The sequence below is a fragment of the Lonchura striata genome, chromosome 21 (genome assembly GCF_050655825.1).
Source record: "Lonchura striata isolate lonStrDom1 chromosome 21, ASM5065582v1, whole genome shotgun sequence".
In the NCBI taxonomy this organism is placed as follows: Eukaryota; Metazoa; Chordata; class Aves; order Passeriformes; family Estrildidae; genus Lonchura; species Lonchura striata.
This window is the reverse complement of record NC_140723.1, coordinates 8,468,542-9,025,569: the sequence shown is the minus strand read 5'-3', so window position 1 is coordinate 9,025,569 and position 557,028 is coordinate 8,468,542. Positions and strand designations below refer to the sequence as shown.

The following is a 557,028-nucleotide window of genomic DNA, read 5'->3' as shown; positions in this document are numbered from 1 at the left end:
GAGCCTCCTCAATGGGCCACACTGCAGGGCTGGATGAAAGGATGGCCTTTGAGACCATCACTGTCCCGTGCTGGTGTTTGTGCCAGGGAACTGTGCCACGGCCTCTCCACCATCACTGCTCCGTCCCAGTGGTGCCGTGCCAGGGTGCCAGCAGCGCCTGGGCACGCTTTGGCTGGCAGGTCCCTCGTGTTGCCAGGTCAGCAACCCAAAGGGCAGCTGGCCAGGCTGTTCCAGGGGCAGCTGTGCTCCACCCACGTTGCTTAGCTGGGCACTGCTTCCTCCCACTCCCTGCCAGAGCCACAGACAGACATGAAGCAGGTCCTGCTCCCGTGCCATGGCCAGCACTCCTCCAGCCCTGAAGGGATGTGTCCCTGCCTCTGCCCAGCCCGAAAATGACCCCCCAAGCCTCCTCACATTTTGAGTACAAGCGTACAAGCTCCTGCCTCTCCCTCCTTGAAGATGTGTCCACCACCTCCACAGTGCTAGTGCACCAAAAGTGCTGCCTGTCCCTTCCCACCATGCTCCTGTCCCCATGGCCAAGTGCTTCTTCAGCACACCCCATCTTCATCCCTCAGATGCCCCTGGGCAAGCTGGGGTTGTTCAGCTGGGAGAGGAGAAGGCTCCTGGGAGACCTTACTGACACGTAGTACCTGAAAGGGGACTGGGAGAAACCTGGAGAGGGATTTGGACAAGGCATGTCCAGGACAAGGAGGGATGCCTTCAGACTGCAAGGGTTAGATGGGATATTGGGAAGAAATTATTCCCTGTGAGGGTGGTAAAAACCTGGCACAAGCTACCCAGAGAAGCTGTGGCTGCCCCATCCCTAGAAATGTCCGAAGCCAGGTTGGATGAGGCTTGGAGCAACCTGGGACAGTGGAAGGTGTCCCTGCCCATGTCAGGGGGTGGGATGGGATGTGGTTTAAGGATTCTTTCAATCCAAACCATTCTATAATTCCATGATTCTATGATACCTTGCAGCTAGAGATTATTATTCTCATGAATCTTCAATAAAATAAAAAGTAAGTCAGTCAATATCAGAGGCAGGAGCCTGTGCATGCATTTTCTATCACTCTGCAGGAATTGTTCCAGTCCAGACCCTTTTCAGCCCAGACCTTAATGTTATGGATATTCCTAGACCCAAAGGGAGAATGGGAAATGCAAATCATAGAGCATGAGCCCTGCTCCTGCTGACTCCTGACCTTTCATCTCCAGACCCTGGCGGGGTGGGGGGGTTGCCTGCTCTTTGCTTTCTCTGGGCTACCACCTCTCCTGTAGCTTGCTTCCTTTTGGAAATACCTGGAGAGAGTCATAGAGTCATAGATTGTTTGGGTTGGAAGGAATCCTGGAGATGACCCAGTTGCAGCCCCCCTGCCGTGGACAGGGACATTTCCCACTCAGGGCTCCCCACTCAACCCCGCTGACAACCCGTGTGTTTTCCATCCTCTGCTGTGGAAGGAGCTGTGCTTGCCTCCTTCAGCTCTGTCTGCAGCATCTCTGAGCACGAAGGAGCAGTTTCACACCAGACCATTGCCTCTGATCTTGTATTTGCCTTCTCATAAACCTCTGCTAGCTCAGGCCACTGGGGCATTTAGCTCAGGAGTGCCTTCAGTGTAACACATAATGTTGCATTTTTTCATAGTGTCCATAAGTATTTGCAAAGCTCCTATATTTAACACCAGCACTGACTAAACCCAGGTAGTTTTCTCCCCAGTTTCCCCAGTTTCCTATTAAATGCCATTTCAGCATTCTCAATTTCAAGGATGCCACCCTGTAATTTTATAGTATTAAACACAGACCTGAGTTTGACTTTTCAGCTTTTCCACCTTTCTCTGAACAACTTTAAAGCTATTTTCTGTAAGATTTCTGGACCTTGGGTTCCCTGTCACAAAATAGCTTGGGTTACATCCTTTTCTTTTGCAAACCCTTACAAATGACAGCAATTAAATCGAGCATCCTTTTATGTCGTGTTACCAGTCAGTAGGTAATGCCTGGTAGTTTTTCATCACAGGTTATCTCCTGGGGAGATTTATTCTCTAACATTGTTATTTCTGGCTATAACCAAGGACTAACATGAAAATATAAATGAAAATATTTTCCAGAATACAAACCCCATCTTCTGCCAGTCATATCTCATGGCTGTAAAGTATTTTGGATTAAGTTTCTATATAAAACATGATATTCTGGTGTTCTGGCAAAGGTTCCACCTTTTCTTTGCTGTACATCTAGATAACCTTTTAATTTATTTTTTTTTTAAACATAAAGTAATAGTTTGTATACTTGATTGTCACATTTCTCTACATTCTGGAAAAGTACTGGTACTCAATCAAAGGTTGGACTTGATGATCTTGGAGATCTTTTCCAACCTTAATGATTATATAAATCTATAAATCAGGGAATCCTTGTTTTTGTTTAAAAATAAATATATAATATATGGTTTTATTTAAATTTGCATTCTTTTAAAATGTTTTTTTCCTTCCTGCCTCTCTATGGTCCTGCTTATTTACCAAAACAAATTTTTCAAGAAGACCTGACATCTTTGCAGTCCCCAAGAAGGTACTTTTATGAACTTTATTTTTCCAAAAGTTACTGTCAATTCTGAATTTGGGTTCAAATTAGCTGTTGAACAAAATATCCCAAATTTCCTGCTCAGTTCTACAGTTCTAAATCTATTTTAAAAGCTTCAAAAGCGCCTCTTCTCTTTAATTTGTTCCCATGGCTACCATTCAAAAGTTTCATTCATTTTCTGAGCGGAGAACTCTCCAAATCGTTTCTGCAATCTACCAGTTGACTTTTCCTTCTTAATCTAGTCGAAGGCTCTAAAGTCCCAGACTACAGACATGGCAACAGCAAGAGCAACAGCATCGCTCGCACTCCTCGATGCTCCCCGCAGGGACGAAATCCTCGCTCGGGGCTTTCCCGGGTCGCGGGCAGGACGATGCTCGGCTGCCCGGCGCACCCTGGCTCCTGCCCCAGTCACCCTGGCTCCTGCCCCACTCACCCTGGCTCCTGCCCCAGTCACCCTGGCTCCTGCCCCAGTCACCCTGGCTCCTGCCCGGCGCACCCTGGCTCCTGCCCCGGCGCACCCTGGCTCCTGCCCCACTCACCCTGGCTCCTGCCCCAGTCACCCTGGCTCCTGCCCCAGTCACCCTGGCTCCTGCCCCAGTCACCCTGGCTCCTGCCCCACTCACCCTGGCTCCTGCCCCACTCACCCTGGCTCCTGCCCCAGTCACCCTGGCTCCTGCCCGGCGCACCCTGGCTCCTGCCCCAGTCACCCTGGCTCCTGCCCCAGTCACCCTGGCTCCTGCCCGGCGCAGCCTGGCTCCTGCCCCACTCACCCTGGCTCCTGCCCCACTCACCCTGGCTCCTGCCCCAGTCACCCTGGCTCCTGCCCCACTCACCCTGGCTCCTGCCCCGGCGCACCCTGGCTCCTGCCCCACTCACCCTGGCTCCTGCCCCAGTCACCCTGGCTCCTGCCCCACTCACCCTGGCTCCTGCCCGGCGCACCCTGGCTCCTGCCCGGCGCAGCCTGGCTCCTGCCCCAGTCACCCTGGCTCCTGCCCCAGTCACCCTGGCTCCTGCCCGGCGCACCCTGGCTCCTGCCCCAGTCACCCTGGCTCCTGCCCCAGTCACCCTGGCTCCTGCCCGGCGCACCCTGGCTCCTGCCCCACTCACCCTGGCTCCTGCCCCGGCGCACCCTGGCTCCTGCCCCAGTCACCCTGGCTCCTGCCCGGCGCAGCCTGGCTCCTGCCCCAGTCACCCTGGCTCCTGCCCGGCGCAGCCTGGCTCCTGCCCGGCGCACCCTGGCTCCTGCCCCACTCACCCTGGCTCCTGCCCGGCGCACCCTGGCTCCTGCCCCAGTCACCCTGGCTCCTGCCCGGCGCACCCTGGCTCCTGCCCCACTCACCCTGGCTCCTGCCCGGCGCACCCTGGCTCCTGCCCCAGTCACCCTGGCTCCTGCCCGGCGCACCCTGGCTCCTGCCCCAGTCACCCTGGCTCCTGCCCCAGTCACCCTGGCTCCTGCCCGGCGCAGCCTGGCTCCTGCCCCACTCACCCTGGCTCCTGCCCCACTCACCCTGGCTCCTGCCCCACTCACCCTGGCTCCTGCCCCAGTCACCCTGGCTCCTGCCCGGCGCACCCTGGCTCCTGCCCCACTCACCCTGGCTCCTGCCCCGGCGCACCCTGGCTCCTGCCCCAGTCACCCTGGCTCCTGCCCGGCGCAGCCTGGCTCCTGCCCCAGTCACCCTGGCTCCTGCCCGGCGCAGCCTGGCTCCTGCCCGGCGCACCCTGGCTCCTGCCCCACTCACCCTGGCTCCTGCCCGGCGCACCCTGGCTCCTGCCCCAGTCACCCTGGCTCCTGCCCGGCGCACCCTGGCTCCTGCCCCACTCACCCTGGCTCCTGCCCGGCGCACCCTGGCTCCTGCCCCAGTCACCCTGGCTCCTGCCCGGCGCACCCTGGCTCCTGCCCCAGTCACCGCGCCGCCGCCGGGGCGCTCAGGGCTCATGCCCACCGCAGCCCCAATGCAGAGAGCTCGGAACTGCCGGCGCAGAGAGCTGCGGGCGAGAGGGAGCCGCTGCTTCCCGTCCTCGGGTCCCCGCAGCAGGACAAACAGGTTCAGTGACGGGGGGCTGCCCAGGGTCGCGTTTCAGCAGGAGCCACCCAGGGCCGGGCAGCCTCGCCAAGCGCACGGGGATGGAAAAGGTTCATCTTTAGTTAAGCTCCCCACAGTGTCCCCGCTGGGGTGGGAAGGGTGGGGGCTGCAGCCAATGCCGGCTTGAGCGGCGGCTGGTGACTGGTGTAACTGGAAAAGGCGCTGCTTTGCACTGGGATGATGCGGGAGAGGTCCGAGATCCCTGGAAACTGTCGATTTATGCTACAGAGCAGAGTGGGAATGTTGAGCTGAGAGGTGCTGGGCAGCACCGAGGGCTCAGCCTGGAGGTGGGGAGACCCTGCTGCTCTCACCCTTCCACCTGAAGGACCAGACCTGCCTGTTCCCAGCCCGCAGAGCACCTGGGGTGACGGGGAAAGGCAAGGAAGGACAGAGGGAGGCCCTTGGTGGTGACAGGCTGCAATCACAGATATTCATGGGGTTTCTGCCTGTTCACACACCCTTCACAGAGGTTAGAAAAATCCCCTATTGGGAACAGTTCCTCCATCCCTGCTGAGCTGGGGAACATTAAGTAGGTGATAATAAGCGGTCCCTGAGTGGGAGGGCCCGCTCTGCTCTGGAAAGTGCTACTCCAGACAATTTATCATTCAAACAAAGAGGGGGAAAAGGGTTAAACGCTGCCCAGCCTCTCCAGCCAGTGGTGGCTTTGGTTATCTGCGGCATGGCTGCAGGGCTACATGGTGACTGTACATGTTTGGGGATCAGGAGTTAAGTGTTTAAATGATAAGTGATATCTTAAAAACATAAGTTTAGCAATGAATCTTTACCGACAATACTATAGTATTAGTTAATAGGCAGAATTAACTCACTGGCCTGGGGCCAAGCCCGTCACAGCCAGAGCCAGAGCAGCTGAAGCTGCTTTTCACTTGGGTTTTGCTTTTACCAGATTTTCTGCTGCAGGGAGAGAGACTCCAATTTCTGTAAAAATATGCTTGTGTTTTCCTCCTCCCAACCTGCCCCTGTGAGCTCGAGGTTCCTTGCTGCCCAAGGGATTCAGCCAGGACCCGGAAAGATTTCCTCGTGCATGTAGAGGTGTGACCAAGGGTGTTGATTCAGGACCCAGGGTGCTGATACTCTGCAGGACATCTCTCAATGGCCCTGGAGATCCCTGGGTTCCCTGTCTGCTCTTGGTGGGACTTTACAGGCAGATTTACTCTAGGTGCCAGCACTCTCCATCTCTCCCATCCCACATAAACCTCTCTCCCCCTTAGCTGGGGCATTGAGACTGACCAAGTAGCTTCCTTGGACCAAAGAAGCATCTCCTGAATCTTTCTGGTAGCTGAGGCTCCTTGGAATCCCCAAAGACCACTGCCCTGAGTCTTGAGTCTGTGCCTGACAGCCCTGTGTCACCACTTGCTGCTTTCTTTGTGCCTCCCTTGACTCCCAAGTGTCACCTGCTGCATCTCTTTAACCTCACAGAAGGTGAGAGGGAGCCACCTCCTCCAGGTGTGATGAGCCGAGGGCTTCAATGCAAATGACCATTTTCTTTCTGCAACAGGAACTGAAAATGCAGCATTAAATGGGCCACCATCAAACCGGTTTTAATGTCCCCCTAGATGTTATCTCTCCTGGCCCTGTTGACCTGGGAACCATCTTTTGGTAAACCAAAATGTGGGTCCAGCTGGAGGGGTGGTTGTCCCATTTTTGTGACCCCCATCAAGGCTGTACCTGATGCTCTCTGCAGCAGGGCTTTAGTGTGCTGTGGCAAAGCTGCCCAAGGGTTACTTGTGGGCAGCAAGGACCAGCAAAACCAGAGTAATTTGGCTTCCAAGCTGGCCACATCCAAGCTGCCTGATGGTGGCCATGTCCACATGACACAGTTCCAAGGCCACTTGTCACCAGATGGCAGCAAGGGGAGCATCAGCTCACAGTGTGGCTGAGGACAGCGGTGAGGACACACAGTGCTCCCTGGGCCATGGCCAGCCTCCACTGAAGCCGCTCAGTCTGGTGCAGAGTGAGCGGAAGGTGCAGAGAAGGACATCGGAGGAGTCTGGAGTCACTTGTCATGGCACCGTGCTTGGTGGCACCTGCTGCTCTGCTCAGATATTGGGGCATGGTGACCAGAGGAGCTTGTGCAATTCACATCACAAGGTGGATACTGGTGACAATGCCTGCACCAGGAACAGCAACTTCGTGAGGGTGGCAGTGGAACCTTGGCAGGCCTTCCCATGGGTGCCAAAAAATGCAGCTGTCACAGAAAGCCCTTCCTGGGAGCAGAGTGAAGGAGTGAGATGGGACCAGTGCTCACAGCTCATGACTGGCCATGAAGAGCATCTTCAGGACACAAACCAGGCTTCAAGGAGCATGTAAGAGTTTCAAAGTCAGTGCAGCATCCAAACAAGTCTGCGTAGTCCAAGGTCCATCTCCATCAGCAACAATCTAAGGGGAAGCCCAAAAGAGAGGAGAGAAGGTCTCCAGTGACTGTTCCTTTGGGACAACATTCCCACTGTGTCTGGCAGTGCAGTCCTGGAGAGCTTCAAGAAAATTCTGAGGGGCTGAGTGGGCACTGGCAAACACACAGTTTGCTGCTCTTGGACTCCAGGCTTCCATTTTGGAGAATCGATGGATTCTCAGGGACATGGACGACACAACAGCCCTGGGATCCGGGAGGACTGAAATGAGGATATGATGAGTCTGGAAATGGTGAGTGCTTTTAGACATCTGATGGGAAATGCTGGCTGCTCCAGAGCAGCAGGGAGTGAGGGGAGGCTGGGAGTGGGGGAGCCTGGTACAGCGTTGGAATGGTAGGTAACTGCTGGGGATCCTTGGGATTCTTGCCCTGGAGAAGAATACATCTGAAGGAAGGAGAAGCTACTGGCTGTCCTGGCCTTCCGACTCCTTCCTCAATCCAAGAGTGACCCCAAAAGAGCTTCTAATGATGAAAGCTTCTCCACACAGGATGGAGATGGATCACAGGGTTCTCATATTGGATGTGGGGCCAACGTGGATGAGCAGCAACATCTGCAGTGACAGGAACTCCAAAGCAAACCAGAGCCTGCGGTTGGCCGCACTGAGCTGGGGAAGATAATTTGGCTCGTGCACATGGCCAACACCATCACGGAGCTGCGACCTCCACTAACCACTCCTGTGGAATCATTTCCTGTGGTGGGTCAAGGAAGAGAACCCAAGGTGCTCAAGCTGCTGATGCATCAGAGGGATAAAGAAGAGCACAGTGGAGCCTAGACTGTTTTTTCCATGTCCTTCCATGGCGAGATGAGGGACAGGAATACATCCTCAAAGTCCAGTGGGTCTTCAGCTCCTGGCCTATGAACCTGGCATAGCCTGTGTAGAGATCCATGTGCAGGACGTGACCTCCCTAGGAAGATCTTCCAGGACACAAGTGCTTCCTTCAGGATGCACCTGAATCTTCTGCCCAACCAGCAGTAATTGGGACACAGCTACGGGGGGTGAGCAGAGGGCACTGCTGGGTACAACATGGATACTAGAGAGGTGAGGAGGAGATGTCAGGTGGCAGGGGGACCTCCTGGGGTAAAGAGTCCCGGCAGCAGCCACATGTCATAGCGTCACAGAATGGTTTGGGTTGGAAGGGACCTTAAAGACCAACTGGTCCCAACCTCACCACTACGCCCTGAAGAGGGTGTGGATCATGAGGTGCCCACAGGGCAGATGTGGTTCCCAGGCATTGGGAAAGTTGGGGCCTGTTGAGTGCTGAGATGCAGAATTGGAGCTGGGTCTCACCTTGCACTTTCTAGGAAGGTCCTGCTTGACCCCAGCAGTGTCAATGGGGCTCGTGACCAAGTCACAGCTGCTCCACATGGGAAGTGGGGGGATTCCCGTTCTCTTCTGGCTGGCTCCAGGGGATGGCGGAGGACGAGGGTGCGGGCGCTCATGGCTTCCCACAACGAGCTCGGATTTACCAACTCCTTGGATTTTTGTTCCTTTTTTTTTTTTTTTTTTTTTTTTTTTTTTTTTTTTTTTAAACCCTGCTGCACGCGTCCCATTCTCCAGACGAGAATCTCCTCACCGCCCTGGACCCCCGGTGGGCAGCTGCGGGGGCTCAGCCTCGCGGGACAGATGCCCGGCCCGTGGCCGCGGGCGGCACGAAGGGCGCGGCGGCGGGGGCATCCCCCGGGACCCCCCGGCCCTCCGCCCCTCGCCGGTGCCGGCGGCGCAGCGAGCCCCGGCGAGGCGGATTTGGGCTGAAATCACGGCTTTCTCTGGATGATCGACAGCTCCGGGAGAAACCATCGGCGGGCCGGGGGGAGCCGCCGCCCGCCCGCCGCCCGCCGCCCCCCGCCCGCCGCCGGCCCCGCCGCCCCCCCCGCCGCCGCGCCCCCCCCGGCCGCCCCCGCCGCCCCCGGAGCAGCGCGGCCGCGGCGGGGCGGGGCGGGCGGCGCGGGGCGTCCCCCGCGCGGCGGCGGCGGTGGCTCGGCCCGGCCGCGGCGGCGGGGCCGGCGGAGCGCTCCGTGCCCGCGGCCGTGCCCGCGCCGGCGGCGGCCCCAGCGAGGGGCTCTGCGCTCCGCTCCGCGCTCCGCCGCCTCCATGGAGCGCCGGCCGCGCCGCCTCTGATGCCCGGCCCGGCGCGCACCATGGGGCCGCTGTGGCTCTGCTGCCTGCCCCTCGCCCTCCTGCCCCTGCTCGCCGCCGTGGAAGGTAAGGGGGGCGCGCGGGGGGCGGGGGCCCCGCGGGTAGGGCGAGCCCCCTCCGGGTTTTCCCCGTTTTCTGGGGGATGGCACTTTGCCCCCTGCCCCCCTCCCCGCCGCACGCCCTTCGGAGGGGAGGCGAAGTTTGGGGAAGTGCTACCCCAGCCGGAGATGTCGCCGCCGGAGCCCGGTGTGTCCTGTACGCTCCCCCCCGCCCCCAGACCCTCCCGATCGCTGGCCGCCCTTCTCCCCGCCATCCCTGCGCCGGAGTGGGCATCCCTGGGTACCGCGGAGGTTCCCCCGGGGATGCCCGGCGTTCACCGCCCCGTGCCCGCTGCTGCTCCCGGCAGGTTCTTTGGGGTGCCCCTCCGCCAGGCCTTACCGGCGTTCTGGAGCTGGTGGCCGGCTCCCCTTCGGCGTCGTGGCGTTCCCGGCTTCCCCAGGAGGAGCCGAGCTCCCCGCCGAGGTCCCCGGTGCTCAGACAAAGCAGTGTGAGGCGGCAGGTGGGGAGCTCCAGGGCTGGGTGTGCGGGGCCGGCGCAGGGTGGGAGCCCCACGCTGGGGTCCGTGCAAGGGGAGACTCGGTCACCTGCTCCCCAGCTATCCCAGCCTGCTCCCACCCCGCTGCACGGACACCCAGGGAAGTGCCAGAGAACTGGGTTGGGCAGGGGCGAGGGCCAGGTGTCAGGCCAAAAACCGGCTCGTCCTGGAGCGGCGTGGTCCAGGGATGCCTGTCCATCGTGGAAGGGTCATGGTGGAGGGGTTGGGCGGCTCCGCTGTTCCTCCGGCTCCGTTGGGCTGGTGCGCAGGCTGGGTGGCCACTGCTGGCCCTGTGCGTGCTGGGCGATGGGAGCCACTCGGACGGTGTTTGTCTGGAGCACGGATGAGGCACCATTTATTAAGTTGGAGTTTTGGGAGATGACTCATGGGTTGGCCAGCTATACATCGTGATATTTACAATATGGGAGCTTGGCATAAATAGGACTATTTACGTTGCAGCGGAGAGTGCTCGCCAGCTCTGCTATTCAAATGAGCCCAGCATGGTTTTAATTATGGGGGGGAGGGTTGGGGTGAGGAGCATGTTTGTGAGAGCATACGTGTCCATGCAGGACGTCTGGCCCCATCCGCTGGTGGCCTTGACACTTCCAGCGGGGTCTGGGCTTGGCCAGCGGTGCCCATGCGCACTTGACCCTGACAAGCTGGTGCTGCCAAGTGTGGTGTGCCGGGTGCCTTGGGCAGGGATGGGGTGGCACTCCGCCCCTCCTCCTCCTCCTGCTGCCCAAGAGGTGCTGTGGGTCAGTGGCTGGCTCCCAGGGCTCCCGTGCACGTTCTTGGAACATGAGCGGCTTTCCGACCATCATGGCAGGAGCAGCAGGCACTGGACGCATGAGTGCCAAGGGATGGGGAGTATATCTAGGAACGAGGGGCTGGCCAGTGCAGCTGGGGTGTTCACCCACCCAAGATGATCTCTCTAAGGTGTGCTCCTCCACAGACGGGAATTGTCTCAGGGAGATGGTCAGTGGGCTTCCAGCGGCCATTCCCAGCCGGGGCTGACTGTATTGGTTTGCGTTTGGCGTGGTCCCCCTGTGCTCCTGCTGTTGCCTCTTGCCCTGTGTACATGTGTGTGTGTCCTGGGGCTGTGATGGTCGCTCTCAGTGTTGGTGTGGGCAGCCAGATCCCTAATCTAGCCTCCCAGGAAAAGGCTTCTGGAAAGATGGCAAGGTGAAGACATGTGGGATGCAGCTCCTTGGGCGTGCCGCTGCTCCTTCCTTTCTGGAACTGCCTCTTCCCACCGCTTCCAAAGTGCCTGGATGTGGTGTCCACCTGCATCTCTGAATACTCTGGATCCCTTTGGTGTGGACAGATGGACCAACAGTAGCTGCTGGCCATGGAGGTAGTGGCTGGACCTACCATGTTCCCACAGCTTCAGGGAACCTCCATCACCAGCCCCAGCATATTCCAGGGCCAAAATGGGGGCTGAAAGGCTTGTTCAGGGGAAAACCAAAATTCTGGAGGATCCTGCCTCTTGAGTCCTGTTTTCAGCTATGTCACAGAGAGCGTTTCTGTACTGCTGGTAATTTCACTTGTCTCCTCTGTGCCTCAGTTTTCCTAATTACAAGGCGTAAAATAATCCAAGCATCTTTCCCAAGGGAGCCGCGAGGTTTTGTTAATGAACATGACAAAGTGCTTTGGGATCCGTGGTTGAAAGCGCAGCCTTAGTCAGTGCGGCTGTGTGTGGGGTGTTTATTTATCTACATGCTTTATATTTCTCTGTGCGCTATATATTCACTTGCATTTAACAAACCTTAATTAGAAACAAAGCCGATAGGGAAGGAAATATAAACAGGAGTGTGCATGGAAATTGGAAGTTGATTGCTCACTGGCCAGCAGAACGCATGGTTCGGGCTCAAGAAGGAAGGCTGTTTGGTTAAAACCGCCTCTGTTAAAAGGAAATGTAAAAAGAACGTGAAACATAAATCAGTATGGAAAACAGGGAGGTGGATGACAACATACATAAAGCAGAGGTTAGGAATTGCCTATAGTTGTGAAGGCAGTTGGAAGGTAATGTGTCTGCAGCTGAGAAAGTTCAGGCTTCTCAAAGGAAAGTTTTTTGTGTGTTTTTCAAAAAAAAAAAACCAAAACCCAAACCAGAAAGTCAAGAACAAAGGAGTCCTGGAAGGGTCTGGATCCCACACCAGTTGGTAACGCCGCTATCGCTAGCGGCCCCAATTTGTATTCCTGCTGCGTAGGCTGCGCGCCGATCGCAGGACTGACGCTCCCGAGGTATTTTGGGGGGAGCTGGGAAGGACATGGAGGTATTTTAAAATCAACAGCCTGGCTAACTCACGTGCAAGGAGGGAAAACCAACCCGATGGTGTTCTTCACCCCAGTGGAGTTAACTTTTCACAAACCTTGTGGTGCTGGCAAGCCTCCCGAGGACTGGAGGAGAGCCAGCCCTGTGCCAAAAATGCAAATGGAGACACGAGATGGCCCTGCTATCAGTGAGGGTGTGGGCAGCACAGAGCCAGCAGCACGGAGGCAGCGACAGGCTCCAGTGGGCGATGGAGAATTGCCCGGCATGAGTTTTGTGGAGAAACAGGATCAGGGTGAGGGGACTCGAATTTGAGCATCAGCTGTGCTGAGCAGTCCTAATCCTGAGCCCAGTCTTGGGCTTGGAGAGGGATGCTGGGGCAGGAGGGCTGTATTGGCTCCAGGGCTGGGTTTCCCAGGGCATGCTGTGGCTGAGGTGCTAGACACGGACGTCCCTGCCCATCCTCCAAGCAAGCTGGAAACGGGACTTCAGTGCTTCTGCATATTTAATAGTGAATTATAATATATATAATATTTACGGCACTCTCAGACACATGGTGGGATTGTTAGGGGGTCCTATGCAGGGCCAGGATTTGGACTGGATGATCCTTGTGGGATTCTTGTGGGTCCCTTCCAACTTGGGATATTCTGTGATTCTGTAGTATACAGTATGTTTAATTTCACTTATGCTGTAACATACTGCAATGCTAAAACATAGTCTCTTCTCCTGTAGCTATGCTGAGCACCTCCACATGGGATGTGAGGAGATGCCAGGGACACAGGTTGGTTTGGGACTTTGTGTATCCATCTTTTTGGTCTCCATAGAGGAAGACTTGAGCTGTCCCTTCAGGGTTACAGTCACACCAGAGCATTGCTTTGACCTTGGTGCTCCATGGAGATAGATGGATGTTCCAGGTGTGCCAGGACCATGGGAGCTTGCAGGAGCCTCCCAGCCAACCTAGCATGTTCCGGAGGGATGCAGCAGAACAGCAGGTCCAGGGAAAAACACAGGATCTGTCAAGAGCTGATCCTTACTGCGACCTTGAGCTCCAGATCTGCAAACACTCTCCTCAGAGCAGGAGGGGAGCAAATGTTTTGGGACAAGTGGGACTGAGGAGCAGAGCAGAGTCTGTGGTTTCGGCCTGGCCCTGTGCCACCCGTCTCCCTCCTGCTGCTTTCCCCTCCCCTCCATTTCCTGGGTTAATTTTTGACAAGGCACATTCCTTGCACCCACCAGCCCTTTGCATTATAGGGGCAGCAAAAGGGAAAGCTCCTTTTGGAGAGCAAATAAATCGGTGTCTCATTTAAACCTTCTGCCCTTACTACTCTGATCTGTGGCTTTTCCAGGCGGGAGCAGCAGTTCTCTCAATACCTGCTGACTTTCCGTCTTCTCTGGGTGACAAAACACAGGGAGAGGATGGTGTAGGGGACAAGGTTTCTGGGTTGGTGTGGTCACTGATGTCCCCCAGCTCCTTGTGTCACCCCACAGAGGGTGTGAAGGGGACGCAGCTGTGCCCTGGGGATGCTGCAAGGGGTTTGGGGCTGTCCCCAGGGATGGGAGCAGCCGTCCCCTTGGAGACAGGCTGAGGACCTGCCTGCACTAGTCGGGGCCCTTTGTGTACACATACCTGAGCTGCTGGAAAGAGGGGTGGGCTCAGGAAACTGCCCGAGGAGATGGGTAAACAGTGGAGGCTGTGACAGCTCCCGAGGCTTGATTGCTTTGGGGCGAGGGATGAACAGAGCCTGACCCTCCACTCCTGCCCCAAAACGTGCCCGCTCCCCACACACCAGCCCTGCTGGATAGGAATGAGGGTGGCTCTGGCTGGGAGTGGGGTTCCCATCCTGCCGAAATCCCATTTTTACCGAGGAAGAGCCCCGTCAGTTCCCAGCCTTGTTTGTAATCCCTCCCATACCTGGATCTGGTTTATAGAGAGATCGGGGTGAAGCACAGCTGCCAATTGGATCTGGCTGGGATGGGGGGAGTGGGGAGATGCTCAGAGGCAAAAGTTCAGCCGTTAGATAAGGGAAAGGATGGGGCCTCCAGTGATAAGGGGCTGAGTGCGGCGTGGGCTGGGCGGGAAGGAGGGAGAGGCAGCACGGGCAGTTTCGAGGAGCTCTGCCCAGCCTGTACCCAGGGATTCAGGGAGCACTGGGAATGCTGAAGGAGGGCAGGGACCCCTTGAAGGCCAGGTGACAGCAGGAGGGAGGGTGTGAGGAAGGAGAGGTGCCTGGGGATGTGCAGGGATATATTGCTAATGGTTTACATCAATGTTTCTGGAATGTGCTGGATGGATGGCAAGTTGTGCCAGGGTGCAGACACGGGTGGCTGTGCAGGGCATGCCAGCCCCTGGGATAATCAGGATGAGGAAAAGGAATAAGTGAGGATCATGCTGTTTGCCCCTCCCTGAATTTCCTTGCTTGGGATGAAGGGAGCAGTATCAGGTCTGACAGGAAGTGTGGCACTGATTGCCAAGCATTAAAGGAAGATGGAGCAGGCCACGAGGGCAGAAAACACAACTGTAATTGGGGCTGGTCTGTGCCTCCCTAAATGTCACATTCAGAAATGATGGTTTTAGTGGCTGAGAGCAGTTGTGGTTCTTTGGAGAGCTCACAGAAGGAAGAACTCTGGTTTTAACCCGAGCAACCACACACGAGACATCAGATCAGCTCTATGGGAACAGATTCAGTCTCCCAATGGGCATGAGGAGGGGCTGGGGAGCTCCAAAAGTTGGTGAAGCTTTCTCAGTTGATCCAATAAATTATCTTCTTTCCACATTACCTGTCTCAGAACCAGACCATGGCATCCATAAAGCAACCAGCACTTAAAAACACCACATAGTAATGATCTCTGAGTAAAGCAAAGTGAAGGAGCTGACTTTGTGAAGGGAGAAGCTATAATAGGAAAATACTTGCCCATGATGTAGGAAATTAAATTAAACCTCAGAATAAATTCATGCAGCCACTTAACATGAGTTTCCTAAAAATAACCAAAAACCAACCAAACTTGATTAAATGGCAAATTGGAGGAGGTTATTGGAGGTAAAAAAAATGTTCATCACAAAGTGCAAGTGGTATCTAAAAGAAGAAAGTAAAAAATCATAAACTATGGTCTGGTGAATATGAAGCTGTATAAGGCAGTCTGAGAGGAGTTTGAAAAAGAACTTGAGAGAAGAAATTGTTTATCCCCCAGGTTTCTCCTCCACAAATGGGTATTGGGAAGTTAAATGCGCAGGATGGAGCCCTTGGGGTGGAGGGGGATGACGTTGGTGTCACCCCAAGTGGCCAAAGGGACTCCTGCCAAGGAGCTTTGCTTCCCAGGGCAGGGCTGGGAGACTGTTCTGAAGTGATGGCAGGAGAACTCACACTTTACAACAAGTCAATAAAATGAATATTTGAACCAGAGTAAATGCGATGAGCATCCTTTAAGAAGATCTCCCTGGGTGATCCAGGAGACTCCAGAGCAGTAATTTTAGAGGAAGGGCTCTCTTATGGATTCAAATCTGCTTAAAGAAGGGAAACAAAGAGTCAGTTTTCCCACTGGACAGGGTCAGCGTGAGGCTTGCGCTGGTGATGTATTCATAAAGCAGAGAGGGGTGGGAATGGGAAGGCGAGGAGTGTTTGCAGATTATACAAAATTATTCAGGATGATAAAAACAACAGTTGTCTTGAAAATATTGCAAAAGGCTCTCATGACACTGGATAGCTGGGCTATAAAGTGGCAGATTAAATGTAGTCAGGGATGAATGAAAAGGGATTCACATGGAAAAAATTACCCTAAACCCATGCATGCACAGTGGCAGTCTTTAAATTACTTATTAGCATTTTGAGAAAGAGATCTTAAAGTCATTGTGGATGGCTCTTTGAAAGCATCAGCTCTGAACTGGGAAAGACTGGGAAAGGGAGTGAAGATGCTTGTACAGGAGAAGTACCGGGGAGAGGGGCTCCGGGAAAGATGCAGCCTGGGGAGGGAGGGGGCACAGAGGTGCATTGGATGGTGGGAGGTGTAAAGAAGAGGGTGATGAAATGGGGATGATTCTTTATTTTATAGTTTTCCCCTCTCTCTGGAGTTCTCAAGCAGAACGTTTCCCACCAGGAGCAATGGAGGGTGGAGGCAGGGCAGGGTGAAGCCCAGCCCTCCCTGTCCTGGCTATGAGGGGCATTGGGTATCCTTGATTCTGGGTGCTCCCTGAGCATCCTGGTGCACTGCAGGAGGTGGGATGGAAACCAGGAATCCCTTTGGCTCAGCCTCCCGTGGCAGATGTGGTATTTGAAAGGAAACAGGGCAGGATGCCTTCTCTGGGCTCCCACACTGAGTGTCCAGGCTCAGTGGGATCTGGCTGGCCCCCAACTCCCAGTTTGGCTTTCAAGATCTGCAGCTTTCAAGGCAAAGTGCTGGGGAGGTCCACATCGCTCTGGGTGCTCATGGCCCTGAGCCCTTTGTGTCTTGGGACACCTTTAACCTTCCACAGAATCTTGATTTTGGCCAGATGGCCAAGGAAGGTCCTTTGGAAAATGCCTGTTGGTGCTTGCCTTTGCAGAAACTCCTCGGAGTTTCAGATGCCAAGAGCATCTGGTTGGAAGTGGGGAGGAGAGGAACTTCCCTGAGCCCTGGGTTCACCTTGGGGGGCTGTTGGCTGGGTTAGGGGAGATGCTTGGCCCTGGCCTGGCAGCTTAGGGGGTTGGGGGTGGCAAATGTGGCTGAGCATGTGGCTAAACCTTCCTGGGCAGAGGGGACACCCCAAGCAGTGTGAACCTTCCTAGGCAGAGGGGACACCTGGAGCTGTGGGAATGTCCCTGGGCAGAGGGGACACCCTGAGCTGTGGGAATGTCCCTGGACAGAGGGGACACCCCAAGCAGTGTGAACCTTCCTAGGCAGAGGGGACACCTGGAGCTGTGGGAATGTCCCTGGACAGAGGGGACGCCTCCAGCCGCTGCGGGCTGGTGCTCCCAGGGCCAGACAAAGGGAACAATGGGCTCAGCTGCTGGGCTCCTGGGTAGCCTGCAGCTGGCTCCAAACCCCCAGCCCAGGAGAGGAGGGGCTGGCAAAAGGTCTGGAATCTCCTGTGCTCCCACCCAGGCTTTGGGGACATGGGGACACCCAGCTGCAGCAGGCTGAAGGATGAGCTGTGCCCCTGGTGATGCACAGGCTGTGCCCAGCTGGACTCTGTCTGTCCAGCAGCAGGCTGAGGTGAGTCCTGCTCTATGGAAGGTGTCATCCCAGCTCCCTAAATATGTCCCCAAAGTGTGTGGAGCCCTGCTGGAGCCTGGTGAGCTCTGGTTGCATGTCCAGGGAGGGACCTGTGTTGGAAGGCTTCTGCAGCACTGCTCTGCTGAGAAGCAGAGGAGAGGAGAACCAGGGAGGGTGAGGATTGTCAGAGAGGAGGCTGGACCATCCAGATCTCCTGTCAGGACCCTCTGTGAGCCTGAACATGTTGAACAGAGGCCTACAAGAGAGAGAAGGCATCTCCGTCCTGTGTAGTCCTCATGCACAGGCTATGGGTGAGAAGCAGGGGTGAGACAGTGCAGGTTCTGCCTATCCCAGAGTCTCTCAGGGCAAGGGAGAACTGATTGGAGCACTGCCGTGGAGCAGGGGACTTGTAATCCCTGGATGCTTCTTGGTCCCCAGAGGACATCCTGCTCTTTGAGCCTCCCAAGAGGCCACTAGTTCCTGCAAAGTGGCCATTGAACCCACACACTTTGGGCTGCTTGAGGCTGAGGGTGGGACAGGATGTGTCTTGGGACAAGCCAGGCAGGAACAGGCTGCTGAAGTGTCTCCAGGTATGTGGTTGGTTTCACCAAAACAGGTGTGAGTGTGGATGTGTGCATCCTACCAGGACCCATATCTGCCTGCTTCCACTGCTCCACACTCCCAGGGAGATGCTGGTGGCCATGGCAGGTACTCCTGGATGGAGCTGGCATCGTTGGTCCCTGCTGTTGACTCCCATCACTTGCTGGTCAATGTCCCCAAGTGATGCCTCTGTGAGTTTGGCTTCAAGCCTTTCTCATGAGATCCATCTTTCCTGAGAGCTTTGCCTTGGCAGTAGACTTTTGGGTGGGAGTGATGCTCCAGAAGGGGGGCTTGGTCACAGAATCATAGAATCATTGGCTGGTTTGGGTTGGAGGGGATGTTAAAGCTCATCCTGTTCCACTCCTGCCATGGGCAGAGACACCTCACATTGTCCCAGGCTGCTCCAAGCCCTGTCCAACCTGGCCTTGGGTACTTCCACGGATCCAGGGGCAGCCACAGCTTCTCTGAGCAGCATGTGCCAGGGCCTTCCCACCTTCACAATGAACAATCCATTCCTAATATTCTATCCATCCCTGCCCTCTGGCAGTGGGAAGCCATTCCCTGTGTCCTGTCCCTCCATCCCTTGACCAAAGTCCTTCTCCAGCTCTCTTGGAGCCCCTTTAGGCACTGGAAGGCTGCAGTAAATTCACCATGGAATTATGAGATGGGTCCAAAGCACCTGTTCATGGTCTTGAAGAGCTGGGAGTGCTCTGGTCTGACAAATGCCTGTGCAGCTGGTTTGAGGTGAGGTGTGGCAGGAAGTGTGCTGAGGATCAGGACTGGGCCACCCAAACGAGTTGAGTGCTGTGGAATGGAGGTCAAAGAAGCCCTGGGCCATCACAACTAGGTTTGTGCTGGCCAGGCAGCCCCCAGGCAGTGCACACCACATGCTAGGAGTGAGCTGGGCTGGAGCATGTGAGGGTCACATCTCACCGTGCCGGGGTTACGATCGCGTTTCATGATTTGCTTTGCTTGTAATCCTGTTTCCAGGCTCCACAAGTGCGGCTCAGAAACCTTTACCGTGAGCCTCACTTCATAAATCTTGGCCTTGTTTTACTTTTAAGCCTGTCTGGTATCAGAGGATAAAGGGAGCAGGAGAAATGCATGACCTGGGGGCAGCATGGATGGAGTGAAACAAGATGTCCGGGCTTGATAGAGCCTGCAGGGATGGGGGCTGGCCAGGCTGCAGGGACTGAACTGCAGCATGCCAGCCTTGGGAAAGCATTTCCTGTGGATCTCTTCTGAGTGATCTCTCCTGCAGGATCCCAGTACCTCCAAGGCTGCTTGCAGAGTGCCTTTGCAGGTGTCTGAGCACTGGTTCTGTGTCTCCAGCCTTTGTATGCGCCCTGTGACACCTTTGTGGTAAATGGGAGCAGGCCTGTGGCTCCCTGGGCATTGCTCTGGGAGGGAAAGCAAGCTTTCCCTTATAAAGGATGTTATATTTTCATTGTCTGGGGAGCAATTAAAATATTTTCATTGCCTGTATGTGGGGAATGGCTGGTGGCAGGGTATTGATCAGCCAGTGCTGGAGTGTGCTGAGAGGTGAGATGGAGGGTCAGATCCCCCAGGCTGGCTGCTGGCATGGGGCACTGAGGGTTGGCATCAGGCAGAGCAGAGCAGAGCAGCCCCACCAGGGATAGCTTCCAGCCATGGAAATAGCTGCAAATGCATGGATTGGTGAGCCTGGAGCTGCCCTGTCCACACCCTGTCCACTCCTTGGAAGTGTTTAAGGCCAGGGTGGACAGGACTTAGAGCAATCTGCTCTGGTGGAAGGTGTCCCTGCCCATGGCAGGGGTTGAAAGGAGGTGGTCTTTAAAGTCCTTTTCAACTCAAACCATCCTGTGATTTGATGAGGCTTGGAGAAAGCCCGACTCCTTCTGCCTGCCTTGCAGGGTGATGGATAGTCCCCGAGGCTCTGGAAGGGTAAACTCAGGCGTGGCTGGGATGCTGTGTGGAAATCCCTTGTCACAGACTCACAGCGGGGCTACCGTGGGCTAGAGGGGACAGAGTGCCCAGCACCTCCAGGACTTGTCCCCATCCCCTGTCACCTTTGGTGAACCTCTGAGAGTCTGGACAGCTGCAGAGCAGTCGAGAGCAGGGCGGGCACAGGGAAGGTGCTAATTAGGATGTTGGCAGCATTAGCAGGGGTTGGTGTTTGGCTGGTGGGAGGTGTTGAAGAGGCAGCGTGGGCTCTGCTCCATGTCATGCCCGGTACAAAGCTCAGGGCAGCAGGCTGTTCACAAATCTGCAGGGGGGACAAGGCCAGCTCAGGCTGGTGGAGCCATCCAGGGCTAGGGGTGTGCTGCTCTGAGCCCAGCTGGGGCAGCTGGGTGACAGCCTGGTGTGGCTTTGTCCTGGGGCTGCTGGGAGCATCCCCAGGGATGGGGAGCTACCTCCTTTGTGTGGCTACACTGGTACTGCACAGAGCCAGCCCTGATACACCTGCTTTTCTCCTCCTCTTGGCCCCTCACTTTTCATTTTCATGGTTGTAGGTGAAATAAAGAGTAGAGGAGCTGCTCACATTGCTTTTGTTTTTTTTTTTTTAATCTGGTATCAAACTTAATGCCATCACATTAAATAGCTGCCATGAGATTTTGGTGTGACTGACACCTGTTCTGGCTTTAGAGCAGCAGCTTTTGATACAAATCCTCTGGAAATGCTGAGTTTGCTGTCAGCTGCTCCCATGTCTCGCCTGGTCCCTGTTCCCAGCTGTGGCTAAACCTTGCATCACTTGGGAGGCTGCTGATGCTGATGCTCTGGGCAGTGGCTGGGTAGGTCTCTTCTGCTCCACTGCTTTATGGTTTGTGAGACAGGCAGAAGGTGCAGGCACATGCAATTGAGGCGCTGCCAGGCTGGTCCCTCTGGGCTGCTGAGCAAGTGGCTGTCCCTGTCTGACAGGCCATGGCTCATGGGTGTGCACATGGCAGGGAAATGGGCACAAGCCAAAAGCTGAGCGAGCCAACTCGACCGTTGCGGCGTTCCCTTTCATCCCTGGCAGTTCCGGGAGCCCATCCTTCCTTATCTGGGGGGTTGGGGGTGAAGTTCAATCTTTACAGGCTGGGTCCCACGGTGCTGCTTTGCTTCTCCCAGTTTCTGTTGGTCCCTGCGTAAGAAAAGGTGGGGCTGCAGGGAGGGGAGCTGAATTTTGGACTGAGAAGTAAGGGATGTGTAAGGGCAGTGTAAGGGCACGCTGCCAGGGGCTGTGGTAGGTTTGGGAGTAGCACATTTGGGACCAACAGGAGGGGCCATTGGAGCCCAGATGTTCCTGTGGCATCTTGGATGGGATGGCAGGGGCTGCCCATGGGGTTTTGTGCTGGGAAAGACAAAGCAGGTCACCCTCCAGCAGAAACCTTGCCCTGTAATTTGGGTGGCCTAAATATGACCTGAGCTCTTGCTTGTGGGTGCTGAACCCTTGGAAAGCTGACCTGGCGTTTTACTGTGTTTGGGAGGTCCTCAGTGTGTGGGCTACATAGGGAAAAGGGAAAAAAATGGGATTTGTGAGGTCAGCCTTGGGTGTGTCATCTACCAGTCCTGAGCTGCTCAGTGGCCAGAGGGGTGGAGAAGGGCTCAGCCCTCCTGGGGATGCCAGCAGCTGGTGGAGCTGTGGTGATGTGCCCACCCCATGTGTCACCATCAAGGTGCCCATTTCCCTGGTGGCGTGTCAGGGTCTGTGCTGAAGGAGGAGCCCTGTGAGTGCACAGGCTCAGGTGAAGCACCTGAAAACGCTTTGGAGTCTCCTTCCCTTTGGTGGCAGGAATGTGCTATACACTTGCCCAGGACTAAAATAAAACTGCTGCCCAAGTCCCATCTGAGAGAAAAAGCCTGGGGAGAGCACATTCCTCTCCTGGCTGCTGTGGTGGGGATGCTCAGTGAGGGGTTCTGAGGTACTGGTGGGTTTTGTTCAGTGAAGAAGTCACTGGGTAACTGTTGTGCTTGGCATGCTCCAGAGCTGTCGCTCTCGAGAGGGCTGTGGGCTAACGTGGGTGGTGGAGCCCACCTCGGGTGGGTGTGTGGTGGCCATGAGGGAGACAATGCATCATATCAGGGAAGTGTCACAAGGGTGAACAGACAAACTGATGGATGAGTCAACAGACCCAAAAATAGAAACAAAAAAAAGGCAAACCTGGCTTCTCTTCCAATTCTATAAAAATAAAACGAAACAAACTTCATGTTCACATTGCCTGAAGAAATCCCACCCACCAGCAGCGCTGGGGAGACCCTGCTGGTCTAGCATCAATGATCACACTCTGATAATGCACATCTTCCATCCCGTCCTCATCAATGTGTTACAGCTCTGCCCTTGCTCCAGCCCCCAGGCTTTTCCCTTCCAGCTAAGCAGAGGGTCTGGAGCAGGGCCTGGCTTTGTTACACCTGCCTGCCCTCCAGCGTGGGGTTCATGCGACCCTGTGCCAAGCCTGGGCTGGCATTTCCCACCCTTCCAATCTCTCCACCTGCAAATCTTTGTTTCCCTCTCAGACAGTTAAATTTGCACACCCTTCGGGTGGTTTGGCCCAGGTGGGCTTGGTTTCCTGGGTCAATGTCTGCTGGAACGTTTGGATGTCCTCTCCCAGGGAGGACTTTGCCCATGCTGGAGACTGCTTAGCTACAGCTGTCTTAGCTGCAGCCATGGAGCGTCAGTCTGGTAGAGACAGCGGGTGATCCACAGCTTGGAACATCTCAGTTTAGTGAGGCTGGCTCAAAACCAAGTGTTTTAACCAAGCAGGAAATATTGCTGTGATTTCTCCAGTGTTTTAAGAGGTTGGTAGAGGCTTCTGTGCTCATCCTGGGGCTGCTTCTGGGAGAGGAAGACATTGAAGCCCACTGCTGAGAGTGTGGTTTTGTTGCATGTCCTGCACCCACACCAAGTCCTGTAGAGGTGGTTACCCTTTGCCCTGCTCTGGGCTGCAGTCAGAGTAAATATTCAGTAGAGATGGTTTGTTTTGGTGTCTCAGGCTCACAAGGCCAGTGGAGATGTGAGCGGGGATCCCCAAAGCAGGGCTCACCAGCCTTTAATACTTGGAGTACTTCTGCTGCCTGCGTTTGCAGGGCTCTGGTGGGGATGAGACATAGTTGGTCTCCATGGTTTTATGTGGCATGGGACTGTGCCAGCAGTTTAATCACAGCTGAACCCTCACAGAGCAGCATAAAAAATGTTGTAGTTGGGATTAGGTTACCCATCCTTCCTATAAAAGACTCTATAAACAGTCCATCAAGCCCCAGCATTCCTGTGTTGGCTGTGAGGTCCTTCGCACTTAATGGGTCTGACATTTGCTTTGACTAAACCTTTTTGAGGGGGAGGCAGTGATATAAAGCAGCCCCCAAAGAATGGGTTTTTGCTTGCTTTAGTGGGGGAACCCAACTGGGCTGGCTTGGCAGAGGCAGTGTTGGATGTCAGAGGATTTGGCTGGGAAGGTAGCGGGTGAAAAGCAGCCCAGAAGGCAGTGACAACAGCAGCTCCTCCCTCCCCATCACTGAGGGCTTTCTCTGTAGGGATTTGCTCTTTGCTGGGGTCTGAAAATTTTCCCTTGTCTTGGGGCCGGCAAGGACCTGGGACTCCTTCTCCCATCTCCCAGCACACTTCAGATCTGTCTTGTCTCTGCTGTAGCTGTGTAATGCTCCAGAGTTAAAGGTCCCCAAACCTTTTAAAAAACCTAAAGCTCATCTGGGGACCAGATAATCAGGGATCAGGTGTGCTCCCACCTTCACCTTCCTCACCATGTCCTTCATGTGTGATGCCAACCATGGAAGGGCTCCTAGTTTAACACCATCCATGGACTTTCTTGATGTGCTTTTGAGTTTTGTTCATCATTTGGAGAGCCAAAGAGGCAGGGAATGGATTGATACCCAGGCAGGAGACTTAGGTGGTGATGAGAGTGTTCCTTACCCTGCTTGCTGCATTGTTGAGGCGGGTACACACACCTTGGTCATTCCTTGGAGCTGTTGATGCATGGGATGCTCCTGCCTGGGACAGTCACCTCTCTCCTGGAAACCTTAAAGCCATCGTTGTGCTCCTGCTCTCCCAGCAATGCAGGGAAGGAAAAGCCCTAATCCTCCTGGCTGCCAGGAGGTCCCAGCTGTGGTGGCAGTCCTGTGGGTGACACCTGCCTGCTTGGAAAGGGTCTGAAGCCATCCGCTTGTTCCGTGCACAGCGAACGTCTGCTGGTGGGAGCTGCAGCCGTGCTGTGGTGCCAGAGCTGGGCACGAGGGGCTGTCCCTGATCAGTGCCACCGTGCCACTGGGACCATCTGGAGTTGTTCCTGCCTGTCTGGTGCTTACATCTGTTGAGCCACACCAGCTCCAGGGCAGTTGCTGGAAGAGATCAGGCTTTCTGATGGTTTTCACCGCTGAGTTTAATTAATTTTAAGGGTTTTACTCCCCTAAATTTTCTTTGAAGATGATTTGAACAGTTTAATCATCACAAAAATGGGATTTCTAATGTAAGCTGGAAGCAACCCCCCTTCAGTGTCCTGCTGAGGGCAATTCAGCTCACCTGCCTGGCTGGCTGATCTCAATCATAAGCCTGTCCTCAGAGGCCCTTTTCTCTCTGTTACTATCTGGAGAAAATGAACAACTGCATTAAAGTGGGAGCATTATTTTTTCATATGGCAAATGCTAAAGAAAGTGAATCCCATATCCTTCACTTGAGAATGCTCTGCAAGGCTGCAAGGGCATTACCCACCTGAGCAGTGGTTTCCTTCATCCCTCCCCATCATGCTGACTAAGGCAGAAATGAATCCAGGGGTGGTTCCTGTGGAGCCCACTGAGGTCCAGCACTGGGAACTATTGCTTGGAACCTGCCACCTAATCAGTTCTTAATGCCTTTTGTAGCATATTTTTTGATCTGGAGTGCAGGCAGTGGCTGGCACAGTGGCTCTGTTCCCCGGCTGCCCTCACATCTCCTGATTCCAGCACTCAGACACTCCCCTGCCTCATACATAGCTCCTCTCACCAATCAGACTTGTAATCTCAGTGAAGAATAAAATCAGATTTGTTTGACAAGACCTGTTTCTTGTAGAAGTATGTTGACTGGTGCTAATTATACTCCTGTTCTTTAATTCTTTATGATTGGAATTACATCAGCTTTTTCATTATTTCCCCAGAAGTGATTTCAAACCAAGCGAGACCTTGAGTGCCTGCCATTCCCTCACGCTTTAATCCTGGTGCATCCACCAGACGTGATCCTTCTGCTCTGAGATGCTCTGCATTAGTGTCTTCAAGGACTTCACAGCTTTCTTCTCCAGGCATTCCCTCATGGGCTCTTGCTTCTTAATGTTTGGAGTCTTTTGGGTCTGTCACTGTGAAATGTGTTGGATTTTCTTAGTTTTCTCTCTTTGTTGTGCTTTAACCCCAGCTGGCAGCTTATTCCCACACAGATATAATACACAGATAGCATTCCGTGGCACAGGCTGCCCAGGGCAGCGGTGTAGTTGCCATGCCTGGAAGTGCTCAAAGGTGTGTGCGTGTGGCACCTGGGGACACGGGTTAGTGGGGAACTTGGCAGTACTGAATTAGTGGTTGGAGTCAACGATCTTGGAAGGCTTTTTCAACCCTGGTGATTGTCTGATCCCTCAGTCTGTGGGCCATCCCTCTAAGGTGCCCATAAAATGCCCATAATTGTCCAGAAAATGTCCACTGAGTTCACGAGGTCTATGACTCTGAGCTCCATCTGTTGTGATGGTCCCTCAGACAGGAGAGGTAACAGAGGGAGTGGTGATACTCTCTGGAAACAGTGCTGGAAAGAGCTACCCAGGTTTATTCCACTGCCCACTTACTCCTGCAAACTCTGACCAGTACAGGAACCAGGCTGTGAAGTTTTCTTGTGGTTTTCTCCCAGTTTGATAGTGGCTTGTCCTAGAACTTGATTTTTCATGTCTGTTGTGGAGGTGTTGCACAGGAATTTGATATGGTCATGGTTTCTTGGGCTTGTTTGTGGAAGTGTCATCACTGAAATGGCCAGAAATGAAGACAAACGATGGCCGGGGCTTCTCCCACCTCCACAAGGCCACTGTCTGTGGAGAAAACAGCCGAGTTGTTTGGGCACCACGTGGCCCCCTTGCATCTGTTCCAAAGTCTCAGTTATTTGCTAAATGCTTGCAAACGTGTGTGATTTTTAAGGAATTACAGCCAGACGTTCCCTGGCTCGTTAGTTATGTATGAGCTAAGGAATCCTGGTTACTCAGGGGAGGAAGCAGCCCTGTCCTCTGGAGGGCTGTGGAATAACATCCCACTTTCCTAATAAAGACACAAACTGGCTGACCGTGGCCACCCTTCACACAGCAGGAACTGCAGGGAGGGAAGTTCTGACTGTGCCTAGAGTGAAAAAAAACTGTTAATCGCCCTGGGAGTGGAGCAGGACTGAAGTAGGGCTCGAGTCAGTGACAGCACCTCAAGCCCTGGGCTGTCTCAATGCTTTTCTCTATGTTTCCATGAATTTTAACATTTTTACTTAGCATTTTTTCTGTGTGCTGAAAAGAAGATCATCATAACTTTTTCTTGTCTTCAGACTTGGGTTTTCCAGAGGTTTCTTTTATTCACTTCCTGCCAGTCACAATAAAATATGGATTGTGCTTATTCTCTTTTTATTTCTCATGGATTGTCTTTTGTGTGCGTGGCTGTCACAAAGACTTTGATCCTCTGAGGCTGGTTTTGGTTGAAGTTGTTGTTTTCCTAGATTGCCTTTATATATATAATAGTTTAAACATTTTTACCGAATCATACAATGGTTTAGCTTGGAAGAGACCTTAAAGATCGAGTCCCAAACCCCTCTGGTTTCCATTTGCACTTCTTGCTTCTGTTTCCTGGTTGACTCTGATTGTAAATTTGATGAGATTCTGGAAATTGATACGTTTGGATGAACAGGCAAAGCCATTTCAGGTTTGGCCTGTTCTCCCTGTGGCCCACACACACTGCGGTCATCAGTGCTGAGGCAACTCCACGCTTCCAGTCCAGTGATTCAGCCCTCAGTCCATGCCATTATGAGGTCCAGAACTGGATACCTCAGGGTCTTTCATGCACTCTGTGCATTAAAATTATGTAATGAGGCTGTCCTCACCGCTGGCAGGGTGTGATACAGTGCAGCAGTGACAGATATTGACAGGTACCAGTGTCTCCAGGCAGGGGAGAGGCAGAAATGTGCTGGTGAGAGCTGGGTCACGGGCACTGTGTCATCACGTGTTGGCTTCCTAGCACATGTGTCATGACATGTTGTGACAGGCATGTCCTGAGCATGTTTATGATTTATACTGCTTCAGTGGGGGCTCAGCTGAGCCAGGGTGAACTGGGGGGTCTTCTTCAGCATCCTCTACTGCTGAACTTCCCAATTCATGGAGTCACAGAATCACTGAGGTTGGGAAAGCCCTCCAGATCACCAGACTCAATCGTTAACCCAGCTCTGCCTATGCACCACTAACCCATGTCCCCTAGTGCCACATCCACATGGTTTTTGAACACTTCTGGGGTGGTGACTCCACCACTGCCCTGGGCAGCCTTTGCCAATATGTGACCACCCTTTTCATAAAGAAATTTCCCCAGTATCCAACCTGGCCCTCCCCTGCACAGCTTGAAGCCATTCCCTCTCCTCCTGGCCCTGTTCCCTGGGAGCAGAGCCTGACTCCCACCTGGCTGTCCCCTCCTGTCAGGAGCTGTGCAGAGCCACAAGGTCCCTCCTGAACCTCCTCTTCTCCAGGCTGAGCCCCTTCCCAGCTCCCTCGTGTGCTCCAGGCCTGTAGTGTGGAGCAGTCCCAGCTGATGGATTGATGTGCCAGCGATGGCCAGGGTGGATCCCATCCTTTGCAGGGAGCTGCAGGACACATGGTGTGGGGAGGTGGCAGTGCAGTCTGTGGCAGCTCAGGCCAGGCATGCTGCTCACTCTGCACTCACCTCTCCTGGCTCTCTCACCATCCTCCTCCTCAGGAGCCCTGCCAAGATTTCCTGGTGAAATGGAGAGGGGAGTCCAGGACTTCCTCAGCCTTGGGTGAGGCACAGTATCAGGTGAGCTAACAGGTTGTTTTAGGACTGAGAAAAGAGCATTGATGGTGGATTTGAGAGGACATGCAATGACCTTTGTTAGCAGGAATCATGTCCTGCTTAGCTGCCAGAGAAGGATCCACTGCCCTGGCAAAACCAGCCTTCACCTGTGAAGGTGGCACCTGTCAGATATTTTCAGATGTCTCTTGGTTTTGGGCTGTGTAAGCCCTGTTGTCTCAATGCATTGCTGCTGTTGAAGGAGGGAGAGTCCTTTTGGCACCACTGGAGGGTGGCTGAGCCTCTGGATTTTCGGGATGGAATGCCAAGGCACAGACTTGCTGAGCCTGGTGTTAGTCTAGGGAGCCCCTGCCTTCTTCCTGCCTTGCTGGCTTCATGCATCTGCTGGGTTTTTGCTCCAAACCACAATGAAGAGGAAGTAATGCTCTATTTCCCCCCACCAAAGTTCTGATACTCAGCAGATGAACATCCTGGATTAGGCTGAGGAGAGGTGTTGGTAGTGGGTTGTGGGGGGCTCCCGCATCCTCAGGGGGCTCATGGGGAGATGTGTAGGAATGATATTCCCAGATGGCCTTCCTAGGGCAAAAGGTAGAGCTGCAGCTGTAGTTCCATTTTCCAGGAAAAGGGAGCACTGGATGTTTGAATGAGATAGTGGCTGGGATAAATATATAGTAGTAGTTTGGGATTCTGCTGTCTCTCTCACCTTCTAGAAGAGCAAGATTTATCAGCTCCATCTGTGATCAGAGCAGATGTCCAGCTCTGGTTCCCTGTCCCCAAGGTCCCCCTGTCCCCAAGGTTGCCCTGCCCCCAGCTGTAGCAGTGGTAAAGGTGATGTGGATTTGGGAAGCCATTCCTGGAAACCTCCAGTGCTGGACATCCCTCGGGTCCCCGGTGGCCAGACTTGGGGCTGGACAGCCCTCCTGGGGAAGCAATGTCCTAAATGATCTGTTAATATCCAACTAGAACACCCCAAGTCACGATTTGTATTTTAAAATGGTCTCTTGTGGGTCAAGATGTCCACCCTGGAGTGACTTGCTGTTCTCATTTTATGGGATGAGTCACTGTTCTTGTTTTATGGGATGAGATCCCTTCTACGTAGCTGAGTGTGGGTGAGGGCTGTGTTTTCCCTTCATTACTTCCAGCTTTTTCCTTTACGAAATTGCATCTCTCTGGGAATGGCCATGTTCAGGGTTTAAACCATGCTTTTGATTCTCATTCTACCCCAGGTGTTGATGGTACACAAATAACTTTGCCTGAATGTTCCAGTCCCATTGCCCCAGAGATGCTGTCTCCAAAGGCTGGGGAAAGAAGCACTTGGGAGGAGGTGGAAAAGGAGCTAATCCATAAGTTTATTTGTCTATAAGGCACAGCTCACAACCTTTCTGTATGCACAGACTGGAAATGTCTGCACACATCCAGAATTCCTCACAGTAATGCTACACTAAACACTGGAAGCATCAGAGGTTCTGCTCAGTGGGGCATGGAGTGACAGGACAAGGGGGAATGGCTTCCCACTGCCAGAAGGAAGGATTAGACTGGATACTGGGAAGAAATTCTTCAGTGGGAATGTGGTGAGGCCTTGGCACAGGGTGCCCAGAGAAGCTGTGGCTGCCCCTGGATCCCTGGCAGTGCCCAAGGCCAGGCTGGATGGGGCTTGGAGCACCCTGGGACAGTGGAAAGTGTCCCTGCCCATGGCAGGGGCTGGAACGGCATGAGCTTTTTTTTTTTTTTTTTTAACCCAAGTGATTCTGGGATTCTATAATTCTTTTCCCTTGGAGCAGTGATTTGCAATCTTTTCCCAGCTTCCAAAATCTCCTGACTCAGATGAGGGTGATTATTTGCAGGTAGCAGAGCTGTCTCCTCCCACTTCCAAAGCATCTCACGCATGGAGGATGCGGCTGTGAAGGATGACCAGGTGTGGGAGCAGGACCATCCCAGACCTGGGAATCCTCCCCATCCCTGCTCCCTCACTGCTGGCTGCAGCAAGGTCTTTAACAGCCCTTTCCTTGTGAAATCAGAAGGATTGTGGGCTGTGAAATACAAATGATTTGTACTAAATGCTGTGTAATGGATTCCACTTGCAGCCTTTGGTGACTCTGTGTTTCTGCTAAAAGCCTCTGGGGTGAGGCAGGGGCTCCCAGCTGCCAGGGGTCAGGATGGTGGGGAGGGTGGGCCCGGCCTGCGTGGGCCCCACGAGGCTCTTGGGCATCGGGGCTGTCTCCTGTGAGGTGGAGCTGCTGGCTTGGAAACAGTCAGCTCTGGAAACCCACAGGGTTGTGAGCCAAGGGGAAAAATAAATCCACAGAAAGACTCTCCTAGGGTGACTGTACTTTCTCTGTGCTGCGAGTGGAGATGTGGGGTTCACAGAATTGTGGAACCATGGAATTTCCTGACCTGGAAGGGACCCACAAGGACATTGAGTACAACTCCTGGCCCTGCTTAGGACACCCCAGCAATTCCTGCCCTGTGCCTGGAGCTCTGGCAGCCTTGGGGCTGTGCCTATTCCCTGGGGAGCCTGGTCAGTGCCCCAGAATGCTCTGGAGGAAGAATTTCCTGATACCAGACCTACACCTCCCTGACACAGCCTCAGCCATTCCCTCGGGTTCAGATGTGGGGTTTGGGGGAACAGGGCAGCAGCAGGACATGTTCTGCATCATCATGGGACACAAAGCTGCCCCGAGGATACAGCTGCAGCTCAGGCTGGCCATAAGGAAGGGGGTTCCATGGAGACGTGGGATACACAGGGCTTCAGCCTGGAGAAAAGCCTGTGGGCAGTAGCTGGTGCTTTCAAAGCAGGGAACAGATGAGTCACCACCCCAAGAGCTGTTGCAGAGGTAGGAAAGGGGTTCACACCTTTAATGTGCAGTTCTGCAGCATTAGGAGTAAGGAGGGGGTCCCACCATGCTCCAGCAAGAGATGAATTTACAGGTGTGTCCTGGAGGGGCTTAAAATAGGGTGGTCAGAGGAAAATACTCCAAGTTTCCCATCTACAGCGAGTACCAGTGTTGGGAGAGCTGCAAAGGCTGGAGGGGATGGATTGGTTACACCTGAGGGAATTTGGCACATCAGGGAACAGCAGTGGGTCTGAGTATGGCCACAATGAATCTGTGAGCACAGTGTGGTCCTCAGCTATGGGGCATAACCAGGGCAACAAGGAAATCTCTGGCTCTGAAAACACCTTGGAAATGGCTACTCCTGGAGTGAAAGAGCTGATCAGGTCCTTGGCTGGTAAGCCAGGGCATCCTGCATGTTCTGTCCTTATGACAATGAGGCCAGCCCTGGGGGCCTCTGGATCTGCTTCTGGTGTCCACAGCCAAAGGAGAATCAAAATAAAAATAAACCAGTTTAATGGTCATGACTCAAGGTGTGGAATCCTGCCTGTTGTTGGCCTTGTCCAGGAGATTGCTGCTGCCTTGTCTGTGGGCAGCGGCCTGGAGGAAGGATTGTTAATCGAGGTCTGTTTAATTAGACAGGGCAGGACTCTGTGGCTTGGAAGCTGGACTAATTCAGCCTGGTAGAGGAGCATATTTTTAATAACGTGTCTAATTAACTGTACAGCAGATCACCCAGGGGTGGAGTTGATTCACTATTGCTCAGATCTGTAGATCAAAGGTGCCTGATTTCTCATAAACTGGTTTTGACCCCCAGGGCTCTTCCCTCTGGCTAACACTCCTCCATCTCCAGCTATCCCAGGCACGTTCTGGCCAGGCAGCCTGGGTCACACCCTCTGCCATGGGCAGGGACACCTTCCACTAGACCAGGTTGCTCTAAGTCCTGTCCAACCTGGCCTTGAATACTTCAAGTGGAAGGCTGGAGATAGCTGGGCACAAGTTGCTGGTCTGGGTTATCCTTCTGTCACCTTCTGACCACATGGATCTTGGCCGTGGCTGAATCACTGGCACTTACCAGTGCTGCTCCTGGTTCCTCCCCACGGGCACAAATGGGGCTGGGTCTTTCCATGCTGAGAATTTAACAGCAGGATTGGCTGCTTCCTGCTGAAAATTCACCCTTGCCTGAATAACCACAGGGAAATCCTTGCACCAGAGCTGGGCAGGGTTGGAGCAGATGTTCCCCCTCACCCGTGTGACTTCAGGATCGATGGAGCTGGGAAGTGGCCTTTGTTCCCCTGTCCTTGTGGCTGCTGCTGGCCAGGACAGCCAGAGCTGCTGCCAACAGCTCCTGGCCACAGAGGTTTGGAACCTGCTGCCCCTGCCTGGGTGGGTCAGTGCCTGGTGCTTCCGTGCCCTGTAGCACAGAGGAGGTAAAGCTCTTTTGTTCATGTGGGTTTGGGGTGCTCAGAGTGGTGTTTTTCGGGGTCTGATGTTTCTCTGCTCTGCAGGGAGCAGAAACATCTTGGTTTTTGAGGGACTGGCCAAAGCAAGCACATCCCTCAGCACTGAATGGGAATTTGCCAGCCTTGTGCCATCCCTGTAGGGAATGCTGGGGGGGGGGCTCTGCTTCCAGGCACCATCCCAGCTGAGCTCAGCTCCATCCCAGATGCTGCCTCACAGTACCCACCTGGTTGGTGGTGGCAGAGCTCTTTGGGTGTCCCCTCCTGTCACCTTTGCTTCTGTAGAGCAAGATCTTTGGGAGCTTTGTCACAAGAGTGACCTTGAGCAAATCCATGATATCTGCAGGGATGAAAGGCACCAGAGGTCTCTGATGGTCTTGTTTCACACCCTCCCAGCTGCTCTGTGCTGGAAGCCAGCTGCTCTCCAGAGCCATCACAGCTGACTCCTGCAGGGATGCTCCCGCAGCCCTCCACCTCTCCCATCACTCCATGGCTTCTTTCCCAGGCTCCTGGGTGCAGGGTTTGCTCCTGCACACTATCCCTGGGATCAGTCCCAGCCTGGGGATATCATGGCACGGGGACAGTGAGTGTGTGGAGCTGAGGCTTGGCACTGCTGTGTTGTGATACAGGGAGTATTAAAGTGTGTGCTGTGCTTGGAGTGGGACAGCTTAAAGGTTTCACCAAGTTCCTTGAATCAGAGATCCCAGAATGGTTTGGATTGGATGGAGTATTAAAGCTCATCTCATTCCATTCCCTTGCCATGGGAAGGGACACCAGAACTACATTAAGAGTTAATTATTTTCTCTGAGCAAAGTAAACAAAGGCTCAGCCAAGGGATTTTTACCCGTCTATAAATCCTGGGCAGTGTGAGAGGGTGGAGGGGGCCAGCAGCCCAGAGCATCCCACTGGCCCTGGCGCCTCACTTCTCCAGGCAGGATAAATCAGGAGACATGGAGGAGGGCTGCATCCCCTGCAGGAGGGAGGGGTGCTGCTCATGGATCAAGGAGGTGATTTTCACCCCATGGACGTGTTTTCCACTGCCCAGGCTGCTGCAGTGCCATGGGGGGCAGATACAGAGTCCCAGAATGGTTTGTATTGGAAGGGACCTTAAAGCTCATCCAGTCCCACCCCCTGCCATGGGCAGGGACCCCTTCCACTATCCCAGGGTGCTCCAAGCCCTGTCCACTCCTGTCCTCCAGTGACCTTGGACTGCTCACTGGTCGTGCCTGGTTCCAGGGATCCAGGGGCAGCCACAGCTTCTCCAGACACCCTGTGCCAGGACCTCCCCACCCTCACAGGGAAGAATTTCTTCTCAGTATGTAATTAAATCAATCCTGCTGGCAGGGCTGGGACTGGCTGGGACCCCCTTCTCTGCCTACCAAGCACATGGGGTTTGGGGAGCCTTGCCCTTGCATTTGGGTGTGTTACAGCAAGAGGCACCTCCTGTAGGCCTGGCAGCACTGGCAGCCCCAGGCTGTGCTCACCTTGTCAGCACACAGCCCTGGGGACAGGTGACCTGAGGGTCACACCTGGGCTGTGGTGACACTGCAGCTTCTGGGTTCTCCTCAGCACTGGTGGCTCACCAATGTTTGTGGGACGTGCTGTGGTGCCAGTGATGCCCACACAGGGAGCTGAGTGCAGCCTCCTGCTCTGACTACATCACTGTGACCACTCAGCCCAAGCTGCATGTGTTTGTGCCACAAATTCCCTGTGCATCCCTGTGCTGCAGCATCTCTGACAGCAGTGCAGGGTGCTGGGGTTCCCGTGGCTTGGCCACCATGGCTGCTCAGCAGCAGCTGCCCCTCTAGGATGCTCCCAGGGGCTCCATGTCCTAGGAGCATGGGAGAGGATGGGGGTGCTGAAGGGCCAGAGGATTGAGTGTGGTGCTAGGCAATGGGAGAAGAACAGTGTCCTCTTCTTTTATTGCTCCCTGAGATTTGGGTGCATCCCTGGGTACTCAAGCACATCCCACAGGTCACTGTCCCTGAGCAGTGGATGGGGCATCAGCCCTGGAGAGATCCCTTCCATCACACTTGTGGGGTTCAGGGATCACTGGGAGTGCAGCAGCGAGGGGAGGATAAACTTGCTGCTCCCTCACGTGTTTTCCTCCTGCAGACATTGATTTATAAAGGCTGTTTCATGCTGAGTAGGGAATTTGGGGGATGGGGCCTTCGCTGCACAGCACTTCTCACCTGATTTCCCATGTCAGGGCTGATGCCAGGTAATGCCTCAGTCACCCTGTAAAATACATTTTGGAAGTGTGGTACTTTTATGAGGCTCAGGCAGCAAACACTAAATTCTGCAAAGCTGTTAGAGGTTGTCTGGGAATCCTTTGCATCCTCAGAAGGTGCAGGGATGTTGTCTCTTGGCAGAGTGGGGAGGGAGCAGCGATGCAACTGGAGGATCCTTCCAGGGTCCCCAAGATGCAACCAGAGAGAGGCTGCAGACACAGCCTGGCTCAGGGACAGGTCACACAGGAGCTGCATGTGCTGGGTGTGTCTCCTGTGCTGGCAGGCCCCAGTGGTGCTGATGGTGGCAAGGGGACAGGGTGCTCTAGGCTCACTGACTCACAGCCTGTTCCAGGGCAGGCAGTGCCAGGGGCTCTGTGCCTCAGTTCCACTCTCAGCCTCTGGAGAAGAGCAATCTCTCCTCCTGGCACAGGTGTGGCTTTTGCCCACAGTGAGAAAAGGCAGTGAAAGAGAAACCTTTTCCACTGAGGAATGAAAGAGGGATCTTGCACAGTGGCCCTGGTCTGTCCTTCCCCACCTGGGCTCCTGCCCATAGGACACTCCTGATGGCCTGTCCTTGCTGTCCTGTTTCTGTGCTATTTGGGGTGGCCCCAGCCTGCAGAGGAGCCACAGGTTCATGGCTACATCTGATACCTCTGCTGCACCTCCACAAAGCACTTGAGACGCAGAGCAGGGAGGTTCCAGTGCAGCCTGCAGGGTGTGAACCACCTGGAATTTGGCCTGCAGAGCTCTCAGCACTGGGTCTGCCCCTCCCTGATGCTCATTCTGCTGTCCTGTATCCTGGCTAATGCCCTGGTCATCTCTGTGGTTTTACCTGCTGGTGTGCTGGCTGAGTTGTGTGGGTGACTGCTGTGGCTTTCACAGAGCTGTTGGGCTGTTTCTCCTCCCAGGATTTGGTGACTATTCCTGGGGGACCAGGATGGATTCTGCAGCAGTGCTTGCAGAGCCACCGTGGCCTCTCTGCAGGCAGCACTTGGTGCTTTAGGATTCCCCTGGTCCAGGAAGTGTTTGCTGAGCAGCTGGATGTGTCCACATCACTTGGCAGTGAGTCCTTGAGGCACTGGGACTTGATCCCAGCTGCCCCCGTTTTGTGGTGGATGGGGTTGAACCAGACCCCTGAGCTTTATTCCACCAGCCCTATGAGATGCTACAGAATCATTCCCCACCCTGGGAGTGCCCTGTCCCTGCTTGATGCAGGGCACAAGGTGTTGGAAGGAGAGAGGGCAGCTCTTGGTGCTGGGCTGTCCTGGCCGGGCAGGTCTGCAGGGCTGACCACAGCACGTTGCTGCTGGAGAGCAAATGTTTGTCTTGGGGCTGATGTGGCCATCAGGAAACAACTCCAGAATTGCTGTCCTGAGCCCACCACCTCGCAGCCCTTGCTCCTGGGCAGCTGCCCAGGGTGGTGGGATGCTGCCAGCCAGGGGTCTCAGCTGTTTCTGTCTCTGGGCATCTCCTGGGTACTGCAGGGCCCCGGAGCTGCCACAGCTGCTCATCCTTCTTGGCTGTGCCCTTGTTTTAGTTGGGGTGTCTGTGTTTGCTGCCTTCACACTTGAGCATCCCCATGAACTTGCCTTTCCACAGCTCTGGTTATGTTTGATTTTGGTGTATTTAAAATTTTGTTTTTTTCCCTCCTTTCTGTCTCCTGGCAGTCAATTTTTTCATTAATACATCCTTTTGCGACTGTCTGCATCTTAGAGCTGCTAATTCGCTGCTGCCAACTTCCCCTGGGTTTAATTTATACAATATGTTTATTTTTACTGCAATTTTTTCCTTTTATTCCAAGCCAAGATAATTTTGAACTCAAGACGCCTTCTTTTATGATCGCAGATTTATGACATTTTGGCAAAGCCGCCATAAGCTGTAATTACTCTTCATTGTTTTTGTTTACATTTCCCCCCTGATCAATTTTTGCTAATAATCCCTTTCAACTTGTGGAAATTGCCCTTTTTCCACCTCCGGGTGTGTTTCTTTTGATGCATGCAGAAATCCCTTCCCACAGCCGTGGAACCGGCTCTGGGCTGGCTGTACCTGTGCAGTGCTCCTCCTCTGCTCCCGGGTGAGCTTTGCTCACACCCGCTCTTCTCCGGAGGAAACGAGGCTCCACCAGCGCTGGGGTCTCCAGGACTGCATCCCCGGGGCAGCCTGGACCCGGCCTGTCCTCTCCTCCAGCTCCAGGAGCTGCACAGCTGCTTCACAAGCTGCTGCTGTGTCGGAACTCAAAATGTCCCTCAGACATTTCTGGAGGTTCTGAGTCCAGGTCAGAAGCATTTGAGACCCTGGCAGGCAGCTGGAAGCAGCTGTGATTTTGGGTTTGAGCCATGGGATGATTTACCAACCTTGCAGGAAGAAGAAGAAGTCAAAAAAGTTTAGATATTATAGTAGAAGTAGTCACAAAATAGGGGGAAGAATTTTTGAGTCCTGTACCAGGGTGGGTTTAACACCTGTACAGGGAGGTTTCTGTTTTGTACATGGGGGTCAGAGGTTTTAAGATGGATTTGGGATTTGGGCCTGTCCTGTCCTCCCTCTTTCTTCTTCCTCACCTCCATGTTCTTGGTGATGGTGGCACTCACAGATTGGTTTAGAGTAGAAAAGCACCATTTAATATAGGTAATAGGCATTGGGGAAAACTGTAAACATGTAACACGTAATGTACATATAAAAGATAGAAAAGCACCATTTAATATAGGTAATAGACATTGGGGAAAACTGTAACCATGTAACACGTAATGTACCATATAAAAGATAGAAAAGCACCATTTAATATAGGTAATAGGCATTGGGGAAAACTGTAACCATGTAACATGTAATGTACATATAAAAGACAGCAGCAGCCCTGGGTGGGAGAGAAGAAGCAGTCGGGGTCAGAGAGGATGTCAGGGTGTGTGTGTGCCTCTGCCTGAGCTGGGAGCAAACCACAGCAGCCCGAGGAGAAAATCTTTTAGATAACTTACAATAAACTGCCTTGAGACCAAACAACAGAGACTGCTGAGCCTTTCTTTGGAAGCTCGGGTGGGAGGAGAGACTTTTCCAGCACACGGAACCCCAGACCTAGGGTGAGCTCTGGCACTGCTGCCTTGTCCAGGCTGGCCTGCAGAGTGCAGGTGCATCCCAGAGTGGACATCCCTCACTCCTATGCCAATCCCTGGTCCTCAGCTCCTTGCTGCAGCCCCTGTGGGTGATGGCAGAGGGGCTTCTCTCTCCTTGTGATCCCACAGCCCATCTCCTGCCTGCTCCAGAGCTGCTTTTCCAGTGGGAGGCAGCTGCTGGACAGATGGGTGGATGAATGGATAGATGATGGATGGATGGATGGATGGATGGATGGATGGATGGATGATGGATGGATGGATGGATGGATGAATGGATGGATGATGGATGGATGGATGGATGGATGGATGGATGGATGGGTGGATGGATGGATGGGTGGATGATGGATGGATGGATGGATGGATGGATGGATGGATGGATGATGGATGGATGGATGGATGGATGGATGGATGGATGGATGGGAGGGAGGGATCCAGCACATCCCTTGCCCAAGCAGGACCACTAGCACCCACCAATAGAGCATCTCTCAGTTCAACCTACTGCTTTTGAAGGTGAATGAGTGTGTAAGAGGAGAGGAGGGAAGCCCTCACTATGGTGAAGTGTTGAGGGTTTTCCTAAGGAAGGAAACATTTGCCTCTCACTAAAAATTCCCACCACCTGCTGCTGCTGGCTCCTCTGGTGCTTTATCTGCCACGGTGGGGTTGAAGGGGATGCAGGGTTTGCATTCCTGGCAAACTCCTGGAGACAGAAAAGGATGGCAGTGGGGAGTTGCTTTGGCCTTGGGAGGGACTGGAGGGAAGCCAAGCTCCTTGAAGGAGTTTTGGGCTGTCCTGCATCAATCCTGGGGAGAAGCTTACTCTAGCCAGGAGCTGAAGCCCCCTGGTGCCCAGGGGATCCCTCCCATGCTTGACAAAAGACAGCAGCTCCTCCCAAGCCATTCCTGCTTGGAACTGCCAATCAAAAGCACGTTTCCAGCTTGTCAGTAACAACAGGCAAAAGCAGGAATGATAGGTAGATCTGCAGAGCCAATGTGTGTGCCAGAGGGCATCCTTGCTCACCCTTTGGGGTTTGGGGGGTGTAGAAGGGGGCACCAGCAGTGCCAGAGGGGCAGGAGCAACTACAGGCTCTGGGTTAATGTGGCACAAGCCCAGAGGTGTTTGATGCTTGTTGTTTGCTGGGGAGCCCTAATGCTGGGTCCTGGTGCAGGTGTGGCCTGATGCCTGTAGCACTGCCTGTCCCTGCCTGTCCCTGCCTGTCCCTGCCTGTCCCTGCACTGCCATCACCTCCCCACAGCCACCCTGGGCTCTGCCGTGCACTTCTTGCAGGGGTGGCTGGAGTCAGGGGAATTTGGAGCAGCTGGATGGGCTGCAGGCAGGCGCTGGCTCCAGCTGTGGGGCCAGCAGTGCTGGCAGCAGCTTTGGGCACCCCTCTGCTCTGGGGTGCCTGCTGCTGCTCTGCAGAGACCTGGTCACAGAGGAGGTTCCCAGTCAATCTGAGAAGCTTGGCTGCACCAGGGACTTATCCTGCTCTTCAATTCTTCTTCACTGGCCCCTGGTCCTGCTTCCCCCCACTGGTGGCTCTGGGTAGCCCGGGGAGGGCTGTGGGGCACAGCTGTGTGTCACTGCAGGGCGGTGGGACTTCTGCTGCAGCTTTGGCTGCTTGGAGAGAACATCTTTCCCTGTAAGTGTTATTATCCTGTGTATGTTTAGGCCAGGGAGAGAGCGGGGGGGTCACCATCTGTGTTTTCCAATAAAAACAAATTAAAATTGAAGCCCATTAAGGATAGCTCAGTTGGGATTCTGAGCAGGACTCTGGAGCCTGCTGGGAGCGAGTTACTTGCAGCCTGTGCCACCAAGCAGGGTGACAAAACCTCATTCAGTACCAGCGGTGCTGGGAGGTGGCACTGGCTGTGCTCACTGTCCCCACTGTGGGTGGGGGTGGCCCCAAGGGAAGGAGGGACAGAGCTGGCACAAAGCCGTGCTCTGGGCTTGTGTCAGCCCTCCTGGTCCCCTCCATGCTCTTCACATCAGGTGATGGGCCGGGGTTAGTGAGGAAAGAGATGATGGTGTCCAAGAGCCAAGCATGTGCTCCTTACCCAGGGATGCTCTGCAGCCTCCAGCCTTCCTGCTGCATCCCAGGTCTCCTGAGGTCCTTGCCCCTGTGCCAGGGGACACAGGACAGTGGGTTTGGGAATACAGGATGCTGTGTTTAGGACACAGGAGAGTGGCTGTGGGTATCAAAGGGGTCTGGGCAGTGCTGCCCTGCACCCTGGGCATTACACCCTGTGCCAGGCTGCAGGGCATGGTGGTGGGAGGAGGTTATGTTATATGTGTTATATATTATGTTATACAGCAGCTTTTGGCCAGGATGCTGCAGCCAGGAGCTGCACATGGCACCTGCTCCTGCACACCAGTGACAGTGGCTATGTGTTTGGGCACCAGTGCTGACACCAGTGTCCATCCCCCTGGGGTGGCTGTGCAACACTCAGCTGGACCAGGGCTCTGCGTGGTGGAGGCTGATGGTTCCTCTGGGGCTGGGGCCCAGGAGCTTCTGGGCATGGGATTCCAACCTCTCAGAGCACCCCTAAGAGAGGAAGAGCGACTTGGAGGCTCTCAGAAGGAACGTGGCTGTGTTCCATCCTCTTGGAAAAAGGCTTACTGGGGAATTCAGTCTCTGCTGGGCCTGGATGAGAGTAGATGCAGCAGTTTACCCTGGGACAGCCTCCCGCAGGGTACCTCACAGCCGATGGGGTCAGTGCCACCAGAGAGCCATCAGCAGTGACAGTAGCAGTGGCTGTTAAACGCCTTCATGTGTGTCTCCTCTGTGTGGCTCCTGCATTCCCAGCAGCAGCAGGAAGGCTCTGCTTGCTGGCATTTGGCATCTGCATTGACTCCTCCCAGCAGCCTGCCCTCGCCTGAACTCAGACCACCTACAAGTCCCAGCTTCTTTTGGGACAGATGCTGCCTGTGGGTCCCTGGTGCTGCTGGAGCAGCTTCCCAGAGAGCTCTGGTGGGGTTTTCCTGTTTCTGCTGACCTGTGGAGCAGCTGGTGTGGGGAAGCTGGGACAGACAGGATGCATCTGCAGCCACGAGTGGGATAATGTGGCAGCCGGATGGAGAGTGGTCCTGCCTCACATCCAGCCTCACCTAATCCTTTAGCAGGGGCTGAGAGGTCACAAAATCAGAATTCCCTTCTGAGACCTGGAGCTCTCATTCTCCTCCCAGCCAGGCAGGTGAGAGGGGCAGTCCTGGATGGGTCAGTTGAGTGCTTGGAAAGCAGGACACGTGCTGGGGTGACCTGCAGGACCCCGTGGGCTGTTGAGTTTGGCTTCTCCTTGCTTTGAGCTTTCCAGCAGTGGAGCACCCTGCAGGGCAGTGCCTGCCCTGGGCCTGCACGGGGAGAGGAGGAGCTGGGAAGAGGTCTGGGAGCTGATTTGGCAGTGGCTGTGCTCAGTGGCTCAGTGGCTGGCTCCCGGCTCACCCAGTGCCATTGCCAGGGTTCTCATGGCCAGGTGCAGCTCTGCTCCAAGCCCAGCTTTCCGTGTTTTCTGGTCTAGCAAGGCTGGGAGCTAAAGACCAGTGGTTTCTTTCTGCACAGCAATATCAGCCCTGGGTTCGGTCCCCTGAGAATGGTCCTCAAGGTGTGGGCAGTCAGAGTAAGGGATTTTGCTCTGGAATGGGAAATGCATAGCCCAGCTCATGGCATTTCCCTCATGGAAATGCAGGGGGAGTTTCACCTGGGATTGCTGAAGTGCTGTGCCAAGGGCAGGACATTGAGGCCATCCCCATGTTTGACACCAGTTCTGACCCGTAGTGTCACAAGCAGCTGAGCACCACCCAGTAACTGGGTGAGAGTGACCCAGCAGGCTCTGCTGAGCCCCACCAGCTTCCATCCCCTGCTCCCCCACTGGCTCCTGTCTCACAGGGCATGCAGGAGCTGTGACTGATGTCCTAGGGAACTGAGGAGCCCCGAAGGCTCCATGACTCCCCCAGACTGAGGACATCTTTCCCCTGCCAATGCTGTGTGGTATCTCTGGGGTCAGCTCTCCCTGCCCCATGGACTATCAGCCTGGATCCTGCTTGGCTGGTCAGAGGCACTTTGTGCAATGGAGATAATGGACATCATCCTAATTCTTAGGTATCTGGGTCTGGCTGGACTTGACTTTTCAGTCATTGAATGACCAGGTGCCTCAGTGCTGGGTCCCAGCACTGGGACCACTGGCATGGCCCGCTGTGGCTGACCTCAGCTTGGCCTTTGGGGCTCCGGGAGCGGGGTGTGTCGGGGTCCCCATCGTAGCTCAGCCAGCCTCCTCTTTTCACTGCCTATCAGTCACTCTCCCTCTTGGAGTGTGAGTGGGTCCCTGAGTATCCCGAGCATCCCGGAGCTGCCGGCTCACAATGCAGGGAGCTGTTCCCGCGCCAGCGCTCGGCCGGGGGGGATTGGGTTTCAGCCTGTTCCGCTGGCCCCCGGCCAGGCAAAGCAAAGCTCAGGGCTGCAGGGAAGGGCCACTGGGTTTGCTCAGCCCCTCTCAGCTCGTGCTGGCAAAAATATCATAATCAGGCTCCAGCAAAGCACAGGAGGCAGAGAGGGGCCTTTCAGCTTGGGGAAGGGTAGAGATCTGTGGTGAGGGCTCCTCGGGCAGGGACAGACGGGTTTCTCATTAGCCAGCCCCCTGCCCTGGGATGTGGTAGCTGTGCCTGAGGCCAGGATAGGTGCGTGGTTCCAGAAGCACATGTTCCTACATGGAGGAGCTCATCCTCCATGTGGTGGATGCCTGTGGTGTCTCCAGTGCAGATCCTGGTCTTGCTTCATTTGACTGGGCTCTAACACTGTGTGTCCCTCCAACCTGGAGCTGATGAGGTGTTTTAAGTGGGTTTTCAGGTCATGTAAGGGGCATGGTGACAAGGAAGGATCTCCCACTGTCTCTGCCGTAGGATGACTTTGCTCCCAGCCCATCAGAGCGGGCTGGGAGCTTCTTGCCTGCTTTGCACATCCAGCACTGGCCACAGCTGATGAGGTCATGGGTTCACGAGAAGCTTGCTCCCTGTGTTGATAATACTGGACCAGGGTTACAATCCTGGCAAGTGTCTGACCCTGAAAGAGAAGCTTTTGCGAGGAGTGAAAGGGGAAGGGAAAAAGTTGTGGGTGGAAAAATGAGGGTGGAGGCTCCAGCTGTCTGTGGGGCTATTTATTTGTCCAGCTGTTGCTTTATCTGGATGAGCTTGGAGCCTGTAAATGTGAAGCATTTGCCAGAACTTCTGAGAAACTCAGGTCCGGATACTCCAAATTGGTCTGAATTGGCAAAACTCCATGCAAGTAATTTTTCTGGATGGAGAGAAGTGTGTCTGCAACATGCACAGCTCTTCTGTTAATCCCTTTCACCTCCAGCCTCTTCCACTCTCCCTTGGTCCTGCCCCCCTCCATCCCCACTCCTGGCCAGCCCGTCCTGCTGCCACCAGGACCCAGCATGATCCCAGACTTGTTGCCCCCTCCCAGTTCTGTCCACCAGTCTCATTCCTGATCTGGCCAGATGGGAAAAGCTGGTGTGGCTGAGAACCCCACACTCACCTCACTTGTGGCTGAGCAGCAAGAAGACCATGTGGAAGCACAGAAACCCCCACCCAGGTATTGTCACAGCAGATTCTCTGCATGACGCTGTCTTAGCGTGGCTTTGAGCATCTGGAAGTGGTGGGGTGGGGCTGATGATGTGACTGGAGGTGCCAAGTGTCCCTTCAGAGCCACGGTGTGCCCTTGGAGCAGGCAGCAGTGCCAGGGACAGCCCCCAGCGCTGAGGGAAGCTGCTCAGAGAAAACATCTTCCAAGTGAACAGGATGGGCACTGGTCTGCGAGGGTCCCGTGGGGAGCAGCGCGGTTCCCGGTGGGAAGGGGCCAGAGCTGCGCCTGCTGCTGTGGAGCAGCTGCACATTTCTTTAGAATGCCGTGGGCAGCGTGTGAAGCTGCAGATAAACACGTGGGAGGGGAGAACAGAAGCAGCAGCGTTGAGAAGACACCGCTGTGGAGGGAGCGCTGCACTGAGCTGCAGCTATCGCAGCCACCAGGGGTGGGCCAGGGGCCAAGCTCCCACCCCTGCCACTCCCCCGTGCCTTTGCTCCATGTCCTGGGTAACACGGGGATCTTTATGGGGCTGGCATCAGCCTCTCACCCTATTACTGGTGCTGCCAAAGCAGCAGGATGGCACCCTGAAAGTGGCTGTGACAATGAGTGAAGTTGCCAAGGTGGTGGTCACGGCATTAACAGCTGGGCTTAGGGTTGCCCAGCCTGGAATTGGTCTGTGTTTTTTGTCCCCAGCAGAGGAGCTGGTCCTGTTATGTGCCCATGTGCTTGTATGAGCATGGGGCAGCCCCAGGCAGAACCAGGGAAGCTGTGGGGGAGATATGGCCATGTCAGCCCACCGTGGGTCACCGTGGGCACGGAAGAGGCAGGAGCAGGGCAGCCCAGTGGAAACTGCAGGTGGAGGAGCTGCCTCAGCAGGATGATGGGGTCCCAGCCTCGGGGCTTAGCACCCTTTGTGTGGAGCTCGCACCTGTGGCAGAACTTTGTCGAAATGATGTCCCTGGGCCTGGAGTCGCCTGTCACTCAGAAGTGTCCATGAGCATCTGGAACAGGTTCCCCAGAGAAATTGCTCAGACTCCCCTTCCCTGGAAGTGTCCAAGGCCAGGTTGGAGAGAGCTTGGAGCAACCTGGGATAGTGGCAGATGTCCCTGCCCATGGCAGGGGGTGGAGTGGGATGAGCTTTAAGGTCCCATTCAAACCAAACTGCTCTGGGATTCTATGATGCATTCAAGATCCTCTCAGGGCTGCTGATGGCATTGCAAAGCCTCTCTTGGTGATTTTTGAGCAGTCTTGGGATTTCAGAGAGGTCCCAGCTGACTGGAAGTCAGTGAACATTGTCCTAATTTTCAAGAAGAGCAAGAAGGAGGACCCTAGAAACCCTAGAGGCCTTTCAGTTACACTTCTTTGGCTGGTAAAATCAATGGAGAGCTTTATTCTGAGAAATACTGAGAAACACTACGAGGACAACGTAGTCATTGGTCTCAGCTGGCACGGCTTCATGAGGGGAAGTCCTGCTTATCAAACCTGATTTCCTTCTGTGACAGGGTAAGCCCACCTGATTGATCAAGGGAGGCCAGGAGATGGAATCTGTTTTGATTTCAGCAAAGCTTTTGATACTGTCTCTCACAGTATCCTTCTGGACAACCTGTCCAGCCCCCAGCTGGATAAACACATCACATGATGGGCGAGAACCTGGCTCACAGGTCAGGCACAAGGGGTGACAGTGACTGGGATGACATCAGAGCGGTGACCTGCCACTGCAGGGCCTTGTCATTGCCCTGAGCTCTTCAGCATCTAATGGCTTGGAGATAGGACTGGAAGGAATATGAGGCAAGTTCACAGAAGATACAAAACTGGGAGGAGCTGCTGCCTCCCTCAAAGGCAGGGAGGCCCTGCAGAGACCTCAACAGCACAGAGGACTGGGCCATCACCAACCATGTGAAGCTCAACAAGGGAAAGTGCCAGATTCTTACTGGCCATGGGGCAACCCTGGATGTGTGGGTGGACCAGGGAACAAGAGGCTGGAGAGCAGCTACAGGAAAGGACCTGGGGTCCTGGTCAGGGGCCAGCTGGATCTGAGTCAGCAATGCCCTGGCAGCCAGGAGGGCCACCCGTGTCCTGGAGGACATCAGGGACAGCACCGGCAGCCAGGCAAGGGAGGGGAGCTGTGCTCTGCAGTGGGGCAGCCTCACCTCAAGTCCTGGAGCAGAGTGGGGCACCACAATATTAAAAATACATTAAGCAACTAGAGCACATCCAATCCAAAGGAGGCCATGAAGCTGGGGAAGGGTCTGGAGGGAAAGTCGTATGAAGAGATGCTGAGGTCACTTGGTCTGTTCAGCCTGGAGGAGACTGGAAGAGACCTCCTTGTGCTCTTCGTCATCCTCCTGAAGGGCAGCAGAGGAGCAGGTACCAATCTCTTCACTCTGATGAGCAATGGTAGGACTTGAAGAAATGGCTGGAGCTAAGTCAGAGGAGTTTTAGGTTGGGTATTAGAAGAAGGTTTTTCAGCAGAGGTTGGTTGGGCACTGAACAGGCTCCCCAGTGGTCACAAGTCTCTCTGAATTCAAGGAGTGTTTCCACAACACTCTGAGGCACAGGCTGGGGTTGTTGGGGTTCCTGTGCAAGGCTGGGATTTGGACTCAATGATCCTTGTGGGTCCTTCCAGCCCAGCCTATTCTATGGTTCTGTAATTCTGGATTACTCAGGGCCTGGAGCAACTGGGACAGTGGAAGGTGCCCTTGCCCATGGAGCTAGATGAGCTTTAAGGTCCCTCCCAAACCAAACCATTCTGTGGTCTTATGGTTCTGATTCACATCCACTTGTGCTGACCCTGCAGGGTCACCATGCTTCAGAGGACCAGTTATTGCCAATTTTCTGTAGTTCAGGCATTTTCTTCTCAGTGTAACCCCATCTCCAAAAGGACTTCAGCCTGGGCAGCAGCTCTGCAAACGGCTGCAAGAGGGGCACGTTGGAGTGTTACAGCTGAGTGCCATGGGGACCACAGCCCTGGGACCCCCTGCACAATTAAGGGTCATAAACAGAGCCTCAAACAGCAGCCTGGTTTCGGGAGGAAGAAGAAGGAAACTGAGCTAATTTATCTGTCTTGGAGATGGATCATTTGCCACCCATGAGCACCACAAGAGAGAAAAGTTTTGGACTGCAGAGTCTTTGTAGAAAGAAAAGGAAATCCAATAGCTGGCAGCTAAATGGTGTAAATCCAGACTAAAATTAATGGAATATCTGGTGTTTTTTATGGGAAGATAATTTGCCATTGGAAAAACTTGCTTAAAACCCATGAATTTCTTCTCCTCCTTCTCTCTGGGCCAGACAGAGTGGATGCAGAGCTCCAAGGGGATCCTTCAGCTGAGGACAAGGGGGTGGGAGCAGAGGTGTACTGAACACCACATTTCAACTGCACTGAGTTTTCATTAAATAAAAGGCTTTTAAAAATGCAAAATGCTTCAAAAAATGAAGTTTATTTGGGGAATTATTTGTAATGACTTAGAGTATATCTTCTTTTCCATTTTAGTCACTGCTATTAATGTACTTACTATGCACCACTGTCATTGATAGTTAAGATAAAGTAACAAATTCAGGGGGTTTTTAAAGCTTCTTGCTAGCACTGTGTGAAAAATGTTGTTTTCCTTTCAGATCAAACACCACTGGTGTTTTAATGAAAAAGCAAGATTCTCTGGTAAAGTAAACACTATTATTGCCCTGTGTAAACAAGTACTCAGTTTAAAAAGAAATTTTGTAAATCTGACCCACAACATTTCGGGATTAGTTGTTTTCCAGAACTCTTCCTAGTGGGAAAAATTGAAAAGAACTATTTTTTGCTTTTTGCTCTTGGAATAAAACCAAATTTCGAAATCCTGGTTTCCTGTGAACTGGAAACCGCTGGCTCAAACCAGGAGTAATGAACAAGCCACAGTCTGAGCAGGATTTACTGCCAGGAGTAGGTGCAGGGAGCACAGTGCTGCCGAGGCAATTTTTGGGGTGCCAGTGGGGAACAGGAGGTCACATGCACGGAGCATTTGTCAGCTCTGCATCCAGGCCTGGCTCTCCGTGATGGATCTGCTCAAGGCTGAGCTTTTCTCCCTTTGTTTTTGTTCAATGGAGTGAAAGTGGAGAAGGTGGAGATGCTTTTGGGGGGTTTGTGGCAGCATGCTTTTTTTTCTGGTGGGGAGAAGGACAGCAGAAGGACATGACTACATCCAGTAACTCTCCATTCCCATTCTGGGACTGGAGCCACTACCCTTGGCAGTGTCCAAAGCCAGGTTGGATGGGGCTTGTAGCAATCTGGGATAGTGGAAGGTGTCCCTGCCCATGGCAGGAGGGTGAGACTGGATGGTCTTGAAGGTCCCTCCCAACCCCAGCCATTCTGGGACTCGAAGTGTGTGGGGGATGGACACTTCCCAACATCCCTGCAAGTGCAGTTGGCATCCCCAGGGCATGTGCTGAAATCAGGGGCAGATTCACATTGCCCCAGCAGAGCAGAGGGACAGAATTTCCCCTCTGGGCATGACCATGGTCTCAGCACAGAATCACTGGCCATGTGCTGCCCTGTGCAGTCTGTCTACCATGCTCCCCTCATGTCCAGCCTCAGTGTTTTGAGGCCTTTGGGCAGAATATCTCAACTGCATTTCCTAAACTCAGGAATATTGTCCTATTTTCTTAAACTGTCAGCTTTGGGTGTGGTGCAGAAAAATCCCTGTATTGCCATGAGCATGTGGCTGCAGAACTGGAGGAACAGAGAGTTACCCAGACTCTGGAAGCCACTCATGGAAGTGTCCAAAAAAGACTTTTGAACACTCCCTGGGAAATGTTAAAGAAGTGTGTAGATGTGGTGCTTAGAGACATGGTTTAGTGCTGAACACGTCAGTGCTGCAGTAGTGGTTGGACTCAATATTAGATGGCTTTTGGAACCATGATTCCACGATTCCAAGTGTCTGTCCCATTTATTTCTGATGGGGCTGGCTGGCACATTCACCTGCTCATGTTGGCCCAGGTATTGGGGTACCGTAACCTGAGCACCCCTCCTTGTGCCATCAGTGGAGTTAAACCAACCTGCAGCTATTTGGGATGAAAAGAATTCGAGTGCTGGAAGTATCCTGAGCTGCAGTAAGGATGGGGAGGCTTTGCTGTTGTGTGGCTTAGGAAGACTTGTCTGTGCTGGTCAGTGGTAGCAGCACCTGACCTATTTCAACCCAAATCATCTGGAAAATCAGCTTTAGCAGTGGTTTAATTTTTTAGTGCTTTTAAGTTCTAAAAGTGGTGTTCCTCCCCACATCCTATTGCATCTCTGAGGATTCTCCCTACTATACAAAGTGCTGAGAAAAAAAATATCCTGCTTTTGGGAAAGGAAACTAGAAGGGGATGGAGGATCCCTGCTCAGGCTGCTTCTCATCTGTAGGGGTAGAACTGGGCTGGGGTACCTGGATTTAGGACTGAGAGGAGGAAAATCCAGCCTGGCTGATGGATGGAAGAGGCCCCTTTCATAGCAGGAGACATTGCCTGTTCTGGGCACCTTGAGGTCCCACCTCAAATCCTGGGGTGAGTTTTGGGCCCCTAATGAAAATTAAGACATGGAGGGGCTGGAGCATTTCCATAGAAGGGAATGGAGCTGGGGAAGGGTCTGGAGCACCAGGAGTGGCTGAGGGGCTCAGCCTGGAGAAAAGGAGGCTCAGGGGGGACCTCCTGGCTCTGCACTCTGACAGGCGGGTCAGCCAGGTGGGGGTTGGGCTCTGCTTCCAAGGAGCAAGATACAGGACAAGAGGAAATAGCCTCAAGCTGTGCCAGGGGAGGTTTAGATTGGATATTAGAGAAAATTCCTTCATGGAAAGGATGGTCAGACATTGGCCCAGGGCACTTGTGAAATCACTATCCCTGGAGATGTTAAAAAAATATGTGGATGTGGCACTTGTGAACGTGGTTTAGTGATGAACATTGTTTTGGTGCTGGGCTGATGGTTACACTTGATGATCTTGGAGGTCAGTTCCAGTCTTAACATTTTTTGATTCCATGATTCTGCATGGGGGTCAGGGAGCAGTGGGCAGTGGGTGGGGAGCAGTTGGGTGGAGGGACCAATACCTGGGTCCTCTGGCTGAGATGTGGCCAAAAGGCTCAGTGTGGGATGGGCTCCAGCCCTGCAGCCCTGGGCTAGCTCCTCTCCATCTTCTCAGTCCTTTCAGCAGCATCCAGTGACTCCTTGTTTCCCCTTCCTCCCACAGAGACACTGATGGACTCCACCACGGCGACAGCAGAGCTGGGCTGGACCGTGCATCCTCCATCAGGGGTAAGGCATCAGCTAATGGGGGCCTGGAGCTGCTCTGGGGTCTCTTCTGCACCTGAATGTGGAGGCTTGTCAGGCAGGAAAAGTCAGGCACTGATGCAAAGTGCCTTGGCCATGTGGGAAGAGCACAAAAGGAGGTGACAGTTGAGGTTTCCAGTAGTTTTCTAGGAGATGATACTCCAAAAAATACCCCAGTGTTTATGGGATGTAATTCTCAACCCACAGAGTCACCCACACAGTGTGGTGCTAGAGGAATCGTAGTCTCCACAGAGCTGGCATGCAGCCACCTAAAAATGAGGAGAGGAAGAAACAATATGCCAAGGCCACCATAATTTGTCCCCAGTGTCTCACGTGTTATTGCATTGCCTGTTACTTGTGGCAGAATGAGGGCATTAGGCTCAGGTCCTGAAAGGAATGTCCAGCATCCCATGGAGAGATGGGATGGTGTTTGCTGGCTCAGCAGAACAATCTGTCTTCTTTACCAGGGCCAAGTGTACCCTGAATCATGTTTGAAGACCACCCTAAAGAAGCTCTTTTAAAGAAGAGCTTGGACAAGACAGTGCATCAGGTTCATCCCCCAGAGGGTGCTGGCACTGCCCAGGCTCCCCAGAGAATGGTCACTGCCCCAGGGCTGCCAGAGCTCCAGGAGCATTTGGACAATGCTCTCAGAGATGCACAGGCTGGGATTTTTGAGGTGTCTTGGGCAGGGTCAGGAGCTGGACTCAATGATCCCGATGGGTCCCTTCCAACTCAGAACATTCTGTGATTCTGTGATTTCTGCACCCTTCTGCTCATGGGGGAAAACCAGAGTGGAGCCACTGCTGTGCCCCACGTGGGGTATCATGGTGCTTCAGAGCATCCTGCCCACCTCTGGCTGTGGTAACCAGCAGCAGCCACAGTGTCCAGCCCCCCAGACCTGCTGCCTTGCACTTGGTAGCCCAGTCCAGCCTGGCCAAAGCCGGGAGATGCTTCCTGTGCATGGCAGTGGTGGCTCAGGCTCCGTCCTGCCTTCCATCCACCCTCTGCAGGGGCTGGATGAAGACGTTTCTGTGGACCTCACCCCAGGCTGACAGCATGCCCTCGATCTGAGCCGACTTGGCAGAAGAAAAGAAACAGCCAAGAAAAGCCTTGTGTGGGGAGATTAAACCGAGCCGGAGCAGCGTGGCCGCGGTGTCGCGCCAGGCACGGGCGCTGCCGGCCCGGCCCATCACCATGATAAAGGGCAGAGCTGCCCCAGCCCCGCCAGTGCCCGCCGAGGGGGATGACGGGCACACAATGCGGGGGAGAAGAGGTCAAGTCTTTTTCTCTGCTGGCCCAGCCTTGCTTGTTTGCGGTGTTTCCATATGTGAAGCACGCCCTGCTCCCTCTCCCCAGCCCGGCCGTAATGAGGCCGGGGCCTGCTGGAAGCCGTCTCCCCGGGTTATTGTGCTGCTGCCTCCTTTTGAGCTCCCGGCATGTTAATTAGAGAGCCAAGAGAAAGGGAGAGGCTTCTAATTAAGCGTCGAGGAAGCGCAGGGGCTGGTGCACAGGGGTGACTTTCCCATCTGGGAAAAGGGAAGTCTGGAGCCAGCCACTTGCTGTGGCAGGGATGTGGGAGGAGGCTGGGGGTCCCGAGCCTGGTCCCCAGGGTGCTCCCAGGTCCCCCATCAGGGTGGAGATGCCTCTCTGGACAGTGCAGTGCAGTTCCAGTGGTTGGTGGTCTCCCCCTCTGGGCAGGGCCCTCAGGGGAGATCTGGGCACATCATGTCCTGCTCTGTGCTCATCATGGGTGACAATTCTGCGGTACCCTCATGGCCTCATGTCCACAGGCAGGACAAGGCAGTGCATCCTACTCATAGGTAACTGGCCAGGTTGGGTGCAGCCAGCATCACCCGGAAGACAGAAGCTGCTGTGTGCTCCTTTTTGGGGATTATTAGAGACCCCAAAGCCCAAACAGTTGCATTACGTCTGGCTCTGAAACTCTTGTGCTATTCATATATGTCCCCAAGCCCTGCCTTCAGCATCTCCTCTTCATCCCAAGTCCTGGAAACCTGCATTCCAGCATGTGCTGCTCCTGCCTGACCAAAGCTGAGCTCTCTGGGCTTGTGTCCTTCCCCACCAGGGGGTTGAGCAGGTGTGGGTGGGGGTCTCTTTGTCTTGGTAGCTGCAGGTGGGTGTCTGGAGTGGTCCAGGTGAGGGAGAGCCAAATCGGAGGCAGGGCAAGGGAAGGAATTGCTTCCGCATGCCTTGTCCTTGATTCCCTCACTTCCCTCCCAACCAGTGCCCTGAAAAGCAGGGAGATCCTGCAATTTTCCACTAACACGCAGAATTTATTTCTGGAAAACAAAGCAAATGCTCCAGCTGTGTTTTGCAGGGATGTCCCCCAGCCCTGGCAGCAGCTTTACAGCTACTGCCAAACTGAAGTGGTTGGAGCTGTTGGGGATCTTCCCTGACAGCCTTCTGTTGGGCTCTGAGCCTTGATGTGTGAGGAGCAATCTGTCTCCCATCTCCTGAGCCTCTCTCCCCAGTCCTGGGTGCCCTTGTGAGGCCATTTACAACCTGAGGGGCTGGGGGTGCTCTGCTCCTGCAGGATTTTCCCTGGATTGGGTCCTGGCACTGGTGCTGGATCTGGACTGTGCTGCTGCCCTGCCTTGGTTGTGATCCTGCATCCAGGGCAGGGTTGTGCTTGGGGTGTAGCATCCATGGGAAACAGCTCGGCTTCCACTTGAGCAGTTTTATGAACAAATTCAGAAGGAGCAGTTCCAGCTGGCCAGGACTGTGTCACACGCCAGCAGGACTCTGGTCCCCGTTGCCCAGCATCACCCTAGGTGGGTATGGGACTGCAGGGAGATGCTCTGCACTCTGGCAGAGGCTGGGCAGGGGGAGATGCTCTGTGAGCTGAGGGTTCTCCTCACACAAAGACCCTTCCCTGTTGGTGCTCCCTGCAGAGGAGCAGTGACCGGTTACAGGCTGCAGCTCATGTCCTGCATCTCCCTCTCTGAAATGTCCCCATCCTACACAGAATGGAGACAACCAGTGCTGGAGGATTTGGGGAAAAAACAGCCTGAGAAAAGGGCAGAGAGCTGGAGAAGTCCACATGATGTCACAGCAGCCCTGAGCTTTGTAGGGACCCAAGGGGACAGCTGGAACTGTGTCAAAAGGGTTTAGACTGGATGGTAGGAAAAGGTTCTTCACCCAGAGGGTGCTGGCACTGCCCAGGCTCCCCGGGGAACGGGCACAGCCCCAAGGCTGCCAGAGCTGCAGGAGCCTTTGGACACCACTCTCAAGCACAGGAGGAGGATTGTTGGGATGACTGTACAGGGCCATGAGGTTGGCTTGATGGTCTTTGTGGGTCCCTTCCAGCTCAGGATATTCTCCTCTGTATCTCTACAGAGCTTCCTCCAGAGCTGGCAGTCAGTCATCTGGGGGTAGCTAGGCAGAGCTTCCCATGGGGAAATCTATCAGCTCTGAGCTGTCTTGCTGAGAAGGGTGTTGCTGTCATGGCACAACTCGTAGCCATGTCTGCATCCCATAGATCCAGTTCAGGACAGCTGGGACATCAGCACTCCTGCTGGTGGAGCCCCAAATGGAGGAGCATTTGACCATCAAAGGGGCAGGGATGAGGGCTCCAGTGGGACTTACCCAGCACCTCCCTTTATGGGAGCACAGCAGGATTGGCCATGGTCCCAATCCTGCCCCTGGAAGAGGCACTGGCTGCAGCCAGGCAGGAGGTTTTATGGCTTTGAGGAAGCAGGTCCTGTTTGCCATGTCTGTAGCCATAGTGGCACTGGTGGGTATCCCTGTGCTAAAGGCACTGAACTCTGCCATGGGCACAGTCCCTACTAAAACCATTTCTGCAGAGCAGTGGCCTTGCTGTCCCTCCAGCAGCAGAGAGGCTTGACCCTGAATCCAGGCATGCAGCATGGTGCTAGTGGCAGCAAGGTGGCCACGAGGGACCCCTTTGTCCTCCCTGGAGCATGGTGTGGGTCAAACTCTGCCCAGGCAGGTACAGGGCACCTGCAGGGGGATGCTGGCATGAGGTGCTAGGCACTGTGGGACAGCCTGGGATGGGGTGGGCACAGAAAGGGGCATCTGGTGCTGGCAGAGCCTTCGTGGCACACGGTGGGGATGGGAGGAGGTCAGGAGGGTGGGGAGCCCTGTTCAGAGCAGCCCCTTGACTGTCTGTGTCCTGCCCGCAGTGGGAAGAGGTGAGTGGGTACGATGAGAACATGAACACGATCCGCACCTACCAGGTGTGCAACGTCTTTGAATCCAGCCAGAACAACTGGCTCCGGACCAAGTACATCCGGAGGCGAGGAGCACACCGCATCCACGTGGAGATGAAATTTTCTGTCCGGGACTGCAGCAGCATCCCCAATGTCCCAGGCTCCTGTAAGGAGACTTTTAACCTCTACTATTTTGAGTCGGACTTTGACTCGGCCACCAAGACTTTCCCCAACTGGATGGAGAATCCTTGGATGAAGGTGGACACAATTGCTGCTGATGAGAGCTTCTCACAGGTGGACTTAGGTGGACGGGTGATGAAGATCAACACTGAGGTGCGCAGTTTTGGGCCTGTCTCCAAGAATGGTTTCTACCTGGCCTTCCAGGACTACGGGGGCTGCATGTCCCTGATTGCCGTCCGTGTCTTCTACCGCAAATGTCCCCGTGTGATCCAGAACGGGGCCGTCTTCCAAGAAACGCTGTCGGGAGCAGAGAGCACCTCGCTGGTGGCAGCCAGGGGCACGTGCATCGCCAATGCCGAGGAGGTGGACGTGCCCATCAAGCTGTACTGCAACGGGGACGGCGAGTGGCTGGTGCCCATCGGCCGCTGCATGTGCCGGGCCGGCTACGAGTCGGTGGAGAACGGGACCGTCTGCAGAGGTAACCACGGCCCGCGGGCTCGCCTCTGCTGCTGGGGCACCGGGATTGGCAGCTGGGGTCTGCATGAACCGTCTGGGAGGGACTCCTTGGGCAGGGCTGGCAGAGGGGCATGTGTGGGGGCTGGTTCCTTCCCAGCTCCTCGCTCCCTGCCCCAGGCTTATCCGTCCATTGCAGAGGCTGTGCATGACCTCTGGGTCCTCAGGGCTGCTGGGCACCCGTAACTGGTGCTATCCATGTTCTCCAGGTTTTGGAGGCACACATGTGTGGTGCATGTCACCAATCTGCAGCTGCCTTCCAAAATACTGGGGCTGTTATGCTGTTGGTTTTGCTGTGTGCTTTGGCATGGGCTGAATCTCTTCTTGGACGAGGGGAGTGGGAATGCAGGGTCCCAAAAGGGTACAGTGGGAGGGAGCAAGTTGTCTACAGTGTTTTCTTGGTGATGTGCAAATGGCCCAGGGTAGGAGATGGTCGTGGCCTGTTCAGAGCTGCCTGGTCCCTGTGCTCCTCAACAGCCAGAGGTTTCCTGCCCTATAAATATTCTGCCTCTGTAGATGCTCTCCTGCCCCTGTGGATGCTCAAAGCAGACTCTGTGAGTGCCTGCTGAGCTCGGATGAGCACCACGGAGCCAGCGTGGCCCCAGGCCAGCAAGAGGCTCAGCCCCCCCGTTCCTGAGCTGATGTCTGTGCTCCTGTCCAGCCATACATGGGCTCGAGAAGGTTGAGAAGGGAGCTCCTAGGGTTGCTGGGAGGGAGGTGGGGACCCAGAGCTGTGTGATGGGCACCTGCAGCTGTGCCATACATGGAGCAAACCACAGAGTTTGGCAAACAGGCTCTTTCTCCCCTGTCCTGGCAGAACATTCAAATCTGCGTGTGGTTCTGATAGGATTGGCACACTCCAAGCAGAGCCAGCGCTTCTGAGATCCATTATAGACACGTTGGTGGCCATTGCAGAGCCAAGGGAGGAGCTGTGTCTCCTCTCTTCTGGCTGCAAAGGGTTGGCCAGGTAGAACCAAGCCTGGGGAAGGTGCTGGAGGTGGGAGACAGACACACTGGAGAGGGGAATGGACAATCTGCTTGTGCTCAGTAGGGACTGCAGGCTGTATGGCTCCATGTCTGCTGCTGGTGGATGGGCTGCTATGCACAAAATCCAGGTCCTGGTGTGCTGTGGGGATCATTTTGTATCCATTATTTCAGCTACTCCACGCTTAGCCATTGAACGCCTCTTCCCACCGAGCTCGGGCAGATCAAGTGTCTTCCAGCCTTAGCAGGGATGGGGATGGGGACAGCAAGGAAGCACTGCTGGAAACCGAGCCCTGCTAATCCCGGCCTCGAAGGGCAGACGGGGGGTTTTACAACTCCCAAGTGAAGCATCTGTAGCAACACCAGAAAGCCCCAGTGATTCATGGCAGGTTTTTTCCCGGACTGTGCTGGGATGCAGCCGGGGTTTCTGGGGGAGCCCCGTGGTGCTGCTGCGAGCCCAGCCTGGCTCCCCTGGCAGGACCCCTCCTGCAGAGCCTGTCCACAGGGCTCGGGGGAGCGAACAGGGAGCGGCCAGCCGGAGGAGAGGCCGGTCCCTCTTTGTCTGGCAGCAGCAGCAGCAGCAGCAGCAGGATTTTGGGAGGTCCGGTACCTCGGCAGCTGTTTCTGCAGCCGGCCCCGCGCTCCCCGCCCGCATTAATCACGCCGTGGCCGGCATCCCATCGTCTCCACGGGGCAGCTGCCTCCCCTTCCTCTTTCCTTTCTCCTTCCCCTTCCCTGTTTTTTTGCTTTTCCCTTACTCTTCCATTTTCTTTTCTCTTTCCCCTTCTCTTTCCCTTTTCTTCTCTTCTTTCCGTTCTCCTTACCTTTCCCCTTCTCCTTCACCTTTCCCTTCCCCTTCCCTTTCCCCTTCCCTTCCCTCTTCACTTCCTCTTCCCCTTCCTATTTCCCTTTTCTTCTCCTTCCTATTGCTTTCTCTCTCTCTTCTTTTCTTTCCCTTTCCCTTTGGTCTTTGCCCTTGCCTTCCCCGTTCCTTCTTTCCCTTCCCCCTCTCATGTGGGGTGTGATCAGGGCTGGATGGGAGCCCGGGATTGTGCCACTCTATTTTTCCCGGGCAGCCTGCAGAAGAGGAGTGGGGACTGGGAGGAGAGCCAGACGCAGAGCTGGCAGGACAGCCGTGGAATCCCCGTCCTCTCCCAGCCCTCCCATGAGCCCCACAAAGGGCTGGGAAGGGGCTGGTGGCCCCGGCTCTGCTCGGGAAGGACCTGCGGGATGCATCCCTGCATCCCTGCATCCCTGCATCCCTGCCGTCCTTCCCACGGGTCCCTGCCCCTGCTCCCTGCGGAGGAGCGGCGGAGCCGCCTGGCTTGGGGGACTCACTCCTACATGTGGCTGGCAGGTTTGCTCGTGTTTCCAGGGGTGGGAGGGAATCTGGGCCCCTTTCCAGAAGAAAAACAATAGCAAATCTGAGCTGGCTTTGGGGGCAAAGCTCTCTCACACGCTCAGGCACCCAAACAGGACACGGCAGGGAGGATGGGGGGACACGGTCCTGCCCCACCAAAGGGTCCAGGTGGAGAAGGGCATCCCAAGGAATGGACAGCCCCTCTGTGCAGCTGGAAGGAGCTGCTCATTTCCTCCGCTGGGTTTTTCATCTGGCTAATAGCGCGCCAGCCTGCTCGCGGCAGTGTGCACAAGGGATATTTATGGAGGAAGTTCATGCATCTAACAGCTTAAGCTCTTCTAAGCTCGCAGCCCCAGCACAAAAGGATTTGGGAGCAGTTAACAATTCTGTGTGGTTAAGAGATTTTCATTTCGCTGGGCCTGGCTTGCCGCTCCTGCAGGGCCCTGCGAGGGGCTGGCTGCCCGCTGCTCTCCATCGCTGCCCGGCTCCGCGCTGCCGAGGGGCTGCACGCACACATCTCCCCAGCCCCGTCCTCCCCGCTTCACCTTCTGCTCCCTGCCTGCTTTTCTCTTTCCATCTCCCTGTTCTTTGTCTGCGCCTCCCCCCTTCCCTCCCCTCCTCGTCCCTCCCATGCAGCACATTGAGCGCGTTTCTCCCTCTGCCTCCCGCATCCATTGGCTCCGCTCAGCCACAGCGCAGGCAGGGCCATTGTGCTGGGCAGCGGCTGCACGCTGCCTGCACGGCCCGTGCTGCTCAGAGCCAGCAGCTGATGGCTGCTGCTGCCTGCAGTTCAGCCCTTCATCCCTTCTGCAGCTCTGCTCCATCACAGCAGGGCATCTCTGCTCCCTGCATTCTCTTTGTTGTGCTCCTACAGCACAGGAGTCCTAGTCTTGCTGGGGTGACAAGGTTTTTTTGCCCTGCAGAAGCTGGTGGTGACAGTCTCTTGCAGTCAGAGACCTCTGGTGTCATCCCTTGGGGTCACAGGCCTTTCTGAGGAGTAGTGGAGCTGGTGACCTGATGGAAGAGGAGAAACCAAGTCAGATTCAGGCTGGCAGCTGTCTTCTCCTTGGCTCTCTTCTCTGTTCCCTGCCCCTCAGCCGTGCCTTTGTGAGACCCTCCTGCAATGCCACCTCCAGCTTTGGGGTCCCCAACATCAGGAGGATGTGGAGCTGCTGGAGGGAGTCCAGAAGAGACCACAGAGATGTTCTGAGGACTGGAGCCCCTCTGCTCTGCAGCCAGGCTGGGAGAGCTGGGGCTGTTCACCTGGAGAAGACTCCAGGGAGACCTCGAAGCCCCATCTAGTGCCTAAAGGGACTCCAGGAGAGCTGGAAAGGGACTTTGGACAAAGGATGAAGGGACAGGACAAGGGGGAATGTCTTCAAGTGGACAGAGGGCAGGGATAGGTGGGCTGTTCGGAAGGCATTACTGGCTGGGAGGCTGGTGAGGCCCTGGCTCAGGCTGCCCAGAGAAGCTGTGGCTGCCCCATCCCTGGAAGTGTCCAAGGCCAGGTTGGACAGGGCTTGGAGGAACCTGGGGTAGTGGAAGGTGTCCCTGCCCATGGCAGGAGGTGGGACTGGCTGAGCTTTAAGGCCCCTTCAACCTAAACCATTCTGGGATTCTCTGATTTTGCAGCTTAAGGTGGAGCTGGGCCTCCCCTGAGGGGAGCCCCAGGGCTCAGCAGGGTCCCTTTCCCTGCCATGATTTTGATGTCCAGGGCAGCAGATCTGCCACCACCCCACCAGGTGTGAGTGACGTGGGCTCAGGCATGACAAGGACGTGTGACAAGGACCCTGATCCGTCCCTCCAGCACAGAGGGTGGGAAGCAGCCATGCTGTACTTGGGATTTGGAGGGGGCCAAGTATGTGCTGAGGGCTGAGAGCAGCTTCCCTGTGTGCTGGAGCAGGGCCTGTCCGAGCTGTCTCCCAGTCACGGCCCATGAGGACGTGATGTTTTCATGATAAAAGGCTGTCATGGCTCTGTGCCTGTTTCGGGTCTGGGCCTCCTCTGATAGTGCTGGACCCAGCCAATACATTGTAAGGCTCTAGGGGTAATCGAGTTCTTCCAGGAAGCATTCCTGGCTGAACTGGAGCACATACAGCCAATTGTTCTGGAAATGTTTCCAGAGACAGAGAACTGCCCGTTAAATGCTTCCAGAGGCTGTCCCTGCCTTCTTACTCTGCTGGGCCTGGCACTCCCACCTCAGAGAACTTCATCCATCGCCACACCTCTGTGCTCCCTGCGCCTGTTTAAGGGTAATCTTTGGCCCCTGCTCCTCTGGTAAGGTTTTCAGCCAACATTTTTGGCTCTTCCCAGCCCTTGGCACTGCTTTAGCCTTTCCCTTGGCAGATCCAGTTCCCCACATACATGCGCTCGTGGCGATCAGCTGCATGCCAGAAGGGATGCTGAGATTCCCCCTGCCTGCATCCCCCTTTGTTTAACCATTTCAGCAATGGCATTTCTCTGGGTTCTTTTGAAGGATCCTTATCCTTTCTTGTGGGACTGGGCGAACTGGGACTGAATCCTCGTCCCTGTAGATGTGATTTGACACGTTTGTACTGAAATGCACGTTCCCTGCTTGTGCCCAGTTCCTCAGGGTGTCGGGATTGCTGTGTTGGGAACCCATCATTCTCAGTATTTACCACACCACAGCTTCCATGTCAACAGCTAACTTTATTGGGAACACTTTAGGCTTTCTCCTGGGTCATTGATAAAAATGTTAAACATCCCAGAGGCACGAACCACATTTGTTGGCTGCAGCAGCAACAGCCCCGCTCGGATCTCCGGCCGCGCCGTGTCTGCCTGCCAAGTTTTAATTCATCAAGGATGTCCCATGGTGTCAGTGGAGCCACTGATTTCAGAATCAAAATATCCCATGTGTTAGCCAGGGAAAGGCTCTGCAGAGGTTTGGGTGTGTGATCTTAGTGCCATTGCCCCCCCAGTCAATCTTGTAATTGCATCAAAAACCCGTGCAAGGCTAATTTGCCTTAATCTGTTTTCCCTAAGTGCACACAGGTTGGCACTACCATTCCTACCTTCCTTTAATCCCTCGCTGACCCAGTCCTGGAGCTCTCACAGCCTTATTTGACTGGTACTGATGTTGCAACTCTAAAATAGCCACAACTGTCTCATTTAGCAAATAGCTTTTTCCTCCAACTCTGAAACACCCTGTTACCTCACAGCGTGTGGAAAGTGAGTGTTGAGTGTTCCCCAGTCCATCACCTACACTCTCTTAGGTAGGTGCTGCCCTGACAGGCTGATTTAGCAATGTTTAACTTTAGTGGCTGCTATTTAACATCTTGAGTTACTGCTGGAATGGAAAGTATTCCACCATCATCCTCAAAGATGATTACATCACCTGGCTCCTTCCCAAGTACAAAACAGGAATTTGTCTGCCTTTTCTACAGGCTTGTTGACAATGTGAATGCTCCCAGCCGGCCGGGGCTCGGTGGCATTGTTGGATACTGCTTTTGGGGCTTCTCCCTCTCCTCCCTCTTTGTCTGGGAAGCAGGAATACAGCGTCTTTCTTTCCATGGCTTTGATTCTTCTTGCTGACCTCTCCATGTTGTCAGTCCAATTAGGGCAGTGGTGGAGACTGCAGCTGCTCACTGGGAGCCACTCCACACCTGCCTGGTGCTTGTCCTCTGCACATTCCTGTTGGAGTCTGGGCTTTGGGAGGTTGGAATGGGACCCAGGGGAGCTTGGCAGAGCAAGGGGGTGTCAGACAGGGGGGTTGAGGTATTGATTTGCTGGTGATGTGAAGCCCCAAGAGATGCTGATCTCACGGGGAGGGTCACACATGGTCCAGGAGGGAGGCAAAAGATGTGCTACCAGAGGAGGGAGATGGACCTTAAATATGAAATTCAGCTTCTGAGGAGCTACACCTTCTTGGGAAACAAAGGAAATGAGAGTTCCTTTCTCATTTTGCTTTCAAGACAAGGAATGGACTGAGACCTTCCACAGAAGTATTTTCTCTACAGAGAAAGGATGGAGATGAGATTTTCCAGGACATGAGAGTGGATTTTGAGCAGCAGGAGGTTGCAGAGCTCTCCCAGCCCTGCTGTGATGGTGTAGGAAACACCTCAGCAGGATGCACGAGATGGCCTGGGAGCAGTCCATAGGAGCCCAGAGAGCAGCATCTTCTCATTTATCAGTGTGGGCAGGTCACGAATCCCGTGGGTAGGAGGGAAGGATGAAGACCTCAGGTCCAGCAAAACCCAGTAGTAGTTTACTGATGGAAATGATGGCCATTCCTCAGAGAAACATGGTGCAGTTTTGCACTGCCACTGTCTGCCACAGCTGCTGCTTCCAGACCCTTTGCCCCAGCTCCTTCATCCTTCTGCTCAGGGTCTCACCATGATCTGTGTTGGAAGGGACCTTGAAGATCACACAGAACTGCAGGGATGGTCTCTGCCCCCCCTTCCCACTCTAGGATGGGCTGCTCCCTCCTCCCGCTGTGCTGGGATCAGCGAGGAGATGTGGGGAGGGGAGTGAAAGCAGACCTGGGGGTGGTGTCCCCTCTGTGTTCCCCTGTGTCCCCCTGTGTCCCTCTGTGTCCCCTCTGTGTCCCTCTGTGTCCCTCTGTGTCCCCTCTGTGTCCCCCTGTGTCCCTCTGTGTCCCCTCTGTGTCCCTCTGTGTCCCCTCTGTGTCTCCTCTGTGTCCCCCTGTGTCCCCTCTGTGTCCCTCTGTGTCCCCTCTGTGTCCCCCCTGTGTCCCCCCTGTGTCCCCTCTGTGTCCCCCTGTGTCCCCTCTGTGTCCCCCTGGGTCCCTCTGTGTCCCTCTGTGTCCCCTCTGTGTCCCCTCTGTGTCCCTCTGTGTCCCCCCTGTGTCCCCTCTGTGTCCCCTCTGTCCCTCTGGGGCACAGGGACATTCAGTAACACGGGTGTGTTCCTGGAGCTGATGTGTACCCAGGAGTTATTTTTACAGATGAAACAGCATTTTGGATCAAACACCACATTCCTGGTGCTGCTACACCCATGTGAGCAGGGAATAGCAGCTCTGGCAGCATCGTGTGCTGATGGGGGGAGAGCAGCATTTGTTCCTCTCTCTCCTTCGTTGGCCTCCCTTTCCCCCCCCCCCCTTTTTTTTTTTTTTGGTGTTTTTTCTTTTTTTTTTTTTTTCTGAAAAAAGTGGTAAACATTAATAGGAGCTGGAATGAATAGCTGGGATTCAGGCCCAGGATTCCAGGATTTTAACTCATTATTGTCATAAAATGAAGAGAATGTGGGGTTTTGCCATTAGTTTTTTCCTTTGATTGAAAGCTCTCAGAGATCTTGGGGGGAAGAAGGAGGATTTTTTCCTTGAATTCCTTGTGGTGCTGTTTTTTATAGGGCAAGAGGAGAATATGCTTCATCATATATAACTTGAGGAAAATTGGAGAAAATACTGCTTTTGAGGATTTTTTTTCTTTTTCATTTGAAGATTTTCAGCAAGTTGGGCCAAAGCCAAGAGATTGTGTTGTAAATTTAATTTTGGGAAATACCCTCCGACATTCTCTGTGCTGATTTAAAGTTTTTCTGATTTCAGATGAGTCAAATATGCTCAGTTAGAGCACAGCTCTTTGATTTTAGCCACACTAGGCAAAAACCTTACAGAGAATTTAATCTATAAACCTTGATTAGCTTAATTAGCTCCAAGGAAACTTGTTATTGTTCCCCTTATGCCTTAGAAACGTAATCTATCACTGGGAAGTGTACAGAAAAGTACCCATAAAGGTCGGGAAATTGAATCAAAGTGTTCATAGCTCATACAATGGCTCTGTTAACACAGACCAAACTTCAAACGAGGTTTAATTAGGTTTGGCTAAGGAAAATACACTTTTACTGTCATGTTTTGAAGGAGACCTTAAGTTTGGTGATGCTGCTCTGTGATGCCCAGCTCTTGTGTGGGTGGTTGGAACTTAAATACCTCCTGCCTCCCCCTCCAGACCCTCCCTGCTGGAGCCCAGGTCTGGTTCAGGGGTTCTGTGTGGTGGAAAAGTCTCTCCTCCCACCCGAGCTTCCAAAGAAAGGCTCAGCAGTCTCTGTTGTTTGGTCTCAAGGCAGTTTATTGCAAGTTATCTCAAAGATTTTCTTCTGGGGCTGCTGTGGTTTGCTCCCAGCTCAGGCAGAGGCACACACACACCCTGACATCCTCTCTGACCCCGACTGCTTCTTCTCTCCCACCCAGGGCTGCTGCTGTCTTTTATATGGTACATTACATGTTACATGTTTACAGTTTTTCCCCAATGCCTATTACCTATATTAAATGGTGCTTTTCTATCTTTTATATGGTACATTACGTGTTACATGGTTACAGTTTTCCCCAGTGCCTATTACCTATATTAAATGGTGCTTTTCTATCTTTTATATGGGACATTACGTGTGACATGGTTACAGTTTTTCCCAATGCCTGTTACCTATATTAAATGGTGCTTTTCTACTCTAAACCAATCTGTGAGTGCCAACATCACCAAGACCATGGAGGTGAGGAAGAAGAAAGAGGAGGAACAGGACCGGCCTACATTACTCCATCCTAAAACTTCTGACGCCCATGTGCAAAACCAAAACCCTCCTGTACAGGTGTTAAAACCTCCCTGTACAATACTAAAAAATTCTTCTCTCTACTTTGTAACTACTTCTACTATAATATCTAAACTTTTGTGACTTCTTGTTCCACCTTCAAAGTTGGTAAATCGTTCCATGGCTCAAACCCAAAATCACAGCTGTTTCCAGCTGCCTGCCAGGGTCTCAAATGACTCCAACCAGGGCCTGGAACCTCCAAAAACGTCTGAGGCACATTTTGAGTTCCAACATTTCCCCATCCTTGAGGACCTTCTTTGGTTGCTTCCCAAGGGCTTAAACAGAAGAGGCTGTGAGCCACATCCTTGACTTGTCCCTGCTGTGAGCTCCAGCAGGAGGTTTCATCCCATAGGACAGCAGCCCCCTGCCCACCTGGCTTGAATGCTTTTGCTGTAGTCCAATAGTGGGGAAACTGGCTGTAGAACCAGAGAAACTGGCAGTTTGCAGGATGGCAGGTCTTGAAGACTGGAAAATGGGGAATAGGGAATAGCATGAGCTGGAAATTAGAAGTTATTGGTCTTGAAAGCAGCCTGGGAGGGGGAGGCAGGAAAAGGTTGTGGTCAGACCTGGAGCCACCAGCTCTGCGCGTTGGCATCCAAAAGGGGACCTGTGTGAACACATTGTGACAACCTGTGAAGCCTTTCCAGGTTTCTGCAGCAAGATCTTCAAAAACTGAGATCTCTTCTCCTCAGCATGTTGAAATGACACTTGCCAGGGAGTTGGCATCTTCGTGGAGTCCTTTGAGGTAACCCAGAGATTTTGGCTTTGCTCCTTGCGTTAGGAACCAGAGAGACCTTAGAAGAAACTGATGTTTTCACTTGGCCAGTGGGAGCCTTGATGCTTGAGTGTATGACTCTGCTCCCCGGGCACTTGGACTGGCCCCAGCTCCATGAAGGGCTGTGGGTTCCACAGTGATGCTGCACCAGCAGCAGCTGGGGATGGGCATCCCTGCCCCGTGAAGTGAGGGCCCCTTGGAGATCACGGGCTGGAAATAACTCCTATGACCAGGAGCAAATTCAAAGTGCATTTTGAGGGAATATCTTCAGGATTTGGGCACTGACAGTTTTCAATGATGACAGTCTGCTACTTTTAGAGTCTATTGGCACTTTCATACTGTTGGCGCTTCTGGAGCTCACAGAGACCCTGTGTTCAAACCACTGTTAAGGCTGAAACCACAGCCAGCAATTTCCAAGACAGTATGATCCCAAGAGTCCTTTGGGTGTTACACCCACAGCTGGACAGGAGCAGGAGCAGCGTGAACAATAAATGATCATGTGAGAAAGGGTTTGTCATTCAAACTATCAAAATGCCCAAATCCTTCAGGCTTGTAGAAGTAGGGCCTGTGGAGCAGACTAACTTTCTTGCTTTGTTCCCTATGGCATTTCTGCCAGCCTGGATGGCTTTGGAAAAGATTTTAGTGGCTTCTGCAGTGGCTCAGGAACAGCAGACAGCACTCTCCATGGAATGCCCCAGATCTGCCTTTTTATGGCCCAGGCTCTCCAGGAGGCTCCAGGGGGAGGCAGGAAGGGGCTGTGCAGCATCAGGGCTGTGTTGGCCCTTGGGCAGCAGGGAGTGGCTCCCATCACACTGTTCCTCTTTGTGCCTGCCCCTCAGGACTGCCCTTCCTGGACAAGGTGTCTGCATCCCCCTGGGATGTGTAGAATGGATGGATGGGGGCAGGTGCTGCAGGCAGTGGCCCAGGTCTGGAACAGGCAGGGTGCAGGACATTGCTGGGCATCAGACCCCTAACCTGGAATTTCTGAGGGGCTGATCCCTCTCCTGAGACATTTCGGTGGAAACCAACTGTTTTTCCCAAGCCTTTCTCTGCCCTTTCCCCTCCCTTCCTTTTACCTTATCCCTCAGCTCATGTACTGCTGACAGTTCTGCAGTGTCTGTCCATATTGCTGTCACCACAGAGGATCCCAGAGGATTATTTTGGCAGATTCCCCGTTCACTCCCTCCTAGGTGGTTTGGGATCCTACAGAACCACCTTTGGCTCTCAGAGGTCTCAAGGAAGGAGGAGGAGGAGGAGGAGGAGGAGGAGGAGGAGGAGGAGGAGGAGATTCCTCAGGCTGCCCAGGCAGTGGATGCTGGAGCTGCTCCCTCGTGCCAGCCATCACCCAGAGGATTCCCAGAGCTGAAGGCAGGAAGCTCAGGAGGGTTTATCCCAGTGGAAATACTCCTGCTGCAGACCTTTCCTTGCAGCAAGGTGAGCAAAATTAATTCTGAGCCTTTCAGTGCATCTGTGCAGCCTCATTAATAAAATAGAATGAGGAAAAGCGGGGGAAACAGGAATAGAAGAATTTGGGGAATGACTCATTCCCAGAGAAGCTTCTCATTCCCCTTGCCCTACAGTGCACCTCAGTGATGGATTAAAGGCTGCCTTCCTTTGCCCTTGCAGGTCTGTTTGTCCTGGTATGGGGACAGTGAGCGCTGCCATCCTGTCACCTGCACAGTACCATCACCTGCCTCAGCTCCCACATGGATCCAGGCAGGAGTGGTGGTGTTTTACTCTCAATTTACATCCTGGGAGTGAACTTGTGGCACCAGCTGAAGAATAAGAGATGAGAGAGGCATTGTAGGAAAAGTAATCTCAAGGTTTTCTCCACTTTGCGTTTCCATCCAGGCAAATCCCAGCCTGAGGACCTTCCTGGAGCATGTCCAGAGACAGGAATAGAGCTGGGGAAAGGTCTGGAGCATGAGTGGCTGAGAGAGCTGGGAAGGGGCTCAGCCTGGAGAAAAGGAGGCTCAGGAGGGACCTTGTGGCTCTGCAGAACTCCTGACAGGAGGGGACAGCCAGGGGGATCGGGCTCTGCTCCAGGGAATGAAGGATAGGACAAGAGGAAACACACTCAAGTTGGTCCAGGGCAGATTTAGTTGGTTATCAGGGAAATTTCTTTATGGAAAAAGTGGTCAAGCATTGGCACAGGCTGCCCAGGGCAGTTGTGGAGTCCCCATCCCTAGAGGTGCTTAAACAACAAGTGGATGTGGCACTGGGAGCATGTTTAGTGGTGGATTTGACAGTGCTGGGTTAATGACTGGACTCGATGATCTCGGAGGGCTTTTCCAACCACAGGGATTCTATAAAAGGAAATGGCAGGAGGCTCTGGTTCACCCCCAGTGAGTGCTTACTCTGTTGCTGTTCCTGCTTTCCAAAGGGGATTATGAAGCAGGAGAGGAATGTCACTGCCTGGTGCTCACTCACGTTGTCACCATGTGTAGGGCTAATCTGGAAAAGAGTGACAAATCTGAGCGTGTGTATCTTCGTGATACCCTATAATTAGACTTGGTCTTCTTTTTTTTTTTTTTTTTTTTTTTTTCTTCTTCTTGAAAGTTTTGCTGTCTGGCACAGATGGAAGTGATCCCAGTTTGTTTTTGTGTCTCTTGAATTAGAGCGTGGCTGCTCTTTCCAGGATTTCCCAGGCAAAAATATTCACATGGGGACCTGCCCAGCATGCAGGGTGGGTCCTCTAGGATGTGATTCTGGGTGTTTGGCTGTCTGCACCTTTGCAGGAACCATGGTGGGGATTTATCCTTGTCCAAGGGCTGGTTTTCCAGCACTTCCAGGTGCAAGGCAGACATGGAGTGGTGAGAGCATGGCATGGAGGGGACATGTGGGAAAACAGTTGGAGCAGAGTGTGCAGAGCTGAGCAGAGGGTTCAGACTGAATCCACGTGCAGGTTTGCTGCTCAGTCCTGCCTAAAGAATCCTGGGATGGTTTGGATTGAAGAAACAGCTTCATCCAGTGCTCCCCCTGCCATGGGAAGGGACACCTTGGCTTGATAATCTCCAAGACACCTTCTCCTATCCCAGGCTGCTCCAAGCCCCACGCAGCCTGGCCTTGGGCGCTGTCAGGGATGGGGCAGCTGCAGCTTCTCCAGGCAAACAAGAAGAGGGGCAGTGATGTTTCTCTGGCAGCAGAATTCCTCCCTCCATCCCAGCTTTCCTGATCCCAGGGCTCAGAAGGGCTCTGGGGGAACTCAGGAAGGGGTTGCAAAGCCAGGGGTGGGGTAGCAGGACATGTGGGACCACTAAAGCTGCGCCAGACTGACTGCTTCATACATTTTGGGGTTGCCCCCGCCATGATGGGGTTTCCATGGAAACCAGAGTAGTGATTTCCTGAATGCTGATGTGCTGGAAGGCCAAAAGCAAAGGTGGGAGGGAGGAAGCAGAGGATGGTGAGCAACAGGCCCTCCCTGGGGAGCCTCAGCTCCAAAGGATGGGGGAGAGGAGGGAGAGAGGACATTTTGCTACCCTGAGCTGTGATATTGTGATCTCCCTGGTGCTCAGAGCACAGCTGGGAGTGGGGGCTGGTCCTGGAAAGGGCTTTGTGGGGGCAGCATCCATGCAGGTGTGGGTCTGGTGTGTGTCAGCTCAGGCTGTGGAGCCCAACGTGAGCTTGCAGGGGTGCAGCCCCGTGACAGAGCTCCATGCCAGCCCAGGGAGATCACTAATAAGCAGGATTCATTAATTAGCCTAGGAGGAGCAGCAGCAGCAGCACTCTTGGTGTCTGGTCTGTGGCCTGGCTGTGTGCAGCAGGGAGGACCAGAGCAGACCAGGACAGGACTGAGATGACACCCCTGGACACAGACACGTGCAGCCAGGTCCACCAGGAGGGTGGGATGCCTCAGGCAGCTGCTGGGTCCCCAAACAGGCACATCTGGCCCACATCTGGTGCCAAGCTCAAGGTTTGTAGGGGTCCCAGGTATTAAATCCTGCTGGCTGCCTGCATCCTCCTTGGTGCCCTGCGGGTGTGTGGCATTGCCCTGGCACTGCTGCATCTGCAGCCCTGGCCTGATGTCCCCATGTCCCCACTGCCACCCGCCGCCTTTGAACCCCTGGCCGGGTTGTGGCTGCAGTGGCACTGAGTGCTGGAGCTGCTAGCAGACTGGAAATGTCTTTTGTCAAAGCCTGAGATGCCTCCAACCTCCTTTAATTAAAGACAATTACTGCTTTCAGCCCCTCTTCACAGCTCGGCTGGGTTGTTTGCAAACACACAGCTGCGGGAGGCTTTGTGCCCCTCTCCAGTCCCGCTTCCCTGGAGACGCACAGAGGTTCCTTTATGATCAGCCTTGGGCTGGCGAGCAGCTGAGGAGAGGAGGGGTGTCCCGGGCTCCTGGGGCTCGTGGTGCAGCCTGGAGCAGCCCTGCCTGCCCCTGCCCAGCCTGCGCTGCCAAACCTCTGGCTGCCGGGCACGGCGGCAGCGCGGGGAAACGGGAATGGGACGAGTTTGGGGCCCCGTGCCCGGCTGCAGAGCAGACCCACAGCCCTCAATTCCCGCTTTTCAATGGCTCTGCTGAGTTGGCCATGGCTCTGCAGCGCCTTCCTGCAGGAGCCGCACGGGCAGCCCAAACCTGGGCTTCCTCACCCGAAACGCGCTCGGAAAAAAATCAATCTGAACCCTCCCGTAAGCAATGAGCCCCTTTCTGTGCTTGAATAACTCCGAGGCAGCCAAACGGAGCTCAACCAAACTTTCCAAAACAGTCAGGGCTGGCAGGAGAACAAGCAGCATCCACGGCAGCCCTCCGGGACGCTGTTTCCAAAAATACGAGCCCGGCGCGTGAGGCTGTCTGGGAGCCTGCCTCGCAGCGGGGCCAGGCCTGAGCGCTGCCAAGGCCGTGGCTTCTCCCTTTCCAGGTGCTAATGGTGTCCTCGGGGACACTCGGGAGGCCTCTCCTGCCTTGGAAGCGTTTGGTTGTTAAATGTGAATGGTAAGTGCTCAGCCTTGGGGCTCAGGGGAGCCAAGATCCTTTTTGAGCCTCTAACAGCCTGACACTGCTCTGTCTTCTCAAATTCATTTTGCAGCTCTGATTCCCTGGAGAGCACTAATCACTGGGCTGAGCATGAAGGGAAACATACCTCTCAAATGGGAAGCCCAGAAGCTCTTTCCCCTTAAACAGCCTCTCTGTGGATATCTTTGATCTGTTTTGGGGTTGTTTCTTATTCCACAAAAGGCTCTGGGAGGCCAGCAGAGGATTGGAGCAGCCTCCTAGGACAGGTTTAAATGCTCGTGCAGGCGCTGTGATTTAGCACAGGGGGTGGGTGGGCAGGGTTAGGCACACACTGCAGGGGCAAGGACCAGGGCTCCAGAGATCCTGCTCCTGTGCTCGTGTCTGAGATGCTGAGGTGACAAGGACACAGTCCACGCTCCATAGTGTGACATCACGGGATGCTGGGGGCCACAGTCTGGTTCATAGTGTGACATCACGGGATGCTGGGGTCTCAGGGACACAGTCCATGGTTCATAGTATGACATCATGGATGATGGGGTTCCAGGGACACAGTCCATGGTTCACAGTGTGACATCATGGATGATGGGGTTCCAGGGACACAGTCCATGGTTCACAGTGTGACATCATGGATGCTGGGGTCTCAGGGACAGAGTCCAGGTCACTCAGTGCAGTCTCCGTAGCGCTGAGGGTCCTGCTGCTCTCCTGAGGAGATGGCATCTCTCTCTTGCCCCGCAGTCTCTCTGTTTGGCAGCCCCTTCACATTCAGTTCCAGGTGCTGGCATTGCTGGCGTGGTTCACCGGGAGCTGTGTGAGGGGCTGGAGCGTGGACATCCACCAGCTTGGGTCTCCTGGGAAGCTGCTGGCTGCAGGACTGGGTAGAGAGGGGGTGCCAAGAACTTGGTCTGGGCAGACCCAGAAACATCCAGGAGGTGTCCAAGGGAGAGGTCCCCATGTGTTGGGCAGGACGATGTGTGAGGGATAAACATGACCTTTCCAGGAGCACCGTGCTGTTGGTTGGTCTGCAGAGCTCGGTGCTGGCCAGACAGTAGAGAAATAAGGAGCGGATGAGTGATGATTCCTCCTGTCCCCTGCCATGCTGTTCATATTTCCAGTGCCCAGGGTGCCTGTGGCAGTAAGTTATGCAATTTAATTATTCACCATGTTAAAAAATATGTCCTTGCACACCGTATGAAATTGCAAGCAATCTATTCCCATTCATGTCCCCCATATTCCTGATGGCTTTATATCCCTCCCTGAGTGGCCTCTTTTCACGTGGAAGCTCTGAGTTGATTGACTCTCCATGTGGAGCCTGCTCTGTGTCCCTGATCATTTTGATCAGCTCCCTCACGCCCTCGTCTCGGGGTGACCGCCACTGCCAGCACGTTCGAGCCGTGGCTCCACGCATGGCTTAATGACATTCCTGCTCTGCACTGGGCTCCTTTCTTCATAATTCCTTACATTTTCTCATTTTTTTTGATGATGGATGAGCTTTGAACTGATGTTTTCAGAGCATTATCTCTAGTGCTGCTGAGATCCCCTCCCTGCATGTTAATAGCTAATTTAGTGCCCATCATTGTGTTTGTATAATTAGGGCTCTTTTCCCCCAAGTGCATTCGTTTCCTTTTGTCACTGCTGAATTTCATTTGCCGTGTTCTTGCCCAGTCATTCGGCACCTGGAGATCTTCCTGTCACTCAGTGCCAGTGACTGCAGCCCTGGCAAACCTGGCTGGTTTGGGGACACCGGGAGGCTGTCCCGTGCCACTCGTCACCTCTTGCCCAGCCCGTGGGGTGCTCAGGGCAGCCCCTTGTTCAGCATCCTCAGGGATGACATCTTTGGCACCCACCTCAGCCTGTGCCCATGTGGGGATGCCATCCGTGCTTTGTGCAGTGGGGTCACCCTTGGTGGGCCTGATGGATGCCACTGGGAGAGGAGGGGACCGAGGGGACACGCAGCACAGCTACAGCTTCCTCATGAGGGCGGAGGAGAGGCAGCACTGACAGGACCTGAGGGAATGGCTGGAGCTGTGTCAGGGGGTTTAGGTGGATATCAGGAAAGGTTCCTCCCCCAGAGGTGCTGGCACTGCCCAGGCTCCCCAGGGAATGGACACAGCCCCGAGTCTGCCACAGCCCCAGGAGCATTTGGACAAGGCTCCCAGGGATGCCCAGGGTGGGATTGTTGGGGTGCTTTTGCAGGGCCAGGGTTGGACTGGTGATCATTGTAAGTCTGTTCCAGCTCAGCATATTCTGTGATTTTCAGGCTGGATGGGGATTTTTGGATGAGTTGACCTCTGTTTCAGATCTCTGTGCTCTTGGGCTGCCAGAAGCTTTTATCTCGTGTCTCAGGAGGCTCTTTCCCAGCTCCTGAGCAGCAGGGTTGGATCACATGCTGTGTGAAATGGTGGAGGGATGTGGCTTGAACTGCTGCTGCTTTGGCTGGAGCTTGGCCCAAGCTGATTTCAGCGCAGTGGAGGGAGCCTGGGGAAGGAAACCCAAGAAGGGACCTCAGCACAGCCACAGCTCTGTGTGGGGCTGTTAAACATGGAAGGGCCCAGGCCCCCACTGAGGGTGCCAGGTAGGAAGGAATAGCAGCCACAAGATGCAGCTTGAGAAGCTCAGGATGGGCTTTGGAAAAGCAGAGAATTTTCCAGAGATGTTGAACATCACCATCCTCAGGCATTTCCAAGGCTTGGCTACAGACAGCTGCCCTGAGCCCTTAGGACTGAGCCTTTCTGAGAGCTGGAGAGTGGTCTGGAGACCTCAGAGGTGCCTTCCCACCATCCCTGCTGGACTGCCATGGGTGCTTCTGTGCCAGGACCATGATGCCAACTTGACCCGAGCACCACTTCCTCTCTGGAAGTAGAGTGAGCCCTGGTGGGGTGCTGGGGCCAGGCTGAGCTCTTGGGATTGCTCCTCAAGTAAAAAGGGGTGAAATGAGGGGGAAGAACTCAAATTTTGCCAAGAGGTTCACACTGGATATTAGGAAAGATTTCATCACTGCAAGGGCTGTCAAACAGGGAGAGGCTTCCCAGGACGGTGGAGTCACTGCTGGTGTGGCACCTGGGGACATGGTTTAAGTGGTGGACATGGCAGTGCTGGGTTGGACTCAATGATCTCAGAAGACTTTTCCAACCTGAACTGTTCTGTGATTCTAAATATGATCTTTAGGTACATGAGGGGACAGAGTAGCCCAGCATGGGTCAGCAGTACCCAGACCTGCTGTAACAAATAGGGAGTGGAAAATCTCTGCTGATAAAACAGCGAGCAGCAAGGGAGGAAGTTTGGGAGGTCATGCCAAGCCACATCTCAGATGAAGAATTTAAATGCAAAATTTGCGTGTCCTGTAGCCTGAGGTCAGAAAAAATGCCTCCAGGTGAGCAGAAATTCCTCCAGGGGAGCAGACCACCCTACTCTCCAGTGTTCAAGTGGGATATGAAAAATGAACTTGGAGTATGTTACAGGGAAAGACAAATTGTTTCCAAGAGCCATGGAAAATGCCCTTCCATTGGGGACTGAAAAGCTCAGTAGCTCAGTGACTTCTCATAATGAAGATTAGGTGAGATGATTACCAAGAGGAAAGCCCAGCCCCTGAAGGGCTTTTGATCTGCCACAGGAAGGGATAACAAGAACTGGTAGGGTTAAACTGGAGCTAAACAAATTAAAAAAATTAGGCATGTGTTTCTAAATGATTAGCCACTAGAGCAAGCTAATGAGATGAGGGACTTCTCCACATTTTGGAGCATGTCAGACAGGATGGTTCATTGCTTGGTGTTGGGCTTTAGCTGAGGATCGTCCATCAAGGTATCAAAGAGCACCTGGGTGAGGAGCAGGACCCTGAACCCCAAATCTGTGCAAGGCTGGGGCGGGCCCAGCCCCAGGGCTGCTGAGAAGACCCAGCAGTGCCTGTGAGAGCACGGGTAGTGTCCTCTGCCCTGCTCCTGCTGGCAGCACCCACTGAGGGCACCTTTGTGCAGATACTGCCAGCAGCCCTTCCGTGCCTCCCCATCCCACTGACATCGCAGGCACTTGTTGGAACTCAAAATGTCCCTCAGACATTTTTGGAGGTTCCAGGTCCAGCCTTGGGCTCCGTCAGGCACCGGGATGCCCAGCTGGTGATCCTGGTGGAGAAGGAGGGAGGTGTCCATGAGCAGGAGCGACAGCCCTGGCAGCAGTGGTTCCTGCCTCTGGTGTCAGGCTGGAGAGATGTTCTCCTCTGCTGCCTGCTGGGCCGCGGAGGGCCCGAGGACAGCACGTCCCCAGCGCAGCATCCTTCCCATCACGGACTGGTTTGGGCTGGAGGGGACCTGTGAAGCTCATCTGGTTCTTGCTCTGGTGCCATCTGTAATGCAGGTGCACAGCAACATCCCAGGACAGCCCCGGCTTCCCGCAGCCCTGCCGTGCATCCCTGCACCGCTGCGGCCGCCCCACCGCAGTTCTCCGTGTCCCAGGCGCAGCAGGGCCGGCAGGGCGGCATGGGGCGAGGCCGAAGGCTCCTGCAGCCCCCGGTGCCTCCTGCAGCCCCCGGTGGCTCCTGCAGCCCCCGGTGCCTCCTGCAGCCCCCGGTGCCTCCTGCAGCCCCCAGTGGCTCCTGCAGCCCCCGGTGGCTCCTGCAGCCCCCGGTGGCTCCTGCAGCCCCCGGTGCCTCCTGCAGCCCCCGGTGGCTCCTGCAGCCCCCGGTGGCTCCTGCAGCCCCCGGTGCCTCCTGTCCCTCCTCCCTACTGCGGGAAGAAAGAGCAGCGCCGCGCTGCTTTGCCTTCATTAAGCAGATTAGCTGCTTTAATCTGCTGAGAGGGAGAGATGCTCCGTGCCGCCTGGAGCCCCAGCAGGGCATGGGTGGGGATGGGTGGGGATGGGTGGGAGTGGGGAGGCAGCCGGGAGCCTCTGCCTGCTGCTCTCACTGCTTCCCCTTGCAGGGACAGATTTACCCCTTCTCCTCCCACCCTTTCTCCACCCCTCTCCTTTGTGCAGATGAAAAAGCATTTGAGGGATTATGCTGTTCCAGTGCTGTCCCCCCATGGATTCCCTCCATGGATAGAGCCCGAGCCTGAGTGTTCGACCACCCTCAGCTTTTCTGCATCAGACAAAGAGGTGTGGGGTAATGGGTCAAATCCCTCCCTTGTTGGGTCAATTATTTCAGTCTCCCCATCAAAAAAATGCCCTTTCTTGCCCAGCCAGGTCTGTGGTCAGCAGGGTGGTGCCCTCAAGGCAGGAGGTCTGGCAGGGCAGCATCGGTGCCTGCACATGCGGGAAATGTTCCCCGGCTGGGCAGGACCCCATGCCAGGACCAGGAGCTCTGTGCTTTAAGTTTGTTCCTAAATGGGGACAGGTCCATCTCCACTTTACAAACCACTGGTGGACCAAGTCTGCTCCGTCCTTGAGGATGAAGGCTGCTCTCTACATCTATCTCCAGACAGAAATCACCTCTCCAGATAAAAATTACCTCTTCTGCATGTTTCATTGCTGTTCCCCTGTTTCCTCTCCAGAGAGGGGGAGCAGGATTGCTCAGGACTGATCCTAGTCCACTTTGGGACATGGAATACCCTTGAAGGATATGAATTCCTGCCCACCAAAAGTGAAGGCTGCAGTTTCCAAACTAGGAATATGGTTAAAAAGAAAAGCCTGGGAACAATGTGAATGTGTCTTGGGTTTGAGATTTGTCTTTCCCTTGTGCCATCTGTGGTTTTTCTGGAGGAAGCCAGGGATGACTGGAAGGTGTTCCTGTCCATGGCAGGGGAGTTGGAATCTTTAAGGTTCCTTCCAACCCAACCCATCCTATGTTTCCTATGGCTTTAAGAGATGCAAGGAGTCAGGGGCAAAGCTGGGATGCAAAAGCCAAATACCAGCCCTGAGCTCCAACCCTCCACTGTGCCGCCGCTCTGCATCACTGCTTTTCATTTCTTGGTGCACTTCAGCTCTTTTTTTGCCCAAGGAGAAAAAGATCATGCAAATAATTTGCCCCAAGGGATTCCTGGAAGCTGTTTAAGCCAGCAAATGCTGCCTTCTCCCCAGCTGTGCCAGGCAACTCCATGTGCTCATGAATTTCCCCTCCCCTAAGTGCAGGAAGGGGCTGACAGATGTTAACACACGATCAGTGTCTCAGGAGAGAGGAATTAAAGCCACACTGGACCCTTCGAAGACACACATTAGTGTCAGAAATTTCTAATCAATCAGCTGGGAGCCTCCTGGGGTCAGAAGCCTCTTTGAAATTCAAATGGAGAATGGCTCCTAATGGGTTTTATTTTGATTGCTATAAATTGATTAGCGTTAAGATAAACAAGTTTTGTTTCTTTCTGAAAATACGCTCTGGGAGAGGAGGAGCAGTGGAGTCTGATTGCTTCCCATTAGGCCCCTCTTGGCTCCCACCCATCACCAGTTTGCACAGCCACAGGAGATGCCTTTTTCCTCCAGAGCTGGCTAAAACTCAGAATCACAGCATGGTTTTGGTTGGAAGGGACCTTAAATCTCATCTTGTTCCACCCACTGCCATGGCAGGGACAGCCTCCAGCAGCCTGGGGTGCTGATGTTGGATGCATCATCCAAAGAGATTGTCATGGTGCTGGAGTAGGATACAGGTTAGAGAAGGTGTGAGCACCTTCCTTGGTTTTTCAATATGAGATGTGAAGGTGTAGCTTGGTTCTGGGTGTGTGGTGGCTGTATTTGAGGGATGTACAAGGTGTGGGGGCTGGTACAGCCCAGCAGCTGGAGTATCTTTGGGAGATGCTCCATTGCAGCTGCATTTCCCCTGGGTGACAGCTCAGCACTCAACACTGTGACTGTCACCGGGCACAGGAGCACTCTTGTGTCCCCATAACCCTGCTAGGGGCTGTGAGGGGCAGGCAGGCCCTGTGCCTGGGGTGACACCAGGCAGCCAAAGAGCTCACAGAGGGCTGAAGTCAGCAGGCTGGGGTGCAGTGGTGTACATGGTACCCATGGCTTATGCTGCTCTGTGAGGGGGAGCAGGCTGAGAGCAACTGGTGGGCTCCCTCAGCCCCTGCGTGAGCTCCCATCAGCCTCTCTTATCCTACAAGTTGTGTGTGTTATCCCTACACCCTGTGTTTGTTATCCCTACACCCTGTGTGTGTTATCCCTACACCCCTGTGTGTTATCCCTACACCCTGTGTGTGATATGCCTACACCCTGTGTGTGTTATCCCTACACCCCTGTGTGTTATCCCTACACCCTGTGTGTGTTATCCCTGGACCCTGTGTGTGATATCCCTACACCCTGTGTGTGTTATCCCTGGACCCTGTGTGTGTTATCCCTGGACCCTGTGTGTGATATCCCTGCACCCTGTGTGTGTTATCCCTACACCCTGTGTGTGATATTCCTACACCCTGTGTGTGTTATCCCTACACCCTGTGTGTGTTATCCCTGGACCCTGTGTGTGATATCCCTGCACCCTGTGTGTGTATTCCTGCACCCTGTGTGTGTTATCCCTACACCCTGTGTGTGTTATCCCTACACCCTGTGTGTTATCCCTACACCCTGTGTGTGTATCCCTACACCCTGTGTGTGTTATCCCTACACCCTGTGTGTGTTATCCCTACACCCTGTGTGTTATCCCTGGACCCTGTGTGTGATATCCCTACACCCTGTGTGTGATATCCCTGCACCCTGTGTGTGATATCCCTGCACCCTGTGTGTGATATCCCTGCACCCTGTGTGTGTATTCCTGCACCCTGTGTGTGTTATCCCTACACCCCTGTGTGTGTTATCCCTACACCCCTGTGTGTACCCTGTGTGTGTTATCCCTGGACCCTGTGTGTGTTATCCCTACACCCTGTGTTTGTTATCCCTACACCCTGTGTGCGATATCCATACACCCTGTGTGTGTTATCCCTACACCCTGTGTTTGTCATCCCTACACCCTGTGTGTGTTATCCCTACACCCTCTGTGTGTTATCCCTACACCCTGTGTGTGATATTCCTACACCCTGTGTGTGTTGTCCCTACACCCTGTGTGTGTTATCTCTACACCCTGTGTGTGATATCCCTACACCCTGTGTGTGTTATCCCTACACCCTGTGTTTGTTATCCCTACACCCTGTGTGTGTTATCTCTACACCCTGTGTGCGATATCCATACACCCTGTGTGTGTTATCCCTACACCCTGTGTGTGTTATCTCTACACCCTGTGTGTGTTATCCCTACACCCTGTATGTGTTTGTTATCCCTACACCCTGTGTTTGTTATCCCTACACCCTCTGTGATATCCCTACACTTCTGTGTATCTCTACATCCTCTGCTCCCTACACCGTGCTCTCTCTTTACCCCTGTCTGTGCTCCCTACAGTCTGTGTGTGCTTCCCAAAGCCTCTGTGCTTCCTACTGCTCCTGTGTGTGCCCCACACATCCCTGCTGTGCCCCACACATCCCTGCTGTGCCCCACACATCCCTGCTCTGCCCCACACATCCCTGCTTTGCCCCACACAGCCCAATTTTTGGGGTCTCTACAACCATGTATGGCATTCCTATAGCCACATGTAGAGTCCTTACAGCTGTGTGTGAAGTTCCTACAGCCATGTGTAGAGCCCTTACAAGCATGTGTGGAGTTCCTGCTGTGGGTGCTCTCTGCAGCTCCCAGTAGCCTTTTGTGTCCCCTGGAACCCTCTGCCTGCCTCGAGCTCCTGTGTTTAGATTCCTCCCCATGTGTGTGTTCCCCCAGCAGGTGCTGTGCACGTTCCCTGTGCCCAGGCTGTGCTCCCTGGGGCACCCGCTGTGCTCCCTGCAGTCCTGAGTGTCATCCCTACCAAGGATCTCTGTGCTTTTCCAATCTCCTTCAGCCTTTCTCTCTGTCTCAGCTCTGGCCACAGTGGTGGGATGGGAGCGTGTCCAGGGAAAGAAATGGAGTGAGGAAGGGTCTGGAGCTACAGGAGCAGCTGAAGGAGCTGGGAAGGGGCTCAGCCTGGAGACAAGGAGGCTCAGGGGGGACTTTCTCATGCTGCACAACTCCCTGACAGGAGGGGACAGCTGGGGGAGGTCGGGCTCTGCTCCCAGGGAACATTTCCTCTTCCCAGGAGGAGAGGCAATGGCCTCAAACTGCTCTGGGGGAAATTCAGGCTGGATATTGGAAAAATTCCTTCATGATACGGGTGATCATGTGTTGGCATAGGCTACCCAGGGCAGTGATGGAGTCACCACCCCTGGAAGTGTTCAAAAACAGTGTGGATGTGGCACCTGGGGACATGGGTTAGAGGTGAACATGGCAGATCTAGGTTGACAGTTGAACTCAGTGATCTTAGAGGGCTTTTCCAACCTGAACAATTCCATAATTCTATCTCCTAGTACCTTTTCAAGGCTTAGGATGAGGAGAAACAAGGTTTGTCCATCTTATGGAAGTCAGTGGGTGCCAGTTGTAGGGAGTGGGTGCTGGGCACCACTCGGCTTCCTGCCAGGGCACAGGGATGGTGTCTGTGAGGGACACGGCCAGGGCTCCCAGGGGTGCTGGGGTGTCCTGCTGTGCACGGTGGTGTGGGGGACCACCCTGCAGAGACACTGTCACCAACAACACTGGCCACTGTCACCAACCCCTGGCCACGGGGCACAGACTGGGGACAGCACACTGGTGGCTGTGTCTCTGTGCTGGCTGCTGGTGGGAGTCTCAGGGGGGTGAGGGTGACAGTGTTGTTGGTGACAGTGTCTATGCAGGGTGGTGACAAGGCAGGACGTGGCCCTGGAGGAGGTGGCTGAGTGATCCCATGTGCTCTGCTGCACGTGAAGCCCAGGAGATCAGCAGTTCATATTTCTGTACTGAGCAGGGAGCTGACATTAATGAACAGCTAATTAACATCACAGGGCTTGATGGTTGCAGTGTCAGCGTCCCTAATTAGTCTCGCACTAATCTGCTTTAATTAACTGTCCCTGTCGTGGTTTTAATTTAATTTCCAGCTCTAGACCAGTGAGAGCAGTCCTGGGAGCATCTGGGTTCCAGTGCCATGGCACTGCTCGTGCTGGGATGGACTGGAGGGCAGTGGTGGCCAGCACAGGGGCCCTGGCGTGCTCTGTGTGCTGCTGCTGCCCCGGGATGAGCAGTCCCCGGGGCACAGCCCCAGCCCAGCCAGGCTGTGTGGCTGGAGCAGGGGGAGGGACACACCACGAGCTGCCTGCAGCCTCTCCTGCTGGTCTGTGCCTGCAGCCTGGTGTATCCCAGCTCTGGGGCACAGGGAGAGGCAGGGTTCCCTGGCACAGCTGTGCCCGCCTGGATTTGCTTCTCATTGCCTGGAGGGACCAGTCAGAGAATCACAGAGTGGTTTGGGTTGGAAGGGACCTTAAAGCCTGTCCCAGTCTGTCCCCTGCCATTGGGGGATCCTCATCTAAACCTCGTTTGAACACCTCCAGGGAAGGTGAATCCACCACTGCCCAGGGCAGCCTGGTCCAATACCCTTTCCTTGAAGAAATTTTTCCCAATCTGCAATCAAAACCTTCCTTGGCATGACTTGATGCCATTTCTTCTTGTCCCATCACTTGTTACTGGTGCAAGAGTCCAACCCCTACCTTACAACCACCTCCTTACAAGTAGTTGTTGAGAACAACGAGGTCCTCCCCTGCTAATGAGGCAATTCCTTGTTAACATCCTGGCACTGCAGCACGCTCCTGCTGGGATGAAGGATGAGGATGTGTCAGCTCGGGGAGTTTCAGGGGTTTGCACTCTGCTGGTGAGGATTACAGCAGGAGAGGGCTGGGATGTGCATCCCGTGCTCCAGCCTGGCTCTGCTCTCCTCTCTCTGCTCCAGTCCCACATCCTTCATCAATCAGAGCTCAAATCTTCCCAAACAGGAGTGTCTCCCATCGGGACCTTCTCGGGGCTGGGTTAATCTGCACGAGCAAGTGGGGCCTTGCAAACGGGAGCTGGCGCTTGGCCCCGTCCCAGGGAGCTGCGCAGTGCTGGGCTGGGCTTGCCCATCTGGATTAGTGGGGCTCTGCCATCTGTCCTGCTCCAGCTCCGCCTGGAACTGCTCCAGGAGCCTTGTGCTTTGAAGAAAACCCTTCTCCAACCACAGCCCCTTTTCCAAATACCCCAGCTGCTTCCCAGCGAGGCAGCGTGGCTGCCTTCCCCTTCTCCTCTGCAGACAGAGGAAATCCTGGTGTCAGCCCCAGACATGCCATGGGCTCTGGGAGTGGCTAACCTTGGGGAAAGGCAGTGAAGGTCCCTGGAGAGCGACTGCTGGGACCTCTCTTAGCCAAGTGAGCTTGATGCTTGGGCTGAGGATTAAGAGCCCCAAATCTCTGTATTTTCACACAGCTGCAGAGGGAATTGGTTGTGCCATGCTGCCTGTGCAAGTTCTCACATCACATGCAGGCCTGACCCAACGTGTTGGGCACTCTTTGCCTTCAAAGAACCCAAAATGGTTTGGGTAGGAAAGGGCCTTAAAGCTCATCTCATTCAAACCCCTGCCATGGGCAGGGACACCTTCCACTATCCCAGGTTACTCCAAGGCCTGTCCAGCCTGGCCTTGGGCACTGCCAGGGATCCCAATTGCTCTGGGCACCCTGTGCCAGGGTGCAATTCCTTCCACTATTCCATCTATCCCTGCCCTCTGGCAGTGGGAGCCATTCCCTGTGTCCTGTCCCTCCATCCCTTGTCCCCAGTTCTTCTCCAGCTCTCCTGGAGCCCCTTTAGGCACTTCTCTCCAGTTCTCCCAGCCTGGCTCCAGAGCAGAGGGGCCCCAGCCTTTGGACTTACTCCAGAAGCTCCACATTGTTCCTGTGCTGGGGACTCCAGGGCCAGAGGCAGCATTCAGTGGGGGTCTCACCAGAGCAGAGTAAAGGGCTCTCCATCTGAGATCCGTTGCTGCAGCTCCATGCTGGGCTCTCACACTCAGTATGGTCTCTGCAGCCCCCTTGCTGTTTCCCACCCTGCTTTCTCTGTGACACACAGTGCCAAGCTCCACGTTGTGTAGAATGTGACTGGGAGGATGCTCCGAGTGTCTGAGTGCACTCTGCAGGGCCAAACAACACCAAGGAAATGTATCAGGGGACTTCACTTCAAGTCACTTGTTCTACTTTTCACCCTTGGGAGCAGTGCCATCAGCTTGGCCAGGAGAGCTGAGCACTCCTGCCCTTGGGGGTCCTTTGGCATGGGATGATCCACGTGTCCCTGCAGTGGCCTCACAAGGCTGGATTTCAGCAACTCCAGCAGCCTCATCACGGAGTTTCCTTGGCTGAGCCTGAAAGCTCCTGGGTCCCAGTTATCTAATCCTGCTCTGAGAGCCCATAGCTGATATTCCTCCTGCTTCAGAAGGAATGGAAAAATTTAGGGAAGCGTTAGTTATGAAAGAATCCCTCTCTATGCACACACTATATGATTAAATATCCCTTTCCTTCTGTAGCATAGTGGATGATTTTCTCATATTTTGGGTACAGGCCCATCTCTTGACTGTGGCTTAGTTTTTTTTTTTGTGTTCTGGATTTTCATCTTGTTGCTGTTAATCTTAAGGGCCCTGTTCTTTCCACTGCTTTTACCAACTGCTGTATTTTCTGCTGACTAATTTAAAGCCACTGCTACCAGTTCATGACTTTTTAGAATGCACTTTTAGTCCTTCACTGTCATTTTTGGTTCAGAATTAATTTTTTATTGTAAAAATATGAATTGCCTTTTTCCTGGGGGCAGCAGCAACTTTATTTGAAGCTATTTTGGTTATTCTTCACAGTGGTTCATTTGTACTCTCTGTCCTTGATGGCCTTGTTGGCATCTCTGGGAACCTGTTCCGTGCTCATGCTGGGGCTGGCAGCCAGCCCTCGAGAGCAGTGGGAGAACCCTGGGAAGCAGGGAAGACCCTGATTTACAGAGAATTATTTCTAAATGCACAGAGGCAGGGGCTGGTTCAACCTTCACACAGCTGACACTAGCCAGCATCTCCCAACCTCCTCTTGAAGTGACCTCACATCTTTTCCAGCTCAAGTTCCTTGCACTGCCTTCCAGTGGGAGTAGAAAAGTCGAGGGGTTTGGAAGTATGAAATCTGGTGGAAGAAAGCTTTCAGATGTGGAAGGTGCATTTTGATGGATGCAGGCAAAACCCACCCAAATAATGGGAATTATGAGCTGTTGAAAATTGCCTCTTCCCATCTGTTTTCTGGCATGCTTGGCTCTCAGATCCCTCCATTAAGCACTGCTCCTGATGGATTTAGAGAGATAATTATTTGCTGATGTTTTTCCCTCATCAGAGCATCCTTTTAGAGAAAGTTATCAGTGGAATGGGGGCCTGGGGACCAAGGGCTCAGCCTCCTCCCTCTGATGTTGATCCCTCACAGCCCTCAATGCTGCACGAGCACTACAGCCCAATGACACATGGAGTGCACAGGGAATGCAGACAGTGGGAATTGCTCCTGGGTGTTTGTTCAGCCATGAATTGTGGCAGGCATTACACTCATGCAACACAGGGAGGCTTTATAAAAGATTTCCTAGGAAATAATGTTTAAAATCCCTAGTTTAGCTTTCCTTACATGCACGCTCCTGGCACAGGGTGATTTTGACATGGCCACGCTGGTGGTTCTCATGTGCAGGATGGTTCAAGCTGCTCTTTGGGAAGAGTTGCAGTTGACAGTGGTTTTCTCAGACTTCATTGTACAGCCCCACATTGTATTTCCTGTTTTGTGTCAAAAATTCATGTGCTGATTACAGTGATTTGTCTTCCTTCCATGGACTTCCTTGGTCAAGGGGTTAGAGCGCAAGTCTCAAGAGGAGAGGCTGAGGGAGCTGGGAAGGGGCTCAGCCTGGAGAAAAGGAGGCTCAGGGGGGACCCTGTGGCTCTGCACAGCTCCTGACAGGAGGGGACAGCCAGGGGGACAGGCTCTGCTCCCAGGGAATCAGGGTCAGGACAGGGAGAAATGGCCTCAAGCTGTGCCAGGGGAGGTTTACATTGGACATTAGGGAAAATTTCTTCACAGAAAGGATGATCAGACATTGGCACAGGCTGCCCAGGGTAGTGGTGGAATCACGATGCCTGGAATTGCTCAGTGAATCTGTGGATGTGGCACTCGGTGGCAGCCCTGGCAGTGCTGGGTTGACACCTGGACTCGAGGATCTCAGAAGGCTTTTCCAGCCTGAATGATCCCAGCCATGAGGGGCCTGTTTCAGTGGAGCCCCAGCTTTCTTAGCACATGGGTGCCTGCAGACGCAGCGATTTTGGGGAATACTTGCAGTTCACTTTGCAAGAACAAACACAGTGTTCCAATTTCAGCTCGCTGCCGGATGGAGCTGCTGCAGCTCAGGTTCCTGGGGAAGCCCTGAAAACGTCTGAGCACCAGAGATGTGGCTGCTGGGACGTGAGGGAATCCAAGGTGGCAGGGCCAGATGGAGCTGTGGAGCAGAACTGGAGTCACAGGCTGGCACTGCAGTCCCTGAGCCGTGGTGATGGCAGCACCCAGGGGCTCCGCTGTGGGGAAGGGGCCTCTCTTCAGCTGGGATTGCTTTAGCTAAGGGAAAAGTGAATTTTTTTCCCACAGACAATTCCTGGACCTTGCGAAGTGGAAGCTCAATTAGCTGTAGGCAGCTGGAGTGGCAGAAAAGCAGCTCAGTTCCTGCTGTGGCTGTGACCGTCTCTGAGGATGTGGGTCCCTGTGCTTCTGGTCCTTCTTCCACCATCCCTCATGGTGAAAAACATTCTTGTGTCAAGCTGGAATTTTCCATAGTGCCAGCTAGAGCCTTGCCCTCCTGAGGTCTGGCTCCACCTTCCTTTCACCCTGCAGTCAGCAGCAAGGTCTCTCCTTTGCCTTCTCTTTTCCAGGCTCACATCCATCCTCAGCCTCTCCTTGCCCACCATGTGCTCCAGCATCCTGGTGGCCTTCCCCGAGTCCTTTCTTGTACCGGGGAGCCCAAACTGGAACAGCTCTTCATTGCCAGTGCACTTGGGAGCTCTTTTAGGAGGAAGGCTGGTTCTCCTTGGGTTTTGCCTTTCAAAGGCCTCCTTCAGGGCATTTTGGGAAGCACAGTGGACAGTGTGTGTCCTTCCCAGGCCTCGCTGCCTCCCCACAGCTTCTCTGCTCACTGCAGGCCAGGAAGGAAAGGTTCTGTGCAGCTTCTCCAGTGAGTTAGCCTGCCATAATGCCCATTTTTAATCACTCTTCTGCCAGTTCCACTCAGCACCGAGGGCTGACACAGAGCAGTGTTGTCATCTGGAAAGTGGCTGCTGGCACCACACCAACTGGCACTTTGAACTTTCCCAACTGGGTGCTAAGGAGCATTAAAATGTGATGATTAAACATGTCCACTTCCATTCCAAGGCTTTCTGGCCATCCCCAGCTCCACCTGGAAAAGCTGTTGTGCCCTGGGAAGGGAACCTACAGGGGGTCTGCAGGGCCCTGCTGGAGATGGGGAGGGGAGCTGCTGCTGCTGGGGGAAGCCCAGGCAGGGCAGTTTGGGAATAGCAGTGCCATTGGCTGCACACTGGAGTGGGACTGCTGGCTCAGTGGGGATCCCTTCATAGGCCCATCTCAGGCTCTGAAGCTGCTCCTGCAGCATCTGAGACAAGGGAGTGAAGATGAGCCGGGTTCAAACGTTGAGCAGCCCCAGATGCACCTGGAGTACCTGGAGGGGGAGGCACAGTCTGTCCCTGCAGGGTCTGCTCCTGGCTCTGCTCACACCTGGAGTGTGCAGACACTGCCTGTTCCGTGCCTGCTCGGGTGCCCCAGGCTGGGTCTGGTCCTGGGGGCTCTGTGCCTGTCCCCTGCAGCCCCACAGTGCCAGGGTATGCCTCCAGATTGGCACCAGGACCAAGAGGGCTGGGGACACTTAAAGGGCTCTTGTCCAGGAAAAGCTCCCTTTTTGCTTTCCTGTTTCCTTTAGGATTAAAGTCGTTCTCCTTGGGCTGGAAACATGGAATGTTTGTCAAGTTTACGAGGGCTTTTAGAGAGGCTTTTAGAAAGAACATCCTATCCCTTCTTTTATAGGGCTGAGATAAGATTATCTTTGTTTTAACACCAATTAAAGCAGGAAGGGTTTATAGGATTAGGGGTTTTCCATCAGTGCAACTTTGATGTCACCACTTGCCTGCTTGGTTTGTTCCTTTCCCTGCATTAAATCCTTGGGAAGCGTTCCTGTGATGGTTAAAGTCGCCTCCCTCCTGAGGCACAACTCTCCCAGGCAGAAGCTTGGGGAAACAATTAAACAAGACCAAACAAAGTAACAAAATATGAAGATTCTAAATTCTTCAGGGGACCTCTTGGAGAAAGCTGGCTGAGAATAGTCGCTGCATGAGTCTGCAGTGCTTCAGTGTTTACATCAAGAGAAAAGGGATGTGCTGCTGGCCTGAGCAGCATGTTTAAAATAAGAATATAAAATTGTAGACTCCCAGAATGGTTTGGGTTGGAAGGGAGCTTAAAGCCCATCCCATTCCACCTCTGCCACAGGCAGGAGCACCTTCCACTATCCCATGGTTGCTCCAAGCCCTGTCCAACCAGGGATCTAATGGCAGCCACAGCCTGTCTGGATATCCTGTGCCAGGGCCTCCCCACATCACAGGGAAGGATTCCTTCCCAATATCCCAGCCATCCCTGCCCTCTGGCAGTGGGAAGCCATTCCCTGTGTCCTGTCCCTCCATCCCTTGTCCCAAGTCCCTCTCCAGCCCTCCTGGACCACCTTTAGGCATGGAAGGGGCTCTGAGCTCTCCCTGGAGCCTTCTCTTTTCTGGGTGAACACCCCCACTTCTCCCAGCCTGGCTCTGGAGGGGCTCCAGCCCTCAGAGCTTCTCTGTGTCTTTCTCTGGACTCAGCCCAGCAGCTGCATGTCCTTCTGTGCTGGGACCCCAGAGATGAAAGCAGTGCCCCAGTACTGCCCTGCTCCATGCAAGTCACCCCAGGGCTCCCAGGCAATGCCTCTGTGCAGCCCCTGGAGCTCTGGTTCCTTCTGTGTGTGCCAGGCTGCCCAGACAAGGGCTGGAGCTTGATGCTGTGCAGGCCCTGGCAGTGTCCTGCTCCCCCCATGCCTGGCACTGGGACTGCTCCTGGGCCAGCATCACCTGGCATTCCTGGGGTGGGGAATGTCCTGCTTCAGGACAGCACTGAGCTACTGAGCTGGGCCTTGGAGCAGCTACATCCTGGGCTGCTCTTCAGGTGTCTGCACAAGCCAGGAGTCTGAAGGCATCTGCTGCCACCAGCACTGTGCTCCTGAGCTCTGAACTCACTCCCTGGTTTCAGCTTCCCACGGAGGCTTCTGCAGGTGTGCAGTGAGCTGAGGCCCTGGGCTGCAGCCACTCCTGGTCTACAGTGGCATGATGGACATACAGATCCACGTCTCCTTGGGATAGAACCAGAGAATCTTGAAATCATTAAGGCTGGAAAAGCTTGCTAAGATTGAATCAAATCATTAAGCCAGCACTGCCAGGGCCACCACTAACCCATGTCCCCAGCTGCCACTCTCATGTGCTTTTTGAGCACTTCCAAGGATCGTGACTCCACCACTGCCCTGGGCAGCCTAGCCAAAACCTGACCATATTTTCCATTACAAAATTTTCCTTAAGATTCAATCTAAACCTCTTCTGGTACAATTTGAAGCTATTTCCTCTTGTTCTTTTGCTTGTTTCCTTGGGAGGGGAGACTGACCCCAAACAGGGACAGGGAAGTCCTCTCCCCATATGTGGATGGCCCTGACAGGATAAATGCTGGATTATGGTCTTCTCCATCTGTACTCTGAGGATGTTGGCGATATCCCAGTCCCACATGCTCAGGCAGGGACAGAAAACTTTACATTTCTCTTTAAGAACCCTGACAGGCTGGGGAGGCTGAACCAGGCTGACCAGGCAGGTAAGAAATTCCAGGCATTTCTCTCTGACAGCAAATCCCATCAGCACTGATGGATGTGCCCTCCCCCCAGCAGGACAGGGGGACTCCAGGTGTGATACCCACAGGTGTGCTGGGCTCACCAGATGCCTGAACTTGGGAGCAGTGCTGGAAGGGAGTGACCTTGTGAACCCTGGGAACCTGCAGGGGGAATTTGCTGGGAAGCCCCTGGTACAAAGCTTCTCCCAGGTGAGAGCTCAGCGCTGCTGCTGGAGCACAGCACTGGGAGGGAGCTGCCAGGGCTGGGATCAGACTGGTCCTGCCCAAGGCTGGGAATGCTCTCAGGAGAGCAGGGAACTGTACCGCCTGGATTTGGTGTGTGATGAGTGCTGTTGGTTTGTCCCATTGTGTCCAAAGGCTGGGCCTTGATCCTTGGCCCTTGGCCTGGGTCTGTGGAGCTTTGGGCCAAGCACGGCCTGGCCAGAGGTCAGGGTGTATTTGGCCCTTGCAAGACCTTCCAATGTGGTCTGTTCTGGGGAGCTCCCAGAGCAGGACATCACTCTGCCCTGCCCTGTCCTCTCCAAAGCTCTGTGACACCCCAGCACTAAGGTCCTGTCACAGCCCCATGCTGTCCCAGCACTGGCCCTCTACCCAGGGACCAAGGGACAGAGGAGATGATGCTGAGAACAAGATGTGAGCTCTTAAACTACCATGAGCTGTGGACAGGCAGGGCACACGTGGCAGGACACTTTTGAGGGAGTTGTGTCTGAAGGAGCCTGGGATGGAGCAGGGGGCAGCTGAGGTGGCTGGTGGGAAGCATTGTTGCAGGGAATGTGGGGTTTGGAGTGCTGGCACCTCCAGCTGTGAGGTCAGAGCAGCAGTGCCAGGTGATGGGACCCAGGTGATCTCCTGGAGCTGCTGGTGAGGTGCAGGGTGTTGGCCCAGTCAGAGGGGATGAGTCTGTAGGCCAGGAGGATGCTTTTGCAGCCTTTGCTGTCTTGCTTCCATTCCCATCCCATGGAGAATGATGAGGTTAAACAGGAACATTTGCATTGGGACCATTCCCCTTATTGACAATTCTGTAATCCACATCATGGAGGTTCCCCTCCAGTTAATCTCATTTAACCCTGTCTTCCCTCCTGTATTTCCCTCCCCTGCTTTCCAAATGCTGTCAGAGCTGTTGGCAGTGACAGCACCTGGCAGTGGCATTAATTGCTTATCTGAGGATGAGGTAAGAGTGCAGGTTGCTAATTCAGTTTATGCCTGAAGAAAGCAGAGGGGCCGTGTGCCCCGGGAAGGCAGAGAGCAGAGAGCTGGCACTGCAGGTCCCAGCTCCTCACCCCTGCCGAGCCAGCAGCCAGCTCCAGGACCCAAAGGGCTCAGGTGTCACCCCTGCCTCCTCAAGGCTGACTGACCCCTCTTCCCAGCAGCACTCTGCAGGCTGGGGACACCAGGGCAGAACTGGAAGTGGAACCTGTTGGAACTCAAAATGTGCCTCAGGCATTTTTGGAGGTTCCGGGTCCAGGTCGGAAACATTTGAGACCCTGGCAGGCAGCTGGAAACAGCTGTGATTTTGAGTTTGAGCCATGGAATGAGTTACCAACTTTGAAGGTGGAACAAGGAGTCACAAAAGTTTAGATATTATAGTAGAAGTAGTCACAAAGTAGAGGGGAAATTTTTTTTAATATTGTACAGGGAGGTTTTAACACCTCTACAGGTGGGTTTTTACTTTGTACATGGGGGTCAGAGTTTTAAGATGGAGGAATGTGGGCCAGTTCTGTTCCTCCTCTTTCTTCTTCCTCACCTCCATGTTCTTGGTGATGTTGGCACTCACAGATTGGTTTAGAGTACAAAAGCACCATTTAATATAGGTAATAGGCATTGGGGAAAACTGTAAACATGTAACACGTAATGTACCATATAAAAGATAGAAAAGCACCATTTAATATAGGTAATAGGCATTGGGGTAAACTGTGAACATGTAACACATAATGTACCATATAAAAGATAGAAAAGCACCATTTAATATAGGTAATAGGCATTGGGAAAAACTGTAACCATGTAACACGTAATGTGCCATATAAAAGACAGCAGCAGCCCTGGGTGGGAGAGAAGAAGCAGTTGGGAGTCAGAGAGGATGTCAGGGTGTGTGTGTGCCTCTGCCTGAGCTGGGAGCAAACCACAGCAGCCCCAGAGGAAAATCTTTGAGATAATTTGCAATAAACTGCCTTGAGACCAAACAACAGAGACTGCTGAGCCTTTCTTTGGAAGCTCGGGTGGGAGGAGAGACTTTTCCACCACATGGAGCCCCTGAACCAGGCCTGGGTTCTGGCAGATCCAAAGGCTGTGCTGCTGCTTTGGGCTGTCCAAAGGCCACCCTTTCACTAACAGGACAAACCCCATCGGGTGAGGGACAGCGAACAGGAAGAAGCAGAGAAGGGACAGCTCTACAAGTGAGACAAAGTGATACCTGTTTGGGTGCAGAATTGAAAACAAGGGTCGAGGTGCAAGGGACAGAATGGAGCAGAATGTGGGAGAAGTGACAATGTCATTGTAGCACCCACCTCAGCTTCCAAACTGGGCATCGTTGATGGAAGGAAAAAGGGGGAAATTCAGAGCTGGTTAGACGTAATAGTTCTGCACAGATCATAAATGGCTTTAACCTGTAACAGAGTAGATTTAGATGGGATATTAGGAAGGAATTCTTCTCTGTGAGGGTGGGGAGGCCCTGGTACCCATAGGAGCTGTGGCTGCTCCATCGCTGTGGGTATCCAAGGCCAGACTGGACAGGGCCTGGAGCAACCTGGGACAGTGGAAGGTAATCAAAGCTGAGATGAGCTTTAAGGTCCCTTTGAACCCCAACTGTCCTGCCATTCCATGATTCCAGGAAATACCCCACACACCACAAACACCAAAGAGCCAGAAGTGCTGGTCAAGGAGGGTCTGGGGTCTCATGTCCAGTGTCCATTTGCACTGGAGGTGCCACCAGCGTGAGCTCAAGGCAGCCATGGAATTCTGCTCAATCTTCCCCAAAGATAGAACTCTACCACCCTTCTCCCAGGTCAGCACCATCTTTTGGAGAAGTAGCTTTTCATAATGTCCTGTCTGAGCTTGAGGTCCTTGTCCTGTGTGGCAGAGTCTGCAGCCTGGAAGTGTTTGAGCCTATCTTCATCAGGTGCAGTTTGATCCCCCCTTACCACAGGATCCCCAGTTCCCCCATCCAGCTCTTCCCACCTGTCCTGCCCTGTGCCCCGGGATGACCGTCTTGGTGACTCTCCACTGGACTCTCCTGCTTCTCCATACCACCCTTGAACTGGGCAATCCTAGCCTGACCATGGCAGCATCCCCAGTGCCTGGCAAGGAAAGGAAAACACCTCCCACAGTGTCCTGGCCATGCTCCTCCTGGCTTGGCCCAGGACATTGTTTTCCTTGTTCTCCATAAGAGCATATCTGTGGGACTCATTTGGGACTCGTTTTATGTGGGCTCAGAGTGGGAGCAGCACTGTGGTGTGGGGCCAAGGCACCCACCTAGGGTTTGTGGGGTGATGAGCATGCCAGGGGGAGCAGGGAGGGCTGTGGGGCTGGGACGCCAAGAGCATGGAAGAGGAGTCCCAAAAGCATGGAGAGGAGCCCCCAAACCCACAGAGGAGGGCAGGAGGCAGGATGTGGCCAAGGGGAGAAGCCCTGGCTCCTGCAGCAGCAGGAGAGCTGCAAAGCCAGCCCCCAGCCCCGGCCCCGCAGGGAGAGAGGAGCCAGTGGGGAGATAAGGCTGGGGATTTAAGGCTCCTGGCAGATCCTGACAGCCAGGGCTGCCTGGTTTCCATCAGCCTTTAAAAATGCCTTGCTGGAGTTCAGTGATCCTTGCTGCCAGGAGAAACAGGGCCAGGTGGAGGGGTGAGAAGAATCCTTCCTTCCTCAGAGCCCTCACCATGGGCTGAAGGTGCCATTTAGGGACTTTATTGCAGGAGGAAGGTGTTTGCTCAGAGCTGTTTCCAGGAGGGGCCTGGGGTGGACTCTGAAGGCCAGGGCAGTTTGGGATGCAGGGGAGCCTGGTTGGAGCCTGCCCAGCTCACACTGGATTAATTAAACATTCGGTTAGGGAGAGGCAGTGAGAAGGAAACAGGGAACCCCTGTGTGGCCTCTCCTGCACATTTGGCCAAAGGCTTTCCCTGAGCCATTGGATGCCTTTCCCTGCTGAGCTGCCCTGGGACAGGAGGGCTGGAGGCTTGGTGCCAGCAGCAGAGGTGGCCTTGCCTCCCATGTGCTGGTGTCATCCCCTGCAGGGAGGGCAGGATCTTGGGGGTCTCCCCAGCTCAGTTTATTCTGTGATTCCCAAAGCACATGCCTTCCCCAGGCACGAGCACCTTTCCATGCCCTGGGAGGGAGGGAGGGAGTGGGAAACAAGGACCCCTGGTGCTGCTCAGCATTCCCAGCCTTGCTGGAGAGAGCCACAGCCAGTACTGCAGGCTGCCCCCAGAGCATCCATCCATGGAGCTGTGCAGCAGCCAAGCATTAAAGGTCCCTCTGTCCCTGGGAGCCCCTGGGAGCATCTCATCGGTGCTGGGGGTGGGGGAAACTGCTGCAGTGGTGGGCCCAGAGCCTCTGGCACCAAAATCGTCCTGGAGGGGTGAAGGAGGCTTGGATAAAGTAGAAATTTCTGTGCTTTCACTGTTTCAATTCCCTCTTTCCCATCACAAATTTCTAGGGATGTCCTTGCTGCAAGCCTAAGGAAAAGCAGCAATGTCCCAGAGCTGCTGTCACCTCCCAGGGCAGAAAACTGGGCTGTCCTCATGTCTGTGTCAGGCTGGACATGAGGAAAAGGCTCTTCCCCCAGAGGTGCTGGCACTGCCCGGGCTCCCCAGGGAATGGGCACAGCCCCGAGGCTGCCAGAGCTCCAGGGGTGTTTGGACACTGCTCTGAGGCACAGAGTGGGATCGTTGGGGTGTGTGCAGGACCGGGAGTGGGACTGATGATCCTTCTGGATCCCTTCCAGCTCAGAATATTCCATGATGCTGATATTCTGTGACGCTTCCAGCACATGGTGAGAACATTCCCATTGTTCAGGCAGGAGGGATTTTAGCCCCTGTGTGAAGATTTCACTTTTGATTTGCTGTTCATGTTAGAAACAAGAGTTTGGGTGGATTTCCAAAGAAAATCTGTTGTCTCACCTGGAGGGAGCAGATCAGTTTTGAAGTCAATGTTCATTTATTTTACTTCTGAAGGTTGTCATTACTGGAAAAAAAATAAATCAAGAACAAAAAAGGACTTTGCATCAAATTTCAATGATTTTCCTGTCTTACACGTGATTTCAGAACATTTAACTTCAGAGAAGTTCTGATTTTTCCAGGGTTATTTTATCCCATGCAGGACCTGCTGGGGAGGAAGGGGCTTGCCAAAACTTCTGGCTGTGTTCTGGTGTCTCATGGAAAGAGTTTCAGTGTCCCAACTTGGTATTTTTGAGGAACAACCACTGAGCCTCAGTTTTTATCTCTCTCCAGCCATTGAACTGTGTCAGGGCCAATGTGGGGAATGTTTTTATCCCTTGGAGTAGTCACTACACTCCACAGCCTGGGCACTTTCTGGATGTCTTTCTATCTTGATGCAGAAAAAGTATTATAGGAAAGTATCTATTTTTAAAATAAACCTCAGGAAGGTGAAAGAGGCCCTTGTCTGAAACTATCCTTGCTGGAATGACCCTGCATTTCACCTGGGCTGTCAGATGAGAGCAATTTTATCTCTTGGTCTTTTGTGTGTCTCAAATATTGGTATTAGTGCAGGAAGCCTGTTATCATGTCCCCATTGCTTCTGTGGAATGCAGAACTGCCCAGCCATCACCTCTCCCAACAGCTTAACACCCTCTGAGATGGGCTGGTGCCAAGGGAAGTGGGTCAGGAATGGAATCGAACAGGTGAGGGATCGATGGAAAGATTCAGGAACATGAGGAGGATCCTGTTTTTCAACAGCTCCTTTGACCATAAGAGGGAGGAGGGACAGTGCAAGCAGGAAGGCTGATGGAATTTTTCTGTAGAGCTTTTCTCATTGGAAACTGAGGATAATTCTGGAGGAAAGGAGATGACAACTGAAGGGAAAAAAAACAGCCTTCTTTTCTTCCTTTTCTCCCAAATAAGAAATACCTACTTCTTAGCAATGGCTCTTGCTCACAGCAGCCCCAGTGAATGTTTCTCCCAGGCTGTTTTCTGACCTGCCTCATTCCTGGGAGCCTTGGCAGGCGACTCAAGGAGAAGTTTGTTAAACTTGTTTCAGCACGGGAACCACCTGCTCCCCCCAGGCTCTTCAGGCTGTGTAAGAATTAACAGCAACAGAAAGTCACAACAGGAGAAACCACAGAGGAATGGTCTGAGCTGAGACTTTCTTTGGGCACTGGTGATCCCTGGACTTGGAAGGGACATTCTGATGTCGATAGCTTTTATCCATGAGTGCTGAGTCTGTTAGTGCTGGATCACTGTGTGGTCCAGCCTTCACCACTGTCTGCTTTAGGCAGCACACACCCCCCTGTCCCCCTCACCCACCCTGTGGGGCTGGACACACGTGGGGTTGAGTGGCTGCTGCTTATGGAGCATCTTCTTCACCCCTGAGGGCTCAGAGCCTGGAGGGACAGCCCAGCCCGCTGTTACTGCTCAGCAGAACCAACAATTTACTTGAGTCATAAAATCATTACGGTTGGGAATGCCCGTAGGATCATCAACCCAGCACTTCCATGTCCCCAGGTGCCACATCTACAAAGTCATGAAGACAAAAGTCTCTGGAGAGTTGCAAAAGGACCAGGGAATGAGAAGGCAATTGGAATTCAAAAGACTTGAGGTGATACAAATGGGAGAAAACAACCCCAGGTTCATGGAATGGTGAAATCACAGAATGGTTTGGGTTTGGAGGTGCCTTAAAGGTCATCTGTCACGGGCAGGGGCATCTTCCAGTAGACCAATTCACATACACCTGCATGGAGATGAGCTAGGAGCTGGCCCAATGTCCCTCACAACTCAGATCTTGGGGCTTTCACAGTCAGTGATTAAAAAATAATGTGAGCATTGATGAAAAAAGAAGAGAATAAACCAATGAATGTTGTTAAGCAGTGTGGAGCATGACAGAGATTTGGACAACTTTAGAGGTTGTGGACAAGGCAGATGGTGATTGAGTGTCCACCAGCAATGGAAATGTGGGATGGCATCAAGAATGGCAGCTTGGCTTTGAAGCAGAGAGCAGCAGTTTCTTCCTGCAGCATGTGGTTACAGCACAGGGCTCTTTATGGGTAAAACAGGTGCAGGACATTTGCAGGGAATAAAAAATGAGGGGTAACATAGTGGGACAAACACCCTCATGGGGTCTTGAGTGGAAGGAGCTGCATCTTAGAAGGGACTGGGGAAGTGCTGTGGGCAGCACGTGCACCTGGTTCATGCCCTGCTCCTTGGGTGGTCATGGAATCATGGAATATCCTGACTTGGAAGCGACCCACAGGGATCAAATCCAACCCTTGACCCTGAACAGACATCCCAACAGTCCCAGCCTGTGCATCCCTGGGAGCCTTGTCCAAAGGCTCCTGGAGCTCTGGCAGCCTCAGGGCTGTGCCCATTCCCTGGGCAGCCTGGGCAGTGCCCAGCACCCTCAGGGGGAAGAGCCTTTCCCTGATATCCAGCCTAAAGCCCTCTGACAGTCACTGTTGGGGAGATGATTCTGGTGTCCATGGTCTGACCTGGTACAGCCACTCACATCTTCTTCTGTAGCAGTGGCTAAAAATTCCCTCTGCACTCTACAATCCCTGTTCTGCACTCATGGCTGGGGAATGGGGACGGAGGTGTTGTGTGGGGATCCATCTCTGCAGGTGCCTCCTCAGGGCCTTCCAACCAGCTGCTCCTTCTCTGTGGTGTTCACCTGCAGTTGTCAGGATTTCCTTTGGAGTCTGCAGAGCCCCGGGGATTGTTCTGGCAGCAGTGCTGGGCTCCAGGCATTCCCCAGCCCCCTCTCACTGCTCACCACTGCTCTCTTCTCTTCCAGGCTGCCCCTCGGGAACATTCAAGGCCAGCCAGGGGGATGAAGGGTGTGTCCACTGCCCCATCAACAGCCGGACAACCTCGGAAGGGGCCACAAACTGCGTGTGCCGAAATGGATATTACCGGGCAGACGCCGACCCTGTGGACATGCCATGCACCAGTACGTGGGTCTGGGCACCTGGGAGGGGACCAGGTGGGGACAGGAGATGAGCTTCAGTCAGAGCACTGAGGGATGCTTGACAAAGGTGTCTGTCCCAGTGGGGTTTTGAAGGACGCTACACAAACCAACTGATAAATTTTTCCAGGACTTTCACACAATCAAATTAGACTGGGGTAAGAGGTTTCGCTCCCACTCTTACCTTTGGATGCCGAGCTTGCTGCACGCATCCCTGACACCCGGAGAAGCACCCAGCTGGGCTCACAGAGTGCTGCCCAGGGATGGGGAGGAGGAGGGCGCAGCTGTCTCACACTCCTGTCTGTTCCCTTTCCAGCCATCCCGTCCGCCCCCCAGGCCGTGATCTCCAGCGTGAACGAGACGTCGCTGATGCTGGAGTGGAGCCCGCCGCGGGACTCGGGGGGCCGGGAGGACCTGGTGTACAACATCATCTGCAAGAGCTGCGGGGCGGGCCGCGGGGCCTGCACGCGCTGCGGGGACAACGTGCAGTTCGCCCCGCGCCAGCTGGGCCTCACCGAGCCCCGCATCTACATCAGCGACCTGCTGGCACACACGCAGTACACCTTCGAGATCCAGGCCGTCAACGGCGTCACCGACCAGAGCCCCTTCTCCCCGCAGTTCGCCTCCGTCAACATCACCACCAACCAGGCCGGTAAGGCCGGCGCCCGCCCCGGCAGCGCTCCGGCGCCGCGCGCTGGGGTCAGGCCTTGAGCAGGCGGAGCTAGAGCAGAGGCCTGACACAGCTAAAGAATAAAGCAGGGATTTGCTGAAAGGCCTCAAATAGATCCACCTTGGGCAGCACAACCCAAAATGGTCACAAAATGCACGACCGGTCACGGGGTCTCTCGCTTGTATCAAGTTTTGATCCATTTGCATATTGGAGTTCATTGTCCAGTTCCAGCTTTAGCCCATGCAGTCCCATCCTTCTTGTTTTCTCTCTTCAGTCCACCTTATTCGTGCTCTTGGGCCTGAGATCTGGATCAGCTGTCCTTGGGTCCCCAGCTAGAGAAGGAATTGTTTTGTCTACCTATTCTGTGGAGAGAGTTTACTATCCCCTAATATGATGCCTAGAGTTACACATTAAAGCAGAATAGAATCTGAAAAATAGAAAAGCTAAAACCTGAGGCATCAGGGGTGGGCACATCTCTGGGCACTGCTGGCTGAGCCTCTGTGGGTTGGAAGGGGACAAGAGGTGGGGTAAGATGTTGCTTATTCCATAATATTGGTGGTGATGAGTGCCAGGCAATTCCTGAATGAATCCCAAGTCCTGAGTGTCAAAATATCCCTTATTCCATTGAAAAGCTGGAGCGTGCCCCAGGGCAGAGCTGCCTCCCCATCATGGCAGCAAACAGCTTGTGGCACTGTCCCCTGGTGTCACAGCATCCCTCTGCAGCACTGGGTGTGGCTGGGCCTGACACTGGTGTCTGGAAGCATCATTGCAGCTCCACCAGAGTGTTGCACACACTCCTGGCTCCTGGGGAGGGAAGGGGAGGTGGCTCCAGCGTTTTGATAGGAGCTGCAGTCCCTGCTTGGACTGTAGAGAGAGCCAGGACAGACTGAGAAAGCAAAGGAGAGCTGTACAGGAGAGGGGCTGGGAGATCAATGTTTGGGATAACAGTCTGGGAATCTGCTCCAGTTCCCGTGCAGGGTCACCTGGTGAGGCAGCTGAAGCACAGAGCTGGGAGGGTTTCAGTCAGGGTCTCCAGCTCTGTGCAGGGTGGCATTGCTGGGGGGAGGGATGGCTGGTAGTGCTATCCTGGGAGGGTCCCCAGCAGCCCTGGCAGCTGTGCCAGGGGCAGGGAGCCCCACTGAGCTGCTGGCCAGAGACTGCCATTCCAGCCCACCTGGAAGCCATCTGGAGCTGGGCACAGGCCGGGGCTGGGGCTTGGCTTAATGGGATTGAGGTGGAAGGATGCCAGTGAGGCACAGCCCTGCTTGGGAGCAGGAGAGATTCTGGTCCCTCTGCAGCTGCCCTGGAGACACTGGACCCCCATGGCTGAATTTGGCAGGCATGGGTGAATTGCCTGGAGGCCATGGTGTGTTCTGGCTTCCAGGGATGGTGGGTGGGGTAAAACAGCAGTAGGGCAGGTGAGCATTACTTGGGCATCACTTCCAGAGCGTGAGGACAGAGAGAACCTGCAAAAATGCCTGGGTGAATTATTATGGTGCCCACTGATCTGGAGCTTGCTCGGGAGTGGGGCCAGGGTGTTTTTGAAGCCCTGAAGGCAGGTCTGCCCCAGGGAGGAGAGGGGAACGGGTCTGGATGACCAGTTTCCTTTACCTGATGGAGATGTGGTGGCTGTAATGCTACCTGGAGCTGGGAAGGGGTTCTGCACTCTCCCACCGTGGTCCTGTACTATGGATTAATCATTTGATGCTCATATTTCGTACTTGCATTTCTCTGCTGTGCTTGAACCTTCATGTATCACCCGTGGCTGCTCCCACCTGAGCAAAACCAGCGAGCTGAGTCGAAGGCAAATCCTTTTCAGTCCCCTGCCTGCTTCTCCTTGTGTTTTCCTGGTTTGACACTCCTTTATTATCGGGGCTCACACTTCTCAGCCCGTGTGATGTCTCCCTTAATGTATCTATTCATTAGCACTAAACACTAACTGTCTGCTTGCTAATTCCTCTGTAATTAGAGGCTCTGGATTCTTCTGCTTACACTCGCACCGGCACCGCCTGGCAGCCTTGGTGTAGATCATTAGCAGTTGGTAACAGAAGCTGCAGACAGGAAGGCAGAGCTGGGATAGGAAAATGGGGGGTGTTGGGGGAGAGGAGAGGGAGCAGAGGGAGGATGAGCCTCCCTCTGTCTTGGCTCTGAATGGAGGAGCCAGCTGGGGCTCCATTGTTGGGTGTGTGATGGGGCTGTGCTCCTGCTGCAGCTGGACAAAGCAAAGTGCCCACCACCCCTCGGGGTCCTGCAGCTCTGCAGGAAGCAAAGAAAACCCCCCTGGTTCCCCAAAGGGCACAGGGTGAGTGCTGGGGTCCTTCTGTGCTGCAGGACTGAGGAGACATGCCCCATGACCAGCAGCATCCAAAATCTTCAGGTGTCACCAGTTCTTCAGCACCCACATTTTATAAGGGCATGGAGTGCCAGGACAAGCGGGGATGGCTCCCCACTGCCAGAGGGCAGGGTTAGATGGAATATTGGGAATGGATTCTCCCCTGAGAAGGTGAAGAGGCCTTGGCACAGGTTGCCCAGGGTAGCTGTGGCTGTGCTGTGCCATCCCTGAAATTGCCCAAAACCAGGCTGGATGTGGCTTGGAGCACCCTGGGATAGTAGAAGCTGTCCCAGCCCATGGAAGGGGTGATGAGCTTTTATATCCCTTGCAACCCAAACCATTCTGGGATCCCAGGAAAAATCTCCTGTGAGAGTAAGAAAACCCCTTTAGAGCAGCCAGAGGGAAGGAGGGTCCTGAGTGTGGCCAGGTGGGTGGCACGTGCTGGGTGATGGTTGGGTGACCATCATCCCATGGACGTGACCCCTTCCAGCAAACTGGATCCCCACACACATGATCCACCTGCCTTCCTGGGCAATACCTTCTGTCACCTCTGACCCGGGCTGGGTTTTCTCTCTGCTCTTCTCAGCAGGCTCTCCTCCACCTCTAGCTCACCTGCACTCCTGCTTCTCACACCCTGCAGCTGAGCAGTACCTCATTCCCCAAGCTCAGCATCCCTTCAGGAGCAAAATCCAGGATTCTCCAGGTGCCACAGTCCCGTCTGCAGGGACTATGGCAGAGCCTGGGTGCCATCAAAAGTCTTTTCCCAGCCATTCCTCAACAAATGGTCTGAGCCAAGAGTGGGGCTGAGAGCCATGCCAGCAGCCCAAGGGGTCAAGGAGCTGAGCCTGGCCCAGGGCTCTGGATAACAACACTTGACTGATTGAGAGCCTTGCCAGGCACCAGCTCTTGCTGGCAGCCCCTGCCTACTAATTTGTGGCCTTTCTTTGGGGAGGGGTGGGGAGTGGGGAGAGCCTTGGTGCTGTGAGGATTTGCAGGCTCCATGCACACTGTGGACAGGCTGAGTGCCCTGGGAAAGCTGAAGGAAAAGGCTCCATGGTCAGGGATGAGTTAATAGCAGTGGGATGGGCACTTCTTGGTAACTGGCTTCTGTGATCTGAGGAGGGAGGAAGAAGCCTTAGGTTCTGGAGTATCCAGAGACAAATTCAAGACCTCCCAGTGGTGGGGGTAAGAGAGCATCCAGGCTCTTGGGAATGTGTCCCTTTTATGAGGAACTCTTGTCACAGGGGATAAGGAGGGAGGATTAGTGCTGATGTCAGAGGCTCTTGGCTGCAAACAGCCACAGAGAGCCATAAATGGCCCTTACAGAAGGCATACAAGGAGTGTGTGGTGAAGGAAACCAATCCATTGTCCCAGTAAACCCATCAGGATGATTTCTCCCCCTCTATAGATCCAGAAAAGTTGTTATGATTATTTGCATCATTATTCTGGGTGGCATTTTACAGCAGTATGTCACAACGTGGTGATATGGGTTAGTGGACAAAGTGGCATTCAGTCAAAGGTTGGACTTGATGATCTTGGAGGTCTTTTCCAATCTTCCATGATTCTCTAGATATCTTGGCCAGGAAGATGTGCAGCTCACAGCTCTGTCCCAGGCGCATGCCAGGCATCAGTGGGGTTTGAATTTCAGTGGCTCTCACAGCCCAGGTTGTGTCCCAGCCACGCAGGGTCTTTGGGGAGGGCTGTCCTGACAGGACTTGGAGGAGCCCATGAGCTCAAGGACAGGTGACCACGGTCCAAAGCAAGGACATGGGCCATGGCCCTGCTCTGCTGGGGTCTCCTAGCACTGGACTGAGCCCAGACTGATCCTATTGGAATTCATCTGTGAGCGATGGAGCACAGGCAAGACAGATCCCAGGTTGTGCAGAGCACCAGAAAGGAGGATTTTTCCCCTCACCTTCAATCAAAACAATTCCCTTGCAGCCATGGTCCTGGAGCTGTGCTGGCGAAGGCAGCAGGGGCACGCAGAGGCCGGGGAGCAGGGGAGGTGAAGGGATGAGGGGGGAGCACCAGACCTGCTCACCAGCCATGCCAGCCTGCTGTTTGCTTGTCACATTAGTGATGCTGCTGGCTAGACAGGGACAGGAGAGTTGTACTGCCTGGGGCACAGGGAGTCTTGCTTTTATCTTCTCACTTTCACTGTGCATCAGAGAATGTGTCTGCCTCCCTTCTTGTGAGGGAGGCACAGGAGAGCCCGTGCTGCTCCGGACACGAGCAGGAGTAGTGGCTCCTCCTGTTCTCTCTCCTGCTGCTCAGCTGGGCCCTGCTGCAGCCAAGAGTTATTGTCTGTGAAACCAGAACCTGGGAAAGTGCAGAAATTGCCTCAAAGGGCTGGAATGAGCTTTCCAGGGCTTCAAAGCTCTGAGTATTTGTTTATAATAGAATCCCAGAATGGTTTGGGTTGGAAGGGACTTTAAAGATTACCCAGTCCCACCTTCCACTAGCACAGGTTGCTCCAAGCCCCATCCAAGCTGGCCTTGAACTTCAACAAGATTTTGACTCTCCACTTTCCTTCTGGAATAAAAGGCAGGAGGTTATAACATTTGAATATCTCGGGTTCCTCATCCAGCTTCCCACTACTGCAGGGCTGCTGCCAGCAGTACATAAGCAAAGTCATGGCTTTGGGTAGACACTGGTTGGTTATCTCCAAAGGCAGAGCTCTCCCCATGGTCCCTCTGACTTGTCTCAGATCTGCACCACCCTCCTGGGGAGGGAACTTCTTCCAGTGTCCAGCCTGACCCTCCCAACCTATGATTTATGGCCATTGCTCTTCATTTGACTAAGTTTCAAAGGTTCTAGCCCAGAGATGTTTTAGATCAGCCCAAATGCCAGTTCAAATCCCAGAATCCCAAAATCCGGTTTTGCTGGGGGGACCTTAAAGCTCAGCTCATTCTAGCCCCTGTCATGGGCAGGGACATCTTCCACTAGACCAGGCTGCTCCAAGCCCAGTCCAGCCTGGCCTAGGATACTTCTAGGGATGGGAATTTTTCTCCAGTTCATTCCTGGATTTAGCTAAAACACTTTCAGAAGAGAACCAGTCTTGAACCATCAAGAGACAGGCAGCCCATCAGGCCCTTGTACACGTGCCTGTGTTCCCAGTGAAATCACTGATTTGAAATCACTGATTTGAAATCAAGGAAATACAGGAGACTCTGTCTGTCAGGACACCAGGAAAACATTTGATTTGGGAAACTGCAAGTTGGAAGTGGTTCTGTGAGGTCTGTCCAGGAGCTGTGTAAACTGGAGACCACAGTGACCTGAGTGGGGAAGCCTCAGCTGAGCTGAGGTGACTGAGGTCCATCAGAAGTACTTTCATACTTCTTGATGTTTCAAGACCTGATAGGGTACTTCTTGTGCAGAAAACTGACACAAAAGGGGGAAAAGCAGAAATTTCCTGAGCTCTGGAGCCATCTCACACATGGAGGAACTAGGACAAAGCCTGTTTCTCTGTGTGACAGAGCAAGCTGGAGGGTCTGCTGGACTGCTGTCCTGAGGTTACTTAAATCCCAGGTTTCATCTTTTGGAGACTTCCCTGGATGTGTTTCTGTGATGATTTGGCCTGGTGCCACACTCCAAACCTCCTGACACCTTGACATGCTCATGGCTGCTTCTCTAACCCCAGTTAAGATCCAGACCTTGCCTTCCATGGACCCGTGTCACCCTCTGATTCCGTCATCTATCTTCTCTCCCTCTTCATTCACCCATCGTCACCCTGATGGCCACCAAAACGTGACGTGGCTTGGCTTTTGCTGCCCTCCTCCCCTCTCTTGTTGCCCCAACCTGTTGCCTTCACTGTATCACCCCAGTCTGCAGCAGCTGGCAGCAAGTGCCCAGGAGAGATCCTGCCATGCCCACATCCCTTCTCCTCTGCCACTGGAGACTGTCTGCAGCAGATGGCAGGAGCTTTGTCAGCTGCTGGCTCTTCAGGAGCCTCTTCCCGCTCCTGTGGTGGGCAGCTGGGGGATGTTGGCAGAGCAGGGGATGGGCTGCACTGCTGGAGCTTCCCGAGCAGATGCCCTTCCCTGCCCGCCACCATCTCTGTGGGCTCCTCCTCCTGCTGACTCCCAGGCTTCCCTGTTGCATAAATTACATCACGAGTTGGAGGATCATTTTTCCCACACCTGCCTGGGGCTTCAGAATGCTATTCCAGTGCATCTGGAGCTGCCTTTGGTCAGAAAACAACAGTCTGTCCATGATGGATGGGGTGGAAAGTCCCTTCTGCTGAACCAGGGGCTCCCCCAGAGTGCCACCATCCCTGCTCTGTGCTGTGCCCATGGGAAGGCTCCAGGGCTCTCCTTGTCCTCCTGTGTTCCAGATGGCTGATTGATCTCTCCTGCTGCCCTTGGCAAACACAGCCCCGGGGCAGTGCCCTGGGGCAGGTGGGAAGGCTGGCTGTTACAGCAAAGGGATTACTGCAGCCTCCTGGCCGGGTGTCCTTCAGTCCTTCCTGGGGACCCTGGGGGTTACTGGGGTCCCTGTGGGAAGGGATGAGTCTCTGCGTGCCCCTGTGCACGCAGGAATTTGCTCACAGTGCCTGGCCTTCCATGGGCTGCTCCGTGGCCATCCCTGCCCTGGCAGGGGTGCAGGAGGCAGCTGCATTGCTAGGGCTGGGCAAGGAATGCTCTTCCCAAGAAAAAATGGTATTTCCAAAATTTTCCCCTACACACAGGGAACTGGTGGAGATTGCCAGGCAAGAAATCAAGGGAAAAAGTTCAGTTACAAATTAGCAAGACTTAGTGATGCTCCAAGGGCTGAAGCCAGGCTGGGAGAGCTGGGGGGGGTTCACTTTGAGAAGGCTCCAGGGAGAGCTCAGAGCCTTTCTAGAGCCTAAAGGGGCCCCAGGAGAGCTGGAGAGGGACTGGGGAGAAGGGCAGGAGGGACAGGACACAGGGAATGGCTTCCACTGCCAGAGGGCAGGGATGGGTGGGATACTGTGGAGGGATTCTTCCCTGTGAGGGTGGGCAGGCCCTGGCACAGGTGCCCAGAGCAGCTGCGGCTGCCCCTGGATCCCTGGCACTGTTCAAGGCCAGGCTGGACAGGGCTGGGAGCAGCCTGGGACAGTGGAAGGTGTCCCTGCCATGGCAGAGGGTGGAAAGGTCCCTTCCAGCCTGAACCATTCTGTGATTCCATGGGTGCTCTGCAGCAGACATCACTCTTTCAAGGACTACAGCTCTAAGATTTCTGTGTTTGAAATTTTGAAGTCATGTTGTTCCTAAGGGCAGTTATCTTTGCAATTAATTGGCACTTTTTGGGGAAGTATCTTTCTATGGAAAATCTGGGGGGCAGGCTGGAGGTGGGGGGTGTGGATCCCACCATGTCCCTGCTTCCCAACAGCCGTTTGCTGGGGACATGCCATGATCTGGAGCAGATGAGTTTTCCACATGCAGAGGGGTCCAGGAGGTGGGGACACCCTTGGCACCTTGTGAGGCCAAAGCTGCTCCGGCAGCAGTGCGGGGGGTGCCAGGAGCCTCTGGAGCAGCTCCTCTGTGTGGGAACAAAGCCCTGCAGGCCGGGTGACACAGGCAGATGGAGCTGCAAACGCCCTGAACAAAGAGCTCACACAGCCAAACCCTCGGCTGCCCGGGCCAAGTCAATGGGCTTGTGGCATTAGCAACTGCTTCAAAGGCTGTAATCTACACCGAAGCCTGCCTTGATTTAAGTGGGGGCGCAGCCAGGACCAGCTTTGGGCTGCTTTGCCATGTTTTTAAGATTTTCCAGGGTTTGTAGTTAGAGACTCAAGGAGCTGCAGGCTGGGCCCACTGGGAAGTTTTCCAGACACTTGACACAGCGTGGGTACCAGTCTGATGGGTCCACCTTGCCAAGAACCTCAAGAACAAAAACCTCACACACTGTGAAACACCAATTTTCCAGAGCTCCAGCAAGTCCAGGAATATCCCAGACCGGAGAAGTTTTACTCCTTGAAGGGCAAATGTTGCTTGTTAAAGATCTTCCATTCCTTGCTTTCCTCAACTTCTGCTGGAGAGAATTGGTTCCAAAAGTGTGTGGCTCCTGAGCATGGCATCAAAGGGGCAGAACTGGGAAAGGAACTGGGGGGACAAATGTTGTAATAGTCCAAGGAATAGTGAACCCTTTTATCAGGAGAGTCACAGACACACAAGTGCTTGTGCAGGGGCTTCTGGAGGTCTCCAGCCTAACCTCCCATGCAAAGTAGGGTCACCAGAGAGGGCAGGTCAGGAGAATCCTCCCTTCTTCCCTTCCTCACTGTGGTGCAATCAGTGCTTGTGTTGGAGGAAGGCATCTGAGTTCATATGCATTCTCCAGGGGGGCCCATGATGTGAAAGCCTGTGGTGCTTAAATGGCCAGAGAGAGTTTTACCCAGAAAATCAAAAAATGAGGGAGGTTTTAATCAGAGAAACTGATTTTCAGTTCAATACCTGAATGCATTTGGACTCTGAGCTGAACAGGAGCACAAAAAACAGGGGGTCAGTGGTAGGATCTGGAGTGGGGACAGTGGGGCCATTGTACAGTGGCAGTCACCTGCTGGGGACTGTGTGGGACTGGGTTCTGCGGGGTAGGGAGAGAGGGCTGGTTTGGATTAGGTGTCCTGTGGGTGAGACAGTGGTGCGAGACATCCAGCTCTCTGAATGTGGGGTCAATTGTCCTGTCTGTCCCCTCTGCCCATGCTGGAGAAACAGAGCTCACCCCCACCCCTGTGCCTACTCCACCTGCCTGAAGCCTTGCACAGAGGCCCTGTGTGCTCCTGCCACTTCAAACACAGCTTTCCAGACTGCTGGAGCCTGCATCCCCAGCCCAGAGTCACCAAGCCCTGTGGACTGAAGGTCAGGACAGCCCTTGCTCCGTGACTGACCTCAGCACTGTCCTGGCTGATGCACAGCATCACCTCCAGCCTCACCGCACAGGGTGTGCACAGGGAATGCTGTCCTGGGGAATGCCTTGCTCTGGACCCTCAGGGAATCCTGTTCCCCACCTGTTGGAGCTACCTGGGTGACCCACTCAGACTGAGTTGCTGGGTGAAGGCAGTGAGAGGGAAGCTTGCCCCCTTCCCCCAAGGTTTTCCAAGTCTCCCCCTTCGCCACAGTGGCAGGACAGTCACAGGCATCCCCTGCCAGATGCTCTGACAGAAATTCTGCTCTGACAGAACCTTCTGCCCCACATCTCCCCATTCCCTGCCCTGTCCCGTGGCCTCTGGACTGGCTGGTGCCTTGCAGCATCATGGTGCATTTCCCTGCCACTCTGTCTTCAGCCGCGGGTCAGGCAGTTAATCCTGACCCCGACCGCAGCCGCTGCTGCACGGGGTAATTGAAAATGCCAGAATTCCCTGCTGACCTTCCTATAATAAAAGCAGTTCCCCCCTCCAGTAACCTGACACTCCAGGGACCGAGATCTGTCAGGAGGGCTCCGAGGAGATGCTGGAAAGCTCCCAGCTGTTCACCTCGCTTTTTCCCCTGGGTGATTTCAAAGTGTTGCCAGGGAGAGGCCACGGGCTGGGCTGGCTTTGCTCTCTCTGAGTCGTGAGTGTTTTCCAGAGCAAATGTTGACTCTGTCTGACATGACATGGGTTAGTGGAATTAAAGTGATCAGAGATAGGGGGTTTGCTGCCTGTAACCTGATTCTCCCAGCACTTTGATTTTACCGGCATCTCGACAGCTCTGCCCCACTGGCAAGGAGCAGGGGCTCAGCCTTGGGACTGGCAGGTGATGGGGTCTGGCTGCAGAGTGGGAGGAAGATTGCATGGCAACCTTTCAAATGGGTGTGAAGATGATGAAGGAGAAGCTGTGGAAAGATCCTGGTGTCGCCCCTGCAGGCTGGAGCCACACAATCCCACCAGACACTCCCAGAAGGTGCTGCCAGTGGAGTCTGAGCCCCTGGGTTGCTCCCTGCAGTGCTGCCCTGCCTGATGGCAGTGTCTTTTCCCATTTTATTCCCTTTACAGCAGTGGTCCAGCTTCCCAGCCTGCACACTGTGACCTTCCACAGTTCACAGCAGCACCAAGGCTGCAGAGTGGCCCTGGAGCGCCATGGACATTTGTCCAGTGTGAAGCTCAATGTGGGCTTGGCTCACTGGGAACCAGACCTCCTAAAAACCACTGGCAGTCGTGGTGGCTCAAGAATCAGGACCTGACACAAAAAATTTGCCTCTGCTATCAAAGTCTATTTGACAAGGATGCCCTGATGGGTCCTTTGGGATGGGATGAACCAGAATACACTGACTCATAAAATCACAGAATCCCAGACTGGGCTGGGTTGAAAGGGACCTTGACGATCATTTTATTCCATCCCCTCCCATGGGCAGGGACACCTTCCATTATCCCAGGTTGCTTCAAGCCCTGCCCAACCTGGCCTTAGACTCTGCCAGGGATGAGGCAGACAGAGGTCAGACAGAAGGGAGGTGAGCTCAGGATGTTGAAAAAGCAGGCCTGGGAGAAAGGACCTGCTCCCAGATGGAAGCTCTTGTTGAATAAAAGAGGAAGATGTCCTGGGGCTCTTGGACATCTCAGAATTGTGGTGTTGTGGGGATGGGTTGGACAGACAGAACACGTGAGCTACCTAAGAACCCTCAAATCAACTCAGAGACATAGAAGTAAGGAGGAAAATGGGCCTATTTATTTCTCATTGCCCCAAAACAATTCTTCATTGTGTGATGCTCTCCTGCTGCTTTTTGTCAGCTTTCTCCTAATGAGTTTCCCTGAGCTTTAGAGAGAGTTTTACCAATTACATGAATTTTGGATGCATCAGGGATCTCTCACCCAGCTCCCAGCAGAACTGGGATGATAGGAAATGCAGGAACAGCTTCCTCCCTTCCCTGAGCTGGGAGGCACAGCCAAAAATACCCAGTGGAAGTGCCCAGGGGAGAGGGAAGAGCAGCTCTGGAGGGCTGAGCTGAGGCAGGGAAGTGTCACCTTGGACACACTCAGAGGAATATCAAACCTCAGCAAGGAGGTGGATGCTGTCTCTGGAGAGATAGATCCTGGGTACTGAACTCAGTTTTGAGGTTTGTGTTTGAAAAGGAGATTAACAAAAATTGCAAAGGTAGAGGAGGGCATCATCAGGCTGATAAATGTGTGAAGTGCTCAGGAAACTACTTGGAAAACAGAAAGGAATCGACTGGTTTGTGTTGCAAGGGACCTTAAAGATCTTCCAATTCCAACACTCCACAGACAAAAAGGAAATATCTTCATTATCTTTCAGCTCTTCCATGATGACAATATTATTTTTCTAGACTCCTCCTTCATTTAGCTACAAAACCCAGAAAAGTTCCTGCAGTTGGAAACTGAAGTCCATAACTTTAACCTGAAAATAAAAGGTGTGTTTTCAAAGAGAGCTTGAGGGAAACCTCCCCAGAGGTAATGGTAGGCCCAGCATCATCTGAAGTCCTCAAAGGAAGCAGGGGTGTGTCTGTAGCATACTCAGGGGGTCAACCACAAGTGTTTCAGCTATTTTTAGCTCTGCCTGGGTTTGTGCAGATGTTCAGACCTGGGTGTTATGGAGCTTTTCCCAATTCTCTGCTAAATTGCTGTGCTCTTGTGCTGTCTCATCATGCTGCCCTGAGTTTGCTGTGACCTTCTTCAGGTTTTCCTGTGATTAAAAAGTGATTGTTTTTCCTGGAAAACACATTTTGTTCCTTCCTGTTTTCTCCATTTCCTTCTTTCCCTTAATACTTTTCATCACTTCCAGCAAGTCCCAAAGAAGCAGCTATTTGTATGAAAGTCAAATTCTGGCTGTGCCAAGCCTGAGGTTTCATGGTGCAACCAACACCCCCCTTTGTCCCTGCAGGAGATCAGGCAAATCCTTACTTACAGAACCCAAAGCCTCTTGTGGAGGATCAGGGCAGGTTAAGCTGCCTTTGTGTGATGGATCTGTGCCACCTGGGGTTTGCTTTTCCTTAGCACTGGCTGCTGAAGTAGCTTTGAGGTGCTGCTCTGGAGCCAGGGAGCTCCCTGGTTCTGTGCCCTGGGAGGTGTTATCCTCATGTCACAGCATCCTCAGTGAGCAGCTCTGTCACAGGGAAGCCTGGACATGCTTTCAGTCAAAGATGTAAAGCTGTAAAGAGAGATGTGCCTGGTTGGGATCTTTAGCAAAAGCTCTTTCAAAAAAAAAGCAAGCTCTTTCATAGAAGTGGCTTCAGATTCATAATCAGGACTCAGACCATTACTTGTGATCTCTTCTCCTTTTTTTTTTTTCCTTTAGAAGACATTTTTTTAATTCTGAATTTGCCTCAGCTACACTGCCTGGGAGGCAGGATGTGGTGGGGCTCGTTTACAGGGATGTGGGCAGAGAAGGAATGTGTTTTATGACCAGAAATTGGGATTTTATCTAGAGCTAATCAGATAGACTAAGGGGTGCTGATACAGAGGGGCTGCTGAGGGAAGGTCCATCCTTGCAAGTTTAAAGATTTACCTAATACAGCTTCCCTTCCCTGGTGTGGTGTTGGACCAGAAGCTCTGGGAGTCCCATCCCAGCAGCACTGCTGGGATTTGGTGCTCCAGGGAACTGAAGGGGGCAGTGGGACAGGAGGGCTCAGTCCTGTCAGCCTTCACAGCTCTTCCCTGCTCTGTGTGACCTCTTGGGTCATCCCTTTCCTCAGCACAGTCTGTGGAATGGGATGGAATATAGAATATTTCAGTTGGAAAGACCTACAACGATCATCTATCCAGCTGCTTCAGCTAGACATGGACAGTGACCGTGGGAGAGGCCAGAGCAGCACAGCCTGGGCTGTGTCTGCCCTGCTGGCACTCACTCCACACACAGCTCTGGGACCAAGCCAAGGGCATGGGCTGCATTTCCTTGGCTGTGGCCCTTTTGTTGGATTAGAGCAGCAGGATATGTCAGACCTGCCCTGACAGGGGCTAGACCCACCTCGTGGTTCCAGAAGCGTTGGCCTGTGTGAGGCTGAAGCTGCTACAGTAATTTTGAGAAGGCCAAAAACAGCCTGGTGGCTTTGGTGCTTCCCTTGCCAAACCCCACTGGGACCACACATTTCCTCTCCAGTGGGTATTTGAGCCTTCCTGGGAGACAGTCAGGCAGGCAGGAGTTAAGATCCCAGTTTTTCCATAAGGATGCCTTCATGGAAAATGTGCTGTGTAGTGGGATTTGAGCTATGCCTGGCTATGTCCACCTGGTGCATTGAGCCAGCCTGCTTTGAAAGGACAATATCTTGAAGTGTCTTCAAATCCCAGAATGGTGTAGGTTGGAAAGGACCTTAAAGCCCATCCCATTCCATTCCCTGCCACAGGCAGGGACACCTTCCCTATCCTAGGTTATTCCCAGCCCTGTCCAGCCTGGCCTTGGGCACTGCCAGGGATCCAGGGGCAGCCACAGCAGCTCTGGGCACCTGTGCCAGGGCCTCTTCACCCTCACAGGGAGCAATTCCTTCCCACTATTCCATCCATCCTTGCCCTCTAGCAATGGGAAGCCATTCCCTGTGTCCTGTCCCTCCATCCCTGGTTCCCAATCCCTCTCCAGCTCTCCTGGAGCCCCTTCAGGCCCTGGAGGGGCTCTGAGCTTTCCCTGGAGCCTTCTCCTCTCCAGGTGAGCACCCCCAGCTCTCCCAGCCTGGCTCCAGAGCAGAGGGGCTCCAGCCCTTGGAGCATCTCCATGATCTCCTCTGGACTTGCTCCAGCTCCTCCATGTCCTTTCTGTGCTGGGACCACAGGGCTGGAGGTAGAATTGCAGCTTGTTCTGTCCAGAGCTGAGCAGAGGAGCAGAATCCCCTCCCTGGACCTGCTGCCCACGCTGTGGGATCAGCCCAGGACACTGATGGTGTTGTGCCATTCCAGCCCTGGCAAAGCTCAGGGGCGATTCCTTCAGGAGGGTGATGGCCATGCAGCTCTGCTGGCAAGACCTGAGCATGGGGGGACCTCCTGGACCCCATCCTGCCCAAGTGTTTCCAGTTCCTGAGCTCAGGCAGCACCCCACACGGATCCTGCAGAGCAGATCCACAGAAGTCTGCTCAGTCCCTGCATGAAGATAAAGTGCCAAAACGCCCAGCCCAGCCTGGGCAGGGGTCTGACTGTGCCCAGTGCTGTGTGGCCGTGCAGGGGCTCGGGGTGGTGACCACGGAAGTGTCACTGGCACCCCTCCCGTGCCTCTGCCTCACAGGGGTCACCGTGTGGGACGTGTTGGCTTTGTACATTAGTGGATTTTCATTAAGCTTGTTTTACACTCCAGTGGTGGTTTTGGTGTGGTTTATTTCTCCAGCAATTCGGAGAAGCCACAGGGCTCCACTGTGAGGAATCTGAGGCCATCCCTGATCAAGAGGATGCAGAAAGTGCCTTTCAAGGACTGCAGTGGTTGGGTTTGCCTCAGTGCCCTGCACTGATCATGCCAAGGGTGTGGGTTTGATCCCCATATGGACCACTGGCTTCAGAGATGGACTCGGTGGATCCTTTCCAACTCAGAATGTTCTGAGAAATCTGTGCAATCAAATGACATTGATGCTTAAGGCATTCAGTCAGGAGCAGTGTTTCCATCAGCTGTGGAATGAAGGAAGGTCTGTTTGGTTTTTTTGCACTTTTAGGAACGTACCCCTGGACACCCCATCGGGATAAATCCACTTCTGTTCACACCTTCGTGGTGACATCACAGGGTGATCAAGGTTCTGAGAGTGGGCACTGTCCATATCTGATCTCCTCTGTGTCACAGGGCACAGTCAGCTGCCTGGGCATCGTGTCAGAATCCAGCTGAAGCTGTTCCTGCTGACTAGACCTGGGAAAGTCACTCTGAGTCTGGTTGGCTTCTCTAAACTGGTTTCAAGCTCAGCCCATCCCTGTTCACAGGACTGGGAGCCTCTCTGTGCACCCCAGGCCCTCAGCTGCATGAAGGGTGTGACAAAGAACCAGGTTTTGTGGCACTGCAGAGTGCTGTGCTCTGTTAGCAAAAAGTCCATACAGGGATTGTTTCCCAGGAGAGGGAAACAATCCATCTCGGGATTGCAGTCTTGGGACCACACCTGGGGTCCTGTGTTCTCTCTGGGGCTCCCATATCACAGTCATGGACAAACTGGAGCCTGAGGCTGGGGCTGGAGGATGAGAGGTGAGGGCAGCTGGGAGCTGGGTCTGGTCAGCCTGGAGAGGAGGAGGCTGAGGGGCATTGAGGGAGAGAATGGTGGAAACATCCACAGGACACAGCCAGGAAAATCTCAGTGGAATGTGAGGGCAACTTTCTGCCCCAAAGAACAAGGCAGCTGGGGGCTGCTGCTCAGAGAGCCTATGGGAGCCCCATCCATGGGGATCAGATTCACTAGGTCTCATCTGGACACAGTCCTGAGCAAAATGATCTGATTTTGAAACTACTCTGCCAGCCCGTGGGACCAGAAACATCAAGAGGTCACTTCTAACCTAGATCTTCCTGTGATTTCATTGCTGCACACTCCCCTGGTGTCTGATAAGAGGAGCAGTTACTGAGGACATGCACTGGGGAGGTTCCTGCTCTTCCGGAGCCACTCCCTTGCCCCAGGTGTAGGAAAGGTGCTGAGGTTGCTGTAGTCATTCATCTCACCTGCCTCCTCCCACCGTGCAGCACATTTGCCTCATTAGGCTCCTTAGATGAGCCCCGCCTCATCCATTTGGGTCTTTTGCTGAGCCAAACAGGAGCAGGTTCACCAGGTACCAGCAGCACTGAGTCACACATGTCCTGCTGTAGCTGTTGTCTTGTGCATCTCCCTCAGGAGAGGCAGGAGATGCCTTGGAAAAGTGCTGGACTGCCAGGCTGGGGTGCAGTGCATGGAACTGGAAGAACATCCCAGAGACCTCACTCCTACCAGCAGGCACCTGGAGCTGAGGAGCTTCTCCAGAAGGCTGCAGAACCTGTGCCTGAACTGTGGGATGCTGCCACGTCCTGGTGTTGTGGGACAGCCCTGGCTGTACGTGGCCCCTGTCCTGGAAACACCCGGTGTGTAAATGTGGGGTCAGTTCCCAGAGCAGGTGGCAGAGACACCACGGGCTGTGTGCTTCCCTCACACCAGTGCCATCCCTGCCACAGGGCATCTGCAGCATGGGCACATCTTCCTTCTAAGCCTGGTCTCCAGAGACAGAGATGTTTGTCTTGAAAATTGCAGATGTCCTACAGAATCTGTTTCAACAAGGAAGCATGAGTTCTGGCAAGAGCTGACAGGCTCCAGAGGCATTACCTGTGTTTTATCTTCACACCAGCATGAGAAACTATTCCCAGGAGTTTGGAAAGATGTGGCCTGAAGCAGTGGGATGGGGATGTCAAGGCAGGAGGGGAGCAGTGCCACGGAGTGAGGGGGGGGCTGAGGTGACACAGAGGGCTTCATACTGTTGGGTAATGGGGCTTTACTTAAGAAGAAATGGATGGAAGGATTGGCCTCAGGATTGTTGGAATCATGGTGTGGTTTGGGTTGGAAGGCCCTTTAAAGATTATGTGGTCCAACCCCTGCCATGGGCAGGGACACCTTCCACCAGACCAGGTTGCTCCAAGCTCCATCCAGCCTGGACTGGGACACTTCCAGGGATGGAAGTTCTCCACTGTCCTTCTAGTTTTGTTCTGGACAAAGCTGGAGTTCGACAACACTGCTGAGGCTAATCCACATCACAGCTTCCTTCAGGAGTGGGGAAACACAGACAGGTGAAGGAAAATGGTGCAGCAGTGTGGTGGCAGATCTTGTGTTACCCAAACCCAGCCCCTTGGCATCCAGACACTGAGCATCCTGAGAACAGTGGTGCTCTGAGCCAGACAAGCAGCAGTGAAGAGGCAGATGGTGGATCAGAAAAATGACTTTTGTTGGTGTGTTGGAGAGAAGTTGCTCAGTGGTGATTTATTGTGATGTGCAGGAACATGCTGGGGCCATGCTCGTCCAAGCACTGCAGTCCTGCCACTGCAACCCCATCTGGCACAGCTCCTGTCACTGCCCCTGCTGCCAAGGGGAGCCAGCCTGGAGCTGGTTGAGAGGTGCCTTCCTCTGGGTGCTGCTCTCCAGGCTGTTTCTCAGAGCTGCCAGATGAGTTGTTCTTCCATGAAAAATTGTAAGGGTTGGACTTGGGAAAAGCCCATCTGAGTGCAAACCTCTCTGCATCCATTTGGCCTGGCATGCAAGTGATGGAGAAGCTTTCATGCTGCCACTTTCCAGTCCTCTCCTGCCCCTGAGGCTTCCCCTGTGCCCTGAAGATGCTGCAGTGGTGAGCCTGTGCTGGCAGATGTGCCAGGGCTAACGCTCACAGCAGCTGGAGCTCTTCAGGGCTGGGCTGGCACTCGGCGAGGTCTGGGTAGCCCTGCACTGAGGTGGATGTGCTGGCAGTGCCAGCAGCAGGCAGTGCCAGCAGCAGGCTGGGTGCAGGGAGGGCTCGTCTCACTGCTCTGGGATGCAGGGAGAGCAGGCAGCACAGGCAGCTGTGGGTGTCAGCCCTGCAGCAGGGGTGGGGAGTGTCGGCTGCTCTGCTGTCAGCACCTACAATCAGAGAATATCCCAACTTGGAATGGACCCACAAGGATCATTGAGTCCCACTTGGGGCTCTGCACAGACACCCCAACAATCCCACCCTGGGCATCCCCGAGAGCGTTGTCTGAATGCTCCTGGGGCTGTGGCAGCCTCGGGGCTGTGCCCATTCCCTGGGGAGCCTGGGCAGTGCCAGCACTATGGGGGATGAACCTTTCCTGATATCCACCTAAACTCCCTGCCAGAGCTCCAGCCCTTCCCTGGGTGCTGTCCCTGCTCACAGAGCAGAGATGGGAGCTCCCCCCAGGAGAAGCTGCAGGCTCTGATGAGGTTCCTGCCCCGCAGGACTGGAAGCAGCCCGGGCTGTTGGCTCACCTGCCCCTGCCCAGCACGCCGGGCTAGAGCCGGTCAGAGTTTCCCAGGGAGGTGGCAGCTCCACACTCCAATGCCTGCCCCGTGGGCTCATCAGGGCATCTCCCTGGGCAGCTGTGCCAGGGCAGGCATGGCTGGGCCAGTGCAGTGTCTGCCCAGCCAAGGGTCCAGCTGTGGCTGCAGCAGCTGGGCACCCCTGTCCCAGGGCAGCTGGGCACCCCTGTCCCAGGGCAGCTGGACACCCCTGTCCTGTGGCAGCTGGACACCCCTGTCCCAGGGCAGCTGGATACTCCTGTCCCACAGCAGCTGGACACCCCTGTCCCACAGCAGCTGGACACCCCTGTGCCAGGGCAGCTGGGCACCCCTGTCCCACAGCAGCTGGACACCCCTGTCCCACAGCAGCTGGACACCCCTGTCCTGTGGCAGCTGGACACCCCTGTCCCACAGCAGCTGGACAACCCTGTCCTGTGGCAGCTGGGCACCCCTGTCCCACAGCAGCTGGACACCCCTGTCCCACAGCAGCTGGACACCCCTGTGCCAGGGCAGCTGGGCACCCCTGTCCCACAGCAGCTGGGCACCCCTGTCCCAGGGCAGCTGAACACCCCTGTCCCACAGCAGCTGGACACCCCTGTCTCAGGGCAGCTGGGCACCCCTGTCCCACAGCAGCTGGGCACCCCTGTCCCAGGGCAGCTGAACACCCCTGTCCCACAGCAGCTGGACACCCCTGTCCCAGGGCAGCTGAACACCCCTGTCCCACAGCAGCTGGACACCCCTGTCCCAGGGCAGCTGAACACCCCTGTCCCACAGCAGCTGGACACCCCTGTCTCAGGGCAGCTGGGCACCCCTGTCCCACAGCAGCTGGGCACCCCTATCCCAGGGCAGCTGGACACCCCTGTCCTGTGGCAGCTGGACACCCCTGTCCCACAGCAGCTGGACAGCCCTGTCCTGTGGCAGCTGGACACCCCTGTCCCAGGGCAGCTGGACACCCCTGTCCCACGGCAGCTGGACACCCCTGTCCTGTGGCAGCTGGACACCCCTGTCCCACAGCAGCTGGACACTCCTGTCCCACAGCAGCTGGACAGCCCTGTCCCACAGCAGCTGGACACCCCTGTCCCACAGCAGCTGGACAGCCCTGTCCCACAGCAGCTGGACACTCCTGTCCCACAGCAGCTGGACACCCCTGTCCCACAGCAGCTGCCTGCTGTCTGCAGGCTGGCAGGGCCCTTTGTGCTCGCTGCGATGAGCGGGGCCTGGGCAGGCAGCTCTCCATTGTCAGCGTGTCAGGTCAGCTTTGTGTTGCCTGCTCAGGCTGCTGGATGCGCCTCCTCTGACTGGCATGTGCAGCTTGCAGCCCCAGCCTGCCTCAGCCTTGGGAAGCTGCTCTATGCAAATAAAAAGTAAAAAACATCTATTTCCCCATGGCAGGCAGGGAGGAGTGCATGGTATGGGGCTGGTGGGACTTTTCCTGGTGGGACAACGCTGTGCTTGCTCCAGCCATGGGCTCCTTTTGCCAGGTGCCTGCTTGAAATGTTGTCCTACATGTTTTCTAACTACCAATTCAGCAGGACCATTTTTTTCTCCCCTCACTGCTCTCTACAAACAGCAAAATTCAGGATCTCCTGACCTCTGGACAGCTCTCCCAGTGTAGGAAGTGAATTGCAGAGCTCCAAACAGCAATAACCCTCCTGCTGGGGTGAGGGTCCTACCTGTGCAGATGTCTGACTGTCCTTCCTCCTCCTCTCTCTCTTCCAGCCCCTTCTGCTGTGTCCATCATGCACCAGGTGAGCCGCACCGTGGACAGCATCACCCTGTCCTGGTCCCAGCCTGACCAGCCCAATGGAGTCATCCTGGACTATGAGCTGCAGTATTACGAGAAGGTACTGAGGGACCTTCACGGGGTTCACCCACAGCTTTTGTGGAGAGGAGGGGGTGCAGAGCTTCTCTTAAGGGCACACATGGTGGTTCAGTAGGAAACTTCTCTTGCTGCATTTGGTCATGGCGGTGACAGTGACCCTCAATCCTTGGGGCCCAGTGATGGTCACTGTGGCCCAAGTGTAGAAAATCCACTGGTCATTTGTCGCTGTCGAGGCAGGACGGGAATGAATAGATTCTGACTCAGAAGGCTGTGAGAGTAAAACTCCGATTTATTCAAAACACACTGCTCTTTTATACAGAGCTTCGTGAGGACCAACTCCATTGGTTCTGAAGTGAAAACAACCCACAGCATTGGTGCAAAGTGCTTGGTGCACAGTAATAGAACTTAACTATAAACAATGTGAATAACAAGAGAGATAAAGAATTATTTACATTCTCTCCAGCTCTTTCTCAGGTGTCTGCCTGGCTAGAAACTCTCAGTTTCTTTCTTTGACTGAATCTGAGTCCCACAGTCATTCAGGAGCTTCTCCTGTCACCTCCACGGAACTGTTGGCAAGTGGACCCATTGGAGGGAGAGCAGGGTAGCCAAAGTCCGGGGTCTATTTTTTTCTTTTCATTTACTGGGGCATCACTAGGAAATTGGAATGACAGGGAACATCCAGTCCCAGGCTGGAGCACGCTCAGTGGGTGTCCAATCCTGGAGATTTTCTGGAGTGCTGTCCACAGGTGCATTTGCACCAAAGGTGAGTTTGGCATCTCTTCAGCACCCTGAGCCCAGATGTTGTCCAGGGAGAAGGTGTCCCATGCTCCCATGGAAGGTCCACGCTGCACTATGGAGTCTGTGAAGGGGTCCTGCAGCTCTGGCTCTTTGATCCTTGAGGAACCTGCTCCTTCCATAACTTCCCTGTCCAGGCAGACAGAGGGATTTCAGTCTGGACTGTGCCAGGGTGTCCATCCCACCAGTGCCTGCTCAGAGACCTGAGGAGCATGTGGAGGTTGGTCCCAGGCCCTGCCAGGCTGAACTTCATCTGTGCAGCCCAGGGGAGATGGAGAGCAGGAGACTTCTCCTTCCAGGAATCTGCCCCCTTGCACAAGAGCTTATAAACTATACATTATAAATTGCAAACTTACTAATTAAAAAGCTTTATGATTAAATGGAACTGAAAATATTTTTCCCAGCAGTTGCCGGAAGAAATGATTAATCCCCCCCACTGCCTGCCTGTGACCTATTTTCTCATCACCAAGAGCCAGAGGGAGAATGGGGAGGAGGGAGGGCTCCTTTGTAAGCTGTTAAATAGGTCCTGACCTATATTGCATAAATCACAGCCATTTATTTTGACCCTTGGAAATTATCCCAGAATACGTGGCAAGATGGATGAGTAGATAACAAGACAGATCTGGGAAGCAAGAGGGGTCCTTTCCCTGGGGACCCTCAATGTAGAGGCAGAAGATCTCAGGGAGTACATTCTCTTCCTCGTAACTTTTTCTTAGTCTCTCACCCTCTTTCTTTCTTCCCTCTCCTCTGTTTTCTGGGGGAGGCTGTAAATAAAGGGAAATTTTGTGTACAAAATGGTGCTGGTGGTGGTGGCCAGTCTTTGCAGGCAGCCACATCTGCCTGTCCCGTTGTCAGAGCTGGGACACAGCATGTCCCTGATGATGGGGACAAGGGCCCCACTCTCAGGCACTGCTGTTCATGGAGCTCTAAGCCTGGCACAGAGGGCAGAGCTGGGCTGATGTTCTCCCTGTCCTGGTATTTCAGAGAACCATCCCAGGATGGTTTGGGGTGGAAGGGACCTTAAAGCCCTCCAGTCCCACCCCTGCCATGGGCAGGGACACCTTCCCCTGTCCCAGGTTTCTCCAGCCTGGCCTTGGGCACTGCCAGGGATCCAGGGGCAGCCACAGCTGCTCTGGGCACCTGTGCCAGGGCTTTGGCCCTGCTGTGCCCTCCTCCTGCTTCCCATCAATCCAGCAGTTGGATGTGGTGTGTGACACATCCCAGGTGTGTTCTCACTCCACTGCCAGTCTGTGCAGAGGTGATTTCCTTCCAAATATTTCATTACAAACTGTCCCATGTGCTTCTGTATGCTCAGCAAAGATCTCTGGAGCTGGTTAAGTTTTTTCTGGTGGAATTTTCCCCTGGTAGAAAATTATATTTTATTTTCATGAAAACAGCTCGAATGAAGAATAGCACCAAGAATACACATTGTGTATAAAAAGCACCTTAGCTCTTCATTTTTAATAGATTCTCTTCTATATAAAGACATTAAATAAAAAAATAGAAGAATTTATTTTAGCGTTGACAGAAAAGCACTGTTCACAATACCTGAAACAAAGGTGTAATTTTTTCCCATTCACAGATTATTTATAACACTTCTATTCTTAGATGCCATTAAAAATGCCTGTACAAAGGCAACATTATGAGTTTCTTTCACGTGGAGTTGGAGCACATCCACTCAGATTGTTGCACAAACAATGCCTGACGTGGCTGCTCCCTGTAGCCCTCGCCTCAATGTGGTTTTTTTCACTTCCAAGAGGCACCTGCCACCATTTGTCTTATTTAAAAATCTGCGTTGTCTTCATTTAGAAAGGGTGTAGCAGTTTTTATCCAAAGTTGCTAAACTCATCCCGAAGTGTGGGAACTGGAGACCCACTGCAGTGTCAGGCACAGCAAAGAGTAATTAGCCCTCCTCATTATGCAAAATGATTGGGTTTGATGATGCTCAAAGTCACCCATTTTGTAATTGTTTGAAGACGTTCAGGCCCATTTGGTCACCAGTGCAAGATTTTAGGAGGCAAAGGAGCCCTTTGATGTCTCCAGTCAGTGCTGGAGCAGGGGCATGGGCGGGCTGGGGGTTGAAGGGCAGGGGAGAGGACCTGTGAAGGTGGGTATGGAAGTGGAGGTAGCAGTAGAGCCCTGCTGGTGCCCAGGAGCTTCTGGCCAGAGCCCAGCACCCCAGGACAGGGTGTCCCCAGAGCTTGGACCAAGGATGCTGGAGATGCTGGTCCCAGGCTCACTCGGGACATCCCTGCCCATGTCAGGGCTTTGGAAAAAGATGGTCTTTAAGGTGCCTTCCAACCCAAACCACCCTGGGGTTCCATGAATCTCTGACATTCTGGAGTCTGTCCTGCAGTGTTGGACACCAGAAACCCCAAGCCTGGAGCCAAAGCTGCTGCCTGGTGCTTCTCATCTGTCGTGAGGTGGGGCTGCCCCTTCACCCAGTGCTGCCCAAATCCTGGCAGGGGTCTCTGTCCCAGGAAAACTGGGACTTCAAGGACATGGAGAGGAAACCCTGCCAGGGTGCCCTGGGATACCCTGCTTGCAGTCCCAGTCCCTGCCCAGGGCCACACTGGGAGTGGACACTGTCCAGGGCTCAGTGGGTTGGGGAGAGGTATTCAAACACTCAGAGAATAATTAAAGTTGAAAAGCCCTCCAAGATGAGTCAGTCCAACCTTCACCCAACACTTGATGCACACCAAGCCACACTGCCAAGTGCAGCATCTCATTTCTTGAGCACTTCCAGGGATGGGGACTCCACCACTGCCCTGGGCAGCCTGTGCCAATGCCTGAAAACCCTTTTAATGAAGAAATGTTTCCTTATATCTAGCTTGCACTTCCTTTGGCACAACTTGAGGCCATTTCTCCTTGTCCCACTTGATGGGATACCTGGCTGGGGACACAAATCTTGGGCTGTCCCCACAAGTGGTGGATCCCTGTGAGAGTCCAGGTGCTTGGATGCCACAGATGCAGCCCCGTGTGGCTGGCAGGACCCTGCTCCCACACATGGGCATCCCAAAATGCAGCTGTGTGATGCTTTGGCACCCAGCCCTGGGTGGCTGTGTCCTGCTGGTTTTGTCCCCGGGGCCATGGCAGATGTCACTGTGCAGGCTCACAGGAACTCTGCCAAATTCAGTCAGTTGACATCTTTTTCTTGGCTTTTTCACTTTCAGTATTTTTTTTAAATGTGACTTTTTAGAAGCAGTTTTTGTAAATCCTTTGGGTGTCTCACAGCCTACCCATGTTTCAAGAGACTCTTTCTTTGTTGATCAGACTTTGGTTTCAGCTTCACTTTGACTCGTGGGAGGGGGAACCAGATGAAGACTCCAAACCAGTGTGTTATTTTGAATTAGGATTTCCAAATTCAAAACAAAATCAGCAGGAAAAACAACCCTCAAACACCACAAACCTCTGCTTGGATTTGGGCTTTAAACCACCTGGGATGCACTTGGCCTGCTGGAGGAGTCCAGAGAGGTAAAGGGGAGAAGTGTTTGAGGTGAATGGGCAGGTTCTGGAGAGGTGATGCCAAGGAGAAAGAACAGGTTTGATAAGGGGGGGTGGAGAGGTGTAAATGGTTTTTCCTTGTGGTTTGGCTTTAGAGGGGAGCACATCACAAGCACACCTTCCTCAGCAAGGCAGACATCAATTTCCCAGGCTATCAATCACCTTGGCCATTACATTCAATTTAAAGTCCTCCAGGAGCAGGGATGAGGTTCTCCAAAAGAGTTGGACAAATGATTTTAAAACAACTGTGTTGTTAGTGCCCTCCAAGGGCCTGGGAGGATTCATCCAAGCCCTTGAGCTCTAAAACTATGAACATTTCCTGACCTGTTTCTCTCCTTGCCTGCTTGGGAAAGGTCCAAGGGAGTGCTGAGGCCTGATCAGACAGACGAGGCCAAGAGTTTTCTGTGGGATCATCTTTCCTTGGTCTGTGTGTATCTGTAATTGAGCGTTTCACTGTCATCAGTCTAATTACCAGACCCCAGTGACAAACAGGAACCTTCAGCATCAAGTCCAGATGCATAAAACAGATATTGTAGTTTTTAGAAGGGAAAAGTGTTCCTGAATAGTGTTAACAGTGGAGGTCTCCCAGGTGTTTCACAGAATCATAGGATGGTTGGGCTAGACATGACCTCAAAGCTGATCTCATTCTACCCCCTGCCATGGACAGGGACACCTTCCATAGCCCAGGGTGCTGCAAATCCCATCCATGGCCTTGGATACTGACAGGGATCCAGGGGCAGCCACAGCTTCTCTGGGCACCCTGTGCCAGGCCCTCATCACAGAGAGAAATTTCTCCCCAATATCTCCTCTGAGCCTGCTCTCTTTCAGTCTAAAGCCATTCCCCCTTGCCCTATTCCTCCATGCCCCACATGGAACACAGAGTTCCCCTGCACTCCCTGCAGAGCAATTTGCCATCAGCATCTCCACCCCTTGGTTTTGGTCCCACACTTGAAGAAACACATTCCTGCCAGGCCCCTCTCTTACCAGCACCCACACCAGAGCACTGCTCAACCAACAGCTTGAGACACGAAATTACCTCTATACAAGGCCAGGCTGGGTGGTGTGGGGAGGCCCTGGCACTGGGTGCCCAGAGAAGCTGTGGCTGCCTCATCCCTGGAAGTGTTCAAGGCCAGGATGGATGCTTGGTCTAGTGGATGGTGTCCCTGCCTGTGGCAGGGAGTGGAAGTGGATGAGCTTTAAAGTCCCCTTCCAGCTGAAACCATTCCATGATTCTGTGACCATGAGATCCCTGACAGGAAGGTGCAGCCAGGTGGGTGTCAGTGTCTTCTTCCAGGGAAAAAGCAAAAGGACAAGAGGATATAGTCTCAAGCTGTGCCAGGGGAAGAATTTCTTCATGGAAAGGGTGCTCAGACATTAGAAGGGGCTGCCCAAGGAGGCAGTGGAATCCCCACCCCAGAGGTGTTCAAGAAATTACTGGACATGGCACTCAGTGCTATGGGCTGGTGATGATGTAGGGATCAGTCAAAGATTGGACTTGATGATTTTGAAGGAATTTTCTGACCTTAATGATTCTGTGGGATCTTTCTTCTGCCTGATTGCCCCTTCATTGCCCTCTGTCCATCAGCACTCTACTGCAGAAGTTGGTGAGGAGGTGCTTTCTCTTTTCTGGGAGTTTCTCACTGACCTCTTGTTCCCATGGGAAAATCAGAAGTGTCTCCATGCCTCCATCTCCATTTCAGAGCTGGGACACAGGTCAGTCCCTTGGTCACACCCTCAGTCACACTTAAGGAGATCCCCAAACCTCATGTCTCACTTTCTGCCAGTGCCTGCCAGAGTCTCACGGGGTGACCCCTCCTCCCTGAGGGTGCAGGGGGAATCCTGTGCAGTGACTTGAAGTCAGCAGATCTCAAGGACTCACTGGAACTTGCCAGCTCAGATTTTGAGCTGCTGCTCCTCTGTTCCATCTGGTGATCTGCCAGGGCAGCCTGACCTGCCAGACCTGAGGTGCAGCCAGGATGGATGAGCACCTTCAGTGTCACTACAGCCACTGGATTCCAAAATCTGTGCCTGCACCTCCTTTTCTCGGGTGCTTGCTCACAGCTGGGCTTTACTAGGAGCTCTCTGTTTTCCAGAATCATTGTCCTGTTGGCATTGCTGTTTTGCTCTCAGTTTGGGGACTTCATGGCAGCCAGGCTCCCGGCCACCTTTCTCTGGCCACCTTCAGGACCCTCTGTCATCCTCCTCTGCTGACTCCATGTCCGTGAGACATGGAGACAGGGACAACCTGTTCTCTTGTATGAGGAAATTCTGCCCACCCACCAGTGCTTCTGGATGAAGGACACAACTCCTAAGGGCAGTGATGGAACCATCACCTGCACCACTGTGTGACTGCTCCAGTCCTCAGCTAAAAAACTGCAGATAAGAGGCAGAACAAAAGTTTGGAAATAGTCTCATTATCACGTTGAAATATGCTCTTGGGGTCTCCAGCCTTGGAAACTTGGCCGTGGCCCCTGGAGAAGCAGGCTCTGAGCAGTGGGGTGGAAGCAGAACTTCTCCTGAGGTCTAAAACCCAGTGTTCAGGTGGGCTTTACCTCCTGGCAAAGGGAGATGGGAGTGGGGGAAGAGCTGTGCTGAGGCTGGATAAGGCACAGCAGGAGGGGGCAGGGGAGGAGGAAAGTGCTAAGAGAAAGGCACAGAAGAGAGAAGTTTCCATCTCCATTGACCTCAAGGCTTAGAGAAGTAGTGTGAGTTTTGTAGCTACTCTCTTGTGTAGAGCCTTTCCTGAGAGGTGGTGAATAGCCCAGGAATATCCTTACTCACATGCCTGAGTCTGTGTCTCCCTGCCAGGAGCAAAGAGCTCTTTGTTCAGACCTTGGTGCTTTCTCCACCCTGATCTCCTGCCCTTCCCCCTCCCGGGAGCACTACACCTGATTCCAGACTGATTGTTCTGATGATGGCTTTGTGTTTTCCTGGCAGGATCTGAGCGAGTTGAACTCCACCACAGTGAAGAGCCCCACCAACACGGTGGCAGTGCAGAACCTCAAGGCTGGCACCATCTACGTGTTCCAGGTGCGGGCGCGCACCGTGGCCGGCTACGGCCGCTACAGTGGCAAGATGTATTTCCAGACCATGACCGAAGGTGAGTCTGCAGCTGCTCTGTAGAGGTGACTCAGGGTCTGGAGACATGTGGGGATGGACAAGCAGCTGGCTCCTTGCTGGCAGTCCCTTCCAGGGTGTGTTGACAAATCATACTCGAGACCTGGAGAGAGGCCTGGGTGCTCGTTCCATGCAGGGAAAGCCCCAGTTTCTGCCCAGCTTTTCTGTTGTGGGGATGTGTCTGCTCAGCTGGATGCAGAGGAAGCAAAATTTTTGTTTTCTACCTGCACAACTGCTGATGACAAACACAGAGCCATGTCTTATTTTTCTAAATTTGTGCTGCTAAGCAGACCAAGCCAGTTTTCTGGCCCCGGGGCCAAGGACAAGGCACAGCACACATCCACAGGACTAAACCTTCCTCCCAAAAGGAATAGCTCCATCCAACCTCCCTTCTGGGACACATCGCCCAGCCAGGGGGGAGTCCTGACCGTCCAGGACCGAAGCCGTGCCAGGAATCAAACACGGCCTGTGCTCAGGGCCGTCCTCTGACTTCGGTGACCTTGTGAGGGTGGCACATCCCGTGCCATGGTAACCTGTTCCTTTTTCCCCGTGTGCCAGCCGAGTACCAGACCAGCGTGCAGGAGAAGCTGCCGCTCATCGTCGGCTCCTCGGCGGCAGGGCTGGTGTTCCTCATCGCCGTGGTGGTCATCGGCATCGTGTGCAGCAGGTAGGGCAGGCTGGGAACCGCAGGCTGGGAACCGCAGGCCGGGAACCGCAGGCCGGGCCGGGCACAGGGGAGGGCACGGGGAGGGGACAGAGGTGCCCCCACAGCGCAGCCCCCGCCCCGAGGGCCCGTGCTGTGCTCAGCTCTCCCTTCCCTTCCAGAAGACGGGGCTTCGAGCGGGCTGACTCTGAGTACACGGACAAGCTGCAGCACTACACCAGTGGCCACAGTAAGTACCGGGGGCCCCCCCGGCCCTGGGGGGCTGCTCGCTGCTCGGTTTGTGCTCCTGTTCTCTCGGGGTGTGCATGTGTGTGCGGGCAGGGCAGCTCCGGAGTCCCCCAGCCCGACCCCTGCCCTGCTCTCAGCCCTGCACGCTATCAGGTGTCTGGGCATCTCCTCCAGGCCTCTGTGACAGCCAGCACCCCCTGAAGCATCGCTGTCTTCTGTGCTGCAGCATCTGCCACCACTCTGCGTCTTGCTCCTCCAGCTCCTGAGCTTGGTCCATCTCCTGGGCAGCAGTGAGACCCCTTCCCTGACCTGTCCCTGTCCTGCAGAGTGCTCTCCCCCTGCAGGAACCCACAGACCTTTGCCAGAGCCCATCCCAGTGCTCCTAGATTCCCAGCAGATATGATATATGTCTATAGATAGGTATATAATACAATACCTAACATTCCCTCTCTTGTAGCCTTCCTCTCCCAACATCCCTGTGCAAGGCACTCCCTCACATCCAGCATTCCTGCTCAGCCTTGCTGCACACCCTGCCTCACCCCAGTGCATCCTTCTTCCCCCATCCCTGGAAGTGTCCAAGGCCAGCTTGGATGGGGCTTGGAGCAACCTGGGATAGTGGAAGGTGTCCTTGCCCATGGCAGGGGGTGGAATGAGATGAGGCCATTTAAGATTCCTTCCAACCCAAACCATTCCATGATTCTATGATTAACCCCTGCCTTTATGTCTCTGAAATTCCTTTCTCTCCCCCTCACTAGAGACCTCTTGCTCTAATCTTGCTTTATCCTAATCTCAGTTGTGATTTTCCTCATGTTCTACTTGCAGCTTCAGGATTTCTGCTCTTTTAATACCTTACTCCTGTACAAATCCAGGCCTTGGTCAGAGCATGGAAAATACCAGTAGTGTTTCCACTCAGGACTCACTGTTGCTCCTGCTTTTACCTGGGCAACACGTCCCAAAAGGCAGAGCTGCAGCTCTGTGCCCCAGCAGCCTGTGCTGGCTGCCTCACTTTCACTTACCAGGAAAAATGACACTTTTCAGGAGACATTATGTAAATGCAGCTCTCAGTTGTTTGTCAGTCTGGGCTGCAAACACACATTCACACGTTCTCCCGGGGCCTGGTGTGGGACGTGACAGCTCCATGCTGGGATGGGTTTCATCCTGTGCCTGCACCACTTGGAACAGGCCTGGTTGCATGGGATGCAGTAGAGCTGATACAGCCTGCGTGCCTTTTAGCCCCTTCCTCACCCATCTCACCTGGCCAGGGCTCAGTCCCTGCTCAGTCCCCAGCAGTGATTGCTGTGCAGACACTGCAGCAAATTGCCAAGGCCCAGGGAGCCTGTGAGCCCTGCAGAACCCCCTGAATGCAACCAGCATCCTGGGCTGGGAGTCAGCGTCTGGTGCTGGGTGGGGCTCCGTATAAATAATCTTCCTTATTCAGGGAGCTGTGAGCTCTGCTCTCCAAATAGCACATTTTGGAATGAGCCAGGGGCCAGAAAATGAGTACAGAAAGGGGAAAAGCACAGGTGAGGGCTGTCCCACAGTGCAGGTGGCTGGGCTGGGATGTGGAGGCAGCAGTCCAGCCTCACCAGGTCCCTCGGCCACTGCCTGTCCCATGACGTGTCACTGTGTCCCCTGCTCAGCCTAGCAAGAGGAACCTGTCTTGTGATTTCCCTAGTGTGTCCCACTACATCTCTTGGGGCTCCCAGGAGGGAACCCAGCCATGGGCAGGGGTGCCAGGCAGGAGAGCAGGGCAGACTGGACTGTCCCTCCTGCTTGCACAGCTCCTGGAAGGGTCACAGATCCCCCAGGGAGGAGTCTGCAGTTTCTAATCCAGGCTCACAGTGTAGCTCCCTACTGCCCCAACAATGACCTGTGGGCCAGAGTTCATTAAAATCAGTTTTTAACAGTCATGTGAAACATGGCTCTGCATGTTCTTTCTCAAACTGTTTCTCTCTGCTTCATGCTTTGACTATGCAACTTGCTGAGGTAAAAAGACCATCACTCAAACAGTTTTCTCTTTTCCTTGATGCCAACCATTCCAGTTGCATCCATCTGTCTGACTCTCTCCCTCCCTTTATGCAGTGACTCCAGGGATGAAGATTTATATTGATCCTTTCACCTATGAAGATCCCAATGAGGCTGTCAGGGAATTTGCAAAAGAAATCGATATCTCTTGTGTCAAAATTGAGCAGGTGATTGGGGCAGGTAGGTGACCTGGGAATGGCTGGCTGGCCTGCAGCAGCACAGGCCCCTTCATGGTGCCAGGATTTGGGAGGATTTAGCCTGATGCCACTAGGACTGATGCCACTAAGCTCTTGCTTAGCCCCAGGCTGGACTAGAAGGAGCAGGGGAATCCAGTGTGGGAGAAGCAAGACCATCAGTTGCATGTGCACATAATCCCACGTGCAGTGCTCCTCATGGATGAGTGCAGCTGGAGGGCTGGAGAGGGAGGGAGCACGGCTCAGGAGGGGTGTGCTCAGCTCAGGGACAGGCAGGGTGGGCACAGCTGGGGCCAGGGGTCCCTAGGGGGGCACAGCAGAGGTGAGGGAGGTTCAAACACCCTACCTTGTGTTCACAGGGGAGTTTGGTGAGGTGTGCAGTGGGCATCTCAAGCTTCCAGGCAAAAGAGAGATCTTTGTGGCCATCAAGACCCTCAAATCTGGCTACACGGAGAAGCAGAGGCGAGACTTCCTGAGTGAGGCCAGCATCATGGGGCAGTTCGACCACCCCAACGTCATCCACCTGGAGGGGGTGGTCACCAAGAGCTCTCCAGTCATGATCATCACTGAGTTCATGGAGAATGGCTCACTGGACTCCTTCCTGCGGGTATGAGATCTGGGAGTGTGTAGCTTTAGAGGCTGTGCTAGCACAGAGGGATTTGGGGGAAGGTTCTCTTTCCAGTGACCTTCCCTGCCTGGTGTTCCCTGTCACTGGGGCAGCTGCTGCATAGTCCAGAAGTCTGTGTTTTGGGAACAGAGCTGGGGGTGACAGCACCAGGGCTGTAATTTCTGTTGTGTCTGTCCACTCATCCTAGTGAGAGACTGCCTGCTTCTCAGGTGCCTGCCTGCTCACAGGTGCACATCCAGACTGACCCATGGACACCCATGGAGGGACAGCCCGACCCAGCTTTAACCCAGCAGGACCCCACCTCCAGCTGCTCTATCTAGATATTTCTCATTATGGGTTTGAAGTGGGTAATTGACTCTGTTGAAGGGAAGTAACCTGGTCAATAGGAATAGATTGTCCCTTCTTGTCGGAATCTGAGGTATTGATGATTCTGAGATTGTAGAAAATCTCTGTCTGTCAGCCCTGCTGCCAAAGCAGAAGTCATAATTGGTCTGTGCTGGTTCCAAGGTTGTTTATTCTGTTTATCTCTCACATGTTCTGCTGCCCTGCCCAGCTCTGTCCTGCAGGGCAGCGTGTGGGGCTCTGCCCTCAGTGGGATGTTACAAACATTAAATACCAGAAACTCCCTGGGCTGGATTTACAAGAACGTGCCAATATCTGTCACCTACGTTGGACAGTGCGTCCCCAGCCTGAACCAACAGAAAAATGCCAACACCACAGTGAAACATGGAGGGCATGAAGAAGGAGAAAAAGGACAAGACACACCCAATTTACTCCATCTTGTCCCCTTTGGACCCCTCATCTAGAGTTCTAAAATTTTACTTTTGCACCCGTGCCACACTTAATTATTACTTCTATCAAACACTCAGAGCTGGTAATTCATCCTGTAAGATTGAAAACTCTTTTCCATGGACAGAGATCACAGCCAGTGTCTCTGGGGGCTCTGTCCAGGGGGTTCCTGACCCCTGCCAGGGTCCCAGACCTGCCAGGGCAGCCAGAGGGAAGCTCTGCATTCCCACACCTTCTGAGCTCTCCTGTGCAGGGTGGGGGCATTTTGGGGAGACAGGACCATAGTGTTGCCCTTGGGATGTGTGAGGTTACTCCCAACCCCTGTGAGCTCTGCACTCCCCACCCTCCCTGGCAGGGAATGTACTTGTGGCATATCCTGCCATGGGCGTGGAAAGAGGCTCCTGGTTTTTGCCTGGCCACAAGGGGCTGTGAATCTGCTCCTGTCACCCATGTCCGTGTGTCCTGCAGCAAAACGATGGGCAGTTCACGGTGATCCAGCTGGTGGGGATGCTGCGGGGCATCGCCGCGGGCATGAAGTACCTGGCGGACATGAACTACGTGCACCGGGACCTGGCCGCCCGCAACATCCTGGTCAACAGCAACCTGGTGTGCAAGGTGTCCGACTTCGGCCTCTCCCGCTTCCTGGAGGACGACACCTCCGACCCCACCTACACCAGCGCCCTGGTAACGCTGCCTGCAGCCACGGAGGGCAGAGGGAGGGCTGGGAGAGGCACGCAGGGACCTCCCCTTGGCAGCAGGGAGCACTTTTGGAGGGTGTCAGCAGTGGAAAGGTCCCAGAGGTCCTGTCACTCCTGTGGATAGCTGAGCCTTCCTCATGTCTGCAAACACACACACGTCCCTGCAAAGCCCTTGGCTGGGATCATGCCCTGCACCCTCCCCATTTGATTCACCTGGCATCCTTCGAGATGCGACGCTGTCCTGACAGATTTGTTGCCGGGGCAGCAAGTCTGGGTTTCTTACCATCACTGTCCAGCCATGCTGCCCTGCTGTCCTTCCTCATGTCATCTCACTGGCTCAGCCCCAAGAAGGACAGACCGAAGTGTAGGAAGTGTGGGTGGGTGCCAGATACTAGATACTGATCTTCCAGAGAGTATCCAATTTAAACAGAAAAACACTCCTAAAAATGACTTCATGTTCATGTAACGACTTCCCAGGAGCACTTGGTGCCATAGACGCAAGTGCCACCAAGAGCTTGTGGCTCATCTCAGGCTGCAGAAGGTGCTCCAGGACCAGAGGATTATTTGGTTTTGCTCAGTGAGAGCTCAGCCAGTTCTCATTAACACCACACAGAAATGCTCTGCACAGTGCATCAGGATCAATGGCCATGACAGGAATTCTTGGAAATCAGTGTTGATAGAGCTGGGGCATGACCTGTAGGAAATCACCTCTCCTGGGTCTTTTGAAGCTGGCAGTGATGAGATGCCTGGCATAGCTCTTAGTAAATGTTATCAGTAGCTAAATACCTAACAAACACCTAAAAATGTGTGGATTTATTCTCATCTGTGTAGCTTCAGACGTCAACTCGTCCATCTCACACAGCAATCAATGTTTTTTACCAACACTAATAACACTTATTTTTCATGTGTCCCTTACAGCCAATTAAATTTCCCTTTGTTAACTAAATACATGGTGTTTGCTGCTGTTCTCTATCCCTGGTTTTATGCCTGTAGCTTTTCTCTCTAATAATAAATTCATCATCCCTAATTTAATCTCCTTGAACTGTGGCCACTGTAGCAGGGTATTTATTATCCATAATGACAGATTATGTGCACCTACTGTATCAGAAGTATCTTCCTCTGCAAAATGGTTTTTACCATCAGTCTCCCAGTGACCTTGTGTCCATGGGTGAGCAGAAGCCACAAGCTTTGGCCTGGGAGGTTTGTGCTGGACCTTAGGAAAGTCTTCACAGTGGTGAAGCTCCAGGTCAGACCCCACAGAGATGAGAGGTCTCACTGAAGTGAGTTCCCACAATAATCCTCCAAAGTCTAATTTCTACTTTAGGACTTCTTTTTAGCCATTTTTAAAATCCACTGCTTGCCAGGAGTTCTGTCAGGAGCCTGCCTGATGGAGAGGACATCCTGTTTGGTATGGATTGCTTCATCTTCCCCTTTGTGGAAAACATAATATTTTGTCTGAGGTTTGTGGCTGTGAGAAGATTAAGGAACATTATCTTTTTTCATTATTCTGGGATGTACTGGGGCTGAGTACTATGAAGTCTTAGGAGACCCTTAATAAGACATGGCAGTTGTTCATTGACAAAATATAATGTTTTTTAATCTTCTCACAGCCACAAAACACAGACACTTCTGCTTATTTTTTCAGCACAAGGGAAGATTTTCCCTTCAGAAGGTCCCTTGAGTGGATGGCTCAAATCCAAAACCCCTGGTAGAAAATCAGGAGGCAGGCAGGACTTATGCAGAGCCCTCAATCCCTGTGTCCCCATCTGTGTGTGCTACTCCGTGCTTAACTCCTCAGTTGGAGTCAAGAATCCTGATTTCTCCAGAGCTGGATGACAGACACCCCAGTGCCCAGCCAGTCTTATCCCATTTCCCACCAGTGACCCCCTGTCCCATACTGAAGGATTAGAACCTGCTGGATCAGGTGTAGATCCACAGACAGACTGGGCCAGCACGACTCAGCCAAGAAATGGTCTATGGCTGACTTTAAAGAGTGGAAGCTGTAGAAGGCTGAAGAGGAAGATATTCTAATTCTCTTTATTCTGCTCTGGAGATAGCCAGGTGACAGCAAAAGGATGGAGGGAGATTGATTTGGGATTTTTACTTCCTGGCCATTCACTTTCTACTAAAGACCCTCTTAGCACCATGGGCATTTTGCCATGCTGAGGATCACTGGAGCAGGAGGCAGGGGGAAGGAGCTGACTTTGGATAAGATGGTGACAAGGAGACTGAGGGGACACCTCTGAGTGACCTTCAGGGCAGTAATGAAGAGACAGAGCCAACTCTGCAGTGGCACCAGATGATACAATAAGCGGTCATAGACAAAAACATGGCTGGGGAGGTTCAAGGTGAGCAACAGGAAAAGCTCCTTGCTCAGGAGGGTGGTCATCAAATGGGGAGAGTCATCATCATTGCAGGCTTCCAGCACAGCTGGACAATCCACATCCACCCTGAGGGATAGACAGGCCTATCTTCCTTCCATCTGGGATTTTACTAGAATATCACAGACAAATATTGTGGACACTGCTATTTTTCAGTTGCTCCTGCTCTCTCTGCTACCATCCTGTCTGTGTCCTGCAGGGGGGGAAGATCCCGATCCGGTGGACGGCGCCTGAGGCCATTCAGTACCGAAAGTTCACCTCGGCCAGCGACGTGTGGAGCTATGGAATAGTCATGTGGGAGGTGATGTCCTACGGAGAGCGGCCCTACTGGGACATGACCAACCAGGATGTGAGTCCTTGGAAACCAGGGCCAGAAACACTGCAGTGGGGACCATTGCCAGGCCAAAACTTGTCCACAGCCTGTCCCAGCCTGTGGCATGGCCAGAGCCTTCTCTGTTGTGGCAGATGTGACCATGGTCAACACCTTTGGAAGCAGTAATGAGAATAATTTGGGGATTTATTCTGGCCCCATGGTGGCTGCTGTGGCAGAGATGGGGATGGCACAGCACAAGGTTAAGAGGAGCACCCCAGGGGTGCTGGCAGGTGCCAAGAAAGGGAAGGGGAGCAGGTGGGTGGAAAAGGAGATGTCCCTGAGCTGAGAGCCTCTGGAGTAGATCTTCATCTGCTGGGATCACAGACATTCCAGGAAAGTTTGTTACAAAGCCACACAATAACTTGGGTTGGAAGAGACATTTAAACATCATCTCCTTCCAACCCCTTGCCATAGTCAAGGACATCTTCCACTACATGGTCATTAAATCTCCCTTGGGAAGCTTGGACTGTGGTCTGTAAGAAGCCAAGTAATTTAGACAGAGCTAGAAACCAAAACCACGAGGTACTTCAGAACATACTCAACTTTAAATATTTCATTCCTCTGCTCTAATTCAGGTCAACCAGTTCCATGCACTCCTTGCTCCGGGGATGTTTCCTGCAAGGATGGCCCCTGGCTGCAGTCCCTGCCCTCAGCACAGCAATGCCATTTCCATTCTCCTTGGTCCTCTTGGTGAGGTACCTGGGGCTCAAAGCCCATCTGGCTGGTGGCAGTGAGTGCTGTGAAGAGGCTGCACCTGCATGTGTGTGTCAGAAGGCCACTTCTAACTCTGTCTCTCAGAACAGCTGCCCTTCCTCACGTCACGAATATTCAGGATGTAACACCAAGGTCCTGGGTGGACCTAGGGGATGGAGAAAGCTTGTCCTGGCTCTTGCAGTATCTGCCTGACTTCCAGTGTGTCTCAGAGCAGCCTCTGGGGAGTCCCTTGGAAGCCTCCAGAATGCTCTTCATCTCTCCCATCCTGTGGGGCTCCTAAGGCCTTGCCTTACAGGGAGAGAGCAAGAGCCAAGCTCCCTGTCCCTCCTGTCTCTCCCTGACTCCTGTCCCTATGGCAGATCAGACCTTTCCCATCTCAGTAGATCTCCATCTGTGCCCCATCAGGTTTCTCCAGAGTGGGACTATTTCCCCCCTAATGCCTGGTGGGAAATTTATTAATATGAATTCCTAAGCCTGGAGCAGGGGGATGATGCCTTAGAACCTTTGGCTATTCACAGCCTTGTCCCAGCCTCTGCCACACCAGGAAAATGTTTCCATCAGTTTTTGGAGGCAGAGGGATGGGATTTAGGGATCTGCCTTTCTCAGCAAGGGCAATTCCCTTCCTGCTAAGCCATTGTTGTCACCTCAGTTTCAAGCATGTCCTGCACCAGGTGTTCCTGTACCTCCCCAGTCCTTTGTCCTTCTCCGGGAGCTCTTCCCTGGCTGGTTTCTCCTGCCCGGCTGCTGCGGCAGCGGCGATTGCCGTGCCGGGCTGGCAGAGCCGTGCCTGTGCCTGGCACCGTCCCCAGCCCTGCTCCTGCCCGTGCCGCAGGACACGCTGCCCCAGGAGCTGTCAGCACTTAGGCACAGCTGGTCCTGCTGTGGAGGAGCGTGCGGATATTGAGGGCAGATTACCCTCCTGACCCTGGGGTGTGAGCGCCTGGGGCGGCGGCTGGCGGAGGACACGGAGAGAGCTGGGGCTGCCTGCGGGACTCGCTGGGAGCAGAGCAGCGCCTGGCACTGCACGCTGCTGCTCCTGCCCTGCACCTGCTGGATGGGCAGAGCTGGACCCAGGGAGCTGGGCTGGGGCTCAGCACCCTTGGGAGCTTCCCTGAGCTGCACAAAGCACATCAGTAGCCGTGGGATCCTTGAGGCTGAAAAAGGCTCTGAGGTCATTGAGTCCAACCATCAACACGGCACTGGCACATTCACCCTAAACGTGTCCCCAGGTGGCCACAACCACACACCTTTTGAGCCTTCCAGGGATGGTGACTCCGCCACTTCCCTGCACAGCCTGTTTCAATCCTTGCCTATCCTTTCCATGAAGAAATTTTTCCATCCAATTTAAACTTTCCCTGGTACAATTTCAGGCCATTTACTCTAATCCTGCCACTTGTTACCTGGGAGAAGAGACCAACACTCCCTGGCTCCACCCTCCTGTCAGTGATTTGTAGAGGACTTAGCTCTGGTCGGACCTTTACGGGCCCCATGGGGCCACCACCGTGTCCAGCCAGGGCAGCAGAACTGGGAGAGCACTCCTCCATCTGGCAAATTTTGGCAGCAGCAGTGCCAGCCCTGTGTCTCATGTCAGCCTGCCCAGCACCTTGGCCACACACAACAGTGCCTGCAGCACCTCCCTATCCATTCCCTGCCTGGAGTCACAGACCATCTCAGGCCCTGCCAGATGCCCATCTCACACTCTGGATTGTTTGGCATGGATCAGCCACCAGCTCTTCTCTGCTTCTCTCCCATTCCCATTCCCAGTATACTTAATTTTCTCTGTGTAGTCTCCCTACTCAACAATATGTCCACCACCATGGGTATGTCTGGACTTCCCCAGGATCGGGGCACAGCCCTAGGGAATCCCACCAGGAAGATCTCTGTCTTTGGAATTGTGCAAGACATGGCTGGACAAAGCCATGGCAGCCTTGATCCCATGGTGAGAATAGCCACAGACACTGAGGTTCTTCCTCAGGATCCCTGAGGGAGGTCTGGCACTCTTCCTTCCCTTGTCCATCATTCCCATGGAGACTTCATCATTTCAAGATCTGCTCCTGATCTCTGCAGTATCCTCAGTTCTGGTTTTTGTCCTTACTTCTGGGTTTTGTCACCATGCACGAGCCCATCTCTGGTGTTGAAGGCTCCTTCTGCTCATCCTTCAGTGCCTGTGCTGTGCGTGGCCAAGGAGGCAGGAGAATCTTGCCTGTACATGCCTCTGTCAGAGGAACAGAGGTTCCTGGAAGAAGTGGAGCAGCTTCATCCTCGTTTGTCACCCAGGAGAGGATTGAGGGCTGCAGGTACAGAGCGGCAGGGAGGTGGAGTTCCCCTTGAAGAAGATCCTCCAGCCCTTGTTCCATTCCAGAAGATCCTCCAGTCCTTTCTCCAGCCCTTGTGGACATTGCAAGACCAGACATTTTCCTGGATTGTGTGGAGCAGTAAGGAGAGACCAAAGCCTTTTTGGATGAGCCTGGAGCTGCAACGTGGCTTTGGCAAGCTGTGCTGCAGCTCCTCTGTGCACACTGCAACCAAGTTCTCCTGGGCCTGGCTCTGCTGACTGGGGTCTGAGTCCTCCCCATGGTGTTTTGCACTTACACAGACCTGCAGAATGATCCAGCTGTTTCTGCTGACTGAGCACACCCAGGCCATGGCACCACCCTGTCACCTGGACGGGCTGGAGCACAAAGCACCACTGGGGGATGGAAAGCACAGGGACAGGCTCCCTGGCTGTAACTCACCTCCCTTCTCTGGATGGGGATGTTTTCCCAGCAAGCTGTTTTGCTATGTGCAAGGGAAGCAGGATCCTTCTCTCTGACTCCCCTGCCTGCAGCTGTGGGATCACAGGGCAACAGGGATGCTCCTCTCCTCAGCTGATCATGACATCAACCACCCAGGCTGAATGGCTGAGCAAAGCTGGTGGCACCTCCCAGGACACCTCCCACCTCACCTGACTGCTGAGGGCTGGAAGTTACAGTGTGAGGTGGGGATGAGATGGGAAGGCAGTACAGGCTGCAGGATCAGTCACGTCAGTCACCCTCAGGATGCAAGAAAAGGCAGATTATGAATTAAATAGGTTTTATCACAGCTGTATTGATGCCTCTCTCTCTTCCTGCAGGTGATAAATGCCATCGAGCAGGACTATCGGCTGCCACCACCCATGGACTGCCCAAATGCCCTTCACCAGCTGATGCTTGACTGTTGGCAGAAGGATCGGAACCACAGGCCCAAATTTGGGCAAATTGTCAACACCTTGGATAAAATGATCCGAAATCCCAACAGCCTGAAAGCCATGGCACCTCTCTCCTCTGGGTATGTGTCTCTGTCCTCCTCTTGTTCTTTGGCTCCTCTGAACAGGTCTGGTTGTCCTCTGGGCCCTGGTGGCACCATCCCTGCACCTCTCAGGAGCTTCTTTAGAGCTTGGGCTGTGTTTGATCCCTTATAGGGAGAGCATTAAAAGATAATGGAATCACAGTTTGGGGTGGAAGAGACCTTAAAGCCCATCTCATTCCACCCCCTGCCATGGGCAGGGACACCTTCCACTATCCCAGGTTGCTCCAAGCCCCATCCAAGCTGGCCTTGGACGCTTCCAGCCTTGGGGCATCCACAGAGCAGGGATACAGATGCCAAGGTCCCTCTCCTTGGGCAGCTCTTGGACAGTGCACTCTGCACACAGAGGAGCACCTTGGTTTCATGTGCGTGGGGATGCTGGGGTGGTGGGATTGTTGTGGTGTTCCAGTCCCCTGCACTGGAAGCAGATAAAGCCCCGGAGGCAGTGTGGGGTTTTCCCTGGGCTGGGTGGGTTGCACCAGCTTGTGGGTAGCACTGCTCCTATATGAGAGCGAGCTTTCTCCCCATGAGCAGCCAGGATTTAAAGCTCCATCCCATCATCTCTGATGCCTCCTGCCTCTCCTGCATGAACTGGTCCAGAAAGGCTTCCCTCATGCTCTTCACAGTCCTTCCCTTGGCAGAACAGTGATTTCCGGGTGGAATTCCACAATGCAGGCCAGTGCCTGTACTGTGAATGATGCTGATCCTGTGCTTCCAGCTGCTGCAGGGTGCAGGAGCAGTTGTGCTTGCAGCTCTTGGTCTGTCATTGCTCACTTCTGTGTTTCAGGATGAACCTCCCCCTCCTTGACCGCACAATCCCGGATTACACCAGCTTCAACACTGTGGATGAATGGCTGGATGCCATCAAGATGAGCCAGTACAAGGAGAGCTTTGCCAGTGCTGGCTTCACCACTTTTGATGTAGTATCTCAGATGACTGTAGAGTAAGTGCCCAGGCTTTGAGTCCCAAAGCACAAGAGAAATTCCCAGCAGTTTTGCCAAAATTGGTATTGAATTAGATTTTATTTTCATATGATGTAGTTTTACTTGTATAGAATTGCTGCTTTGTGTTGCCACTTCTAATCTATTCAGTTTCCAGACCATATGTCTGTCACTCTGCACCTACAGAATTCCTCTCCCCATTACCACTCTGTGAAAATTAACACCCCCACCAAGGGTGTCCAAACCCCTGCATGGGACAAACAGATTTCAGGCTGGCATCAGACAATTCTCCAGAGCACTTCTGAGCTCTGCACTCCTCTTGGATGGCTGATGTATTGATGGAGACAAGCGTGGTGCAACGTTTTGCCTAAGAAAGGCAGAATCACAGAGTGGTTACAGTTGAAAGGGACCACTGGAGATCACCCAGTCCAACCTTCCTGCTCAGCTTCTAGAGCTCCTCACGCAGGATGATGCCTGTGGAAGAGATTTCACACCCTCTCTGGGAAGTCTGTTCTGCCCACACAGTAGAGAAGTTCTTCCTCATGTTCTGGTGGATCTTTCTGGGCATGGATTTCTTCCCATTGCCTCTCATCCTGTTGCTCTGCCAGAGCTCCAGCCTCTGCCACATCCCCTCACACACCCCGATAAGATCTCCTTGTGGGGGGGTGGTTTCAACTTTGTCCTGCACCTACAAAAATCATCCTGCAGTGACAATTGACAAGTGACAGTCAGCACCCCTGATTCTTCACAAGTTTTCCAGAGAAATCAGGCAGCTGAAATCCCACTGCTGGTGGGTTTTGAAATCCCTTGGGGCTGGCTGGGACTTTGATGCTTCTGCTGAAAGATTTGTGGCTGTCTGCAGGTATCTGTAGAAACCCTCAGAAAGGGCCAAGCATTAGAGCTATCTGTAAGGGCTGCAATGTCTCTGAGCCTGGTGGCCAGGGAGGTTTTTTGATTTGTGTTTAAATCCAGATCTTAAATCTAAGTGAGTCAGAATCCATTCACTCAAACAGCCACTGTGACTTTCTCTGGCTTTTTGTTCTTATTGCTGCTGGGAGGTTCCCGTGGTAGTCCTGACTGTTTTGGGACATCTGTGGTACAATCCCAAGCCCCTGGGGATGATTTTAGCACAGTATTGGCTGTGTTTATACAACAGAGAGAGTCCACAAAATCTGAAGGGTAGGGAAGAACTTTGACCAAAGAGAGGTATCAGACTAAAACCCTGAGTTCTGCTATTTGCAGTATCTGACAGCAAGCAGGATGCAGACAATCCAGCTAATACTGGCTGTTCTTTCACATCCTCAGTGTCCCTTAAATGCCAGTTCTCCCAGTCCCTTACCATGTCCCTCAAGTCCCTCTCCAAGAGCCTTCACCACAATTCCAAGGGCATCCTCAGCTCATGTCCCACTAGTTTTGGCAAACTTCCTTTCCACATTCCTCACCTGCTTGGCTGGGTGTACAATTGAGAGGACGGCCCAAGTCCTTTGTTCTTGGAAAATTGTGGTGTAACAGGACTTGACACCACCCCCTGATGTTCACTGACCTTTGCAGAAGTTGATGGGAATGTCAGTGGAGCTGCTGGTTCATCCAGATTTGGAGAGCCAGCAAAGTGTGAATGTTTCCTGAAATGTGGATTTGGTGACTCAGTTCACCAAACCCACATGGTCTCAACACTGACCTTCTGGAAAGGGTTCTCACTGGTTTGTCTGCAGGCTGGGACACCTGGCACTCCAACTTACCTTTCAAGGGCCACAGAACCATTGGAGTTGGAAGGGACCTTAAAGCTCATCTTAAAGCCATGGGCTTTAAGACAATTTCCACCATCCCAGCTTGCTCCAAGCCCCATCCAGCCTGGCCTTGGACACTTCTAGGAAAGGGGCAGCCACAGCTTCTCTGGACATCGTGAGCCAGGGACTCACCACCCTCTGAGCAAAGAATGCCTTCCCAATATCCAATCAAATATTTCATGTCCAGGGCAGAAAGCTTGGAATCGCAGGGTTGTGCAGAGCCACAGTCTTATTCTGGTTTAAACACATGAGTGAAGAGTTTTTTCCACCCTTTGGAGCTCCTCTTTACCCTTCTTTGCCCAATAACCTCCACTCTAAACATGGCAAAGGTTTTGCCACTCTTCCCCTTAAACATTTGTTCCTAACACTCAAGGACAAAAGGCACCAGAAATTCCTTCAAGTCAGGTTTGGCCTCCCATCCGCTGATGGGAAGAAGAAGATCTAAAGGTTCATGGCAGATTTATTCACCAAGGGGGAGCTGAGAGCAAACTCAGCTGGAGACACAGATAGGACCAATTTAGAGCCACACTCATGCTTGTGGCATGACTTTTATTTCTCTCAGATGTCTATGAAAAATAGAAGCTGTCCAAAAATGAGATTGTAATGATTTAACAAAAGGCTAAGTGCAAAAATTGATCACTTCATGGTCTTACCTTTCCTTTTCTCAAAGGAAAAGCATCAAGAACAGCATCATCTGCATATGGAGGTCAGATCTACACTGAGGAGGGGCAGCATATCCCTGTCCTGTGTCTCCAGGGGTAGAAAAAATGGGTTAGTGTGTCACAAAACTAAAGAAAACCCAAAATCCAAAATAGTACATGGGCAAAAAATGTAAGACAAATTGGCTCACAAGCAGAGAGCAGAGCCTGTGGCATTTGGTTTCACACTCTCTGTTGAGGTTCAGGACTCTGAGGGTGCTGCAGGTAGGTTGAAATTGCAAAGATTGGACAGTAAGCAAGAAAAAGTGAAAGAGGAGAGGTTTCACAAGGTTTGCATCTGTTTATTGCATTCATGAAAGAAATCTGTGGATACTTCAGCTCTCTAAATACCATTCTCATGGACTCAGAGAATCAGGGAATCATAGAATCATAGAATTGCAGAATGGTTTGGGTTGAAAGAAGCCTTAAAGATAATTTTAAATACCATCTGTGATCTTGTTCTACTGTGAGAAAATGCCTCCTGATATTTGTGTTTGTTTCCTTTCCTCCCAAAGGGACATTCTGCGAGTCGGGGTCACTTTAGCAGGACACCAGAAGAAAATTCTGAACAGTATCCAGGTGATGAGAGCACAGATGAACCAAATCCAGTCTGTGGAGGTTTGATAGCTGCCTGTCCTCCTGCTCCTCCTCCTCGAGGCCCTGCTCCCCTTTGCCCCTGTGTGTCCAAGCTCCAGTTCCTGAGTGTTCTGCATGGACCAGAGGCAGGCAGCTGCTCTGAGGATCACAGCAGCAGGAGGGAACACCCTGTCCTCAGCAATGAGAAGTTGCCAAGAGCTTCTAGAATTTAAGCAATGGAAAAAGGGAACAAAAAAAAAAAATAAAAAAGGACAACTATTTTGAAAAAAAAAAAACAAACGAACAAACTACAAAATATTTTTAAATAATAATAAAGCAATTGCATTCTTGAAAAGGGCTCCAAGACCAATGGGAGTCTCCAAAGGAAGAGAAAAGAGCAGCTTCATGTTTCCTCTTGCACAAGGCTGCTGCAGCTGGACCCAGGCACCTCTGGAGCAGTGGGACTTCCCCAGGAAGAGGAATGCAAGGAGAGGCCACGAGAAGCACATCTCTTCCTCCCATGGGCTCTGGGAATGCCATGAGCCAGGCCCCTCCCCAGAGCCCCTGTCAGCACATCAGACAGGGAGAGCTGAAGCTCTTTGGTGCTGTGAAACCAAGTGCATCTCAGAAACTGATGGACTCCTTCAAAAGCTGAAGACTTCTTTTTTTTAAAAAAAAAACAACAAAAAACACAACAAATAAACTAAGACTAGAGGAGGCTGTTTCCAACAAATGAGAAGGAATCTGTAATGCCTGGGGGGGTGGGGATGGGGAAAACCAATCCTTTTTACATCTCTTATTTTCTCTTGTCATGGAACAGTTTTGTGAGTGACAGTTTCCTAAGGGTCCGTCCATCCACCCTCCAATGGCATCATGTCTCATACATATCATTGCTCAAGACTTTTAGTGATGTCCTTTCTAGATGCCAATGATCTTTTCCCAGAAGACTTCCCAAGTACAGTATGTAGTAGTTTTTGATTACAAATGCTGACGTGTACCTTTATTTTTCAGTTGTCATTGTTGGGAGATTTGTCCTTTTACATTGTTTTGTTAACATCAGTTTGTGAGTTTGGGGTTGGAAATTTTCGGTTGGTTGGGGGTTTGGTTTTTTTTAATGAAAAAGAAATGACATCTCCAAGCATCATATCATCCAAGAAGTTAAATCCCTTCCCTGTGGAAGGAAAAATTGCAGCTTATTGACCACATGCCAGGAGAAAAAGGTTTTTTATATGCACATTTCCTCCTGTTTGCTTATTTGTTCTTTCCAATTGGTCGTGGCACGACAGATGTTTGTGGCTGTTGGGTTTCCAGGTGTTTGCCAAAGTGAAATGGCCACCAGCTCAACCCAGGGGTGAGCAGCATCACAGGGGGGTTGGGAGGGAAAGGGGGGAGGTGGATGGGTTTTGTGAGGGAATGATGACTCCACAGCTGGCTTCAGAGCCCTCTGGAAGTGTCTGGCTGCTGAGGAAGGTTGGATTGGTGCATGGGAAATGCAGGGCAAGCCCAGTCCTCTCAGAGGAGCTCGTGGCACAGGATTTTGGAGTGGGGATTGTGTTCTCTCCAGGTGGGGATGGGTCCCTGCAGGTGCCAGGCTGTGCAGATGGGCTCTGTGCCTTGGGGACTCTGTCCCTTCTCTGGGTGATGCAGCTTCAGGCTCAGCCCCTCATGTCAAAGAGAGCCTGGGACAGCAACAGCTCCAATCCCAGCTCTTGGGAGGCAAAATGCTGTGGGTGAAGCTGAATGGTCAATCAGTGGGTTTGTAAATAACTGAAAAAAAATTGTTTAGTTACTGACCAGGTCTTTGGGATGTGTGAATGCCACGAGCTAAGTGCAGGGAGGTGCAGATGAGAACCTGGTTGTTCTCTGTGCCCAGCACCACCTTGCCTCCTTTGAAGCATTCCACTCATGGCATTTTCCCACCCCTCTCCTGGTCGTGGCCTCAGGACTGGCATTCACAACTCCTCGTCTGCCATTGCCATGTCGTTCCTGGGCTCCCCCTCTTGTTTTTGGCAGTAAGGAGTGTTGAAGGCACGTTCACTGGGAGCTGCCTGGCTGTATTTTCCAGGAGCTGAATCCAAGAGGAAGTGTGTCTGCTGTGGATGAAAATCCCAAGCTGTCTAGACCTCTGTGGCCAGACACCATCTCCCCAGACTGCTTGTAAAATATGAGGTCCTTTATTAAATACTTCTAGCATTTTCTACTGCCAGGCCAGATCCAACAACAAAGCCCTTGTGAGTGGCATCAGAGCAGTCCCTGCCAGCAAGACTCCTCTCCTGAGCTCTTGCCCTGTCCCAGGGTTTGCTGCTCCAGCAGCAGGGGCTTTCAGTGGAGGAACTGTCCCTCCAGCCCCTGTTAATCCAAAATCTCTAGTGCAGTGTTGTGCTTGTGTTTGCATCCAGCCCTGGGTTTGCAGCTCTGGACTTGTCTGTAGTGTTGGCACCCAGGAGGTGTGTGCTGGGTGCCAGGGTCCTGTCCTGAGCTCGGTGCCCACGGGGCATCACCTGTGACAGCCCCAGCGTGGCTGGCAGGTGGCACGGAGTGTGTAGGCATGGGGTGTGCAGGTGCAACCTGGAGGGGCAGCTCTGCCCTAAATCCAGCCTGGTTTAGCCTGTGTATCCAAAGGGATACTTGGAATGCCTTTGCACCCAAACAGCTCTTGCTCCTGCTCAGGTGATGGGCTCAGCTGTGAAAGGACATAAAAGATCCCTGGAGGTGTTTGCAGAGGGCACACAGGGAAGCCAGGGGCTCCCAGGCGTGCCCAGCCCCAGTGTGGTGCAGGAGCCTCCCCTGGTGAGTCTGTCCCACGTGGTGGCCACTGTGCTTTGACAAGGAGCACTTGTCACTGTGTGCCAAAGGCACATGAAGCTCTCTGAGGGCAGGATGGTGCTGTGCCAGCTGTCCAGCCACAGCCAGGAGTGACCTCGTGCCCCAGAGCTCTGCCAGGAGAGCTCTGCCTACAAAACTCACCAGCAGATTCCTGTGGGGCAGCCATGTGGAAGGAGCACATGATGCCCCTCACTTGTCCTCCCCAGACAGTTCCTGACTGTTCTCTGCCACCCCCGACATTCCTGCAGACACTGAGGAGGAGCAATGCCCAGGCAGCCTCCCTGCAGAGCCACCCAGGCCTTGGAAGGGCACTTCAGGTCTTCTTCATCTGGAGACATTTTGTCTCAATGCACTGAATCTCCTCGCTGGCTGCTGCAGACACATCTACCTGCCAGACCCAGCCCACTGTGAAGGACAGGCCCCAGTGGCACAGCCCCCAGAGCTGTGGCAGCCATCTGCAGGACAGAGAAAGCCCATCCTTGTCTCTTCTTCTGACCAAAAATCACATGGTGGTGGTGGTACTAAAAGTAACACCTTCCCATCTGTTATACCAGACATGGCTGTGACACTGTGTTTGGCTGTGTAGGACTAATGAAGAGCTGGACTAAAATAGGCATGGTCCAGAAAACTCTGCAGTTTTTGCATCCTTCAGCTCTCCTGGGAGCACGAGCAACCAAGTTCCTGTCAAGTGCTTTGGTTGTAAATGCCTCTGGCACATGCTGCAGAGTGGGGGCAGAGGCACTGGAGTGACAATAACAGATTTATTTCATGGCTCCCCAATGTACTGCTACGAATTGGGAGTCTAATGGAAAACTCAGTGTGTTGCAAGGGGAAAAGGCACTTGCTAACATTGACACTGTGAAATGCTGTTGTGCTTGTGCATGTGTGCATGTGTGGGTACGTAACAAAATCATCACATGGAGATTTTCAGGCAGCTTGTTGCAATTTTCACATTTCCTCTTTACCTTTCAAGCTACCTCCCAGCCCTTCCCTTCTCCCATTCCCACTTCCTGCTGAGGATCAGCCTGTGGAGGGTGTTTGGTGGGAATGCTCAGCAGGTTGGATGTTCTCAGTTGGTTCAAATCTTGCAGAGCATCACAGGGCAGAGCAGAGGAAGCAAAGCATATGTGGACAGTAAAAAGTTAAAATATGTTTTGTAGGTCACTTCCAGCTGTTGCCACCAGCCCATTTGCTGGAATAACAGCCCAGGGGTGTGAAGAAGAAAGGAAGAACAGACCTGTAAGATACAGCACTGCCATGAGGAATCACTTGTCCTAGTGGCCGTGGGGACACAAAACAGGGCACTGTGAGCTGCACATCCCCTCCCCAAAGGATCTGCTCTCCTCCCCAGTAAACCTCAGAACTGCCTTTCATGAATTAGTGGGGTTTTGTGCTTTTCAGCAGCTGAGGCGCTCCTCCTCTCCCTGACACCCTCCCTGCCCAGCAGCAGCTTCCAAAGGCAGCAGTCCGTGCTGGGGCTTCTGTGTGATCCAGATAAACGGGGCTGTCCCAGGGTATCCCACTGCTGCAGGCTTCCTGCAGTGCTCTAATCCCAGGGACCCATCCCATGGCTGCACTGCAGCTGTACAGCAGGGCCAGCCATGGGCACCACGCCAGGGTGAGGGCAGGGGCTGGAGGACTGGGCACCCAGCAGAGCTTCATCCCTGTGAGCTGTGCCCGGCAGGATCAGGAGTGCTGGCTGCTGTGAGCCCCGTCCCCAAGCCAGGACGCTGCTCCCTTCACTGCCTGGAGCTGCTCCCTGTGGCCTGGCCCGAGCTGAGCAGAGGGATCCTCATCAGCACCAGCTGCTGCCTGCACTACAGGGCTTTTCCCACACTCCCTGGAGCTGGTTTGGAATTGGGTTAAAGGAAAGGTTCTTCCCCAGGAATCATCACCCAGGCTCTGGATTAGCGGTGGCCTGTAGAGAGAACCTCTTGGAGGGTTTGAGCAGCTGAGGAAACTTCTTGTTATATTTGCCAGGCTGATTTATATTAATCCTGGAGTCAGGGCTTGAACTCTGCTGCATCGTTAACAGTTGTATCCTCTGATGATGCAATAAATCTGGGACTGCCTTGGATGTACAACAGAGTACTGGAAGTGTCACTGCTGTCTGGTTTGGTTTAGTGGAGTTTATTGTTTTAATGTAAATCATCTTCTTTCCTGTATGTCTAACTCGAGGCTGATTTAATGTAGGTCTTTTTCCATGCTCAAAAATGTTACATATTTGCAAGTCCTTCACATACAGGATTCAACTTTTTTTATCTACAGTCACATCTTGGCCTTTTTTATTTAAACTTATTCAGGACGTCTGTGCTTCTTGTAGTTCTTTGCCCTTCCCAGGACACAACCTTGGCCTGTGTTTGCTTCCATATGTGTTCCAATCTTCCACTGCTCTCCTAGAAAACTCCCTGCACTTTCCAAATATTTCCTGGAATTTACCTCCTTGCTGTCCCTGTGTAAACTCCTGCCAGCTCCACTGACAAATGTTATTTGCAGAAATTTGGGACTGGAAGCAAGAAGTCCTCTCTCCCCACAAATCTTTTCCTGAATCTGCATTCCTGCTCTCTTAACACTCATTCAGCAGTATGTCTCCCATTTTTCTCCTTCTTACATTCTGCGAGAAATCCCCCTGTGAGCTCTGCAGGAGTGCAGCAGCAGTGCCACTCTGTCTCCTGGTCCGATTCCACTGGGACATCCCAGTGCCCCACTGCCACCCCTGCAAACAAACCACAACTCAGCCTTGCGTGCCTCATTTTTTGTCAGCAACTCCATTTTGCCTTCATGAAAAAAAGAACAACAAACACTTGGCTGATCCTTTTCCAGCTCTTTTGTTCCAGTAAACTTCAGGAATTGTTCACTTGCAACTGTAGCTTCAACTTCTACCTCTGGGGTCGGTCTGGAGCTCTTGTACAGATGTCATGCCATATCCTTTGGTTATTCCAACTAAGCTGGGGAGGGAAGGAATAAATTTTGTCTTTAAGAGCCAAACAGCTGTGTTAAGAAAAATTAATGGAAGGGGTTCAAGGAGGAGCCCTGCCCATGGCAGGGAGTTGGAACAAGATGATCTTTAAGGTCCTTTCCAACCCAAAGCATCCCAGGATTCCATGAGGACTGGGGGAAGTGCATTACTCTGCCTGAGGATGAAGCTGGCAGTCAGAGCCCCCTTTTCCCCAAATGGTCTTTGGTCTGAACTTCCAACTCACTGACCCCAGGCTGAGTGGGCTGGGTTGGGAGATAGAGGTTGATAAAATCACCAGTCTGGGACAGATGGTGTGACAAACCCACAGCCTGGCTTGGCCTTTGCTGGTGGAGAATAAATGTGAAATCTCTGATTGCTAGCAAATACTGGCATTCAGGAGCCTTCACACAAGGTTACGAGCTGGTGAATTTTTAATGTGCTGGCTCTGCAAATGCTGGAGGTGCTTTTGTCCTCCTCCACACAGAAATGAAGGAATAAATATACAGATAGGTGCAGCCAGATCAGGGCTTCTGTAACAACCAGAACTCTGTGGGAGGTATAAAAGATAAATAGATTTTATTCTTGGTTTTGGCAAAGGTAAACCACAATGATAAAAATTTCATGCCCTTAAATCAGAAAAGATGTGAGAAAGGTAAGAAAGCAGCAGTCACTGTTTCTGACAGTAGCATCTCGAAGGCAGGGGAAGCAGAATATTCTTGGCACAGAGCACAGTGGCTGGAGGGTGAAACTCATGGCTGAACATGGATGACCACCACTAAATGGATTGATAGGAAAAGGAGAGATGACTTTAAGCTAAAGGAGCATAAGTTTAGATTGGATTTTAGGAAGAAATTCTTCCCTATGAGGTAGGGAGGCCCTGGCACAGGTGCCCAGAGCAGCTGGGGCTGCCCCTGGATCCCTGGCAGTGCCCAAGGCCAGGTTGGACAGGGCTGGGAGCAGCCTGGGACAGGGAAAGATGTCCCTGCCCATGGCAGGGGGTGGGACTGGATGAGCTTTAAGGTCCTGTCCAACCCAAAATGTTCTGAGATTCAAAAAGTGACTGGATGAACTTCTAAAAGATTAATCTTGACACAAAAATACCTCTTCCAATTTCTCTGGGTCACAGATGCCTGGGGGCACAGGGTGTATAACAAGATTCCTGCAAAAATTCTTTTATTCAATCGTATTCTTGGGACTGACACATTCTACTGACACATCTCTTAAAAGCCCAAACACTCCATCAAGCATCTTTGATTTTCCATTTTCACTCTGCGGAAGGATTTCTGTGTGGAGCCAGAGGGCTTCCCATGTCAGAGGAAACCACTTGCTTCCTCCCAATTTCTTGTGTATCCTGAGGCATCCCTGGGGCTCAGGGATGCAGTGGGACATCAGTGCCTCAAACAACTGGAAAAGCCCAAAAAGAGAGATTGACTGGGTGATCCATCATGTGTTGGATGTGGAAGCTCTCTGTGGAAGCATTCTTACCTCAAACCTCCTTTCATGACCTGGAGAACCTTAGGAGTGCTGGGTATGAGAGATCCCTGTCCTTCCTTTCCTCTGCTCTAGAGAGGTTTCTGACAGTGAGATTTGTTCCTCTGCATTGGCTGGCTCTGCCTTGTGACCTGCTGGTTGTTTGGGAATCTGGCCATGAGTCCAAATGGATGTGTCAGAGCTGCCTCAAAGTAAAATGCAGGGAAGGAGACTGGGACAAGCTTCTAAAATGGGCAAAAAGCTCTTGGTGCAATGGAGCAATTCAGGGCTGGGCTGGAGGAGTGCAGGGAAGTCCCAGAGGGGTCCCAGAGCAGGCATTGAGTGTTGATGACTCCAGGATAAGATGCAGGCAGGGATTAAGTGCAAGGTTTGGTTTTGAGTGCTGGCCAAGCTCTGAAGATGAATTTGTTCTTTATGTCCCAGGGAGAACTTAGATCTGGATGTTAAAACCCTTCATTGCTCAATCTGCCTTGATAGCACGAGTGAAAAGGTCTTTGGCACGGGCAGGGATTTTTATCCCTCTGCAGAGCAGCCCAGGAATTTGGGAGAATGGTCAGGCTGGAGCTGAAGGGTCCCTGAGTGTGTCTTCCTGGCCCTTGCAGACCCTTGTGAGCTGCAGGGGACCAGGCAAGGGGCAGGTTAGGTGCACCAGTGCTTCTTGCCTGGCCCCACCTGAGCTCTGGTCTCCAGGAGGAATGGATGGTTTATGAGCTCTCTGATGGTTCTTTTTCCCTCTAAAAATCCCAGCTTCTGTGTCTAGGATCCCAGAAGCATTGGGATCATAGGAAAATTCCTGGTTTTAGTGAAGGACGGTGGAGCCCTCATGTGAGGTGGCCAAGGTTCAGGGCTGCAGGTTTCATGTTGGCCATTCTCTGAAGTACAGAGAAACACAGTTCAGATTGCAGGAGATCCCAAAATCCTCCCGGGTTCTGGAGTGAGGACTTGCTCAGGGTGAGGCTGTCAGGTGTGGCTGGGTCCCTCAGGTCTGTAGAAGCACTCACCATCCTTCAAGCTCCAGAGTTTTCTTTCAAGCTGTTCAACAGTGGAGGCAAGTGGAACAGCCCAGCTCCCCCTGCCCGGGATTGGCCATGGGCAGAGGGACAGACAGACAAGTGTGGTCATTCCTGTCCAATGCAAGAGTGGGATCTGAGCAGTGAAAAGCCTGGTTTGAGCAGGGGAGGAAGGAAAGCCTCCTTGGAGTGTGAGAGAGTTGGAGACACTAAGCAGGAGCTGCAGCCTGTGGATGTCCTGACAAGGAGAGCAGTGCTGGTGCCGGGCTGTGGGCGCCCTCCTGGTCCCCCAGGCTCTCCTGCCCAGGCCCTGGCTTTGCTCTTCCCCTCTTAGGATGATCCTCCAAGACCCCGCATCACAGCACATCCCCTGCCATCCTGCTGGAGACAGAGGGGGAGAAATTAAGGATCAGAGATAGGGACTTGCATCTGCTTCTTCTTTTGTGGATCCACAGCCCCTGCATTGGAGATTTCTGTTGGGTGCCCTCCTCCAGTGACTTCTCTATTCATTTTTCAGCCTGTGACTCCTGCACCCATTTCTTTGTCATTGCTTGTCCTCCAGCTTCAGCTCTCTCTTTCTCTCTGCTGTTTCTTTGCCCTCTGTCCCCTCCCCAGTATGGAAGGGCTGGGTGGTTTGTTCAGGTTTGGGCCACAGCTCCTTCCTTGGAGCTGGCTCAGCACGTCTCTGCAGGGAACCTCTGTTTAGCTACATCCCTTCCCATTAAAAAAATACCCCCTTTGTCTCCCTTTCTTTCTGGAAGCATCCCCCTCACCTCACAGATCTTCCTGGATAAAGCAGTAGAAGGTTGTATGAAGGCAGATCTGGTGTGCCAGGATCCCTGGCCAGTGCTCCCTAGGGCAGCTCAGGGAAAAGGCTCCAGCCCTGCCTCTTGCCACAGGAGAAGGAGCACATCCATCAGAGTTAGAACACAATTTGTATTTCCAGGTTTGCTTTGGAAGGGCTTTGCTGACCCTGTGTCACTCCCTGCCATGCTGCTTGCATTGATGTGAACTCAGCCTACCCAGGGAGTGCTTTGAGGCCCTGGTTTAAGTTTGGGCAGCCTGGGGGTGTTCTGCCCCTGAAGCCAGAGCTGAGGAGTCACAGTTCTTGCTGGATAAATGAGCCTGGTTCTTCCAAAAACATCCCAAATAAAGGCATGACCCTTCTCACTCTCCAAGCTGTGGTCTGAGAGCATTGGGGAGCAGGAAAGAGGAGTTTGGGAGCTCAGAGATCTCCTCTCAGGATGAGCTGGGCACAGGTACCCAAACATCCTTCCTGTGCTATCATCCACCCACGGCCTTCTGAGGAACTGGAGAGCCAACGCAGCTGCCTGTGCTCCCTTTCCAAAAGATTCCTTGCAGGGAAGATTTTTTCCTGGCTCAGGTACCAAAGCCCAAGAAGGTCCCAGGGGGAAGGGGGGGGTGACAGTGAGGTGGCAGTGAGGTGGCAGTGAGGTGGCAGTGAGGTGGCAGGGAATTGTCCATCAGGGCCCTGGCTGCTGGGGTCTGCTGCTGGGGTCCTCCCGCAGGACACGGTGACACATCTGCTGTGAAATGTCCTTCCTTGGCAGAGTTGTGGAGGAGCTGCTGCTGGCACAGGGAGGTTTGCAGGGAGAGGAGGCTTTGCCAGGCTCTGACCTCGTGGTCGTGGCTCTGGAAGGAACTGCAGAGTGGGATGGGGAAATGGGGGGAGTCCTTCAGCCACCCAAAGACAAGAGTGTCAGCACGGTGTCCTGTCCTCCCTGCCACCAGTCCCAGGACCCATCTCTGGGCTCCACGGTGTCCCAGCCCTGGCTTCCTGCTCTTTCTGCCTGTTGGCCGTGACCCTGAGGACAACAGAACACTTTTCATGACAGTATTTGTATTTTTTTTAATTGTGAATGGGGAGATCATGTGCAGGTCCTTGTTACACAGGGATGTGTCTTCCATTCAGCCCAGGGCTTCCCTGGCTTTGTCAGATGTCTTTCGATGTTACTGAGAATAAATAAATAAATAAATAAATCAGATGTATTTATAAAGGAAACAGAAACCTGCTGCTCCAATGTCTTTGTAGGAGTATTTTTAACAAAACATTTTTTCAAAATAAATGTGAATTGTAAAGTTTGAAGCATTTGCTTGTGGCTTTCCTTTCTAGGTGCTTTATCCAACCGTTCCCCTTCCCAATAATTCTGCTTGGATGTAAATATGAAGGTAAAGAAAGAAGAGCGATATTGATTACTTAAAAGTGAGAAAACATGCCCATAATTTGTTTAGTGCCTGGTAAATGACTGCAAGATAAACAGATACCATTGTTACCCTGCTTAAAACATTTAATCTGAATAATTAACCCTCAAGTGTAGCAATAAATTACCCACTGTGTTTGTCACTAAATTGTTCTTTAGTTAAAGAACATTGCAAATTTATATGTGCACGTGTTTGAGTATTTTAGCTTAGAACTTCAGTGGTGATCTTCCTTTTCTTCATTATTCATAGAGGCATCAGTGCCCAATGGATTGACAAGCAATTGTAAAGAGGAGAAGGAAATTCAAGGCATTTCAGTGTCTAAGCAACCAACCCCCAGCTTGAACTCTGTGTTGGGAGTAAATCACAGCTGTTTTCATGGGAATCTTGATCCCTTGACAATTCTGTGTGCAAAAACAAAGAAAAAAAAACCACAAAAAAATTCAAGAAGGAAAATCACATATATAGGGGATTATTGTAAATCAGTGAAAAGATCAAGTCCTATGGAAATTTATTTTATTTTAATTACTATCCACAAATTCTTCTCTGCAATGATCTTTCAACCCTGAAAGAGCCCCCATCAAGAGAACAAGGTGTATCTCAGATGATTGATATAAATAATGCAGTGAACAGTCTGCACAGACCATTGGCTGTCATAATCCAACATTCAGCTGCAATAAAGAGTTTGACTCATAAGAAGAGAACATCAATAATTTAGTTTATAGTCACAGATCCGTGTGTCTGGTTCTGTCACCCACCTACTTCTTTTCCAAAGGGAAAATGAATTTCTGCATGGATTTGTCAGAAGAAGCTTGAGTGATTTTGCAATTGAGGCAAATATTTCTGCAGTGGTAGGGCACTTCTGTACAGCTGGAACTGGAGGTCCTCCTGGCCTCTGGGTCAGAGCCTGAACCTGCCAGCTCTTACCTCTGCTCAGGACCAGCCACAGAGCCCCCAAATGTCAGCAGGAAAGGCAAGGGGAGCCTTGGCCCGAAACCAGTGAGCCCAGCAAGGCTTTGATCTGTTGTGAAGCAGCCCCAGTCCTCCTGGCCCCACACAGCTGTGAGCAGCTGAGCAGGGCACGAGCTTTTCCTTCTTCACGGGGTCCTGGAAAGGCCCTAAAGGTTCTGGGAAGAGAGGGAGCCTGATTCCTGCAGGGACAGCTCTTCCCCAGAGCCCTTGGTGAGCAGCAAGGGGTACCAGGTACAAGGACTGGGAGAAAGGATCCCTGAGAGGGACCAGGTCGTTCTGAGCTGTAGGGAAGTGGGTGCAGCTGGTGCTCACCCATCCTGACACCGACCCCGAGTCCACAAGCAGAGCAAGCACAGAGGAGGGTCTAGGAAGGCAGTAAAGGCTCTCATTGCCATAAATTAAATTAAAGCTTCACCTCCCACCCTACTGGTCATGTCAGTTTATGAGAGAACAGTGTTGTCTTCATCTGGAGTAAGACCTGATCTCTGTTGTAAACCTATTGGACAGATGATGGGGTCAGGATCAGCTCCCAAGGACTTCTCTGGGCACACCTGAAATGCTTCCCAAGGAAGCCACATATTCTGCAGTAGTGATGCCTGGGGCAGGCAATTCCTCCTGGCTCTCCCTTTGGACCATGAGCCCTCTCAGCTCCCCGTTTCTCCTCCCAGCCCTAGGTGAGCACCTGGTCAGCTCTCCCCAGGTAATGCCCAGTGCTGCGAGGTCCTGCACGCCTTCTTCCATCTGCACCAAGTGGGGAAAGAACCTGCAAACAATTCAGGGAGGCTCCTGAGCCCAGAACCATTTGGCAAACCTGATAGAAGTGACACTCTGCAGATATTCTGGGAGGTGGAACACTTGTACTCGAAGCTGGCAATAAAAAGAGAGCAATGGATCATTCATGTAGCTACAGGCAAAATATCTGGCACAGAGATCAAGGAGTGTTTGGACAAAGCTCTTGGGCACAGGGTGGGATCATTGGCTTGTCTTGTGCAGGATCAGGAGCTGGGCTCTGTGGTCCTTGTTGGTCCATCCCAGCTCTGAATATTCCATGGTTCCGTGGTGCCTGGGCTGTTTCCAGACTGCTTCCCTGCTCCCAGAGCAAACTGTTAAAAAAGGCATCTCAGCTGGATGGGTCTGGTGTAAAAACTTTAACTTCCCAAGCTGTAAGCTTTTCCTTTCCTGTTCCAGGAAGGGAAGGTGACAGCACAGTGCTGTTCTGGCCCCTACCATCCATTCCCCAGTAATTGATCTGCTTTGAAAAGAGTGCCAATAACAGCCCCAAACCCCCTCAAGCTTCTCTGCTACACCCCAGGAAGACACAGCAGTGAGTGCTGAGTAGCTGAGAATTCCCTCCCATCACACTGATGCAAGTCAGGCAGAACTCAGTGGGAATCAGTGGAAAAACACTGAGAGGGAACTGCTGTGTAATCAGAATCTATCCTGGGAGTGTAGGGCTGCAATTTCCAGAAGTCATGGAGACCTAAAGAGTGAATTTGAAAGGGATGCAGCTCTAGGTCTCAGCAATCCCTGCTTGAGACCCGCAGGTGAGCTCAGGCCCCAAGGGGCTAAGTCATGATCCCCAAAACTGTGCAGTCTTTTAAGCACCCAGATTTCTGCCCCAGGAGGGCCTTGGTTTACCAGACTTCAGCTCCACCCAGTATGAAGCCTGGTGGCCACTGCTGGGGTCAGTTTTACCTTTCATAACCAAGTCCCCCCGAGGGTCAGCCTCCAGGTTGGAGTGGTTTGCCTGGACTCCCGACTCAGTTTCCCATCACGGGGATGTGGTGATGAGTTTGCTCTCACTGCAACGCCAGCAGTGACCCCCCTAGTGCTGGTATCTGTGCTGAGATGGGGAGTCACAGAATAACCACGGGTCAGAGAATGCCAGACTGGCTTGGGCTGGAAAGGAACTCCAAAGCCCATCTTGATCCACTCCCTGCCATGACCATCCGCTGTCCCAGATTGCTCCCAGCCCCGTCCAGCCTGGCCTTGGACACTCCCAGGACCTGGGGCAGCCACCACCTCCCTGGGCACCTCTCTCAGCGCTTTCCCAGCTCCACTGTTCCCTGAAAAGATCCCAACAAAGCTCCTGGGGGGCTTCCCAGCCCCCTCTGCCCCAGCTGCTGTGGTTGATGCTCACTGTGACATCAATTCCTGCCAGGTCCAGGTTCCCACAGCCTCATTCAGGTTCCTCTCTGTGCAAAAGGAAGTGTGGGAGGTCAGTTCCATTTTGGAACTCTTGTCTCTGAAGTTACACCAATATCTGCAGTTCTGGGTAGCAGAAACAATTTCCCCCTTGCTGTAGATGCATCATCCTGACTGAATATTTTATGTTTGCTTACCCACTTCACTCCTGTGGGTTTGTATGGAATATTTCTCTCTGATTTTATGTCAGCATTCCTTTAATTTACTGCTGAAAGTAACGATTCCTGTGTTGTTTGGCCGATAAATATCCTTTCTGGTGTGTTTGTGTCTTACATTGCCTTAGACCCTGCATGAAATTTTAATTTCTCTTTGCTTAGCTCTGGGTTTGCTTTCTCCCTCAGCACAATGCAGTGAAGCCTTTGTAGCTCTGCTCGTTCACAGAGCATTGATATTGACTTCCCATGCAATTTCCTGCTTGTTTGTGTTCCTCTGCCAGTTTTTTTCCTTATCTGGTGCAAGTCAGAGCTGTAAAAGAAAATATGTCTGCCTTTTTGGAATGTGCTGGTGTCATAAATGTATAAAATCTGATATTTTGAGGCACTGCTTCTATTGTGCTTTCTTTCCTTGGCTTTTTCTGGTCTGCAGACTCCTGTATAACAGTTGATTTTCCAATGATTATTAGATACAGGGCAATTTTCTTAAGGCAGCTTATCCATTGTCTGCAGTGTTCCTTCTTTGCATATTTATCTCCCCTCTTGTATATTTTCTTATTTGCTTTTCAAAGTTTTGACACTTTTGTGCTGCATAGAGTCCCAGACTGGTTTGGGTTGGAAGGGACCTTAAAGATCACCCAGTGCCACCCCTGCCATGGCAGGGACACCTTCCCCTGTCCCAGCTGCTCCAAACCCCATCCAGCCTGGCCCTGGGCACTGCCAGGATCCAGGAGCAGCCACAGCTTCCCTGGGCACCTGTGCCAGGGCCTGTCACCCTCACAGGAATAGGAATTCCTTTCTAACCTCCAATATTTTCATATTTTCTCCCATTTCCTCTGGGTCTGCACCCCTTTATCTTGTGCTCACCAGCCTCCATCATCCTCCTGCCACCAAGAGAAGTCACTGAGAGCCTCAGTTCTTCTCGTCAAGGCCTCGGTTGTTCTCATCAAGGCTTTTTTATCCTTTATTCTTTGCTTTCAGGGCATTCAGTAGCCAAACCAAATACCAGGAACATCTTGGCTCATTGTTGGGCCGTGTCCACCACGAGCTGCCCCTTTTCATGATGTTTTTGCTCAGAGACAGACCAAGAGCACGTGAATTCCCTGCAGCCTCCAGCAGCCTTAGGGGCTGTAACTGCTTTCCAGTGAACTTTTGGTGGCAAAACACAATAAAAGCTTTGACTCCTCAGGTCTTCCCAGATGTATTTGCAAGGGAATCTGTGGGAATCCAGGGCTTCCCTCTGGCTGCCCTGGGACCCTGGCAGGGGTCAGGAACCCCCCTGGACAGAGCCCCCAGAGACACTGGCTGTGATCTCTGGCCATGGAAAAGAGTTTTCAACCTTACAGGATGAATTACAAGCTCTGAGGGTTTGATAGAAGTAATAATTAAGTGTGGCACGGGTGCAAAAGTAAAATTTTAGGATTCTAGATTAGGGTCCAAAGGGGACAAGATGGAGGAAATTGGGTGTGCCTTGTCCTTTTTCTCCTTCTTCATGCCCTCCATGTCTCACTGTGGTGTTGGCATTTTTCTGTTGGTTCAGGCTGGGGACACACTGTCCAACGTAGGTGACAGATATTGGCACGTTCTTGTCAATCCAGCCCAGGGAGTTTCTGGTATTGAATGTTTGTCACATCCCACTGAGGGCAGAGCCCCACACGCTGCCCTGCAGGACAGAGCTGGGCAGGGCAGCAGAACATGTGAGAGATAAACAGAATAAACAACCTGGAAACCAGCACAGACCAATTATGGCTTCTGCTTTGGCAGCGGGGCTGACAGACAGAGACTTTCTACAACCTCAGAATCATCAATAGCTCAGATCTGCAATCTCCTCCTCCTGAAGATGAATCCCCACATGTTCCAGGCCTCCCATGGGAGCGGGGCAGTCGTGTCTTTGTGCAGGTGAGTCTGGGAGCCCCAGTGGGGACATCCCCCCCTCCCTGGGGCTGCAGCACCCCTCAGAAATGCCCCTTTCCCAACTCCAACCAGACATTCTGTGGCTTCACTCCTTGGCCATCCTCCTTCACATAAATAGAGATAAATATTATTCTTCAGAGGGACTACAAATGAAGAATTGTAGTGTTCTCTCAAACTACCTCCTTCGACACTATCACTGAATATTAGCACTGAATTGGACTTTTTTCCTTGTTTTTTTTTTAAATTCCTAGTCAAGCTGTTTCCCAGTTCTGACAATTATTTATTTTATTTTATTAATATTAAAATATTAAAATTAATTATTATTAATTTTATTTTCTATTGTATCAAACTTCTTCTACAGTCACTGTGTATTTATTTTGGTAAGAATTTTAGCAGTATTGGTTTGCATTCTCCTCTCTTAGTCCTTTATGCCATGTTTTGTTTAACATTTTAATGTCTAAATAAGGTTCTTTCTTGCGATCTTAATGGAAAATCCATCAAAGTATGAAATGAAGCCAGACTTAAGTGAAGATCCAGGCTCACTACAAGCACAGTAAAATCAAACCACAGCTCTTTGGATTTGTTGATAAAAATCAATTAAAAGTGTATTTCAGGTCAATCTAATAGATATAAACTGCCAGGATGAGATAACATAGATAATAGGATGTTGTGGTTCTCAATTAATCAGATCAGGCCACATATATGAAAGTGTCACGTTTATGCTGGTTAGTACATTATTCATGAGAATTTATGGAGCTGAGAATGCTCTCAATGGGAAGATTTGCAGAGAGGGAAATAAATGCAGTGTCAGTGGTCATGCAGTGGAAAGGGAATAATCAATTGTTCATTTTCCAAACCAAGGGGAGAGGGCAGGATGCTCAAATCAAAATTAATTTTTTTTTTTTTGGCTGGGTTTTGTTGTTTTTGTTAAATAAAAATTAAAAATAAAACCATGCATACCATCTCTGAGGAATTTAACAAGGTGAAAAGGATCCTTTTTTCTTCCACAAATGCATGTATCCCACGAGTAAGAGTAGAATAAAATAAAAATTCCAAGTGCAATTTCTTCTCCTTGTTTTCCAAATGTAAATATCATCTCTAAAATACAGATGTTATTCTGAATAAAAGGCAAGATCATTTCATGTGAAAATGTCACAAGTCACTGGTCTGACTGGTCAGGCAGATGATTCTCTGTGCAATGGTTGAAGGAGGATTGGTTTGACTTCAAAAAAATTCTCTTTTTTCTGGTTGAAAAGATTCACCAAACAATGCGATTTTTTTACTGATTTCCATCCTTCCTGAGCTCTTCCTTTTTCCTTTGCAAATGTGTTTTTAGCAGCAAATCTGGACACATATGGATGTGTGTGTGCTGGGGCGTGTCTATAATTTAATTTACTGAGTGCAACAAGCCCCCAGTCCTGCACCCCCAGCCCGCAGTTCTGGTGACTGCTGGGGGGAAACAAAGGGTGAAATTGCCGTTAAAAAAAAAAAAGCAATGGGAATTTATAGAGAATAAATAATGTCATAAATCCAGGATGGTGTAGAAAATGGCAGTGGATTATTACAAAGAAAACAAGCTCCAAACCCTGGTAACAGCCAGCCAGTCTCAGTGAGCTGTGGCGTGACAATAAATCCACATGGACAGCACAGCCTGGCGGAGTGAAAATGGCAGGAGGGACTAAATATGGGAAACCCTTTTGCTCAGATTAAAATGTCCTTTAAATAGCTATTTATTGGGGAGGGGGGAAAGAGGAGGAAGATTAAACAATAATTAATTTCTTTCACTAGAAAGATGTAAACCTAATTTATTTCTTCACTGGTACAAAGAAAGTTTGAGTTTGCACTTGGTTTTCAGTAAACAAAAGATGTCTAAAATATCTGAAGATAGGAAATAATTATTTGTGTGCATTTCTGTTTTTTTCTGCTGCCTTCGTGTTTGGAGATGTTGCTCTGACTTTATTTCCTCCCTAACTTAAATTATGCAACTTCTCAAAACACCAAAAAAGGTGTTGCATTCTGTATCACTCAGAAAGAAGTTGATCTTTCCTCTTGGAAATCTCCTGCTCAGTTGTTTTGCCACTCTCAATCAGATATAATGGTTTAAGGTGTCTTGCTCTTTATATCAAAATATAAAGTTTATTCAAAGCTCTGTGTGACCTTTCCCTTCTGCTCTACTTTCCTATGCAAGTACAGCATCTCCATTTCAGTATTTTGCTTGGTGCATATCTGCCAGATCATTTTCTAATAATTCAGTGTCCCACACTGAGGCTCAGCTTTCTTTCTGCTGCATTTGTATCCATTTTCCTTTTTTCCACTGCCTATCTTCATTATGGAGCTGTGACTGTCAGCTGGGTACCCCAGGCTGATTCTGTGAATGTGCGGGTGGCCCCTCTCGCAGAGCAGATCCTCGTCAGACTGACACAAAGCTCGGGATGAGGGGGTTTAATTACCCCAGACAGTTTCTGCTCCCATCCTCAGGCCAGCACGTCGATACCCCCACAGGAAACGTTGCCCGGAGCTCTCCCTGCCCCTCTTACAGACACTCCCTCCGAAAGCTGTGGAGCTGGTGGCTGACTCCCGGAGAGCAGAATGTTCACACCTTGTGGGTAAGATTTCCACGCTGAGTTTCATGATCCCCATCCAGGTGTATTTTGACAAGACTTGGGAGCTGGGTCGGGCAACAAGGCAGCAACGTGAGACTCTGTCCAGCTGGGACAGTTCCTTTCCTCCTTTCCCTCTCCCTCTGTATTCCCACACAGGCTCATGGGAGGGAATTGGTTGTGCAAAGAGCAAATGTGCATTTTCAGCAGGCAGAGCAGGAGCTGTTGCTGGCAGTGAGTGCGTGGAAGCACTGAAGGGGTCCCTCACCAAACAGCCCAAGCAGTGCTACAGAAATGGGGGATGCAGTAATTCCAGCTTTCTCCAAGTTCCATGAGATGTTGCTTCACCCACATTGTTTAATGTGTGTGTGTGTTTGAAAGGCATACAAGTGTCTCTCTAGGGACTGAAGACTAGGAAGCCTTTAGCTTTCTTCAATTAACATCTCCCACACTCTGTTTGAGACCTGAGGCTGTCAGAGTGATCTCAGTGCAAGACCACAGTCAGCATCCTCCTGGGCTTCCCTCAGCCTCCACAGCACTGTCTGTGACTTGAATCTCTGCCCTGCTGGGGTGTCTGTGCTGTAGGGTTAGAGGGGTTTGAGTTGGAAGGGACCTAAAAGATCACAATTTCCACTCCATCCAGAGCCTTTGGGCAGCAGTTTTGTCAGAGAGTCTCTCGGGTCTCCCACCACAGACAGCACTGGGCCTGCGAGCCTGAACTTCTTCCTTGCACACATTGTGGCTCATCCCTGACAGAATTCCTGGAATAGCAGTGGAAGTGCTCCAGAGGATTTTCTTTGCACAGGTATTGGCAGCAGCAGTGCTCGACACCCTGGGTGCCAGCGTTGTCTGTGGTGGGACACTTCGGAGACTTTCAGACAAAACTGCTGCAGGGATGTGGCCCATGGAGCCATGGATGGAAAGGATTGAGGATCTTTAAGGTCCCCTCAGACCACTCTGTGAATCCACACCACAGAGACCCCAACGGGGCACAGATTCCAGACACAGCGCCAGGAAGGCTGAGGGGAGCACAGGAGGATGTTGACCATGGACTGGTCTTGCACTAAGGATCAGATGACCTTTGCTGGAACTCAAAATGTCCCTCAGACATTTTTGGAGGTTCTGGGTCCAGGTCAGAAGCATTTGAGACCCTGGCAGGCAGCTGGAAACAGCTGTGATTTTGGGTTTGAACCATGGAACGATTTATCAACCTTGCAGGAAGAACAAGAAGTCACAAAAGTTTAGATATTATAGTAGAAGTAGTCACAAAGTAGAGGGAAGAATTTTTGAGTGCTGTACAGGGGGGGTTTAACACCTGTACAGGGGGGTTTCTGTTTTGTACATGGGGGTCAGAGGTTTTAAGATGGAGGGATCTGGGCCTGCCCTGTCCTTCCTCTTTCTCCTTCCTCACCTCCATGTTCTTGGTGATGTTGGCACTTACAGATTGGTTTAGAGTAGAAAAGCACCATTTAATATAGGTAATAGGCATTGGGGAAAAACTGTAAACATGTAACACATAATGTACATATAAAAGATAGAAAAGCACCATTTAATATAGGTAATAGGCATTGGGGAAAACTGTAACCATGTAACATGTAATGTACATATAAAAGACAGCAGCAGCCCTGGGTGGGAGAGAAGAAGCAGTCGGGGTCAGAGAGGATGTCAGGGTGTGTGTGTGCCTCTGCCTGAGCTGGGAGCAAACCACAGCAGCCCCAGAAGAAAATCTTTGAGATAACTTGCCTTGAGACCAAACAACAGAGACTGTTGAGCCTTTCTTTGGAAGCTCAGGTGGGAGGAGAGACTTTTCCACCACACGGAGCCACCCCCGACCCAGGCCTGGGTTCCGTCAACCCTGTCAGCCTCAAGTCAAGAAAAGAGAGTGGGAAATGTTACTTTGAAGAGAACAAAAGGCTTCCAAATCTTTAATCCCTAGAGAGGGTTGGGATTCCTCCTACCCACTTCTTCCTTCTGCTCCTACCAGGAAGATTTTTCCATCAGCCTTTGCCTTGGACAAAGAGTACAAACCCGCTGCTCTGTACAAAAGGTAGGAAAACCCAATGTTTGGTGATTCCAGTGGATTTTTCCACCCAACATGTGTTGGGAACAACATTTCAGGAAAATAAAACCACAACAAATCAAGGTCACAAGAGAGTTCGCCAATTCAAACTGCTCAGTGGCCTGGATTTATGATTTTTTTTCTTTTCCAATTAAATTCACCTTCCCTAAGTGGGGATTTCACACCCCTTGTGTTAAGTAAATTGGTGTCTGGATTTTTATGAGCTTTGGCAGGAAAAAGTAGCCAGTCAACCAAGAAAAATTCTGAGCTTTTCGATGGGGGCATCCAGGATTTCAGGCTCACATCTGAACCAAAGGAATGCTTGTGAGACACCCTTTGATGAGTAAAGACAATCATTTTGATACAATTTATAATTAAATATTGTTGTGTATCTCCATTCTTCCAGAACCTCCCCCTGCCACTGGAGTTTCATGGGGGTTATTTATGCATCGGTGATATATTCTGAATGCCTCGCTAACATTGACGGATATTACACTTGATGTTTTTCCTTATGTCCCTTTGGTGGTGCAAATGTGAGAAAGGGCAATGAACTTTCAATGACTCTCTTGTAAAAAAAAAAAATTTTTTTCATCGGGTTCAAAAGTTCAGCGCGTCAAGAGAAATCATCTTCTTGGCGCCATTGCGTGAGGGGCGGGCGAATTTTGGGGAGATTTTTGTCTTACAGTGAGAGATAATTATTCTGGGGTGCCAGTTTGGTAATTGTCACCACCAATTTCGCATGACTTTGTTGATGAATTATTTGTCATGTTTTTATCATCCTCCATGACCCACGGGGTGGGTTTGCCATGCTCAGAGTCGCTTGCGTTGAAGGACAAAGAGCTCTTGGTGCGCCATTCATTGCGGTAAGAGCGCCTCGGGGTCCCTCCGGCTGCGCTTTGCTGAGGTTGGTAGAGTCAAAACAACAAAGTCTTTGCCTTGACAGCAGCGGGCATGATGGAAGGAAGCATGGAGAAAGAGCATAGCGAAAAATCCCAACAATTCCGTCCCTCTCTGTACATTCTTGCTGAACTTGGGGCTTGGGCCTTTCCAAAAGCAGCGTTTCCTCAAAGCACGCTCATCGGGAGGAGCTGAAGAGCAATTATGTCTAAAAATAAATGTGTTGGCAGGAAAAGTCCATTCTGGAAAAAAGCCATCATTTTGGGTGGCCAAATAAAACCTCAAGCAGCTTCCGTGCATGAGGAGGGAAAAAACCCAACAAAAAGCCCACATGCCAATTGCAGTGTCGTTAATAGGATCAGCTTTTTATAGAAGGTGGCTTCTCTGGATGATGGGCCATGGACTTAAGCAGAATCATAGAATCCCAGTTTGAGGGAAAAAGGAAAGGGACTTTAAAGCCCATCTTGTTCTACCCCTGCCATGGGCAGGGACGCCTGTCACTATCCCAGGTTGCCCTGGGATAGTGCCCAGTTGCAAATCTGGGCAGAGAACCCCTGATGGTCTCTTTGATCATCATCTAGTCTCATTATGGGACCTCAGCAACAAACCCCAGGCCCCTCCCCAGACAATGACATTTTCTCCATGGACCACTCCATGTGCAGGTGTAGCAGGGTGGTTTTGTGTAGTGATATCTGTCAGGGCAATGTTGCCCCATTGCCCAATACCTGTTGGACAAGGGAATGTGGAGGTCAGTATTGGGGCAGAAGTGTTCTGCCCACTCCATCCTGCTCTCCTCCTGACTGATCCTGGCTTTGGGACCCCTGCCATTGACCTGTGATGAGTCCTGATGGAAGTGGCTGACGCAGGAGTGTTCGTGACAGGAGCATCGTGGGAAGCCTTTGGCAGCAATTGCATTGTCCTCTGTGCACAACAGCTCCAAAGGCACTCTGCACTCAAATACAACATGCAGTGATCCACATCTGAGCACCCTCAAAACCTTGAAGTAAGTGGCAGAGACCACCATCTGCCCCTGCATGAGGGGCTGCGAGTGAGGCTCATGCCACACCACCACAGATGTGTTTGCAGGCACACGCATTTATTTGGAAGGGGAAGGTAAAGCCAGATGCCCTTGAGCAGCCTTCTCCACTTGCTCAGGTCTGTCCATGCACTGTAACATCGCAGAGGATGAATCAGGCCAGCTCCCTGTTCTGACAGGGTTGGATTCTCTCAGTCTTGCTGAAAGGTCACAGGTCCTGCTGAGGGAGCTGTGGATTTTGTGTGAGATGTCTGCCAAGAGCTTGATCCCATTGCAGATGAGGCAAACCATGGTCTGGCAACATCAGAGAGCTTTGCCCAGCTGATTAAGGAAAGTAATTTCCTCTCAGTTTTAGGAACTGTCTCCGGCTTCCAGAGGGATGTGGAGAAAAAAGAGAGAAGCCAGAGGATGATGAAAAGGGACAGACCCACATTCCAGGTCCACAGGCAGGTACAGAGATGGGTTGGGTTAACCAGGGGGACTCCAAGGAGCAGCTGCAGTAACCCCAAGGCTGTTACAGAGAGGATGGAGCCCAGTTCTCAGCGCTGCTAAACAACACAGCAAGGGGCAGTAGCCAAATATTGGTTCACCTTGGACACCAGTAGCAGTGCACTCCACTGCACTGCGGGTGGGGCCTCACCCCAGTGACAGGGGAAAACTTAGATCATTAAAATCTTCCTCTGGCTACTCATAAATGTGGTGTGGCAAAACTGTCCTGCCACTCCCTTCCAACACTTTGACTCCCATTCTTATCCCCTCTTTCTCCCTGAAAACTCCAGAACACCACATTTCTCAAATTTACCATTTCATCTCATCTTCTGTTCTGCACTTCTCTTTTTAACTTCCCTAATGCCATCCTATGCAAACACCCAGACCTTGTATCTCTAACTTGGCTATCTCTGCAGTCTGTGGTCTATTCTTCTGTCAGATCTTCTTTAACACACCAGCAGTATCCTCTGGACCCAGGTGAACATGCCTGGACCACTGTGCTGGAAATTGGGATTTCTGCTGGGCTCTTTGCAGTACCATCCACATGTCACAGAGTTCTGACTACGAGCAGCTTCCTTGTGCTCATCTAAATCATTTCCTCTCTTGTGAGTGTTCTTTACTGCACAGGAAGAGACTGTGCTGCTCCTTAGGGATGACACATTCCTAAATTTCCACTTCCAGGTCATAATACCTGCAAACAAACCCTCCTCCAGTGACAGCAACAGGGACACCAACAGGAACAGTTGTTTGGGCAGCACCTCAGCTCCTGTCAGACCGCCAAGAACACCTCTGCAGCCAGGCAGACCCAAATCTTCCCCAGGACAAAAAGGGTGGCTCCTGCTCCCTCCTCTGTGTTTGCTGTCTTTGTGACGTGCCTCAGAGAGCCCTCCCAGCCCTTTCTGGGCTCGACAAGTTGCTTGGATCTGGCCCAGTGATGGGCTCCAGCACAGCATCGTGTGACTCCCCAGGGGCGTTCACGTCTCCCTTGATATGAATCTTTTGGCAACAATGCTCATGGGAGGGTCTGCAGGTATCTGCTGGTGCCCAGGTGTTTCAGGAAAAGGGCCCTGGTTGGATGCTGTTTCTGTGTTTGCTGAGGCTTCATCTGGAACATTTGACTTCCACAGCGACTCTCCCTGCATAAGGTGGTGTTACTTCTTCCTTGCCTCCATCATGGACAGACCTCAGGACAGCCCAAACACGCAGCGTTAGCAGGACTGTCCTTGCCACAGCTGGCCATGAAAACACAGATTGAGTGGATGTGGCAAGCACATTTCTCTCCCTCTCAGGATTTTTTCATAGAGGTGCACAGAGAGAAATGAAAGAGAAAACAATTTCTATTTCTGCTCCTTGCTTTTCCCATGTGGAATGTGTTTGGAGAATTGCTTACCTGGAGTGAGTGCTTGGTTGGATTTGGTGAGGATTGTTTGAGCCCCATAGCCAATCCAACCCACCTGGGGCTGGGCTCTCAGAGAGGGTCACGAGTTGTGTTAGAATCAGAGAAAGTAGTATGTAGTTTTAGTATCCTCCTTCTATATAGTATATTGATGTATTTTAGCATAGTTATAAAAAAGAAATCATTCAGCCTTCTGAATTGAGTCAGACATCCTCATTTGTTCCCATTGGGTTCGCCTGCATTTACAACAAGTGGATGTTCCAGAGTGACTCTGGGACATGTGCACCCCATTGGATTCCTCCACCTGCTTTGGCTTGGGCAGAGGAATGCCACAATCCTATTACAGAATCATGAAATGGTTTGAGTTGGAAGGGACCTTAAAGGTCATTCTTAGCTGGCACTTCCACTCCACCTGCACCATTCCAGGTGAGGCAGGCCCTGTCCACAAATCCTCACACCCCCTGGAAGAGCTCTCTGTCCTAGTTCTTTGCAGTGTAGGAAAAACTTGATTTTCTCCATCGTACCACCAATCAAACCACTCACCTAGGACTGCATAAACTCCTTGGAAAAATTCTGATGGGAATCTTTGGCTTTAGGAGACAAGATTTCTCTGGGATGTTCTCTGTTATGGCTGAGCAGGACATTTCACAAGGATATCAACAAGTGGTGTGTGGAGACAGCTGTCTGCTTGCATCCCTGGCATATTTGGGAAAGCTTTTCCTGGGAGATAGGTTCAGCTGATGGTGGTACTGCACTGGCTCAGCAGAGCAGCAGATTGCCTCTGTTTGGAAAGTGGGAAACTCACTCCCAACACTTGCTGAGACATTTGCAAAATGATTGCACTCATCTTCATAAACGGAGCTCTGAAGGATTTTTGGCTGGAATGAGCCAGTTGCAGGGAATGTGAGTGCCAGTGAAGGAGATGGATTTTAAATTTTTGAGCAGCAGAGTGATTTGGCCAAAAAAAACCCAAACAGAACAAAACAAAAATGTTTTGAAGACTGCATTTGCCAGCAATGAAGTTTAGCAGTTTCAGAGCAACTTTGTTTGGTTGCTGTTCAGGGGCCAGGTCTGTCCCTGGTCATTTTTTTCTTCTTGGTTAGTGCTCCGTGACTGATGAGGATCTCAGTAAAACACAAATTGATTTGCTTGGCTTTCATGGTCACCTCTGGACTGTAATTACTCAGGCAGGAAAAATTAATTAGTCCAGTGTGGGCCGACTGCTGCTCTCCAAGCGCTGCTGAATCTTAATTGGAGAGCTCCAAAGAAAGGTGCTGATTCACACCATGGCACGATGGGGTGGGGATTTTTCCAGGGACAGAGGGTGGAGGGGTGAAGGGGGCTGAAGGTCAAGAGGAGATATGTTGTCTTGCTCCACCATCAGCAGCTGGACTTTCTTTCCTCTCCTCAGCTGTGATAATGAGCCTGTTAGCCAATTTGTCTCTTGCAAACAACAGCTGAAACAAGAGACTGTGGATTTGGTCATAAAATAGTTGCACAGATCTTTCTGGAGAATGCAAAGCTCACTAGGAAAATAAAAACAGGACAGCTCAGTAGGAGCTGATCTCTGAGACACAGCAGTGATTAATCCCTTACCACTTTCCATGATGATGCCATTTGTGAGGATGGTGTAGTACTGACGTCTCTTACACAGAATGGTTTGGGTTGAAAGGGACCTCAAAGCTCATCTCCTTCCAGCCCCCTGCCAGGACAGGGACGTGTTCCATAGCCCGGGCTGCTCCCAGCCCTGTCCAGCCTGGCCTTGGGCACTGCCAGGGATCCAGGGGCAGCCACAGCTGCTCTGGGCACCCTGTGCCAGGGCCTCCCCACCCTCACAGGGAAGAATTCCTTAGCAATATCCCATCTAAATCTGCCCTTTATCAGCATAAAGGTATTTCCCCTAAATGGCTTTTGAGACTCACTCTGCTGTGGTTGGAACTGTGCAGACATGAGGTGCTGGCACAAATTCCCAATGGTTCACGACGAGCTCATGGCAATGGGAATGGCTTTACTGTTGCTGAATTATCTTCATTTTTAGCATCTGTCTGCTTCTCTCTGTTTCACAATTGTTTGGTGCAATCTGATGCAGCAAGGTCGCCTTTAGCTGTGCAGTGAAAGAAATATTGGAGGTGCTGGTTTGTGGAAGATCAAACAGTGAAACGTTGCTCAGCCTCACTTGAAAGCTGGCGTGGGAGACTGCTGAATTTCATTTCCCCATCTTTTTCTCAGGCAAAGACAGTTTTCCAGACAGTTTTCAGCGATTACTGCAGCTTGGCTGTGGGCTTGCTTCACTTCCCTGGTGTTCCTACCCAACAGCAAACATCAGCACAGTGAGAGCCAAACGGGATTTTCTCATAGCTGATCAGCCCTGCTCACAGATTTGCTAATTAAATGAAGTCTCGTTAGCAAAAAATCCTCTACTAAGCTCTAAATATTTCCATTTTGGGTTTTGCTTAGGAGGATCTGAGGCTTGCTGCATGAAATCTCTGGTGAGGACGTGGTGCACCCCTGCCGGGGTTCATGATCATGGCACAGAGCCTGCATGCTGCTCATTAGTGCAGCAGACACCTCCATCACCTTTACTGCTCCTGTTCGCTCAGGAATTTATTGTCTCAGAAGCACAGTTTATAGAGAAAAGATAGAAATCCTGTTTTTCTGGCCAGCTCCACATCTATTTTACTGCTCCCAGGCTGACTCCTCAGGCTGCAATAGGTAACAGGGCTTGTGTCCCTCTACATTAAAGTAATTGCCAGGTGGGAGGAGGGGGTCACTCCTGGTTTGTCATTCTCAACATTTCTGAACTTCAAATCATAATCGTTTTAATCTGAGACCAAATCTACCCCTGGCTGCTCATTTACAGTTCAAATCTCCCACCAAAACCTTACATTTTCCAAATGAGAATTTATCTTTAGCTACCCAGTGTCACCATGTCTTCTTCCTCTGACCACTACTTCTGAAGGTGGGGAAAAAAGCTTAAAATTCAGCAAAACCCTGAGAAGATGAGAAAAGCCCCCAGAAATGTAGGTGTGGTTTGATATACATAATTCAACATGCTGTTCTTTCCAGGTAAGCTTGGTGACAACACTGTAGAGGAGACCTTGAAAGCAGTAATGCATCCTAAGGTGCATGAACATGAGAACACAGGGAAAAAAAAACATTTTATGTATCATAAAATCATGGAACCATAGAATCCCACAGTGGTTTGGGCTGGAAAAGAAATCAAAATCCATCTCATTTCACTCCCAGCTATGGACAGGGCCACCTCCCACTATCCCAGCTTTCTCCAAGCCCCATCCAGCCTGGCCTGGGACAATTCCAGGGACCAGGGGCAGCCCCAGCTGCTCTGGGTAAATACCTCTCTGCCTTTCTCTCAGCAGTGCAGGGATCACGGTGTTGTGCTCAGAAAGGGAAGGATCACAGTGGGAATGATACTGCCAGTTTAGAGAGCTGGGGGGTAGGCAGACCAGTTGGATAGAGAGCTACAAGAGTGGGAAAAAGGATTTGAGATGTTTATCCAGAGAAGAGCTGATTTACACAAATAGCCTGGGTTCCAAACCCATTATGGATAGGACAGAAACGACTCAGTTTCATTTGCATAACAGGATTTAGGTCAGAGTCAGCAGGGAGATTGTGGAAAATTATGATGGCGAGATTAGATGAATATTTATCCGGGGAGATGAATGTGCAGAGCTGGACGAACAGGCTGCAGCTCCCTGCAAATTCCTGCTCTGATTCCGGGGCTCACCAACCCCTTGCAGGCTGGAGCAGGAGCCTGGGGCAGCCTGGGAGAGGAAATGCTCCCAGGGATGTGTTGGTTTGTCTTTGCCTTTTGCCAGTGACCTTCAGCTTCATCCCTGAGAAAATTCTGTCAGTCCTACGGGATTTTCCAGGCACGTTTGTGTTACTTGGGCATCACCCACACAATAAAACCCTTCTCTTGTGGAGGGGGATCCACCCATATTTCATCTGACAGAGATGGGCCCCTTTTCTGTCTTATAATGATCCAGCTGGGTCACCAGATTGACCTCAGTTCTGCTCTGGTTCCATTGTTTGAGTGCCTGAAATTTTTATATGAAAAGAGCTTTTCATTCCAAATCATTTGTGCAGAATGAAACTGTTTCTTGAAGAAAAGTTCATTATCATTTAAACGCTCTGCTTTTCACAAACTTACTGGTATCTAAAATTGATATTTTAATCAAAGCATTACTAAACATCTATCAAACTAATTTAAATAATTACTGCTTTGCTGTCTTTATAGTAGACACAATTTTCTGTAAGCAAATGCAAATGAGCAAAGAGTGAATATTTCAAAAATGGTTTTATTAGCTTTAGAAGAAATCTTCCTTTAAATCTGATAGATTGTGTAGAACAAGGAGCATATGTTGGATCCAGTTAATGGAAAGCATTTCATAATCTCGATAAAGAGTAATTTTCCCATTTTTGCCAGTTTCCCTCTATCTAAAGCATTTTTTACATTAAGAACTTGATAATGGCCTAACCACCTTGTACCTCTTTCTAGTAGATAAAATGCCTTTCTATTACTGTGAGCATTTTCACTCAAACATTTGCTCCTGCTTCATGACACTAAATGTGACTCAAGAGGGAAAAGCACTTTCTCCAGGTTGATGGGCTGAGCAGAGCAGCTCCTGTAGCAGTGTCACAGCAATGGTGAATTATAAAAGCTTCAGAAAATGCTCCAGGATCAAAAGGAATGGGTTTTATTCCATCTTTGCCAGCAGCTCCACCAGGAGCTTTGCTTCCCTGGTATCATGTGTGTCACAGAGGATGACTGAGCCACAGGACTGTGATTCATTAAAAAAAGCACTAATTGTTCCACATGAGGCAGGTGAGCAGAAGGACCAAGAGATGCAGAGGGAAGGGACACCAAACCATCTGTATGCCACAGGGCACAGGTATTGCAGGATTGCTGCCAGGTCCCCTCAGGAGGAGCTCAGAGGATCACAGAGTCATTAAGGCTGGAAAAGACCTCTAAAATCATCAAGCACTGCCAGCACCACCACGAAACCACGTCCCCAAGTGCCACACCGTTTTAACACTTCAGGGGTGGTGACTCCAGAATGGCCCTGGGCAGCTTGTGACAGTGCTTGACAGCCCTTTACAGTGAAAAAAATTCCCTAATATTCCATATAAACCTTCCCTGCTACAGCTTGAGGCCATTCTGTCCCTGTTCCCTGGGAGCAGAGCCGGACCCCCTCTGGCTGTCCCCTCCTGTCAGGAGCTGTGCAGAGCCACAAGGTCCCTCCTGAGTCTCCTTTTCTCCAGTGTCGGAATGCAGAGCTTCCCTCTGGCTGCCCTGGCAGGTCTGGGACCCTGGCAGGGGTCAGGAACCCCCCTGGACAGAGCCCCCAGAGACACTGGCTGTGATCTCTGGCCATGGAAAAGAGTTTTCAATCTTACAGCATGAATTACAAGCTCTGAGGGTTTGATAGAAGTAATAATTAAGTGTGGCACGGGTGCAAAAGTAAAATTTTAGGATTCTAGATGAGGGGTCCAAAGGGGACAAGATGGAGGAAATTGGGTGTGCCTTGTCCTTTTTCTCCTTCTTCATGCCCTCCATGTCTCACTGTGGTGTTGGCATTTTTCTGTTGGTTCAGGCTGGGGACACACTGTCCAACGTAGGTGACAGATATTGGCACGTTCTTCTAAATCCAGCCCAGGGAGTTTCTGGTATTTAATGTTTGTCACATCCCACTGAGGGCAGAGCCCCACACGCTGCCCTGCAGGACAGAGCTGGGCAGGGCAGCAGAACATGTGAGAGATAAACAGAATAAACAACCTGGAAACCAGCACAGAGCAATTCTGGCTTCTGCTTTGGCAGCGGGGCAGAAAGACAGAGACTTTCTACAATCTCGGGATCATCAACACCTCAGATTCCGACACTCCAGGAGCTCCCCCGGCTGCTCCTGGTGTCCCACACCCTTTTCCAGCTCCATTCCCTTCTCTGGACATGCCACAGCCCCTCAATGTCTTTCCTGTCATGAAGAGCTCAGATCTGACCCAGGATTGAGGCAGGGTCCTGCCAGAGCCCAGCACAGGGGACAATCTCTGCCCTGGTCCTGCTGCCACCCCATGCCTGGGACCATCCAGGTGCCCTTGGCTTTCTTGGCAAATGCAGTTGTAGCATTTTAGCCCTGCAATGAATGCCATGCTGCAAGAGCACCCGGTGCTTCACTGACTGCCCTGAGACCTCTGCAGCTCTGCAGCAGCTGGGGAATTCTCTGTGACTCCGATCCCAGAATTTGCCACTGGGGTATGATGAACTGGCCAATGGATTTTAGGCAAATGCTGACTTCACATCCATGTTATTCTTGAAATGGGAAGGTTTTCCTAATTTCAGTCCAAACTGGCTCATGATCCACCTCCAGCCATCACTGCAGACCCACCCCTCAGTTCCTACTGATACATACATGGGATTTATGTTCTGTCATATGAGCATTCCCTCTGGAGGAATTATGAACACAAGGGACAGAACAATCTGCTGGAAGGTGTCTCTCCCTGTGGAAGGGGATGGAATGAGATGGTGTCTTGGTTCGACAAGACAGGAGTCTGTGAAAGAGGGCAAAGCCTCCTGTGCAATGGAGAACGGCAAACCCCCCTCCCTCTGAATTACCAGGATCTTTAAATTAAAAGGCTCTCAGGCAAAGATATGGGAGTGGGAGTAACAATTCTTTACTAGGAGAAAACTAGACAACAATTTAAAAGGGCAAATGCAATCGGTACAAACAAAACCAGTGAAAGAAAAAGTCTAGAACCTGAGGAATGCCAGTATCAGTTTTGCTGGAACAATTGCTTTCCCTTGCAATAGTTGATGAGTTGCAGCTGAAGTGGTGATCTTTAGAAGGGTATAACTTTCCTCTGAAGATCTGGTGGCAGTGGGGGCCGGTCTTCCTCTGCGCCGGGGTTGCCTCTGAGCTCCGCTGCCGTCGCCTCTGCGCGCCGGCTGCTTCGCTGCGAGTGCCGCCGAAGAGAGAGCGAGAGAGAGCTGCTTTCCCTGGGAATCCCGCGCAGAGAGAGAGAGAGCTGCTTCTCTCGGAGTCCCGCGAAGAAGAGAGAGAGCTGCTTCCCCCCTCTGGGTGGGACCCCTCACGGTGTTACATTTTTTCAGCCCTTCATTGAATCAGTCAATGGTGTATAAACAAACCATTGCCTCTACAGGACAAACCATTGTCTCTGAGAGAGATAACAAAAACCTGTCCAACCGGTTCGCCTTCGACAGATGGCAAATGGAATACAAGCTTATCTTACAACCCAGGACATTATCCACCCCTTATTCTATTTCCATCTGCACACCATGAAATCTTATACCCAGTTCTCTCTTAAGACCAAGTTTCCCTGTGGTACACAGCGGGTCTCCCCATCTTCCTGCATTACCCACCAAGTGTAACCAGGTCCTTGAGCAAAGACAATCCCACGAATGGGTTGGTCTTTGCCTGAGGTGGGATTAATCCAAACAGTTTTCCCTAAAATACCTTTCATATGTACTACAGGGACCTTATCTCCATCTACTGCGTGTAAGGGTTCTGACTGAGCAGGGCCAGCTCGATTGACAGACCCCCGGGTGTTGACCATCCAGGTTGCTTTTGCCAGGTTAATTTCCCAGTTTCTAAATGTTCCCCCACCGAGTGCCTTCAGGGTAGTCTTAAGGAGTCCGTTGCACCGTTCAACTTTGCCGGCAGCTGGAGCATGATAGGGAATATGATATATCCATTCAATACCATGTTCTCTGGCCCAGGTGTTGATAAGGCTGTTCTTGAAATGGGTGCCGTTGTCAGACTCAATTCTCTCAGGGGTGCCGTGTCTCCACAGGACTTGTTTTTCCAAGCCTAAGATGGTGTTCCGGGCAGTGGCATGAGGTACAGGGAAAGTCTCCAGCCATCCAGTGGTGGCTTCTACCATGGTCAGCACGTAGCGCTTGCCTTGGCGTGTCTGGGGCAGTGTGATGTAGTCAATCTGCCAGGCCTCCCCATACTTGTACTTGGACCACCGCCCACCATACCATAGGGGCTTCACTCTCTTGGCCTGTTTGATGGCAGCACACGTCTCACAGTCATGGATAACCTGGGAAACACTGTCCATGGTTAGATCCACCCCTCGGTCTCGTGCCCACTTGTAGGTGGCATCTCTGCCCTGATGACCTGAGGCATCATGAGCCCATCGAGCCAGGAACAACTCCCCCTTATGGTGCCAATCTAAGTCTATCTTTGACACCTCTATTTTTGCTGCCTGATCTACCTGCTCATTGTTTCGGTGCTCCTCATTAGCCCGACTTTTGGGGACATGGGCATCTACATGACGGACTTTCACCGTCAGCCTTTCCACCCGAGAGTCAATGTCTTTCCATATATCAGCAGCCCAGATTGGCTTTCCTCTACGTTGCCAGTTGGCCTTCCTCCACCTTCCCAGCCAGCCCCACAGAGCATTGGCTACCATCCACGAATCAGTACAAAGGTAGAGCTTTGGCCACTTCTCCCTTTCAGCAATGTCCAGAGCCAGCTGGACGGCCTTGAGTTCGGCGAGTTGGCTCGATTCACCTTCTCCTTCGGTAGCTTGTGCAACTTGGCGTGTGGGGCTCCATACGGCTGCTTTCCACTTCCGGTTCATCCCTACAATGCGACAGGAGCCGTCAGTGAAAAGAGCGTAGCAGGTCTCCTCTGCTGGTAGTTGGTTGTATGGTGGAGCTTCTTCAGCCCTTGCCACTTGTACCTGCTCCTCATCATCAGTGAGACCAAAGTTTTCACCTTCTGGCCAGTTCGTAATTATCTCCAAAATCCCAGGGCGATTCAGGTTTCCAATACGGGCGCGTTGAGTGATGAGGGCAATCCATTTGCTCCATGTGGCGTCAGTGGCATGGTGGGTAGTAGGAACCTTTCCTTTAAACATCCACCCCAGCACCGGTAGTCGGGGTGCCAGGAGGAGTTGTGTTTCTGTGCCAATTACCTCCGAGGCGGCTTGAACTCCTTCAAAGGCAGCCAAGATTTCCTTCTCTGTGGGAGTGTAGTTGGCTTCAGACCCTCTGTAACTTCGGCTCCAGAATCCCAGTGGTCGGCCTCGAGTCTCCCCAGGCACTTTCTGCCAAAGGCTCCAAGACAACCCATGGTTCCCGGCTGCAGAGTAGAGCACATTCTTGACCTCTGGTCCCGTTCTGACTGGGCCAAGGGCTACAGCATGAGCGATCTCCTGCTTGATCTGGGTGAAGGCTTGTTGCTGCTCAGGGCCCCAGTGGAAATCATTCTTCTTTCGGGTAACCAGATAAAGAGGGCTCACAATCTGGCTATACTCAGGAATGTGCATTCTCCAGAAACCTATGGCACCCAGGAAAGCTTGTGTTTCCTTTTTGCTGGTTGGTGGGGACATAGCTGTGATCTTGTTGATGACCTCAGTGGGAATCTGGCGCCGTCCATCTTGCCATTTCACTCCCAGGAACTGGATCTCTCGGGCAGGTCCCTTGACTTTGCTTTTCTTGATGGCAAAGCCAGCTTCTAGTAGTATCTGGATGATCCTCTCACCTTTCTCAAACACTTCTGCCGCTGTGCTCCCCAACACAATGATGTCATCAATGTATTGCAGGTGTTCTGGAGCCTCGCCCTTTTCTAGTGCAGCCTGGATCAGTCCATGGCAGATGGTGGGGCTGTGTTTCCACCCCTGGGGCAGTCGGTTCCAGGTGTACTGCACGCCCCTCCAGGTGAAAGCGAACTGAGGCCTGCATTCTGCTGCCAGAGGAATGGAGAAAAACGCATTAGCAATATCAATGGTGGCATACCACTTTGCTGCCTTGGACTCCAGCTCGTACTGGAGTTCCAGCATGTCCGGCACAGCAGCGCTCAGCGGTGGAGTCACTTCATTTAAGCCACGATAGTCCACAGTCAATCTCCATTCTTTGTCAGATTTGCGCACAGGCCAGATGGGGCTGTTGAAGGGTGAGTGGGTTTTGCTGACCACCCCTTGGCTTTCCAGCTCCCGAATCATTTTGTGGATGGGGACCACGGCATCTCGATCCGTCCGATACTGCCGGCGGTGCACTGTCGAGGTCGCAATTGGCACGCGTTGTTCTTCCACCCTTAGGAGTCCTACTGCAGAGGGGTTTTCTGACAGTCCAGGCAAGGTGTTCAATTGCTTAATGTCTTCTGCCTCTACAGCGGCTATTCCAAAAGCCCACCTGAGTCCCTTTGGGTCTTTGTAATATCCGTTCCGGAGGAAATCTATGCCTAGGATACACGGAGCATCTGGGCCAGTCACTATAGGGTGTTTCTTCCACTCCTTCCCAGTCAGGCTCACCTCAGCTTCCACCAGAGTCAATTGTTGTGATCCCCCTGTCACACCAGCAATGGAAACAGGCTCTGCCCCCACATGTCCCGATGGTATCAGAGTACACTGTGCACCAGTATCAACTAAAGCATCATATTTTTGTGGCTCTGATGTGCCAGGCCATCGGATCCACACTGTCCAGAAGATCCGGTTTTCCCGTGCCTCTCCCTGGCTAGAGACAGGGCCCCTCTAACACTGGTTATCATTCCTTCCCTGGGCATACATACTAGAGGTCCCTTCAAGGGGGTCTGACAGATTGTACCCACAAGCTTGGTCACGGGAGGTTGAGGCTACCTTCACTTTGGTGGAGCTCCCCCGGTTAGAGTTTCCCTCCTTGAGTTGACGGACCCGTGCTGCCAGGACAGAAGTGGGTTTCCCATCCCACCTCCCCATGTCTTCCCCATGGTCACGCAGAAAGAACCACAGATTAGCCCTTGGGGTGTACCCTCTCTCTCTAGCTGGGGATTGTTGGGTGCTGATTCTGGGGCCTGTGACTCTCACGGGTGCTGTATTAACCTTCCTTATCTCCTCCCTCATCTCCTCTTTAAACTCCTTAATCACAGCTGAGATATGAGCCTGCATTGGGCCATTAATCATACTCTCATAATTCCTAAGTTTGTTGGCAACAGAACCTATTGTCTCCCGGTGGGTGTCAGCATTGATTGTTGCAATGAAGGTGGCGTATTGAGATGGCCCAAGATTTGCCAGACTCCACAGCATTTGTCCCGTACACCTGACCTTGTCAGGGTCATCATTGTGTCGTCCATCCCTCCCAAAGAGTACCTCCAATACTGCCACTTCCCTCAGCTGTTGGATCCCTTCCTCGAGGGTTTTCCAGCGCATTCTATGATGGTGCTCTTGCATTCTCTCTCTGTGGACAAACCTCTCCCTGACACTCATTAAGAGCCGCTCCCAGAGAGAAAGGGACCCTGGTTCCCTTACAAAAACCTGATTTATACCCGAGTCCTGGGTCAAGGGTCCCAAGTTCCTTGCCTCACCACCATCCAGCTGCACGCCTGTACCCATAAGATCCCAAACCCGGAGTAGCCAGGTAGCATAAGCCTCACGCCCTCGTCGCACAATGTCTTTATGCAGATTGCGAAGACTTTCGTACGTCAGGGACTCGGTGATGATAGCAATCTCTGGCTCCCCTGTGGGTTGTGAGGTTCCTCCATTCCTGTCCCTATCTGCAGGGTGCTCTGCTTTCACCTTAGACTTCCTTGTTTCTACCGGGGCCACTGCTGCTGACCGTGACTGCCCTTGTGGTTCAGCTGGAACCTGGACAGTTGTAACATTAGTGGGTTCCACAGCTGTACTATTAGACTGTCCCTCCTCAAGGCAAAGGGCCGGTTTCTCACCAGCTGGGGAAATGCACTCCTTCAGCATCTCTCGTATCTCCTTAACCAGAACCCTCACCCAATCTGGGCGGTTCATTTCTGAGGTGGGCTGTGGGGCAGGGTCAGGCTCTGGAGCAGCAGCATCTCGAGTCTGTGGTGTAGGTGTGAGGGTAGTTATCCAGGTTAATCTTCCCTTATCTCTGAATGCTAAATATAACAGGACTATCAGCAACACCACCCATTGTATGGTATCATTAGCACTTATAAAGGATCTTAACCCTTTGAGAACTGGTGGAGCAGACCCAAAAAGATGGTTAAAAGGTTGAGAGAAAGTTTGCCCAGGTGCTATTTCCTCGCAGTAGGTACCGTTATTAAAGTAACCCCAAAAACATACACTTAACGTGTGGTAGCTATGAATCCATGTACCTGCCTTCCAGAGGAAATTAAAGATCCATGAATTCCTCACCCAATTAACCCAGAAGCCAAACTTGATAACAGACACCGTAGCCTTAGTTATAGGACCCATTTTTAGATAAGGGTCTGCAAATGGGAAAAGTATAGCTACGATCACATGCCACCCAAACCAAGGTAAACTAGACCACATGGTGATGCTGAAGATGTTTTTACACACAACAAAAAAACCCAAATTACTTAAGAACTGTTAATCCTTTTTCCCTCTCAATGCCCTCGGGCCTCACGTTGATGCGCCAAATTCTGTCTTGGTTCGACAAGACAGGAGTCTGTGAAAGAGGGCAAAGCCTCCTGTGCAATGGAGAACGGCAAACCCCCCTCCCTCTGAATTACCAGGATCTTTAAATTAAAAGGCTCTCAGGCAAAGATATGGGAGTGGGAGTAACAATTCTTTACTAGGAGAAAACTAGACAACAATTTAAAAGGGCAAATGCAATCGGTACAAACAAAACCAGTGAAAGAAAAAGTCTAGAACCTGAGGAATGCCAGTATCAGTTTTGCTGGAACAATTGCTTTCCCTTGCAATAGTTGATGAGTTGCAGCTGAAGTGGTGATCTTTAGAAGGGTATAACTTTCCTCTGAAGATCTGGTGGCAGTGGGGGCCGGTCTTCCTCTGCGCCGGGGTTGCCTCTGAGCTCCGCTGCCGTCGCCTCTGCGCGCCGGCTGCTTCGCTGCGAGTGCCGCCGAAGAGAGAGCGAGAGAGAGCTGCTTTCCCTGGGAATCCCGCGCAGAGAGAGAGAGAGCTGCTTCTCTCGGAGTCCCGCGAAGAAGAGAGAGAGCTGCTTCCCCCCTCTGGGTGGGACCCCTCACGGTGTTACATTTTTTCAGCCCTTCATTGAATCAGTCAATGGTGTATAAACAAACCATTGCCTCTACAGGACAAACCATTGTCTCTGAGAGAGATAACAAAAACCTGTCCAACCGGTTCGCCTTCGACAGATGGCAAATGGAATACAAGCTTATCTTACAACCCAGGACAGATGGGCTTTAAAGTCCTTCCAATCCAAACCATTCTGGGATTCTTTAACTGTACAAGAAGTCTCAAATGAGTGTCAGAGCTGGTTGGTCCAGTGTTAAAAATAAAAAGCCATATGCAACCTATAAATGCTTAAAACTTTTCCACCGTCCTTATGCCTGTAGTTCATGAATTTTTATTTCTTAACTCTTGGCCCCCTGTTTTACATTAAGTGTCAAACAAGACAGGCTTGGTTGAGACACACCAAAGACTCAGGTCTGCTTTGTGTTCCTGAATGTCTCCTCCTTCAAAAGGTGACCCATTTCAAAGAGTTACATCTAGTTCTTCTGCCTGGCTTGGTAGCAGTTCCCAGTTTGTGTCACATTCCAGCCATGAAGCTCAGACCCAATTTTTATCCTTTGCTCACCATCCCATACTAAAGAGATTTCCCTTTGCAGTCAGCTATGCCCTAGGAGGAGTTTTCTCTCCGGAGATCTCTCCTAGGAGTCTTTTCCCCACGAGTCCATGTCCTGTTGGATTCAAAACTGTCTCTGGGCACCACCATTCCCTTCTGTGGTAATTCCCCCTTCAGTGGGAACACTTGCAGACTCCTTTTATTCACTTTCAGTTCCAGAGCCCAAATCCATGGCTAATTTATTAGGATATCACAGAAAGTGAGAGGGATTTAGTTCATGTGTGTCCTATGCATGGCAGCACTGATCCTACCAGGAAATGCTGCTAAATTATCCAGAAACAATTTAGCTTTGTTAAATTATCTTGTACTTTATGTATTTCTCCCTGCTCCCCTGGCTTTATCTGTTCTTGTTCCATAACTTTGACTTCCAGCTAAGAGCCTACACTTGTCTGAACCATGCTTCACCCTGTTCTTGACAGAGGTGTTTTATCTGTTACCCCACTATGGGGAATAACTCTGATTTCCACAATCATTATCCATGGTCCTCGCTCAATCTGTTGTTCAGTCAGTGCTGTTACTGCTCCAGGTAGAAATCAGTGTTTTATTTTTCACTTGAATCAGCCCAAATTGTGCCTTCTCCTCAGATGACATCACGCCTCATGACCCACCCTAATTTACCCGGGGATTTCTGTTAATGCCCTTGATATCACCTTGGTGCTGCTGTTAGTTGTGGTAAATACGATTTTCAGGCTTGCCAACAGGTAACTTCTGAACTATTTTTGTCTCAAGTGTGCAACTGTCCTAATTTTCTCTTGGCTTCTCTTGGTTCCTATAGCTTAAGTGCCATTTACTATTATTAATTTTAATTTCCTATGTGAGGTGGGTTTTTAGTCATTCTAACTTTCTTTTTCAGTTTGTAACCTCTCAAACATTCCTCTTCTCACTGCTCTCTCTCCCTTTTGAATTTTGAATTTTAAGTACCTGTGCCTTTTCTGCTCACAGATCCCAGAGCTGCTTAGTCAGACTCAATAATTCATTTCCTTAGATTTCAAAGTTTGCCTTTCTAAGCTTCCAAACCTGTTCTAGACCTACTTTTACCCATTTTGAAAGTTAAAGTGAGAAAAGCCATCTCAAGATCGCACTTTATTCAAATTTTACTACTTTTATAACCACACAGGAATGAGGTTTAAAGCAGTGCTATACTTGACTTTTGCAAAGAAATCCATCACCTAAAATATCTGAGCCAATATAAGCAGTAATTACCTTTCAACCCATTTTTGAAATGTTAAAGGCTCCCGTAATTCCCATCAATGCCCATGTATTTGATAACTGTAGGGGACTAATGGAGCTTAGGTCGGAGCTTGGGGTGCAGAGGAAGTTGTTGAGGCTTTCCTGCCCTGTGCAGCCTTCCCCCCCGGCCATGCTGTGCTCCTGCCATAGCTCAATATTTCATTTCCCCAGACTCTTCTTGCTGACACAAGGCACCACCTCCCTGCAGCCACAATCCCGTGCCAGGTGCAGTAGAGTGACCCTGCTTACAGGGAGGCTGGCCCAGAGGAGCCCACTGTGGTCCCTTCCTGCCCTGGGGCTCAGAGCAGTGACTGCTGCAAAGTCCTGTACAAGAGCAGCTCAAAGTGTCCCTCGGAGCTGGGTCTTTGTAATGTTGTCACCAAGTGTCACTTTGAGCAGTCATGGGGAGTTGGGCTCTGTCGGAACCCAGGCCTGGTTCAGGGGTTCTGTGTGGTGGAAAAGTCTCTCCTCCCACCCGAGCTTCCAAAGAAAGGCTCAGCAGTCTCTGTTGTTTGGTCTCAAGGCAGTTTATTGCAAGTTATCTCAAAGATTTTCTTCCGGGGCTGCTGTGGTTTGCTCACAGCTCAGGCAGAGGCACACACACACCCTGACATCCTCTCTGACCCCGACTGCTTCTTCTCTCCCACCCAGGGCTGCTGCTGTCTTTTATATGGTACATTACGTGTTACATGGTTACAGTTTTTCCCCAATACCTACTACCTATATTAAATGGTGCTTTTCTATCTTTTATATGGTACATTACGTGTTACATGGTTACAGTTATCCCCAATGCCTATTACCTATATTAAATGGTGCTTTTCTATCTTTTATATGTACATTACGTGTTACATGTTTACAGTTTTTCCCCAATGCCTATTACCTATATTAAATGGTGCTTTTCTACTCTAAACCAATCTGTGAGTGCCAACATCACCAAGAAGATGGAGGTGAGGAAGAAGAAAGAGGAAGGACAGGGCAGGCCCAAATCCCAAATCCATCTTAAAACCTCCAAACCCCATGTACAAAACCAAAACCCCCTGTACAGGTGTTAAAACCCCCTGTACAATACAAAAAAATTCTTCCCTCTAATTTTTTAACTACTTCTACTATAATTTCTAAACTTTTGTGACTTCTTGTTCTACCTGCATGGTTGGTAAATCATTCCATGGCTCAAACCCAAAATCACAGCTGTTTCCAGCTGCCTGCCAGGGTCTCAAATCCTTCTGACCTGAGCCTGGAACCTCCAAAAATGCCTGAGGCACATTTTGAGTTCCAACAGGGCTCCTTTCTCGACATTGGCTCTTGTGCTGGGGGTCCATCATCTCCTCATTCCCACCTTTGCCATTGTCTGAGGCCTCATTCTGCCCATTTGCCTCCAGGAATCAGAGAATCCTACAAGTCAGTAAATGGTTTGAGTTGAAGGCACCTTAAAGTCCATCCAGTGCCACCCCTGATGTGGCAGGGACACCTTCCACTGCCCCAGGTCACTCCAAGCCCTGTCCAGGCTGGCCCTGGACACTGCCAGGGATCCAGGGGCAGCCACAGCTGCTCTGGGCAGCAGCAGGGCCCCATGGGGCCAGGAGACCATTTTGAGGCCGTGGAATCTCTTGGAGCCAAGGCTCTGATGTGACACAGTGGGGCCTCATGGGCCCAGGCAACCTCAAGGAGGTTATGGAACCTCATAAAACTGAGGCTGACATTTGAGACCCATGGAAGGCAGGAGACTACTGCATGAGGTAGTGAGGTTACGGAACCCAACGGAACCAAAGCTCAAACGTGACACAGAGGAGCCTCAGGGAACCAAGTGTCCACAGTGAGGTTCTGGAACCTCATGGAACCAAGGCTCCAGTATGACACAGTGGGGCTTCATGGAACCCCACAGACCACACTGATGCTGTGGAGCCTCCAGGAACCAAAATGCTAAAGTGACACATGGGGCTCTTATGGAGCCGAGAACCACAGTGAGGGCATGGAATCTCAAGGAACCAGGGCTCTAAATGGGCACAGCAAGTGCTCATGGAACCCAGGAGATGCTGTGAGTCTCTGCTCAGGAAACCAAGGCTCTTCTGTGTCACAGGGTGGCCTCATGGAACCCAGGAGACAAGGTGATGCCATGCAATCTCTTGGAACAAAGGCTCTAATGGGACACAGCTCAGCCTCCTGGAGCCCAGGAGAGCACTGTGAGCTTATGGAACCCAAGGGAGCCAGGGCTCTAATGGGACTCAGAGAAGCCTCGTTGAACCAAAGGTACCATACTGAGGGTATGGAACCTCATGGAACCAATGCTCCAGCGTGATGCAGTTGGGCCTCATGGAGCTCAGGAGACCCTGCTGAGGTATTGGAACCTCATGAAAGCAAGGTGTTCTACTCTCATGAGTGCCAGGGCCTCCTCACCCTCACAGGGAAGGATTGCTGCCCAATATCCCATCTAACTCTGGCCTCTGGCAGTGGGAAGCCATTCCCCCTTGTTCTTGAAGGCCCTTGCCCCAAGTCCATCTTCTGTCTGAAAGGGCTCTAAAGTCTCCCTTTGCTTCTCCATGCTGGACACCCCCAGCCTTTCCTCATAAGAGAGGTGGTCACGTCTCCAGCCATCCTCTCTGAAAGACAACTTCCATACCTTAAATTGCCATTGGCTTTAGAACACCATACAAAATTAAAGAACTTTTATCTTTTCATACTCTTCTCACTTGGAACAGGGAAGGATTTTCCTCAGCTCTCTAGCAAAGCTCTGAAATCCTGTGCAATCTTTTGCAATTTCATGGTCTGTTATATTCTTTTTTCCAGTGCAGAAGCCACCATGAATAGTGTCAAAGAACCAGAAACATGACCATGAAAATGGTATTTTGATGTAGAATGGATATAAGAAATGTTCATCTTTTCCAGTCAGAACTAGCAAAAAAACCAAAACATTCTAAGCCCTAAAATTCCAGAATCATGGCCAGAGAATTAGGAAAATTGACATTTTTTTCAAAGGTGGGATGTTGTCCATTCCCCTGATGCCTTGTGAAGGCTGACTTAGAACAGAGACTAGATGGACCTAAAGAATGAAGTAGGGATTTATTGTGAGGCCTCAGTCGATCCACCTTGGGCAGCACAAGAGCCCAGCCAGAGCTAGACCCAAGATGAACCAAAACGGTCACAAAATGCACGACCACTCCCGGGGTCTCTCACTTTTATCAGTTCTGGGCCATTTGCATATTGGAGCTAAAAGTTCAATTACAGCTTTAGCCCATGAAGTCCCATCCTTCCTGTTTTTCTCTCTTTTGCCCACGTTGTTCGTGCTCTTGGGTCTGAAATTTGGGTCACTTGTCCTTGTTCCCAAGCCAAAGAAGAAATTCAGTTTTGTCTAGCTGCTCTGTGAAGACAGTTCACCATCTCTGTATATGAAGCCCAGACCCAGACACTAAATCAGAATCTGAAAAATATAAAAGCTACCAACTGAGGCATCACCCCCAGCAGGGTGGGCAGAGCACAGGAGACCTGGATGGTTTCAGCTCACAGCTGAAAGCCTGAATGACTGACAGGAAGCTCTTCTTCCCTCTGTGCCTCAGTTTCTCCTCCCAGCCTCCCTTTCTCCCTGTCTCTTTACATCCCTGTTTCTCAGAGTGGTTTGGACGTGTCTGTGCAGCACCATCACATTGTGGTTCCAGGCTCCTCCGAGGCATCCCCACACCACACACAACGAGCAGTGATGGTGACTGTGATTCCTACAGTCAAACTGCTGCAGCCTTGCATCATTAGCTGTGCCCTGAGAACAAGAACCTTCTAATCACTCTGATGCATCAGCTGTGCCTTCCCTGTCACGGCCGAGCTGACAAACTCCTTCATGCTGCTTGGTTAGAAACACCATGGCAGGCACGGGACTCCTGGTACTAGGGCAGCAGGGCAGTGTCTCACCAGGTCTCCTGTGGTCCATCACTCAAGAGCACAATGTCTGAAAATCTGCCACCTGTAGAAGGCTTTGTTCCCTCATTCTTGGCTCCCAGCTTGCTCCATTCCCTTGGTTCCCTCTCAGCTGAGCCCTACTTTGGTTGGGTTTGGTTCTGCAATTGTGTTACTTGTCCAGAAGTAAATTCCTCGAGTGCTCTTGAGGAAGTCACCACTCTCTTTGTCCTATTTAAAGTCTTCTTTATCATCTAATATTGGGATTGTTCTGGTATCAGTCACACTGCAGACAAAGTTCAAACATGAAACTTGCTGTAAAAACATCACTGCAAAGGGGCAGGAACAGCGGGTACTTCATGCAATCACATAAACTTCTGGTTTCTCTAAATCCCTGTCATTGCAGCCTGCCAAGACCAGTGGGCAGCCAAACTCTGGCCAACACCAGCACAGGGGTTCAACAAGGCTGTGGGATCTCTGTAACTGGGGGTGGCCAAAACATGACTGGACAGGACTTGAGCAGCAGGATGGGTCTTTAAAGACCTGCTCAGACTATGGGGTGACCACAAGATCCCCATGGGTCCTTTCCAACCCCAGATTTGTCTATTATTATATTAAATGAAAGTAGATTAACCATTTGTCTTTATTCCTGTCTCAGGAAACATTTGACACCTGGGAATGGTTATTACAGTGCTGACAACATTCATGGAGAAGGCAAGGGGCTCATATTTCCACTATTTCAATGGAAACATTTCTGAGATATAGCTGTCATTTCCTAGTTCTTCCCTGTGAGGATGCTGAGGCCCTGGCACAGGGTGCCCAGAGAAGCTGTGGCTGCTCCACCCCTGAAAGTGTCCAAGGCCAGGCTGGACAGGGCTTGGAGGAACCTGGGATAGTGGAAGGTGTCCCTGCCCATGGCAGGGGGTGGAATGGGATGAACTTTAAGGTCCCTTCCAACCCAAACCATTATGGGATTCTATTTTTGTTGTTTTGGTTTTGTTGCACTTTTTTCCCCAGGAATTCCAAAAGTTGCACAACACCCACCTGGATGGAATAGCTGAAATAATTCTGTCTCATTGAGCTTTTATTATTTGCCATAAAAGATGCTGTACTTCAACATCTCAACATCTTCAGTGAAGGTAAAAGGAAACACTCACTTACCAACCCCTCTTTGAATCCTGCTTTTCTCCGTGAGTGAGCAGAGTGCAGATAACCACACATCTTCTTTCCTCTTTTCCCAATATTCAGAATATTTTATTTGCTTAGGTGAACCCACAAAAAACTGCACTACCCAGGACATTTTTGTGTGTGTGTCTTTCAATTTTTTTAATGTGTGAATTCGCGGACAGTCCTCATTCCCCAGGGCTCCAGAAGCCAGAAGAGGACATCAAACTTAGTGACTAACATGACTTTTCCTGAGCAGGGATATTCCAGGCCAGAATAGCATCAGGTTTTTGGATCTGGCAGGCAGACTGGAAAAAAATTCCTCCTTGTTCTTATCCTTTCTCAGATAAAATCTCTGTGGTTTGTTGTTGGTTTTGCTTTTAAGAGAAGTTTATTTGAGTGTTTATGGAAAAGGACCAAGGAAATCCATTTGAAAATTATGGCCAGTTCAAAGCCTTGTTACAAAAGCCAGTTGGATGCTCGGCATTTCCTGTATTTTAAATTAATCTTTTCCATTGACAATATAATTAACATTGGTTTTAATATTTAATTAAAGACCATAAAAAACAATGCTGAGAAAACCTCTGCTCCTCTGGGGAGCAAATTTCACTGCAGTTCTTTGATTTGTATCTTTTCATGAAATCAGTCATTATTACTCATTTCCCTCTCTCCTATACCTATTTATTTTTCTTATGCCTTTTAAGGAACCTTATAAGAAGTGTTTTCAAAATCCAAGGAAATGACACACACTTGGGTCACCTTGCTCTCAGATTTTATTAACTTTTCCAGGTTAACAAGACACGCTTCTCCCTTCAGCTCTGATGATTTGACCCAATCAAGCTACTCTGGGTTTATCTAAATGCTGGATTATTTGATTCTTAATTAGACTGTTTCTCTGGGACTGCTGTTCCTGACACCAATGGGCAACTTTCTAATCTTCTTGGTAATTGCTGCAGGTTCAGATACAAGGACTGGTGCAAAGTCCACTGGAAAAGCAGCCTCAGGAACTACTTGCAAACCCTTCTGGAAATATCTTTTGCTCTGGTTAGCAACTCCTTTCACAGCTCCATAGCCTTGGTTTTAATGGTTGAAAGTTCTTTCAAGGTCAGATTCATCTTTCTGGAAAAAAAAAAACAAAATTAAAAAAAAAAACAACAATCCAGGACAAGAGCCAACCAAAAGAAAAGAGCCAACCAAAAACGCACACAAAAACACCTGAAGCAATCAACACAGACCTCAAAAAACCCAGAAAGTTCTGCTTGCAAAGGACAATTACATTTTTGATTATCTCCCCTATGGACTTGGGTGACTGTCTTCCATGTTCCTCTTCCCTTCCCTCTCTCCAGGTGCACCTTTTGTTCACAGAAGTCTCTTCCTTGTCCTACTTTTCAAAATGCACAAGGGTTTTGGGACTAAATAGCCAAAGAGGGAGACCAAACCCCTTGCGCACTCAACCAGTCAGGGGATGTCATACAGCTTTCTCTGTGTGTTTTCCCACATGGAAGGTTTGCTGCTCTGTGTGTTTTCCCACATGGAAGGTTTGCTTCCTGCCATTTGCTGTCTTCTGGAATTTGCAGAATCGTGGAATCGCTGAGGTTGGAAAAGCCCTCTCAGATCAATCCCATTGCCCCAGCACTGCCATGGTCACTGTTAAAGGTCCCCAAGTGCCACAATGACAAAATTTTTGTACCCTCCCACAGATGGTGACTCCATAACTGCTCTGGGCTGCCTGTGCCAGTGCCTGACCACTCTTTCCATGAAAAATAATTCCTATTATCCAATCTGAACCTCCTCTGGCACAACTTGGGGTCACTTCCTCTTGTCCTGCCCCTTGTTATCTGGGGTTGGTCCTCATCCTAAGAAGTGAGACAGGAGAAACCTGTGCAGAATCCAGATGTTCCACAAACCAAGTGATACTTTTCCATTTCCCATTTCCACAATTTTATGCTCAAAGCTGTGGATAAACAGTCTGAAAACATAAAAAGGAAGTATCTGGAGGTATTCCATAACTCGCTGTGTGTAGAGCTGTGCAGAACCAGGCACAATGGGCAGCAGGTGCAGGTGGAACAACTCTGCACCAACAGGTCTTGGTTGCAAGTTCCAATTTCTGGCTTAGTTCCAGGTGTGCCACATTCCAAGCAGGATTTCCTGGCCAGAGGTGTCTGCCTGTGACAGGCTGCTTTGCTGGATCAGAGGCTCACCACCGCTCTGACAGGCTCAGATGTTCCTCTCATAACCTCTTGTAACAAAAATTGCAGAGGGATGTTTGGTAATGCTGGAAAAGGGTGAGGAATATGGGTTGACCAAAGAAGGGGATCTGTGCAGGACAGAAGAGCACCACAAGAATGTCCAGAGAAGCTGTTGCATCCCTGGAACTATCCAAGGCCAAGTTGGATCAACCAACTTTGGAGCAGCCTGGAATAGTGGAAGGTGTCCCTGGCCATGGCAGAAAATGAAATGAGATGAGCTTTGCTGTCCCTTCCAACCCAAACCACTCCGGGATTCTCTGACTCTAAGGAGGAGAAGACATTAGGGAACAAGACAGCCACTGGCCTTGGAGCACAAATTCCATCTTTCAGTATGGGAATAGGGGGATTGGAGTTCCAGGATCCACAGGGATGTGTTCCACATTTTGCACAAAGTGCTGCAGTGGCTTATCTGGATCTGGGCTGAGCCTTTTCATCGCCTACAACAGGCTGCAAAGACAATTCCTTTGTGGAGCAGGGAAAGGGAATGTGCTCCAGAAACGCAGCGAGGGCGGGGGGATTGTGCAGGAGCTCCCCACCTCATTCTCTCATTAGATGGGGCCATCCATTATTTTCAATTTGAAGACTGTTTGGGGGATGGGAAGGACGCCATTGCTGGAATTGTGTTTTCTCCCAAACCCTCAAACACCTCATGCTGGTCATGCTTCACTTTACTTTCTTTAACCTCTGGATATTTCTCCTCTTTATGAGCGTTTTGTGTTTTCCTGTCTTCTCTCCTTGTGTCCAACACTGATTTTATTGCTCCTTGAGCATCTTTCTCCACTCTCTCTCCTCCTTCCCCGTGTTTTGCCTCCCTTCCCTGCAGCCAGCCAGCATTGCCTTGATCAGTGAAGTGACAACGTGTCCCCAACCCCACACTGCTGAGCTCCTGAGTGGCCAGAGCAGCTCTGGAGCGCAGCTGCAGACCAAGGGGAGACCACCCATGGCTCACATTTGTAAACTGCTTGTCGCAGTTCCTCACTGCCCAGCCTGTGATGCTGCCAAGAGCAATCTCATCTCTTAGGCACCCATCCATTTCCTCTCTTCCCAGACCCTCAAGGTATCCAAGTCAAGCCACCCCCCTCTATCCTACCCCATCTGTCTGTCCCACATTCCGCTTTCCTCAGGGCCCATCCCTTCTTTCCAGCAACAGTAGCTCCTGCTGCTTGAGTCCCCAGCTCCCAGGGATTTGGGCTGAACTACTGAAAAAGAAAAGCTCTAAATAACAGGAGGAGGGGGTGATACCTGACAATCTCTGAGAAGGAGACACTTGACTGAACAGAAAATTGATAAAGGGCTTTAAGGTCCTCAGTAAAAAATACACAGCTGCAATCAATAGAGCAAAGAAGTTTTTCGAGTACATTATAAACCAAAATTCTGGTAATGACAGAGATCAAATGTGAAGTGAGAATTGCTCAATAAGGATGAAAAAAAGTGTGTGTGTGTGCACGTGCATGAATGTTTTCTGCTATGTTTTGGGGAAAAGCAGATTAAAGAACATTATGTCATTGATGAGATTATTGTTGGCAAAGAGGATTGTTTGTCTCTAATAGGGAGTTCTTAGAGAACTGATTTTGAATTAATAGCCTTGGTGGTAGAAAAACTTCCTGCATATGATATTGCTGGAATCTTCATAACTTTTGATTTTGGCCAGGTTGGGTGGGGCTTGAAGCAACGTGGGACAGGGGAAGGTGTCCCTGGCCATGGCAGGGGTGGAAGAGGATGAGGTCTGATGCCTCTTCCAACCTAAACCAGTCTAGGATTCTATGATTTAAACCAAGTTGGCATTTCAAAGTTTAATTCTCCACTAAAAGCTGTGTAGGATTTTCTGCTGGACATCCTTGTGGTCAGTTCTGGAAGAACTTGTCGTCAGTTCTTCAGAGAATTGAAGCCAAGCTGGATGTTACAGCTCAGACCTGTGGTGGGTGAACTACTGGCTGGAGTGGTAATTAATTAATTACACACTGATACAGACAGAAAGGAGCAAATAACATCTGACAAAGTCTAGTGAAAATATTTTTTATGTAGGCAGACTTACACCTCTGATAAGGAGCAGTGGACACCAGTGTGCTGGTCCCAGTAAACAGCCAAACTCCTGCCTAGCTGCTCACTCACTGCTCCCTGAAGCAGGAGGGGAGAGGGTTTGGAAGATCAGGAATAAGAAAACTCACAGGTTGAAATAAAGATGGAAGACCTCTTACCAAATATCATGGAAATCATCCTAGAAATCATGGAATGGTTTGGGTTGGAAGGGAACTCAAAGACAATCAAGGAGGTATGGCCCCCACTGGATCTGGTTACTCAGGGTCTCATCAATGTGGACTAAACAGATCCAGCTTGAGGAAATTATTTTAGTGCCAAATTATACATAAAAAGATAAAAAATATATATTTTTAAAACATTTTAAATTATTGATTCAGGTAGCTGGAATCAGAAAGACATTTTTTAACCCACAAAGGGAAACAAGGAAACAACTTTCCTCCTCCTTTCCTTGGCTGACCTCATTCCAAGTCTTGTTCTGCCCCTGCTGTTGCCACCAAAGGTCTCACCCAAGGCCTTCACTACAGAGCAGGCAGTGCAGCACAGGGCTGCAGCTGGGATGCAGAGGCTCCTTTCTCTCTCATTCCCTTCCTCTGCTCTGGCCTGGCTCCTCCACAGGCAGTGCTTCCTGCCAGGAACCTCCATCTGCTCCAGGGCAGGTCCTGCATGGACTGCAGGGATCCCCTGGTCTCCCAGGGAGTTCTCCCCACCAAAACCTTGCCACAAACACTCCACAGACACCTGTTCTAAGGGGGTCTGTCTTTTGAAACAGAGATTTGGGATCCAAGTGGGGAAAAGAGGTTTCTTTTTAAGTTTCTGCTATGCTGTTTTGAGGGCACAGAGAAAGAAAAAGGTTCCCGTGGGTTCATTTGCTTTGGCCCAGATTGCAAATTATCCTAAGTCCAGTCTAAATCTGTTTTGATTTCCTGGTACTAGACCATCCATCAATGCAGACAAGTCTTGTCCACTGTTATTAATGTTCAACTCCTTCTTCCTCCACGCTCATCCCTCATCATGACAATGCTCTTTTGGCTAAATTCATGATGGACTCCTGCTCTGTGGTGTGCAGCATTGCCCAAATTGAGGAGCAGCAGCCCAGTTCCAGGGAGGGAATTTCCAAGGCTGAGTTGGGAGACCTGCACACACTGGAGGGAAAATGGAAAGACCAGGCTCAGAGAGCAGGGCTTGTGGCAAGGATGATGCTGAGCACGGGGATGTCCATGGCCCTGTGCTGCAGATGACAATGACACAGGTTGTGTGGAGTTTCTTCCACATGAGTTCACGTGTCTATCCAAGAGCAGCACTTAGGGCAACTTGTGAAATTGGGATTTGGAGCATGAAACTTATTCCTATGTTTAGACACTTAGACCTCTGTCTTCTTATAAAACACGTACGGCTTTGTCGTGTCCTGCAATGAGAGCACCTGCTTGAGAGACAAAGGGCAAATCCTACATCCCTGCTGGGATCTGGAGGGATCACTGCAATTATTTGGGAAAGGGAGAACAGAAGTACTTCCCCCCAACACCCTCACTCTCTGCAAGCATTTAAAATTGGAAAAGAAGCATCAATACATTGTGTGTATGATTTGAAACTGAGCATAAAATCCACATTAGGGAACAAGCATGTGGGAAATCTCTTCTGTGAGACCTGCTGGGAAAACACTATGCCTTGAGGTTCTGCTCTGACTGTTTAGGTGTTTTACATCTGACATTTACTGGGTAAGGGAAAAAACCACAACATCCAAAGGGCAGAGACTCAGCAACAGATCTCTGGGATGCACTCAGCTCAGTTCTGTGCTGTAGGCTGAGACCAAGACATCTTCTGCGTTTCCAGATCTGTGCCCAGCAGCACCAGCTCCCCATTCGGGTCCAGGGAAGCTGAGAGTGGAGGATGTGCCACAGGATCTCCGAGTGTGGCTGCTCACTGTCCGGGGCCAGGCTCTGCTGCAGCTCAGGGAGGCTCTGGACTGTGTGAAGTGAATGAAACCGGGGCTCCAGGGAGCCAACACCTGAACCCTCCAGGAGGGGAGGAGAAACACAAACGTGGTAAATACATTAAACTATCATTTCAGGTCTTAGACAATGTCCACAAGGATGGGGAAGGGTGTAGGAGAAGCCTGCATGAGTGTCTGGGTGCACTTGGTCTGTTCAGCCTGGAGGAGACTGAAGGGAGATTCATCCCAGGCTGCCCCAGATTGAGAAGCAAGATGTATTCTATTGCCATCCCTATGGCAGTTGTCTTCTGTTAAGTGGGCAGATTTCCTTATCTCCTCCACAACCAATCCTCTCTCAGGGGGGACATCTGCTGATAATGGGCCACTGAATGTCACTGCATGACTGATCAGAACTGTAACATCTATAACATTCCATGGTGAGATGCTCCACCCAGAGGGAGGAGCCAAGCATCCCTAACTGGATATAATCATGAGTTTCTGGAACATCAACATGGCTTTTCCTGCACTGAATTTCCCAGAGGAACAGCTGCCTCTTCCAGTGCAGGAAGATTACATCCTTTTCTAAGGGTCACTGCTCCAACAGAACCACACCTGACACTCCAGGAGGGTTGCAGCCACAATTCCAATTGGACTGAGGCAAACACCCTGCCTAACAGGGTGTCAGGTTGTACTCTGATTCTGTCAGTTCTTTTGGTTCACTGCATTGTTTACTTTATTTTTTTTTTAATATTATTTTCTTTCCTATTAAAGAACTGTTATTCCTGCTCCCATATTTTTTGTCTGAGAGCCCCCCTTAATTTCAAATTTATAACAATTGGGAGGAAGGGGGGTTTACATTTTTTCATTTCAGGGGATGCTCCTGCCTTCCTTATCAGACACCTGTCTTTCCAAACCAAGACAGAGGTACAGCTTCCTTTGAGGGGACAGGGAGAGACAGACACTGATGTCTGCTCTGGTGACAGTGACAGGACCGAGGGAACAGCCTGAAGCTCTGTCAGGGGGTTTCAGTGGAGATCAGGAAAGGTTCATCCCCCATAGTGCTGGCACTGCCCGGGCTCCCCAGGGATGGGCACAGCCCCGAGGCTGCCAGAGCTCCAGGAGCATTTGGACAAGGCTCTGAGGCACAGGGTGGGATTGTTGGGGTGTCTGTGCAGAGGCCCAAGTGGGACTCAATGATCCCAGTGGATTCCTCCAATTTCAGGACATTGCACAATTCTATCACCTCCTGTTAACACAAGAAAATGCCTCTGCTCAGCTGTTTTCAGGAAGGTTTATCCTAAAGGTTAATCTTGAGCGAAGTCATGGCATGAATGTAAAATAGTCCGTTGTGGCTTTTGAACTTCCCTACCTCTTCACATGCCACATGATATGGAATAACAATGGAAACTGCCAGCTTTCATGTGGAAGGAGGTAAAACAGCCCCAGCCCCAGTTCCAGCTCCAGCCCCTGTCCCTGTCCCAGTCCCAGTCCCAGTCCCAGCCCCAGTCCCAGTCCCAGCCCAAATCCCAGCCCCAGTCCCAATCCCAATCCCAGCCCCAGCCCCAGCCCCAGTCCCAGTCCCAGTCCCAGTCCCAATCCCAGCCCCAGCCCCAGCCCCAGCCCCAGTCCCAATCCCAGCCCCAGCCCCAGCCCCAGCCCCAGTCCCAATCCCAATCCCAGTCCCAGTCCCAATCCCAGCCCCAGTCCCAATCCCAGCCCCAACCCCACTCCCAGTCCCAATCCCAGCCCCAATCCCAATCCCGGCCCCAATCCCAATCCCAGCCCCAGCCCCAATCCCAGCCCCAGTCCCAGCCCCAGCCCCAATCCCAGCCCCACTCCCAGTCCCAATCCCAGCCCAAATCCCAGCCCCAGTCCCAATCCCAATCCCAGCCCCAGCCCCAGTCCCAATCCCAGCCCCAACCCCACTCCCAGTTCCAATCCCAGCCCCAACCCCACTCCCAGTTCCAATCCCAGCCCCAATCCAAATCCCAGCCCCAGTCCCAATCCCAGTCCCAGTCCCAATCCCAGCCCCAGTCCCAGCCCCAATCCCAGCCCCAGTCCCAGCCCCAGCCCCAGTCCCAATCCCAGCCCCAGTCCCAGCAGTCCCAGTCCCAGTCCCAGTCCCAGCCCCAGTCCCAGTCCCAGTCCCAATCCCAATCCCAGCCCCAGTCCCAGCAGTCCCAGTCCCAGTCCCAATCCCAGCCCCAGTCCCAGTCCCAGTCCCATTCCCAGTCCCAGTCCCAGTCCCAGTCCCAGCCCCAGTCCCAGGAGTCCCAGCCCAAACCCCAGCCCTGGCTCTCTCTGCTCCTCCCTGGGCTGCTTTAAAGGCTCCTTGGAGGTGCTGCCTCAGCTCTGTGGCTTTATGAATGTGACACATCACTCAATATCGTAGACCAAAAGCCACTCTGTTGCCATGGCAACTGCATCCTTAGCCCAATTCCTGGGGCTCCTCAGGACTGTTTGATATTCACCTTGACACCTTCGCAGAGCCCTTGGGGAAGCACATTAAGTGTGAGAACCCCTCATATTCCTGAGCCAAGGGGATTCCTGCCAGCCATGCCCATGGTCCCAGTGCAGGAGAGGGGTCCCACTCCTGCCTCCTGTCCATCCCCCCTCCCCTCTCTCCCTCCATGGCTGGTGAGTTGCAAAGCCAAACCTGAGAAGAGCCTCGCCTCCTCTCTGATCAGAAATGCTGAATGCTCAGAGCTCTGCCCAGGCCTCTGCTGGAATATTGACCCCAGCCAACATGATTTTCCTGTGTTCTGAGCCCTGCATGTGACTGGCTGTCCTTACTTTGAGCATTCCTTCTTTCTTGTTCAGTTGTTCTTTTCCCCTCATTTTCTGGGCTAGTCATTAAATTTTCTGATTCTCTGTCCTTCCCAGGGAATTCTTCTGGTAACTTTTCTTTACACATTCTTTCACTCTGCTCCTGTGTGTGTGTCTCCACTGGCTGACCACTGCCCACACTGTCCCAGTTCCCTACTCCTGACAGCTCATGGGACTGGCAATTCCACACACTGCTGCTGGATCCTGGCTCCTTACACCCATCACAGAAGCATCACAGGCAACCATAAGGGTAAAAAAAAAGAGCTTTAAGAGCAGGTGAGATGCTCAGTCAGGCAAATTGTGACTGTCTTGAGCAGAGACAGAAGCTGGACTTGATGATCCTTGTGAGTTCCTTTCCAATTCAGGATATTCTAAATTTGATGATTGTAAACTTTCAGGAGACAAGGTCAGTGGGAATGAAGCATAAATTTGTTTATAGCCATTCCCCAGCCTTTTCCAACAGCTGTTACTGATGGCACCTGTGTCCTTCAGCTCCATCTCATCCTGCCAGGTGTCTCTCCAGCACTCCTGCCTATAGCTAATTTGGGTTTCCCTAATGCTGTGTCCCCACTGGAGATTTCCACAGATCTGCTTCAAAAACCAGTCCCAGAGTGAGAGAGAGCCAGAGCTTTGCTGTAAAGCAGAGATACTCTGGAAGGAGGAAGACTTTGTGTTGCTAGGAGTGTCTTCTTAGTGGTGGCCCTGGCAGTGCTGGGATAATGGATGGACTCAAGGGTCACAGAGAGCTTTTTCCATGTAAGTGATTCTGTGATTCTGTGAAAGATCTCCTCCTATTTCCTGTTTCCTCCTCATTTGGATGTGAGATCTCCATAAAAAAAGAGCTCTAAACCACATGGAATCTACAGCAGGTGTCAGGAAGCTGCAGAAGGGAGGATTAGGCTGGATATTAGAGAAAATTTCATCACAGAAAGCGTGGTCAGGCATTGGCACAGGCTGCCCAGGGCAGTGGGGAAGTGTTCAAAAACCCATGGGTATGGCACCTGGGGACATCATCTAGTGATGGCCTTGGCCAGGCTGAGGGAAGGGTTGGACCCCATGATCTCAAAGGACTCTTCCAACTTGAATGATGCCATCATTCTGTGAAAGGCAGAGCAGTTTCTGTTCCCAGGTTTGGAGCACAGCACTGATGCCAAAGAAGGTTTTTGATTATGCCTTGTTCGGAGATCTGGAGTCCTGTGTGCCCAGCAGCCACTCCTTGTTATCTCCTGGGGCAGAAGGATGTTACCCCACTTGTTCCTCAGCATACAGAACTGGGAAACTGAGGCACATGACACATGAATAGCACAAAACAGCTCTGTGGAGGAGCTGGATCAGGTGGTGGACCGTGGATGGAGGGCAGGGGGTGTTTGATGATTCCCAAGTGCTTCCTCGTGCTCTGGGCTGGTGCTGGGAGAGGAACAATTTAAGCTCAACACGGAGGAGATGGGGCTGCCCTGAGCTGGCCTCACAGCCAGTCCCTCAGCCTCCTCCTGTGATGTTTGGGCTACTACAAAGGTTTGCATTTTGCTGGGAAATAATCAAGGAAACCTTTTTGACAGGAAATGGTATCTGAGCATTTGAGCACAAGAATCCTGTGCTTTTGATGGTGCTCTCCCCAGGAAGGTGGCCAAGGGCAGGAGAGCCTCCTCTGCTCTGTGGCTGTGGCTGCTGAAGCAGCAGGGGTGGCCAGGCTGGAGCTTGTGTTCCAGCTCTGGAGAAGGGAATATACATGAGCTTCCCTCCCAACCCGCCCGTGCTGCTGCCAGCCCACTGCTGTCCCCTCTGCTTTCTGCCTCTGAAAGGTTTCCAGCCGTGCTGGATTTGCTCACATTTCACCCTCCCAGGACTGTGCTGCTGAATCCTCCTGCACAGGGGCACTGCAAATTCCCATCCTGCCAGCAAAGCACTGGCAAGGGAGCTCTGCATCAGCCCCAGCAGAGCACCCTCCCTGCAGCTGGGGCACTGGATTTGGGGATCACATACAGCTTTTTGGTGTTCTTTCACATATTCTCCCCACTGGGCATTTCTACAAGGCACTGTGCCTTGTCCCCACCTCCAGCTCAACTTAAGTGTGGCAAAGAGCCAAGCTCTGGCACCAGAGAACTCCAGCTTCAGCCTAAAATCCAGGCAGACAGAAATGTAAGCCATCCTTGTCTGCTTACAACTGGCAGGTTGTGCCACCCCCACACTCCCCATGAGGCTACTGTGACTCCCATCCCACATAACTCACTTCCTTGGATCACAGACACAGAGAATCACAGAATGGTTTGCATTGGAAGGGACCTTAAAGCTCATTTTGTTCTACCCCTTGCCACAGGAAGGGATATCTTCCACTGTCCCAGGTGGCTCCAAGCCTCATCCAGCCTGGCCTTGGACACTTCCAGGGATCCAGGGGCAGCCACAGCTGCTCTGGGCACCTGTGCCAGGGCCTGCCCACCATCACAGGGAGGAATTTCTTCCCAATATCCCATCTATCCCTGCCCTCGGGCAGTGGAAGCCATTTCCCCTTGTCCTATCAATATATGCCCTTGTCCCAAGTCCCGCTCCAGTTCTCTTGTTCCTTCACAGAAAGGAACAGGAAAGGGCTGTCCTTGCTCCATGGCAGCCTGGAGGTGGACCCCAGCACAGAGCCCCTGCAGGGATCTGTCAGAATCTGTGATATTGAGATGATTCCCAGATTGTAGAAAGTTTCTGTCAGCCCCGCTGCCAAAGCAGAAGCCATAATTGGTCTGTGCTGGTTTCCAGGTTGTTTATTCTGTTGATCTCTCACATGTTCTGCTGCCCTGCCCAGCTCTGTCCTGCAGGGCAGCGTGTGGGGCTCTGCCCTCAGTGGGATGTGACAAACATTAAATACCAGAAACTCCCTGGGCTGCATTTACAATAACGTGCCAATATCTGTCACCCACGTTGGACAGTGTGTCCCCAGCCTGAACCAACAGAAAAATGCCAACACCACAGTGAGACATGGAGGGCATGGAGAAGGAGAAAAAGGACAAGGCACACCCAATTTCCTCCATCTTGTCCCCTTTGGACCCCTCATCTAGAATCCTAAAATTTTACTTTTGCACCCGTGCCACGCTTAATTATTACTGATATCAAACCCTCAGAGCTTGTAATTCATGCTGTAAGATTGAAAACTCTTTTCCATGGCCAGAGATCACAGCCAGTGTCTCTGGGGGCTCTGTCCAGAGGGTTCCTGACCCCTGCCAGGGTCCCAGGGCAGCCAGAGGGAAGCTCTGGGTTCCCACAGGCATCAGCCTGAGGAAAACCTTTGCTGGTGGTTGCACGGACTCTGTAAACTGCACCCACAGCGTGAGAGCCCTGGGAATGCCAGCAGCAGTGGGACCACAACAGCCACAGGCAGGATGGGGAAATCAGTGCTTGGCTTCTGCCCTGGAGAAGGAAGGTCTGGGTGGGCTGGGAAATTCCTGCCAAACCCTTCTGTAGTGATCATTACTTCTGAAACACTTGGTGTACCTCTGAGAACATTTGATCTCCCTGATCTCAGCAGGTTACCAGGAGACTCTGCTGGGGCTGGGGGTGGGTTGAGCAGGGAGGGAGGCGGGCTGTGAGCACCGAGGTGTCTCTGCTGCCAGGACCGGTTTGGGCTGGGATCAGATGTGAGATTGGGATGTGCTGTCACAGGGCTTGGGCCAGGGCCAAGACAAGTTTAGAGCAATTGCTCAAGGGCATATCTGAGCAAACAGAGCCACTCTGGATGCAGAGAAGTCTCTGGGGCTGTACCTGGGGACCCAGAGGCCGTGTTCCTGCAGGTGGGAACACCAGGATGCTGGAGGCCTGTTTGTGATGAGCAAAGGAGGTGATAACATCCCCCAACCCCCTGGAAGCTTGCAGACACTGTTCTGCTCTCACATCACATCCAGCAATGCCTCACAACCTTGGAGATACCTGATTTTAAACCCAAACCCTTCAGACAGACTCTGAGGATCCCCACCCCTGAGCCCCCAGCAGCTGCTCGATGAGTGCAGGCACAAGAACTGACCCAAGATGGCACAGAAAGACAGAATATTCTTGTCATCTTCCCTTCCAACCTTTTCTTTCAGTCCATCTGCTCCCTCTTTTGGCATGACTGCTGGAACCAGAGGAAGACACGGATGTTCTTCCCAGCATGGCCTCTCCTGTTCAGTGGGAAAACAGGGTCAGGCAAAGGTGTGGTGTGTAGGCAGAACTAGGGGTGGTCCCTGCATGATGTGGCAATTCCTGCTGGCACAGGAACCTTGGCAGGAACCACTGGGAGAGTTCAGGAGAGGAATGCAAGCAGCTCATCTTGTAGGAAACAGAGAATTTTGTTCCCAGAGGGTGATCACCTGGTACCTTCCTTTGGCTGAACTTGTATGAGAAATGACCCGGACTGGTGCAATCCTTCCACTCCTGCCAGCCCAGGCCCAGACACCTGTAACAAAACAGGAGCTCTGGAGCAGTGCTGTGCCACACCTCCAGCCAGGCACACTTGGGGTGACACATGGTGGTGAACCAGCTGGGAAGGTGCATTGGCAGGGACTGAGGAGTTCAGCGTGCCCTAAACCTTGGCTTTGACTTTCTTAGAGTCAACTAAAGGTGGAAAAACCCTTTGGGGACCTTTAACATCCTGATCTGTCCCCAGTGCTAACTACAAAGTCAAAGGAGGTTGGTCAGAGAAGCTGTGGTTGCCCCATCCCTGGAAGTGTTCAAGGCCAGGTTGGATGGAGATTGAACCAACCTTCACGTAGGGGGTGCCATGGCAAGTGGGTTGGAACTGCATAACCTTTAAGCTCCCTTCCAGTCCAAGCCTTTTTCTGATTCTGTGATTTCTCATTACCTTGTCCAGTTGAATTTTGAAAATTCCCAGGGCCAGAGATTTTTGATCAAATCTTTGCCACAGACCTTCCCCAGCCAGGCCCAGCAGCCCCAGTTCCCTCCCACACCACACACTCAGTACTTTGGGATGTTTCAGTGACCCTCCACTGGACTTTGCAGGTTTTTCTGGCCTCCCCAGAGTGTCCTCGAACTGCCCACAGTTCTCCAGATGCAGCCCCAGGAATGCTGAGCAGGTGGGAACAGCCCCATCCCTCCAGCTGTGCTCTCGCTGGCACAGCTGGGGCTGTGCTGCCCTTTGGGGGTCCGGGGAAGGGACATCTTCATTGCACATAAATCTATTTTTGTGATCTGTGCTGGTGCAGGTGAGGATACCTGTCCAGCCCATCAGCATCCCCAGTGCATCCCAGAGCTGGACTGACACTCAGGGAGCAGACTGGAGAACATCGCCCAGACGCAAAACAGAGATCTAAAGGAGATCAGATCACTCTCTGTAAATATTTTGAGGGACTCAGACTGCCTGGAGAGCAGATGTTTTAAGCAATTGGATGGCAGTGGTGCAAGGAAAGAGAGAGATGGATTCACAGACTAAGTTTAGACTGAAAACTGGAGGTGGTGGAAGGTACAGTGGTAGTAACAGCCTAGAGAAAACCTCCACTTTCATGTCAGGAGGAGGAAAATTCTGAAAAGGTTAAAAAACAGGATGGTAAATTCCAAAGAGATCTACCTGGAAGCAGAGTAATACCCTGGAGAATTTGGGCAGAGTTGTCATGGGTGAGTGGGAGCTGGCAGAATTCATTGACAGACACCCAGATGACTTAACAGAACCCAGTGCGCCCCATTTGGCCCAAATTACTCACACCCTTCACACCAGAAGTGTGAGCCCTGGATTACTTGGTCTTCTTGGAGCTGCATCACGTTCCTGTGGGCTCAAGGGACCCAGCACAAATATGGGAATTTGGAGTTTAACAGTTTTCTCTGATCCTGTAATGTGGGAGTTTAAGGCAAGAGAAATGAAAGGGATATTCCATGGGTCACTGAGGGGATTCTGGCCAGTTGCCCAGCTGGAATTTGTAGATTCATATTGGGGGCAAATAGGAGAAGAATGAGGAAATCAAAGGCACATCTCCAAAGCTACATGAAAAAAAAATATATATAAAAGGAAAGCATTTCATCCATCTGCTTGCATTTTCCTTGGTGCTTCTTTCCCAGTGCTTTGATAAGCAAGACTCTTAAAGAAATGCTGTGGAAAAAATTTCCTTCCCCCAACAATCACTTTCCCTTATCAATTCCTCCCAAATGAAAAGATTCTTTAAAAAAAATAGCAGAAAGGAAGTAAAGAAAGGAGAAAAGCCGCAAAGGTTTCTGTGGTTTAACAAGGCCATTGTAGGATATATGAAAAGAAACTGAGGAACCCACGGGCTGACTTTGATGTGGAGCCTTTCAGAAGCTGAGCAGGGAGAAACAGCCCTGACCCAGGCATGAAAGGGGCGAGCAGGGCTCGTCACACCAGAGCCAGGACTCCGTCTGCCGGATTCCCACCGCGCGCCAGCTCCAGGCAACGCCCCCGGCTCATCCCGGGCTGGAGGGTGGAGGATGGAGGGTGGAGGATGGAGGATGGAGGGTGGAGGATGGAGGATGGAGGATGGAGTATGGAATGGAGGATGGAGGGTGGAGGATGGAGGATGGAGGTTGGAGGATGGAGGATGGAGGATGGAGAGTGGAGGATGGAGGACGGAGGATGGAGGATGGAGGATGGAGGGTGGAGGATGGAGGGTGGAGGATGGAGGGTGGAGGATGGAGGATGGAGAGTGGAGGATGGAGGACGGAGGATGGAGGATGGAGGATGGAGGGTGGAGGATGGAGGGTGGAGGATGGAGGATGGAGGATGGAGGATGGAGGTTGGAGGATGGAGGATGGAGGATGGAGGATGGAGGATGGAGGATGGAGGATGGAAGATGGAGGGTAGAGGATGGAGGATGGAGGATGGAGGATGGAGGGTGGAGGATGGAGGATGGAGGATGAAGGATGGAGAGTGGAGGATGGAGGATGGAGGATGGAGGGTGGAGGATGGAGGGTGGAGGATGGGCTGGGTGGTGCGAGGAGCAGGGAGCTGCCGGACCCCCTCCCCACGCCCCACAGCCCTGAGCAGGGAGGCAGAGGGACCTGCTGGGGGGGCCTGGGCTGCAGAGCCTCCTCTGGCAGCGGGGCAGCCGGGAATGATCCCGCTCCGTGGGGACAGCTGGGAGTGATCCCATTCCATGGGACAGCCAGGAGTGATCCTGTTCCATTGGAACTGCCGGGAATGATCCCATTCCATGGGAACAGCTGGGAGTGATCCCGTTCTGTGGGAACAGCCAGGAGTGATCCCGTTCCATGGGAGCCACTGGGAATGATCCCGTTCCATGGGAACAGCTGGGAGTGATCCCATTCCATGGGAACAGCTGGGAGTGATCCCATTCTGTGGGAACAGCCAGAGTGATCCCATTCCATGGGAGCTACCGGGAATGATCCTGTTCCATGGGAACCGCTGGGAGTGATCCCGTTCTGTGGGAACAGCCAGGAGTGAATCCCGTTCCATGGGAGCCACTGGGAATGATCCCGTTCCATGGGAACAGCTGGGAGTGATCCCGTTCTATGGGAACAGCCGGGAGTGATCCCGTTCCATGGGGACAGCCGGGAATGATCCTGTTCCATGGGAACCACCAGGAATGATCCTGTTCCATGGGAACAGCTGGGAGTGATCCTGTTCCATGGGAACAGCCAGGAGTGAATCCCGTTCCATGGGAGCCACTGGGAATGATCCTGTTCCATGGGAACAGCTGGGAGTGATCCCGTTCTATGGGAACAGCCGGGAGTGATCCCGTTCCATGGGGACAGCTGGGAGTGATCCCGTTCTATGGGAACAGCCGGGAGTGATCCTGTTCCATGGGAACCACCAGGAATGATCCTGTTCCATGGGGACAGCCAGGAATGTTCCACTGTGGCAGGGGCTGCCCACAGCGAGGTGTGGAATCCACAGGATACAATGCACATAGGAGGTGTGGTACACACAGGATGCACACGGGGAGGTGTGGTACTCAAGGGATGCACACAGGAGTTTTGGTACTCACAGGATGCACAGGGGGAGGTGTGGTACTCAAGGGATGCACACAGGAGGTGTGGTACTCAAGGGATGCACACAGGGAGGTGTGGTACTCACAGGATGCACGTGGGGAGGTGTGGTACTCAAGGGATGCACACAGGAGGTGTGGTACTCAAGGGATGCACACAGGGAGGTGCATACCTTTCACTGTACACATGGAGTTGCACTACTCAGAATGCACTGCACACAGTGAGGTGCAATACTTACAGGTTGCACTGCATGCAGTGAGGTACATTACTCATAGGATTCACTGCATGCAGTGGGCTGCATTACTCACAGGATACACTGCGCACAGTGAGATGCATCACTCTGAGGTTGCATTGCACACAGCGGGTGACATTACTCATAGTAACACAGTGGAGATGCATTACTCACAGGATGCATTGCTCCCAGGATGCACTGCATGCAGTGGCTGCATTACTCACTGGATGCATTACTCACAGGACTCACTGCATTCTGTGGGCTGCATTACTCACCGGATGCATTACTCTCAGGACTCACTGCATGCAGTGGGCTGCATTACTCACAGGATACATTACTCACAGTATGCATTGCTCCCAGGATGAATTGAGCTGCAAGGCAGGTAACTCCTGGCTTACACTGCACAAATGAATGCATTTCTCACAGGATACACCCATGGAGTGAGAGGGAGGGACCCCACTGCGGGTGACCACAGGGACCCTGCAGGTGGGGCCAGGCCCCTTGGAGCCAGAGCTGGCCATGGCACGGTGCCCACGGGGTCTGTGCAGGGAGGGGGAAATGACAGAGGGCACCTTTGTACTCCTGGGAGACATCCCTTCCCACAGCTTCCCGTGGGAAAACCCAGAGGAGACATGGGCACGCTGGGTCCAGCAAAAAGCCGTGAAGATGCTGAAGGGACTGGAGGCTCTTTGTGGAGAAAGGCTGGGAGAGCTGGGCTGGAGAAGGCTCAGGGGGATATTGCCAGCGTGTGGGAGCACCCGGAGGGAAAGTGCAGAACAGATGCAGCCTGAGGTGGGATGAACTGGGAGTATCCTCCTCCAGCAGTGCTCAGAGTGTGAGACCAGGTCACAGAACAAAGTGTCCAGAAAATCCCCCAGGGAAGGAGAGGAGCACTGGGAAATCTCAACAAAACCTGCAGCTTCAGCTCACTCTGCTGGCGCTGAACTGTTGACTTGGAAGGAAATATTTTATTCCTAGTCTTCCCTGAGAAGTCTAATTTTCAGATGAGTGATATGGGTAGACCACCCTTCAGTCCAACTTCCAACCCTGCTATCCTGCAGGACCACTCCAGATGGCCACACAACTCCCACCAAGACCAGGAGTGGAGGCCTTAGGGTGGATGAAAGAATAGAATAAAACTATTCTTTAAACCTCCTCTCAGCATCTGCAGTTTATGCATATTTTTTTTAAAAAACAGGTGGTATTTATTATTTTATTAGCCCACCTAATGGTGTTTTGAACCCAAGAAAACGTGCAGCACAAAGGCACCCTGTGGTGCCGAGTTCTGCAGCTGAATTAGTCAGTGTGGCTCTGGGCCACTCAGGGTTGCTGAGGTGAGCCCCAACCAGCACAGTACATGGGGCTGGGCTGGGCAAAGCCTCAGTGAGACAGCAGAAAATCATAGAATCTCAGACTGAATGGGGCAGGGAGGAATCTCTGCAAATCATTTGGATCTCTGGAGGTCGTTTAGTCCAATGCCCCCTGCTAAAGCATGGCACCTAGTTACCCAGGACAATTTCCAGATTACTTTTGGTTATCCCCAAGGATGGAGATTCCACAACTTCCTTGGGCAACCTGTTCAGTGCAAAGTGCCAAGTCCTTGCCATTGGCAGGGAGAAATCCAGAGTGGGAACACCAGGTGTGCCCAGGTGCAGCTCTGGCTGCATTTAATCCCATGGGGCTTTAATCCCATGGCTGCAGTGCAGGTTAGGCTGGCCCTGTGCCATCCGAGTGCCCGTGGCTGCAGTAATCTCAGGAATACAAAATCCCAGGCACAGCTCCAGGATCAGACACTGCCCACTTCCACCTCACTGCCCAAAGCCACCAGCTGTGGGGTTTGGGTATCCAGGGGCACCAAGGTGATGGGGATAAGTGGGAACAACACTGGGAGAAAAATGTGGCAGCAAGGCACCCCCAGAGCCCCCAGTGACAGGGGAGTTCAAAAGTTCAGGACCTTAATTACAATGACCATGTGTGACCCTGCCTTTGTTGGGGACCTGGTGGCTGAAGTGCCACTCAAGCAGGGGCTGGTGCCTGTGCCAGCAGCCCTGGCAGCCCTGGCAGCAGGGAGAGAGTAGGAGCACCTCAGTGCTGCAGGGCACAGCTGCCCACTGAAAAAACCCCTTCAGTCCTCTGGGGATGAAATTCCCCCAGGCTGCAGGTCTGTCTCCAGGGGAAGAGCTGGAGTAGCAGGGGCTTTGCATGAAAATATGTCAGGAAACACAGGGATAGAAGATTTCACCGGCAGAGCACGAGCAGGAAGCCACAGGGGAAATTTGCTGAGATAAGTGCCTGATTTTCAGGTACTTACACAGAATTTCTGTGGTGCCTCTAGCAGTGACTTTAACTTACAGTTTGATTACATGAGAGACAGCAAGGCTGGAAATAACACATTCATAGAAACATAGGATGGTTTGGGTTGGAAGGAACCTTAAAGCCCATCCAGTTCCACCCCCTGCCATGGCCAGGGACACCTCCCACTATTCCAGGGTGCTTCAAGCCCCATCCAGCCTTGTCTTGGACACTTTCAGGGATGGGGCAGCCACAGCTTCTCTGGGCAACTCCTTGTAAAAGGAAAACCAAAGAAATCATCCAAGCAAGTGCAGTATTTTCCCGAGCTGTGAACAGACAATCAGTTGTGGGAAGTATCAGCCTCTGCAGCAGCCAAGCAGAGCCAGGGCTGAGCCATGAGAAGGACCCCAGGGTGCTCTGATGGCTCAGCAGCCTCTGCACTCACAGAAAGCTCCAGTAAACATGAATATTGATTACCAATTTACAAATGACCAAAGGACATGGGCTGAAAGCCCGTGCTGGCAAAATCTCTGCTCTCAGCTACCACAGCTTCCTCACATTCCCCCTGAGACCATTGCTTCCCACCCCCCACTCCCAGACCTTGGCAGCACTGGGATGTGCTGGGCAGCTCCAGACTCTGTGTGCATGGTGAATTATTTGTGAGGTACCTTTCCCATCCTCACTGAGTCCCTTGCAGAAGGGCTGCTTATAAATAAATTAACTCCTTGCAGCTCTGAGGCATCCAACAGCAATTCCCCCCACTTTTCCACATTGTCTAGGGTTTGGAAAGCCAGCACAAAACTTTATTTCCTTAACAAATGATTTTGTACAATCTAAGGTGCCCTGGGTCTGAAATCCACCTGTCACAAGAAGAAAACCCACAATTATGTCACCCTCCTGTCTGCAGCGTGCAATTTCCCCAGCAAATTGATCTCCTTTTGTCTTAGGCTGCTGCTTGCCAAAGTGCCTTTGGAACTGGTTTCCTATGGGAAATGGCTTGATGAGTTTGTTAGGAGAACAGTTTCCTCTGCTGAGTGAACTGATTCCTGTCTAAATCTTTTCCCTTGACTGAGACAGATTTTATTAAGCCATAAGGCACTTGTGAGCTCGGTGATGAATATTAGAACCTGTGCAGAGCAGGAAGGGGCGGGAGGGACTCGATACAAGAAACACAGTGGGGTCTGGGGGAATATTCAGGGTTAAACAGAGATTTAAAGGGCCTGGACAGGAGGGAGGGGATCTTGAAGTTCTGTGCAAACACAGTGCAGCTGGACAATGACCAGAAAGGGTCAGAAGGAGCAGCAGCAGTCACAGACTGTGGAGGCTCCAGCCCCTCTGCTGCCATTAGTGGTCCTGTTAAAATTCCCACAAATTCCCAGCTAGCCCCAAACCCTCATCTATTGACTCCAAAAGTAATTGAGAGCACATCAAAATGTTTCTGAGCAGCTTTCCTGGACTGCCTGGGAAAGAAATCGCCTGGACCTGAGCAATCAGCTGGCCCTGGTGGGGCATTTAGGTAATCCCAGGTGTGAGTCCCAGGCTGCTCCTTCCTCAGCACCCATCTCTCTATTGCTGCAAACAGGATTTGTCTCCCCTGCTCCCTGGTGCTGAGCCCTGGCTGGCAGCACTGATGGCTGGGTGAGATGTCCACCCGTTCCCAGTTGCAGGTCATTGTTCTCAGCCTCCTGCTCTTGGGTAACAGCTGAATTTTCATCTGTTGACCATCTTCCCCCCTCCCCTCCCCGACTTTCCCCAACCCCCTCCCCTCCAGAGGTTTGTTCTCCCTTGGTCTCACAGTGGTGCTGAGCAGTGGGATGTCTCACCATCATCTCACCTCTGGAGGAAATGGTATCTTATTTTTCACTGTTGCTGAACTAAGGATTTGTGATGGGAACTTGTTTAGACATACTCTTTTACACTCTGTTCTTCCTCGGTGTTTTCCCTGGCTCTTGCATGATCTTGGCTGGGACTGCAGTGTTGGGAAAGAGGGAAGTGTTTCACAATAAGGAACATCTGAGTCAGTGGGAAAGACTGAGGTGGCCTTTATCAGGGTGCTCTGACCTGTCCTGAAAATGCAGTTCCCAGATGCCTCGAGCCCAGGTGAAAGCATCGTGTGACAGGTCAGTGTTTTCCCACTCCAGGGGTGAAGCTCAGCACAGAGACAAAAATCAGTGTTGGCTTCCATTAAACTGGGAGAGCAGCTGGTGACCAACTGTGGTCAGCCATCACTGTGTCAAAAATCACCCAGCATGGAGAAAATGGGTATTTGGGGCTGAAGCACAGAATCCCAGACTGGTTTGTTTGGAAGGGAGCTCAAAGTTAATCTCATTCAATCTCCTGCCATGGCAGGGACACCTTCCACTGTCCCAGGTGCTCCCAGCCCTGTCCAGCCTGGCCTTGGGCACTGCCAGGGATCCAGGGCAGCCCCAGCTGCTCTGGGCACCTGTGCCAGGACAGGGAACATGCAAGGTGGCAGTCCCAGGGTGCCGCCAGACTGACTTTACTGATATTGTCTGAGTATATCCTCCAGCCCCTCAGTACTGTGCACACTGTGGGAGGATTTAGTGACAAAACTGGGATAACTGGGGCTCAGCTCTCTTGATTGCCACCACTGAGGGCTCCCCACAGCAGCTCCTTTCTCCTTCAGAGATCACTGTACTCCTTGTTCTGGCTTCTGAGATTATTCCACAAGTAAGGAGTAAATCCAGAGAGGGAAGGGGGACATGAGGTGAGAGCTGGAACTCCTCTCCTGTGAGGAAAGGCTGGGAGAGCTGGGGGTGTTCAGCCTGGAGAAGTTCCAGGGAGACCTCAGAGACCCCGTTAGACACTAAAGGGGCTCCAGGAGAGCTGGAGGTGGACTTGGGACAAGGGATGGAGGGACAGAGCACAGGGAATGGCTTCAAATGGCCAGAGGGAAGGGCTAGGTGGGATACTGGGAAGGAATTCTTGGCTGTGAGGGTGAGGAGGCCCTGGCACAGAGTGAAGCTGTGGCTGCCCTGGATCCCTGGGAGTGTCCAAGGCCAGGCTGGCAGGACTTGGAGCACCCTGGGCTAGTGGAAGGTGTCCCTGCCCATGGCAGGGGGTGAATGAGAAGGACTTTAATTCCTTTCCCACCCAAACCATTCTGTCATTCCCTGGATTCTGTGAGTTCCTTCCATCAGTGCTGGTCTGACAAAGGCATTTTCCATGTCAGGTGCTCCTGGGCTGCCTCTGGCCACAGCCCCTGGGCTCATCCAGGATTGTCTCTCAGTGCTGCCCTGCTGGGAGGAGCCCTTGGCTGCTGGCTGGACACTGCTCTGTGCCTGGTTCCACATGTGGGGCACTGGAATTCTCTCTCTGGAGGACACAGGGTGGAGTTGGAGCCTCTGGACAGGATATTTGGGTGGGATGCCACAGTCTGTCCCTGCAGCTGAACACCATTCACTGGCTGGTTCCCTCTGACCCTGAGGGGAGAAAGGAAGGTACAGGAGAGCAAGAATCAGAGCTGGATTTGATTGTAATTTAATTAATCACAGCACTGCCGAATCTCCTACCACCATCAGCTCCCCTGCCCTTTTTGTACAAGTGAAACAAAGCAGAACATGCAGGATCCTGCAGGAAGGAGGGCTCAGATGCCCAAAATCACGTGCTCGGGGTGCAGAGGGAGGATTGTATGGATCCATGGCTCCACTTCATCCCCAGGGAATCCCAAGCCATGCTGGAATCCCAAGACAGGGTTTCTCCAGTGATGGACACTGTGCTGGGGCACACATAAAGCCCTGCTGACCTGGGCTGAGCACTCCCAGCTCCCCAAAGAGCTGAGCACTGCTGGAGCTTTGGGAAGTGCAATTAAACACCTCCAGGTCTGTGACTTACAGCCTTTGGCCCCTTCACAAGCTGCCAGCTTATCACAGAAAATGATGTGTCATCCTCAGGTCTCAACTTGTCCCTTCCTGCCGCCTGCAGACACAGATTTTTGGCAGTGTTTCCCTCCTTCACAAGCCCTCTGTCTCTCTTCCTGCTCCCCAGGTCCTTGTTTCCCATCTCTCCCATAAGGCACTTGCTGTCTGCAGAGAAAGGCAAAGAGGAGTTTGGAATCACAAATTTTTTCCTCTTTTTAATTTTTTTTCTTCCCCTAGGGACCGAGTCCTTCTCCCTGTGCTGCCAGGGAGCTGCAGACCAGACAGCCAGGCCTTCACCTACCCTGGGAAGCTCTGGGGCTGCTCACCCCTCACTTTGCACAGCAAACAGCTGCAGAAATACATTTCCTTGGGATTCACATGCAAGCTGGGACAACACCCCGTGGTTCAGGGAAGAGGGACAGAACTCCTTATGCAGGAAGTCTCTCCATTCAGACATGCAAAGCAGCCCTGAGGAGCTTTTGCAGGAATGCAGGAGAAAGGTTCTGTCCCACAAGAGGAGAGTCTGGGCTGTCTGTGGTGAGTGCCAGGAAGCAGAAAAGGCTCTGATTTAATTCAGCTTTCCAGGGAAGCTGATCCTGCCCCCCTGCATCCTCACATGCACATGTGCAAACACCAGGATGTGGTGCATGGGTGGGGCACACTGCAATAAGCTGCTATCCAAAATCCATTTTCCACACTAATGCATCCAAATGCAGCACAGAAATGGTGTCAGCTGCTGTGTCCTTCCAGTCCCTCCCTGGCTGCTTGTGATCGTCAAGGATAAGAGGTTTTTGGGCAGTAGTTTTGACCCAGAAGTCAACATTTATTGCAGTGTGGTCTTTTGCTTTGGACTTTTTCTTGCCTCACCCTCAGTAAGTCTTAAGTGAGATTGATTTCTGTTGCCTGTGTTTCCTTGTCTGGGGCCCCTGGTGGATCTGGTGTATTTGTTGGGATAACACGATGAGAAATAGCACAGATGCTGTGGTGTTTGGCTGCCAGAGCTGCAGTGGGACAGGTTTCTGCTGCCAAGTCACCTGGGCCTTGGGCTCTGTGCGAGCAGAACTCTTCTCCTGTGCTGTCACTCCGTCCCTTCAGGCTGCCTGTGCTCTCCTGGAGACAGCCCACACAGCTCTGTGAGCCGAGGGAGGGTGAGCACCACGGCTGGAGCTGGATCTCACAGAAGCAGGGATTATTCATGCTGGAAAAGATCTCCAAGAACATCAGGTCCAACCTTCACACGACTTAACTCCCACGGCCAGCAAACCACAGCACAAAGGTCTGCTGGATTTTTGAACACTTCCAGGGACTGTGACTCCACCACTGCCCTGGGCAGCCTGTGCCAATGCCTGAGCACCCTTTCAGTGAGGGATTTTTCCTCAGTATCCAACAATTTCCTCTCGTTCCTTGGGAACAGAGCCCAACCAACCCCCCAGCCCCAGCTGCTCCCTCCTGCCAGGGAGTTGTGGTGACCCAGAAGATCCTTCCTGAGCCTCTTTTACTCCAGCCTGAACAACCCCAGAAGGAAATACTTAATTTGAAGAGCAGCCTCTCATTTTCTTGGCTCACCTGTGAGCCCCCAGACCACACCAGAGGAATCCCTGCTCAGCCCCTGCCTGGCTGGACTTTGTCATATGCCAGAGTTTCATGAGATGCTTCTGGTTCTCTGTGACTTTCAGGAAGAACTTTGACAAAGGCTTTTGAAAGACTCAGTAAATTGCATCCTTCCAAACTGCTTTGCTGACACACTTAAAGCAGGCAGAGGAACACAATTTTCCTTTAAAGAGGACATGCTGGGTTCTCTGTCTTTTGTGCCATAACCAGTAATGAAAGCACATCCCCTGCACACTCCCAGGCTTGTTTAACCCTTCTTGCTGCACTGCCTGCTGCAAGATGCACAAGGAATTACAGCAAACTGCTGAAAGACTGAGCAAATCTGCAGGTGAAATGAGGAAAAAAGGCCAAATCCAAAACAGTCTGATTCCAGAGAAGTAGGAGGAATGGCTTTTGAGGAGTGAGTAGGGTTTTTTTCTTGGCTTGAGATCATATTTACAGTTTGCCCTCCTAGAGTTTTAAAAACAGCAGAGTAAATTTCTAATTAAAAGATAAAGCTTGAGTAACTCTAAACATCAGCTATATATTGTTTGTAGCTAAAACTTGAGTATTAAACAATAGGATCAGTAGATAACTGATCCATCAGGATCATCCCCAGTCCATCCTCAGCTTCTCCAAGAGCCTGAGCTCCCCTTGCTCAGAACTCCCTGTGCCAAGTCCCCTGGCTCAGAAGGAAATCCTGGCTCAGAGGGCCTCACCTCTTTCTGCTGGCATTTATTTATATGCCAAGTTTGGAGCAATCTTTAGGTTTTCCTCAGGAGTTTGACTACACAACTCAGGTGCTTGATTAGATTTGTGGTTTGCAGTTAATAGTGAACACAGCTACAGATAATGAAGTATTTCACCTGTGACTTAAAAAAACATGAAAATACTATCTCCTGCAACAGCAATAATGTTATATAAAGGGGGATATGATAGAACATGCCCATCTCTGTCCCGCTGACTCCAGAGTCCTATCCTGGTCACTGAAGGAGATTTTTCCTCTCATAGGTTGTCATGAACAAGCCAAGTACAGGTGCTTGGAAAGCCTCCTGCCTTTTCCCTGCTGCACATCAATCAGGGTAAGCATGTCCTGCCCTGCACTGAGGTGGCAAACAACTGGGATAATGCCTCACCAGGGAGAACAGCCCCACCAGGAATGCATTCCAGCTTTCCAAACCCTGGCCAGCCACGGCTGGGCAAAACCATCCCCCAGACCTGGCCGTGCCTGGGCTCCCCGGAGGGAAGGGCATGGGGGTGCCTGGCAAAGGCAAATCCTGCCAGGACAGGCAACCCCAAAGGCAGGGAGCCCCAAGAACAGACCGTGTTCCAGTGCCCCAGGAGGGGACGAGTCAGACTCTGTCAGAATCTGTGATATTGAGATGATTCCCAGATTGTAGAAAGTCTCTGTCTGTCAGCCCCCTGCCAAAGCAGAAGCCAGAATTGGTCTGTGCTGTTTCCAGGTTGTTTATTCTGTTTATCTCTAACATCTTCTGCTGCCCTGCCCAGCTCTGTCCTGCAGGGCAGCGTGTGGGGCTCTGCCCTCAGTGGGATGTGACAAACATTAAATACCAGAAACTCCCTGGGCTGCATTTACAAGAACGTGCCAATATCTGTCACCTACGTTGGACAGTGTGTCCCCAGCCTGAACCAACAGAAAAATGCCAACACCACAGTGAGACATGGGGGGCATGAAGAAGGAGAAAAAGGACAAGGCACACCCAATTTCCTCCATCTTGTCCCCTTTGAACCCCTCATCTAGAATCCTAAAATTTTACTTTTGCACCCGTGCCACACTTAATTATTACTTCTATCAAACCCTCAGAGCTTGTAATTCATGCTGTAAGATTGAAAACTCTTTTCCGTGGCCAGAGATCACAGCCAGTGTCTCTGGGGGCTCTGTCCAGGGGGGTTCCTGACCCCTGCCAGGGTCCCAGGGCAGCCAGGGCAGCCAGAGGGAAGCCCTGGATTCCCACAAGACTCCAGCCAGGAAGGGCATCCAACGGACTCAGTTAAGTGGAAGGGAAGCAGTGGAATGGAAGGAACTGGAGTAACCTGAAGGTGGTAGAACAGAAGACTAATTTCAGGAAAGACATGGAACCACTGAATATATAATCATGGAATGTCCTGAACTGGAAAGGACCAACAAGGATCATCCAGTCCAACCCTTGGCCCTGCACAGACACCCCAGCAATCCCATCCTGGCCATCCCTGGGAGAAGTGTCCAAGCCCTCCTGGAGCTCTGGCAGCCTCGGGGCTGTGCCCATCCCCTGGGGAGCCTGGGCAGTGCCAGCACCCTCTGGGGGAAGAACCTTTCCCTGATATCCACCTAAACCCCCTGACACAGCCTAGACACCACTGAGTTAAAACAGTGGGAAATCGTGGGTTAAAGCCTGTGCCATGGACAGGGGGTACAGTGGGACTGGAGCTGATTTACTCCAGGTGACAATCTGAGCACCCCAGGGCTAAGCAGTGGCCTGGGCTACTTCAGGATCTCCATGTGGGTGACAATTCAGGTGCAGCCTCATTATGTTTGTAGGCAACACCAGAGATGAGGAAGCATTCCTGGCACAGGAATGGCAGAGCTTTAGCCCAGAAGAACCTCAGCAAACTTCAGACCTGGGCCAACAGGAACCTCTCAAACTGCTGCGGGCCAGGGCAGGGTGAGCCTGGCCAGCCTGGGAAGGAATGGCTCAGCCAGCTGGGAAGGACCAGGAGGACAGATGGAACATGAGTCAACAGTGCACTCTCATGGCAAATCAGGGAAACCACAAACTGGGCTTCGGGAGGACTGGGGCCAGAAGGGAGGAGTTACCAGGTCCTCTCCTCAGTGGTGGGATCCCCTGTTCTCAGCCATCCCCCAAGCCCCTTCTCCACCCAGAACACGGCGGTGGGACAGAAACTCACAGGATGTGGCAGGGGCTGGCTGAGCTCCCAGGGTGGCTGAGGTGTCAGGGCAGTGACTCATGGCCCTGGACAGGTGGAAGGAGTTGGTTTGTGCTGTCACACAAAGATGTTCCTGAGGGGCTGCAGATCACAGACCACACCTCCAAACTGTTGGAGGGCACTTAGAGAATGACACCAAGGAGACAACAAGGTGGGAAAAGAGGGAAAAATGCCAACAAAGCACTAGCTCTCACTCCATCAGGTCCCAGAAATATCTGCTGTTCCCCAGAGTCACAGTGCTCCCTGCAGAAAGAGCATTCCCAGACCATGGTATTCCATTCAACTCCCTCATCTGCACAGCAAAGAGCTGCCAGGATAATTTTCCTCAACATTTAATTGTGTGGAATTCTGTTTACCTAAAACTTCTCACCAAGCAGATGTCAGCATTGAGACCTGTTCCTCCAGGAAAGGAAATGAAAAGTGGAGCACATTAAGATCTGTCTATGAACCATCAGTGTTGTGCAAATTGGACAGTTAAAGATAGAGTTTGGGATATTGCCTGCTTTGTGCACAACCGAGGGAATAGTTTAGGATAACAATTTTCATATAATGTAAAAAAAGAAGAATAGATCACTATGGTAGCTGAGGGTGGAAGGGGGGTGGGAAAAGCAATAGAAATGGAAGAAAATGAATTAACCAGTAGCTGAATTTTTCACATTTGTGTATCTGCAAAAAAGAAAACTAAAGTAGAAAATTTGACTCATTCAGAGCAGACAATGTTTTGCTTGTTCTTAAAGGCATCTCAGGGAATGAATGCAAACTGAGAGGGAGATGTATGCAAATTCATGCAAATTCATCTGCAGATCAGCACATACCATCAGTCTCTTGGCACGTTCCCAGCATCTGTGTGCCGGAGGGAGTGAGGAGGGACTGGGCAGGATGAGGGGCAGTGGAAGTGTTGTGGTCCCTCCCAGCAGGACCCAGAGCCCTGGGACGGGCTTGGCTGCCCCGGGGCTGTTTTCCTGCTGCCCTTTTCTCCCTCCTGCACTTTCAGCACCTCCTCCCTCTGTCCAGGGACACACGGGAAAGCTGCAGCACAGGAACAAGGCAGGGACTGACACCTGCAGTTCAATTTGCTGGCCATCATCCTTCTTCCTCCAACAATTTTACCTCTGAGTGAACAGAAATCTTCTGTATTTTGGCTTCTCCAAGCCCTGCTCAGAAGCGTCTGTAATTGTATTCTCACACTCATGTTTCCTTATACTTCAGACTTCTCTGTATTTAAGGATTCACCTCTTCTGTTTGCCAGCATCATTCCTCGCACCCACGCAAATAAATGCTCAGAGTTGTTTATTCTTTGCTTTTCTTTCCAGATCACTTTAAAAAAAATATTCTGTCAGAACAAAACATTTATGAGTGTTCTTCATTATGGGCTTCATCCTTATCTCCTGAGACCAGTGGTCCTTACTGACATCCAAACAGTAGGACTAAATTATTTCTCTTTCTTCCAAAGGAAAATAGCAATTTATTGTGAGCTTTTGGGGTATTTTGTAGGGGATTTTTTTTTTCTCCCTTCTGCTTTGTTGAAACAGCTTTGTATGAATTGTTCTGGGAAAGTAAAGTATGAAAATGTATTAAGCTACTCATCATTTACCAATACATCAAATCCACCAAGACACATTTTTTTGGGCAGTGTCTGACACTGCCAACACCAGCTTTGAAGGTCATCTGAACATCTTCCCAATCCTTTCCACCATCCCACCCTTACCTGTTGTGCTCCTCACCTGCAGAATTTTGTCTATTTGAACAGGTAAAAGGACTGGAAGTAGCACAGGGGAGAAACAAGATTTATAGTTGCAGTCAAATGTTGGACTTGACAATCTTGGAGATCCTTTCAAACCTTAATAATTCTGTGGTTCTATAAAATAATAAGAACATTTTTAGGACTATATTTTTATAGAGCTCCATATACATATATTTTAGATTTTTAGGACTATATTTTTAATAAAGACGCTGTCATGCATTTAGGAGCTCTACATATAAAGGAATAATGTGCAGCTGTGTTTATGTGTAGAATCAAATGTCAGAAGAGTTTGTCCAGAGAGATTTTTGAGTTTCTGTCCTTGGAGGTTTTTGAGGCAGTACTAGAAAAAGCCCTGAGAGGTCCTTTCTGACCTCATATCTGACCCTGCTTTGAGCTGGAGGTTGGAGCAGAGACATCCTCAAGTCCCTCCAACAAATGACCCCATAAATTTGTGGATTTGAATATTTCCCCAGGCAAGTTGTACTTGAGTTTCTGGAATGTGTGATTTGAAGATCTATTCCCCACATCTCAAAGATTTAACCCAACACTGTTCCTCTGCCACAAGCCAATGGACAATCATCCTCAAAAATCCCAGTGGGCCCAAAAATCCCAATCCCCACCCAGGGCTGTTAGGGAGACTTTGTGCTTTGGACGCACAGGCAGGAACCCCAGTGCTGTGTCACTGGCACACGAGCCTGCTCATGGATGCCAGGGGAAGGTGTCAGCCAGGCTCTCCTGGTGGTCACTGTGGCTTGGCCCAAATGATTTTTATGTCTGCCCATCTTTGGAAATGCCTCTGAGCTCCCAAATCGAGAGCCCCAATCCTCCCCACTCCTGCCCCTCCCTGAGATATCGATGTGGCCGTGAAGTGCCTGGAAGTGAGTCCAGATCCAACCCCACTGCATTGTCTGCCAGGGAATCACAGACTGCTCTGGGCTGGAAGGAGCCCTGCTCCCAGCCCCACTGCATGGGCAGGGATGCCAACCACTAGAGCAGCTTGCCCAGATGTATGATCCATGTACAGCTATTTTTGGATGATGGAGGGTCACAAATGTATCAGCAATTTTTAAATTAAAGGGTCCTATTCCTTCACCCCCCCACCCCCTTCCCCTGTACTGGTTTTGTTCAGAACAGCACAGCTTCCATTTAAACCAGTTGTCAGCTCCTTTCATCTGGTAGTTTCTGGGATATTATTTCCAAACCCTGGAAATGTCCAAGGCCAGCTTGAATGGGCCTTGGAGCAACCTGGTCTAGTGGAAGTTGTCCTTGCCCTGAGCAGGTGTGGAATGCTTTAGGATCCCTCCCAACCCAAACAACTCTGACTTTAGGATTTGATGATATTTAAAGTTACCTCCTAACCCAGGCTGTGATTCAATGACCTCCAGCCAGACTCTGTGGAAGCCCCAGCTGTATGTGCTGCAGACAGCTGGGAAGGTCTGTCCTCCATGGCTGAGGATTAGCCCATCACTGGGCTCTTCTGTACTCTGCACTCAGTTTCCTCTATTTCTGATATATTTAACAAGTGCAAACAATAAACAGCTTGGTGTGGACAGGTTGGAGTGACACTTTCCCTGTTAGACAGGTGAAGCACAAGGAATCAGTAGCAGTCTCACAAACAGTCCATATGCTGTTTCTGAGGGTTTGGACATGTTATCAACACCTCTACTGCCTTAGGAGAGAAAGGATAACCCTGTTGAGGCTGTGGGTGCCAGGACAGCCCAGTGTGGTCAGTGGCACCTTGTGACAGGCTGCAGAGGAGCCCAGCACAGCTCCAGGACTTCAGGAGTTGATCTTCACATCTCAGCGCTTCAGCCACCCTGAGTTCATGGCTCATTTCCTTCCCATATGCCACAAGCAGAGCAAACTCAAGAGAAATTATTTTAAAAAAGAGAGATAAATGACCATATTTACCATAAATGAGAGCAAATGCAAGAAAAAATATTTTTTTAAAAAGTGGAAAGGGCCATAATTACCATAAATCAAGACAATTTCATTAGTCACAGAATTCCAGAATGGTTTGGATTGGAAGGAATCTTAAAGCTTGTCTTGTTCCACCCCCACTTCCACTAGAGCAGGTTCCTCCACACTCTCTCCAGCCTCACCTTAGAAACTTATGAATAGTGAAGGTTACTCTGAAGCTTAGGGAGCAGCTCAAACAGAGCCAAGGCTGCTCATAAGTGCTGCCTGTTGCTGGCTATATTTTGGGAGCTGTGGGAAGTATCCCAGGGTCTCAGTCGTGCTGCTTGAGCAGCTTGCAGTGGAACTGCTGCTCAGAGGTTTCCCCATTTTTGGTGTTTGTGCCCCCACATCAGCAGCACAGGGATCTCTGGGCACCCAGCCTGCTCCTGCCCTGGCCCACGGAAAGCCTCGTGTGAAATCAAGTCCATGTCACTGGGCTGTGGAGCCCCACCAGTGCCACAGGGGAGCAGTGGGCCCTCCTCTCCTCCTCCTTGCCTCAGTTTCACCCCGTCCAGCAGGATGGACATGGAAAAGTGGTGCTCCCCCTGTTCCTGGGCTGGGAGCCAGGAATGCCACTGCTTGCATTCAGGGCATCACCTGCACAGGACAATAGGATTTGAAGTCTTGTCCCTGAAGGTCAGATTAAAGGGACACAGCAGCCATTGGCTCTCTCATTCAGCAATTCATCTTCCCTAAGGAACTTTCCAAAGAGCCAAAGTGATACAACACCAGTTCATGGAGTCACATAATGCCCCGAGTTGGGAAGGATCCACAAGGATCATTGAGTCCAACTCCTGCCCTACAGGACACCCCCAGCAATCTCACCATGCTGTCAGACAACCAGAAGTCTTTGTGGGTTTCCAAGACCTTACAGGAAAGAGCCTTAGGTAGCCTAGAGTGACCTCAGAGCTGACACTTGTCTGAGTTGTAGGTTGGACTAAATCATTTCCTGACCTCAGGACATCCTTCCATTCTGAAGGACATCCTAAGAAAAAAATAAATTAAAAAGTCCAGAGGTGTCATGTCTCCCCCATGCTGTTCCAGGACATGAGTAAGTTCATTTTACCTTTTGAAGCAAAAGGCATTTTCTTCTCTGGATTTAAAAGACCATTTCTTTAATAATCTCACAGCTGGCAGCATTTGTCCAGAGCGGCAGCTGTAAATCTGCTGTGACAGCTCAGCACAAGGGGGAGGTCTTGTCTTACCTTCCACTGCTCCAGGGGTGCTCAGCACACACCTCAGAGGTGCTGGGATTTCCTAGAGTGGGTCTGGGAGCTGAAACCCCTTGCAGAAAGGTGGACAAGCACAGGAGATACTGGGGAAACTGGGACTGGGGTCAAGGAAGAGTGGGGAAGGTGGGAAGACAAGAGGAGAGGATGCCTCCCCTTGTCAGTGGCAGGAGCTGCTCCACTGGCTGAATTGCCCTTGTTTCATCCTCCTCCCTCTCTGCTTTGTGGGTTAACTGTTGGGATCTGGAGCGTGCCACTTCCAGAGGCAGCGGATCCCCCCAGCTGCACTCCTGGTCTGTTGTGGCACTGGGACCACCTCAAACACCATCACTCCTCTGGCCCTGGTTCCAGGACAAACTGGGCTGCCCTGCACTGTCCCTGCACAGCCCCTGGAGACCTTGTTTGGTCTCCACAGCAGACTTGAAAAAGCAGCTGCCTGTGTCAGCCCTGCTTCTTGCAAGGGCCTGCTGGAGGCTGGGGGAAGAGCAGGTGGATCAGAACTTTAGAACTCAGGGGATAAAGACAAGTCAGCCTCTCCCAGTCACACTGAGACTATTCACTGTCCTTCTGCCCCGTGCAGCTCACTGAGCAGCTGGCACCACAAGCCAGCTCCAGCTCTGACTGTTCTGAGCCCTCAGCCTGCTTTCTTCCCCAGTGGGACAGCCCTGCCCTCATGTTCACCCACGATCTGCCATTATTTTCTCCACCACTCAATCCCCAGCCCTGCCTCCCTGCTGTCCTGTTGTGTCCCATGTCCACACCCTGATGCTCAAGTGATGTCCTTTACCCTCTGACAAGTAAAAGTCCAATTGCACACAGTGACACATGAAGAGCTGTGTTGTTCTCTGTTTACCTCCAGAAATTGAGAGATTTTGATCCCTGGGCTTAACTGGCACATTGCTGTCACAGAGCTCCCCCCATAGCTGCTGACCCAGGGGAGCACAAAGAGAGGTTTTGGGCTTTACACCGAGTCCCCAGAGATGGTTTTGTACTCCTGTGGCCCACAGTGGTGTCTGGGACGTGTCCTGTGGCAAACACATTTCTCTCCCTCTCAGGATTTTTCATAGAGGTGCACAGAGAGAAATGAAAGAGAAAACAATTTCTATTTCTGCTCCTTGCTTTTCCCATGTGGAATGTGTTTGGAGAATTGTTTACCTGGGGTGAGTGCTTGGTTGGATTCTGGTGAGGATTGTTTGAGCCTGGTGGCCAATCCAACCCACCTGGGGCTGGGCTCTCAGAGGGGGTCACGAGTTGTGCTAGAGTCAGAGAAAGTAGTATGTAGTTTTAGTATCCTCCTTCTATATAGTATATTGATGTATTTTAGCATAGTTATAATAAAGAAATAATTCAGCCTTCTGAATTGAGTCAGACATCATCATTTCTTCCCATTGGGTTCTCCTGCATTTACAATAGTGTCCCTGTGCACGTTTAGAGAAGTGGCATCATCCTCCCAACCCGGCTGCTGCTGCCTCGTGGCGAGGCCCACAGCGCATGAGGAGTTAATGAAAACTGCTGGATTAAAATCATTACATTGTCACTGGCAATCCCTGCTGTTAGCCACGGGGAAGGGCCTCGTCTGCAGCTCCCTTACAATAAAATGAAGGGTAATTTCATCCAGTCACCTGCTGCTGACCTATTTAAAGTAGCCCGAGCAGGGCAGAGCAGGTCGCTGCTGCCTCAGCCCATGGCAGCCGGGTCACAATGCTGGTGCCACGTCCTGGGGCCAACTCTCTGGGGGCACAGGGCACCCACAGCACCCTCTGAGTTTGGGCAGTGTGAGCAGGCAGCTGGCACAGCCCCAGGCAGGCTCTGTGCTGGGTGCCAGAGGTGCCTGGGCAGGGAAGGGGCTGCACAAACACAGCTGAGCCCTGGCCCAGGGTCCAGCCCAGCTCAGAGCCCATCCTGTGCACCTGGGCACAGGGCAGCCCAAACCCCCCCAAACTGCCACTGCCCAAACCCCCCCATCCCCCCTGGGCTGAGGAAGAGGAGGCTTCCCTGTACTCATTGCCACTGGAGCTGCATCTTCCCAAACTGGGCTTTTCAGACTTGAATTAACTCTTCTTTCTTGCAGTGATTTGTGTTGCACAACCAAATCTCTGCATGCTGGTGTCTTTGGTTTGGAAGTCAGGCTGGGAGGCAGGCAGACACCAGTTCTGGGACATGCCAGAGGTGCAGCTCTGCTGCAAAGAAGCACAGCTGTGCTGAGCTCCCCTCCCTGGGGTCATGCTGCTCCCCAGCAGGGATTGCCTGCCTGGGCTGGGTGACTCTGCAGGGAGACACAGAGCTCCACTCTATGGGGGATGTACAATAATATTAGAAGGTTACTACATCTTTTATAATATTCAGTCTATTCCAGCTCTTGGAGTCCCTTGGTGACTATGGGAGAAATGCTGCTTTCACTAAAAGAATCCAGAAAGCTCTTGCAGCCCCACTGGCACAGAAAAAAGCAGTGGATGCAATCCCAAGGGCTCCAAAAGGCAGCTGCAGGGGGAAACACTCCTAAAACCTTCATGGCCATAATTAAGTCATTAATCCACCAGTATCTTCTCTGCTGGTTGCCCTCAGCCCTCTCCATGCACACCTTCCCCTGAGGCTCCCACCTCCCTCCCACCCTGGAGCCTCTCTAACCATTTTCTCTCCACCCAAGCAAACTGATATTCCCCTTTTCCCAGGCCACTCCACAGCTCCAAACTCTTCTGGTGTCTCCCCCACTGGAGACAGGGTGGGGGAAGGCAGCCCAGGGGAGGCAGGAAAAAGGAGTTACAGGGTGGGTGATGCTGGGCACGTGCAGGGTGACGCCACCACAAGGATATCACAGGGACATCTGGGACCACTTTCAGTGTTAACTCATCCTGCCTGGAGATAGTCAGGCTCTTACCCAGCTCAGCCTGATCACGTACAAAGAAGCTCCCAGAAGCCCACTGCTGGCCATGACAGGGGTGATGGAGCTGCTGGGTGGGTAGAAATCATGGACTTAATTAATGAACTAATTAATAATTCCAATCATTAAGGTTGGGAAAGCTCCCTAAGATCTCCATGCTCAACCATCAACCCAGCACTGCCAGGTCTGCTCTTAAACCAGCCCCAAATACCACACTGACACGGTTTTTAACCCTTGCAGGGATGGTGCCCTGGGCAGCCTGTGCCAGTGCCTGACCACTCTTTCTATAAGGAATTTTACCTCTCTCCAACCTAAAACTCCCATGGCACAACTTGAAGCCGTTTCCTCTACTCCTGTTACTTGTTAGGTGAGAGCAGAACCCAGCCCCCAGCTGGCATAAAAAGGCCTTTGTAGTGGCACGATGTTTATTTTCTTAAATTGATGGAAAAGGAAATGGTGAGAGCCAGTGGCACAAAGAGCACGAGGACAGGGCTGAGCAGAGCTGCAGCAGGGCTCCCCGATGGAGCCAGGGGAGGATCACTCTGATGGCAGAGCTGGAGAAAATGAGCCCATGAGGGGAGAACTCACCACACCTTCCACTGCCTGAAGGGCAGGAGAGAGGATGGAGCCAGACTTGGGTGTGCAAAGAGACCCTGGCAATGGGCTCAGGCTGCCCAGGGCAGCTGTGGCTGCCCCATCCCTGGAAATGTCCAAGGCCAGGTTGGATGGAGCTTGGAGCAGCCTGGGGTAGTGCAGTGTCCCTGCCCGTGGCAGGGGAAGATGAAATGAGCTTAAAATCCCTTCCAGCCCAAACCAGACTGGGATTTTGGGGTTCTGTATTACTGTACAATAGGACACACAGGAAAACTTCTTTAGCTTGGAAGTGGACAAGCAGAAGCACAGGATGCCAAAAGTCTTTGCTGCAGACTATGTCAAGTGAGTCCTGTCCTTTCCTTTTCTTTTTTTGTGAGAAAGATTAAGACCCTTCAATTTTTAAAACACATAAAGGTTTCCTGTAAAGGTTTCACATGACTCCATAAAAAAGAATTGAAAAATATTTTAAAATATTTAAATATTAGATATTTTAATATATTATATATAATATATAGGTATATTTAAATTATTAAATATTTTAATTATTTTAAAACTCCAGTATTTTGAAACGTTAAAAACTGCTGTGCCAGGCCAGGCCATGTCATTTTAACACTTTTGTGACTGTGTTTGTTTTCCTGCCTTACCTGCAATGGGAAATCATCGTTTCTAAGGGTCTTTGCTAGAGGCACAAGGTGGATTACCAGACCTGTGTCCTTCGTTTAGGAATAACAGCCATTAAGCTCCTTGTTGCTATGGGACTGCAATTTCCAGAGGCGATCCCCATTATGGGAGAGCTGGCTGCTGGCAAGCCCTTAATGAGAGAGCTTTGAAATGGCTCCGTGCAAGCCCAGCTCCCTGCAGGCTGCAGAGCAGCAATGAAAGGAGAGGAGCCAAAGCCAGATCCCGCTGTGGCCTCGCTGCTGCTGCACAGGCTGAGGGAAGCCCCTGCTGGAGCCAGCACTGGGGATTTGCTGCAGAGATCCAGCATGGAATCACAGAATTCCAGAATGGTTTGGGTCGGAAGGGACCGTAAAGCTCATCCAGTGCCATCTCCTACCATGGGCAGGGACACCTTCCGCTATCCCAGGCTGTGCCAAGCCCCGTCCAGCCTGGCAGGGGCAGCCACCACTGCTCTGGGACTTCTCCAGGGCCTCCCCACCCTCACAGCCAGGAATTCCTTCTCAGTGTCCCATCCATCTCTGCCCTCTGGCAGTGGGAAGCCATTCCCTCTTGCCCTGGCATTCCAGGTCCTTGTCCCAAATCCTTCTCCAGCTTCTTGGAGTACTTTAGGCACTGGAAGGGGCTCTGAGGCTGCCCTGAAGCCCTCTCCAGGCCAGCACCCCCAGCTCTCCCAGCCCTCAGAGCATGTCCCTGCTCCCAGTGCCAGAGGCAGCCTGCAGTTTTTCGGTGGGGCAGAGACTGAACTTTCTCCTGTGTTAACGACCTGTGGATAATTAGGGAGGTTGTGACATCCAGGATAGGTCTGTTTGCCCACTGGGTGCAGGTCCAGGGGCAGGGAGAATTTTTGTCTCAACATGCGGGCAAATTGAGAAAGATAAAAATATATGTGTTTTCTGTACATGCATTAAATAAAGGAACTGCATAGAAAGAAAAGGTATATAATGAAATGTATATAGCAAAATGTACTCTTGTCAAGGAGACAGAGGGCTCCGTGCTTCCTGAGGGACCACGAGCTGGGGGCCAGGGCTGATGCTGTGGCCAGAGTCAGGGACTCCCCCAGCCCCATGGCACCTGGACGGGGGAGCAGGGCAGCACCAGCCTCATGGGGAGATGCGGTGGTGTGTTTTTGCATGCCGCGCCACAACAGGGAGAGGCAATCCAGAGTCTCCCTCATGGGGGCTGGGCATGGTGAGGCAGATCCAGCATCAATTCACACACCAGGGTCAGGAGCAGCTGTCACTACAGGACACGTGAAAGCACAACGCGAGCCACTGCTATTTGCAAGGTAAAGAAGAAGGTTTATTTTCTGACTCCAACTTTTATACTTTTCCAAAGGTGACATTGGATTGGAGAGTGAATGTGCCACCTCTCCAAAGACATTGGACAAACTACCAGTACATCAAGTTTCTCCACCCCTATGAAGGAATGCAAAACAATATGTTGTTTACAGAAAGTTGTGTGAGAAAGTTTTCTAACAGAATGTAAACTCAGAAGGCTTTAGAAAATCTTAAGAATCAGGGCGACAATCAGTGGAACCACAGCCAAGGAATGGGCACGGCTGCACTGGGGAGCAGCAGGGTTACAGCAAATCCCAGGCGAGGACCAAAGGCTCAGGTCTGGGGTTAAACACAGCCCTTGGGGCCAGCAGGCAGGGCGGGGAGGGGGAGGCTGCAGGTGAGGCTGGCCCGGGCCATTGGTACTGCCAGGGCTTTGGCAAACCCTCCTAGAAATGAGACATATCCAATCCTTATCAGGGAGCAGTGTTCCCTGTTTTGTTTGATTTTATCACCAATCTGTTTTCAAAAAACCCCAAATCCCTAGGTCTAGGGATCATGACATATGAAAAAAAAAAATAATAAAACCAATGTGCCTCTGTATTACTTACTCTGAAAAAAGCTCTGCAAACATGTCCCGGCTGCCTCCAATATGGAATATTTCCTCCCAGGCTTCTGACTTTTGCTTCCTGATTCCCTGAGCCGGGCAATGACAGCAAATGGCACTGCTGGCCACCCCCCAGCTGCCACCTGAGCCATGCCGTTGCCACTAATCCTGGACACAGGAACGTGCAGCTGGAGCCCCTCTGGAACTCTGCTCCATCTTTTGACTTTGAAAGCTCACTTCAACTACACAAAACCATCAATAAAATGAGCCAGCTGGTACCAGGACACAAAGGCTGACAATGGTGCCTGGTAGGACACAAAGGACACCCAGTGGGACAACGAAGTCCTGGCTGGGCTCTGCAATGTGGGGCCGTGGGAGGGGGAGAGCCCCCCTCACCCCCCTCCTGGTTCAAAGGGCAGCAAGGAGAGAAGGGCAATTAGAGAATTAGAGCTGGCAATTGCCTTCCCCAGCAGCTCCCCTGTGTCACTGAGAGAGACTGACAGCCCAGGGAGGAGGGGACAGCACAGCCAGCCCCATCCCTGGGACATGTCACTGCTCTCCTGGCATCCATCAGTGCCTGCACTGCTGAGAGCCTCCCTTGTTCATTTTCTAATTCCTTCTTTAACTGCACAAGCATCTGGGCCTGATTCATCTGCTCAGATTGTTTTGTTTGAGCTGCTTTTTCTTCTGGACAATAAAAAAATCTGACCACAAAATATCCCCATTAGCCTCCTCTAGCCAGCAAAACCAGACCTTGCTATGGTCCCTGTGTGGGGACCTGCTCTGAACCAGGGGTTGGGCAGCAGCTGAGGCCTTCCTGAAAAGCTGTAGGTGCATCTTTTGGCAGGAAAAAGGCAGGAATTCCCTTCAAGGCAGAGAGACTGAACAACAGTCCTGGGGGAAAGCCATAGAGAAGAGCTTTTCCTTATGTGATTGTGGAATCATAGAATCCCAGAATGGTTTGGGGTAGAAAGGACCTAAAGATCATCTAATTTCAACCCCCTGCCATAGTTGTGGTGATAAGAGAACCTCGGGTGAGCAGAACTACCAACCAGCTGCTCACTTCCCCAAAAAAATTGAGGGAAAAAGGGCCAAGAAAACTCATGGGCTGGGATAAGATGAGGAATTCACCAATTATTGTCACAGGTTGAAACAGACACAATTTAGGGAAAAGTAATTTAATTTATTGCCTTAAAATTTGGATGGTGGGAAACAGAAGGACAAGCCTCGAACCAGCATGCTTCCTCCTCATTCCCCAGTGCTTTATCAGATTCAGTTTTGCTTCTTCACTCCAAACTCCTCTAACCAGTCCCCTCCAAAAAATGGTGCAAAGGACATTGAGGGCAGCAGGTCAAGATCAGCACAGAGTCATTTCTTCCTCTTGCTCCTACCTCCTGCTTTTCCTGTGCACCAGCACAGGAACCCCACAGCCCTTCAGGAAAACCTCCTGCAGCATGGTCCTTTGTGGGCTGTGTTTTCATCAGGAATATCCACTTTCCCTGGAGTGGTTCCCCACGGGATGCTGTGTGAGTATCTGCCATGGCATGGTCCCATCCACATCTGCAGGGAACATCTGCCCTGGTCTGGGTCCTCCTTGGGCTGCAGGGAAATCTACAGCCCCATGGAGCCCCTCCTGCTCCACCTTGCTCTTCCTCTTTCACTTCTCACTGTGCTCTTTCCTTCCTCCCATCTGGCATCTCCTTCCCTTTCTGAAATGTTTTCCCAGAGGCACCATCAGCTTCACCGGTGGCTCAGCCTTGGCCACGGAGCTGACTGGGACCAGCCCCTGAGGGGGCTCTGCTGACTGGGACCCCTCCACTGTGGCAAACACATTTCTCTCCCTCTCAGGATTTTTCATAGAGGTGCACAGAGAGAAATGAAAGAGAAAACAATTTCTATTTCTGCTCCTTGTTTTCCCACGTGGAATGTGTTTGGAGAATTGTTTACCTGGGGTGATTGCTTGGTTGGGTTCTGGTGAGGATTGTTTGAGCCTGGTGGCCAATCCAACCCACCTGGGGCTGGGCTCTCAGAGAGGATCACCAGTCATGTTAGAGTCAGAGAAAGTAGTATGTAGTTTTAGTATCCTCCTTTTATATAGCATATTAATGTATTTTAGCATAGTTATAATAAAGAAATAATTCAGCCTTCTGAATTGAGTCAGACATCGTTATTTGTTCCCATTGGGTTCGCCTGCATTAACAATACTCCACTGCCAACCTCGCCCCCCTCAATCCTTCCTGTGAAAGGCCATGTGGGATGGCAAGCTGCACCCCCAAATTCAGCTAGGGAAATGGGAGGGGAGAGGAATTCAAGAAGAAGGAGGAGTTTTGGAGGCAGGAGAGGTGTGGGGGGCCCAGCAGGTGCTGCAGGAGGGAAGGGCTCTGTGTGGGGGGAATTTCCCACACTACTATTTCCAAAGTCTCTGCATTAGTCACCTTAGTGCCAAAGGTTGTTTCTGGGCAGGGATGGAAAAATAATTCAGCTGGAGAGAGCCTGATGGGTGTTCTGGCTCTCTGCTGCAGGACAAGCTGTGTAAAACACCTGGCAATGCAGCATTCCTTGGCTGGCAGGGGAGACAGATGCGGCCAGAGCTCAGGACCTGGGCAGATCTTTGTGTTGCTCTGCAGCTGAGTGGGGGGAGAAGCCCAAACAGCCCCCAGCCAGCTGTTTGTTTTGGTCATTCCCTATCCCACTAACTCCTGTCAGAGCTATTCCACGGATTGACCTTTGCAGCCCTTTGGTGTTATGAAACACAAAATCCTTTGGCTGCAGTGCCCGCCCGATGTTCCCTCCTGGCTGTGGCTCCCTGGGTCACAGGGATGCCCTGAGAGCAGGAGGGAGAGGCTGCCCTGGAAACCACAACATCATCTTACATCCCCTCTGAGGTTTCTCTAAGCTGGGACTCAGTGAGGAAAAGCATTCAGTGGAGGCCACTCTCAAGCACCCCAAGGATGGGTTGGGAAATATCTGTTGTTTGACTTAATAAATAAGTTTTAAGGCAGACTAAGTCACTTGGAGCTATAACATTGTGTGGTTTAGCTACTTGCTAGCTTGCCTTTCTTAGTCTGAGTAGCTGGATTTGCAGAAGCCTCAAGTCACAAGCTCTGAACTCTCACCCAGATGTGCTTTTGGGTGGAATCGAGTTCATTTTCCCAGTAATTTTCCTTGTAGCCGGTACAGAGCTGTGTCTTGAACGCAGTAGGAGGATAATGCTGCTAGCACACTGATGTTTGAGTTGTTGCTGGGCAATGCTTTCCCTAAATCAGGCAGGGTTTGGGCTCCCAAGCTCTGCTGGCTCAGCACAGAGCAGGAGATAAGGAGGCTCCAGCCACCAGTGGAAGCTGCAGCTCCACGGGGTAAGAGAAGTCAATGGTTTGTGTGCATGGAGACAGAAAGAGTCCAATAAGGTGTTAGAAGACCCCAGACCAAAAATCAGCACTGGAGGCATGAGGAGCATGTGCACAAACTGCGAGGGTAGAAAAGTCCAGGGATCTCTTTTCTCAGGGTCCCTTTGCAGAGACACCCAGCTCAAGCTGTTCCCATTGCTGTAGCACTCAATTACTTTTTTTTTCTTTTTTTTTTTTTTTTTTTTTTTTTCTGGAATAGGATGTCTGAGACTCTGCTGCAGGGAACCAAGGGCAAAGAAACTTTTTTAACAGTTGGACATCTTAGGTGGGACCCAAGACCACAATCTTGGATCCTTCATCTCCAAAGATCCATTACCAGCAATGTGTGAGTTCCCTGGGACCTTTGGCGTGGGAAGCTGTGGTGGTTTAAAAATGGAATTCTCCAGTTTAGTGCTCCCATGCTGCCCCTTGCTTTCCTCTCACCCTCCACCTGTGGGGGGTTGAAGAGGATAATTGGAGGTATGAAAGATAAAGATGGTGGGTTGAGATAAGAACAATTTATTGAAAACAGTGTTGAGATAAGAAAATAAACAGCAACAATACTAAAGACAAAGGGTGTAAGAAACTATTCACTTGGAGAAAAAACACCCAAGAATAGACAATACCCAACCACTTCCTCAGCTGAAAGGGGCCCCTTTCACCCTTCTCCAAAAAGAGTCCCTTTCCCTGCTCCAGCAATTCCACAAGGTGGTACAGAACAACCTCCAGGTCCTGGTCATGCCCCTTCCAAGCTACTGCAAAAATTGACACTGTCCTGGTCAGAATCAGGAGCAAGGCACCAAAGGATGAGTGTTAAAATTCCATCAGTAGATTTGGTGAAAATACTGGAGTGAGTTTCTCTATACTGGAGGCTGGGGGGGGTTGAACCCCTCTCCCCAGGCACAGCTGGCCAGCACAAGGCACAGACAGAAGAGGATTTAAATCCCTCCTAGTTCCTGAAAATGATGGGAAAATAGATCCATCACTGAGAAAGGAATGCCTTTAACAGAGGTACTGCAAAACTGGGAAAAGAATCTTTGCACAGCAGGTCTATTAGAAAAGCACACAGATATTTCATACGGAGGAGAGTGGCCATTTATAACCGGATGGGCAGAGTCCAACAGCGTGAAGTTTCATAAGTCTAAGTGCCGAGTTCTACATTTTGGACACAAAAATGCCCTACAGTGTTACAGGTTGGGGACAGTATGTCTGGACAGTGTCCAGGCAGAAAGGGACCTGGAGGTGCTGGTTGAGAGCCAGTTGGATATGAGCCAGCAATGTGCCTCGGTGGCCAAGAAGGCCAAGGGCATCCTGGCCTGCATTAGGACTTGTGTGACCAGCAGGAGTAGGGAGGTTATTCTTCCCCTATACTCGGCGCTGGTGAGACCACATCTTGAGTCCTGTGTCCAGTTCTGGGCCCCTCAGTTCAGGAAGGACATTGAGATGCTTGAGCGCATCCAGAGGAGGGCAATGAGGCTGGTGAGGGGCTTGGAACACAAGCACTGTGAGGAACGTTTGAGCGAGTTGGGGTTGTTTAGCCTGGAGAAGAGGAGGCTTAGAAGGTGACCTTATTGCTCTCTACAGCTTCCTGAAGGGAGGTTGTAGACAGGTGAGGGTCGATCTCTTCCACCAGGCAGTAACTGGCAGAACAAGAGGACACAGTCTCAAGCTACGTCAGGGAAGGTTTAGGTTGGATATTAGGAAAAAAATTTTCACTGAAAGAATAATAAAATACTGGAATTGTCTTCCTAGGGAGGTGGTGGAATCACCATCTCTGGATATGTTTAAAAAAAGACTGGACTTGGCACTTGGTGCTATAGTCTAGTTGTGGTGTTAGGGCATAGGTTGGACCTGATTATCTTAGAGGCCTCTTCCAACATCATTATTCTGTGATTCTGTGATTCTGTGATAACCAGAGATGGAGTCCCAGCAGAGCAGTGGCCACCACAAGGGACCTTTGACAGCACAGACTCACATTTCTGAGGAATTGACTGGTTCCCAGGACCAAAGGATTGTTGGTATGTGTGGGATAACTGGCTATGATGCCACCATAAAGAACGCTGGTAGCAGGGACAGGAGAAAACCAGAGTTCCCAGAAATGGGAAACGACAAAACCATGAGGAGCCTGATCTACTCTAATTAGCCAGGAGGTCGTTGGCAGCCCTATTCACCAAAATTTGGGCACAGCTCTGGGGCTCAGGCACGTGGCTACACAGGCTCCACTGGATATTTTGGGCACTGTCAGATTCTGGGCTGCTATTGGAGATACTGGAAGGAAGGGGTGGTACTAGGGAGAATGCCCCTACCTGTGAAGATCTGAAGAAGGAATAGGATGGCAGGTCCCCTGAGGCACATAATCCCCTGGATCTGGAACATGACTGGGTGCATAACCACGGCCTCCTCTTTGGAGAGCATTTATTAGGTACTTTATGAATAACATAACATAACATAACATAACATAACATAACATAACATATATAATAAATATAATTAATATAATTGTATACTTTATATTGTATGTCATTGATATGATATGATATATGATTATATATGATTATATATGATTATATATGATTATATATGATTATATATTAATTATGTTATGTTATATTATATTATATTATATTATATTATATTATATTATATTATATTATATTATATTATATTATATTATTATGATTGATATGAATAGAAGTCTAGTATCAACATTTCCAGCATGTTATGGATACCCACACCACAGCTCCCCATCTTCCACTCTGCAGTATTTCTGGAGCCAGGAAACCACCAGCAATCCTCCCTCTGGCTGCATCGCTGGACAGATGCTGTGCTGCTTGTGGAGGGGTGAGGCCTGGCCCATTAATCTGTACTCAGAGAGGCTGGCAGCTGGATTAGGGCTTCAGATCTCTTAACATCTGCAGCTGCAGGACAGCCCCAAATTCCTCAGCTGGAAGCCGGAGGTAGCAGCAAGGCTGGTAAGAGCTCTTTTTGTGGGGCTGGGGATTGAATTGCGGCTGCCAGGTAGATGGATGAGGGAGGTTTTATGGCAGATTTTTTGGGAAAGATGGTGGTGGTGCTATTATCCTGACACTTCCAATCCTGTCATGCAGTCCCTTGGCTGTGGGTGGGATTCCCAAGCCTAAGGGGGTGTTGTTGGCTGTATAGAGGGAACAAAGCAAAGGAGCCTTGCAGGGGGCTGGAAGGACCCTGTGGAAGAGCCTCAGTGAAAATGTGTCAGCCCTGAAGGTCTCAAAGCTTCAGATTTTTGTGTTTGGAAGTGAGGTGAGGATGGTGAAGGGAATGGCAAGTCCCAGAGCTTGGGAGTAAACATGAAATGCTGCCAGACAAGAGGCAGAGAGAGGGGAGGTACTGCTGAGGATTTTTGTGGTTACTGTGGCTTATCTCATGGAATTATTTGGGTTGGAAGGGACATTTAGGACCACCTCATTCCAACCCCCATGTCCCCCCATATCCCTCATGACCCCAGAGCCAGTCTTGTCCCTGCAGCTCTTCTTACTTGAGCTGGGCTTTGTTACCTCTTTGCTCTGACTGCTTTTTTCCTGCACCAACTCTGTTTTCTTCATCACAGGGGTTTATAAGCCCTTCATTTGTGGGGACCAGCAGCACAGGGGATGAGAAGAGCCTCCTGAGCAGCCATGGAGGGGTTACAGCTGCGGGTAAGGATGCCCTCATGCATCTCCCACTATCCTTCAGAGTGCCTGGCAGATAAGGTGGAAGAAATCCCAGTTCCATCTCTGTCCTGTGAGCCTGGAGCTGGGAATGACTCCCTTGTCTGTCACTGTGGGAGAACTCCAGGAGGCTGTGCAGGATTAAGCCCAGAGAGTGGCTGAGCTCCCAGCTTAGCTCTCCATGTCCCTCCCCTCGAGCAGCTCCCCAGGCTGGCTGGAGGCACTCTGGGACTGGTCCTCTCCTGCTTAATCGCCTCCTGTTCCATGTCAGGAGGAGATGAAGCTGCTATAAATAGCCGGTGAAGCCCTCCTGGTTTCAGCTGTGATTCACACACAGGGCACAGAAGCATTAGAAAGAATTAACATCCAATCTCTCAGGCACTTTCCTGTGCAAATGCCATGCTGTCCCTGTCACTTAAGCTGCTGTGCCAGGGGAGATCAGCAGCACTCTCTGGAGGGCCTGGATGGGCCAAATGGATGGGGAAGCCCAGAGCAGGACTCCTGGGAAGATAAAGCTGGAGCAGGACTGGTGGGCAGAGAACGGCGGTGGCTGCAGCCGGTGCCAGCACAGCGCCTGCCCGTGAGGCAGAGCTGCTCTGGGAGATGCCCAGGGCTGCTGCTCGCCCCTGCCCGGGGCTGGGGCTGGCCAGTGTGGGGCTGTCGGGGTGCCCACACGCCTGGATGAGGAACAGAAGCCTTTGGGACTGAGGCAGCTCCTGGAGGTGGTAGGTGAGGGGCTGGGGATCTCCCTAATCCCTGCTGGGCTGCGCAACCCTGGTGGGGCACCACAGTGACCTGGGTGGGCCATTGGGAATCCCCAGTTTTTCTCCCCATTCTAATTTTGCAAAGCTCAGGGGGAAAAAATGTATCCTACTGCTAGGCTGTCCCCATGGGAAGCTGTGTGCACTCATTCCTGCAAGTGTTTGCATTCATTTGCATGTGTTTAAGTGCTCAGCGTCCCCCTCCCCCTGCCTTGCTGTTTCTGTGCTGTGAGCTGTGACAGTCACAGAGACACAGAGTCAGGGGGAAACCAGAGGAAGGTGAGACCAGACAGGTCCTGCAGTGGGAATTGTGATGAGGGTTTATAGGGATCTATCCATCTGCTTGCCTGACAGTCTCCCAGGTGACAGGGAAAAAGCAGTATTTTCCCTGAAAAGTAGTTTGGAGCATGGAGCAACTCTTCGGGTGGATGAATATTTCTCACACTTCAGGTACCAGGTGTCCCATCAATAAGGGAGAGATCCACATCTCTAGTCCATGGTATTGCCAGGGTTTCTTTGCATTCCCACCGGTTCACAGGGCAGAGAAGGAAAAAAAGCCTTTCAGAGCACTCATGATCCACATGAAGTAAAGGGGAGTGTGGACAGAAAGATGAGTTTGCACTAATAGATGAGCTCAAAGTCGGTATCTTTGTGTCCTCAGTTAGTGGCCCAGGGAATCTGGAGTCCATGAGATGAGGAATACACCAGAAAATAGCCTTCTCACCTTGTTCTTTGGCATTCAGGAAGCAGGGCTTCTCAGTGACACAAGGAAAGAGGCAGAAAAATTGTCAGAGGAACTGAAAATTCATGGAGGGGTCAATGTTATTAAGATGGGACTAAATCCAAGAAAGGCACCCATGAGCACTCCAGGGTAGAGGGCCCTGTGCCACTCCTTGCTGCAGGAAAACAGCTCTGGGTGACATCCTGAACACACACGGAGCCCTGCAGTGTGAGGGGATTAAAGAGATCTCAGCACAGGCTTTTCCTTGGGTGATGGAATCACTGCACGCTAAGGCCCTGAAGGAGGTTGGTATATCCAGACACGCATGGGATTGGTGTCAGGATGGAATTCCCCTATTTAGAAACAAGTCACAGGCTGGAATAGGGACCTGGAGCACTCAGGTGGGCTCAGGTGTGAGTGGGTTTGCAGGCATCTGCACCGTCTTAAGCCATCCTTGAATTTTAATTATGTTACGGAGAAACCTGACATAAGCTGCTTTCAGAAATTCCGACAGGAATGCCTGACCAGGCTGAAGGTTTTCAGGAAAAATTATGATATATTTCTGTTATTATGCAGAAAGTGGAACTGCAGCTCAGAGTTCCAGTGAAGGCTGGAAAACCCAGCTGGATCCACAGAACCATGTGCAAGTCTGGGAGAGGCTCTGCAGATTCCCTGGCTGTGAGTGACAAGGAAGGCTCAGTTGATTTGCAGAAGCATTTGCATGAACTATCCTGTATCTCAAAAACAGGGGGTGGAAAAAGGCTATGTGGAAATCTAAAGGGAATATTTCAATCTGTCTATCCTACAAGTAAGTCCAGACAACCTGAAACAGCATAGGAATGTGGAGCATATTGGATGCAAATGGCAGGCCATATGTTTTATAACATTAATTGCCAAACTTTCAAAAGCACCCTCCTGACCTCCTGCAGGCAGTGAAGGAGCACAGCTCAGGCTCAGGCACCTCCTCATTTGTCATCTGTTCCTTGTTTTTCTTCAACATTGATCTGGTTCCCTCACCAACCTGGATGGTCTCCAGTGTTGTGAGAGCTGCACACACTCAAATATCAGGCAGTTTTCCAAAACATGGCATCTGTAAATGCCAAGCTTACAGATGGTACGTGATAGAATGGGATTTGCAGGCACAACAGAGAAGAGTAAGGGCAGCACAGAGTGAAAAATTCCATCATTCATCTAGAAAAGCTGGATCTGCTCAGATGGTCTGGCTGGTGGCTGCCATGAACAGATGCTGGACTCTGGAAAAAGGGGATGGAAAGATATCCAGGAATAAGTCATGGTGATTGAGAAGGGAGGAAGTGAGAGCAGTAACTGAGACTGCTGCCAGGCTGGGATGATGAGCTTCACCTGCAGAGGGGAGAAGGCAAAAGGAGTGGTTGGTGTTCCACAAGAACCAACAAGGGGAGGAGAGTTAATGGCTCACAGAGCTCACTGAAAGCCAGGAAGTAATTTCTGCTTCCAGTTACCCCAACTGGGACTGGTCTGTCCTGCCCTGGTGCAGCAATGGTACTGAAAATATCCCAGAATAATTTGGGTTGAAGAGATCTTAAAGCTCATCCCATTCCAGCCCCTGCCATGGGCAGGGACACTTCCCCCAGACCAGGTGAGTGCTGTCCCTGCAACAGCTTTGTTCTCCAGCACAGGGCCTCTCTCCCAGCTGACACATCCAGGTGTTTTCTCTCTCCTAGCACATTCCTTTTCCATTCCCAGCAGGCACCCTGCAGCCGGAGCTTCCTCAAGCTCACTGCCATGGAGGTGAAGTGGATCCATGTCTTGGTTGTCTTCCTCTTCCTGCTGTCCGTGGCCATGACCAGCTGCTTCCTGTGGCAGTACAGCCTCCCCAAAGTGGAGCCCAGTGAGTAGGGGGCTTAGCCTTGGTCATGGTGTGGCACAGAGATCTGGGAGACTAACTGGGGAATGCAGAGCTTCCCTCTGGCAGCCCTGGCAGCCCTGGGACCCTGGCAGGGGTCAGGAACCCCCTGGACAGAGCCCCCAGAGACACTGGCTGTGATCTCTGGCCATGGAAAAGAGTTTTCAATCTTACAGCATGAATTACAAGCTCTGAGGGTTTGATATCAGTAATAATTAAGTGTGGCACAGGTGCAAAAGTAAAATTTTAGGATTCTAGATTAGGGTCCAAAGGGGACAAGATGGAGGAAATTGGGTGTGTCTTGTCCTTTTTCTCCTTCTTCATGCCCTCCATGTCTCACTGTGGTGTTGGCATTTTTCTGTTGGTTCAGGCTGGGGACACACTGTCCAACGTAGGTGACAGATATTGGCACGTTCTTGTAAATGCAGCCCAGGGAGTTTCTGGTATTTAATGTTTGTAACATCCCACTGAGGGCAGAGCCCCACACGCTGCCCTGCAGGACAGAGCTGGGCAGGGCAGCAGAACATGTGAGAGATAAACAGAATAAACAACCTTGGAACAGCACAGACCAATTATGGCTTCTGCTTTGGCAGTGGGGCTGACAGACAGAGACTTTTACAACCTCAGAATCATCAATACCACAGATTCTGACAACTAATAAAATCTTTCTTCCCATTTCTCCCCAAAGAGCACTTTCCCCAGCACAGATTTCCCCAGAGAGCAATAAAGCAAGGCCACAGAGGAGGTGAAGGCTGGGCTGATGGAGGTACCACGTCACTCTGCTGGTGTCCAAAGAAGCTCCATCACGCCTGGCCTAGATTTGGATAACTGCTAAGGAGGCATTTTATTTTAGATTCCTTATCTTTTTCTTTTTCCCCCTATTATTCCTCCAGTTAGTTACTCCAGTTTAGAAACAGGTTTGTTAATACCTTACCATCTGCTTCAGCTTCAGGGTTTGCTTTCTTTCCTATTCCCCAAATCTTTGCCCTGGATTAAGCCTCTGTTCACACTAGAACTCATGAAATCACAGAATAATAGAATGGTTTGTGCTGTATGGACCTTAAAGCCCACTGTGTTGCACCCCTGCTATGGGCAGGGACACCTTCCACTATCTCAGGTTCCTCCAAGCCCTGTCCAGCCTGGCCTTGGGCACTGCCAGGGATGGGACAGCCACAGCTGCTCTGGGCACCCTGTGCCAGGGCCTCACCAGCCTCACAGGGAAGAATCCCTTCCCAATATCCCACCTATTCCAGCCCTCTGGCAGTGGGAAGCCATTCCCCTTTGTCCCTGTCACTCTATCTCTTGTCCCAAGTCTCCCTCCAGCTCTTCTGGAGTCCCTTTAGGCCCTGGGAGGGGCTCTAAATTCTCCCTGGATCTTTCTCTTCTCCAGGAGGACACCCCAGTTCTCCCAGCCTGGTTCCAGAGGGGCTCCAGCCCGTGGAGCATCTCTGGAGCCTGCTTTGTTGATTATAGGAAACTCAACCAATCCACTCAAGGCACTGCATGCACAAGGATTAAATGCACACAGTGTCAATAGATCAGAGTTTTAAGTAGCTGAAAGGTGGCAGAAAATCTATGATGAAGGTGCTGGAAGTATTTCAGAGACCAGGGTCTGAAAAGGTTTCAAACCCCACATTTTTATCTGAGTACCAGACTGTCTGTAGGCTGTGTGTATCCATTCCTGTCCATCTCCAAGAGTTCCTATTGCCATTTCTCTCCTCATCCCAACTTCTGATGCTTCATGTTTGCCTGGTAAGGAAGAAGATGGCATTATGTCCCCAGCTGACAGAGCAGGGTAGCTGTGTTTATGAACACCTTGGGATCAACTGGGAAAATAGTGCCTCCAAGTAAGGGATTTCCCATCTCTCTCAAAATTCAAAGATCTTTGCTGGCCACATGAATTTAAGCTGTGGGATATGGAGGATGCAGCTGATTCTGGAGACAACTAATGGAGTGGGTGTGGAGCCTACCAAGTGCTGTTAGTGCTGGATCTCAGGTGGACCTCGCAGGTCATTCCTGGCCCCATTTCTGAGGTTATGATACAGGGATCTCTTTGCCATTGTAGTCCTGAACTCCGGCTCAGATTTTCCTTCAGACATGGGCAGGCCCTTCCAGGAGGCTAAACCCACTGCCAGGCACCCCAGAGTCTTCTGCAGCCCCAGTTCTTCACTCTCTGAGGTTGCAGAGTTTGTTGAAGCACATCCTGTGTCCAATCCCATGTTGGAATAAGCAATAACAGGGCCCAGTTTTACATCAGCCATCCCTGGTTTACATCAGACAGAAATCACTCAGCATTGTCCCTTCCTAGGCAGAAATTTCCCTTAGGCCAATGCAAGGAAGAAAGCTCGTGGTGGCTGCTGGGGGAGGTCCAAGCTTGCCCACGTGTCTGCTGAGGTCCCTGTGTCACCCTAAGCTGTTTTCCAGATCCATCCGTGATGGAGGTGAGGTCAGAGGCTGTGCAAATGTGCCCCCGCTATCCTGAGCCGGTGCCGCTGGACCACCCTCTGCCCATCCTGAAGGAAGCCCTGGAGAAGGTCTGTGGGGAGCAGGGACCAGAGGGACACACAGCTCTCGGCTGCTGTTCTCCAGGGGTACAGGGGAGATGATGGATTTTGCCACTGAACATCCTGAGGAAGGAGGTGGGGAATTGAGGAGGGGGAGAACACCAAACCTAGAAATGGATGTGTGAAGTCCTTCAGTGAACAGGTCAGTGAGCAGTTCTCTTGCCCAGAGGGTGAGCTGGGATGGACAAACACCATCACTTGTCCATCAGAAGATATGGTGAGCTTCCACCAGCATAAAATAATGGCTCTTTGCATCTGGTCCACTATTAGGCAGCCTTCATGTCCTGGAGAGTACCTGGCTCAGACACTCTCTGGTTCCAATTCATCAGCCAGTGCCAAATTTTCTTTTTGTTGGCTTTCCCCACACCCCTGTTTAAAAATTAAAAAGATGCTTGTACATAACTCCAGGGAAGGGAGTGGAGAGGAAAGGAAGGGGGAAGGGGAAGGAGAAGATCTGTGTCTGTCTGGAAGAGGGTGTGATACACTGTCATATCCTCAGTATGAGATGGATCTGACATTTGAGCACTGCCTGATCTTCTGGCAAGCTCCATGTGCTCTGAGGAAATCCTGCAGCATTGCTCTGACTGGACCATAAGGATAGTCATGTTCTGACAGGACATTCCCTATTTTTAGCCCCTATCACGTGCTCTCTCACTTGTCTCCTTCTCCCAAGTAGAGGGCAATCAGCAGTGTAAACAATATACAACACGTAAGTGAATCAGGGTGAAAAAAATATTTTTTCATTATATTTTATATTACTTCTCTAATAATCCCTTCTATTTTATTTGCCTTTTTGTCTGCCTTAAGGCACTGAGCAAATGTTTCCATAAGAACATCCACCACAGCCCTGAGGTCCTGCTGCTGAGAGCTCAGGATCAGGTTTGGGCAGTTTCCCTGCACACACATGGCTTTTTCCACGCTGAATTTCAATTCCCATCACTTCACGTCCACTTTTATGAAGTCTCTTCCTGTCTGCAGGTCCAGGCAGGGTTAAAGGTCAGATCTGAGAAAAGGAGGACCATGATTGTTGACATGAATCTTAGAGTGATATGGCTTGGAAGAGACCTTAAAGCTCATCCAGTGCCCCCTGCCATGGGCAGAGACATCTTCCACTGTCCCAGGCTGCTCCCAGCCCCATCCATCTGGACCTTGGACACTTCCAGGGATCCAGGGACAGCCACAGCTTCTCTGGGCACCTGTGCCAGGGCCTGCCCACCCTCACAGGGAAGGATTCCTTCCCAATATCCCATCCAGCCCTGCCCTCTGGCAGTGGGAAGCCATTCCCCCTTGTCCTGGCACTCCAACCTTTGTCCAAAGTCCCTTTTCATGGTCTCCATGCAACAGCCTGGTCAGAGAGAGAAAGCCAGATAAACTTTCCCAGGAATTGTTCTGGGGAGCTTAAGAAGGCTAAGACAAAGAATGATAAAGAGTCTTTGCAGCTGATGTTTTGAACGGTTGTTTCTCATAATATGGTTACTGAAGGGTGGTTTCTTAATTAGCCAATGGTGATGGTGTTTTGACTAAATGACCAATCAGGTCCATCTGTATCAGAACCGTGTACAAAAAGAATGGGTTTCCTAATAAATTGGATCATTAGCTCCTGATCATGTGTGGGGTATGTGTGGCCTATCCTTCCTGTTCCTGACTCAAGAGTTGCTTCCATGAGACCAGACTCTTCTCAGGAAGTGCTGGGGCACCGGATGTTCACATCTACAGATGTACCTGACAGGCCACTGCTCCATGGGGAGAGAGAGCAAAGGACCTGACAGAAAAGCTGGACACGATGGATGTTTCCACTTGTTGCTCTCGGTGCACTTCCCCTGGCCATTCACTGAAGACATCCCAAGGACATGACTCATTTTGGCTTTTCTTGCCCCAGATGTTGGGTCTGGAAGTGCATTTCTTATGTCTTAACCATGGTGTGCAAAACAAAACCTGTGCCTGAAATTGCAAATTATACATGCAAGGTGATGACATAGCTTTGAAAAAGTCCCAGAAGGGCAGGATTGGTGCATTCTGCTTGCAGGGGGTGGGTGGTGCAGATCTGATGAGGAGCTCTGTACAGCTCGATGAAAAGTTCTGCACAGCCCTGGCACAACAGGGAGCCAGGAGCAATCACTGAGCCCTTCAGTTGCTCAGAGCTGTTACTCAGGTTGTGATTTAAACAGGAGCCCAAGCTCCAGGGTGTTTCATGGCATGGGAAGTGTCATGGGATATCTGAAAAGTCTTTTTCTCATACATCTTTGACCCTAAAATACCAGTGCAAAGAGCAGATGTGCAGAATACAAATTAAGAAAGAAGAAATTGCAATTACTACATGTTGATATTTGGTTTTAATCAGAAATATTACAAGCATAAGCACCATATTTGTCTACACAGTGGGTGTGTAGACTGAAAAAGGACACAGGATAATTCAACAGAAGCAATTTTAGAATAAACAGAAAAACAGTTAAAATACTTTTCTTCCCCAAAGCATTGTACATAGGATCACTCTCAAGTGCGTGGGAGTAACGAGGGTGGATGTTCTGAGCCTTCTATTGCTTGGTACAGACTGGATGCGTGGTAAGATCTTCTTTTGGAAGCTCACGGGTTCCCTCTCTGCCCAGGTGGATCAGATGCTGCGGCAGAAGCTGCACAGCTCCGGCCTCCCGGCCATGTCGGCCATCGCCATCTACAACGACACCGTGCTCTGGACGGGCAACTTCGGGAAGAAGAACGCCTCGGACCCAGCCTCGGGGCTGCCCAACGAGTACACCATCTACAGGTGAGACACCTGGCACAGCTGTGAGAGCCAGGGAAAGGCAAGCGCACCTGTGGAGAGCTGGGCCCTGGAATAGAGACGCTGGCACAAACTGCAGGTCCATGCTGGAAACTCTGCTGGTTTATGCTGGAACTTAGCGAGACAAAGTGAATTCCCAGATTGTTATATGCTGGTGGCTTACTGAGTTATTTTGGATTTATTTATGTATTTTTTTCATTTAATTCTGACAATATTTTAAATTGGAATAGCAATGACCCTAAAGAACCTGAAAACATACTGTTCCTTACATGGGAATGGCTTCATGTCCAGGGCACAAACCTGAAAACCAAGATCTGGCACAGATTTGGAGAGCAGAGAGGAGACAGTGCCACAGGATTCAAAAAAATAATAATTAATGTCAGTTAAGGAAAAGCTGATGTTTGGGATGAATATCTGCAGAACACATAAAATAAACCCATAACCTTTTTTATTGTTCCAGTGAAGTCCAACTCATATTTACTGTTATTTTTTAGTTTAAGATAGAATCAAGCTCTTAAGGTGTGCTAAAAATCAGAAACCAAGATGAAGGAAATGCTTCCTTCCTCTAAAGATCAATTTTCAGTAAATTGCAACTGTGTTATCTAAGAAACATGAGCTGCACTCTGACTATAAAGTTTTGTCCTTGGAATGAACAATTTTGGACAGTTTCGGTGGCTGTGATTATCTGCTTTTTCCCCATCTGTATAATGGTAAAATTACTTCCTCCTATTTTTCCTCCAGAACCATTGAATGATTTGGGCTGGAAGGGACATTCAGGCTCTGGTTCCAAGCCCCCCACCACGGGCCAGGAGTCAGGTCCACGTCCCTGGGTGGGCTCGAACCACCAACCTTTCGGTTAACAGCCGAACGCGCTGACCGATTGCGCCACAGGGACGGCCTGGAGAGACCCAAAAACTGTGGGAATCTGGCATTTAGGGACGGTTTGGTAGTGCTGGGTAAATGGTCCCACTGAATGCTCTGAAAGGTCTTTTCCAACCTAAATGATTCTGTGATTTTAGCCTTAAAATTCCAATAAACTACTTGAGAGTTTTTATAGTATTTACTAACCAGTAATTTATAATTTATGTTGTTTTATGAATGCTAAGTGAATAGAAAGAGATCAGCAACCCACTGCACTGCTGGGGACACTCAGAAGTTATGTTGCAGTCTATAAAGATTCAGATTTAAGGATATTAATTTAAAATTCCTACTGGTATTTTAGCCATTCCCTCTGGAATGGGCAAAGGTATAACATGTAAAATCATGGTGATCTCCTCTTTCCTCTTGATTCATGGGCTTTTTAATGCTAAATTTCTCCAAATGTTTCTTCCCTGACAGAATTGCCAGTGTCTCCAAGATCTTCCCCACCATTATGTTGTACAAGATGTGGGAGGAAGGAAAAGTCACATCCCTCGATGACCCATTGGAGCGTTATGCCCAGAACTTTGTTATTAAGAACCCTCTGGGGAGGTTGAAGGACTCAGAGCAGAGATACACAGCGGATGGCCCCGTGTTTTTGGAAAAAGGCTCGATGCCCCTGAAGCCATCCCCGGTCACCCTGCGCAGAATGGCCAGTCAGCTCTCAGGTGAGGCAGCTCCTGGGTGTCCCTGGGCCTCCCTGCCCTGGAAGGACACCTCAGAGAGGGCAGACCATATTCCAGGAATAAAAAAAGCTGCTGGGAGGCTGTTTCCAGTCTGGACCCAGCACTGTGCACTTTCCAGGGATCGGGCAGGGCTCTTGGAAGCAACTTCATGGAGTGTTCAAAGGGAACTCCTGTCCATGACTCCTGCCGGGAAGGGGGCTGAGATGAGAAGGGCTTTTTTCCCCTGCAATGTGAACACAGATTCCTTTCAGGTGAACCCAGATTCCTTTCTCCTCACTACTATGGCCTGAAATCAGGTTCCAATTGCACAACAGTATTTTGTACTCCAGGCCCCACTGCTCTCGTTTTTCTGAGATTTAGAGTTGAGGGTCAAATCTCTTTGCTTTGAATAGAAAGACCTTGATTGCTGAGCTAAATTTAGCTGTCAGTGTGGTTCCTGATCCAGGATTCCTGAGCTATCAATAGCTTGGCATTTGCTGTCAGAGAAGTGTTAATCTGCTGCTACTTCAGAATTGGGAAACTCATACATTAAGGGAGAAGGAGATCACAAGACTAAGAACTTTACCCTTTCTCTGAAACAAAGCTGCTAATACTTGACTGAGGGATTATGAAATGTAATGTAAATGAAATGTAAATAGATTGTGCTGATATCATGTGTGGTATTTTGGTCAATCTCTGTAACACTTGCATTTTTCCAAATTGGAATAAATGCTCTGAAATTAGAACCTAAAATCAAAATAACATGTCTGCAACTTGAAAGATCTCAGGATGGGATACAGCATCATCTGAAGCAAGCCAATATGAAAATGAGGGCTCCCCAAAATACTGAAACGTGGAAAGAAGCAGACAAACAACCCAAAATGGCCAGTGGCCACATCCCTGCCCAGCCCCTCCCCTCAGACAAGGTGTGGCTCCATCCAGCCTGATGTCTGCAGGGGCACCACTTCTGCCTGGTCCTCTCTGACTCTCATGAGCACCTGAAGCTGCTTTGGCTGCTCCTGTCACCCAGGCAGGTGTGACATGCACCCCAGAAATGCTGTAAGGAGCATAAGTCAAAAGAGTACCTGGTCATGGCATGATTGCTTGTACTGTGCAGACTTCCATTGCTTCCATCACTGTGTTTAGATTTGTGCCCCTGCTCAGCTCCTTTTATGCTCCTATGTATTTTTGGATTTTAGCATGTGGCCCAAATTTCCCAGAGCACCCCCAGAGGGCACACCAACCCTTGGACCCTGAAAATTCATCAGAAGGAGATGTACAGTTTCAAAATCCCAGCTGCAAATCAAAGGGATGTTCCGGTTCCACTTTCTATTTGCTGTGTGTCAAACCCCAAAAAGGAATAAGTTCTGCTTAGCACTGGGATCAAAGCCACTGCATGACACATTGTAAAGTGGGTTTCATCTAAATTCTTCCAGTGAAAACTGATCTGTAATAGATCCTCATTATCTGGCCTCTCCATTGCATATTATAGAAGTAACTCCAAAGGATTTTCTCCTCAGCACTCGATGGGCCCATTGCTGGAGGGAAGCTTCAGCTTGTTAGAACTGTGATTTTCCAGTCCACACGAATGACAGGATGGGATGCGATTGTAAATTATTAACAACATGCTTGTCACTTCAATTAGCAGCCCATGAGGTAGAAATCAATGACTCTGGATTATATTATGCTCTGGTTTATCATTTCCAATGAACCTCAAGGAGACACTGCACTGCTGTCACAGAGCTGCTGAACTCTCCCACTGCTCCAACATTTTTTTTGCTGCCACTGGGGCAAGTATGTAATGAAGGAGCCCATTGTCCACTGGAAGATGTCAGTGCATCTCCCATCTGGTTGTGCAGCTGCACAAACAGCCCCAGAGCAGGGGCAGAACAGTGTTCTACTCCAGCTCAAATTCCAGGTTCAGGCCAGCTGAGAAAAACAAGTGTTGCTGCCACAAAAGAATGGCCCTCATTCAGCCTTGCCAGGATGCAGGACAAGAGGAAAAAGCCTCAAGTTGCACCAAGGGATGCTTAGATCACATATTAGGAAACAAATTTTCAGAGGAAGGGTTGTAAAGCATTGTCAAAGATTGCTCAGGGAGCAATCAGTGGAGTCACTATTCCGGGAGGTATTCAAAAAATGTGAGAAGTGGCACTTGGGGACATGGGTTAGTGGTGGACAGGACAGTGCTGGGTTAATGGCTGCATTCCATGATCCTGGAGGGCTTTTCCAACCATAGTGAATCCTCACTGAGCACATGATTGTGAGTCATTTTTCTGTCAAAAACATGCATTTCCCAATTTCCACACAAACATCCACAACAAAGCAAGCTGCAAATGGCAGCAAGGATTCCATTCCAAAAGTGATCCAAGTTCTGGCCTTGGCAAGCCATAGATCCTGTGCAGAAGAGATGGGGTGATTAAAAAAGTACCGACCAAAAAATTTTAGGGAATCCATGTTCAGTAAGGAAAGAAAAGTGAAAAGAACTTGATATTTTCTGCATTTAGAAACCCTGAATAATTAAAAGTGGAACGAAGATGTTTTTTCCTATATTCAGAAGCCCTGAATAAAAATACTTTAGGCCAAGCCTGGAGTTGTCCAGGGAAGTTTAGGCCCTCTGTGGTGAAGTGTAAAGAATGAAATCCTGCTACAAGGAGCTGTTACACACATTTTTAACCAAGGGAATGCAGTCACGTGGAAATACAGAGATTTCCCAACACCCCATCTGCCCCTCTCTTCCAAACCACTCTTGGAGTCCAGGATAATTTCCATCATTCCTCAGGGTGTTTTCACTGAGATCCAGCAGCCCAGGGCTAATGCTGGGGTTGGACCTAGGCGAGTCAGAGTCAGGAGTCCATGACTTGATGCCATGTGCTGCAGCTCAGCAGGAGCAGGCCCTTGCTGTGTCTCTGGAGCTCTCCTGTCCACCACTGGTGCTTCCGTTTTGCCGCTGAATCTTGCCTTTGCTCGGTCTTCACCAGAGCCATCATTGCCATGCTTTCTCTGTTTCCCATGGCACAGGTCTGCCCAGGAGGCTGCGATCCACCAGCCTGCTCTGGAAGGGCAACACACAGGATGCCCTGGCGCTGCTCAAAGACGACGTCCTGGTGGCCGACCCAGGAACCAGGTCAGATCCATTCCTTTAGGAGCTTTTGGTGTGGATGTGTTCTCCGCCCTCAGCCCCATCCCCAGCCTCCATGGCCAGTGGATAAAGACACTATTCCCAAAGAGAGCTTCAGCCATCTCCCCACACACCTGGCAGAGGCTGGGAGAAAAAGACTCTTGGAGGTGCCAGGGCTGGGTCTAGTATTTTAAGCCCGGATGAGCCAAATTAAACTGCTATAGTTCACTTTATGAGCCTTAAATGATGCAGGTTTCAAAAGTGGAAAGGGACTTTAAATTAAACAGTTTAAATCATCACAGGATTCAGTTAAAATAATATCTGTGGTGAGTTGTGTATATCTAAATTATCTAAAAGGTCTATGAATGCTTATTTCAATTCCAGTAGCCCGTTAAAAGTCTGTTACCTGGGTTGCAAACACTCAAAAATATCATGGAATCATAGAATCCCAGACTGATTTGGGTTGGAAGGGACCTTAAAGATCATCTTTTTCCACCCCTCTGCCATGGGCAGGGATACCTTCCACTATCCCAGGTTGCTCCAAGCCTTGTCCAACCTGGCCTTGGACACCTTCCCACAACCTTCAATAGGATCCAGTGGACAGCAGGTGAGGGAAAGAATTCAAACTAACTGGTACTAAACTTCCTAAGACTGCAAAATTGTTTGGTAATTAATTACAGTCTGAAATATTTTACCCAGGATGGCTGAGGATCTACGACTCACTTGTGTTACTTCTGTCCTACATCATGTAGGAGGCTACAACAGATATTCCTTAAAGGATTTTAGGATTTTAATACCATAATCTTCTTTGGTATTTTTATATCTTTATTGTAACTTATCTCCATTGGTATCTTTGTTTAATGATCCCCATGAAGATAAACACAGACATCCCCCCACAGTCTCTCAATGCCTTATTAATTACATGTTGATAGTTTTCACTCTCTCTCCTTGTTCCTGGTTATGCTTCCCAGCTAACAGATCATTCTTGCCAAAGGAAGTTCCCATTCACTGATATAGATGTTTTAACACATTTTTCTATGCTCATCATGTTTTTATTCAACTAAATGGGCTGGAAAATGTTGAAGTGGTACCAAATTTATGATCTAAATAGGTCTCAATGAGATGTGTGGCTTCACACAATTAAAAAAACCAACAGGGTTGAAAATGTAATGAATTTTGAAAACATATTTTTAAAAAATGCCCCTTCACGTTTTCGTGTCATTAAACTTCATTCAATTCTGAAGACATAAATCACTTGATGGTTATTAAAGATTGGAGTACTCAAGTTTCTTTAATGATTCCACATTGCTGGATGCTGCTTTGTGGGCTTTTAAGTGCTCTCTAAGTGCTTTTACCATCTTAAGGTAGCTTAGGTATCTAAGTGATTATCCCATGGCAAATCCCCAAAGAGGTTTACCCAGGATTTTGAGACCTTTAAGGCGAGCACCTGGAACTCTCCATGTTGCTCTTAAAGAGAATGGATGGTGAACAATTATAAACAGCAAGTCAGATTATGCAAATATAGAGGAGTTGTTTCTTTTTCATCTTCAGCTCTGTCTGTACATCAGGGTTAAACAGCTCTGCTGATTGTCAAAGCCCACCCTAGGTCAGGGGTGGCTCCATGTGGTGGAAAAGTCTCTCCTCCCACCCGAGCTTCCAAAGAAAGGCTCAGCAGTCTCTGTTGTTTGGTCTCAAGGCAGTTTATTGCAAGTTATCTCAAAGATTTTCTCCTCGGGCTGCTGTGGTTTGCTCCCAGCTCAGGCAGAGGCACACACACACCCTGACATCCTCTCTGACCCCGACTGCTTCTTCTCTCCCACCCAGGGCTGCTGCTCTCTTTTATATGGTACATTATGTGTTGCATGTTTACAGTTTTTCCCCAATGCCTATTATCTATATTAAATGGTGCTTTTCTATCTTTTATATGTACATTACGTGTTACATGTTTACAGTTTTCCCCAGTGCCTATTACCTATATTAAATGGTGCTTTTCTATCTTTTATATGGTACATTACGTGTTACATGTTTACAGTTTTTCCCCAATGCCTATTACCTATATTAAATGGTGATTTTCTACTCTAAACCAATCTGTGAGTGCCAACATCACCAAGAACATGGAGGTGAGGAAGAAGAAAGAGGGAGGACAGGACAGGCCCAAATCCCTCCTTCTTAAAAACTCTGACCCCCATGTACAAAACCAAAACCCCCCTGTACAGGTGTTAAAACCTCCCTGTACAGCACTCAAAAATTCTTCCCTCTACTTTGTAACTACTTCTACTATAATATCTAAACTTTTGTGACTTCTTGTACTTCCTGCAAGGTTGTTAAATCATTCCATGGTTCAATCCCAAAATCACAGCTGCTTCCAGCTGCCTGCCAGGGTCTCAAATGCTTCTGACCTGGACCCAGAACCTCCAAAAATGTCTGAGGGATTGTTCCTATAAAACACTTCTCTATCTTGATTTAACAACAAATCATGGCAACAACATGTAGCTTTTCTCTGTCTCCCCTTCATCTGCTATTCCATAAAATGTGAATTCTTCCTTAAAGAAGAGAGACCCAGCCACTGATTGTGCATATCACTGATGAGCAGCTGATCCCAATATATTCCTCTTCCTTCCAGGTGCCACTACAGCAACCTGGCCTTCTCCCTGATGGCCCACGTGCTGGCTGAGCACGCAGCCGATGGGCAGTACCAGCGCTGGATCTCGGAGAACATCCTGGACTGCCTGGGCATGGAGGACACCGGCTTTGACATCACGGCGCCCATCCGCTCCCAGATGGCTGTGGGCTTCTACGGCAGCCAGCAGCCAGCCCCGCTCTACGACCTGGGCTGGTACCGGCCCTCTGGCCAGATGTACTCCACAGCTGCCGACCTGGCCAAGCTGGCTATGGTCTTCCTGGGCACTTACCACCGCCGGCTGCTGGAGCCCGACACGGTGAAGACGATGCTGACACCCCTGTTCAAGTGTTCCGTGGAATACTTTGCTAACAAGACAGGCACACCCTGGGAGATTAACGAGCAGTTGGGATATGATGTCATCAGGAAGGATGGGGACCTTGATGGTTACTCAGCAACCTTCTCTCTCATCCCTAAGCTCCGCCTGAGCTTCATTGTGCTGATGGCAGGGCCCAGACCTCAGGGTGGGGACATTGTGACTCAGACATACGAGTATCTCATCCCTGCCATGGAGACAGCGTTCAGAGAGGCCGACAAGAGCTTGGTTCCTCCTCCAAACCCAATCCCTTATGTTGGCTACTACACCTATTCCAACCTGACTTTCTATGAGATCAAAGTTGGAATCGGTGGGGTGCTGCTCATGCAGCAGTTTGGGCCTCATGTGGAAGAGCTGATCCCTGAAAAGTATCGGACAATCAAGCTCCACCACCTGGAAGATCGCGTTTTCCAAGTCGTTTTTGACAAGGAGTTCCCATGTGTTCTGCACCTGGGCTCTGCCTCCATCTCACTGGAGACACAGAATGGGCAGCTCTTTAACTTCTACCCCTTCGACCGCAAGGGTTTGTCCCCGGGCTTTGACGCCCCGGGGCTGAACACCTACAACGTGGTGCGTGTCCTGCGCAAGCCCGTGTTCTACAGCTGAACATTCCACGCTCCACCCTCCACTCCTGGGAGCGGGCTCTGATCTGGGCCTTACCAGACTCTCCTGCCTGTGTGGCACTGTGGATGCCATTCAAAAGGGAAGGATAGAGGCAAATGACTCTTTTGCCAAACAAATCCTTCCCACTTTTCAGACGACTTTAATGACTTGTCCTTGGCCCCCAGCAGTGCCCAACAGGCCAGCTGGCACCCGGACACACCTCCAGGAAAAAGAAGTGGGAATGTGCTGGATGGGTGTGTTTGGATGCCCTAAAAAAAAGCCGAGCACTGAAGTGCTCCACTCTTATATTGTCTGTTTGATGACCACTGTGGTGATCAACTGCTATCATCAAAGGGCTGAGAGTTCCCTGGTTCTCTCAGAAAATGTCTCTTCATCAGTCCAAGTATTTTTCCAGGGCTTTTCAAGAGCCTGTCTATCACAAACAAGATCCTTTTCCTGGGTTTGCCAAAAACACTGTGTGCTAAAAAATGGCATCAGTCTGACACCAGGCCCTGCTTGGGATCCCTGGGAAGTGAGAGTCTGTTTCTCTCCTGGATCATAAACTTTGAAAAGTGCAGAGCAATGTGGTTCTGTCTTGGCTCTTTGGCTGGTCCTTCAAAGGATGTTGGAGCAGTGTAGAAGCTGCAGGTCACTGCTGGGTGCAGGGGCACAGGAACATAAGGTGGGATGTTCCAGCTGGGCTGAGCTCTGTGACGGTCTCAGTATCCAGGAGAGCGTGTGAGCATGGTGTGGGAATTCAGGAATGCATGGGAACCTTTCTGTATGTTTTGCACAGGATGTCTGGCTGCAAACGTACCCACTTGGAGTGAGGATCTGAGGGAAAGTGCATCAGCCTGGGGAGCACCACCTTGGCAACAGTTCCCCTGCACCACAGAGCCACTGGTGAATTTTGTTATCCCTTCGTGTGCCCACGCCATGCCAAGGCAGGCAGGACAGGGGATATGGGTCACACCAACCCCAGGCAGTGCAGGTGTGGGGCAGAGTGCCTGAACTCCTGCCCAGGAGGAAAAGGCTCTGGAGGTGCTGGTGACAGTGGCTGAACATGAGTGCAGGTGTGCCCAGGTGGCCAAGAAAACCAACAGCACCTGGCCTGTCCCAGCCATGGTGTGACCACTGGGCCAGGGCAGTGATTCTCCCCTGTGCTGGGCACTGCTGAGGCCCCACCTCAAATCCTGGGTCAGTTCTGAGCTCCTCATGACAAGAAAGACATTGAGGGGCTGGAGCATGTCCAGAGAAGAGAACAGAGCTTGGAAAGGGTCTGGGACACCAGGAGTAGCTGAGGGAGCTGGGAAGGGGCTCAGCCTGGAGAAAAGGAGGCTCAGGGGGGACCTTGTGGCCCTGCACAGCTCCTGACAGGAGGGGACAGCCAGGTGGGGGTCAGGTTCTGTTCCCAAGGAACAGGAACAGAAGCAGAGGGAACACCCTCAAGTTTAGGTTGGATATTGGGAAATCATTTTCTCAGAAAGAGTGTTCAGGCATTGGAACAGGGCAGTGGTAGAGCCACCATCTCTGGAGGTGTTCAGAAGATGTGTGAATGTGGCACCTGGGGTCATGTTTAGTGGTGGCCCTGGCAGTGTTGGAGGAACAGTTGGACTTGATGATCTTGAAGTTGTGTTCCAACCTCAGTAAATCAATGATTCTGTGCTGTCAATGGCCAACACCACCTCACTGTGATGAGGTCAGTGTTAGACAGGAGGGCAGACAGGACCATCACAACTGCACAGTCCTGGCTCCTCAATGCCTCTTCAGAATTAGGGGATATTGTGGTTTCAGCCCTGGGTGCAGCTGAAATAAAAGCAAGCAGAGGGGCAGGGCAGGATAGTTCTGACCGTAAAGTGAATATCCAAACTGCAGGGCATGGCAGAGGCTGCACAGCATTGAAATCCAGAGGGAAGTGTGACAAAGGGCATTGAACAAGGGTTTATAGAGACTTGCACAAAGACCCTTCCAAGTGCATGTTCTGGTATGAGGTGTATCCTCTTGCAGAGCAATATCCTGCTGCTGCTGGTCCACACAGACTCTTGGATGTGGACATGTCTCAGAGAGGATGAGAAAAAAACCCTCTCTGCTCCCTTCTCTCTGGTTCTCTCAGTGCTTTCACTTCTGTAGGCTTTTGAATAAAGAGACCATCACTGAAAGCCCAGAAACTCCCTGCCTTTTCTCAGATAATTTCAGTTCCCTAATCAGCACCTGGAACCATGCAAACCTTGCCTTACAGAGCTGCTGCTGTGTTGGTTTCCTCTGGACTTTGTAGAAGATCACATCCCATACCTTGTACAACGCCGTATGTTCAATATTTAGTCTGGGCTATAGCAACAGCAATAAAAGCTGTGGAAATGACAGTGTTCTGTGTGGTCATGCCAGAAGGATGAGTGCAGGCACATTTGGTGCTGATTTCCTGAGGACAATATCACTGCCATGACACTCCTGACACAGCCAAGCCCATGGGATGGGATGTCTGATTGCAAGATCCTGGAGTGGTCTAATTCTGGTTCTTTTGAGTGAGGGCTACGAGCCAGTGTGGGACTGTCCTCCTTGCTTTGAAACAAAAGAAGTGATTGTTTACCCTCAAAAGCTTCCAATAAAAATTAGTATTTGTATCCCATGTCACTCACTGGTCAGGAGGAAACAGCACACTGGACAACCTCCATCTGTGTGATGGAGGTTGGAGATGTTCAAGTTTTCCATCAGAAACGCAGACACACAGAAATCTTCTGTAGTGAGTCACCCTCACATCTGTTCACCAACATTTTGGGGGCTCTAATTCATTCTCATTAACAGCAAATCATGTTCTTTGCCACTCCTGATTCAAATTCATTTCCTGAGCTTATCTCACCAAAGCCTGGCTCACGCTGGGAAGGTGAACAAGAGCTCAGTGTGGGCAGGAGAACCCTTCCCTGACACAGAGTGGGAAAAGGGGACCTTGAAAGATCTGTACTGAGCATTTGGGAGAGCCCATGCATGGCAGACAGGACAAGGTGGAGTTCTGGGGTAGTCCAGGCAGTCATGGAGGGCAGCCAGAGTCACAATCCTCAGTCCAAACTTCTCTTTGTAACTTTGTGCCAAAGCAGCATCCTGAGGAGAGCAGAACCAGCTGTGTCACTGGGAGAGAGGGGGGGAAGGTACCTGACTCAGTTAGCAGGTGTTTTACACCAGCTCTAACAGCTCTTTGTGAATTTGCCTTTTTTTCAACTTGAACTTTTACAGAATCTAAGTTACCACCATGAATAATGTTTAAGCTTTTGTGTATGCTTGCTGCTGAATTTAAAAATATCCCACTGTCATTTTACCCGTGTCAGAGACTGGCTTCACAATCCGTACAACAAACATGCAAACTCTGCCCATCTGCTCACTTTTCACTGAATCTGTGCTTTAAAAAGTGACTCAATGTGTCTGCAACAGCCTATAGAAACACAGAGCTTAAAAATGTTTTCAGAGTTACTCATCAGGGAACCAAACAAATAGAAAATGCTTCATTAACATTCCCAGCATCAAAAACAGACAAAACCAAAACTCAGTTTATTGGTTTAAGAAATTAAATTCTGCCCTAAGGAGCAGTAATGAAACCACATAATATTGTAATAGTGTCCCTTAAACTGTAGTTACTCTACAAGTTAAAAGACTCTGGACCACTAAGAATGAGAATAATCTGACAAAATATAAACACCTACATCTCAGAACTTCGAACCCTTTGAACTCCTTTCTTAGTGAGTTTTAGTGACTCCAGTCAGTGGAGTGGATTCCTCTCATATCAAAGGGCATAACTGGAATAAATTGATGAATCACACTCTACAAATTCCCAGCCCCATCTGTCTGGGATGGACCCAGGCCTATCATGAGCATCTCTTCAGCTGGAAGGGAAACACTTCCAGAACCTGCTCTCAGGCAAGGACACGTTCTCAACTTGCTCATCACCATTGCCCTGAAGACATGAGGGTCACAGATGAACAGCTCAAAACAAAACAAGGTAGTTCTTGTGGTCCCTTCTGACACGACATTGGTTACAACAACTTCTTCCCCTTAGCAAGGGCTCTGCCTTCAGGAGTATCAGCTCAGGTGAGGACCACTCTGATATCTGATCTGCATAAAGGGATGGCTGTGCTCCCATTCTCTCTTGTAGCTACAATTCATTTATGAGGACTTGGCTCCCATTTGCTTTTGCAGTTGTGTCCCACTTATCCCCAGCCCTCACTGCTGCAAGCTCCCTGTCCCTCCAGCCCATGGAGCCCTCACCTTTCATCCCTTTCCTCTCAGAGCCTGAAGTGGACCATATCCCCCAAATTAATTATCCACATTATCCACCTTATTCACATTATCCTGAAAAGTGCTTTTTCCTCAACATGCTGTGCTCTGGCACACCCACCCCAGCCCCTCATGGCTAATGAGCAAACATGGTTTTAATGGTGCAGGTAAAATTATTGCACAGACAGAGCTGACATACAGTTCTATTGCAGTCTCCAGCACTAGCCAAGTTGACAAAAATTATGAAAAAAACAATAAAAATAAATGGATGTTTCATGCCCAGAAACACTCAAAGACATAAAAACAGAAAGAAAAAATATCTCTCCCCCCTGGGCAGGATTCAAGGCCCGTTTGTAGATACAAACAGGAATTGCAGGAATACAGCATAGCTGATGTATAGTTGCAAGATATCCCTGAGATGGTGCGTGCAACCTGTAATTAAGGGTCTAATTATTTACCATGGGCACTTAGGAGCCTCCCAGACCTGCCCATTGCACATCCTGGGCAGGTTCCTGGTCTCATGGCATTTTGAGAGCTCTGGGCATTCACTCCAAGCCAAGACACAAAGATTACCACAAGACAGAGCACTTACACATCAGGACAGTCCTGCTGCTCCTCCAAACTTCTTGGAAGGAATTTGGGTGGAGTTTGCAAGTCTGAAGTGCCCTATGCTGTGCAGCCTCTCACAGGGATGTTGCAGAGTCCTTCTCAGAGCTGTGGTCTGGGTGACAAAGTGGTGTCAGGTCACAGGTTGGACTCAGTGATCTAAAGGTCTTTTCCAACCTAATTGATTCTGGCGTCCTTGGAGTGTCTGTCTCTCACAATTCCTGTGTTTCTCCATCATTCCCACTCTGTTCTCTTCAGCCCAGGTGCTGCCCACTGCCACAGCACAGAATAAGCATCTTCTTCCCTTCCTTCCCACTCGTGGTCTGGCTGTAACTGCTCTGGGCAGGTGCTGAACCTCCCCTGGCAGCCATTCCTGATGCAAACCAAATTATCAGGACTGTGGGTTGGTGCCAACTCTGCCTGGCAGCAGCTCCTGTTTAGTTCCCAATTTATTCCTCCAAGGAGTGATATTTCTGCTAGGGATGGGTAGGCACATTTCGTTTAATTTCAGTTCCACCTGAGCACCATGGGTGAGATGTGAGAGCATCCTGCAAAAGGTTATGGAAAAACACGGGAAGAGAGGAGTCAGCAGGAGGATGGAATGAGCACAAGCGGGAGCCGAATATAAAAATGTCCAGCCACAATTTCCAATCACTTTCAGCTAATTATCGGATATGCTGATGAAGATGTAAGAAAAGCAGTTGGTTAAATCAGAAATCTGAAGGATGGGAACAAAGTGTTTCCAAATAGGCAATTGGAAAATATTTTGCCCTGCAGCCCCAAACTGGGAGAAATTAGTTCTGCTGGAAAGAGCAGATCAACTCCAGGGTGACAAATGTTTCCCACAACCTGTGGAAGAAAGCTGCCACAGCCCCTCCTAGGGAACTGGTAAAACTGGGGAAATCTTCACCATTCCAGTGTCAGTTCTCTTGGCCAGAGTGTTTAGTTGCTGTTGGTTTGGGTTCAGCCCCATTACTCCCAAAAATCTGTTGACATTGTGTTTATTGTAAGAGATGAGTCCCCTCAGGGGTGTCACTCTGCCATTGCACCGCAGTGCTCCTTCCTTGTGAGGATGCAGAAAAGCCTCTGAGCACATAACACCATGCATGTTCCCTGGTGCCTGCCAGGAAATCTGGGACAAAATGGGATATCAAATGTCTCTGGAACACCTCACACACTGGTGGGAGTTACTGGCTGGAGGGTGCGACACATTGTGGGACAGAGCATTTGAGGACTACACAAGTCTAAAAGACTTATCTCAGTGAGGAAAGGACCAATCAAGGGGCTTGGGAGAGAAACAAGCATAAAATTTAAAGAGAAAAGGAAATAAAAGGAGCTTCCACCTTCCCTTTCATTTGTCCAAGCTGGAAGATCTCAGTCTGGCCCTTCCTTGTGCCATCGGAGGCTACATGAAGTCCTGTATGTGCTGTGATGTCCTGACTGACTTGTGAGAGTCAAGAGGGGCTGGACTTCACTGGGGTAATGGCCACTGTTTGCCATGACAGGGAATCCAAAAACAGGAGATGTTCCCAGAGAGGATGTGCACAGATTTTGGGATGGTTCCCAGGATGGCAACCTTCCTGGATGTTCACAGCCAACACTGACTGATCTAGAGAATCATGGCACATGGAATAATTTTGGTGGGAAAGGACCTTAGAGCTCATCCAGTCTCCCCCCCTGCCATGGGCAGGGACACCTTCCACTGTCCCAGGCTGCTCCAAGCCCCATCCAGCCTGGCCTTGGGCACTGCCAGGGATCCAGGGGCAGCCACAGCTGCTCTGGGCACCTGTGCCAGGGCCTGCCACCCTCACAGCCAAGAATTCCTTCCCAATGTCCCACCTAACCCTTCCCTCTGTTAGTGGGAAGCCACTTGCCTTTGTCCTGTACATGGAAGAGGATTTAATTCACCCAGGAGTCAGTGGTTTCAGCATCAGGATTATTGTCTTTATCCTTTTCTTGCATGTGCTTGAAGGAAGCTCAGGTAACATCCATCTGTCCTGACATCCCCACTCATGTCTGAAACAAAGAGTGAGGTTCTGTAAGGGGATTGGGGTGTCTTCAGAGTGATCCTGTGGGAGATGTGATGCTGCTGGTGGAGACCAAGAGCTCGTGTGGGACGTGAGCTCAGGGCTCACAGAGTAGGGGCAGTTCAGAGAGTGCAGAAGCCCCTGAGGAGCTGGGAAGAGAAGGAATCTGAACCAAGCCTAAGTGGAGATTCACAGGAACAGGGGGAGCAGGGCACCACAGAGAGCTCCTGCTCAAGTGCAGCTGGGATTTAATCTGTCGCTCCAACAGCCTGGAACATGAGCAGGATGGAAGCAAGCCAGGCCATGCTGCATGTCCTGGAAGCCACCCAGGGCTCCCTGGTGCAGAAACAAATGCTCGAGACAGTGATGGGTGCAATCAGCAGTTACTCCTCACACAAGGGCAGGGCACGTCAGACAGTTCCTGTGATGGAGTTGAGTCACTGTATGCTGAGGTGCTGCTGGGACACTGCAACATCTGCAAGGATCCTCTGGAGCCCTCTCAGAATAGAGGAATGCTTGGAACAACACACTAATCCAATAAACAATGGGGGCTCCATCAATGGAGAGTGAAAGGGAGAAGGAAGAAAAAAGAGAGGAATATTTGAACACAAGTTTTGGGAGAGGGGCTGGCAGTGGCAGCAGGCCTGAGAGCAGTAGGGGCTGAGTGGTGAGTACAGAGCTGCCTGCAAGGGCAGCAACCACCCTGGAGACCCTCACAGGAAGACTCAGTGTGTGCAAAGTGCTCACAGCCACACCAGCGCTCCTCTGTGACACTGCTGCTGCTCTGCTCAAGGGGCTTTTGTTAGCAAAAAATAATAAAATTGTCAGTATGGTTAGATCTGGGGGAAGCTCACAGGGAATGCTCTTTTGAGAGGCCAGTGTTTCTGTTGGTCCCTCAGCACACTCAGAATGTGAGAGGTGACCTCAGAAGTCAACAGCAATCTTTGAAATTCCTCAACTGTGCAATACAGTCCCTGGGCCAAGTCTCCACTCAGCCCCACAGACTCTCTTCACCCAACAAGACATTGAAGACTGATTTTTTTCTCAGACTCTTTCTCATTTCCATCTTGTCCAAAAAAATTGTCCAGCACTATATTGCCTCTCTAGAATGTATTTTTTGAGGTCAGAGACCACAGGAACTCCTGACCTGCTACTTGTTGGGAGAATTTCTCTGCCCAGCTTTGATGCAGGCATTGAAGTCATCTAGAGAGACAAAATATTGCTTTTCTCACAGAGGAGCTGAAGACTAGGATGGGGATTTAAGCCCTTCACAGCTGTCAAAGGTTTCTCTGTAAGAAATTCCTTCCTATTCCACTCACTGTGAGGAAATCCTCACACTTCACAATGCTCTGTTTGAGCATTGATTGATTATTTTGTAATATCAGCATATCAGCACTGAAATGCTACAGCAGAGAATTCACTGGGCCCAGTAGTTATAATTTTACAAAGTCCTTTTCTTGACAAGTAATGTAACTCAGAATCCCAGGAAACCACTAAGCAAATTAAAATCTGATGCACAATAAACAATTCAGCTTTAAAAAACACATGGCACAATAAATGAACCAGAACTGGCCCCGTTCCCATCCACAAAGGAAGATTAGTGGGAGCAGTGTGACCTCTGCAAAGCATCAAAATATCCAGGAGTGCAGTATAAAAGTGTCCACCCCCTTTAATTTCTGCTTTTCCTTGATTGAAAAATATAAGATATTTTCTAAAAAGGACCATAAACCACCTATAAATTTTGTTTCAGAGAAATGCAAATCCCTTTCTGTCAGTAACCCAGCACCCAAAGTGTGTCCAGTGCAGAGCAGCTGAGCTCTTGTGGAGAGGAGATAAAGGCCAGAAGATCTGACATGGATTCATCCTCCTGTTAAGGACTGAGAGGCACCTGGGCCAAGAGTTCCAGGAGAACAAAGCCATAACGCCTCAGCTCTTTGAGAAAACCTCTCTACTTCAGTGCCTCACTGTCCTCTGTGGCTTCTTTCCCTCTACCCAGGAAGATCCTGAGATGCTGAACAAGTGGAGGATGACCAAGAGAATCATGGAATCATGGAATGGCTTGGGCTGGAAGGGACCATAAAGTCCATCTTGTTCCAAACCCCTGCCATGGGCAGAGACACCTTCCACTATCCCAGGGTGCTCCAAGACCTGTCCAGCCTGGCCTTGGACACTTCCAAAGACAATGCACTTCCATGGCCATGCCTGGATCACAGGGAGTACAAGGAGAGGTGGTGGGATCTGAGCTGAGTTAATCAGCTGAAGGCTGAAGGATTTACCAGGAGCTACATCTACTTGGAGGACAATGACAAAGAGGACAGAAGAGAGCTAAGTGGTACCAGACAGTTCAACAAGGGGCAATAGTCCCACATTGCAGCCTGGGATGTTCAAGGTGGCTTTTAGGGACAGTTTTCTCCCCCAGATTTCTCTGCAGCCCTTGCACAAGTCACCAAAGAGGTGAGATACTTCCACCTTCTCACTGGATATTCCATTTAATATTTGGATTGGTAAAGGCTCAGCCACCCTGATCTAGTGTAGATCATGCTGTGAGTGGGAGGTCCATCACCCACAGAAATCCCTGTGGTCAGGTTGGATCAGCCCAGCTTAGAATTGAAGGAAAGAGTAGAAGCATTTCTAAAACACTGGGACTTGGACCTTAGTGATGAGCAAAGTGGTACAAGGATGTAAGGATCCTCTGCTCAGCTCTTCCTGAGGTTCTAAACCTGGGGTTTGGCTTTGCAGAATTTACCCCGCTATGTAAGTATTGCCTTCTATGGGAAAGAGAGTCATGGAGTTCATCTGATTAATGGTTTTCCTCTCACACCAATATGGGAAATGTGGGGCCAGTCTCCATTCTGGTGCTTGGCATTTTGGCAGCACTCAGGACATTCTGACAAACCTTCCTGGAACCACAACAAGCCCTGCCCATGTCTTCCCTCCTGCAAGTCATGTTCAGCCTCTTTATAAAAAAAACCCAGACACATCTGGGGTGAGTGACTGGAGGCCTTCCAGCTTTCTTGGCTGAAGGTCCAGCCCCATATTTGAGGTAGTGTTGATGGAAATCTCACTGTTCCCGTGTCTTTTGCCCTGGGAATCAATGTCAGAAGAAGGCAGAGCTTTCATCTGACTTTGCCAGGAACGGTGTTTCTTTCCTAGTATGTTACAGAATTTCTGAGAGAGAAAGGGCATGATTTATGTTTGGAATGAAGTTTGAACTACCCCCTCAGACTAGGCCTGATAAGCAGCCTTAATGGGGCCTGGAAGCCTTTGATGCAGTGAGAATTCAGTTGTGGAACAGTTAGAAATTATGTTAAGGTGACTACAAAGTAATCGGCTATCCGAGCATGAATTAGAGTGAAAAGCCTGACCACCTTAAGGCAAAGGTAAACAATGTTAGCTTGCCAATCAGAGTGCCTTTGTAAACGGTAAACTATATGGAAGTGTATAAAAACTGACATCTTCTCACTAATAGAGGGAGAACGTTGCATTAATCATATTGGTTGGATGTGCATTCTGTCCTGTCCAGCTCTTCTAATTTAATGAGGTCCCTGGCTTTACTAATAGGTGGGGTTGTGCTTTCTCAGGTAGCCACTTCCCAGGTGCCCCATTCCCCAGTACCTGCTTGCCCTGCCTCCTCTCTCTATGCTGTGAAATGTCCGTCAGGAATTCCACAGGAATGGAACCGCAGTGGGTCCACCTGGCAAAATCAGCAGCTTTATAAGATTAATTTTATATCGAGGAGTTTGATTGTTGGAACTCAAAATGTCCCTCAGACATTTTTGGAGGTTCCAGGCCCAGGTCAGAAGCATTTGAGACCCTGGCAGGCAGCTGCAAACAGCTGTGATTTTGGGTTTGAGCCATGGAACGATTTACCTTGCAGGAAGAACAAGAAGTCACAAAAGTTTAGATATTATAGTACAAGTAGTCACAAAGTAGAGGGAAGAATTTTTGAGTGCTGTACAGGGGGGTTTTGGTTTTGTACATGGGGGTCAGAAGTTTTAAGATGAAGGGATCTGGGCCTGGCCTGGCCTCCCTCTTTTTTCTTCTTTACTTCCATGTTCTTGGTGATGTTGGCACTCACAGATTGGTTTAGAGTAGAAAAACACCATTTAATATAGGTAATAGGCATTGGGGAAAAACTGTAAACATGTAACATGTGATGTACCATATAAAAGATAGAAAAGCACCATTTAATATAGGTAATAGGCATTGGGGAAAACTGTAAATATGTAACATGTGATGTACCATATAAAAGATAGAAAAGCACCATTTAATATAGGTAACAGGCATTTGGAAAACTGTAACCATGTCACACGTAATGTCCCATATAAAAGACAGCAGCAGCCCTGGGTGGGAGAGAAGAAGCAGTCGGGGTCAGAGAGGATGTCAGGGTGTGTGTGTGCCTCTGCCTGAGCTGGGAGCAAACCACAGCAGCCCCAGAAGAAAATCTTTGAGATAACTTGCAATAAACTGCCTTGAGACCCAACAACAGAGACTGCTGAGCCTTTCTTTGGAAGCTCGGGTGGGAGGAGAGACTTTTCCACCACACGGAGCCACCCCTGACCCAGGGTGGTGTTCGACATTTGATAATGAACTTGTTGGCTTAATTGTATCTAAGGCATTTTTACCACCTCCCCACTATCAGTCCAGAGAAGCTGTGGCTGCCCCATCCTTGGAAATGTCCAAGGCCAGGCTGGATGGGGTTTGGAGCAACCCCATAGGAGGGGGTGGAACTGGATGGGCTTAAAGGTTCCTTCCAACCAAAATCATTCTGGGATTCTGTACAATTATATTTATTTTCCCTATTATTCTTCATGGATCCAGGATAAGCTTTGACATTTCTGGCAAAGGCATGAATTTCCTTACAAGTTCTTAATTTAAAAAATAAGCAGTAAAAATACAGGATTCCTGAGTAACAAAATAGATTTGTTATTACTCCCTATACCCAAAATACTGGCAAAGCAATTCCTACAGCTCCGATTTCTTCCAAAGGACTGTGCTGCCCCTGTGGGCAGAGCAACACTGAGGGTTTCCCAGCCCACTTCGGGACATGGTGGTTTAGGAGCTCTGTCCATGAGCCCAAACACCTCCCACTGCCACTTGTCTTCCATACAGATTTTTTTTTGCAGTTTTGACTCACGTCTTTTGGAAGATTTATAACAGCTCAGCACTTGGAAAGGGATTCTCAACTGACCTTTTTTTTTTTTTGTAACCTGACAAACCTTAACAAATTCACTTCTTCATCTGTTCTAGAGGTGTCCATGGGCAGGGACACCTTCCACTATCCCTGGTTGCTCCAAGATCCAGGGCCTTGGACACTTACAGGGCAGGAGCAGCCACAGTTCCCCTGGTCCTCAGAGAGACAATATGGATGGTGGAAGCCCAAAAAAAATATAGGAGATGGGTTAATTTTGAGGAGTCCTGTGATTGTGTGTCCAGCAAGGCTGGATTTTCCTGTTTTGCACATGGAAAAATCTACCACAGAAGTGTTTACAGTGAAGTATTTTCTACTGATTTATTACAATGGAAATTCAGGAGCCATCTGTGCCTATTTTTTTGTAATATTAGAAAAGGTACTGAGGCAAGAGAGCTTACTAAAATAGGAAGTTTCAATTGTGTTGTGTAAGGATGTTTTTTCTTGATTTTCTTAGGCTGTATTTTGCTAATGCTTATTTTATTTGAACAACTGCGAATCATTTTCTGATCCTTATTTTTCATTTGGAAGCTAAGAACAAATTCAATTTTTTACCTACACCATGAGATACTGTAGTAAATATATTTTTAAAATATTTTGTTTGTGGAGATAAATGTGTATAAAAACTGTAAATTCATGTAAATGTATGCAAATATGGTATCCTGAAGACAAAGAAAATGCTGTTTCAGGTGTTTGGGTGGTTTAGATGAATATGACATAAACATCTCTTTGCTGTTGTTTATGTGGTTCACCACAGAGATAAAACAACAGCAGGTCATGGCAGAAATTCCCACGATTTTCCACTTGTGATTTCACTTCTGGTCTCACAGTCACAATTTCAGAAATCTTTATGAACTGACTATGGCAAATACTCCTCTGGCTGCAGGTAGCAGAGGTGGTTTGAGGGTATTAGCCAGACATCCCCCGAGGGTGCTGGCACTGCCCAGGCTCCCCAGGGATGGGCACAGCCCGAGGCTGCCAGAGCTCCAGGAGCCTTTGGACACTGCTCCAGGGATGCCAGGGCAGGATTTTGGGGTGTCTGCAGGGCCAGGAGCTGCACTGGAGGATCCTTGTGGGTCCAGTCCAGCCCGGGACATTCTGTGATTCCATGTGGAAGGCACTGATATCCCTGAGGGCAGGGGGTGGGAATGAGATGATATAAAATCCTTTCTGACCAAACCATTCTGTGAGCCTCTGGTTCCTCCTTTAGGGTGGGCAGGGACGCAGCCTGGCCCAGCCCTGCTCTGGGCTGAGGCTGTGACAGCCCCAGGGCTCTGCAGGTCACCTTCCTTCTGCCAGAGGCCACTTTTCTTTTGTGCCTTACCACAACAGAGGCAAGAACCCACATGGGACCTGTCCCTCACATTCCTCCTGGCCTCAAAAAGGGATGAGCACTTCTCCTGAGCACCATTCCTTATGTAACCTCACCAAGGATTAAATTAGAATTTCAACCCAACCCTCACAGAGGAAGAGCTTTGCAGAATTTGCACCTGATGGTGACCATATTTTACAGGGACTGGGGGGGGAAAAGCCAATCACAAAATCAAAGTTCAAAGCCCAAAACTGCTGAGTGCTATTCCACTTTAGAGGGTCGCACCCGGGAGCATTGAAGACGATGTTAAGGAATTTCAGATCCTGGGATTAGGATTTGTGGGAGGGGGATGTTATTCCAAACATCTCCCTCTGAGGACTATATTTACATCAGAACATTCGTGGGTCCAGATTTCTCTGGGAATTAGCAGAGCAGTAGCAGCTTCCCGCAGGGTGACAGAAGGTGACACAAATCACTGGGTGGAGCTGGATTTGGAGCAGAGTCCCCGTTAATCCCAGGGATTTTCACAGACAACCCCAGTACAAGCAGTGTGCTCACCCTGGGAGCAGTGCTGTGAACTCAGGTGGATCTGTGGGGAACAGCAAAGAACACAGAGAAAAGAATCCAGGAATTTTCCTCCTTTCACTTCAGGTTTGTGGCAAATGTCATCTGCTGCTGGCTCAATATGATTTATAATTTTGAGGACACAAGAACTGGTCCCCAGAATACAAGGTGCTTTTTTGTGCTTTGAATGAAGGCCTGAATCCTTCTGTTCATTTTGAGCTATTTGAGTACATTCTCCAAATATTCCTGCAGGCAATTCCCATGAAGTCTAGAGAGCTGTATAACTTTTATGCAATAAATCTGCCAGAGGGTAGGGTTGGATGGGATTTTGGGAGGAAATCCTTCCCTGTGGGGGTGGTGAGCCCTGGCACAGAGCATCTGTGGCTGCCCCTGGATCCCTGGAAGCGTGCAGGGCCAGGTTGGACAGGGCTTGGAGACAACCTGGGATAGTGGGAGCTGTCCCTGCCCATTTCTTTTTTCAATTTCACATCCCACATCAAAATGTAATCCAGAATAATCCCCAGGTTTTTGCAAAGCTGCTCCACTTCTGCTGAACTCCTGCTGGATTACTTGGCATGTACCTGCTTGTGTTTATTCCTTAAAAAATACAGGAATGCACTTCCAGGCTCCAGAGCAGACCCTTCCTCTGAAACATCCCCCTGCACAAATCATCTCTCACAGCCTGGTTTCATCTGCAAATGTCAGCAAAGTCTGTTCAATACAAGGTGTTAAATGGAAATATTGGATCATGCTGGCTCACACAGATTCCTGAAGAATCACACTTGATGCAACACCCTGGTTTGACAGGGAACAATTCCTAACTCCTCTCCGAACATGGCTTTCTCCAATCAGCTTTACAAGGATGTTGTGATTGCTCTGTGATGAGATAATTTTCTCAAAACAAGCACAATAAACTCAAATTATTCAGTTAAGGTTACACTTGAAAGACATTCAAATATGGATAAGTGGGAAGTACGCAATCCACACAGCCAGATCTGGCTTTTTTCACAGCTGAGTTACTTTTTTAGGCTCAAAATATTGCAGAACATGTGGGTTTGTTTTTAAAGATAGCACGAGTTGGCAACAGAGCCACAAAAACACTTCTCATCACTTTTGGTACGATTTAGGGCAATCTGAAGAACTTGAATATCTTTTCTTCCCTAACTATGAGTGGATTATTTTGATGTGTAGTATTCCCCTGGAATTTCTTGACTTTATCACACATAACAATATCCCTGTGGTGGCTTTTAACCCTCCCCAACTGGTCTTTTCCTTCAGTCTGAAGTCTGCTTTAATACAGTCCTTTGTAAGAGCTCTTCATTCTTTCTCTCAGTGAGCAGATTTCTGATTTTAATTATTGAAGATTCCCCTTTCAGAAAGGCTCATGGCCCTGGGAGAAGCTGTGGAAGCAGGTGCTTGAAGCCTGAACCTGCAATGGCTGCTTTCCCTTCCCATATCCATCTTTTGTTTCCCTTCTTCACAAAAAAACAAAAATCACATTCCCTTTCCCATCTCCATTTTATGTCACCTTTCTTCAAAATAAAAATGCACTTTCCATCCCCTCTTTCTACTCTTTAATAGCCCCATGTTTAAACGACCCCACCACAGAGATGTAAATAAAAAGATTGTCATCTGGAACAATTTTCCACAAGCCCCACCACAGGCCTGAGCCCAGGCTCCCTGGGAGGCTCTTCCCAATTTCTCTTTGATTTTCTACCTTTAGTGTAATAAAAAGAATCAAAACAGCTACATCTCCAATATTTTTTGGCCTTAAAAAAAAAAAAAATACTAGGTCTTTGTCTTTCAGGAGGTCATCTCAGGGACCTGGTGAGGAGATGTAATGATATTCATTATCTCAGTAGACAGAAGCACAGGTGAAATCTCAGTTTGGAATTTTAATAGAAAAATAAAACCCCAGCCTTGCTGACGAGCAGGTCCTGGATTTGTCCTTCCCAGCCTGGATGGTCTCGCCAAGACCACAACATGGAAGGTGTGGTCAGCAGAGAGCACTGAGGAGCTATTTTGGAATAAATCTCCATTAGGAGAATTGGCAGTGTCCATCACCTGAAGGAGGGGGAAGGAAGAGGGTGGGGACGACAAATCCCCAAACCAGATGTCATCTTCATTTGCAGTGAAGAGTCACACGTGCTAAAAGGGGCTGACAGTGCTGGCTGATTTTCCACATATTTGTTTTGCAAAACTGCTGATCCCATTGTGAGTGACACACAGACGTGGGGCAAAGGGAGTGCCAGTTCTGCCCTCTGGAACCTGCTCAGCTGGATCCAATATTCTGTTTACCTTTGTAAAAAGGTGAGCCAGAATTCCTCAGCTCACCCCCTGCCCCCAAGAGCAAGGCAAGAGGAGCTGGTCCTGTGTGAGGGCTAAGCCAGTGAGCAGAGCACCCCAGAATCCCAGAATCAATTAGGTTGGGAAAGACCTCTGAGATCATTTAGTCCAATTGATGACCCAACACCATCATATCAGCCAGACAATGGCCCTGAGTGCCCCATCCAGGCTCACCTTAAATCCCTCTGGGGACGGTGACTCCACCACCTCCCCGGGCAGCCCCTTCCAGGGCCAATCACTGCTTCTGGGAAGAGCTTCTCCCTAATTCCCAGCCTAAAGCTCCCCTCTGCTGCAGCTTTAAGGCTGTGTCCTCTGGGATTTCCCAAGTGAGGATCCTCTGCTGCACACAGAGACACAGGTCTGGAGTCAGGGTGTGCTGGGCACTGGTGTGCTGGGCACTGCTGCAGAGTCAGCATCTCAGCTCTCCATGTCCTCTTGCTCCATGAATGGCTGGGTGGAGGCTCCCAGAGCACCCAGGGGCCCAAAAAGGAGCAGCAACTCCATGTCTGTGCTGCCCAGGGTCTGGGAGGGAGCAGCAGCTGAGGTTGGGCAGCTTTCCAGCAGAGAGCTGGGATGCAGCTGCACCTCAAATCCTGGAGCAGTTCTAGGGTCCTCAGGACGTGAAAGACATGGAGCAGGTCCAGGGATGGGAACAGAGCTGGGAAGGGACTGGAGCACCAGGAGAGGCTGAGGGAGCTGGGAAGGGGCTGAGCCCCAGGAGAGGCTGAGGGAGCTGGGAAGGGGCTCAGCCTGGAGAAAAGGAGGCTCAGGGGGGACCTTGTGGCTCTGCACAGCTCCTGACAGGAGGGGACAGCCAGGGGGACAGGCTCTGCTCCAGGAACAGGGACAGCAGAGGGAACAGCCTCAGGCTGGGCCAGGGGAAGCTCGGGGTGGACATTAGGGAAAGCTTCTCCACAGAAAGGGTTTTCAGGCACTGGCACAGGCTGCCCAGGGCAGTGGTGCAGTCACCATCCCTGAAAGGGCTCTAAAAACATGTGGGTGTGGCACTGGGGACAGGGGTTAAGGGTGGACCTGGTACTGCTGAGCCAATGATTGGACCTGATGATCTGGGAAGTCTTTTTGAACCTCAGGGATTCCTTGATTCTATTTAGGCTGGAAATGTGGAGGGCAAAGTCTTTTCTGGCAGCACATGACGGATGAAGGAGAGGAGTGAGATCCATGAGGAGAGGATTCCATTCTCCAGATCACGGGAGAACCCATCTGCCATTTGAGTTTGGTGTGACATTATTCCAGAGCTCCTGCAGGACACACCTGGAGATATTTTATTGATGTTCCCCTCCTTGGTGAGAAGTGACCATGAACTGCAGAAAGGTTTCTGTCAGTTGTTTTGCTTCCAGCAGGTGCCACGATGCTTTTGGCAAAGGGCAGCTAAAAAGCAGACACATAATTCCATAATGGCATAAAGAGGCACTGTTTGTGTTTTGCACAATTTTGAGTTTCAAAAAATCCACAGTGGAGCTAAAGTCTAATTTTTCCCAAAGACAGAGCAAGAAGAAAATGTCATGTTTTCAATACCATTTAATTTTAAGTGGTCCCACTGAAAATTAATACAGATTAGTTTTTCTCTTTAACAAAGTAATTTTCAACATTAGTGGGACAGGTAGAACAAATAATTCTGCTTTCACATGTCTGTCCATGGTGTGAGTCTGGAGCTCCTCTCTGCTACTTCAGGAAGCTGAAATTATCTTTTTTTACCCCATTTTCAGTCGCACTGCATTGCACAGGGGGTTGGATCTCATTTTGTCCTGGACAGTTTGAGAGTTTTCACATTAATTTCTTCCTGCTGATCCACCCACAACCATTCCATCTGTGACAAACACCTATAATTATACTCATGTGTATGGTACAAAACAGGTTCAGAATCTTTGGGCCATTTTTTCATTTATTTGAGAGTTGCCCAACAAAAATAATAATTCTTTCAATAACCAATGAATATTCAATGAATAACCAAACCATCCGGTGAACCACATGGTGTGTGTTTATGCAGTTGTATTTATGTATTGAATCCCCAACTATACATTTATTTACTCCATCAAATCACATATGAAATTCCTGAAAATCACTTTCATGGTAGTGGTGTTGATAAGTATAAATTTCCTGGGATTTTGATCACTTGAAGAACAGTTTATATCTAGAGTGGGACCACTGTGGCTACCCTGGTGTGCACACATGCCCAGACACACAGACACTGGAACAACGTCCACTTCATGGGTTTTTCACAAAAAACTAATTCCAAGTGAATTAGGGCACAGATCTTTAGTCATTCCCAGAAACAAACAAACAAACAAAAAAGTGACATTGGAATTAGGGATTCTGCATTATGACAAAATGAGGGGGTTTTAACACAGGGAGATAAACGAGCTGCTTGTCCAGGTGTTTCCCTCAGATCCCAGCCAATTTACCCCGGATTCCTGCTGGGGCGAGGAGCTCATTAACCTCAGCTCCAGCAGAGACCCGTTCCTGCCAAAGAGAGAACCAGTTCCTGCCAAGTGTCCTGTCAGACCCTTTTCCTGACCTTTGTTCTACACATTCCCCTTCCACAACATCATCAGCTGAGCTCAGGCTCCTCTCAGTGCACATTTTATCTCCTCCTGAAGGGAGGATGCTCTTCAACTCCAGAGCAATTACATGAAGCCTCAGAGAATCCCATGGACATCCCTCCACTGGACACAGCTTTGACCTCGTACTCCAAGAAAATTGGAATAATTTTAAGCTAAAAAAAAAAAAAATCTCCAAATTAAATCTAGAAACGTATTTGTCTGAGCAGAAAACTGAAGTGGCAGCAAGAGAGAGCTGGGCTTATATGGGAAAAATCTGACAAAATACTGCTTTCTGCTCCCCATTGAACTGTTTCCAGTGAAAGTCTCCCCTAACAGTGACAGCAGCCAGGAAAAAATAGCAAAAAAAAATCAAAACATGTTTTTAAAGGCTCTATAAGCATATACTGAAAGGGGTTTTTCACTTCTAAGAGAAAACTTTTATTTTTTATACATTAAGCAGTTTATATTTCAGTTGTTTTTGTTCCTCACTCGAAGATTCTCTTCATTGAGGTCTTTGGTTGATTGTTTCTCAGTAGGGCTGCTGAGCCAGATGAACACAATTGTATTTTAAATTTCTTTAAACTTAAGAACATTTTTAGCAGAGATCAATCAAGTTGTTGTTAAATTCTATTAAATTCATGGTGCCTGTGGATGCTAATCATGTTCTGGAAGAAATATTCCAATGCAAAAGCCACACTCAATTGCACCTGAATCATGCAAATTGCAGCTTGAAAATACCAAAGATCTCTTTCTTCTCTTAGTTCTGGATGTTGCTTTGATCTGGGAAAGGGTTTGTGGAGGTAACTTCATGGCTTATTCACCCTCACAGGCAATTAATGTTGAATTCCTAAATGCTTGAAGAAATTCCTAGGCAGAGCTAATGGGTAACAACAAAAATCCTTCACTGCAGCATTTCAGGGTCAGAGACAGATTAATGTCCTTTTAGTAGTAATTTGGTTTCCACGGTAATCTTGGAAACAGTTACATAGTTTAGATTCTTGATCTGGCAAGTGAGATTTTTTTCCACACATGATCTTTATTTGCAGTGGTGTTATACTTCTCTATGACAAATGAGATGGAAGGTCTTTGTAAAATGAAAGGGCAGCTGTTTATATACCTTAAAAGAAAAGAAATATTTTTGTATCATTCAGTATGTGCCTTTTGTTTCTGATATTCTGGAAAACTCTTAAATTCATCAAATTTAGACTCCAAGCAGAGTAAGGTGTGTAAAAACCTCAGGAATAACACAATAGAAACTTTTTTTTTAAATAATGCAGCAGACAGGGTAACCTGGTTAAACCTTGACTTTTTAAACAAAGAACCACAGAGCAGCTTCTGGGAGTGCAGATTTTATAGTGTGGGGTAAAGAAGGTTGGGTTGGCTCTTCCTCCATCACAGCCTCATTGGAGGGCAGGATTAGGGTCACTGATGCCTGCTGAACTCTGCACTTGTCTAAAATATGCCCTTGGTGTTTAGGTTCCTTATTTTTGCTGGGGACATGTGACATATCTGTAAGACCTGCAATATCACTCTGGGCTTACTTTGGAAACTGCAGAAGACAATTAAGTTGATCAGATTCAGTCTTTGCTCCCCTGCACAAAACCCTTTGAACAGCAGATCTAAGACCTCTTACCATGAGTCTTTTCCTCTCCTGCCTCTTAAAGTTATTCAGCTTCCTATGAAGTAGTTAAATATTCATGAAGCTAAAGACTGCTCAGGCTGGTAGATCATGAGCAACTTGCTGGAAAACAGCCTTTAAGTTGCAGAGTGCATGTGAGCAGGAGGTGGGACAGCTGGCTGAGGACACAGAGGGGGTTGAATGAGTCTCTTGCAGCAGAAAAGCTTCAGAAAAACACCCCAGAAAAGGAGGATGTCCCTGCCCTTGGGGCTGGCATATAAAACACCTTTGGGTTGTTGGCCACGTCACGTCTGGTACCCCCACAGCTCCACGAGCTGGCCCGATGCACTGCCATGGATGAAAGAGGGCAGGGTTAGATGGGATTTTGGGAAGGAATTCTTCCCTGTGAGGGTGGGCAGGCCTGGCACAGATGCCCAGAGCAGCTGTGGCTGCCCCTGGATCCCTGGCAGTGTCCAAGGCCAGGCTGGACAGGGCTGGGAGCAGCCTGGGACGGTGGAAGGCATCCCTGCCCATGGGAGGGGCTGAGACTGGATGAGCTTTAAGGTTCTTTCCAACACAAACCATGCTGGAATTCCATGACCAGGCAGCCTGATGCCTGCAAGGTACCTCCACAGCCCATTCCAGGTGTCAGTCTCCAGCTGGAGCAGCTCCAGCAGCTCTCAGCCATCCCACACACTGCCAGAGCTGCTGCCTGAAATCCCTGTGCTCTGCTCCACAGCCCCGCTCACACACAGCCACATGCAGGAGGAGCTTTGTGGCTCCCTCCATCCCAATTTCCATCCTCTCCCACCCACAGACTTATAAAATGTGATTATGGTGATCTCATTTTGAGGAATTCAGTCCTCCAGTCCCAGTCCTAACCTCAGACCTGACGCTGTCATCCCATCACTCCTGCCCAACATCTCCCCAGCAGCCAGTGCAGCCCTTTCCACCCTCCTCTGCTCCCAGATGATTTTTCCCTTTGCTTCAGCCAAAGGGACATGTGACATGAAACCCAGCCTGACACATCACTGTGTGCAGAGCAGGAGAATTTACAGACAGCAGGAAAGGCCTTGGCTGTAAATCTGTAAGATTATGATCATTTGGATCGGGGCTCAACAGCTCCCAGATTTTTCCCAGTGTTTAAACATCCATAACCCAGCAGTGACTGTCCTTGGCCATCACCGGGGCTCTTCTGCCATCTCCTGGGAGAAGTGGATTTTTGCATCAGTAAACCCAGAGTTACAGAAGGGAATTTGAATGTTCATTTCTGCTCTTTTCTTAAAATAAATAAATACATAGACCCACAAAACCACCACCAAAAAAAAAAAAAACAGGCAAAGTGCTCCTTAGTCTCTCTTCAGTGGAGTTCTAACACTTAAATAATTTGTGCTTCTTGGGTTTAAGGAGTTTGTTAGGTTATGTGACTTTTAAACAAAAACTAATGCCTGGCTGAGCACAAAGTCCAGTCCAAACTGACTGAGTGTGAGCCACTCAGCAAGACAAAGAAAGTAAAATATGCTGGGAATTTTGTGGTTTTTTCTGTACCCCAAACCAAAGGTAACAGCATGTCCATCACTGGCATAATGGCTGCTAGGATGTCTTTAAGAAAATGAGTGAATTTCTTACAAATGAGTGAATTACTTACATTTTAATCAATCTGAACTGAGAGCACTGTGGGTTTTTGGGATCTCACCTCCAGGTTCCCTGCCTGGAGTCTCCCAGCCTGCCCCAATGAGGAGCAAGGTTTGCAAAGCCATAAAACAGAAATAACTGCTTGTTCCCAGACAGTTCCTCCAACTCTTGCTCAGGCAATGTGAGAAATTTCTTGCTGAAATGAAATTTCACACTTGTACTGTAGAGTCATATCAGAGAATTGGGTTGAGAGAGACCTTAAAGCACACCCAGGCCCACCCCTGCCATGGGCAGGGACACCTTCCACTATCCCAGGCTGCTCCCAGCCCTGTCCAGCCTGGCCTTGGACACTTCCAGTATGAGCCCTTTCTTGCTTCTGCCTTTCTGGCCAATGCAGCAGTGAGCAAACCCCACCTGCTGATCTTCAAGGTCCCTTCCAACCCACACAATCTGCTGATTCTATGCAAAGGGCATTGACAGCTCTTTTCCTGGACCTTCCTTAGCTCTGTGATGCCCAGAAGTACCTTCCTGTAGGGACAGATGTCTCACTTCCCATCTCCTGCTTCAGGCAAGGAAAGGTGATGAAAAGGTGCCTGATCCAGCAAGTTAAAGGCAGGTCCTGCTAAGCCAGGCTGTTCTCCAGGGATAACTCTGCATTCCCAGGACATCCTTGGCTTGGTGTCCATTTCATTGAGCACTTCCCTGTTTTCCAAAAAGGGAATAAATATCTATTCACAGAATTCACAGAATCACAGAATCACTGGGTTGAAAGAGACCTTCAAGATCACTGAGTCCAAGCCAGCCCCAACACCTCAACTCAACCCTGGCACCCCATGCCACCTCCAGGCTTTGTTAAACACACCCAGGGATGGTGACCCCACCACTTCCCCAGGCCAACAATTGCACTACTTGATCACTCTTTTGTAAAAAAACTTTTTCCTAATATCCTGTCTATATTTCCCTTGGTGCAGCTTGAGACTGTGTCCTTTCTTTCTGTCAGTTGCTGCTTGGAGAAAGAACCCAACCCCTACCTGACCACAACCACCTTGCAGGGAGCTGTGGACAGTGATAAGGTCACCCCTGAGTCTCCTTTTCTCCAGGATAAACACCCCCAGCTCCCTCCTGCCAAAGACCACCCTAGGTTGGGGTTCTGTGTGGGGAAAAGTCTCTCCTCCCACCCGAGCTCCCAAAGAAAGGCTCAGCAGTCTCTGTTGTTTGGTCTCAAGGCAGTTTATTGCAAGTTATCTAAAAGATTTTCTCCTCGGGCTGCTGTGGTTTGCTCACAGCTCAGGCAGAGGCACACACACACCCTGACATCCTCTCTGACCCCGACTGCTTCTTCTCTCCCCGCCCAGGGCTGCTGCTGTCTTTTATATGGTACATTACGTGTTACATGGTTACAGTTTCCCCAATGCCTATTACCTATATTAAATGGTGCTTTTCTATCTTTTATATGGTACATTACGTGTTACATGGTTACAGTTTTTCCCCAATGCCTATTACCTATATTAAATGGTGCTTTTCTACTCTAAACCAACCTGTGAGTGCCAACATCACCAAGAACATGGAGGTGAGGAAGAAGAAAGAAGAAGGACAGGGCAGGCCCAGATCCCAAATCCATCTTAAAACTTCTGAACCCCATGTACAATACAGAAACCTCCCTGTACAGGTGTTAAAACCCCCCTGTACAGCACTCAGAAATTCTCCCCCTTTACTTTGTAACTACTTCTACTATAATATCTAAACTTTTGTGACTTCTTTTTCTTCCTGCAAGGTTGGTAAATCGTTCCATGGCTCAAACCCAAAATCACAGCTGTTTCCAGCTGCCTGCCAGGGTCTCAAATGCTTCTGACCTGGGCCTGGAACCTCCAAAAATGTCTGAGGAACATTTTGAGTTCCAACACCTCAGCCATTCCTCACAGGGTTTGTATCCTGTCCATAGGATAAAAATGTGATGATCGCAGCAGAGCAGCACTTGCAAACCAAGGATTTTGGGATGTGTTTACATGTTTATGAAGTGCCAAAGATAAACAAAAAGGTTGATGGAAGTGGAGTTTATTTAAGCCAAAGGGCTTTGATCAGAGATATCTCAGTCTAGGAGTTTGTGAGCTCAGTGGCTGCCACAGCAAAGAAAACTCCATCATACCCAAACTTCAGACAGTCCCATAAGCAAACAGAGGTGCAAATATTCCTTAGATAGCAGGGACACACGCAGGGAATATCTGCTACATCCTGAGCACAGCACTGTTAATTTTTAACAGCTGTAAACTTTATTTGCTTTATTAATTTGACTAACTACCCATCTGTACCCTCATATCCATCAGGATGACTGTGAAACCCACTGATAAAAACCTGCCTGATCATGGGGTGTCATTATCCAGAGGGGTTTCAACCACCAGTGGAGCATGGTCCTGGGAATTTCCAGCCCTGGCGAAGTCAGGGCTTTCCAGCAGGGACTGCACAATTTCACAGTTAATGCAGAAACTTGTAACTGCCTTGGTCAGTGCTTACCCAAAGGGTTTGAAGAGTTATGGAATTCAACATTTAACCTTCTTCCATTAGGCACAGGAAGAGATTGTTAAAATGTCTAAATATCTTTTCCCATCTGCTTCTGTCTTTCTGTAGACTTTCTTCAGCAAAACCTATAATTAATGTGTCTAAAGGGGGTTTGTTCATGGGTTCACAGGCAGTGAAGCATCTTGTAGCACTCCCAGAGCTTCTCCAAGCTCCAGAAAATCTTCTGGAGCCCAGGACAGATGCAGCAGAGATGCTCCTTTCAGAGCATGGAAAATTCCATTGGGATGGAATTGAGAGGAAGTGTGGCCTAGAGCTGCTGATGGGCAATGGATCCCCAAGGTCAGCCTGGAGCTAATTCAGAGACCAACTCCGGATTCCCACTGTTTGCTCCTGGCTCCAGCAATAGCTTTTACTCCACAATAGTTATCACACTCCACATTTTCACTAACCATCCTTTCATCCCAAACTGATTATAAAAATTAAGTGAAACTCAGCACAGCTATTTTCAGCCAGAACTTGGCAAGAAATTTGCAGTTTCTGGTTAAGACTCAAAGAAGATGGTGAATTTCCAAAGAATTTCTCTTTATTTTTTCCAGTTTTATCAGTTGGTTTAATAAAATTACCTCACTCTGCAAATCTTCACTTGCTGGCATGGGAATAGAGAAAGTGTAAAACTTCTCAGGGTATATGATATTTTTCCAAATACCATTAATCATTAAACACCTTCTATATGATCCATTGCTAAATATTATTGAATGCCAGAGAGTCACTGAAGGAATTCTGGGGCAGCTGAGCTTGCAAGAGAAGAGTCAGGTGTGAGCACCCATTTATGGAATCACAGATTCCTGGAATATCCTGAGCTGAAGGGGCCCACATGGATCGAGTTCCACTCCTGGATGCTACAGTTGCATTGAACAGAAGCAGGAAAATTGAGTCAAATTAGGGGGGAAAGGAAAATGATTAATCCAGAGCTCAAGGCGGCATCTGGAAAGATCTGAACAAGGTCACAGGACGCCTTTCTGGCACATCCACAAGGCTGTCTGGGGAAAGTTGTTAAAAATGGGCTAAAAGAACATTTCAGGGGTTGTTTGGCATTCGTTCACTTTGTGATAGGAAATCTTTACCCTGGGCCCAGATAAGAAGATGTTTAGTGGTTTATTAAATAATAACTCCACAACTTCCTGACAGGCTCTGCTTCCAGGGAACAAGGGGGATGAGAGGAAACATCCTCAAGCTGTGCCAGGGGAGGTTTAGGTTGGGTATTGGGAAAATTTCTTCACAGAGCAGCGGGTCAGGCACTGGCAGAGGCTGCCCAGGGCAGTGGTGGAGTCACCATCCCTGGAAGTGTTCATAAAACGTCCGGATGTGGCACCTGGGGACATGGGTTAGGGTGAACATGATAGTGGTGCTGGGTGATGGCTGGACTTGATGAACTGAGAGGTTTTCCAGCCTGTGATATCACAGATGTTTATCTGTGATAAACACACTTCTGTGGACTAACCCGGTTGGCATGAGGGTACAAACAATGCCAGGTGAATTCCCCACTCTTCTCTTCCAGAGATGGAAACCCTGCCCAGCTCTGGCAGGGACCTGCTGCTGACCCTACTCCGTGCCCAGGGAAGCCACATGGATCATTCCCTGCAGTCCCACAAAAATATCAGTTTTTGTTTGCCATGTTCCCAACAGCATCAGCTGTCTGGGGAGTCACCTCTCCAGGCACAGCTCCTCCACCCCAACATGCCACGGTTCCTCTTTCCCATCTACAACCATGGGTTTGCTCTTTCCCACCATCCATCCTCCCCAGGGTGTGGCAAGCACATTTCTCTCCCTCTCAGGATTTTTCATAGAGGTGCACAGAGAGAAATGAAAGAGAAAACAATTTCTATTTCTGCTCCTTGTTTTCCCATGTGGAATGTTTTTGGAGAATTGTTTACCTGGGGTGAGTGCTTGGTTGGGTTCTGGTGAGGATTGTTTGAGCCTGGTGGCCAATCCAACCCACCTAGGGCTGGGCTCTCAGAGAGGGTCACGAGTTGTGTTAGAGTCAGAGAAAGTAGTATGTAGTTTTAGTATCCTCCTTCTACATAGTATATTGATGTATTTTAGCATAGTTATAATAAAGAAATAATTCAGCCTTCTGAATTGAGTCAGACATCCTCATTTCTTCCCATTGGGTTCTCCTGCATTTACAATACCAGGGTAGGAAGGATGCCATCCTGTCCCTTTCCACTGGCCATGACAAGGGCTGCTCCACTGGAGAGGCTGCCCAGAGTGTCCAGGACATGGCTGGAGAGGAAACGTTTGCCCAGGAAGGAAAAGGCCACTGCAGAAGCCGAGAGAAGACAAGGAAGACAGCAGGGACCCCAGACCCGCTCAGGGAGTAACTCAAATCGTGCCTGTTGGGCTGCAGCAAAGGTGCCACCACTGCTGAGGGGAACAGAAAGGTGTCTCACCCCTTATTCCAAGGCTGCCAGATCTCCACAGGGTAAATAGAATCTTCAAATCCCCTGTCAAGTGTTCGGTGAAATGAAAAGGGGTTGATCCCAAATTTTGAAAAGGAACATAAAAAGCTGTGAATGTGATGCAGCATCTTCTGAATGTGACCAGGCTGGAGAAGACCTAGGCAAGACCCACCTAAAGGAAACAAAATAAAACACAAATTCAGGAATCCTGGCTAAATGTGAAAACTGACCCCAGTGATGAATAGGAGAGAGTTTCGTACAGATTTCAGCTGCCAAATCTGCTGGGTGCATGGAGATCACCTTGAATGCATCTGCAGAAATTCTGATACTTCTGTAACCCCAACATTAACACAAAAGAAACACTAACCCTAAACCTAATGTTGACCCTCTCCAGAAAAAAAAAAACAGAACGTAATACTAACCATGAAACTAACCCTAACCCAAACATTAGCCCAGACCTCAGCAGAAGCACAACCCTAATACCAACCCTAACTCTACTCCTAACCCTAACTTGTCATCCCAGAGGATGAGGGAAATGTCTGGGTTTAAGTTTTCTTAGTCCAAACCTCATGTTACACTGAATGTTTACAGAAATCCTTTGAGGGACATGTCAACAAATATCCACCAAGGTGCCCATTAACCTCAAAAGCCAGGGGGAAAAAGGATTATCCAGTCAGAACATTAAAATCTGTTGTAATAGGATGGATCACTGTGCTATAAACCCTAAACAAATGCTTCATCTCATGAAACAGAAGGAAAACAAAAAATTAGAAATCTAACAATTGGAATAAGGCAAAGAAATTTAAGGTGTGGACTAGGTTAGACAATCCCAAAGCAGGTTTTGGGATCACTGAGATACAGTTGATAGGCTTTTTATAACAAGCAAAAAATAAGGAATACTAATAATGACCTTGGGCTAAAATTACTTTTCACTTTTATTTAGAAAGATGTTCCACTCTGGGCACATGAATAAATCAATGTGCAGCACATCTGCTTCACGTAAGTGTAACCTGACAGTTTGGAGTGGCAGCTCCCCCCAAATTAAGAGTTACTCCAAGCCCTGGTAATGGGTTCATCAGCAGCCCATCGCCAGGTTGTGCATATTCAACCCACTGATTTTATGACAAACCATTTGTCAAGGTCCCCGAAGGTGAGAACGGATTCTGAGTTCTCAGCATTTCTGAAAATGTACACAGATGTCTTTTTTTTTTTTTTTTAATAAGAGTCTACTGGGGATGATAATGATGTCACGGAAGTTAAAAAACAGTGAGCTGACAAGAGATGTTTAAAATCATTTTATCATGCAAATAACAACAAGCTCTGCCTCCAGAACTAGCAGGACTGGGTAAGCAGAGCAGGCACCACTGTCCTGCCCCCAAACACCCCTAGTGTCCCCATGCCAGCAGTGGCTGGGTGCAATGGCAGCCTTCTCCTCAGGAAGGACAAAAGAGTTGAATTAATGTTATCTCTGTGCCCAGCTGTAGTTGGGTTCAGTCCATTACATGTTATTCCTGCTGCTGCTCCACCACAAGGGCCCTCCCATGGGAGACAGTTCTCCATGGATTCTCCAGCTTGAGTCCATCCCGTGGGCAGCAGCTCCCCACAAACTGCTGCCAAGTGGGGAACTCCTGCAGAACTCAGTCCTGCAGCTGCTCCACTGTGGGTCCCCCATGGGGCTGCAGGAACTGCCAGACCCTGCTCCAGCATGGCCTGCACTGCCCATGTGTCAGAGCTCAAAATGTCCCTCAGACGTTTTTGGAGGTTCCAGGCCCAGGTCAGGAGCATTTGAGACCCTGGCAGGCAGCTGGAAACAGCTGTGATTTTGAGTTTGGGCCATGGAATGATTTACCAACCTTGCAGGTGGAACAAGGAGTCACAAAAGTTTAGATATTAGAGTAGAAGTAGTTACAAAGTAAAGGAGAGAATTTTTTAGTGCTGTACAGGGGGGTTTTAACACGTGTACGGGGGGTTTCTGTTTTGTACATGGGGGTCAGAGTTTTTAAGATGGAGGGATCTGGGCCTGCCCTGTCCTCCCTCTTTCTCCTTCCTTACCTCCATGTTCTTGGTGATGGTGGCACTCACAGATGGGTTTAGAGTAGAAAAGCACCATTTAATATAGGTAATAGGCATTGGGGAAAAACTGTAACCATGTAACACGTAATGTACCATATAAAAGATAGAAAAGCACCATTTAATATAGGTAATAGGCATTGGGAAAAACTGTAACCATGTAACACATAATGTACCATATAAAAGACAGCAGCAGCCCTGGGTGGGAGAGAAGAAGCAGTCGGGGTCAGAGAGGATGTCAGGGTGTGTGTGTGCCTCTGCCTGAGCTGGGAGCAAACCACAGCAGCCCGAGGAGAAAATCTTTTAGATAACTTGCAATAAACTGCCTTGAGACCAAACAACAGAGACTGCTGAGCTTATTTTGAAGCATGGGTTAGAGGAGAGATTTTTCCAGCACATGGAGCCAACCCTGAACTAGGGTGAGCTCCAGCACCCATGGGTCCCTGCCAGGACCCAGCTCAGCACAGGATTTCCACGGGCTCACAGCCCCTCTCAGGCATCCCCCTGCTCAGGCTTGGACTCTTCCAGGGGCTGCAGAAGCAATTCTGCTCCCCATGAGCTTCCCCAGGGAATCTCAGAGCAATCTCTACTCCGGCACCTGGAGCAGCTCCTGCCTGTGGGAATCCAGGGCTTCCCTCTGGCTGCCCTGGGACCCTGGCAGGGGTCAGGAACCCCCTGGACAGAGCCCCCAGAGACACTGTCTGTGATCTCTGGCCATGGAAAAGAGTTTTCAGTCTTACAGGATGAATTACCAGCTCTGAGTGTTTGATATAAGTAATAATTGTAACACGGGTGCAAAAGTAAAATTTTAGGATTCTAGATTAGGGGTCCAATGGGCACAAGATGGAGGAAATTGGGTGTGCCTTGTCCTTTTTCTCCTTCTTCATGCCCTCCATGTTTCACTGTGGTGTTGGCATTTTTCTGTTGGTTCAGGCTGGGGACACACTGTCCAACGTAGGTGACAGATCTTGGCACGTTCTTGTAAATCCAGCCCAGGGAGTTTCTGGTATTTAATGTTTGTCACATCCCACTGAGGGCAGAGCCCCACACACTGCCCTGCAGGACAGAGCTGGGCAGGGCAGCAGAACATGTGAGAGATAAACAGAATAAACAACCTGGAAACCAGCACAGACCAATTATGGCTTCTGCTTTGGCAGCGGGGCTGACAGACAGAGACTTTCTACAACCTCGGAATCATCAACACCTCAGATTCCGACACCTGCCCTGCTGTCTGCAGGGCTGTTCCCCTCCCATGGGCTCACCCCACTCTTCTCTGGCCACAATCCCAGCTGTGCAATAATCTGGGGACTTTTTCTTCTCCACTCTGTTATCCCCAAGGCGTCCCCACCATTTGTGTTGGCCTCTGTCCTGGACACTGCTGGAATTGGCTCTGCTGGACATGGGGAGAGCTTCTGGCAGCTGTTCACAGGAGCCACCTCTGCCACCCCCAATCCCAAAACCCAGCCAGGCCATCCCAACACCCCCTCACATGCAGATGGCTGCTGAGTGACTGCTGAAGGGACATGGAAAGCCCAGGTGACAGCCAAGCACAGCACACACGTTCACTCACTCCTCTCCCTGGTGAGACGGGGGAGAGAATCAGGACAAAAAGGGTAAATCTCACGGGCTGAGATGACAGCAGTTTAATAATTGGAGGAAATAATAATAATAATAATACCAACAATAACAAAAGACAGATAAGCCCCAAATTAGATACAATTTCAGCCCAATAAAGTTGCTCACCACTCATTAACTGTTGCCCAGTTAATCCTCAAGCAACAATGGACTCAATTGTTCAGTGCATTCCAGCCCACTCTTCCCAGTTTATAATGGACATGACATTCTGTGTTCTGGAGTATCCCTTTGGCAGCTCAGGTCAGCTGTCCTGGCCATGGCCCCTCCAGCTTCTTGTGCAGAGCACGGGACCCTGAAAAATCCTTGATTTTAGGGAACACAACTCAGCACCCAGTGACACATCTGTGTGTGACCAACACTATTAGAGGGTCTCAGACTGGGTTTGAAGGAACCTTAAAGGTCCCTTGATCCAACCCTCTGCCAAATGGAGGGGCAGTGCTCCAAATCCCAGAACACTACCCTGTACCAGCTGCTCATGAGACGATTTAAACTCTACCCCAGCTGAAAACAGGGCCGAGCGTGAGGAGAAGCTGGAACTCAGCTGTAGTGACCATCCTGTTCCCCTGCCATGACAGCAAAATATTCCCAGCTGAAGGATCTCAGGCAGCTCTTCTGGGACTCCTGGTGGAAAGGTGTCATCGCAGGGCATCCCCTCATCCAGATAATAATTAGCATTGACTCCATGAATCACAGAAAGCTGATCAATCTCATTATTATATTATATAATTGCTAAGAAACCCATTGCTTTTATAGACAGTTACAATACACCTGGACCTAATTGGCCCAGCAATCCAAACACCATCACCATTGGCTAATTAAGAAATCACCCTTTGGTAAACAAATCTCTCTAACACATTCCACGAGTTCACAACACCAGGTGCAGCAAGTGAAGAGAATTGTTTCTCATTCTTTTCTCTGATCTTCTCACAGACCTTTTCCCCAGGACAATGCTTGGGAAAGTGTTGGAACTCAAAATGTCCCTCAGACATTTTTGGAGGTTCCAGGCCCAGGTCAGAAGCATTCTAGACCCTGGCAGGCAGCTGGAAGCAGCTGTGATTTTGGGTTTGGGCCATGGAATGATTTACCAACCTTGCAGGAAGAACAAGCAGTCACAAAAGTTTAGATATTAGAGTAGAAGTAGTTACAAAGTAGAGGGAAGAATTTTTTAGTATTGTACAGGGAGGTTTTAACACCTCTACAGGGGGGTTTTTTACTTTGTACATGGGGGTCAGAAGTTTTAAGATGGAGGAAAGTAGGCCAGTCTTCTTCCTCCTCTTTCTTCTTCCTTACCTCCATGTTCTTGGTGATGTTGGCACTCACAGATTGGTTTAGAGTAGAAAAGCACCATTTAATATAGGTAATAGGCATTGGGGAAAAACTGTAACCATGTCACACGTAATGTACCATATAAAAGATAGAAAAGCACCATTTAATATAGATAATAGGCATTGGGAAAAACTGTAAACATGTAACTTGTAATGTCCCATATAAAAGATAGAAAAGCACCATTTAATATAGGTAACAGGCATTGGGAAAAACTGTAACCATGTAACTCATAATGTACCATATAAAAGAGAGCAGCAGCCCTGGGTGGGAGAGAAGAAGCAGTCGGGGTCAGAGAGGATGTCAGGGTGTGTGTGTGCCTCTGCCTGAGCTGGGAGCAAACCACAGCAGCCCGAGGAGAAAATCTTTTAGATAACTTGCAATAAACTGCCTTGAGACCAAACAACAGAGACTGCTGAGCCTTTCTTTGGAAGCTCGGGTTGGAGGAGAGACTTTTCCCCACATGGAGCCCCTGAACCAGGCCGGGGCTCCGACAGGGAAGTTGTTTCTCCCCGTGGCCAGGGAGCTGCTGCCACTGAAGGGCAGCACTGGAGCGAGTCCCCGTGGGGTGCAGCCCAGGTGGCCCCGACATGGCCCAGGTGAAGCCCTGCCCTGCTGAAATGCATCCTCTGCCTGCAGGGAAGGCAGCCTGGCACTCCAGGAGCATCATCTGAAAGGATTAGGAACTACTGATGACTTCAGAACACAACTGAAGGGTTTTTTTTATCAATACATCTTCCTTCCAAATGAGAGAAGACAGCGTGTTAAACAAACACCTGTCAGAGCAGCCGAGCCCACAGGATGATTTTTACAACGTTCCCTGCTCTCACAAGGGAAAATTCTGGTGCAGTTAAAACAACCTTATAGCAAAAGGTTTGTGCTTCCCAACACCCAGGGCAGCTGCTGCTCTTTTTCCCACGTCGCTGTGAACATCGTTGAGTTTGTGCTGACTCAGCCACCCCTTGAATTGAAACAGGAAATTTTCCTAAGATATTCAGACACATAAAGAGACATTCTTGGGCACAAAATGTTCTCCAGCATGGACAGAGCACTGTGAAGCCCCACCACGTACCTTTGCTCCTGAGGCTTCTTCCCTGGCTTTTCAGGAAAACTGTCACGTATTTGTGGGTGGGTGTTCTGTTCTTTAGTCTTTGCCCAATTCAGGATAAAATATTTTTCAAGTGTCTTACATATATTACTACACATTAAACCTTTAAATTCTAAGGTTTTTTTATTATGTAATATTACACATTTAAAATTAAATTACATATATATTTAAAATTTTAGTTTTATTATTTAATTTTAAAAGTTTTAAGTTTTTTTCACAACCTCAAGCTAAATGTAGTGGTTTTTTGAGAGTCTGTACCTTTCGGTATAGAAAGTCTAAAATTCTCAGTATCTAGGACTCTAACAGAAATGTTTTAAAAGATATTCTTAGGACTTGGTGCATCACTGGCCCTTGTGTGTTTAGTTTATTCTGTGCAAAACTTCATTTAGGGGGAAAGTCTCCTGTTCTAGGTCATTGGATGGTGATTTTTGTTACCAGTTTAGTCCCCAGGGTTTTTTTCTTATGTGTGTGGGCTTTTAGTTTGAGGCTTCTGTTCTTTTTGCCCTTTTGGGTTTTTGGGAGGTTGAAGTTTTCTCTTTTTGTTTTGGGGTTTGGGTTTTGTTGCTGTTGTTGTTGTCAAAAGTTTTTTGTGGAAAAGGTTTTTTGTGCCACTTATGGATCTAAAGCTTTTGCTTTGCTTTCAGTGTACTCATACATACATAAAAAATGTGCGTGTGCATTTGTGTGTATACACACACACATATATAAAGCATATATAAAGTTATTATATGTATATATTTCATATATATATATAGTGTTATATAGTAAGTTATTATCTTGTAACTTCCTCTCAACCACTGCACTTACGGGCAGAAACTCTCATCCTTGGGCCCTGCACTTTGCAGGCTGAGCTGTTTTTCTGAAACTCCTTTTCTGTTCCCTATTCCCTGGTATCAGCCCCCATTCAGTGTCATTGGAATGATGATGGCTGATGTCTCAGCTGGTAGAAATACAGTTTGTGAGGGTCCACCATGTTGTAAAATATTTTTGAGGTGGAGCTGGGTTTAGTAAGGACATTTGAAAACCATCTGATGCATCAAGAAAAGATAAAGAACAGGACAAATGTATGGAGTTGGTCCTGTCTGACCATGAAATGTGCATTTTCCTCAGCAGCCTTCCATGGGCTGTTCTTCCATGAGCTTTTTAATTCCTTTTTTAAACCCCTATAACTATCTGCCATCTGAGCCTGCACCTGACAGATCCACAGCTAATTATCATTTGTGGGAAGAGAAATTCTTCGTGTGTTCTGCACCTGCAACCCCACAGTTTGGTGTGGTGCTCTCCCATTCTTGTGTTAGAAGTGACACTGAGACATCCCATCCCATCGACCTTCCCCAGACTTCAGCATTTTCCTGCCTCTTTCCCAAACCCTTTGGCCTTCTCTGTTCCAGTGAGTTTGTGCCTGCCCAGAGCACCACACAAAAATGCCACTTCAGCACGGAGGACTGTGCTGCTGTCAGTGGTTTCATCTTCTGCTGCCTTTGTGATCCCTGGTTCCTCTGCTCTTTCCGTGCTTCTGAGTTAATGGTTGGACTCAATGATCTGAGAGGTCTTTTCCAATCTCAGTGATTCCAGGATTCCATGCACAGCTCAGTTACCTTGTGCTCATTTACCAGGAATGTAAGCAGCAAAATCCTTTCGAACCAGTTGTGGTTTTTACCCCTCTTCTAGTGGTGTTTCTTTTCCTTATCCTACCAAAACTAGGTTTTAACCAGCTTCCCACACTTTCTGAAGGAACTCTGGATCAGGAGGGGCGGTTCCTGACTGAGCTGATTTTCTCTCTGGGACCCGAGATCTGGCCAAACATCTTTTTAAAAGCCTTGAGCTGCATTCTGAGGACACAGCTCCTTCTTTCCCTGGGGGATCCCTCCTAGAGAAGGAACACCCGAGCCCTGCCTCTCCAGCATGTAGGAGCTTGTCAGAATCTGAGCTATTGATGATTCTGAGGTTGTAGAAAGTCTCTGTCTGTCAGCCCCGCTGCCAAAGCAGAAGCCATAATTGGTCTGTGCTGGTTTCCAGGTTGTTTATTCTGTTTATCTCTCACATGTTCTGCTGCCCTGCCCAGCTCTGTCCTGCAGGGCAGCGTGTGGGGCTCTGCCCTCAGTGGGATGTTACAAACATTAAATACCAGAAACTCCCTGGGCTGGATTTACAAGAACGTGCCAAGATCTGTCACCTACGTTGGACAGTGTGTCCCCAGCCTGAACCAACAGAAAAATGCCAACACCACAGTGAGACATGGAGAGCGTGAAGAAGGAGAAAAAGGACAAGGCACACCCAATTTCCCTCCATCTTGTCCACTTTGGACCCCTCACCTAGAATCCTAAAATTTTACTTTTGCACCCGTTTAATTATTACTTGTATCAAACACTCCGAGATTGTAATTCATCCTGTAAGATTGAAAACTCTTTTCCATGGACAGAGATCACAGCCAGTGTCTCTGGGGGCTCTGTCCAGGGGGTTCCTGACCCCTGCCAGGGTCCCAGACCTGTCAGGGCAGCCAGAGGGAAGCCCTGGATTCCCACAGGAGCTGAGCTCTCCTTGCTGCTCTAACGATTCAATGAGGTAACAATATTTTTGCAGTGATATTAATTAGAGCCCCTTCAATGATAGCAGTGCCCAGGGCTCGCTGAACAGCAGTTTAAGCTGAGGGTGTTCAGAACCAGGTGCTGAAGGGCTCCTGGAGGTTTTACATCTGCAGGTGTTCAGCATCAGCCCCGAGCTGTTCCTTGAGCACTTTGATGGCCTCGGGAGCCTGTGCTGAGCTTCTGCTTTAGATCCCTGGTAACATATCCCAGTTTCCTTCTTTATCCCAGCAATTCTGCCTGTCTGAGCTGCTTTCTCCACAGTGGCTGGGACTGGGACTTGACTGCCAATCTCCAGTGCAAGCAGACCTTACTTCAGTCACACAGTCAATGTGGCACTGCTCAGTCTGGGCTGCAAGAGGCCAAAAAATTTCTCTTGCTGGGCACTGGATTCTGGGCAGGCAGTGCCCAGGCTGCCCAGGGAATGGTCCCAGCCCCGAGGCTGCCAGAGCTGCAGGAGCATTCAGACACTGCTCCCAGGGATGCCCAGGGTGGGATTGTTGGGGTGTGTGTGCAGAGCAGGAGCTGGGCTCTGATCCTTGTGGGTCCCTCCCAGCTCAGGATATTCTGATTCTTTTCCATGAGGGGAATTCTGCTGCTTTCCTGCATTCACTGCATGCAGGGAGGAGGATGCACTGCCCAGTTCAGTGCTAACACCTGAAAAAGCTTGTCCAGCTGCTCCTTAGTGAGGTTTGTGGAATGAAAGAAGCCACTGACTGCATTTTCTTGCTTGCAATGGACTATTATGGGCTGCATTTGCTGTCACAGAGGCAGGAAAGTTTCATTTGTTAAAGGATTGTTCACCCCTTTCACTCCTGTGAACAGGTCTGCTCCTGGGGAAGGATGTGCTGAAGAGCAACACAAGTGCAGCAGCTCGTGGAATCATGGAACCATGGAACCATGGAATGGTTTGGGCTGGGAGGGACCTTAAAACTCATCCAGTTCCACCCTAGGGACACCTTCCACTGGACCAAGTTGCTCCACCCCAGCCTTGGACACCTCCAGGGAAAATGCATTCTAAGGCTGCTCTAATAAATACAACTTAATTGACAGAGGAGGAAGCACTGAAAAATTCCTTTATAAATCCAGACTAGAAGTCAAGCTCCTTTGAACTGAGATCCCAGCAGATTTAGGCTCCATTGGCACCTTCCTCTGGGCATGGAATCATCGTGCTGCATCCTTCAGTGGTCTCTGGAAAGAAAATGAGCCTGTGTGTGAAATCACTCATTGCACAGTGTCAGAAGACATGGGGAAGGGTGAGGTGCTCCATGATTTTGTGCTGGCCTCAGCTTTCCTGCCGAGTCTGCCTGAAACATTCCTGGCAGGATCTGCAGGAGCACATCCCACAGGGGGGGAAGGCACAGCTGGGGATTGCTGGTGCCTGTGGGACACACACAGCCCTGTGGGATGGGATGGGATGGGATGGGATGGGATGGGATGGGATGGGATGGGATGGGATGGGATGGGATGGGATGGGATGGGATGGGATGGGATGGGATGGGATGGGATGGGATGGGATGGGATGGGATGGGATGGACACACAGCTCTGTGGGATGAGGTGGGATGGACACACTGCTCCATGGGATGGACACACAGCTCAATGGGATGGACACACAGCTCCATGGGATGGGATGGATGCATCCCAAGGCACAGGGAGAACCAGCTGGAACCATTGCAAGAATCTTTTCTGTCATTTCTGAAAGGTCATGGTGAAAAAGGAAGTTCCTGAAAAATCAACCTCAGCATCTCACCCATCTTGCAGAGGAAACTCAAGGGGAAGTCTGGGAACTATGAGCAAGTCAACCTCACCTCAGTCCCTGGGAAAGTCCTGGAGAAGGATCCCCATGGAAGCATTTTATAGCCATATACAGGAAAAGAAGGTGACTGGGGCAGCCAGCAGAGCATTGTTACGGAAAGATGCAAGGAAAAGTGTAAAAAAAAAGCTTTTTTTATTATTTCCCTTTCTATTTTGTGTTCTGTTCTACACTTTAATGCATCTCCAGTCCAAGAAGAATGTTTCCCTTTGCATGCTCTGGTAGGAAATAGCTCTTGAGAGCCTCTTTAACTTTTGTCAGGGAATTTCAGGTCATTTCCCACAAATAACAGGCTAAGACTGCCCTCATGTGGCTTACAAGAAAAATAAAGACAGAAAAAAAAAATTAAAAATAAATTAAATGAAAAAAATTAATAAAATAAAATAAAATAAAATAAAATAAAATAAAATAAAATAAAATAAAATAAAATAAAATAAAATAAAATAAAATAAAGTAGTTTGGCAAACTGGTTCTTTCTGTCCTTCTCACAGACATTGCCCCTTCCATCACCTTATCCTTTTGTATTCATGGAGAGAGCCACACCTCAGGGAAGACATGCAGCAGCTGCTGTGATTCCAGAGAGAGCAAGTGTCCCTGGAGGGACAGACAAAAAAAGAGGACAAATAAAAAAAAGAAGACTATAGATATGATTTAGGTAAGGATGAAAACATTCCTTGGATTTGTAGGAAATTGATAAAAGATAATACAGCTGCCCCATCCCTGAGAGGGTCCAGGACCAGGCTGGACAGGGCTTGGAGCAGCCTGGGGTAGTGGAAGGTGTCCCTGCTCAGGACAGGCACACAACAGGATGGGCTTTAAGGTGTTCCTTTCAACCCACCCGTTCTGGGATTTTGGGATTCTATGAAAAGAGTAAAGGGTTGATTCAAAGAGAAAAGGTTTCAATAATAGATATGGTGAAGCTTTGGATGTTTGTGAGGAAATTGTAGAATTTCCCAGGTTTGTAAGGCTTAGGAACAAATTAGACAAGCTCCTCCCAGGAACAACCTGGAAGGAATTGCTCCTGCTTTTGTAGGAAAATGTAAACCTGTAGTTCAATGTAAATCTGTGTGGATCAAAAGAGCACACAGATCTATCAATGGATGGATCTACCTGTCCAAAGAGAGATCTGTAGATTACCACAAATCTGGATCAACAGATCTGCAGCTCACCAAATGTGAATCAGTAGATCTGTATCTTGCTATAAATCTGCTTGGATCAATACATTTGCAGCTCACTACAGATCTGTCTGGATCAGAAGACCAGCAGCTGTGTGAGCTGCCCTGGTTTCACAGGGACACATCTCCTGTAGCTCCTGGTGGCACCTGCACCCTGTTTCTGCCTTTTCACTCCCAGTGCACCAAAGCAAGAAAGCAAGACCCTCCCACAGATCTGCACATTCCAAATGTGAGCTCTGGAGTCAGAGCAGTCCATGGCAGGGGCTGGAACCAGGTGGTCTTTAAGGTCCCTTCCAACCCAAACCATTCCATGATTCTGTCTCTGTTTTTGGTGTACAGAGACACAGAACATCCTGAGCTGGGAGGGACCCACAAGGATCAGAGTGCAGCCCCTGGCCCTGCACACACACCCCAACAATCCCAGCCTGTCCAAAGGCTCCTGCAGCTCTGGCAGCCTCGGGGCTGTGCCCATTCCCCAGGGAGCCTGGGCAGTGCCAGCACCTCTGGGGAAGAATCTTTCCTGATCTCCAACCCAAACCCCCTGACACAGCTCCAGCCCTTCCCTGGGTGCTGTCCCTGCTCACAGAGCAGACACTGGGGCTGTCCCTCTCCACACTCCAATCTCTAACCTCCCTGTACAAATCCCTTCCCTCACTTTCCTCTGCCTCAGGTGCCTCTGTCACCAGCCCAGGGACTTTCTCTTTCCCAAGACTTTTTCTAGCTAGAGGCTCTTCTGATCCTCCCCTGACTTGTGTCCTGGACAGACACCTGTGACGCAGGTGTGGGACGTGCTGTCCCACTGCAGGGCCCCCAGAGGATCCCCACAGGGAGGGGTTGTGTCCGTGGGGCTGCTGTGACCCACCTGGGCACAGCTTCTGTCGGCAGCTTCTGGAACACCCAGGGATTGTGTCACAGTCCTGTGCAGAGCTTGATCAGGCAATGAGCACTGACAATCCTCAGCCCAGCTGCCAGAGTGTCACTGTCGAGGCAGGACAGGAATGAGAGGACTGACCAGATCAGAAGGCTGTGAGAGTAAAACTCTGATTTATTCAAAACACACTGCTCTTTAATACAGAGCTTTGTGAGGACCAACTCCATTGGTCCTGAAGTGAAAACAACCCACAGCATTGGTGCAGAGTGCTTGACACACAGTGATAGAACTTAACTATAAACAATGTGAACAACAAGAGAGATAAAGAATTATTTACATTCTTCTCCAGCTCTTTCCCAGGCTTCTTCCTGGCTAGAAATTCTCACTTTCTTTCTTTGACTGAATCTGAGTCCCACACCAGAGTGTTGCTGGAATGGATTTGTTGTTTTTATGAAGGAGAAGATGAAAGGCTTGTGGGAGAGAAGGCCCCAAAAACCCCGATACCACCTGATTGTACACCCACAGAACTTCACCACAAAGGAGAGTATTTTGTACCTGGCCTTATGTTGGTTTTGAGTGACACATCCTCAGTAATCAGGATCTGCAATTGCCCCTATTTCACACAGAACAAACATCATTCCTGCCATAAACTCATTGAGGCAGGGCTCCTGTTTCATTGGCATTCATTTGTCCAGGCTCTTCTCCAAGCCAGCTCCTGACATCCTGTACTCACAAACCCCACAAGTGACTCTCAGATACAGTCCCTGATTAATTTAACTGAGGGCTCTTTTTTGCTGATGCTTTTCATATGGAGCTGCAAATCTGGGACCCCAACAGAGGCAAGGCTGCCACAGACCCACCAGGCGCAGCAACACTGACTGTGGATTTCCAGTAGCTGCACATCAACCCAGCAGCTGCTCCTGGACCTTCCCCATTGACTGCTCCAGACTCCAAAATTGTCAGAATCTGAGGTATTGATGATTCCAAGGTTGTAGAAAGCCTCTGTCTGTCAGCCCCGCTGCCAAAGCAGAAGCCATAATTGGTCTGTGCTGGTTTCCAGGTTGTTTATTCTGTTTATCTCTCACATGTTCTGCTGCCCTGCCCAGCTCTGTCCTGCAGGGCAGCGTGTGGGGCTCTGCCCTCAGTGGATGTGACAAACATTAAATACCAGAAACTCCCTGGGCTGCATTTACAAGAACGTGCCAATATCTGTCACCTACGTTGGACAGTGTGTCCCCAGCCTGAACCAACAGAAAAATGCCAACACCACAGTGAGACATGGAGGGCGTGAAGAAGGAGAAAAAGGACAAGACACACCCAATTTCCTCCATCTTGTCCCCTTTGGACCCCTCATCTAGAATCCTAAAATTTTACTTTTGCACCCGTTTAATTATTACTTATATCAAACATTCAGAGCTTGTAATTCATGCTGTAAGATTGAAAACTCTTTTCCATGGCCAGAGATCACAGCCAGTGTCTCTGGGGGCTCTGTCCAGGGGGGTTACTGACCCCTGCCAGAGTCCCAGGGCAGCCAGAGGGAAGCTCTGGATTCCCACACAAAATCTCTCCTGCAGTTGGCCCAGACCCCTCCCCTAGAGAGCCTCTGGTAGCCAAATCCTCTGGTTCTCACACCCTCACAGCCCTGCAGACTCCTGGTCCCAGCAGGTCAGCTCCTCTGGCTGGGCACTGCCTGGGGTCACATCCCACAGCTCCACACAGCTCCAGCTCTCCAGCCACAGCCCCACTCCAGGAGGGCTCTCAGACCTCCCTGCAGAGGGAATAAGCAGTCCCTGACCCAGGAAAGGATGTAGGAATGGAGGTTAATGAGAAGGCAGGTCACAGTGTGCTGGTCAGGATCAGGATCACACTACCCAGTAAGCTCTTAACACAGCACTGGCCATTCTCATCCCCTTCGCCTTATTTTTTTTCCTCTGTGTTTGTGTCTCTCCAAATTCCATCAACTCCTCCATTTCCCCACCTTTGCTTCCTCCCCTGAATATCCTACAGTAAATCTAAATCTAATGAACTTGCCTTCCCATGAACTTCATAGTGCTTCCTACATCCCTACACAGGGACAGAGAGAAGAGAGGAGAGAAAATTCTGTTGGACTCATGGCGATGGATTTCACACCTTGACTACAGAATTGTGGAATATCCTGAGGTGGAAGGGACCCACAAGGATCATCCAGTCCAACTCCTGGCCCTGCACAGATCCCCCAACAATCCCACCCTGTGTCTGAGAGCTTTGTACAAAAGGATCTTAAAGATCATCCTATTCCACCCCTGCCATGGCAGGGACACCTTCCACTGTCCCAGGCTGCTCCAAGCTCTGGTGTCCAACCTGACCTTGGGCACTTCCAGGGATCCAGGGGCTGCTCTGGGCACCTGTGCCAGGGCCTCCCCACCCTCACAGCCAGGAATTCCTTCCCACTATTCCCCCATCCCTGCCCTCTGGCAGTGGAAGCCATTCCCTGTGTCCTGTCCCTCCTGCCCTTCTCCCCAGTCCCTCTCCAGCTCTCCTGGAGCCCCTTCAGGCTCTGGAAAGGCTCTGAGCTCTCCCTGGAGCCTTCTCTCCTCCAGGTGAACCCCCCCAGCTCTCCCAGCCTGGCTCCAGAGCAGGGGGCTCCAGCCCATGGAACAGTTCCATGTCCCCCAGAGGCCTTTGCTGACTGGCAGTGACAAAACAGGTTTTGGTCACATCTTCCACATGACATGCCTGAGGTGCCCTGAGTTACTATGGGACTTCCCTTGGCACAATCTACTTTTTTCCTGGAACAAAGAAGAGAATTCTCTGTGTGATGTTCTGTGAATTCCCCACTCAGTGTTCAGTTACCTCTGCTATTGAATTATCAGGGTTCATACCTTCCACTCTCCCCAAAAACAACCTGTTCAGCACTTGGATTGCTGGAGTGGCATTTTTGTTATTCCTGCAAGTTCAGTGCTGTTCTCTGTACCTTTGTGTGCTCACTCAGCCACATCTGTTCCTGCCAGCCTCATTCAGAGCCATCACAAAAGCTCTGGGAAGGTCTGAGTCAACAAGAGATCAAAGAGAAGGAGCAGCTCTAGAGCACACAAAGGCAAATGACACCAGACAAGGGGAATTTAGCAAAATGATTGGGCAGCAGGTTCAGAATGATCATAAATATTTCTTTTTCACCTACAAATATGCACCACACTTGGTACAAGCTTCAAAACAAAAAACTTCCAGAGGTATTAAAAGCCAAGCAGTTCATAAGCAAACTGAGACATGGATCCTTGAGGGTGTCAGAGAAATGTCACTGGATGTGCCTTTCTGAAGGCTCTGGAAATAACAGACCCTCCCATGATTAACCTGTCCCTCACATTTGTCCCCCTCACCCTTTTCTTCTCCCCTTTCCCAGATTAAAGAAATTCATCTCCCTCCTGTTGTGCCACAGACCCCTCACCACCTCGGTCACTGTGCACTGGAGTTTCCAGGTGTTTTCCCCAGGTATCTCCCATCATGAGATATCTATCATGAGATACTAAAAAATCAAAATTGCCTGGGGTAAATCACCTGAGGACTATTCAGGCCCCTGCTGGGACACACCAAACTGTGGGGTATTTGCTATTTAAAGCAACTGAATGCTAACAGGAATATTGGGATTCACCGCGTTACCTCATCCTCTGGGACAGCAAAACAGAATCTGATCTGCTCAAAAAGTGTCTTACCATGACAGGACTGAAAACAGCAATAAAATACATTTATCATTAATTCTGATTAGTGAAATACCCCTGATAGTGAAATACCCCAGGCAGACGAGAATATGGGATTTGTCTTTCAGACTCCTGGGGAAAAAAAAAAAATCCTGGAAAGATCTAAGAGTATTCCTATCCCAGTGATGATAGTTTTTATCAGAACATGGCAGTGATGCAAAACACTTAATGCAGATTGTCCTTGGCTGTGCCGTTGCTTTTATGGCCTTTTTATTGCTTATAAACTAAATCACGTCACTGCTGGTACTTTCTCTGACCCTTTAGTTAAAATGTTACCCCAAGGAGAATCAGTCTTTGTGTGCTCAGTGTTTGCTGAGCACTCCAGGATCCTTGGATTTGTGTGGAGTGGGAGCAGAGCCCCACCCAGGGATGACACCAGCCCCACCAACATTGCCTCTAATCCTCTGCATTTTTTCCATGAAAAGGCACAGAAATTTCCTTAAGAAAAAAAAAGCTTCATTTGAAATTAGCAAAAGCTTCTGTTTTTCTGTTTCCTAGGTGGGGGCAAGTCAGAAATTCCCTGATATTGAACAAAAAGACAAAAGAAGGGTGAGTGAGAACTGAAATGGGCTGCTCAGAGAGGTTGTGGAGTCTCCATCCTTGGAGACACCCAAAAGTCATCTGGAAATGGTCCTGGACACTCAGGTCACAGGAACTGGATCACCCCCATTGTCCTTTCCAACCTCACTCCAGGATTCTTTGAAGAAATGTGTTTGAGCCTTCATATTTTTGAGCATTTCAAATCAAGGAAATGTTTTTGCTGGTAAAACATGTTCTTCTCCTGCTTACCTCAAATTCTGTCTGGATTTTTCCATTTAGGGAAAATAAAAAAGACAAAAAAAAAAAAAAAAAAAAAAAAAAAGAGGGGAAAAAATAAGACAAAAAAAAAAGAAAGAAAATAACAATAAAGGATAAACAAACATTCTGAAATACAGGGAGAATATGGGAAATACAGGAAGAATACTTAAGTGATAATGGCTAGGGGGTGGGAAGACAGAGGTTAATGGGAATAGAAGCAGATAGACACAAAATTTCTGGATAGAAGGGATACAGGAGTGAGACTAGAGGGTGATGTTGGTGGGAATTGGAAAGGAGCTATGGGATTAGGATTTTAATAGGATCTAAAGCTGGTTGGTTGAGAACACTGGTGGCTAGAAGAGGGAGTCAAAAATATGAGAAAAATGTAGAAATTATAACTTTTAAACTAAGAAAGAATTATTAGTCCAGGGAATGTTGAGCTCCAGCAGAATAGAGGGAGAAATGGGCAGGGAAATCCCACAAGGACCAGCAGAGTCATAGGGCAGGAATGAAGGAGGAGGGATAATGGAAGCTGGGGAAAGAGCCACATTGCAGAATCAAGGAGGGGAAGAAAAACCAACCCAAACTCCAAAAATTAAAGGAAAGAGTCTGGAGTGGTGCCAGTAGGAAGGATCAGAAAAGGCAGCCAATAAGTGAATACAAGGATGTATCAAGCAAGGCCTGGACACAGCAAAATTTGGAAGACTTTAGCAGAGTGAGCAGAAAGGTAAGAGAAATCTGGGGGGAAAAGTGAGGCAAATTTAAGGGAGAACAGGCACAAAAGTGAGAAAAGGGGAAATCACACCTTCCTGATGACTGTGGACATCAAAACACAGAATTACACAGTGACAAAGGGACAAGGGGAATCAGGGAGTGGCAAGTGCTGGACATAGGGAAGAGCTGCCAGTCTCTGCATTATCCAGCACTTCAAGGAGCTCTTGGAATTACAGAACTGATGGAATTTGTCATCTCAGTGCTCAACAGCTGGGAAAAAACTCCAGTGTTGGGAGTTGGCAACAAAAGTGTTAACTATGCTGAGGTTCAGGCCTGGGGGTGTCAGGGCAGTACAGACCACACTGCCCTTCCTGTGGGTCAGAAGGGAAGAGGGAATGATTCAGAAAGAATTCTTAGATTATAAAGCCTAAAAAACCCTCTGCATGTGCCCAGTGTGAACTGGGACTTGGCATGTGCTAGAGAAAGCTGTGCATGTGTTAAGGAGGAATTTGTGTGTGGTTAAAGGATGTGGATGTCAAGTCTGTGTTTAAGAAAGATCATTCGGGCAATCCTTTAATTTGCAGATGCTCAATCTCCCTTCCAAGCTGCTCATTATTTAATCACACACTCTGAAAGGAAATGGTGTCTAAAACTCTGAATTTACCCACCTAAGACATAAAATCCCCCTTTTTATCAATCAGCTTTCCCTCTGTGCAAACCTCCCCTGTGTCAGGGAGTTCTCTTGTTCTGGCTAAAGTAACTTATGCAATTCCCACTGCTGCACACATTCCATGGGCAGGATCAGCCAAGGAAGAGCAGCTTTGGGCAGAGCTGCCAGCTGTGGCTGCTGTCCTCATGAACAGCCTCTTGCTCCAACCTCTGTTCAGTGCTTCTACTCCAGAATTTCTTCTGGAGATCCAATCTTAATTGCTGGAGGCTGTTCCCCCTCATCCTGTCACTGCCTGCTCTTGTAAAAAGTTCAAGCTCTTCATTAGAAGAGCAAAGGACTTTGTTCCAAAAATGAATGTTTGCCACCATGATCACAAAAAGCCTTTGAAGTCTTTATCCCATTTTTTCCTTTGTAACTCGGCCCTAAATCTCCTTTTAATTCCCCCCCTACACCTCGCTGCTGTACCCAGGAACGGGGCACTTTTACTGCACAGCAGCAGGAGAGCAGAAAGTCCCTTTTTCTTCCTTCCTCTCTGTACAGTCTCTCTCCTGCAGCCCTGAGCTACCACCTCATATCAACAGAACTGGTTTGCACAGCTCTACCCTAATTCACACTCAGAAAGCTCATTACTTGGTGGTTACCTTAATATAATTTCTAACTGCACCACAACTAGTTTCTTACCACGCCAAAGGCTTCCAGGCCCCACCAAGGCCACTTATCTGAGGCCTAGCAGGAGGGTAGCTCAATTCTTACTCTAAATATAAATCATGTCCTGTCTCTCTCAAAAATCTTACAACACTATTAAGTATTAGATATTAAATATTAGATATTAATACTACTAACTAGAAGGTTGCAGCAGGTACTGAGTTTCACCCAGCATGTTCAAACCCAGGCAAAATAGTGGGAAATGAAACCCAGGGCATTTCCATCCCAGTGTCACCCAGCTCCTGCAGCACTGGAACCTCTCAGAGGAGCCCCAGCCTCCCTGCTGGCAGATCTGCTCTGCTGGTGGCACCTGATCCAGGTGCTGCAGGACTGCAGGGATGTCCCCATGAGCTGGCAGCTGCAGTTGGACTGCAGTGAGAGATGGAGCCCAGAAAAACTGATGGGTGAAAATACATGATGGTGCTATAGAAATGCACAAAGTTCCCAGATGGACATTCTTCTGTGGGTTCTCCCACCTTCTCAGAAGCAGATGGTGCAGGCAGCACTGGCACAGATTTCACATAGGTTGTCCTCAGCAGCCAGGCCTGTCTGGGAGGAAGGAGGGATTCAGTCAGATGCCAGGAGAGCAGAGACACCTGGAAAAGTATTTGGACACTCCTTTCCACTCTTCTTTTATTATTTGAAGTTACTTGAAAGTACCTCTGCTCTAAATAAAATTAACTCATACTAAAACTGGATTAAGGAATGAAATCAAACCTGAATTCATTGGGATGGGAACATCTGGAGGCAAAAGGACAAGAGGACAAGATGCATTTCTTCCTAAAGTGTCCCTTATACTGAACAATAGATAAATGCAATATAATCATATAAAAAGCAAATACTGCAGCAGCAACAGGCCATGGCAAAGGGGATTTGGACAAGGGGGAATGTCTTTAGCTGAAGGAACATAGATTTAGATGGGATATTGGGAGGAAATTCCTCCCTGTGAGGGTAGTGAGGCACAGAGCAGATCCCCAAATCTGCTTCCAAGTGCATCAAAATCTGCATCTGCAAAAAGGTGCCAAACACACTGGAGTGTGCTCCAGGCACAGGTTCCCTGAACTGCAGGGTAGCTGTCCCAAGCCTGGCTTTGGGCTGCCTCCCCTGCACACTGTCTCCTGCACACCAGCCACCCTGTGGGAGGGATTTGGGAGCCCCTCTGGGACCCCCGACCCCAGTGCCAGCCAGCAATGTCACTGCCAGTGCCTGCAGCCCCCACCCCAATTTGTGTTGCTCAGAGGGTGGTTCCTGATGTGGCACCTGGGGACATGGGTCAGGGGAGGCCTCGCCCGTGCTGGGGCAGCACCTGGACCCCGTGGTCTCAGATGGCTTCTCCAACCCCAGGGGCTCCATGGGGCATTCAGGGCCTGACCCAGCCGCACACACAGGCACAAGAAGCAGTTACACATAGGTTATACTGCCATGAGCCAGAGCTCCTCAGGGCATCATTAAGAGAGCACATAAAGCAGGATAAACACAGCCAGATACAGCAATCCGTGGCTTGCAAGCGGGGCATGAACACCACTGATCTTCATCCTGATCTTGGCAGCCCCAAGGAAAGCAGCTAAGAAGGTGGCACTGAAGATGCCATTTGTCTGACACTCCTGCCCCAGAGCCACAGCCCAGCAGGTCTCTGTGGCAATCTGAACCATTTGTGTCGTTCAGAAGCTGCACACCCCTAAAGCAGTGCCTTGGGAACGGTTTCCCACCTCCCTTTTATAGTCCAAGCTGTATTTCCAGCACATTCCAAGATGTTTAAATCAGAACAAGGTCACTGGGAGACAGCACAGCATTGGATCAAGCACATCAGGAGACTCACCAGGCAGTATTTGCTATGGGACCTTAATGCCCAAAAACTAGGCAAGAACACAGTCCTCCATAACAGAAGGCCTACAGAGCAGGTATTTGTTTATTCGACGTTGGGAGTGAGGGGGGTGGCTCCACCATGAATTATTAAAGAAATATGGATACTGATCTAGTATCGATATCCAACTGTGACAGACAGAAACTCTCTAACAGTTTAAAGTTAAAAATTGTGTGTTTATTCGACGCTGGGCAGCGTGAGGGATAGCTCCCAAATCCACACCACACCTTCCAGGTGATTACAGAGTCTTTTTATCCATACAAGTATTGAATACCCAAAATACAAATACATGTTCATAATTTTGGTACATCCCATTCCTCGCTTGGTATGCTAATCACTCCAAAAGCTATTAAGCATGCGTAGTTTGTTCCTTGAAATGGGTCGGTGTCCCTTTCCTGGGGATGGGTCCCAAAATGAGGAAGTCAATGAAGTCTTCCTCATTCTGACCTTTCTACCTTTTCAATGCAAATATGACAAACGAACTCTTGGTAGGACTCCCATTCCTTGTCTTCAGTTGGTTTCAGAACAGAGGAGGCCCACAATTGTCTTATGTTCCTAAAAGCTCTTTGTCAGTTTGTGTATTCTTCATTATAAACCCAGCTAACTGAACATTGTGCTGACAAGCAATCAATTATCAGTTAACTACTAACTCTTAACTTCATCAAGGCCTACTCATTTATTTTAATTAACTCTAGTAAGGCTTATCTCTAACTAAAATCTTAGCTCCTCTAAAATCTCTAAATTCCTTAAAGTTTATGTTTCAACCACAAACTCACTCATCCATTCTGTGCACAGCACTAGCTTTTATATTTTTTACTTAATGTGCACATTAAACTTTCCTAACCTTCCCATTGTAATGTATTTTCTGATCACAATTGTGTAAGCCCTTGCAGCACATGATGGTTTCTGCACGAGGTGGTCATCAGCCTCCTGTGGTCATTTTTGATGAAGGCTCAGAAGTCTTCCTCAGGCTTGAACTTTTCACCCCTATTTCCACGCCTGCTCTATGAGATTGTCTGTTTAGATAGACAGTGGTTACCTTGTTCTGCTAAATTTGCTGATTTCTAAAAAGTGCTTCATTCACATACCCATTGTTATAAATACATATTATATTGTTGGCTTTTTGCAAATATTAGCATGAATGTTACATGTATAATGTTAAAATAACTTTGCTTTTATTTCTGCTACTAACAAAAACTTAAGACATAGTAGTGGTAGCTGATACAGTTCTGAGTGAACTGTCTGTTTGGTCAGGATAACATCCAGCAAACGTGTAAAGAGGACCCTACTGTTGATATGCCAACTATCAGCATCTGCTGTGTGAAGAAAGTACGGACCAAGGCCCAAAGTTGTGATAAGGAAGTGACAAGGAGAACAAGTCAAAAACACAGCCAAGAAACACGCATGCTCTAAAAAGTTGGACCCAAGGAGAGGCCATGTAAAACAGTTCCTGGCATATGTAATCTAGTTTATGGATATGAATAAGGGTTATGAATATGCAAAGAGCTGATGTAATGAAAAAGGTATCTAAAGAGCATCTCCAAAGATAAGGGTGTGCTCTTGGCTGAGTGCCAAGACATACCCACCTTAATCTTTGCTTCACCATCTTTGTCTCCTATTGTCCTTTATTAAACTCTTTAAAATTTTCAGAGTGAACGTGTTTTTCACACCTATTGTAAATGCAGGCAAACCCAATGGGAAGAAATGACAATGTCTGACTCAATTCAGAATGCTGAATTATTTATTATAACTATGCTTAAATACATTAATATACTATATAAAGGAAGATACTAAAACTACATACTACTTTCTCTGTATCTAACACAACTGGTGACCCTCTCTGAGAGTCCAGACCCAGGTGGGTTGGATTGGCTATCGGGCTCAAACAATCCTCACCAGAATCCAATCAAGCACTCACTCCAGGTAAACAACTCTCCAAACACATTCCACATGAGAAAAAAAAGGAGCAAAAGTAGAAATTCTTTTCTCTTTCATTTCTCTCTGTGCACCTCTATGAAAAATCCTGAGAGGGAGAAACGTGCTGCCACACACGCCTGTTACAAAGTACCTTCATATAGCTTCATAGCTTCAGCTTTTTGCATAGCCCAAGCATTATCTTGTTGCCTCGGCATCACTCTCCACTGCCATCGCTCCCTCTGCACACCCTCATTTCTCACACACCTCGTTCAATTCCAAGGGCTCCCGTTAGAAATGGATCACTGTGCCCAGGATAAATCCCTGTTCGCCTGTGGCCACCGAGCAGCAGAGCTGCGGCCCCACCACTGCCTGTCGCTGCCTGGCACTGCTTGTCACTGCCTGGCACCACCTGGCACTGTCTGTCCTTGTCTGGCACTGCCTGGCACCACCTGCCACTGCCTATCCTTGTCTGGCACCACTCGTCACTGCCTGTCCCTGCCTGTCCCTGCTTGTCACTGCCTGGCACTGCCAGGCACTGCCTGCCACTGTTTGTCACTGCTTGTCACTGCCTGCCACTGCCTGTCACCACCTGGCACTGCCTGGCACTGCTTGTCACTGCCCGCCTCCACCTGCCTGCTCTGGCTGAGCCTCCACCCTCGTCCCCAAGCCAAGAAGTATGGCAGTGAGATCCCACTCCGAGCTGGGGTCGGGGCTGGCTTCAGGGGGAAACACGCCTTCCTGAGGAGGGGCTCCATCCTGAGCAGAGAGGATCCATCCTGAGGGGACAGGCTCCATCCTGAGGGGACAGGCTCCTTTCTGAGGGGACAGGCTCCATCCTGAGGGGACAGGCTCCATCCTGAGGAGAGAGGCTCCATCCTGAGGAGAGAGGCTCCCTCTGAGGAAACAGGCTCCATCCTGAGGGGACAGGCTCCCTCTGAGGAGACAGGCTCCATCCTGAGCAGAGAGGATCCATCCTGAGGGGACAGGATCCATCCTGAGGGGACAGGCTCCCTCTGAGGGGACAGGCTCCATCCTGAGCAGAGGTTCTACCGCGTTCTCTGTCCCTCCCCAGAGCAAGCCCACTCTGGGAAGGCCGGGCCGCTTCGCCCGCCGGGCCGCCACCCTGAGGGCGGTGCGGCGCCATTTCCCGCACACTGCCGCCATCTCCAGCGCGGCGCCGCCAGGCTCGTGGGGCTTCCCTGACCCGCCATCTTGATGCCGTGACACGTCATTTCCGCGGCGGCCGCCATCCTGAGGGTGCAATGACGCCGGTTCCTGCAGCGCCGCCATCCTCAGTGGCTTGTCACCTGCTTCCTGCAGCCGCAGCCCAGTGCCGCTGCTCCGTGGCTCTGCAGTCCGCGGCCGGCACTGCCCGCCCGGCCGGGCCCCGCCGGGCGCTCCCGCGCTGTTCGGGCACCGGGGCCGGCGGCAGGCGCGGACAGCGCCGCGGCGGCGGCCGGGAGCCAGTGCGCGTGCGCGCCTTGGGGAGCCGCAGTACGCGCGTGATCCGCGGGGGGGGGGGGGGGGGGGGGGGGGGGGAACAGAGCCGCGCCAGGCAGTGCGCATGCGCCCCCGCCGCGGCTGCAGTGCCGCCGTTGGCCTGCAGGTGGCGGCCCCAGCCGGCAAACTGGCCGCGCATGCGCAGTGCCCGCGGGCCGAGATCCGGAGTCGGTGCTGGGGCGATGCACGAAAATGTCCTGAGCGCGCAGAGCTGCTTCTGTGCCTTCCTGGGGCCATCTGCCCTCCCCTTTGAGGCCCCGTACGGCTTTATTTATATATACATGTTATAAATTGAGGCGAATAATTTGATTCAGCCTTTTAAGATCAATTAATAATTTTATTAATTACAGCAAGCCGTAGCAAGCAAACAGCGCTGGGTGCAGCTGTGGAGACTGTGTTCCACCAAAAGCTGACCCCCTTTCCTTCTCTTCAGTCCCTTTTTATCTTGCATGAGTGGGGTGATGGGTCTCCTTCCACTGCGGTTATCAGTTCCAGCCAGTCCTGCAAAATCTTTCACAATCTTTGTTTGTGGTTACCAGTCAAGCCTGCAAATTCCATGTCCCGACTTCCCCCCCTTTTATCCTAATTTCATACTTTTGATGAACAAACAAGTCAATGCAGTTCCTCACATACAGAGGTTACATTTGTATTTTCAGTTCTTGTGTATATCCGTATTTAGATATGCTCTAAGATCCTTCATGTAAAACCATAGATACGGGGTTGTACTTGGAAATAATTCATTTTTTCTGCAAAAGTTAAGAAAGGAAAAGGAAAAGACGAGAGAAAAAGAAAAAAGAAAAGAAAAAAAAGAAAAGAAAAAAAAGAAAAGAAAAGAAAAGAAAAGAAAAGAAAAGAAAAGAAAAGAAAAGAAAAGAAAAGAAAAGAAAAGAAAAGAAAAGAAAAGAAAAGAAAAGAAGGAAAGGAAGGAAGAGAAAGAAAGAAAGGAAAGGAGGGCAGGACAGGCAGAGAGAGGCAGCGAGAGCAGCCGGGGAACGACAATGGGCACAGCGTGCCAGGATGGAGAGGAAGAAAATGAAATGAATGGGCAGCACAGCACAGAGGGATTAACAAACAATAAAGGCAGGGAACAGCACAGAAAGATACAGAAAGATAAAATGGTACAGAGAGCAGGACAGAGCAGCAGAGAATGAAAAACAGGGATCATGACAGAAGCAGGGAGGACAGGTAAAAGGACAGAGCAACAGGGAAAGAAGAACCCTGAGCTACAATGAGAACGTGAGGGGCAGTGAGCAGGACAGAGGTAAACACACACAGTATTGTTATTTCCTTCATATAGATTATCTCTTGCATTTTCAAGCCTTTTAATATTTAATTTATATATAGAAAAGTTACGTTTCTGTTTCAAAACCCTATCTAATATATTAATAATTTCATATAGTCTAAAATCTTGTATATAACAGGTATATTCTTCTTTTGAAATCAATTAGTATATAAATTAATAGTACTTTTCTCTATATACGAAAATGAGAAACTTAACCATTTGTAATGCATAAATTAATATGAGCAGAAATTCTATATTATTTAGGGCCTGATGATGTCCACAGCTACATGAGCACTATGTGACAGTAGTATTTAATATTAGATATTTTATACTAGGTTTTAGTAGCATTAGTATTAAATTAGTATTAATAATTTGTATTAATTAGTATTAGTAATTTAATTAGTACTATTATTTATCTATTTAAGTAGCACTAAGTATTTAATTAGTATTAAATATTGACTATATATTAGAAAAATATTCAAATTAAGTATTAGATGATTTAATATTACTATTAAATAAAATATTATATAAATATTTAATTAATTAACATTAAATTTAAATTAATTAAATTCAGTATTTGTATTAAATCCCTAATATTTAATACTAGGTATTAACACTAATATTTAATAATATATTTAATACTAGGATTCTCTAAATGGGAACATACAACAAACCAAGTGTGTCTCATCATCTGCTATTCAAAGAAGGCCAATAAGAAGCCTATAACATGCAGCTTGGGATCTATCTGTGATTAACATACTCCTGGTTAAATTGCAGCTCCTGACTCTAAAACCCCTGATAAATCACAAACTTAAATAAATTATTCCTCAGGCTGAAATAATTGTGACAACATAATAGCATTCTCATTAAAAATTATGTCCTTGCATGTAGATAATGTGGAACATTTTAAAATACCAAATCTATTTTGTTTGCTTGTGAGTATTCTGTGAATACAGCAAATTACCATACGGTACTGGTACTAAAATATCATTTTAATGTGTCCACTTTCTAGAGAATATTTGTGGGATAAGAACAAATACTTGCAAATGTCTGGTTTCTTGGAGAGACTCAAAAAATTCCTCTGCAGAGCCCTGACCGATCTGCTCAGGTTGGAGCAAGGGCTTGGACTGGAGGATCTCCAGAAATCCCTTCAGAGTCAATGACTCCGTGCTCCGAGTCTGTGTTGGCCTCTCTGACATCAAATCCTGGCAGGGAACTTCACCACCCACCTTCTAAACAAGTGAAAAGCATGGAACTGTTCTCATTTATTTAGTACAACTGTTTGTATTTATTTAGGAACTGCCCACAATGTTGGAGGGAAAAGCTGGCTTTAAGTCTTTTTTTTTTTTTAATCACCCCAAGAATTCTTTTAAAGCACCTGTAATTTGTTCTGATAGCATCCCCTATTTCAGAAAATAAAGACTTGTTTGTCTTTGAAATTAAATTAGCATAAATAGAAAACTACTGAACTGCCAGTTTCAATTGGCCAAACACTGTTATGCAGAAGAAATTCACCTCATCTTGTTTCTAAGTGCAGCCAGTTTTGTAAGGAACAGAGCTTTGACAAAGATATATTTTCCATTTCTCTATAGTTTTTCATGTGAGGTAGTAAATAGTCAAACAGCTAATTGCACCTTCGGCTTTTTTAATTTATTTTCTACTTCCTCCTCCTTCTGAAGAGCAAGTTGTCCACATCTGCAGTGTGGAATTCTTTTGCTTCTTTGCCTCTTTTTCTTATGCATCACATGCCTGGCAGAAAGATTTCCAGAATACAAGAAATAATTATTTTTTTTTTAAATTAACAACAGAAAAGAAAATTCAAAGGCTTTAAAGAGGAAGATAATCTCTAATTTTAGACATAACAATGTCAATTTAAATCTTCTCCCTACTTATCCTACCTTCTAATTAACAACTCTTCTTGTTTGTCCTAATGTAGTTTTTTTGGAATGTTACTGTTGCTTGTCTTAATTCAGAAGCCTTTTTGGAGTTCTATAAATGGAACACATTTTTAATCTTAAATTCATAATTTAATGTCAAGAGACATCAAAAACTATCAAAATTTAGTACAGCTACTTGGCTGCTCTTGTCACAGAGAGTGTGAAGGGAAGGAAAGGACCACAAATGATTTGAAGGAGGGAACACCTCTGCTACAGAAGCAGAGATTTGGAGTTGTTTAGCCTGGAGAAGGGAAGGCTCCAGACATTTGTGATTCTGTGACTTCTTATTGTGGCCTTCCAGTGCCTCATGGTCTGTGAGAGAGCTGAAGGGCTTCTTACAAGGGCAGGTAGTGATAAAACAAGGGAAATGGCTTTAGGATAGAAGAGAATTGGTTTCCATTAGATATTGGGATGAGATCCTTTACTGGGATAGTGGTGAGGCGCTGGCACAGGCTGCCCAGGGGAGTGTGACAGGAGGAACCCTGGAAGTGTTCAAGGCAAGGTTAGATGGGGCTTTGAGCAGCTTGGTCCACTGGAAGCTGTCCTTGCCCATGGCAGGGAGGGAGGAGCTGAAATAGGTTATACTCCAGCTCCCTTCCAACCCAGGGGTTCAGGGATTCTAGTGTGAAAAACACCTTCACTCTGCTGTGAAAATTTTAAAGGTCCTTTAATAAAGTACAGTAGGAGACAAAGATAGTAAAGCAAAGATTATGGCCCAAGAGCACACTGTTATCTTCGGGGATACCCCTTAAATGCCTTTTCCCTTACATCAGCCTGTTGCATATTCATAGAGCCTTGTGCATAGTAAACTCCTCCCCAAACTGCTTTACATGTTCCAAGAACTGTTTAGCATGGCTCCTCCTTGGATCCACCTTTTTAGAGCCTGCAGATTCCTCGGTTGTGCTTTTAGTCCATTCTTACCACCTCCAGGTTTTGGCTCTTGGTCACACTGTTTTTAGGTGGTGAGTGCTGATAGTTGGCAGATGTGTGGCAGGTGTCTCCTCCGTGTGTTCACTGATGTTATCCCATCCCAGCAGGCATTTTAACACAAGCCTGCTTATAGCAGCTATTTCACTAAGATGATTAACAACAGAAATAAAACTTTATAACAAAGTTACTTTAAGACTACACATATAAATCCATTGTAATATTTGCAAAAAGCCAGTATTAGAATATGAACCTGTGACACCTCTGACTGCTGAGATGCTCAGATGCTGGTCCAGGTGCACTACACAACTGCAGCTGGTGGCGAGACTCTGCTGTGTGTGGGGGTTTATCTCTTGGAAAAGGTACAGGACAGAATATCTGAGATGGAGGGAAGAGAGAAAATGAGCAGAGAGACAAGAAAGTAAGAGGAGACAAAAGACAGAGTAAAAGGGGAAAAGCAAAGAGGAAAGAAAAGAGAGAGAGAGGTGGAGAGAGAGCAGGTCAAAGATGGCCAAGAGAGAGGGAGAGAAACTGAGAGGCAGGAGAGTGAGCAAAAGAGAGACAGGGAGAGACCCAGACAAAGTCAACATAAAACACACAAAAAAAGAGTAAATCACAGCAAAGTAAGAGGGAACAAAAAGAAAAATCTTTATTACAGCTTCATAGCATTACTTATTTTCAGTTACATGTCCTCAGATACACTTCTGTGCAGTTTAGTCATGTGAGAAACATGGCTCACTATGTAAAGATTTTATAGAAGTTTATTAAGGGATAAAATCCAGTGCTGGGGTGCTTGGCTATTTGCCAAGATCACAGGGTTCACTTTAACCATGTTCTCTATATACTGTTACATTACAGGTGGTACATGCATATCCATAAGAGTTTATACATATTCAAATATTCCTTTGAGTATAGATGTTCTTTTGCTTGATTTTAATCTTTGACTTGTCTTCATGCCATCTTGTAGATTAAACCAATATATTGTATTTTTTCTTGTGGTTCCATCCTGTTGTATTTTCACTCCCTGATAATGAGGGTCAATAAATTCTTCCTTTTTTTCGGTGCTCTGGTTTGTGTTTCTGTTATCTTGTCTTTCAGATAAGATAGTCCCAAATGTGGGAAATCACCTAATTATTTCACACCATTTTCTGAGTTAGTTACATGAAAAAGCATTTTAACATTTCACAGTCTCTATTTTACTACAGTCTACAATAGGATATGTTACACTACTGTTTATAAAAGCTATATGGTGTATACATAAACTGACAGATTATACTATGTCAAAAGCAGTTGTACTAGATCAGGATTTTTCTGCTCAATAATACCTTGCAAAACAAATACTAATGCATAAATGCAAAAGCCAACAACTATATTTGTTATTTCTATCAGTCATTTGAGAGTAAAATTTGACATCAGTTTCAATACAGATTAATACAAGAGCACAGAGTGACAGGACAAAAGAATGGCTTCAAACTGGTAGAAGTTTTCAGAGAAGCTCTAATTTTCCAAATGTGCTACTTCTACCTCAAAAAGGAGCATGATGAAATCTTGCAGGCCTAGTGAGGGCAAATTGCATGGTGTTGGTAGCAGGCGGGGTTTTTTTCCTTTTTAGTCTGTTGAAAAAGGGGATATGGCAGCCTTGGACAAAGGAATATTGATGGCAAAGTGCTGATGGGGGACAGCATCCCCCTGACAGCAATGTTCATCCCCTTCCCTGAAGTTGTCAGACCTGTTCCTCTGTGTGTGAGTGCGTGCATGACATGAAATTTAATAAAAATAAGTAAAATAAGGACAAAAAGTCCTAGCAGGTGGCAGGGCCCCTGTGGGGTTTGGGATGCACATTCCCACGTGTGTCCCCAGCTGATGGGATCGCTGTGGCCACGCCGGCACAGAGCTGTGTTGTGTTGCTGGGACAGTTGCTTGGAAAAAGAAGGGAAGAAAAAAAATAAAACAAAACAAATGGAAGAGGAAAAGCTCACCAGGCAGGCAGCAGCAGGCCCGGCGTGGCCGAGGTTTCCAAGGCTACTGCAGCCACACGGGCAGCTGGGCCACGGCCGCTCTGGGGATCGCTTTGTGCAGTGGTTGGGCTTTGAGCTGGCAGAGCCACTCGTGGGGGGGAAATTGCTGACTGAGGACTCGTGTGTTTGCTGCAAGCCTTGCTAACAATGCCAGCTTTCCTAAAGAGCCCGGAGTGGTGTTTCCAGCTGAAATCCTCCACCACGACCATCGGGAGCCACAGAGGGGCCGACATCGTCCTGCAGGTGAGGCCGAGGCAGCCGAGCGTCCCAAAATGGGAAGGGAAGGGAAGGGAAAGGGGAAGGGGAAGGGGAAGGGAAAGGGATGTGCTGGAATCCTCCGTGCAGAGCGTGGAGGTACCAGTTTATGCTGGGATTGACGGCCAGAAAAGGGGCTTGGCAGAGCAGGGACGAAGCTGGAGCCACCTCCAGCAGCGTTCCCTGCCTGTCCCTTGCCTGCTCCCAGGCTGCAGGGGTAGCAGATCGTCATGCAGCCCTGGAATTCTCCGCCTCAGACAACAGCTTCATCCTTCAGGACTTCAACTCCCCCCACGGCACCTTTGTCAACAGCTGCCAGGTCCAAAACGCGGCCGTCAGGGTGAGGCCGGGGGACATCCTGAGCTTCGGCACCACAAAGGGAGCGACCTTCCAGCTGGTGGTGGATGGGGCTGCCCAGGTGGGGTGGGGAGGCCGGGGAGAGGTGCCCAAGGAAGGGTGGATGCTATGGCCCATGGAAGGATGCCTGGGCAAGGGTGGGTGGGGATGTCCAGAGAAATCCACAAATGCCAGAGGTTTGTGTCCAAAAAGGAGACAGAGGAATCCTTCATCTTCATTCAGATAAATAATTCTCCCAATTTCGCAGAATCACAGAATAATGAGGTTGGAAGAGACCTCTAAGATAATCAGGTCCAACCTATGCCCTAACACCACAACTAGACTATAGCATCAGGTGCCAAGTCCAGTCTTTTTTTAAACATATCCAGAGATGGTGATTCCACCACCTCCCTAGGAAGACAATTCCAGTATTTTATTATTCTTTCAGTGAAAATTTTTTTCCTAATATCCAACCTAAACCTTCCCTGACGTAGCTTGAGACTGTGTCCTCTTGTTCTGCCAATTGCTGCCTGGTGGAAGAGATCGACCCTCACCTGTCTACAACCTCCCTTCAGGAAGCTGTAGAGAGCAATAAGGTCACCTTCTAAGCCTCCTCTTCTCCAGGCTAAACAACCCCAACTCGCTCAAACGTTCCTCACAGTGCTTGTGTTCCAAGCCCCTCACCAGCCTCATTGCCCTCCTCTGGACACGCTCAAGCATCTCAATGTCCTCAATTTATCTCCCAGATGAATTATCCTCCCAATAAAGGGAGAGAATCCACTGGGGCACTGTCAGAACCCCGGCCTGGTTCAGGGGTTCTGTGTGGTGGAAAAGTCTCTCCTCCAACCCTGCTTCCAAAGAAAGGCTCAGCAGTCTCTGTTGTTGGGTCTCAAGGCAGTTTATTGCAAGTTATCTAAAAGATTTTCTTCTGGGGCTGCTGTGGTTTGCTCCCAGCTCAGGCAGAGGCACACACACACCCTGACATCCTCTCTGACCCCGACTGCTTCTTCTCTCCCACCCAGGGCTGCTGCTGTCTTTTATATGGTACATTACGTGTTACATGGTTACAGTTTCCCCAATGCCTATTACCTATATTAAATGGTGCTTTTCTATCTTTTATATGGGACATTACGTGTTACATGGTTACAGTTTTCCCCAATGCCTATTACCTATATTAAATGGTGCTTTTCTATCTTTTATATGTACATTATGTGTTACATGGTTACAGTTTTCCCCAATGCCTATTACCTATATTAAATGGTGCTTTTCTACTCTAAACCAATCTGTGAGTGCCAACATCACCAAGAACATGGAGGTAAGGAAGGAGAAAGAGGAGGAACAGGACCGGCCAAAATCCCTTCTTCTTAAAACCTCTGACCCCCATGTACAAAACAGAAACCCCCCTGTACAGGTGTTAAAACCCCCCTGTACAATACTAAAAAGTTCTCCCCTCTACTTTGTAACTACTTCTATTATAATATCTAAACTTTTGTTACTCCTTGTTCCACCTTTAAAGTTGGTAACTCATTCCATGGTTCAAACCCAAAATCACAGCTGTTCCCAGCTGCCTGCCAGGGTCTCAAATGCTTCTGACCTGGGTCTGGAACCTCCAGAAATGTCTGAGGGACATTTTGAGTTCCAACAGGGCACATGCCCCTGGGGTTTTCTCTCTCTCAGGGTTTCGGAGGGCGCAGCCTCCTTCTATCCCAAACTCCCAGCCACATGTTGTCCTTCTTTCCCCACTGGCTGAGGTGCTGGGAAGGTGCAGCCTTCCCGAACCTCCTACCACACACCCCAGCTTGAAGTCACAGTTTTACACCAAAGTTCAGAAGTTCAGCTTGTGCTCCCTATCTCAGGAGCCGAGCTGTCTGGGCTCTGCAGCAAACTGCTGCCCAAAGTCAGTAGAGACATTAAGACCCATTTCAAAGACTTTAACACCCATACCTTCACACATCAAATTATTTGTAAAGACATTAGCACGCATTTTTCCTGTCATGGGGGAAGAGGAAATGAAAAGCTCCCTCTGCTGAAGAAACTCAGGCAGTTTGGTAGGAAAATGGAAAAGCATGGGACAGAGATGCATTAGCAAAGGAAAACCTGGGAAATGTCCTTTCCCTCTATTTACATTTTATGTTTTCTCCCAAGCCACTTAAGAAGAGAGAAGCTAGGTGTCAAATAAAACATAGAGGAACTGATAAACCCCAGTGATAGTTGTATCATTTTGGCTCTTGGAGAATCCAAGATGCTGCCTAGGTAAAGCTAGATGGTGCTGGAGCAGTGAGCAGTTGGATTCCCAGGGGCAGGTGAGCACAGGATCGGGTCTGCACAGATGCAGAGCCTGTCCACGGGGTGCCCTGGGACCCTCCTTTGGAGGGGCAGCTTTGAAGCCTGGCCCTGCTGCCTGCAAGGAGGGAATAGCCTCAGCTGTGAGGTGTCTGACCAGGGGAGGGTTTAATTAAATTACTTAATTTAATTAATTAATTAGGTGCTGTGCAGAGGAGCACACCCAACTGGGAATCAGACCCTGCTGTGCCCAGACAGGGATTCTGTCAGGTTTCTGTGCCAGTGGCAGCAGCATGAGCAAAAGCAGCAGGGCTGGGATGTGCCCTGGGAGAAGGGAAGGTGCTGGAGGTGCAGGGAGCCTGCACTGGGGTCTGGGCTCTGTTAACAGGACCCACAGCCAGGGCCAGCCCTGCTGGCAGATGTTTAATGCAGCCCTTGTCACTGAGACCTGGGGGGTGGCTGGTCCCCAGTGATGAGCTCTGCTCATCAGGAGAGCAGCACACAGTGTCCTAATTCCCAGTGTGACAGGCCCAGCTGATGGGAACACAATGAGAGGCTTTGGTTTGTCTGGGAGAATGGGAGAAACAAATGGGACAGGACCATGTGTGAGCCAGGAGAGCTGTGAAAGGAGTGCTGCTGGATTGTGCAAATGATGTGCAGAATTAGGGCAGTCAGATAGAGGAGGAAAAGCTCAAAAATCAGAAAACCCCAATCATTTCCTTCTGTTTCAGCAAAGGTCTGGATGCCCTGATTAAAATCTGATCCTTGTGTAATGGAAATGGGAGAAAACTAAAATTGTGCATCAGCTGAGATCTGTGCCTGGGTTTTCCACAGCATGGGGCACGTGAATCCAGGGCTAAATTATTTCCTAAAATCTTGCAGATAACTTGGTGTTTTCCCACTGTAGATGTCCTGTCCCCCGCTGAAGCGTCACATGGGGTGGAGTGGGCAGCTGCAGGTGGCTGCAGAACCCAAACCCTGGACTCCTGCATCTCCCCTGTGCCTGCCCTCGCTGCAGGGGCAGCAGGGGCAGCTTCCCCCCGGCTCCCTGGGCACTGGGACCCCCAGAGCCCCCAGCTGTGTGCCCCAACTGGTGCTGCCAAGGCGACCTGCGAGTGCCCGGGATGGAAGCACGGCCAGTGCCACCTCTCTGGACACCTCCAGCAGGACCCCTGTGCTGAGGCCAGGTACTCCATGATGCCAAAACCAGCCACTTGTGTCCTCATAGAGCCCCTTGATTGGAGCAGAAAAGTGACAAGCATTGAGCAACTGGGTGTGAGTCTTTGGCCCCTGGAGCTGATCAAAATCCATGTGTGGTCCTGGGTGGCGTTTGGGTCAGGGAAGAAATGAGCTGTGACGTCCCAGGGGGAATGCTGTTGTCCTTGCAGAGGGACATTTCCTCTTGTTTTTCCTGGTGTGGGACCCAGAAGGGCCATGACTTTATCTGCACCACTGGCTCCTGTGCCTGTTCCTGACTCCTGTTTGGTGTTTTTATCTCCTTTGGAGTTGCTGCCTTGAGTGAAGGCACGTTAAAATAGATCTGTATGCAATACACCTCTGGAAATAATGTGATAGACCAGTGCAGAGGTGAGGGTTTGGGCTGGAGAATGAGACATTTGCCATGGATGTTGTGGCCTGGTGCTGTGTTGTGCTTTTCCTGCTGTGGGCTTGGGATTTTTGAGCTGTCATAAGCAACACCAAGTCAGCAGTGGCGTGCCAACGTGCAGAGTGGAGTCCCAGTGCTGAACGGGAAAACTGCAACGAGGCTGAAGGGGGGACACACACCCCCAGGGTAGCACAAACTCCTCTTTTTGGGAACTGCCCAAAGGATTGCCAGGCCCTAAGGGCAGCAAGCAGAGCTATTCCCACGTGAGAAGACAAAAAGCACAGCTTTCTGGGGGGCTGGCCAGTGCTGGAAAATAAGGGCAGCCTCTCTCTGCTGTGTCCCTGCTGCTGTTAGGCTGTTTTGGTTCACAGAGGTTAATTAACTCACTCTTCTGTGCAGAGTGTTAGCACTCTTAAGAGTCTTTTTTTGCTGTTTCTCTGCTGTTTGTGAAGTGAGCCCATGCCCTGAATAGCGGCCATACCTTGGAGTAGTTTTGGGACAAGGGAAAAGGGTGCTGCAGGGAGCATTGCTGATAATTTGCTTTCTTCCAGTCTCAGCCAGCTTCTCAGGTGATGGTGCAAGCAGTGTGGGGAGAGCCCCTTCGCTGGGGGCTCACGAGGTGCATCTCCTCCTGCGGGAGAAGGTAATGCTGAGGAGGGAGGCAGGGAGGACCCTGTCCTGGTCCTTGGCTCAGCAGCTGAATCCTGCCCAATGTCTGTGTCCCAGCAGGGCGTGGGGGCTGCCACCAAAGCAGGGGATGGGGACAGTGGAGGATGGAGGATGTGGGAAGCAGGGACAGCCATGGTCTCCTGCTGATGGCCATGGGGTGGTACCCCTGGGCAGGGGGTCTGCAGTTTCTGTGGCTGCAGAGTGACCAGTGGAACCTGAATCTGCCAGCAGGGTGAGAAATTCCTGGAGAAGGAAACGGGTCACCTTTCTGGATTGGAAACAGAGTTAAAGGGGAAGGATGTGCTGATAAGAGACCTACAGGAGGAGATCGCAGCCATGGCCAAGAAACTGGCCCAGGCAGCAGTGAGGAACGAGGCTGAGCTGACCCAGAAGCTGCTCACCTTCAACCAAGAGCTGGGAGCCCAAACAGAGGAGATCAAAGCCCTGAGGGAACAGGTACTGGAGGCTTCCATAGGCACCGAGAGGGCAAAACACTTCTCAGGTACCAGTGTGTTTGTGAGGCAACTCCCAGGTTTGGGCAGGAACGTTTGTGTGTCTGAAATCAAGGGAAATGAGGGACAGATCCATCCATCCTTCCTTCCTTCCTTCCTTCCCTCCTTCCTCGCTCCCTCCCTCCCCTGGCATTAGGATTTCAGCAGGAACAGCCAGAGCACATTCAGGATGGCATTTGAAGATGCTGAAGAGCAGTCCAACCAAACCACAAGTGCCAGATGACCCTCTGAAGGGGCTGTAGCACTCAGTGAACGTTCTGGTGAGCAGCACAGGTAAATCTGTGTTTTGCAGATCAGTGACCTGAAGAAAGGCTCAAACCAAGTTTGCAGCCTTTCCCTCCATGAAAGAGACCTGGAGATCGGGAGGCTGCGGAGAGAAAGTGAGAAGTTGAAGAGGGACCAGGCTTTGACTGCAGGTATTGTGTCCCTGGAGCTTTGGGTCAGGGCATGAGGCAGTTTGGGACTGGCTCTGGATAGGAAGCAAGTATTGGCCAAACTGTACAGGCAACAAATTATTCCTAATGTCTTGTGGGAAGGGACCCTAAAGACTACCTCATTCCACCCCTGCCACAGACAGGGACACCTTCCCCTGTCCCAGGCTGCTCCAAGCCCTGTCCAGCCTGGCCTTGGACACTGCCAGGGACCCAGGGGCAGCCACAACTCCTCTGGCACACTGTGCCAGAACCTCCCCACCCTCACAGGGAGGAATTTTTTCTCAATATCCCATCACAGTTGGGTGACCTCTGACCAGAGATGTTTTCCTCAGGTCTGGTGAGCAACATGCGAAGAGAACTCCTGCAAAAGGAGCAGAAAATCCAGCAGCTCCAGCAAGAGACTGAAAAACTGAATAAGGAAAATCGAGAGAAGGACAATCAGCTGGCTGTGGTTTCAGCCAAGGTTGGTAGCACTAATTAGGGGCTCAGTAATTTATGACCCCCCCAGCTTGACAGGGGGATTAAGGTGGGAAAGCAGGTGAGAAGGGTCATGCTTCTCTCTGGTGAGGACGGTAGCAGTTGTGTCACTGGGATATAGTGGTGATGGTCCCATGCCATGTCAGGGTGTGCCATGGTGCCCACAGATCAGTGTCTCCTTCCCCAGCTGGATCTCCCTCCTTGCTCTGCATCAGGTACTGCGTGCCCTGGACTCCTGTGAGCACAGTAGCTGTTTGTACACACAAACCATTCCTGCCAGGTCCTCCCAAGGAGCCATGGAAACCCTGCTCTGTGCCCTGGGGCTCCCTGCGGCCCAGCCTGGATTTGTCCTTAAAGCAAGTGCCTTGTGCAGCAGGTTGTTCCTCTGCATGTGCAGCTCCTCCTCCACTGGCCGAGCTGCACTGGGAGCATGATCAGGGCAGAGGCTGTGCTGGCTGTGGTGGGCCAGGAGATCACAAGGATTGATGGGGAGTCCCAGAATTGCTGAGGCTGGAAATGACCTGTAAGACCACCGAGCCCAGCCATTACCCCAGCACCACCACGGCCACCACTGAACCATGTCCCCAAGTGGCTTTTAAATCCTTAGAGGGATGGCAACTCAACCACTGCCCCGGGCTGCCTGAACCAGTGTCCCTTCACAGCAGGAGCAATGCTCTCTCTGCCCTGATGGGTATTTTCCTTGGTTGCCATTCCTTCTAGAGCTCAAGAATTAAAGAAACAAAGCATGAACTCAGAGAGCAAGAACTCATCTCCTGCAGAAATGTGAGTCAAAAGACATTTTAGGTAAGCAGTGGCTGCAGGAATGCATTAAAAGAGGGAATAATTAACTTGATAATTAAGGGAGTTGTTTGGAACTCGGCTCCTCTCCTCAAAGGCACATAATGGGCATAAGGCCTGGGGAAGTGTAAACTCTGTTGGATCTGCAATGCTGGTTTACAGTGTGAAGGGGAGGGCAGGGGAGAGGGGTCCTGGGGAGAATGTGATCAGAAATCAGATTGAATTCCACTTGTAACCTGATATAACCACAGCAAATGCAGGTTAGAAGAGAATTACAGGATAAACAAAGTGAGTTAGATGGGAAGAAAATCTTGCTGCTCACTGGAGATCATCCAGAGGGGCAATGCCCAGCTGCCCTGGTGAGACCCCCACCCTCCCCGGGCTCTTGCAGCGCCTCGAGGAGCTGGAGCGGGACCTGGAGGGGCTGCAGGGGGAGATCCGGAAGCATGAGAGTGTCCAAAGACAACTGGCTGAGAAAGTCAAGGTACTGGTGGGTGCAGGGGACACACAGAGGGCAGGTCCCATCAACCCAGAGGGGTGGGACACAGACCAGCAATCCCTGGGAGCACAGGCTGGGTGGCAGGGCATCCAACCATCCTGAGCTCTGCCATGGACCCTGATGGAGGAAGAGAAACAGGTGGCAGTGCCCCATGTGGGTGTTGGACGAGGAAGTCAAGGATGGACAATATCCCAGGGATAAAACCCAGATAAAATGTGCCATGAAGGGTCGATGCTGCAACTCCAGGCCCTGCAATGGGATTGCTGTCTGTCCCATGGTACTGCATGTCAGAATTGGAGGTGTTGATGATCCCGAGGTTGTAAAAAGTCTCTGTCTGTCAGCCCTGCTGCCAAAGCAGAAGCCATAATTGGTCTGTACTGGTTCCAAGGTGGTTTATTCTGTTTATCTCTCACATGTTCTGCTGCCCTGCCCAGCTCTGTCCTGCAGGGCAGCGTGTGGGGCTCTGCCCTCAGTGGGATGTGACAAACATTCAATACCAGAAACTCCCTGGGCTGGATTTACAAGAACGTGCCAATATCTGTCACCTACGTTGGACAGTGTGTCCCCAGCCTGAACCAACAGAAAAATGCCAACACCACAGTGAAACATGGAGGGCATGAAGAAGGAGAAAAAGGACAAGACACACCCAATTTCCTCCATCTTGTCCACTTTGGACCCCTCACCTAGAATCCTAAATTTTACTTTTGCACCCGTGCCACACTTAATTATTGCTTATATCAAACACTTAGAGCTTGTAATTCATCCTGTGAGATTGAAAACTCTTTTCCATGGCCAGAGATCACAGCCAGTGTCTCTGGGGGCTCTGTCCAGGGGGTTCCTGACCCCTGCCAGGGTCCCAGACCTGCCAGGGCAGCCAGAGGGAAGCTCTGGATTCCCACAATTCCAAAGGCACATTTGGACTTGTCTGATGGGGACAGTTGAAATGGCCACTGCATGGTTTTGGATGTCACTCTGAGATGCCAAAGCTGTCGTTGCAGGCAGAGGAGGAGCTGAAGGCAGCCTGGTGCCAGCAGGCAGAGCAGCTGCAGGAGATGGGGCGCAGGGAGCGCCTGCTGCAATCTGATGTGCAGCGAGCTGGGGAGCAGGTAGGGATTGGAACATCACCATGGGGCCGTGGGCAGCACAGGAATGCAGCTTCCCGTGGGGAAGATGTACTGTGGGAACAAAAACTGAGAGTCCTGAGCTCCAAACCCTGGTACAGGACTTACCTTGTCATTGGGTGAAGTATAAAATGTTTATCCAAAGAATTTGTGTGGGAAGCATGGACAACATAGCAGTTTAATAGCATACAGAAAAGGAATCTCTAATCTTAGTTCTGCTGTCTGGGAGCCACACCAACCTTCCTCGGTGCCTGGGTAATGTTGCTCTGGGCAGGGACGCCCTTTGCAGATAACACCATGCTAGCTAAGGACCATCAGTGATCAGCAGAGCAGCTGTCAATGACTGATGGTGCTTGTTTCCATGTGTTGATCCCTGCTGCAGCTGGAGTCCTTCAAGACCCAAGTGATGCAAGTCTGTTGTCCATCAGCAGCTGGCAGCACAGGGAAAGCTGTAACAGAGCAGCAGGTGAGTTTAGACACCAGCTCATGGAGATGTCCAGAGCCTGCAAAGCCCCGAGTGGCTCGCAGCAGCTGCTGCAGAATGGCCGTGGTGCCTGCTCCATGTGCAGTAGGGCTGCAGCACCCAGGCTTCTCCAGAGGAGGATCTGTGCTGTGGCTGTCCCAGGTGAATGGCTCTGCTCCATTGTTACAGCAAACTGGCCCCTGGCTGGGTAGTAATTGGCTTAGACTCCATGAATTCACAGAAGGCTGATCAATAATCTTTATTAAGCAACCCATTGCTCTTTTGATACCCTGGTTTGCTACAGGTAGAATTGAATGGTCTTTTAATTCAAATGCCATCACCACTGGCTAATTAAGAAACCACTATTTGCGAAACAAGTCTCCATAACACATTGCACATGTTCACAATACCAGGTGCAACAAGAAAAGAGAAGAATTGTTTCTCATTCTCTTCTCTGATCTTCTCACTGCCTTTCCCAGAACGATGCCTGGGGAAGCTGTGTTTCTCTCTGTGGCCAGAGAGCTGCTGCCACACTCCATGACGTGGAGGGGACACAGTCCCTTTGTCTCCCAAAGCTTGGAGGGAGGCTGTGGTCTGCAGCAGGGCCAAGCCCTGGACTCTGACGTGGCTGCCAGTTTGCAGCAAGTCTCAGTTGTTCTCTCAATCCCTGGCCCTGCAGCTGGAAAACAGAATGAGCCTTATCCTCTTCTTTCTTCACCCACTTTTCCAGGTGATAGAGAAGGTCAGGCAGCTCTCTAATGAGAACCAGCAAAGCCATGAAAGAGAGAAGAGCCTGCAGAAGGAATTAAGCTGCAGGCTGGCAAAGGAGACAGAGGTGTCTGCAAGCATCAAGGTGTTCAAGAGCTCCCTGCAGCAGCTCCAGGTCAGCCCTTGCAATACTGAGAACCAAATGGCAGCTGGGAGATAGTGGCACAGGGTGTTTTGTTGGCCTGAGGAAAGGTCAGACAAAAGGTACAACCCTGAAACAAAGCATCATCCCTAAGCATTCATGTTCCCAGGAGTTTGTCACAGATTCTCCATAAAGCCCATCCTGTTCCACCCCCTGCCAAGGGCAGAGGCACCTTCCAGTGGACAAGGTTGCTCCAAGCCCCTTCCAGCCTGTCCTGAGACGTTCAGAAATGTTGTGTCATTTGCCAGTCCCTGAAGGCCACTGACAGTGGAGACTGGCTTGTTCCCCACGGGTTCCATGTGTTTCAGGCTTGCCTGAAGAGGCCCTGCAGCAGTGCCAGCCTGCGAGGGGAGCTGGGGCAGCTGGAGGTGCTGTGCCTGGATCCCTCTGTCTCAGCCATCAGGACAGCAGTGGTGGACATGGCACATGGTCCCCTGTCCTGGCTGGAGGGTGCAGAGCAGCTCCTGGACAGCGCAGGGATGGACCTGCACACCTCTAGCAAAGGTCTGTGTCCTGCTGGGCACCCCTGGGAGTGTGGGATGTCTTGGCAAGCCAGATGTAGAGGAGAAAGCCCAGCATGAGCTACTTCTTGGGGAGAAAATCACAGAATCATGGAAATTTTAAGGCTGGAAAATACCTCCAAGGTCACCAAGTACAACCATTAAGCCAGCACTGTTCCCAGGTGCCACAGCCTCACACTTTTTTGAACACCTCCAGGGAGGGTGGCCTATTCCAATGCCTGACCATCCTGTTCATTAAGAAATATTCCTGGACATGCATAATATGGTGTGTGAGCACCCCACACAGTGAGGCTCCATTGACTTTTGCAGGGCTGTTGGCTGCTCTCGGGAGCTTGTTGGAAAAGAGTCAGGAGATGGCACAGAGGAATCAGATGTTGCAGGTACAGAAATATTTATGCACATAAACTAGGTGGACTTGGACTCTTTCCATGGTAAATATGATGGCAGTCCCAAGCAAGCCAGTGTGGCACCTGGACTGGGGATGTGCAGTAGCTGAGATCCCCGAGTCTACAGGAAATGTAAGGTAAGGGAGACAGAGCCCACTGCCAGTGTGTCCATATTCCTAATGCAGCAAGGATGGAGAGGTCTCTTTTGTGAATTTTTTGTGAGTGAATGTACATGGGAGGTTAATTTCTTGCCCTGCTGCTGACACACTTTCTTTAATACCTCCATGTCTCCCTGTAGGAGCAATTAGAGAAGCTCCAGGAGCTGCAGGCAGAGCTGCTGCAGGAGCACACAAAGGAGCTAGAAGCAAAACATGAGCAAGACTTACAGATAAAAATCCAGCACATTATCCTGGAAAAGGACAAGGAGAGCAAACAGGTACAGTGACATGGCTGGTACTCCAGGAAAGGAATGTTATGCAGGAAACATGGATGTCTATAAGAGTGTTGCATAATGAGAGGAGGAACCTCTAGCTCCAAACTGAATGCAGTGCCAAGGGACTGGATATCCTCTCATATGGATCCAGGTAATGTAAACTCCCAAAAATATCCATGGTGGAACTGGGAAGCACCTGCAGGTAACATCAGGATGCACAGCTGCCAGTCAGTCTCTGGGAGAAAGGGGAAAGCAAGGAGCATCATCATCCATGAGCTTGGAGAAACATTGCATTGCTTCCTCTCAAGCCTCCTCTCCCTCCCTCCCCATGCTGGGGTCCCGTGGGCTCCTTTTGGGCTGGAGAGGAATATCCCTGTGGAGCAGGGGGGCACAGTCCCCCCTCATCCCCAGGGAAGCCCAGGCCATGGCACCAGTGGCTCTGGCGTGGGAAGCAGTGTCAGCCAGGGTGTGGGTGGGTGTTTTGCCATGCGTGTGCTGTGATCATGGGGGCCTTGTAGGACACTTTCCAGTCTGCTTTTGTGTCTGGCACCTTGGCAATGGTGGTTTCCTGGTGTTCAGTTTTGTAAGAGTTCAGGCAAGGAGCAGCCAAGCAGCTCCTACCCAGTCTCTCAGCTGTGCTTCCCCAGGTGCTCCCATCCTCTCTTTCACTGAGTTACCTCGTGTCCTGCCAAGCTTTTCTCCCATCACCTGCCCCTGCTCTGGAGCAATGACCCTCCCTGCTGCTTTCCTCCTTGGAGCTGAGGTCTTTTTTTCCTGAAGTGCCTCTGGTCTGTTGATTCACAGATTCTGGAAAGCGCCGTCACTGAGGAGAAGGACAAATGCAAGAAGGCTGTGGAGGAAGAACAGAAGAAGATCCAAGAGTTGGAAAGGCACCTAAGAAGCATGGCTGAGGTGAGCGTGGGAGGTGCAGCAGAACAGCTCACTCTTGGAATGAAGAAAAGGGGAAGTCTAGTGTGGTGCTCCAGGGCTCAAAGCAGTGGACGAAGGGGTTTCCCCGCCCCCCCAAATACACAGAGAGCAGCTCTGCAGACAGAAAGGTGGATTCCTGGCTGACCTAATTACTGCTAATTTCCTCTGGTAGGCAGCAGCAAAGAAGGCAGAGGAGCAGGAACTGACAGAGGGAAAACTGAGAGAGGCTTTGCACGAGCTGGAGGAAATCACTGCACAGAAGGTACTTGCACTGACCTGTGCAGGTGGAGGATGCAGGGCTGGAGAAGAAGGCTTCCCCCATCCCTGCAATCCTTCCCTCCATTCTTGTGACCACTGTCCAGGAGAGATGATGCTGATGGTGATCCCAAAAGAAACCCCCAATGCTTCCAACCCTACTCCCATGTCTTGTTTCCCAGGCAGTGTTACAGCAGCAGAACCAACAGCTCAGGGCTGCCCAGGAGGAAAAGGAGTTACAGAGGCTGAAACTGCAAGAAGACATAGCAGGATATAGGGAGCAAAGCAAGCAGCATTCCCTGACCATCTTGGCTTTAGAGGACAGGCTGCTAGAGGCCACTCAGCAGCAGAAGGTGCTGGAGGAGGAAAAGGCAGCACTTGTGGAAAAAATGGAAGGTAGGTAAGGGTTGTATGGGGTATGCCTGTACCAGGACCGGCTGGCTTAACATGAAATTTGTGTGGAGATGGAACAGTGAATTTGCTGCTACAGAAAACATTGGGAAGATGTTGAATGAGGGTTATTCCACCTGCAAGACGAGCTCTGTGAGGTCCTGCAGAAGCCGTTTCATTGTCTGTTAGTTTTGGAGAACATTTTTTCATTGTTTGGTGGTTTTGTCAGGGCTTTGCCACTGGAGAAGGGCTCTTTGCCCTCTAAAATGACAAGACTGGTGTGCTTTGGGCTGCTCCCAGATAGAAGCAATCCCAAGCAAGGCTGGATGTCGAGAATTGTCTGGTTGGCCTTGAAACTGGGCTCTGAGGGGCATGGGTTTCCCAGAGAGACAGTCCTCAGCCCTCAGATCTGCCACATGAAGGAAAACATCTGTGTAGCAGAAGCAACAAGCATGTAAGTGTTACAAAGAAATAACTGACCTTTGTTTCTGGTGTCCTGTAGGACTTCAGTGTGACGCCCACAGCTCAACATCGGGAATTTGGCTGAAGATTTGTCCTGCCGTGGGGTCTCATGTTTGTGTGAGGTGAGCAGCACTTGCTGTGGTGGTCAGAGAGGCTGGGGCAGGGCTGCAACCGCTCCCTGCCAGCTCTGCAGTCCCGTTATTGCAGGGACACACAGCGGTGGCACAGGGCTTGGGGTGGGACAGGATGGATTTATTTATTCCTGGGCTCCCAGACAGACTGGGGGCTGGGGGGGGGTGAACAGAAGTTTTTATGCAGCAGCTCAGGAGTAGGGGTGTAGGAAAGTGAACCAGTGAGGATATGGTAGGGGAGGAGTATAAGGGGGGCAAATGGCTCATGAGCCTACCAGGGAAAACGGGGTGGGAAATCATACACAGGGGTGCTTGGCCAATGCCATCCCCAAGGGAGGGTAGGATAGGGTTTTGGGAAGTCCAAGGGACAGAGGGTACAGGGAGCTTCACAGAAGCCACAGGGGAACTTACAGGGGAGAAGCCTGACGAGGCTAGACTTCAACAAGGTGCATGGATGTCAGGGGCTTCTTGCATAACATTAGATTCTCCCCTATTCTTATCAACGTGCTGTCATTTGATGGAAAATTTCTGCCCTATTCTTGTATTTTGTACTCTCTCAACACTAATGGGATACCCCAGCCTTTGGGGTAGAGCCCAGCTTTGGGTAAGAGAGAGAATAGAAAAGCACCCTCCTGATAAGTGGAGGGTACCCTCAGGGGATGCCCCAACCTTTTGGGGAAGAGTGAGGATCCAAGGGAGTGATGGTGAAGATCCCCTTGGATCAGGAGGGTTCCCTGTAGTCTCTGCAAGTTTAGCCACCAGCTTGTGGAGACTAAACCCACCATCCAGGAAAATCCCTGCTTCAGCTCACTTACCCCCAGAGCGTGGGTGGAGGCGTTTCTGGCCATTTGCCCTGGGGATCCAAGGGAGTGCCGGTGGTGATCCCCTCGGATCAGCTTCTTGTCAGGAGGCGCCGGCCCCGGAGTGGTTCTCCATAGCTGGTTCAGGAGCCAACTTCTGTGGTGGAATCACAATAAACTGGGGGCTTTATCTTCCTCAGCTTGTCACTTCCAGGGACCAACAGTGTCCCCCGAGTCTTGGGCGCGGCCACTGTCGGTCCCTGGTGCGCTGGTCCCGGTGTTGCCCTTCAGGGATCCTGATGTTACCTCGGCTCCTGTTCAGGGCCTTGGCTCAGCCCGATGTGAGCCATTCAACATCTGTCCTTGTCCTGGGATAAATCCACCCTCTCGGGGCACCTGGTAGCCTGGGGTAGAGAGCACCAGCGAGGATGAGAGAGTCCTGGAGCCTCAAATCTTCTGCTTGGCTCCTCTTGGAGTCCAAGGCAGAGCTTGCTGATGTTCTTCGTCATAGATGTTCTTTTCCCTTCTCCTTCAGTGAGGCGGGCGCCCCCACAGATTGTCCCGTTTATTTTAAAAGACGAAGGAGGGAACCATCCTCTGCTCCCACTTGGAGCAGCGTGCGCCATGTGGGGCGGCTGCATCAGGGCCGTGACCATTCCCTGCGAGCTCTGCAATCCCAGTTATCGGCAGGGACAGACAGGGATGGCACGGGGCTTGGGGTGGGACAAGATGAGTTTATTCCTGGGCTCCCAACAAGACTGGGGGGGTGAACAGAAGTTTTTATGCAGCAGCTCAGGAGTAGGGGTGTAGGAAAGTGAACCAGTGAGGATATGGTAAGGAGGAATATAAGGTGGGCAAATAGCTTATGAGCCTATCAGGGAATATGGGGGGGGGGGTAATACAAAGGAACAAATGGGGTATTGAGGGCGACAAGACAAACACAGAACTCTCTGGAGAAAGGGGCAGGGATAGGGAGGATTTACAGCTTGAAAGGGAGGAGGTTAGGGAAGGGCTTGGGAAAATTGGCAACTGGGAAAGGGAGGGGATTAGGGAGGAGAACAGGGGGCAAACATGGATTCAAAGCAAAACAGACCACAACAGGCAAGGACCACTTGGGAAAACCTAAGGAAGTCCAATGCCACCTTGTTCCAAGATCTTTTTAGTCTGAGATAGGACTCGAGTCCCTTTGCTAGGCTGAACTGGTCCTAAGGACATAGAGCATCAAGGTGATGCCAAATAGCACATGACAATCTGCCATCCCCTATGGATGGCTCCAGGTAAAAGCAACTGGTGTGGCCAACCCCACACCACAGGGTGACCCAAGGAGACCAAAAGGCAGGTAAAACCAGAGTTAAATAATAAAATATTAACCAGGAATGCAGCACAGGAAGGCATGCATGTGCTCCCTGCCATGAGGTTTCCCAATGGCTGAGAGATCTGCACTGATCTTTCCCAGAAAACTGCAGGAGGAGCTGGCAGGGGTGCAGGGCACACTCCTGGAAAAGAAGGCAGTCATCAGCAGGCTCAGCAGGGAGCTGTCAGAAACCAGAACCAGGATGTCAGACATGAGAGGTGGGTGACGTGCACTGTGCGGCTGCCATCATCCCCATCCTCCTGCAAGCACACACAGATCACAAGAAATTGGTGTCACCATTCCCAGGCAATGCCTTGTCCTGCTGGGAGCAGAGCAGGCAGTCTGTTCCCTTTGGGAAGGTGAACTTCTCCCCATCCTTGGCTAAGTCATAAAAGTGACAATGAGAAAGCAGAGTAACCAGGGGGAGAGTGGGTAGACAAATCTGAGCTCAAAACCACAATGGTGAGCTTCTTGGAGCTGAAGATGTTCCAAGCCAGTGGACTGGGAAAGCCTTGTCTGGAATTCCTCCATGGGCAGGGCTGTGAACATGAGGACAGAGCCCATTAGGAATGTGTGCAGTCAAAAAATGCAAGTCAGAAAATGCTGGTGACCTGTCCTCCTTCAAGCTGAAGGAAAATTGCCACAGTAAGGAATTTCCCTGTCTTGTACCTCCCCAAAGAGACTGGGATTTAGTAAACCAGGATGTCCTGTTGGCATGGCCCAGGATCTGAGGGCAGCTGCCAAGGGCAGGGCTCTTCAGGGAAAAGCCCCATTGCTGCTTTCATGAGGGTGCAGCAGCTGCAGATCCCCCAGGACCGTGTGATGAGTCAGCCAGCGTCCCACCAGGCTGTTCTGTGCTTAGGGGAGCTGAGTGAAGAGCAGAAGGTGGAGCTGGAGCACAGCCAGAGGCAGCTGAAACACCGGGAGTGGGAAATGAACCAGCTCAGAGAAAAGCTATCCGAGATGTCCAGCCTTGTGGAGGAGAAGGATCGGGCCCTGAAAGCAGCAGCTGAAGAATTAAGGTACACCCTGACATCACCCAAGGCTTCACGGATGCCACTCTGCGTGCCCCCAGCAGCTGATGGGGTTTAGGGTTCTCCCAGAGCAAAAGGCACGTGTGAGAGTATCAGGATGGTGCTCAGCTCTGAATCCACGGCACAGGAACCAAAATGGGGGTTTAGTGGAGCTCATGCCAGTAGATGTGTAACTCAGACACTTGCATCTGAGTGTTCCCACCCACACCGTGGTAGTCATCAGTGGCTGCCCAGGGTGCTGCTCTCCACAAGCTGGTTGGGTCACCCTCATCCATCACGGGTCCCACAACATCTTGTCTCTCCACTCAGCCAAGCCCAAAGGCGCTGCCAGGTGCTGAGGGATGCTTCCCAACAAACAGAGGAGAACAAAGGGGATGCTCCCAGGACACCAGTGCAGGTGAGTGGAGCCTCCCAGAGGGTAAGTCCTCGTGGAGGTCACCGAGGTGTGGGTTTGCCAAGAGCACCGATGGCACGTGGTGTTTCTCAGCATCACGGTGAGAGCCAAGCCTGGAGCTGCCCCACGCTGGCCCAAGGATGGGATGGCCGGGAACGCTTCCCAAGCCAGGGCTGCCTGTGATCTGGGGAACCCACAACCCCCACCAGGCTGCAGCTGGTTAATGAGCTGATGTGTGCACAGCGCTTTGGAACCACCAAGTGTTGTGTGTGCTAATGGCTGCATTAATTGCCAATTAGAGGGAACAGCGACATGCAAGCATTCCTTCCTTTTCCCAGCTTGCCAAGCTGTGTGTGCTGGCTGTGCAGGTAATGCAGAACCAGGTCTCGGCTTGTATGTGCAGAAGTAGGGGCAGCTTCTTGCACAGGACAGGAAGAAACGCTCCTCATTCTCTGATGTTTCCCCTCCTCTCAGCCCCCTAAATTATCAGGCTAGCCCAGAGATCCGAGGGGAGGAATATCAGGAGATGGCAAACATTTCCAAAAGAGGCTCTTACCCCAGATATGTTGGTTCAGCTCTCTTTATGCTGTGGTGTCCATGGGGAGAGCGGGGAAAAAGAGCACGAACAGGAAATGTCAGGGGTTTATCCAGGTTTTGGGCAGGGAGGGCTCCTTGGCTCTCCACCAACCCCGTTGGGGCAGGAAAGAGGGTCCAGGGTTCTCTGATCAGAGTCACAGGGTCCCGGGGAAGGGGGAACAGAATGCCCATGAGCACAACGTAACAATTCTCCTGTGCCAAATCCCTACTGGATTTTCCCGAGGCTGGAAAAGGGAAGAACTCGCAGGGGGTGGCGGCAGCAGATGGAGGGGCTGTGGGAATTGTACATTCTGTGCAGCGATGCTGGCAGCCAGCAGCGTGCCAGCGAGGCCGGCTGCTGCGGGGGCTGGCACTGACTCACACCAGCCGGTGACGGGCGAGGCACTGCCCGTCCTGCTCCACGTCCTGTGATGGGCAGGGGAAGATCCCAGTGCTGGGGGTGCCACTCGGGAGAGGGATGGGCAGAGATGGGGGTGACAGCAGCCAGCCCGGAGCTGGGGGTCTGCAGCCATCATCAGCCCTATGGCCCCATTACAGATTTTTGGATGTTTGTCATAATGTGAGGATCTGGGTGGGGCTGGGAGAGGCCGTGCACATGGAGAGAGAAATGTCCAAGTCTGTGCAAGGACGCAGCCTCTGAAGTCCACCCGTGTTTGCGTGTAGATGGCAAATGCTCTCTGGTGGTGCAAAGGACAAGGGAAAAACGCCAGCATGACTGTTGAGAGCTGTGCACCAACCCTCTCCTGCCTCTCCTGAGCATTTGCAGGGTTCATGCCAGAGCTCACCCTAGGTCAGGAGTGGCTCCGTGTGGTGGAAAAGTCTCTCCTCCCACCCGAGCTTCCAAAGAAAGGCTCAGCAGTCTCTGTTGTTTGGTCTCAAGGCAGTTTATTGCAAGTTATCTAAAAGATTTTCTTTTGGGGCTGCTGTGGTTTGCTCCCAGCTCAGGCAGAGGCACACACACACCCTGACATCCTCTCTGACCCCGACTGCTTCTTCTCTCCCCGCCCAGGGCTGTTGCTGTCTTTTATATGGTACATTACATGTTACATGGTTACAGTTTTCCCCAATGCCTATTACCTATATTAAATGGTGCTTTTCTATCTTTTATATGTACATTACGTGTTACATGTTCACAGTTTTCCCTAATGCCTATTACCTATATTAAATGGTGCTTTTCTATCTTTTATATGGGACATTACGTGTTACATGTTCACAGTTTTCCCTAATGCCTATTACCTATATTAAATGGTGCTTTTCTATCTTTTATATGGGACATTACGTGTTACATGTTTACAGTTTTCCCCAATGCCTATTACCTATATTAAATGGTGTTTTTCTACTCTAAACCAATCTGTGAGTGCCAACATCACCAAGAACATGGAGGTGAGGAAGGAGAAAGAGGGAGGACAGGACAGGCCCAAATCCCAAATCCATCTTAAAACCTCTGACCCCCATGTACAAAACCAAAACCCCCCTGTACAGCACTCAAAAATTCCCTTTACTTTGTGACTACTTGTACTGTAATATCTAAACTTTTGTGAATTCTTGTTTTCCTGCAAGGTTGGTAAATCATTCCATGGCTCAAACCCAAAATCACAGCTGTTTGCAGCTGCCTGCCAGGGTCTCAAATGCTTCTGACCTGGGCCTGGAACCTCCAAAAATGTCTGAGGGACATTTTGAATTCCGACAGGTTCATGTCCTGACCATGGCACAGGAGAGCAGGAAAGAGGTCTCAGTCAAGTCTCTTATGCTCCTGTAAATCCACAGAGATGCTCCCCAGGCTTTGATCTTGTGCCAAGTGCCCCGTGTCTGCAGCAGGGCTGTGTTTACAGTGAGCTTGTGCTGTGCCAGATGCAGACTGGGCAAGAACCTGTCTCCTTTCAGGAGCCCCCATCATGCTTGGCTGAGCTCGGTGCGAAGTGCCAAGGCCTCAGGCACGAGGACACGATCCAGCGCCAAAAAGCAGGTCTGGCCGAGCTCCGGGAGAGGGTGAAGATGCTGGAGAAGAGACAGTGCTCAGGTGAGCAGGGCTCTCCTAGAACGAAGGAATGGGTTGGGTTGGAAGAGACTTTAAGGACCATCTTGTTCCACCCCCTGCCATGGGACACTTGACACTACTCCAGGCTGCTCCAAGCCCTGTCCATCCTGGCATGAAGCAGCCACAGCTTCTCTGGGCAACCTGTGCCAGGGCCTGACCACCTGCTGGAAGCCAGGGCACGTAGAATATTTTTCTGCCTGTCCTGAGAACTCCTATCCCCAGGAGAATGCTGCTTTTAACCTTCGTCCATGGAGAAAGCTTCCAAGACTTTGGGACGAATTGGAATCTACGAGTGTGTGAAATAGATTGTAGTACAGTTCATCACAGGGTGAAAAACTTTTTCGGGTTTTTAGTATGGAGGTGGGTAGGAGACAAAATGGAGAATTTTGGGCATTGCCTGATCTTGTTTTTCATCTACTCCATTTTCTGCAGTGTTGAGAACACAAAGTGATTGGTTAGAAAGAACCACAATGCAGATATTGCATGGGCAGACAAATAATTAGTTATTAGAAGAAAGGCAGAACTTAAAGTACTTTCTAAGAGTTAATTGGACAAAATAGCTTTAAAAGACCTTGAATCTGTGTGTCTTGACACTTTTTGTGCTTTCTCCTTGTACACTAAGTCTGAGATGTAGACAGCGTGCAGAACTTCTGATAAGAAAAAAATAAATAATAACCTGAAGACCAAAAAACCAAAAGTCCCATCTGTCTCTCATTCCTGGCACAGAACTTTTAGGGGTCTTCCCATCAGGAGGACCCACGAGGGAGGATTCCACACCCACCATCACAGGGAGTCTGGGAAAGCTGGGCAGCCTCAAAGCTGTGTGGAGAGTGGAACAATTTGGCATCTGCTTGTTTGCCTCCAGGTGATGTGAAGAGCAATTCAGAGCCACTGGTGGTCCAGATGAAAGACTTCCCAGAGAAAATGGTCCAACAAAGAGGTCTTGAGCTGGAACCTGCTTCTGTGTCAGGAGAAAAACTGAAGGCTGGCAAGGTAGAGGGCAGTTTATGGTTTATAATGCCTGTGACTTTGCTTGGAAAGTACGCCCTGGGAAGGGGAGAAATAGGTTTTAGAGATGCTCAGTAAGAAGTCCAGGTAGGAGATGCAGCCTGATGGAAGGCAGGCAGTGCTCCTGCAGTGGCAGCTCCACCAGGACCAGCACATTGCCTGGTGCTGGAGGAGAAGCACCAGGGGTGCCATGGGCTGAGCGAGGCTTGGGACCACAGCAGGACTGGGCTGGTTTTCCCATGGGGTGAAAGGGAGGCACAAACCACTTGGCCAAAATCCAGGCCCAAAGTGGGCTCCATGGATCTTTCCTTGTCTGTGCAGGTTCCTGACCATGTTCCTAATGGGAGCTTGTTCAGGATCACCACCAGCACAGTGAGCTTGGAAATGGCTGAGGCAACACTTGGGTGAGAAGATGGTACATCAGGGACAGATGTGGTAAACCATGTGGAGTGTGTGTACATGCCCAGGGTGCTTAGAGTTTAGATGTTTTTTGGAAACATTTCAGAGGTTTCATCCTGCATTAGCATGCTGCAGGAATGTTGAAGATGAACTACACTGTGGTCCAGTTAAAGACATCCCTGTCCATGGCAGGGGGGATTGGTTTGATGACCTTTAAATTTCCCTTCCAATCTAAACTATTCTATCATTCTATGGCCCAGAGCACATTGTGTGTCTGCCAGGACATTCTGGGACCCCAAAACACGCCATGGTGAATCAGAGAGCCTGGGGAGCAATGGAGGGAGCTGCCAGGGAAGGGGTCCATGGGTAGCACAGCTGGTGGGTTGTGCAACGAGGTTTCTTCCCCCCGAAAATGCAGGGAAACACCCAGCAGGGAAACCAATCATCTTAGAAAAGGAAGCAATCCAATCCCAGTAAGCTGTGCAGCTGGGAATGAGATGCAAACCTACTTTCCTTGGGACACTGTCATGTCCTCAGGAAAGCAGACAGAAAGCAGATGGCTGAGCAGCGTGATGGGATGCAGCAGACCTGGTAAATAATGCATTCCCTCTTCTTCCCACAGTACCTTGATGTAATCGGTGCTCTGGGAAGCCTGGTGGAGATGAAGGAGCTGTCAGGAATGCAGCCTCTGCACCTTCCTGAGGAGAGAAGGGCAGAAGTGGAACTGCAGAGACAGAAAGCCCTGGAGCTGTTTTACAAAAATACCAGGAACCTCCAGGTTCACCTGGAAAGGAAAGAAGTGCTGAAAGATTATGGGGGAACTGTGGAGCAGCTCAGGTATGGAAAGCCAGGGCTCTGAACAGGACCTGGTCCTTGGATGCCAAGGGAGATTGGGACAAAATAGCTTTAATATAATATACAAAATAGCTTTAAAATAGATTGGGGCAAAATAGAAGTGACATGACACTGCTGAGTCCTGTGTGTGTCTGGGACCAGTCTGTGTCTATGGCCACGGTACAAAAGTCAAACGTCACGAGGAGTGGGGAAAGGTCCTCCTGGTTTTCTGCACTGGTACCTTCTGCAGCCTCACACAGCGTCAGAGCCAGGAAAGCCGTGCCAAGTTCCCTTGTTCCTGGGTGGCTGGAGCCTGGGACAGCAGCAGCTGGGGCAGCAGGACCAAGGAGGGCATGGGAGAGCACAGCTGAGGGTCAGGGGGTGATAAGGGCAAAAGACCGACAGAATCCTCCCCTCCTGTTGTGCACAGGCAGAGCCAAGCTTCCCTGCGAAGGTGCCAGGAGGAGATGTCCAGGCTGGAAGATGAAGCCCACAGGGAGGCAGAAGAGAAGGCTCTGCTGAGAGAGGCTCTGGAGAGGACACAGCTCCAGCTGGACCAGGAGAAGAGGCTGCAGCAAGTGGCCAAACGGCACAAGGTGAGAAGGGAACACCCGACTCCTGCTCTGTGCAACAGCCAGCTCCACCTGTTGGGAACCACCCTCAGGGTGGTCAGTCGGACCATCCCAAGAGGCTGCAGGTTCCAGGCCCCCAACGCTCAGCTGCAGCATCGTGGCAGCATCCCTTGATGAAGTTGGAGGAGGTGCAGCACCTGTAGCAATGGGTTTGCACCATGTATGAGGACAAGGGAGGAGAGCAGGTCATGCTGAGCTGTTGTGGTCAGCGCTGTGTCTGTTGTCTCTGTTCTGCAGCCTGGAGCCACAAAGATTCTGCTCAGGCCAGCCGAAGGCCAAGGAGTGCATGGCAGATGCTGTCAAATCAGGAAGCTCATAGGAGCAGCACCACGGGGACCTTCACTAGGTGCTGGTTTGCAGTAGGAACAGTCATCAGTGTGGGCTCTGAGAGGGTGCAGGTGGCATGAGGTGAGGGTGCATTTTGGGGAGCTCCAGTTTGTACACCGTAGCTCCTGGGCACACCGGTGTGACTGTACAATGTAGGACCTTATTTTCCCACAGTCCATATTCCATAGAGTGTGGCGGAATTTATGGCAGTGGAAAAGGTGGTGAGGATATATCCAGTGCACATGTGTGTGTATTTGTGTGTGTGAATACAGCCCTGGGTGTGTGAAGTCAGTTGTGGGGGGTGTGTCCTGTCCTTGCTGAAGTGGCCTCACGCACAGAGAGCAATCATGGCTCGACATATCCCTTGCTATGTCCTCCATCGTGTCACAGGGAAACTGGAGCATAAGGCATGATGTAGTACGGAATTCTGGAGTTCCTGGAACACCCCAGGAATGCTGGACCTGCCACCTAGGAAGAGGGAAGAAGAGGACCTCTGTCAGCCACAGCAGTACTACAGCAGCATGAGGACGAGCTGGGGAGATGAGAGCAATGTGCTGGTGGCGGGGGAGGGGTGATGGCACAGGCTCACTTACTGATTTTTGTCCTCAATAAGGGCGAGAGCAGACCCTGGATTTTGGGAAGCAGCAGTGTTTTGGGGAGGGAGTCCCTGCAGGCAGTATGCAGCTCCAGCACATCACCCTGCAGCCAATCTGTCTTAGCACCACTTGGAGCAGTCCACATGCCGAGTCCTCTTCAGCTGAGGATAATTTGGATGTGAGCAAAGCCCCACTGGGGTTTCTTGGTCTTTATTTTTTAATAGGATAGAAAAGGTCTGGAAGCAACACAGAGGGCTGCAGCAGGCTGATGCAGGGCTGCATCCTCTCTGGGCATGCGAAGCACCCACATGTGCACAGTGGCCAGCCCCTAGTGGGGCTCTGGGCATTGGTGTGGCCTGGTTTTCCTGCTCCATGTGCTGGGAGAAGCCGGATGCTTCCCTGTCTGTATGCCTGGGTTTACTCCGGGGCAAGACATGACTTTGTATGCTTGTGTACATTAAAGGTGCTGCCGTGGGCATCCTCTGCAGGTGTATCTGCATGGAGATGCTGGGCTGCTCCATGACTCTGTGTGTCCTCCCCATGCCACCTTGCCAAACTCTGGGTCAGGAATGGACGGAGTTGCCAGGAGCACAGGTGGTTGAGTGCACCAGACTCCCCGTCTCCCCGTACCCTCCTTCGAGCCTATGGACTCATAGAATCATGGGTTGGTTTGGGTTGAAAGGGACCCTAAAGGTGGTGTGGGGGGATCCCACCGGGGTACGGGACCCACCGGTGATGCCGGGCCCTGAGGCATCCCAGGCTGGTCCCGCCGGGGATGGATGAGCCCCGCCGCTGTTGCCGGTGGAGGGGAGGGGGTCTTGAAGGGATGGTGATGGTGCTGGAGGGCGGCGGGGAGGGCAGCCCTGCGGAGCCGCAGCCGGGCGCTCCGCGGGGCGGCGATGCGCTGCCGGGGCGGCCGCCCGAGCCCCCGGGCGGGCGCGGGAGCCGGGGGCCGCAGCCCGGCCCCGGGGCGGAGCGGGGCGGAGCGGCGCGGCCATCCGGGCACCGCACCATGGCGGCAGCGGCGGAGGAGCCCGAGGGGCGGCGGGGCCGGGGGCCGCGGCCGGGGCCGGCGCCGGGCAGCCCCGCGGGGCGGGCGGTGGGCGAGGGCTCGCCCGGGGGCGGCGGCCGCCGCGTCTTCAGCCCCGCTGGGGAGTTCCGCGAGTTTTCCCGGAGGCAGCTCCGCGACATGGAACGGCTTTTCCGACAGTGAGTGTGGGGCAGGGAGAGGGGGATCCCCGGATGGCAGCGCCGGGGCGGACGGGGGACCCCGGGCATCCGGCACCCGGGACATCCCGGTTCCTGCATCCCCGGTGTCCCGGCTTCTGGCAGGGCAGATGCACCAGAGTCTCCTGCCCCGTGCTTGCGGGCGGGACCCCCTTTTCCCTGTGAGAGGGACCCCCATGCACCCCAGCCTCTTGCGGGAGGGATCCCCCGGCTCCTTGTCGGAGACCCCCCCCCGCCCCAGCTCTGTGCAGCAGGCATGCCAAGGCACCTCCAGTTCCTTGCGGGAGGGATCCCTCTCCTGCCGCTCTCAGGAGGGATGCCCGGGACACCCCTCTCCTCCCCAAACCCCCCCAGCATTGGTGTCGGGGACACATTCCCCCAGCTCCTTGTAGGAGGCGTTCCTGCGTGCCCCTAAATCCTTGCAGAAGGAACCTCCTATCCCCCATGAGGGGATACCCTGGTGCTGAGGCTCGAGAAAGGGATCTGAAAGAGGGGACTGGGGAGCCCCACATTCCCTCTGCCGCATCACCGAGGGATCCCACGTCCCTGCAGCTCCCGGGGCCGCAGAGGCCAGGCTGGCGTGTCCTCAGCATCCCTGCCCGCGCTGCGTGCCACCACGCGTGGCGGAGCGTGACTCGGAGCACGAGCTCGGCCCCGGGCCCCTGGGAACGGGGAGCGCTGGCAGCAAGCCTCCAGCCTTGGAGGTTTCCGGGGGGAGCCAGAAATCGGGGTGACTCCAGCCGTGGTCACCCTGCTGTGCGCGGGAGTAGCCAGGGGCCAACGGGACAGGCCGGAGCATCCCCACGGAGCATCCCCACGGATCCCGCGCTGGGCGCTTTGTGCCGGAGGCGTGGAGGCAGCGCGACTCCGTGAAAGCGCGGAGATAGAGCACAGGCGAAGGCATGGCTGCGACATTCCACCACCCCTGAGCCCGTCTGGCACTGGGGGGAGGATCCGCATCCGCGTCCTGGGTGGTCGCGCTCGGACCCGAGCGGGGAGGCGGCGGAACCGGGGGCTTGGAGGCGGTGACCCCCGGAGCACAAGGCTGGGGGGCTGCGTGGGGTGCAGGCATGCCCTGTCGGCATCCCTGTCAGCATCCCAGCCTCCAGTTCCCCGTGTCCTCACGGGGGCTGTCACCCCCGCCAGCACAGGGCAGCGAGCCGGGCAGGTGGCTGCGAGCCGGGCACTGCAGCAGAGGAGCCTGCGGCGGGGGCGGCGGGCTCGGGGTCCGCGGGGAGCCGGGCCGCTCCCGGTGCCGGAGCGATGCGTGGCCGTGCCGGGGTGCTGCGGGTGTCGGCGCCGCGCGGGCGGGAGCGGCGGTCGGAGCAGACGCGTTTGCTCCGGCAGCTGCGGCGTCTCGCCGCAGCGAAAGGAGCAGCGCCGGGGCTGCGAGCCGCTGGGGACGTTCGGGAGGCTGGGGGGCTTCCCAAGGAAGGATGCTCTGGAGCAGATCCCTGCCACACTGTCCTCGGGATGTGACAATCCGGCTCTAGAGGATGAAGTGATGCGGGGAAGGCTTTTGGCTCTCCACGGGGGAGATGGTGCCCTTTGCAGGATGCTGGAATCCCAAAAAGCAGAGGACAGGATTGAGGGGAAGGAAGTGCCCTGCATCTGGGGAGGTGACTTGTGTGGGATAAAGTGGCAAAGTCAGGCCAGCTAACTCGTCCCTTGCAGAGAAACTCTGTGGGATGCAGGATGGAGAACGACTTTGGACAAGGGCATGGAGTGACAGAACAAGGAGGAAAGTCTTCCAAAGTGACAGAGGACAGGGTTAGTTTGGATACTGGGAAGAAGTTATCTCCGTGAGAGTGGTGAGGCCCTGGCATAGGTTGTCCAGAAAAGCTGTAGCTGCCCCATCCACTAAAGTGTCCAAGGCCCAGTTGAACAGGGCTTGGAGCAATCTGGGATAGTGGAAGGTGTCCCTGCCCACAGCAGGGGCTTGGAATGAGATGGTCTTTAAAGTCTGTTCTAACCCAAACCATTCCATGATTCTATGATCCTATGCTCCAAGAGGTTTACTAGAGGCAAAAATCATGTGTGATCTGTACCCACAGCCCCACTTTGAGGGTGATGACGGCAGCAGGCAGGGGTGAGCAGGACCAGCCCTGTTTTGGGGTCCCTGGCAGATCAGGAAAGTGCTGCTGGAGACACAGACAGAGCAGACAGCAGCAGGGGAGGTACAGATGAGTCACGGCATGGGGAGCTGGGGCTCTGCGTGGCTGCTGCAGTGATAAGATACAAAAAAAAAGCCTTGTCACAACGGGTGCAGTGTGTAGCTGCCCACCTACAACGTGTGGAGCTGTACAAAGCGTGGCTCTGTGCTGGCTCTCCGTGCAGATCCTGCTGTGCCACGCCAGCACGCTGCTGGCACAGCCCACAGTGTGCAGGCAGTGGGCAGGGGAGAGAACAGCAGGGTGGCTGGGGAAGCTGGAGGGGACTGTGGCATGGCCACAGGCAGGAGTCTGAGGAGGGGCATTCCTGACAGGTCTGTAGGTAGCAGCAGCGAGCAGAGCTCGCTGGGACGTGGGGAGCAGTGCCCCATGGCTTGTTACCCCTGCTGCAGCCAAGGGGAGCGTGTGCCCAGGCTCCTGGCACAGGGAGCTGGCAGCAGGCTTGGCAGCATCCTTGGAGGTTCTCCTGCCAAGTGCCGCACAGAAACAGGCATGGTGCTGGATAATGCCCCAGGGGGCTGTTAGTGGTTCAGAGGCAGCTCCCTGTGGTCTGGAGAGCTGCCAGTGACCATCAGTGCCCAAGTCCTTGCTGATCCCTCTTTGCTTCCCAGCCAGTGTGAAAGCACATAGGGGTCTGCTGCTGGGGGGCCGGTGTGGAGGGCTGTGTGGGCTCTGCACCTCCGGGTGATGTGTCAGGATTGTGCCACCATCCTGCAGGTATGATGCAGGGAAAGATGGCTTCATTGACCTGATGGAGCTGAAGCTGATGATGGAGAAGCTGGGGGCTCCACAGACACACCTGGGACTGAAGAACATGATCAAGGAGGTGGATGAAGACCTGGACAGCAAGCTCAGTTTTCGAGAGGTGAGGGGATAGGAGGTTCCACACTGGCAAGGAGATGTTCGGGCTGGTGAGAAGGTGGGCAGTGGCTGTGGTAGCTTTGAGGTCTTCAGGCAGCCAATGCTACCATCTCCCCTTGCAGTTCCTGCTGATTTTCCGGAAGGCAGCAGCGGGTGAGCTGCAGGAGGACAGTGGGCTGCACGCCCTGGCCCGGCTCTCCGAGATCGACGTCTCCACAGAGGGGGTGAAAGGCGCCAAGAACTTCTTTGAGGCCAAGGTGAGGCAGGGCTCAGGAGGTCCAACTGCAAGGTAGCAATGCACCAGGGCAGTTTGGTGCTGGGTAAGCAGGAGGTGATGTTGGGTGGGCAGGAGAGCTTGGCAGAGGTCACAGCTGAACATTTCCGTCTGCAGGCACAAGCCATCAACGAAGCCAGCAGGTTCGAGGAGGAGATCAAGGCAGAGCAGGAGGAGAAGAAGAAGCAGGCGGAGGAGCTGAAGCAGAGGAAGGCAGCCTTCAAGGAGCTGCAGTCCACTTTCACACAGTGACAGGGCCAGGCAGGACTGCTCAGCGGTGCCCAGGCTGGCAGCGCTGCCGTGCCCCGTGCCAGCCGCACCGGGAGCGACGCCTGAGCCGTGTGCCACCCGGCGTGGGCTCGGCACGGCGCCCGCCTCGCTGGCAGAGCCCGGCCAGCCCCGGCCCCCTCCCCTCTTGCTGTGGTGTCTGTAGGTGTTGTCCGTGCCCCCCACCTCCCCAGCGTGCCCCCCTCCCTGAACAGCACCCTGTTCTCTGCCCGCAGCTGCACTGGGGGTTGTTGCTGCTGAGTCCCAGGGGAGCTGTGTCCAGAATGTGTCCCTGGGACACCTGTGCCCAGACTGTTTTATGCTGTGAGTGCACTGGGAGGCATGCAAAATGGGGGCTTGTGCAGGTGGCCACGGTGGGTGTTTTGGTGGCCACACTGGCTCAGCATCTGTTGGTATTGCTATGTCTGACACCAGTACAAAAGCCATGGCAAGGGCCAGGTGCTGGTAGAGGGGCTCTGTGTGTGTGTGTGTGTGTGTGTGTGTGTGTGTTAGTGCTGGGGGTGCGTGCCCACCCTGCTGAAATGGAGCCCCTCAGGAGCTGTGTCTCTATTTTGGTCAAAGACGTACAGAAAGGCAGCTGCTGGCTCATGGGGCTGTACTATGTTTTTTTATGTTGTATTCAGCCTGGCAGGATGAGTGTGGTGGCCACAAGTGGTTGCCATTGGTCACTGAGGCCCTCGTGTTTGTGGGTGGCTGTAAAAGCCCACATCTGTCCCATGGTGTCCCCCGAGTGGCGCTATAGGGGGTGTGTTATGTTTTTTTTTTTTAATTTAATCCCAAATAAATATTATATTTCTTAAGTGCTGGTTGCTGGGGTGCAGCTCTTGGATGGGCATGTCTGTGGCAGGGTCTTGGGTGGAGGGAAGGAACCTGGGGAGTGGGGTGTGACCGTGGGCACACGCTTCCCACCAGGAATGGTGGCACTGAACAGGGATGAGCCGTGGCTCACTGGTATGGGAAGCAGCAGGTGCCTGATGCAGGTGTGGGGACGTGGGGCTACCAAAGGCCATGGGCACTGCTGCCGATACCTGCTCCGGTCCCACCCCGTGGCACCTGAGCAGTTTGGTGGGTCTTGACCATATCAAGAGTGAGATAAGGAGACCTTGTGCCTGGGAGGTGCTGGCGCGAGTTGGGCACTGTCCTGGGGGAGTCGCTGCTCAGCACAGGGGGCAGCAGGGCTGCCAACACCACACTGACAGCATCAGGGGTGGGGGCTGCCCATCAGCTGTGCCCCAGGAGGGACCCTGCCCATTCCCAGAGCAGGGCCAGGTGTCCCCGCCATGTCCCAGCTCGGTGCCAGCACATGGCGGGCAGATGTGGCCGTTCCCAGGCGGGACGGCGATAAGAGTGGCTGATTGGGCTGAGGAGCCCCTGTGCCCACAGCGTGGGACAGTCCCCACGTGTCAGTGGCAGGCAGGGACACTCCAAGGTCCCCAGCAAGGTCTGAACACTATAAGAGGGTGAGCGGCCCCACCACGGCACCTTTCCTCCACGCAACCATGCTGCGAGCCATCTGTCTCGTCGTGCTGCTGGGCTACGGTAGGTGCAGGGGATGGAAAAGGGTCAGGGCAGGGAGGACACGATCGTGGGGCCTGCCCTGGCCCGGGCACGGGCACAGGCAGCCTCTGATGTCCCTTTGCCGGGTGTCACACAGCCTACGGATGCGGTCAGCCGGCCGTGCCGCCACAGCTGAGCTCCCGCGTGGTGGGCGGTGAAGACGCTGTAGCCCACAGCTGGCCATGGCAGGTGAGGGGGCACAGGGACGGGCATGGGGACAGGGATGGGGACATTCCTGCTCTGACCCTGTGCTTCTGCCCTCGCAGATCTCGCTGCAGACCCGCTACTCTGGGTCCTGGAGCCACTATTGCGGTGGGACCCTCATTGCCCCCCAGTGGGTGCTGACAGCTGCCCACTGCATCAGGTGGGTGCTGGGGTGCTGGGGGGCATGTGTGCCATGGAGGTAAGGTATCTGTGGGGACTCACACCCCGTCTCTCCCTGGCAGCTCCTACATGACCTACCGTGTGGCGCTGGGCCGGCAGGACGTGTCAGAGACTGAAGAGCCTGGTTCTGTGGCCGTGGGTGTGGAGAAGATAATCGTCCATGAGGACTGGGACTCCTACTTCCTCGTGTAGGGAATGCGGTGCATCAGGGCTGGGTCGTGGGTGGTGTGGCCACAGACCCTTGTCCCCGTGGCCAGGGACCCTGTTCTCACGGCCAGGGACCATGGTTCGTGTCTCCTTGCAGCAATGACATTGCCCTGGTCAAGCTGGCAGAGGAGGTGCAGGAGACCGACACCATCCGCATCGCCTGCCTGCCGCCTGCTGACAAGATCCTGCCCAACGACTACCCATGCTATGTCACCGGCTGGGGAAGCATGAGGAGTGAGTGGGGTGTCCCCGGGAGGGTCCCCGGGAAGGGGATGCAGGCACAGGGTGGGAGGTACGAGCTTTGGCTGTCGTTGCAGCCAACGGGCCCTTGGCCGACATCCTGCAGCAGGCTCTGCTGCCCGTGGTGGACTACGAGACCTGCTCCCAGTGGGACTGGTGGGGCGACCTTGTGTACGAGAGCATGGTGTGCGCCGGCGGCGACGGCGTCGTCTCCGGATGCAACGTGAGTGTGGGCACCGCACGAGGTGCTGCCCAAACGGTGTGGGCTCCAGGAGGAGAGGGGATGGAGCCATGCTGGTGGATGGCCAGGAGGGATGGGGGGCGTGTCGGCAGGGGCCAGGAGCAATGGCACAGAGCGTCTTGGCACAGGGCGATTCTGGGGGCCCCCTGAACTGCCAGCGCGATGATGGGCTCTGGGAGGTGGACGGCATCGTCAGCTTCGGCTCCAGCCGCAGCTGCAACCTCAAGAGGAAGCCAACAGTCTTCACCCGGGTGTCCGCCTACATCGACTGGATCAACGAGGTGGGTGCCCCTTCCTCTGCCCCCACAGGGGTTTGTCCACACTGCCCCTGCCCTGCCAGCAGTCTCACCATGAGCCTCTCCATGTCTCTTTGGCAGCAAATGAGCGCGAACTGAGGACACAGCACGGAGCACAAGCATTGAGCATGATAAAGGCAATAGTGCTAACTTGGTTTCATGTGGTTCTTTCGAGGGGACGCAGTGGGGCAGAGCCAGGGGGCTTGTGGTCTGGGCTTGTGGTCCTGGGCTTCTGCCTGTGTGCTGGGGAGAGCCCCCACCTTGTGCAGTGAGGCTGGGCAGGCTCCTGGGCAGAGATCTCACAAGGTACTCCCAGCTAGCAGTAGATCCATGGCCATTGCCAAGCCAAAGATTTCAAGGCTTGACTGGTGGTTTGATGGGAGAGTGGCTGGAATCTGGCCTGGTGGTCCAGGGGGCCTCTAGGGAACTTGGGGAGGGGCTATAGGGCCCCTAGTTGGCCCAAGGAGTTTTTAGGTGTCTTGGCTGGTGCTGGCATATTTCAGGGGATCTTGCTACTTAACTGGCTGGTAACTGGGCTATTTGATGGCAGCAGGCTTATAGTTGGAGTGTTGAGGTAACTGGGTTGGTTCTGAGGGTCATTTTGCAGTCCCACCACATTCCCTCCACCAGCTGTGCACCAGAGTGCTCCCACTCTGTTCTCACCTCTGCCAGGGATGCCCTGGGGAAGGAGCAGCCCCTGCAGTCCATGTCACTGAAAGGAGAGGGACAAGGCTGTACTCAATGTCACCCTCACCCCAGTCCCACTGCTTCCTTAGTGAGGGAAGTGGGGAAAAAAACAAGGGGAAGAGTGCAGGGTCACCTTTCCTGGAGGAGAACAAGTCCAGGGGAGATAGGATCAGCCTTGGAGTCACCTGCACACCTAGATGCTCTGTAAAAACTGGACAACATGGGACAGGGCAGCCCAGAGCCTCGCTCCCCTGGGGGATGGAGAAGGGGAATAGAAAAGGACACAACCATGAGCTCTCACAAACACCTGAGCACAGGCAAGGCCATCACAGCCACACCCCAGCTCCAGCTGGACCCTCCTTGGGGTGCTCAGGCAGCCCTGGCTTCCTCCTGCAGCACCCTCAAAGTACCTGAAATGCTCCCAAAGGAGCGGGGAAATACTCAGTGACTGCAAAAGCAGGCTGGATATTCCCAGGTTCCCTGGTGTCCAAGATTGGAGCACCAAGAAGTTTCCTATTACCATCTGAGTAGCAGTTGTCTCTGGGCAATTTTCCTTCTCTCCTGTTAATGGGCCCATCAGTGTCTCACCACATGCCTCAGAGATAAACTCTCCAGGAGCCACTTCTGTTTAACAGGTGATTAAGGACTCAGAATAACATCAGCTCATTGTGAGATGCTCCGCCCAGGGGGAGGAGCCAGGCATTCCCACCTGGATACAACCAGGGATTTCTAGACAGAGAGGCAGCCTTTCCACAGGTTTCTGAGAAGACACAGCAACCACATCTGCCATCCCAAGAGGACTGCAGCCACTCCAATTTGGATTGCTACCAACACGCTGGCCAGAGGCGTGACAGGTTGTATTCTGACTTCGTCAGTGGTCTTCCTTTTGTATCATTGCATGTATTTTTGTCTTTTTCCCTTTTCCCAATAAATTGTATTTCTGACTTGGAGTCTCTTACTGGTTTTGCTTTCAAACTAGAACTCCTGGGAATCCCCAAGCACCCCTCAGCACAAACCTACACAATGGTGGCTCCAAGGCTGCTTTCCCCCGTCAAAATCCAACACAGTTGCAGGATTTCTGACCCAAGGCCATCATCGCAGCAGCTCCTTAAGTGCTTTACATCAGCACTGGAATTTCAATGAATCCCCATCAGTTTCCTGCTGTAACTCCTGACTGACTCCTCAAAAGGAGCAGGATGCTCCATAGGCTGGCACAGCCACGTTGTAAATGGCCACACAGAGCAGCACAGACATGAGTGAAGGCTCCAACTCTTCCCATTCAGAGGAGCCTTCAGGAGGTGCTGAAATGGCCATGAGGAGATGGAACAGACAAGGGGATACAGCTAAAGATTTGCTCTTTAATTGCATTTATTAGAAATATTGACTGCAAAACTCATCCTATTTCACTTGAACATCACACTCTGGTCCCATCAATCAATCACCTGGGCAGCACAGGACACAAATATAATGATCAGCAAAGAAAAAAACACTGAGGCCAAGGGTGACTGTGCCAGAAGTGTTCTCCTCTGGCTCTGTTCTCCAGCAAAGGGACTTCCTGCTCCATCCACATTTCCCATTGGTACAGCACAATCTCCATCTCATCTCCACTCCATGGCAAAGCCAGCGCTCACCCATCACACTTCTCCAGACAAACATCTGGACACACAGACAAAATCCACAGGGAGCACTGACACCAAGTCATGGTGGGCACAGATTTCATTCAGCCACAGGAAGAATCCCCAGCGCTTGGCAGGGGGCTCGGAGCCCGCGTGTCAGCGGCACACAAAGAAGAATTTTTTACGGAGGAAATTGAAGCATCCCGGGATCTGCTTGTACCTCCCCCTGGCAGAGACAGCGTGTGCCACCTGGGAACAGAAGAAAGAGAGGCTGAGGAACGGGATGCTCTTCCCATCCCTTGGAATCAATGGCTGCCATGCCAAGGTGGCCAAAGAAGCACCGCAACAACCAGCAAACAACAGCAAGGTGATTCTGTAAGTGCTCTCTCCCTCCACGTTGGGCTTTTCTCCTACCCAAGGAGAACAGAAAAAGGATCTGGGGCATCTACGCTTGTATGCAACTTTGGCAATATTGAGTCAACAAGGCACACAAAGGAATATGTTGATTAGCCAGACTCATTCCATATCCCTTGTGCTCCTTCACTCCCAGGACAAGCTTACAGGAGCACCCAAATCTCATCAGCTTGGATAGGACAAGCCATGACATTTTTTAGCAATTTCTTCAGAAGGATTAAAGCCTGTATTGCCAAGATTACTCCTCAGTGGAGAAACCTCCAGTGATTTTTGGCAGATTGAGGCCAGACACCTTCTTTGTAATTAAACCTCTTTGCAGTACCTCCAATGAGCCCATCCCTAAACTTGACACTCAATATCCTCACTCCTTTTTTGAGGGTAGGCCTCTATGCCCCAACTGATCATACCCCTGACTATTTCCTTTATCAACAAAACGCAGAACAAAAAAGACATTTACCCTCACTAACATGCTGAGCAGGTCTTCTGAATGAGCATATTGCTCCAGCACACTGTCCAGCGTTTCCACATACCACGAGCCACTTGACTTCTCCCTCCAGGAGACAAAACCTTCAGTGAAAGAAGGAGAACGTTATGCCAAAACTTATCTGCTGTTCTCATTCCAACAAGTTCCTGCTGCTCCAACAGAGCTGGGCTGTCCTGAATTGCCATGAAGCTCTGACTGTTTTGCAAATTCCCCATGCTCAGGAAAGGATTTGCACAGGCTGTTTTACCTGGAAAAGTTGAGTAGGAAACCAAGATGTCGCTAGGTGTGGGCAAACTGGCAATGGCATCGGGCTCATCCACGTTATCCGATGGAACCCGAAACGGGATTGCGTCTGATTCCAAGGAATCCCCAAGAGCTTCCTCTTCAGGTGAATCACAGTCCACTACAAAGCCTTGATCCCTTTGTTCTGAAAAAAGCAGCAACAAGACAGCTCCTGACATTCATCCCACCCAAAGGATTCACAGTTGTACGTCCAACGTTAAGAAAAGATGGGGAAAAGAGAAGGACAAAGGCCCTAGACCAGAGTAAGGCTTTCTGGCTGTTCAGCTGCACCAGCTGAGTCAAAGGCATTGGTAGTTTATACCAAATTTCTCACTGTGTGTGGAGAGCTGGAGCAGCCTCTCAGAACATGGTAAAAGAAGAGGCAGCTGGTGTGAGAGGACAACTGGAGAGGGGGCAGTCAATGAACAAAAAGGGAGCCAAAGCCACAGCTTGACCATATCTCTGCAGCCCAACACTACTGGAGCCAACACAAAGATTCACCTCCACCACAGGCCTGGATGAAGAACAGTTTGGGTTTTCCTCTCAAACTCGGGCAACTGGACCCATTGAAATAGTTCACAATCTTTTCTATGGGAATGGGTTTTCCGTCCGTTCCGTAAACGCCTCCAGGAAACTGAATATGGCTTGTCTGCAAGAGGAAAATGCAGGAACTAGTGACATGGAAGGCAAGGCCAGTTCTGAGGCAGCCCGTTTCCCGTCAGGTGCTTCATGGCATAAAGGTACCAGAACAAATCCTGGTGTTTGTGGGAATCCCTGCAGCCAAGACAGGGTGAGGGACATCCAGGAGACATTTGAAATGCACTAAAACCCAGCAATCCAACTTCTGTTATCCAACTCATATCCCACATCCTCCAGCAAAGGAGTTCTTCATCCTCTGGTACAACGGGCACATACCATACACCATTTTCCTAAGAATGCCTCTCCTCATCCTTCAAGAAATGACTTGTAATAAACAGGTTTTATTGCTAATAGCATCTCCCTGTCAGAGCTGGAGATCAGGAAGGACAGAATCACCACAGCGTGAGGCTGAGTGAGTTACAAATTACTAGCCCCAGCTTCCAAAACAGAAAACACTTGTCCACTGGCACCACTGGATCAGACCACACCAGAGAAGTTCCTGTTTTCTTTAACCCAGAACAAGGGTGTAACTCTTAAAATTGTACTGCAATGGCAGAACAAGGTTTTGACGGACCACGTCCCTCTCACCCTGTGTGAGACCACAAGACAAAGAATTAACTCTTTCCCATCCCATAGAACAAAGGGGAGAGAGATGGGACAAACCCACCTGGCAGCCATGGGAAAGGATGACCACAATGCAGCAGTCCAAAGCACTGTGGTCCTGCCGTGACAGCTTCAGCAGCTCCAACACCATTTCCTGTGTGGAAAACATCACGACAGTCTTTTGAACCATATCTTGGCCACAGGTTACTGCCAGGTCCTGTTCTAATTGCACTGCCATGGATCCAATCTCTGCCACAGGATAGCATGAGCCCCAAGTACAGCTGGCAAAAGTCATTGGCAGAGAGTGAGTATTTCTGCATCTCTGCCCTTATTTAACACTGTCTGCTTTAATCACGCAGATTTCTCACCTCTCTATATTCTTTACAACACAGCACCACAAAACAAAGCACATTTCCACATGATTTATCTGATGAAATCCACTGCTTCTGACTGGGAGCTGGTGAGTGAGCAGAGAACCATGTTCTACTTTCAGATGATCAAGTTCCCCCTGATGCTTCCAGTAATGGCCAAGGACAGCACAGACAGACATGATAAAGTTGTCCAAGCTATCCCAAAAACACAGCCTTCACTAAATCCCTACAAATCCCAACCAGGATTCAACAGTCATGCAGTAAGATGAAAATGTGCAAGGTCCTCTCCCCTTCTGCAATTGCAGCACAACAATGAAGTAAGAAGATGCAAGTGGTTCATTGTTTCTTTATGGGAGGTTTTTGATGTGCTGCCAAAACACAAGACACATCCCCTAAAGCATTCCCATCACTTCCAGGGGCTCACCTCTCATCCCTCGTGTCAGCAGGACACAAGCAGCCTCACCTGAGCTTTCAGATCCCGCCGGGTCAGGACGGTGAAGCACAAGGCCTTGAAGCGCCTCTCCAGCTTCTCACAGTCAATGTCGGAGCCTTCTCGCGTGGACAGACCCGAGTCTCTGCAGAAGTTGACATTATTGAGGATCAGGCAGTGTCCACAGGGATCTGCTTTCATCTCATAATCCTGGAAGGAACACGTCACAATTGAACTTCTTCTTATTCCAAGAGCTTGCTGGCTAATCCAGCAGGATACAATGCCAGTGAGGAATGGGAGTCCTTAAAGTGGCTCATTTCACAGCTTTTTTCATTTCTCTACTCCTAGGGATGGGTAGGAGTACCCTTTCTCCACACACATCTCATCAGCAGCCAGGAACAAGAGGCAACCCACTAAACTGGGCAAAGCCTTTGTGGAAACCTGGCTGCTGCTTTATTTGTAGCATGTCCAACAGCAAGTTGAAATTTCTGGGAACTTCTTTTAGGCATTATCATCAAACCTCACCAAAAGGAGCCAAGAATTTATGTTATCACTGTGGCAATCTTAAGGAGGACCTGGTTAATGACTGATCCACTCTGAGACCATCGGCCCTGTTACAGCCTTGGAGCAATTGCTCAGGTAAGACAAGGTGAGATCCAGCTCCTCCAGGAACATTTTCTGGAGTCACCCCTGAGGCACAGAGCTTTTGCCTAGTAGGGAACACTTTCAGCCTGTCGTGGTTTGACACGGAAAAAGAATTTTCTCGGAAGGAAGAGGTCAGTCCAGTCAGGGGTCAGGTTTGGATACTGACACTTGGGGTGACCAATTGAGGGTGGACACGCCCCTGAGAACACAGAGGGGTTAAAAGCAGAACTCCCAGGAGAACTCGCTCTCTTTGGTTCCGGTCATTGGAGAGTGCAAACCTCTCCTGCCCAGCCATGAGCTGGGTGGGGAGGGGAAGCCATGTGGCCTGCAGAGGTAGGCCAGGGGGTGAAGGGTCTGGAACCGAGCTGGGCCAGTTCCTGCGGACGGAAGGGTGGAGAACGTCTGAGATGTCTTTGTTCCCCCCCCCAACCTAGAGGAAAAGACATAGAGAGCCTGCAGACACCCGGGAGTTTGCCAGCAGAGGAGAAGGAGGACGGGGTGGGGGGAAGATGCCCAGTGTGGGAGACAGCACAGCCTCCTGGGCCAGAGATTTCAGTCGTCCAGGGAGTTTGGGAATTTTAACCCTTTCCTGTGAAATGAAGGCTTTGTGAAATATTGCTCCTCCTCAATTTGAAGGAGAGACAGCTGGGGACCTTAGTTGTTAGGGAAAGAAGGTTGGGGGGAGATGATCGAGTGGCTTTTGGCTGGACTCTTCTTGTCAGCCATAGACTGAACCAACTTCTCCTCCAAGAGACTGCATTCTAGGGGGATGCAATGGTGAGCCAAGAAACTCCTCCAGCAACTCCCAGTTCAGGAATGAACAGATGTCAGCTGAGGAGGGTGTGATGATGCCCTCTGTCCTCCGAGAAGAAGAGAAGGCAATCTCTGTTCTTGGACCCCCGGCCCCAGGGGAAAATGGGGGGGACTGTAGTCCCAAAATGAGACACTGGACTGTTGTTCCTGTTGGTCCTTGGCAAAGCATCCTTAAAGGGGCCCTATAAGCAGTCTCTGTCCATGCACGGTGGTGAGAGCACTGTGACATGGAGAGGAGAGTGTCACACTGGCAGATTCTCTCCAGGCAGTGCCACGTGTGACATGGAAACACAAGAGGTGGCAGCTGTGTTTCCTGGGGGTCTATAGTGCAAGGGAGACTCCTCTCCCCCTGATGGACTCAGGATTGGTTATGTGGAAGGGTGAAGACTTGATTAAGAGTCCAAATGTGTCTCGCTGTGGTTTGTTGGAGTTGGGTGATGGGAGGAGGAATGTTTTGAAAGGTTTTCAGTTTGAATTTTGTGTGTGTTTTCTTTTTTCTTCCTTTTTTCTTTTATAGTAGTAGTAGTAGTAGTAGTAGTAATGTAATAAAGTTTTCCCCTTGTTATTAAGTTTGGCCTGCTTTGCTCTGTTCTCGATCGCATTTCACAGCATTCAATTGATAGGTTACATTTTCATGGGGGCACTGGCATTGTGCTAGTGTCAAACCCTGACACAGCCTTCTCAAATACTAACCTGATCACGGCTCCTCTTGTCAACAGCTGAACCTACAACACAAAACAGACACAGGATTCAGTTCACCGCACTCCACAACAAGACCACACTCCTAGAGTTCATGTCTTTCCCACCACATATGAATTTCCCCTTCCCACCACACTGGAAACAAGCCTTTGGCATGCTGTGGCTCTAGAAGTGGAATGTGGATTACCTCGGGCTGGCACAGGAGGCATTCGAGGTCGTTCACTCTCAGCTTGGACTGGGATAGACAAACGTTCGTGAGGGATCACATCTGTAATGGCATGGGACAAAAATACAGAGGATGAGTCCAAGCTCAAAAGGTTCCACTGCTGAAAAGCAGGACACACAGGCTGCCCTGAAAGGCTGCTGTGGAGAGGCTCCCCATCCCTGGCAATGCTCAAGACCAAGCTGGACAGGGCTTGGAGCAACCTGGGATAGTGGAAGGTGTCTCTGCCCATGGCAGGGGATGGAATGAGATGAGCTTTAAGGTCCCTTCCAACTCAAACCATTCTGGGATTCCATGATTCTCCCAACAGCCACCTCTACCAGGATACTAAAAATCATGACTTCTGGACTCTTGCCCACAGGGAGAGGAGTCCCAGCTGCCACCTCCCATGCTGCTGTTTGCCAAAAACACAGCACACCCTCAGCACTGACTTTTACGCTGTTTTTCCTCCTGCAGCTCCAGCTCCACGGGCTGCAGGTCTGTCAGCTCCGTTGGCACCGGCCGGGACTCGCACTCCTGGATCAGCATCTCGGCGAGGTGGCCCTGCCCGGTGTCCTGCAGGATGGAGAGGAAGGCAGGGAAAGCCTGCTTCCCCCGGGTCTCCAGGTCAATGATCAGCTGCCGGGCTTGCTCTCCCCGGCTGCCAGCGCTCTGCAGAGGAGAAAATCCCACGAGAGGGGCTCATGCAGTGCCTGGGCAGCCCTTCCGACCGCTCTGAGCAGGGGAATGTGGGATCCACACCCAGGACATGGACATGGGGTAAACAAGAGCAAAACCGAGTGGAAATAGTCAGAGACCCCCACCAGACCCTGACCTCCCTCCAACAACAATGGTCACGACTGGGAAACCCAGCCCAGTGAGGGGTCTAGAGGGAAAGAGGGAAAGGGAGAACCCCAAGTCTGGCTCCTGGGGACCAGGGGCACCCAGGCACCCCTGGGCTGTCACCAGTGTGTAAGATGGGGTAAAAACACCCCCAGGCCTGTCACCTGTAACCAAGGGGGGAAACATGAACACCTTAAGGGTGTCACCAGAGTGGGATGGGGACAAAAGGAGAAACCCCTACACCTGGCACTGGCGGGGGACAAGAAGGGACAAGTGGGGGAAGGCAGTTCTCAAACATCTTATCTGCACAAGGACCAACGTCAGGCCTTGTCATCGAGAGTGAGGGGACACAGGGCCATCCCTTTGCACCTGTCACCAGGACTAAAGGGACATGGAGCTCCCCTATGAGCTTGTCAGCAGAGTGGAGGGACCTGGGGTCTCCCTTGGACTTGAGAGGACACAGGACAATCTCACCCACGTCTGTCCCTAGAGTGAAAGGACTTGGGGGCCACCCGTGACTTCTCACAGGCTCAAGGGACATGGGTTCCCCCTTTGGGCCCAAGAGGACATGGAGCCACCCCTGCCAAGGCTGTCACCAGGGTGAGGAGACATGGGGGCCACCCTTCAGTCGTGTCACCAGGGCTCAGGGGATGCAGGAGCTACCCCGCCATGCCGGTCCCCGGGCCAGCCCCGGTGCTCGGTGTCCCGCTCCCCGGCCCACCTGCAGCTCCTCCAGCATGGGCCGGGTGAAGAGCCCGCGCTGCTCCAGCGGCTCCCAGAGCGGCTCCACCCGCAGCGCCGCCACCAGCCGGGCCCGCCCGCGCCGCAGCGCCCGCCGCTGCCGCTGCTCCATGGCCCCGGGGCGCCGGGACCGCGCCCGGCCCGGGGCCGCCGTTCAGTGCCCGGGACTGCCGTTCAGTGCCCGGGACCGCGCCCGGCCCGGGGCCGCCGTTCAATGCCCGGGACCGCCGTTCAGTGCCCGGGACTGCCGTTCAGTGCCCGGGACCGCGCCCGGCCCGGGACTGCCGTTCAATGCCCGGGGCTGCCGTTCAGTGCCCGGGACTGCCGTTCAATGCCCGGGACCGCCGTTCAATGCCCGGGACCGCCGTTCAATGCTCGGGACCGCCGTTCAATGCTCGGGACCGCCGTTCAATGCCCGGGACTGCGCCCAGCCCGGGACTGCCGTTCAGTGCCCGGGACTGCCGTTCACTGCCCGGGACCGCCGTTCAGTGCCCGGGACTGCCGTTCAATGCCCGGGGCCGCCGTTCAATGCTCGGGACCGCCGTTCAGTGCCCGGGACCGCCGTTCAGTGCCCGGGACTGCCGTTCAATGCCCGGGACCGCTGTTCAATGCCCGGGACCGCCGTTCAATGCCCGGGACTGCCGCCCTGCCCGGGACTGCCGTTCAATGCCCGGGGCCGCCGCTCAATGCCTGGCATCGCCGCTCAGTGCCCGGAGCCGCCGCTCAGCCCCGGAAACGCCGCTCAGTGCCCGTACCCACCCCCGGTTCCCTTCCGGAGCCGCTGCTCTGCCCCGCACCCGCCCCGCTGCCCCGGACCCGCCCCCGGTGCCTTCCCGGAGCCGCCGCTCAAAGCCCGGAGCCGCCGCCTCGGAGTCCCAGAATCGCACACGGAGTCAGGCTGGAAGAGCCCTGGTGTGCCCCAGAAGGGCCATGCCAGAGCAAACGAAACAGGATTCCGTTCTTTTGTGTCTTGGTGTTTTGTTTTGGTTTTTTATTTTAGTATCTCCAGGGATGAACACTCCACACCCTCTCTAGGCACTGTGTCAGCCGCACAGCAAAGTTCTTCCTTGTGTTCAGATAGAACTTCCCGTGCATCAGTTCCTGCCCCTTGCTCTTGTGCCATTTCTGGTCCCCCCGGAGCAGAGGCTGAGCCGTCCCTGCAGACAGGGACAGACGGGGACAGACAGGGACAGACGGGGACAGACAGAGACAGACGGGGATAGACAGGGACAGACAGGGACAGACAGGGACAGACGGGGATAGACAGGGATAGACAGGGACAGACAGGGACGGGGATGAGGGCCCCTCCCAGCTGTGTCTCTTCTCCAGGCTGAACAGCCTCTGCTCCCTCAGCCCTTCCTCAGCAAGGGAGTTGCTCCAGGCCCTTCCTCACCTTCGCTGGCGAGGAGCCCAGGGCTGGACAGGGCACTCCAGGTGTGCCTCCCAAGGCTGGGCAGAGGGGCAGGGTCACTCCCTGACCTGCTGCCAGTGCTCCTCCCAGTGCACCCCAGGGCCTCTGGGCCCCCAGGACACTCTGCTGGCTCCAGGACAGCTCATTGACCATGGGACCCCCAGGTCCTTCCTGCAGAGATGCTCCAGCAGGTCACCCCACCTGTGCTGGTACTTGGGGCTGTTCCTCCTGGGGCAGGACTTACATCTGCCCTTGCTGATCATCATTAATTTTCTCTCTGTCCAATTCTCCAGCCTCTCAAAGTCCTGCTGAATGGTAGCACAGCCTTCAGGTAGATCAGCCAGTCCCCCAGGTGTGTCACCCAGTCCCCCAGCCTTCAGGTGGATCAGCCATTTCCATATCATCACCAAACCTGCTGAGGGTACATTCCATTGCTCTGTCCAGATCATTGATAAACAAGCTGATTAAGACTGGGCCCAGTATTGATCTTTGGGGAAGCCACTGACTGCAGACCTCCAAGTGGATGATGCCCTCTGCGCTCTGCCACCCAGACAGCCCTTGATCCACCTCACCACCCATTCATCCAACCCACATTCCCTAAGCCAACTGTTGTGGGTTTAGCAGAGCTGCAAATTAGGTACCACACAGCTATTTGCTCAACTCCCCCGTTCTTTTCCCCTCCCACCCTGTGGAATGGGAAGTAGAATCAAAGTAAAACTTGTATGTTGTGAAAATAATGGTTTAATAATTTAAAATAAAGTAAAATACAGTAGTAATGGTAAATTATAACAATAACAACAACAACAATAACAACGATAAAGGGGAAAACAAGTGATGCACAATGTAGTTGCTCACCACCCACTGACTGATGTCAGATCCCCTTCCTGAACCCAGATCAGCTCCTTCCCAGTCACTCCCCTCAGTTGATGCACTGGGCATTCTGTGGTGTGGAATATCCCTTTGGCCAGTTCAGGTCACCTGTCCCATCCATGCTCCCTCCCAGTTTCCTTAGTGAGTCTCCTGACTGCCAGAGCACAATTCAAGAAAGAAGTCTTTGACTTTGGATTAAAAAAAAAAAAAAAACCCACCACCAAAATAGAATCACAGAACATGCTGAGTTGGAAGGGACCCACACAGATCATCGAGTCCTGGTCCCACAGAAGACACCCTCAGGTTCACATCATGTCCCCAGAAGTGATGTCCGAATGCTCCTGGAACTCAGACAGGCTCCGTGCTGTGTCGGTTCCCTGGGGAGCCTGTTCAGTGCCCGACCACCCTCTGGGGGAAGACCCTTTCGCTAACATCCAAGCTCACCCTGCCCTGACACAGCTCCAGCCATTCCCTCGGTCCTGCCACTGTCACCAGAGCAGAGATCCGTGTGTGTCTCTCCCTCTCAGAGGATGAATCTCCCCTCAGTCTCCCCCAGGCTGAACACCCCAAGTACCCTCAGCCGCTCCTCCTCCCCTCAAGGCCCTTCCCCACCCTCACTGTCCTCCTCTGGACGCTTTCTAACACTCCATATCTCTGTTATTTTGTGGTACCCACACCTGCCCTCACACTGCGGCGAGGCCGCCCCAGCGCAGAGCAGAGCGGCCCGGGACCCGCGACCCGGCTGGAGCTCCGGGCTGCCCCCGGACCCGGCTGGAGCTCCGGGCTGCCCCGGGACCGGCTGGAGCTCCCGGACATCCCGGACACGGCTGGAGCTCGGGGCTGCCCCGGGACCCGGCTGGAGCTCCGGGCTGCCCCGGGACCGGCTGGAGCTCCCGGCTGCCCCGGGACCCGGCTGGAGCTCCCGGCCATCCCCGGACCCGGCTGGAGCTCCGGGCTGCCCCGGGACCGGCTGGAGCTCCGGGCTGCCCCGGGACCCGGCTGGTGCATCCCGGACCCGGCTGGCGCTGCCGGCTGTCCCGGACCCGGCTGGCGCTCCCGGCTGTCCCGGACCCGGCTGGCGCTCCCGGCCATCCCCGGACCCGGCTGGCGCTCCCGGCCATCCCCGGACCCGGCTGGAGCATCCCGAACCCGACTGGAGCTCCGGGCTGCCCCGGGACACGGCTGGAGCTCCGGGCTGTGCCCGGACCCGGCTGGAGCTCCGGGCTGCCCCGGGACCCGGCTGGAGCTCCGGGCTGCCCCGGGACCCGGCTGGCGCTCCGGGCTGCCCCGGGACCGGCTGGAGCTCCGGGCTGCCCCGGGACCCGGCTGGCGCTCCGGGCTGCCCCGGGACCCGGCTGGAGCTCCGGGCTGTCCCGGACCCGGCTGGCGCTGCCGGCTGTCCCGGACCCGGCTGGCGCTCCCGGCCGCCCCATCCCCAGCCCAGCCCGCCCCACAGCGCCGGCACAGCTCCTCGGCAGGGCCCAGCGCCGCCCCGCTGTCCCGGAAGCGCCGGGTCTCCATGGGGACGGCGGGCGGGCGCGGCGGAAGCGGCGGCGCTGGCGCGGGAGGGCGGCGCGTCCGCCGCCTCCGCCCGCGGCCGCCGCACCATGGAGCCGGCCCGGCCCGGCGGCCTGCCGCTGCTGCTGCTGCTGCTGCTGCTGCCGCTGCCCGCGCCGGGCGACTTCGACCCCTACCGCGTGCTGGGCGTCGGCCGGAGCTCCAGCCAGGCCGACATCAAGAAGGCCTACAAGCGGCTCGCCCGGGAATGGTACGTGCTGCCCTTGCGCCCGCTCCGCCCGCCGGCAGCGGCCCCGGCCGCGGCTCGGCGGCAGCGCCGGCCCCGCGGCGGCCTCAGCCGCTGGCCCCGCTGTGCTCCTCGCAGGCCGGCCTGGCATACAGAGATGCCCCATGCCGATGCGCGCTGTAAAACCCTCCGGAGGCTGGCTGCGGGGGGAGAAGGTCGCTCAGAGTCTGCTTAGCAGGGGAAATGCTCTCCCAGAATCAGGCTGCGTGGGGGAAGGTTCTCCTGGAATCTGGCTACGGAGGGAAAAGTTCTCCTGGAGTGTGGCTGTGTGGGGGGAAAATTGTCGCAGAGTGTGGCTGTAGGAAAAAGTTCTTCCAGAGTCTGGTTACAAAGGGAAAAGGTTCTCCCAGAATCAGGCGACAGGGAGAAAAGTTCTCCCTAAGTCTGGCTGTGCGGGGAAAAGTTCTCCTGGAATCTGGCTACAAGGGGAAAAAGTTCTCCCAGAGTCAAGCAATGGGGGTAAAAGTTCTCTTGGAGTCTGGTTGTGGGGAGAAAAAATTCTCCCTGGGAACTTGTAATTGATGAGGGCTGAAGTCTCAGCTTGATGCCTGGGTGTCCAAGGGCCGTTCAGTCCCTGTGCTGTGGACGGGAAATGTGTTGGATGCACAAGCATCGTGCCCCTCATGCAGGTGGTGTGTGGTGAGGGCCAGACTTAGGCATGGAAATAAAATGAATAAAGTTGCTTACCTGCAGCTTTTAGAGCCCATGTTGTTCTGTGTGAGACATCCCTGAGGCCGTGGCAGCTGGTGATTCAAGGGAGAACCCGGTAGTTATGTAGGGCAGCAGCCAAGGGAGGCATTGCTAGGAAGGAGACACGCTCCATGCCCTGGGCTCAGGCTGCTTGGGAAGGAGCAGAGAGAGGGACAGGTCCACAGGCACATGGCACACATCCCACTGCTGCATTTTGGGATGGGGTTTGGGCAGTGACAGCACGTGCTGGGTATGAATCTGGTCTCAGCCTCGGGGATGTCAGTGCACGCTCTCACTGCCCATGTCCCCCTCAGCTCCAAACAGAGGCCAGCAGCTCCTACTGACCCCTTTTCCTCTGGTTCTGCCCCACAGGCACCCTGACAAAAACAAGGACCCAGGAGCAGAGGACAAATTCATCCAGATTAGTAAGGCCTACGAGGTAATACATGCTTCCTGTGAACTCCTGCTATCGTTAACATTAAGTGACCTTAGTTTTCCATACATGGTTTTGTGTTTTTCCAGTGTATTTCTATGTGGGAAAGGTGCTTGACTCTGTGGAGGTGGACATTATCTACCCAAAAAATTTGCTCTGCCTAAAAAGCCTGAAAGAAGAAAGGAGTGGGTATTCCCCAAGCCCTGCCTGGCTGTGCAGCGTCCTGACTGTGTCACACATACATAAAAGCATTTTGGGGTCATGTAAGCACCATTCATCATCACAGGGATTTAGTCACCTCAAATTATTCTTAGCAGTAGTTATTTGCATGTTCTGAAAATTGTTTACTCCAGTTTGTGGCAGCCAAGCCCATGGAAATCAAAATAAATCCTTATTTCCCTGCTAAAAAATGCAGTTTCTCTGCAGGGCTTCTGGCTGCTCAGTGAAACTTTTGGCACTTTCTGAACCCTCTAGATTAGAACAGACACCAGCAAAACCTGCTCCAGAAAAGAGTGTTTGTGTTCAGAACACAGGATGTTCAGACCCAAGGAGCTGTTGGTGACAGAAGCGGGTACAGCAGTCTGGATTTAGGGCCTCCTTTTCTTTGGGCTTTGAGGGTTTTTTACCCTAATTTACCTCAGTGAGCCGAGAAGGATGTGATGCTTCCTTTTTCCAAAATATTTATCTGACTGATTTGCAGCAAAGATTGCACATTCCTTATGTTAATTACTGAGAGATTACAGTCAGGGCAGTTCCCCCTCATGGTTTCAGGCAATAATTTTTCCATCATTTGCTTTCCAGATTCTCTCCAATGAGGAAAAAAGAGCAAACTTCGATCGCTATGGAGATGCTGGGGAAAGCCAGGGCTTCTCTCAGCAGCAGCATCGCCAGTTCCACCGCTTCCACGATGGCTTCTATTTTGACGAGTCCTTCTTCCATTTCCCTTTCAATTCCGAGAGGCGCGACTCCTCCGACGAGAAGTATTTGCTCCACTTTTCCCACTACATCAATGAAATCGTGCCAGATAGTTTCAAGAAACCTTACCTCATTAAAATCACCTCAGACTGGTGCTTCAGCTGCATCCACATCGAGCCCGTGTGGAAGGAAGTTGCTCAGGAATTGGAAGCTCTGGGTAAGGATGAGGTTGTTGGGATTGGGTGTGTGTCCCTCGCCCTGTGAGGCTGCAGTGGTTGGCCTTCAGGTTTGTGTGACCCAGTTTAGACCCTGTGGATTTCCTCAGGGTTTTATCCTAATGCTCTCCCAAACATTCCTAACTCCAAAGCAGGGTGCTGGGCAAAGGAGCAGGTCACCAGTTTTCCACTGGGCATTTGAGTTGTGGGGGATCTTACAGATGAACCCGGTGCTCTCCTTTTCCAGGAGCAGGAATTGGCGTCGTTCACGCGGGCTACGAACGGCGCCTCGCCCATCATCTGGGTGCCCACAGCACTCCGACCCTGCTGGGGCTCATTAATGGGAAAATAACCTTCTTCCACAACGCTGTCGTTCGGGAAAACCTGCGCCAGTTCGTGGAGAACCTTCTGCCAGGGAATCTTGTTGAAAAGGTGGGTTCTAGCAGGGGTGTCAGATGCTGCTGCTCCTCTCTGCCTACAGATCCCTCTTTCCTTGGCTGTTTCGGTGGTTAATCTATTTAATTCAAGCTCCAAGTTGATCTGTGGCACAAAGCTCCAAACCCTGGAGCTGTCAGAAGCCTTCCCACCCCGCAGCTCTGTAACACTAATCCTTGAAAAGAGGATCCTGCTACTACATGGTCACATCAGTGATTCTGGTGGCAGCTGACCCCAGCTGTGACACCCCACAGCTGCCAGGGCTCTACCCAGGCTATCCCTAGGACAGGAACTGCTGGATTTCACTTCTCTCCAGCTTTCTTGGCATTTCATCCAGCAAATCAGGGACCACTTGCGACCTCATAGGTCATGTCTGCTAAAACTCACTGACACAGAGTCCCATTTGTTTTGTCCAGTTTTCCTTCAGACCTTTGAAATGAGCTGGCTGCATAAGCCCTTTCAAAGTCACAAGTAAAATCTCCTAACTGATAAAATATTCCTGTGTTTCAGCCTTCTGGTGATTTTTGACAGAGTCCTGAAATGCCCACCACCCCTGTGATGTGGCTGGGTCAGCCCGCACAGCACTCACCTGCCTGGCCTCTGCTTGTGGCCTTGTTCACCTCACATCATTTTCCCTTAGGATCTTTACCAGGGGTCACCTTTCCCGATGGACTCTTCACTTGTCTTCTGGGTTTTAGAGTTATTTGACTTCTTGCCCCAAAAATACGGATTGTTTCACCTTCTACAGTAACTGCAGCCATTTATGTCCTTTTTGATAGTATCACACCCAAAACAGAGCAGGTTTAGTGGATCTCTCAGGTGAGAGACACATATATATATGTATATATAAAAATTATGGTCCCAACAAGCAGGACAGCAGTGATATTTGCATTGACTTGGAATGGCATCGGCAGAGGTTGCAATAACTAAGATGGCTGAGGGAGATCAAGAGTGATGGTTTTAATTCACTCATTAATCAAGAATATGTGTTGGAAAGACCAACCCACAGTCTGCTTCCTGCAACACCTGGAGAGCCTTTTCAGGCTCATCCCTCGTTCATACACCTGGCTGCAGAGCATTGCTGGTGTCTGACAGCTCAGAGGTTAAACTGACATTCAGCTTCTGTCTAAAGATTACAGATAAAAACTACCTTCGCTTTCTGTCCCACTGGAGGAAAGACAACAAGCCCCATGTGCTGCTCTTCGATCACATGCCAGTTGTGCCGTTGTTATACAAGGTAATGTCATTTTCTCACTGCCTTGTTGACTTACTTATAAATCCAGATGTTCGAAATTAAAATACCACTGTCATGAGCAGAGGTGGACTGAGTGATGCCTCCAGACACCAGTGATGGGTTCATGGAGAGCAAGGTGATTTGTGTGGGTTGTATATTATGTGGTCAGGTGGCAGTTTTGTAAGGAGTCTGTTTCTTTGTCCTGACACAGTTACCCTTCACGGGTGTGAAGGTGCAGGTGTGTTTCAGAGGTAGCAGCAACACAGGTGCACAACCTTTGTTGGGAATGAGAGATGTTTGTGGTATATCTAATTTGGGTTGCTGAAAATCACATTTCCTAAGAAGCCCATTCCACCCTACAACATGTCAGGCTGTAAATAAAGCTGTGGATCTGTGGAAGCTCCCGGCACAATGACTAAGTGGATGCAAAATTTGGTTCAGTGAGGGAGAACCTCTCACAGCACATCTGATGGCATTCAAACAGCGGGATATGTTCTTGGAGCAAAGTCCCCACAGGCACTTGGGGGAGAAAATGCTTACTCTGTAACATAAACACGTGCTGGGGATTTGTTCCCACCCAGCTGACAGCATTTGCCTACCGAGATTACCTGTCCTTTGGGTACGTGTACGTCGGGCTCCGAGGCACCGAGGAGCTGTCCAGCCAGTACAACATCAATGTCTACACTCCCACCATGATGATCTTCAAGGAGCACATCGACCGGCCCGCTGACGTTGTGCAGGTATCACTCAGAGCCCTGTCCAGGAGCTTAGGGTAAACGGGCACGGAGCTTTTCTGACCAAGCCGGTGATGAGGGGGTGGTCAGTGGTGCAGTTTGGAGCAAGAGTGTTTGTTCTCAGCTTAAACTCAGGCTTTGGAGGAGGAGAGAGTGTTAGGACAAGGGAAGCTTGGGGCAGTCCAACCTGTTGGGGAGAGGGGACACAGGTAACTTCCCAGTCTTGGGGCCTCAAAACATCTTGGGTGATTGCAGGGATGACCCAAGGACTGGCAGCCTTCTCAAGGAACATCCAACAGCTTTCCCCTCCTCTTCCTGCTCATTTCTGACTTCTGCTTTCTTGGTCCTTGCCAGGCACGAGAAATGAAGAAGCAGCTCATTGATGACTTCCTTTCCCAGAATAAGTTCCTCATGGTGGCCAGACTCACCAGCCAGGGGATGTTCCAGGAGCTGTGTCCTGTGAAGAAGTCTCACCGTCAGCGGAAGTAAGTGAGGTGTCCCTGTTTTGTTTCCCAAGGCTCTGGGCTGCTCCTAGAGTCACTTTTGGTTTGATTCTGTGGGAAAAGAGCAATGACTGCATTGGATCATGCTCAATATCCACATTGTCAGAGAGGTTTTGGGCTCATCAGGATTGTTCTGGCAAGAGGAAAGGGGTTGGTCATTCCCTCTCACCTCCAGACTGGCTCTTAATCCAGCATCTTGTTGTGTCACCTAGGCACTGCGTGGTCCTGTTTACCGAGGAAGGAGAGAAGTTTGCCGAGGCTTATGAGGCCTTTTTGACTTTTGCTGCGGCCAACACAAAAGACACGCTGAGGTTTGTGCACGTCTACAGTGATCGGCAGCCGGAATTTGCAGACGCCTTGCTGATGGATGAGGAGAAGTATCATGGAAGATCAGCGGTGAGGGTTTCCTTTTACTTTATTAATTCCTTCTTCTCTTAGCTTGTCATTTAATTGATGCTGTACCTTAATCTGACACCTGATTCTGGGCAGTGGTTTGAAGTGAATTATCTGTCTAAAAGAAAACAAAAGCCCCTTCCTGTCTGATGTGTGCCATACTCTTGGCTCCTCCAGGTGGTCATTCTGGAGAGACGTAATAATGCAGGGAAGATTGCCTATAAAGCCTTGGAGGAGGCCTGGCAAGGCAGCAAAGAGGACAACTTCATCCTCCTGGATCTCCTGGACCAGTTGAGGACAGACCCCGGCCTTCTGTCATCAGAGACCGTTGTGGCAGACCTGAATGATGAGCTCGCTCCTGTAAGTGCACAGCCTTTCCTGACGTCCGTGTTACCTTTGTGGACTGTTGTGATGCACTAAATAGCTTATTTAGTTGTTGTTTTGCACTGGGTGATTGGGAAATTGCACTGAGTAGTTTTTGAATTGCACTACGTCACATTGGTCTATTCCACACACCTTTCCCCTCCCCTACTAAACCTCTGGTGTGATGGTCTCTCCCTGACCTGCTCCCCTCTCCCCCTCTCCTCACCTGTGTCCCATTGGATGTGGCTCCTTTTCCCCCCGAACTCAAAATCCCCCGGGATGAGATATTTGGGCATTCGAGTCCCCAGACACCTCGGCCTCTGTTACCCCCTGAGGCGTTGCCTGGGTCTGAGGTGGCTCCTGTAATAAACAGGATTTGAATCCCGAGGAGGAGAGCACCTTTTGCTTTTATCTGTGTCCATGTAGGATTCCCCCACTGTGTTCAGACAGGACCAAGGCAATTCCTACAGTGGACAATCCCATTATTGTTGTTCTGAGGCATTATTTCTATTTTAACATATTTTAACAATAACAAGGCAAAACTTAAAAGATTTCTTGCTTACAGAAGGAATCTCATGGCATACTTAAACTTGTTGGAGCTCTTTATAGCAGTTTCGTCATTTTGGTTTTTGCTTTTCATTCTTTTCAAACAGATGTTCCTTATCCGGTGGTTCTACTCCACAGTGGACTACATTTCAGACTGGTGGGACAGTTTGTTTCACAGTAACTGGTACGGATTGGGCATCCATTGTTGGTATTCACCGCTTCCTTGTCACCTTATTTTAAAACAGATCCAATTTTAGCATCCTTTTGGGTGGGAGCAGGACAGCACTCAAAAACATGATGGCCTTTAAGACCCAAGAAACAAGCTGAGTTTGTGGGGAAGGCACACAGTGTTATCTGACGTAGGCAGGAACTGAAATTGAGGCAGAAAATGTGAACTCACAGACCTGACTGCTGCTTGCACATCTTCCCTCAGGCGAGAAATGATGCCACTCCTGTCCCTGCTCTTCTCCGCGCTCTTCATTCTCTTTGGCACCGTTATTGTTCAGGCTTTCAGGTGAGTGCACACCAAAATGGCCTCAGGAATAGTGCTTCAGTCCAACCCCAAGGTGTTAAACACACACAAAATCACCTTCCTCTGCAGTGATTCGAGTGACACAAGGGACGCTCCACCCTCGGGGAAAGAAGAAACGGCCGCAAAGACGGAGAAGAGCGATGCGAGCTTCAGCAAAGAGAGTAACAGGTTCCTTCTCTTAACTTCTCCAGAATGTTTTCTGCAGAAGCATTTGTCAGGGAGCACCTGTGCAGGAGGGCTAGTGAAGAGCAGAGAAGTGCTGAAGTTGCACATAGTGCAGTTGTTGTGAAAGGCAGTGCAGGCACAGCAAGGAAGGAGGACCATTGCACAACCAGGACCCAGCCAGCAAGGACAGGGGGACACTAAACTGCTTATTAAACAATTCTCACCAGGTTTGCCCAAGCATCCTCAGGGGATATGTAAAGATCTGAACCACTCTTGAGGCAGGTGCACACCAAGCTATTGCACCAGTTACACTGGCTTTTGCTACGGGGCACAGGGATGGCTTAGCATAACAGGCTGGCAAATGCACTCACAGTTTCTCCATCCTCAGTTGCTCCCAGTCCTTTGCCCCTCTTTCACTCAGTCTTTTTGTTGCAGCAGGATTCCCAAAAAGAGTTTTGTTGAGGTTACTGAGCTAACAGACATCAACTATACCAGTAACTTGGTGCGCCTGAGGCCAGGGCACATGAACGTCGTCTTGATCCTGTCCAACTCCACCAAAACCCCCCTGCTCCAGAAGTTCGCCCTAGAAGTCTACATGTTCACAGGGTAGGCTGGGCCCTCTCCCGGGCTTCTGTTGCTGTATTAACCACTTGGGTGATGCTGCTCTGATGATATGGGAGGAGCATGGTTGGCTCCGTTGCCAGGAGTGAACACTTCTGGTGAGCAAAGCAGCCTCTGCCATTATCAGTGGCAATGAGCCACCAAAAAGCAAGAGGCTGTTTCTAGCCAGACTTGTGATGGTGGCCAAAGGCATCGGGTGCTGGTGGCACTTTGGCTGTACCTGTGTTTTGACAAATAGAAAGGACAACAGTGCTGTATACACTGAGCTGAAAAAGGAGATGCGATGACATAGCACTGCCCTGCCCTTGTTGACAATTCCTTACGTGTCCAGTAGGAGTCCAGCAGACCCAGAACATGTGCTAATCCCAGTGTCTTCTCTGCTCTTCCCCCAGGAGCAGCTCTCTTCACTTCTCCTTCCTTAGCCTGGACAAGCACCGAGAGTGGCTGGAGTATCTGCTGGAGTTTGCACAGGATGCAGCCCCCATCCCAAACCAGTATGACAAGCATTTCCTCGAGCGTGACTACACGGGCTATGTCCTGGCTCTGAACGGCCACAAGAAATACTTCTGCCTCTTTAAGCCTCACAGATCAGGGGACGAGGGGGGAACCCTGGGATTGTGCGAGGATTACGATGCTTTACAACATGCGGAAGCCAGAGGGAAATCCTCCTGCAGCCCAGGATCTAGATCCATTAAAAACAAATTACACAAATTGTCCTTTTGGATGGAACGCCTTCTAGAGGGTTCCTTACAGAGGTTCTATATCCCCTCATGGCCTGCACTAGACTGAGGAATTTTACAGAGATTCTAAGGGGACAAACTTTTTATGAAGATGACAAGGGACAGCTCTTTCCAGGAAAACTCAAACAAGCGTGATGAATGGACCTTAGGTTTTAGACAAACTCTCCTGGGGCCGGCAACTAAAACACACCTGCTGCGTGCGGAGCGCGGGAGCGCAGCCAGGCACACCCACGTGCCCCCGCCGCGCGTTTGGACGCTGTACAACCGAAGAGCCAAGAAGTCTGTTCTGCCCCTCTCGTCCTGCCACGTCTGCTTCCCCCCCATCCCACCTCTTGTTTTACCTTGATTGAAGAAATCCGTGACTTCCCTGGGTCCGGACCAGCTGCGGCCGGTGATGCAGGCCGGGTCCCGGTACTCCCTCCCCGTCCCCGTGTGCTTAGCCCATGGTGCATGGTGTAACTCTGGCAAGACCCTGCAGACCCTCCAGGCCCTGCCCTTCTGAAACGCCTCCTCCCACCAGGCAGTCATTCTCTCTCGACTTTCCCCATGGTAAGTGATGGAGAATCTGGTCAGGAGCATCTTCCTTGAAGCAAACCTTAGCTGGGACCCCCCCCGTGGTGTGGGCTCGTGGGCGATCTGCATGTTTCATGCTCCTCGTGTCATGGTTCCACCTGCAGCTTCACTGGCTGAACCATAACAGGGAGGGAAAGGGCACGGCCATAAAATACTGTCAAAGTGTTGAGTCATTTAAATGTCACATTGATTTTTCAGATGCCTTTTCTGCTTCTATCGATTTTAGACGATGTATCCTAGAGCCATAACTTTACCTGCGTCCTCAGATTGTAGGCGTGAGCTGCTATGAGCCAGTAGATGTGTAAAACTACGTAGCTGCCAGGGAGTCACCCAGGCTCCTTGCAAACACCTTTCCAGCTGTAGTACAAACCAACCTTCCTTTGTATTGAGGAACCTCATCCTTCAACGATTGTATTCTTGAAACCTTGCCCCAGAAGTGCTGTATCATGAGACTGTTGCGTGCGTGTGAAGCTCCTTTGGTTTAGTCAGGGGTTGAGATGTTGGGTTTCAGCCTCTCACCCATTTCCTTCTTACCCCAAACCTCCATTTCTGCACACTCAGGCTGCTCCCGTGGCTTTGTGTTTGTTTGCTTGGGTATTTCTTCCATCTTTTGGAAGCATTGGGGGTGTGTGAGGTTAGAGCAGCTGCACAGCTCTGGGCTGGGACGTTCCTTTGCTGTAGCAGTGCCCCAGCAGCCACTTCCAACACCACAGGGAAAGGCTGCCTCTGGATAAGGCAGAGGGAGGACAAGCAGCAGCCTCGTGGCTGCTTAACACTCCTCGAGTGACCAAGCAAGGCAGCAGGGCTTCTCTTCGTGGCAAGGACTGAAACCCTGTGAGGTTTGTCCTTCCTTTACACTGCTCTGGGGCTCACACTGGCACCCAGGCCTCCTCCTTCCGTGCATCAGGAGCCCTGTGGCACCATCAGGCCAAAGCACAGGGATGGGGGCCAGTGGCTTTTGCCACAGGGCTTGGAACACAGAGCACTCAGTGAACACATGGTGTTAATTCCAGACTCAGCCCTTGCCACCTTAGTTACCATGTTAGCAGAGCAGCCAGTCAGTAGGAATAACTGCCAACCCCTGAGCGAGCTGCTGATCCCACAGAAGCCAGGAATGCTCCGGTCATTGCACTCCCTACATGCCCTAATTGCTCCCAAAGCCTTGCCTCATTGCATCTCCCCATCCTGGGAGCAGACTGGCATGCTCTGACCCCCACAGGTACCTCAGATCCCCTATAAAACGTGCTTCAAATAAAGGCTGGGACGCTGCAAACGATCCCTACATGAGGTTAGTTAATTCCAGCCCAGTGCACCCTGGGCTTGGAATGGGGCACTAAAGTAGAGGGAAGGAAGGTGAGGACTTCCCCCTGCCCAGGAGCTCCTGTGAAGGCACACAGGCAGCACTGACAGAGAGCAGAGAGGGAGCCACCTGATGCTTCTGGACTTCATTTCCACCTGGCTGGAGCAATCACCGCAGCACTCCTGCACTTTTCCACAGCTCACCATGCAGGATGTGGCTGGAATAGTTTTTTGCCCAGCAGAAAGCTCCACATAATGTCTTAAACATTTGCAGTAGCAGAAGAATGCTCTCTGGATCTCTGCTGTTTCTTAAGCTGATCAGAAACAAGGAGAAAACCCTCAACTCATGGAAAAAAAGTGCCTAGTATGCTGCAGTGAGGGAATTCAGCCCAACCCTGAGGAAGGGGAGAAGGCTTTATAGCCTTCACATCCATTGTGTGTGTTGCACGCTGCCAGAATCCTTGGATTTATTTTCTTTTTTTGCACAGCTTTTTTAACTTCCCCTTTCAGCCAGGGTTCAGCTGAGTGAGTGCTTGCATCAGTCCACCTGTGCTGGCTGCAGCTGGACAGGAGCACAGCTCCTGGATTTTTTTATGGAAATTTTGCCTGAGTTGAAGCAAAAGCCAAGCTGCTCTGCCCCTGGTTTAGCTGGCTGCAGTGCCAGCGTGGCACTCTGGGTGTTTGCTGCCTTGAGACCACGGTCAGAGCTGCTTATCCCGGGATCTGCCCTCTCCCAGCAGCCCTGAGCCATCACCCCATCATTTTCTAAACACCTGTGACTCTGTTTCACACACGGTGATTCCTAATCCAAAGATTGAGGAGATTGGGTCCTAGTGCACTTTCCTATGAGACCTGAGTGATGGCACATGCTCAGAGCTGAGGCAAAGGGATACAGGCCCCAGAGGGGAGGTTGTTCCCAAACTCCTCCCTGTCCCTGTTCCTGTCCCTGTCCTTCACCCACAGCAACCAGGAGCCAGGACACGAGCGCAGCCTGACAAGTAGGACTGAGAACTAGGTACCTATTTTGCACTTTTGATACTGGGAGGGGGGGGAATTAACTTATTTGGCAAAGTTGTCTTTTTTATTTTTGGGGGGTTTTGTTTTGTTTTTGTATTTGTGAACAGGCACTGATGTCATTTTGTTTTAAGACAATTAACAGTTTCGCAACCAAAATAAACTATTTTAATGTGTGATGAGGTGGCTTTGTGTCTCCATGTACAAACTAACCTCACCTCCATGTCGTCTCAGAAATTTCAGGTGAGTTAAACTACTCCTGACACAGGAAATTCCTGGTTATTCCACTAGCAGGCATTCTAGTCAAATATCTCCCTACTCTCAGCAGGAAGCTCAGGCCCCCTTCATATCCTCCCTTCTACATTCATTGTCCTGCTGCAACATCCTAATGAGACAAACCTTTTACCAGTGACAGTTTTTCCAGGAGCCCTGTGAGCTATGTGAATCATTCCAAAGGCAAAATGGCATTAGCCTCATCTATCCCTTTCCCAGGGCAGCTCCAAAGTTCCAGACCCCAGTTAAATGGAGTGTCTAGCCTGTTCCCTACAGTTTCCCAGCTAAAAAGTACCTTTTCTAGTGGTAAATGGCATTTATTTCATGCTGCAAAGCCCATGCTGGCTGAAGGGAAGGGGACATGGAAAGCCTGGCTGAGGATATGGAGTTGTGTTTGCCCCAGGGCAGGTGGGAACTGCCCTCACAGTGTCTTCACTCCTGGGAGGACACACAGCATCTCAAACAGTAGGTTTGCCCCCAGGAGGGCTGTATTGCCTAAAAATAACAAGACAAAAAAAGGAAATCTGTGTATATCCAAGCTCTCACCCACAGCCACCTGTGCCAGGTGCTTGTCTTGCCCTCGGGCACCTTCAGACTCACCAGAGACATCGTACATTGGTGCGACTTCCACAAGGTCACACCCCACTATGTTCAGACCTTTGCAGCCACGAATAATCTCCAAAGCCTAGGGAAAAAATGGATTTGGGATCAAGAAACACATCTGACCTCGGAGACCGGCCTGGGCTCTGCTTTCCCCATCCTTATCACTATGAGGAAACACTTCCTGGCCTCCCTAAAGTTCCACTCTGCTGTGCTGGTGAAACGACCTCCTTTAAAGGGAGCACAAGAGCCTTTCTCGCGGGCCAGGGCAGCGTGTCCCCTCACCTGCGCAGGTGTGAGCCCGGCTATCTCCGGCGTGCCGGTGCCCGGGGCGTAGGCGGGGTCCAGCCCATCGATGTCGAAGCTGATGTACATTGGCTTGTCCCCCATCTGCGCCCTCACCTCCCTCATCAGCGGCTCCAGGGACCTCATCCAGCACTCCTCAGCTGGGACCACCCGGAAACCCTGCGGGAGCACAGACACACAGGCACCTGCTTAGGAAAAGAGGGGAGATGAGGAGCATGCCCTGCCCTGCTGGGGAATATCTACAGGGAACAATCCTCGTTCTGTGAAGCTGCAGAAGTGCACCTGTGTCCTAGGTTATAATATTGGGGTGTATTCCATTACCACCTCGAGCTGTAATCCCTTTCCTTATCTCGTGACTCAGAGATAAGTCCCTCCAGGAGGACCTGTTCTTTTAGCTACATGACTGATAAGATCACAGCATTCTGTTGTGAGATGCTCCGGCCAGAGGAAGGAGCCAAACGATGCCATCAAGGATATAAGGGGGGTTGTGCAGACAGCAAATAAATCCCCTCTTCCAAGAGGAACAGCTGAGACCTTCTCTACACTGGACCTCCAGAGGGAAACTACATCAGTCTACAGGAGCACTGCTTGGACAGAACCATATCTGCTACCACCGCCCCAGCCAGCAAGTGTCAGGTTGTATCCCAAACTCTGTCAGTGGTTCTTTTGTACTATTGTATATATTTGGTTCTTTATTCCCTTTCCCTAATAAATTGTATTTCTGACTTAGAGCCTCTCACTGGTTTTGCTTTTCAAACCAAGACAACCTGGAAACACCTTCCACTTCCCCAACACGCTTTCTAACTACACTCAGCTGACACAGTGAGCCGGGAGTGCTTCTCCTGCAGACAAGCTGCTGGCATGGAACAAGAGGCAAGAAAAGGAATTAATTTCCATGCTGGAGCCAAGTAAATAGTACTGACATGGTATTTATGGCAGGGCGAGCACGCGGCGCTCGGCTGCGGATCATTTACCTGCTCCCGGCAGTACTGGTGGGGATCAGGGTCATAGGAGGAGCCTCGGATGCCGATCTGCACCACGCGGCCGCGGTCCAGCAGCCCTTCCTCCACGCAACGCCGGAACGGGCTCCCGTGGTAGATCTTCTCCCCCAGAGCCACGTCCCCGGTGTCGGTGTGAGCGTCCACGTGCACCAGGCCCACGGGACCGTGCCTGGTCGAGACAGGGTGGCCACCATGCTAGTCCTGTCCCGGGCGTGGTGGCCCTGCCAACAGCAGGGACAGCAAACCAGGACCTTGCTGAGGCTCTTTACCAGGTCCTTTCTCTCCAAGTCCAGATTAGAAACTTACTTTGCCGTCAGGGCCTGCAGGATTGGGTATGTTATGGTGTGATCTCCACCTGCAAGAGGCCACAGGGAAGAGGGGGAATACACTACAGGAGCTGCTCAGTGCTCATTACTTTTCGTCCCAAGTAATATTTTCCCTCTTTGCATTTATCCTGCACTTATTTATGCAGGGCTTCATTGCCAAAGGAAAACTAACACTCCCATGTACAGGTTGCTTCCTCTCCTGGGTCTTTTCTTCTCTTGGTCTTCCTTCTAGGAAGGACCAGGTATGCAGGACTGCCAGCAGGGATGGCCTGTGGAGCAGGACCCTTGATTGGGCTTATAAATAGACAGCTGAATAGATCAGCCTGAGGACAATCTAACTGGTGACTTGCCCCTCGTTACTCCACACACTCACTGCCTTCAGTGATGCCAAGCAGTAACAGCTGCAAACTTCAACATGCACCCAAATCAGGTGTCAGGCAAAGCCTGATGCTCACTCAGCTGGAGGGACACAAGGGACAAACCCTGCTCTTGCTTTGGGTCCTGCTCAACAGGACACCAAAAACACGTCACTGGTTTTATTTACAGACTGACCCATCCTCCTCATTTTTGACCCAAAGGAAGGAACATCACAGAATATTCTGAAATGAATGTTCACAGAGAGCCTGTGAATTTGCCCATCATACAACACAACAGCCCAGGCAGGGGACGGATCTATCTCTTGCCTTCTGCCAAGCCTGGATTGAATGACGGGAGGAGTAGAGGGAGTTTGACGGAGCCAGGACGCAGTGGCAGCACAGGGAGACACGGGCTCCTTACCCAAGGTGAGGGGCACACAGCCGGAGGCCACGATCTCCCGGTAGGACTCCCGGATGAGGCGGCAGCTGTCGGGCAGGTTGTAGAGGTTCACGTTCACGTCCCCGATGTCAGCCACCCGCAGGGAGTCGAAGGGCGCCGCCCCGGTGCTGCCGTTGTACCTCCTCACCATCGCCGACTCGGCGCGGATCTGGCGCGGGCCGAACCTGGGCGATGCCATGGCTGGGAAACCAGCAGGCATTGATTGTTGCCAGCACCCCTCTCAGCACAGGAGAGCCGTGCCTGACGGCCAGAGGGAAGCACGAGCTTTCCCAGGCTGGCCCTTACCTGGCTCCCGGCCGGTTGGACGTGCCTGTGTCCAGCGGGACACCGACAAACGCCACGTCCAGTCCCTCCGCAGACCCCTGCACTGGAAGCCTCATCATGGAGCAGACCCCCACAGGCCGGGCCACGAGCAGGGCACTGGGGGGCACGTTGACCTGCGAGCTCCAGCAGCTGGGGGCTCTGCTCCCTGGGACCAGGGGCTGGAGGAACCCTGCAGACACACTGGCTGGGGAGCTGGAGGCGGCCAGAAGGGCCGGAGGCTGCAGGCTGTGGTGTGATGCAGTCACCACAGTGGTCACAGCTGGCTTGGGAGCACAGAGCCCAGCTCCCCGGGGCAGCAGCTGGCTGCAGGCAGCCCAGAGCAGAGGCCTCATCCTGACCCACACACTCCCACCCTCTCTCCCACTGGGAATGCAGCGAGGTGTGCTGTGGAGCCCGTTCCCAGCTTGGGCAGAGCACCAGCTGTCTCTGCCAAGCCTCCGTCCAGGGATCAAAGTGCACCAGACACTCCACTGCCCGGGGAAGGGCAGGAATCCAGCCCAGCCTCCACATTCAGCCTCCCAGCCACCCCCTTTCCCAATGGAAGAGTCCTGGCAAACACTGGGAACAAACACAGCAGTGAGGGGCAAGAGCCTGTGCAGGGATTAGTGGGACAGGGTGAGAGGGACATGCTGGGAGATGTCCCAGTTTGCTCCCCTTGGGCATTTGCAGACAGACAGCATGGCAGCATTTGTTGCATTAACAGCCTGTACTTTTAACCTGCGCTCCACAAAAGCACCCAGAATGCTGAAAAATCATAAAAATGTCTCATTAGCGGAAGGCAGAAGGGAAAGAAAACAAAAGGGAAGTCTGACCACAGCAGAACCACGGGGAGGACAAAATGCAAGCAACAGAGGAAGCATTAACAGGGATTTAAGGACCACAGGGACAAGCTGCTGGACAAGCACTTTAGACCATTTTTGAGGACAGAATTGAAACAGTTTCCAGGGAAAGCAAGTTTCCAATGAGTGGAGTTCATTAGTGTAGATAAAACCCTGGTTGGGAAAATACAAGCACACTTGATACTGGATGGCTCCAGCCCCTAATTCTGCTCCCTACTTGTATAGAGACTGGACCTGGGAGAGAGAGGGAAGGCACAGGAACGATGTTCATGGCAGAAAGAGGGCTTAGAGATCCACCACACAGCAACAGCATTTACTCCTCAAAAGGCTCCACAGAGTGTCCAGGGTATCCATGCCAGACCTAGGCACACACAAAGCAAAGGCAGCAGAAACATACTGCAATAGCTCAGTAATGTAAGAAAGAGCAGCACACACTTTGCTTGGGTCAGATCAATGTTACAAAGGTCTTTTTTTTCAGCTTTCTCCCCCAAAAGCTCATTTCCCCCGATTCCTCAGGCTCTGTGCTCTTTGCTGCACCGGAACAATGTGCAGAACCCTGAGTGCAGGTTACCCTGTGATGATTAGGTGTATCAGCCACTGTTATCCACCTGGAAACTGCAGGAGCAGACAGTGATTTATCATGCAGGAGAGTAGGAAGCACATCCCCACGGCAAGGTCTGTTCCTCTTTGGGAAATTCCCCTTGGAGTAGAACACCGTGTTCCACAGTTAGCACTGGAAAGAGCTGAATTCGTGTTTAAGACACCCTGGAACCAATGCTCCACAGCCCAAATTGGATTGAGAGAACCCACACAGCCACAGCCACATTAAATCTTTAATTTATTGTGCAACAAACATAAATAACTTTCTCCAAGTTCCTCTAAACACAATTATAGCCATGAAATTGAATGCTGTTTCATAAACATGGCTGTTGTTATTTAAAGATTGATGTTGCCATCCTCTCCAGCAAAAGAGATTATTTCATTGAAGCAAACGCAGGTAACAGAGCAGAGCATCACACTAAGCTCTTCAAGCAGGGGCTACTGCCCAACCTCACTTTGTTTGGAGCAAAGCACCAGCACCTAACTGGAGAGTCTGACTCAGCCTTGGACCCTGGGGCAGCCACCAGCACAGAGCTACAACAGTTAAGAACAACGATAAGCGTGATTTGAGGATGATGTGCTTCCACTATCCTGCGTACAACTGCGAGGTTTTTAGTGCTGCTGACGTTCACGTTACCAGGCAGCACCTCATCAGGAAGTTTTCAGGCTGTCATTTCACAGCTCAGAAGAAAATGAGTTTCAAACCACCCTGGTTACCTCAAGAACAGAGACTGCAGGTCCCTTTGTCAGCTTGGATTTCTGTGTGTTGCTTAAATTGTGATGTTTCTTTGTAAAATGCCTCCTCCCAGTCATCCCTCTGAAAGGAATCTGCTTCACTCAACACACAACTTACAAGTCAATTAATTCCCAAACGGGAGCAAAACCAACCACATACCTCTGGACACCTGCAAGGTCCACACTCCCTCCCCTCCACAGGGTAAGGAAGCAAGGGCATCTCCTCTAGCAGGGACAGAAAAGCAGCGTGGTTAACACTTGCTGGAGAGAAACTCAAGCTCCTAAACACAGGCCTGCAGTTTGTTCCCTAAAGCACTACAGGACTGCAGACAAGACAGAAAGGACAGGTTCCTATGTGCCTTTAGAAAGTGCCATTTATGCAGGATGCCAGTGTTCCAGGTGATTCCTTCACCCAGATTGACTTCTCCAGGCCAGCAACAGGAATATTGCTGCCCAGAGGTCTTCAAACTCGAGGTTTGCCAAGAAGCACATCTTCATTTTGGTTTCTACCTGGCTCTTCTCCGCCAGCCTGTTGGTGAGCAGGGTGGCTGCAGACTGGCAGAGCAGCCAGGCAATCATCTGGTCAGGTTTCAGGGTCCTGGATGCCACAACACTGTCACCCCAGAGGCTCAGGTGCAGCACGTTTGCAGCCACTCTCGCAGACAACCTCTGCAAGAGGAAGGGGAGGGGAGATTAGCTGATCCTGCTGCACTCGGCCACATCACCAGCACGGAGCATTGGCACCTCCCAAACTCCCTGGGGCCCCACCTAAGGCAACACCCTGTGAATTTGAAAGCTCTTTGAGACTCTTATTATATATATATAATGTTGTGTGTAACCCTCCAATGTGAGGTCCGGTCCCAACACAAACATCTCTTGAAATGATTCATCACTCAGCAAAGACTTCCTTGGCTTTGATCCTTATGTTGTCCTTTGATCCTGCAGTGCGATCTGGACTAACCCCTGCACCCACAGCCCTCCAAGGCAAAATGACCCACCAGGGATACTCCCAAAGAGGATGTCTTGAAGGCAACAGCCTCTTACCTTGTTGGGATCTCTCTGAAGCAACATCTTTATCACCTGCTTCACCTCGAGGGGCACGTGCTTGGGCAGGCTTGGCAGCTGCTCCTCCCGGTAACTTCTGCTTTCCAGACTGGAGTCCCCGTGGCCATAGAAAGGATTGGCCAGGCCCAGGATTTCATAGGCAATTGCTCCAACAGCCCAAGCATCAGCTTTACTGTAGTTGATCACCGTGCCTGGACCAGGTGAGGCTGTGATCACCTGCCACAGAGAGGGGGCTACTCAAATAAACAGCTTGAGTGCAGCCTCTGTGCTGAAATTCCATTTTTAATGCTCAAACATGCATGTTCCATGTAATAAACTTGGACACTGAACCCAAGGTTGGGTTGCATCTGAATCTGTAAATATTCCCTACTGACATGCTCGAAGCCTCTGGCACTGCTCAGCCCACTGGGATGCTGGGAGGAGTTTGAACATTGCACTGAGGCTTTAGCTGTTGCCCCTGATCAGCATTCCCAGAGTTCCAAGGGCTATCTCCTGCTGGAATTATGGAGACAGGAGGCCTGCAGATGAAAAACCAACACTACAGCAAGGTGCTCCAGGTTCAGCAGACAGTTAAGGGTGTCTAGGGCCTTTATTATTTCTTATCATCAAATAAATAAAAAGGAACTGTAAATAATTTTGCAACCACCTTGAACTTCAGCCAAAAGCTACTGTTGCAACACAAGGACTGTTGCATAAAATTCTTAATAGTGACATGGAAAAGGACCTGAATAAAGACTAAAGAGTAAATTTGGGTGTGGGGGGAAGCTGATTCTACCACTTAACACCAACAGATTATGTTCCACCTGTTAGAGCTCAAGGTGTCTGACACAGTTCAGCACAGATGTTCACCAAGCCTAACTCAAGGTAGGACACAAACCACAAAACTTTTAGCCCCAACAGCAGGACAAGCAGAAAACCAGCATCACAAAGCACTGCTACAGAGGGATTTACCTCAGGTGCCATAAGGCAGCCGTTGCCACCCCGATCCACGTAGGAGCTGGTGAAGGGCAGCCTCAGGCCGACGTTTTCATCTGCCAAACAGCAGCCAAAGTCGGTGATGACCAGCCAGGGGCAGCCAGCTGTGAACAACACAAGAGCTGCCAGAGTTAGGGTTCAGTTTGGGAGGACCTGGCAGGACAAACACCACATCACATCAACACCCACCTTGGTGTCCCCTGCAAACTGACTGAGGGGGCATTCGATCCCCTCTTCAACACTGTGGGAGAAGACATTCAGTAGAGTAACCTCGTCTAGTGGGAGGTGTCCCTGTCCGTGGCAGGGGGGGTGGAATGAGAAGAGTTTTAAGGTCCCTTCCAGCCCTGGCCATTCCATGATTTTATGATTCTAAATCCTGAGCCCTGGGGAACAGAGAATCCTCTGTCGCCTCTTGGGCTGGTCTCCAGGAAAGCAGAGTAGATTCCAGTGGTCTCTGCATCTCCCTCCCTGATACTCTTCAGCCAAATTCTTTCACTCCTAATCACACAGACCTGCCTGCCTCCTATTGTTCCTCCCAATTTGAATCTCAATCACACCAAAAAAGAGCTCAGGTAATTAAAACTGCTGTTAGAGGCTGACAGGAGAAGACGTTGCTGAAAATACTGCATGTCTTCCCTCCCAGCCCATGTTTCATCATTCCATGGTGCAGCACTATTAACCTGGCCATGGGGTGGGATTTTAAGAGGCTCCCTGTACTCTTTGACTTGGGAAGGAAGACAGAGCCAAGAGCCTGAAGCAAAAACTCCTGCAGCACCCCAAATGTGGTGTTCCCGGATGCTCCAGTCAATGCTGACTGTGCTCACACAATCCATCATCTCAGCAATACACTGTGTCCATGTTAATGATCCAAAACCTCAGGCAGACAGGATCAATGACTTGCTGCAGTCACAGCAAATACTAAGCTAAAAACTAAACCTGAGATTATTCAAGAGGTTTGATGCTTCTTTCCCCAAACACGAAGCTGGGTGATGTTCCCCGAATACCAATGTGACCGAATCACTTCTGTGAATTAACTGGCATCTATCCTCAGGGATCTATGTACCAGAATCAAATTCAACGAGGATGTTGTCAGACTTGAGGTCTCTGTGTGCTATTCCATGTCGAACAAGGTGGTCCACGCCTTCCAAGAGCTGCAGAATCATCACTGTGGAGAGGCGAACATCCGGAGTGTTCTCCTGCAGATACTGGCGCAGCGTGAAGGGGTAGCTAGGCAGAACAAGGGAAAAAAAAAATGGGAATTAGCATCCTGGAGGCTTATCACTGGCAGTTCAACCTCATTACTGATTCTACTCCATCTCTAGCAGTGTGCTCAGATTAGGGGCGAAGTTCAGGCTTAGAAGGGGAGACAAATGGGGACAAACTCCACATTTCTCACTTTAATTTGGGGTAATTATTAAAAAGAACGGTTTGTCTTCATTGTGGAAGCACAGTCAGAACCTCAAGGACTTGGAACAGGTCCTGGGAGGCATTTCCAAGAGCATACTCTGCTCTTTGGCAGCAACCCAGACCCAAGCTTTGCAGGGACAGAGTGCCCAAGTCTCATTAACCAGCTTCTCTCCACCTACTTCTTCATCACCAAGAAGAGTGTGCGGCTGTGACCGATCCCTCTGGGGTTCAGGCTCAGTGGAAGGACGTCAGGATAGTCAGCAAAGGCTCCAGGCAGCAAAGGGACAGAGGATGTGAACGCTCGGATCACCTGGATTATATTCGGATGAGGTCGCAGCTTCTTCCTCCCAAGGACAGGTTTTCTGTGCAGAGGACAGACACCACAGATTGCACCAATCCCTCAGTCAGTTCTGATGGATCCCAGGCACATGGCTGTTATTGCTGGAACTACTTTTCATTATTATGGCCTGTCCTCCACACCAAAGGGCTCCCCAGCAGTGAGCAAACATGTTTTTTCTGCACTGGAAGCCTCATCAGAGGGAGATTAAAGCTGCACAGGGTGGATTATAGGACTGCATATTAAGCAAATAGTCATACATCTCCTGGAATCCATTCACTGAGCAAGAGCATGAGCAGCAGTTTCATGGCCCATTTCCCAACCAGCACCTCAGCCCAGCAATTCCCAGGTGGATGCAGAGCACCCACAGCTGCACAGACCCACTGCAAGCAACGGGCATCTTCCAGCACCCTCTCCAGAGCTCAGAATCCACCCCGGTGCCTCCCACAGCAACTGAGCCAACCAAGGTGCCACAGAGGCTCTTCTGTAACAGGATTTCCCTATTCACAATGGCCAAAAAGGAAATAAGGTGCTTTACCTGCACTACAAACAGAGCTTTGATAAAAACCCTCACACATAAGAGGCAGCTGTCATTTTACTTGAGCCCCACTAACCCTTCCATGCTGCTAACAAACGCAGAGCCAGGCACAGGCTGCTTCTCCATTCAAAAAGAGCTACAGCAGCTCTAGAGAATAATACCCAAATGCAATTACTTTGTTAGACATAATAAAGGTCAACTTCACACTGGGAGTATCAATTTAGACCCTGTATTTTACAGCACAGGCAGGAAGCTCTCCCTACCCTGAAAAGCAGGTTACCTATTTGTCTGCAACACAGATCTCTCATCCCCTGAATGTCAAATATCCCTTTGGCTGCTCTACTGCATTCCCAGCCAGCCACAGGCACAGCATTCATTATTCATTTGTATTGGCAGCTGGGATGGATTTGAAATTTAAATCAGACAATCTGGCCTGTGGACTCCATTGTTTCAAATGGAGAAAAAAATATGCATTTCTGAACAAAAAGATAGCTAACTTGAGGTAATTTAGAAGTTTCCATGAGATTTTCTCCCCTCATGCTGTTTGCTCACTTCCCACTCAGGTCAAAGAGTACGAACTGAGTCATTTCCATTTTCCTTCTCACCAGTCTTCCTGCACTAAAAGTTTCAACCTCCTTGTCCAGCACCCATTTTACACCAAACCAGTTCTCAAACCTCACAGTCAAATTATATTACAGTGAAATCATTTGATGTTTAATACACTCAAACTGTTACCGACTGCAGAAGTGCAATTAAAAAGCACCATGATACAAATATAAATGGTGTTTAACCAGTGGCTCCTCCAGCCTTTACCTCGGAAAATGCCAACACATTTCAACACATGGAAGCTAAGACTCAGCCACAGCCACTCACTAGACCCTGCTGGGACCTCAAATACTCCCAAATTCTTGGTGCACCTTTCAATCCCCTCTGGACCACATAGTTTAGCAAATCCCTGCATGCCAACAAACTTAACAATCCCCAGGCTTACCTGTTTTCAGCAGCTGTTCTAGAAAGCCCTGTCCACCTTTTTAACAGTACAAATTGCTGCAAAATTAATCAAGGGATAAAATCAGCACCTTGCCACCCCCATACCTGCGGCCAGAGACAGCTCCATACTCCCCGGACAAGGCAACGCCTGTGGCTGGGACCAGCTCTCGGCCCATGGCATCAAGGATGGCTTCACTCGAGGAACCAGCCTGCAACAACAATCACAGCCCACGCTCGTTTCAGCTCAGAAATCACCCGGCCCCAGTGCAAGCTGAAAGCAGATAATCCTGATGCTGGCACTGCCTCTGGAGCTGGAACAACTGAGACCAGATTGCAGAACCTCCCTCCCTTGAAAATCAAGGAGGGCAATTAACTACTTAAAGAGTTCACTAAGGCAGGCCACAAGGCCTTTATTTGCAGAAAGAAATCTATTTGTCACTTCAAATGCATCCTTGACCATCAGCAATCCAAACTACACCTTGACACTCAGTTTCAACTTCCAAACCCAAGTGGAAGAGCCCACAGCTAAATGCCAGGGTACTTCTGGAGTCCAAGGGATGGCAGATGTTGGCATTTTGGAAGATGGTCTTGAAATATTCAGTTGTTGCATCAATGGGGAAAGCCACATGGATTTTTTTAAATATGGAAAAGCCACATTGAGGAACTGAATCACCAGTCACCCAGGCTGGGAAACACTGGAGCAGATCTGTGACAGTCACCTCACGACAAGGGGACACAGCAGGCAGGTCACTGTGCACCCTGAGACCACTGACTCTTCAGGAAGAAAACCCACCTCTGTCCTGGCACTGACAGGATACCAATTCCTAAACCACGGGCAGCAGTGGCTTTCCCCTTCTTAGACCTTTCTAAGAGCCAGCCTCAGAAAACCTTTTCTTCCCAAAACATCACCTCCATACCCAGCAGCTCCAGCAACAACTCTCAGTGCCGATTCCAGAGGATGACGAATGCTAATTACCTCTGGGACTCTTCACTAACACTCAATGTCTCCAATGTCACCTACCAACAGCTTTGTTGTGACACACCCATCCTGCACTCCACAATTAGCACTTTCAACACTTCAGTATTAAACATTCCAGCCAGAATTCCCCAGCAACAGACACGGGGGTATTCAGCACTGACTTCTTACCGAAATGTTCCACATCATTTTGATAGCTAAGGGAAAAGCCCCTTTTGGCTGGTGCTTCACTACAGGCTCCCCTTCAGCCCCCTGGGAGGCTGAGGCACGGTCCTGCTGCAGGGCTGGATCCCGAGGGGTGGGACAGAAGGGAATAGCTGCCTCGTACACAGCGGCGCTGCAGCCCTTCCCGATGGGCTGGCCAATGAGGTACTCCTCCAGCTTGAAGCCCTGCCAGCGGAAGGAGCTCAGGGGATCTTTCTGCGGCTTGTTCTTCCCAACAAACACGGTCTGAAAGGAACATGAACAGAAGAACGAGCTCAGTTATCCCAGACTTCCCAGCTGTGATAAATGCATATTTTATGATTGGCTTTTTGCAAATGATACAATGAATATTATATGTGTAATGTTAGAAAGTTACGTTGTATTAATTCTCTTTAGTAGTGTGTTAAATATAGTTTTAGGTTCCAACATAATGTTAAAATAGAGACTATGTATGTGGGGAAGTTTTTTTTTTTAGGAATGAGATACTTGCTTCAAGGAACACCTAAATCTTCCAAAGGAGAGGAATTTATGGCTTCTTATCAGAAGAAGCTAATTTCTTCAGGCCTTGATCAGACTCGAAGATGCCATGGGGATAAAAGGAAACAGTTGACATACAACAGACAGAGTTTCTTGTTTAGAATAGAATGTATGCATAACCATGAAGGATATATGAATATGCAACAAGTGTATTGGTTTAAGGGTGATTCCTTTGTTCACATGCTTTTCGTGACTTAGTGTCTGAGAGCATCCGGACATCCATAATTCTTTGCTTTTTAATGTCTTGTAATTGTCCTAACTCTAAACTTTATTACTCTAATTGTATTATTATTTTTATAACCATTTTATTATTATTAAACTCTTAAAATTTTAAAAAACAAGTGATTGGCGTTTTTCACACCAGAGAAGGAGAACTTGGTGTTTCAGTGGTATTACACGTCCTGGTGGGATGGTCCAACCTGAAAGTGTCAATCAGACTCTAACCATTGGGCTCAAATCACTGTAACCACATGAAAGATCATCTGCAAGCCACATATTTTTGTGTGATACAATTTACCCCTACACCAGTCTTTTCCAAAGGTGCCCTTTTCGAGGGAAGAAGAGAAACCAGGAGGGGGAGTCATTTGCCAATTTAGAATATAAATATATTTTGCCCAGAGAAACCATGGCTGCTCCATCCCTGGCAGTGTCCAAGGCCAGGATGGTCAGGACTTGGAGCAACCTGGGATAGTGGAAGGTGTCCCTGCCCATGGCAGGGGTGGAAGGAGATGGGGCTTCAAGTCCCTTCCGGCCCAAACCATTCCATGATTCTGGGGTTGTGTAAAGCTAAGTTTAACTGAACACTTCTGAAAACAGATGCATTATTACACTTTTCTCCCTCTCCATAAACAAATCAGGCAAACAGCATTTAAAAGAAAATCCAATTAAAAGCAGCAACAGGAGAAACAATGGCCTTTGTGTGGCAGTTGACTGTGAGGGCTGGTTAGTTTGAGGGAGAGTGAATCTATGATGGGAGGGAGCTGGGGGAGGAAATCAAGAGACGTGGATAAACAACACCCAGGAGGCTGTTCTGGAGTTTCCTCACAGTTCATGATCCTACAGGTCTGGTGCTGCCCCAGCTGTCACCTGGACAGATACAGACAAGTGGCCTTCTCTGTGAGCTGCAGCCCCAAGGCACCGGTGACACCCTAGGGATGTGTCATCAGACACAGACCAGGGACAGCAAATGGAACAACCCAGCAAGGACAGAGGAGAGAAAGGATCCTCTTCAGGAGAAACTTCAGGGAACGCGTCTGCTGGCCAGTGGAGCAGGTGACAGCTGGCTCTGAGCACCAGAGGTCTATTTTTACCCGGGAAATAAGTTCAGTACCATATGTCCCCTGTGCCCTGCCAGCACAGCCTGGCCCAGCACCACAGGGGCCCTAGGGATCAACATCAGTGTCCTGGGACATGAGACCCCCATCACCAGGGGCCTGACCTCCTCCCTCTGGAGGGACAGGGAGTGAGGGTCCCTTGCTTTTGAAAGTGGTGGCTGCATCACTGTGCTTTAGGGCAATGAAGGGCTGGTGAGTGAAGGACTTCCCCAGGACCCTGTTTTTGGGGAGAAAGAGGCGCCTGTGGGGCTGCTCCCAGCACTCCTCCTTTGGGGAGGTGTCTGAGGGCTGCTCACTGCAGCACCCCGCCTTCCTTGGGGAGAGATGCGGAGGCGTCTGTGGGGCTCCCCAGTGTGCCCTTCACAGGGGCTGTCGGGGGGCTCCCCACAGCAGCGATCCCCCTTCCCTTCATGAGGGATGTCTGAGGGGCTCCATAAAACAAGGCTCTCCCCTTCACCAAGGGTGTCTAGGGGGCTCCCCACAGCAGTGATGCCCCTACCATTGCAAGGGGGTATCTGAGGGGCTCCTCAGCAGAATCCCCCTCCCCTTTATGGATGATGTCGAAGGGCTTCTCCAGAGGGATGACCCCCGCTACCCTCAGCGGGGGCGTGCAGGGGCTCCCCAGAGCAAGGGCTCCCCTACCCTTCTTTGGGAGGGTGTCTGTCTCCCCACAGCACTGACACTCCGAGGCGTCCACGGGGGTGTTCAAGGGGCTCCGCACACCAAGGACCACCCTCCCTTTCACGAAGGATGTCTGGAGGGCCACGACCTCCTCTGCCCTTCTTGGGAGGTGCCTGCGGGCCTCCTTCCCAGCCAGCCCCCCTCCCTCACGGAGAGCGCCGCAGGCGCTGCCCAGCGGGACCCCCGGCCGCTCCCCACCTGGATCTGGCGACACGCCGCCTCAGCCCGGCGCTGCTCCTCCAGGCGCGGCTCCACCAGCCGCAGCGCCACGGCCAGCGCCAGGCACACACCGCCCCCGCGGCCCCGCCGCGCCGCGGCCGCCAGCCCGGCCGCCGGGCCGCGCAGGAGGCGGCGGGCGGCCGGCAGCCAGCCCGGCCAGCCCGGCCAGCCCAGCCAGCCCGGCCCGGGCCGCCACGGCGCGGCGGGCGCGGGGCCGGGCCCGGGGCGCGGGGCCGCGCGGGGCGCGCAGGGCGGCCGGCACCGCGGCAGCAGCCGCAGGGCCCGGGCCAGCAGCAGCCGCACCGCCATGGCCACGGCCTCGGCCGGGGCGGGGCCACCGCGGGACGCGCCGACAGGCCGCGCCCCGAAACACGCCCGGGGAGCCGGGGAGCGCGGGGCCCGAAACACCCGGGGAACGCGGGGCCGGAAACACCCGGGAAACCGGGGAGCGCGGGGCCCGAAACACCCGGGAAACCGGGGAGCGCGGGGCCGGAAACACGCCCGGGAAACCGGGGAACGCGGGGCCCGAAACACCCGGGGAACCGGGGAGCGCGGGGCCCGAAACACGACCGGGGAACCGGGGAACGCGGGGCCGGAAACACCCGGGAAACCGGGGAACGCGGGGCCGGAAACACCCGGGAAACCGGGGAGCGCGGGGCCGGAAACACCCGGGAAACCGGGGAGCGCGGGGCCCCGAAACACCCGGGAAACCGGGAACGCGGGGCCCCGAAACACCCGGGGAGCCGGGGAGCGCGGGGCCCCGAAACACCCGGGGAACGCGGGGCCCCGAAACACAACCGGGGAACCGGGGAGCGCGGGGCCCCGAAACACGCCCGGGGAACGCGGAGCCGCGGCCCCGGGACGGGAGGAAACGGGGAGGGAGAGGAGCAGGGAATGGGCAGGGAATAGGGAGGGAGAGGGGCAGGGAACGGGGAGGGAATGGGGAGGGAGAGGGGCTCGGAGTGGGGCAGGGAATGAGGAGGGAATAGGGAGAAAGAGGGGCAGGGAAGAGGGAGGGAATGGGCAAGGAGAGGGGCTCGGAGTGGGGCCGGGAATGGGGCTAGGATTGAGCATGGAGTGGGACAGGGAACGGGCATGGAGTGGGGTAGGGAATGGGGCTAGGAATGGGCAGAGGAGAGGCCATGGAGTGGGGCAGGGAATGGGGCATGGATGGGGCAGGGAGTGGGCATGGAGGGGGACAGGGAACAGGGCATGGAGTGGAGCAGGGAGTGGGTGTGGAAACGGGCATGGAGACGGGCAGGGTGCAGGGCATGGGAGTGAGATGGGAAATGGGGCATAGAGCAATGGAGCAGGTGTGGAGTGCAGTATGAACAGGGGACATGGAGTGGGGCATCAAGCAGGGCACGGAATGGGTCATGGAGCGGGGCACAGAGCAGGGTTCAGCCAAGGTAAAGCCTTGTGCAATGCAGGGCATGGATGCCACAGCCAGGAGTGCTTTGGCATGGAGCATGCCAGTGCCCTGGGAACAGCCAGGCACAGCCCAGTGTGTGGAATCACCAAATGACAGAATCACAGGCTGGTTTGGGCTGCAGGGGACCTCAAAGCCCACCTTGTTCCACCCCTGCCATGGGCAGAGACACCTTCCACTCTCCCAGCTTGCTCCAAGCCCCATCCAAACCTGGTTTCCAGGGTTGGGGCAGCCACAGCTGCTCTGAGCACCCTGTGCCAGAATCCCTCCCTCCCCTGCTGCCCGTGCTGTGGCATCAGCCCCACAGCTGAGGCACATCCAGCCTCTCATCCACCAGCACCTCCAAGTCCTTCCCAGCAGGAGTGGTCTCCATCCTCCAGCCAATGCAGGTACTGAGGGGCTGCCCTGACCAGCACCCTGCACTCGGCTTTGTTGAACCTCATGAGGTTCCCAGGGCACATCCAGCACCCCCAGCCCTGCCTGGGCTGCAGGACAGCCCCGGGACCCCACTCCCTGTTTTCATCACTCGCTACAACTGCAGGAGATAAACCAGAACTGCTTTTATTTCACTTGGGCATGGCAGAAATGCTCAGCCCAGTGCTGGTTGGGAAATGTAATTAATTAATTTATCACTGTATTATACATCAATGTATGATCAACAAATGGCATTACCCTGGAGACATAAAACTCTCCAGAAGTCCCCAAAAACTCCCTGCCCTCTTCTTCACCCCAAACAGAATAAAAGTAAAACAAGCTGGGGAGAAAGGAGCAAAGGACATGGTCAGTGCAATAACCATCCTGTTCCAGCAATCCACCTAATCTGGATTGGGTCACTTCTGGCGCTGATGGACCTTTTCCTTCTTGCTTTCACTTCTTTTTAGAGCTGAAGAATCCAGCACTTTCCCAAGCAATTATTTTGCATTATTCAGGAGTGGTTTCTGTACCAAAGCCTGTTTGAGTTCTGCATCAAACCCATGTCCTCCCTTGCCTACAGGGATGTCTGGATGCTTTTTTTACTAGTAACAGGGAATTTCTATTATTTGATTTTGCCATTTCCTCGGGGCAAGGTGGAGCTGGAGTCTGTGAATCAACACTGAATTAGAAGATGATCCAGAGGAACAGGCAACTTAACAGTATAAACACGTTTTCCATTGTGTTGTTCCCAAAAAATTGCTTACAGGCTGAGAGAGTCAGGGAAAACCATTGTTCCCTGTACCTAAGGGCAAAGGCTGGTGATGGCCACTCTGCTCAGACCTTCTTCAGGTCCTCAGGGCCAAAGGAGAGTGGCAGCAGCTCCTCCAGCCTCTTGACAATGTAGGTGCCATCTGCTTTGGTCAGGTAGACATCCCAGTCTGTGCCAAACTGGAGGAGGAGAAAGAAGAGCCTGATGAGGGGGAAGAAGGAGGGAAGAACCTGCATTTCTTCCCCAAATTAATAATATACTCCTTTTTATTCAGGTTCACAGGGAGCATCCCCCTCTATTGCATGTATTTTGGGTTGGCTTAGCAGCATTACCTCCCCCAGAGGATATTCTGGGCTCAGATCCTGTGTTTTTACCCCACCAGCGTGAGCCCCAGTGCCTCTGAACCTGCTGAATCTGACATATTAACAACCCAAAAATGGGCAGTGGGTGCTGGGATTCCTGTGGAGGAGGGATACAAGAGCCGGATAGGATCTCTGGGAAACTCAGCTTTTGCAGGAAAACCCCCATTTTCATGCTTGCCAGAGCAAGGGCTCAAGGGCAAAACTCTGCACCTGGAAGGCAAGCTAATGAACACCCAACCCAGGGCTGGAATCTCCCTCTGCCAGCAGGTAATGAAATTTGAGGAGCCTGGAGCCAGCCCTGGAGCTGAGGATGGGGCGTTGCACCCTCCTTGGTACCTCCAGGTGTTTCAGGGGGAGATGCCTGGGGTCAGGGGATGGTGTCTGGGATCAGGGAATGAGCCATGGAGCCCCACACGAGCTGTCACCTCTCTCATCACTTGTCTGCAGGCGCCACAGGGTGTGATGAAGTGGTCCCCCATGTCACTGCCAAAGGAGAAGGGCACAGCATTCAGTCCTGCGGTCAGAGGAGGGAAGAACACCTGCAGAAGACCCTCACGCCCCAAAAAATACAGAGCCACAACAGATTTGCCCCCCAATTCCACCAAAAACAGCATGCAAAAACTTTATTTGCCTCCCCATAAGATGGGGCTGCTGCAAAAGAAGCTGTCCCTGAGGAGCAGCAGGGGTTCTGCTGCTGGTTGCCCATCCCATCCCTCGCCACTCCAGCTCTCACCTGGCGATGGCCATGGCCTTGAAGCTGGTGTGCCCCTCAGAGATGGCTTTTTGGATGGCAGCACGCTCGGCGCACATCCCCAGGCTGTAGCAGGCATTCTCCACGTTGCACCCTGCAGGGACAGCCCCGGCATCAGCCACCTCAAACCCCACCAGCTCCTTTCTTCTCAGGGAATTGACAAAGAAAAGCCATTTGCCCTGCTTCCCCTATTTATTTTCCCATCCGCTGTGATCTTTGGCTCGCTCCGGGATGGCGGCTGCCAAGAGGCAGCGGGGAAGGACACACAGCACCAGCACCCTGGGGTGACCCCGCTGCACCCTCATACATGACCCAAGGCTTGCTGGGGGCTCCCCAAAATCCCCGGGGGGCTCAGATCCCCATCTTACCCGAGAAGATCTCCCCGCCGGCGGTGAGCAGTGCAGCTCCCACCGGGAACTGGCTGTAGGGGCAATAGGCGCAGTTTTTGGCCTCCCGGCTGCGGCGCAGCAGGAGCTGGAGATGGTCACCCTGCGGCTGGCCGGGGGGGACAGCAGGGATCGGGTGCTGCCCGCCTCCCTCCATTCCTGCAGCCGCCTGCCCTGCCCGCTGACGCCGCGGTTAAATATTTCCTCGCCTGGAAAATAGGCTGGCCGGGACGCCGGGATAACGCCCCGGCACGCAGCTGAACTCCGGGAAGCATCCTCAGGGACAGCCCTGGCCCCAAAAGCACCGTCTTCAGGGATTCCCACATCCTCTCTCTGCCTGCTGCCTCATTCTTTCCAATTTCTCTTGTTTTCGTTATTTACTTCCTCCTTTCTCTGTCCCAGCAGAGCTTTTTTCCGCCGCCATCCCACCCCTCCTCAGTTCAAAACTGGTTTTGTGGCTCCACAGGAAAATGTCCTTAAATCATTCCTTGGGGGAAGGAACAACAGCTCCTGATCAGTGAGATCAAAAGAAATAAATTAAATTATTGAAAGCATACAAAGTATACAGAAATATATTTTTATCATAAAAAATAATATTTCCCAGGTCTTCTAACTACAGTCAACAGGGGAAACTGGCTGAAGACACAAGTGGTCAAAAGCCCAATTTCAGATGCCCTCATGCTGGAGCCCAAATTCAGTTTGGCCGGTGCTTCCAGGGGAATCAGCCCACACAAGGAAAGGGCTCCAGGGTGATCATCAAATTGTTTTTTAATTAAAGATTTCTCTATTTTTCCCCTTGCCCAAGGAGCTTCCTGCTCCATTTTCTAGCTGCAAGAATGGTTGTCACAGCCTCCAGGGATTTATCACTGAGATTTTTGTCCAATTTGTTGGATTTTGGGAGGATTTTGACCTTACCTGCTGGTTTTGCCAGCAAATCTTGCTGCTGGGTCGCTGCTGAGGAGCCACAACAGACTGGGAAGCAGTATCCAAATTTTGAGTGGCTTCTGAAGGGGCTGAAACTCCAGGAGCTGAAATAAAGTATGGGACAGTGAGATCACCACAGGCATCTCAAGAACCCAAATCTAGGATGCTGAGATCGGTATTGTCCAAGGGATACCCAGGAAACCCATCTCCCACACACTGCCAGGGTGCTTGTTCATTCTGGAACCCAGCAAGCACAGTTCACTACTTGCCAGGGCAGTGAGTGAGAGGAGGGACTGGCAGCCCTGAACCAGCCCACAACCCTTTTTCACAGCTTTCAAGTGCAAATCCAGGTTGTTTCCCCCTATATACCCCAAAATCTGGGAGAAAAAAAGGAAAACCAGTCCTAGGGCAACTTGTGGGTGGCACTGTGGGGTCAAACCAGTGTAGAGGGACACCACAGGCCCCCTCCCCCCCTGACCCAAATAATGTGGGATCTGTAAATAAAGAAGCTTTCAGGGTGGGTCCACACCTGCCCTCTCAATATGAACACCAAGCAAATAAACACAGTCCTCACCTCAAGTCAACGAGGGCAAGAATAAAAATTATGAGGGCAAGAATAGAAATTACTAAAGACAGAGGCTATCATGGATAGAAATCTTCCTCATTAGCACTAATTCCCTAATTGCCATCTCCCCAAAACCATACAAGCACTGGGAGCAAACCACACAGCCCATGTTTGCATCAAAAAAGATGAAAACCAGACAAATCCATGCATTTTTTATTATTTTGGCTGCAAAAACCTTCAAGGCTGTCGAGGCCGCGGCAGTGAGAGAGTGGGGCTGGTGCTGTCTGCCTGTGAAGCTGCTATTTTAAGGTTGTATTTGCTTCACTCAAACTGCAGAAAATCTGGGAAGCTGCTAGGAAATGGCTTCCCGTTTCCCTGCAACACCCCACTCTGTTTTTCTTCCCCAAGTAGACTAAAAGTGGGGGCACATGGTGTTATTTTACCCCTTTCTCCACCTCATTTTTCAATCCCAAGGCAAACAGAGCATCCCCAAGCCCAGGGGTCTCCCTGCTTTACATCCAGATGGTAAGAAAAAAAAAAAAATAAGGTGGAACTCAGGGTTTGAGCCAAAGGCACTGAATCCTGGAGCAGCCTCAGACTCCACTGCAGGGCTGAAACCTTGCAAAACCTCCCCAAAAATTCCCCCCGAGCTGTGCCATGGGGAAACAACATTCAATTTCTCCTGGAGAACAGCTGTCTTAGGGGGTTGGCCAGAGATAAAAGCAACAGGTTAAAAGCCAGCTCAGCCCAAAAGGAGAGGAGCAGCAAGGAGGTCTGATTGGCTTGGAAATAACAGGAGCAAAAGGGAGGTCTGGAAGAAAAAATGCCAGCAAACCTGCAGGATCTGCAAATCCTGGCACACACCCTTGTGGAACGTACTGCTTTGGGGGGAAAACCCCACCTTTTTGTCATTCCAGTGTCAGAAGCCATCATCTGACCCTCCCAAAATCAACCCCCCAGCCGGGTGGGAAATCAGGGAATTTCCTCTCACGCCGGTGGGTGTCGGCACCGGGGGTCTGGCGGCTGCATGGGGATGGGGGCTTGATTCCCCCCGGCTTCCAATCCCTGCCGGGGCACGCAGCGAGCGCGCACGGAGCCGGCGGGGGCCGCTCACCGGCGGGGGTTTCTCACCGGCGGGGGCCGATCAGCGTCGGTGACCGCTCACCGGCGGAGGTTTCTCACCGGCGGGGGCCGCTCACCGGCGGGGTCCGTTCAGCTTTGGGGGCCGTTCACCGGCGGGGGCCGTTCAGACCAGCGGGGTCCGTTCACCGGCGGGGGCCGTTCACCGGCGGGGGCCGATCAGCGTTGGTGACCGCTCACCGGCGGGGGCCGTTCACCGGCGGGGGCTGTTCAGCTTTGGGGGCCGTTCACCGGCGGAGGTTTCTCACCGGCGGGGGCCGCTCACCGGCGGGGTCCGTTCAGCTTTGGGGGCCGTTCACCGGCGGGGGCCGTTCACCGGCGGGGGCCGTTCAGACCAGCGGGGTCCGTTCACCGGCGGGGGCCGATCAGCGTTGGTGACCGCTCACCGGCGGGGGCCGTTCACCGGCGGGGGTCTCTCACCGGCGGGGGCCGCTCACCGGCGGGGGCTGTTCAGCTTTGGGGTCCGTTCAGCTTTGGGGTCCGTTCAGCTTTGGGGTCCGTTCAGCTTTGGGGGCCGTTCAGCTTTGGGGGCCGTTCAGCTTTGGGGTCCGTTCAGCTTTGGGGGCCGTTCACCGGCGGGGGCCGTTCACCGGCGGGGGCCGATCAGCGTTGGTGACCGCTCACCGGCGGGGGCCGATCAGCGTTGGTGACCGCTCACCGGCGGGGGTCTCTCACCGGCGGGGGCCGCTCACCGGCGGCTCCCCGCGTGCTCGAGGAGGTGGAGCAGCCCACGGAGAGCCGCGTCCCCGCAGCCGCCGCCGCCGCTCCCGCAGCATCAGGCGCAGGCGGCACCCGGAACGCGGCGGCTCCACGGCTCCGCATCCTCCGTGGGCAGCCGGATCGGGAACGGGGCCGCGTCCCGCCGCCGGGGTAGGGGACGACACCCCCTGCGCGGGGGGTGCGGGGACACCCCCCAAACCGGCTTCGGGGCTTGGGGGGGTGGTCCCGCTGCTTGCGAGCGAGGCCGGCACTGGCGGAGCGGAGCGGAGCGGAGATGCTGCCCTGGCGCCGGAGCAAGTTCGTGCTGGTGGAAAATGAACGTAAGTGCAAAGGCAAGAGCCTGGGGCCGGGGCTGAGCTACGCGGCGCTGCTGGCCGGCTTCCTCCGCTCCTGCCCGGACCTGCTGCCCCAGTGCCCGCTGGAGCGCCTGGGCAGCGTCTTCCGCGGGAAGCGCCAGAAAGTGGAGCTGAACAAGGAGGACCCGACGTACACGGTGAGGTACCTGGGCAACGCCGTCACCCTGCACGCCAAGGGCGAGGGCTGCACCGAGGAGGCGGTGGGCAAGATCTGGGCCAAGAGCGAGGCGGGCGCCGGCGGGGCCAAGATGACGCTGACGCTGGGCCCCCACGGCATCCGCATGACGCCCTGCGAGAAGGGGGCCCGCCGGCCGGGCCACGCGTACCTGCTGCACCGCATCACCTACTGCGCCGCCGACCGCCGGCACCCCAAGGTGTTCGCCTGGGTGTACCGGCACCAGGTGAAGAACAAGGCGGTGGTGCTGCGCTGCCACGCCGTGCTGGTCTCCAAGGCCGACAAGGCGCGCGCCATGGCCCTGCTGCTCTACCAGACCTCGGCCTCCGCCTTCAACGAGTTCAAGCGCCTCAAGAGACAGAGCGATTTCCGCCACGTGCAGCAGCAGCTCCTGGGCGACGCCATCGTGCCCTTGGTGCCCCTCCGCAGGCTGCTCAACGCCAAGTGTCCCTACCGCCCGCCGGCCGAGCGCGCCCGCTGCGCCCCTCGGCTCAGCTCCATCCTGGAGGAGGAGGAGGAGGAGGCCTTCGGCGCCGGCACGGCCCTGGGGGACGCCGAGCGAGCGGCCGTGCTGCGGCTGGCCAGCGACATGAGGGGCTGCAGCCTGCGCGGGCCCCGCGCCGCCGTGTGCTGAGCCCGCGGCACCGGGCCCCGCGCCGCCCGCCCTGCGCCCCGGCCGCGGCTGGGCCCTCCTGGGGCACCGCTCCGGACAAGACAGCAGCTCCGTTCGCGGCGAGACCCACGGCGGGGGTGGGCTTGCACCCCGGGGAGCCCCCCGGCCCCGCACATGAACCTGCTCTCGTGCCTCCTCCGCAGCGGCCATAATAAAAAAGTGAATGTGTGTTTTCTGCGGTGTGACGGCGCCTGTGTCTTGCCCGGAGCCTGGCGGACGGCGGAGTTAAGCTCGGCTCTGAGGCAGTTTGGGGGGTTTATATTGCATTCACCCCCCGAAAGGCCAGCCAAGGAGGGGGGCTGCAGGGCCACAGTGCTTTCCTGCCGCACCGAGGGCGGGGAGAGCTGCTCTGCGTAGCCATGGCAACTTGATTTTTTAAATCTAGAGCCGGGGGGGCGGCTGTGCCGCCCACGTCGGGGAGCAGTGATGGGGTTTTGGCCCCTCGGACCCCACTGGAGAGCAGAACTTGCCTGCACCACCCGGCCACTCCAAATCAGCACCAAGGGCCTGAAGATCAATAATTTACAAAACATTTCTATTTTTTTCTTCCCATTTTGCTGCTTTCCCAGAATAAGCGATGGTAAGGAAATGGTGGGGGGTGGGAATTGGGGTAGGGGGGGTTTGTGTCCCCACCAGCAGGGATCTGCCACCCTGCCATGGCCCTTTGTGGGGCGTGGGAAAAGGACTCTGCAAAGTGGGGCTGGGGGCTGCGTCCTGAGGCTGAGTACTCGCACTGGGGGGGCGGGACGTGGTGCTGCTGCCCCCCAGCCCAGTGAGGGGTTGTAACCCCTTCCCCGAGGGGCTATAGGGCTGGGATTTGGGGAGATATCCCCCCCCAGGCCAGTGAGGGGTTGTAACCCCTTCCCCAAGGGGCTATAGGGCTGGGATTTGGGGAGATATCCCCCCCAGGCCAGGGAGGGGTTGCAACCCCTTCCCCAAGGGGCTATAGGGCTGGGATTTGGGGAGATATCCCCTCCTAGCCACGAGGGGACAGGCTTTGGTCTGACCACTGCCCCCACAAACTTATCAGAAGGGTGAGATTCGGGCTGCCCCCACCCTCTAGTAGGGGGGTACGGGGGATGCTCTCCGCCCACACCGGTGGCATTAGGATTTGGGGCCAGCTGCCAAGATCCTAAGGGATGGCTGCGATTTGGGGATGCTGGTAAGGCTGGAGTTTGATCCCCCCACAAGACCCCAGGGTGGGGGTGGGGTTAAAGGGGTGGGGAGGCTGCGACCTGTCCCGTAAACTCCCAGGGGTGGGATTCACTCCCCAGAGCCCCGCGGGGCCGGGATCCGGCCCCACTCCGTGCGGGGCGGCCGCAGTCCGGCTCTGCCCCCCGACCTGGCGGTCCGCCCGTCTCCATGGCGGCGCCGCGGCTGCCGGAGCGCCGCTCTGACGTCATCGCCGCGCGCCGGGCGGTTGCCGTGGTAACGGCGCGAGGCGGCCATGGAGGGCAGCGGGCGGCCCTCGGCCGCGCAGGCCGTGCTGCTGACCGCCAGCACCGCCCTCACCGCCCTGCTCTACTCCATCTACCGCCAGAAGGCCCGCGTGGCCAGCGGGCTCGAGGTGGGTGTGAGGGGTGCGACGGGGGAATGCGTTTGCCCGGGCGCCGAGCCGCGGCCTGGTCGCGCCGGCTGAGCCGCGGCCTGTGTTTGTTCCCCGCAGGGCGCCAGGAAGGTGCGGCTGGACGGGGACCTGCGCGCCCTGCTGCTGGAGGCGCCCGGACGCTGCGTGCCCTATGCGGTCATAGAAGGTAGGGTCGTCTACAAACACCGGAGGCTTATGTCCAAAAAGGAGACGGAGGAGTCCTGTGACTTTATTCAAATCAAGGGAGAGGTCATGGGCATTTCCCATGGGGTCTCTCAGGTTACTAGAGGATGCAGCCTCCTTTTTATTGTCATTTCTCTCTCTCTTTCTGTATTGGCTGAGGCATTTGAAAGGTACAGACTTCCTGAAATGCCTGATACCTAAGTCCCCCTTCTAATGTATAACCTCACCCCACTTTCCTTTTCCTTGGGTCAGTCCGTGGAATTCCTGTGGCATTTATGGTTCTTCCTATTCTTTCTTTTATCTCTCAGTATCTAGTTTTATCTACCAGCAGACCCACAGTTTGTTTGTAAAGACAAATCCCACATTTCTTTCAAACAGGACCCAAAGCAGTGTCCCAAATGGAGGAGGGGGGGCACATCCTGCCCCACAGCTGCTCCTCACTGGGGGATTTCATCCCCAGCTCCTCCTCCTGTGCCCATCAGGTCATCTCCCCCCTGCCAAGCAGCCACAGACTCCTGACAGCAGAAAATGTGGGCTCTCAGCCCTTTTGTCTCCATCTTAGAATTCTAGAATGAAAGAAGCCTTAAAAGTTGAAAGAGACCTTAAAGCTCATCCAGTGCCACCCCCTGCCAAGGGCAGCCACACTTTCCACTGTCCCAGGCTGCTCCAAGCCCCGTCCAACCTGACCTTGGGCACTGCCAGGGATCCAGGGGCAGCCACAGCTGCTCTGGGCACCTGTGCCAGGGCCTGCCCAGCCTCACAGGAAGGAAAGGATTTCTTCCTAGCAGCCCATTGAAGCCATTCCCCATGGTCCTGTCACTCCCAGCCCTCGTCCAGGGTTTGTTCAGTCAGCCCTCACCTGGCCTTGGGCTCCGTTGCAGGTGTGGTGCGGTCGGTGAAGGACACCCTGAGCAGTCAGTTTGTGGAGAACTGCAAGGGCGTGGTTCAGAGGCTGACACTGCAGGAGCACAAGATGGTGTGGAACAGAACCACCCACCTCTGGTATGTGCCTGTGGTGCCCTTGGGGGGTCTGTCACCCTGAAACGACCTCAGACATGGCCAGAGTGACCAAGTGCCTCAAAGCTGAGTCTCAAAGTAGCCCCCACAGTGACAGCTGCCATAATGGGGGCTTGGCTGATTTTAGAGCTGGATTTGGCTGATTTTAGAGGGGCTGGAGGAGAAGAGCACATCGAGTAACCCACCACGAGCTGAACACTGATCAGCCCCACCTTGTTACCCCACCAGAGGATGGTGTTTCCAAAAAATACCCACTTGCAGAACAGAAATTAATTGGATTTGGGCAATCCATACACCCAGAGGTCATAGAGCTGCTGAAGCAGAGCCCAGTGATGCAGTTTGATAAGCATTTGGCAACACCAAACTGGGATGTGTGACACGTGGTGCTTCTCCTCACAGGATGGTTTTTGGCAGCTGGGAATGCCACAGGCAGGTGAGGAAGAAGTAGGTGGGGATGGGGAAAGCCCCCACTACTTGTGGAGCACTGAGATGGGGGTGGAATGGCCTCGTGCACACCTGGACAGTGCCATGAGGGGAAAGGTGTTCTCCAGAGGCCCCCATCAAAGAAGCTCCACTCAGGCATGTCCCATCTGGCAGTCCCCAAACCCAGCAGGTGATCCCAGGCAGTGTTTCCCACCAGGGGCAGTCATTCACTTCCCCCCTGCTCCCTCCCCAGGAACGACTACGAGAAGATCATCCACCAGAGAACCAACACCACCCCCTTTGACCTGGTCCCTGCCGAGGACGGTGCTGGCGTCACCGTCCGGGTGATGAAGCCTCTGGAGGCTGCTGAGCTCAGCCTGGAGACGGTGTACGAGAAATTCCACCCGTCTGTCCAGTCCTTCACCGACGTCATCGGCCACTACATCAGCGGGGAGCGCCCCAAGGGCATCCAGGAGACCGAGCAGATGCTGAAGGTGGGCACGGCCCTGACCGGCGTGGGAGAGCTGGTCCTGGACAACGCCACCATCAAGCTGCAGCCCCCAAAGCAGGGCATGCCCTACTACCTGAGCTCCCTGGATTTCGAGTCCTTGCTGCAGAAGCAAGAGTCCGGCGCGCGCTTTTGGAAGATCCTGACGGTGGTGTCGGGCTTTGCCACGTGCGCCGTGCTGTTCTTCCTGCTGCGGAAGCAGTACCGGCAGCACCGGGAGCGGCAGCGCCTCCGGCAGATGCAGGAGGAGTTCCGGCTGGCCCAGGAGCGCCTGACGAACACCGAGGGGGGGGAGGTGCTCAAGAACGCCTGCGTGGTCTGCTTGAGCAGCACCAAATCCTGCGTTTTCCTGGAGTGTGGCCACGTCTGCTCCTGCCACGAGTGCTACCAGGCTCTTCCCAATCCCAAAAAGTGCCCAATCTGCAGGCAGGGCATCACCAGGGTGGTTCCCTTGTACAACAGTTAATTTTTTGTGGTTCCCCGGGGGGAGACTTTGGATTTAAAGCTGCCACTGGCAAAGCGGTTTTGTCGCCTCACTGCTTGGGTGGTGGGTTTTGGGGAAGGGGAGGGAGCTTGAGGGAGTGGGTGCTTCACCAGGGGGGCAGAGCTGAGTCTGAAAAGGTGACTCTGCAGCTGATCAGGGCTCACGCTATAATCTGGGGGTGATTTTGAGAGATGATTCCTTGCAAAGGGTGAGGTGCCTGGGGCAAGATGCAGCTTGAAGCTCTTCCGTTAAGGTTTGGACTTGCAAGGTTTGTGTCATGCTTACAGAGCCTGCAGCCCCTTACCCAGCTGATAAAAACATGGGGAAAACAGAAATAAAATGTATTAAGGGTTCTGGGAGGCTGCAGAATTCCTGTGAGGCTTCCAGAGGGCTGTGAGGCCTAACGGAGCAGGAGGGGCTGTCGGAGAGCTCGTACCAGGGGTGTGAACACAGGTAATTCTGTGAGCCCCCCAAAATGGCTTTGTCACACCAGGATGTGAGGATGGGGATGTGAGAATGCTGTGGCTGATGGCTGGGCTTGGCTTGGCTTGGCTTGGGATAGCAAATGGAGTGTGAAGTAATAAAACAGGATGAAAAGTGTGTCTGTGTTGGATTATTTCCATGAGAGTGGTGAGGTTTGTCCTCCCTGAGGTGGACATGGTGAGCCTGGATCGTCCTGAGCCATGATGGAGGTTGGCTGAGGGGGAGGAACCTGTCCCCCCTGCACTGGACATGACAGTCACTGCTGAACCCTCATGACACAGGTGGTGCCAAACCCCCAAACTGACACAAAAAAGGAAAATTCCTTTCCCTGACATTCCTATTTTGTCATAAATCCCATATGCACCCAAGAGGGTTAATGGACCCAAAGTGCTGCTGCAATTAACATTTCCTTCAGAGGACAATTAGATAAACATTCCTGGGGAATGAGGGAGCCTCAAGTAAGAGCAGCTGAAAACCCCAGGGCTGAGGCAACCCCTGGGCACCGCTGCTCCAGGCAGAACCATCCAAATCCCCCGGGCACATTTAAAAAGAAACATTCCCATCGACTGGCATTGAAAAACCCCTGAATTTACAGTGAAAATGATGGGTTGTTTCCTCATTAAACATTAACCAGAGCAGCCGGGCAGTGTCCGAAGGCCATCGTGGCTGTGAGTCCCAAATCCACGGCGTGGTTTTGAGGAGCAGCAGGTCCCTGGTTATTCCAGTGCCGGGAAAGGGCCGCGTCCCACCAGCTGTAGATGGCGGTGGCTGCCTGCAGGGCGAGGCAGCCGCAAACCCATCCCAGAGGGAACAGCTGAAACACAGCTCAAAAAGCCACACCGCAGCCCCAAAACCCAGCAGACAGACTGAAACGACAGAATCCCATCTGTTGGAAAGGTGTCCCCCCTCCTCAGGGGAACCACCACCCCAAAAAGCCTCACCCCCTCACTGGGGGCAGCGGGGCGGTCAGACCCCTCAGACCAGTGCAGGACACAGCCTCTAGCCTCGGTGTTCTGGCCAGGAATGGAGCATCAGGCAAAGCCTAAAAATACACCTTGGAGGGGCTGTGCTTCCCCGTTACCCCTCGCCTCCTGTTTCCAGGCTTTCCCTGTGAAACCTCGGGCGTAGCCGCAACCTTATGTAAGGAGCTGTCAGCTCGGGGGCGGGCGGGAGTGCAGGGGGAGAGGGGCTCGTGCAGCTCTGGGGGCTGAGGATCGCAGCAAACGAGGGCTCTGGAGATGGGAGCAGCCCCAGGACACTGCACCCCAGCCCTGGTACCACCAGGCACCCCGTCCTTCCTTTCTGCCTGGCCCCAAAATGAGCCAGGCTCCCGATTCCAGGGAAATCCGGTAACTCAGCCTTGCAGGTTCTTTGCTGCCGTTGCTACTGTCCTCCTGCTCTGCTTTTTGGGAGATGCACCACAGATGCCTGAACACCCAGCATAGCTGTGGTCTGTCTCAAAATGTTATCCCCAACCTTCCCATCACTCACTTTGCCAGGCAGTAACCCCAGTGACCCACGCTGCTGCTGCGGTGACTGCACAGAAAACCCCATGGGAAGCTCCCAGTGACTCAGAAGTCCTCCTGCAGTGCCCCGAAGGCTCCTGCAGGGACGGCTCCTGGGGCCCACAGCCAAGCACACCCAGTTCCCCCACGCTGCAGCCCCCACAGAGCGCCAGAGCCCCCCATGGCTCATTTCTGCTGGGTGTGCAGGGCAGTGGGGCTGTGCCCAGGCTTCCTGGGAGCTGGCACTGGGCTCCCCGGGGCTGTGGAGGGCTTAGTTCCAGGCTTTCCAGGAGTGGCCTACTCCGAGCTCCCTAAATGTGTCTGCGGGGTAGTCTAGGCTCCCCAGATGCGGCTGTGGGGCAGCTCTGGGCTCCCCAAAAGTGCTGTGGGGCCGCCTAAGGTCTCCGAGGGCCCTTGCAGGGCAGCTCCGGACTCCCCAGGGATGCTGAGGGGCAGGCTGGGGAATCCTGAGGATGAAGCGGGGCAGCTCCGGGCCCCGCAGGGTGTCTGCTAGGCAGCTCTGGGATCTCCGGGGGTGCTGTGGGACAGCCCGGGGATGCTCCGGGACAGCTCCGTGCTCCGCGGGGAGGCGACGGGGCAGGCCCGGGCTCCTTGAGGATGCTCCGCGCTCCCCGGGCACGCTGCGGGGCAGGCGGCGGGGCAGTCCCGGGGATCCCCGGGGTGCGGGCTCAGCCCGCGGGGCGGCGCCGCCGCCGGTGCCGGGGGCCGAGCTGGTCCCGCCCCGCCCCGCCCGGTCCCGCCTCCCGCTCCTCTATCGCCGCCGCCGCCGGAGCCGCCGCCGCAGCCGCGGAGCCGCGAGCAGCGCCGGCCGCGCCGGGATGTGACGGGGCGGCCGCCCCGCGCCCGCTGCGCCGCTGCCCCGGGCCCGCGGGCCCCGCGCCCCGGGAGGCTGTCGGGGGGCGGCGGCGGCGGCGGGTCCCCCCCCGCCGCCCCCATGTCGGAGGGGCCGCCCTACGGCGAGGGGCAGCTGGCGGGGGACGCGGCCGTGGGGCAGCTGCCCTTCCCCGTTCGCCTCCGCGGCGGCGACGGGCTCCTGGCCGGCGGGCAGGGCAAGCGGCCGCCCAAGCTGGGGCAGATCGGCCGCAGCAAGAGAGGTGGGTGCCGGAGGGACCGGGGCGCACCGGGGGCTGCCCGGGATGCGGGACACGGCCCCGGGGGTGCGGCGGGTATCCCGCGGGGTGTTGGGCATCGCGTATCGCGGACCTTCCCCGGGGACGCGGGACACCGGGAGCCATCCTCAGGGACGGGGCATGATGACCGGGCTCCCTGAGGATGTCGGGCGTCGCGTCCCGAGGACCTTCTCCAGGGATGCGGGGCACTGGGGCCGTCCCCAGGGACAGGGTATGGTGCGCCGGGCTCCCTGAGGGATGTTGGGCGTCGTGTTCCGTGGATCTTCCTCACGGATGGGGCATCAAGCTCCTTTCGGGGATGCAGGGCACCGGGAAGGTCCCCGGGGACGTGGCACGATGCACCAGACTCCCTGCAGGATGTCGGCATCACGTCCCAAGGACTGTCAACGGGTGTGGGGTAGCCGGGACCTTCCCTGGGGACAGGACATTGCGCCCTGGGTACTTCACCGGGTACAGGGCAGCAGGGACCTTCCTTAGGGACAGGGGACATTCCCTGGGGACCACCTGCAGGGCACAGAGGTGAGGGGACCTTCCTTGGGGACACGTCCTTTGCCAAGCGTCCCCAGGGACAGGGCAGCAGCGTCGGGGCGATCCCGGGAACGCTCCCTGGGGACGGGGCACGGCGCACCGGGCACCCTGCGGCGTGTCGGGCACCGTGTCGCTTTGCCAGCAGCCACCCCGGGGATGTGGGACCCCTCCAACCCCCCCCAGGGTGACCTTGGGCGGGGGGAGCACGGCGGCAGCAAAAAATTCATCGCGCTTCTGTTTCTTTCTGCTTTCTAGTGGTTATTGAAGATGACAGAATTGATGATGTGCTGCAAAACCTCTCCGAAAAGGCCCCTCCCGGTGTTTAAAGCCTCCCTGGGGACGCTGGGCTGAGGCCCGGGGTGGGGTCGGTTTACCATGGCACAGGTGATCGGCAGAAAATAACCCCGAGACCGCAGCGAGCGCCGAGCGCCGTCCGCGCCCCGCGGCTCCGCGGCTCGTCCTGCCCTGCCCGGCGGAGACGCGCGGAGGGGAGGGCGGCGAGCGAGCCCGAGCCCAGCCACCGATTCAAAAATGATAGAAAATAAAATATCTCTATGTAATCGGGAAAATAGTCACCTGCTTCAAACCCCCGCAGCCCGAGGGACGGACGGAGGAGTCACGCCGCGGCTCCGAGCTCCTCGGGATGCGTTTCTCGGGCTGCTGAACCTTGTGCCGCGCTAGATCGGGGGGTAAGAGGAAAGGGGGCAGCGGGAGATGGGGGAGTGGGGGGGAACAGCCCCTGGAGTCTCCCTCCGGCCAGGGTTGTTCCCAGCGGGCACCTTGTTTACATGATTTAATCTTGCAAAAATGAATCCGTGCACTTGGATGTACCACGCTATCCCCTTCTGTATGAGTTTCTTTTTTTTTTTTTTTTTTATGTTGATGTCTTTGGATGTTGGGAAATTATATAAAATAGATATATATATATATATATTTAATTTTAGTCACGTTTTAAGGTTCTTGAGGGGGAAAACCAAAACTTTTATAAAGGAAAGGCAAGAAGGAAGAATTGCTGGTTTATTTTTTAAAGCTTGTACTTCTTGGTTGCTGTGAGCAAAGGGACAGATTTTATATGTACAGGGGGTGGGGGGACGCTCAGCTTTTCTAACTACCATGCAGTCTGTAGTGTGGGTGATCTTGGTTTTTTTTTTCCTTATATTGTGGCAGTTTCCTCTCTTTAATAGACTGTATTAAAACATACATAAAAAAGAAATTATTTAATGTAATCACAAGAGTGCCAAACACTTGGAGATGCTGGAGGGCAGCGATTCCCTCCCCGAGACGAGCAGCACTCGGAGCTTTCTGCTCTTTCCAGGGCTCGGTCGATCTCTCGTGGGGTTTTCTCTGACTTCTCTTTTCTAATCTTTCTTTTTAACTATTTTGCATGACGTGCATAAAATCAAAAGGGGAAAAAAAAAAAAAAGCGGGGGAGGGGGGACAAAAAGCGCCTCTGGCGCCCGGGCTTGGTTCTTGTTTCTGTTTGCGATTGACTGACAGACCTCAAGGCAGGTTTTTCTTTCCTCCTTTTCTTAAATATTGTGTATGTTGCACTTTTATCCACTACACAGGGCTATTTCTGCAATGTCCGAATAAAAAGGAAAATGAAACAAAACGGAAAAAAAAATTATAAATGCGGATCTGCCGTGTTTTCCCATGGGCTGCCAGGGCCAAGCAGCATGAGCATCCGTCCCTGTTCCCCCAAATAATCCCAAAATAACTAAGGAAAACCTCCCCACTCTCTAGCACAGGCCCCTGTTCACACTGAATAACTAATTGTGATTCGTATTTATTTGTGGGATTTTTTGTTTGATGGGGAAATGCTTCAGGGGCACAAATTTAATGGAAAAATTCAACATTAGGTCCTGAGTGTGGCTGTTGGGAATAGGGAATTAAAAGTGGCTTCCCCTTCTCTGATGGGGAAAGCTGTGGAAAATGGGCATTTTCCTTCCAGTATTGCCTCCCTTCTCCCCAAAACCCAAATCCTGGTGTTAAAAAAGGCCATTTTCCCTTCTGCCCACACCACCGAGGGCACGAGCCAACCTTTGTGCCCGGGGAACAAGGACGCAATCACGGATGGGAAACAGGTCCAGGGGTGGGATTTTATTGCAAAGAAAATCATATATTGCAATAAAAGCAGGATGCTGCAGAGCTGGGATTTGTACAGCATGACCTGGGGGGCAGATGGATTAATTTGGGGTGGCACAGGGAGCTGGGGTGTGAAGGCTGCACAATGTTCCCATCCCCACCACCTTTGCTATTTATTGCTCCATTTTTAACCCACACAGTCTCTCCCACATCCAGGATATGATGAGGAGCTTTGTTAAATTGCTCCCTTGAAAAATCCTGAATTATTTTCAAATTTTCCCCGGCAAGTTCGGCTCCGAGGTCGTGGCTGTGTGGGTTGGACACATTGCACACAGTTTTGGATTTCCTGTGCTGGGGAACCTTCTGCGCCTCCAAACCATGAGATGGCCCCCAGAAGGGAGTTTTTTTCTCCCAAATGAATGGGGTTTGCCCCAGTCAGCATCTGGGGGTGAGCCCAGGGCTCTGGGAGAGCAGAAATAGCCAGAGAGGAGCCAAGCATCCCACATGTGCCAAGGACACGGCGCCTGGGAGCTCGTTAGACACAAAACCATGGGCTGGGTGCAGCGCTGGGGTAATTAAGTTACCAAAAACCTCCTTTTTTTTTGTAAAAACCTCATCTATGGGTCTGCCAAACAGAATTTCCCACTTTGTTCTATACATCAAAGACCTCTGAGCACTTAAACCACGCCGAAACCCAGGCCCATCTATGGGTGATCCAAGGATGGGGCACAGGCACATCCCCAGGATCCTCCCAAAAACACCTGGATGCCCGGGAGAGGCCGGTGATGATCCAGAGAAAGCCTGAGACCGGAGGGGGAAGGGAGGCTGAAAGAAGAGGAGGTTCTGCTAAATTATGAACCGCTCTTTTATATGCATCTTTCATGCAGGGCCCATCAATAATGGAGCAGGAGAGCCCGGCGGGATCGCGTGCGGGAGGATGCGGGATGGAGGGGCGGGGAGAGAGGGATTCACCCGGAATGGGGGGGAAGATGCGCCCAAGAGACCGAGCCGGGCATCCCGCACGGCCAGGAGATGGTATTCTGAAGGAGGATTTAAGGATTAAGCTGGCCCCGGGGCAGGAGTTTATTGCATACATTATTTAACAGATGGCCCAACGCAGGCGGCCGCTGCCTACGGTCTCCCCGGTGACCTTGGCTGGGAGATGCCGGAGCCGGGAAGGGAGCCTGGTGCCACCACCACGCTCCGGTTACAGGGATCAGAGGGGAAAAAAAAACCCAACCAAACCCCAGAAGCCAGCACTCAGCAGCTCCAGAGCCAAATCCCCATGGAAACTGCAAAAATCCCCACCCAACCCTGCCCATATGGGCTGCTTGTTTTGGCAGGGGTGGGGAGAAATAGGAGGAAAAAAATAAAATGTATAGAAAAGAGCCATTTGCAGGTTTATTTACCGGAGGAAACTTGGCACCTTTGGAAGAGCAGGGTGCCGGAGGGACGAGTGAGGTGCAAAGGTCCCCTGGACACCCAGAGCACTTGTGAAATCCCACTCCCATGCCCAAACAAGGCTCTAATCCCATTTTCCCAGGGATTTTGCTGTTGGGGAAAGGTGCTAACACAGCTGCTCCTGCAGCAAAGCCAACCCTGACCTCTTGCACTCAGAACCAGGGCGTATCTTCATTCACCTCTAAAGCTGCTGGTGTTCCACAGGCTTTGAGGCATCAGCCCCTGACACGAATCCTGGGGGGCTCAGAGCAATGTTCAACGACTCTGGGGCTGCATCAGTTCTCCACCACTCATTTCCACATCACCTAGGCAGTAACTCAGAAAAAGAAACCAAAATTGAGGGCAGTGTGTTGCAGCCAGGGCAGAGCGGAGCGGGGGGAGTGGGTGAGTCCCCCGAAGCTCTTCCCAAAAGGACGCCCATGAAGCAACTGCCCAAAATAAATAGTCTCTCTTTTTTCTTTTTTTTTTCCTTTCCCCTCCTCCATCAAAACTAGGGCATGTTAAACTAGGCCAACACTCCTAAAGTAATTTATTTATCATAGGGGGGAGAGAGGAGGGACAGCATGGGCTGCAGAAGGGGATGCTCCATCCTGCCCCCAAATGCTGTGGGTTTGGGGAATAAAATGGGTCAGTTCTTCCCTCTTCCCTTGTTGAAAAGTCACAATTACTCAGAAGGAAGCAGCTTTAGTGACCTTTGGTGGAGAAGACACAAACCCAGTCATTTTAATGGAATCAAACCCTTTTTGATCCGTTGGCTCAACTGTTTTCACCGCTGGGGTTCATGTTTTGTACTGTGGCATTAGACAGAAAATATGCTTTAGAAAAATGAAAAATCAAAAAAAGATGTGAAAGAAATTTTACTTTCCTTAAAAACGTGGGATTTTTTCCCCTGCTTTTTAACACAGGAATGAGAAAAACCCAATGGCTGCCCAAAATCTCTCCATCCATCCCTGCCAAGGAATGGGGATTTGGGATGCAACACCATCCTGCTGGATGCTCCCCCATCAGTCACGGCCCTGGAGCTTTTTTGGGAGCTTTATCTTTGTCTCTCCTTTGTCTCTACCCATGGGAAGAGTGGCTTCTGGTGGGATGGGCCCCCAGTGCCTCTTGTCTGGGGGGGCTGCGGGTCCCCCTTTCCTGGGATCTTTGTCCCACAGCCACTAGAGGCCACTGGGGCTCTGTGCTCCCGGCAGATTTCTTCAGGCAGGACATTGGGACTCACATTGGCACCCAGAAGTCTAAAATGGGCAAGTCCCCAGAGGCAGCAAAGCTGGGGAAAGGCAGGGCAGGGAGGAGCTGGCCCTGAGCTCTCTTGGTGTCTCCAGGGGCATCCCCACAGGGAACAGGGACACTTTTCCCAAATCTGGCCAAGCCACTGAGCTGCCCAGACTTGTGCTGAGCGCTGGCAGGAGTTTTGTGTGTCCTACCCCAAGCTGAACGTCTCCAGAGGACAAGGAAATGCTGCCCCACACGCAGCATCCTTCCTGGGCTCACCAGGAATTTTACGGAGAGGTCAAGGAGACACTCCCATGGTGTGGCATTCCTTACCTTGGGAACATTGTGCAGGAAAATCCCTGGATCCCTGCTGCTGCTGCCTCGGGGAGCCTGGGAGTGGAGCTGCCTGCCTCCCCAGGCTCCTCATTTTCATTTTGCCTGGAGTTAAAATTTTCTAGGATATTCTAAACAGCCGTTCCCACTTAGGAGAGAAACATCAGACATCTTCATTTACACACTGCTCCAGGTGTCAAACTGTTGCATGACAATAACAAGTGGGAGACACCTCACCCAAAAAATAAGCGAATTTCCAGCTGGAGCCAAATGCAGCAGCAGATGCTCAGATAAAACCCAAACCTGAGAACAGTACCAGGCTCTGCAACCTGACCAAAGCCTTCTCAGAGGAACAGTCAGGGTTTGGGAAGGGGATTGGATTTTCTGGGAGGTTGGGATGCCTTTGTTGCCTCACATTTGGGTATTTTCAGACCCTCAGTGAGCAGGTGAGAATGGCCACTGCCTGCTCAGGGCTGCCTCAGTTCCCAGCCTCACGGGATTTGGGAGAAGATTCCCTGCCACAGATTTTTCCAAGACAATTCCTCCCCTGAGTTTCAGCGGGATGTGCCTGTGATAGCAACTGCCCTGTTAAACTCGTGTTGGTAACGCAACACCAGGAACCTGAAGGAACATGAAGAAAACCAGAGGAATTTGGGCTCCCCTCCATGCTACACCACCTCAATTATTAATATATATAGTATTACATTATATAATGCTATATAATATTATGTAATAGATATGGTATTATATAATACATACAATGGTGTATATATATAATTTTTGCAGAGATGTATGTGACACCCCACAAGCCCTTTCCTTTACAGATATCCCACCTTGCTCACCCTTTCCCAAGGGCAAAGGGGAGCAAAGAGGGAACATCTCAGAGTCCCTGGAGCTCTGTGTTCACAACCCAAAGCATCAGCCCCTTCTCAGGGTGGGGGAATAAGGGAAAATAAAGGAAAATAACCAAACCACAAAAATAAATCCCCAAACAGGCCATGTGACACAAGACTCCGAAATACCCGGCGGTGAGTCACGGGTGTGGAGATGGGGCTGATCCAGCTCTGACTCAGCCCGGGCAGCCGGTGCAGCCTGTTTGTGTCCCCCCCACAACTCCTGTTTCCCATTTTTGCTCTAAACCTGCTCAAATAGAAATAAATACTCCGTGACTAAGAGACACGTGGTGGGGCTCAGCCTGCAGCAGCCCCTTCAAGCCCCTCTAACTCCTGGTGGTTCCACAAGGGTTGGACACACCAGTATCCAGCAAAAGTCAGGCCTGGGGACCATTGGAGTATTTAAAGTGTTTTTTAAAATATGCATTTTTGGAAGAGGAAGCACACACACACACACACACACACACACACACAGGAGGTTCTTGCTGATGCCACATCAAGGAAGCACTTGGGATTTTCCAACTAGCTCTAATTAATTAGTATTTTCTCAGCTTAGCATCATTTTAAACATGAAGCACCAATTCCCATCGGTCACAGACAAGGGAAGCCTGCCCAGGGTGAGGTGAAGCCTCCCTGTGACACCACATTGGAGGGCAGAGGCTGCTGGTGGAGCTGGGATGAGGCTCAGTTCCCACCTGGGTGCAATCCAGTCCCAGCCCTTTCTAAGCCACAGCATCCTACAACATCCCCAGAGGGGTGGCAAACCACGAGAGACGCCTGGTTTTGGATGAGGTGTCTTAGGAAAGCTGCTCTTGGGTTATTCCCACTGGATCTGGACATGCACAGAGGTGGAACAGCCCTCTATCATTTACAGCTGGGTTTAACCTCCCGGGATTCTCCGAGTGGGGCTGGTCCCAGCCTGATCCCAGGTTAGAGCACCATCCCTGCACTGCAGGGTAAGGCAAGGCAAGAGGCAGCATCAGGATGAGACCCTGGCAGCATCCTCAGCATCCATAACCAGTTTCCATAGCAACAGGTTCGGCCCCAGATCCGCAGCAGGTGCTGGGAAGCAGGAATGAGGAGGGAGCTCGGGGGGACCCCACGAGCAGCAAAAAATAGGGTTTGGTACAGAAAATCACTTTGCAACCTCAGCAGCGAGGGGAGGCTGAGGCTGAGCTCCAGGACAGCCCTTTCAGGGACACTGGAGAGCTGCCCCCATGCCACCACCCCCGCTGGGCACGGATCCCCGTCAACCCATTCCAGGGGTACCAGCATTCCCAGTTTAATTCCCAGCTGGGAAGCCAGGAGCTCTGCTGCACCCTTCCCTGGCTCTAGGCAGGAGCAAACATCCAGGAGACCCCAGAGCATCCATCCTACAGTCCTGAAGGGCGGGCAGACGCAGCCCTGGGGATGGCCGGAGGGAGAGCCTGGGTAGGGATGCTCCGGGCTGCGGATGCCGCGGCGCGCTCGCCCCCACCCCGCGGCACCGTTACACAAGGCTCCCGGCGCTTGCATAAGCGGCAGCGGCGTGTGCAGCCCCGAGGGGAGAGCGAAAGCGAGCAGGAGCCAGGGCCCCGGGGCCACGCCTCGGGATGGGATCCACGCCCGGAGCCCCGGGGGTCTGGAGCAGGGCGATCCTGTCGCCAGCCCTAAAGGAGGTGCCGCAGCCCCCCGCGGCAGTCTGACCCCATCCCTCACCGTCCTTGCGGACAGACTGAAACCAGCAGCTCAACCTTAACAGCCCTAAAAAGGCAGCCAGGAGCCCCAGCGCCGGCGAGCACACCAACCCTGTGGCATCCCAAACTTGCCTGCTGCTACTGCCGGGCCTGGAAATGGGGTTAGTCCCGGGGGAAAAGCATTTTTTAAAGCCTTTTAAGCAGGCAGGTGCTGGGGAGCATCTGCAGGGCTTGGGCTCCCGGGGAACCTCTGTGGGACAGGACACCCACGAGTGAGCACCAGCCCTGGGCTCCCAGTCCTGCTCTCGGGGGGAACAAGCACTGCCTTCAAACCAGCACCTCCTCAGCACCCAGGGGTGCCTCTGGCCAACCCTCTGGTAGTTTGGCACAGGACAGCTCACAGTAAAACACGTGGTTCATGACCTAAACCACGTTGTTCATGCCTAAAACACATTGTTCATGCCCTAAAACACGTTCATGACTAAAACATGTTGTTCATGCCCTAAACCACGTTGTTCATGCCTAAACCACGTTGTTTCTGCCAACCACGGTGCTTTGGATCTGGCTCAACTCCATGGCTGTCAAGGAGAATGTGGCCAGAGAGGATTTTAAGAACCTGCAATGCCAACCAAGTAATCTTTCCCAAGGAATTTGTACCCTTGACAGGCTTCCTTTCCAGGATTCCTCGGAGCTGTGCCTGATGCACTGGTGCTGATGTTTTGACTTCAGTTCTTTCCTACCCCACAACCCACATGCTCTCACTACCCATGCCTAGTGCAAAGAAAGGATTAAAAACCACAACAAAAAGCTAAGAAATCCTCTAATTTAATGAGCAGAGAAGCCTGCAGACCTCTAGCTTGGCTTTTAAAGTATGGCAATATCATATCTGTGTCTTGGGGAGATTTAATTATTTTAACAATTAAAGGGGAGCCCCCCAAGAGGCCGCACATGGAGGGCACAGGCACCTGCAGGACTCATGTGCATCCCAGCCTAGCACAAACTTCCCATGCCAAAGGTAACTTTACAGGTGGCACAGAAAGAAAACCAGAAAAGGTCATTGCACAAGAGGGGGCTGATTCTCCTGATTTAAACACAGCCCCACAAACCCACATTGCAAAGCCACAGGCACACCCAGAGCTGAAGCAAACACTCACCAGTGACCCTTGGGCAATGATGCTGCTTCCTTGCAGGCAAGGGGAAAATTTTCCATCCTCCTTCTTTACATAGGGAATGACTCTATGGGGACAGCAGGCACCCCAAAGGCACAGCACTGGCACAACCAGCTCACTGGCAGGGTCAGACCCTCCAGCTATGCACCCAACCCTCCTCTGAGACACCCCCAAACCTCAGCCTCGGGTCCTATCTTGCCTTCAAGATAACAAATCCCAAAATCTCAGTGCAGCTGCCCTGGGAGGGGAAACGACACCAAAGGACACAAAGCCCAGCTGCTCAGGGAGCACCAAGGTGAGCATCCAACTGTCTGATTGCCGCTGGGAAGCGTTGCTGGGGTGTCAGCAGTGGCACCCCCGCAGCCCCCCGGCGTCCCCGCTGTGCTGGGCTGAAGCCGAGCTGCGGGAGGCAGCGAGGGCGATGTGTGACATCGGGGGGCGGCCGGCAGCTATTTCTGCTCCGTGGCAGCACCCACTGACAGCAGCGCCCTGGGAGCACTGCAGAGCTCCAGGCATCTTTTATCCCGAGTGGAATTCACCTGGAGGTAACTGTACAACCCCCAGCATTGTCAGGTGTGGAGCTCGCTGGGTCTAGGGGCAAAGCTGGGGGGCTTGGGGTCGAAGGGAGCTGCTAGCACCCGTGACACCCCCATTTAGGGTCCCGAGATTCCCCCTTATCTGATGGGCAGAAGCTTCTACAAATCCCTTCTCCTTCCTTCTGCTCAGGGTCACTCTTTTTTTTCCCCTTAATTTCTTGGGACTTGGAGCGAGACCCAGGCAAACACAACTGATTGTGTAACGTTTTGCTCAGAAAGCTTCTTAAACAGTCACATATTTCTATTGGATTTCCCTTGCCCTTCACTGCTGATTACTGGAGTATTTATATATAAATAGAAGCTGTCTTCCCCATAATCTGCTTGTTTCTCCTAATTAACTCAGGGCTGCTCTCCTTGGGTTGCTCAGCCCTTGGGTTTTGGGGGTGCCATCACCCAGTGGCACTCAGTGAACCCAAATCTGTCAAGTTTCTGCTGAAATTGCTTTTTTAGCTGGTTTTGAAGAAGCAAAACCCTCCTTTCCAAACTTCATGTGCTCGGTATCTGCCCCATCCTCCCAACCCCCAGCTGAGGGAAGCGCTCAAATGTGATTTCTCCATCTTCCTCCCTCCTCACACAACTTTCCTCTAATTCAAGGAACGTCTCGATTTGATAATTATTTTAATCATTATTACTCATCTTTCCCCTTTCTTCCCCCCCCCACCCCCCCCCATCAAAACTTCGTCCTGGGTCTGTCAATCACTTTAATAGCTGTTTACAACCTATCATCAAGTCTTGCATAACATCCACATGACTTCACTCAGATGCCTCCGACACCCAAAAGCTGCCCCTGGGCTCTATTTCAGGAGTGATGGAGCCCACGGCACCAACTGGCTGCATCCCCCGCCGGCATGCCCGGGGTCCTGGGATGGGGAAAATCAAAGCCAAAGACATGCCCGAAGCAAAACTATTTTGTAGCTAACGCGAGACAGCCCCACGCTGCTCCCCCGTTGGGGTTCTGGGGTGAAGGTTGGTTTGGTGGGCTCAGACCTCCTTCCCAGCATGGAGAGGAGAGGAGCGAAGGGCACCGGGAGCAGCCCCGGGATGGCACCGGGAGCAGCCCCGGGATGGCAGCGGGAGCAGCCCCGGGATGGCACCGGGATGGCCCCAGGATGGCACCGGGAGCGGCCCCGGGATGGCACCGGGATGGCCCCGGGATGGCACCGGGAGCAGCCCCGGGATGGCACCGGGATGGCACCGGGAGCGGCCCCGGGATGGCACCGGGATGGCACCGGGAGCAGCCCCGGGATGGCACCGGGAGCAGCCCCGGGATGTGGCACCGGGAGCAGCCCCGGGATGTGGCACCGGGAGCAGCCCCGGGATGGCACCGGGAGCAGCCCCGGGATGTGGCACCGGGAGCAGCCCCGGGATGTGGCACCGGGAGCAGCCCCGGGATGGCACCGGGAGCAGCCCCGGGATGTGGCACCGGGAGCAGCCCCGGGATGTGGCACCGGGATGGCCCCGGGATGTGGCACCGGGATGGCCCCGGGATGTGGCACCGGGAGCAGCCCCGGGATGGCCCCGGGATGGCACCGGGAGCGGCCCCGGGATGGCACCGGGAGCAGCCCCGGGATGTGGCACCGGGAGCGGCCCCGGGATGGCACCGGGATGGCACCGGGATGGCACCGGGAGCAGCCCCGGGATGGCACCGGGAGCAGCCCCGGGATGTGGCACCGGGAGCGGCCCCGGGATGGCACCGGGATGGCACCGGGATGGCACCGGGAGCAGCCCCGGGATGGCACCGGGAGCAGCCCCGGGATGGTACCGGGAGCAGCCCCGGGATGGCACCGGGATGGCCCCGGGATGGCACCGGGATGGCACCGGGATGGCACCGGGCGCCCCGCGGGGCTGCGGCTGCAGCGCGGCCTCTGCCCCCGCTCTTCTCACACTGGGACACACGCGCACCAAAGGTGGCAAATTCTCTTTAAAATGCGGTTTTCTAGCGAAGTTCTCCGCCCCGCGGCATCGCCCGTCGGCGGCGGGTTGGCGGAGGGACGGGGCAGAGGCGCAATCTGCGCTGGAATCTGTGCCAGCCCTTTTCCTTCGGCAGGCGACGGCTGGCTCTGGGGCGGGGGGACACGACGGCTCTTTTTTAAGCTCTCCCGTCCTCCCCCTCTCCCTCGGATTTCATAACCCTTCCAAGCACGAAAAGGCTCCTCCGGTTCCCGGCTAATGAGCCCCTGCGGCAGGAGGGAAGTTGGGCAGAATCTCCCCAGCGCAGGCGGGACGGGGCAGGGGGACACACGGAGGGGTCTCGCCATAACCCCAATTTGGCCGCTTCTCTCCCCAAAACGCCCCTTGGCACGAGGCTGCCCGGGATGGGACGTCTCTTTCTCCCCGTGCAGGCGCTGCATGCAAATATTTATTTGCACAGCGTCAAGGGGGTTAGTTATTAAGCCACAGCTGACAACTGTAGTCAAACTAATTTCTCTTAATAAGGCACTTGCGGTCACCCCGGCAACAGCACCCCGGAGCGTCCTCCTTTAAGGAAAATATTTACTGGCGTGAAAATCCGCTTGGATGCAAAGAGGGTGCTCTGAGGGGGCCTCTGGAGATGCTGGGGCTGGAGACACCAACTCCCTTCTTGGGAGATCTCCATCCCCGGAGATGGTGTCCAGAGGGAGGAAATTGGGCTAGAAGTGTCCATTTTTTGTGATATATGTATAGATACAGAGGTCACTAAAAGCAGGAGGGCATCTGAGGGGCTCCTTGCCTGCCAAGGGGCAAATAAAGGACGGCAGAGCTCGTATGTCCTGCTTTGGATTGGAAAACACAATGGCTGCTTTATCAAGTCCTGTAATTACAATACTAATTAAGGAAGGTGTGGGATTTCTGCTTCCTTGCGCTGACCAAGGTAACAGGTTAAACTATGCAGAGAAAGACAGCAGATTTCCCAGCTCCATCTCTGCCTCAGAGAATAATTAAACCAAATTTCCCTTGGTTTTTTTTTTTAAATCCTAGATGCATCAGTTTACCAAATGTTCGATCCAGAGTTTGCAAAACACAACTCCCCAAAACTGGAAGGAAGCTCCTTATCCCCTCTGAAACCCAGACCTAAACTCACACACTCAATCATCATGGGGTTTTTTGGGGGGTGTTTTACTGAACAGCTACATAGTGCTCCAACCAGCTGGGCTGGCCCCAGGGAAACCCACCAAGAACCCACCCCAAAACAAAGAACTCACACTGGGAAGTAGAGTAGGCTGTGATTTACTGGGACAACAACACTTCTGCAACAACAGAGAACACGACTGTGCCGAGGCACCCGACCGGTGAATCTGCAGCACCTGCAGCACCACTGAGCATTGCCACACTGGGGACCTCAGAGAGGTGACATCAAAGCAGACACTGGAGGGGTGCTCGAAGTTCTGGGGAACCCAGAGAGCTGACACTGAGAGCAGAGACCAGAGGGAAGCTCCTGGAGACATAAGAGAGGTGAAGCCAGAGGGATAATCCTGGGGACCCTGGAGACACCACACCGAGAGCAGAGACCAGAGGGATGCTCTGGGGGAGCACGGTCCTGGGGACCTTGGAGAGGTGACACCAGAGAGAGATCAGAGGGGTGCTCATGGTCCCAAGCACTGCTTTCCCTCCTGTGTCACCCTGGACACACAGACATGAGACAGAAGCCTGCTGGGCCAGGCAAGGCTGCTACATGCCAAGGGAGGGAGCAAAGGGCAGCGGGCTCCGGATGGGCTCCACGGGCACTGCAGCCACTCTGGAGACAGTGGCATGCAATTCCCCCTGTAGGCACTTCAATCCCGGGACCCTGGCTCTGCCTCTGAAGCTCCAAAGGCACACATTGGCTGCAAGGGATCTCACAAACTCCTGCTGGGATTGCAGAGGGCCTGAGGGAGCCCAGCACTGTGTGGATGTGATGGGGTTTGGTCCCAGCCTCCAACTGGCCCGGATTGTTTGTGTGGCTGGGCTCTATTCTCCTGGCTGTGACAGAGGGGCTGCTCTCACATGCTCATTCCCAGCTCAGATTCCCTTTTATCCAGGAGACGAGCATGTTGTCAGACCTTTGCTTTCTCTGAAAGCCATCTGAGATGGCAGGAGCCAGGCAGAAGCCTCAGGAAAGCAGGGATTCGGGGCTGAGGGGCTGCAGCAGGGGCTTGGCAGTGATTCAGAGCTGGAAGAGGCATCTAAGCAAGGACAGGGAAAGTGGAGCGGGCCACAAGATCTGCTCTGGAGACTGGGCTTGGACCAGAGGATCAGAGGGAACTGCTGTAGGTGGAAGTGCTGATCTAGCTGAAAATAAAAAGCATCTACTGCAGGCAGTGGTAGGTTCCCTTCTAGGGCAAACTCCTGACGGCTGAGTGCAGGATTTTGCCCAGGCTGCTCTGGTTGCAGGGTTTGCTCTAATAAACACATACATCCCTGCAGCAGAGGAGTTGGAGGCATTTCCTTAAGGATAAATCCCCGTTCCTGTGCCCTCACTGATCTGCCCAAGCCTCCCTCCTGCTCCTCTTACACACTGCCTGGGTTGTAGCACAGCAGGTTGAACTCCAGGTTCTCATCCCAGTGACGGAGCAGCACAAAGAGCTGCTGGGCTGCAGCTCTCACCGTGGCCAGGCTGCATCCCTCGGGGAAGTCCTGCCCGCTCAGCCACAGGCTGGCTTTGGCAGCCACCAGCTCCCACTCGATGAAGTAGGAAGCTGAGCTGTGCTCCAGCCAGGCCAGGGCCACAGCCGTGGCCCACAGCATCCCCTCGGGCTCCGTGTGCTGCTGCAGCTCCACGTCAAAGAGCAGAGCCTGGAGCTCGGAGCCGGCGGTGCCCCAGCCCCGGCCGCCGTCGGCGGGGGAGGAGAAGCTGCGGATGGTGATGGCCGGGGGGCACAGCTCCTTCTCGGCTCTCAGGGCTCGGGAGATGCTCTCGGCCGCGCTGCCCGACAGGTGCCGAAGGCGGCCGGTGTCCTCCGGCGCTGCTGCCCGAGCCAGGGCTCCAGCGCTCGGGCCCTTCTGCCCGCTGGGGAGCAGCAGCTGCTGGCTGCGGCTCGGGGTTCTGCGCTCCGAGGCGGGGCTGCTCCTCTTGCTGCTGTAGGAGCCGGAGGGGCTGAGGGACACGCGGTGGCAGGCAAAGGGTGATGTCCACTTCAGCTTCTCCATGGGGATGTTGACGGCGTTACAGAAGGCTGAATTCAGAAGGAAGGCACCGCAGGCCAGCTGCAGGGACACCTGCAAGGGGTGGTGGGCACAAAGGGAAGCTCTGGCACACCAGCCACTTGTGAATAGCTCAGCAAAATGGTGTGTATGGATGAAACAGCTCTCCATCTCTGAGCAGGTCACTGGACATGGTTGTCAGAGACAGCAGGAGGAAGATTTGGGGGATCTTCCTCTGCTCCCCTGCAGTGACCACACAACCCCAACAAGACCCAGGGAGGAGCTGCTCACCAGGGGAAGGTAGTCCATGCTCTCACTGTCACCCTCAGAGCCAGCTTTGTTCCCTCTGCTTGGAGATTTACTCATGAAGCCTTTGGCAGCTCGAACCAGCAGCATGGTTTTATTGAGGGTCAGCCTGTGAAAGGATGAAAAGGTGTCAGTGACCTCTGTGCTCATCCTGACACCCACCCTCCCCTCCAAAACCACCCCTGCTCCCCAGACACTGGCACCACACTCAGTCCTAGCTCCAGCTGCCACCCCTGGGGGTCCCTCCTCTCCCTCTGGCTTGTGTTCACATTGGACCCACACAGGTGAAAGGCACCTGCTGAGGTCAGAGGAAGGTTGAGCTGGCTCATACCTGGCAGCAAAGAGCCTCTCGATGGATTTTTGGGCTTGTGCAGAGGAAGCAGACAGGCTGTGGAGAGGCCCTGGGGAGAAACACAGTGCTGGGGTTACAAGGTGCCACAGGGGAGCAACAGGGAGCAGAGTCAGGGTCCCAGGACTTAGGCTTGTTTGGCTGCTGAATCTTTGGCAAAATTCTTCCTCTCCCCTTGCCTCATTTTTCCTATACAGATAATAAAATTCCTACACCTCTTAAAAAATAACCTGTGGGAGATTTATACCAAAAGCCACATCAGGTTCCATCCTTTGCACCTCAGAATGAGTCAGGCCCTGTGCTCACAAGCGTAGTTTTAGGTCATACATTTTTATAAAATTCCCCAAAACTCAGCAGAAGCCCAAACCACAGACTCGATGGAGCTGCACCAAGTGCCAGCAGCTCGTTCCCTACCTTCAGGAACACGGCAGTGCTCCCAGGCAGATGAGGACAGGGTGTTGGAGGGTGAGGGGCTGCTCTCCTCAGCATCTGCAACCGAGGAACCACATCAGCAACAGCACCCAGCCAAAACCAGCACCTTCCCTCCCACGGCACGATGGGGTTAATGAACCTCTTTGGGGCTCTGTTAAACCAGCTCTGGCTCTGACAGTGCCAGACAAGGTCTGATCCAACTCGTCTTCATTAGTGAAGGATTTGGTGACAAGTGAGTGTCTCACATCCCCCCTGCCTCTAATTACACTCGTTTCATCCTCCGTGCTACCCGCCGTACGGCTGCCAATTAACTCCCGAGCATTGTCAGCAGCACAACCTGCCATTTCAGGGGTTTGGAGAAATAGGAGCTTCCATTCCAGGGTCAGCCCCAGTCTGTCTGGTGAGCACTGCATGCAAAGGGGAAGGCAGAATTTAAAAAGACCAGAGAAGGTGTCCCAAACCACTGAGATCTCTAACACCAGGAAGGAGATAAAAACCCAGGGAACCTTACTCATGCTGTTAAATCCATAGTCTCCGTTCTGGCCACATGCTGACTGAGGACGCCCAGGGGAACAGCCACGATGTCTTCTGCTTCCTGAACTCTTCTGTTTCCTCTGGTTGTCTTGCTTGGATGTTGCACCTTAGCACGAGAGAAGAGAATGGCCAGTGTTGGAGAGGGACTGGCACACAGATGGTGGCAATGAAACTGTGGAATGAACTTGGTCAAGAACTGGAGTGACAGGACAAGGAGGGAATGACTTCAAACTGGAAGAGAGTAGGTTTAGATGGGCTATTGGAGAGAAATTATTTTATATTAAAGTGGTGAGGCCCTTGCACAGGTTGCCCAGAGAAGCTGGAGATGCTCCCTCGTGTCCAAGGCCAGGATGGACAGAGATTGGAGCAGCCTTGGATAGTGGAGGTGGTGGCAGGGGGTGGAATAGGATGAGCTTTAAGATCTCTTCCAACCCAAAACATTATGTGATTCTCTGGTCATGTCTGGGTATCCAGACCTCAGAGCAGACCTTTTCCCTGGCCATGGGAAGAGGTTTCTGCCACCAAGAGCTTGGCCACAGTCTTAGGTATGGCTCTGGTGCCAAATTGTGCTGTGGCTTCGTAGCACATTGTGACTTCATTGCCCTGAGAGACATTTATCAGTGCCACCTTCCCTGCCAGGAGAAGGTTCCACCCCTGTGCCAGCCCCACGTTACCTGTGTGGGTGTACTGGACCAGGGTGGGCAGGTAGGAGCTGGTGCTCAGGTCCACAGGCACGAAGGCTGTGTACTTGCTGATGATGTTACAGGCCTTGCTGGTGTGGACAGCGTTGAGCTGGAACCGTCGCCCAGACCCTGCCACGGGAGGGAGAGTGGGGTCAGATTCCACGGGTCCAAGGGCTCCCCCACCCCTCACACCCAGCTCCCACACCCAGCTCCATGCTTGGGGATCCATGCCCAGCAGGGGCTGTATCCCTTTACCTCTCTAAATTCTGCCTACTGCTACTCCTGCTCTCATTTTACAAGTCCAGATGCACTTCATAGAGGACAGGGTTGACACAGTCCAGTGTGGCCTAGGGCAGTGATGTGGCTCCTGCTGAAGTTGGATGCCACTTTCCAGCTCCAAGTGACCAACTTCTTAAAAATAACCATGTTACCTCATGCATGAAGCAGAGGGATCACAGAATCATGGAACATACTGAGTCAGAAGGGACCCTCAAGGATCATCAACCTTCTCATTGTCCAACCCCTGCTCCTGAGGAGTGGGAAGGAACATGAGCTCGGGAATAATCACATGCAGCAAGGCTGCAGAAGTAGCAGAGCACAAGGGAGCTGAAGAGGGCTGTTATTTAGGAGTTGTGTGAGACATTCTAATATTTCACCACCAGCAGCTTTTGTTTTCACTCCAGAGGCTGCTGAGAGTGCTGGAAAGCCTTCCCGAGGTCAGGCAGGGTCTGCCTGCAGCCAGCTGTGCATTACCATGCTCGATTTCACACTCCCTCTCGGCGAGCTGCTCGAAGTCCTGGATGAGTGACTTGGCTGCCAGGTGGTGGAAGGTCTCACTCCACAGGTCTGTGTCACCATCCTCCTGCCTCTCCCGCTCCCTCAACAGAGGGTGGATATCAAACGTGACTTCCCACTGCACGGGCTCATTGTTCCTCAGCCCCTTGACCACTGCCTTGCAGAGGGTCCTGGGGGAGCACGGGGAGCTGCAGGCAGTGCCGATATCCAGGTCCTGGGGCTCCCAGTCAGAGAAGGTCTCTGTCTCAAAGGTGAGGGATGGATGCTGGGCAGACTCTGCAGAGAGGGGAGAGCAGATCATTAACCACCTCCCTGGGAGCTGAATTCCCCACTGGCACCACAAAACCGTAATTAATCCTTCCCAATTTTCACATGGTGGCACAGGGCGCAATGCAATGCCACCAGACCCGGCACAGACAGGCGAGGCTGGCTGTGCCTCCCCCTCTCCCACCTACCCAGATCCCCGGGGCTCCGGCTGTCTGATGAGGAGCACAGGCTCCTGATGGCATCGAGTGCTCCCAAGCCCCTTGCCGGGGCTTCCTGCAGCCCGTCGGGCAGTGCCAGGGCGGCGGCGTCGTGGCAGAAGGACACACAGCTGTGCTGGAGCAGGGCCGGGCGCCGGGCGCCTGTGCCACGGATCCTGGCGGCAGAGCCATGTGGGATGGCCGGGAGGGGCTGTGAGCAGAGCAGATGTTGGGGCTGGATCCGGCTGCAGGCAATGGCACAGACCTGCTCTGTCCCCTCTGCTCCATGCATGGACCTGCTCTGTCCCCTCTGCTCCATGCATGGACCTGCTCTGGCCCCTCTGATCCCCTCTGCTCCATGCATGGACCTGCTCTGTCCCCTCTGCTCCATGCATGGACCTGCTCTGGCCCCTCTGATCCCCTCTGCTCTGTGCACGGACCTGCTCTGGCCCCTCTGATCCCCTCTGCTCCATGCACAGACCTGCTCTGTCCCCTCTGATCCCCTCTGCTCCATGCATGGACCTGCTCTGTCCCCTCTGCTCCATGCATGGACCTGCTCTGGCCCCTCTGATCCCCTCTGCTCTGTGCACGGACCTGCTCTGGCCCCTCTGATCCCATCTGCTCCATGCATGGACCTGCTCTGGCCCCTCTGATCCCCTCTGCTCCATGCATGGACCTGCTCTGGCCCCTCTGATCCCCTCTGCTCTGTGCACGGACCTGCTCTGTCCCCTCTGATCCCCTCTGCTCTGTGCACGGACCTGCTCTGGCCCCTCTGCTCCATGCATGGACCTGCTCTGGCCCCTCTGATCCCCTCTGCTCCATGCACAGACCTGCTCTGTCCCCTCTGATCCCCTCTGCTCCATGCATGGACCTGCTCTGTCCCCTCTGATCCCCTCTGCTCCACACATGGACCTGCTCTGGCCCCTCTGATCCCCTCTGCTCCATGCATGGACCTGCTCTGTCCCCTCTGATCCCCTCTGCTCCATGCACGGACCTGCTCTGTCCCCTCTGATCCCATCTACTCCCTGCCTGACCCCTGCAAGGGATGCAATCACACAGGTCCTCCCTCTGCCCATTCCTGGCTGGGATCTGTACCCAGACAAAGCCCTCTACCAGACCTTGGGGTGTCCCCAAGGGACTCTGGCCCCAGGGGCTCCTTCCCCAGACACACAGAAGGTGAAATATGAGTTTCATCCCTCCAGACATTTTAATGACTTCACTTGGGAACCAAAGAAAAGAAGAGAGACAGAAAGATCAAGGACCAGTTGCTTAGTAACGAAAGGAGAGAGGTGCAGAGGATGGGAGAAAAAGATAAAAAGATATTTTTTTTTTTTTTAATGAGACTGTTTCTCTACTTTCAGGAGACATGAATCCCCCACTCCAGCACCTCTGGTGCCACATTCCACAGAGATGCTCCCCTCTGCAAGGCCTGGGTTTCATCCCTGTCCCTAGGGCTGTGGGAAGATCCCTCTAAAACAGACAGACTCTATATTCCTAGGACATCACCAGCAAGGAAAAGAGGTGGTAGAATGTGGTGGATGGAAGGATGATTTCTCTGAGTGACAGACATGTATGACCTCCACCACCACCACCTAAATTTTGTTGTTCTATGACACCACCAGCAAAACTGGGAGCAGGACAGCTTCAGGTGTGATCTACTAAGCTAATATTGACACATCCTGCCAGACTCTTTCTGTTCCAAACCTGCTCCTCCTCCTGCCTGAGCTCTCCTCCCAGCCAGAGGAAACCAGCTGGGAATGGAGCTGGGGGTTTAAGCTGCCCATGGCTGGTGCTGACCTTTCCTTCCCAGCATGGCAAGCGTGGAGATGAGCTGAGGGCTCGGCTTCACACCCCTGAAAATGTCAAGCCCTGGCAGCAGGACTGGGAGCTGGGACAGCTGCTGGGAGCCCTGGCAGCAGGAGGGAGAGCAAAACCAGGCTGCATTTAATTAAGAGCAGGCTGCATGCTGTTAACCATTTATTGCCCTCCAGAAGGGAGCCAGTTCCACCCCTGCCTGCACACCGAGGGCAGGAGGATGCTCTGGGGACATTCCCAATACAGGGAATGGTGCCAGTGGCTCTAAAACCTGCTTGTTCTTGGTCACTGATGCTGTTCACCACCCTCACTGCTGTAGCCTGAGGGCAGAGGTCTCATCCCTCCCTCTGGAGCCCTGGCCCTGCTTTCTCCTTTGACCCCTCATCTCCCCTCCCACTCCTCACCCAGTGATCTCTAACCCACAGCAGAGGGGAAATCAAAGTCCCCGACATCTCTGAGTTTCCATGGGAACACAAGTGCTGCTGGTCCTCCCAGCCCTGCAGATGCTGATTGCAGAGCAGAGCATCCTGGCAATGCCAAGCATGAGAGAAAACTATCCCTATCCTTCCCAAAGATCAGCTAAAAAATCTGCCCAAATTCTACCTGCTGCAGGTAGGGGACAAAACCCTGTTCAGCAGATGTATCATGGCACAGGTTCACATCTCATCCCAATGCTGTCTAAGGCGATGGATCCAGCTGGGAATCTGCTTTGGCACTGAATTCCTTTTCCCTGCCAGGTACAGAAGCACCACAGCCATGGGGAGGATTGAATCCTAAATTGTAGGGAGTTAAGAAGGACCAGAGGAGCAGCAAGGCAAAGCACAGGCTGCTAAGGGGAAGAGAAGCAGGGAAAAAGCAGGCTCCCATGGGGAGGGACTGCTATGGGATATCAGGATGGCACTCTGCTCCCTGCTTGGCTCGTTTCCCCAGTGTTCATGATGTGCTGCAGAGCTGTATCTATTACCTATAGCTATATCAATATTTTAGGACAAGCATGAGTCAGGCCCTTTCCTTCAGGCTCTTATCCACCTGATATTTTCCACCTTCTCTTTGCTGGCTTCCACCTGCAGGCAAAGCCTCTCGGGGGATCACCTACCTGGAAATCCACCTGCCAGGGCTCGGGGCTGACCTGCTGCAGGTCCTGCAGCTGGGTTTTCCGGAGGGGGTTTTTCACCAGGGCTGTGCCAGGATCACTGGCTGTGGGCACCTTCCTGCGAGGCTCGTGGTCGGAGATTTGGGTGGTGCTGTACGCCCGTCTCCTGGACAGAACCTTCACGTCCATTCCTGAACGGTGGGAGAGAGGATCAGCTCCACTCCGGGGTGGGATCAGCCAGCATCACCCCCCTGGCTCACAGTGGGAGGCAGGGAGCTCTCACCAAGGTCCTGCCAAAGCTCAGGGGGTCACACTCAGCCCTGCAAAGGTTTAAGCAAAGCAACGAAACCACAAAAGGAAATAGAAGCACAAAATTCCTGGGTATGTCAAGAGAGCAGGTTGGGAAGGTTTTGTCTGAGGAGTTTTCAGCCAAAAAAAGCCTGACTGCATTTCCCCAAACCTCCCTGGAGAAGACAAAGGGTTTACTAATGAAATTTAATTAGTGCAGACACGCTCCTGTCAGAGCATGACTAAAATTTGCCTTGGAAAGACATGATTTCTCATTGCTTTTGACAAGTTTGAGGGGATGCACAGTACAGATCCTCTCGGAATAAAAGGGAAGAACATCCCATGAGTAACAGAGGTTTCCCCAGCTCCAGGGTGCAACCAGCTGCTTTATGCCACATGCTGCTGAAACAAACACCCAGCCAGGCCATGGTGGGGGGAAGTGACACCCTGGGGAGAGGGCTTTGGATCCATTCTCCCCTTCTCCTGACTGGGAAGCTGCTTTGCAGGTACAGGGATGGTCTAGCAAGGATACCCATTTGCTCACTCCACTCTTCCTCACACTGCTTGGGAAGTTTGTAAATAATTATGTGGCTAAAGCTAAAGCTGCTTTGAAAATCTCCAGGGAACCCAGCTCACCAGGGCTTCCCTTGATTTCCTGACAGGTTTGGATACAACATCCAAAGCAGACTTGCTCAAGCCTCAGGAGAGCTGTCATCTCTCCTGCAAACTCCTCCAGCTCTTTGCAGCTGAAGATATGTATAAATCAGGCAAAAAAAAAAAGGGGGAGCAGTGAGAGGAGCTTGACTAGAGAGACAGGGGCATCACCCCCCAGCATGTACAGAGGAAAATCTGACCCGTGTCCATGTCCGACTCTCCCCCAGGATCTCTGCCCACGCCCAGGTGGTCGGGGGAGTGCTCGGCGGGGCAGGACCCCTCCGAGTCTCTGGAGTAGTTCCAGCTCTCCAAGCCTGCTCCCTCCTCCTGGGAGTGAAAGAAAACAGAGCTGCCCGACTCCTGGGAATGCATCATGCTGTACTGCCGCCTCTTGTCCTGGGGGGAAGCACAGAGAGGGAACAGGTCCCACCACCGTGTCTGTCCACCGGCTCCCAGCTGAGACAGGCTGCACCAGCATCCTTAGCCACCAGTGCCCCCAAAGTCCTGCCCACACCTCCCCTAAGGACACAGCTGGGAAGCAGGAGACACCCCCTGACCATGCACAGAGCCAACAACACCCCCCCTCCCGGGAGAGCCCCGCAGACTCACAGATCTGGGGTTGGAGAGGTACGGGGAGGTGTCACAGATGACACCGTAGCTGACCAGGTGGTCACCAGGGAACAGGCAGCTGCTGCTGACAGGGGACACCAAGACCTCAGTGCTCTCAGGAAAGGCCCACTCCACGGACACGTCACTCAGGACCGGCGCCATCGCCTTCTTCAATGACCTGATCATCTGCAAAGGGCAGGGGGAAGAGGTTCAACAGTGGGTATGGTGTCACTTGGACATGGTGTGAGCCGTGGTGCACGTGCCACGTGCTGCAGGGAAGGGGAACGTTCCCTCAAACAATCCCATCAGCTGATTCCTGCCGTCTCCTGACTGTCTGCTTCCTCTTAGTCTACTCTGACGTCCATCCCAGCACCCCCACCTCCTTGGCACAATTACACTTGACAGAGCTGAGTTAATGGTTGATCTTTTCCAACCTAAATGACTCCATGATTTTTTACCATGAGTAGATAGTGATGAAGCACAGGGCTGATCTCACACATGCTGCCACCCCAGAGCAAGGTGGGAGCTATTGGCCTGAGGGATCATTCTCTGATGTGAGGCAGCATCCCTTGCTCCCCTCTAGCACCCAGGAAATGCTGTCAGCCTTCAACAGGCTGAGCCCCAGCCCTTGTCCCGAGCCCAGCACTCACACACTGATATTTTTGGAACAGTTCATTGCTGGCACAGTGAGCCAGAGATCAGCAAGCCACTGCCAGAGATCAGCAATGCTCTGCCAGCTACACACGTGGAGAAGACCAATATTCCTGAATACCTCATGGACAAATCTCCCAGGGAGCCATCTACGTGAGCTTCCCTGCATGCCAAGGGAACTGAACACCAGATTTAGAGACAGAATAGCTCAAATATTCCCTATTGTTCCCTGCTTTTTTACAGGCTTGGGAAGACACACCAGGCTGTGTTTTATAAGGCCATTAATTGACACCTCAGACTGCTGAAGGCACCGAGCTGAACAGCCTGCAAAGCTCTTATTAATAGCTCTTATTAAACAGCTCTCTCTTCACTGTCTGCTTTTAATTTACATCAGAAATGTTGATGCCATTCTGTCTTAGAGAGGTTTTTACGTGCTCCAGGCTCCTGCAGAGGGTGGAGTTGCCGAACTCTTCGAGAGATCAAGAAGGTAGGAGCTGGTTTTTTGGAGACATTTAAGAGCTAAAGACCCAATTCTCTCTGGGTTTAGTCAAGCAGCAGGTGACAGGCTGGTCTCTGCATTCACCAGGAGACAGAGCCATCCCTACGCCAGATCTCAAGCACACGGTTTTACTCTTCATGGGGAGATAGGGAATGGAGAGGCTTTAAAGTCAGCTTAATAAGCAAAGCTATCACATTCCTCCCGCTCCAACCCCGCGTCCTTCTCGCCCGGGCAACGCCAGGGCTGAGCCCGACTTCAAAACTAATTGGCTGCTTTGATGCCGGTCCCAGTGCCCTCGCTGCATCTGAGGCAGAGCTGCCTTCGAAGGCAGAGCTGCAGCACCCACACGGAGGCAAACGCACCCTCCGCTCCCTCCGGCGGGACACGGAGATGCTGCTCGCCCACCCGCTGAGGTGGGGGGCTGGCAAGGCAGGGCCAGGATGGGGAATGAACCCGCTGGGAGCCGCCTCGCTGAGCCAGAGCAGCGGGGCTGTACCTTGGGCTGCAGCCTCTCGCCCTCCGCCAGGAACTCGGAGACGCCCCTGGACACGGCAGCCAGACCCCGCACCAGCCTCCTGCAGGCGTTCGGCCCGATGCCAAAGCTGTAGCACCTGCAAAGGGACAGGGAGAATCAGTCGGGATCCAAAGGAAAAGCCATCCCCCAGCCCCTTGTAGCTTCCACACTCCCTCAGGCAGAAACTCCCTCTGGCTTTATCCCACTGCTATGTCCAGCAGAATAAACCTAAAAAGGTATGTGGCAGGAAGGTTGAGAACCTCCCAGTGCCTAAAGGGGCTCCAAGAAAGCTGGAGAAGGACTTTGGACATGGTCATGGAGTGACAGGAAAAGGGGTAATGGTTTTAAGCTGAAAAAGGCAGGGCTAGACTGGATATTGGGAAGAAATTCTTCTCTGTGAGGGTGGTCCTAGCACAGGTTCCCCAGGAAAGCTGTGGCTGCCCCTGGATCCCTGGAAGTGTCCAAGGCCAGGCTGGACAGGGTTTGGAGCACTCTGGGCTATGGAAGGGGTCCCTGCCCATGGCAGGGGGGTGGGGTGAGATGGGCTTTAAGGTCCCTTCCAATCCAAACCATTCTGGGATTCTATGAACTGCCAGCCCCCTCCTCTCAGCAGACCCCAAACCCCTTCCCCAGAGACCAGCCTTCAGCAGTGACACTCAGGAGCTCCCAGCAGGACCTCAAGCCTTCCCCCTCCTCTGCAAACACAAACCAGCTGCTTTGCTCTCAGTTCAACTCTTTTTCCCTCCTGGCTGTGGTCAATAGCACTAAATATCCAGTAATTATCTCTGCTTGCAATGAAAAGAAACTTTTTCCCAGGGAAGGATGATCAAGCCAGGTGAGGCTGCTCCCCCTGACTCCCAGGTCTGTGAATCAGGATTTGGTATGGGCTGAAGGCTGGACATTGAGCTGGAGCCCAGACAGGGAGGGCAGTGCTAGGTGGGGATGGATGTGCAGGGAGGCCAGGAAGATGGGAATGGGTGGGATGTAGCATTTGGGCAGGGGAGTAGATTGCTGAGAAAGAAAGCACCTTCAGCAGCAAACTGCATCTGCACAAGGGGCTTTTCTCGTGGAGGGTTTTAATCCTCGGCTGCCTGCAAATCCAGCCTCACACCCCTCCTAAATAAGGCTCTGATCTTCTTTTAAGATGGGCCATGCCCAGGACTCTCCCTTCCAGGGTCACCAGAGACCACGCTCCAGCTCTGATTGCATTTAACCCTCCCCTCCAGCTCTGCAAGAGCGAGGGGTGGGATAGTGGGATGCCCTCTACACTGGGAAACAATCTAACCTCTGTGCAGTTACAAACCCACAGAGCAGCTTGCCTGATAGCTCTGAAGTCTGAGAGATGGGACAGGAATCAGGATTTCTTACATTTTTCTCATGTTTTGTGCCCCTTAAAGAGGCAGAAGAGAAACCAGAACAGCCTGTGATCAGGGCTGGGGAGCCAGGCTGGGAGCTTGTGCACAAATTAGCTGCTTTATACATTGCTCCCTTTCAGCATATTCAATTCTGCACAGCCCCATCCTGGAAGCAGCTGGGGCCAGCCCCAGATGTGCTTTAAAAAAAATTAAAAAAAAAAAGCAAGGAAGATTGTTGGCGTGTCAATCTCTCCTAGCAGGAAGCATCAGCCAAGAGCTGTGAAGTTGTCAGCTCAATTATCCTGCTTTTGATTGTTTAAAAAGCATCTGAACTTCTGGGATTCGTTCCAAACCCTTTGAGGTTCTCCCAGGCTCATAGCAGCAATCTCTCCTGCCTCTGTCTCTGAAGTGGGGACGTCTGTGAGATGGAGCTGTGCTCAAGGGGAGGCACATCCCAGCCTGTGCCAGCCTTCTGGCCCTGCAGGGGTGAGTCTGTACCTGGTGGAGCAGGAGTGGTCCCGCAGCAGCTCCAGAACCTTCCCAGTGTTGCTGATGGCCCCGCCCGTCAGCAGGAAGAGCAGCCGGGGGTGGCCCCTGTGGAGGGGCTGGCGGGTGACCCACTTCAGGGGGGATAAGAGGTTGATGCTGCCCATATCAGCTCGGATCCTCCTGATGCTCTGGCAGGCCACAAGCAGGCTCTCCTGCCCAAAGGAACAGTGGAATTGTCAGCACCAGCACCCTCTGAGCACCAAGGAGAGCCATAGGAGAGCTGAGGGAGCTGAGGCTGTTCATCCAGGTGGAGGGAAGGTTTTGGAGAGACCTTAAAGCCCCTTCCAGTGTCTTAAGGGGCTCCAAAAGGAGAAGGACTTTGGACAATGGCCTGGAGTGACAGGACAAGGGGGAATAGCTTTAAGCTGAAAAGGGGCATGGTTAGATTTGGTATTAATTATTTATTATAAGGGTGGTAAGGCCCTGGCACAAGCTGCCCAGAGAAGTCGTGGCTGCCCCTGGAGCCCTGGAGGTGTTCAAGGCCAGGCTGGATGGGGCTGGAAGCACCCAGGTTTAGTGGAAGGTGTCCCTGCCAATGGCATGCAAGATCCCTCCCCACACAAACCAGGCTGTGATTCTGTGAACTGGGGGTTCACCCACCTCACAATAGGCCTGGCTGACAGGAAAGAGGGTCTTGAAGGTGGAGCCAAACCCAATGACATTGAAGAGACACGCTGGCATCAGGCTCTTGAGAATGACCAGCAGGGCATCCTGAGGGGTGAAAAGCAAACAGACATCAGGACACTTGGACCCTCCCTGGCTGCCCCAACTTCACCAGTAAAAGCTCTGCCCCGAGCCATCCCATCTTATTCCCACTTTCACCTAACAACAAACCAACTGCTTCTTTCCCATGCCTCCATATGACCCTGCTCTTTTCAAAGTCCCTTGATGATATCTGGGACCTGAAGCAGTGAGGAAAATGGAGTCTTTGGAAAAAAGAGACAACAAAGAACTGAACAATTTTTTCTGTTTGTTTTTAAGGGATTCAATTTGTGCTGGCAACACACTGCTGCAGCACAGAGCTGGTGGGTGAGAAGCAGAGTGTGAAATTGAGAAGTGCGACACGCAATGCATCTCAATGCCTAAACTTGCAGAAAATAAACAAACAGCTTAAAGTTACACAAAAGGAAAAGCCTCCCCCCGCCCCAATTCTCTTGTATTCATAGCTGGCTTCAATTAAAATAACTGGGAGACAACAGATTTAAGCTATTTTCTTTACCAGAGGTGGTTATCTAACATGCCTATTCCTGGGTTTTACATAAGGCAAGAGCAACTTGAATTGTCACAGTGATATTGTGGACAAGTGCAGGACAGAGCTTGTGATCACAGAAACTGGGCAAGAGCTGCTTAAGGAGCTCTTGAACTTGTAGGAGCAATTATGTGGCAGGAGAGGAGGCCAATTTCAAGCAAAGTGTTTATTTAAAGCAAAATGTAAAGCAAAGTGCTCAGGAGCAGCTCAGTTCTATTTAAATGCTGATCAAGGCAGACTCCTGCCAGTCTGCCGAGGGCAGCAGAAACCCTCCAGCCAGCCCCTGGAGGTGCTGCCAAGGTCAAACGAGCAAGAATAGCCTCCTTGAGTTGTCCTACCAGTGGCAAAGACCAAGTGACCACAGAGGGACATAGCAAACTCCCTGCCTGGGTCCAGCACCGATGCGGTGCCAGGGCAACCCAGCTCCTAAAGCCTGTAGTACTCAGCAAAAAAAAAAAAACAAAAAAAAACAAAAAAAAAAAAAACCAGAGCTGGAGCACTGAAAATCAGTGGAATAATGTAAAGAACAGGGCTGCCCTTTAACAGGCTCTGGAGTACTTGAATCCAAGCTGTTATCTCAAACCTACAAGGATATATTTATACCACTGCTCCCAGATGGCTCCCGGGATGCTGGCTCTTCCAGATCTCAGTGCTGACATCTCATCTTGGAACTCATTACAAGGGAAAAAATACAAATTTCCAAATATTTCTCTTAAAGCATTTCCCAAAATGGGCAAGCGATGCCTGCTTGCTATTTCAGCAAGCAGAAAGATTTATTGCTTCTTATGGTAAATATTGATCTTGATCCTGTTGCACTCCATAGATATATGGCAACTCAATAAGGAGGGATGTTTGCTTCTAGAAAAGTCAATTCCCAGTTATTAGTGCAGTTTTGCAGCGAGCACCATCACAGCCTGGCACTTCTCCCTGGCTGCATCAGGGTGGGAAAGGAAATGGCTGCAGGAAATTTAAATCCCTGAATTTTCCACTCCAGCTGCTTTGGACGGGTGCCCTCCTGCTCCGCATGGGCCCTTCCACCCCATCCCTGAGTGCATCCTGAGGCTGCACAGCTCCAAGACCTGTCATGCCATGCATCCAGCCAGCTAAGGATGATTCAGAAGATTCCACCAACCAAAACCCACCCAAACCCTCTCAGAACAGCTCTTGTCATGAGGTCCCTGGTGTCTGTGAGTGACAAACAAGGACAGGACATTCAAAAGAGGGTCAGTGGGTTTCTCCCTTCAGGTATCTCCTCCAAAATCTCCCTCAAAATATTTTTTCCTGAAGGGGAACAGCCTTCTTCCTGTTTCTACAGCCCTCCTGAGATGGGGTTTCCATACCAGGACCAATCAGAGAAGGGTTCTGATCCTGCAGGTCTCCATCCCCAGGGGACAATCCAGCCTCCACAGAGGCTGCGGAGTCTGTGGTGCCCAAACCCAGCCATGCTGGGAGTTGGAAAGCAAAAATCCACCCTGGGACAATATTCCCAGACTCCTAAAGATGCTGGGGGAAGCGGGCACAACCCCAGAGATATCTTGTTCCCCTTGGGAACAGCCTCTCTATTCCATGGGATGTGCTGCAGCCATCTGCAGACTCCCCAGAATCCCAGTCCTTGTTGCTGAAGGTGTCTGTCCTTCCTCAGCAGTTCCCATGGAAACTGGAGACAGATGGGAAAAGAGATGTGCTAGAAGATGGACAAGTTCAGGAGTGGGTCTGTGGGAACCTCATGAGGTTCAACAGACCAAGTGCAGGGTCCTGCACCAAGTCTGGCTCTGGGTAATAGCCACATCTGACAGGGGAACCTCAGACCTACAAAATATCCTGACAATGCTATTTTTTATCCAGAGGTCTCAACACAACTCCCATAACTATCCACCGGGCTGCTGGTGTTCATTTGTGTTTGTAAAAGGGATGTCTCATATTTAAAACATTTCTGTGGGTTCACAGAGATGCCCATCAGCAAAACCTCTCCTAATGCATGGTCAGCACCTCTCCTTGGAGCTCCCTGGAGGTTTCCTCCTAGGCAGCCATCACTCAAAGCCCTCCTGGAGACAGGAAGAACTGGAAAAGGGATGCACAAAACATGCCAGCAAGAGAGGGAAAGAAAATAATTTTACATTTTATGTGCTGATAGGAAGAAGCAGAAGAGAACACAGGAGAGTCACCTTTGTTGCAGGTACCAAACGAGCGCCATAGTTGAGATGACTAAACTGCAGCCTATAATTACTCCCCATCCCCTGATAATGAACATTTATGCTTTCAGCACCCCCACTCTCTCATTCATCCCTGTTGACAGGCAGGTGTTTCCCCTCCTGCAGGTACCTTGGCATGGCTGATATTCACACCACTCATGCTCCTACTGCGGTCTACCAGGAAGATGAACTCTCCCTGGGCTTTCCGGAGGCCTGGCTGCACAGCCCTCAAGTCAGGGCAGAAGTTGAGCATGATGACAGGGTGGTGGGGGATGTCCTTGTTCAGCCGCTTCCTGATGATTTCCATCTGAAAGAAAGCAGGAGAGAGCTCGAGAGGTTGATTTTGAGAAGTTGATTTCTCCACCCCATTTCAATTCAAGGGAAATCAGAACATGGCTCAAAATGCAAGTGCAGGGCCTTTTGTGGGCCAAAATCTGCTTGTTCAGAGGTGACAACACCAGGGTGGGCCAATATCCAGGTGTCCAGTTCTGTCCATTCCCACAGTATTCACCATCCCTGCAAGTGTCCAAGACCAGGCTGGACAGGACTTGGAGCAAGCTGGGATAGCGAAAGGTGTCCCTGCCCACGGGATGGGTGGGACAAGATAAGCTTTAAGGGCCTCTCCAACAAATCATTCCGGGACTGTATCGAACAACTGCACACTCAGATAAAAGCCTGAAGAAGAAATCAAAAGACCTCGCCCTACCCAGCACCTTCCAAACCTGATTCTCCAAACATTTCATTAGATCCTTCGCGAAGACTTGGTTCATTAGCATAGCTTAGCATCCCACCAAGGCACACCAGAGGCTTTCTCCATGGTCACTCACTAATGAAGCGTGAGATGCAGCCCTTGATCTGCTGCATTCAGCACTCCAATTCATTCCTGCCACCTCTGGTTTGCTGCTTTTTCTGCCCATTTCTTTTATCACTTTGTAGGGATTGAAAAGCTTTGGAAAGCTGAACCATCTGCACCAGCCATGGCTCGATAGGAGCCCGCATGATCTCTGCACTGCACACAGCTCCAATGGCTCTCTGCATTTTCTCACCTTCTATTTAAAGTATTCATTACAAATGGGATAAAATAAAACTGGTAAAAACTTCTTGTGAGGGTTTATAATGTGCTGTTATGTGTGTATCAAGCAGTAACAGGTTCACAGCCTCAGCTGCTTTGGAGGGAGCTCCAGGACCCCACATCAACCCAGTCATGGCCTTTCATCCCTGAGTCTGAGTGTGGAAACAACTCCTCAACAGCAGCTCGATCCTCAGGGGCTTTGTTTGCCTCTTTTCTCCTCTTTCTGGCTGCTTTTCTCGTTGCTTTCACAGGGAGTAAAGCAGACCCCAAATAACTGGGCTTGTTTTCTCCAGCCATGAGTCACATTCCTCAGTCTATGAGCTGACGACCCACCTTTATTTTCTAAAACTCACTAACTCCCTGTGGCTCAACACACACACACAAGCTCTACTTTCAGCTCCTCTGCCTGAGTGCTGCTTCTCTGACCCAGTGGAAAGACAGATCTCACTCACAGGAATAAGCCAAGCTCCCACTCATCCTCTTGCCTTTTCCTTCTATGCTATGGGGTATAAATTAATCAGCTATTGAGAAATCAAAGGGCTTTTTCCATCTCCGTTTCCCTCCAGCCATATGACATTATTTGCTTTAACAACTTTTCCAGTTTATCACATTCCAGACTAGAGTGTTCCTTGTTGCCTCTGTACAAATACTGAATTGTGGCCCTGGACCTATCCACAGAACTCCCTGGAATGCTCTTGGGTATCCATGGCATAAATTTACTGTGTGATCAGAATGAGCCCATATTTTGGGATTTCTCACTGACTGGAGGGAATTTTACAGGCAAATCTTCAGTAAACAGCTTCAGAGGACCTGCTACAGGTCAGAAAAGAAAATATCTCCTCACCTCCCTTCCGTTCCCCTTCACCCATTATCCAATTACAGTAAACTAATCAGATTTTGTTGAGGAAAGTTGATTCTACTGTGCATCCATCCCCACCAACCTGCAGCTGACAGCATCCAAGCCTTTTGCATAACAAACAGAGGGAGGAGAATTATTTATAATTTACTGCTGAAATTTCTGGGCTAATTTAATTTAAGCCAAGAAGTGGCCAGTGTCCTGCTCTGAGCAGCAGCAATTCCAGCCCATCATCTACCCCAGGTATTACAGGCATTTTCTCTGCTCCCTGCAGTAGTTTCCCAGTCCTCTTGGGGCACAGGTGGCTTTCCTGCAGGGAAATGTCTCCAGAATGATCCCCCCTTAGATAATTTGACATGCTAAATGTGCAGAAATAATTAGGGAGCCATCCGAGGCGTAGCGTGGGAGTTTCATCTCGTTCCACCTGCCACACGCTGAACACAATTAGAGGAGACGCCTGCGGAGTCCCAGCCCTGCCAGAGAGAGCGGAGGGCAAAGGAAGGGAGGAGAGGAGGGTTGACAAGTCTCTGCTGAAAGGAGAAATCTTAGCAGCATGGGGAAGCACCCCTGCAGCAGGTCTGGGACCTCTGCCAAGAGGGACCCAGGATCAGAGACGTGGAGAAGGAGTTTAGGGAAAATGAGCATCCCTCGGCACACAGGAGAGCCCTGGCTGTGTAAAACAGGAGCTGACTGTCAGTGCCAGCTGTGGTCACACAAGCACAAGCTGTCCCTTAGGAGAAGACGCCCACCCTGGAAATCCAGAGGGCTCTGAGCTGTCTGCTCCTCTCCACTGATCCCATACACACCAAAGAGCTGGGCTGTCACTCATTCCTTCAGAACTGCTGAAAGACGAGGCAGAAATCCCAGCACAGATATTTTTCTCTTTGCTGCTCAGCAGAACAAAGAGAAGTCTCTCATACCTTGTCTTCAGTTCAGCTCATTATTGCAGAAAAATCACTTCTTTCTCTCTGACAGCTACCCAGAAACAGTAAACATTTACCGAGCAATTAAAATAATATTTTATTCTATGTCATTGCAATAATTATAATACTCTTAATGCTATCACAATGCACCTCTCTAATTATGCTATGCTAGACTAGCACTAATTATACACACAATAACCATCTCAGAGCTCCTTCCCCTCTCAGTTTATCAGCAGCACTGCTGAATTTCCCCCTCTTCCTCCACACAAGCCCCTCTCTGAGGGAGGATGCTGCAGGTCTCATTGATACAGTGTGATATCTGATGCTCAAAACATGGAATCATCTTCTAGCTCTGCTCCAGCCCTTGGAAAGCCTCAGCTAACACCTGCAGCTTGTGTTTCTCACCTTTTTCTTGGCACTGGGGTCTTTCTTAGTGCCTTTAATAAAATCGTTCTTCCCCTTCAGGTGTCGTTCGTACTCTGCAGGGGTCATGTCACCCTCTTCCATTAAGACGTGGGGCATGTGGGGCTCTGTAAATGCAGAGAATTGTGTAAAGAACAGCTGTGGTTACACTTTGGGTCTGGCAGAGATGCAGGCACCCTTGGTTGAGAAAACAGCAGTATCTGTGAGCTTGGAGAGCTCAGAAAACCCTGAGAGGGCCAGGATTACCTCCTGGGAAGCCTAACCTTGACAATATTTACAAAACCAGCATTAATCCAGCTACAGTTGAGTATCCCAGGAAGGGGCAAGACAGCAGAGGGGCAGCAGAGTCCACCTACCACTTGGGTGGATCAGGATCTCCACGGGTCTGTCGAAGGTGTGCTTGTTGGCCAGCGTGATCACAATGCTCTTGGCAGAGCGGGCCGAGGGGTCGGCGTCTGCTCGGATCTCGTGTGTGGGGCTCTCAACTCCTGCCCGGGAAAACCGAGGCGCCAGTAGGGATTGAGGGTGGGCGACACCAGGGAGAAGGGAAGACAAGGTAGCAGAGGACAGGAACCCATGTCAGCATCAACCCTGTACTGGTAAATCCACCCCAGCACTGTTAAGTTGCTAACACAGATTTATATTGAGGAGGAGGAGTGTGGACATTGCCTTGGGGATGTGATAAATCAGCCTTGTGCAGCAGGACAGCCCCAGTGCTCCTACCTGCCAGCAAACACGGCCCTCGGATCTCCAGCTGGAAGCTGAATTCGTACTCAAAGGGGTTGGTGGCCTCACTGTCCAGCAGCTGAGTCAGGCAGAACCTGCTCCCTTGCTCTGGGCTCCCCAGTCCACAGGGCTGCTTGTCCCTGCTGGTGACATAAATCCAAATAAACCCTATCAACGTGTTCTATCCCCCCAGGAACTGCAGATGTGCCAGAGATAAAGCCTGCAGCCACTCTCCAACCTCCTGCAGCTCCTGCTCATTCAGCCCTGCATTCCCCAGGATCAATCCCAGACAGAGCCCTTCCCATGGTTTTCCATACGTTTGGAGCTGGTGGCTGGAGAAGCTGCTGGCATTCTCCAGGCTGGGCTGGGGGACCCTGGGAGCACACACAGCTGGCAGAAGGACCCTCACCACCCCGCTGGGTAATGTCTGCAGCTCAGAGGAGGTGCTGATGAAGATGGAGACACTTTCCAGGGGAGGAATCATGCCCAGGTTGGCCACAAAAGCAATCCTCTCCAGGTCCTCATCCATCATAATCCTTCCTGCACAGAGATTGGACCATGCCAGGTATTGCAACTATGGAAAATGCTCCTTTCCAGGCCTCCCACAACCCCCAGCCCTGGATCAAACACCCAAAGCCACCACTGCACACATCAGCTTTGTCTAAAAAGCCCCAGCTCCTGCATCACTCCTTTGCCTGCCCAGAAGCAGCAGTGCTTTCCAAGATGGATAAGACTGACATTTTTTGGCATAAGCACCACAACCCCTCAGCCTCCCAAAAGGAGCCCCTTTGATGCCACAGCATACACCAGCCAGCCACCCCCATCACCTCCCCACTCCCTTTGCCCTCCTTTTCTTCCTAAAACACCCTCAACCCCCTCACCACTTCCATCAGCAGCTCTTCCAGGGGGGAGGCTGCAGCTGTTGAAGTAGGTGCCATCCATCTTGGCTTTGTCTTTGATCTGCACTGTCACAGTGCGCCGGGACACGGCTGCCTCGAAGCCCACGACAGTCGTGCCCTCATCCAAGGGGTACACAAAGAGACCTGCCAGCCAGGAAGGGTGTTAGCAACACCCACCAGCCAGGTCCCTCTTGGCACTTCCCAAGTGGGAAAAAAATCCCACTTGTGGGATTTTTCACACCTAAAAATTGTAGACTTGGACACAATACATTTGGTTGTGCTTCCTACCAGCATCTAAAGGTTGAAGGCATGCACAGAAACCCAGCACTGCCATGTTAAAGTTTCCATTCCAAGCTTCACTCCTTAAAACTTGCCTTCCAAAGCCTGGGGATCTGGGTTGTGGTAGGTGAGCAGAGCTGTCATCCCAAAGGCATAGCCACTGACACAGGATGTCACCTCGGACGCAATGAGGGGCAGCCGGGAGAGGGTCACCCAGTTAATCAGCCCTGGCATCTTCCTCGAGGTCTCTGGGTGATGCTGGGGAGCTGGAAAGAGAAAGGTGAGAATGGATGTGGAGCCCCGAGTGACCAAAATGTTTGCATGGCTCTGCCACCTCATTCTGAAGCCCTGAGGACAGAAAGGTGAGTGACCTTTCAGGACAGGGTGAGACCTGGGTTTGATGACTGCAGTGATGGGCATGGAGCAAGACCCCGATGGAAGACACAAAGCAAACTCTTGCTCCAAATCCCCATTGGCACAAGGGAGGAGGTTCAGATGAAACCTCCCTGGCTGGGGACAGACAGCCCTGGAGGTCCATAGTCCCCACCTCCCACAATGCTGAGTCTGAGCAGAACAGGTTAACATCTTTTTCCGTCCCTCTTTCTCCTCATTATCCTCCAAACCAACAACTTGCTCCAGGATAAGACTATGATCATGAGAGTTTTCCTTTCTCCTGGGGAAGGAAGAGTAGGCAGGCAGAGCCATACATGCTCCTGCCCTCCCATGCCCTTGCCCATCCTCATCCTTGCTGATTACAGGGAGGTGTCATTGCTCTGCTGTCCTGCATCTCCAGATCCTTCCTGCACAGGCTGACTCATCCCTCCCTGTGCTCAGCCGACACATTCAGATGCAAAGTGATTCCTTATGCCAATTACATTCCAACTCTTTTCCCTAAGCAGGTTTTCTTCCATTTCAGATCCTCTCCCCCAGGCCTCAGGGTCTTAAAGGAGACTTTTCAGGTGGATTTTAGGGCCCCATCCTGATCCCTCAGGGAACCAGGAGAAGTTGCTAGGCAGCAGTTCTCCCTGGCTGGCTCTGCAATGCTTTATGCAGTGATTTACGAGGCCCAGCACTGAAATACATCAGTTTCTCATTCCTGCGTTATTAAAACCCACCTTTATATGCAAATGCCACAGAAGACATCAAGGCCACGAGCTGGATGAGTGCTCAGGCGGGAAAATGGCGCTCATAAAGAAAAAAGGGAGAGCCAGGGAGAGCAAGAAGGGTTGTCCAGTACGGGGAAGAGCAGCCAGGGAAACTGAGCACAGGAAACAGCAGTGAAGATGATGATGGAGGGCAGTAATCCCAAGGCACGCCCCTGAATCCCGGCCAAAAACCTTAAATTCCCGATTTAATCCACCCCTCCTTCCAGCACAAATGCTGCTCATGCCAGGAGCTGCCCAGGAAGGTTGGGGATGCATCCATGAGGATGCAGCCCCCACAGTCAGGAGATGAATGGGGGTCCCACCTGAGCCAGGGGATGCTCCAAGCCATGCCAACTGGGCTGGGGAAGTCAGGAGCTGGTAAGAGTTCACCTGCTACAGAGAGAGATAATGGAGCTCTCCTCACTTCAATATGTGGCATCAAGGTATTGGGAAGTGATTAAATGCCAGGTGAGGGAGGAAGGAGGGAGAATGATTTTACCTTAGGGAAGAGATAAAAACAGGAAGAAGCTCTCTATCAGCTTGGCACAACAGGAATTCATTACAGGACTGCCAGAGGGGTGAATTTGGACTCCAGGAGTGTGACTTCAGCTTGGAACTGGGGACTCAGTACAGACCCATGGGTGAGATCCAAGCCCCTCACATCTCCTGCGCCCATGGAAGATTAGGGACATAGCTCCCATGGGAATCACTCTGCCAGCAGGGATTTCTGCATCACCTGGGCCAGGACAAGCACTAAAGGATCCTTGCGGAGATGCAGAGCCCTGTGCCATGTCCCATTTAATCCAGACAGGAAAGCTGCACCTCTCCTGCAGCTCTGAGGTGCCTCAGAGGAGCCTGGCACCAGCCCACACTGCTGTGCCAGCCAAAAAATCGGCCCCACAAGGACAGGGAGGGCTCAGAGGGCTCTTCCCGGCAAAAAACCTTTGAAAGGGGATGCTGCCAGCAGAGCCATGGGGCTGCTCCACACAGCTTGTGTCACCAACGCCATCAAGTGACTGCAGCACGGAAAGCGAGAGCAGCGGAAAGGCTGGAGTGAGGTGGAGCAGCGGGAAGGCTGGAATCTCTCCCCTGTGCAGGAACTCAGCATTGGCCCTTCACCTGCTCCTGCTTTTGCTGCTCTGGGATGTGCACTCAGTCTTCATTCAGGCCACAGAGCCTGAATTCTCAGGATGGGACCTGGCAGGACCCTGCATCCCAAAAAAATTACCAACAGCTTAATGCTGCACAGGGTACTCCTAGACACACCCAAAGTTCAGCTGTCCCCTCGCTGCCACCAAATGTGTCCTGCCTCCCACACACAGCAGGTGTGGGGCCATCCCACAGACCTGGCCAGGTGCTCCTTGACCTCACACTGCACCTGGCATCCCAGGAAAAAGGGAAAACACTGAAATACCTTCAGCCCTCAAAATACACCTGTAATTACCTTCAGCCCTCAAAATACACCTGTAATCCCATCAACTAGGGAGCACCTCAGAGCTGGGGACAGATACTGTCCCTTGGCCAGCTGCGCTCTGGAGCTGGCACACCAGGCTGCTACTGGATCAATCTTTGTTCCCCCCCTTCCTTTGTAAGCATCCTTTCCATGACAACCCACTGCTCTTCCTGGCCACAGAGGGGAGGGAGACATGGAACTGTGATCATCCCACTCCAGGCAATACCCTCAGCCAAACCCTGTGCCCGACTGATGGGGAAGGTGCAGATGCTGCTGCGACATCCCCGTGACGTGCAGGGAGCGCAGGGCTGCGAGCCGGAGCACAGGCTCCAGGCCCTGCACAGGGCTGCAGGTGTCTGTCCCAGCACTCCAGAGAGGTTGGGGATGGATTTTATGGGATGGTTAAAGGTGTTTATGTGCCTGAAAAATGGGGGTGGTGCCTGAAGCACTGCTTGGAGCTTCCTGGGTGTCCGTCTGTGTCTGTAAGTGCTGACATGCCCTCAAAAATCTGTCTGAGCACATGGAGTAAAGACAGGGGCAGAGCAATGCTCCTCTGAGGTGTATTTTCATCCATTGAAAAGGAAAATAGAGCAAAACCGTGAGCACACAGCCTGGCTTCTGGCAGGGCCCGACTCCCAGGAGTGGGTTGGGGTCCCAGCTGTACCACACCACAGGATCTGTGGCATCCGTGGCTGACAACAGGATAAGGAGAGTCAAAGCAGGAGCTGGGATAAAACCCGACACAGCTCCACTCAGCCCTGCTGCCTGAAGGGCAGAAATCAGGGGCAGCTCAGCTGCTCCTGCCCCCCAGGACAGGAAGACTGCCGTGTGAAGCCCAGCCCTGGTGTCACACCTTTCGTCAGATGCATTTTTGAGCAGCTGAATCACTGTCCCGCCCTGCTGTAACCCCTGACCGGCCACAAACGGGTTCCCTTGGAGACCTTGCCTCCAGGTCCGAGCTAGACCTGGGGCACATCCCCACTGCTCAGAGGACGCCTGTTTTTTTGCAGCTGGGCAAAATATTCCTTCCACGTCGTCTGTCTCAATCAACACTGACATCCAGTGGCTCGCCGGGATGACGACAGCCGGAGTGTCCTGTGGAGATGTACCGGTGGGCAGAGCTGGCCAAGGATGCCTGTTGCACCACAGCCTCCCATCAGCATTCCCGGGCCATCTCCATGGGAAAACAAACTCGGCACTGTTTGCAAACTCAAGACAGGAGGAACCTTGCACTTCCCAAACTTTCAGGGCTCTCAAGTAGAGTCACCCTCGGGAATTCTCCCTGATTTTCAGGGGCTGCAAGGCTCAGGGAGCTGCTGAGGGACACCTGACTTTACCCTGACCCACATTACTGCAGGTCATGACTAAGACATCAGGAGTCCTCCAGCTGCTTTCTCCCAAAGCACAAGGCTCAAACCTGGCCAGGCAACTGGGATCAACCCCCAGAATATCTCTAGGAATAGGAGGAAATGGGTTTGAACGAGCACCCATAGCACTGTCCTATCTGGAAGAGCCATGGATCCACCATGGCAGACCTATGAGATACTCTCAGCAAAAGCTACAGGAACTGCTCTCCCATCTCCAGCCTCCCCTTGCCTCAAACTGCAAGCAGAATATCCCACTTAGTGGAAAACCAGGAAAACAGCCACTGCAGGCCCCCAAAGGATGACCACAGGGGCCCCCCACTGCCACAGCAATGACAAGGATTGCTGGCCCCAAGGACACCCTGAGGCCTCTGATATGGAAACTGGGGAAAGGTTGGGAAGCAACTACTCCTGCCAGAGCCCACTGGAAGCAACCAGGTCCCCCTTTCTGAGGTGACATAGTGCCAGGCTGGGACATGACTGACAGCCCTGGCAGAGACAGATTTTGGGGACTGTCAGCCTTAACCCTGGCAAGTGTCTTGGACCATCAGCCTGGCCACAGAGTTGGGTCTCACAGACCTCACAGGTCTCACAGATTCATGACCCAAGCACCTCCCCAGAGCTGTTAATCACACATTTGTGACACAGGGGTTAGTTAACCCCAACCTCGCCAGGCTCACAGTTGGGGGGAAGATCCCTGGGCTGAGCCAGAGGTGGGGGTTTTATGCCTGTTGGCCCAGACACTCCTCAGCTGGGCTAAACATGCCAGACAGTCTGCTTCCTGCTCGGGGTGCATCCAAATCCAAGGAGACACACAGGGCCCCCAGGAGCAGCCCAGCCCTTCTCCATCCACCCCTGTCCTGCCCTGCCCTGCCCCAGCCAGTGTGGTGGATTCCAGGCAGGTCTCAGTGTTTTGACCCTCACCCTGCCAAGGTCACTCCTCCTTCCCCAAACAGTGTGTCCACAGATGGGTAATCCCACTTGGTTGCCCATGTCAGCAACAGTCCATCAGCCCCGCATCCATCCCTGCACAGAGATGGACACAGTCACTACTAATGTCTGTACAATTTTTGGGGAGGGATGGGATGTTCTGGGACTCACCATCCAGCTGGGAAAAAGCTAGGCTAGGAAGCAGCAGCTTGCAAAGTGTGGGCTTGTGCCTGCACAAATATTATGACAGGGATTTCTTCAGTGAGCGGCTTTGTGCTGGGATTGTGCACAGCCTTGGGAAGTGACACACACACACACCCCTCACACCCACCCCTGCGGAGCTAAAAAGGTGCAGGAGCAACTGGAGAGTAGCCACTGCTTTTCTTACCTTTCCTGGGAGAGAGGAGGAGGAGAAGGAAGAAGGGGATGGGGGGGTTGGAGCAACTTCACCCACTCTTCCAGCCCCTCTGCGGCTGGGCTGGGGAGGACAGGAGGGGCAGGAGGAATCCCGAAGGCGACAGGCACGGCGGCGGAGCGCTGTCTCTGGAAGACAGGGAGAGAGGGAGATGAGGAGAGAGGGAAAGGGAGGGAGAGGGAGAGGAGCAAGCGCCGGAGCTTGGGGTGGGGGAGCGCTGCACCACCAGCCACCTCAGCAACCGGTGGCTTCAGCTCCCGGACCCTCCCCAACGGGCAGCGGGGCTGGGGGAAACCGGGGAGTCCGGGGGTCCCGGGGGGGCGAGGAAGGGTCTTACCGAACCGGCTGCAGCAACATGTGCCCGGGCGGGGAGGCTCTGCCCGGAGCCGGGAGGGTGTCTGGCTCCCCTGGGATGGGGGGCTTCTGGATGCCCAGGGTGGGTCTCTCGCCCCCCACCGCTGACTCAAAGTGTCCGGAGCTGTCTGGGTGACCATCACCATCACCCAGTGGAGCCATTTGTTTTGCCAGGGAGGTAACCATGACAATCCCCTCGAACACCCTGGCGCTTCCCCCTCCCCTCGCTCCCCTCCTGAGCCCGGGGGCTGCAGGGGAGGGAACGGGCGAGGGGCGAAGCCCATCCGGGCGGATGAGACGCCCCGAGCTGGGCAGGCTGGTGGAAAAAAAAGAGGCTGCAAACTCCCCTTACCCATCCCCGCGATTTGTCTCGCCGGGATTTTCTGCAGCAGTTGCCGGGAGGGGAAGAACCCACCGCATTCACCTTTGTCATCCCCTTTCTCTTTCAAAGGAAGGAAAGCACCATAAAGCCCCCCAAAACCAGGATGCATCACCGCTCACTGGCCTCCTCTGCAGCCCTGAGCTGGATCTCTCTTCCACCCTTGCTGTTGCCCCCATTCCCACCTCAGCTCATGCCCCCTCTCCTCCCCAGGAACACCCAAAGCCCCTCAACCACAGCCCCCACCCATGGGGATCTAGAAGGACCCTCCCCACAGGAGCGATGCTGTCACTGAGGGATGTCCCTGGTGGGATACAGTCCCTGCCCTGAGCAACTTACACTTAAACCCAGGAAAAACAACTTGTAGAAAGGGGAAACTGAGGCAGCTGGAGGGGGACACAGACTTGGACATTGTCCCAAAGCAGAGCTGGACACTGCGCCTGGGTCAGAGCATACCGAGGGTAAAGCTCCTCTTTCTCCCCTGGCCTCCGAGGGCACATCCACACCTCAGGATCAGGATGACCAGATGTGTGGCACCCCTAATGACCCATCCTCTTCCTCAAGAACAATGTGTTTCAGAGGAAATGGCAAGAAATTCCACAAACAAATTCCTGTTCAAGAATTTTTTCCTAAGCCCAGCTCCCAGGGCTGACTTCAGCCCTGAACCTCCAGAATTTATGGTTCTTGCCAGACAAATAAGTCAGCCATGGAAAAACCCAGGTCTGTAAATGTTTGTTTACCACAGCTTGTGGCTTCTGGGAAGAAAATAACATATGCCAGGAGAAATCCTGGGATTCAAACCAACAAATGGGGTAGCAGCAGGGTATTTGTTTAGAAGATAAAGCAGCATCTGACATGGTGGATGAGGCAAGTGTGAGACTTCAGGAAGACACACATGGAGTTGTTTTGGGGGCAATTAATATTTAGTGCTGATGCTGAAGCTGCATCACCACAGTTATCAATGAGGTGATCAAAAGTGCTGCCCAGAACAGCTCACGAGGGGTCTCCAGCTGGTGTTTGCTTCTCTTCATCTTCTCCAGGTTGGCTTTGCCTAGGACACCCCACCATCAGTGAGGGTCAGCCCCTCCCAGGGAGCAGCAGTGGGGAATGGGTTGGGTATAAATGAGAGAGGGGATGGGTAAAAATGGGTATAAATAAGGCAAAATTGGGACGGGGACAAGCTAAAAGTAGCATTTGAGGTCACCTAAGTGCCATCTTGAAGCTTGTGTCTTTACCCACCTGGGGCCAGGCAACAGCAGCATCTCTGACCACCACAGAGGGATATTTCCAGGTTCATGCCTGGGTGGATTCTGGGACTGGCCAAGCACAGGACAGGCTTTCCAGACTCATTATCCAGCTCACTCAAGTGTGCAAGTGTGGTGCTCTTGAGCTGGGAGATTCAGATGGGCTCAAAACTGGGAAAAAAAAAAACAAAAAAAAACAACCCAAACCAGAAAAAACCAAATACTAAACCAAATCCCGTGCTGGATGGACAGCAATGAGCACTTCCCATTATCTCCATGTGTGCTCTGTATGTAAATACCATTTTCCTCAGCTTGGAATGCTTGAAGAAACAAATAATCACCCTGTAGGGAGACTGTGATGATTAATGACAGGGCTGGGCAGGGACTGCCTCCTCCTCCTCCTCCTCCACTTCCTTCTTTTCTGCTTTCTCCTTGCAGCAGGTTTGTGTGTGGGCAAGGAATACTCTGACCTGTTTGGGGTGTAAGGACCAGAGATAATTTCAATGGAATTCCACCATCCAACCTCCACCATTGTGAGATCTCTCATTCCAGCACAGCCAAAGTCTGCCGGTAAGGAGAATTAAGCATTTATTTAAACTAATCTGAATATTTATCTCATGTTTAAATTAATAAATATGCAATTATATGACAGCAGAGTCTCCAGCAAAATCAACCCTGCATGGAACCCACAGGAAACCCATACCTCCAGGAGCCCATCCTTGCTCCACAGACTGAGGAGAAAACTCCTTCCTCATGGACAGAACAGAGAAACACCCACCACAGTCACACCTCACTGACAGGCTGCACAGCCCTGAAAATCCCAAGGAATGACTGCAGCCAAGGTCAAGGAGCAGAAAGGAGGTGTTGGAAGGATCTGCCCCCAGCCAGTGTTGCCTGATCACAGTTATCTTCTTCTCAGCATCACTGTTTTCCCCTCTCTAAAATGGGACTAAGACAAATTAAATGTGTTTATAGAAGGTGTGTCTGCAAGAAAACATTTAGTTGGAAGCATGAGCCTGTCAATCTCTGGGATTTCCCACATTCATCTTTATTTTTACCCTAATTAACTAATTAATGTCTCAGAGTTGCCTTTGGTTGCCTGTTCTCTTCCTATTGAAAATCTTCTTGCATTCAGCTCCAGTGTTCAGCATCCTCCTGTTGCCATGGAAAAAAAATGCCATGTCACCTCCACAAATAAAACTTCCAGACCCCAAAGTTCACATGTAGGGCTGGGGAGGAATCCCCACAGATTGAGGGACATGGGGCTACCACCTCCATGCAGGAAACTGAATTAGATGGAAAAGCATTAGATGATAATATTTGATAATAACAGGGTTTAGTTTTAAGGAAAAAAACAACTATGGTGGGTGTGAAGTGCAACAGTGAAGGGTCCAGCACTGCCTGGGATAAGATTTCTCAGCACAGAAGGAAATAACAACTGTACCGACCTCTATCTCATCTCCACCGATGAGAAAATGTTGTGGAAGTTGGAAGTTTTAGGCTGTGAGAACAAATTAAGTGTCTTAATTAAAGGGGAGGGGGAATACTGAGTCAGGGAAATAATCCTTGGTTTGGGAACCTGTGGCTGATACCTGCAGGCTTGGCCATTTTACTGGTTCTGCTGCATGGAATAAAAACACAAATTCAGACTGCCCTTGAGAGCTGCACTGTCAAACAAGGCTCAAGGAAGGGAATAGCAGCCCAGCGAGGAAATCCCACAGGCTCTTCCCACACTTCTTTCATTTCTACTTTCCCTTTTACTCCTCTTTATTCCAGGACCTTTAAAGAACAGGTTTGATACCAGGTCTAAGCTGGCTCCTGCCCTACAGCAGGAGACAGGACAGAAATTACTCTTGCAGCTCCTGTCACTTCTAGACCTCCATGACTCATTCTTCTACCTTGTTTTCACCTCCATCCCTGCTCCAGAGATGGAGCTGCAGTTCCCTCGCAAATGTCACAGTGTCTGTGTGATTGTCCCCCAGCCCTGGCTCCCAAGGGATCCATTCCATGGGAAACAGAAGCTGCAGCCTCACACCAGATGGCACAGCAGGGCCTGACCCCCAGCCCCAAACTAGACAGGGCACAGCCCCGGCCCCACCCCACATGGAGGGCCTGACCCCCAGGGATGGCCCGGGACAGAGCCCCACATCGTGTGAGACACAGGCTGAGCCCAGATCATACCGGGGTCCTGATCTCAGCCCCACAGCGTCCGGGGCACCCGGCCCCTGACCACAGTGTCCCTCAACATACAGGGGACCTGACCGCCCAGCCCCACAGCCCACGGGCTCACAGCCCCACAGGGCTCACAGCCCCACACTGCACAGGGCTCACAGCCCCACAGCACACGGGCTCACAGCCCCACAGAGCTCACAGCCCCACAGAGCTCACAGCCCCACAGAGCTCACAGCCCCACACTGCACAGAGCTCACAGCCCCACAGAGCTCACAGCCCCACTCTGCACAGAGCTCACAGCCCCACAGAGCTCACAGCCCCACACTGCACAGAGCTCACAGCCCCACACTGCACAGAGCTCACAGCCCCACAGAGCTCACAGCCCCACAGGGCTCACAGCCCCACACTGCACAGAGCTCACAGCCCCACAGCACACGGGCTCACAGCCCCACAGAGCTCACAGCCCCACACTGCACAGGGCTCACAGCCCCACAGCACACGGGCTCACAGCCCCACAGGGCTCACAGCCCCACAGAGCTCACAGCCCCACAGAGCTCACAGCCCCACACTGCACAGAGCTCACAGCCCCACAGAGCTCACAGCCCCACAGAGCTCACAGCCCCACACTGCACAGGGCTCACAGCCCCACAGAGCTCACAGCCCCACACTGCACAGAGCTCACAGCCCCACAGAGCTCACAGCCCCACAGAGCTCACAGCCCCACAGGGCTCACAGCCCCACACTGCACAGGGCTCACAGCCCCACAGAGCTCACAGCCCCACAGAGCTCACAGCCCCACAGAGCTCACAGCCCCACTCTGCACAGGGCTCACAGCCCCACAGAGCTCACAGCCCCACACTGCACAGGGCTCACAGCCCCACAGGGCTCACAGCCCCACAGGGCTCACAGCCCCACAGGGATCACAGCCCCACAGAGCTCACAGCCCCACAGAGCTCACAGCCCCACAGCACACGGGCTCACAGCCCCACAGAGCTCACAGCCCCACAGGGATCACAGCCCCACAGAGCTCACAGCCCCACACTGCACAGGGCTCACAGCCCCACAGGGCTCACAGCCTCACAGAGCTCACAGCCCCACAGGGCTCACAGCCCCACAGGGCTCACAGCCCCACAGAGCTCACAGCCCCACAGCACACGGGCTCACAGCCCCACAGGGTCACTCTCTCCCCACTCAGAGCTCACAGCCCCACAGGGTCACTCTCTCCTCACTCACAGCCCGCTGCCAGCCCTCACCCACGCCCTCTCCGCGCCGCCCGGAACGCGCGGTGCCCGGAACGCCCGTGCGCGGCCGCGGCTCGCGGGGCCGGGCGGGGCCGGGCGGGGCCGGCGCGCAGGCGCCGCTCCCGCCCGGCGCCATCGCGGCTGCTGCGGCCACCCCGGGCCGGCCATGGCCACCGACTCCTGGGCCCTGGCCGTGGACGAGCAGGAGGCGGCGGCCGAGTCGGTGAGTGCGCGCCGGGGCTCACGGGGGCTCGCCATGGCCGGCCCGGCCCGGCGGTGCGGGGTCCCCGGGCCGCGCGGCCCCGCCTCCTCCTCACATTGAGCAGCGGTGGCAGAAATCCTTTTTCGCCCCATTTTCTGCCATGGGGGCAGGGAGGGCCCAGGGTATCCGATTGTCCCTGGGCTTGGGCTCTTCCTTTAGAAGCAAACCCCCAGTTTTAATTTCTTTATTTGTTTATTTACTTGCCATTATTTTTAAAAATTTCTTCGCTTTCATCCATTTTTTTGCGTATCCAGAGGGCAAAGACGTCCCTGCGGTCCCCCTCACCCTCCATCTAGACACTGCACCGCTTCAGGCACTCACCCAACCTCAGCTTTGCCTTCCAGCATCCAAAAAATCCCTACTTTTCTCATGTTTTTAAAATGAAAAGACGTAACCTTGTACCTCAGAAAAAATGTTTTCTATTTTTTCTGTGCTTGAGCACATAACACTCAGTGAGGATGTGGGGAAGACCCTCGGAGCAGCTGTTCCTGCACATCTCAGGTGGTGAAATAAACTCATCCTGGGGCAGCTTGTGCCAGCCAGGACAGTGCATGGTTCCTGTTTCCATCCTGGAATGCTGATTTTCTCCCATTTTCCATCAGCGGAGCTATTAGGGAGTGGAAGCTACAGACGGAAAACAACCCCTTCCCTTTGTTGTCATTACAGCTTAAAAAAACTTGTGTGTCTGCTAAAACTTCTGCTTAGAAATAGTAGTATTAAAACTCTTGAAATCAAGTTCCTCTTGTATCTTCATCCCTTCCAGTTGAACAGGGTTTGTGCAACACTTGATAAATCCAAAGCTTGGGTTTTCCTGGCTGAAATTAGAATATAGGGAGCTATATTTGAATTTCTCTGATTTTGTGTTTTTCCTCATTTCTAGTTGAGCACTTTACACCTGAAGGATGAAAAAACCAAACCAGATGCCAATGGTGAGTTCCAGCTGCTCAGATGGGCTCGGAAAGGGGGGAATGTTTCCCTGTGGGGGTTCAGAGCACTGCCAAAGTAAATTCCTGATAAATCATGAGATGCCAGAAGAGCTGAGATTAGGCAGCAGATCGGACTAAATATTTTGGTGTCTCAGGGAGTTGTGTGAGCAAAATCCAATGGTGTGGTTGCTAAACTGCACTTGGAGCTGATGTTTGGGTTTTTTCTGCACAGCAGTGCAGCAGGGCAGTTTTCCTCAGGGGAATGAGCTGGTTTGTAGCTTTTCCAAGGATATTCCAAAGCTCTGGGGGTGTGGGCTGCTCCTGAGGCCTGAGCTCACCCGTGCCCCCCGTAACTGTTCCAATTCAGGTGCCGTTGTCAAGGCAGATGACAATGTGGAGAAGACGGAGGATGAGGAGAAGGGTAAGTGCCTTCCTGAAAAAAGCTTTGGCAAGGCAATTAATTTCATTTAATTATCATTATATTGATTGAATATATACTTAAAGTAAGTCTGCCTTATGTCTCAGGACCGCTGATCTTGTATCCGGCCCCAAGGACTTAATTGTAAGACATGTCCTTCCTCCATAACACTTTTAAAGGCATTGTGTCCTGTAATAACTTGGGAGACTCCTGGATTAGAGTGGAGAGAAATAAGGGGATAGCAGTATCCTCAAGGCAGGACTGGATACAGGAGCAGTTGGATAACCTGGAGCTGGGATTGCTGTAGCAACCAACAAGTTGCGTTTATGCAGTGGCTGCTCAGAGGTGGGTAAAGGCTCACATTCTTTCAGAGGGTGGTTTTAGGAAACAGATTTAGTAGCAAAACCCCAAAGTGCAGCAGTTTAACCTCGTTTGGATCTCCCTTATCCTCAGCCCTTGTGTTTCAGCTCTGATATCTTTAAAACTACCATTTATCCTCAAACCTTCCTTAAAAATAAAACCTTAGGAGGTGTCTGCCCACATGTCAGAGTGAGGGTTGAGGAGGCCTGACCCTGTCCCAAGTAGATGCCAAGCTAAAATAATCTTAATAAGCAGAGATCTGGATCTGTTAAAGTCCCCCTCAGAATAATGCTCATTTGATTTGTCTCCCTGGGTATTAAATGGGGCAGTCTCTGGGATCTCTCGATGTCTCATCCAAGAGATTTGGGCTCTTCAAGCCATTACACTCTAATGAACAATTTCAGTATTTGGAGGGATTTTGTCCCTTTTAAGTGGCTCAGTTCAGTGGGAGCAAGACCTGGAACAGGCTGTGACTGATGGATTTATGTTTTCCACCTCCTTTCCCAGAGGACAGAGCTGCCCAGTCCTTACTGAACAAGCTGATCCGCAGTAACCTGGTTGACACCACAAATCAAGTGGAGGTGCTGCAGAGGGACCCCACATCACCCCTCTACTCTGTCAAGTCTTTCGAGGAGCTGCGCCTGTAAGTACCTGCTGGGATGAGCCAGAGGCTTCTCTGCATGGAGCTCTTAAATCCTGGGATCAGATATATTAAATAGCCTCCCTTATAACTGGATTTTTCAGTTTGTCATGGGGACAAACTCGGGGAGAGAGTAGTTCTGTTATAACTGCCAGAGCAGATGTGAGTTTGGAGCCCATCAGGTAGCTGGAGCCTTTCCTCATGTCCTAAAAAATTCCCTGGTGGCATAGGAGATACCCCTTAAAAGCACATGGGTTTGTGTTTCAGGTTACTGCCAACATGTCATTAATAAGTGAGTGTATCATTTTTATTATTTAAATGCAAGGAGAGTTGGTTTATCTGGGTGCCTGGTGGGGGTTTTCATCCAAAAAAACAGCAGTGAAAAACAGAGGGAACAGCTTATCTTTTCCAGCAATACTGGATTTATGTACTGGAGAGACCAGTATTTTCTGACTTCCCTCCCATTGAAAACTTCTACCTGTGCAGCTTTCAAGGGATGATAACTGTGTTTAAGGCAAGGTTGATGGATATATGTATTATTATGCTGAAGAGTGCGTCCTGTTGGGATTGTCATGCTTGCACTGATCTCAGGTTTGTTGCTCTACAAGCTCCGCAGGAAAACAGGAGCTAAAGAGCCTTCTCCCCATGAAATGCCAGGATGTTTTGCTTTTTAGTGTTTGTGGTTGAATGTCTACAAAAAGAAGCTGCGGTCCTGCAGTGCCTGTTAGACTAATTCATTCCTGTGTTTCAAAAGGCAAACAATCCCAGGGAGTTAATGACAGGGACAGCCAGCCTAATTGAGTCTTCATTTTGTTACGACTCGGGGTATCCTTGGTAACTGGTGCAGAGTTGGGCTTTGTCTGTCCTTGCTTGGAGCAGAACAAGGTTACATTTTCAAAGAGCTTTTGTTCCAGCCATCGTTGGAAAGTAATACAGGATTTTGGCAAAAGCATGTTGTGCTGAATGGGAAGTTACTGCAGTGGGAAGTGTGGGCAGGAGACCTGTAACCTTTGAAAGGAGAGCCCTTCTGAGAGCACTCACAGCATCCAGGCAGCACTTGGGGGCCATCAGCTGAGAATTTCCAGCACCATAACCCAGATTTAGGTTGTTCTGGGGTCTCCTTGTCTACACAAGTGTCTGCTGAGAGTAGAAAGCTCCCTTGAGAGAAAGTAGCAGATCAGTTTGCTGGCCAGCAGTGTCACCACGCAGTTCTGGGTGTGAGGGCTGGCTTGCAGCCAGGGATCACAAGGTGTAGTCACAGCAAACTGAGCTGATTATCAGTCATTTACCTGAGCCAGCACCGCTCAGCTGAATTACAGAATCCACACCACTTCTGAAGTCCTTGCAAGGATCTCATGATCCCTTCGTCCTGTTCCTCACACTTTGTCCCACGTTTGAGTCATCGAGGAGTGATCATTTTGGCACAAAGATTAGGCATGGCTGAGGAAATGGGACTGGCCTGAAAGACAGGATTTTTGTGCTCTGTGGTTCCTGCATTGTCTGAAAAGCTGCTTTGGAAAAAGCACAGGTTAGACACAGGTTTTGCCCTCGAGCTGGAACAGGTAGGGTGATTTTTTAAATCCAGGAGTTTTTGGAAAGCTTCCTGTCCAGACTTCCTGCTGTCCTTTATGGTTCCAGATGCTGACCATAGTTGTTTCACAGGTGGGATTGTAACAGGGACAGCTCTAGGATGTCTTCTTGAGGGTTTTTCTCACATTTTTCTACACAAATGAAAACTAAATGGATTTAAATAGGTCACGATAAAAATTTTTTCTTTTCAGGAAACCACAGCTCCTGCAAGGAGTCTATGCCATGGGCTTCAACAGACCATCTAAGATCCAAGAGAATGCCCTGCCCATGATGCTTGCTGAACCGTATGTACACCTTCTTCCTACTCTCTACCAGAATAGAAGGATTTGAAAGGTTCAATGTGCTGCTCCTGAGTTTTGGATGGGAGGAGGGTGATGGGGAAACTGTCAGGGAGTGGAGAAAGGGTGCCTGTGTCACAGTGTTGCTGTGGTTATTAACTATGTGACAGCAGCCATGGATTAGTCTTTCCTAGGGCTGGTACTGAGCATGTGATGCTGTGGGGTTTGGGAGGTCATTGCCATTTTCCTCATTCATTTGGGAAGAAATAATAGGAAATGGCTCAGAAATCCTGAGTGGGTACAAGTAACTTAGGTGCTGATTTTCTTCTCCACAACCCTGAGCTGGAACGTGTGAGGTACTGGGACACTGGGGAAGATGTGTGAGATGGAAAATTACTGAGAGATAACCACAGTTCTCCTTCCAAATCTCCGTAACTGAGAAATGCTGAAGGGGAGTGTTGGGCAGGAAGTAATTCCTGCCCCATGGGGTGTAGCTGGTCAGGCTGGCCATGGATCCAGAGCAGGGGTAAATGTGACAGGATTCAGATGCCACCATGGTGCTCCACGCTCTGAGCTGTGCCTGCTGTGCCCCCAGCCCGCAGAACCTGATCGCGCAGTCGCAGTCCGGTACTGGCAAGACCGCTGCCTTCGTCCTGGCCATGCTCAGCAGGGTTGAGCCTGGGAACAAGTATCCACAGGTAAAGTCTGGGGATGTGGGCGTGTTTCACCCTGGCGGTGCAGTGCCATCTAGTGAAGAGCTGAGCTGCTGGGAGGCCTTCAGATGTAAATCCATGGCTTGATGGAGCCATGGTGACATTTCTTTGAACTGCTTGAAGGGGATGGAGGTTTGGGGATTTATCAAAATGCCTTCAGTGCAAAAGATGTGGATTTTGCTCAAAGCTTGTTCCTGTCGGTCCTTCCTGTGCAGCACACAGGATGCCATTGTTCTGTGAGTGTGTGAAGGGTGAGATAATACAGATGTTATAATTCATGCTGTCACAATCAGAAGCTATTTCTTAATTACAAAACGTTATCAACATTTCTTAGCTTATCTACTTTTATCACACCATACTGCAATTACCTTAAAACTAATAATCTCAAATTACTCCTCATAAGTCTTACTACAATATATCTTCCATAGTTCTATTTCTCCAAAATATCTAGTCTTATTTATAAAGTCATTTTTAAAACTTGTTTCTAGTTCCATTTCTCTCAACGTTTTTCCTATTTTATAACATTTTTAAGTCAACATTTCTTACCTCAAAGTTTGCATACAAATATATACTATGTGAATCTTCTATCAAACTTTGAGAATTTTCTATAAATCCATTTCCCACATGTGAGGAGTTAAATCTTTCTGAGAGGACTTAGAGAAATTGTGCAGGCTGAAGGGGGTAAGTGGGTTTGGGGTGGAAGAGAAGGTAACTGTGAGAACAGAGCAGCCAATGCCTGGAGAGGGACTTTTAAAATCAGATTTCCTCATGGGATGGTTGAGAAACTGTTCAGCCACTTGCATGTTCATCTTGAAGAAAACTTCAGCAAGGATTTTAAAAAGTAGGTGTGATAGTGTTGCCTTGGATGTTAATCACCTCACTCATTATCCTTCTGTTCCTCCAGTGTTTGTGCCTTTCCCCAACATACGAGCTGGCACTTCAAACAGGAAAAGTGATTGAGCAGATGGGAAACTTCTACCCGGAGCTGAAACTTGCATATGCTGTCCGAGGCAACAAACGTGAGTAAGGGGAAACGCCACAAACAGGAATGAGGGAGTGATGCTCCTCAGGTGCACCAGAGCAGGCAGGTGGTGAAATAGCTTGGTCAGAGAGGGCCAAAACATTTCCCTGTCTGCACAGCCCCCCTAGAGCAGCCCTTCCTTCTGTCTCGGCAGTGGAGAGAGGGCAGAAGATCTCAGAGCAGATTGTAATCGGCACACCTGGCACCGTGCTGGACTGGTGTTCCAAACTGAAGTTCATCGATCCCAAGAAGATCAAGGTGTTCGTGTTGGATGAGGCAGACGTGATGATCGCCACCCAGGGCCACCAGGACCAGAGCATCCGCATTCAGAGGTATGGAGGGACACAGGACAGTGGGGCTGCAGTCAGGACCGGTGTCCTCACCAGTGAAGCAACAGGATTGAAATGACAGATTGGCTTTAGTCCAGGGGGTTCATAGAGGCACAGTGGCAGGGGTTGACAAGCAGTTTCATTTCACAGAATCACCAGGTTGGAACAGATCTACAAGATCATTGAGTCCAAGCCATGCCTTAACACCTCAACTAAACCATGGCACCAAGTGCCATGTCCAGTCTTTTTTTAAACACATCCAGAGATGGTAACTCCAGTTCCAGTACTTGATCACGCTTTCCATAAAAAACTTTTTCCTACTATGCAACCTATATTTCCCTTGACGCAGCTTGAGACTGTGTCCTTTCTTTCTGTCAGTTGCTGTTTGGAGAAAGAGACCAACCCCTACCTGACCACAACCACCTTGCAGGGAATTGTAGAGAGTGATAAGGTCACCCCTGAGTCTCCCTTTCTCCAGGCTAAACAGCCCCAGCTCCCTCAGACATTCCTCACAGGGCTTGTGTTCCAAGCCCCTCACCAGCCTTGTTGCCCTTCTCTGGACATGCTCAAACATCTCAACGTCCTTCCCAAACTGAGGGGCCAGAACCAGACACAGTGCTCAGGGTGCAGCCCTGTGCCAAGTACATGGGATGAATGACCTCCCTGCTCCTGCTGGCCACACTATTCCTGATAGAGACCAGGATGTTGTTGGCCTTCTTGGCCACCTTACACAATAAAAATCCTGTCCCTCGAGCAGGGTTTATTCCATTTTAAGAAGATAAGTCTGGATGCCTGCGGTCCGTGAGGGAGTGATCATGGGTGAGTAAGATTGGTTGAAGACTTTCCAGCCACGGAAATAACTGGTTCCAGCATTATGGCTTTTCTTTGCCTGTAGCTTGAATTCCATCAGGATATCAGGAGATCATAGTGTTGTGTGGGAACCCTCCCTATTTCTCTCTCTCTTTCAGAATGCTGCCCAGGGACTGCCAGATGCTCCTGTTTTCAGCCACTTTTGAGGATTCTGTGTGGAAGTTTGCTCAAAAAGTTGTTCCTGACCCAAACATTATCAAACTGAAGCGTGAGGAGGAGACCCTGGACACCATCAAGCAGTATTATGTTCTGTGCAATAACAGAGATGAGAAGTTCCGGGCTCTCTGTAACATCTACGGCGCCATCACCATCGCCCAGGCCATGATCTTCTGCCATGTGAGTGCTTCCAGGGAATGTTAGTCCTAGCGACCCCCTCAGAGCCTGCAGGTGCTAAAACCAAGCCAGACATGGTTTCCAGAAAGGAGCTGAGAACAAAATTGCCCTTTCTGGCTTCTCTGGCTCCTCTTTGAGTGAAATCCTGAAAGCCACGTTAGCGATGGCTGGTTTGATTCCCTGGGTTTGTCCATCCAGGAGACAGCACTGGACTTTTTTATTCCTGAACAGTCACTGTTACCCCTTAAGTCCTCTGAAGCAAAGATCAGAGTAATGAACATTTTTCAAAAACTTTGAACTGCTGGGGAAAAAAAAAAAAAAAAAAAAAGTGGGGTTGGAAAATGGATGAAGATAGGGCATAATGAGGGATTGAGAAGTCTTTTGCTTCTCTAGCTGATACAGGGCTGTCCCTGGGACTTCATTTCCCTCAGGTAATTGAGGATACACCTGTGAGATCTCACTGTGAATCGTACTGAGACTTGGTTTTCTTTTTCTGAAAGCCACCATGATAATTTTTAGGGAAAAATCAGTGCTGACAGCACAGAACAGCCAGGCAAAGTGAGCTCAGACAGGATGAAAGTGTTTGGAATCCGCTACAGCAGTTTGCTTTTAGGCTGTCTCAAGACATAATTGGAGCTCAGAAAACTGTTTAATTCAAGGCTGTGCAGAGCCTCTATGGGATTTCACAACTACATTCAGGTCTGACTCTGCCATTTTCCAAGCTGAGTAGTTGTGGTTTTGTGACAAGTTTCATGAGTTTTCAGTGTACACATGTAGTGTCAGTCTCCAGCAGAGTGAAATCCAAGGAGCAGAGCACAAAGAAAACATGTCTTATTAATCAGGGGCTCCTGTGGTGCCTGAGGTGTATTGTCCTCCTTCTGATCCAGTTTGTAAGGGAGACAAAAACTGAGCAGCCACAGAGCTTCCAGTGGGCCCCAGAGAGGTTTGTTGTTCTTCCCAGCATTAAAGCCCCCTCGTGACGTGGGGCTGGCTGTGTGTTGCAGACTCGGAAGACGGCGGGGTGGCTGGCGGCGGAGCTGTCCCGGGAGGGCCACCAGGTGGCCTTGCTCAGCGGGGAGATGATGGTGGAGCAGAGAGCTGCCGTGATCGAGCGCTTTCGGGAGGGCAAGGAGAAGGTGCTGGTGACCACAAACGTCTGTGCCAGAGGTAGGATGTGGAGGAATGGGGCCAGGTGATGCCCTAGGATTTTGGCTTTCATATTTTTCATCTATTTGTAATCCTGCCGTTCTTTAGTGCAGAGCTCCAAACTCCGCTGCTGCTCTCCCATTTTGGGCACACACAACAATTCCCCTCCAGGCCTGGCAGTCAAGGACATCTCACTGCCTCAGGCCCCGGGAAATTAAACAAAAGGGAGCTGGGGGAGCAAACTTGGGGTAAATTACTTCATTACCTGAAGCTGTAACAGAAGGATTAACCCCCAATATGCAAACAAACCAAACTTTAAAGTAAAAACTGGCTACTGGTGTAGCCCCTGGGGGAGTTTGTCTGCCCAAAATGTACCTGAAGGCCCTTCAGTAACTACACCCACGTTTTATTCCCTTTATTTTGTCTGGCCTCTGATTGTAGGTAGCCTGAAGAGGCATCACAGGGAGGGCAGCACTGGAAGCAACACTTCCTTAGATAACACTTCCCATTCTTCACAGGAAGAATTTACATCCTCAGGTGTTCCAGCTGGGAGTAATTGGTGTCCTTACACTGTGTGCCTGTGGGTAAACATGGGATTGCTTGTTGGCTTCCTGCTGCTTGAGATGAAAAAGTCCATCCTGTGAGAGTCTGGCACCAAGCCTGCCTTGTGCTGCTGACATTCAGGGTTTGCAGTGAACGTGTGCCCAAGTACAGAAAACTGAAAAATAGTGAAATCCAGTTCACTATCCCAGTAGGAATTCATGGTGTAATTTGACATCCCAGAACAGTTAAGACAGGATCGTACTTGGAAAAAAACAAGTGGTCTTTAAAGATTTGCAGGGAAGGAGAGAGTTTCTGAAATATTTAAGTGCTGGTAGAATTTCCAAAATATTTAAGTGCCTTCGGCTGTTTCAGTGGGGACTCTCTGCCCTAAGAGCTCGATAGATTTTATTTCCACTCTGTGAGGATTTTGTGGAAAAGCTCCATTTCAGAGGGTGAGTATTGTTCCTGCTCCAGAAAGATTTAAGTGAAGTTGTGTAACCCAATGCTTTCTTTTTGTCAGGGATTGATGTAGAGCAGGTCTCCGTTGTTATCAATTTTGACTTGCCTGTGGATAAGGATGGAAACCCAGACAACGAGACCTACCTGCACCGCATCGGCCGCACCGGCCGCTTTGGCAAGCGAGGGCTGGCCATTAACATGGTGGACAGCAAGCACAGCATGAACATTCTCAACAGAATCCAGGAACATTTCAGTACGTACCCTCAGCTTTCTCCTTTCTCTAAACTGTTGAATCACTGCAGAATTTGACTTGTTGGATGCTGAGCAGGTCTAAGGGTGTTTGTTGAGCCTTAAATGGGTGGCAGAGGAGCCCAGCAGGAGTGTTTGGTGTAGCATCACTTGGGATTGTGACCTGCTGCCTGTGACAGGAGCAGAATAAATCAAGCTGTGTTTGCTGTCTGCCTGCATAGTCCTTGAATATCCAGGATTTTCCAGAGGTGGTGGGTAACACTGCAGTACCCAGATGGGTCTTTGATAAAAGGAAACAGTTTTAATTTTTATTTTGACTGAACATTCCCTGATAAACCAGAACTCAGGTCCAGCTGAGGAGAACAGTTCCCTTCTCTGCTCAGTGTTACAAAATCTGACCTATTTATCTTCTTTCCCAGACAAAAAGATAAATAAATTGGATACTGATGACTTGGATGAAATTGAGAAGATTAATAACTGAAATAGCTGCTGGAACTGGTATGTGCCCTGCTGTGGAAGCTCTCCCACTACAATTGGATCAGCGTTTGGATTGGCACAGCCTCTCAGCTCGTCCTGAACAGGACTCCAAGATATGAGTACACAAAAATTACCTCATTTTCAAAATTGCAGTTGGACTTCAAATTGTGCAACTATGGGGAGGAAGAGGAAATGTTTACAGAAGCTTTTAACATTTCTTAGTTTAGCCTTAAAATTGGATGATCTTTGGAATTCTGAGAAATACACTTGCCAAAAGAGAGGCAATAGGGAATTATCTAAAATTGTAAAAGAAAAAAACCCCGTGATTGTCTTCAATTGGAATAATGTGCAGCATTAACCTGATCAGTTTAAATTCAACAGCTGAATACATAATGGACACAAGGAAAGGAAAAAAAAAAAAGAAAACCTAAAAACCCCAAACAAGGCAGCTGGTTTTTGGCTAAATACTTGTACAAACTAGGATGTCGTTCTCTTTGGCTCTCCCCTGAGCTCTTTAAGACTCATTTCTGGCTTTCTGATGGATTTGCCCTGCTTTTCCCTACATAAATTGTTCTGAGGATGTCTCCAGTAGCTCCTACTCGCAAACATAGGTGCCGTGTCGCTTTGCTGGGCAGTATTTTCTTTTCCTTTGTCCTGGAATTTTTGGGATGGCCGCTCTCCGTGACATGGGTGGTGGTGACGCTACAGGAGTTCATCCCAAGTGTTTAACCTGGCTGTGGTGTGGGTGGGTGGGGTGGGAGGGGCAGTATGAAGGGAACTGTACTAATGGATTGCCTGATTAAATTCACCTCTGTGAATGAAATTCACCCTGTGATTAAATACACCGTGCTGTGAAGCTCAGCACGGGTAATGTACAGAGCTGTTGAGCTTCACCCATCACGTACAGGATTAAAAGATAGCCTGGATTGACCAAAACAATGTACCCTTAGAACACCAAATTCACCTGTTGCAGTACGTTTCGGTAGCAGAGTCTGAGTTACATTGCTCAGCCAAATTGCAGGTGGGAGGTGCTCCATAGTGTAAAATAGGTTGTTGGTCCCTGCCCCGGGGTGTTCCATGGAGAAGGAAGGATTCACAGCTCCTGGAGTGTTGACGCCTCCTGTGTGTTGGGACCACTCTTGTGCACACAGCTGGACACTGGGGGCTGTTCCCCCAGCCCAGTCTCCAGGAGAAGGAGGCTCCTGAACCAGGACTTAGGGTGCACAGCTCTTTGTTGGGGGGAAATGGGACGTGCGTGAGCAGCCATGGGCCTGCTACTCAGCATGGGAATCATGTCAAGACAAATGTATAAACTGTAAATTTAAACTGAAGTGTTTTCTTTGCAATTTTGGCCATCATATTCTGTTCAAAGACAGGAATATGGATCCTTTTACCAAGTAAAAAAAGGCTCATTTAAAATGTACCTAAAATTTTAGGAAATTGTGCACCCTTTTATCAATTTGTATAAAGGCTTTAGTGAAGAAAAAAAAACAGCTTAAAATTAAACTTTTTGTATTCTGGGGTGTATCTATTTTTATTCTGTTGGAATCCTATTTAAAGTGGCAGGTGAGTGAGTGCTTGCGTGTGGAGTGGAAGACTTGATTTAATCACCTACTTTCCTGGTACAGTTGAATGACCTGGTGACAGCAGAGTATTGGGTTCAATTGTCATGGAAGCTGCTGCTGGTCCTGTGTGCTGTTTCTAATGTACTTTTAATTGGAATTAAAGAACACATACTGAACAATCCCTTTGCTGACTTCTTGCTTCAAAACTTTGTTGGTGTTTAAAAGCCTCAGTAAGGACATTCTCAGTCAAAAGTCCTGATAAGTTTTGTATTTGTGACAGAATGAATTTTAATGCTGAAATTCTTAAAAGATCCCCACAAAGAAGTTTGTTAAATGATGCCACACAATAAATGAAGTCAGATAAATGTTGTTCTTCCCCCATGCTTCTTGTGCTGGAACTTACAATTGCTGCTAAAATCTTCCCGGAACAGTTCTGAAGGGAAGAGAAGGAGAACTGAGGGAGAAAAGAGGTGTTTTCCCTGCACTGTGCTTGCCTAGATCAAGACTTGATGTTTTTTGCCCATCTTTGGAGATGCTGTAGCCTGGGTGAGGTGATTAGAAGCAAACTCAGCTTTATCAGGAGGAACATCCTGCAGCATGAGAAACTCACTGTGAACTGTCTGTTCTGTTCTTGCTCAGAGCCCCCGTGCTCTCACAGCTGCCTGGTGGTGCCCGGCTCTGTCACAGCTTGGCACTGATGAGAAGTGCTTCCTCCTTGGCTGCAAGCTTGTGTTGAGCACAGGACACGGACAGAAACGTCAGGAAGGTGGTGTGGAGGGCAGGTGACCATCCAAAGGCTGAGTTGGGCAGCCCCTGAGGTATTTTCCATCAAATTAAAGGTTTCTTAAGAGCAGGAGTGATGGATAAACTTCAGCTCATGTAAATCATTTGAAGTTCAAGTTTCAGCCTAAAAGGTTTTATTTAACACAGGATGGGAACACTCTGAAATGTAGGGGTAACACAGTATACACAACAGGCAGAAATAAGGAATTAACCACCTAATACTGAAGGAAACATGGAAAATAGTCCCTTTTCCTGAAACCAAGTGAAATACCTTGTGGTTCTGTTGAAGGCATCCACGTGTTTTGGTGTCTGGGACTGCTGCTGAGTGATTCCCATCACCAACAGCAGCAGGGACCCTGTTCTGTCAGATACTGGTTTTACAAAGCTGCTGGGCTCTGAACATTGATTTAGCATCAGGTGCCACACTCACAGCCAGCACCAGCAATCAGCTTTCTGCTCCTGCTGTGTTTGTGCTCCTGTGCCAAGTTGCTTTGGCACTTACACTGAGCTTCAAAGCAAATTTGGTTTGCCTCAAAACGTTTAAACTCACTCATCTGTGTGGCAAGTGGTCCATTGTTAAAGATTAAAAATTACTGCCTTTGAAATTCCATTAGAAATAGAAGATATTTCTCTTTTTTAGCACAAGCACATTGTATTTGCCTAATCCTGCTAAGTCACCCAACCAGCCTTTTAATGATGGTTAAGTAAAAGATGGCTCACTCCTTCAGCCAATTCCCATTAATACCTTATTTAAAAATTCCCAAAACAGCACTTGCTTCTTGGACTAAGTTCAGTGTAGAGGGGTTAATTGGAATTATCTGTAACGTCCCTTAACTATCCATCTCTTCTTACCTGTGGACCACATGAGCCAAATAAGAGAAGGAAAACCAAGGAGAAAATCCTGTTGCTCCCCAAGATAGCCAAAATAATAATTCTTTGTTCTTAAAAATATGATTTAGTCACAGTTAAGAGCTGGACTGAGGTTACCCAGAAAAACCTGAGCCCTCACAGGTATTTTACAATCAGTCTTGCAATGTAATACTTTACAATAACTCATTTGTGTGTTATTACTGTTATTTCCAGATGTGTTTGGAGTTTGATCTCCTTTTCAGTCTCTTGAGAAGACGTTTAGGCTAATGATAAGCTACTGGAGGTGGTCCTGTAGCTAAACCAGTTCTGTGTCTACCTTCCAAATGGTGCTTCTGCACCCAGAGAAGTGGTACCTTCCCAAAACACAGAAAAGGACAAGGGGAGAAGTCTTGGAAACCTGAGTTTTCAAAGAACATCAGCAACTTCAACAAACCAGAAAGGTTGAAGGTTGGTGGTGCTGAGGCAGAAATTTGTGATGGCACAGGCTGTTCTGTATGAACCAGGTTTATGCACCTGAAAGAACTATTCTCTGAAATACTATTTCAAGTACTATTACATATCCGTAACTCTGCTGGATGGGGATTTTGTGGGAGATAGAAGATTAAGAAGAAACGTGCTGGAAGCATCAGATTCAGTTTTTTGGAAGAAGCAATGCACCCCACTGAGTAGAAGGATCCACGGTGTCTCTGTGTGCCTAAAGATCTGCTGCACCGTGCTGCTCGTCCTGCCGGATGCACAGCACGGACTTGGGGGGGATCCCACACTCCTGCAGGGACTTTGTAAGGTCAGAGAAGCTCCTCCGGGGCACCTCCATGGTTTCAACGCTGCAGTGTTGGTAACTGGCCAGCAGTTTCTGTCCTGCCACGGCAAGGACTGTCTGGAGGCTGTCACGGGGCTTGAAGAGGTGCTCAAACCTCCGCCCGGAGGGAGATCGGACAGCGAGCAGCACGTGCGGCTCTTCCAGGCTCTCCTGCCTCGCTTGCCCTCCCCACTGCTCGGGGGCACAGGGCACGTGTGAGCTCTCTTCAGTGGGAATGCCGCTTCCTGACAGCGCGCTGGCAAATTCCTGTCCTTCAGACAAAGTCTGGATGGTTTTTGGAGCATCCTCCTGCCCCTCGCTCACTTCCAGCCGGTTGGTCCGTTCAGTCAACGCTTCCACGGCGCTGCCCCCTGCGCCCTTCGGGCTGATGGAGGGGAGCACCCGGTACTTGTTCAGGGAGGAGGAGCTCTTCAAAGGCACTTGCTGCAGGAGCTTTGGGATTTCCTCAGGAGACACCTGGGCAGGTGGGAAGGCCGCTTTGCTGAGCGGTGCTCTGCGGTTCTTCACTAATTCCCGAGGAGAGGCTGCTGGCGGGGAAGGTGGCACGTGGCACGGACAGGCTTCCGTGCCCTGACGGTGGCTCAAGCTTGGCCTCTGTCCCTTGGCAGATTTGGGCCTGGAGACGTGCATGGTGATGGTGCTGGCCCACGGCAGGGGGGCTGTGCCCAGGGGGAAGCAGAGCTGAGCTGGTGCCGAGTCCTGGAAAGCCGCTGTGGCCATCGCACCTGTGGGCAGAGAGCAGAGGGAGAAGTTTCAGGAACTGGCCGGGAGACTTCAGGCTCCCACACCGTGCTGCACATCAGGAAATGACAGAACAAAAGTGTGGTGTCACTGCATGGGCATCACATGGGAACCACTGCAACCCTGCGCTGCAGTAAGGGCTGAGTCCCAGAGGTGACAGGTGGGTTATTTGTAGGGACTGGCTCTGGCAGGAATTGTGTGAAGTTGACCCAGAGCTTTGGGGAGTTGTGCCTTTCGCCACTGACTCTAAGTTTTTGATGGAAGGAACAATTTCTTTCTTCTGAAGCTGGAAACTCAGAGCAAATGGGAGATGAGTGAAGCTCAGAGCACAGCTCTGGTATTTTCACTATTCCTGCAGTGGCAGATTCAGTTCCTGTTTTAGATTTTGGGATAAGACTGACTTCACTTCATATTTTAAAGGTATTTCAAGACCACTGAGACTGAAAAAACCCTGATTCAATACACAGAAACCTGTTCTGACTCTCCAGTGACCAAAAGCTGCTTAACAGAGAATGATTTACCTGATGGAATGGCTGGAGCTCTGGCAGGGGGTTTAGGTGGATATCAGGAAAGGTTCATCCCCCATAGTGCTGGGCACTGCCCAGGCTCCCCAGGGAATGGGCACAGCCCCGAGGCTGCCAGAGCTCCAGGAGCCTTTGGACAAGGCTCCCAGGGATGCCCAGGGTGGGATTGTTGGGGTGTGTGCAGGGCCAGGAGTTGGACTGGATGATCCTGGTGGATCCCTTCCAGCTCAGGATATTCCATGATTCTGTCATACAACCTCCACTGAGGGGGAAGCCACGTTCTGCTGCATGTTTCCCAAAGGAAGCTGTGCTTGGAGCTCTCAGCTATGCCAGGACACACAGCCCAGCCACTGGGTCACAACCTCACAATGTTTTGGAGAAGTGCCACAGGGAACCTCCTCTTCTGTTCCTGTGGGGTTTGTGACAGCATTTACCAAGGGGGGAAAAGGTGCTTGGCATTCTCCAGAAATGGCACAGTCACACTCAGCTGCTGTTTGGCACCCCAGCAGCGCATTGCTCCATGCAAACCTCATGGAGTGCAGCAAAGCCAAGGGCGTGGGGCCATCCCAGGCACACCTGGGGGAGGAGGGAGGAAGAGCAGCTCTGGGAGAAGAACGACCTGCAGAGCTGCCCCGGCCCTGGGGCCCAGCACAGGAAGGATGTGGAGCTGCTGGAGAGAGTCCAGAGGAGGCACCAGGATAGCAGAGGGGGGGAGGGAGCAGCTCCAGTGTGAGGAAAGGCTGGGAGAACTGGGATTGTTCAGCCTGGAGAACAGAAGGCTCCAGGGTGACCTAACTGTGAAGGAGCCAACAGGAAAGATGGAGAGAGACTGTGGGCAAGGGCCTGGAGTGCAGGACAAGGGGAAATGGCTCCCACTGCCAGAGGACAGGGTTAGGTGGGATCTTGGGATGAAATTCTTCCCTGTGAGGGTGGGCAGGCCCTGGCAGAGGTGCCCAGAGCAGCTGTGGCTGCCCCTGGATCCCTGGCAGTGCCCAAGGCCAGGCTGGACAGGGCTGGGAGCAGCCTGGGACAGGGGAAGGCGTCCCTGCCCATGGCAGGGGTGGAACAAGATGATCTTTGAGTTCCCTTCCAACCCAAACTCTTCTGGGATTCTATTCTAAACCAAACAGAGAGAACAGCCCCTGTGGCACTTTGCCAGGGGTGTGATTGTTATTTAACATTTCATTTCTCCTCCAGCTCAGCACGGCCAAGGCAGAGTCCCAGCACGCCCTGGCAGCCCAGCTGGCAGACGTGTCCCTCCCGAGCCTCCAGGCGACAGGGACACTCCCCAGGTGGCCCATCCCAGCTTCCCGGGAACCTGTGGGAGATCCAGGGGCCGTACCTCCCCCTTACTGCCGCTAACAAATAAACTCCAAGGCAACAACGCATTGAGGCAGAACTCCCAAGCGCATGGGAGCATTTAGAAATATCCCCGAGACGCTGCCACTCCCAGGGATGAACCCCCAGCCAAGCAAGCTGGCAGAAGCCCTGGCGGGGCTCTCCGCGAGTGTCTGCACCGCCCCAGCCCGGCAGATGCGAGAGGGGAGAGGCTGAAGCAGGGGCTCTGCGGAGGGGCGGGATGGGGAACCACGGCCTCGAGGGCTGTGCCCGCAGAGCCCGCGGGTGCCCGCAGGTGCCCGCAGAGCCCGCAGGTGCCCGCAGAGCCCGCAGAGCCCGCAGGTGCCCGCAGAGCCCGCAGGTGCCGCAGGTGCCCGCAGAGCCCGCAGGTGCCCGCAGAGCCCGCAGAGCCCGCAGGTGCCCGCAGAGCCCGCAGAGCCCGCAGAGCCCGCAGGTGCCCGCAGGTGCCCGCAGGTGCCCGCAGGTGCCCGCAGAGCCCGCAGAGCCCGCAGAGCCCGCAGGTGCCCGCAGAGCCCGCAGGTGCCCGCAGAGCCCGCAGAGCCCGCAGGTGCCCGCAGGTGCCCGCAGAGCCCGCAGGTGCCGCAGGTGCCCGCAGAGCCCGCAGGTGCCCGCAGGTGCCCGCAGAGCCCGCAGAGCCCGCAGGTGCCCGCAGGTGCCCGCAGGTGCCCGGGAGCTGGGCGCCTCGCAGCCCTGAGCCCAGCGCGGATCGCAGCCGGGCAGGCTGCAAGGGACGATGGCAGCTCATCCGTGCCCCCCCTGCGGCAGCAGGGCCGGCCCGAGCACAGGGCACAGCGCTGCGTGAGACGGGCCCGCAGCATCTCCGGTGCGGGACCACTGTCCTCTCTGGGCAACATATTCCAGGGGGTTAAAGAAGTTCTTCCTCGGGCTCAGGTGGAACTTCCTGGGCTTCAGTCCCTGCGCACGGCCCCAGGCAGAGCCCTCAGTGCCACAGCCGGGCCCGCGGCCGGGGCTGAGCCCGCGGGTGGGGCTGAGCCCACGGGTGGGGCTGAACCCACGGCCGGGGCCGGGGCTGAGCCCACGGGTGGGGCTGAACCCACGGGTGGGGTTGGGGCTGAACCCACGGGTGGGTTTGGGGCTGAGCCCACGGGTGGGGCTGAACCCACGGGTGGGGCTGAACCCACGGCCGGGGCCGGGGCTGAACCCACGGGTGGGGTTGGGGCTGAGCCCACGGCCGGGGCCGGGGCTGAACCCACGGCCGGGGCCGGGGCTGAGCCCGCGGGTGGGGCTGAACCCACGGGTGGGGTTGGGGCTGAGCCCGCGGGTGGGGCTGAACCCACGGGTGGGGTTGGGGCTGAGCCCACGGGTGGGGCTGAACCCACGGGTGGGGCTGGGGCTGAACCCACGGGTGGGGCTGAACCCACGGGTGGGGTTGGGGCTGAGCCCGCGACAGGAGCGCGGCCCGATCGCGGCTGCACAGCAGCAGAAGCTGACCCGGTCCCTTCCCCGGTCCCGGTCCCTTCCCTGGTCCTGGTCCCGGTCCCATCCCTGGTCCCATCCCCGGCCCCGGCCCCGGCCCCGGTTCCTTTCCCGGTCCCATCCCCGGTCCCTTCCCCGGTCCCGGTTCCTTCCCCGGTCCCATCCCCGGTCCCTTCCCCGGTCCCGGTCCCTTCCCCGGTCCTGCTCCCGGTCCCTTCCCCGGTCCCGGTCCCGGTCTCTTCCCCGGTCCCATCCCCGGTCCCATCCCCGGTCCCTTCCCCGGTCCCTTCCCCGGTCCCGGTCCCTTCCCCGGTCCTGCTCCCGGTCCCTTCCCCGGTCCCGGTCCCGGTCTCTTCCCCGGTCCCATCCCCGGTCCCATCCCCGGTCCCATCCCCGGTCCCTTCCCCGGTCCCTTCCCTGGCCCCGGTCCCTTCCCCGGTCCCGGTCCCTTCCCTGGTCCCGGTCCCGGTCCCGGTCCCTTCCCTGGTCCCGGTGCCATCCCCGGTCCCGGTCCCGGTCCCTTCCCTGGTCCCGGTCCCATCCCCGGTCCCGGTCCCGGTCCCGGTCCCGCCGTCCCTCACCTGCCCCGCGCCGCCGCCCGACGCCGTTACCGCGGCGACCGCGGCACTTCCGGGGGCGCGTCCCCAGCCCCGCCCGTGGGAACGGAACGGGAACGGGGATGGGAACGGGAATGGGAATGGGAATGGGAATGGGAATGGGAATGGGAATGGGAATGGGAATGGGAATGGGAACGGGGATGGGAATGGGAACGGGAACGGGAATGGGAATGGGAATGGGAATGGGAACGGGGATGGGAATGGGAATGGGAATGGGAATGGGAATGGGAATGGGAATGGGAATGGGAATGGGAATGGGAATGGGAATGGGAATGGGAATGGGAATGGGAACGGGGACGGGAACGGGAACGGGGATGGGGATGGGAATGGGAATGGGAATGGGAATGGGAATGGGAACGGAACGGGGACGGGGACGGGGATGGGGATGGGAGCGGGAATGGGAATGGGAATGGGAACGGGAATGGGAATGGGAATGGGAACGGGGATGGGAACGGGAACAGGAACGGGAATGGGAATGGGAATGGGAATGGGAATGGGAATGGGAACGGAACGGGGACGGGGATGGGAACGGGAACGGGAATGGGAGCGGGAATGGGAACGGGGATGGGACCGGGAACGGGAACGGGGACGGGGATGGGGATGGGAACGGGAACGGGGACGGGGACGGGGACGGGGACGGGAACGGGAATGGGAATGGGAATGGGAATGGGAACGGGGATGGGAATGAGGATAGGGATGGAACAGGAATGGGGACTGGGATGGGAACAAGGAATGGGGAATGGGGATGGGAGCAGGAACTGGAAATGGGAACGGGAATGGAGAATGGGAACAGGGAACAGGGATGGGAACAGGAGTGGGGGAATGGGGATAGGGATGGAAACAGGAATGGGAATGGGAAGGGGGAATGGGGATGTGAATAGCAACAGCGACAGGAATGGGAGTGGGAATGGGAACGGGGATGAGAACAGGAATGGGAACGGGAGCGTGGATGGGAACAGAGACAGGAATAGGAATGGGGAATGGGGAATGGGAACAGGGAGGGGAATAGGGACAGGAATGACAATGGGAGCATCAGTGGGAACCGGGATGGATGGGAAAGAGAACAGGGATAGAATAGAAATCAGGGATGGAACAGGGATGAGAACAGGGGTGGATGGGAATGGAGATGGGAACAGGCAGGAGTGGGGCAGCTGGGATGTCCCGGGATGGATCCAGGGACAGGAATAGAGGTGGAATAGCTGGGATGTACCGGGATGGATCCAAGGATCAGAGTGGGGGGAGACATTTGGGATGTTCTGGGATGGATCCAGGGACAGACCCAGGCATGGGGCAGCTGGGATGTTCCAGGGTGGACCCAGGGCTGGGAATAGCTGGGATGTCCCGGTGTGGATGCAGGGATGGGGACAACCAGGCTGTCCCGGGGTGGATGGAACCAGGGCTGGGAAGGGCTGTGATGTGCCAGTGGATGTCCCCAGGCTCAGGGACAGCCGTGACCCTCTGTGGGCTCTGCACAGGGCTGTGGCACGGCCTCAGGCCTGGCACGGCACAGGAGCAGCCCCGGGACATTGGGAAGACTCCGGAGGTTTTGTCCTGCCGGACCCACCGGGCACAAAGGAGAGGGGGGAGCAGGGGGTGGCTCAGGGGCCTCTACAAACTCCAGCCAGAGGTGTCCCTGGTACCGGGATGTCCCAGCCCTCCAGCAGGAATTCCCATTCCTCCAGCTCCCCCTAGGCAAGACCACAACAGTGTCACCCTGCTGAAAGACCCAAATCTTTGGAGTTAAGCCCTAACAGTTCAAAACCAAGGCATTAAAGCCCCTCCTGAGCAAAGGCAGCAGGATGGGAGCACAAGACTGGGTTTAACCTCCCCATGATCCAGTGACCACTGCATCAAACCACACAAATAAACACCAAACTCATGAATACTGAGGAAAACACTTTTTTAAAATTACATACAAGATCACAAGAGGATCTAAAACAACTCTTTTGGGGAAGTTTCTTTGTGCTGGGAAAGCTGCAGCTGGGAGGAACGGGGAGTCCTCCTGATCCCCCCTGGCTACCAAGGATCCCTGAGCCAGTTTTCCTTCTGGGAACACCCCACATAACACCAACCTTTTCCATCTCTCCCCACAAATCCCTTTCTAAACCCACTCCTACTTAAGCAGCTGCTGCTCCCACTAAGAGATGCCCATTGAAGGCAGCAAGAAAAAAGCAATAAACTTCCACCATAAACTTGGGGTCTCCACCCTGCAGGGTGGGAGGATCAAGGCAAACCTGTGCACGAAAAAGAAATAAAATAAGGAGGGAAATAGTTTCCTATCAGCTCACTCCAGCCCAGGATGTTTAGCAATGTTGCAGATCAAAGCACACGGGTATTTACACTTCGGTAAGGCCCTGAGCAAACAGATGGGTGGGTGATACCCAGCTCTCCTTGCTCCATAGGAAGGCTGAGAAGTTCCACATTTCCAATGGGATAACAACTTCCACAGGTGGTTTTTAAGCCCTCGAGTTTGTGGGTTAGTTAAAGACAGGGCTTATCTTCATGTGGGCACTCCCCTGAGTGGATCTTCCACAGAGAGGGAGATCTTGAAATGAGGGATTTTGGTTAAAACCACGTGTGGATCCCAAATCCACATGATCCCAGCTCTCTATTTATGTCTCTGGACAATGCTTTCCACACAGATTTATTCAAAATCTACAGCAAACCCCCAAATTTTCCCCCCAGATCTGAGGGCCTGCAATGCCAAAGCAGGAGCAGCACAGACAACAACTACCACAGTGGGGAAAACCTTCTGCAATGGAAGTATTTTGTGGAGGAAGTGGGAAAGGGATTTATTAAGTTATTATTAGGGATGCCCTGGTTTTAAAAGTCAGGTGAGTAAAGCAGGGGTTGGGGTTGTCACTGTGGAATTTTGGAGTGGTTTCTTGCGCAGATGGTGAGAGGGGAGATGTCACTCCCTGTCCTTAACAGGCTTGGATGGGGTTTTGTTCCACTTGCAGCAGGAAATCAAAGGTTAGAGGGAAGGAAACCCTGGGACAGACAGCCCTGGCACCCTGGAGGGCGGCTGAGATGTGACATCCCTTCCAGTGTCAGCTTTGGTGGCTCTTGGGAATTTCAACAAAGGTTTCTCTTCTTGCCTCCAGACCAGTCTGGAGGTCATTTCTTTACAATTCCCAACCCTGAATTCCCTTCCCCAGGAGTGAGGTTAATCCCTGAGGGTGGGGCCCTGCATATCACCCGATACCTGCATTTGTGTCTGTGTTTGCTCTTGGCCCCACGGTTTCAAGGGAAAACAGCAGCTTTTGTTCCTTATCTTCTCTGTTTTTCTGTCTCCCTCGTGTCTCTGCATTCTGTTTGGGTTATGGCAATTAAATAAACTGTATTCCCAAAGCATTGCAAGTCGGGTTTTCATGGCTTTTCCAGCCTTTGCTGCTGGTGGTTTCATTTCACAGACCCCTTGCCTCGAAAACCTGGGGGTAGGACAGGAAAACTGCAGACTCAGGAACTGCAATCCTGGTGTTTGCTGCTCTCCCTTGCAGTTTGGCACTGCTGGATTTGGATGCAGCCATGGATTTGGGGGGAGCAGTCGCAAGGAAGGAGACAAGGGAAACCATCTTTGAGGGTTCAAGGGGTGAGTTGGCAAAACTGAGGAAATACTGAGCCCAAAGTGCTGCCTCTACAGCTGAAACAAGGATTCAAGGGCCTCTGAGGAGCCATCCTCCTACAACAGCTCCTACCGCTTCTACCTCAAGCTCAAATGCCAAGGCAGCAAGCTCCAGTGCTGAGGAGGGCGAATCTGCACAGAGTCCCAGATTTTGGCTGCTTTTCCCCACCAAGAAGAGCTTGGCTTGGGGGCTCAGTACAGGCAGAGCCCCCGAGGCTCCCTGTGAGGTGCAGCTCGGGGTGAGAAGGGCACACACACCACGGATGGAGCCCCACCGGCTCCTGGAAAGACACACCAGCTTCCTCTTTTTTGTCCCTTCCTCCTCTCTCGATTCCGTTTCCCAGCACAGATAACAGATACAATAAAAGGGATGCAAACTGGTTCTCCACTTTTGTCCCACTTCTCCAGCCACCAAATGCCATGGATTTTAAAACCATGGCCATGGCCAAGGCCTTCACTGGCCTCATGCAGGGATGGAGATGGCCTCGTGCTCAGTGATGAGCAAGAGGATGGAGGAAGAATTGGTGCTCACTGATGTGGGAAAACTCACATTTTTTGGGGAAGAGAAGCTCCCCGTTCCAGGCAAGCCTGGCTTAGGACAACTGACACCATCAGCACAGATAGAGGAGGGGGTGGGCCTCGCAGGGATATAAACCCACCCCGCTGAGCTAGCAGCGTTGGAGCTGCAGGTCCAGGCAGGGTAAGAAGAGGGGATTTCACTGCCCTGGTGTTCATCAGGCAGCCCAGGGCGTGGGGGAAGGCTGCAGGTCCTGAGCTGCTCCAGCAGCCCCAGGCAGGACAAGCTACTCCATCCCTGCCAAGCCCCACATCCCAAAACTGGGATACAGAACAGCCAGGGTTCACTCAGCCTGGCAGTGCTGGGTACCCACAGGAATGTCACCTGAGGCACTGCCCGGGTGCACCCAGCTCCTGTGGGCACTGGAGAAGCTTCTGTCCTGCCCTGGATCATCACCCATCTTTGTTCCCTCTCCAGGGCAGCCCAGGATGAGGAATCTCCTCCTTGCCGTGCTCCTGGCTTGTGGTAAGTGCCCTGCTGTCCCTGGCCAGGCCAGAATCCATCTGTAAACCCTGAGTCTTTGTGCACAATTCATGTCTTTGTTTAAATCTGGCAGTTTCTCTAGTTTTTTGTGTAGAACTGCTGCAGTCCTGGAGGCTTGGTGAAGGGAAAGCTTTGGGATGCTGATGTCCATATTTATTTTGGGAAGCCCTCCAGCCTGTTGTCACCTTTCCCGCCTGTGCCAAGCCCCTGGCTGATCCTGGTGATGGGGGATGGCAGTTTGCAGCATGGCAGAGTCAGTCCAAAGGGCAAAATATCTTGTGCCAGACCAAATCCAGAGGCTGTAAAAGCCAGACTGAAAAAGCCATCCTCCCTGAGAGAACGGTCCTGGCACAGATTGCCCAGAGAAGCTGTGGCTGTCCCACTCCTAGAAGTGTCCAAGGCAGGGCTGGGCAGGGCTTGGGGTAACCTGGCATAGTGGAAGGTGTCCCTGCCCATGGCAGGAGGTGGAACAAGACAAGACTTTGAGGTTCTTTCCAGCCCAAACCTTTCCATGAGTCCATCATTCCGGAGGAGGGGATAAAGCTTCTCGTGGTTCAAATCCCAAAAGGGCACGTTTCGGGCAATGCCAGAGCAGTGCAGTGGCCCTGCCGGGTGCGAGGCTCGGGGAACGCCCGCGGGCTGCCAGCCCTGCCCCGGCACAGCCCGTCCCGTGCCCCGCAGCGCTGCCCCCGGCCGGCAGCAGCGTCCTGGAGCTGGAGCGGATGATCCGGGCGGCCACGGGGAGGAGCGCCCTGCTGTCCTACAGCTGGTACGGCTGCTTCTGCGGCATCGGGGGCTCCGGGACCCCCGTGGATGCCACCGACCGGTGAGTACCCCGAGCGGCCCCCAGCCCCCTGCAGGGCTCTCGCTGGCTGCCTCCCGGCGCCGGGGGCTTGGCACCGCTCCCCAGCCGGGTCCCGCTGGCGCCTCGCCCCCTCTTCTCCCCGACCTTTGAGGCTGGACCTTCCCCTGCCCTCCAGGGCTGCCGAGGGAGGTTTGGGGCCGCGCCTTGACCCGGTGTCCCCGCAGGTGCTGCCAAGCCCACGACTGCTGCTACAGGAGGCTGAGGGAGGGCGGCTGCAGCCCCCTGCTCACCCCGTACCGCTTCAGCTCCGGCCACGGGCACAGCGCCTGCAGTGAGTACGGGCCGGGCCGGGCCGGGCAGCAGCATCCCCCGGCTGAACCCACCCCGGGCAGGGCACTCAGGGCAGCATCCCCCGGCTGAACCCAGCCCGGGGCAGGGCACGGGGGGCAGCATCCCCCGGCTGAACCCAGCCCGGGGCAGGGCAGGCCAGGCAGCATCCCCCGGCTGAACCCAGCCCGGGTCAGGGCACTCAGGGCAGCATCCCCCGGCTGAACCCACCCCGGGGCAGGGCACACAGAGCAGCATCCTCCGGCTGAACCCAGCCCCGGGGCAGGGCAGGCCGGACAGCATCCCCCGGCTGAACCCAGCCCGGGGCAGGGCACTCAGGGCAGCATCCCCCGGCTGAACCCAGCCCGGGGCAGGGCAGGCCGGGCAGCATCCCCCGGCTGAACCCAGCCCGGGGCAGGGCAGGAAGGGCAGCATCCCCCGGCTGAACCCAGCCCGGGGCAGGGCACGGGGGGCAGCATCCCCCGGCCAACCCAGCCCGGGGCAGGGCAGGGCAGGCCGGGCAGCATCCCCCGGCTGAACCCAGCCCGGGGCAGGGCAGGCAGGGCAGCATCCCCCGGCTGAACCCAGCCCGGGGCAGGGCACGGGGGGCAGCATCCCCCGGCCAACCCAGCCCGGGGCAGGGCACACAGAGCAGCATCCCCCGGCTGAACCCAGCCCCGCCGCGATCACCAAAGGGGGATTGAGGGTGTGGGCAGGCTGGGGAGGCCAGTACCGGGACACGCTCCTCTCTCCCCTTCCCGCGGCGGCTCCGGCCCCGAAAGGCGCCGCAGGGCTCCGGGTTTCCCCCGCAGGTAACGAGCAGAGCTGGTGCGAGACAGAGACCTGCCTGTGTGACACCGCGGTGGCCTCGTGCTTCGCCAGCACCCTGCACTCCTACAACAGCTCCTACCGCTTCTACTTCAAGCTCAAATGCCAAGGCAGCAAGCTCCAGTGCTGAGGAGGGCGAATCTGCACAGAGTTCCAGATTTTGGCTGCTTTTCCCCCGCAAGAAGAGCTTGGCTTGGGGGCTCGGTAAAGGCAGAGCCCCCGAGGCTCCCTGTGAGGTGCAGCTCGGGGTGAGAAGGGCACACACACCACGGATGGAGCCCCACCGGCTCCTGGAAAGACACACCAGCTTCCTCTTTTTTGTCGCTTCCTCCTCTCTTGATTCCGTTTCCCAGCACAGATAACAGATACAATAAAAGGGATGCAAACTGGTTCTCCACGGTGTTTTTCTGTTAAGGGCTGCTGAGATTCAGGCACTGCAACAGTGGCTGCTGGGGTTGGGGAGCACTTCTGCATCCCTCAGCCACACCATATGCCTGACACCACAAAACTTCAGTGGTCCCGACAGGGCTGTAATTCCCATGTCTATCCCAATGTGGAGATAGAAGTTCGGGGAACAGGGTGTCCAGAGCAGCTGGGGCTGCCCCTGGATCCCTGGCACTGCCCAAGGCCAGGCTGGACAGGGCTGGGAGCAGCCTGGGACAGTGGAAAGTGTCCCTGCTCATGGCACAGAGGGCATTGGATGAGCTTTAAGGCTTCTTCCAGCCCACACCAATCTGGGATTCTGGGATTCTATGAATTTCTAATTCCTAGCTCAGAAGGCACATCCAAACAGCTTTGTGAGGAACGCTAACAAAACAGTCTCAGGAATACAATAAGAGGCTTCACATCACAGGGGTTTTTAAGTTGTGTATCATTTTTCTCTTCCTCTTGTGCAGAGTCAGGACAAGCTGAACCACAGCTCAGCACAGGGAGGAGCTCACAGGAGTATCCCCAGTATCTTCTGGGATGTTTGGCTTCTGGCACATGAGGATTTTTACTAGGAATGACACAACCCTTCTTTTATATCTATTTCCTGCTATAAACAATTCCATACAAAGCACTTCATAGAAATGCATTTTGTTATGCAAACACACTAAAAGCGGGAAAACAGCATGAGTACATAAACTGATTGCAAATGATTAACGAGGCAGTAATTAACCAGAGGAGCATTAACGGTCTATGAGCAGTTCAGAAAAGCACAAGGCACATGCCAGCCAGGGAGCATCACTTGTGACACCAGAGACAAAGCGAAGCTGGAATCAGGGCTTGGCTGAAAACTTTGTCCATGGAGGACAACAAAAAACCTATTTTTCCAGCACACAAGACAAAAGACACAGACAAGTCACCTTCCTTCCTTAATGTCCTTCCCAAAATTGTCTGGGATTCCATGACTCTTGGAAATAAGGGTTAAAGAATAATCATCCACAGAGGAAGGAAGATTTCAAAGCCTTGACCACTTACATCAGGCAAGTGCTAATTTAGGAGGGCAGTTGATGACTGAATGGTTTCTGCAGGACAGTGTAACGAGGGGGTGGAAAAACCAAGAGAGAAATAAAGAGAAGTTGAATTTTCTCACCTCAGAATATTAATTTTGCTTCTCTGAGAGTGAGGGTGCAATCATCTAGTGTCTGCCCAACCTTGTGACTCTGGGAACTGCATGTTTCGAGATGCTTTTAGTGTTCCCATAGACTTTGCCCAAAGAAGTGATAACTCTCCTTGAACCACCTTACACCTCCTTGAAAGCCCCAAACCTGCTGTGTCCCTGCCCAGCCTGAACCAGAGCTATTCTTTTCCCCCCAATGTGGCTCCTTGGTGCTGGGAAGGGAGAGGAGGAGGCATCTCTGACTGAGGAAGAGCATGTTTGCTTCCTCCTCAGGCTGGAAGTGACGCTGCTTTTCCACCTCATCCCACCCAGACCCACCCCGTGCACGGGGAACGGAGCTGGGGCGTCAGGGGATTTCTGCCATTCCTCGGAAAGGGAAGGATGGCTCCTTCTCCTTTCCAGGGAAGCCCAGTCAGCAAGATCTGGGTCAAAGCAGACCCAGGCTGATGGGAGCAAGCTTTATAAAGCAAGCACAGCTGGCTGCAGGGCACTGCAAGCCAGCAGGGTTTCACAAGGTAAGTGGGGATGGAGGATTGATTTTCTTCTTTCCCTCCTTTCGCCAGAAGCTGTGCTGCAAGTGGGAAGCAGGATTGAAGGAGATGCTGCCTGTGATGCCAGCACAGAAGAACAGTGGGTGCAGCCCCCAAAAGCTGAACAACCATCCAATTTTTCTCCTTTTCTCCTGATAATGCTTTTTCTCACCTCTCCCCCGTCTGATTCCCATCGCTTCCCATCCTTCATGCTTTGTGTTGAAACAACAGGGGCATCTTCACTTCTCTCTTTGCTCCTAGTCCCTGGAGAGAGGGAGAATCTCTGCTCCTGGATGATAAGGAAAGAAAGGAGATGGTCACTATAACAGAGAATGTTTTGGTTTCCTCTCTCGGAGCCATCAGAGGGATGAACTCTCTCCTCATCCTCTCCGTGCTGTTTGTGTGGGGTAAGTGTCCTCTCGCAGTCCCAAGGCTCTCTGTGCAGTTACATCCATTGAAATTAGGACCAGGCTGGTGATTTCTCCACCTCTCCCCATCACCAGCTCTCCCAGACATGCAAGAGCTCTCCCCTGCCAAGCTGGGAACACATTTCCTCTCCCTTGCATTACAATTCCTAACACCCTGGTGCCAGTTTGGGGGCTGGAGGGATGGAGCTGCTGTTGGCAGGGCAGGGAATCGCCGTGATCTCCCTTATTTCCCCTGCTCCAGGCTTGTCCCCAGCCCAGGGGAGCCTCTTAGAGCTGCACCGGATGATCTCAGAGGTGACAGGGAAAAATGCTCTTCTGTATTACGGCTTCTATGGTTGCTACTGCGGTCTGGGGGGCAAGGGGCAGCCCAAGGATGCCACAGACAGGTGAGAATCCACTTTAAAACCCCCTGCCCTAACACGATCTCGAATATTTTTAAATTTGTGGGGTGAGGGGGAGAAAACTGCATCCCCTAAAGCATCGATCTCCTGTGCAGATGCTGTCAGCTGCATGATACTTGCTACAAAAACCTCCTGAAGTACCACTGCGATGCCAAGACACGCCTCTACCGCTACAACTGGCACCATGGCAAGCTCTCCTGCAGTGAGTAGGGCCCTGGAAAAGGGGAAAAGGGGGTGCTATCCCCCCCAAAGCCGGGGCTGACCCTGGGCTCCCCTCGTCCCGCAGGTCAGGGCTCCCGGTGCGCCTTCCTGTCCTGTGAGTGCGACCGCAGCCTGGCGCTGTGCCTGAGGAGAAACGCCAGGAGCTACAAGAAACTCTACCAGTTCTACCCCAACCAGCTGTGCCGATGATGGGAGCTGCGATGCGGGACCCGCCGGGAGCGCCCTTCATCCCTGCCTGCGCTGACCACACCAGATCAACGCGGAAATAAATGTTCTTGTTCAACGTCCCCTGCTCCAGCTGCGGCTGGGCAGGGAGAGAAATCCCCGTGAACAGTCGACATCTTCCCAAAACTTTGCAAGAACTCGGTCTCGGCCCCTGCGTCACCCGAGGCTGCAGCCCGCGGGGAGAGGGGGGCTGGCCGGGATGGGGGCGTAGCACTGCGTGGGTTTGGGCCAGACGAGGCATTCTGGAGCTTCCAGTTGGAGCTGGCGGGCTGGACGCGGAGGGCAGGCTCTCCCCGGCAGGACAGAGCGACAGCGAGCAAGATCCCTGGTGAGAACTCCCCTCCAGGCTCCGCCGCTGTGGAAGGAAAAGCACGGGGGGATGCTGGGGAGGCAGCGGGAGCGGCCCGAGCCCGCAGGAAAAGAGAAATCGCTTCCAAATGGAAACGCAGTGCGAGGCTGCGCTGCGAGGGGAGAGGTGCCCTGGGGCCAAAAGCGGGGGGACGGGAGGTGAGAAAGGCTGGAGGGGTGGGACAGCAGGTGGGGGATGCTCAGGTGGCGGGGCAGCTTCTCGGCCAGGAGGCAGCAACGCTGATATGAGGGGACACAGCTGCTTTCCTCCCCCCACATACTGGGGGTTGATCCGATTTCAGAGGAAGCTTCTCACGGCAGCTCCTATCAAACTGGCCACGCTGCCTGTGCCCTGTTTCTCCTCCCAGGCCCAGGTCAGAGGAAGATGAAGGTCCTGCTGGTGCTGACGATGCTGTTTGCCTGTAGTAAGTGCATCCCCGGCCCACAGATAGGAGCCAGGCTCATCCCCAAACTCCTGTGCACTCCTCAGGGAGACTCCCAGCAAAGCCTCCTTCCCTCCCCAGTTCCCCAGGCCTCATTTCTGCACGTAACTTAGAAAAAAAACCCACATTTTATGGTCACTCTAGGCGTGTTCACAGCGTACGGGAAGCACCCGCGCACGTTCACACCGGGACTCGAGGGAAGCACCGTAGGAAACCTGACTGCCCATGGATGCTACAGGGGATGGGGCACCTCGAGGGCTTCAGTGGATCGGTACAGGCAACGCTGCCCCGAGGGCTAACGCCGGTCCCGGAGGGCTAACGCTGGTGCCGGGGTAACCCCGGGGCTCTGCATCACCCCAGCAGCGCCCCCTGAAACTTTGCGAAATGCAGCCCGGGTGCTTGGCAGCAGCGGGAAGGAATCGGGTTTTCGGGCAGCAAGGAAAGTGATGCAGTGTTCACCCCTAATTCCATCCCGGAGTCGGTAGGGCGGTGCCAGTGACAACTGCCTGGTCCGTGGGGTGGCACCAGAGGAGGGGGACGCTCCTGAAGCCAGGATGCGCGGCAGGGCTCGCGTGGGGAGGCAGAGGCTCGGCGTGGGAACGGGCAGGACAGAGAAGCTTCTGGGTGATCCAGAGCAGGGGGAAGCAGAGCTGGCGGCTCTCCCGCCCGGCTCGCAGAGCCTGTGCCAGCTGGGGCAGCAGCCGCCGGGGCCGGTTCCCGACGAGCCCAGGCTCTCCTCCTCCCGCAGGTGCTGCCTGCTCCGAGCCTGCTGCTACGCCAAGCTGGCAGCGCGGCGCTGCCGCCCGGCCCCCGCCCGGCCGCTCTCTGCGCCGCGGGCAGGGATCGCCACCTGCAGTGAGTGCTCGGCCCTTTCCACACCCCCGCCCTCTCCCGGGCCGCTCGGGGAAGGTCTCAGGGGCGCTCTCGGTCCCCGCAGGCTCCGGGACGCGGTGCCAGCGAGGCGCCTGCAGGTGCGAGCGGGCGGCGCGGCTGTGCCGGGCTCAGCGCGGCCGGGCTCAGCTCCGCGCCAGCTGCCGCGGACGAGCCGGGCGCTGCTGAAGCAGAATCTCCTTTCTGCGAAACCATCTCCGGGCTGATGGCGAAGGCACGGCGCCGGCGGCGCTTCCCAGCCCTGGCCAGTCTCCTCCTCGGGGCATTTTGGCTTCGAGGCGAGGACAAGGACCCTCCGGTCAAGTCGCGTCACGGCGTGCGAGGAGGGGGAGCAGCGCTGATCTGATGTCCAGCACAGCAAAACAAGGGGGGAGTGGACACCTGCCCCTCGTCCCGATGAGGGGCGAGATGGAAGCGTCCCCCTTGGCAGCCTAACCGCTCCCTCCGCTTCCTGCTTCACAGCAAATTCCCTCCTTTGCTCCAAAATAAAACCAGAGAGCCCAAAGCAGCGGTTCCCAGCGTGCAGTGACTCGGCGGAGCCCAGCGACCACCCCTCACCTCTCAGACAGGTTTCCTGTTGAAGTACTCAGCAAAAATGACACTTGAGAGGTGACACAGCTCACCCTGAACTGCCCCAACTTAGCTCTAAACCTTCAGACTGAAAATGTCCCGTTTTTCTGAGAGATGGAGAAGTGAGGCTGGTGGAAGGGCTGGGGGCAGGCATGATGGCGTGGGAGGGCCGGGCTTGGACTTCCATGATCCTTGTGGGTCCCTTCCAGCTCGGCATACTCTGTGATCCCCTAAATCTCTGCTGTGACAGCATGGCCTGGAGCTTGCCTCACACCCAGTGCTGAGCAAAACAGAGTTCTCACCAGAAAAGAATGTTTTGGCCCAATTCTGCAACAACCCTGAGCACATTCCTTAGGAAAAGGCAGCTCAGGCAGCAGCTGCTTCCCCCCACTTCAGCATCCCCAGGTTTTGTGCCTTGGGGTGTTGACCCCGGCAGGTCTCTGGGCTCCAAACCACCCCAGAGAAGCTCAGCAATGAAATAAAGCCACAGAAAAAGCAACAAAACACTGTTTCCTTAGGGGCTGATGCCCAGCTGCAATTCCCAGCCTGGATTGCCCCATAGCTGAAATCAATGGCACCAGGAAGTAGCCCTGAAGCAGTGATGCTTCTGCCAGCTGTCACCCAGGAACCAGGGAATCACTGCTGTGGAACCCTGGGGGAGATGAGGAAGGAGCCCTTCACCCAGCAGCTGATAATTGCAGGGCATAAATCAAGGATCAAATCCTCACCGAGAGGATGGATATCCCAGACAGATGGCAGGCTGGGATAAACTGAATCACACTCTCCCTTTGTAAATTCTGGGTGAATTTTAACCACTCATGAATTTTCCTGCTTGGACATCCGGCTGTACAAATCCATTCATACAAATCCTCCAAATGTTGATGGTTTGGCTCAGATGCTGCACCCCCTTCAGAGCATTGCAATAAACTGGACTGCAAGAGTTGTGGTTTTCATACCATGAAACAAAATCCACAGCTTCCCAGGAGGCATCTGGCTTGGGGAGGGCTTATTTCCCATTTGGAGAAGGGATCCTGCAAACCTGCCACAGGTAGAGGGGCTGGGGTGGAGAGGCTTTCAGTGGAGCTCAGCCATTTGATGGACAAGAATATCCCTTATTCCCCTGTGATAAAACTGATTGTGGACTTGGAAAATCCTGAATTATGGCAAATCCTGGTTTAGCCAATTAACACCATCCCAAGGGGCTACTTAAATTAGTCCAGAGAGTTGATGAGGCAAAGCACCCATGCCAGAGGGAGGGGGAAGAGATTTTGCTGAGCTGAGTTCCCTTCTCTCAGCCTCTCTCCGTTTCCCACACAAGTTGCATCCTTCTTCCCTGCCTCAGTTTCCCTAGCAGCCTGGGGGGATTTCCTTCCTCCCCTGCCTCAGTGCTTGCCATGCTGTGGTTCCCCAAAAAGCAGCACAAAGCAGGTGCAATCTCTGCCAGAAGATATCTGCTGACTGCTCAGTACCACCAATTTAATCAGAGATTCTCCCTGAGCAAATGACACAAGCAGCCTCTTCCCCCCCACTCCCATCACACATCACCTGCATTTTTTCTTCCCTGTCACTTGCCTTATTTTGCTTATAAACAAAAGTGAACCACACACCTCGTGCCATGAGGTATTTGAGAACAAACCAGTGCCCAGCACACATGGGGAGAGGGATGGAGCGTCCCCACATGCGGGGGACATCTGGGCACCACTATCAAGAAAACCACCAAACATGGCCTTTGCTCAGCTCTATCTCCAGCCACAGCCATTCTGGAGACCATGGGATCTTCCTCCACTCCCAAAGCTGCATCTCATCCACTCTGGTAAGTTGGTAGGGCAGGATACTTGGCACTGGCTGCATTTTCTCCCTGCCCAGGCAAGGATGGAAACAGTAAGACACAGAATGGTGTTTTCTAGCCAAGGCATCAAAAAACTTGTAATCCAGGAAGAAAGTGGATCACGGACTCCTCAGACAATCTAATTCCACCCTTGCCACGGGCAAGGACACATGGTTCCTGTTCTCCCTCAAGTTCTCTCATTTTACTCAGGGAAGCACTGGGAATGCTGACACCCAGAGCTATGCACAGACTCGACCCCAGGCTGCTCCACACATTCAAAACCTCCTGCCAAGACCTCCACCATATAAGGCATCCCATAGCCTCCAGCAGTGCGAGGATACCTGCACAGCAGCAGGATCAGTATGGTGAGGATTGTCAATATTTGCCCACTTTGGGCTCTCCAGAGGAGGGGCCCTGCTGAGGGTGCACGGCCATAAAAGGTGTGACCAGCAGCACCTTGGGCTCACCAAGCCCTGGAGCTGCCACTGCCAGGATGAAGCTCCTCTCGCTGCTCCTCTTCTGTGAGTACCCCCCACCAGCTCCCAGACCCTGTCCACAGCCAGGTGGGGATGGTGAAAGGCCCATTTTTGCTGTGGGATGGACGGTTGCTTTTCCTGGTGCTCTTAACCCTCCTTCTCCAGTCCTAGGACTGGCCCTTGCCAGCTGCAACTTGGCCCAGTTTGCAGTGATGATTAAGCAGAAGACCGGGAAATCGCCGCTGGCTTACAACCGCTACGGCTGCTACTGCGGCTGGGGCGGGTCCAAACAGCCCCTGGATGCCACCGACAGGTACCTGGGACAGGGCAGAGCCCCCAGCCCTCCTCACCTCCCTGGGCACAGCCAGTGCAATCTTGTTGCTGCTCCTGAGGGTGGAAATAGCAATGAGAAAAGTGTTGCTCATCCTTAAAGCCTCCGGAGAAGGGGTTCAGCAGCAAAGATGCACGCGGGTGATGTTTTATCGCGCTGTCCCCTGCCCTGACCTCGCCTCTCATGCCCCAGGTGCTGCCACGCCCATGACTGCTGCTACAAGAAATTGGCCGCCTCCGGCTGCAGCCCCAAAACGGCCACCTACAAATACGTCTTCCAAGGAAACCAAATAACCTGCGGTGAGAGCGGGGAGGGGGCACAGCTCTAAGCAGGGAGGCACAGCCACCCACACTCGGGGAGCTTGACTTCCACATCCCTTTAGATCATCCTGGCCTGGAAATCACACACAGCGAAGTGGGTGGAAATAGAGGAGAAAGTGTCAGGAATTAGGCAAATAAGAATTTGCTGGATTATAGTGAAGTTTAGAGCTTGGAGACTTCCCTGAGGTCTTTCCCAAGAGGCCAAACACCAAGGGTTTGAGATGCCCCTGCCATCCTGGCACAGCTGCCCTGACTCCCCCAGAGCGAAGTCATTGTTCCACAGAGCACAGCAAAGCACGTGCCAGGCAAACAGCCCCAGACACATCAGAAAGAGAAGGGAATGCTCCCTGCAGGGCCAGGGAGCTCCACACCCCGGACACGAGACCACCTGAGCCACCCCAAACTGCACAGAGGGGCTGTGACTGCGGGGACGCTCAAAAAACACCCCCTGACCCTCACTACCTCCATCCCCCCCAATTTTCTTCCAGGAAATGGGAACTCGTGCCAAAAACAGACCTGTGCCTGCGACAAGAAGGCGGTGGAGTGCTTCCAGAGGGCAGCCAGCTCCTACCGCAAATCCTACGACAACTACCCCAATTCCAGATGCAAGGGCCAAACGCCCTCCTGCTGAACACTGCTGCCAGCCTGGGGCTCCAAACCTGACAGAAACCATCAGAACTGGGGGGTTCTGCCTTCCCTGGGGCCAGGCAGGACATGGCACAGCCCTGTGGCACTGGAAAAGTGTCCAGCACCTTTCCCCATAGCCTTAGCTCTATTTTCCCATAGTTAAATAACTCATAAAAATGAGGTAAACCCTGCAAATAAAGATACGCTTCAAAATTGTGGCCAGTGTTGTGTTTTGGGAATCAGTGGTGGAAGGGGAAAGTAACAGCATGGAAGTTGAGGGCTGATTTTTTTAAGAAAATATTCCTTCCTGCATACATTTTTTCTTAAAAAAATTACCAGAAGTGACATTTTAGCAGCCAACCAGTAAATCTGAAGAGCTCCAGAGAAAAACAAAAGCCCACAAGGAGAAGTGGCTTCTGCACCCCAGCCCAAAGCAGGCTCCAAGCCCAGCTTCTCTCCAGGGGCTCAGCCTCAATCCTGCCCCATACCATTCCTAATGACTGTATAAGCAATTAATACTCACTGAAGGCACGGGGAGCCCAGTGGTGGGGTCTCAGAGGCTTAGGTGGCTCCTTCTTGCAGAGGTCTCCTCAGGCTGCAGCTCCATACAACCACCTTGTCCCACACCACAGCTGCACATGACCCCAAATTAACCCTAATTACCTCTAACAAGGCAGGGCTGGCTGTACCTTGGGCCTCGATGAAGGCACCTCCAGCTGTAATGCTGCCTCTGGAGAACTGATCTGCCTAAAATAAAGGAGTTTTAAGGGTAATTTATTTGATTTCCACCTCTGTGTTGAGGGCTCTTGCCTGACTCTCTTAAGTGTTTCATTACAAGCGACAGCCTTACCTCAAGTTCCTACAGTAAATGTGGTATCTTTCTAACTCCAAACCACTCATTTCTTCTCATTTTTAGCAGGCAATAAGGATTCCAGAAGCTGAGACAGAGCCAATGCTGCCTTCTAAGGCGGATGCTTGCACCCAGGAAGCTCCAAGGAACCACCCCACAGCTCAAAACCAGCACAAGCATCTTCCTTTTATCCCACAGTGGATTATGGAACATTCTTCATGCCCAATTTCACTTCCTTTCTGCATCTCCAAAAGCTCTGCAGACACAGAGACCATGGGTGATGTGGCAAAGCTGTGAGATAAACCAGAAGGCAGCTCCTAAGTAGGGACAAGAGACATGGAGCAGCACAGGCAGAAAACCCTTCCCATACACAGACATGCTTATGGAGGTCAGCCAGAACCTGCCTAAATGCTTAAAACTTCCATTTCAACTGCATTCCTGACCTGCAGGGGCAGGATTTGGGAAAATAAGTCCAGGGAAGATGATGGTGGGAGATAGGATGCAGGGAAAGTGGCTTTCTACATCCTCCTGCTGCGTATTTGCCCTTGAGAGGCTCACAGTGACCCTGCTGCAGCACCAGCCAAAACACCCTCGTATTTGTCAGCTGCTAACAACAAACAGTCATCTCCTCAAAGCCCAGGGGAATATCCAGTGCTTATTGTCCGTCCTTGGCCCGTGGATTACGGAGCACTCGGCTCCACCAAGGAGTAAACACACGCTATGTATGAATCACGGTGTTGTTCTGCTCTGCTTTCTCGCCTGCCTTCCCCCTCCCAGGAAAATCCACCACCTGTTTACAAAGCAAATTCACTGCATAAACTGAGTTCTGTGAAGAATGCTGCACAAAGATTCCCTAGGGAAAAAAAATATACATTGGAAAGGTGGAAATTTCAATGGGAAAAACGTGAAACAGGTAAAAATCTGTTTTAACATCTTTAGATATGGAATGGCTGTGCAGACACAAGGCTGCTCTGGCAAGATAAAGGGAATTTCACTGGTTAGTCAATATCTATGAGCCCAGCACATTGAGAGTTTATTTTAAACAAATTACACTTGGAAATGAAAGCATTTTCAGCCCGATTTTGTTCATGTATCAGAGGCCACGAGCTGTGGGCCAGTCTTTCCCTCTGCTGTTGGTGCTGCTGTTGCAGACCCCCTTTCACCCTGCACATGACGGGGCGAGGTGCGAGTTCCTTCCTCAACCTCCAGACCAACTCCCTTCACAGCTCTCAGGCTCCAGGCAGCAATGAATGTCATATCAGCTCTGGCTCCAGAGGACAAAATCCCAATTCATTAAGATCAAATCTCTTATTCGAAGTGCACAACTGCAATTCTTTATCTCTTCAAACCTGCAGAACACACCTGCCTTTCAGACCAAAACACAGGACAGGGCAGGACACAGGTGACACAGTCACCTGCACTGCCTTGCCAAACCTCCTGTCACAATTTATCACCCCCTGAAAGAACTTGCACTTTCTCCTCACTAAGCTGTGACTCACCTCTCTTTCCACTCCTGTAAAAATGACTGTCTCAGAGAAAAAGGAATTCCTATACCATCAGTTCTTACAGGAGAGCTCCTTTAATTTTATTCTTCAAGTAACAGCAGCAGGCCCTAACAAGTACTACCCCAGTTCTTGGCAGTCTGGTAAAAAAAAAAAAACATAAACTTTTAAGCACAGACAAATTTTTCAAATGCAATGCTCCTTACTTTTAAAAAATCCCTTTCACCTAAGACACTGGCTGATGAGATGTCTTCTGTGTGTAAGTGCACGTGCTTTCTTCAAGCTTAATGCTTGTTACAAGCCCAAAAACCTGAGTGGAGCTGAAACACCATGAGCTATAAATCAAAGGCTGAGTCCCGCAGCCCTTTCACTTCAATCCAAATTCCCAGTCCTACAGTGGAAAACATCACAGGAGTCAAGCTGTACACCCTACTTGGCGACCTCACTAAAATGGAATTTAAGATGAAAAAAAAACTACCCTGGAAAAAAGCTTGATTTATGAAGTGAAATAGGCAGGTTTCCCAGGGATCACTGCTGCATGGGAGATTCTTCTCAGGACTCTTGGTCCTTTGGCTATGCTGATTTCATTTGGAGACTAATACCTATCCACTCCTGACTTGGTCTAAAGCCCTGGAGTAGCCCAAAAATTCTGAAACAGGGCAAAGGGGACAAAGATTCCAGGTGTCCAAGTAACAACACTCATCAGAAGCTTCAAGCCTGTTCCTGTCACATTTTACCAGATTGGAAGAATCAGCTCTGCATTCTCATGAGTCCACTGGGATTACTGTTCTGGGGGGGTTCTTTTCCACCAACAGGTCTGATCTTAAAGGAGCTGATTCCAAACCTCAGCAAGCATGGATGCAGCAATCTCCATGTCTCTCCAAATATTCATCACTTCTGAACCAGCTCAGTGCAATGCAGTTCTAAAAGAGAGACTAAAACTTGTCACTGCATTCCTGCATGGCAAACAAAGGAGGAATGTCATGTTTGAGACAGTGCTGGCTGATACTTTGCTTTGGAAAGGATTCTGGGACTCTGTTTCCTTACTTTATTTGAATTTAAATAAAAAAAGATCCACCAGAGATATTCCTGAGTTGAGATTTGTTAAGCTTTCCCTGACAGCAAGGTAATATAAAGCTCCTCCAGGAATAACCAAATAGAAGAGAAAACAAAAAAACCAAAACCAGGCACATCAAGAGATGCCAAAACAAATCTGACACCGCTGTGTGAAGAAAAGGTCATCACCTTCATTTAATTCCAAGATTATAGACCCAAGTCTCTACTTCCTGTTAAGTTTAAACTCTTCTCACAGGCTGATGCAGAATCAATGAGCAATTGTCGTCCCCAAAAGCAAGGGAAGAGGAAGTTCTCTTGTGTTTGGAAATCTGAGCAGAGATGGATTTTAAGATAAACATGGGTGCCTATAAATTCTCCTGGGGGAATTTTGCCTTCATCAGTTTTATTTGCTTTTCTCATCAGAGCACTGAGTCATATGTTTAGGGCTGCCATGGCCTTCACCAGGGTGATGTGGCTGCCTGGGTCTGTCTCTGTCCTGGTGTCTGCACTGTCCCTCTTGGTGGCCAGGACCTTCTGCCGGTGCCTCTCCTCCTGCCGCTTCTTCTTCTCCAGCCGCTGCTCCTTCCTGTGCTTCTTGGCTACCTGAAAGGGAAGGATGAAAACACAAAGTTCAAACCACACATGCTCTGCTCAGCTGGGGAAAAGTAATAAAAGAGACAAGCAGATACCAAGGCAGCTGCCAGAGGACATTCCTAACTATTTATGAGGACTTTACTGCGAGTTGTTTTGGGAAGAGTGCTGCATGTCACCAGGAAATGTCTGTGGCAGAGCAGTCGCAGCTGCAGCAGTGACAAAATGCAGTGAGCAGAAGCTCTTTCTAACTGAAAGGAGAAGAGACTTCCTGAATAAGCAATGCTAAGGCATCCCCCAGTCATTGAAGGGTGCTCACATTGCTGCCAAACCCCTCACACACCTTTGGGTTTCTGCTGGTTCGGTTCTCTTCCCTGGATCCAGCTTGTCCCTTGTTCTCTGCTTCACCTTGATGCAAGCTCTGATTTCCAAAGATTCTTGAACCAGTTCCATTCTCTTCCCACAGTGTCCCGCTGCAGGATTTTTGCTCCCTGCCCTGGGGCTCCTGCTGTTCCTCAGTACCTGCCAACAGCAGAGGTTTTCCTCAGACATGCTCTACCCAGGAGCTGTTGCACTGTCAGACAATTCTTTTTCCCAGAAGTCCTGGGGTTTTTTGGAAGCTGGATTGAAGTTGCCCTCACTAACAACCTTCCTGAGTAGAGAAGGCTGAGGTGTCAGCACACAAACCCACCTCTCCTGCTACTGTCCCCAACATCAACATCACAGTCACCCAAAGCCCCAGGTGACATAATGTGCACTCACCTATTCCTTCCCCTTCCTTCACCTGCAAGATGGCAAATATTGCAGATTCCACATTGTAGTCCTCCACCTCAAGAATGTGGCTTACTAAATCCATGTCCTGTCCACAAGAGGGGAAGGAGAACGCTGAAGAAGTTCAAATCTCTGACCTACATACACTTAACAACACCTGCACCACTGAGAGGGGGCTGCTGCTTTTATGATCATTCAGTTGGTCTGTGCTCCACTTCTGAAAGGGTGAGGGGGAAAACCTTAAATTCCTAAAGCTATCACAAAATAAGGAATATGCTGTTTTCAGTGTAAGTTTCCCTCTTGGCCCTTTCTGTTCTGTGCACCTGCACAGTGCCAACAGCCAAGAATCACAGATTATCCAGTTATCTGGGATCTTCAATGCCCCCAAAGGATTTCAGAACTTACAGGATTTTTTTCCAAATTAATTTTTGTGAGAGCCTCAAGACAAACCTTCCAAAATTATCAGGCATCCACAAAAATGTTGGTATTTCACCTGTATGTAAGGGTTGATTCTAGGATGAGATGCACCCTGATTGAAGTTTGTACAAGGTGAGTGTTTTCTAGAATTTTTCCCAGAACTACTTCCTTGTATCAAGGTTTGAACATCAAGCCCAGAAAGGCTCCTCAATACTTACTGAACACCCAGTTGCACTGCACACTTTTTCTACAGCATCTTCCATCTCCACTTCAGTCTGATCTTCAGAGTTGTCCTTCTGTGGCTTCACCTCCTCTGCCTTATTTGAATCATTCTTGCACAGCATCTGAAGAATTGCAAGCCCAGCAAATCACACAAGCATGCAATCCATAAAAGTCAGACATCCTAACAACAGTAATTAGCATGGCACACTTTTCTCAGGAACATCCCATGTCAAACCATCTTGGAAACTGTGAACTTCCAAGTGTGTATCTTCCCACATCTCCTGCACTTCTGAACAAACTCCAGTGTACTACAACATCAAGAATCACAGTAAATGAACTTTTAAATGCAATCTTTTTAATACAGTACCACTGTATTGTATTAAAAAGCTGTGTGCAGAGAACCTCAAGCACAGCACAATTACTCCTCAAAAAAAAAAAAAAAAAAAAAAGATATGAGGAAGACAACTACACCTAACTGTTGCATTTCCAGCTCTTTCCTCTCTTCCCTTTGTTTTTCCACTTGAGGTGAATGATTACATCATTTAGATGAGGTTGCTTCCAGACAGCCCACATCACAGTATCAGCTTTGAATTAACTTCCAGCCCAGAGGCTGAACTCCTCCTTCACAGCTCTTCCCAAGAGAGTCAGCAGCATGAGCTACAACCTCAGGGCTTTGCTCTTGCAGCAGAGCACGGAGACCCAGCTCTTCCCTCCATCCCAAATGAGAATGGAAACCAACTGGCAGCATTCCCCAGCTCTGTGTGTCACCCACAGCTGGCTCATTCCAGCACAACCAACCTCCATCCGAAGGTGGGCCGGCGCTTCCGAGTCGTCGCTGAGCCTCCTGACGCTGTCGTAGTGCTCCCCGTGCCTGTAGGCGATGTGCAGCTCCCGGGCGTCGCTCCTGTCTGTGCCCCGGATCTCGACAAAAGAAACAAACTGCAAATGAGCATTTCGAATCGGCTGCAGCATCTGATTTTTCAGAGTATTTGTTTTTGCAGCGATGGCAAACACCGGCAAGGAAGCAAGTACGTGGTTGCTGGAGCATTTGAAAGAAGAAGAGAAGGAATGAAAGCCAGATGTAAAATACCAGGCAGTTACATCAGAACAAACAAAACAGGGAATGAAAGTATTTTTTTTGAAAACTCAGAACTATTTCAGGAACTTTCCACAGAAGCTATCAGTTTTCTGATCATCTTCCCAGAACCAACTTCAGCAAGAGCTCCCAGGGAATGTACCATGTCATTTTATCTCAAATCTGAGCAAAGAGAGGCCATTCAAGTGAGAGCAACACTGGAAACAGTCAGAGTAAATTTTGATTTGCAGCTGGGACAAGATGCTGTTTTAACAGCATCCCAAGCAGCTGTGTTTTGTTTTTGAAAGAAAGTAATCCATGAAAATGTATTAACTCCATTGAGGAGCACTGTTAACAACCAATTGTTGCCTTGCTTTCTCAGCACCAAGTTACAGCAATTTCCACAGAAAATTCCTGCTTTGAGTATTATCTGTACTGATGTGAGAATAGTTCCTACCCTGATTATCAGTGTCTCAAACTTAGATAAGAGCTACACAGCATTCCATCTCCTGCCAGGAATGCAGAAAATCCCACTGCACTTGCAGACCAACTTGGCTTGACCTGCCAGCTCAAGTTCACCCAACAGCTCTCCAGACGTCAGTAAGCAAAGGACCAGAACTCCTTGCTTTAGGGCTCCAGAGTTTCCCAACCTTTTTACGTCTGTGAACTGCCTTATCTCAGCTCTCAGACCACACACCAAGCCACCTTTCAGCCGTGTCTGTGGTCTGCGCTGCACTAATGACTTCAGGTTTTCCAACAAATAATCTTCCATTCATCTATTTTACACTTGCTCACCTTCAGGTTTCCAAGTCAACACTTGGTTATACTTAACTCCTGCTTTCTATTCTATTAAATTATTCCACTGCTGAAAGTTGGTAAGATTTATTTTAAACATTTCTCCTCTGCCAGAGCTTGAATAGGTATCTAACAAATCCCAAAGCTCTTGAAAGATTTGAAAATTAGCCAATTTAGCTCTCATTAGAGAAGCATCTTTCCACTCTGGAGTGGGCCTGGAGGAGGCCACCTAACTGATTTAGAGGGATGGAGCATCTCTCCTATGAGGAAAGGCTGGGAGAATTGGGAGTGTTCAGCCTGGAGAGCAGAAGGCTCCAGGGTGACCTAACTGTGGCCTTCCAGTGCCTGAAGAAGGCAACAGGAAGGATGGAGAGAGATTGTGGGCAAGGGCCTGGAGTGCCAGGACAAGGGGGAATAGTTTCCACTGCCAGAGGGCAGGGATAGACGGGATATTGGGAAGAAATCCTTCCCAGGGAGGGTGGGCAGGCCCTGGCACAGGGTGCCCAGAGCAGCTGTAGCTGCCCCTGGATCCCTGGAAGTGTCCAAGACCAGGCTGGACACTGGGGCTTGGAGCCACCTGGGATAGTGGAAGGTGTCCATGCCCATGGCAGGGGGTGGCACTAGATGAGCTTTAAGCTCCCTCCCAACCCTAACCAACCTGGGATTCTCTGATTCTATGAATACAATGAAGCTGGTAAGTAAATTAGGGCTGCAGATTAAAAACAGGGGGAAAAAAGGTCAGCCTGTTATCAAAAAAGCCAACAAAATAACCTACAAAGCTCAGCTAACTTGAGTCTACAGTTGGACTCCATGATTTTAAAGGTCTTCTCCAACTTTAAGAATTCTATAATTTACAGTCACTATCAAAAAAGTTAAGGAGTGTTCAAAGACCAAGAAATTCCATGTAGAGATGTCCACCTGCAAAGAGCTTTTCATGATGTTACAACTACTCACAGCTCTTCTAACTCACACCATTCTCAAGGGCCTGAGACAATCCTTCACAAACAACACTGCTCAGGAGAGACAGAACCTCATCACAAGCTCTGCCCTGCCACCCTGACACGGTCAGTGAGAGGAGAGGAAAGAAACAAGGTTTTCAAAAGGACATCAAAATGTCAGGAAGTGATAACACTGAGGAACAACACATGAAAATCACCCCTGTGACCTCTCCTGCAGGTACTTCACCCACCTGTCCCTCTGTCCATGGCTGCCCATAAATGAGAGTGTAAACTTGTTTGAGTTCAGGAATTCACGTGGGGCTGTTTTAAATGAATTTAAGGTGTTACTTTTTTTTATCCTTATTGCCCTGTTTAATCAATGTACTTCATTGGTGCTGTCTGTAAATAGAGGCCAGAAACAATCCTGACTTGAATTCAGGTTCTCACTTGCTCAATGACCAGGCTGACTGAGCATGGACCCATTCCACTTGCCATAGAAAAACAACAATAAAGAGAAAACGAAGGACCTGAGGGATTGCTTGTTTCAGTGCCCCTCTGTCAGAGGAAACCACACCACACAGTTCTTTCCAGAAGCTGATTAAACACCACTTTAAGGTTTTAAAATTTATTTTAAAACCTCATTTCTCTCTTTGTCAGAAACCCTGGCATTCCACATCCCATACAGAATTGATGGAGCTTCACTCCAACACACTGCATGCCCTGCCATACCTTCATTTCCACCTTCCTGAATCTTATTGTACAGGTTCCCTTAAGCCTAGCTCAAACTCCAGGGCACTGTGCAGCCCTTCAGAAGGACTCACCAGGTTGGAGAGATGGGCAGGGAAGAACTGCCTGAAGTTCAACAAGGGCAGATGTAGGTCCTGCCCCAGGAGGAACAGCCCCAGGTACCAGCACAGGCAGGGTGACTTGCTGGAGCATCTCTGCAGGAAGGACCTGGGGGTCCCACGGTCAATGAGCTGTCCTGGAGCCAGCAGAGTGTCCTGGGGGCCCAGAGGCCCTGGGGTGCACTGGGAGGAGCACTGGCAGCAGGTCAGGGAGTGACCCTGCCCCTCTGCCCAGCCTTGGGAGGCACACCTGGAGTGCCCTGTCCAGCCCTGGGCTCCTCAGGACAGGGGGACAGGGAGCTCCTGGAGCAGGGCCAGTGAAGGCTGCAGAGATCAGGAGAGGCCTGGAGCATCTCTCTGCCCACAAAAGGCTGAGGAAGCTGGGGCTGGGAGACAGGACCAGATGATCTAGTGTGGTCCCCTCCAACCTGACCCATTCTGGGATTCCTATCAGAAAACTCAGCTCAAATGCAGTCTGATCTTCAGGAGGCATGGCACTGAAGGTCGTAGCTTAAAACCCAAGTAAAACACATTGCTCTGTCCCCACATACCCACCTCTTATGCACTCACTGTTTTCCTTCCTGCCCTCGCCTCCTAGTTAAAATCTCAAGTGTTCCCCTTCTTCAAAAAACAAGTACAGCTCTGCACCATGCCCAGATCATTACCACTCTCTTTTAATAAATCATTAATTTTCCACACTATTTATATCCCTCAGGCAAAAATTAGACAAAAATGTAGAAGCTTTGTTTCTCACCTGCCACAGAGGAGTGTTGAGCTGATGAATAACCACATTCAGTTGATTGTTCCTTGCAAAGGCCACGATAGGATCATTGCCAGCAAAAGTACCAGGTTTGGCCAAATTGGCAACTAAAGGAAAAAGGATTCACAAGAGTTGAAACTTATTTTCTGATACTCCCAAAAGCAGGGCAGGGGTAACAAGGGGTGAGATTTCAACATGGGCCCAAGAAATTCTGGAAGGGAAATCCCACCTGTGAAACAGTGGCTGTTGAGGCAAGAATTTGGCTGCAACATGAGGTAACGCATTTAAATGACCATAGAAATATCTAAAAAAGGCACTACACCCTCAGACAAATAAGGCCACTGGCTCTGTTAGATCAGAAGGAGGAGTGCCATGTACTGCATGACCAAACTACTTTCATGCATCATCTCCATGGTACCTGGCACATCAAAGGCTGTATTTGTCCCTGGTTTGGATCTTCCCCTTGCTTCCCAGGAGGAAATACTGAGTGCCAGGGAGAAAGAAACCCAAAGAAATCAGTCACTTACCAAAACAGCCAAATACCCACCAGTATTCAAGAACAACGAGACAATTTCTCTTAAATTCCTTTTGAAAACACCTAATTTTTACTCCTCGCCTTTTTGGTCTCTCTTTTGTCCAAGTTTCTCCTAAATTTTAATAATTTCCGGGACAAATTCAATGTGGATTAAACAGCTCACCTTCCTACAGCATCACAACAGCCATAAATGTAAAGTCCCTGTTTCTAAAAACTAAAGAGCCCTAAGGAAGTTCTGGGATGAGGACTGGTTCGTAAGGAGGTGCTCTAATGAGCTGCATGACACAAAGACACCTCCCAGGATGTCCCACGGAGCCCATACCGTGTTTGTCAAAAGGCACATCATCCTCCACGAAGGGCTCGAAGTCGCCGCGCTGCCTCAGCATGAACTGCACGGTCTCCTGGCGGTGCCGCGCGTGGTTCCGGGAGTGCCCCTCCAGCTGGTCCCCCAGGGCCCGGAACAAGCAGTTGCTGTGGAGGGAAATGAGGAGTGCGTGTGGTTGAGGCAGCAGAAGGAATGCAGGTCACAGGCAAAGGGGCTGTGCTCATTCTGCCCGGTTTAGAAAGGCTGTGAATGCAGAGCAGCGCTCACTTGCTGTGCTTTGAATTTCCTGCTCGCTCCCTGTGCCTTGAATGGTGTGCTGGAACTCAAAATGTCCCTCGGACATTTTTGGAGGTTCCAAGCCCAGGTCAGAAGCATTTGAGACCCTGGCAGGCAGCTGGAAACAGCTGTGATTTTGGGTTTGAGCCATGGAATGATTTACCAACCTTGCAGGAAGAACAAGAAGTCACAAAAGTTTAGATATTATAGTAGAAGTAGTTACAAAGTAGAGGGAAGAATTTTTGAGTGCTGTACAGGGGGGGTTTAACACCTGTACAGGGAGGTTTCTGTTTTGTATATGGGGGTCAGAGGTTTTAAGATGGAGGGATCTGGGCCTGCCCTGTCCTCCCTCTTTCTCCTTCCTTACCTCCATGTTCTTGGTGATGTTGGCACTCACAGATTGGTTTAGAGTAGAAAAGCACCATTTAATATAGGTAATAGGCATTGGGGAAAACTGTAACCATGTAACACGTAATGTACCATATAAAAGATAGAAAAGCACCATTTAATATAGGTAATAGGCATTGGGGAAAACTGTAACCATGTAACACGTAATGTACCATATAAAAGATAGAAAAGCACCATTTAATATAGGTAATAGGCATTGGGAAAAACTGTAACCATGTAACACGTAATGTACATATAAAAGACAGCAGCAGCCCTGGGCGGGAGAGAAGAAGCAGTCGGGGTCAGAGAGGATGTCAGGGTGTGTGTGTGCCTCTGCCTGAGCTGGGAGCAAACCACAGCAGCCCCAGAAGAAAATCTTTTAGATAACTTGCAATAAACTGCCTTGAGACCCAACAACAGAGACTGCTGAGCCTTTCTTTGGAAGCACGGGTTGGAGGAGAAGTTTTTCCACCACACGAAGCCACCCCGCAACCCAGGGTGGGCTTCGACAATGGTGTCATGGTTTGACACTGCTGCTGCTGGAACGGCTGGGTTTGAGTGATGGTGTCACCGTTAAACTGCTGGGGCAAACTGTCCCACACTGACACCAGACAAGGGACAGAAAGCAACAAAAGACAAACAAATGCCCCACTCAGCAACTTCTCAGCAGGAACGTGTACTACCTTTTCACCTTCTAGAAAATAAAGGAGTGAAAGTGAATGCTCAGTTCTGCTGGACACTGGAGCTTTGGCCCTGTGAGAAATAGGCACTCCTTTCATAAATTTAGAAAGATTTACCAAACCTTATAAAAAAACACAACAGAAGACTGAATAGAGAAAATGTTATGGCACTGGGTGCAAAGGATTTTCTCTGCCATGTGCTCACCCACACAATGGACGTTTCACCTTTTAACCCTTGAGCCCCTCCCAAAATTCTGTCTATCGACTGTTCTGCTGTGCAGAGGTGGAGGTCACTTCCTCAAATCCTGATTGGAGGTCAGATGTCACCATAGTGACAAGCCGACCCTCCCAAATATCCCAACCGCGGCTGTCCCTTGATAATAACTCAGGGGGTTAAAAAAAAAAAAAGTTTTCTTAACCTAATACGTGATATTTGTCTGTTAATTGTGAGAGTCAATCATCGCATGTATCACAGCCCCTGGGCCCCAGGGCTGGGACCGGCCGAGCCGCGCGGAACCGCAGAGATGCTGAACAGGGGGAATCGTCACCCCTGCGAGCACAGGGCCCGCTTCAGCCGGGAGGGGGAAATCCTCGGCCCCCGGGGACACGGGCTGCCCGCCCCGGGATCCATGAAGGCCCTCGGCCGCGGGGACACGGGCTCACATCCCCCGGGGAGGAGGAAGCCCTCAGCCTGCAGGGCGGGGTGTCCGGAGGATCCCCGCGGCTCCGGGGACACCGGGCGCGGCGCTCACCCATCTCCCGGCACCTCCCGCAGCTTGAGGCCGAGGGCGCGGAGCTGCCCGGCGAGGCCGCCGCTGTGTCCCGCAGCGGAGCCCGGGCCGGCGGGGCCCTGGCGGGGCCGGCGGCCCTTCCTGGCGGCGGCGGGCCGGGCCCTGCCCGCCTGCTTGCGGGACATCCCCGGCGGGGCCGCCTCGGCCCTCAGCGCCGCGCCGCGTCACGGCAGCGCCGCCCGCCCGCGGGAGGGGCGCGGAGGCAGCGGGCGGAGGGACGGACAGCGCCGTGCCCGCGGGAGCGCTGCGCCGCGGAAAGCAGCGCCACGGATCACCGGGGCTGTGCCAAAAGCTGCCGGGTTCCGGCTAACCGGCCTCTACTGCTGACTGCGCTCCCCCTCGCCCGAGAGCATTTCCCTGCTGCCTGGCACGGCTCCGGACCTGACCTCACGGGCGGGCGCTTTCTGCTGCCGCTCTGCACAGGGACACGCCGCCACAGACCGTGTCTGCTCAGCCCCAGATCACCGCTGCTCAACCCCAAATCCCCCCTCCTCACCCCCAAATACCCGCTGTTCAGCCCCAAATCCCCCCTCCTCACCCCCAAATTCCAGCTGTTCATCCCCAAAATCCCCGCTGCTCAACCCCAAATCACCGCCGCTCAGCCCCAAATCACCGCCGCTCAGCCCCAAATCACTACCACTCAGCCCCAAATCCCCACTGCTCAGCCCCAAATCCCCGCCGCTCAGCCCCAAATCCCCGCCGCTCATCCCCAAATCTCCGCTGCTCATCCCCAAATCTCCGCCGCTCAGCCCCAAATCCCCGCTGTTCAGCCCCAAATTCCAGCTGTTCAACCCCAAATCCCCGCTGCTCAACCCCAGATCACCGCCGCTCAGCCCCAAATCTCCGCCTCTCAGCCCCAAATCCCCGCTGTTCAACCCCAAATCCCCGCCGCTCATCCCCAAATCCCCGCCGCTCAGCCCCAGATCCCCCCTCCTCACCCCCAAATCCCCTCTGCTCAGCCCCAAATCCCCGCTGCGAAATGAACTCGCAGCAGATCAAGGGGACGAGCAGATGGACTACCCGCGAGGTGGCACCAGGAGAACAGGGCTGACAGCAGCGGCGGGGCAGGCGCGGAGCCGAGGCTGAAGCGATTAATCAAATGTGCTAAGTGTAATAAACGGAACCTCCGCGTCCTGCTTCCTCTAGCACTGAGGGAGATGCTTCCCAGGATGCTGGAAAAGGGGCACAGCAAGATGGGTGATTGGTCTGGAGCAGCACTCTTGGGGAGGATTGCCACCATCCTCTTGCTCTTTGGCTCTTCCACTTGTCCCACAGGAACCAGTTAAAGGAAGCACCCAGCAGCAGCAGCAGCCACCAGGGCATCGCTGTGACTGGTTTCCTCTGCTGGTGTCGTGACAGAAACTGCCTGATGCTGTCAGAACTGCTGCACATCGAGTCCACGGGAGGCCAGGATGAGCAGAGGGATGGAGCGCCTCTCCCATGAGGGGAGGCTGGGAGAACTGGGATTGCTCAGCTTGGAGAAAAGAAGGGTCCGGGGTGACGCAATTGGAACTTTTCAGTACCTTTCTCACCAGGGAGCTGACAAGGAAGATGGAGGGAGACTGGAAAAAGGCCTGGAGTGCCAGAATAAGGGGGAATGGCTTCCACTGCCAGAGGGCAGAGCTAGATGGGATACTGGGAAGAAATCCTTCCCAGTGAGGGTGGAGAGGCCGTGGCTGTCCAGAGCAGCTGGGGCTGCCCCTGGATCCCTGGCACTGCCCAAGGCCAGGCTGGACGGGGCTGGGAGCACCCTGGGACAGTGGAAGGTGTCCCTGCCCATGGCACAGAGGGCATTGGATGAGCTTTAAGGCTTCTTCCAGCCCACACCAATCTGGGATTCTGGGATTCTATGAATTTCTAATTCCTAGCTCAGAAGGCACATCCAAACAGCTTTGTGAAGAACGCTAACAAAACAGTCTCAGGAATACAATAAGAGGCTTCACATCACAGGGGTTTTTAAGTTGTGTATCATTTGTGCAGAGTCAGGACAAGCTGAACCACAGCTCAGCACAGGGAGGAGCTCACAGGAGTATCCCCAGTATCTTCTGGGATGTTTGGCTTCTGGCACATGAGGATTTTTACTAGGAATGACACAACCCTTCTTTTATATCTATTTCCTGCTATAAACAATTCCATACAAAGCACTTCATAGAAATGCATTTTGTTATGCAAACACACTAAAAGTGGGAAAACAGCATGAGTACATAAACTGATTGCAAATGATTAATGAGGCAGTAATTAGACAGAGGAGCATTAACGGTCTATGAGCAGTTCAGAAAAGCACAAGGCACATGCCAGCCAGGGAGCATCACTTGTGACACCAGAGACAAAGCGGAGACGGAATCAGTGGAGACCAACAGAAAACTATTTTTCCAGCACAAAAGACAAGAGACACAGACAAGTCACCTCCACCCACTGGTAGGACACAGAGCAGTTAGACATGGAGCATAGATTCATCCCAACTAATTTTAAACTTTTTTTGTTAGGAATGGAGTTGTCCCTCTTGGTGTCTGTTCCAACTTCCAACACCTGCAAGGTGTTTTTATATTGTTCTAGTAATTACGAATCAGGAGATTTTAAGACATTTCCATTTTGGACATGGGAACTGACAGAGCAAATTTGAAGCTTTTAAGCTATTGTAATAGGGGGAAGTCTGTTTTCTACTTTCCCAGATCTTTTTTAGCAGCATGAACTTGCTGACAAAGAGTTATATGAAATTCAAAATAATATTTTCTTTTTAAACATAAATGAGTCTTGCAGTTCACCAGCCTACTTCCAGACATTCCTGCACTTTGATACCAGCTTCTGAAACTGAGAGATATTCAGGCTCCTACAATTTGGGGTCATCCAAAAGTCCATCAAACACCACCACATGCCACATCAGCAGAAATGCAGCAGTGCTCAGGCACTTTGACGAAGTTTGCTTACGACAAACCTTCTATTTCTCAGCAAATAAGAACAAGTTCTTCTCACCTCATCCCCCTCCAGCGAGTTCATGAGATTAGAGCCTTCCTGAACTCCCTGCCCTCCTCATCTGCGGTTGTTTCATTTCTTTCTGCTGCTCCTCTCTGGGAGGGAGGGGCTGGGACTTGGGGGCACAGGCAGTGTGAACATTCAGGAGCACCTGAGGCTACCAGTGTGGTACTGTGTGTCTTCTGCTGCTAACACGGACCTCATCTGGCTTTTTGGGATTAGTGATTTTTCCCTTCCTTCTTTCATTCCTTCCTTCCATGGGATTCTTGCTGAGAAACCGTCTGTATTTTACTCCTCAAATAAAGAGGCAGAAAGAAATTACAGACTGAGGGATTTTGTTATTTTTTTTCAGATCAGATGAACATTCACAAAATCACTCAAGAAGGGCATTCCCAAGTGCACAAGGCTGTTTGGTGAACAAACAAAGAAGATGGTCCCGCCATCTAGGACACTGGTCTTGCTTTTAGTTCCCTGATCTCTCTCATGGACTCTCAGAGACCCTGTGTGGACCTCAGTCATGCTTCAGTTTGTACTGGAAACCTTCTGATTACTAAAACAAACAGGACAAAGGAGTTAACGTAGGCTGAAAAAAGAGATAGCCTGGGATAAAAGAGCTAATAACAACTGGACATTCAACAATCAAATTAATAATTTCAATCTCATTCTTCACTTGATGCTGTATGGTAGTAAGTATTTCTACACCAAGAGCAAACTTCCTACCCAGAGAGCACAAAACTGATGATACATGTGCTCAAAGCACTGCATTCAGCACACCAATGTCAGAAACAGTAACTCCCCCAAGCCTGTCACTGTCTAGCAGAGCACTGTTTGGAGAACAATGAAATTGCTTTCATCTAATTTAATAACAACGGTGGTGTCTTGCTGTCAGAGTGGTCTGCTAATGGCATGGAGTCTGCTTCCGGACAGGAATTGCCCGCTGATATTATCAGTTGTTGTAAACTGTCTTGGCTGGGAAGTCAATCATTAACTCTGGTCCCCATGTCATAAAAACATCATATTGTAAGCTTGACTCGCTTAAGGCTCTCACTAATCAATCAAGCATACAACAGGAATACAGCAACCCATAAAAGGAGCCAGAGGCTCGGGAAATCCTTCAGCTAAGGGGAGACAAGCTGCACCGAGGTTTATCTCCATGGAGAAATCCACTGACAAGCCAAACAAGGAAAACACCTCGTCAGCTCCTGGAGTACTGCAAGCTGAGGCAGACGGTGCAGCGCCCGTGGCAGGAGGTGCTGCAGAAATGAGTGGAGCAGGATCCGTAACACAAAACTCAAAACGTGAGAAGAGAGTGGGATTCTCTGGAGAGTGTACTGGAGAAATGGAGAAGCCTTCAGGAACAGAGAGAGACAGTCCTGCTGCCTTTGAACCTGCAGTTTTGGAACAAGACTCTCCAAACTCAAGGCCACTTGCTCTTCTAACGGACACAAACTCTCCTGAAATGAGCACGTTGGAACTGAACCACCAGTGCTCAGACACAGCCACCCTGGATATGGACTGCATGATCTGCTTCAACAAGTACAGCATCTACAGAGTCCCAAAGCTCCTGGACTGCCAGCACACCTTCTGTGCCGTCTGCCTCAAGCTGATCCTCAGGAAAGAGGAGAACACCTGGACAATCACCTGCCCTCTTTGCAGAAAACCCACCTTGGTGTCCGGAGGGCTCATCCGCACACTCCAGAATAAAGAAGACATCCTGGAGCGCTTGGAGAGCCTTGATTCAAACCCTGAGATGTACATCTGTGCCATGGGGCTGGGTGGCAACAGCTGGACTCGGAGCAGCCAAGACATTTTGAACACAGAGGAAAACAGCCCAGCACACAGCAGCCTGGCTGTGCAGAGACTCCTGCTGCTCCTGCTGCTTGGGGTGATCCTCACCATGCTCATCCTGCCCTTCATGTACTCAGGGAGGGTGAAGTGGGTAATTTGTCTCCTGCTTGCTTTGGGGTTGCTCATGTCTATAGTGCTTTGCTGCACTCCTAAATTCCACTGCAGGTGCAAGAAGGACTCCCCTGCCTCCTGTGACAAGGAGATCCACGTTGTTACTGTTGCCTGAAACAGCTAACCTGCCTGTCCCGGAGTTCAGGGACTGGACCAGTGTGCACACTGGGCACACCAGTGAATTTTGGACTTAAAAACAATCTCTCAGAGAATAAATTCAACAGTTGGCTGAGCTGGCTCAATGCCAATGCACACTCTTGTTAAATTTCATTTCTGCAAACAAAATGAACTATTTATATGTTGATATTTATGTGTTTTCACTTCTTTTTTTTTTTTTTTACTAGTAATTGTGGTTTGCTTTTGCCATTTTGTTCATGTCTGTGTCCCCTCCTGATCAGCCCTGCAGGATGTTATCTGGAACACCTGGGAGGTGATGTCCTGCAAAACCCCGGGTTGCTGTTCACACTCTGGACACATGGACACCTTTCCTTGGGACAGTGTGGGAAATAAGGCTGCTAAATCAGGGAGTGGGTGTTTGGAAGAGAGTTGTTCTAACCCAGATTATCACCGTAATCCCTGGTAGGGATGGGAAAAGGGGATGTCAGTTGATGCTATTTGAAGTTACACACAAAATTGGAGAGGAAGAGGTAAAATCAACATTCTGATCTTGAGTTTGTGGTTTGCAAAGGGCAAGGCTCAAAAACCTCATGACCCTCCAAATTCCCCACATTATTTAGCACAGAAATAGTTCCTCTCAACTGAATTCCTTTATCTGGCAACCTGCAGGACCTCTCTTCTTGCCCCCTTTTACACTGCCCTTGAAGATGCTCACAGAGGTAAACAGAAATCTATTGACTTCTGTGCCACACCACGTGATATTTTTAAATGGAATGTCTCCATTAAATTTAAATAATATGAACTGCTCATTGACTTCTTTGTTTCAATTTCTCATGGACAATTAATGTCAAAACAATTCCTAGTTTCCTTATTGACAGGAATTGCAGCTGAGAAAGCATATTAAGGTCTCTACAGAACTAAGTTGGTGAGTAAAGCAAAGCAGTAAAGTGTTGGAGTATTCCTTCATTTAAAAAAATACTTAGGTGCTAAGAAAATACCCTGAAACCCAACTAAAATTAAACTGAGGGAAAAAGATTTCTCTAGTTAAACTGTATGTTTAAGTGTGTCAAGTATCTCAAGAGACCTTGGATCAGGTAAATATTTGTGTTTGATAAGAATGGAAACTGATGTCCTGCAGTTCTCAGTATATAAATACAGAGTGTCTCACAGCAGATAAAGCAGATTAGACTAAGAGGGTAGGAGTTCTTGTGCAGCTGAAGTCTTGGAAAACACAGGTTTGTTTTCTGCTAGGAACAGGAGTCTTCAGGGGAAATAAATCCTTTGGATTTTCTCATCTCTTTGGGCAGCAACTGCAGGCTTACTGCAGAATACATATGACATTTGCTAATAATCAACCACAAAAAAAGCTTTCCAGTTGGGAAAAAAAGGCAGGTAGTTTTAAACCCAAATACTATATTGTTCCAAATATAAAAACTGGACCAGATATTTACCTTGCACTTGACAAGTCTTAAAAGCTCACAGACAGACAATATTCTTGTTGAATTTCCTTCACCAACACCAGTGGGTGACGGGTACTGTAAAGGTCTGTGACAAATGAATTAATATTGGCCTGAACAGATCACTCACAAGGGATCCTGCCACCAATGTATGTTTTCAGCACGTGGGTGTGAAGAAATGAAAACAGAATGAACACAATCAGTGAAATCTGTTATTATGCTTCACCATGCCCCTCCAAAAGAGTTGTTTTATTGCACTACATTCAACAGAATCAAAAGAAAAAAAAAAAAGGTCAAGAGGAAAAGGCAGCATACAGAAGTGTGATTTCCAGTGTGAGACTGGCCCTCTGAAGGAATCCTTATGGATCCATAGAGTTATAGTTTCCTCTCATAGTGCAGCACCTTCCAAGCTCTCCTTCAGCAGTTCCACTGAAATGTTTTGCAGACCGAGGACCATGAACACCCAGGTGATTCAGAGTTCCCAGATGCCGGTGGCAGTCATGAGGCTCTGGAACCTGGTACCTTTTGATCAGATTCCCATCTGACAGGATAATTAGGCTCAATAACCATGCAAGACTTTGCAGCGGCAATTAAGTTTATAGAGAAAAGGTTAACGGGACTATACTTCTATTCCAAAATATAAAAGATTTGCTTGTACTTGTTTAATTCATGTTGATCATTTTGGTGAGAAAGTTTCAGCTCAGAGGTCCCGTGCTCTGTTTACCTTACCTGGCTAGCTCCTGATTTTGGATAGTAACTGGGTAATGCACTGTGGCCTGGGAGAGAGGAAATTATAATGAGAAATGGGCTAGGCAGCATCCCCTTATCCCTCGCCATCCCCTCATCCCTCGCCATCCCCTCAGGTTATCCCGGGGTCAGCTCGGTTGGTTGGAGCATGGTACTGACAGCACCAAGATCGTGGGTTTGATCCCTTCTACGGGCCATTCACTTCATGATCACTCCAGGAGCACTGCGGGTCCCTTCCAACTGAGAATTCAGAATTCAGAATACGCCGTGATCCCCTCAGCGCCCGCCAGCCCCTCGGCGGCGCGGCTCCCGCCCTCAGCCGCGCCGATGGCGCAGCGCCGGCGGGCAGGCCGGCCGGGCAGGAAGGGGCGGGCGCTGGCGGCGGTAGTCGGTGCTGGGTTCCCGTTCGCGGTGCTCGGCTCCCGGTGCTCGGTACTCGGCCGGGCCGGCAGCAGGTCGGGCGGCTGCGAGAGGGGCTGGGCGGGAGCAGCTCCGCGGGCTGAGGGGCGAGCGGGCGGCGGTCGCCTCAGGCCGCTCGCTGGCTCTCGCCGCCGCTTCCCTCCCCTCAGCGTGGCCAGAAGCGCCGCTTTCCGTAAATAAGCGCCTGTGATGGATCAGCAGAGACTTCCGACGTGAAGGACTTGTGGTAAACGTGAGCGCGGGCAGCTGTGGCGGTGTCCGCCCTCACGGCTCCCCCGGCTGAGGTGCCGCCTTCACGCTTCTCCATGTGCTGTTCCCTCTCCGCAGCTTTGCTCACCCGCTGTGAGGACATCGCTTCTCAGCCGCTGCTGTGCAAACTTCAGGATTAACTGAATTAAACACGCTCACTTTTCCAACTACTTATGCTTTGGGCTTCTCCATGTCCCTGTCCCCTGGAGCTCTGATCACTGTGACCCATCCATAATGCATTTTCATGTTTTTGCATTGAGACAGTACTGAATTAACGGCATTCCGTAATTATACCTTGTATCTACAGATTAAAAGCAAAGGATGTGGTGCTCCCAGCACCACTGGAGCCATGTGCAGGTCCCCAAAAATTCTCTTTTGCCCAAATGTTTCCACAGTCACAGCGTTGTGTGCGATGCATAACCACAAGTGGGCTGTGCTGTCCCCACTGTGCCTTACACAGAACGATTTGGCCAGCCTTGTCTTGAATAATTACCTACAACCTCATTAACTTTGGGAGGTTGTGGAGATGATGGTTTGGTTGCCTTTGTCACAGTTTAGTACAAACAAGATGCCAGCCTGTCTCTATTTCCTCTTTCAGCTGCGGGGAACCCGTGTATTGTACAGCTTTAAATCCCCAAAGGAATTATTATCTTTCTGCTTTCCAAACAGGATTGTGTTATCTGCTATATAAAATACATCATTTCTCAAGAAAACAAAGGGCTTTGTTTGAAAATTGAGAGCTGGAAGTGATAAAAAATTTTCTTTCAAGTGACAGTTCAGATTATGGCAATACTGTTGATTGCTGAATGACATTGTTCAAGGCACGGATCAGAATTCCAGTGCCATGAGATGTAAAAACTTTTGGAATAAATAACATTTGGAATATGTTTTTAACTCTCAATTCCCTCATCTTGGATTTGTGGCAAAACTTCTTGACCCGAGTTTTCTTTAGTAAATCACACTCTGCCCTTTTTTTTACTCTGTATGTCTGAAAATCCTATGCCCATTGTTTCTTATGTGTTTATAAGGAAAAAGATACCTGTGTAGAGGGAAGTACATTGATCTGAACATCTTCAGAGCAAAGCCTTCCAGAAACTTTCTCTGGATATTTTAGCTCCTCAGCACTCTGAATTGTTTGTTGCATGCCATGGTATTGCTCCATAACTGCTCCATATTTTATGTTATTAGGAAATTAGGTTAAACAGTTGTACTGCTCATAGATCTTTTTTTAGCTGCTTCACATTTCATATGAGTGCAAGTTAAAAAATCAATAAATCTGTCAGAGAAGGGGGCTTTATTTTCAGTGCTGTCTCCTATAATGTGTCCAGAGGTGAGCAGACATGACAAATAATTGTAAAATTATTGAAACTTTAGCATTAGATTATTCCTGGGAAAATTGATCTGGAAGTTTGGATGTTTAGGATTTTTGAGTAGGAAGACAGGACAGACACCTTTCTTAGAGGACCATGACAGATGGCATACAGATAATAAATTCTGAAAAGAGCAGCTCCTGTTGCAGTTTTTTCTTTTGGGGCTCTAAAACGATCCATAAATGGTCTGCATCCCCTGGGAGTCACTTGTAGTGTCATGGGCTCCTAATTCCTGTTTAGCCAGGGTGTGGAAGAAAGGAAACATTTTCATTTGAGCTATAAAATGAAATGGGTGATTTGGGCCCCTTAGAAACTGATTGGATCTTAAGGTAGTCAGTAGAAATTCCAGATGATGGAAGTGAGCCCTAGACCAGGTTGTTACCCAGGCTGAATTTGCTATGAGCTGTTGTCACCTCTGCCTGAGGTCTCAGTTTGCTGCTGGCACCATCATGGGAGCAGCTGGAAGCCTATCACTTGAAAATTTGCATATTTACAGTCTAAAAAATAATAGCTTGCCCCAGCTCACGATCCGTGTGGTGCAGGGATCTTACTTTTCGGGAAAGAGCAGTGGCAGGTTGTATAGAAGCAAAGCACAGCAATGACTGTGGGACACATCAAAATCCTTCTCAGAGGCTGTAGCTGGACTCAACTTTCCTAATGCTGTCAGCAAAACAAACAGGAGCAATTTGAGCTCAGGATGAGGGAGGAAAATTGTTTCCCAGCCAGGTGGTCCCTGCATCAGAGGCAGAGCTTTTATTTTCATGTTATTTTTTCAGTAAATGTGAGACTGATAGGCCTGAATGGAGCCCAGTCCCAAAAGGAATTTGTCCTTTTGCAGGTTGAAATACTTATGATCACCTAATATTGTGTAAAATATTTCAAAATTGGTGAACTGTTCTTCTGTGTCTTCTTTGGTCACAGCAGTGTGTCAAAGGCAATTTGTCTCCTCACTTCCTGGTTTCTAACTGTTTACTGTTGTTTTTGGTTTTTTTTGCTGCTTTTTCCTCCTTGAACTTGCAGGTGAAAATGGCTGCGGAAGAGAAGGGGAAAGGCTGGGCTTCGGAACAGCAAGAGGCGGCTGAGCACGGCGGGGAGAGCGAGCCGGGCGTGCTCCTGGGCCGGCGGCTGCCTGAAGCCGGGAGATTCGCGTACGCGGCGCTGTGCGGCATTTCCCTCGCCTGGCTGTTCCCTGAAAACGAGCAAAGGTACAGCTGCAGCGAGGCCTGACAGGCCAGGTGGATTTTGGGGGGTGGCTCAGCCAGAACTGGTGTCAGACCCCGTGCGGGGTCTTCTGAAGTTGGGGGAGTGGAAGAATCTGTCTTGCACCTGTAAGGCTTTTACAATTCACCACAAAACACACCTATTAACACTGCAGACATCAAAGCACATTCTGAAGCAAGATCTAGTCCCACTCAGATTGTTTCCTTGTTTATTTAGCCAGTTTGTTTAGCAATTCACCTTCTTCTGACTCCTGCTGCTTTGATTTTTGTGTGACTCAATGTTTGAAACCAAGGACTGCTCAAAGCTTCCAAAAATACCCAGTTGTGGAGCCTTGAAATACCCACTTGTGAAGCCTTAACTGCTTGTGTTGCCTTACAGCTCCTTCAGGACAGACTTCATCAAGGGCTTTGTGAAGTGGCTGGACCTGCCTGATGCTGTCTTACCTGCCATGACAGCTTTTTCTGATGGCTTAGGAGGTGAGGGCACAGAAACTTTCACTGAAATTTTGCTGAAGGATCCCATCTTGAAAGAAAATCCACTTCTTATTACCCAGGTAAGTCCATGTGCTCTCCTTTCCCTTGTTTGCTTCGCAAAAGAGGTTTGCAGCTGAAGTGCTGTTTGTGCAGTCAGGGAGATAAAATCAATATTTCTGTTAGGTGTTTTTTATAAGCAGCTGTGGGGGAACTGGCAGTCCATCCATAAAGACCTCATGGAAAGGATGAGCGTGAAGCATGGTCACTGTCTACTGAGTTGTGTCTTTGATGGTGTCACTCTACAGAACAGAGAACTGACAAAGTTTTTACTTTGATTGTGTAACTGCAGTGGTCTCCATTCATACACATGTTGTACAGATTTTAGTGACATCCTAGTAGACATGAACACAGTAGACATGATTGTCACTTATTTGAAAGCCCCTTCACTGTATATGTATCACAAACCACCTCCACATACATGCTCCAAGGAGCAAAATATCCAAAGTCTTTTTCCCAGAGTACATTTTGACCAGAAGGAAATGATTTTGACTTTATTTTCTTTCACTGAGGAAATGAAACTGGGACTGCTTCATAATGTTCTTTGGTAAAAGCTGATGCAAAGATAAAATATGTGAAGCATTTTGGCAGTGTTTGCTTTTGCTGGGGAAGATCTCTTCTAATCCAACCTCATGTTATGCCATGCAGGGTGAAGAGAGCGTTAGCTGCTGCTAGTGCCACACAGGAGGTGGGCACTGTCACCCTGTGCCAGACACCCTGCCTACACCCAGTGCTCTGGTACTGACTGATTAAGGGCTATCACTCACTCACCTTGAGCAATGGCCTGGCAGAGCAGCAAATGTGAGAACTCGGCTATGTTAGGGGAGATAAGAGAGCAGTGAACTTCTCTGGTCACCTTGACCGGTTCCCATTTCTTCAGCCACCTTTTCCTGTCTCCTGTCCATGAAATGCCTCAGAGGATCTGCTCCTGGTCCAAATGTTCCAGTGCCCAAAGTCCTACAATAGTACAAGGACAGCTACAGAGATCTTAATAATTTAGAGCAGATCTTCTAAAATAAAAGTGGCTCTTTGGATGCTCTTTCCTCAAATTCAATACATCCACACTGATTCTTTCTGCCTTGATGTGCTTCCTGCATTGTTTCCCTCATTCTTTCTGCCTCAGGATGGATTCTCTGCATTGAGGCAGATTTTCCTGCATTGCTGCTGAGTTTATTAAGGGTGAAATTTAGCTTGTGCTAGCTCTGACCTTATGCTGCATGGGGATTCCATGTGCTTGTACAAAAGTGGCTTGTACAAAAGTGGCTCTGGATCAGCGGGAGCACATGGGATTTTGCCCTGATAGGAAACTGAGGATATCCTCTGGATTTTGGTGGAATACAGGAACCATAGACAACTTTGATCAGTTGAAAGCAAAGAGGAGGAAAAACTATCAGTCTAATGTCGCAGCAACAATCCCTTAGGCATGTGGGCAAGATGATTGATTTTGTCAGAGGAGAGGCAGAATGAAAGACTTCAGCAGAGCAAGGCAGCAGAGGTGTGTCTGGAAAAAAACAGTGGTGTTTGGCAAACATCAACGATAAGCTGAGATCAGCTTTTTCCTTCTTACCTGGAAATAAACAAGCTACGGGACAAAGCTTTATGAATTATTGATCTTTTGCTTTGTGGTTTTAGTGCTCCTTTGTATTCAGCTGCTACTGATGCAATATTTACTGTTTATTAAGTATCTGCTGTAATTCCTCTGGGCATTCAGTGGGGAAGGTCTTGCTGGCACTAATGCTGCATTTTTTGAAGGCTCTTCATGTCAAAGGAGCTGAAGAGATGATCCATGAAGTCAGGAGATTGTGAGCTCACCATTGATTCAATGGACATCTGAGGATTATGGATTGTTATCTTTGTGTCTTTTGTGTCATTGCAGATGACTAACACAGGCAGATGGTGGTAACTGAATCCTTTAAAGACAGTAGTCATAGCAGGCTGTGGGTGTGGTATGAGAAGGCAATGTAATAAAAAAGGCGTAGAAGCTATGATAGGTGATTAGACATTGAAAATTCTTACTATTAATATGTGTTTTGCTCTGAACATATCTAGAATGCCCATTTTCCAGTGGTTTCCTACCCACATTGACTGTAATGTGGATTTGGGGCTCTCTGTTGTTAAGGAAGTGGGTTTTGAATTTGCATCAACTCAGAAAAAGCTGGCAAAGACTGAATAAAGACTCCCTGCTTTTTTAAGGCTTCTCAGTCATATGGGTGGTTGTCTTGTCATGGAGTTTTCATGGAGATTCAAAACACTGACTTCAGAATAAGGTTGCAATATAACAACTGCTGCTTAGGGAGGAAAACAAACCAGTTGTGAACTAATATAATCACTTCTGGTTGGATTCCAGCTGCCTGCATGTGCAATATGTGTACAGCCTAAACCACAGCTTAAATTTGAGTGTACTAACTGGCATGGATGCTATAAACGCAGTTTTTGCAGTTTATCACCTGTTTACCTATGTGCATCCCTGACCTTTTGAAAGGCTTGTGTGTATGTGTACCTGCAGATTTATTTGGGGTGGTTTGATACGAGGTGTCAGAGGTGATACTGGGCAGACAGGACAGGACCTGAGTCACAGTCCTGGCTCCCTGAGCCTCACTCACGGAGAGTTTATTGCCCACAAACCATCACCTCTTCCAGAGGCTGCTTATGTCAGTCCATGGAAAATTGTGGCAACAAGATCGCAAGCTTCACCTTATTCTAGACTCAAGGCCCTTTGCTTGGTCAGCTTTTTGCTCAAGGCGCACAGCCCTGCACCTTCTGCTGGCTTTGACACCTCTGTGCCAACTCTTCCCCCAGAAATGCACCCAGAGAGGTGGTGATGGTGCCCACATAGTTCATCCCTGGGCACTCCCAGTACTCAGGCTTTGGGAAACCAGTTACATCCCTCCCTCTGTACTGGTGTATCCAATTCCCACACCCCACCAGCCAGCCTGGGGAGCAGTCTGCAGTGTGTCCCTCTTCTGGTTGGTTCAGGATGGTTTGTTCTGCATTCTGCACTTCTCATGGGTAGGACTCTCAGGTTAGAGACGTTTTTACTATACAAACTGTGCTTGGGAGCTTACAGGACTAATAATCATAAACTCTTTGGCAGCCTCCTACATCTTTGGCTGCATTTTCTGTGTTCCCAGAGGGCTGAAAGGATTCTGTGTAAAATTCAGCTGTATTGTATTTGTGTGTAGGAGAGGGAAGCAGCTCAACTGAGCTGGTGCTTAATGTAGTCACATAAAGAGCTTAGAATTTGTCCAGTGGCAATAAAAGAGGAGAACACAGTTGTAAAAACACTGGTCTCTTTTTCATGGATTTATCCATAGAAACCATCTATTGAATTGATTTGTTTTTTCTTTTTTTTATGGTAAAGAGCCAACCCAGAAGTCAAGTCCCTCAATCTTGATAGATGGCCATAAATTCTGAGTTTTAACTCACTTAATCCAAAAGAACTTCATGCCAGTTCAGCCTTACTGCCTAAAGCTGTGAATTCCCAGGACGCCAAAGAAAACAGGGGCCATTAGAGGAACATTCAAACCTGTTAGTGATGCTGCATATGTGACTGTAGGGAGCAGAAGGCATTAGAATGGAAGGATTAGAGCCCTGCTCTTCCAAACTTGGAAGTCTGGTGTAAGATCAGGATCATAAAGATCAGGATCATAACAAAATAACAAAGAATGGGGAATGTCTTAGCATATACCAGGCATAATCTGCTTCTGTCCAGCCCTTTGTACTGGCCTTCAGAGAATTTTGAACTGGTTTTGCCCTGTGCTGCCTCACTGAGTTGTAACTTTCTGCTTCCCTCTTATGAATTCAGCTGCTGCAGTAATTCAAACAGCCTGGTGGATTTTTTGCCTCCATTTTGATGCCTCCAGACCTACATCATCAATTTTAAATTGAATATTCTTTTTTTTTTTTTTTTAGGACCTTTTATCATTCTCTCTTCAAGATGGTAAGTTTACTTTTTCTTTGTAAAAATAATATAGTTGAGTTTACATCTGATACTTTAAAGTGCTCAAAAAGGTACTATCCTATTTCACTTCAGCTTTCCCTCTGGCAAAAACTGCACACTCTTTCCCTGCATCCCTTTCAGGGAAAACAACTCTTCTTTTAGGAATGGTTAATAATACCCGCTGAAAATTGAAGAGCTCTTCACCTCCTTACCTTCACACAGCATACATTGGCAAGCAGATGTAAATGATGCTGGAGTGGGGTGGGTTTCCCACAATGTTTCCAGGGAATCAGGTGATCTCTTCCTTTAGGAAGGCAGTAAAGCTATTATGAAGATCTCAGCCTAAAATATTTTCTGCTGGTTGCCTAAAAAAAAAAAAATCAGGGTATAAATTCCAGAATGTCCTTGGAAGCCCATTATAAATCAATGTGAGTTTTCTCACATATTATATTACACATAAAACAATTCTCTGGCTTGCAATCCATTACATGGATTAGTCTGATAAAATTAATGAAATAAAGACTGTCTGCTGAACAGAATGTTCATTTCTAAAAGAAACCTGGATTCTATCACTGCTTGCATTTTTTTAATCTCTGTGTTTTAGCATGTTCTCACAGGAAAGAACTCACTGGTTGCTGATTAGCCTGTTGCACTGCAGAACAAAACAAGTTTTGTTCTTACTTTATTTTTAATGGAAAATTGACAAGTCAGTTATTGCAAAACTGCTTATTTTGTGAAGCTGGAATTTAGGAGAAATATCTTTCCAAGCCTCACTGCCTTCCCACCAGGCTGGTGAGGAAGGAGCACAGCAATGTCAGCAGACAGAAAAAAGAAGAGGCTCATTCCGCCTGCCTGGACTTGCAGGACGTGCCACATTTCGGGAAGGAGTGAAGATAAATCCTGCCCTCATTTCTCAACTAAGCACAAAACTGATGAAGAGTGTCATTAAAGGCTACAGAATTAGTTTGGTATCTCGGTATTTATGGTAATAAACAATCTTAATATGGCCCAATGCCATATTTGATCTACGTGCAGCAGGTATCACAAACATTCTTTGTAATTGGCTCTTGCTGGTATCTTCACCCACCTTGAGAAAAATAATTGTGTTTTTCATCCCAGAGTGCACCAAGAACCCTTTATAAAAGCCAAACATCAGGAAGTGGTAGGTGCTGCTGAGAGAAACACATTAAAAAAGCACGAGTTGGCACAAATAATTTAAAATCTATTACATTTAAGATGTCTTTTCTTCTAAGATGTCTTTTCTTCGAGAACACCTGCTTACAAAACCAGGAGTAATCAGTTCTGTTGTCTGAGTACACTGTCCACTCCTGCATCTCCAGCAGGGAGTGTAAAAGCAAACATTTGTCTGTGGTGCTGCTGGGGGAGCTAGTGTGTAGCTTTACACTCCTGAGTGTCTCTTTTTGCCACCAAAGAAGAAGATGAAGATTTTGCATGGAGGTGCATTTTTACAAAATGCCACCTTCCTGCAGTGGTGCAGTTTACATGGGCTGTGCTCAGTTACCCACACAGACATGTTTGATATTTCCAGTTAGCAGTGGTCCTGCTGCAGCATTTCTCTGTTGAAAAGTTACCAGCTGGCCTGTGCCACAGAAGATGGAGACCAAAGGATCGAGATCCTTTTCCTGCCACAGAGGCTTTACCTGGTGTGGTGGCTCTATTTGCAGGGAGGAAGGATTTTCCATTTATCAGTCTCTTCTCATGTTCCTGGAAGAAAAAGAGGGCCTGGGGGAAGGAGCTGCTCTGTGACACATTCCTTGAGTACTCTGCTCCTTAACTAAACTGTGTCATCAGACAGATCAGACTGATTTCCTGGGCTTTTCTCTCTTCAAGGATCCTATGATGCTCGAGCCAGGGTGTTGATCTGCCGTGTCAGCTGGCTGCTGAGACTTCCCTTGGAAGATCTGGAAGTCCTGGAGGAATCTCTGCTTGAGAGCCTGAAGGAACAAAAAGAGGAAGAGTCAGAGTAAGAACGTTTGTGTTGATATGGGATCAAAAAACGCTGCCAGTGCTCAAAAACTTAGCAGTAATTACTTGTGCCTAAGTCCAGTTTCTGATTATTCCCCATATGAAATGATTCTTACTGTAATCATTTATGGCTTGATTAGGGTTACAGAGCCCTCACAGCACTTACAAGAGGAAAAGCTCAGCATTGTTAAAATCAGAGCTAAGACCTGGCCTTGCACACTGGTAAAGGCTGTTCTGCACTGAGCTGCCTCCTTTCCTCTTTCCAGTTGCTTCTCAGAGACTGTATATTTTGCATAAATACATCACAAAGATCTTGTTGACTCTTGGCCCAATATCCTTCAGATAGAACTGCCTCTTGCAGAATAAAGTTCCTACAGATAATCAGGATTAGATCCTCAGCTGTTCATTGTCTCTGGATCTGTTTTTAATCATCTTTAAGAGACAGCTGGATGACTCCTGTTGAAGGGATATTTCTGAGGGCAACAGGCTGAATCTTTGGATATGTACAGACCTGGCTCATAATACGTTATTAACATAGAATTAATTCTTGGTATCTATAAGAAATGTAGTATCTTTTTATTTCTCTCATCAGGCAGGAATTGTGTGACAGTTTAGCAGTATTTAAGGCAGTAAACATGTCCATAGTGGACTTTCAAGGGAAATGTTTTCATCTGTCAACTCAGCAAACGGGTTATGAGATTAGCCTGATTGCTAATAAAGCCTTCAGTTGACAGCCTTGCCATGGTTCAGCTCAGATGTTTACCACGGGGTCCAGCATGTGATGGGTAACTTCCAGTAACAGCTGTGTTTAAATAATGCTTAACTTTATAGCACACTGTAAAAAGGGAAAGTCAGAATAATCTCAAAGATCGTGGACTTCTAAACATTTGTTGTGCAGGAGCAAGGGTTGGTATTATTAATGGTGTCTGTTTTGCTGTAGTTTGTGGAAACAAACTCAGTGCTGTGTCTGATAACATCGAAAGAACAGTGTGCATTTCAAACCCTGCTGCCAGCCCAGTGGGCTTCCTGTGTGTCTGCTGTGGGATTCCTAGCTTGTCCTTTGCCCAAATTGCAGTCATGGGATTAAATGTCTATTGGATAAAAAGAGAAAAAAAATCCTTATGGTGAGAGGAGCCCAAGACCACAGTGCAAACACATTGTTGTTGCTGTGCTTTAGCAAGGCTGAAATTTGTGGGGCATTGATGACCCTTTCTTAGGTTTGAAGTCAGGAGTCAGCAGGGAAAGGAAGAAAAATATAAACCTGTCACCACCTTGACCTCACAGATTTTGGGGGTGGGAATACCATTATGCACTTGGGACGCTTCCAGCTTTGACCAGCAAGAGGTTTTGGAGCAGAAATAACCAACCAGAGGTTTGGCAGCTCCTGCACAGGTGTTTTTACTGATATTTGTTAACAGGAGGTTTTGTTCCTGCCTTTGCTGCTGTGGATATGTTGGATTGAGGCCCAGAACCTATGAGATATACAGTCCTCTAAAGAATAATGCTCAAACCACTTACACCATGTTAGTTGCGCCAAATGTGTTCTGACATGCAGGTGAGAACCTTTCTTTTGTAGACAGTTCTGTAAGAAACTGTAAAACTTCACAACATTCACTTGCTAATGTGTGCTCCTGCACCTTTTCGTATTGGAAAATCACCTGAAATTCCCCATAACGATCTCTCTGAATATAATTTGCAGTTCAGGCAAGAAGCTGCACATCTGAGCTGGGTGAGAGTAGAGAAATACCAGAAGCAGCAGTTAATTACCACAATGGATAAAAGCAGTTTGGTAATGCAGTGATAATGGTAATGGAGGAGCCATTAGGAAGCAGCTGCTGGCAGCTCCAGAAGGGAAGAAGTGACAGGCAAAACTTCGTTTATTTACTGCATTGGCTGGCAGGATTTAGCTGCCACTCTCTTTCTCCCCACATAACTCAAATTGCTCATTATTCCAACTGACTCCAAGTTAGACATGTTCCAGCTCTCTTGTCATCATTCTCAGCCTGAGACACAGTGCAGTGACTGTAAAAGCTGATGAACCTCATGTAGAACAGAAACTGCTGGGCATTGCTAGCTTAGGTATGAACAGCCTAGCTGCAGCACTCGTATAATGAACTCCAGGAACAATTTTATCCTAAGCCAAGCATTCAGACTGGTGACTAAGGCACCAAGTAGAGCATTTGGTGAGGATGAGAGGAAATGGCCTCAGGCTGTGCCATAGGAAGTTCAGATTAAATCAGGAGGAATTTCTTAATGGAAAGGGCTGTCAGGCATTGGAGGAACTTCCCATTGAGGTGGTGGAGTCCCCATCCCTGGAGGTGTCCCAGGAACAACTGGACATGGCACTCAGTGCTCTGGACTGGAGACAAGGTGAGGACTGGTCACAGCTTGAACTTGATGGTCCTGGAGATCATTTCCAACCTCAGTGATTCCATGATTCTCTGATGGCCAAACCCTGCTTTGTCCATGGGGCTGTAGAAGTGGCTGTGGCTGTGCAGAAACTGGAGAGGTGTTGCTCTCTGCAAACACCGTGTTTGCAGCTGCCTAAGGTAATGAGGTTTTTTGGAGGGGCTCTGTGGAGACAAAGTCTCTGTGAGGTGCAGGTCCATGGGAGTTCTGCCAGTGAGTGCAGTGACTCAGGGATTTCACCCACTGAGCTCCATTCCCCTCCTGCTGTGCCACACAAAGCTGCATATTGTTTGGGACTCGTGTAAAATTGTCTTAATCAAAATTACAATGTGCTTAGGGGGTTCCAGGAAAGATTAAGCAATTATATGGATAATGAAAATCCAAAATTAGGCTAGGATTAACAGGGAAAATATCCAAGTTTGGAAGCAAGATAAATTGTCACATTTCAAGACCTGGATTAATTGCTGTTTAAACAGGCCAGAAGGAACCTATTTCTTGAAACAACTTATCCCAATATCCTCTGTTTCTCCCACTTTCCTCTGAAGTGGAAGCACTTCTTGTAAGAGAGAAACAAAGACAATGGAGAGAAGTCAAAAGTAGTGGCTAATAACTACAATTTGTTCCTTTTAGGTTTATTTACCTCTTTCTGATAATCTTGTTAAAATACAGCTTAAATGCACACTGATGACTGTGTTTAATTCCTATTATATTATTATATTGTGATGTGCAATTAGAAGGCAGCTTGTAGTAAACACTGCTTTTGGAAAACAGTTTAATTGCATCTCTGTTGGTTAGCACAAATTACCCCTATTCCCTTTTATTTCAAACACTTTTCCTGTTTCTTCTTAGCTTTCTTGTGGTTTTTTTGGGCACTTAGGCAGCATGTATTTAATGAAATGCTTTTGACTTTTTGTTTCTTTTTTTTTTTTACAAGCTTCAGCCCTATTAGGAAGGGTTTTCTGAGTAAGTAATATCTGTTGGCTTTTGTCAGCAATTAAATTGTTTCAGTTTAAATCTGTGGTCCATTTAATCCATTCAATTTAAATCTCTAAATCCATGCTCATAAATCTCAGTGTGCTGTCACAGTCCACACCTGCATGTTCCTTTTTACTGTTCCTGGGAGGGAAGTTACACTGAGGAGAATAAAAGCATATTCTGATGCAGGATTGTATCCATTAAGCTTTTCCCTTAGTTTTGTACTTTTAATTCCCCCACAGAACTGCAGAAGTCTCAAGAAAAAAGAAGGAAAGAAGGAAAAAGCTGAAGAGATACCTGCTGATCGGTCTGGCAACTGTTGGGGGTGGAACAGTGATTGGTGAGGCTGCCTTGGCATTCTGGGGACACAGCATCAGGGACAGAGAGGGGTCTAACTCCAAGAAAAGTACTTTCAGCCCCACAAAAATAAACATGAAATATATAGCTGCAAAAGTTATTCCGGTGTAGCTTCACTAGCCGGGGGAAGTATTAAACTGAGGTTGTCACCCCTTAAAATGTTTTCTCCTTCTTTGCTGTTGTGTTATAAGAGGATCAGATCTTCAACTCTGAAATCAAAAGTGTGAGATTAGATCAATGTTTCCTGAACAAGCAGAGCAGAGCTCACCCCAGATCACCCCATAATCTTCCTTTGACTTTGAAATTATTCTTCATTCATCTGAAGTTAGCCAAAGAATTTGGGCAGAGATTCAGGGCCTGGGGAGGGTCTCAGAAAGCCTCTTTATTGAACATGCAAAAAGCTCTTCCAGCAGCAGTAGCAGCACAGGGAGTGCCTGCCTGGGGTTTTTAAGAGAAAAGTGTTTGGTGATGTCTCTTGCTGCATCCTCAGGTCTGACAGGAGGCCTGGCCGCCCCTCTGGTTGCTGCGGGAGCTGCCACGATCATTGGGAGTGCTGGAGCAGCTGCTTTAGGATCCACTGCTGGGATTGCTGTCATGGCATCCCTTTTTGGAGCAGCAGGAGCTGGTCTTACTGGTAAGAGAGTGACCACACCATTCTCAGCCACTGGGGCACAGGACCATGTCTGTAAACACAGTTAATGACCCCAGTGAGCTCTCTGCAAAGTTAGGGAAGTGATTTGAAGTGTAATCTGTGAGATTTTGGTCTCAGTGCTAATTAAGGTACTGTGTAGCCCTGTGACCAAATAGGGAAAGAATATTTGATGTGTGGTTAATGAAGGAAATGAAAACTTCCTGTTTTGGGTTAGAAAGATGCTGCCATGGAGAAAAGTAGCTGTTACAGCAAAAAAAAACCCCTTCTGCTGGATTCCCTCAAATCACAAGCTCAGAAAGATCATGTTGGCTCCTTAGTAAGCTCTAAGTAATGCATGGGCTGACTGAGGGTTTTGGAAATGAAAAAAAACCTCTCCAGATTACCCAATTAATTTCTTAACAAACTCCTACTGTTAGCAGAGGGTGTCCTTTCTGTGCCATCTCTGAGCCTTGTGTTTCTTCCTGGCTGTGTGTAGGATACAAAATGAAGAAACGTGTGGGAGCCATAGAAGAGTTTGAATTCCTCCCACTTACGGAAGGGAAGCAGCTCCACATCACCATAGCAATCACTGGATGGCTGTGCACTGGCAAATATGGTAAGAACATGATGAAGAAACTGAGAGGAGCTCCAAGACCTGTGTGAGAGACTCCAAGGCTGTGTCCCACTCCAGGCTGTATTTGTGCTCACAAAGCACCATGTCTGCCCCACATTTCCATGGCATGGTAACTGAACCATATCAATTCTCACCATAAGTCTTTGCAACCCAATCTGCAATCCCAGGCAAGCAGAGGAAAAAATAGAGGGCATTATGCTGATGGTGATAGCAGGACTGGGAGCAGCCGTAGCAGGATTGTTTCTGATAGGAACTGTTGCATGGTTTTGCCAGAAAAGGTCTGTCTGGGGATGACTGCCAGCACTAGTACAAAGTGTCTCTGAGACCTTATGTTTATCTGCCAGGAATTAACAGAAAATAATGTGGTTTTGCTCTCTCCATATCTGCCAGCTAATGAGGTTTATTGGCAAGAAAGTTCTGTCAAGTAAATCCTGTTAAGCACAGTACTCCAAAGGTGATTTAGGAAACCTTGCAAGGTCTGTAGTGATTTATTTTCCAGTGTAGCTTGTCATATAAAATATGTCACCTGCCTGCTAATGTGCTCAGCTTCAGCTGCCTGAACAGCTGCCAGTTTATTGAGAAGTACCATAATGAATTCTGGATATCATTAATGCAGAAGGATGCCTTGCCCTGTCACTTGCCAGGCTGCAGCTTGCTGTCACAGGGAACTTTTCCTCACTTTGCAGTGCTGTACTTTGGCTTCTCTCTCTGCTTGCCAGAGGTCCAAATCCTCAGAGCTGGAGGGCTCCCAGGCACAGTTAGAGAAGCAAGTGTGTCCCTCCAGGAACATTTTGTGTCTGTTTGCCCGTAAAAGGGAGTTAGAGATGACACACATTCTTCTTCCATAACTAGCAATCTGCTAGAATGTTTTAAAGAGCAAAACTAGGGTTGTCATCCATTTTCCTCCTTACAGCAGTGTCTGTCTGTGTACACAGTCCTTCAAACAGAGGGACTGAGAACAGGAGTTACGGAATTTGCCACCTTGTGATTTTGGAGCTGCTGGTAGTTGCCAATCCATGTGTTCTCAAATAAGACACACTACTGGGGAGATCTTGTGTCACTTTGATCAGCAGCTGCCTCAACCTCACCTGCATTGTTTGGAGAAGAAACACTGTAGGAAGGCTTTTAATTAATTAAGATGACAGCTCTGCTCTGCCCTTCAGTGTTGGTCTGTCATTAATAGCATTGCTAGAATATTCCAGTGTCCTGCAGGTTCTGTTCTGATCCTCTATTGGGCTCCTCTTGCCAGGAATCAGCCATTGTGTTCTCTCCAAACATGAATTCCATCTTTGCAACCTTTCCCAGGGAGCTTCACAGCCCCATGGAGCAGCATGTTGCACTCGAGTGAGCAGTACTGCCTGGCCTGGGAATCCAAGTACTTGATGGAGCTTGGCAATGCCTTGGATTCCCTGCTGAATGGTTTTGTGAACATGATGGCTCAAGAAGCCCTAAAATTCACTGTCTTGTCAGGTAAGAAACTAAATCCTATCAGATCTGCTTGACTGGCTCTTGTGCAATTTCACTGTGGAGCTTTCCTAAAGAAGGAATGTTTTGGAGGAGGCAGTTGCTGGAATTGCCCAGCAGAAGTGACCTGAGAACTTCCTCTACCACACCTGTAATTTAGCTGTGCTTTCCTGGACTGCTGAGCCACCACATCATTGCGTCATTCTGTTAAAGTTACAGCTGGAAACACCTTCCTTCACCTGCTCATTTCCCTATATTATTACACATTTACTGCTGTACAGAAACACCCCCCACACGCAGGTTACACGCACCCACCTCCATGCCAGAACATCAGACTCTTTCTTATCTTTAGTCCATCAAAGCATTTCTCAGCACACCTATTGGGAGAGAAGAGCTGGAAATTACATAAGCTCCTTGGCTTGGCCTTTAACTTCAGTGAACTCTCTTGATTTTGATGTTTTCTAAGGAACCTCTGTGTGTTGCAGGGATTGTGACAGCCTTGACTTGGCCAGCGTCGCTCCTGACGGTTGCCAGTGTCATTGACAACCCCTGGGGAGTGTGTCTGCATCGCTCTGCTGAAGTGGGCAAACACCTCGCACACATCCTTCTCAGCAGGCAGCAGGTAACTGGCCACAATTATCCAGGAGTAACAGCTGGAAGGGAACTGGCCCAGGGAGGGGAAGCGTTATAGTCATGCTGGTTAAATGGTATCTTTCTAAGGGGACAAAAATGAATAAAACAAAACCACAGAGAGTGCTGCCTGAAGGTGACCAGCAGATATCTGGCTTACTGGGGAAAAGGAGGAAGTCCCAAGAGGATAAGAGAAATCCTGCTGAGATTTGTTCCATTTACCAAAAAGTTTTCTCAATGAGGAAGAAGAGATCCAGGTTATAAGTCACCTGTGATTTAACCATGTCACAACACAGGCCCACGTGTCACACCCAGGCCCACTCACCTAGTAGAAATCAGAGAGCAGGAGGTGAGGATGAATGAAAAGGAAAGGAGAATACAAAGTGATAAAAATATTTATGGATCATTAAGAGGCACCTGCAAAGTAACCTGAGGGAAAAGGGTGCAGCCAATGCCCAGTGAACTGTAGCTTTGCCTACAGAGAAAGGGAACTGGCTGGTACCTGACAGAAGTGACATAAGTCTCTCTGAAAAGGCTCAAAAAAAGACATTTCTTCCTTCCAAGAGCCTGCCAGCATTTGCTGGGCCAGCACTGTTATTTGCTGGCCACATGTTTGTCTCACACCAGTCACTGCTGATTATGGAGGAGTCCAAGGGGATCTGTGGCCCCAGAGCTTTGTGTCCCAGCAAGGTGGAACAGCAGAGGAGGAACAAACTTAATTTCTCATAAAAACCCAATCCTAGAAAACTCAATAAGCTTTATTTCATACAAGCCCTTTCTTTTTCTGTGAGGCATTTGTTCTTGCCTGATAAGCATTTGCTGTTGTGAAAACACACATTCCAGTGTGCTAGAGAGTCTAAAACTAGTTAATGAGATGTCTAGGGTGTCCATCGCACACCTGCTCCCTGGATATTACAAAGACCATTTTTCATTGATGTTTGGATTAGGCTCCCTTTAATCTTACAGAAAATCTTATTAGGCTGTTCAAAATAAAAGCTTAAACCTCAAAAGCCAGATCAGCTTTTATAACCATTGCATGCTGCTGCTGTCACTCAGCCTGAAATCTGGAAGTGGTCAGTATTTTTGTATTACGGCTTCTTCTTCTGTGTATTGAAATATTTCTAGGAAAATTTTGTTCCTTTAATAAGGTATTCATTTGGAAATTTCAAACCAACAACAACATCTGTTTTGGTTCTGTTTGGAACATCCACTTTGTTGTAACTTCTGATCATTAGACTGTTTTCAGTTGATTTTCTGAAGATCAAAACACACAAAGTACTCAGATATGTAGCATTCTCCATATTGACCTAGGCATAACTTTGAGGAGACCTGATCCCTTTGAAACGAACCAAATCGCTCCAGTATTTCAAAGGTGGTGCAGAAGCAGGTGCTCTGTGTCTCAGGCTCTCAGGGATCCTAAGCCCAGTCTCTCTTTCCAGAGAAAACACCATTTGGTGGTATTTTTTCTTCTCCTTTCTCAGGGCCAGAGACCTGTCACACTGATTGGCTTCAGCCTGGGTGCCAGAGTCATTTATTTCTGCCTGCAGGAAATGGCTCAGGAAAAAGGTAACATTCACCCTCTAACCATTTTTCTTTTATTTTCCTTACTCCTGGTGGAGAATTTTTTTCTTCCAAGGGGAAAAACACAGCTTGGCTCTTTTAGGATCAGATGAAAACACAAAAAATGAGGTTTAAATGCATTTGGAGCCAAATTCTTCCATCATTTCCCCCAGTCCAGCAGAAAAAATCCACTGTCTTCACTTGAGGGGTCATTTTGGTCTGTAAATAACAAGGTGACATTTGTGATCAGTCTGGAGCTGCCTATGCACTGCCTGATTCCAGCAGAGGATGCTTTGCCTTTCTTAGGAGCTCTCTGCAGCTCTTGTATCTGATTCCCTGAGTCCTGCCTTCCATTTAAGTCTCTGAAATGCCACTGTCATCTGCTATTTTCATGGTAATTTTCCCCCAAAGTCAAGTATAAAACCATCTGCCGATTTATTGCCCATTGTGGTTCTGTTTATTAATAGATTTCTATTTTTAATTTAGGAAAAAAAAGGAGTAAAATCATTATGATCAGTTGATTAAAATTGTATCTTGGAGTTGAGTCAGCAGTGAGTATGTGCAGCCTGTCTTCCCCCCACATAGCAATTTAACTCATTAACCATTTACTTCACAATAAATCATAAGTAGGAATTTTCTAAAGGAAAATACCCAGTAAAGTCCAAGAAGGTGGGAACAGAGTCAAGTGAGGATGGAGAAGGTCAGGATTGACAGCTGTGTGCCAGAATTTCACTTCTTATTTAAGATAAAAGTCTTCAAATACAGGAATTCTGTTCTCAAAATAAATATAATCAAATCCAGAATAATCCTTATGGCTTTACACTGGAGCCAGAACCCAGATCGTAATCTGGCCCTAGATCTACCCTTTTTGTGTCCTGAGAATGCCAAGGGCTGAGATATTTCCAGGTTTTTATTTCAGTCTACAGGCTCTTGAATGACACGAGCCCATAACTTAGGGAGGAAATCCTTAGGGGTCTGAAAGGTTGGCTGCCACTCCAAAGAAATCCAAGTATTGTGGTGATATATCAGAACAGCTCCCACATACACTGATTTTTCAGTCCCTTAATTGAATTCTGAAAGCTGAGCTGTTTGTGAGATGAAAAGCAGCATGTTTAGCACAGATTGCCAAGGCGCTCTCACAGGCACATTCCAGAGCAAGCCACAGAAGGAGCAGAGCTGGGACCTGGGACAGCTGAGACTGATTTGGGTTTGGACTTGGATGTCTCACACGAAAGGAACATACGGCCTCGTCATGCAGGGCTCTGTATCCAGATGGCAGTGGCATTTCTGAGGAGAAACAGCTAATGATGGATTGGCCAGTAAAACACCATGGCAGGAACACAGATTCTGTTCAAATGCTTCTCTGCAAAGCAATGGAATAACCTTTGGATACTTCATCACGGATCACTTGGGGAGCCAGAGCTCAGCAGGTTTCCAGAAAATGACATTATGGCAGAAGCTGGAGTAAATGAGCCACGTTGCTGTGTGGGAAGATCATTGCTCTGTTTCTTCATCGTGATTCCCATGCTTTTTAGTAAATACTTAGCAATTAGCAAACTAATGCAAATCGATAATGGCTGTTACCACCAGAGACCAAAGCTTGAAACCCAAGCTGTGTGTGACAGGAGTGAGGTGTCACACACTGGGTGTTTGGTTCTGATCACAGCTCATGTGACCAATATCCCACTGAGCTGTGATCCCTGCTGTGCTCAGTGTTGGGAATACTGCTGCCAACTCTGCCCTGGAATATCTGTACACAGCCAGAGCTGAATTCTAGTCCTCTGGTCCCTCCAGTCAGGCCTGATGTGCTGAGGTGCTTTCCCTTTCCCAGTGAGGTGCATCCCTAGGGCACAGCAAAGCCCAGCTCTCAGGACTGGTTATGGTCTCTGGGACAGCTTCTTTCTTCCACTCTCTTTCTGGAGAAATTATCGTGATCAGGTTTGAATTTTGGCCTCTCATTCTCACTCTGTTCTCACTTGCTTGGACTTGATTGGAAATTTTTCTTTATAAAACTCCTTATTCATTACATTCATTAGCCAATCCCTATGAGGCTCTATGGTTAATTAAGCATTTTTTTTTTTCCGTGGCTTTTACAGACTTCATTGTTTTTCATCATCTAAAAGATTTAAAAACTGTGAAATATATTTAATTTATCTCAAGCCTCAGCTGCTCTGCAGGCCAATGATCTGTTCCCAGCTTTCTATCCTGTCAACATTCAAAGAAAATGAGCATTTTTCAGCCAAGGTTAAACATCTTTTTTTTTTTTTTTGGTCTGAGCAAGCAATAAGCTGGACGAAGGACTGGAGAAACAAAAGCTTGCAACACCTTGCCCAAATATTCAGGATCCTGATTAATTAGCTGCTTGTTTATTCACTTGGCTCACATCATGGACATGGAATTTAGAACCTTGGTTGGGATGAGCTTCCTGCAAGACTCTGGGTTTCCTTTTCATTGCCCCTAATTATGGGAACAGGGCTTTATTGCTCACAAATTATACTCACAAAATTGAATTGCTCTTTGCTCTTTTTCATTGGTGCAAAAAATGCTCAGCAATAAGAAATAATTCCAGGAGAGCTCATTTGGATTTGTTAGGCATGGGATTTACACTGTGAAAAAGGATGCAGGCACTGCAGGCAGCTCCAATCCTTTACTGCTATCAGGGAAAGGAAGCTAAGTGATTTACATTTGAAAAGTGTCCAGGCAGCACCTCTCCCTCAAATGTTGAGTTTAGCTCAAGTCTGTGGAGCCTGGTCTCCCACAGGTGCAGAGGATGGATTTGGAATGTTCTGCTCATGAGTCTTCCATTTAACTGCTGTGGCATCAGAGGCTTCATCTCTCTTTACAAAGATTTATGGAAGATACTGATATATTGTTCAGGAGTTTAGGAAAGTAGCAGAGCTGACCAATTTTTCTCATTCCATCATTATTCCTCCTGAAATTGCCCAGTTGCAGCTCTCTGATAAGTGAGGAAGATTTATTATGCTTAGAAGTCAACACTGCATTCAGCAAATCAGGCCCTGGGCATTCAGGAAATCAAACCAGTTTGGTAGATCTTCACTGGGTACTGGCAAATGCCTCCCTTGTTGCTACTTCCAAATGCATATTAACAATTTGGGATTTCCTCTTGCATGTTCAGGTCATGTTTTTCATAGAATCAGCTGTGGGAAAAGTTCCTCACTCTTCATGTATGACAACCTTTGCTCACTCTGTGGGATCTCAGACCTCTTCACCTGTTTCAAAGCTCTCTGCAAACCCACATCAGTAAGTCTGCAGAAAGACCTTTCCAGGGGTTTCCAGACCTTTCCAGAGGTTTCTTGCTTGAACAGCACCTTTCTGGGCAGAGGCCAGGACCCTTCTCCCTCCTGCCATCAGCTTGGTCCTTTGCACTGTCTGAGGATCTCAGTTTTTCACATTTACTAACTCCAGGTGAATTGTGGACACTTAAGATATATGCCAAGTTTTATTTATGATCCTCCTTTCCATTGTTTCTGTCTTTCAATTTGAAGCCACCTAAATTATGATTTTTCTGTCGTGCACATCTGAACACACTGCATATAAGAATATTTTCTGATCTCTCTGCTCAATCCGAACTGTTCTGCTTTCACCTTGACAGATTCACAAGGGATCATTGAAGATGTTGTCTTACTGGGAGCGCCAGTGGAAGGAGAGGCCAAGCACTGGAGATCTCTCACCAGAGTGGTGTCAGGCAGGATCATAAATGGCTTCTGCAGGTCAGTGTGAGCTCAGTGCCCAGCCTTATTAGCCTGGAAATGGTTTGGGGCATTTGTCCCTTTCAAGTACTTTGTGAGTGCTGGTGAGGCTTGAACAGTGCCAGAGCCTCGTCCCTCCAGGCCTCTGGCTCAGACCCATTCGAGGTGGCAGCTTCAGGAGGCACTTGGAGGCTCTGATGCAGCTCTTGGCTCTTTGTGCCACTGGAAGCCCATGTAGGTCCTGTTCATAGAGGGAGAGTGTTCTACATTCACAGCCTAAATTAGCTGGGTCAGTGTGTTTGTGTGTGTAATCTGACATATTCTGAAGGCCCTTTAAATCTCAGCTCTGTGTGAAGGGCTATAATTACAGCCATTAAGTTCACTGACTTAAAGAATGGGAATTAGAATCTATAAAAACTTTAAGATGCAGTTCATTTGTGGCTGCTTATGGGGAAAAAGATGTGAAAGTCACAATGGAAGGGAAAGAGCTCAAGCAAACGGAAATGTTTTATATCTGGAGCGTGTTTCTGGTCAAGATAGTCCACATGAACAAGATATTTAATTTGCAAAGGGAGAATAAGTGGAATAGCTGTAGCAAATTTAGTAAGGCTATGAAAGAATACAAAGATTGCCTTCAAAACAAATAGCAGCCCTTTAAAACCATATTTTAAAACATTTTAGAAATAAAAGCAGACAACTGTTGTGCAGAATATGAGAGCTGCTGGGTGAGAAGAGGGAGGTTCAGAGGTCTGAAACAATCTCAGAAAAGCTATTAAGTAGTCAAGTGACAGCTTCAGACCTAATGACTGTGTCTTGGAAGATAATTGTGGCAGGAACACTGCTTACCAGCACAATTAGATAAAGGGAAATTAAAACCAAGGAATGAAGCAGGGAAGACTAAGAGCATGGGGAAATAAATTGAGAAATAACCAGGCAATAAAATTAGCAAAGAACCTGTAAGTCAAGACAGTTTATAAAGCTGTGAGCCCTCGGGTCAAGGACAGGTGAAAATGCTGCTGGTGTTTTCTATACACACATCCATATTGATGGCTACACACATGTACATGGAAGGTGGGGAAATACTGTGTTACCATGATTCTAACAGTGTTTTAACTTAGCAATAATAATTAAATAAATTAATTAAAAATATTCAAGGTTAAAACAACAAATTGTCAATCCAATCTCTCAGCTAGGCTAGAAATTGTTGCTTTTGTCCTCTTTGGATCCCAGGATTTTCAGGGATGCCAGATGTAAACACCACTTGCTGTGTTTCTTCCAGTGCCATAAGGAAAAGCTGCCTCCCTGGGAGTGCTCTGAGCACCTCCAAGAAGCCATAAATTATAGAAATCATTGCATATAACTGAGTTTACCCAGAAAATATTGTTCCTGTCTGTTTGACGAAAAGAAATTTCACTGCAATAAGCTCAGTGTATCCATTTCCTATAACACACACACACACACACACACACACACACACACACACACACACACATACACAAAAGATCTTGTTACAGTTTCTAAGCCTGCCTGTTGGAATAAAATACAGTGTGTGTGTGTCTAGAAGGTTATTCAGGCAACATGAGGGGCAGCTGGAGGAGGGAATTGAGAGATTTGGGGAATTTCTGTGAGGATTGAGATAAAGAGAAGGATTATACAAACATTTTGTGGTAAGGCCTCACCTGATTCTGATTTTTCTTTGCTTGCACAAAGGGTGACCTCGTTCTGCCACTTCAGGAGTAACTCTATTTAGGTCGGATGAATTACACTGAGAATTCCTGTGAGATCAGATTTGGGCCCAGTTGTTGAGCTTCAGTCCTTGTTCTCCTTTGGCTTTGGAATATGAGGGGACAGGGCGAGTGAGAGCCCTGTCAGATGTTGGAGCTGTCCCCTCCCACTTAACAGCAGGGTTGCAAATTCCCAGTGGGAAACCTCACCCAAATCAGTTGGACTGGCTCAGCTTTTCAAGGAACCCACACCTGAGCAGAGTGAATGTGTTGTAAAGGTCTTGCAGGGCTCTGATAGACTTACAACTCCCAGTGTGGATTATCTGGGAGAAGCCAGGAATGGGCACCTGTGCCAGGAGCATTTCACCTGCTGCCATCACAGAGCACAAATTCCACTCGTGTCCCACTTCAGTCTGCTCTGCAGAGTACAGGGGCATTTCAGTGCCCAGATTTTATGCTGTTGCTCAGCTCAGAAGAGTTTTGTATTTCCTTCTCTTCTCATGCCACAGTCTACCCCGAAACTGTCACAGTGACTTATGGCACTGCTTTAGAGTGGGAACAAACCCTTCCTAGTTCTGTCATTGAAGCCATGCATTTCTGAGGTACCTATAAATCAGGAGCACTCCCAGGAGCTTCACAGTCAATATTTATGTCACAACATCAGTGTTGTAGGTCTCATCACCTTTACAGCTTTATGGCCTAGAGAGCCTGTCAGTATATGAAAAAGATGAAATACATCAATGTGCAAACCCTGAGCAAACATAGAAATAAACAGAAGGGTTGGACTTTTAAACTCACTGCAGGTAGAGAGACAGCAGCCATGGATCAGGATTCGGTTCAGACTTACACCCCTGTGTTCCAGGAACCTGCCCTGAATCCAGCAAGTGATTCCTGGTGTATTGTTACATCACACAGACCTGCAGCAGGTCTTGGTCCAGACATCACTGTGCTTCCCAGCACTTCCACTCTCCTCATGGTTTGAGTAGTAACACACTGAAAGGGTTCCAGGTCAGGTTGGACAGGGCTGGGAGCAACCTGGTCTGGTGGAAGGTGCTCCCTGACCATGGTAGGGGGTGGAACAGGATAAGCTTTAAGATCCCCTCCAACTCAAACTGTTCTGGAATTCTTTGGTTCCACATGGCATTGGTTGGGCAACAGGATTTATTCCCACTCTTCTCTGCTTCCAGGGGGGACTGGCTGCTGAGCTTTGTTTACAGAACCTCCTCTGTCCAGCTCAACGTCGCAGGCCTCCAGCCAGTGGACCTGGATGACAGGAGGATGGTGAACATGGACCTTTCCTCTGTGGTAAAGTCTCATATTCTCATTTTTTATCCATCATTCTTTGCCTACAGCACTGTAACCCCACACTGACTGTGCTGGAGAAGCTGGGGATGGAAGAGAGTCCCTCTAGGTATTTTGTCCCTCTTTCCTGTCTTTGAGAGAACTCTTACCCACACTTCCATCTGGATTTTGTTGGCCTGGCTAAAGCTCAACACTGAGCAAAACAATGAGAATCTGCCTCTCCTATTGGATATGCTTGGGGTTTTTTGAGGTTTTTTGGTTCTGACATATCTCATAGTCAAGATAGAAAATATTATTACTCCTCAAGAAGGGCCTTGCTGTCAGAGAATCCTGGAATGGTTTGGGTTGGAAAGAGCCAAGTCCCAAGCCCTGTGAGTGTGGATCCCGGGGAGGTGGGATCAGCAGCTGGAAAACGTGGATCTCAAACACGTGCCCACACGGCAGGTGCAACTCATTATCTTATCTTGGTGGAGCCTTCACACTGCTTGGGTTCAGCAGGAACAGGCTCCTGGCCCTTGTACCTTGGTCCCCAGGGCTGCAGGAGCCGGAACTGGTTTGGAATTACAGAAGCTCTGTGATAGCAGCAGGTGGTTTGCCAGGTCCTGCTGCCTTTTCAGAGTGTGTGTCTCCAGGAAACAGGGAGAGATTCACAAGTATATCTGGGAAACATTTCGCTTCCTCAAAGCTGTCTGGTGTCATTAGTGATAAGCCACTGTTAGAACATCTGGCAATATATCTAAGCAATATTCAACTCAATTATCTTAAACTCATAACCATGTTGCTGTCTCTTCCACAGAGGAAGTGAGCTTTTCCACAGAAAACCATGCAGAACTTATCTTGTGTATATCCATATCCACAGAAATCTCGGATATGCCATTGTGTTTTTTCCATATCTTAATGTTTTAATTTATTGTTTACTCTCTGCCAACTGGAAGATGCCCAACACAAAGCTCAGGGTACTTCTTGAGTGTCCCCACAACCTGACAGGGACCATCAGTGCTGGTCTGGAGCTAAAGGCATTTTGAAGAGCTTTTAGATTTTTTGGAGCACCAGCTTGCTGAGCCTATAAATACCCAACTGTTCTCAACTCATTCATGATAACTGAGCTCTGCACAGCCCTTGGCAGCACACACAGGGCTTGATGCTGAGCAGAGAGAACAGACACTTGGAGGAACAAAACAGGGGCTTCCCAGGAGGAAGGGGTTTAGTGGAGGCTTTTAAATGTGGACCATGCATCTTTGCATCTCTCTGCCTTGTCAGCATTTCCACACTCCCACGTCCATTTTCTCACCATCCCAGAGCTGCCAGTAGTCACTTGCTCTCTGACAACTGTTGCTGGCATGGAAATGGCCCAAGATGTCAAGTGATGGCATGGGGGTGAAGTTTCCTGTCAGTCAGTCCATGTCACCCCTCTCTCTTTGAGTTCTCTTCAGAAAGACCCTCCTTCTCATGACCCTCTGCTTCCTGAAGCATGAAACCCCCCGGAGCCCTGCACACTTTATTCTGCTGGATCACAGCAGCTTCTCCAGTCCCCTCAGAGGAGCAGGATTTACATTTCAGCTGAATGAATAAGGTTTGCAGAGCTGCTCTCTGCTCATCTCCCAGGGCTGTGTGTCTGCATCCTGGCTGCCTGCTGCCAGCAGTCAGTCCCAGTGCTGCTCTCCTTCTGAAGGAATTGACACTTCCTTCATCTCACTGCAAAGCTCTGGGGAGGAAAAACGTATGTTAAGTAGGTGTCATTGCCTTGATCCCTTTTCCAGACCATGGGAAGAAATACAGTGCATTCTGGTGAACATTTTAGAAATAAAAGGAGAAATAAAAGAATGGGGAAGGAAATATTTTTTAAAGTGGCGAGAAAGCAAAGATGGATTTTGCTGCAAGTACAGTGCAGTAGCATAACAGAAAAATACAAAGTGTTATTTAGAGATATATAGAGAGATGCAGGTATTTTCTTTATGGAGACCAGCTCCACCCCTGCAGCTGCCCATGTAGGAGGTCCCTGTGAGTGTCCTGCCAGGAGAAGGACAAACTGTGATAGAAGAATAATGTATAGCTGATACAAAGGTGCTCAGCATGAAAATACTACAAAGGCACCATCAGTATTTTTGGTATCTCCTGGTCCATCCATAATGAAACTGGTCTGTATCCAAACAGCTTGGTTCTCTTTGCTGTGGTAGCACCAGAATCCTCAAATGAGTGGAGGATTAGGAGCCCTCAGTATAAACAGGAATTCACCTCCAAGGCCTCTGTCTCATGTCTCTCTTGATTAGTGTGGTTTTTATCTGGCTGTCAGTAAAAAAGCAGGGAGAAAAATGTCCTCCCACTCAGCAAATGCAGTTATAAAATCCTTCCTCATGGTTACAAAGGGGCTGATTTATTCTGTGGATTTATTTGACAGCACCTGTTAGAGACCAAAGAAGTTGTGGAGCTGCAGGGGATTATCCTGATTGCTGTTTGTTCCCAAGGGAGTTTGTTCAGTGCAGTCTGAATTAATTTTTGAATATTGCAGAACTGCTTAAGGAGCAGCTTCAGGGAGGCTCAGGAGTCAGCAACAAGTCAGGAATGGGCATTTTCACAGCAGCAGCAATTAGGGATGAACTTACAGGTATAGAGGCAGTGAGAATAAATGGCTGGAAGTCCAGGGGAGAGCAGGGATGGATCTTAGAATTGTGGAATTGGTGAGGGGGAAAAAGATCTCAAGCAACCATTGAGGCCAGTCGTTCCCTCAGCACTGCCAAGGCCACCACTAACCCATGTCCCCAGGTGCTACATCCACATGGGTTTTAAACCCCTCCAAGGAAGGGAATGCCATCCTTGCCCTGTGACAGGGCTGAACAGCCTTTTCCATGGAGAAATTTTCCCTAATACTCAATCTAAATGTCCTCTGGCACAGACTGAGGCTGTTTCCTCCTGTCCTCTCACTTGTCACCTGGGAGAAGAGACCAACCCCCCACCAGGATCCACCCTCCTGTCAGCTCTCAGAAAAGGGACCCAAATTCCCATTATGAGGGAGGACAGATTCGAGGCAGTCGGGTACATCAGTACCATATGCAGATGGAAAGTCTGAATTTTGTGAAATCCAATTGATTTGGCACTTCTGTGAGTCAGGCTTTTTTTCTCCAAACACGTTAAATTGTGTCTTTTATCACTGTATTCCCAAGACTTGCAGCAAGGAATTAATTGTGGTTACAAAATGTGGATTAATTAAATACTCTGGGGAGTTGGAAAGGCAAAAAAAAAAGTTGCCAGTATGACATTGCTCCTTTGTTTCACTTGTTCCCAGTGAGCAGTGCCACCTCCCTAAGGGCAGGATCAGAGGAACAAGAGCTTGGAGCAGAACTCAGCTTCAGGCAGCTGCCTGGAGGATCTGGGAGAGCTCCTCTCCCCTCAGAGCAATATCCAGGGCCTTGTGGAAACAATTCCATCTGTCTGTTCGGATGTGAGGTCACAGGGATGGCTTCCACACCCCTGGAATCATCAGTGGCTTCATCTTCTGTGCTCCTCATTGCTGTTGATTTGGGAGCTCCAAGAATCCCACATTAATTACATATTCAATAAGTTTTTCCCTTTGGGACACAAGCAGAGGGTGCTGGCAGTGTCACTGTGTTAGAACAGAGAAAGAAACTGAAAAAGCTTTTCCAAAAAAAAAAAAAAAATGCAAACCAGACCATTAATAACTTGCAGTTTGTTTTTGCTTTGTGGCTGACAAACCTCAAAGGCTGATGTCCCTCCTCGCTCCAGCACACACGGACTGCTCGAGCTGGATGTGCTTTGTGGGAGCCTGGGGATGCTCAGCTGCTTCTAAAGGCAGAGAGAACCATTTTACAGGACTCATATTTCATAAGGCTAGTGCCCAAATTCCCAAATTCCTACAACTGGAAACAGAGTGCCACAGTTTCCTGCAGCTCTACAGGAGGGATTTTTCCATTCCCCTATGGTGCCTGGTGCGTATCCTTCCACAGGGGATTTCCACATTATCTGTGGAGTGAGTAGAGTGTCCACAGCCCCCAGCTACCCTGGGCAGGGCTGAATTCCTGGGACTGCAGCTTCTCCTTCACAAGAGCTGAAGGGACCAATGTCATGTTTGAGTTTCTCATAGGTGGTCTGTATTTCCATCAAATGCAGTCCAGCAGAGGAAATTCACTGTTCCTTTGCAGAGCCAGCAAAGTTGTGATGCCAGCACATCTTTCTCCTGTGGAACTTAGCAACTGGGATCACAAATCACCTTTGACAGATTTTCTATTCCCCCTTAGAGCACTTGGCATGTGGAAATGGGACAGTTCCTGCAAGTGCAGGCACTGCAGCCCTGTTCTTTCCTGGTTTGCAGTAGGCAGGTCTGTTTGCAGGCAGTTTTCCCCATCCCACCCCTTCCTGGAGCTATGTGGTGGGAGTTTTCCCAAAGTACTGTTCAGCTGGATTCTTCAGGAACGGCCACACAGAGCCTAGGCAAATGAATTAAGGATAGAAAATTCAGCTTTTAATTTCCTGTCTTCTGCTGGAATAGGAATACTGATTCTGTATCATTTCTCTGCTCCCTTTGAGTTCCCATTCTGACCTTCCCAGCTAACATGGAAACAATATCTCAGCGGAACAGCCAATTAGAAGTGTTAATCAAAGGGAAGGCTGACTTTGCTGACACCTTGTGCACATCATATGTTTGAGATGCTGAAATTAGAGCAGTTGAATTATTGATAAGAGCTGAATGTCACTGAAATACCACGAAGGTGTTGCTGCCCTGGTGACACTGGAGGAAGGGGAGGGCTTAAACCTACTGCAAATCCCCGTGAGGTGGATTTATAGGGTATCACATTGCTGAGGAGAGACATGGCACTACTCCACAGCTCTTGGAATTTTCCAAGTGCCCAAGACTTCTTGCCCAGACACGTTATTGCCATGAGGGATGAGTCAGAACAGGTCATTGTCCCCAAAATCAGCAAAAACTCCTTTAGTTAATCTCAGAGATTGGGCTGAGAACCTGGTTTGAAAACAGCAGAGATGGTAATGTTTGAGCTGCCAAATCTTGTGTATTCCTGGAGCAAGATGGGGAGAGGAGGGGTGACAATCCCTTTGGGTGTTACAGGAGTCACCCTCTGCCTCAGGCTGGTCCTGATGCATCCTTCTGGTTGTGGACACCAAACCTCATCTCAATGTTCTTGTATGGAATCCTACAAAATTTTCCATAATCCTGGTGCAATCAACATGTCCAGTATTTTGGGTCTCTAGTGGCATGCTCTGGAGGGAACCTTGATCGCCTAAGCTCTTTCTAGGAGCACTCCAATTCAGTGTATTTATTTTTGGGATCTCTTGTCCTCCATGACCCAAGACATTATGTTCAAATTATTTCTCAGTGATAATTATATGCACAATTTATACTGGGTCTTTTAAAACACTCTTTAAACGATCGAATTTAAATAATTTCCACTTGGATTAGCACCAAAAAACAAGTATTTAATTGCAGCTACCTTATAAATGAGTGGCAGTCACTGGGGAGAGCATCAACAAAAAATAGTCAACGGCAGCTCCACAAACAGTTGAAAAATCAATGGAAGAGCTGTTTCCTTCAGGGGGATGGCTTGGAGTGCATTACTGGCAGCAGCGGGACATTTGTGAAGGCACATTTCCCTTGAAACTCTTTCAAGGACTTTTTAACTAATTTAGAATATTAATTCCCAGTTTTGTGCTGCCTGTTGTCACTAATGTACAGCTGCTGTCCATTTGTCCCTTAGACCTCCAGAACTTGATCCCTTCATTTGCTTCCTGGGTTTTCTTGTTATATTCTGTGTTTTACTCCTCTCCATCTTCCTCTTGGAATTGGTGAAAGTAAATTGAGAATAAAGCTGGCAGAGATTTTCAACACTGGATGAATCCAGCAAAATCCAGTGATTACTCAGAATTTTCAACATAGATCACAAAACATATCAAAGTTTGATGGAAAAGCTCCTGGGAAAAACTCTTGCCTAGGTGTAGAATTGTCTGAGGGTGTTGGAGGGGAACATCCCTCAATTACCACCCCAGAAGTGACAATGACTGCATCAATCTGTTGTGGCTGAAAGATGATTGCAGGGAAAAATTACAGTCTGGCTCAAAAAATACCACTGCAATGAAAGGAGAATTTTACCAGTCAAGTGAGTTTTGAAATTAGAAGAAAAATAAGAATTGAGTGCCTTATTCTGTCCACAAGGACTGTGATGTGAAAGCAAAGCCTCTGAGCCTCAGCAGAATAAGTCTTTATTCCCTCAACTCAGCAGAGCAGAAATAGAAACATTAAAAAGGAAAAATGCAAATGGCATTGTCAGGAATTCCAAAATAAATTCAGCTTGTCAATTTTTCCTAAAATATATTTTATTGGTTTCTCAAGGACTGCTGGCACCCGGGATGCACCACTGCTGCAGGTGCAAAATTCAGTCGGTAAATTGAATCAATTTTTAAATAAATCCATTCAAATTGTAGTTTCTGAATTATTGGATGTATTCACTATCATCACTTTGACATTGTTTCCTGAGGATCCAAACAGAATAATTTTATTCCTATTCTAACTATATTCAGTACAGCCTGTGTCAAGATATGTTGAATATTTTCTGTTTCCTGCTCTGCAATTTGCTCTGTCTCTGGATTTTCCAGCTCCTCTCCTCAGGCAGCATCAGGGCTTTGCCATGGGCTCTCAGAAAACTGTGGGAAAACCCAGGACATTTTCTGCATGGCTGAGAGGGGATTGTTCAGCCTGGAGAGGAGCAGCTCCAGGGAGAGCTCAGAGTCCCTTCCAGGGCCTAAAGGGGCTCCAGAAGAGCTGGAGAGGGATTGGGAACAAGGGATGGAGGGACAGGACACAGGGAATGGCTTCCACTGCCAGAGGGCAGGGATGGATGGAATAGTGGGAAGAAATTCTTCCCTGTGAGGTGAGCAGCCCTGGCACAGGTGCCCAGAGCAGCTGTGGCTGCCCCTGGATCCCTGGCAGTGCCCAAGGCCAGGTTGGACAGGGCTGGGAGCAGCCTGGGACAGTGGAAGGTGTCCCTGCCATGGCAGGGGTGGAATTGGAGGATCTTCAAGGTCCCTTCCAGCCCAAACCATTCTGGATTCTGTGGATGCCCTCTGTCATGCAGGATGTAGCCAGAGTCAGAATTAAGGCTTTCACTGGCAGTAGGAATATCTGTGACCGGAGAAGCCTGCCAGCTTGGCAGAGCTGCCTGGATTTTGAGGGATAGCCTGGCAGAGTTTGGGAGCCCTGCAATCCATCAGCCTGTGCCACCATTTGGGCTGTGTGGGTTCTGAGGCAGCATCCAGAACTGAGGAGTTTTTGGAAAGCAGCAGGGATGTTTGAGCTTCTTCCCTTCTGCACCAACAGCTCCCAGACCTGGCAGTTCAGTTCAGAGCAGGGCTGGACTCCGGTGCTTGTCCTGGACAACACATGCACTGTAGCTTTGGGAAAGTGAAAATAACAATACCCAGAGGGGCTGAGCTGGCTCTGCCCTTTGGTTTCACTCTGTGTGTGACACCTGGGGCAGGTGAGAGCTCCTGGGAGGTGAGCTGTGATTATCCACGGAGCTCCAGAACCTTCAGCTCACTCCAAGAACTCCTTCACCCCCCATACAATACCATTTACTATGAAAACAGACAGTAATAGCCAAAAGGCAATCCTGAAGGATCCCCAGCAAGGTTATTGCTGCTCTTGCTGAAATAACCAAGCTCTGCAGAAGTGTTTGAACTTGAGGGGATCTTTTGCTGTGGAATAAAGTTGCTCTGTGGACTTGATGGGCTTAAAACACATCAAAGCAGTGAAATTCTCAGGTGTATGAGTGATCTGTGCATTCCCCACCCCACTGCTTGCCTCCACAGTGATTCCCTGTGAATCCATGGGGGCTTTGGTGAGGGGGAGCAGGAGGAAGGCCCCGCTGAGCTACCCTGTTCCTTCCCTGCCCATAGGGAACAGAGGGGTGAGGGACACTCAGCTAAGCTCTGGCAGTTCCGTAGCCCTGCAGAGCATTTGGAGCAATGTGCACTCCTGTGTTGGCTGCTTGGGATGGGTGGAGGAGCTTTTATTGAAGGACACTGGATGGGATCTGAAGTTTCTTGGCTCTGGAGTGAGCAATGAAAGGTTATCATCCTGTGCCGAGCTTGTCCCTGTGACGTCTTTGTTGTGATATCAGTGTTGTGATATCAGTGTTGTGGTATCAGTGTTGTGACTGAATCGTGCCTGTGCCTGAGTCAGTGGCAGAGCCAGGATTGTGGGGAATATCTCCTTTTCCTTGCCCTTCCTCTGCCCTTCCCTTGGCAGCACCTGCTCCAGGACACGCTGTGTTCCTGGCGGTCAAACCGGAGAGAAGCAGGATTCTTAATCCTCTGTATCCAACAGAAACACTTCCCTGGCAGTTTAATTGTCACAACTGATTGTTCTCAGGGACATTTTTTACACTTTGGGGTGGATTTGCACTTCAAAACCTTTCCAAACGTGTTGAGCTGACTGGCTGATGGATCCCCCTGGGCAAAGCCATCAGCTTTGTCCTCTGGAGATCCCCAGCATGGCACTGGAGTCCTCCAGCAGCAGTGCCAGAGGCAGCTGGCTGGTGGTTCCCAGTGAGTCAAAGCAACCATAAAGTCAAGTGTTGACTGGGATCAGTCAACCAAATATGTCTGGGGCAAGTCACCTAAACAATTCCAATAAATCCACCCCACTGCTTTCCTTACAACAAGCAAAAATGTTTTTGCACTGGTGCCAAGCACATTTCCTTTTGTCCTAAATTCCCCCTGCACTTTGTTCCGACAAATATAAAAGTAATTCTTTATTTGCCTTTTAACTTTTTATTGACAATGTTGTAGGTATTCCCCTCCCGTCTCCAGCACCACCTGCCCAGCAAAGGAATTCAGGCTTTCAGACTGAAGATGAAAACAGGCTTTAGTGAGCTGGAATTGCTGGGTTTTCTCACCAGGATGGCTTTAAAAAGGCAAGGCAGTTTGTTTGCTGTTCTTTTGCTGGTGGCTCAGTCCAGCAGAGAAGTCTCCCCCCTCCTCTTACACTTCTCAGGGGTTGCTCTGGTCCAGCTTTATGGAATCCTCTCCTGTGCTGTCGTAGAGACAGGAGTGACTTTTCTTCTTCTTCAGGAAGAGACTGAGCAGAGCTGCAGGAGGGACAGACTCTCATGAGGCCTCAGCTTTTCTTTCAGCTGCAGGAGCTCCTCAGAATGGCTCATACCCAGCATCTCTCAGGATCGTGGTGCTCAGGGAAGAGGAATTCCCTGTTGTTTTAGTGGGAGCTGCTGGATACTGAAGAGTAATGAAAATCAGTCCTTAGGGTGGCAAAGGAAATTTGTTCTCTCAGTCTAATGACTCAGTAACAGCAGGCTGATCATTCCCAAGGCAGGGCAGGCAGATGGTGGGACTGGAGAGGTTCTGAATGCAGCAAACCAAGAGCCTTCAGCCCCTGCTCCCTGAAACTCCAGTTCCTGTCTGTGCCCACCTTGCCCAAGGCCATGCTCATTCTTTCCTCCAGCCCCCCTGACTGGGAAGAAAAAGGGTTGCACTTTTCCAGAGGACAATGTCCACAGCTCCCAGTCCTTCCATGGTTAATTATTTTAATTAACTAATCTATTCAAAACATCCAGAGCCCATTGAGCCATCTGGACAGATTCAAGTCACATATTTGTATTCCTGGTGTGCTGATTAAATCTTTCCGTTTGCTCCAAGCCCTCAGTGGAGCCAAACAGGCTCCTCCAAAGCTGCTTGACACAAACAGCTCAGGGGGTTGTATTTGTGAGGAAAAGGTTGTCTTTAGCTTTGGGAGAGGTATGCTGGGAACCTTGGTGCTGGCACAGCCATGAATCCCACTGTGGATTGGGTTGGGAGGGATCTTAAAGCCCATCCAGAGCCACCCCCTGCCATGGACCTGCCACTATCCCAGGCTGCTCCAAGCCCTGTCCACCCTGGCTTTGGACACTTCCAGGGATGGAACAGCTGAAGCATTGCTCTGGCACCAGGCAGGAGCAAGCAGGAGATGAGCAGAGGGTCCAGGGCTGGGGTCTTTACAGAGTTCTGTGAAAAGCTCTTACCACCACCATCCCTTTCTGGGGGTGTCATCCCTGTGTCTGAGAAGCAGGAATCTGGGACTGAGGTTATGGGTATTCCCTGACGTAGAAATTCACTAATTACTAGCAAGGCTTGGGAAAATAAAAGGCCAAGGCAGCTCTCTGCCTGGGTCAGGAGGATTTAAACTGCTAAAAATTGGATTTACCAGAGAGGCTGAAGTATCTGGGGATGCTGTTGGTACATCAAGCACTTGGGATACCTGGAATGGGAAAGGAATTTAGGCTCTCCAGCCACATGGCCTTTAGCATCAAGAACAATCACGTGCAGAGGGGATTTCCTCTCCTCTTGTGCCCTGATTCCATCTCAGAAGGGGTTATCTTGTCGTGGAATTCATTTTACAATAAAACTGTCTGGGTTTTTATATATACTGTTGACCTTTATTTGGTATATAAACCCATTACTCCTGAGCTCGCAGTTTTATATGGGATGGATCAGTGCAACTTCCAGCTGAGAATCTCATCTTGGGAGTTGTGTGAGCTTTAATGACTCTGTCCTAATTTAAATAAGATAATCTTGGCTTTTACAAGGGAGCTGAGGCACCTGGAGGACACCTTTAGCAAGAGCAGGCAGCTGAACTAAGAGAACTCTCCTGCCTGGGTGTCTCTCCCCACGCAGAGCTCCTCCTTTACCCTCCTGGCATCCAGGATTTGGGGGTTGGAACTCGGCCAGGGCCAGGCTTTTAAACCTCTCAGAGGAAAAGTCATCCAGCACCAGAGTGTACCCCAAACCCTGCAGCCACTGCAGTCAATGAACACCTGCACCTACCCAGTGGTGATTCCACCACTCCTGGAAATGTTCAAAAAACATGTGAATGTGGCGCTTCAGGACATGGGTTAGTGGTGGCCTCGGCATGATGGACTTGATGACCATAAACATCTTTTCCAACCTTAACAATTCCATGATTCTGTGATTTTTTTCCAACCTCATTCTTTCCATCTGTCAGAGCCAAACCCAAGTCTCTCAATGGTGGTGGCTGTTGGGATGAAGGACTTGGCTGAGCTGAATTCCTGTGGGTTCCCCACTCACAGGATCCTTGTTCCCTGCAGGTAAACGGCCACCTGGACTACATGAAGCAGATGGACACAATCCTAAAAGCTGTGGGCATTAAAACCAAGGAATGCCAGCTGGAAGAGAAGAGCAGTGGCAGCCTTTTTTCCCCTCAAGCCAAGAAATCCCAGAGGGCAGCTGGCAGGGAGGCTTGGGGACAGGAAGACACCAGGAAAGAGAAGGGTGAGGTTGGGAGTGAGGTTCTCCCAGCCAGCTGTGCTCACCAACAGAATTCCTCCAGCTCTGCCCTGGGAGAACCCTCTCCTCCCTGCCCAGACTGCTCACACAGCACAGACAGCAAGGACCAGGCAGTGGGGAAGGGAGCAAACTAGGGCAGAGCTGCTCAGCCAGCACAAAAACCGCTGTCAGCACATCCGTGGCACTGGGATTCCCAGAGGATGGAGCTGGCGGAGCCGCGGCTGCAGTTTCCAGCCCCTCCGCAGGAAAGTGCGGCACTGGCCGGCGCTGGGTCTCGGCCCACGGCACCTCCCGGAGGTGAGAGAGGGCCGATTCCTGCCTCAGTCTGCGCTGCTCCTCAGGAGCCCCAGGCAGATCCCATCCAAGTCCCTGCAGGAAGCGGCTGCCCCCCTCAGCACCGTGTCCCTCTGTCACTGGGGGAAGCAGGTGCCTCTGAGGGGATTGTAGGCATTTCACAGAAAGGGGTTCATTGCTAGGAAATTAAAACCATTTTTCCACTGGAGATGAGTTTGGTTTGAGGATCTCAGGTGAGTTCCAGGCTCTACCTGCCCCACTCCAGAGAGATCCTCATCTGCTCTCCAGCTCTGCTGACCAGGAGGGGAAAGGCTTGGGCTGCCAGGCTTCCTTCCCCCACCTGCTGCAGCTTTGCTGCCAGGACTTGGGCACTTTCCCATCTCCAAGATGGTTTTCCTGTGTCCAGGCTGGTGCTGGTGGGTGCTGGAGGCTCTATTCCTGCTAGAAACATGTTTGGGACCCTGGGTGGAAGCAGCAGGAAAACCCAGAGAGTTTTAGATGGTTTATGAAAATTCTCCAAGTTTATGAAAGTTCTCCAAGCCAGCAACCCACTGAGACTTTCCTTTTGTGTCCCACAGACATCTCCAGTCTTAAAAGCCCCATCCAGACCTATTTTTAATTGGCTTAAAAATAAACCAATGCTTGGCACAGGATAAACATGGATCTGTTTGATTTCTACTTCCTTCCATAAAAGTGAATTGGCTCCACTCTTTTCATCCCTAGTCTCAGAGCAGAGGGAAGGACCCAGCTCTACATCCCTTGCCAGCACAGCTCCAGAGCCTTGTGGGAATGATCCACAACTTCCATAAAAGCCCCTTTTCTGGCCAATTTTTCTGCTGAGCCCAGGCAGGTGCATTAAGCAGCAGTGTAACGTCACTCTGTGGTTTTATGCTTTGCCAGAAGGGAGGGTTCAAACTCTCCCAGCCCCATCTGAGGGGTCCTGTTGACTCATGAGAGGAAAAATACTGGAATTGCACCTTCCAATTTTGGTTCAAACAGGGTTCTCCCCCTCCTCCTCCCCACGGACCCAACAGCCATGTTAATCCCCCCTCCCATTCCCAGCTTCCTGCAAACCTTACCTGCAGATCATTCCTCACGGAGTCAGACACGGCTGGGTTTGGGGGTGACCCAGCAAAGCCCCGTGCTTTGGATGCAGTGCCTGGCAATTCCTCTCCCTAAATCCAGCATCCCAGGGGGCTCAGACCTGCCCAGCTCTGACCTGGAGTGATGGGAGGCATGGCTGTGGGATCCCACAGGGATGGGGCTGTTCAGCCAGCTGCTGTTGGTGCCCTTGGTTGCAGGGTTGGGATGGGATTCCTCTGCTCATCTGAAGGTTTGTCCACAGCAAACACCTAATTAGACAGAACTGCCTGCATGAGACAGTAAGGAATTATTGCTTTTGAACATTTGGCTTGAGGAAGTGCCTCTCCCTCTCTCTCTGTCCATCTCCCAAGGCTGATTTAGTACCTAACAAACTTCCAGACTCTGCAGTACCTTTTGCTGCTCCTTTTTAACTTGGGTTGTAGTCCAAGCTTGTATTTATATAAAGCCATTGTGGGGAAATGCACATTTTGATCTGAGTGCTCAACACCAGCCCCAAGCTCCATCTGTGGCAAAATGCATTGAACAGTTTGAGGTTTGAGCCTGTGCTTGGCCCACGGCGTGTCCTGGTCACTCATCCCTGGCTCCCAAGGGATTTGTGGGAAAGCAATGCTGGGTTGGTCATACAAACTCCTGTTCAGTTCTGGAACATCCATGGGCAATGCAGAGAGAAAACTGAAAGTGGCCTGGCATGTGGCTGCTTCTTCCTGCATCCTGTATCCACAGGAGGCTCTGTGTCCATTTATGTATCAAGGAATTCCAGGAGAACAGTCTTGGAATTAGGCAGAAGGCTTGGAGTGAAGGGTCCAGGGAGGGCACAGCAGCCAACTACCAGCCCAAAGGCACTTGAGAAAGAATTTACTAAAAATAATTTGTTTTATTAATTTTTCGGATGCCCACTTTGTCACATTTACTCAGTGTTCACTTTGCTTATGGCTCTGGGGAGGGCGCTGGCATTGCCATTTAAAATACAATATTCCTTTAGATTCTTATTTAAAGGGGAAGAAAAAGTGTATTTTCTATCTGCATCATCGAGGACACGATGGCTTGTCGGAGGGAAGTGAGATGGTCCTGTGCCAGGAGTGGGAAGCTGTGGGATGGAGCCTGTGGGAGGAGCTGATCCCATTGCTACTGCGAGACACGCATGGAGCCACCGTGAGTCGCACCCCACACCCCCACTGAACATCCAAAAATCAGTGTTGGACATTCTGCTCCAAATTCAGCCCCCGCAGTGCAGCTCTGCGTGACAAGCCACGGCTGAGCTGGAGTGCACTGTGTGACAGCAACCTGAGACAGACACGGCTCCAGTGAGGAGATCCAGCCCCAGCTCCAGGAAGATGTGGTGTTCCGTGGGCTGAAGCAGCCCCAAACTTCAGTGTTCCTACTCAAGCAGCCCCAGACCTCTTGCCCATAAGCCACAGGACATTTTTCCACCACTCCCCTCAGTGCACTTGGAGGAGATCTGCTGAGCTCCGTGTGTTCAAAACCAAGCCTTGGTTTGAGGTTAGAGACACAGTCTGGAATCGAGGTTCAGACTCACCAGAGATGGAAAGGCCACAGGAAGGGTTAGGGGATGGTGATGGTGAGCACAGAGGGGATGAAAGAGAGAGAGACAAAGCAGGTAAATTCAGCAGCAACACCCGGCTTTGCAGGGTTTGATCCTCCTGTGACAGCGCCCGGGGCCACCACCCCTTCCATGAGCTGCACCGTGTGCTGGAACAGGAACGTGGGAGATGGCTTGTGGCAAATCAGCTCCCAGAGGTTTGTGTTGGGCCCCTGGGATCCTTCCTAGCACGCAGAGCTCTGTGTGCAGCTCAGGCCACGGGGGTGCCGAGCTGCAGCTCCGTGTCCGGGGGCTCCGCGTCCCACAGGCCGAGGGCGCCGGGGCCCCGCGGGGCCGGCAGCGGCCTGGGCTCGCTCCCCGGCGCCCCGGAGCCGATGGAGTCGGTCTCAGGCTGCAGGGTGAGGACGTTCTTGAGGGACGTGGCAGCGCGGGGCCCGCTGTTGGAATTCCTCATGGACAGGGAGATGGCGCTGGGCCGGGGCTCCGCCGAGCGCCGGCAGCAGGGCAGGAATTTGCCCATGGCCCTCTTGAAGTCCCTCATGAAGAGCGGGTAGATGATGGGGTTCATGGTGCTGTTGCAGTAGCCCAGCCAGGTGAGCACATCGAAGAATCCGGCCGGGACACAGTCACAAACTGCCTGGGGGGGCACAGCAGGGATTAGCAGCCTCCCACCCAGAGGGGCTTCCCAGGCACACCAACATTCCCCTTTCAGAGGAAACCTCAAATCCCTGTTGAAGGGTGTTTTCCTGGCTGTTGCTCCCTGGGGAATTGCATCATTGCTCCCAGAGGTCCAGCAAGACCTTCCGGTGCCTTCAGTTGAACCCAGCTGGATTCCAAAGGGGAAACTTCTGGAAACCCAAAATAAAGCCCCCAAGGCTCTTACCTGAGCTACATTGGTGATGAAGAAGGGCAGCCAGGCCACGAAGAACATGCCCAGGAGGACGCCCAGGGTCAGGCTGGCCTTCAGAGCCTTCTTGCTGTGCTTGCTGGTGAACCTCCTGCTCTCGCTGCCGGCCAGGGGCTGGCTTGGGGCATGTGGGACCTGCAGCCAGAGACAGGGAGTGGTGGGCAACTCTGCCCAGCAGCAGCACTGGCCTCTGCCCAAGAAAAGTGGCATTTGGTGCTCCAGATCCTGCAAAAACCCTGCCCGTAATTCCCTTCTCCAAGGGGCAGGAGCTGGGAACACACCATGAGCCCTGAAGCACAAATTAGGAAGGGGAAGCAATAGAAACCCTCAACACTGAGAGTATGATTTTATTTACTGCAAACTAGTGTGTTTGTCATTTGGCTGCTCTTTAGAGAAAAACCCAGCTCAGTCCATGTGGGGATAAAGCCTGCCCTAAACAGGCAGCTCCAGCTGCTGATTACAGCAGCAAATTAATTATGGGTTTAAAAGGAAGACATGAAACATTTCAGCCTCCAAACACCATAACCCAGCCCTCCATCCCCTCCTGCAATCTAAAATTAAGTGATTTTCGTAGCCTACCCCTGTAATTAAATGATGCCCTGTTGCAACTCAGCTTCCAGCCCAAAAAGAGAGCAAAAATCTCTAAAATTAGATGAAGATGAAAAAGGTTAAAAGATGAATCTGAGGGTTCCCTGGCTGACACATTGTTCCTCAGCCAGTTTGGGTCTTCAAGGAATCTTTTGGGCCTCAGCTGAATGACAGGGGGATGGATGCTGCTCTTGCATGGCACAGCAAAGCCCCTGAACATCCCCTGACTCTGTGGAGTCCAAAAACCTGGCATCCCGTGAGAAAATAATCACTTAATGATATTGTGTGTTTATTCTTTAATTCTCCTTTTCCTTTTGACCATCTGATGCAGCTTATCATGTGTGGGAGAGCTGGCCAGAGTCCTAGCTCTGCTCTTGGAGAGAACAAACTCAATCAAGGTATTTAAAGGCAATTAAGTTTGCCTTTTCCCTGTAGGATATGAGGTCAATAAAGCCTATTACAGGGAATTAAAGCTGTTAGATTTAGTGGCAATTACCTTCTCCTGGAGAAATACAAACAAGTGCAGCCACGTCTTTGTTATAAAACCCACACACTCCGGTTCCACCGGCAAGCACACGAGGAGGGGTTTGGCAGCTCCTGTTATAGAGCAGGTAACAAAAATAGAAGCTTCTGTTCAAAATAAGGTGCTCTCGGGAATCTGGCATTTGCCATTAGTTAAAATCCCTCTCCCCCGTATGTCTCACACCCACCACGGCCAAGATCTATGAGTGGAAAGTCAGATAACATTAAACCCCTCAGGGATGACGCCAGCCAAGAGAGAGGGGAAACTGCGTTTATTTTGCACTGCTGAGCATTTTTGCCTGAATCTTATTTATTTCTCTGCTTCTGCTCACGCTGTTTCTGTTCTCACGAGCAGCTTCAGAGCTGTCCATTGCTGGGACAAGGCATGGGGCGCCTCAGAGGCTGTCAGGGAGGTGGATGCTGCCCAAAATCTCTCTCCCTGCGGTTGTCAAAGCTGGCTCCAAACCCCGAGGCCATCCAAGAGGCAGAAACAGCCCAGGCACCCAAACTGTGGGGTCTGCCAGAGCAACGCCCCTGCGGGCGCCTTACCTGTGGCGTGGCCTCGTCGGTGCTGGCCACGTTGGAGGCCAGGGAAGCCACCTGCACGGCCTGCTTGCGCGCTGCCAGCAGGATGCGGCAGTAGGTGAAGGAGATGGCGGCGGAGGGCAGGAAGAAGGTGAGGCAGGAGGCCACCAGGGCGTAGGGCAGGCTGACCAGCAGCCGGCACTGGTCCTCGTCCCCCCGGCCGGTGACGTTCAGGGGCCGCAGCTCGAACTCCAGCTCGTGCCACCCCATCTTGATGGGCAGGAAGGAGGCCAGCGCGGCCAAGGTCCAGGTGGCCAGGATGAGCGCCAGGGCCCTGCAGGACGTCACGCGCAGCTTGTACCTGAGCGGGGACGTGATGAGCAGGTACCGGTCCAGGCTGATGACGCACAGGTTGAGGATGGAGGCGCTGCAGCACATGACGTCGAAGGAGGCCCAGAGGGAGCAGAAGTCCCCCCGCAGCACCCAGCGGCCGTAGAGCTGGTTGAGCATGGCCGGGGGCATCACCACCAGCCCCACCATCAGGTCCGACATGAAGAGGGACACCAGGAAGTAGTTGGAGGTGTTGCGGAGGGAGCGCTGAGTGACGATGAGGAGGATGAGGAGGAAGTTGCCCGCCGTGGTCAGCAGAATGATGAAGCAGAGGAAGGCGGCCACCCAGCTGCTGCCCACGAGCAGGGAGTGCTCCCCCAGCACGCTGGCATTGGGGGCCCCCAGGTCCCCCTCCATGAGGAGCCGGGGGCAGGGCTGGCTCGGGGCTGGGGACCTTCTCCAGCACGGCCTGTGCTACGTGATCATCACCAGGGCCAGGGGAGGAGGATCATCTCCCTCCACTCTGCGTCTGTCCCCCCTCTGTCCTCCTCCTCTCCCTCTCTTCCCCCACTCTCTCTCTTCACTGGCACTCAGGGCAGGGTGACATTCCCAGGAGCCGATCAGCAGGACCAAGGTCCCCTCCCCATTACTCACAGCAGTTGCTGTAAATCCTCCTGCTCTGGGATGTCCCTGGATCCTGCTTCTGGACGCTGGGGACGAGCTGGATGGCAGGCTTCTCAAGATGCCAGGGATGGCAGGATGCTCTGGATACCCTGATGCTCTGGATGCGCTGGACCAAGGAATAATACAACACCGAGATGCTCTGGATGCTCTGCACTCAGGATACCTCGGGTGCTGGGGATGCTCTGCATCCCAGGATATTCCAGATGCCAGGGCTGCTCTGTTCCCAGGCTACCCTGGATGCTGGGGATGCTCTGGACTCCAGGATGCTCCAGATGCTGGGGATGCTCCGGCCCCCCCAGGTTCCCTGCAGAGCTCCCTGCAGAGCTCTGTCCCCGGGGTCCCGGAGCTCCTCCGCTGCTGCAGCCTCCGAGGACCGCTGTGCTCCCAGCCAAGCCCGCCAGGGAGGAGGAAGATCCGGAGTGTGGAAGGGGTTCCTCCCGCGGCACAGGAGCGTCCAGCCCACAGGGAGGTGTGGGAGTGGGTATGTGCAGGTGCCAGCCCGACTTTCACCTGCTGCTGTGGATGCACACAAAGGATGCAGAAATGCCGATCGAGGAGGTGGGGCTGGGGCGGTGGGGGGGGGAGAGGAGGAGATAAAATGAAGCGCTAATGAAAACAGGGATCTGGGCTAAACTCCACAAAGTGGCAGCCAGAGAGTTCCCGTTTCTGCCTTAAAGACACAGCCCCGTGCTCTGCCATCCCTGCCTCCTGTGCCAGTGCTGGAGCCCTGGCTGGAGGCACCTGGCATTTGGGCCAGCAGGTCAGTGGAGTGGCCAAACCCAGCCAGCATCTCGGAGTTCCAGGCTCCATTCTCCACACTGGGCGACAAAGAGCAAAATTTTGCAAAGTAAAAAACCATATTTTGCAAAATATAAAACCAACAAACAGCTGCACACAACAGCCCTAGGCAGCAGCCAGGGGACTCGCTGGCAGATATTCCAGCAGTCTGCAGGGATGGAGGAGCAGAGACAGGGGAGAGCCTGGCCCCTCTGCTGCTGGGTTATTTGCTCTGGCCTCGGGGCAGCCCAGCTCCCTGCCTCAGGGGAGATCCTGCGTGGACCCAGAGCAACCTGCCCCTTAGCAAGTGGGAGGCAACATGGGAGAGGAGCCAGCTCAGAAAACCCTTCTGAGTGTCTGTGTGGGAATTCCACGCTGCCACCTCCACACTCAGGCCACACTCCTCAGGGTGCTGGGCAGGGACTGCTTGGGGTTTTTGTATTACCCGGCTGCCCAAAGGTGGGGTTTTCCCAACAAATGGCTGTGATTTCTGTTGGGGGAGACCAGGACTGAGGGCAGTGGCTCCAGCACAGACCAGAGCCGAGGGTGTGCTCCTGGCACCCACCCTGTGCTCCCAGGGCCAGGCTCTGCCAGCTGCTGCCTGTTCCTCCCCCAGTGCCCACTAAAGCTTTCCTTACCATGCCTCCCTGCTGCAGATGTGTGGGTGAGAGCCAGCTGTGCACGCCGCACCCCCAGCCGCCCACCCTGGCACAGAAATCGGCCTCTTTACCACGTCCTGCTTTTCCAATCACCTTTCCAACAAATTTGTTGTGCTTTTCCCAGTGCCTGAACGGGCATTCCAGGCCTGGAAACCATCTGTGATCAGGCACGGGGAGGCAGAAGGCAGGGAGCCAGCCCAAACACACACGGTTACCCCCCCAGGATCTCTGTGTCAGGCTGCCACTGAGAAGCAGCTGCTGCCACTTGTGCCAGGACAGGCTCTGCCCTCCCTCTGCTTCCCCAGGAGCTCTCTGTGGATGCTCCCAGCCAAACCTCCCTGGTCACCTCAGTGTTACAGTGTGCTGGCAGCAGTCCCAGGGCAGCACACACGTGTGAGGCTCTGATTGCAGCAGGAGGCTTCCTCAGAAAAGCCTCTGCCCCAGGAAACCCTCACCTCCCATCTGTGCTGGGAGCAGAGAGGAACCCACCCTGAGCCCACCCTGAGCAGCCTCCCCAGGCAGGAGCAGTGAAGGCAGCAGCACAGATTTATCCCAGCTGGATGCAGTGAGGAAGTGAGGCCACAGTGCAAAGGCAGCCTTCCTTCTCACCCTGCTGCACCCCAGCTTAGGAACATCCCAGATTGTCTCCAGAGCTTTTGCTTCTGAGGAAGAGATTGGATCAGAATCATGGAGTCCTGGAATGGTTTGGGCCTGGAGGGGCCTTAAAGCTCATTCCATTCCCAAATCCTGCCATGGCAGGGACACCTTCCACTACCCCAGGTTGCTCCAAGCCCTGTCCAGCCTGGCCTTGGACACTTCCAGGGATCCAGGGGCAGCCCCAGCTGCTCTGGGCAGCCTCTTCCCAACATCCACAGCACATCCTCCACACGTGGGATGTTTTGTACACAGTTTGGATGTGTTTGCTGGAGCAGTGAATCTGAACTGATTGAAACAAAATGTGTTTAAAAAAAAAACTGCCTTAAAATGAAGACCAAATCCTACCATTGTCCCTGCAAAAGCTTCTCTGTGCTGGCAGCTGTCCTGGCCTGTCTGTGCTCTCTCCCTGTGCTGCATTTCTGGACACATCTGCAGGGATCATGGACTCCACCAGCTCTGCTCTCCAGAACCACTAGCAGCGAAAGCAAAACCAGGTTGTCAACAGCCACCCAAGTGTCAACATGGCAAAATACAAGGATGAGACAGAGAGAGTCAAACTGGGAGCTGAGAGACCCCAGTGAGCCTCCAGGCAGTCTGGAACTGAACACAGAAACATCCAGTCGTGCAGGGCTCCCTCAAGATGTCCTTCCAGGCTGTAACTGGGATGGCTCCTCGGGTTTGCATTTGGGCAGATCCTGGCTAACTACCTTGATTTATGGTTTCATCTGCACACCAGCCCTCCACTGCCTGCCTCTGCTGGAGCTCAGCTTCTGTGGAATGGAGGTGAAGGTGTCCTGCTCCAAACACCTTGAACTGCAGCCCCTGGAGTTTACTGGATCAGCCCCTTGCTAAATCCAGCTTGTTCCCACTCCAGTGAGTAAAAGGGCCCTGTGATGAAGCTCAGTGATCACCACAGGTTTCTCCACCTTTGCCTGGCTCTCAGGTAAAGCTCCCTTCCTTGGGAAGACCCCTCACATCCTAAAAACATTGCAGTAACACACAGAGCACCTCGAGCCCTGCCAGGCCCGCCCTGCTCAGCCCAGCCCCTCTGCTGTGGCAATTCCCACCTAATGCAAACCCCCTCCCACTTCCCAAAGCACAAACCTGCTCTCCCAAAATCTGCAGAGGCCCCAGAGCCTCACAGAGTGGGGCAGTGAGATCTGAGCTCAGAGAGGAGCAGTGAGGGATGAGCTCAGAGAGGAGCAGTGAGGGATGAGCTCCTAGAGGAGCAGTGAGGGATGAGCTCCTAGAGGAGCAGTGAGGGATGAGCTCAGAGAGGAGCAGTGAGGGATGAGCTCCTAGAGGAGCAGTGAGGGATGAGCTCAGAGAGGAGCAGTGAGGGATGAGCTCAGAGAGGAGCAGTGAGAGTTGAGCTCAGTGAGGAGCAGTGAGGGATGAGCTCAGTGAGGAGCAGTGAGGGATGAGCTCAGTGAGGAGCAGTGAGGGATGAGCTCAGTGAGGAGCAGTGAGGGATGAGCTCAGAGAGGAGCAGTGAGGGATGAGCTCCTAGAGGAGCAGTGAGGGATGAGCTCAGAGAGGAGCAGTGAGGGATGAGCTCAGAGAGGAGCAGTGAGAGTTGAGCTCAGTGAGGAGCAGTGAGGGATGAGCTCAGTGAGGAGCAGTGAGGGATGAGCTCAGTGAGGAGCAGTGAGGGATGAGCTCAGTGAGGAGCAGTGAGGGATGAGCTCAGAGAGGAGCAGTGAGGGATGAGCTCAGAGAGGAGCAGTGAGGGATGAGCTCCTAGAGGAGCAGTGAGGGATGAGCTCAGAGAGGAGCAGTGAGGGATGAGCTCAGAGAGGAGCAGTGAGGGATGAGCTCAGAGAGGAGCAGTGAGGGATGAGCTCAGAGAGGAGCAGTGAGGGATGAGCTCAGAGAGGAGCAGTGAGGGATGAGCTCCTAGAGGAGCAGTGAGGGATGAGCTCAGTGAGGAGCAGTGAGGGATGAGCTCAGAGAGGAGCAGTGAGGGATGAGCTCCTAGAGGAGCAGTGAGGGATGAGCTCAGAGAGGAGCAGTGAGAGCAGAGCTCAGAGAGGAGCAGTGAGGGATGTCTGCTGGCCCCGCACAGCCTCTGCTCTCCCGGAGCTGATGGACATTCCCCAAGGCCAGGCTCAGGCCAAGGAGCATCACTGATCATTCCTGAGGGCACATCCCCTCTCCCCTGGCTGGCATCAGCGGGAGCAGAAGTTTGCAGGGGCACACGCTGCCCTGCTCAGGGAATGCCGGATCTTTGGAACCTTCACCTTTGGGAAGAGCCCGCTGGTTGGAGGCAGGGTGCCCAGCCCCTCCTCCCGCCGAAGCGATGTCCGGTCCTGTCCGAGTTCACCTCCTGGAGCATCCCGGGCCTGAGAGCCTCGGATGCGGAGGAACCGGCCGGACCAGGACTGTCACCTATGGAACTGGCCGGACCAGGACTGTCACCCGGCGGGACTGGCCAGATCAGGACTGTCACCTATGGAACCGGCCGGACCAGGACTGTCACCCGGCGGGACTGGCTGGACCAGGACTGTCACCTATCAGAAAGGACTGTCACCTATGGAACTGGCCGGACCAGGACTGTCACCTGTCGGGACTGGCCGGACCAGGACTGTCACCTGTTGGATCCGGCTGGACCAGGACTGTCACCCGGCAGAACTGGCCGGACCAGGACTGTCACCTGTCGGATCCGGCCAGACCAGGACTGTCACCTGTCGGATCCGGCTGGACCAGGACTGTCACCCGGCGGGACTGGCTGGACCAGGACTGTCACCTATCAGAAAGGACTGTCACCCGGCGGGACTGGCCAGATCAGGACTGTCACCTATGGAACCGGCCGGACCAGGACTGTCACCTGTCGGATCCGGCCGGACCAGGACTGTCACCTGTTGGATCCGGCCGGACCAGGACTGTCACCTGTCGGATCCGGCCAGTCCAGGACTGTCACCTGTCGGATCCGGCCAGTCCAGGACTGTCACCTGTTGGATCCGGCCGGACCAGGACTGTCACCTATGGAACTGGCCGGACCAGGACTGTCACCCGGTGGAACCAGCCGGACCAGGACTGTCACCTATCGGGACTGGCCGGACCAGGACTGTCACCTGTTGGATCCGGCCAGTCCAGGACTGTCACCTCTCGGATCCGGCCGGACCAGGACTGTCACCTGTCGGATCCGGCCAGTCCAGGACTGTCACCTGGTGGCAGCATTGCCAGGGAAGGTCGCCTGGTCCCGGCGATGCCTCCGGACCCCGCACAAGCCGGACCCGCCTCGCCCGGCCACAGCTGCCGTGCGGGCTCCCCGGGCGGGCTCCCCGGGCCACAGGCAGCCCATACGCTCAGCACTCGGGCTGGGTTTTCCTTCCAGCAGCTCCCTCTGCTTTTCCCAGCTGGAATGAGCAGAAAGATGGAACCACGGCTCTCCCCTGTCCTGGAGCCTCCGGCAGCGCTGCCTGTCCTGGCGTCAGCACTGCCAGAAACCAGACAGGCATCAGAGAGCTGAGCAGTGGAAGTCAGAACTAATTTATTTAAGAAAAAAAAACCCCAAAACTTGTCAAAAGGAGGGGGAGGCATTCGATTACAAGCTCTGGAAGCTCTTGTCAGGACAACGCCAAGGAATCAGCTTTATACAACAGAGAAAGAGAGGGGCAGCAGAGGCTATGCTCACCCCGGCCGCCAGCCCTGCCCAAGCACTCCCTGCACAGGGACACTCCAGCCCTCAGCCCCCTTCTCCCTCCACCACCATGAAAGTGCAGCAGAGAGAGGGAGGACAGGGGTGGTGGAACCTTCCCCAGACCCCCCTTCAGCTCTTGGCCTTCCCCTGCAGCCCCAAAATGTGAAGCCCCAGCGCTCATGATCCCAGTCCCTCATCCCCAGGGAGCAACGTGGTGGCGCTGAGGACAGCAAGGTTGTCACCATCAAGGCTCCCAGTACCCTCAGGTACAGCCCCAGGGGCACATCCTGGGGCAAAACTCTCCCCAAGAGCCACCTGCTACAAAGGGCTGGGCTCAGACCAAGATGCAGTGGGTGCCAGGAGCACGTCGTCCATCCTGAGCCCTCGTGGGCAGGCAGGGGGAGAGGAGGCAGGAGGGGGCTGCTGATCCCAGCGCCCCAGGGGGATGGCACTGGAGAGGCTGCTTCCCTTCCTCCTCCACGCTGGGCATGAGGAGAACCCAGCAGGACTGGGAGGGCTCCCCCGAGGGCCGGGAGCCTGTGCAGAGCCCCGGGAGCCCGGCCCAGCCCCTGCTCTCAGCCAGAGCACTCCTCTCAATATATTATTATTACTATTCTTATTATTATGTGCATCCGGGAAGGCCGAGCCCTCGTGCCTCAGCCTGCAGCTCCAGCCCTGCCCGCGCCTCGGGGTGTCCCGCGGTGTCGGGGCGACGCCAGGGCAGCGGTTTGACAGGAAAGACTGCAGCACCCCCCTCCCTCCCCAGAGCCTGGCCCAGGCCCCCGCAGGGCCCTGCCAGGACAGTCCGCACGGGTCACTCCTCGCCCTCCTCCTCGTGCTGGTGGTGGTGGTGGCTGGAGGCCGGCGGCTCCTCCAGCTCCTGCTGGTGGTGGGGGTAGTGGTGGGGCGCGGGCCCCTCGTGGGGCATGTTCTCCTCGGCGTTCAGGTACACGTTGAACAGGGCTCCCTCGTGGCTCGGCTCCTTGCCACAGGCCTGGCAGCTGCAGTGCAGGATCTTCTCCACCAGCTTGTCCACCCTGGGGATCTCCTCGTTGCCTGGGCAGTCCAGTGTCACCTGGGCAGCGGGACAAGGACGCAGCGGGTCAGTGCTCGGGCTCCCGTGGTGGGAGGTGTGACCTGCCCCAGTCCTGCAGACCTGGGGTGTTTTAGGCCAGGTGTGATGGGTTTCTATCCATAGGAACAAAGCCCTGGTTGGTCTGCAAGGTGGGAGTTCTCTGGGAATGTCTTGTTCCAGACACTCAGGGAAAATCACAGAATCATCAAGGCTGGAAGAGACCTTCAAGCTCATCAAGTCAAACCATCAACCCAGCACCACTGTAGTCACCCCTAAACCATGGAATCACTGAATCAGTAAGAATGGAAAGGATCTCCATAAACATCAAGACTAACCTATGACCTGTCCCCACCTTGTCACCCAGCCCAGAACACTGCCATGTCCAGTCTTTCCTTGGACACCTCCAAGGGACAAGGATTCCACCACCTTCTTGGGGATTTTTTTCCAAAACCTAACCACGCTTTCAGTGAGTTTTTTTTCTTACATCTAATCTGAACCTCCCTTGGTTCAACCTCAGGCCATTTCCTCTCCTCCTCTCACCTAAGACATGGCAGAAGAGACCAACCCCCACCTCACTCCCACCTCCTTTCAGCACTGACTCCAGCAGGACTCAGCTCCCAGGCACTGCTGGCACTGGAATATTGGTGAGACAGCAAAGGCCACCCACAGGAGGTGTCACCAAGCAGCCTGGGTAGTTTGGACTAAACTCTCTCATCAAATGTGACCTGGAAGGGAGGCAGAGAGCAGGGCCAGTTCCCTGGGCTCTGGGCTTCTCTTGGACCGAGGCTTTTGGCTCTGCCAGGATCGGAGTGACACAGAACTGTGAGGTCCAGGGATGACTGGCTGTGAGAGGAGCTTCTGAACATAAAACACAGCCAGATCTCCCAAGGGGGTGCAGGTGCACAATGGGAGCAGGCATGTGGATAAGCATAGGGACAAATAATGCAGGGAATGACAAGGGATGGTTCTGCAAATAGAGGGTAACGGATCATTCAGCAGAGCTTCAGCATCTCCTTCCACCCAGGCATCTCAGGACACAGTACAGTCACCTGAGAGGTGCCCTGGAAGGAAACTATGGGTGGGAAAAGCCCAGAGAAGGAGAGGAACTGGCCCTGAGGAGGTGTCAGAGCTGGGGCCCCATGGAGCAGAGCAGGATACTCACGATTTCCCACATGGACTGGGCTGGCATGCAGGAGTCGCAGTGAACCAGGGACTCTGTGGACTGGGGGAAGGTGTTGGGGACGCTGTAGCTGAAGCACTGTCCCAGACAGGCCCTGCAAAGACAGCAGCAGGAGTGGGGCTCAGGGGAGGTGCTGCTCTTCCCAGCAGAGATTTGACCTTCCCCTGGGACAGAGCCAGGACACTGCGAGCGACAGTCCCCAGAGCCACTCCAGTGCCAGCAGCTGCCTCCAGCACTGGCTGGGGTAGATCTGTACCTGTTCTGGATGGATTTGGACTCGCAGCCGCTGTGCCCCACGATCTGGGTGATGTTCTTGGCCTCACACCAGGCACTCTTGTCCGGGAAGAGGGCGAGCTTGTTTATGGGCGGTGGAGCGGCCAGGAGCAGCGCTGGGAACAGGGCCCCCACCACAAACCATAACATCATGGCCAGCTCTGCCAAAATCCTACACCTGGACGCAGAAAGCAAAACGTTAGCAGCAAAGAAAACTGGCAAAGCAGCCCGTTTCTCCTACCCCCAGAAGTTCTTGGCTGTTACAAGCACAGGTCCATCGCCACGTCCCCCTCCACAGCCACTGCAGGGCCAGGACAGCTCCGGAGCACTGCCCGGGGCGTGGGACGTGCTCCTCGGCCTCCCTCCTCTTCCAAACAAGCTCTGGGCCAGGCAGATGCCTGCCTTGCTCTGTGCCTGGAACAACAGCAGGCTTTGCCTCACTTCCCACCCAAAGCTGGGCTGGGAGAAGTTCGCAAACCAAAAGTGTCACCGCCACCAGTCGAGCCAGGCTGGAGAAGTCGCACACCACAAGAATGATGTTTTTATTTGAGGAAGGAACAAGCTTTCCTGCTCCCTTTTCTCCCACCTGGGAAGCCAGAGCCGGGGCTCCTCTCCTCCTGGCAGCGTGCAGCAGATGTCGCTGCAAGGCAGCAGCACGCAGGGGCACGGGAAACCCGCAGAAAGAACAATACGACATTTATTTGTACGGAGCCACTCCAATTCTGCAAAGGGTTACTGCGAGGACGGGACAAGGGGGGACCTTGTCACACGGACAGGATTGGAGGTCGCTGCCCACCCCCAGAGAAATCCCCACTGTCGGAATCGGAGGTGTTGATGATTCCAGATTGTAGAAAGTCTCTGTCAGCCCCGCTGCCAAAGCAGAAGCCATAATTGGTCTGTGCTGGTTTCCAGGTTGTTTATTCTGTTTATCTCTCACATGTTCTGCTGCCCTGCCCAGCTCTGTCCTGCAGGGCAGCGTGTGGGGCTCTGCCCTCAGTGGGATGTTACAAACATTAAATACCAGAAACTCCCTGGGCTGCATTTACAATAACGTGCCAATATCTGTCACCTACGTTGGACAGTGTGTCCCCAGCCTGAACCAACAGAAAAATGCCAACACCACAGTGAAACATGGAGGGCATGAAGAAGGAGAAAAAGGACAAGGCACACCCAATTTCCTCCATCTTGTCCCCTTTGGACCCCTCATCTAGAATCCTAAAATTTTACTTTTGCACCCGTGCCACACTTAATTATTACTGATATCAAACACTCAGAGCTGGTAATTCATCCTGTGAGATTGAAAACTCTTTTCCATGGCCAGAGATCACAGCCAGTGTCTCTGGGGGCTCTGTCCAGGGGGTTCCTGACCCCTGCCAGGGTCCCAGGGCAGCCAGAGGGAAGCTCTGCATTCCCACAGCCCACGAGCTTTCCCCACTCTGCTCTCCAGCCAATTGCCTGAATTAACACTCCCAAGTTGCTGGGGAAAGGCAGATGGAAAAGCAGCACAGAAACCGGGAAGTTTTTTCCTGTTTGGGGTTTGGATGGAGTAATGGTAAAAGGCATTTATACTTCTTAAAATATTTGTTAGAACCACGTTATTTGTTATTTCCTTCTATTTATTTATCCAGACGACGATCCACAGCCCACACTGGAAAGATTCCTGTTGATTCCCATGGCTCCTGGGCCCAGCCCTCTAACACTTGCTGGGAAAGAGAGGAAAAATGCCCTGTTCCTCCAGAGTCCTCATCCACACCCTCTGGGCTGCAGGACCATCAGATTTATCTAAATTATTGAGATGACCTCCAAGCACTCAGGGATTTTAAGGTCATTATGGGATTTTGCCCTGTTATCCCTCCACTGAGCTCAATCTCCTGGATCTGAATCAGGAGACAGACCAGAAAGATTCTTCCCTGTCCTCCATCCCATGGCACACAGAAAAGAGCATCCTCATTCACAGGATCTCTGGAGGAATCTTGTGGGGTCTCTGCTAAATTTCCTCATTTTCTGGTGATACAAGAATCACAGGAATATAATGCAGCAACACCTGCAAATCCTTGGCTTCGTAATCCTCCCAGCACTTGTGGGATGTGGATCCCCTGGCTCCCTGGTGGGAATACCTGCACAAAGGAGACTTTGCAGGTGTTGGCTGGAGATAAGCAGAGGGTTTTAACTCCTGAGCATGCCCTGCCACTAATGAGAGTTGTGGGGTTAAATACATCTGTCCTGAAGAGGACTCTCATGCCTGAGGGTTTTTCCATTTCAGTGGGGGAATTCTGCAATTCCTGAAGGATGAACATGGCTGAGTTGCACACGCAGACTCACACACACTTGGTTTGCTTTCTGAAACAAGCATCACTCATTCCTCAAATGCCAGCAGCTCTGTGCTGAGGAATCCTGCTCCCAAAGGCAAGGCCGAGATCAGAGCTGGGATGTGACCCAAAGAGCAATCACAATCCCCCAGGGAACAGCCCAAATTCCTCTGGAGTCAGCACACAAGTTCACTTCCACATGCCCCATTAGAGAGAAATGTCCTTCTTTCCTAAGAAAGGTGGGGTTTTACTGGGTTTCTGTGCCTCTCTACCCAGCTCCAAAGAGGCAGAATTCCTGTCTGTGCTGACAAGTGCTGTTTCCTGGGGTCTGTCTCCTGGAGGAAGGTGTTCCATGGAGGTGTCTGTGCTGCTCAGAGCACACCCAGTGCCGGAGGCACGAGGGATCCTCTCCAACATCTGGGCTCCCGTGAGGAAGATGAGTGGGGCTGTGCTCTGCTAAAGCACAGGACCTGGCCTGGATTCAGGAAAGCACTTAAGCGTGTGCTGAAGCCTTCTCCTTTCCTGAGCAGGGGTGTGTTTGTGACCAGGGCCCCCACGGCCGCCGTCCCCTGTGCTGGAAGAGTGGGGAAGTGGGGAATTGCCAGCAGGGGAAGCAGGCACCCCCTTGGAGCTGGAACAGTTCCAGTGCCCCATTCCTCAGGGACCTGGCCCCCAGCACGGCTATCCCCCGCTGACCTGCAGCCTTGAACACACCACATCCCTGCACATGGTGTTTTCCTTCTCCCAGGAATGTCCTGGAACCCGCAGGGCTAACTTTTCTAGTAAGTAACGAGGTTTATGCCAGTGCCTAGGAAAACATCTGATGCAGCTGAGTTGGGGAGGGAGCCGGGGCTGGGAGCAGCGTGTCCATAGCTCGAAGCAGTCATGCGAACAGAGCTGCCACCAACACCATTCATCTGACAGCAGCCGCAGCCACGGAGACAAAAGCACCGTGGTCCTGCTCCCCCCCCCCGCCCGGGAAGGGAAGGGAAAAGGAAGACGAGGCACCCGAGCAGGTTTGCAAAAATTAAATAAAGGCATTGAGCACATTCCTCCGTGACAAGCTAAATTACACGTTGCAGCCCGAAAGGAACAAGTGTGTTCCCCGGCTGACCCGGCGGAGCAGCCGCTTCCCGGCACACAGGGGCTTCTTTCTCTCCCCCGAACCGAGGCACATTTTTTTGCCCGCTAGTCAAAGCTCTTCAAGCAGAAAGTTCAGCTCAGTTCCGGCAGAGCCACCGGCCCGTGAGGGTCTCCCCCCGCTCCCTCCGCAGGGAGCCGCACGGCAGCTTCCTCGCCATCCCTCCGGCGGCTTTGGGGGAATAAATAACTCAGCCCTGGAGCTGGCACATCCCAGCTCCCGACACAAACAACTCGTGCTGAGCTCCGGAGCCCTTTTCCAGCCCTTTCCCAGCCCTTTCCCAGCCCTTTTCCAGCCCTTTCCCAGCCCTTTTCCAGCCCGTGCCCGAGGGGCTGAGGGGCAGCCGGGTCCAGGGTACCACCCCGGGGTCCCACCGACAGCTCAGCTGCCCGGCGTGGAGACCTCCTGGTACCACCTCAGATGTTTTGTGCCACCTAGAAGAGCTCCTTCCTCCCATCCCAGCAATCCCAGCACTCTCAGGAGCCCCTCCAGCAGGATAACAGCAACGCCTGGGAGCAGCTGGGAAAATCTCCATCGTTCCATGGGCCGGAGAACAATCACTGGAATTACCTCGGAGGCCACGTTCCCACCATCCAGCCCACAGCTGTTCCCAGACATTTGGAAACCAAACACTTCTGGAGGAAAATAAAACAGATCTAATCAGTTTTACCCTCTTTTTCCAGCGGGAAGTTTACACCATAACACAAGACAAGCTTGCAGGTGGACATGGGGAATGTTTCACGAGTCGTTTAATGGGTTTGTAGGTATTCTTCTTATCCAGGATCTTGCAATTCTGCCAAATACAGAGAACCACAAACACAGGTAGGTTGTGCTGCTCACGGCCACACACGAGGCACCGCAGGCCCTGAGAGAGAAGAGCCCCCAAAGCTTTACAAACATCACTGGGCCAAGGCTCCCAGCCCGTGAGCACAGCATGGAAACGGGGCCCACTCCGTGCTGCGGAGTGCTCTGATCCCCACCCAGGGATCCAGGATCCCCACCCAGGGATCTGAGATCCCTGATCCCCACCCAGGGATCCAGGATCCCCACCCAGGGATCTGAGATCCCTGATCCCCACCCAGGGATCCAGGATCCCCACCCAGGGATCCAGGATCCCCGATCCCCACCCAGGGGTCCCTGATCCCCACCCAGGGATCCAGGATCCTCGATCCCCACCCAGGGACCCCTGATCCCCACCCAGGGATCCGGGCCCCTCTGTGACACACGAGCTCTCAGCAGGGATGGACAAGGGGAAGGTTTCAGCTCCTGGTCTGGACCAGAACTGGGATCCCCTCCCCTGTCCTGCCCCTGGACTCAGGGCTGTCCTTCCTGGTGCAGCCAGCTCCCCACCCCACCAGGCTCTGCCCTGGCTGGGCTGAGACGCCACAGTGACCCCAGGCTGGCGTGGGACAGCAGCCACAGCACCCTGTGTGCCACTGGTGCTTTGTGCTGCTTGACAAGAGCTGCCCCATGGAGCAGAGAGAGCCCAAAGATGCTCTGTGCCTCAGTTTCCCTGGCTGCAGAGCAGGGCCGGGGAGCAGCGAGTGAGCTGAGGGGTGCAGGGAGGTGTTTGGAGAGCCCCACTCCCCTGGAGAGAGGCGGCTGCCCGGGCAGGAGGGAGGGCTGGCTGCCAGCAGCCCTCACCCCACATTCCTGGCTGGAAGGGGCTGGGAAGGCCCAGGGCAGGTGGGAGCCAGGTGGGGACAGCGTGGGGGGGAGTCACACCGGGACACGGCGCTGCAGGGCAGGGGGAGCTCTGCAGGGACTCGTGTGGGATCACCCCCGTGTGTGCAGGTGGCCAGCAGAGATCTCACCGCAGGAAATGCTGAAAGGAGAATTACTACTGAGGCACCCAAGAGGATGCAAAGCCAGAGTGAAGCGTCTGCCCAGTGGCAACTGGAAAGAAACATCCCAGGAAGACCCAGGGCACGGCTCTCCTCAGGCACAGGATTAGGTCTGAACTTCTGAACACCACTGGGGACTGGCTGTTAGGAAACTGAACTCAAATAATATTTGCTTACATGGAACAAAACAATTTATAAGCCAGCATTATTAAGAGGAAAAACTTAAATCTCAACTGCAAAGCATTGAGAAGTCACTGTGTATTGAAAAACATCTATCAAAACAACAGATGTTATTTATTACCTGTTCTTATTAAATACTTCCCCCTTTTTGAAATTTGCATTTAGCTAAAACTTTGCAATTCTGTACTGTAGTGACTGTAACAGCCCAAAAGAATCTGAGGTACGATATGGGCAGGGCAGAGGGAAGAGAACTCTGCACTGAGAATGTCTGGAGGTAATTCTTCAGGACAGCGGGACACAAGAGTGCTTAACTGAGCACAGAAATCTCTCCTGAGCTCAGAGCTCCAGTCCTGCTTCAATGAGCTGCAAAATCTGGGGAGAAATTACAAAAAAATAAACAGGGAACTACCACAGGAAGACATTTGATATTTAACAACCACAAGAATCCCTCCTAAGAACTGTTTGATAGTGGAGCAAAAGCTGTGTCGTTTCTCACTGAGGACCTGGCTGTGTCTGCTCCTTTCAGAAGCAGATGTTAGAGCTTCCCTTTCTGTAACAGATTAATTTCCACGCAAGCATGGTTGGGCAAATCGCAGAAATAAAGCAGAAATAAAGAAAAGCAGTGCAGCATTTTCAAAGCTCTCTGCCCTTCCCACATTGGCCAGAATGTGAAAAGGTGTTGGTACATTGGGAGTTTCAATCTGGCTTCTCAACCATGCACTGAGCACTTGGGAAACTCATTCTTTACAGCTGGAAAAATAAAAAAATCCAAGATGCTTTAGCTACAGAAGGCATTGGAAAGCTACCTCTGGACTTGGGCTTAGGATGGGTCCTGAAGGAGCTCTGCTGGAAAATGGACCCACTAATGGCCTGTAGAAGAGGTGAGAGTCATATAAACAGTTTCTGGCCATTTATTTCAATTGCTCGATTTCTTCAGCATTAAGAACAATCACAGCCAGGAAAATGCATCGACCTAAAGCTCAGGAACACATCCTGGCCCCACACCTCCACTGCCCCTCTCCTGAAGCACGTGGGGCTCTGCAGCCCCCAAGAGCAGCTGGAAGAGCAGGATGAGAGCAAGGATCAACTTTGTGAGAGCTGAAAACCAGCCTGGGAGCAGATCAGCTTTGTGGGGATCTGGAAACCAGCCTGGGAGCAGATCAGCTGTGTAGGGAGCTGGAAACCAGCCTGGGAGCAGATCAGCTTTGTGGGGATCTGGAAACCCAGCCTGGGAGCAGCTCAGCTTTGTGGGGAGCTGGAAACCCAGCCTGGGAGCAGCTCAGCTTTGTGGGGAGCTGGAAAACCAGCCTGGGAGCAGATCAGCTGTGTAGGGAGCTGGAAAACCAGCCTGGGAGCAGATCAGCTTTGTGGGGATCTGGAAACCAGCCTGGGAGCAGATCAGCTTTGTGGGGAGCTGGAAACCAGCCTGGGACCAGCTCAGCTTTGTGGGATCTGGAAACCCAGCCTGGGAGCAGCTCAGCTTTGTGGGGATCTGAAAACCCAGCCTGGGACCAGATCAGCTGTGTAGGGAGCTGGAAAACCAGCCTGGGAGCAGATCAGCTTTCTGGGGAGCTGGAAAACCAGCCTGGGAGCAGATCAGCTTTGTGGGAGCTGAAAACCAGCCTGGGACCAGCTCAGCTTTGTGGGGATCTGGAAACCCAGCCTGGGACCAGCTCAGCTTTGTGGGATCTGGAAACCCAGCCTGGGACCAGCTCAGCTTTGTGGGATCTGGAAACCCAGCCTGGGAGCAGCTCAGCTTTGTGGGGATCTGGAAACCCAGCCTGGGACCAGCTCAGCTTTGTGGGGATCTGGAAACCCAGCCTGGGACCAGCTCAGCTTTGTGGGAGCTGGAAACCCAGCCTGGGAGCAGCTCAGCTTTGTGGGAGCTGGAAACCCAGCCTGGGAGCAGCTCAGCTTTGTGGGATCTGGAAACCCAGCCTGGGACCAGATCAGCTGTGTAGGGAGCTGAAAACCAGCCTGGGAGCAGCTCAGCTTTGTGGGGATCTGGAAACCCAGCCTGGGAGCAGCTCAGCTTTGTGGGGAGCTGGAAACCCAGCCTGGGAGCAGCTCAGCTTTGTGGGAGCTGGAAACCCAGCCTGGGAGCAGCTCAGCAGCGGCTCTGGGGAGCAGCGGGCTGGGGAGCCGCAGCTCACTGGGCAGAGGGTCCCGGCTCTGGCCAAGCCCTGCACGGGCCAGGACCGGTGTGGAGCCGTGCCCGGCCCCGGTGCAGCCGATCCGAGCGCCGGGAGCTCCCCAGCACAGCTGGGAGCCGCGTTCCAGCCCGCGGCTCGCTCGCATGCCCGGACCTGAGCGGGGCTCGGCTGCCTCTGCTTTTCCCTGGAGCTGGTGTTTCCCACACGGCCGCGGAGCCGAGGGAGCCAGCCTGGGGCCGAGGGCGTGCGGGAGGGCGGTGGGTGTCCCCCAGCTCCTCGGAAACCGCAGGGATGGCAGCGACCGTGCTGCTCTCTCCAGCGCTGTCCCTGCGCCCTGCCAGCAGCAGTTTCCCAGCCAGCGTGGACGGGGGATCTCCTCCTCCTCCTCCAGCACAGAACCCCCATCGGGAGCCCGAGCAGCCCCCGAGCACCGGGCTCGGTCACTCGGGCTGCCCCGCGGCCGCGGCCGCTCCGTCCTCCGGCAGCGGAGCCCGCGGAGCCCGCGGGGGCTCCCGGAGCCGCTGGATGCCCGGAGCCGCTGGATGCCCGGAGCCGCTGGATGCCCGGCCGGGAGCCGCTGGATGCCCGGAGCCGCTGGATTTCCCGGCCCGGAGCCGCTGGATGCCCGGAGCCGCTGGATTTCCCGGCCCGGAGCCGCTGGATTTCCCGGCCGGGAGCCGCTGGATGCCCGGAGCCGCTGGATTTCCCGGCCGGGAGCCGCTGGATGCCCGGAGCCGCTGGATTTCCCGGCCCGGAGCCGCTGGATGCCCGGAGCCGCTGGATTTCCCGGCCGGGAGCCGCGGGCAGGCACCGGGCGCTGCCCCGGCACAGCTTCACCCGGCAGGGCCCGCTCTGCTTTCACTCCGAGTGAGGTAAACTGGGACCGGCTCCTCCAAATGACTCCACTGGTGCAAATGAGATCAGAATCTGGCACCGCTCGTCTTACTCAAAACAAGCCTAACTGGAACCAGATAAAACCAGTTCCAGTGCAGAGTGGCCACCGGGATGATGATTTTTTTGATTCCTGCAGGCAGCGAGGGGAGCTGTCTCGGATGCCAACCGCGCTGGCTTTCGCCTGGCTCGGTCATTCATTACCAAACTTGCATAAAAACCCAGCGCAGCGGGGTTGCGCCTGCAGGATCAGGTTCCCAGCTGCTGGGGCAAGAAGGGGAAAGAGGAAAGCAGAAAAGAGCTTGTGGATGGAGCTATGGGTCTTTCAGGATCCTCCCTGCTGTCTCCCTCTCCCTTCGTACCCATTCAGGCCATATCTTGGTCACAGCAGCAGAAATTCACTGCCCTGATGTGGTTTTGCCCTCTTTTACTCTCTGCTTCACACCACACGAGCCTCCTCAGTTCTGATGGCACTGGTTTTTTCCAGTGTCTGTGTTATTTACCCATGGCACTGGCCAAAGAAGAAAAACCCATGGAAGTGCAAGGCCAGAGGGGTCTGCAGGTAATGTAACAGCCCACGGCCCAGCTGGCATTTTCAGTGGCTACCAGGGCTGAGCTCACACTCGACATTTAGACCGTTTCTGTTAAAACTGCAGGACTGGGCCCACAAAGAAATCCCACTGTGACCCGAACAGCACTCCCTTCGCCCTCTGGACAGGTTGCCTGGGCTCTGTGTCAGAGAAGAAGAGGCTTAAACCACCTCTAGGAGTGACTGGAGCAAGGGCTCCATGCTGACACCGTGTCCAAGGCTCAGCTCCACAGAGCTGCAATCCTGGCTGGAGTGGGGCAGCAGCCCAGCCCAGCCCCACAGCTGCTGCTCTGGGTGCTGGGCTGTTCCCTTCCCACCCTCGGTGCTAATTTATGTCCAGGAAAGCCCTGGCCCCCACGGCCCTCCCTCCCTAAACAGCCCTGCACGAGAAACAAAGGCCTGGAGAGCAGCAAGCACAGCCCAGCCAGGGCTAACAGAGGACAGACCACCCCTCGCTCTCACTCCTGAACTCCCCCAGAAGGACAAGTTTTTCAGCTGTTCAGGTTTTTAAGAGTCTGATTTGAGCGGGTGTGAAGTTTGCCCTCGGCCGTGCTGGACCCCTGCGCTCCTTGCTTTGTCACGGGGATCTCCGAGCCCTGCAACCACAGAGGAGCGTGGTTTTTTCCAGCAGGCTACAAAACAAAAAGAGCAGGAGCAAGGCCCAAGGACGGAGCAAGAGCCTGGCTCTGCCTGCCCCGTGGTCGGATATGGGATCTGGCAGAGGAACTGCTGAAGCTTTAATGGGACCAGCGCGGAGTTTGGGCAGGAATAACTGCCCAGGAGTTTCCTCTGCTCCTCGGGCAGGCTTCCCGTGGCTGCACCAGCTCAATCCAACCTCGGCAATGCCGACGCACGCCGCAAGCAAAGCCACTCCAACACGGGCAGCTCTTCAAGGCTCCTCAAAAAGCACTTTGGCTCAGGGCCCGATCCTGCACCTCCAGAGCACCCAAATTCCCTCCAGCTCCAGTGTTTTCCTTGCTCCGGAAAGACGAGCGGGCACTTGGGAAGACTTTGCTCGTTTGCCCTTTTTGTGAGACCGCAAACTCCCCGGGCTGGAATTCAGCGCCGGGAGGTCACGCCAAGAGCCCGGATTCTTCTCAGGGCTGTTTGCAAACATTTGGGATTTTTATACTGAAGGCAAATTCCATTTCCCATCCTGCGGTTTGCAAATTTGAGGAGAGCAGCCTTTTACGAGATGGGAGACTGCCTTCAAAAGGCAGGAGTGCCCAGTGTATGCAGCTGATTTTTGGCTGCTTGGACATTGCAAAGAAGGCGCTGAGTTCTTCAGTTAAAAATACAAGGGAAAATCTGGGTCTCTCCATATCGCTAGGACCTTTCCCACTTGTTTCAGCAGGGTTCCGATTTTTCCCAAAAAAGCCCACATGGAAAAGCTACCGTGTCCTAAATCCACAAATGTTTCACACAGCCTGAATTTTTAATTTGATGGGGTTAATCCTATATGTAAAAACTGTGGAGCAGAGTGGAGCGGAGCAGAATTTGCTGGTGCCCTCGTAAGAGAAATGTTAATAGGCAATAAGGGATTGTCCAGATCAACTTTAATGCAGCCCGAAAGCAAGCTAAAGCATGTTCTGTTCCCGAAACACCTACCAGAGGAAAAGACAAATCCCCACTGATCTTAAAATGCAGAGACTATTGTATGGAACAAATAAAAATTGCTGCAAATACTGAGACAAATTGAAATGCTATGTTTGGGTTCAAAAAACAGGTAGGAATATATTGGATATCAGCTTTACAGTAAATGCCTAGAGTATTTCCATGAAACAAGGATGTAAATTAATCCCCGGGATGAACTTTTCAAGGAACAAAAGTTTACTGCTTTGCCATCGGGAAAACTTCTTTCTTTTATGATCGTTCAACTACCCTGCGTCCGCTGGTGGTGTGGTTAATCGATACTGAGCGTTCCCGTTCTTCTCCCGGCACTTTTGTTTCAAACAGGGATGGGAAGGAGGAAAGGAGGGAAGGAGGGAAGGGGGAAAGGAGGGAAGGAGGGAAGGAGGGAAGGAGGGAAGGAGGAAGGAGGGAAGGAGGGAAGGAGGGAAGGAGGGAAGGAGGGAAGGATTCTGTACCACAGATGTGCGACCGGCACAGCGCGGCTCCCCGGCTCCCAGGCTTTTATTCTCCTCGAGCTAAAGCGGCGGTGCAAACAGTTTAACGATTGCAGAGCAGATCCCCCCCCAAGTCCGCCTCATCTGCAACCCATTTCTGCCCGCGGCAACATCCTCATCCTCCCGGCCATCCATCACCGGCGCGGGGGGAGAAGAGAAGCGGGAGGAAAAGAGACGGAAAATCTGGTGCGGGGCAACAGCAGCAGGTTCGGGGCGGGGGCGGGCGGCGCACAAAGCCAAGGGCTACTCACCAGCCAGGCGACGGCGGGCGCTTCCCATGGGGTCCGGGGCCCGGCGGTGCCCGGCGGCTGCCGCATCCCCGGCGCGGCGGGGCGGCCCCGGAGGAGGCGCGGGGCGGGCGGGCGCTGCCGCCTCCTCCCCCCGGTGCCGGGCTCCGGGCGGTGCCGCCGGCCCCGCCGCTCGCGATTGCACAATCGGGCCGGGAAGGGAGAGGAGGGGACAGGAGGGAGGGCCGGGAGGAGGGAGCGGGGCGGCGGCAGCGCCCGCCCGCCCCGCCGGGCTGCGGGAGCGCCGGGAGCCCCCGGACCCGGGCACGGAGCTCAGCCGCCGGCCCGGGCCGCGGAACCCCCGGCAGGTCTCGAGCTAACGGGGAGAGCCCGCTGGAAACGCCCGGCCGCAAAGCGAGGGGGCTCTCCCGGCCAGGAGAGCCGAAGGGAATGTCCCAGCACTTGCTCCCGCGGTGGCAGAAACAGTCTGGATTGGGCTCACCGAACGCCGACAACTCTTATTTAAACATAATCCGTGATAGACAGTCCGTGGGGCAGAGTCCTGGCTGCAGAAAAGACTTTGGGATAGTTCTCCAGCACTAGACACGACGGTTTTCTTTTTTGCCTTTCCTTTATTTCACCTTCCCGTTTCTCCTATTTTTCTCTTTTTTCTTCCCCTTTTTCCCTTTCCCATTAAAAACAGCCAAATCCCACCCCAGTGAAGCCCCATTCACGGCTATCTTTCAGATGGGATAATTGCTGGAGACCGAAGGTTTCTGTTAAGGCACAATTAATCTAAAGAGGCCCCCACATTAAACACTCCCCAGATCGAAAGATACCTGCCAGGCTTGGCTGGGTTTTGTTGGCTGCTGCTGGTGCGAGGATTTGCATAGAGATCAGAGAAGCAGGAAGGGGAGATGGCAAGAAGCAGCAGCTGTGCTGGCAGAATGCTGGCAGTGCCCTGGCAGCAGCTGTGGGGAGAGGCTCTGGGGCTGGGTGTTTGCTGGAGGAGGCTGCAGGCTGCCATGAAGGAATGGTTTCCTGCTGCCCGGTTCCTTCCAGCTCCAGGATAACAGGATTTGTAAACAGGCTGGCAAAACTCTGCTCCCAACATCACTTCTTATCCTGCTAAGTGCAACCTACCCCAAACTGTACTGCACTGCACTGCTCAGCTCCAAAAGGGCCAGCAAGAGGAACAGCCTCTAGCCATGACCACACACCCAACAGGAGCCAAAAATCTCTTTTCCCAGCATTTTCACCCACTGGAGAACCCAGGCCTTGGAGCAATGCTCTACCTGCTCCCCACGGCCAGCATGACCAGCAGTAAACTCCTGCCTAGGAGGCTACTTTATTCTGAATAATATGAGTGAAATAAGAGACATCTAGCAAGTTCTCACGAGGAGAAGTAAGATGTAGATGCAACCGGCTACGCAGCAACAGACCAAGGACATCATGGTGAAGTTCAGCTGAGTGTTTGGGGTCCATGGTTCAGTATTTGGATGGGATTTGTGGGATCCTCAGCACTGGGGTGTGATTGCTCTGCAAGGAGCTGTGAGCCAGCCTGCAGTTCATTCACTGCTTCCTACTATTCATCCCTGTTCCAGTTCTGTAAACAGCATGAAAGGGAAGCAGCAGTCTGTGGATCTGGGGGTGGGGAGGCAGGAGGAGCAGGGTTCAGGTTTTCTGGTGTCAGGAGGAACAAGCAGAGGTGCTGTAGGACAGAGCGGCTTGGCTGGGGGATGAAAGAAGCTGCTGAAAGGTTGTCAAAGCCCTGGGCCAAGACTTTTTCCCTTCTCCTTGGCAATGTGATATCACAGCCAGAAGCAGGAGTGATGACCTGATGCCTGCAGATGTCATT

The 557,028-nt window shown here is 51.5% G+C and overlaps 25 protein-coding genes, 1 long non-coding RNA gene and 1 other non-coding gene across 61 annotated transcripts; 16 read left to right on the top strand and 11 right to left on the bottom strand.

Moving 5' to 3' along the window:
• The first annotated feature begins 9,075 nt into the window (after positions 1-9,075).
• On the top strand, positions 9,076-140,023 carry EPHB2 (EPH receptor B2). Of its 2 annotated transcripts, none has more exons than XM_021533759.4 (16): positions 9,076-9,281; positions 49,246-49,310; positions 53,486-54,170; positions 94,561-94,716; positions 95,048-95,383; positions 115,251-115,375; positions 122,590-122,752; positions 123,328-123,436; positions 123,598-123,662; positions 125,744-125,866; positions 126,240-126,487; positions 127,766-127,981; positions 130,576-130,725; positions 134,576-134,769; positions 135,575-135,730; positions 138,729-140,023. In XM_021533759.4, the coding sequence occupies exons 1-16, from the start codon at positions 9,197-9,199 to the stop codon at positions 138,835-138,837; spliced, it is 2,985 nt and encodes a 994-aa protein (XP_021389434.1). In that variant the 5' UTR covers positions 9,076-9,196; the 3' UTR covers positions 138,838-140,023. The 2 variants fall into 2 exon arrangements, with proteins under 2 accessions (XP_021389434.1, XP_021389432.1); XM_021533757.3 differs by having other exon boundaries at positions 123,595-123,662.
• An 89,106-nt stretch (positions 140,024-229,129) lies between these two features.
• LACTBL1 (lactamase beta like 1) lies at positions 229,130-250,548 on the top strand. 5 transcript variants are annotated; one of them, XM_085559060.1, is made up of 7 exons: positions 229,130-229,536; positions 232,022-232,163; positions 234,603-234,712; positions 237,349-237,506; positions 238,860-239,107; positions 242,126-242,231; positions 244,849-250,545. In XM_085559060.1, the coding sequence occupies exons 2-7, from the start codon at positions 232,058-232,060 to the stop codon at positions 245,825-245,827; spliced, it is 1,707 nt and encodes a 568-aa protein (XP_085415186.1). In that variant the 5' UTR covers positions 229,130-229,536; positions 232,022-232,057; the 3' UTR covers positions 245,828-250,545. The 5 variants fall into 5 exon arrangements, with proteins under 5 accessions (XP_085415186.1, XP_085415188.1, XP_085415187.1 ...); XM_085559062.1 differs by having other exon boundaries at positions 229,130-229,540; XM_085559061.1 differs by having other exon boundaries at positions 229,130-229,540; positions 232,019-232,163.
• Positions 238,343-238,416, bottom strand: TRNAN-GUU (transfer RNA asparagine (anticodon GUU)). The gene has a single exon. It is a non-coding gene; the product is annotated as a tRNA-Asn (tRNA).
• Positions 250,549-303,534: 52,986 nt separating the features above from the next.
• Positions 303,535-327,977, top strand: FHAD1 (forkhead associated phosphopeptide binding domain 1). 10 transcript variants are annotated; one of them, XM_085559052.1, is made up of 28 exons: positions 303,537-303,813; positions 304,034-304,165; positions 307,352-307,631; positions 308,602-308,693; positions 308,948-309,175; positions 309,524-309,647; positions 309,998-310,128; positions 310,863-310,925; positions 311,332-311,424; positions 312,438-312,545; positions 312,943-313,026; positions 313,754-313,906; positions 314,242-314,437; positions 314,764-314,834; positions 315,139-315,276; positions 316,078-316,185; positions 316,376-316,465; positions 316,641-316,854; positions 317,351-317,432; positions 319,698-319,813; positions 320,458-320,617; positions 320,939-321,026; positions 323,505-323,640; positions 324,524-324,651; positions 325,688-325,902; positions 326,330-326,495; positions 326,769-326,877; positions 327,249-327,977. In XM_085559052.1, exons 1-28 carry the CDS (start codon positions 303,718-303,720, stop codon positions 327,269-327,271), a joined length of 3,624 nt encoding a protein of 1,207 aa, XP_085415178.1. In that variant the 5' UTR covers positions 303,537-303,717; the 3' UTR covers positions 327,272-327,977. The 10 variants fall into 10 exon arrangements, with proteins under 10 accessions (XP_085415181.1, XP_085415182.1, XP_085415183.1 ...); XM_085559050.1 differs by having other exon boundaries at positions 304,034-304,243; positions 308,951-309,175; XM_085559049.1 differs by having other exon boundaries at positions 304,034-304,243.
• Positions 327,978-328,439: 462 nt separating this feature from the next.
• On the top strand, positions 328,440-333,075 carry EFHD2 (EF-hand domain family member D2). The gene is made up of 4 exons (XM_021533799.3): positions 328,440-328,663; positions 331,570-331,717; positions 331,836-331,970; positions 332,105-333,075. Exons 1-4 carry the CDS (start codon positions 328,467-328,469, stop codon positions 332,237-332,239), a joined length of 615 nt encoding a protein of 204 aa, XP_021389474.2. The 5' UTR covers positions 328,440-328,466; the 3' UTR covers positions 332,240-333,075.
• Positions 333,076-333,875: 800 nt separating this feature from the next.
• LOC110472277 (chymotrypsin-C) lies at positions 333,876-335,350 on the top strand. 2 transcript variants are annotated; one of them, XM_077788083.2, is made up of 7 exons: positions 333,876-334,021; positions 334,099-334,196; positions 334,279-334,404; positions 334,521-334,657; positions 334,741-334,886; positions 335,033-335,185; positions 335,282-335,350. In XM_077788083.2, the coding sequence occupies exons 3-7, from the start codon at positions 334,286-334,288 to the stop codon at positions 335,297-335,299; spliced, it is 573 nt and encodes a 190-aa protein (XP_077644209.2). In that variant the 5' UTR covers positions 333,876-334,021; positions 334,099-334,196; positions 334,279-334,285; the 3' UTR covers positions 335,300-335,350. The 2 variants fall into 2 exon arrangements, with proteins under 2 accessions (XP_077644209.2, XP_085415174.1); XM_085559048.1 differs by having other exon boundaries at positions 333,885-334,196.
• A 1,887-nt stretch (positions 335,351-337,237) lies between these two features.
• CASP9 (caspase 9) lies at positions 337,238-344,852 on the bottom strand. Its single transcript, XM_021533800.3, has 10 exons — positions 344,650-344,852; positions 343,538-343,757; positions 343,071-343,151; positions 342,878-342,909; positions 340,760-340,936; positions 339,990-340,079; positions 339,185-339,332; positions 338,649-338,828; positions 338,375-338,484; positions 337,238-337,752 (listed from the first exon to the last, which is right to left on the bottom strand). The coding sequence occupies exons 1-10, from the start codon at positions 344,779-344,781 to the stop codon at positions 337,660-337,662; spliced, it is 1,263 nt and encodes a 420-aa protein (XP_021389475.3). The 5' UTR covers positions 344,782-344,852; the 3' UTR covers positions 337,238-337,659.
• Positions 344,853-348,508: 3,656 nt separating this feature from the next.
• On the top strand, positions 348,509-360,338 carry DNAJC16 (DnaJ heat shock protein family (Hsp40) member C16). Of its 2 annotated transcripts, none has more exons than XM_077788213.2 (14): positions 348,509-348,718; positions 349,817-349,883; positions 350,679-351,009; positions 351,255-351,439; positions 352,575-352,679; positions 353,258-353,416; positions 353,765-353,895; positions 354,126-354,309; positions 354,484-354,666; positions 355,323-355,399; positions 355,649-355,729; positions 355,817-355,915; positions 356,351-356,518; positions 356,926-360,338. In XM_077788213.2, exons 1-14 carry the CDS (start codon positions 348,558-348,560, stop codon positions 357,320-357,322), a joined length of 2,328 nt encoding a protein of 775 aa, XP_077644339.1. In that variant the 5' UTR covers positions 348,509-348,557; the 3' UTR covers positions 357,323-360,338. The 2 variants fall into 2 exon arrangements, with proteins under 2 accessions (XP_077644339.1, XP_021389435.3); XM_021533760.4 differs by having other exon boundaries at positions 356,348-356,518.
• A 390-nt stretch (positions 360,339-360,728) lies between these two features.
• On the bottom strand, positions 360,729-364,258 carry AGMAT (agmatinase (putative)). Of its 2 annotated transcripts, XM_031506664.3 has the most exons (7): positions 363,767-364,257; positions 363,443-363,645; positions 362,646-362,694; positions 362,313-362,508; positions 361,318-361,497; positions 361,033-361,117; positions 360,729-360,927 (listed from the first exon to the last, which is right to left on the bottom strand). In XM_031506664.3, the coding sequence occupies exons 1-7, from the start codon at positions 364,135-364,137 to the stop codon at positions 360,854-360,856; spliced, it is 1,158 nt and encodes a 385-aa protein (XP_031362524.3). In that variant the 5' UTR covers positions 364,138-364,257; the 3' UTR covers positions 360,729-360,853. The 2 variants fall into 2 exon arrangements, with proteins under 2 accessions (XP_031362524.3, XP_085415172.1); XM_085559046.1 differs by having other exon boundaries at positions 360,729-361,117; positions 363,767-364,258.
• A 1,207-nt stretch (positions 364,259-365,465) lies between these two features.
• Positions 365,466-375,566, bottom strand: PINK1 (PTEN induced kinase 1). Its single transcript, XM_085559045.1, has 8 exons — positions 375,222-375,566; positions 372,439-372,717; positions 371,397-371,500; positions 369,606-369,788; positions 369,083-369,246; positions 367,996-368,123; positions 367,024-367,260; positions 365,466-366,648 (listed from the first exon to the last, which is right to left on the bottom strand). The coding sequence occupies exons 1-8, from the start codon at positions 375,549-375,551 to the stop codon at positions 366,388-366,390; spliced, it is 1,686 nt and encodes a 561-aa protein (XP_085415171.1). The 5' UTR covers positions 375,552-375,566; the 3' UTR covers positions 365,466-366,387.
• Positions 375,567-377,211: 1,645 nt separating this feature from the next.
• On the bottom strand, positions 377,212-379,801 carry CDA (cytidine deaminase). Of its 2 annotated transcripts, none has more exons than XM_031506618.3 (4): positions 379,336-379,801; positions 378,950-379,061; positions 378,642-378,699; positions 377,212-378,033 (listed from the first exon to the last, which is right to left on the bottom strand). In XM_031506618.3, the coding sequence occupies exons 1-4, from the start codon at positions 379,508-379,510 to the stop codon at positions 377,920-377,922; spliced, it is 459 nt and encodes a 152-aa protein (XP_031362478.3). In that variant the 5' UTR covers positions 379,511-379,801; the 3' UTR covers positions 377,212-377,919. The 2 variants fall into 2 exon arrangements, with proteins under 2 accessions (XP_031362478.3, XP_085415173.1); XM_085559047.1 differs by having other exon boundaries at positions 377,905-378,033; positions 378,553-378,699; positions 379,336-379,657.
• Positions 379,802-379,843: 42 nt separating this feature from the next.
• On the bottom strand, positions 379,844-382,107 carry LOC146765682 (uncharacterized). The gene is made up of 3 exons (XR_014949821.1): positions 381,974-382,107; positions 380,269-380,381; positions 379,844-379,863 (listed from the first exon to the last, which is right to left on the bottom strand). It is a non-coding gene; the product is annotated as an uncharacterized LOC146765682 (long non-coding RNA).
• A 721-nt stretch (positions 382,108-382,828) lies between these two features.
• FAM43B (family with sequence similarity 43 member B) lies at positions 382,829-384,074 on the top strand. The gene has a single exon (XM_021533766.3). It carries the CDS (start codon positions 382,977-382,979, stop codon positions 383,865-383,867), a length of 891 nt encoding a protein of 296 aa, XP_021389441.1. The 5' UTR covers positions 382,829-382,976; the 3' UTR covers positions 383,868-384,074.
• Positions 384,075-384,358: 284 nt separating this feature from the next.
• MUL1 (mitochondrial E3 ubiquitin protein ligase 1) lies at positions 384,359-388,709 on the top strand. Of its 2 annotated transcripts, none has more exons than XM_021533765.3 (4): positions 384,359-384,486; positions 385,573-385,660; positions 386,559-386,679; positions 387,371-388,709. In XM_021533765.3, the coding sequence occupies exons 1-4, from the start codon at positions 384,484-384,486 to the stop codon at positions 388,089-388,091; spliced, it is 933 nt and encodes a 310-aa protein (XP_021389440.1). In that variant the 5' UTR covers positions 384,359-384,483; the 3' UTR covers positions 388,092-388,709. The 2 variants fall into 2 exon arrangements, with proteins under 2 accessions (XP_021389440.1, XP_021389437.1); XM_021533762.3 differs by lacking the exon at positions 384,359-384,486 and adding an exon at positions 385,316-385,473.
• Positions 388,710-391,000: 2,291 nt separating this feature from the next.
• On the top strand, positions 391,001-392,336 carry CAMK2N1 (calcium/calmodulin dependent protein kinase II inhibitor 1). The gene is made up of 2 exons (XM_021533767.3): positions 391,001-391,212; positions 392,032-392,336. Exons 1-2 carry the CDS (start codon positions 391,053-391,055, stop codon positions 392,100-392,102), a joined length of 231 nt encoding a protein of 76 aa, XP_021389442.1. The 5' UTR covers positions 391,001-391,052; the 3' UTR covers positions 392,103-392,336.
• A 12,059-nt stretch (positions 392,337-404,395) lies between these two features.
• Positions 404,396-432,411, bottom strand: VWA5B1 (von Willebrand factor A domain containing 5B1). 3 transcript variants are annotated; one of them, XM_085559041.1, is made up of 23 exons: positions 432,158-432,411; positions 431,794-431,948; positions 426,609-426,779; positions 426,217-426,378; positions 425,653-425,875; positions 425,333-425,478; positions 424,966-425,097; positions 424,592-424,716; positions 421,466-421,642; positions 418,495-418,605; positions 417,844-418,046; positions 415,973-416,087; positions 414,327-414,512; positions 413,918-414,113; positions 412,779-412,966; positions 409,859-410,078; positions 409,362-409,679; positions 408,600-408,737; positions 407,903-408,031; positions 407,374-407,448; positions 406,942-407,011; positions 406,596-406,719; positions 404,396-406,379 (listed from the first exon to the last, which is right to left on the bottom strand). In XM_085559041.1, exons 3-23 carry the CDS (start codon positions 426,745-426,747, stop codon positions 405,672-405,674), a joined length of 3,885 nt encoding a protein of 1,294 aa, XP_085415167.1. In that variant the 5' UTR covers positions 426,748-426,779; positions 431,794-431,948; positions 432,158-432,411; the 3' UTR covers positions 404,396-405,671. The 3 variants fall into 3 exon arrangements, with proteins under 3 accessions (XP_085415167.1, XP_085415169.1, XP_085415168.1); XM_085559043.1 differs by lacking the exon at positions 432,158-432,411 and having other exon boundaries at positions 425,333-425,475; positions 431,794-431,931; XM_085559042.1 differs by lacking the exons at positions 431,794-431,948; positions 432,158-432,411 and adding an exon at positions 431,400-431,529.
• Positions 432,412-437,328: 4,917 nt separating this feature from the next.
• On the top strand, positions 437,329-449,568 carry LOC110472250 (ATP-dependent RNA helicase DDX19B). 2 transcript variants are annotated; one of them, XM_077788212.2, is made up of 12 exons: positions 437,329-437,433; positions 438,353-438,401; positions 438,766-438,819; positions 439,684-439,819; positions 441,598-441,690; positions 442,280-442,382; positions 443,302-443,416; positions 443,573-443,750; positions 444,716-444,953; positions 445,955-446,117; positions 447,160-447,351; positions 447,767-449,568. In XM_077788212.2, the coding sequence occupies exons 1-12, from the start codon at positions 437,377-437,379 to the stop codon at positions 447,826-447,828; spliced, it is 1,440 nt and encodes a 479-aa protein (XP_077644338.2). In that variant the 5' UTR covers positions 437,329-437,376; the 3' UTR covers positions 447,829-449,568. The 2 variants fall into 2 exon arrangements, with proteins under 2 accessions (XP_077644338.2, XP_085415158.1); XM_085559032.1 differs by lacking the exons at positions 437,329-437,433; positions 438,353-438,401; positions 438,766-438,819 and adding an exon at positions 439,006-439,161.
• A 74-nt stretch (positions 449,569-449,642) lies between these two features.
• Positions 449,643-456,600, bottom strand: UBXN10 (UBX domain protein 10). Its single transcript, XM_085559037.1, has 2 exons — positions 456,505-456,600; positions 449,643-452,587 (listed from the first exon to the last, which is right to left on the bottom strand). The coding sequence occupies exon 2, from the start codon at positions 452,580-452,582 to the stop codon at positions 451,737-451,739; it is 846 nt and encodes a 281-aa protein (XP_085415163.1). The 5' UTR covers positions 452,583-452,587; positions 456,505-456,600; the 3' UTR covers positions 449,643-451,736.
• A 4,247-nt stretch (positions 456,601-460,847) lies between these two features.
• Positions 460,848-463,577, top strand: LOC110472281 (phospholipase A2, membrane associated). Of its 2 annotated transcripts, XM_085559039.1 has the most exons (5): positions 460,848-460,865; positions 461,160-461,207; positions 461,907-462,051; positions 462,255-462,361; positions 463,170-463,577. In XM_085559039.1, the coding sequence occupies exons 2-5, from the start codon at positions 461,171-461,173 to the stop codon at positions 463,313-463,315; spliced, it is 435 nt and encodes a 144-aa protein (XP_085415165.1). In that variant the 5' UTR covers positions 460,848-460,865; positions 461,160-461,170; the 3' UTR covers positions 463,316-463,577. The 2 variants fall into 2 exon arrangements, with proteins under 2 accessions (XP_085415165.1, XP_077644359.2); XM_077788233.2 differs by lacking the exon at positions 460,848-460,865 and having other exon boundaries at positions 461,060-461,207.
• Positions 463,578-465,685: 2,108 nt separating this feature from the next.
• On the top strand, positions 465,686-466,558 carry LOC110472282 (phospholipase A2, membrane associated). The gene is made up of 4 exons (XM_021533818.4): positions 465,686-465,725; positions 465,988-466,132; positions 466,243-466,349; positions 466,434-466,558. The coding sequence occupies exons 1-4, from the start codon at positions 465,686-465,688 to the stop codon at positions 466,556-466,558; spliced, it is 417 nt and encodes a 138-aa protein (XP_021389493.4).
• Positions 466,168-468,781, top strand: LOC146765681 (basic phospholipase A2 Cll-N6-like). Its single transcript, XM_085559040.1, has 5 exons — positions 466,168-466,922; positions 467,311-467,367; positions 467,530-467,656; positions 468,134-468,240; positions 468,323-468,781. The coding sequence occupies exons 2-5, from the start codon at positions 467,328-467,330 to the stop codon at positions 468,442-468,444; spliced, it is 396 nt and encodes a 131-aa protein (XP_085415166.1). The 5' UTR covers positions 466,168-466,922; positions 467,311-467,327; the 3' UTR covers positions 468,445-468,781.
• A 142-nt stretch (positions 468,782-468,923) lies between these two features.
• Positions 468,924-476,145, top strand: LOC110472283 (basic phospholipase A2 caudoxin). 2 transcript variants are annotated; one of them, XM_077788234.2, is made up of 4 exons: positions 468,924-471,195; positions 471,316-471,463; positions 471,674-471,780; positions 472,290-476,145. In XM_077788234.2, the coding sequence occupies exons 1-4, from the start codon at positions 471,168-471,170 to the stop codon at positions 472,430-472,432; spliced, it is 426 nt and encodes a 141-aa protein (XP_077644360.1). In that variant the 5' UTR covers positions 468,924-471,167; the 3' UTR covers positions 472,433-476,145. The 2 variants fall into 2 exon arrangements, with proteins under 2 accessions (XP_077644360.1, XP_085415164.1); XM_085559038.1 differs by having other exon boundaries at positions 468,924-471,463.
• Positions 476,006-485,384, bottom strand: OTUD3 (OTU deubiquitinase 3). 2 transcript variants are annotated; one of them, XM_085559034.1, is made up of 8 exons: positions 485,206-485,384; positions 483,108-483,256; positions 482,245-482,357; positions 478,636-478,776; positions 477,834-477,959; positions 477,190-477,286; positions 476,771-476,949; positions 476,006-476,439 (listed from the first exon to the last, which is right to left on the bottom strand). In XM_085559034.1, exons 1-8 carry the CDS (start codon positions 485,367-485,369, stop codon positions 476,269-476,271), a joined length of 1,140 nt encoding a protein of 379 aa, XP_085415160.1. In that variant the 5' UTR covers positions 485,370-485,384; the 3' UTR covers positions 476,006-476,268. The 2 variants fall into 2 exon arrangements, with proteins under 2 accessions (XP_085415160.1, XP_021389444.2); XM_021533769.4 differs by having other exon boundaries at positions 478,636-478,758.
• Positions 485,385-485,443: 59 nt separating this feature from the next.
• Positions 485,444-493,336, top strand: RNF186 (ring finger protein 186). The gene has a single exon (XM_085559036.1). The coding sequence runs from the start codon at positions 489,371-489,373 to the stop codon at positions 490,289-490,291; it is 921 nt and encodes a 306-aa protein (XP_085415162.1). The 5' UTR covers positions 485,444-489,370; the 3' UTR covers positions 490,292-493,336.
• Positions 493,337-495,562: 2,226 nt separating this feature from the next.
• Positions 495,563-529,882, top strand: TMCO4 (transmembrane and coiled-coil domains 4). 4 transcript variants are annotated; one of them, XM_085559030.1, is made up of 14 exons: positions 495,563-495,741; positions 496,136-496,310; positions 500,200-500,227; positions 502,079-502,211; positions 505,840-505,937; positions 506,445-506,588; positions 507,082-507,201; positions 508,525-508,689; positions 509,169-509,305; positions 510,795-510,879; positions 514,487-514,604; positions 517,495-517,612; positions 526,424-526,548; positions 528,733-529,882. In XM_085559030.1, exons 1-14 carry the CDS (start codon positions 495,563-495,565, stop codon positions 528,734-528,736), a joined length of 1,629 nt encoding a protein of 542 aa, XP_085415156.1. In that variant the 3' UTR covers positions 528,737-529,882. The 4 variants fall into 4 exon arrangements, with proteins under 4 accessions (XP_085415156.1, XP_085415154.1, XP_085415155.1 ...); XM_085559028.1 differs by lacking the exon at positions 526,424-526,548; XM_085559029.1 differs by lacking the exon at positions 528,733-529,882 and having other exon boundaries at positions 526,424-528,051.
• HTR6 (5-hydroxytryptamine receptor 6) lies at positions 495,949-540,169 on the bottom strand. 6 transcript variants are annotated; one of them, XM_077788209.2, is made up of 6 exons: positions 534,457-540,169; positions 532,774-532,932; positions 530,305-532,527; positions 521,321-526,867; positions 501,889-502,182; positions 495,949-501,396 (listed from the first exon to the last, which is right to left on the bottom strand). In XM_077788209.2, exons 1-3 carry the CDS (start codon positions 535,177-535,179, stop codon positions 532,141-532,143), a joined length of 1,269 nt encoding a protein of 422 aa, XP_077644335.2. In that variant the 5' UTR covers positions 535,180-540,169; the 3' UTR covers positions 495,949-501,396; positions 501,889-502,182; positions 521,321-526,867; positions 530,305-532,140. The 6 variants fall into 6 exon arrangements, with proteins under 6 accessions (XP_077644335.2, XP_077644336.2, XP_077644334.2 ...); XM_077788210.2 differs by having other exon boundaries at positions 495,949-502,182; positions 521,321-526,722; XM_077788208.2 differs by having other exon boundaries at positions 495,949-502,182; positions 521,321-521,410.
• An 846-nt stretch (positions 540,170-541,015) lies between these two features.
• On the bottom strand, positions 541,016-555,283 carry NBL1 (NBL1, DAN family BMP antagonist). Of its 2 annotated transcripts, XM_085559067.1 has the most exons (5): positions 555,195-555,283; positions 547,731-547,795; positions 543,694-543,888; positions 543,420-543,531; positions 541,016-542,257 (listed from the first exon to the last, which is right to left on the bottom strand). In XM_085559067.1, the coding sequence occupies exons 1-5, from the start codon at positions 555,258-555,260 to the stop codon at positions 541,997-541,999; spliced, it is 699 nt and encodes a 232-aa protein (XP_085415193.1). In that variant the 5' UTR covers positions 555,261-555,283; the 3' UTR covers positions 541,016-541,996. The 2 variants fall into 2 exon arrangements, with proteins under 2 accessions (XP_085415193.1, XP_021389479.3); XM_021533804.4 differs by lacking the exon at positions 547,731-547,795.
• Between the last annotated feature and the right edge of the window lie 1,745 nt (positions 555,284-557,028).

Bases quoted from the DNA above. Each gene is read 5' to 3' on its own strand.
- UBXN10 (XM_085559037.1), bottom strand. From the start codon at position 452,582: ATGGCCACAGCGGCTTTCCAGGACTCGGCACCAGCTCAGCTCTGCTTC.
- NBL1 (XM_085559067.1), bottom strand. From the start codon at position 555,260: ATGCGGCAGCCGCCGGGCACCGCCGGGCCCCGGACCCCATGGGAAGCG. The intron at 547,796-555,194 runs GTGAGTAGCCCT...ATTTTCCTCCAG, and splicing joins CGCCCGCCGTCGCCTGGCTG to AAGTGTTTGGTTTCCAAATG. The intron at 543,532-543,693 runs GTACAGATCTAC...CTGTCTTTGCAG, and splicing joins TCCAAATCCATCCAGAACAG to GGCCTGTCTGGGACAGTGCT.
- EFHD2 (XM_021533799.3), top strand. From the start codon at position 328,467: ATGGCGGCAGCGGCGGAGGAGCCCGAGGGGCGGCGGGGCCGGGGGCCG. The intron at 331,718-331,835 runs GTGAGGGGATAG...CTCCCCTTGCAG, and splicing joins GCAAGCTCAGTTTTCGAGAG to TTCCTGCTGATTTTCCGGAA. The intron at 331,971-332,104 runs GTGAGGCAGGGC...TTCCGTCTGCAG, and splicing joins AGAACTTCTTTGAGGCCAAG to GCACAAGCCATCAACGAAGC.
- LOC110472250 (XM_077788212.2), top strand. From the start codon at position 437,377: ATGGCCACCGACTCCTGGGCCCTGGCCGTGGACGAGCAGGAGGCGGCG. The intron at 438,402-438,765 runs GTGAGTTCCAGC...GTTCCAATTCAG, and splicing joins AACCAAACCAGATGCCAATG to GTGCCGTTGTCAAGGCAGAT. The intron at 443,417-443,572 runs GTGAGTAAGGGG...CTGTCTCGGCAG, and splicing joins TGCTGTCCGAGGCAACAAAC to TGGAGAGAGGGCAGAAGATC.
- LOC110472281 (XM_077788233.2), top strand. From the start codon at position 461,060: ATGTCACCTGAGGCACTGCCCGGGTGCACCCAGCTCCTGTGGGCACTG. The intron at 461,208-461,906 runs GTAAGTGCCCTG...CGTGCCCCGCAG, and splicing joins TGCCGTGCTCCTGGCTTGTG to CGCTGCCCCCGGCCGGCAGC. The intron at 462,052-462,254 runs GTGAGTACCCCG...GTGTCCCCGCAG, and splicing joins CCCGTGGATGCCACCGACCG to GTGCTGCCAAGCCCACGACT.
- VWA5B1 (XM_085559041.1), bottom strand. From the start codon at position 426,747: ATGCCAGGGCTGATTAACTGGGTGACCCTCTCCCGGCTGCCCCTCATT. The intron at 408,032-408,599 runs GTAACGTGGGGC...TCTCGTGCTAAG, and splicing joins GGTCCAGTACACCCACACAG to GTGCAACATCCAAGCAAGAC. The intron at 406,380-406,595 runs GTGAGCAGCTCC...CACCCCTTGCAG, and splicing joins GCATGGACTACCTTCCCCTG to GTGTCCCTGCAGCTGGCCTG.
- FHAD1 (XM_085559049.1), top strand. From the start codon at position 303,718: ATGCCAGCTTTCCTAAAGAGCCCGGAGTGGTGTTTCCAGCTGAAATCC. The intron at 311,425-312,437 runs GTACTGGTGGGT...CTGTCGTTGCAG, and splicing joins AACTGGCTGAGAAAGTCAAG to GCAGAGGAGGAGCTGAAGGC. The intron at 326,496-326,768 runs GTGAGAAGGGAA...TCTGTTCTGCAG, and splicing joins AAGTGGCCAAACGGCACAAG to CCTGGAGCCACAAAGATTCT.
- CAMK2N1 (XM_021533767.3), top strand. From the start codon at position 391,053: ATGTCGGAGGGGCCGCCCTACGGCGAGGGGCAGCTGGCGGGGGACGCG. The intron at 391,213-392,031 runs GTGGGTGCCGGA...TCTGCTTTCTAG, and splicing joins GATCGGCCGCAGCAAGAGAG to TGGTTATTGAAGATGACAGA.
- LOC110472277 (XM_085559048.1), top strand. From the start codon at position 334,015: ATGGCAGGTGAGGGGGCACAGGGACGGGCATGGGGACAGGGATGGGGA. The intron at 334,405-334,520 runs GTAGGGAATGCG...GTCTCCTTGCAG, and splicing joins TGGGACTCCTACTTCCTCGT to CAATGACATTGCCCTGGTCA. The intron at 334,887-335,032 runs GTGAGTGTGGGC...GTCTTGGCACAG, and splicing joins GCGTCGTCTCCGGATGCAAC to GGCGATTCTGGGGGCCCCCT.
- EPHB2 (XM_021533757.3), top strand. From the start codon at position 9,197: ATGCCCGGCCCGGCGCGCACCATGGGGCCGCTGTGGCTCTGCTGCCTG. The intron at 54,171-94,560 runs GTAACCACGGCC...CTTCTCTTCCAG, and splicing joins GAACGGGACCGTCTGCAGAG to GCTGCCCCTCGGGAACATTC. The intron at 123,437-123,594 runs GTAGGGCAGGCT...CTTCCCTTCCAG, and splicing joins ATCGGCATCGTGTGCAGCAG to AAGACGGGGCTTCGAGCGGG.
- LACTBL1 (XM_085559060.1), top strand. From the start codon at position 232,058: ATGGAGGTGAAGTGGATCCATGTCTTGGTTGTCTTCCTCTTCCTGCTG. The intron at 232,164-234,602 runs GTGAGTAGGGGG...GCTGTTTTCCAG, and splicing joins CCTCCCCAAAGTGGAGCCCA to ATCCATCCGTGATGGAGGTG. The intron at 239,108-242,125 runs GTGAGGCAGCTC...CCCATGGCACAG, and splicing joins AATGGCCAGTCAGCTCTCAG to GTCTGCCCAGGAGGCTGCGA.
- CASP9 (XM_021533800.3), bottom strand. From the start codon at position 344,781: ATGGAGCAGCGGCAGCGGCGGGCGCTGCGGCGCGGGCGGGCCCGGCTG. The intron at 340,080-340,759 runs GTGAGGCTGCTT...TTTTCCACACAG, and splicing joins GGCGGGATCTGAAAGCTCAG to GAAATGGTGTTGGAGCTGCT. The intron at 338,485-338,648 runs GTAAAACAGCCT...CTTTCACTGAAG, and splicing joins TTCCTACTCAACTTTTCCAG to GTTTTGTCTCCTGGAGGGAG.
- LOC146765681 (XM_085559040.1), top strand. From the start codon at position 467,328: ATGAAGGTCCTGCTGGTGCTGACGATGCTGTTTGCCTGTA. The intron at 467,368-467,529 runs GTAAGTGCATCC...TGGTCACTCTAG, and splicing joins GACGATGCTGTTTGCCTGTA to GCGTGTTCACAGCGTACGGG. The intron at 468,241-468,322 runs GTGAGTGCTCGG...CGGTCCCCGCAG, and splicing joins GGCAGGGATCGCCACCTGCA to GCTCCGGGACGCGGTGCCAG.
- AGMAT (XM_085559046.1), bottom strand. From the start codon at position 364,137: ATGAGGCCTCTGCTCTGGGCTGCCTGCAGCCAGCTGCTGCCCCGGGGA. The intron at 363,646-363,766 runs GTAAGGGCCAGC...GGCATCGCCCAG, and splicing joins TCCAACCGGCCGGGAGCCAG to GTTCGGCCCGCGCCAGATCC. The intron at 362,695-363,442 runs GTAAGGAGCCCG...GGCCTCTTGCAG, and splicing joins CTGTGTGCCCCTCACCTTGG to GTGGAGATCACACCATAACA.
- LOC110472283 (XM_085559038.1), top strand. From the start codon at position 471,168: ATGAAGCTCCTCTCGCTGCTCCTCTTCTGTGAGTACCCCCCACCAGCT. The intron at 471,464-471,673 runs GTACCTGGGACA...CTCATGCCCCAG, and splicing joins CCCCTGGATGCCACCGACAG to GTGCTGCCACGCCCATGACT. The intron at 471,781-472,289 runs GTGAGAGCGGGG...ATTTTCTTCCAG, and splicing joins AGGAAACCAAATAACCTGCG to GAAATGGGAACTCGTGCCAA.
- CDA (XM_031506618.3), bottom strand. From the start codon at position 379,510: ATGGAGGGAGGCGGGCAGCACCCGATCCCTGCTGTCCCCCCCGGCCAG. The intron at 378,700-378,949 runs GTGAGAGCTGGA...CTCCTTTGGCAG, and splicing joins AAGGCCATGGCCATCGCCAG to TGACATGGGGGACCACTTCA. The intron at 378,034-378,641 runs GTGACAGCTCGT...CTCCTCCTCCAG, and splicing joins GCAGACAAGTGATGAGAGAG to TTTGGCACAGACTGGGATGT.
- FAM43B (XM_021533766.3), top strand. From the start codon at position 382,977: ATGCTGCCCTGGCGCCGGAGCAAGTTCGTGCTGGTGGAAAATGAACGT.
- OTUD3 (XM_085559034.1), bottom strand. From the start codon at position 485,369: ATGTCCCGCAAGCAGGCGGGCAGGGCCCGGCCCGCCGCCGCCAGGAAG. The intron at 477,960-478,635 runs GTTGGTTGTGCT...GCAATTCTTCAG, and splicing joins CGGCCCACCTTCGGATGGAG to ATGCTGTGCAAGAATGATTC. The intron at 477,287-477,833 runs GTAAGTATTGAG...TCTTGTGGACAG, and splicing joins GCAGTGCAACTGGGTGTTCA to GACATGGATTTAGTAAGCCA.
- HTR6 (XM_077788209.2), bottom strand. From the start codon at position 535,179: ATGGAGGGGGACCTGGGGGCCCCCAATGCCAGCGTGCTGGGGGAGCAC. The intron at 532,933-534,456 runs GTAAGGCGCCCG...CTCTGGCTGCAG, and splicing joins CCGACGAGGCCACGCCACAG to GTCCCACATGCCCCAAGCCA. The intron at 532,528-532,773 runs GTAAGAGCCTTG...GTGCCCCCCCAG, and splicing joins TCATCACCAATGTAGCTCAG to GCAGTTTGTGACTGTGTCCC.
- MUL1 (XM_021533762.3), top strand. From the start codon at position 385,354: ATGGAGGGCAGCGGGCGGCCCTCGGCCGCGCAGGCCGTGCTGCTGACC. The intron at 385,474-385,572 runs GTGGGTGTGAGG...TGTTCCCCGCAG, and splicing joins GCGTGGCCAGCGGGCTCGAG to GGCGCCAGGAAGGTGCGGCT. The intron at 386,680-387,370 runs GTATGTGCCTGT...CTCCCTCCCCAG, and splicing joins AACAGAACCACCCACCTCTG to GAACGACTACGAGAAGATCA.
- PINK1 (XM_085559045.1), bottom strand. From the start codon at position 375,551: ATGGCGGTGCGGCTGCTGCTGGCCCGGGCCCTGCGGCTGCTGCCGCGG. The intron at 368,124-369,082 runs GTACATAGATCC...TGTTGTTCACAG, and splicing joins CCTCGTTGAATTTGATTCTG to CTGGCTGCCCCTGGCTGGTC. The intron at 366,649-367,023 runs GTAAGAGGCTGT...TTCCTCTTGCAG, and splicing joins TTCAGAGAGATCCCAACAAG to AGGTTGTCTGCGAGAGTGGC.
- DNAJC16 (XM_021533760.4), top strand. From the start codon at position 348,558: ATGGAGCCGGCCCGGCCCGGCGGCCTGCCGCTGCTGCTGCTGCTGCTG. The intron at 353,417-353,764 runs GTATCACTCAGA...GGTCCTTGCCAG, and splicing joins GGCCCGCTGACGTTGTGCAG to GCACGAGAAATGAAGAAGCA. The intron at 355,916-356,347 runs GTTCCTTCTCTT...TTTTTGTTGCAG, and splicing joins TTCAGCAAAGAGAGTAACAG to CAGGATTCCCAAAAAGAGTT.
- RNF186 (XM_085559036.1), top strand. From the start codon at position 489,371: ATGGAGAAATCCACTGACAAGCCAAACAAGGAAAACACCTCGTCAGCT.
- TMCO4 (XM_085559028.1), top strand. From the start codon at position 495,563: ATGGCTGCGGAAGAGAAGGGGAAAGGCTGGGCTTCGGAACAGCAAGAG. The intron at 506,589-507,081 runs GTAAGAGAGTGA...GGCTGTGTGTAG, and splicing joins AGCAGGAGCTGGTCTTACTG to GATACAAAATGAAGAAACGT. The intron at 508,690-509,168 runs GTAAGAAACTAA...TGTGTGTTGCAG, and splicing joins AAAATTCACTGTCTTGTCAG to GGATTGTGACAGCCTTGACT.
- LOC110472282 (XM_021533818.4), top strand. From the start codon at position 465,686: ATGAACTCTCTCCTCATCCTCTCCGTGCTGTTTGTGTGGG. The intron at 465,726-465,987 runs GTAAGTGTCCTC...CCCCTGCTCCAG, and splicing joins CTCCGTGCTGTTTGTGTGGG to GCTTGTCCCCAGCCCAGGGG. The intron at 466,350-466,433 runs GTGAGTAGGGCC...CTCGTCCCGCAG, and splicing joins CCATGGCAAGCTCTCCTGCA to GTCAGGGCTCCCGGTGCGCC.